The sequence below is a fragment of the Dasypus novemcinctus genome, chromosome 13 (assembly GCF_030445035.2).
Source record: "Dasypus novemcinctus isolate mDasNov1 chromosome 13, mDasNov1.1.hap2, whole genome shotgun sequence".
Taxonomy (NCBI): domain Eukaryota; kingdom Metazoa; phylum Chordata; class Mammalia; order Cingulata; family Dasypodidae; genus Dasypus; species Dasypus novemcinctus.
This window is the reverse complement of record NC_080685.1, coordinates 54506085-55082800: the sequence shown is the minus strand read 5'-3', so window position 1 is coordinate 55082800 and position 576716 is coordinate 54506085. Positions and strand designations below refer to the sequence as shown.

General features: G+C 37.4%; 2 protein-coding genes, 1 non-coding gene and 3 pseudogenes across 5 annotated transcripts; 5 read left to right on the top strand and 1 right to left on the bottom strand.

Moving 5' to 3' along the window:
- Positions 1–147437: 147437 nt before the first annotated feature.
- LOC101444720 (BBSome complex member BBS4 pseudogene) lies at positions 147438–148481 on the top strand (annotated as a pseudogene).
- Positions 148482–264212: 115731 nt separating this feature from the next.
- LOC101445612 (microtubule-associated protein RP/EB family member 1 pseudogene) lies at positions 264213–265019 on the top strand (annotated as a pseudogene).
- Positions 265020–274214: 9195 nt separating this feature from the next.
- Positions 274215–275247, top strand: LOC101446076 (eukaryotic translation initiation factor 3 subunit B-like; annotated as a pseudogene).
- Positions 275248–299109: 23862 nt separating this feature from the next.
- On the top strand, positions 299110–561805 carry COP1 (COP1 E3 ubiquitin ligase). Of its 3 annotated transcripts, none has more exons than XM_004476672.4 (20): positions 299110–299813; positions 333648–333707; positions 345517–345614; positions 357552–357616; positions 358089–358208; positions 366948–367016; positions 391559–391618; positions 393208–393284; positions 416603–416660; positions 438764–438878; positions 442475–442610; positions 468373–468516; positions 470993–471101; positions 471517–471598; positions 484490–484606; positions 510342–510459; positions 512924–513048; positions 514182–514342; positions 559180–559224; positions 561214–561805. In XM_004476672.4, exons 1-20 carry the CDS (start codon positions 299395–299397, stop codon positions 561229–561231), a joined length of 2196 nt encoding a protein of 731 aa, XP_004476729.2. In that variant the 5' UTR covers positions 299110–299394; the 3' UTR covers positions 561232–561805. The 3 variants fall into 3 exon arrangements, with proteins under 3 accessions (XP_004476729.2, XP_004476728.2, XP_023439897.1); XM_004476671.4 differs by having other exon boundaries at positions 357552–357628; XM_023584129.3 differs by lacking the exon at positions 299110–299813 and adding an exon at positions 323724–323741 and having other exon boundaries at positions 357552–357628.
- On the bottom strand, positions 404279–405431 carry LOC131280928 (heterogeneous nuclear ribonucleoprotein A1-like). The gene has a single exon (XM_058310160.2). The coding sequence runs from the start codon at positions 405394–405396 to the stop codon at positions 404434–404436; it is 963 nt and encodes a 320-aa protein (XP_058166143.1). The 5' UTR covers positions 405397–405431; the 3' UTR covers positions 404279–404433.
- On the top strand, positions 535833–535977 carry LOC111760053 (small Cajal body-specific RNA 3). The gene has a single exon (XR_002793851.1). It is a non-coding gene; the product is annotated as a small Cajal body-specific RNA 3 (non-coding RNA).
- Positions 561806–576716: the final 14911 nt, after the last annotated feature.

Sequence of the window (576716 nt, the reverse complement as noted above, 5' to 3'; positions counted from 1 at the left end):
GGGAATGTGGAAAAGCATGGTAAAAATACAATTGAAGTGACCAATGGACTGTGGTTAACAGCAATATCGTAATATTCATGCATCTATGCCAAAAATGTACTGTGTTCAAGTCTCCTGAGTATACACCAACCCCAGCACCAACCACAGGTTCAGTAAAATTGACAGAAGAGGCATGTGTAGAAAGGGTCACATCTGAGTCCAACTCCATCACACTCAGGGACACAAATTACAAAGTAGGGCCCACTGAAAAGGCACTGAACTCCAGAGCCATCTGCCATGACCGTAGAACCTGTGTGTTTCTGTAGCCCTCAGGAGCACTAGTACCTTGGGTTGTATCTACTTTGGCTGTCTCTGGGATCCTGCTGAGTTATGCATAAGTGCGACCCCTCTGATGACCTCCTGACTCCTTTTTGGAGACTCACAGCCATATAAACTCATTTGTCTTTCCCATTTCCCCCTTTTATTCAAGGTCTTTTTCTAGTTGCATCACCAGTTAGTAATTGGCAATAATCCCTCTTTTATTTTTTAATGTAACATTTTTTGTGATCTATGTATCTTCAAAAAATACAATAAAAAATATATGTTTTAAAGATATACTGTGTTGATAATGGGGAAGTATGAAAAAAGTGTGCCAAATGTATACTATGGACCATGGTTGGTGGTAATGATATCTGATGATATTACTTAATAATCTATAACAAGTGTTCCACTACAGTGTGGTACATTGGTGAAGGGATATTGTATGGGAATTCTACATACATGCAGATTATTTTGTAAGTTCACAGCATCTGTTATAAAAATACATTTTAAAAAAATAGGGTGGATTGGGGAGAAAATACACCAAATGTAAGATATGGACCACAGTTAATAGTAAGATTTTGATGATATTCTTTCATGTAACAAATGTTTCACAACAATACAAGGTGTTAGTGGTGGGTTGAGGTATGGGACTCCTGTATACCGTTATACATGTTTGTTTTATAAGTTCATGACTTTTACTATATACTTATTGTTTATGTATGTGCATGTATGCTTGATATACATCAATAAAATTTTTTTTAAAAATACAGGTAAGTATTCATATGTGGTTTTAATCCTGAAATTGCCAATAGTCAGTGCTTAAATGGCTCATTAGTGAGAACAAAAACTATATCAGTTGGTTTGTGGGAATCTCCAAATTATACTGTTAAGTGAAGAAGAGTAAGATACAGTTCAAAGTATATGATATTCTGTCATTTGTGTAAAGAAAAGGATATCTTTATATACCTGCATGCATGGGACTCTTGTAAAAGAATGCTCAGAAAATGATTGCTTCTAAAAGAATACATAAGAAACTATTTCTCTGGGATAGAATATAGGGATCTAGTTTGGGAGAGATATTCTTATTGTATATACTTTTACACAGTTTTAATATTTTCAAGATTATTTATTATTGTCTTAATGACCTTTTAAAAATTACCTTCTTAGTATACACTGAAAACTTTGATATCAGTCAACCAATCTTCTCAGCAATGTTCAAGTATATCATAAAGAGTAAGTTGTGGTACCAAACTGCAGAATGGCCATAACAGAGTTCAGAGAATCAATTGAAAAAGAACTTTCAAAGCCACTTCAGGAAGTCTTTCACAATTTCCAGAGATCAACATAATTTAAAAAGGAAAATATGAAATGAAACTTTCAAGTTACCTCTGTAGGTCCAGGCATACTGTTTTTTTTCTTTCTCCACATAAGAGATGTTTAATTCATGATATACAGATCCCAGAAATCAAACAGAGTTAATATTTACTTGTACTACTCCTTTCCTACCATGTTTTTCTCCCACAGGAACCATGATTGTTGAGTTACTCCATCTCCTAACCTGCAGAGGCATTCCTCAGTATCTGTCTCCCAAACACAGAAGCATGGAGATTCTTTCCAGAATGGTAGGAGCCAAGCTTGTATTTAAACCTTACAATGAATAGACACTATTTTTTCCCAGAATTCTTCACTTCACAGGATTGAAGTTGTGGCACCATTTACTCAAGAATAAAGCCAATTCCTCACTGGAATAATAAGAATATATAATAAAAAGATCCTGTTCTCATTGGGAGAGTTAGGGGGTTTTGAAGCTACCTTTATGGCTACGTCTTTAAAACTGTTTTTACAATACTAAGCCTCTCTTGAAATTCTTCTCTTTATATATGTGTGGTAGGCAGAATAATGGCCACCCAAAAGATGTCCATATCCTAATTCCTGAAATTGGTGAATGTGTTATGTTACATGGCAAAGAATTAAGATTGCAAGTGGAAAAAAGTTTGCTTATCCTGGATTATCCAGTTGGGCCCAGTGTAATCTGAGATGGAATTTTCCTGCTTGAAGCTGTAGACTCTTGGTTCCCTGATATGGTGGTTGACCATCCTCACCTCCCTGTTAGCTGAACTTTGACCATTTCAGGGAAGGGAATTCTGAATAAAGTACATCAAAATAACTGAGTACACAATCCATCTCTCTTCTCATAGTTCTGATAGTTACTTGTACACAAGAAATGCCAGACATTGGTTCATTTTCTTTTCTTTTCCTTTTTTTCCTCCAAAGAACTGAAAAACCATATAAGCTGAAAGCCAGACAGTGTTTCTGACATGGACTTTCACTAACTTCATTTCAGTTAAAAGAAATGTGGGCAAGAATCTTGTCTGGGGGCCTCACCACACTCTCTCAAAGCTCTCAAACAAATGGTTAGACTTCTGAAAAGATGATGCAGACGGGTAGTGTGTCTTGAATCAGATGTTTGGACCCAAGTGGATAATACAACTTGCAAATTTTTTGTTGCTCAATAGGTCATTCCTATATTCCACAAGAAAAGCCCATCTTATTTATTTTTCCAAGGAAGCTATATCCAGACTTAACAGAGAATTCACACCAGAAGTTATTCTTTGTGCTGGTCTGTGTTCATTTATTTTTTTCAGTCATTTATTCCACAAGAGATTGGTTTTTTTTTAGAAACTGTGAAGCTAAACCACGGTGCATTAATTTTATAAATGTGATGGCGTCACTGTCATAAAAGGTTGAGAGGGAAGCTGAACAGTGTGGTATCACCATGGTGATCTGCTGTGATGGTGAGCGTCCCAGGGGCAATTGACCACAGGAAAACCATTAGAAATCTCTCCTCTGGAGACATGTTGTTGTTTTCCACTCAACCACTTAAGGACTGATGAGGGCCACAGAGTCAAGGAAGCAATCACTCTTCTCTGACTATTGCAAAGAATGAACTGGAGTCTCTAGCTTCTTGTAGAACCATCTGCACAGGATAACTTCAAGAAAACCTGCCCCACTCCTAACTGGAAAATTACATTAGTCAAGAGGAAAAAGGTCTTACAAATGTCAAAGGGTACAGAAGTTTATTTGTACCCTTGCTCCCATTTTATGCCTGTAGACTTTTATTTATTTCATCAGTTTGAACAGAGATGAGTGTATAGAAGGCTTGGGGAAGAGTGAGTGGCTTGAGGGCTAGAGATGGGGATGAAAGGGGATAGGGCTGTTCCTCCTAGAACAATATTGCAGCAATAATAGTCTTTCTTATGAAGGTCTGTCATTCCTTATTGTATGTAATTACCATTCAAAGAATAGAAATGAGTTAAGGGGGATAATTTAAAGAAAGGAAGGTATTTATGAGATGCCACATCAGAACTATTGTTTAAGAAATAATAAAATTGTAAGAAAAGTCTCTCCCATCAACTCTGAGAATTTGCTTTGCTGCTTCTACTTCTGCATTTTTAATTTTTGGATTCAGTCTTGTAAGTGGATTTCTATTTATTTCATATATATAGGGAATATATATCATATTTTATGGATAATATTTGGAAATGAATAAGATTGACTCTAGTCATTTAATGCTAGCCCAGCAGTCTTCAGAGTATTATACTAATATACTATAAAGGAAAACAATCTGTTCAGGCTATTAGCAAAGTAAAGCACATATTAGTCAATATTTTAAATGACCTGCCTCAGGATAGTTTTTCAAGGACATTTTATGCATTAGCCAATTAATATTGCTGATGTCACCAGTAGCCATGGCTTAGATTTATGCTATCGCATACATGGGTTAGGAAAAATTGGCATTGAGTCATTATCAAAGGTTAATTTCAGTAAGAACTGGTTATATTTGATTTATTGCATGACTACAGAATGTACCTCTAATCTTAGCCAGAAATTTTCTAAATTCATGTTGCTGGTCAAAAAAGATTTATGATAAATAAACTTAAATAGCAAATACTCTTGTAAAATAGTTAAAAGCACATAAATCAAATGTGAACTAAATCCATTGCTTATGTATATCATACACTATTTAGAAGTGTACATTTTCTTTAAAAATGAAGTTATAGAGAAAAAGCTTCTTAAAAATAAAATATGCTAGGAAATTGAAAGGTTATTTCTTTCAGGTGCCCTTTCAGATCTAAAGACACTTTTTTCTTTTGTCTAAGAACATAAGAATGCACTATGTTTAACTTGGTTTGTCATTAAAATCTCATTGTTTTTCTTCTTTTCGAAATATAAATACCTAGAAACGAAAAGTACATGAGGAAATTTTTCTCATTTCCAGGGCAAGGACAAAATACCTGGAAAATTATCCTATTTTTCCTCAAATAATGCAGTCTGTGAAACATTAAAACTTTCTGCATATATATGCATATTTCCAAAAGTTAAATTTTTCAAAAGTTTCACCTCTCCCTTAACTTGAGTATATTTATCCACATGCATCTAACTACACATGCCCATTTATCTTAGGATTCTTGATTCTTGTTTCTAACTAAATTGCAAATGGGTATAAACATTTCAAACCTAGACCAGGGTGTTCTCATTTATTATTGAAAGAACATAGTGATCTCCAAATACATACATACACACACACACACAGACACATCATCAGCTCAGGTCCAGGAAAATATCTGTGAGCCTTTGCTCAGTTACCATGAACTAGGGCAGGGATAGGAACCTGCCCACAGACCCAAAAGTTATTATCCACAAAATAAATCACAGCATGGTTGGCAAGTTTCCCGGAAAGGATGGATTGTGATACACATCACAATACCCAAGGCCAACCTTCTTCAACATCTCTCTTTTCTTTGAAAGAGGTCTCTTTGGCCTCAGAACTATTTCTGTGAATTGGAGAAGGGAGAAGTATGAACGAGAGTTGATGGAGGGTGCTGGCCACCACTGTCTCCCTCCCCAAGTGGGAGCCAAAATCTGGGCCAGAAATCAAACTTGGGAATCACAAATATACTCTATAGAAATAGAGATCAGAGCAACCAAATCAGCCCTGTCCTTTTCTTCACTAAGACCTGTTTAAATATATGTCTCTTGGCCCAAGGATAAGCTCCATACCACTAGCCCAAAATGCATGTGATAAATGCCTTGCAGAGTTTCATAGGCCTCTGGAATAAGTGGGAGTCTGGGTTCTGAATATATAAATATTATGATGATTATTGTCTGTTCTGGAACCATGGCGTGACTAGCCATATACTCCAAAATTCTGATCAATTAAACTGAATCATTATTTACAGTTAACTTGCTATTCCTCATATACAGGATTAATGTGACATAGTTGAAGCCAATTTAGTATTAAATTATTTAGTATAAAATTTAGTATAAAATGTGAACCTCAATTATTGTGGACTGGAAATTCTAGGAAAATCATGGCCTATCCTAGTGAGGAAGCAGCTTCTCCCTCAGTCAAGTAGCTATCTACTATTTTATTCAGTCACATCACCTGTGAGTTAACCAATGTGTTAGGTAGGGTTTTCTTGCTTGTTTGCAAACTAGAATAAGAAATTAAGCTACCATTAGAAAAAATTTTAAAATTTAGAAGGGAGGGAGGGAGGGAGGTAAAGGGAAGAGAAGAAAGGAAAGAAGGAATAAGAATACAAAGGCTTACCAATATGTGCAAAGGACCACTTTAGGGATGACTGCTAGGAATTTTTCCTAATGACTCTTCTCTCTGCTTCTCTCTGTGCGGTAGTTTCTTTCTGACTAGCAATTTCAGCAAGCAGAGAGACCAGTCACCTGTAGCGTAGGACTTATACCCTTATGATCTCAGACGCTAATTGTAGAAAGACTCTCCTTCCAAGCTCTGGATAGAAAAATACCAGGAAAAATCTCTTATTAACCTGGTTTGCAACAGGTGCCTATTCTGGGAGAATGTCTGTGACCAAGGAGAGAGGGTCTCACAAGCCTTAGCAACTCCTAGACTAGGGCATGATAAAGAGCATCCAGAGAAGAGAGTGCTAGGCCCAGAAGAAGGGAAGTAGTCTGTGCAGGCAAAACAAAACATCAACCATATTCATTCAACCTCTTATTTACCAGATTCTGAAAACAACTAACTTAGGAATTGGAAATAATAATAGAAGTCCATAGTCCCAACTCTCCACCAAGTCCAGGTACCATGTTTTAAAATGGGCCTAGACAAATTAGAATATGTCTAAAGGAATGATGGCATTTGAAGCAACACTATACAAGGTAGAGTTAAGGGAACTGAACCTTATCTTACAAAAAGAAAGATTAAAGAGGCCATGGATTTCAAATCTTCAAAGATTTGTAGAGGAGACAGTATATTTACACTATACTGCTTTATTCTCAGAATCACAAACAAAAATTAATTACTACAGGATTCAGAAAGTTAACATAAGGGAGTAAAGCTAGCCAGATATTAGAAAAACAATAGTGCATCCATGATAATATATGGCAAGTGACACTCTGACACAGGGCATGGAAATCCATAGGGAGTAGGGGACTATGAAGAACTGGAGAATTTATGCCCCATCTAAAAGAAGCAATCCCCATTCAGGTTCAGCTAATTCTTGCCCTGTGGGAATATAGGTTCAGTACTGCCAGATCTTTCTTTTTTAAGAAGAGCCAGAGCGCCTTTATTTTTATGTGAAATCTCTCAATTTCTTCAATGTTGGCTCATTTTTTAAAAAGAAACACTATGTGGGCCAAACAAAATACAGTTTTGGGAGGAAGCCATTGTGGGGCCCCAGTTTGAAATCTGTTCTAGAAGGTAAAGCTAGAGCTAGTGGCTCAATGTTCTTAAAAGTCAGATTGTTATTCTTTATAACTTATATAGATAACCAGAACTAGAATTATTCAGTCATGAAGTAGTAGATACTTTGTGAGGTAGTAAGGATACTTTCCCTAAGTAGAGGTTGGTGGTCATCATTGAGAAATGCTGTCGAGATAAATCCTGCATTAGGTGATCTGACAGCCCAGGATTAAGGTCAGCAGGTTGATTGTCAGATTTTAAAAATAAGATCAGAAAGTGTTCTTCTCTGAGAGAGATTCTAAAGAAGTAGAAATCAACAGTTGAGGACCATAAAATCTAATGTGGATTTAGACACATTTCTGAAAGAGACAATGAAGAAAGTCAACATCGCACAATAGTTTTAAGAATAGGCAAGACCACAATGAAGATATACATATAATGTGTTTTGGCAGTGGGATGGGATTTAGTGGCCATAAGTCCAGGTCTCTTTCTGCCTAGTTTAAAAAGCCTTCCTGGTCTTATTCTCTGCCTGTAGGATGTTTGAAATAAAGGGAGTGTAGTTTAGGGAATTAAGTAACCTGGATTCTTGTCCTCACTGGTCCTCAGGAGTCATGCAACTGTGGACATTCCTCACTCCACAAACAACTTGAATGATTTACCATCGTTTCAAATTCAATATTGCTAATATAAAACCTGCCACTTTTCCTTTCTTATCATGTTCCATTTCTTGGTTTCCCCATGTGAAGGGAGGCAATAAAATTTGACCTCTTCCTAGACTTCTCTGGTCCATAATTTGCCCAGTATCAAGTAGCATTATGAACAATATGCTAAAGAGGACATTTGGGTTCATATTCTAGGGGGTTGGAATGATGAATTTCCACTTGAAATCAAATCTGTGAGAAGCCCAGAATTTTAAAAATCAGCTTTTTGCTGAGGCATGGGCCTCCTAAAGGAACAATCTTGGTACTACAAAACTGATCCAAAGTTCTGAAACTACCTATACAGAAGTCTGAGAGGTTCTTAGACAATAACCATCCTCCACTAAATTTTGCCTATGGGATTTGAGCAAGGGGAAAAATTCAGACTTCTGGTTACAGCTGTGACCCTCAAACCCCCATGTAAAGTGAATATTTATTTATCAAATAATATGTATCTGTCAAACTCAATTATAACTTCAGATATGCTCCCATAGGGAAAAGAAGGCTATAAGTCACATTAAAAAGCAGGTATTGGAAGTGGATATGGCTCAACCATTGGGCGCCCTCCTACCACATGGGAGGTCTTGGGTTCGGGTCCCCAAGTCTCCTGAGAGAACACAAGCCAGACGCCATCCCTGCCGCAAAGAGCTAGACACCACCCTGCCACAAGTGAGCTAGATGCTGCCTGCACCCCAGCAAGTAAATGCCACAAGGCAGCAGATGCAGCAGCATGTGGGGAGTAGCTATGGCTCAGGAAGTTGAGCATTCCCTTTGCATGCTGGAGGTCCCAGGTTCAGTTCCCAGTGCCTCCTGGAGAAGGCGAGCAAAGAATGAGCAGACAAATGAGAGAACCATCTAGGGGAGGGGGAGGATAAATAAAGTAAATATATTTGTTTAAAAAGCAGTTATGAGAATCCCAACATTGCCAATTCATAGTCCAGATATTGTAGATTGAATATCGCAGAAAGAAAGAAAAAAAATCTTATATCCCAGAAAGAAAACATGTTCTTTATCTTAATACCATTCTTGTGGGTGTGAACCCATTGTAAACAAGACCTTTTGAAGATGTTATTTTTAGCTAAGGTGTGGCCAGCTAAATTAGACTAGGTCTTAATCCTATTTTTGGAGCCCTTATAAAGGGAAACCAAGGAGAGGAGCCGGAAGCAGGAAGCCAGCAGTCAACAGAACCTGGAAGAGAAAGGAGAAGGCATTGCCATGTGACACAAGGCAGGAGTACAAGCCAAGGACCCTGAAGCAGCAGCAGCAGCCAGCACTAGAATGTTACAGATTTGAGGGAGAAAATATGGCCTAGCTGACACCTCAGTTTCTTCCAGGCTTCTCCTAGCCTCAAAACCATGAGCCAATAAATAACTTTAGTTTAAGCCAACCCATTGTGTGGTATTTGTCACAGCCGTCTGAAAACTAAGACAATGTGTTACATGTAAAACTGGTTTTTAAATGTCACTGAAAAATTTCTCTTTCTACTGAAAATATCAAAGAAGCTATGGGACTAAAATGCTTACTTAGTCTGGTAGGTTGCACTATTGCTTTAAATATTTAGAAAAACTCCCCGGTTAGAAAAAAACTTTTCAGACAATTAAGATTTTGCAAATAGTTCTTGAGTTGCTTTCATTAGTAAAATGTTTTTGCCTTACTCAATGGAATTTCCCAGCTATCAATAAATATTATTTGACCAATAGCTAATTAATAATAAACAATTCTTGCACTTTAACTGAGAAAGCAGTTTATCAGAATGAACAATAGCCTGACTCTGGAGCCAGACTACCAGGATTCAAATCCCAACTCTACTATTTAATTAGCCATTAAGTTCCATAACATCTCTACAGTTTTTTCATTCATAAACCAGTAAACCTATTCAATACGGTCACAGTGGTGATTAAATAACTTAATATATGTAAAACCACCTGGTGCACAGCACCATAAAATTGTGAACTATTATTTTTATTATCTCTTACATTGTAAGAATCCATGCATCCAATAGATATTTGCTAGGCTTCCTACTCTGTCCCAGGCACTGCATCAGGCACTGGAATATTTGCAGCATTTCCTAAACCAGCAGCAGGAGATTGACGGGGTGTAGGCAGTATATTTCCAAGTAGAAACACCGGTAGATACAAGCCGCCTTTTACCTAATTAAATGCAAAATTAGAAACTATACCGAGTATGCTTCTAGGGGAAGTTCCTTTCTTCTGATTGTGAAATTTGCAGTTTCCCCCTCTCAGGTGACTTTTAACCCTTCTACGTTATATTACATATAGTTTAGAATCCTTTAATTGGTCATGCTTCTAGTTTGTGCTGTAGATGAAGGCCCAGCTCCCAGTGTGTGGAAAGAATGTTACAAATAAGGAGTGCATGTTATCAGAAAGTTGGGTGGGACAGAGTTTCGATGTGAGTGTGGTATGCCGGTTCCCATAGGTCTATAGCTCAGGTCAAAATCTGCCCTCAGTTATGCATGCACAGCTTTCACTGACGTCAGTAAGAAGTGTGCTCATGTAACAGGAGGCAGAAATTTGGCTCTTTGATTTTAATAGAATTAAATGCCAAATGTTCTGCTGATGCAGGTTGCAAATTTAAACTCCAAAGGAATAAAAAACTGCAACAGAATATTCCTTCTGTTGGCAACCTCATCTGCTGCACAGTACATGTAATTAAGTGAGTACCAAATTTCTCAAGCTTAACTTGGAAGTCCCAAATGTTATTGTGCCTATGGTTTTTGTGCAGCCTCCCTTTGCAGTAAGACCTTAAGGTATTATTCCAGGATTTGGCCAATGACTTCAAATAAAACCCTAATACAGAAGCCTAATTAATTGTCACATGCAGGCTTCCATTTCTGGACTGGGCTTTAACAACAAGGCTGACATCTGTTGGTGGTGCTGAACAGATTCCACTCACCACCTTACCTGATTGGTGAATTATGTAAGGAAATGCAGGGGATTGGCATTCTTAGAACATTCAGTCTAAATTTTAGTCTAATTTGTGTGGATACATATCCACTGCTTCATCTTAATATTTGTCTTTTTAAATTGTAATTTAATTTAATGCAAAGATAACAATAGGTGGGTCTCCATGACCTGAGCATCTGACAGTAAATTTCTGAGTGGTAAAATACTGTTCAATAGAAACAATTGAGCCAGGCCAATGACCAAAAAAATTCCTTTACCCTAAATAAGAGTGATTTTGCTGTTTCTTTTAACCAGAAATTCAGAGTTCTATTTCCTGCTTTGAAACCAGAGAAGCAGGTGTTCTCTTGAACTCTGATGCATGTAGACCTAAGTGTGTCTCCCTTGCTACATGTTTCCTTGTGGATGATGTGATCTAGCAGAGCTTTCTTGGCTACTTGTCACTTGTCACTCCCTCCTCCCTCGGGGAGGAGTAGATTGTGTGAATGATACATTTGGGAGCCAGAACAGGGCACGTATAATCCAGCCCCTCCCTCTTCCTCCTCTCTCCCTCCTCCTTTGGGATCTTCCTGCCTGCAGAGAGCACATACTTTGTTCTGCACCTGAGAAGGGAGGCAGCATTGCCTGGGACTGGAGGATAAGTCTATTCTGTTCAGGAAGTTGGTAGAGTAAACCAGGCAGATGTAAGCCACAGCCTCCAATGGCTTCAGGGGCCATTGATATCTGTCACCCGACACTTTAATAAAAGGGAGATTGGTGAGCAGGGGATAATATGGTATAGCAGAGCTAAATCTGAAATTGATACAGAATTAGAACATTACTTACAAGTGTCAAAAAAATCTAAATGTTTTGGAAGTGGTTGTTCTTGAAACTCAGATCAGTGAAATGAAATGAGTTTGGGCAAGAGGCCACTTCCTCACTTTATTTCAAGATTCAACTTTGTTTTGATATCTGATGAACAAGTTCATGATTTCATACTTCCCTGTATCACGGAACCCTAACACATCAGAGTAGAAGAGATTACAATTTGTCATTTTATCCAGTGTTTTTCTAACTGAAAGTCACAATTCATTCACATGTCATGAGATCAATTTATTGGATTGTGCACTAACATTTTTTATTGGAATGGAATAGATCAGAGGGAATTCCAATGTACTGGAATCATAGCACAATACATTTTTTAGCATGGGTCACAATTTTTTAAATGTTTAGAATCTACCTATTTTTTTTCCCAGCTTTCTGCTCAACCCTCAACCAGATCTTCAGTATGTTTTCACTAACCCAATCTCTTTACTAACCCAAGTGGTTGTAGGGTTCACATGAGATTATGTAGATGAAAATTCTTAGAAAACCGTAATGCTCAGACTGTATTTAAGGTATTATTATGATGAATTATTGTTGTTAACTAAGAAATGTCTAAGCTAGCTGCCTTTCAATTTTATACTACTTTGAAAGAACAGCCCTAGGATGAGCCCTCCCCCATATCCAGCAGTACTCTTCCAGCGTCCCAGATAAGTTAGGCTTAGAAACAAAGAAAATTCTAAACTGGTAGCCCCCTGAAGACTGCCTGGAACAGGAGTCATTCAGACAGGTCTTAGAGTTATACAGACTTAGATCCAACTCAAACTTTGCCCCTGACTAACCTTCAGTAAATAACCTCTGTGAGTCTCAGGATATCATCATCTCCATTATCAAAACTATTGTTTCTTATCAGGGTAAGGTAGAGAAAACTTTTCTTCACTCGCACTGGAGAACCTGCAGTGCGGATGAGGAGACCGAAATCCTTTCTGCGCTGAGAGAAAGCAGGGAAAAGGGAGGAGAAGATAACGTGTCTCCAGCCATCTTAACATGACCTGTGCAAGGCCCCCAGGAGGTCTCCATCTCGCCCATGCACTGCATGCACCCAGACTCACAACTAAGACATGTGCAAGTCCTTACATTTTACTCTTTCTAATCTCATGCATGTACACACACTCGTATTTTAACCCAGGGTTCCGTGCCTGGTGTTCAGGAGCATCCTGTGGGTATCCAACCACAAGCTTTCCCAGAAGACGAGGATCTGGTATCTGTTTTGTTTGACAAATGTTACATTCAGAGATGGAAGACCACAGGTCATATTCCACTTTCTCAGGTGAGCTGTACTAAATTATTTCACCTTACTCTATCTTACCTTCTATAAATTTAGATTAAACTGAACTGTAAACCCAGAGTCAAACTGCAGTGGGTAAAGGTCTGAGAATATTTGCATTTCCCCCAAACAGAATTATGTTAAGGGAAGCAAAACAAAAAATGACCACTACAACACATTTTACTTTAGAAGTGTTTCCAAGCAACTGAAAATCATCATCATCATCACCATCATCAGCCTTTTGGTTTTTATAATGGGAATTTTATTTGGGGTAAAAACTTATAGTTCCTAACTGTGAAATGTCCAATTCAAGAACCCATCAGGGAAGCAGATTTGGCTCAACTGATAGAGCATCTGCCTACCATATGGGAGGCCCAGGGTTCAAACCCAAGGCCTCCTGACCCATGTGGTGAGCTGGCCCATGTGCAGTGCTGATGCATGCAAGGAGTGCCCTGCCACCCAGGGGTGTCCCCTGCATAGGGAAGCCCCACATACAAGGAGAGTGCACCCACAAGGAGAGTTACCTGGCACGAAAAAAGCATAGCCTGCCCAGGAATGGCACCGCACACACGGAGAGCTGATGTAGCAAGATGACGCAATAAAAAGAGACACAGATTCCCAGTGCCACTGACAAGAATACAGGCAGACACAGAAGAACACACAGTGAATGGACATAGAGCAGACAATGGGGGGAGGGGTAGGGGGAGGGCAGGTAGAGAAATAAATAAAAATAAATCTTAAAAAAAGAAAAAAATCAGAAATGCTGTCTCACCAAGTCAGTTATTGGTAATCCTGCCACCCTGCCACCTGGCTATTATCAGGCATATGGCAGGGCTTGTCTCCTCAGCCTTGACCTGCTCTGTGGGCCCAGTCTCTCAGGGGCCTCTCTCTGTGCCTCTGTGCTCTGCTGATTCTAGACTCTGGGACCTCTCTCAGCTTTTTAGGGCTTTTCCACCTTTCTGTGGCTGTAGGAAAACCTGGAATCCTCTCTTTATCTCTCCGTTCTCCTTTTTTTCACAAGCCAGGATAAAAAATGGTGGCTCCCTTCCCCTGTGTATCTCTCTCTCAAGTGCCTCTGTGTGTATCAGACCAGCAATAGGGCAGAGACCCAGGCTGGCTCAAATTTCACTGACAGTCCAATCAAAAGGGTCTCACACCCACAGGGATGGATTAGTTCAAAACCATAAACTTATTCTTTTGGGATTTCATAAAAGAACTTCTAACTGTCACAATTGCCTTTCACAATTCAGTCCCACCTACATTTTTTATGCTGTTGTCCAACATTTCCCCTGCCCTGCATTCTATACTGCAACCACATCCAGCCTCTACATTTTTCAAATATATCAGACATGTTCTTATTCCATGGTTCGTTTGTTTGTTTTCATGCAAATATCTTCATCCATCCCCTAACTCCACACTTGAGTTCTAGTCCAACCCAGATGTTACTTTATCTGTGAAAGCATCTCCCAAATCCTTCCGAGACAGAACTGATTTTTCCAACTTCAGGACTCCCATCATAATTAGTTCATACAGAGAATGTAGTGCATATCAAATTACATTATCACAGGTCTATATTCTCCCCCACTAAACTGTCAGCTCTTTGAAGGCAAGAACTGTCTCATCTATGTTTGAATCTCCAGTCTTTTACACAGTCCCTGACACTTATCCATCACATGTAGTAAATCAAAGAACAAAGTTGGCTTGACTTCTAGACCTTGTAGATCTTGTCTCAGGATCCACAGTCCATTGACAAGGTCATGAAAGAGATGTTCATTCTTTTGCCTTCTTCAGGCATCAAAGCCAGTTAGGGTCCAAGCCTTTGGTGAGATCACAGGCAGAGACAATCTAATTTTCAACCTGGTGTCAAGCAGAGGATACCAGTGTATTGGTCACCAGACATCTTGCATTAGGTAGGACCATCAAGTTTTGGATAAAGATCACGTGTGACAAAATATCCCTATATTTGGAGTTTGAGTAATCTTGTGGCTGCTGCCAAAACTCTATAAGTGACTCACAAGGGATAGTCAAACAGCACGGGTCCTGTGACCTTTTCCCACCCCATCATAGTGCAGGCCCCTCACTAAGGTATGGTGAGCTACAGATAAAACAACTGCTTTCTCATGCCAACTTTGGCCTCTCTGAACTCTGGTCATGTAACTAAACCCTGAACAATATGCATGGACCAATGCAGGCTTTCTGCATCCCTGGGGAGAGAGTTTGAGCTTACATGAAAGAAATGTGTATGGAAGAAAGTGCATAACAACGTATAACACAGACGAATTTATGTCAAATAGACATTAGGCCCCTTGGGTTTATGATTGTACATCTGTATCACATATATAAAATCTGGGATGGTTTTTTAGGCAAGTAGAGAAGACAACACTTTTATTGTGGAGTTTCAGCACAATGGGAATACCCTTATGCCCCAATATCTCCCTTTTAAGCTTACGAAATAACTGAAGTTCCAACATTAAAACATACCATTCTTTTGAATTAGTGTTCTCATTTTTTATTAAAATACAAATGCTCCTGGAATAAGCAATACATTTACCATAGTGTGAATTAGTTTATCAGATCTTTTGAAAGAAAAAAGATGGAACAGAGTGTTTCTGGGGCCTTGACAGAGAGAAAACCTGTCTTTAATGGAAGAAAAGAACCAAAGAAAAGACTCAGGGCACCGAAAAGAAATTTTGCCTCTTTCCCAAATTCATAAGGAACTTACCCTAGAAGTAATACAGCTCAAGCATCATTTGTTCTGATAATGGGAGCCCTCTTTCCTGATGTCTGGTCTAGCTGGAATAGAACAAAGGTGAAGATGAAAGTGCTCCTGCCTGAAATTGTTTCATTAATTTGTTTAAACCAATTTAACAAATATTTATTAAGTATCTGCTACATGCTAGACACTCTACTAAATTCTGTAGATAAATAGATAAATAAAAATTAGTCCTTGCTCTTGTTCAGTTTAGTGGGGAGACAAATATAAAAATTAACATGTGCCATTCATTACCATAGATGCTATGACCAATATAAATTTCAAGTTACAGAGAGGGCACCTGAGGTTTGGCCAAACCTTTTTATTTCTTGGCACTAAAATAAAATCATTAAGAGGAGAGCCAATATACCTAGACCACATAGCAAATAGTCCTAACGTGCTCCTGGCTTCCTGTAGGAAGAGTAGGCACGAAGTATTAGGTAGTCCTAGGGCTCAATCCCACAGCTGCAGCAGTGGCCATGGGACGGTCTTAGAAATTTACCTACAACTATAATGTGTCACCAGCCTCTCAGAAGAACAAAAAGAATCAATATGATAATGTCTCCAAGGCAGGTTACTTCTGGTGAAAGCTACCTTCTATAAAGTATTCATAAAGGCCCTAGAGACTGCAGCCCTGGAAAAGCATCTGTATGCATTAGAATCACATACATTAGCACGGGAAGGAAGATAAGACCAGTATTGTTCAAACTGCAGTTCTAAACACTGGAGTTTGGTCTTCAAATCATTTTAAGTGACTATGACCTGAAATTTTTTAATGACTAGAATTGAATAAAATAGAATATAAAATATCAGAATATATCACACAGAGTAATGGTAAGCACTGCTTTATAAAATGTATCTTGCAGTTAAATCCATGAGTGGGGAGGTTTTCATTTGTGCATGAACTCAAAATGTAAAAACTTTTAAAATACTACCTTACACATCATATAGCCCAATCTCGTTGCACAGATAAGGTACTAAGAGCCACACAAATTGAAACCCTGCTCCAAAGTTCTACAAAGTTCTGCAAAATTCTCTACCACATTTGTTAATGGTGGAGCCAAAACCAGACCCTGGTATTATGCATCCTACCTCACTGCTTCCCCTCACTCCCCCCCTATATCACAATGCCCCACGGTATTTTGGTAGATAGGAAAGAGGGGAATAGAGACAGATGGTGAGGGTAGAGGAACAGAAACTTTGGACCTCCTTTTACCAACTAGACACAAGCCATACTAGAATTTCATATCTTTAACAACCATGTTCTGTCCACAAAAAAGTAGAAATAATTGGTGATATTTACCAAGTGCTTACTATGGGCCTTGCACTGTGCAAGTTACTTTCCATCCACCCTATATAAGGTAGATATTAATATCATCCCAGTTATTCAGGTGAGGAAACCAAACTTCAGAGAATTAGATACTGATCCAAGGTCACACAGCTTTGGGCAAACCTAAATCTAATTTCAAATTCACTGCTTTAAATCCATTCCACCCAGGCCTGTTTCCAAACACATCCACATTTTAACCATTTTTTCCTCTGTATGTACTATTGCGTTAATTTAATATATTTTTATATACAAATATGTTTATATGTATTAATATATACATACACATAAATGCATATACATATGTGTATATAAATACACACATATAATCCTTATTGTACTAGACATGCCAATTCATATACTATGGGCTAGAGCTATAGTATTCCTAAGGGGAATGCCCCAACCAGCTCTACCAGTCTCTTTTTTTAAATAATAGGTAAGATGCCTTTAAAATTTTAGTTGCACTGGAAGTGTTTTAGTTTGCTAAAAGCTGCCAAAAGCAATGTAGCAGAAAAGGGTTTGCCTTTTGCAGTGGAGGTTTATTGACTTGCAAAGTATGCAGTTTCAAAGCTGAGAAAAGTGTCCAAATCAAGGCATCATCAGGCAATGTTCTGTCCCTGACAACCAGCTATGGACAAACCTGGACTCCTCCATCATATGGGAAGACAAATGCATTTACTGGTCTCTGCCTTCTCCACCAGACTCTGTTGCTTTCAGCTTCTGGTTGCTCCATCTGTGGCTTTTTCTCTCAGCTTCTATGAGTTCCTCTCTAAGTTTCTGTTTATAAAGGACTCCAGAAGAGGACCCATCCTGGGTCATGCCTTACTGAAGTAACCTAATCAAAAGTAGGTACTACCTACAAAGGGTTTACACTCACAGGAAAGGATTAAACCTAAGGACATAATTTTCTGGGGCCCATAAAAGCCTCAAACTACCACAGGGAGATAAGCTGAATTAGTCCTATTTTCTCTCTACACAGGGCCTCTGGAGAGTATGAACTTTATCAGCGAAAGGAGAATGGGAATATGAGGGTTTAATATCTCTGAAGATACTTTTGCTGCTCAACCATTAGATAGGATTTAAAAGTGTATCCTTCCATATTTCCTGGTCACTGGCTTAAAATTCAAGCTAGAGTTCCAACATCAGCCTCATTCTTGAATTGAGTTTAGAAGTGGACTCTTAATACCAGTATTTTAGTTTGGAATCTGGATGAAGCCAATCAGCATTTTTTGACCTCCAAATTGTCTCCTTTATTATCTTTCTTGTATTATTTACACAGTTCTGACCCCCACTTGACTCTGAACCTCTTTGAGAGGAGGGGCCACATACTATTTATCATTGGCCACAACCATTATCCCACCAGGTTCCAGCACAGACCCTTAAATATACTAGCACTCAATAAATACTTATTAGAGTCAAAACAATGACTTCTGGGGAATGACCCAGGCCAGTCATGTCACCAGGCCTGGCTGTTGATTTGCAGAATAGGCATGTTTATTGATTCTGTGAATATTGCCCCCGCCCCTGGCCACCCATATAGCTATTTCTTGCCTACTTTATGTTGTGTACTTTTGCCCAAAACTGAGGTTATAGAGATTGCAGAAATAATGCTAATTTAAAATAATAATAAAATATTCCAGGGTATTTAGCTCTTCTAATATTTCCCATACCTTGATTTCTAATGATAGCTTAGGGCTTTTATTTTGGATATTCATCAACTTGCCTTCCAGTTAGATTCTGACTACTTGGCGGCAATTGCCAAGGTTGAACTGAACTCCAGCAGTAACAGTATCATGGTCATTTGCTCTTCCAGGAGTCAAGACTCCACAGAGATGTAGATTTGGAAACTACAGTCTTTGGAATGTTACTGGAGTTAGAACCTGTTTTCAAAGGGCTTCATGGGAAATAATGGCTATAGACAAAATCCCAGCCACTGTTAAGATTGAGGGTCATGATTTTTAGAATTGCTCATTTTGCTGATTCTTAATGATTACCTATATCCATATTTTGTAAAGCATGTTTTTCAGCTATTGATACCAAATTATACAGGGATGGGGGTGGAGTGGCATGGATATCTCCTCTTTTGAGTACCTGTGGAGCCCCTTGGACCATTTCCTACTGTTATGATCTCATTCCCTCTCACTGCCTCCAGAACTTGGTACCACTTCAATTATTTCTGCTTTCTTCTTCTTCAATCTACATAGACACGTCCAAATTAGCCTGTTTCCCTTCTACTCATAAGCGTGGCCAAGCTAACTACAAAGCTCCTTCTTCAAAAATCCTCAGTGATCACAAAGTCCTTTTTCTGATATTCAAGGCCAACTATATCTCATCCCAATGTATCTGCTGCTGTCTGACTTCAGGACTTTATATTAGGCAATGGTTTCTTAAACTTTACACCAAAAGGACAAGCCACAAAAGAAAAAATAGATAAATGAGACTGCATCAAAATTAAAAACTTTTGTGCATCACCAGACTTTATCATGAAATTAAAAAGACAATCTACAGAATGTGAGAAAATATTTAGAAACCACATATCTGATAAGAACTTAGTATCCAGAATATATATAGAAATCCTCCAACAAGAGCAAAGACAAAAACCCCAACTATAAAATGGACTATAGGGAAACGGACTTTGGCCCAGTGGTTAGGGCGTCCGTCTACCATATGGGAGGTCCGCGGTTCAAACCCCGGGCCTCCTTGACCCGTGTGGAGCTGGCCGTGCGCAGCGCTGATGCGCGCAAGGAGTGCCGTGCCACGCAAGGGTGTCCCCCGCGTAGGGGAGCCCCACGCGCAAGGAGTGCACCCGTGAGGAAAGCCGCCCAGCGTGAAAAGAAAGAGCAGCCTGCCCAGGAATGGCGCCGCCCACACTTCCCGTGCGGCTGACGACAACAGAAGCGGACAAAGAAACAAGACGCAGCAAATAGACACCAAGAACAGACAACCAGGGGAGGGGGGGAAATTAAATAAATAAATAAATCTTTAAAAAAAAAAAAAAAAAAAGAGCAAAAAAATAAAATAAAATAAAATAAAATGGACTATAGACTTGAAAAGACATTTTTCCATAGAAGTTATACAAGTGGCTAAAATGTTGTTCATGTGAATCAAAACCACAGTAAGATACCATTTCACATCCACTTAGAATGACTACAGTATTTTTTAGAAAATAGAAAATAACAAATTTGGAGAGGATGTAGAGAAATGGGAATACTTAATCATTGTTGGTAGGTAATTTACAGTGGTGTAGCTGCTGTGGAAAACAATCTGATGGTTTTTCAGAAAGATAGGCATCAAATTACCATATGACTCTGTAATCCTATTTCTAGGTACATACCAAAGAATTGAAAGCATGGACTTGAAAACAGATTTTTGTACACTGATGTTCATAGCACATTATTCACAATTGCCAAAAGATGGAAGCAACCTAAGTGACATAGAAGCAAAGAGCAAGAAGGAGGAGGGAGAGTGAACAATGTGGTTTTCCAAACACAGGGAAGAGCCAGTGCAAAGGTCTAAGAAAGTGTACCCATAGAGAGTTTGAGGAATAGCAAGGAGGCCAGTGTGGCTGGAATGGAAAGAGACAGAAAGAAAGAGATATGGGCAGATAGGTAATGGGGAAGCACATCACCTAGGGTGTTTGAAACCATTGTAAGGACTTTTGATTTTACTCTAAGTGAAATAAGCCATTGGAGGACTTTGAGCAGAAATTATATTTTAATAAGATGACTCCAGCTGCTTTGCTGAGACTAGGACTGTGGTGGCAAAGGGGCCAAAGCTAGGAATCCAGTTATAAGATAGTGCAATAATACAGATAAGCTATAATGGTGACTTTGGTTAGGGAGGCAACAGCTGAGGTGATGAAAAGAAGCCCAATTATGGATGTATTTTGCAGGTAGAACCAACAGAATTGTTGACAAGTTAAATATAGGGTATGAAAACAAGAGAAGTTGACACCAATGTTTTGGCTTGAGCAAATGCAAAGGTGGAATTCTCATTTACTGAGAGATTGGTTTGGATTTTGAGCCATTTACTGAAGCCCAGGAGCCCTCATGAAGCAGCCTTCATGAAGCAGCTACAGGCCACCAGCTTCTGTCCACACCGTCCAGCAAATTCCTTCACCACTGGCAGGCTGCTACATGTTCCATGTTCCTGGGGTGAATACACCCTCTTCAAAGAGGTCTAAATCTCAGCTTGATTGGGGGGAAGAGTTCAGAGCTCTTGGTTCCTCCCCTGTTCTGTGTCCCTCAGCCCTAGAGGTAGCTGCTGCTTTCTGCGTTTGCTATGTCTTTATTCCTTTGAGTTCTCTTTTACCCCTTCTCATAATTAACCTCTAGCTTTACTAGTTAATAATTCTTTATATTAAATGTTTCCTGTTCACATCATTAGTATGGTTTCTGATTGGTCCCTGAATGATACAGTCAGGGAGAAGGAAAGAAACAAGCAAAGGAGCAGTCAGTGAAGAAGGACAAAGATGGGGAAAAGGGGGAATCCAAGTGAAAAAAACATCGAAAGGAAGAGGGAGTGATCAGGTATGTCAAATGCTGTAATTTTTATCATGCAAGTGGACAACAACAATTTGACTATTGGATTCAAAGGTGTGGAGGACATTTGGCAACCCTGAAAAGAGCATGTATTATCTTTGCCTGCCTAGCATCTTCCCCGTTCATGGTACCAGTGCCCTGGATTCCCATGAGAAGTCACCCCTCTCTCATTACATATGGTTTGGGTATCTTTGACCCCAGAACTGTCTAGCAGGAATTTCACACCCTGTAGTTACTGTTATTGGTTCAGGGATGAGCACAGAGTCCAAGTGAGTTCAATAAGATTCATACCCAGGACTTCTACTGAAACATCCAAGATGTAGGAATTCTTTTCCCCCTGGGCATGAGATAGAGTATAAGCCCAGAGTTGCTCATATTTGTCTTGCCACCAAGAGGGTAGAGTCTGCCTGAGAATGGAGTCAACATTGAGAAAGCAGAGCCTGGAAAAACCAAGTTACTATAACATTTATTTGAGTACTTGGATCTAGTAAAGCATAAAGACATTCCTGGCTTATAGTTATATGAAATGTTGAACTTCTTTTTTTCTGTTCATGACAATTGGAAATGAATTTTTTTCACTTGCAACCAAAAGAGTTGAGAGCAAAACCGTAATATTCAATTAGTGTTTGTTGAAAGGAAAAAAAAATGGATAAGTTGAGTGACTTGCTCAAAGTCCCTTTGACCAAGTTAAATCTATACTACAGGTCTTCTAACTCTAAGTAAAAGTTCTTTCTACACTATCAAACTCTCCTTTAATGAATGCAACAGCCATACGACTGATATTTAATACATACCAACTAAAAACTGTGTGATTATTCAGTTTAGGGAAGAGAAGGATTTGGGCTAATAGATTTCAGTATTACTAAAAGATGTGTGAATTACTGATCTCTTTTCCTGCTATGACATGAGAATTTGTCATAATCTAGAAAAGGCAATTCCAAAGTATCACAGTGGTGTGGCATTGTGACCAAGGGAACTGGTAAAAACTCCTTTTTTATATATATTAACTAGGAAATATAACCTTTTGAGAATATCTGTTCTTATCTGGGTCAGAGCAATATGAAAGCCTCAATTTTCCTTTGACCCCAAAATATCATAACTAAAACTGATTTGGGAGAGCAGATGTGGCTCAAGCGGTTGGGCTTCTGCCTTATACATGGGCCATCCCGGGTTCGGTTCCCAGTGGCTCCCGGGAAAAAAAAGCAAAATGGGCAGGAGAGCCAACTCAGGGAAGTCAATGTGGTTCAGTGGTTGAGCGCCAGCTTCCCACATATGAGGACCCAGGTTCAATACCCAGCCCCCAGTACCTCAAAAATAAAAAATAAAAATAAAAATTGATCTGTCCCATTCATTAATTCAGTTGTGGCAATAAACTAGGTTACAACCAATCTCCCCTTCCCTTTCCCACCCCCCACCCCCCACCCCCAAGCAGAGGAAATTAGCTTCCTCTGAGTCCCAAATGTGTGTTAAACCACTGTTCACCTTTTGTAAATCTTTGCTCTGGCCACATTACAAGATGTCCCTGATTGGACATAAATTTAGATTCCTGAGACTACTCTGTCTCCAAACTGTCACATGGAATCACCCTGTAGCTACATCTGAACCCCAGGCCCTGGAGCCTGATGCTCCTGTGGCCAGAAAGGTGCTTTGGCAGTGTGAGTGTGTGTGTGTGTTTTAAAATCTCAGAACTTAAATCAAACAATGAAATATTCATGGGGATCTAAAGTAGTGGGCAAGCTAACGGCTTTCTTATGGGAATATCAATATTCTTGGAGCCAGTCTTAATCTAATATTCAGAAAGCTTCTCTTCCCCCTTCATCACTTTGGGTTCAGACTTATTTTCAGAAACCCTCTGTCCTTTCACATTCCTGCTCCATTAACAGTGTGGGTGGTGGCAGGTGGGCAAGGAGCAGAGTGAGGTGATAAGAAGAAAGCATGGTGGGGTATAGGTGCAGATCGGGGATGAAGAGGGGGTGTTCTCCCAGACCCAGCCGCAGGTATGTCCAGGAAAGATGTTTAATGTGGCTGCTCTGGGAAGTTGGAGAATGTATGCACAGTCGGGTGACTGGCTTTAATGTTTTCCTCTAGTCTACGGTTCCAGGTGTGTACGTGGATTTTCCTTCCTGGCAAGCACCAGACAGAGGGGGAGGGAGAGGGAGAGGGTAGGTTCTAACCAATGTCATGGAAGGAAATTACTGCTGGAGAAAGAAAATATTTTCCTTCATCCACTCTGTCCAGTTTGGTTATCCCTCAGGAGTATAGAAGGAGATGCAGGCAGAGTTTCTATAAGGACAGTTCTTGCTCAGTAAACAGCTCTTGAGCTACACAATGACCCCTGCCTGTCCCCTTCCCCACCTGGGCCTTCAAGCCCGCCCACCTCCATTCCCCACCAACCACACTCTTTCCCTTAAGCCGGGTGGAATTCTACATGCTCCTTTTCCGTTCCTAACCTCCCAGTTCAGACTGCCAAAAATGGGGCCAGTTGGGATGGTGGTTTCCTGACGTGGGTACCTGTCCCTCAGGACTGGAATGAGGCCTGCCAACTCATTCCAGGTCGGCCTGCCTGAAAGCCATGAGCAGCCCCCTCCCCAGGGCTTGTCTGTGTTACTGACTGCACTGCCCTTTCAGGTGCCCCAGAGCCGGAGAGGCATAGAGAGTTCCTGGAGACTGGTGCACAGAGCAGCACTGCCAAGCCAAGCTGGAAACTGAGGAGGCCTAGTTACAGGTTTGGTCGAGAGAGGGAGGTGTGGGCTGCAGAACTGTGAGGAGAGAAGGCCTCTCTATACACAGACACACACACACACACATACCAGCTGGCTTCTCTCCAGCTAGTGTTAGTGAGCAACAGTGTTCAATGCTAAGCCTCAAAGGCTGTCAGTCAGCTGGAAATCCTACCCTCTGGTGGGGAGGTAACAGGGGGCCCCTAGCCACTGGCACTTCCCTGTGTTTTTCTCCTCTGCAGCTAGATTTTCAAATCTAGACTTGAGAAAATATTATTGTTTTAACTTTCTCTTTTATGTTGTGCTATAAATTTGGGGGAGGAAAGCAATGACAGTCAATTTTACAAATCAAGTCATATTTTATCTTGCATGCTGAAGAACACAGTGTTGGGAGAAGGGAAGCTCCTCAATTCAATGTAGGGATCAAGGTATTCAGACTCTCGAGAGAGAAGCTTGAATCTTCTCGGGTATCGAAAAGCTTAGGTTGGCCAGGAATGAGCAGGCCAGGAGAGGATACTTCTTTATTCATGACACTGTGCTAACTAAGCCCACTCCATTAATCAACAAACACCTACAGGAACCCCTGAGGGTCCTCATAGCTCTAACATCGAACTACAGCACCTCCTGTCAACACTTCTCCCCTCTCAGGTAGTAGTCTAAATTATGGGATACAATTGTTTAGGGATGCCTGCTTGTTAGTCGGATGTGCACAGTCGTGTTTACAATTGTCTCCACAATTGCCAAGTCCAAAGAAGAATCACCACTTCCTCTTCTATGACTATGATATATAAGAGATGCTATTTTCCACCATCCACCCGCCACAACCTCTAAAAGATGAAACAAAGAACCAGCTGGATCCAGAAGAGATGATTTTAGTGCTACAGCCTTATTGCTCACAGAAGTTGGTTTGGTGTTTTAATTAGCTTACTAGCTGTGCAAAAATTACCTCATCCCTCTGCCTCAGTTTCCTCCACTGCAAAACGGAGATAATAATAGTACCTATCTCATTGGTTGCAGTTATAATTTAATGAGCTAAATGTGTAAAGATTTCTAGGACCCATAGTAAATACTACCGATGTGTCAGTTAATATTATTACTGTAATTATCAGGTATTTTTGAATGGAACTCTGACAAGACCCCTTGAAGGAAATGTCCTCATCAGTTCATTAACTGATGCTGAAGCAGCCAGTCTGTCCTCAAGGCCTTATTTAACTGATCTCATCTCAATCCAGCTTGGTCCAGTTCCACCAAAGGTCAGCAAAATGTCTGTTGTATAAATAGGTGACTGTTAAGTCCTCATCCAAGACTAGTTGGAATTGCTTCATTAGGGCATCAGCAAAACTGCCCCCTACTGTTGAACCCAGGAGTGACAGGCTGAGAATGGAAGAGCCCAATAGGTCTTGCTGGCCAATCTCTGTCCAGCCTAACCAATTGCTCAAGAACTTGTGGCACAAAATGGTGAAGGTTTAGATAAGATCCCTGTCCACACATTCTCAAAGTTAACTGAAATAAATATGAATTCGTTTTCTGAACTAATATCTGGCATTTGATGTGATGCCAATAGCTACCACGAAGTTGCAAGAGTTGCTGCCAAGCACTTTACATTCTTTGATTTAATTATCAGAATATCCTTATTGGTAGGTAGAAGCTATTTTTCTGCCCACGTTGCTGATGAGACAACCAAAACACAGAGATGTTAAGTAACTCACCCAAGAGCATGCAGCTAATAAGTAACAGAGCCAGGATCCAAATCAAGGTTTATCTGATGCCTGGGCCTGTGATCTTTACCACTGCACTCTACTCCTATGTACATTCGGGCCATTTTTTAAAAGAATCTACCATATCCAAATATATTCCATCGGAATGGTTTTGTGAAATCAAACTGAATCTTGACAAAGACGTCTGTATCTCTTGCTGAAAATTAAGTGCCTTTGGTGGCTTATGTCCTATAGGCTGGTTTGTGCTTCTTCCTTTGGACTTTTTTTTTTTAATTTTATAGATTTATTTTCATTTTTGTTTTTTGCTTATTAGGAGGCATGTGGGACTGAACCCAGGACCTTTTACATTTGAGGCAGGTGCTCAAACCACTGAACTACATCTGCTCCCCCTCCTTTAGTATTTTCAATAGCAGAATCTACTCAAAATATTCAGCAATAGACCCTAGCCAAGGCTATCATTACAGCAGTTTCCAGATATGTTATATGATATAACAACTACTTATTGATCTGCATAATTTTTCCTTATCTTCAAGGGCAAATAACTAAGCTGACAATTTGTAAATAGCTTGAATTCTTCTCTGCTCTTTATTCTCTCCAAACCCATGCTTAAGAGTTAAGCCAGTCTGAGAATTCTTACACAGTGTTTTTTAAACAGTGATTTGAGCTTCCTCAGTGGGTCATAAAAACAATTTTGTAGGTCTAGGCCAGACTCCATTTTTTTAATGAGGGAGAATAGTGTAGATTAGAGAATAGAGTTCATCTCTTAGTGGAAAGGTAAGCAGTGTCAGAAGAAACCTTTTTAGGTGTAAATATCTGTAAAGAGTCACAATATAAAATGCATTGTTATTGTGAATCTTGAGATAAAATGTTTGAAGGCCATCTCATTACAATTTCAACCTCCCATCCTCTCACTCTTTGGCCTTCAAAGAAAAGTGCTTGCATGCGCCAAATCATGTGAAAGGATATGATGGAGCATGGTCCTGAAAAGAACGGTGGGGAATAGATTTTGAGATAATCACAAGTTATCTACCTCATACAGAAAATGATTTATCTTCTTGAGAGCAGTTAGATTGGATTGACAGGGCTTCTCCTTAGAACTTCCCTTAAAAGACTAAACAGGGTGAGGATAGTTTCCAGGGGAAAGGCAGCCCAGAGATGCTTAAGAATGATGGTGGACCATGCTTTAAGGGAGCAGGCTTACAAAGCAATTCATAGGGTTTTGAGGTCCCCTGGGCTCACCGACATGTCATTATGGGCAATAATATCTGATTCTGGCTTTCCCCAGGCAAATGCCTGAGTGCTATTAGTTCCAGACCTGCTCCCATGTCAGAATCATTTGTAAAAATGTAATTCAGGGGCTTCCACATTATCCACACTGAATCGTAACCTCCAAGAAAGGACCCAGGAATCTATAATGGTTAAAGTCTTCCCGCGTGATTCATGACACCTAGCCAGTCTAACCGCCCTTCCCAAACTGAGAGCTGGGCCAAGAGTCCAATTGAAATTAAAAAATCTCTTTGAAATAAGGGTCAAGGGGCTTTGCAAGCTTTGCAGGATACCTACAGAGACAAGCTTTGAGCAATCGTACTGAAGGGCAGGAGTTCCTGAATCTAGCAGGACTGAAAGCCAGGTGGCTTTAGGACTGTACACGTGGGAGTATGAGCCCATTGGTTCTGGGTGCCTGCCGACAGCCCCACTTCCAGGTGGTCTGAAAGTACCTGAGGTGCCAAGAGTCCGTCTTTACCACTCCAGAGCTCCTGGATCCACACATTAGTTTTGGCAAACTTTGAGGATGCATTCATTTCTAGGAGTTTTTTGCCTCAGACACCATATGTTGATCAACAAGTTACTGAAAGAAGTTGGTACAAGAAACAGGACAGAAGATTAAGGTCTACTGACAGAGAAACGGTTCTCTTTCTTCTAGATAAAACCCCTCCTGGAAGACTGTGTCCAGATGTGCATCTCATGCTTGGATGAGGAATTCACTTTCTTAGTGGGAGTCCATTCTCCCCATGGTAAAGGAATATTTCTTTTCCCAGGCATTAAGTGCTATATGCCTGGGAAGTCTGAAAATGGAAAGGACAGGAGACAGACTGCATCCTTGAATCTTAATACTGATGCCGAGTCTTGGCATAGAGGCCACATGATGCCAGTAAAGTGTCCCCACGTTGAAATCCAGAACACATAGATCTATTCCATTAAAAACAGTCGCTGAAATTCATCTGAACTACCACATTTCTGATTTCCTGTTCTTTTCTTCCTTACCTAAAGGAAGCTCTGGCTTCTTTTTCTAACTTCTTGTTATAACTGGAATCAACTGGAATCAGATCATCTGATACTACCTTGCTATGGCTCTGAGTGACTACCCATGACCACCCTGATATCCATCCCAAATGCCACATTTTTGGACCTCCTCCAACAAAACCAATGGCCTACATGATCTCCTGCCCACCCAGCCTCCATCTCTGCCATGTCCCATCACAATAAAGCATGTCACCAGGAGACAGGACCACTTGTGTTTTGAGAAAATGACAGCCATCATCTGCTTTCCTTATCGTGGTGGAAACTTGAACTTCAGATCGTGGATTCTCAAGACCATAGTGTATGACAGAGAAAAATGATATTACATCAAAAAATAAATATTGGGAATCCCCTGTGTGCCAGGCACTGTGTCCTAAGTGCTGGGACACAAGGTCGCTGCTTTCTAGACATGAAACACAGGTGCTTCCTGACATATTTTGCACCACTGAGGCACTGGAGGATTCTGACATGTCTGGAAAACTGGCAGGGCTAAGATGGAGGCCTTCTTGAGGATGCAATTTCAGCATTTTCTCTTCTCTAACTCTATTAAAAGAATGCTAGTGTAGTCATCAGAAAAGATATCGGGGGAATGAGAAGTGGTCAAAAATTTATAAAGTAACTCTTGCTCCAAAACTTACAAAGGCCTTTTAAAGTCACAGCACCAAATAACCACAGAAACTCAGAAAGTCCAATACCTTCTCCATACTAAAAAAATTGCACTTCCTACAAGCCAAATAATAGCTCTTGGTATTTGTATCCCATTTTTATTATAGGTACCAGTTAGGTGTCCCAACAGAGATAATTCAGCTGCTTCTCTTTTAACATTTTACCCCGCCAATTTTTCAGACTTCCCAAATTAAGTGGACAAATGACCATGATTCTTTTTTTCTTCCCTAAACCACTTCTTTTCTCCATCCTCCAAAATAACAAAATAAAAGAAAACACTAAAATTACTAATCTGTATTAAAAAGAACATGTTAGATTATTTTCTCAGACAAGCCAAGATATTATTGGATGACCTTTTTTAGATTCTTTAACTAGTCTGGTGGGATTTTTATGAAACAAATATGTCTGAAATATTTTTCCCCAGTTTCCATCCTGGACGGTCCTTCAGGTCAGGAAATTCTCTAACCAGTGCTCTACTGGGTATCAGGAGGACAAAGTGACAGCACACAGGTTCTGGATGCTTTCTAAAAGAAGTAACCATCTCCCCCCAATGTAAGGTAGGTCTTTCTCCTGTAAGATGCATGCCTGGCCAAAAGCAGAGAATCTGGGCTTTTCATTTTTGATAACACACCATTAAAAACTCCTCACCTATATTAAACATTCAGTTATTTGTGAGCCAAATCATACCCACACATACACATATGTAATCATTCATTCATTCAACAAATATTTATTGAGTACCTACTCTTTGCCAGCCCAGAGTTAATTACAATGTGGCTTTCTCACTATGGGAAAACTACTGCACATATTTTAGATTAAACTTGTGCCCCAGGAACAGATTTATAGCATGGCATTCATATACTGTATTTGTTGTATAAATTCATTTTATTTTCTTTTTCAATATAGAAAATATGGAAAATAGCAGAAAAGTAGAAAAAAGAACTTTTCTTAATATCACCATCCATACATGAGTACCATTCACATTTGTTTGTGACTTCTTATTTTTTTCTGTATTTAGTTTTTATTTTAGTTGTTTGATAACAATGTATACACACTGCACATAAAATTTTCTATCTTGCTTTATCCCCACTTTATCAATATGCACTTTCCAAGCACAAAACCCTGAGGCTTGAAGGCACAGGTAGTTTCAGAGCCATGGTGGGTCACTGGGTATTTCCTAAGCCTTCCTCCTTTTCAGCTCAGGTTCAAAAACTATCATTTTTTTGGTAACAGCTTCCTCTGATTTTTTTACTATGCAAATTTAAAGAGTTGATAATTTTGGCTTTTATTTGAAGTAATATAATAATTATGGCACTTGTAAAAAGTGTGTGTGCCTTCGACAGATATCCTTATTTCCCTCTAGTCCCTGAAGTCTTCTGCTGGGTATCCCTTCCTACTCCACAGGGTAACACCATCTTCTGCTGGTCTGTAGTCTCCAGGTGGACACTGCCTTCACCTCCTCTCTGCCTACATTGTCTAAAAAATGTGGTGGAGACTGTGGTACTTATCAAATATTCCATCTTCTTCCTCACATTTCCCAGCCTTCCAGCTGTCAGGCAGCCCTGTGACTAAGTGTGTATCACATAACAAACCAGAACATAGAAGAATCAACATGGAACCCTCTATGAATCTCTCCCTCTACAGCATTGACCAAGAAGGCCATGTGTTCCAGATAGCACAATCACTAAATGGTAGAACTTTCATCAGTCTTGGTCCCCAGCAACTGAGGTAGTGAAGTCCCCACCAACCTGCACTGAACCTATAGAGTGAGCAAGAAATAAACTACTGAGATGTGAGGCTTGATGATTACTCTATCAGAACCTGGTTTATCCTTCCTACTAGACTCACTCTTTAGTGAAATCATTCTTTGAGTTTTTGATCTATAGACAACCCACTCCCTGTATAAATTAGATGTGGAGTAACATATATTTTACTGCTCTCAGAATTTCCCTTGATGGGTTCACCCCCAAGAAGCACTGCATATAAATAGCCTTCTAGACACCTGTTCCACTAGTTTGTCAAACATCTGAAGTCTATGTTGGATACAGCTTAGCTCATGCTGGACGATTTACCTTCTTGTCACCCTGGTCCTGAGCATGGCACCCATTCACATATGGGTAAAGACACAATGAGCTAGAGAAGGTTTTACAGAGGTAGTATAGCCTGAGCTGGATCTTAAAAGGCAGGGCAAATAAAAGTTGCAAACCAATTGGTTTAGAGGGAAAGAAGTCTCCTGGAACTCTGGCTGAGTTTCTCATCCTTTCTGGAGAAATGCCTTAACACCCTTATGCCCAAATCAGGCAAGAATCTACCATAATTCTTCTTCCCTGAGCTTTGCCCATTTTCCACCGCCCCACACCAGTTCATCTTGTGCCAAGTAACAAACACTTCCCTTCCTGAGTAATAAACACTTCCCTTCTTGAACACTTCTTGACTTAAGGCCTGAACCCCAACTAAAGAGGCATATTCATTATTATGAACTATATGTAGAAGTTGGAGAAGACAAACTCTGAATCAATAGCTGACTCATATTCTGAGGATGTACTGTTTGACCCGAAAAGCCACTGGGGACCTGGAATGAAACCATGGGGCCAACTCTATCTGTCTTTTAACCCAAAATTAAACAAGAAAAAAAATCCACTGACCCAAAGTATTGTCCCCAGATTAGAAATCCGATCCAACCACGATTAGAGGAGACGCCACTTGAAGAAGGCTGGCGCAAAGCTGATAAGCACAAAGTATTTTTGGAATTGTTGTGTTGTTTTAAAAATGATTGTGTTTTTATTTCACATTTTTGCTGCTTCTTGTCCATTTTCATTGGGGTTGAATGTTACTCTGAATTTTCTTATTTCTTGTCTTCAGAAACATGAAGTCTTCCTTCAGGAAACCATTCTTTCCTAAGTTCAGTTCTATTCTCCTTCTCTCTGATGTATCATATTGCCTAGATGGGCCTCTCATCTCCTGAGTGGCATATCCTGATCTGAGCATTCTCCTCTCCTCTGGATCCAACACATGCCCTGCTGGTTTGCTTTTCTAGTGTTCAGGTCTAGAAATGGCTGGTGACACACATGAATGGAGGTGGAGACTGTTTTATACTGCTTTCATTTGGAGATAGGGCAGAGATAAGATTTTGACCCCTTATTCAATACGACCTCTGGTAAACAGAGGAAATAGATGGAGAGGGATGCCCACGAAGGGCAAAATGAGAAGTCAGTACAAGTTCTTTGTTGTTTCTCTGGCTCTCACTTAACCCTGTGAATGTGTGAGTGGGCCCCACCAGTAACCGCCCACCTCCACCTCAGAAAACAAGGGCCTTCTTGTTGGGGTTGGGATGGCTCTCATTTACATATTTGCCTGAACTTCAGCTATCATTTGCATTTGGGGATTTATCTCTAAACTTAATGTTGTGTTTCCTGTTAGAGAAATTTCATCATGTTTGCTAGACAGTTGTTTGGAAGGAAAAGACCCTTCCAAGAGAACATAAAAATCCCCACCAAAAGTGCTGAGTTCTTAGCCAGGGGAGCTCTATCACAGTCCCTAAAGGAACAGCAACAATCCCCCAAGTGCAACAGCAAAGACCAAAAAAAAGGATGGTCCAACAATGAGCCCTTCATACTAATGACTATGCTTGTGAGCCTGTGTGCCTGAAATAAGAACAAGGCTTAGAGCTGTAGGGTGCCTAAGAGTTACCTCCTGAGAGCCTCTGTGTTGCTCAAATGTGGCCAGTCTTGAAGCCAAACTCAGCATGTAAATGCGTTGCCTTCCCCCCAGCGTGGGAAATGACCCCCAGGGATAAGCCTCCCTGGCGCCGAGAGATTACTACCAAGTACCAGCTGATGATGTAACTAGAAAATGACCTTGAATAAAAGGGTCAACTCAGACCAGCAGAATATCTCAATCTACATATAATACCAGGAGTTAAAAATGCTTTTTGACTGAATCAAAGGGGGAAATGGAAAGGACAAATGAGTTTATATGGCTATGAGTCTCCAAAAAGAGCCAGGAGGTTATCAGAGGGGTTGCCTTTATGCACACCTAAGCAGAGTCCCAGAGACAGATAAAGTAGATATAACCCTGGGTATTGGGTCATCTGAGGGCTAGAGAGACCCACAGGTTCTATGGTCATGGCAGTTGGAGTTCAGTGCCATTTCAGTTGGCCCCTTTTTGGAGTTTGTGTTTCTGTGTGATGGAGCTGGACTCAGATGTGATCTTTGTTCACAAGCCTCTCCTGTTACTTTTACCGAAACTGTAGTTGATGGTGGGGTTTAATATACACCCAAGGGACCTGAATCTCTGGACTCACCATGTGATAACCAGGCCCTGAGCCTCAACAAACTTGCAACTCCTACTCTGTTTTATTGGACTTACCCCACTCAGCTAACATGGAGTTGAAGAAGGTCAACCACCACACCAGGGAGCCAAGAGTACCTGCAACTGAAAGCAGGAGAATTGCATCCAGCATCCATGTGGAATCTAAGCCCCCTCTTGATATAGATGTGGAGTGGACACAACCATTCCAAGGTCCACAGGATGGAGGAATAGAGTATGGATTAGAGTGGACTTACTGATATTCTATTCATGAACTATTGTGATTAGTAATCGAAGAAAATGTGGCATTGGCATGGAGAAAGTGGCCATGGCGGCTGCTGGGGGTAGAAAGTGGGAGGAAGAGATGAGATGTGGAGGCATTTTCAGGACTTGGAGTTGTCCTGGGTGATGCTGCAGGGACAGTTACCGGACATTATATGTCCTCCCATGGCCCACTGGGTGGAACATGGGAGAGTGTGGGCTATGATGTAGACCATTGACCATGAGGTGCAGCAGTGCTCAGAGATGTATTCACCAAATGCAATGAATGTCTCATGATGATGGAGGAGATTGTTGTTATGGGGGGAGGAGTGGGGTGAGGGGGGTGGGGGATCTATGGGGACCTCATATTTTTTTAATGTAATATTAAAAAAAATAAATAAAGACAAAAAAAATCCCCACCAAATAGTTGACATCCTCCCCCTGCAGAGGTATGTAAGGAATACCAATACAGAACAGGGACTAATTTAAGAGAGAAGCAAGGAGCGCTGGGAGCCACTGTCTTTGAGACCCAGAAGGTAAACTCAGGCTGTGATTGGGCCTCTGAGGTACTCAGGGAAGTTTGGGGGATGCCAAGAGTGTCTCACACCTCTCACCTACCCCTACTCTCCCCTCTCCTCCCCACCCCAACCTCATCCCCCAGTCTGGGAGATGAGAGCAGAGTTTCCATGTAAAACAGTCTAGGAACTTTGACCTAATGGATGTTCTTCACAAGCAGTCACACTGGGGCCAGTTCCCAAGAAATACCATAGTTCAAGTTTTCTTTTCCTTTTCTAGTGGGAGCTTTCTCCCTGACTAGGTGAAATTTATGTAATCCTTGCAGACAGACCTTCACAAGGAACCCAGCCAAAAAGCTGTTGTGTGCCCTTCTCCCCATGATGCAATTTGTCCTGGGTGATCATCCATTTATCAAACACAGATATGTCTGTAGGAGTGCTAGAGGCATTGTGTGATTAGAGTGAGTGCTTGGGTAGTAGACCCAGGGCTTAACACTTCTACTCACAGAAATAAAAAAGGAGAGGAGGGTGCTAGGAAAGAGGGACTAGTGCATTCACTGGATACTTAAGAGATGTCAGAAACTACTTTTTTCTGATAAAAATGTAATTTTTCAACTTCTCTAGCTTGCAGAAAAGGTACAAAGATTTGAGGAAAGAAAAGTATTTTCTGGTTGAAAAGATTTAGGCTTAATCATGGAAATTAAGGCAAAATAAGAAAAATTCCCACTTTGAGGCCAACATTGTTCCTTTCAAATTGTGCTGCTGAGCAAATTGCCAAATGTATACAATCTTTGAAATTACTTGGAGGCAGTATTGTACAGCGTTACAGAGTTTGAAGTTAGAAAAGATGGATGTGAATCCTGATTGTTCCACTAGCAGCTACTACAAGTTAACTTATCTTGGCCTCTCTTACTCATCCCCCATATGGGGTAATGATTATTCCTTTCTTGTAGGACTATCATGAGTGTTTAATAAGCTAATGCTAAGTACAGTACCTGACAGATAGTAAATATTCCTCTAATATAGTGTTATTGTTGTTTCTATTTATTAAGATAGAGCTTCTAAAAGACGTGTGTCCCAGTCTACCCATGAAGGTCAAAGAGAAGTACTAGCTGGGGATCAACATTTTCTTATATCCTTCCCTCAGGAAAGTTTTGCTTTCCCAGAAAAGGCATACATAAAAATAGGGAAGACAAGAAGCATGTCTTTAAATGGCCTTATGTCAAACAGGGTAACAGATTTTAAAATCAATTTGCCCTTTCACGTGAAATGAAAGGTAGAAAAGAAAGAGTAAACGCAGAAGGGCCCCATCTAGAAGATGCTGTACTGACATCTGCCTCTGGAGCTCCTGATCCTTCCCAAGCCCACTTCGAAGGCAAAAGGGCTGGAGCAAGTGAACCTCCTCAACTGCACTTCCCAGAGACTCCTACAGCACACCTTGATGGGTGTGCAAATCGAGCTGGCAATGAGAATTCCATCAACTTACTGAAGTGGCTCCCTTCCACACCAACACCCCCTCCCTAACTGGGAGTAGATTTTAAAAACTCTGGGGGCTAAAAAGCACGTGGGCTTCTCCAGTCACTGGTTAAACACCCAAATTTTCTTGCCTTCAGTTTGGAGCAGCATGAGCAGGGCCCCTAAGTACATTGGGAAAACTCAGCCTAAAGCTCTTCCATAAAGGGTATTTTGAGGAAGGAATGTGATAAGTCATAGATGTCCATCATAGGAGAATCTCAGAGGTTTGTATTGAACCATCATCTTCCTTTCTAGAGTGTACTCAGATAGTCCAAACATGAATGCAGCAAAACTAATTCACAAATTAACCAAGTCCACAAACCTTAAGATAAGTAATTTTGGACAGTGCTCCCTTTAGGGTTGTTGGTTCATTTCATTTTACCTACCTTATAATGGTTCCCTGGATCTCATGCCTCTGATATACTCTTCCTCCTCTGCCAGCCCCTCTCAGGTCTCTGTGTATAAATGCTGTCCATTGAGTGTTAACGAAATTCACTTAGGAGAGAGCATCTTAATTAAATTCGCATTTTCAGCATCTAGTACAGTTCTGGGTACATTGTAGAGGCTCAATAAACATTCATCAAATGGATTCATGAAGCACTAACTATATGCCTAGCATCTCAATTTTGACTTAAAATTGAGAAAGTGATTTGTGCTGAAGTACCGACACCTCTCCATTCAAATTAGTAATGTGATAAACAAAGAGATCATACTAGAAAGTGTCATTTGGGACTATTTAAGGGACAGAGTACACTCTGATTCACCAAATACCTGAGATGCCAAGACTCCCTTGCTTGCAAGAAAAATCCATCTTTGTGACAAAGAGCATTTTCCAACTGTTGTTGAAACAGCTTCTCAAAGTTCCCATGGGGAAGCTAAAGCTAACCTCCTGCAAGGCAATGACTGTTCTCTGTTCACAACTAAGCATGCCATTGCTTCCAACAATGTGAAGAAAACCTCAAGGGAAAGCAACTGAGAAAGAAAAGGAGGAGAAAGACCCTCAGTTCTCTTGAATTTATTCCGTAATGGCTGGGCCTCTAACAAGGTCTCAGAGCTTTAAAATACAATCTAGAATTTCTAAAGAAAATAGATGAGCCTGCCACCAGTATTTCACTGTAGAGTCCATGTCACTCTTGTCAGATGTTCATTCAACCTTTGCAGGAATTCTTCCAGTTACAGGAAGTTTACTTTTTTTGGAACAACTCATTCTGATATATGACATCGCTAAACTTCTATCTAAAGTTTTTTGTATAGAAAATATTTCTTTGCGTTTAAAGCATTATTAAAGAGAGTACCCTTCAGCAGTGGTAACAGTTCAAACATGCATTTGTTATTAGCCCCTTATACTTAATCATCATGTTCCTTAATACATTTTAAAAACTAATGTAACTGGTAGGCAACTAACCTATAGATAAATAAGAAAAAATGGAGTACACTGATAGGAAATCAACAGAAGATATGATTAGACAATTTATGAAAGAGGCAATATATGTACTCAAATTTATGAAAAAATTTATTCAGTCTAACAAGTAATGAAAGAAATGTTATCACCTGTCAAATTGGCCAAACTTTTAGGAAATAAAAATAGCTGCATTGGAAGATTTGTGAAAATAAGTCCTCTCCTTCACTGCTGGTGAGAGTAAAACTTGGTAGTCTTCTAGAAGACAATTTGATGGTATATCATAACTCTTCATTCCCTGTAAACAGTAATTCTGCTGTTTGAAATTTACCCTATGAAAATAACCAAAGAAGAAGGAAAAAAGTTTATATTCAGAGCTGTTCATCCAACTGACATTTACTCTAGCAAGAAATTGGAAACAACTTAAATATACCCCAAAACATGGAAAGAAAGAAATGTATTATGGAACTTCCATGTAAGAGAATACTACAAATATAAAACACCATGCTTTGGGAAATTATTAATGACATGGGAACAGGCAAAAATGAAATTTTAAGTGAAAAGATGGGATTATAAAATTGCATTTCCAATAGGATCTTACTTTTGTTTAAGAAAATAAATGAGTAATTAAAATTGAAAATACCTAATATTCCACCACCCAGAGATAACCATTGCATATGGGATCATGGATTATTTTATATTTTATTTTAAAATAATTGCAGATTATTTTATATTTTCTTCTTCATATTTTTTCTGTATAGTCCTAATATTCTACAATAATTTCAACAATTTTTAAAATAGGAAAACTATTTATGTAGTTTGTAATGATTTATAGTGAAGTAGTTAGGGAGAAAGTTTTCAAAGTCCCAGTGAGATAAGATGGTTTTTAACTGATGACTGTGTGGGGAGGAAAGTCCAGCTCTTACAGCATCACCTAGATGGAGAGCTGGTGGCAGTGAGGGAAACTTTGGGAAAAGGCTGTGTCTTTTCACCTTTGTATCTCCAGCACCCAATATGCTACCCCAGAGTGGACTAGTTACATAGTTACAGTGACCTAGTAGAAGACGAAAAACTATTATGAATTTCAAGATGGCAAGGGCAGAACCTTAAGCCAAGCACAGCACTCTCCTGAGTGTAGTTCCCCTGTAACTGCATAGATCCCATGCTCTTGAACCCCCATGTGTTGTAGGTGCTCAATAAATATTTGTCAAAGAAAAGAAAGGAGGCATAGGTAAGAGGATTCCAAACACAGACTTCACAGTTGTGCCTAGTGGCAAAACAACATCCAATAAGGTTTGAGATTATGGAGCGTATGTGGTCATAATTTAAAAAGGGCACAGTCTCTATTTGAAATTCACCATCCTGTTGCCCTCATAAATACACCCATTAGATTTCTAGATAGTAATCTATGGTCTATGTTTTGGTGTGGGCAACACGACCACCATATCTATAGAATAAATAAATACTATTTCTTCTGTCTGTTCAAATAAGATATTTGGAACTGACTATATGGTATCCTTCTCTTCTCTTTTCCCCTTCAACCCACTTTTCCTCTTATGACCTTCCAAGCTTGTCATGAGAACCCATCCTTTCCTCCTTGCACCACCCCCCACACCCATTCCTCACCACTCCCTATGCCTTGAATGACAGCCAAGCAGACACTGAACATGAGAGGGTGTCTGCATAGGGTGTGAATAACCTTCTTAATCCCTCTGCAGTCTTCCTGTACAGGTCTGGCCAGAGCCCAGCAAAACTGGAGCTCCCAGCTCACAGAAGTGGTTGTAGCCTAAAAGGAGAAAAGCAGTCAGAGATTATCACTTATCAAGGAAAACCAAGACAATTTGTAACAATTTATTGGACTGGGGAAACTGAGTCTTTAAGTGGGAAGAATGGGATAGGGAGAATGCTAAAGAAGGATGCTTGCCCACCATTGTCAGGGCTGCATTCCAACCCTCTGAAGTTAAAGGAATATGAGAAGCCTAACACCCCTTTGCGTTCATCAGAAACTAAGCCAGGTCAGCAAATATCTAGCATCGTCCTCCATCAGCAGGCCTAATCTAGTCATACTAATGACACAATTTGCTCCTTCTTAATTGCTGCCACATGTTGTATCACATTTGATCTGCACAAGGACTCCTGGTAAAGGCACAACAGGTATTGCAATTCTATTTATAGCTTAGGAAACTGAGATTCCAAGAGATTAAGTGACTTATCCGAGGTCAGAATTCTAGCTAATGGTGCATCCAGTACACAATGCAGATTTCCTGAATTTGTTCTGGTAGGTGCTTCTACACTGCTGTACTTGAGGTTGGATTTAACTATTTTTCAATTAAAACCTGTCTATTTGAGGTATGAAAGGTATACAGGAAGGATGAAGAAGGATGCAGCAGGAGGAATTTCTGGACATTTTTAGGTTGATTAATAAGATATATATAATTTGACACTTATGTTGCAACATAACAACTACTCAGCTTTTAATTAATCACATATAAACAAGAAGCCTGACCAAAGGTGCAGCAAACAAACTGTTTCTCTTTCAGTTTGGACTAAGAAGAGTTGAGTGCTGAATTTAAATATAAAATTTCTGATGACCTGAGGGGACTTTTTAAACCAGATAGTGAAGCCAGGCCTTGAAGAACTGACTCCATTCAATCCAAATGGTGATAATGAGCATGTTCTCTGCATGCTTCCCCCACAGAGGGGGACTGGGACCTATGACTGAGCACAGCTCTGTCTCTTTCCCCCATGACTCCCTCAAAAGACTAAAGTCTTCTTCATCCAAACCCCTATTTTGCTTGTAAATGCTCCATTTCAGCAATTACCAGGTTGGAATATGTTGGTCCATTTATGTGACCCTTTTTCCCATTTTCACATGAGCCCTGCAAACCAAGGCCCACAGCCTCATCACCTGTACACCTCAGAAGCTGAGGAGATGATCTGGGACAAAGCAGGCCCTCAATAAGTCTATTCAATAAGTGAATGTGCAAGCCAGTTCACCTTAAACAAGTCACTTGACCTCTTAAGGCTCTCAGGTCTCTCATTTGTAAAACGGGATAAACAGGTGTATAAATGTTTGTTTATTGCCTGGCACTCTCAGAGCCATCCCTTTCTGCCCCAGCCCACCCACGATGAAGTGTAGAAAACTGGAAGACAAGAGCTCTATGGCTCTTGTCCATGGTATCCACGTCAATGCCTTATATCCAGTACTAAGTCCTCGATAAATGTTTGTGGAAGAGAGGGAGCTGGTACAGAAGGGTTTGGGAAAAGGCTTTATAAGCATGTAGCCTGCTTGAAAGGTCATGATTTTTCCCCAACATACAGTGAGTTCTGACCATTAGAAAGCAAGCTGTAGTGCTGAAAGAATCTGCCTCATTGCCTTCTGCCCTGCTTAGTTAACCAGTCTCTTCTCTCAACCATTACATGAGGAGGCTTGCACCCACCCTTCTCTTTATTAGAAGACTCCATCTGAGAGTCTTCTGTGGTATCAAAAAGTGGTGAAGCCAGGACTTACCATATACATGTCATGCAACCAAAGCAGGTACCTAAGAAAAATGACTGCCACCTGTCCCCAAACTCATCTAGAGCCCAGCATGACATCTGGAGTCACTAACCCAGCCTCTGAGTGACAAGACAGTGCAGACAAAAGGCCTAATGAGAGCTGATGGCCAGCACATCCTGGCTTCTGCCGCCCCCGTGGAGCTGCTGTGAGGATTGTGGGTACCTCTGCTGCCTGCCAGAGCCTGAATAACCACCTCGGCACAGGAGCTTCCTGGGGATTAATGAGGCAAAGAAAGGAAAAACACCTCTGACCGTTAACCCCAGCCAGCCATAAATCCTCAGGAATTGCATGGCACAGTGGCTGTTCCTGCTATATTAAGGTGAAAATATATTTTTTAAAAGCCTATGGGTTTTTTTTTAATGGGCAACAATATCATCGGTACCCAATGGGTCTTTCCACCTACTGAATACCTCAGCCCACGGGACTGTCCCTTTAATCAATTCACAAAGTTCCTTCTCCTCCTTCCTGCAACTTGTCTTTCTTGTGCCCTTTGCTTCCAGAATAGATTGAAAAATACTGCATTCTGGAATGAGAGAAGATAAGGAAAACTGGCTTGCAGGAGCCAGGGCCTCAGAGCCCACGCCTGCTCTGATGATGCTCCCAGTGGGCAGCCAGCCAGGTGGGAAGATAGAGTGAGGACTGCACAGTGCAGGCATCCTCATTTGACTTCTTTGACATTGAAATCCCCAAGGAAAATGCAAAAGTTATCTGGGAGATGGAAGTCCTTGAGCCATTGTCTAAAATAGCCAATCACTTGTCAGAGGCTTGGGCAACAGAATTCAACGTCAGGATTATTGCAGGAAATAGGGAAGCAAAGAATCTTGAGGGCAGGAGGGTGGAAGATGTGGGGGAAGATGGGAGACACAATTCGGGGTTGGGTAGGTACTAGGCCCTTGGTGAATGGATATGAAAGGGCGTGCCTGGAAAGTAAATTCTGGATCACCAATTGTGTTACCAGACTCTTGTTTTTCCAGAACAGGCGTAGCTAGGGGATGGCTAAAGGTGAACAGAAGTCAGAAGAAAAGGCAAAGCAGAAAAAGAATTGAAGACCAAGAGGCTTAGCAAGAGGAATTACTTTCAGCAGCCATTGGCTGAATTTCCTGGATTCTTCATCAACCATTAGCTCATCTTTGGTAAAATACATACCTACTCTGTGACTCAATTTCCCTATTAAACCTCTTTCAAGGAATTTCCCTCTGAAAAGCCCTCTGGGGAGAAAAGAGTTAATACCTGAAAATTTCAAGGAGACTTTGGAGAACCAGGTTCTATTTTAAGTGTGAGAGATTCTTATTATAAGAAATTCTGTAGATTGACAAAACTAAACAGCTTCTACATCATATAACCATAATCATTCTCAGTGTACAAAAGTACAAAAATAGAGACCAGATGTCTTCAGATTGCTGACGCTGGTTAAGCTGGTTCCACTCACTCACAGTGATTGCTAAACTAAGCTTTCCCTGGACTCAAAGCTGAGGATTTCCATCATTATATTATTGGCTTTTTTTTCCCTGCAATTTTCCTGTTCACGTATATGGGCACCCTTTGGGCCTCCTTGGGTCTGGAACGGAGTTTTCCACTCCTTAGAGGATGGGTCTGCAGAAACTCAGTTGAAACCCTTTACATACTTGTGCCTTTCTCAGCAGCCTCTTCTGGCATAGAAAAGTCGGTTCTTCATTAGCAGCTGGTTAGAACAGGGAGGCTTCCACCAGAGGCTTATTCATATTCTGGTTCCCAGGCAAAGCTCTGAAAAGATTCTGCCCCAGGCCATCTCTCCCAACAATTCCTCCCCAGCCTATTGCCCCAAAGGGTGCTGGCAGCGTATCTCTTTGTATAGGCTGATTGAGTGGTAGTCCGCCAAGTTTTTTCTCATAAATCTTCAGTATTAGGTAGTGCTAATGAGTTTTATTCTGATGTCTTTCTCATATGAGTATGTCCTGCTGGATTATCAGCTTCTTAGCCTTGAGAACTGTTTTATAATCCCTTGTTATTCTCTTTCTCAGTTCATACAGATCATGTACTGATATCATGATGCTTTAGTGAAGTGTTTGTTGATTGGCTGATCCAAATAGGAAGAACAATGGAAAAGGCTGCAGACCAAAGACAAATAGGCGTGTGCTTGGTGTGTGTGTGTATCTGTATATTCACTCAAATAGATATTTGTTGATCACCTACTATGTTCCAAGCATGGTAATAGCCACAGGGTTACAATATAGAAAAAAAAAATTCTATATTCATAGAACAAAATTTCCTTGGAATCTTCTTTTGGTAGTTTGCTAAATCCTTGAGCTTCATGTTACTTGTGAATTTATTTCCTAGTTGAAAAGGAGTGGTATATTTAGAAATGTGCTTTTATATGGTTCTATATTAATATGTTCTATATGGACTCAGAGTACAAAAGAAATGTTAGAGATTATTTAGAATCCAATAGTTTTCTTTTCGATTTGTGGCTCTTCTATCTCATACCTTGAAGAAAACACAGCATGAGTTACATATGCCAATGAAGACAGGCAAAACTTGCATACCACTGAATATTTTAGGAAACCCCAAACTGCAGTTTACTATGAAAACAGAAGCATCGATTTCAAGCCAAATATTTTAGACAATAAACATACTGATTTCCAACAAGTTGTTTGCCTTTTTTAAAAAAAAGTAGAAATTGCTTCCTATCTAACCTTAGTAGCAAAACCCCAACTTTGTATTGCTTTACTTTTCAAAGCATGGTATCTAATTTCAGTCTCCCTACCTCTCCCAGGTAGGATGAGACTAGAATATGTGTGAAATATTCCAGACATATTCCTCTATCCACCTAGAACATTTTAAAAATTTTAAATTACAATTTTATTTTGAACCTGGAGTAGTCAGACAGTTGAATTAATTATCCTCTTCAGTTCACAGCACACCATCATCAATCCATGCAGGACCTTTCTCTTATTTTATTATTCTCCTTTTTTACCTAATTCCACTTCCACTGCCTTTGCTCCTTCCCTCTTTCTGCCCCATCCCCCTCCGTATCCTGAAGGTGGCACTCATATTTATATGCCTGATTATTTATATGTCTGTGTATATATATATAATCACGTAAGTACATTCATATGCATGTATATGTGATATATGTATATGTGATATATGATATATCTCTAATATATCACATATATCGTATACACCTCTAATTAAGAGAGGGCTTTGATCTCATTTGGCTGAATGGATGGGACTCTCTTGCCCACAGTTGTAGACTCTCTCATTTCCTTGGTGTGGTGGTTCCATCTTACCTCCCTGTTAGTTGGTTTTATAATTGAAAAATATAGATATATGCTGGAGTATGGATGTGTTTTAAATTTATATAAATAGTATTATGCTGGAGATTTCATTATGCTTCTTATTTTCTTTCATTCCATATTTTCATGCCTCCGGTGCTCTGCCTCCACTGATGATGTTACAGTGAATATACTTGTATATGTTCCCTCTGGTAATGTGTGTGAATTACCCTGGGGTATATACACAGGTCTGGGTTTGCTGGATCATAGGGTATACCCACATATATCACATTACTAAATACTGCCAGATTATCCTCCAGAATGACTGTACCAATGTATATTCCCACCCACCAGCGATGCATAAAATTCTAGTACCCCCAGGTCTTCAGTAATATTTCTAACAGTAAATTTTATAACATTTAACATTCTAGTGAGTATAAAATGTTATAACGTTGTTATTTTAATTTGAATATCTGATTTCTGAGTTTGAGAAAATTTCTATATACTTGTTAATCTTTCAGATCTCCCCTTGTGTGAATTACCTATTCCTATTCTTTGACCATTTTCTATTGAGTTTCCTCCAATCTGACCTGTTGAATTGTAAGAATTTCTCTTCTAATCTAAATATCAATCCCTACTTGTGGTATTGGTTGATGGATCTTCTCCACTCCATCACTAATCTATTAAATTGACCTATGGTGAGTTCACTGAAGATAAATCCTCTAATTTCGTGGTTGTCAAATACATCAAAGCCTTTGTGCCTTAATGGTGTTATTTAAAAGATCTTCCTCACTCCAGACTCACAAAGATATTCTTTTCTGTTAGCTTTAAAGATTCATTTACACTTAGGTTTTTAATCCTTATACAAGGTATTGGCCAGTCTCCCTCTCAAATAGAAGAGGATCCACTTACAAGCTCATTCACACGGCTATTGACAGGCTTCAAGTCTTTACTAGTTGGTGACCAGACACATCCGTTCCTTGCTAATGGGACTCTCCATAAGTCATCTTGCAATGTGGCAGCTGGCTTCCCTCAAAACAAGTGAATGAAAGAGGTGCCCAAGACAGAAACCACAGTTTTTTGGTTACTTAATCTCAGAAGAGACATCCCATCACCTCAGCAGCATTCTATTGGCTAGAAGCAAGTCACTAAATCCAGCCCCCAAACTGCGGGAGGATGATGATCATGTTGATCACCTTAGAAGCTGCCTGCCATAACCATGCAGTTATTTGAAAATTCCAGGCTGACACTCATCTTAGGGTATTTGGCTGAGCTGTTCCCACTATATAAGATAATTTGCCCCATTCATCTACTTTTCCATCTCCCTTACCTTCTTCAATTCTGCTCATATCTCAGCTACTCAAAAAAGCCTAACCAATTTTTAAAATATATTTTTTATTTATTTTTAAAAGATACTAAGATTATATAAAATGCTACATAAAAAATATATAAGGGATTCCCATATGCCTCACTCCCCACACCTCCCACTTTCCCCCACATTAACAACCTCTTTCACTAGTGTGGTACATTCATTGCAATTGATGAACACATTTTGGAACATTGCCTCTAATTATGGATTATAGTTTACGTTGTAGTTTTTACCTCTCCCACTCAATTCTGTAGGTTAATGCCCTATATATAATGACCCATATCTGTCATTGCACTGTCACTCAGGACAGTTGCAAGTCCTGAAATTGCCCCCATATTACACCTCTTTGTCCCTCTCCCTGACTTCAGCACCTCCAGTGGCCACTGTCTCCATATCAATGATATAATTTCTTCCATTGCTAGAATCACAACAAGTCTACAGTAAAATACCAGTAAGTCCACTCTAGCCCATATTTTATTCCCTAATTCTGAGGACTCGGGGATGATGATGCCCATTCCACCTCTAATTAAGAGAGGGCTTTGATCTCATTTGGCTGAATGGATGGGACTCTCTTGCCCACAGTTGTAGACTCTCTCATTTCCTTGGTGTGGTGGTTCCATCTCACCTCCCTGTTAGTTGTCCTGGGTGAGTCCAATGAACCAGAGAGTAGGTTGACTAACCAATTTAATACCACAGTCTACCAATTCTCCCTACCCCCACTACCAACCTCAAGCCACTGGCAGTTCTGATTTCCTTTACATTTTTTCCATCCTGTCCATTCCTCCATGGCCTTGTGCCACAATAATGGTGTTTAACAGACAACCATACAACTTCATTGTCATACAATAATAAAGATTTATGTTTGCTCACAAATATATGGAATGGCTGGGAGTTCTACTGATCTGAGCTGGAATAAGCAGAATTGAGTTCACTCATGTGTCTACATTAAGTGGGGAGAGTTTGTTGATCTTCACTGGGATCTCTGACTTACCTGGACCTCAACTAGGAAAACTGAGCTAACTCATCTCTATTCCATGTGGTCTCTCATCCTACAGCAGGCTAACCCGAGGTTTATTAGGATAGAAGTATATCAGGTCTCTTCAGGCCAGACTTAGAATTGATACACAAGCAATTCACAAAGACAGCACAGATTCAAGCCTCTATCCTTTAACAGGAAGAACTGCAGAGTCACATTGCAAAGGAAAGGTGGAGGATTGGGATCATTTTAGAAAGAAAAAAAAGCTCTTGTCACATTCAACATACCATATAATTTACGGTTTATTATATTTATTTTTTATTGGTTATTGCTATTTCCACAAGGTCATTGAGAGCAGGAATTTTTGTCTACATTGTCTATTAATGTATTTTAAGAGCCTAGAACAGTGACTATTGCATAGCGAGTTTTCATTAAATATTTGTTGAATTAAAAAATATGGTATCTTATCCCCATATTATATTAGGAGTATATGTTTTGGGTACCCTCCTTTAAGAAATTTCAGACTTCTCTGAAGTTGGCCATTTATTGCTCATCTTTAAACAGGACTGGTTTGGTATTTGATACATGATGGGCACTCAATAATTGTTTGTTGAAGCTAACAATTTGTGACATTATCAGAGTATCTTCTTGTGTAACCCTGACTTTGTTTGTATAGAAAAACAATCATCCATTCCCAAATATAAATAACTCTTTATATAACAGCTATATGTGATCTCATCCAAAATCAAGCTATTTCCCAGAAGAATTTTTACTTCAGCTTGCATGTAGCAATAAGCACTGCTTTAGGTCAGGTTCCTCAGAGGAAGACACTGAAGGAGGATTCATATGCAAGTGATTTATTAAGGAAATGTTCCCAAGAGAAACCAGTAAGGAAGTGAGGTAATTAGGGCAGAGAAGCAGTAGAAGTCAAGCAAAGATGTGATCAGGCGAAGTCCCAACCTCAGCCTAATTCCATAGGGATTTGCACTTCTTCAAGACCAGGAAGCTGGGCTCTCATATTCCACAAAGTCTGTAATTAGCTAAGTGGACTCTAGTGGCAAAGGAAGTTGTGGTGCAAGCCATTAGAAGCAAACACACAGGTCACAAAGAAGCAATAAGAGAAGGATTGTGGGAATATGGAATAGGGAGCTCCAAGATTCACTCCTTCCACCAGAATAAGTATTAAACAACTACTTTGAAACTCAAGAGGCCCGTAGAATATGATAGAGTATCCAGGGAAGAGTGGAAAAAAGAAGTCGCTAAATTATGATAAATACCAGTAAAATCCTCTCTTCATGCAGCAGTAACTGTTGCCCATTCTCCATTCTTGCAGCAGATGCTGTGGGACCCAGTCCCTGTCTAACTGGCTAGTAACAGAAAGGGACATAACAATCCTCTTCCCCAAGAACAGGGATGGTCACAAACAATTGCTGTTCACAGTTTAAAAAAAAAAAAAAAAAGGCAAAGAAGACTATGCACACTGCATTCACCTTAGGCAGACATTCCTGATAGGAGAGGTGAAGTTCAAGATAATCTCTACTCATCACCAAATGGTTGTTAAACCAAGAAACTTGACATCTCAGGGGATAAATGCCAGAGCTAACATTTTAAAATATATAGCATGCAACAAAAGAGTATAAGACAAAGAAACAAGAAATGATGGTCCATCCAAAGAAAGAGGATAAAGATAAAAAAAAAAAATGCCAAAGGAGAAGACCAGAAGGTAGACATACAAAACAAAGCCTTTGAAAAAAAGGATCTTAAAAATCTTCAAGGCAATGAAGGAAAATACAGAGAAAGAACTAAGGGATAACATGAAAACAATGAATGAGCAATATGAGTATCCTAGTAATGAGATAGATGTTTTCAAAAAGTACCATACAGAACTACTGGAGTTGAGAACCACAATAACTGAAATGAAAAATTCCTAGAAGGGCTTCAAAAGCAGACTGGAACTGTCTGAAGAAAGAATCAGTGAAATCAAAGACAAGACAATTGAAATGAGTCAGGCTGAGGAGCAAAAACATAAAAGAAGTTAAAATAGTCTCTGGGACATAACCAAGCCTACCAAAATACACATTATGGGAGACCCAGAAGGAGAAAAGAGAAAAGGGAAGCAGGAATAGTCAAAAATAGAGAACTCCCCAATTTTAGCAAAAGACATGATTATGCACATCCAAGAACATCAAACAGGATAAAGGAGAAGAAAAATACACCCTATCATTAATCAATCAAACTATCAATTACAAAGGCAAAGAGAGAGTTCTGAAACTGCAAGAGAAAAACTATGTGTTATGCACAAGGGAGCCTCCATTAGATTAAGTGCAGAAATCTCATCAGAAAACATGGAGGCAAGAAGGCAGTGGGTTGAAATACTTAAAGTTATGAAAGAAAACAACTGTGCATCAAGAATTTTATATCATATCAGGTGAGACTTTCTTTCAAAAATGAAGAAGAGATTAAGACACTCAGAGATAGACAAAAGCTGAGAAAGATCATTAACACAAGGCCTGTCCTACAAGCAATGCTAAAGGAAGTTCTTCAGATTGAAAGGAAAGGACAATAGAAGTGGCTCAAAGCAGCATAAAGAATTAAAGATCTCCCATAAAGGTAACCATTTGGGTAATTATAAATGCCAGCATTATTGTAGTGTATTGTTTGGTATGTAACTATACGTCTTATTTCCCACAGGTGCTAAAATGGAAATGCATAAAAAGTGATGATATATCTATTGTTTTGAACATATAATGTACAAAGATAGAAGTGGTAACAAGTACAAAAAACAGTGGGGAGATGAAAGGGTATCAGAAAACTTCATGTGTATGGTATTGAATTCAAGTTGGTATCAAACTAAACTTGATTGCTATATATTTAGAATGTTAAATTTTAATCCCATGACAACCACAAGGAAAATAGATGAAAAATATATCCAGATAGAAAGTAGAAATCTCTCAAAATCCAGATAGAAAGTAGAAGGCTCCAAAAAATGAAATAAATATAAAAGTATTAATGGAAGGATTGAGGGACAAAAAAATGTATAATACTTACAAGGCTAAATTGCAAATGGCATTTAAAAAGTCACATAATCTTTAATAACTTTATATGTGAATGGATTAAAGTCTCCATTCAAAAGGCAAAAATTGGCCAAAGGATAAAAAGCATGACCCAAGTATATGATAGCTGCAAGAGACTCACATTAAATTGAAAGATACAAATTGAAAGTGGAAGGAGGGAAAAATATACCATGCAAGGAGTAACCAAAAGAGAGCAGGGGAGACTATATTAATATCAGATAAAATAGGCTTTAAGTCAAAAGAGTTACCAGGGACAATGATGGCCATTATATTCTAAAAAAGAGGTAAATACAACAAGAATATGTAACAATTATAAAAATATATGCACCTAAAAGCAGAACCTCAAAATATATGAAGCAAACACTGTCTGATTTGAAGGAAGAAATCAGTGTTTCTATACTAATAATAGAGACTTTAATACACTGCTTTCAATATGGACAGAAAATCATCTAAGCAAAAGATCAATAAGGAAATAGAAGACTTGAATGATACTCTAAACCAATTAGACCCAAAAGGACCCTGTGTTAGTAAATGGTTTCTCAGACTTTATACTCAAAGCACAAGCAACAAAAGAAAAAATAGATAAGTGTGATCTCAACAAAATTAAAAACATTTTGTACCTCAAAGGACTTTATTATAAAAGTAAAAAGACCACCTACATAATGGCAGAAAATATTTGGAAATTACATATCTGCTAAAGGTTTAATATCCAGAATATATTAAGAAACCTGTCAACTTAACAAAAAGATGAACGGCTCACTTAAAAAATGAGTGAAAGATGTAAATAGACATCTCTCCAGATATACAAATGGCCAGAAAGCACATGGAAACATGCTCAATGTCATTAGTCATCAGGGAAATGCAAATCAAAACCACAAAGAAATACTATTTCATACCCACTAGAATGGCTACTATTAAATAAAACTAAATAAAATGGAAAATTACAAGATGTTGGAGAGGATGTGGAGAAACAGGAACACTCATTCATTGCTAGTGGCAATGTAAAAGGGTACAGCTATTTGGAAGAGAATTTGGCTGTTTCTCAGAAATCTAAGAATAGAAAAACTGTATGACCTGGCAATCCCACCACTAGGTATGTACCCAAAAGAATTGAAGGCAGGGACTCAAATAAATTTCCATACCAATGCTCATAGTGGCATTATTCACAATTGCCGAAAGATGGAACCAACCCAAGAGTCCATCAACCAATGAACTGGTAAATAAAACGTGGTCTATTCATAAAATGGGGTAGTATTTAGCTATAAAAATGAATGAAGTGCTGATACATGGGACGACATGGATGAACCCTGAAGATATCATGCTGTGTGAAATAAACCAGGCATTAAAGGACAAATATTATATGATCTCACTGATATGAAATATTTAGACTAAATAAACTCACAGAGTCAAAATCTAGAATATAGTTTACCAGGGGATGGGATAGAGATAGGGAGTGGGAAGTTAAGGCTGAAAATGTACAGGGTTCCTATTTGGAAAAATGTAAATGTTTTGGTAATGGAAGCACAACATTGTGAATATAACCGCAGTGAATTATATATCTGAATGTGGTTAAAGGGGGATATTTAGATTGTATACATGGTATCAATATAAATTATTTTTAAAAACCCATGAAACTGCATAATAGAGTGAATCTAAGTTAAGCCATGGGCTATAGTTAATAGTACAAGTATAAAAATGTGCTTTCATCAATTGTAGCTAACGTTCCACACCAACCATGGTGTTATTAAAAGTGTAATAGATGGAAATCCTGTATTTTATTCATGGTTGCTCTGTAAACCTACAACTTCTCTAATTAAAAAAAAAAAGAAATAGTAAGCAAGTTCTGAGACCTGTCAGTCTCCACTACCAGGACTTTAAGAAACAAGCTTCTGTCTTCTTCAAATCCAGCTATAAGTCTAATTTAGGATAGGATAGAAATGTCTTCTAATCACATTTAATCCTTACCCAAAAACCTAAGAAGTAGTTTCAACTATTATTCCTATCTTAATCAAGATTGCCAAGATTAAGTGATTTGCCCAAGACTATATAGAAATGAAGTGTCCAAATCAGGATTCAAACTTTTTTTCTGTTTTGGAGTCCATGTTACTTGATGTTACTGTATTATTTCAAGTGTTTTTAGTCTTCCAATTTCACTAACAGAAAATCCAAGGTTAGAAAGTGTATCCATTGATAGAAAGGGGAATGTTTGCTCAAGTGTTACTCAATAATTATCCACTTAATGAATAAAGAAGTAATTATAATTCAGGGAACTCTTTGATATGGCAGACCTCAAGTATTTATAAGGTGGTTGCACATAAATCAAACTTCCAGCCCAAGATGTCAAAGGGTAAGAATAGCATAGTCTTCATGTCCTCTGAACTGGCCCAATATGATGTTTGCCATGATAGAGAAACTCAGTGTGTACTATAGGTATGGGTAAACTCTACACCAAAAGCTTTTAGTCTTATTTCTCCTTTTGGGTGAACTCAAGTGAATTTGCAATAACTCGGGAAATTTATGTGGGGTCTGAAAAAGGATGAAAACCTGGTTTTACCAAGGTTAATTTTGAAGAAGATACATAGAGATCACCAAATTCAGCTTAAAAGCTTCTTGCAGCCAAGCACAGATGCCCTCCTCTGGTCTCATTGATCCAACTATTACACCATGTTGAGTAGATACTTGCCTGTCATGCGTCTTCTTTCCTTTTGGGCCACTGAGGCACTGAAGGCAGCTGGAGCCCTCTGATTACAATAGGCAAAATGTATACAGACCAAGAGGGTGGGGTGCAATGGATTGCCTTTGTTCAGTAGAGTTGGTATAAAAAAGTCCACAGACAGGTTTATTCAAACAATAGGAAATTACACTCTCACAGTTTTTGAGGCTAAAAGTCCAAATGTAAGGTGTCAGCAGGATCATGCTTTCTCTGAAGTCTGTCGGGTTTTGGTGGTGGCTTGCCAGCAATCCATAACTCAGTCTCTCCCTTTGCCATATGACCATCTGTCTCCTGTCTCCTTCTGGTTTGTCCAAATTTCCTCTGCTTACAAGAACTCCTGCCATATTGGATTCAGGCCCACCCTGATTCAGTTTGGCCTCATCTTAAGAGGATCTTCAAAGATCCCATTTACAAATGAGTTTACATCCATAGACTCAGGGGTTAGAGCTTGAACAGGTCTTTGTGGGGGACACAATTCAATCCATAACAGGTGGTGATGTCTATCAGTAGGGATTTAAAAACTCTTAGCTTTAATTTTTGGTTGGTTTGTTTATTTTGAACTGTGTTGAGAGGTTTGGAGTGAGTTAGCTCCCCAATTCCATTTTCTTTCTAACAACTAATAGCCATACTTTCCTAGATGATGCTCTAAGATTGGCATTTAACTAACAAGTCCTTAACAGAATAAAACCATCCAACCTTGTGTTATTTCCTTTAGTGTTTTATCAAATTATAATGTATGTACAAAAAGTACACATATCATAAGAATGGAACTCAATGAATTTTCACACACTGAACACACAAACTGAGCATATCCAACCACCACCCCAGAAGCTTTTCCCTTATGCTCTCTTCTAGTCACAACCCAGATTTTCAGAAAAAACTCTCCTGAATTCTAACACCATGGATTAATTTAGCCTGTTTTTGCTTTATATAAATGGTGCATATTCTTTTTTACTTGGCTTCTTTAGCTCAACTTTATTTTTGAGATTCATCCTTGTTATTGCATTTAGTATAGATCATTTATTCCAATTACTGTATATTAGCCCATTGTGTAAAAATACCATAATTTGTTTATACTTTCTACTGTCAATGTGTACTTTTGTAGTTTCCAGGATTTAGCTATTGTGAATAATGATGCTGTAAACTTTTTTTTGAAGAATTATTTTATGTATTTCTCTCCCCTTCCCCACTCCGCCCCCACCCCCCCGCCTCAGTTGTCTGTTCTCTGTGTCCATTCGCTGTGTGTTCTTCTGTGCCTGCTTCTATTCTTGTCAGTAGCACCAGGAATCTGTGTCTCTTTTTGTTGCATCATCTTATTGTGTCAGCTCTCCGTGTGTACAGCACCATTCCTGGGCAGGCTGAACTTTCTTTTGCACTGGGCAGCTCTCCTTACGGGGCGCACTCCTTGTACATAAAGCTCCGCTAGGCAGGGGACACCCCTGCATGGCACGGCACTCCTTGCCCACATCAGCACTGCACATGGGCCAGCTTCACATGGGTCAAGGAGGTCCTGGGTTTGAACCGTGGACCTCCCATGTGGTAGGCGGATGCTCTATCTGTTGAGCCAAGTCCCCTTCCCTGTAAACATTCTTATACATGCTATTTTTTTAAGGAGGTAGCAGGGATTGAACCCAGAAGTTCATGCATAGGAAGAAGGCACTCAACCCCTGAGCTACATCCATTCCCCGAGTGCGAGTGGTTTTCTCATTTGCTTATTTATTTGTTTTTCTTTGATTTTAGGAGATACTGGGGATCAAACCCAGGACCTCGTACATGGGAAGCAGGCACTCAATCACTTGAGCTATATCTGTTCCCCTATACATGCCTTTTGATACATTTTTGTACCCAGCAGAAATGTAACTTCTGGGTTATGGAGTCAGTGCATGTTTAGCTTCAGAAGATACCACCAAATACTTTTATCAAGGTGGTAGCCCAGTCCTGTGATTTTCATCTACTAACCTTGGTCTCATTAATATGAAACTTGCATAAAACTAAGAGAATTAAGTACTACAAAACTAGCCTGACCCCACCTGAGAATGCAGGTCCTTGATATTCCCTAAAGTACCTTACTCCCTATAGATGCTCCAAAAACATTATCTTTAACCCAGCCAGAAAGGAAGGCAATCTGGAGGCAACTCCATGCTGTTGGTGATACAGACTCCTACGATAGAAGGGTTACAGCACTAGAAATCATTTTTTTAGTTTTGATGGGGGGAGAGTTTCACAAAGTCCAAAGCAATTAATTACAAAGAAGCCTTTGTAAAAGAGATGATGGTTGAATCAGAGCATTTCCACTTTCCACACACACATCACAGCAAAAGTCCCAAGAAGTTCATTGGAATAGAGATTGACTGCAACCTTTTACAATCCCAAGGAGGAGTCATCCAGGTGCCTTCCAAAGTGAAGTGTAAATCACAACTGTGTGGAGCTTTGAAAATATGTCTTTTGTTGTTCATCTTTCTATTCTGAAAGGAGGCTGTGTTAAGGCATATAACGCTCTACAAATTGACAATTTCCAGACAATTGTTCCCATCCTTGCCAAAGCTGTGATTAAGTTTTTTTAATAAGTTCATTGGGATGTATTCTTATTACTGTACTTTACACATTAGCTCCCTGAAGTTATACTATTGAGTATCTCAGGGTGAAGGTCCCAAACCTCAGCATTTTTCTAAAGGACATACCAAAGCAGGAGAGAGCAGAGGCCAGGCCTCACTCGTGGCCTCAGCAAGGTGTCACCTACCTAGGAAGGAGAAGCTGAACACTGAAGTGGGGGCAAGTTTTCACCCACAGGACTACAGGGAAGGCTTCTGCAGGGCTCAAGAGTAAGAGTTCCTGGGAAGCGGACTTGGCCCAGTGGATAGGCATCTGTCTACCACATGGGAGGTCCGCGGTTCAAACCCCAGGCCTCCTTGACCCGTGTGGAGCTGGCCCATGCACAGTGCTGATGAGTGCAAGGAGTGCCCTTCCACGCAGGGGTGTCCCCGCCTAGCGGAGCCCCACGTGCAAGGAGTGCGCCCCATACGGAGAGCCGCCCAGCATGAATGAAAGTGCAGCCTGCCCAGAATGGCGCTGTACATACAGAGAGCTGACACAACAAGATGACACAACAAAAAGAGACACAGAATCCCAGCCACTGACAACAACAAAAGTGGACAAAGAAAAATAAGCAGCAGATAGACACAGAGAGCAGACAACTCGGGGGGGGGGGGGGAGAAGGGGAGAGAAATAAATAAATAAACAAATTTAAAAAAAAAAAAGAGCAAGAGTTCCTCAAAACACTGACAGTTGCAGTGATGCAGGAAGGTCTGAACTTTGGCTCAAGCCCCTCCCAAACTTCCTCCATCACAGTTTTGGTTCTTTTTCCTGTGGACACAAGGTAAAAGACACACTGGGAAAATACCCTTTGATTGACAAAAGTTGCAAAGTTGTAAGGACATTATATAATTTCCTTTGACATTAAAGCTCATTCTAATCTACTTTGCAGTCCATTTCCATGTTTCCAGTTTTCCTAAGTTCCATTACAGTGGTATTTGCCCATCTTGCTCTTCAAAGAGATAGAAAAGAAAAATAAGAAGTTCTTTATAAAATGATGACACCAAATTGAAGCTTTATAAGAATATGCTACAGGGAAGTGGATATGGCTCAAGTGATAGGATTTCCACCTAAGGGAGGACCTGGGTTCGATCCCTGGGGCCTCCTGGTGAAAAAGAAGAAGAGAAAGCATGCCCATGTGGCCAGCCAGAGCCCGCGTAAGTGCCCGCATGGTGAGCCAGTGCCCACGCAGTGAGCCAGTACCTTAGTCATGCAGCAAGATGATGATGCAACAAAAAGAGAGACAAAGGGGAGAGTCAAGGTGAAGCACAGCAGAGACCAGGAACTGAGGCAGCACAATTGACAGGGAACCTTTCTCCACATCAGGGGTTCCCAGGATCAAATCCCAGGGAATCCTAGAAGGGAAAAAATGAGAAGAGAAGACAAAAAGAGAAATAGATACAGAAGATCACACAACAAATGGACACAGACAGCAAGAACAGCAGGGCAGAAGGAGGGGAAGGGGGAAAATAAATAAATAAATAAATAAATAAATAAATAAATAAATAAATAAATAAATAAATCTTTAGGGGGAAAAAAGAATATGCTACATTTAATACTTGTTGCTCTCTACCCTGCACCACAATGACATTCTATTATGCTTATTATACTACCAATATATTATGCTAATTGGATTAGTCCCTTCCCGGGCTCCTGAGTGCCCTCCGAAACCAATTTAAACAACTTGCCCACCCTGTAGGCCCTTCACCATTCAGTTGCTGGTTATATTTCTTCCCTTGTCCCAAACTCCTCTCTTATGTAATTCCTACATTTGAATTAAGGATATTTTCACTCTCTCTCCTCTGCTTCATGCATGTTATTCTACCATCCTGGCTTGTTGGAAGCCCAAATTGTCAGTTCCCTAAATGCCACCCCTCTGTCCCCATATACTTTCCATTCCTCTTTGTGACACACAATTTTCAGAATATTTATCTTAAGTCCCCTTCTGATCCCTGGGAGAGAAGGGACTAGACTCATTGCCCCTCATCATGGAAAGAGAGTGAAGAAGTCCCTACACCAAGAAGAACCTAGAAAGGCTCATCATAATTCTATAGCACAGCATTCCTCAAAGGCTTTTCCAACTTTTTTCCTCATTTTTCCTCATATCATACCTGAAAGGTAGGGAGGATCATTTACTATTATCCATTTGTGTGCACAGAGAGACAAACAGGTTAAGAAACTTGACCAGTTAGCCAACAGGAAAATTGAGAGTCTATGCTGTCAATATTTCTAAATTGAACTCTTTATTTTCAGCCAATATTCTTTAAGGCAGGTTGGCACATGTTTTTAACCCTGGAAAGGGCTTTCTAAGCAGTGGTGGGCCTATAGAGTGTGCATGACTTGAAGAAGTACTAAGAACTATGTGATTATTATGGTCTAGTTACCATTAATATGGAAAGTACCTTTCCCAACCACATGGTTCTTAGTACTTCTTCAAGGCTTTTGTACCTTAAATATACCTTAAAACAATGAAAATGCTTATCTGATTTTTCCAATCATATGATTCCATTTCCTTTCCACTACTTACCCTTGCCCTGCCCACCCTCCTCATTACTTCCTTGACCTTACTCTCAGATAAAAGATTACTTTCCTGTCACTGTTGTGTCCTTCCCCATCTTCAAAGGGATTCTGCCTATCTTTCTATCTAGCTAACCTCTTTCTCTGTCCTCCAGCTAAATTGGACTTTATAGTTCCTCAAACCCAAAATTCTCATTCTTGCTTCAAGTCATTCATACCTATAAGCCCATTGCCTAGAAAGCTCTCCCCAGGGTCATTTGTCATTTCTCTCTACAATTGCCCACACACACACATGCACACACACATACACATACTCACACTACCCTCAAGCACTGACTAAGCCCTACTCACTGCTCCGGTCTCAGTTTAAGTATCACTTCCACAGGGAGGCCTTCCTTGACCCCATGGTTGAGACTAACTTCCTGTTCTATACTTCTGTGGCCACTGCATGCACTCATTGTATCCTTTTTCACAATCTTCAATATTTTTCTGAAACCTCCAGAAGGACATAGATCTTATCCCCCAGCACCTAGCACAGTGCCTATACAAGGTAGGTCCTTAGTAAACATTTTTCACGTTACTGAATTTATCTCTCAGCTACCTCCTCCACTAAGGTGAATTTTTAATATGCCTGCTCAGTGCTCCAAGTTGACCTCAAACTTTTCTTATTGACTGAGAGAGTTCACTCCTTTGGACTATAATTCCCTGAGAGCATAGCCTTTTATCTTTCATAGTATGGTTTTATAAAAATTAAAAGCATAATCAAATGTTCTGCAGACAGAATATGGTAAGTAAATGACTCAGTGAGAAGTGTCCTTCTATTGTGTGATTAAATAAGACAGAGAATATTACATGTTGTCAGAACAGAACGAAGTCAACATAATCTAGATTAATGTGGATGTTACTGGCTTCTCTGTGTCCAGAATAGATGGGAAATCTGGCATTGTCACTGGACAATGGGTAAAAAGCATTAGACAAGCCCTGAAGCTATTTTTTTTTCTATACCCCACAGAGCATTTCTCCACTACTGTGAACTGGAGAGTAGGTAGATTATACAGAACACATGGAGTGCTTGGTTAAAGAGAACACAAAGCACTAAAAACTCAACTCTGATAAACATAAAACTTGTGTCCTGCCAACATCAAATGCAGTTTTTCCAAGATACAAATTTCATGGGTAAGTTCAGAGAACCAGAGGGACATTTGATCAGTTGGCAAATGAACTAGCTGGTTCTGGCCCCAAATGCTTTTTTCACATCCAAACCCTTGTCCTACCCACTACCTCTTTGGTATCCCACGGTGGCAAATTCAGCCTTCAGATTCTTTCATAAAGGCTTTCTCTGCATGCCTTAATGAATGAGAACATAAGAGAAAACAAGGAAACATGGGATCTCTTCTTTCACCTCTCGGCTACCTAAGTGGAGCCAGTGTCTAGCCTCTTTATAAAATGCTGTCCAAAAACGGTGCTGCGTTATACTTGTGCAAACAAAAGGAGGTATGTGTGTGGAGGGGGATTAAGAGTGGAAGGAGCATGGTTCAAGTCATGGAGACCATGGGTTCCTTCAAAAAAAAAGAGAGAAAGAAATACTTTTTTAAAAAGATCTGAAAGCCTGTAAAATGACCTCCAATTTCAGTCTATTTCTTTAAACATAAATGGATGCATAATGTCACCAGTCCTCCAATGGAATAATGCCTCAGTACCTAAAGACCAAATGTGGTTGGGAATCCAGTGAGAAATTATGATTTTAAAAACTTTATTGTCTGAAGAAATATAGTTAAGATGATCAAATTAATTCTTTCATTCACCTAACATGTATTGAATACCTGCTCTGTTCCCAGACACTGCTTTAAGTTCCAGGATACTTATATGGGTAAGACAAGGCCTGGGCTCTGAATAAGCTTAAATTCTACTGGAGAAGATAAGATAACAAAGTATTACAAAAACAAGGTGAAGAAAGAAGGAAGAGGGGGAGGGAACGAGGAAGGAAGGGAAAGAAGGAAGAAAGGGTGAGAGAGATAGGTATATCATCTTCTGTATAACAATACAGAAGAAAAAGTGTCTAAATCTTTCTGGGAAATTCTAGAATGGCTTTAGTGATGGCATTAATACAAATAATAAATAGCAACATTAACAATAATCATTACTGTTATTTTTAGTGTTGTACCCAGGTGGATCTGGGTTCCGCATAAATGATATGCTAGTCAAGTACATTAACATATCCAATTATTAGGTTAGAGAGTTCCTTGCATTATGTGAAACACCTAAAACAGGGAGTAAAGAATTATGGAAAACTATTTTCAGTAGTGAACAGAAAGTTCAATGGACAACAAACTCCAGACAAATGCAAGGAGGTCAAATTGCACTTTGCTAATGATTTAATCCTTCCAGTGATTATATGGTATTTTAAAAGAATATCTAAAATCATAAAATGTTAGAATTAGGAGGGGCCTAGGCAGACACCTAGTTTAATATTAGCATTCTTTAATTTCATATCCTTGTCTACCCATCTGTCTGCCCCATTAGTCGGTAAGCTCTTTGAGAATAGGACATGTGTCATATTTATTTTGTGTCTTTAGACCTTTGCACAGGACCAAGCAAGAAGCAATAACATTTACTGTAAGAAAAATAAAAAAAGATTTGGGGGGGAGATAAAAAGAGCCAAAGAGGTTATTTATTCAACCCCTTTATTTTAAAGATTTGGAAATTGAATTCCAGAAACATGAAGGACTAAAAGACAAAACACAAAATTTGTCATGGCAAAGCCAGTGTTAGAAACTAGGTATCCTAACCCAGGCCAGGTTGTTCTTCATCATATCATAGTACCTGCAATAACATAATTAATCCCTAATCCATAGAATGTATGAGAAGGATGTTTTGACCACAGGGATTTATAAAGATCCTTTATCTTTTCATGGTTTTTCCCCATGTATCTTCACATCCTCCACACAAATGCTAAAAGAACAGAAGTCAGAAATTCAGAACCTCATTTTTAAAATGTTACATCATTGGAACCCTGAGTTCCAACTCTGACATTGTCCCCAAATCCCATAGATCCTTAATACAGTTTCATATTACACAGAGTATATAAAATGAAGCTAAGGAAGCGGATGTGACTCAACTGATAGAGCATCCGTCTACCAAACGGAGAGTGCAGGGTTTGATTCCCAGGGCCTTCTGACCCATGTGGTGAGCTGGCCCACGCGCAGTGCTGCTGCATGCAAGGAGTGCCATGCCATGCAGGGGTTCCCCCACTTAGGGGTGCCCCATGCACAAGGAGTGCGCCGTGCAATGAGAGCCGCCCCACATGAAAAAAGCACAGCCTGCCCAGGAGTGGCACCGCACACATAAGAGCTGATGCCGCAAGATGATGGAACAAAAAAAGAGACAGTTTCCCAGTGCCACCGGATAATGCAAGTGGATGCAGAAGAACACACAGTGAATGGATACAGAGAACAGACAATGGGGGGAAAGAGGAGAGAAATAAAATAAATTTAAAAAAACAAAAAATAAAATAAAATAAAATGAAGTTAGTTTCCTGTTTTTTTCCCTACTCCCTACTGTAAATCATTAGCAGGATTATATTGTAGGACAGTAATACTGTTCACCATCTCTCAAATCATACCAAAATAGGTCGTTCCCTATTGAACTGATGAGCAGCACTAGCCCTGTGCTTAGCAATAAGCTCCACTGGCTTATTTGTTCTGTCAAGTAGTAGAGGGTCTTCCTCTTGACCTGGTGCTATTTTTATTAATGTATATTTTGTTCTATGATGTTGATGATGGTAGTGGTGGTGGTTATGATTTTTATCTTCCATTTATCTTTAGTTACAGTTGATTGCATTTTGCACGAAACATTGCACCTAAGAAGTTAAGATAGTGGAAGCAAGAAGCTTCAAAGAGTTTTCATTTATAAAGAAATAAAGCAAAATTTAGGTAATGATAACAGTGCTCTCAACACATCTTGACATGCAGTCCTTCAGCTAATCCTCCTAGGGCAGAGGTTTGGATTCTTACTTTGCAAATAAGAAAACTAAGCCTCTGGTGATAACCCATACTCACATAGTTAATAGATGGTGGAACTAAGACTCCACTCCAAGATTCTGGACTCCATATGCCGTTGGAATTTTGCCTTTCCCAAAGCAAGGCAAAGGGTAATCAGCAAAAGCCAGCAGGTGAAAATTAAATTTCTCCTATGAGAAAACTAAAAGACTAAAATAAAATAAAATAGAATAAATCAAAGCATTTTGTGTCAGTTTCCAGTACTTAAATACTGAACTCTTAACCTCAAGCTCACTCTCCATATAGGGCCACCACATTGATCCTAGAAAACTGTAGTTTTTGGTCATTCCTTAACTTAGCAGGAAGGAAAAGTAAATTAAAAACAATTATGAAGACCAAGCAAATAGAAGAATTTCAGACTCCAGTTGGTATGAAATTGCATGTTGGAAAAAATCAGAAGATGTGTGCTATCCTCTGTAAAGTTCCAGTATTTACAGAGACAAACTTGATATTGGATCACAGGGGAATATTACATAAGATTCTGAAAACTCAGCATTTCTGATTATGGCTGTACCTTCTGGAATATCCTTTTGGCTATAGACATGTGCAGTCCTAAAGGCAAAATTATGCTTCATCAATAAAACATAAACCAACTTACCATATTGAATTTTTGAATTTCTACAGGGTTTCAACACTGGATTCTTCTTTAGTTATGAGACATTTAAAAACACGCTTAATCTGATAATCTTATTCAATAGACAGTCATTCTAACCAGGATTTTGTCCCAAAAAAACTTACTTCTTCTTTGACTCATTAGAGATCCCAATGCATCTCCTCAGAGCTACTCAGACCTCAAATACGTAATTGCCCTGAAAAATTCAATGACCGACATTAAAAATGACTGGATCTATCCATGGCTTAAATGAATATTTTGGGGGTCACTAGAGACACTCAATATTCTCCAGGGAAAATTACTGATGTAACCCCTGTACATCTGACGCTGATACATCTGATGTTTTTTTAAATTCATTATTTTTACTAAGTAAAGCCCTACACTAAGTATAATGGGGAGTCTGAGGATAAAAAAACATGGCCCCTCAATTGCTGGACATTGTATGTCCTGCCACGACCCACTGGGTGGACTGGGGGAAAGTGTAAACTATAATGTAAACCATTATCCATGTGGTGCAGCAGTGCTCAAAAAAATTTATTCACCAAATGCAATGAATGTCCCATGATGATGAAAGAGTTTGTTGATATGGGAGGAGTGGGGTGAGGGGGGTGGGGGGTATATGGGGACCTCATATTTTTTTAATGTAACACTAAAAAATAAATAAAGACAAAAAAAAGAAACAACCACGGTGCCTGATCTCAAGGAATTCCTGGTTTAATGGGAGGTGTTAGATAAGTTTATAGAGACTATAAGACAAGTAAAAGTCCCACAAGTCATGCCATATTACTTTAATAATGATTATCAACTCTTATTTCTACCCTGAGCCAATCACAAATATTGTCCTATAAGTCTAGACTAAATTAGCACCAGTATTACTATCTGCATGTCAAGAAGCATCAAGAATCTTCCAACTGGGTCAGAAATTTATCTGAGAATCAAGGTCATTGTCCTTAAATCTATTCTCCCATCAGTTTCGGCCTGCATTATTGTTTCTGATGTTCTCCTAGCTCCTCCTCTTCTGTCTATCTGCCAGGCTAGACATCAGCCTTGCCTGAATTTACCCTATGGGATCTATACTCTCTTGGTTTCTGAACATTGCCTGGATTTATTCCCCTGCCTTATTCTGACATATGGCATCCATGTCCAGGACACTGCAATGTTCATGTGACTTCTGACCCTGACCCTGCTTTGACCATTGACCTTTAGACCCAGCTCAGGCTTGGAACTAGCTCTGCCTAGGCCTTTTCAACCCATACCTAATCTCTGTTCCATATCAAGCTCTTTGACCCTGCAGGTACATTTACAGAATCTTAGAATGGCAGAATAAAATCACCAATAATCAATCTGACCCAGAGATAATGGAACTAAATTATTTCTGTCAGTAAAATGATTGGATTAGAACAACTTTTTGAAAATAGGTTCCATGTTCTCAAATGAACCATGAAGAAAATCAAAAATTGAAACAATTAAAATGCATGTGTGTTGAAGCAGGTACTTCCTGAGAATTCTATCTTAAGGTCACAATATATTAAAAAATCATATTTCTAAGAACTGGAAAGGAATTTAGAGGTTTTCAAGTTAAGTCTTGTACTTGGTTAAAAAATTTCTTCTTCAGATCATCTTTCTTAGGAAGTCCTTCATCCTCATTTGTCTAACCCACACTTAATTAATCATCTACCTTGGGCCAGTTAGAATGCTAAGGAACTAGAGATATAAAAATGAAACAGAGATCTAGGCCTTCAGAAGTTTCCAGCCAGGTGGTAGGGAAGACATGAAATGGATATTTACAATACAGCATGATGAATGCTGTGGAGAAACAAGTTCAGGACTCTATGGGAAGAGGATTTGGCTCAATGGATAGAGCATCCACCTACCACATGGGAGGTCCAGTGTTCAAACCCAGGGCCTCCTGGCCCATGGGGTGAGCTGGCCCACGCACAGTCCTAATGTGCACAAGGAGTGCCCTGCCACGCAAGTGTTCCCCCCACATAGGGGAGCCCCACGTGCAAGGAGTGCACCCCATAAGGAGAGCCACCCTATGCAAAAAAAGTGCAGCCTGCCCAGGAGTGGCACCGCACACATGGAGAGCTGACACAGCAAGATGATGCAATGAAAAGAGACATAGATTCCCAGTGCCACTGACAAGAATACAGGCAGACACAGAAGAACACACAGTGAATGGACACAGAGAGCAGACAACTGGGGGAGGGGGGGAAGGGGAGAGAAATGAAGAAAAAATAAATCTTTAAAAAAAAAAAAAAAGGCCCTCTGTGAACCCAGAAGAGTGAAGAATGGAACCTCATCGAGAGCAGGATAATTGAATGGTAAGGCAAATAAGAAATACTTTCCAGTAAGGTCTACAAGGCCAAGATGATATACAAAGATAAGAAGTCATAAGGAAGGAAAAGCAAGGAGACATACGCAAGAACTTGATCATGAAAGGCCTTGTCTATTTCCATAAGAAGGTAGGGTAGTACCCTGAGGGAAGTGGGGAGCCACTGAAGGATATTAAGCAAGGGAGGAAAATCACCAAAGCAGCACTGTAAAGGATGCACTAAGAGAGTGTGTGACTGGAGCAATAGAAAAACTCAGCTGATACATCTGATGTCAAGGAGGATGGCAGCACTGTGTTAGCTCAGACCCAAGCTAAGGCCCAAATGCTTAGAACTAAAGAGGAAAAAGAAGCAGCTGCATTTGGCCTGTGTAGTGGCAAGTAAGATAGGTTACATCCTCTGCTGAGACCCCAATTAACTTCCCACCTTTCTTTTGAGTCTACAAAAGTTCCCAGGAACACAGACACTATAGTATTCATGGTACCAAGGTATCTTTCTTAAATCTTTGGCATAATTGTGCCTAATATTGTATGAATTTTCCCTCCTTCTCCATCTCCTCTACACATGCCTGTGAGACAATTGCTACTCAGTCTTATTTCCCATGCTTGAAAAAGAATAAGAAATTTTGTAGTATGCTGCAAGGACCTGGGAGTATCAGATCTTGCATTGGGTTCCATTTTTCTACTTGAACCATTAAACTGGAGCTTATTAAATTAAGAGATAATTACAGTATTCCAGACTAGAATTTTTTTTAAATTTTTTAATTCATTTTGTAAAAATATTACATTCAAAAAATATGAGGTCCCATTCAACCCCACCACCCCCACCCCACCACTCCCCCCCCAGCAATACTCACTCCCATCATCATGACATATCCATTGCATTTGGTAAGTATATCTCTGGGCATCGCTGCACCTCATGGTCAATGGTCCACATCATAGCCCATACTCTCCCACGTTCCATCCAGTGGGCCCTGGGAGGATCTACAATGTCCGGTAATTGTCCCTGAAGCACCACCCAGGACAACTCCAAGTCCCGAAAACGCCTCCACATCTCATCTCTTCCTCCCATTCCCCGTACCCATCAGCCACCATGGCCACTTTTCTCACACCAATGCCACATTTTCTCTGTGGACCTTGGATTGGTTGTGTCCATTGCACCTCTATGTCAAGAGGAGGCTTAGATTCTACATGGATACTGGATGCAATCCTCCTGCTGTCAGTTGTAGGCACTCTAGGCTCCATGGTGTGGTGGTTGACATTCTTCAACTCCATGTTAGCTGAGTGGGGTAAGTCCAATAAATCAGATTGTAGGAGTTGAAGTCTGTTGAGGCTCAGGGCCTGGCTATCATATTGTCAGTCCAGAGATTCAAATCCTCCAGATACATCTTAAACCCCAGCACCAACTACAATTCCAGTAAAGTAGCATGAAAACCTTGGGAAAAGAGATCCCATCTGTGTCCAGCTCCATCACGCAGAAACACCAGCTCCAAAGAATGGCCAACTAACATGGCAGTGAACCCCATCTGCCATGACCCTAGAACCTATGGGTCTCTTTAGCCCTCAAAAGAACCAGGCAGAGGAGGTGTGAAGACCGTTAACAGGTTAAAGAGACACTATGAACGAGGAATTGGCAGGACTTGCTGACAATCCATACTGAAGAAGAAAGCTGTCTTTCTGGGTGACTGCCATCATTCTCAGGCTAATACTTCCCTTGAATGGAGATGGTGGCAATGGAAAGGCTTTCCAGACAGGGAGTCATTATTAATGAGAAGAGATCTCCTTCCTAAGGTTAATGGATTCTCTGTTGGTTTTCAACAGATAACATTGACCATCTTCCATTCGAGATGCCTTGATATCTTGAGATTATCTGCCCTTGAGACAAAGAAACACAGATGTCTTCACACAGTCCTTTCTAGACTATTGTTCAGTCTATTGGCTTTATATCCTTTGTTAAAACACTCACACCATGTACTAACAGCAATTGACCCTGTAGAACCAACTTATGGGAATTCTAACCACTAACTTTCTTGTCATATGAGTGTATAAGCCACTCATTTTTGCTCTTTGCTTTTTGTTGTATGCTGAATTCAGGATTTACTATGAGAGCAGTAAACTCATAAAAGAATATCTCCTGGTTTCCTTCCAGTCTTCAATATTATCTGGGCACAAGGTGGACCTAATGATTTCTACCCAAGAATCTGTGGCAAAGGAGCTATCCTGGATAGGCCTCTCCTGAAGCATTTGATTAATCCCAGGCAGACCATGATGGAAAATTCTATGCTAGACTCCAAAGGTCACACAAAGATATGCACATGTCTCAACCCTGGAAAAGTATCATCTGCATTCCAGCAGCAAACTGTTTTGGAAATGTCGTCCCTCAGAGGAGTTCATGCCAGACCCAATTAAAGTCATGGTAATAAAGAGTGTGGAAAGATGACACAAATGGCTAAAAAGAATCATAAAGTCTTAGAACTGACAGAGCTGTTAGAGATCATCTAGCCAAACTCCCTCATTTAGAGTTGAAGAAACTGAGGGTCAAAGAACTAAATCAACCAATCAGTGGTATTAACAGGACTCTCTCCATATTTCTCAACTCCAAGTTCAATTCTCTTTCTACCATGCATTATCACTTCACAGAATTCCAGAGTTGTATGTGGCAATGCATTCTGGCTGAGACTCAGACATGCACCGGGCTATCAAGGGTAACTGTAGTGGAATGTTTACGGACACTTAGATAAGAATCTAGCTGCATCCTCTACTGGTATGGGGACCAGTACTCCCATGGGAAAAAAGCTGAACCGTGTCCATAATTTGAGTCTAGACAAATACAGACATTTCTGATAGACTGGGGAGTCCCAAGGGAAGCCTTACTCCATGGATCAACAACCAGACCACGGAAGGCAAAGTTATCATAAGTGGGGAGGAGTCTTGGGATGGAATAGCTGTAGCATCAGGGTCTGAGTGTAAGAAATGGAGCAGTTATTCTGGGTACAATCTCAATCTGTCCTTAAAACACTCTCCAACTATCCCAAACAATTTTTTGGGATGCCTGTACATCCAAGATAGGAAAGAACTGCATAAAAACAAATATTTAAAGAAAATAGTTAACAGCATTACTGTAATATTCTTGTATCACTGCCAAAGATGTCCTGTGTTAATAATAGGGGTGTATGGAAAAAATATGTCAAATGTACACTACGGACCATATTTAGTGGTAATAGTCTGCTGATTTTAGCTCTTAGCCTGTAACAAATTTTTCACAGTGGTGCGATATATTGGTGAAGGGATGTTGTATAAGAATTCCACACATGTGCATGATTTTTGTAAGTTCACAGTCTGTAATAAAAACATATTTTTAAAAAATGAATCACGCAAAGGCACCTGTATTTGTGATGGAAAAAAACTCCACAAAGTGCTGGAAAATAAAAATGAAAGACTTTATCACTAGGGTGTCAAGCAACTGCATAAAGGGACACTCTAAAAGAGATAGACACAAGAGACTTACCAGCAAAGACTCAGAGAACAAAGGTGGGAAAATATGAAGAGAAGATTCAATTAGACCGCAACAGAAAAGAACAGACATACCAAGGGAACTGGAGATTGAAAATAGGTCATCAGTTCTACAAAGGCATCCAGAGTCGATGAGCATAGCAGAACAGCAAAGCAAGACCAGTAACATCAAAGTGACTAGTGGCATAGCCACAGGCAATGATGGGATACACCAACAACACAGGGGTTAAGATGGTACAGAACCCCCATATGGGTATTAGTAGCAGGGCAGGCCTTTAAAGGAAGCAGCATGTTTTAACCAAGTCATTACATAGAACTGGGCAGAAGGACAGTAATTGGAACAGGATAAACGACAAACTGTAGGCCCTTTCCTCACTGATAGATTTCACACAATTAGTACATTCTTGACACCTAAAAAGTAAAAAAGACAGCTAACATTTGTGTTGCAGGTTGAGTTCCTAGCAGGAAGCAGATTCCAAGGCAGCAATTTGTATGAAGGAAGTTTCCAGAGCAGTCCTCCTAGGATCACACCTATGGGGATGGATGGAAGCAAAAATGGGCAGAAAGAGAAGCTGATCTGGATAAATCACAATGAAGTCCTCAGTCAGTGGCATGAGGATCTCTGAAGCTGGAATGACCCAGCAGTTGTCCCAAATTGGGGCAAATAAGTGGGTCTTTTTATCCCATTATTTACCGGGGGGGTGGCCTCTGGGAAGAAAGCATCACCTTGAATAAATGACATTCAGCAGAGGAGTCTCTGGTAAGGGAATCCACTGAAAATCATCAGCTGCTAACTCCCCCTTGGGAATGACTGTTTCTTGATCTGACAGCATACCACAGCAAATTCACTACAATTTGTTAAATTAATAAAGGCAACAGCCCAAATTAAATGTGAGACACTGCCATCTTTTGGGGGATTCCTAGAGCCATAGAAGAGAAGGTAAGGTTGATGTCCAAACATTTGACAGACGGGTATTATTGATCAGCATACGAAAGGACAAATTGTTGAAATAGTATCAGCCAAATGTATAAGCAAGAGAGGACTTGAAGCATTCAAGTTCCTGTAAGACTCTAAAGGGTAAATGGAGTCATTTAGCCAAGCTCCTACCAACAAGAGACTAGCCATCTAGATACCAGGAGAGCCCAGCTGCTGGATTTCTGACACCACTCTGTGAAAACAAAAATGCGTTATGGGTTCCAGGTCTATGATTCATATGACTTCTACCCCAGAACTCATCTAATAACCAAATAGAGATCCAAATATCAGGTTGTTAATGGAAAGCTCTCTGTGATCCCCCAAAGCAGAAATTCTGGCAACTATCATGGAAAACACAGCTTAGACCTGATGCTATTTTCCACTTTCAATATATACTTTGGAACCTACTCACTTGGGGCTACCTATAGGGTCCTACAAAGCAGATCCTGGGGACCTGCACCCAGGTGGCAGAAGAGCTGGCATTTATGACTCACACAGCAACCTGAAAAAGGAAGAGCTAATATGATGACCTGCCCAGGAAAACATGGCCCCAAAATGCCCCAGACTCTAACCAGTCAGACCAATTCTCCCATAAGGAGGAGTAAGTATGCAGATCAAGAAGAAGGGTTTGGAAGTGTGGGTAGAAATGCCCCTCTTTGCACCAAGGTAGGTGATAAGATGGGAGACAAGAACATTCTTCTCCAAACCACCCAAGTTGCTTGTCAAACCTCTTCTTGATCATCTCCAGGATGAGAAGTCCACTAGTATACATATTCCATTTTTGAAACCTCTGGTTGATTTAAAAAAAAATAAAAAATCAGGAAGCAGACTTGGTCCAATGGATAGGGCCTCCATCTACCACATGGGAGGTCAGCAGTTCAAATCCCGGGCCTCCTTGACCAGTGTGGAGCTGGCCCATGCACAGTGCTGATGTGCTCAAGGAATGCCGTGCCACGCAGGGATGTCCCCCGCATAGGGGAGCCCCATGCGCAAGGAGTGTGCCACATAAGGAGAGCCGCCCAGCGCGAAAGTTAGTGCAGCCTCCCTAGGAATGGTGCCGCACACACGGAGAACAGATACAGCAAGATGATGCAACAAAAAGAGACACAGATTCCCACACCGCTGACAACAGAAGTAAACAAAGAAGAACACGCAGCAAATGGACACAGAGAACACACAACTGGGGGGGGGGTGGCGGGAAAGGGAGAGAAATAAATAAAAATAAAAATCTTTTTTAAAAAATCACTGTTCTTTGCTGAAAACTGGACCTCTCTAGTTTCCATTCACTAGTTCAAATTCTGCCCTCTAGAACATCAAGGAATATCTGTGTTCCCTTTACTACATGGTAGACTATCAGACTTAGGCATTTTTTTGCATATCTTGCCTAAGGACATTAGACAAATCTCTTCCACAAAACTTGCCCAATTATATTGCTAATATGTGTGGTTCTCAAAGTGCAATTTTCTAAGTCCAACTTCGTGGGCTAATTCATTAGGACTCTTTATTGTGTTTAAGAAGCATCCAGGTGGTCCAAAGATGCTGCTTGGGGTAACACTACATTAGACTGTGAGGATCTTAAGAGCAGGGATCTTACTCTATTTACCTCTGTATCCCTGGCACTTAGTAGGAAGTCCTAAATAAACCTTTATTAAATAAATAAAAATGAACATGAAAAAATGGAGGGTTTCAGAGATAGCTATCATTAACAAATCAATAAGTATTTTCCTTTTCAAAACAAATGTCCCTAATTTTCCTTACACCAGAAATCCTGTCACTCTCTTCTAAAGTACTACAGTTGTCAATATTCCTGCTAAAATGTGATGTTTAGAATACAACTCATCTTCCACATGTGATCTATACAGGAGACAATTACCACGCTTGCTCAGGACATAATGCTTTCAAGGTAGGGTGAGATTGCAACAACTTCTTTTAGAGCCAAATGATCTGTTGACCTACATTGCACTTACATACAACTAAAACTTCTACAAACTCCCCCATCCTGAATTGAGGCAGTTGATTATTTTAAAACTTTTAATTGTAGTACTTTTCTCTTACTCCTATTAAATTTCATCTTATTAGTTTAAGATCATTGTTCCAAGTTGACAAAAACCTTTTTAATTTTGATTCTATCATCCAATATATTAACTATTCCTCCAAGCTTTGTGTCATCTGAAAGTTTAGTAAGATGTTTTCTGTGTTTTCATCTCCAATTCAATAATTAAAATGTTAACTATGACAATGACAGGGTCAGAGCCAAAGGCCTGAAGTACACCTTTGTAGATCCCCTTCCAAATTGACACAAACATTTTAATAATTATTTTTGGACTGTGACTATTACACCAACTATAAATCGTTCAGTCCATACTTCCCTGTCAACAAAGATATCATGAAAGAACCTGATGTGCTTGCTACAAAGAACTCAGATTTGGAAATGTGAGTTCATTCTAAGTGCTACCTGTCTCAAACTTGCTGTGAGACACTAGACAATGGAGTTAATCTCTCGTGTCTTCTTTTTCTATTACAAATGAAGAATTTAAACTAGATGATCTCTAAAATTCCTTCCACCTCTAAAATTCCACAATTCCAGGTATTTAGATGGAATATGATACTTCCAACATTAGTAAACCCATCAGAGAATAACAGAAGTTTATTTGACATGACTTGTTTCTAGTGAACTTCTATTGGCTCCCAGTGAAAATGGCATGTTTGTTTTTCTAAGTTCTTAAGGTTATTTGTTTAACAATCCATTCTAAACTGTTACAGTTCTACCCCCCTCACAGGCAGATGGAAATCAAGAGGTTCTGATATTGATCTGAGGTGCTGAATTCTGAGTACTGTCCTGAAGAGAGAGTAGCACCTATCTGCCATGCCTTGAGCATGGCCATGGACCGACCAAGACTGGACAGTTGAATCAATACAGAAGTCTCTCATCTATAATAATTGAAAGTTTATACTTTCCATTATTACAGTTGAGGTATTTGCCTCTCTCAAGTTTTCAGCAACTCTCTGGTTTGAATTTTTTTTCTCAGAGATGATTGGTAGCAGTTACACACACGGATTTCTAAGTTTTATCAGAATCTATGGTTTACTCCCTCTTCATCTGGAGACTTGAATATATTTAAAACAGTTGGATGCACTTTTCCTTTCACTCACTTGTCTCAGTCTTTATTCTACCTTTCAGTTTTTAAATACCTTTTTCTTTCCAGAGAAGATTGAGGAAAATAGTAATCAGTATATCTGTATTTGACAACTGTTAACATTGCCTCACTTACTCTTAAATAATGGATCAGTCTTTTCTTATTCTACTTGCTCCTAAATTCAATTCTTTCAATCCTCATTTTATCCTTTTTTCAGTCCTTCGTGATACGATAATCTTTCTTGGTAGCTAAGATGTACAAAAGAAAAAGGCCTGGACCTTTGGAGAAAACAAGTTGAAAAGCAGGGGAGGGAGAGTCAGGAGGCATAAGGATGAGCTCTGAGTTAATGATTTAGAAGCAAGAGCTGTTTGAGAAGGCCAACTCTGAGTCTGCAAGGAAGCCCCCAAGAGATTAAACAACACAGAGTCTCTGGGCTTCAGAGAGCAGACCAAGAAAGAAATGTGGCTACCAGAAATTAAATTTATTTAATATTCACAGAATAACAGGCAGATAAGAAACAATTAAGGTATTTCCCCTGGAAAACGACCAGTTTAATAATCTTTCACTTTATCTTTGTTATGAGACTTTGATTTATGAAGGCAAAAATAGGTAATCAAACTATGTGTTATTTAATTAATAAAGATATCTTAATATAAAATGAAAACCATAGGAGGGTACCTCTAGTATTATATCCCTATTACTCATGATTTAAAATGATCTACACATTGAATCAAAATGTCCCATTATTGGTCTATTGTTGCAACTGTGCAAAGAACAAGCAGTTTCTATAGAGTTAGTCTGGCTTCCTTAAAGTTATTTTAGTATGAAAGTGTCACAGAAAAGCTAACTAAATTATATAGTATTCAAATTCATGCATAGGTCTGAACTTCAACTAAAATGGTAACCAAAAGATTATATACAATGAAACTAAAAGGAGACACCAAAAAGTAATAAGAATTTGGGTTGTTTTTTCATACTTTCTTCTTCTCCTTAAAGCATCATGATTGCAATAATCTAAGGAAAATTCTAGGTTTTCATATTTTACCATTCATATACCAGATGCCAGAAATTAGGGAGTTTCAACATGATACCAGAATTTTAAACTTTTAAAGTGTACCTCCATTAACTTTTCTTAGGCACCCAGATAAACGGAAAGTAGAGAGACATCATTATTCTATTCCAAAACTTCCAGATTTCTAAATATTTTCTCCCAACCCAAGAGGAAGAATTGTAAGTAAGGACAGCTTGAGTAATGGTTTAAAAACAAATTGATTTATACTAATTCTTCTTACACTGACCCCAAAGTGAGATAAATTACCTTGGTAATTAATCAAATAACATGTGTTAAACAAACAACCTATAAAATCATTTATACAAATAAGGGTCCCAGTGCATCATCTTTAGCAATAATCATAAAAAAGTATTCTAAAACTTGTCCAGAAGGAGCAAAGCTTTAAAAAAAAAAAACGTTCTTACATAGTATAATTCTTATTGACCAGCAGAAGAGATTTCCTTCAAGACAAGTATTTTTGGGGGGTTTTTAAATTCTTTTATTAGTAAAGAAGCTCTAGATCACACAAATGCCACATCAGAAATATAGGGGATTCCCCTATACCTCCCCCTCCCCCCTTCCCACACTCTTCTATCTTAAAAACACCTTTCATTAGTGTGGTACATTTATTACAATTGATGAACACATATTGAAACATTACTACTAACTATGGACTATAGTTTACATTATAGTTTACACTTTGCCCTACACAATTTTATAAGTTTTGACAAAATGTGTAATGGCCTGTATGCATCACCACAATGTCATGCAGGACAATTCCAATGTACCAAAAATGCCCCCCCTTTTTTATACCTATTCTTCCCTCTCCCTCCCCTCAGAAACTCCGGTGGCCACTGCCTTTGTATCAATGATACAACTTCTTAAATTGCTAGAATAATAATAAATCTACTGTAGTCCATAGTTGCATTCCCACCTTACATTTGCCCATTCCTCAATCTTGAGATTTGAGGATGGTGATGCCCACCCTGCCTATGACTGAGAGGGGGCTTAGATCCTGTAGGGCAGATAGATGGAAATGTTTTGCTTGAAGTTACAGACACTTTCGGCTTCCTGAGATGGGTGTTGTTCATCATGATCCTTTTGTTAGTTGTCCTGCACAAGTCCAGTGAACTGGAGAGTAGGTATTGCAACTCTGCTGAGATTCAGGGCTGAAGTGGCCTATGAAGAGACTGAAACTTTAACTCTCTGGGACATAGATTTAACAAGTATAGTGCTAATTATCAGTTCAAATAAAAGCGTATGGCAGAAGAGCCATATGTAAAGAAAGTATAAACAAGTCTAGCTCTGTTATATTGGGGAGCATATATGACAAAGTAAGGCCCACTGACAAGGTACCAAATTCCTGAGATTGTCTGCCCAGCATGCAATGTCTAGGTGTCCCTAGAGCCCTCAGGAGCCCACCTGTTTGAGGCACTGTTCACTAAGGCAGTCAAAGATATCTTGCTGGAACATGCATAAGTGTAACCTCTAGAATCCCCCCCCCACTCACTTTGAATTCTTTTAGCCATAAAAACTCATTTGTATTTCATATTCCCCCCTTTTGGTCAAAGTCTTTTTCCAGATGCACTGATAATCAGCGCTTGGTAATAATCCCTCAAGTGCAGGGAGGCCCATCCCCAGGGTGTCATGTCCCACACTGGCGGAAAGGTAGTGTGTTTAAATGCTGACTTTGGCTTAGAGAGAGATCACATTTGAGCAACAAGGATGCTTTCAGGAGGTAACTCTTAGGCAACCTGTAATACTAGGCTAAATTTCAATTTCACAAGAAATGGTTCATAAGTAAAACCAACAATATTAAGGGGCTGACATAATGGTCTATCCTCCACTAGACAATGACCATGGTGGGGGTATTCTTGCTGCTCCTCTAGAGAATGTAGCAGGACTTCCCAGCATGGGCATTCAATATTCTTTTGTTTTTTGTGTGGGATTCCACCCATTCCACCCACCCCCCGATACAATGAACATATTCATAGTCCGTGCAGGCATGCCCCAGGTGTACCCTTCCCCACAAATCCCCGCATGACTGATGCCCCACACCAGTGATCCTCCCCCACCAGACTTGTGGCCCTTCTGCCATCCAAAACCTCCCCAGAAACAAAGCAAAAAAAAGTTTAATAACAAGAAAATATAATAATAATAAAGAAAAAATTAAATTTAAAAAAATTTTTCATTGTCTTTCATCACTGCAAGATCTGACATCTTCCATGTACAGTGTCAAACACTTCTGTATGTTCCCCCAGTATCCTACTTTTTTCTCTTTATCTTCAAAGAAGCTTTAAGTTACAGAAAAGTCACATAGAAAATATAAGGGATTCCCATATACCCAACCCCTTCCCCCTCTCCCACTCTCCCCTATTAATAACATTTAGCATGTTAATGGTACATTTGTTAAAATTGATGTACAAATACTGAGGTACTCCTACTAACCATGATCGATGGTTTACATTACGGTTTAAATACTGCACTATACACTTTCATAGGTTTTGACAATATTTAAAATGACCTGTCTCCATCACTGCAACATCATGAAGAACAATTCCAATGCTCTATGTTCCATCTACTCTATTCTTCCCTATCCCTCCCCTCAGAACCCATGACAACTACCAAGTTTCAATTTTTGAAGAATAAGATTCATATCTATGTGCAACATAGAGGTTACACTTATACATAAAAACTTTCACCATCGAATATAATGTTAGCTGTGGGTTTTTTATATATAGCCTTTATCATGTTGAGGAATGTTCATTCTATCCCTATCTTTTGAAGTGTTTTTATCAAGAAAGGATGCTGTATTTTGTCAAATTCTTTTTCTGCATCAATAGAGATGATCATGTGATTTTTTTTTCAATCTGTTAATGTGGTGTATTAGATTGATTGATTTTCTTATATTGAACCATCCTTGCATACACAGGATGAAACCCAATTGGACATGGTGTATAATTCATTTGATGTGTTGTTGAGTACAGTTAGCAAGTGTTTTGTTGAGGATTTTAGTATCCAGTTTCATTAGAGAGATTAATCTGTAGTTTTTCTTTCTTTTATCATCTTTATATGACTTTTTTGTTATTAGGGTGATGTTGGCATAATAGAATGAGTTAGGCAAATTTTTAATTTTCAGTTTCATTTAACTCTGCTTTAATCGTTGTTATTTCCTTCTTTCTGCTTGCTTTGGGATTAGTTTGCTGTTCTTTTTCTAATTCCTCCAAGTATGCAGTTAGGTCTTCAATTTTAGCTCTTTCTTCTTTTTTAATATAGGCATTTATGGTTATAAATTTCCCTCTCAGCACTGCATTTGCTGCAACCCATAGGTTTTGAAATTTTGTGTTCTCCTTTTCATTCATTTCAAAGTAGTTACTGATTTCTTTTGCAAGTTCCTTCTTGACCCACTGTTTGTCTAAGAATGTATTGTTTAACTTCCTTCTTTGTGCCTATTCTGGTTCTCTGCCCTTCCTGATTTCCAGCTTCATTTCATTGTGGTCAGAGAAATTACTTTGTATAATTTAAATATTTCTGAATTTATTGAGAATTGTTCTGTAACCTAGCATGTGGTCTACCCCGGAGAATGATCCATATGCACCTTGAGGAACATGTATATCTTGCTGTATTTAGGTGTAACAGATGAATTAGTCTGTTAAGTCAAGATCCTCAAATTCATTACTCAAGGTCTCTGTTTCTTTATTGACCCTCTGTTGAGGTGTTCTGTCTAATGGTAATAATAGTGTATTAAAGTCCTCCAATATAATTGTAGAGGCATCTATTTCTCCACTTAGTTTTCCAAAGTTTGCTTCATGTATTTTGGGGCACCCTGGTGAGGTGCATAAATGTTTATGATTTTTTGTTCTTGATACATTACCCCTTTTATTAATATATAGTGTCCTTCTTTGTCTTTTAGAATAGTTTGCATTTAAAGTCAATATTTTCCAATACTAGTATAACTACTTCCACCCTTTTTTGGTTATTGTTTGCATGTAAAATCATTTTTCAACCATTCACTGGCAACCTCTTTCTGTCCCTGGGTCTAAGGTGAGTTTCTGTAGACAGTATATATATGGGTCATATTTCTTTATTCATTCTGCCAATCTGTGTCTCTTGATGGGGGAGTTTAATCAATTAACATTCAATGTTATTAATGTTAAGTCATTATATTAGCTATATTTCCTTTAGACTTATATATGTCAATGATATTACATTAGTCATATTTCTTTTAAGCTTATATATGTCATATTTTGTTTTTATTTCTCTTTCTATTTTTTTTAGTTATTCTTACTAATAATCTTCCTTTCTACACTCTCCTCCAGTCCTCTCTCTCCTATTTTTCCCTTTAAACCTGCAGAACTTCCTGAGTCCCTGCTGATTTTTTCCTATATTTTATCTATCTGTTCTACTATTGGTCTGATTTCAGACTGTTATCCTTGACATCACAAATTCTTTCCTCTACCTGTTCAAATCTGCTGTTATGTGCTTCCAGGGTATATTTTATTTCTTGCAATGTGCCATTTATTATCATCAGATCTGTTATCTTTTTATGTAGTTTACAATTTCTTCAGTATGTTTCCCTGTGTCTTCTTAATATTCTTTATATCTTCTTTCACTTCATTAAGTTGATTCATGGTATTTATTTGGACATCCTTGATTACTTATTCCACCCTGTATCTCCTCTTGTTTTTTAATTTGTTCATTAGACTAGGCCATGTCTTCCTTCCTATGGTTTGCAATTTTTTGTTGGTGCCTAGACATCTGTTTATCTTGATGGGCTAATTCAGATGATTAGCTTCTCTTTCTACTCTATGGTTTTACTTTGTTTTGTGTGGAGGGGGTGGTAAGCTCCATTTTTGACACTGGTTCCTCTTAGTCTATATCTTTGTAGTTGTCTGTATTCCCTTAAAAAAATATTAAGACCATAGTAAAGGAAAGTGAGAAGAAAATAAAAATAATAATAGTAATAATTTTAAACAGATAGAAAAGGAACCATAAAAGAGCCAGGAAAGTAAGTAATAAAAGTGAAAAATCATAAAAAAAATACAAAGGAATTGGGAAGCCACTGTAGCTCAGTAGTTGAGCACTGGTTTCCCACATACACAGTCTCATGTTTAATCCTAGGCCCCAGTACTTCAAAAATAAATAAATAATTTTTAAAAAGAAAAAATAAAAGTAATTTAAAAGTTGGAATTAAAAAAAAGAATAAAAGACCAGAAAGATGAGACATCAAGAAAAAAGAAAAGAAAATTAAGAACAAGCAAGAAAAGGTAGAAGGAGAGTAAAGCAATGGAAGAGGGGAAAAAATGAGAGAAAAAAAAGAAATAAAGAAACTAAAGACAAAAAGTAAGGAGGAAAAAAGGAAACAAAGAATGAGAAAAGACAACAAAGAAAAATAAAACAATGCAGGGAAAACAGGCTTCACTCTTAGGCCACTAGGATACAAAAAGACAACTGTTTTAACCAGTTGTAAGAAGTCAAATGGTAGTTCAGAGAAAGATATGTCTGCATCCTAATCCCCAGAATTTAGGAGTGTAACCTTATTTAGAAAAAGGGTCTTTGCATGTATAATTAATTTCAAGATCTCAAGCCAAGAACATTCAAGATTAAACAGGTGGGACTTAAACCAATGCAAGGGAAGTGGACTTGACTCAATGGATAGAGCATCCGCCTATCACATGGGAGGTCCGCAGTTCAAACCCAGGACCTCCTTGACTTGTGTGGAGCTGGCCCACATATAGTGCTGATGCACGCAAGGAGTGCCGTGCCACACAGTGGTGTCCCCGCATAAGGGAGCCCCACGTGCAAGGAGGGCGCACCATAAGGAGAGACGCCCAGCACGAAAGAAAGTCCAGCCTGCCCAGGAATGGTACCACACACACAGAGAGCTGACACAGCAAGATGACACAACAAAAAGAGACACAGCTTCCCATGCCTCTGACAAAAATAGAAGCAGACACAGAAGAACACACAGCGAATGGACACAGAGCAGACAACCGGGGGAACAGGGAAGGGGAGAGAAATAAATAAATAAATAAATCTTCAAAAAAATAAATAAAATAAATCCAATGACAAGAGTCCATATAAGAGAAAGAAGAGGAGAAGACACAGAGGATAAGCCCACATGAAGATGGAGACAGAGATTGAAGCTATGCAGCCACCCTCAGGAATACTGGAGCCACCAGAAGCTGGAAACGGCAAAGAAGGATTCTCTCCTAGAGATAGTGGGAGCACAGGCTTGCCAATACCTTGATTTCAGAAATCTTGCCTCCAGAACTGAGAGAGAATAAATTTCTGTTCTTTTAAGACACCTAGTTTATGGTGATTTTTTACAGTGGCCACATGAAACTAATACACCAGCGTAGTAGAATAATACTGATTAGGCAAGTTTCAAAGACTCAAAACTCCTTTTTCTTTCTCTCCACACCAAGCAGTATATGTGCAATGAAAATCAATGCATCTATTTATTTAACAAATATTATTGAATATCTAGGAGACAATATATTAGGTGCTAGAAATTCATTTAAACAAGAAAAATACATTCCCAGTTCTAATGGAACTGGCCTCACTGCTACTATAATAACAACAATAACAGTAGTAATAGTTTTCATATTTTAATTTTCATCTTCAAATGTTTTCACTTTGGAAAAGATCATGATGATAGTAACATAATATTTGAATCTTCCCAAATCTCAGCATAAAAACAGGGAGAGCAACTAAGATAGTGTATTAGTTTCCTTTTGCCACTGTAACAAATTACTACAACCTTAGTGGCTTAAAACAACAAAAATTTATTATCATATAAGTCTGTACTTCAGAAGTCCAAAATGGGTCCCACCGGGCTTAAATCAAGGTGTCAGCAGGACTGTGTTCCTTTCTGAGGCTCTAGGGAATAAATGATCCATTTCTTGCCTTTTCCAGCTTCTAAAGAAATACCTTGGTCCATGCATTTCTTCCTCAGTCTTCAAAACAAGCAATACCCAGTCAAGTCTTTCCTATATCTCATCACTCTAACTTTGCTTCCATCATCACATTTTCTTCTTATAATGTAATTTTCTTATTACCTTTATAATTATATCAGGCCCACTCAGATAATCCAGGATAATCCCCCATGTCAAAATCCTTAACTTAATCACATCTTCAAAACCCCTTTCTTTTTTTTTTTTTTAGATTTATTTCTCTCCCCTTCCGCCCCACCCCAGTTGTCTGCTCCCCGTGTCCATTTGCTGTGTGTTCTTCTGTGTCTGCTTGTATTCTTGTCAGCAGCACTGGGAATCTGTGTATCTTTTTGTTGCGTCATCTTGCTGTATCAGCTCTCCCATGTGTACGGCACCACTCCTGGGCAGGCCATGCTTTTTTCACGCTGGGCGGTTCTCCTTAAGGGGTGCACTCCTTGCACACATCAGCACTGCACATGGACCAGTTCACCACATGGATCAGGAGACCCTGGGTTTGAACCCTGGACCTCCCATGTAGTAGGTGGATGCTCTACCAGTTGAGCCACATCTGCTTCCCTGCAAATCCCCTTTCACCATGTAGAGTAACATTCACAGGTTCCAGGGATTAGGATGTGCATCTTAGGGAGTCCATTATTCTGCCTACCACAGATAACAAAACAAATGCCATTGAACAAATCAACCACAAAACTAGATGATAAGGATACCCCAAAACCACAAAATACAAAAAAGAGAAAGAGAGAAAGGTTAAACTACCAATAACTACAAGACCTGCATGGCTTCAGCATCTATACAGAGGAAGCAGGGGAAATAGCAGGGTGCCTGATCGAACTGAGTACATGAGAACTCCAAAATCATCAGTGGATAATCACTGGAAAACACAATAAGCTAGTGTGAGAACAGTAGCTGAATTTGGAGAGTTTCCATTTTCAGAATGATTGCAAGGGAAACACAGTAAATTATGAAGGAGTTCAATCAGTGGCAGGAAGGGCACAGACACACCTAGTATCCATCTCCCATCCCTAGCCTACCCACCCCCCTTCCTGTCCTACTGTGTACAGATGTTTCAATCACAGCCTGGAGGAGATATTAAGTCTAATGGAGCAAACTGACCCTACTTTAAACCAAAAACTGAGATCAAACAGGTCCAGTTGCTTATAAAGGTGGGAATTCTCAGTGGGAGGGCCCCTTTCTACCCTCAGGTAGTGAGCGCTCTGAGGACAAGAAGTGAGTGTGCAGAGATGCCATTCAATGAACTTGACCAGAGCAGTTGGATTTCCTGGGAGACTATCCGTGATGGAATCTCTACCCCTGCTCTTTCGGACCCTTTGTGCTTTATAAATAATAAAGCAGTCATTTGCTAAATGTTTCTGATACGCCTAAGCCTATGTTCCCATGACTCCCAATTTGACAATTCACTCCTCAAAAAGCCTAGGTAACATGAACTCTTAAAGCTAACTGAAGTATCCATCCAGGATAAAGCCCAGACCTGAAAATAAACCCTTAGGAGTAGATTCAGCTAGCATAAGACAGAGAAACACGGGCAAAAGTGGTGGGGAGGGGGCACAAGAGAGGAAGAGCTCAGAAAGTGTGAGCTACATTTTTAATCACCTTGGAAAGGAACAGAAGAGGAAGTTCTAGAGCCGTGAAGTTTGAAAAGCTATTTTTGCCCATCCCCACCATCCTGAAAATGCAAAAAACCTCATTTCACTTAAGTAAGCCACAAACAAGGAATCATGGTCAAATAACATAAAAAGTTATAATTTTAAAAAGGATTATAATAGCATCCTTACAGACAATGAATGCACTCCAAAAAGTCATGTCTACAAAACAGCTGAAAACTGTAACCTAATATTTCAAAATGATCTTAAAAATGTTAAGTAAATGATGGTAGCATTGAAAAAATATACATCATAATTAGAAACCCTAGAAAGGAGGATATGGAACTCAGGAAAGAATTAGAAATAAAAGAATATATAATCTCAGTAATTAAGACTAAATTAGAAGGAACAAAAGAATGAATAAATAAAATAGATAATGCCTTAAAATAAACAGAAGCTGAAAAGAATGACATTTTTTAAGCTAAAACATAAATAAAGAATATCTCCTATTTCCACAAGTCAATGTGGAGAACCTCACAATTCAGAGGCTATTAGATAGAGTATTCAAGAGAGTTTTGCCACAGTATTGAGGGAAATTTAACTCTATACTAAGTGCTTCTCTGGTTCCATTTAACAAAATTTTAAATCAGAACTAGAAAGGATCGAACTGTTTCCAAGAAATTAAATAATGACCAAAAACTGTCAGAACCAACTTTTATAGAATTCTGGAAAACAGTCACGCGTACAGAGCAAACAAGTGATGCTGAATCAGGAAAAAGAAAAACCCAAAATGGTAAGAAGACTGTAGGATGCTTTCACTTGCCCTGGGCCCACTCTCTCCTCAAACTTGTCATGGCAGTCTGTGGGACAAATGGTGACCTGTGCTCCCAGTGCAGCACTTTGCATTCTTAGTGCAAGTTCTTGTTATCTGTTTATTAGCAAACTTAATTTACAGATTTTGTATGTTTGCATATCTGCTCCAACCTACTCCCTGAAAGACTTACTCAAAGCAATAATTTGTGTCAAAACCCAGAATTCACTAAGGGCAGAGAAGTGGTATGGAGAAGTGTAGTAAACTGCAACTTCCTGGGATAAAACTTTGTAGTTGAGACATAAAATACAGCACCTGAGCCTTATGAGGATAGCTAGGAAGAAATTTTCCTGTTTTTTTCTTTGGAGGAGAAATTAGGACTCTCAGGAACATTTGCACATATTGGGGGATTTTTGAAAGTTACTGCATATGTCCAGAGCAAGATACATGCTCAGAAAGACCTAAAAAGAACCTAATTATTCACTATAAACTGACCAATATGTTAAGCATAGTCTGAGTTAAGCACTGAAATAGAGCCTCATCACAGCGTCAATCTACACTACAGTCTTCAACAATTAAACAAACAAATAAATGGCAAAAAAACACCAGCAAACCTTGGGGAAGGGGGAGAATCTGACTTCCAGAGTTAACACATTGAGGTATAATGAATTATGTACCTCAGAAAAAAAATTAAAATATGCTCTTAATCTTAATCTGCAGTTCTGTGAGTGAGAACACATTGCCTCTTGAAGATGCTATTTTGAGTTAAGGTCTAATCCAACTGAATGAAGGTGGATATTACTCCAGATTACTGGAGACCTTTAAAGAGGACCCTGAGGTCACAGAAGCTAAGAGGAAAAGGACATTGCTACAGACTATGGGAAGGAGCATCAACATTGTTGGTACTTTGATTTTAGACTTCTTACCTCAAAACTGTGAGCTAATAAATTCCTGTTCTTTAAGCCAAAACAAGTTTATAGTATTTATGATAGCAATTCAAGCATACTAAGACATGCATCAAAATGTTAACAAGGCCAGACTTGAACAAAAAATAACAAGTCATACAAAGAAACAGGAAGAGATGGCTCATTCAAAGGAACAAAATTAAGTTACAGAAACTGTATCTGAGGAAGCTAGGGCATTGGAATTACTAACCAAAAACCTTAAATCAACTCTTCTACATAAGTTCAATGAGCTAAATACGGACAAAGAACTAAAGGAAATCAGAAAGCTGATACATGAACCAAGGAAGATATTGGAAATTTTTTAAAGGGATCAAACAGAAATTCTGGGAAGCAAAATACAATTACTAAAGTAAAAAATCCACTAAAGAGTTTCAACAGAAGATTTAAGCAGGCAGAAGAAAGAATAAGTGAACCTGAGGACAAGATAATAGAAATTACTCAATCTGAGGACTGTAAAAAAAAACAAAAAGCAAAAACAGAATGTAAACAAAAGTAAGCAGAGCCTAACAGATCTGTGGAACACCATGAAGCATCTCAGTATACATGTTATGGGGGTACCAGATGGTGAAAAAGAGCAGAAAGGATAATTGAATAAATAATGACCAAAATCTTCCCAGGTTTGGTTGAAAAACATGAATAACCAACTAGACCTAATAGATAAATAGAGCATGCTACACCCAACAGCATCAGAATATACATTCTTCTTAATTGCATATGGATCATTCTCCAAGATAGATGATATGTTAGATCACAATGAATTTAAAATATTGAAATTCTACAAAGCATCTTCTCTGAACATACTAGAATGAAGCTACAGACCAATAAAAGTATGAAAATGTGAACATTCACAAATATGTGAAAATTAACAATACACTCTTAAACAAGCAATGGAAATCAGAAAATTCTTAGAGATGAATGAAAATGAAAGTATAACTATGATAGATTGAAATATGTATGCAAACAAACACATGTTCTTAATCTTAATTCACATTCCTATGGGTGTGAACCCATTTATATATATAGTGGCTCAACTGAATCAGAGTGGCCCTGACTCTTTATTACCGGAGTTCTTTAAAAGCAGAAGAAATTCAGAAGCACTGAGTGAAAGAAAGCCATGAGGAAGATCCAGAAGATGGAACTCAGATGAAACTGGAAGAGCAGAAACAGGAGGAGATTAAGGGTATTGCCATGTGGCAGGAAGCTGAGACGCATGCCAAGAAATCCCAAGGACTGAAGCAAGCCAGCGCCAAAGCAATACAGACTCTGGAAAAAAGCAATCTTTGCCAATATTTTGATTTGGGACTTCTAGCCTCAAACTGTGAATTAATAAATGCTTGTTGGTTAAGCCAAACCCATTTTGTGGTATTTATTATAACAACCTAGCAAACTAAGGTAACAACACACCAAACATTATGGATGAAGCAAAGGCAGTGCTCAGAGGGAAATTTACAGTTGTAAAGTCCTACCTTAAAAAAAAAAAGACATCTCAAATCAATAACCTAATGTCGCATCTTTAGGAACTTGAAAAGTAAGAGCAAACTAATCCTAAATTTAGTAGAAGTAAGGAAATAATAAAGATTACATCAGAGATAAATAAAACAGAGAATAGAAAAACAATCATAAGAATCAATGAAACCCAAAGGTGATTCTGTGAAAAAGAAGAAGAAAAATTAACAAATCTTTAGCTAGATTGACAAAGAAAAAAGAGAAAATGCAAGTAACTAAAATCAGAAATGTGAAGACATTACTAATGATCTTGCAGAAATTAAAAAGATTTTAAGAGAAGAGAAGCAAATCTGACTCAAGTAATTGGGCTCCCTTATACTATATGGGAGATCCCAGGTTCCTCTGCCTACAGAGAAATGACAGCCTGCAAATGCAGAAAACTGATGGCCCATGCTCATGGAGAGCTGATGCAGCAAGATGGCACAGGAGAGGGAAATGCAGAGAAGAGATAGTGAGAGATGCAGCAGACCTGGGAGCTGATGTAGCTCAAGCAACTGAGTGCCTCTCTCCCACCCTGGAGATCCCAAGATTGGTTCCCAGTGCCTCCTAAAGAGAAAGACTAGAAGAAAAGACAAGGAGACATGGAAAGAACACACAGCGAATGGACACAGCAGACAGCGAGCACAAACAAGAAAGGAGGGATAATAAGTTTTTTTTAAATAAAGATTTTGATAGAATACTATGAACAATTTTATGGCATCAAATCAGATAAACTAGATGAAATGGATGAATTCCTATAAACTGACTCAAGAAAAATTGGAAGATATCAGCAGGCCTATAACAAGGAAAGTGATTGAATCAGTAATCAAAAATTTCCCAATAAAGGAAAGTCCAGGGGTGTATGGCTTTACTGATGAGTTCTACCAAACACTCAAAGAATTAACACCACTCCTCAAATTCTCCAAAACAGTGAAGAGGAGGGCATTGTTTTAACTCATTCAAGGGACAACAAAGCCAGATAAAGACATCACAAAACGAGAAAATTACAGACCAATGTCCCTTATGAGGACAGAGGCAAAAATCCTCAACAAAATACTAATAAATATAATTCTATAGCATGTTAAATGAATTATACAACATAACCAAGTAAGTGGGATTTATGCCAGGAATGCAAGGGTGGTTTAACAAAAGAAAACCAATCAATGAAATACATGACTTTAATAAAATGCAGATAAAAACACATGATAATCTCAATTGATGCAGAAAAAGCATTTGACAAGATTCAACACCCTTTCATGATAAAAACACTCATAAAAATAGGAATAGAAGGGAACTTCCTCAAAATGATAAAAGGAATTTATGAAATACCCATGGTGAACAAAACACTCAGTGATGAAAGACTGGATAAGTAAAATATAACATATACATACAATGCAATATTATTTAACCATAAAAAAGAAATGAAGTTCTGATACATGCCACAATATAGATGGATCTTGAAGATATTATGTTGAATGAAATAAGCCAGGCACAAATGGGCAAATGTTGTATTATTCCACTTAAATGAAATACCTAGAATATGCAAATTCATAGAAACAAAAAGTAAGTATTTTAGTTTGCTAAAGGCTGCCAAAGCAATAACCAGAAATGGGTTGACTTTTACAATGGAGATTGTAAAAACTTAATATCTTATTTATTAACTTAATATCTTAAAGTTCTGAGGATGTGAAAATGTCCAAATGAAGACTTCATCAGGCAATGCTTTTCTCCCTGAAAACCAGATGCCAATGATCCTGGACTCCTGTCATATGGCAAGGCACAAGAGCAATGGCTGCTATCTCTCCCTTCTATTTTGAGTCTCATAGCTTTCAGCTTCTGGCTTCCTCTAGCTTTCTCTCTGCTCCTTTGGCTTTCTCTCTTCCAGGTTTCACCATTTATAAAGGACTCCAGTAAGAGGATTAAGACCCACCATGGGTCATGACCTATTGAAGTAATTAATTAAATGGCCCTTAACTGATGTGATCTAATCAAAAAGTCCCACCTACAATAGATTCACACCCACAGGAATATATTATCTCTAAAGCCATGATCATTTTCTGGGATCCACAAAAGGCTCAAACTACCACAGTAGGTTACAGATTACCAGGGACCAAAATGGGGAAGTGGAGAATGGGGAATTAATATATTGAGTTTCTGTTTGAGGTTATAAATAAGTTTTGGTAATGGATGGTTGTGATAGTAACACAATATTGTGAATATAATTAATACTATTGAAGTGTACACTTAAAAGTAGTTAAAATAGATAGTTTTTGTCAGCTATATGTTACGATATTAAAAACTCTTTTTATATTACCAGAAATCAAAAGGAGGAAAGCACAACCAACAATGAAGAGAAAAATCAAACAAAATGGATCCAGCAATGGTACAGATTATAGGATCAATTCAATTATTGGGAATTTTGTAAGCCAATTTTAAATATAGCCATTATTAAAAATTAAATTATATAAACTTACAATTAAATTATGTTTAAAGCAAAGATTTTAAGTACTAAAACTCATCACTCGATAATTAATTTTACTACATTTTAGTGTAATCTATGCCTCTAAGGTTAAATAAGACTATTATATCTGTATGATGAAGATACTATAATAGCATGCTAATATTATGCATCTCTTCCCAATGTCAACAGTGTCATGTTGGTAGCTTGAATTATCCATGGTAGTATCAATTCAAACCACAGAAATAAACAAATGCTATAAATTAGAACTGCATTCTTGTCTTTTTCCAGAGAGCCCATTGTTAAGTATTTACAAGCACACTACCAATTATTACTGTTTTCACTATGTTCAAGAAGCTAAAGGAAATATGAAACATGTTAAGTAAATATATGGAATATAAAAAATACTCAAATATAACTTCTAGAGGTAAAAATGAGTGAAATGTGATGTAAACTTGATGGAATTGAAAGAAGTATGGACACTTCAGAAAAAAAATAGTTAAGTGGAAAAAAAGTGACAGTAAAACTATTCCAACAAAATACATAGAAAAAATAATAATAATATGTAAATGGATGATTAGATAGATAGATAGATAGGGCACAAGTGAGCTCTAGGACAAGCTCAAGTGGCCTAAAATAGTTGTGTTTCAACTCCTCATATGTTGTAAGACAGGAAAGAAACGAAACCCAAAATATATTTAGAGAAACAAAGGTCAAAAATTGTCCAAATTTGATGAAAAGTGAATCCTAATGCCCAGATAATCTCAACAAACTCCATGCACATGAAACACTAAAAAAAAAACTGCACCAAAACACATCATAATCACATTGCCTAAATCCTGTGATAAAGGAAAAATCTTAAAAGCAGCCAAAGGAAAAAGTACTTTATATAAAGAGCAAGAAAGATGATGTACCATCAGAAACAATGCAAGCAAGATGACAGTGGAGCAACATCCTTAAAGAACTGAAATTAAAAACTTGCAACCTAGAATGTATACCTAGCAAAAAAAAAAAAAAATCTTTCAGAAGCAAAGGTAAAATAACAGTTTAAGAGTATAAAAGCTGAAAGAATTAATTACCAACAGAGTGCAATACAAGGAATACCAAAGAAGTTCCTTCAGGCAGAAGGGAAAATATATCAGATATATCTATCTACAAAAGAATTAAGAACACTAGAAATGGTAACTACGTGAGTAAGTATAAAAGACTACCTTTCTCCTTATTTAAATTTTTTTAAAATATCATTGAATATTTAAATAAAAATAATAGCACATACCCTGGGGGTTGTAACAGCTGTAGAAGTAAATTAAGAAAACAATAGAGAAAAAGACTGGGAGGAGAGAAACAGAACTATACTGTTGCAAGATTTCTATAATACATAAAAAGTGTTATAAAATCACTTAAAGATAAACAGTTATAATTTAAAATATATACTATAACTTTTAAAAATAACAAAAAACAAAGGATGATGAATAAGAAACTGGGAAATAGGACTAAATGGAATCACAAAAGAAGTGATCAATCCAAAAGAAGGCAGAAAATGGGAACAAAATACAGATGGGACAAATAGAAAATAAACAACAAGATCTAGGTTTAAACTCAACCATATCAATTATCACAATAATTGCAAGTGGTAGATAATTGCAACTTAAAGAAAGACAACAAATTGGTTCAAAAAAAAAAATCAGGACCTATGTGTCTGCTGCCTATAAGAAACCCATGTTAAAAATAAACCACCAACAGGTTAACAGAAAAAGATGGAAGAAAAAAAAAGAACAATATACATGAAAATGTAAATTAAAAAAAAGGAATGATTATGTCAATATCAGAAAAAGATTTCACAGCAAAAAATATTACCATGATAAAGGAGATCATTCATAATAATAAACTGATCAGCTCATCAAGAAGATATAACAATATTAAGTATTTACAAACCCAAAAACAGGGCTTCAAAGTAAATGTAAATCTAATATAGCTGCCAGGAAAAAGAGTTAAATCTGCAATTATAGTAGGAGATTTCAACACCCCTCTCTTAATAATTGCTATGACAGTAAAATCAACAAGTATGGAGATACTTAAATGACAATCAAACTAGGCCAAATTGACATTTAGAAAGCATGCCACTCAACAAAAGAATGCAAATTTTTTTCAAGTACAAATGGAACATTTACCTAGATATATCATATTCTGGGCTATTAAACTAGTCTCAAGGAATTTAAAATTCTTCAAACCATACTATGTATCTTCTCAAATCATAATGAAATTAAATTAGAAATTAAAAAACAGAAACTATATAACAGTCACTATCTAAATAGTCAATGGATTGAACAAGAAATTAAAAGGGAAATTAAAAAGTTCTTGAGCTATATGACAATGAAAAAATAAAATCACAAAATTTGTGAGATGCAATGGCTTAGAGGGAAATTTATGGTAATAAATGCCTTTATTAGAAATAACAAAGGTTTCAAATCAATTACCTCATCTTCCAATTTAAGAAATAGTAAAATAGAGCAAATTAAACCTTTTGTGCTCACAATAAATAACAAAGTTTAGAGCTAAAATCAAGAAAATGGGAGGGAAACAATAGAGAAAATCAATTAAAAACAAATGCAGTTTGTTTGAAAAGATAAATAAAATGGGTAAATTTTAGAAAGACTGATCAGGAAAAAAAGAGGAGGCACATATCATTAATGTCAGAAATAAGATGGGTGACATCATGACAGAATATACAGATATTAAAAAGATAATAAGAGGGGGGAGCCAAGATGGCGACAGAGTAAGGAGCTCCTGGAGTCACCTCCTGAAACAGGGCAGTTGGTGGTCACCCAGAGTGACCTAAAGCACCTTTAGGAGGACCCAAGAGACCAGAGGAGTATCCTGCAACATTCTGGATGGTGTGGAAGGAGGAGACTGCCCATCTGCACAGAGGAATTGTTGAGTAGAGCACTCCATGCTGCAGAGGTCATGGCCCGTGGCATGCAAGCCACCTCAGGAGTTGTTCCATGGTTGGAGTTGAAGTTCCATCTCCCCCAATAAAAATGGGAGGAAAACACAGTGTGGCACCATTACTGATTAGTGAATTTGGCGGACTGAAGTAGAATCCTAGGAACTACTAAACTTTGAGCCAGATCAGAGGGAAGCTGGTGGCTGCCATTCTGACTCTGCCCCGGGCAGAAAGGGAAGTGGGGCTGGCTGAAAAATCACAGTGCTTATAAGGACCAGCTTCTTTCCACCCAGGTTGGATTGCAGGTCTAGCCTAAACCCCAGTTCCATCTCCAGCAGGGAAGAAGCTGGGGGGACCTGCACCACCTCTCTGGGAAACTGCAAACCATGCCGCAGAGGCTGGTGCCCATCCTACTCTAGGGGTGCAAGCCACCCCAGGAGCTGTTCTGTGGCTGGAGCTGGAAGCTCCATCTCCCACAAACAGTGGAGGAAGAGATAGATGTCCAGTGACCTCAGCTACTGATTAGTGGACTCAGCTGGCTAAAGTATAATCCTAGAGCCAGCTAGGGTCTGTGCATGTCCAAGTGGGAAAGAGTCCAGTAGCTGCCACCTTGACTCTGCCCTCAGCAGGAGGGGAAGCTGACTGACTGAAATCCAGTGAAGTTAGGGATTGGCTTCTTTCCACCAAGACCAGACTATAGCCCTAGCCTAGGCTCCAGCCCCACTGCCAGGAGAGGTAGCTGACAGGACCTGCACCATGCTTTCCAGGCAACTGCAAGTACTCTCCGCTGGCAGAAGCTGAATAGTTGGACATCTGGGGCTGCATCCCTGCACCCCAAGAGAATAGGAGAAGAGATGGGTATCCTCAGCCTCTGTGGGCAATGGCAGGAGTTTTCAGCTCACACAGATTTGTTGAGTGCCTTTGAGCCCATCTCCACCTCTGTCCCCCCACAAGATAGAAGGGGGCTGGTGTTGCCTCAGCCTCTCAGGGAAACAGGTTTGGGCTGCACAAGTCTGATTGTTGGGCACCTGTGACTCCTTCTCCATCCCCAATAGGACAAGATATGGACTGTGTTTGCCCAGCCTCTTTGGGTAACTGCAGGTGCTTTTGGCCCACACAGCCTGGTCTGGTGGGTACTTGTGTACACACCCACACCCCCCAATAGGAAAGAAGGGGGCTGATCTTTCCACAGCCTTTTTGCACAACAGCAGACCTTCAGCCTACATGGACTGGACTATTGGATGCCTATGAATCCACCCCCACCCCAATAGGATAGGAGGGTTTTGGTGTCTCCACAGCCTCTCTAGACAATGAAGAGAAAGGTGGGAGAAACTTCGTCAATTCCTGGGGCAATGTGGGCAGCTTCAGCCTCCGTAGCTTACAGCACCAACTACATCCTTGTCTCCTACTACACAGCCACCAAGGGAGAAAAGATAAGAAATCCCTAAACTAAAGGGAGAAACTGCACCCAGAATAAATACACCTAGCAAGCCAGATGTGAAAACACCAACAAAAAGTTACAATCCATACAAGAAATAGGAAGAGATGGACCAATTAAAGGAATAAGATAACCCTGCAGATGACATAAAGGAGTTGAGAAAACTAATCTTAGATGTTCAAACAAATCTCCTTAATAAATCCAGAGATTAAGGGTATTAAGAAGACATTAGATGAGCACAAAGAAGAATTAGAAAGCATACACAGAAAAATAGCAAACCTTATGGGAATGAAAGATGCAATAAATAAATTTAATAAATGAAATTAAAAATACACTGGAGGCATATAGCAGCAGATTTGAGGAAGCAGAAGAAAGGATCGGTGAGCTTGAAGACATGGCCTCCAAAAGTGAACAAACAAAAGAACAGATCAAGAAAAGAATGGAAAAAATTGAACAGGGTCTCAGGGAAATAAATGAAAGCAAGAAACATGGAGACATACATGCCATGGGTGTCCCAGAAGGAGAAGAGAAGGGAAAAAGGGCAGAAAGAATATTTGAAGAAATAATGGTGGAAAATTTCCCAACCCTAGTGAAGGACATAGATACCCATGTCCAACAAGCACAACATACTCCCATCCAAATAAATCCAAAGAGACCAATGCTGAGACACATACTATTCAGAATGTCAAATGTCAGAGACAAAGAGAGAATTCTGAGACCAGCAAGAGAGAAGCAACACATAACATATAAGGGATACCCAATAAGATTAGGTACCTATTTCTCATCAGAAACCATGGAGGCAAGAAGGCAGTGGTATGATATATTTAAGATACTGCAGGGTAAAACCTGCCAACCAAGGATTTTATCCCCAGCAAGATTATCTTTTAAAAATGAGAGTGAGATTAGAATATTTACAGAGAGACAGAAACTGAGAGAGTTTATAACAGAAAGACAAACTTTGCAAAAAATTCTAAAGGGAGTGTTACAATCTGAAAAGAAAAGACAAGAGAGAGAGGCCTGGAAGAGAGTCTAGAAATGACAACTGTCTCAGTAACAGTAACTAAAAGTGTCAAATACCAAAAAGGAGGAAGATCCAACAATAAGTCCTTCATATTAATGACTATGCTTGTGAGCCTGTGCACCTGAAATAAGAACAAGGCCTAGAGCTGCAGGGTGCCTAAGAGTTACCTCTTGAGAGCCTCTGTGTTGCTCAAATGTGGCCAGTCTCGAAGCCAAACTCAGCATGTAAATGCATTGCCTTCCCCCCAGCATGGGACATGACTCCTGGGGATGAGCCTCCCTGGCACCAAGGGATTACTACCCAGTACCAGCTGATGATGTAACTAGAAAATGACCTTGAATAAAAGGGTCAACTCAGACCAGCAAAATATCTCAATATATATATAATACCAGGAGTTAAAAATGCTTTTTGACCTGAATCAAGGGGGAAATGGAAAGGACAAAGGCATTTATATGGCTATGAGTTTCCAAAGAACTGGGAGGTTATCAGAGGGGTTGCCCTTATACACACCTGAGCAGAGTCCCAGAGACAGATAAAGTAGATACAACCCCAGGTACTGGTACTGGTTCTGCTGAGGGTTAGAGAGAGCCACAGGTTCTATGGTCATGGCAGATGGAGTTCAGTGCCATCTCAGTTAGCCCTACTTTGGAGTTTGTGTTTCTGTGTGATGGAGCTGGACTTATATGTGATCTTTGTCCACAAGTCTCTCCTTTTACTTTTACTGGAACTGTAGTTGGTGCTGAGGTTTAATGTATACCCAGGGGACCTGAATCTCTGGACTGACGATGTGATAGCCAGGCCCTGAGCCTCAACAGACTTGCAACTCCTACACTCTGGTTTATTGGACTTACCCGACTCATCTAACATGGAGGTGAAGAAGGTCAACCACCACACCAGGGAGCTGAAAGTGCCTACAAATGAAAGCAGGAGGATTGTATCCAGCATCCATGTGGTATCTAAACCCCCTCAATATAGATGTGGAGTGGGCACAACCATTCTAAGGTCCACAGGATGGAGGAATAGAGTATGGATTAGAGTGGACTTACTGATATTCTCTATTCATGAACTATTGTGATTAGTAATTGAAGAAAATGTGGCATTGGTGTGGACAAAGTGGCCATGGTGGCTGCTGGGGGTATGGAGTAGGAGGAAGAGATGTGATGTGAGGGCATTTTCAGGACTTGGAGTTGTCCTGGGTGGTGCTGCAGGGACAGTTACCAGACATTGTATGTCCTCCCATGGCCCACTGGGTGGACTGTGGGGGAGTGTGGGCTATGACGTGGACCATTGATCATGAGGTGCAGCGGTGCTCAGAGATGTATTCACCAAATGCAATAAATGTCTCATGATGATTGAGGAGGTCGTTGTTATGGGAGGGGGGAGGTGTTGGGTGAGGGGGGTGGCGAGTATATGGGGACATCATATTTTTTTAATGTAACATTAAAAAATAAATAAAGACAAAAAAATAAATAAAAGTGTCAAATATAAAATGATGACAAAATGCAAAGATCAGAATGGATGAAATAAGAACTGTCTTTACAGTGATAATATTAAATGTTAATGGATTAAACTCCCCAATCAAAAGACACAGACTCGCAGAATGGATAAGAAAATACAAGCCATCTATATGTTGTCTGCAAGAGACTCACCTTAGACCCAAGAATACCAGTAAATTGAAAGTGAAAGGTTTGTAAAAGGTATTCTGTACATGCAGTAACCAAAAAAAAAAAAAAAGAAATGCTCAGGTAGCTATACTTATATCAGATGACACAGACTTTAAAAGCAAAACTGTTATTAGAGACAAAGAAGGACAAACATAGTAATAAAAGGGATGATTCACCAGGAAGAAATAACAATCATAAATATATATGCACCTAACCAGGATGCCACAAGATACATGAGGCAAACACTGGCAAAACTGAAGGAAGAAATAGACATCTTTACAATAATAGTTGGAGACTTCAATATACCACTCTCAGCATTGGATAGAACATCTGGGCAGAAGATCAATAAAGAAAAAGAGCTTGAATAATATGATAAATGGACTAAACTTAATAGACAGACATATACAGAACATTGCGCCCCAAAACAACAGGATATACCTTCTTTTCAAGTGTCCATGGATCTTTCTCCAGGATAGACCATACATTGGGACACAAAGCAGGTCTCAATGAATTCAACAAAATTGAAATTACACAAAGCACTTTTTCTAATCATAATGGAGCAAAGTTGGAAATCAACAAGCAGCAAATAAAGGGAAAATTCACATATATATGGAGATTAAACAACACACTCTTACATAATCAGTGGGTCAAAGAAGAAATTTCAAGAGATATCAATAAATATCTTGAGATGAACGACAATGAGAATACAACATATCAGAACCTATGGGATGCTGCAAAGGCAGTGTTGAGAGGAAAATTTATAGCTCTCAAAGCTTACATTAGAAAAGAAGAAAGGGTTAAAATCAATGACCTAACTGCACAGCTGGAGGACCTAGAAAAAGAACAGCAAACTAATCCTAAAGCAAGTAAAAGGAATGAAATAAAAAAGATGACAGCAGAAATAAATGAAATTGAGAACAAAAAAACAATAAAGAAAATTAACAAAACCAAAAGTTGGTTCTTGAAGAAGATTAACAAAATTGACAAACCCTTAGCTAGACTGACTAAGAAAAAAGAGAGAAGATGCAAATAAATGAAATAAAAAATGAAAAATGGAACCTTACTACTGACCCCACAGAAATAAGGGAAATCATAAGGGGATACTATGACCAACTTTTTGCTAAAAACTAGACAATGTAGATGAAATGAAAAACTTCCTAGGAATGTACAGACAGCCTACACTGACACTAGAAGAAATAGAAGACCTCAACAAACCAATCACAGGTAAAGACAGTGAAACAGTCATCAAACAGCTCCCCAAAGTGAAAAACCCAGGACCAGATGCTTTCACAGGTGAGTTCTACCAAGCATTCAAAGAAGATTTATTACCAACCCTACTCAAGCTCTTCCAAAAAATTCAACAAGAAGGATCACTACCAAACACATTCTATGAAGCCAATGCCACCCTAATACCAAAACCAGATAAAGATATCACAAAAAAGAAAATTACAGACCCATTTCTCTAATGAATACAGATGCAAAAATCCTCAATAAAATACTTGCTAATCAAATCCAAGAACACATTAAAAGAATTATACATCATGATCAAGTGGGTTTTATACCAGTCATGCAAGTCTGGTTTAACAACAACAAAAAAAATCAACCAGCATAATACAACACATTAACAAATCAAAGAAGAAAAATCACATGATCTTATCTACTGATACAGAAAAGACATTTGACAAAATACAGCAAAATACAGTATCTTTATAAAAATACTGCAAAAAAATAGGAATTGAAGGAAATTTTCTCAACACAGTAAAGGCCATATATGAAAAATCCACAGCTAACATTGTACTCAATGCTGAAGAATGAAAAGCTTTCCCATTGAGATCAGGGACAAGACAAGTATGCCCACTGTCACCACTGTTGTTCAATATAGTGCCAGAGGATCTAGCTAGAGCAATCAGACAAGAAAAAGAAATAAAAGGCACCCAAATTGGAAAGGAAGAATTAAAAATTTCACTCTTCACAGATGATATGATTGTATATTTAGAAAATCCTGAAAAATCTACAGCAAAGCTGCTAGAGCTAATAAATAATTTCAGTAGAGTGTCAGGATAAAGATTAATACACAAAAATCAGTGGTGTTTCTATACACTAATAATGCACAATCTGAGGAAGAAGTCAGGAAAAAAATTCCATTTACAACAGCAACTAAAAGAATCAAATATTTACGATTAAACTTAACCAATGATGCAAAACACTTTTATTCAGAAAACTATAATGCTAAAAGAAATCAAAAAAGACCTAAATAACTGGGAGAACATTCCATGCTCAAGGATTGGAAGACTAAATATCATTAAGATGTCAATTCTACCCAAATTGATATACAGATTTAATGCAATCCAAAAAAAAATTTCCACCAGCATTTTTTAAGCAAATGGAAAGCATTATTATCAAATTTATCTGGAAGGGTAAGAGGCCCCAAATAGCCAGAAACCTCTTAAAAAGGAAAAGTGAAGTTGGAGGACTCTCACTTCCAGACTTTAAATCATATTACCTAACTACAGTGGTAAAAACAGCATGGTATTGGTATAAAGATAGACACATAGACCAATGGAAACAAATTGATGGTTCAGAAACAGACCCTCACATCTATGGCCAAGTGATTTTTGACAAACCTGTCAAGCCCTCCCAGTTGGGGCCGAACAGTTTATTCAACAAATGGTATTGGGAGAACTGGATATCCACAGCCAAAAGAAAGAAGACCCCTACCTCATATCTTATACAAAAATTAACTCAAAATGGATCAAATACCTAAATATAAAAGGAAGTACAATAAAGCTCCTAGAAGAAAATGTAGGGAAACATCTTCAAGACCTGGTGGTAGGTAGCGGATTCTTAAACCTTACACCAAAAGCACAAGCACTAAAAGAAAACATGGATAAATGGGACCTCCTCAAACTTAAACATTTCTGTGATTCAAAGGACTTCATCAAGAAGATGAAAAGGCAGCCCAGTCAATGGGAGAAAATCTTTGGAAACCACTTTTCCAACAAGGGTTTGATTTCCTTTCTATATAAAGAGATCAAACAAATCAACAATAAAAGAGCAAGCAATCCAATTTTAAAATGGTTAAAAGATTTAAATAGACATTTCTCCAAAGAGGAAATACAAATGGCCAAAAAGCACATGAAGAAGTGTTCCATATCACTAGCTATTAAGGAAATGCAAATTAAAACAACAATGAGATATCATCTAACACCACATAGAATGGCCATTATTTAAAAAACAGACAACAATAAGTGCTGGAGAGGATGTGGAGAAACAGGAACACTCCTTCACTGTTTGTGGGAGAATAAAATGGTGCAGCCTCTGTGGAAGACAGTTTGGCGGTTCCTCAGGAAGCTAAATATAGAACTGCCATACGATCCAGCAATTCCTCTACTAGGAATATATCCAGAAGAACTAAAAATTATGACACAAACAGACATCTGCACACCAATGTTCATAGTGGCATTGTTCACAATTGCCAAAAGATGGAAACAACCCCAGTGTCCATGCACCAATGAATGGATAAACAAAACGTGGTATATATGTATGATGGAATGCTATGCTGCAATAAGAAGAAATGAAATTAGGACATATGTGATAACATGGATAAGTCTTGAAGACATTATACTATGCGAAGTAAGCCAGACACAAAAGGACAAATATTGCATGGTCTCATTAATATGAACTAAATACAAATAATAAACACATGAAATTAGAACCTAGAGTATAGGTTATAAGGAGATAAGAGGAGGGTTGAGAAGAACTATGGATGCTTAACATACGTAGAAGTTTTAATTAATTTGACTGTAAAAGTGTGGAGATGGGTAGAGTTGATAGTAACACACTATACTGAGTAACAACAGCTTTAAAAATGGAATTGTGACTGAAAATGGTAGTCTGAGGAAGTAAATGTCAATAGAAAGAAAGCTAAAGAATCTTCTAGGGACTGAATAGCACAGTGAACCCAAAGGCAGTTGAGAATTGTGGTTAAGGGTACAAATACAAGAGAGTCCTTCTGTTAGCTAGAGCAGATGTACATCACTATTGCAGGGTGACGGAAACATGGAAAAACATGGGGAAACTACAATTGGTGTGACCTATAGACTGTGGTTAACAGCAATACTATAATATTCTTGCATTAATGCCAAGCTGTACTGTGTTGATAATGGAGGTGTATGGAAAAAGTGGGCCAAATGTATGCTATGGACCATGATTGGTGATAATACTCTAATGATATTATCTCATAATCTGTAACAAATGTTCCACCAGGGTGTGGAGTTGTATGGGAAATCTACACATCTGTATGATTGTTTTGCAAGTTCACAATCTCTGTAACAAAAATACATTTAAAAAAATAGTATGGGTTGGGGGGGAAATACACCAAATGTAAGATAAGGAATATAGTGGGTAGTAATATTTTTACAATGCTCTTGTATAGTTTGTAACAAATGTTTCACACCAATGCAAAGAGTTGGTGGAGGGGTGATGTATGAACCCCCTGTGTGATGTTATGTATGTTTATTTTGTAAGTTCACAATCTTTATTATACACTTATTGTTTATGCGTGTTCATGTGTGAATGATATACTTCAATAAAAAAGTTAATTAAAAAAGATAATAAAATATTATTACCAACTTCAGACATACAATTTGATAATTTAGATGAAATGGTTTACATCTTTGAAAGACACAAATGCAAAATTTTACTCAAAAAGAAATAGATAATCTGAATATCATACTATTTCTTTTTCAACAAATCAATTTTATTGATACATATTAGTAAAACATACCATTCATCCAAAGTGTACAGTCAATGGTATTTGGTATAACTACAGAGTTGTGTGTTCATCATTTTAAACATTATTACAGCATTTTCATTATTTCAATACTACTAATAATAAATAAAAACCAGACAAGCAAAGAAAATTCCTCACCTGTCAATCTCTCTATGTTTCCCTTGCTGTACATAGCTGCTATTTCTGACTATTCTTGCACAAATATTTATTTGTTTATTAAGCTGTTTTATTGAAATATATTCACATACCATATGATCTACCCAAAGTGTATGGTCAATGGCTTTTAGTATAATCACTATGTTGTACATTCATCTCAAAAAATTCAGAACAATTTCATTACTCCAAAAAGAAAGACTTCCATACCACTTAGTATTCCTTCCACAGCCTTACATAACCATTAATCTCACTTTCATCTTTATTATTGATTTATATTTACATTTTATATAAATTAAATCATGCAACAGGTAGTACTATGTATCTGATCTCCTTTACATAGTACAACATGGTTTTATTTGGTCTGATATTAACATTTGTAGTATTAACCTACATTTGTTCAACTTCCAGGAAAAGTTGTCTTCTATATACAATTTTACCCATATTCATATTTGACATAATATATTTGTATTTCACATAAAATATTTAGTTCTTAATAACACAGTGATACAGTATTTTTCTTTTTGTGTCTGGCTTGCTTTGCTCAACATAATGTCCTCTAGGTTCATCCATGTTGTAATATGTTTAATGACTTCATTTATTCTTTTTTTTCTACCTACCTCCCCTGCCCTGCTGTTTTTGCTGTCTGTGTCCATTCCCTGTGATCTTCTGTATCTATTTCTCTTTTTGTCTTCTCTTCTAGACTTTCTCCTCTAGGATTCACCAGGATTTGATCCTGGGGACTTCTGATGTAGAGAGAGGTTCCCTGTCATCAATTGTGCCACCTCAGGTCCTGGTCTCTACTGCACTTCACCTTGACTCTCCTCTTCATCTCTCTTTTTGTTGTGTCATGATCTTGCTGCATGACTCACTTGCACAGACACTGGTTCAGCACACAGGCATTCCAATGCTGCATGGTCACCCACCTCACCATGTAGGCACTCGGATGCTGCACAAGCACTGAGTCACAACACAGGCACTCATGAGGGCACTTGGATTGATGCATGGGCACTGGCTCACAGCACAGGCACACTTTCTCTTCTTTTTCACCACGAAGTCCCAGGGTCCTCCCATATGGTAGGCAGAGACCCTATCACTTAAGCCACATCTGCTTCCCTTCATTTATTCTTAATGCTGCATAATATTCCATCATCTACATACTCCACAATTTATTTATCCATTCATCACTTGCGGGACACCAGGTTGTTTCCAAATTTTGGCTATTGTGAATTATGTTACTATGAATATCAGTGTGCAGATGGTCAATTCATGTCACTGCTCTCAGTTTTTCTCAGTGTATACCTAGCAATGATATTACCAGGTCCCATGTACCACACCATCCTCCACAATGTACCATTCTACATTCCCACCAACAGTAAAGAAACGTTCCTACTCTCCACATCCTTTCCAACATTTACAGTTATCCAACTTTTTAATAGTAGCCAGTCTAATAGTTGTGAAATGATGTGACATTGTAGTTTTGATTGGCATTTCCCTAATTGTAGTGATGTTGAGCATTTGCATTTCTTCTTTGGATGGTTGTCTTTTCAAGTTTTGCCCATTTTAAAAATCAGATAGTTTGTCTCTTTATTATTGAGTTCTATGATTTCTTCATATATCATGAATATTAAGTCCTTCTTAGACCAGTGATTGCCAAATATTTTCTCTCCTTGAGTTGTCTGCCTCTTTACCCTTTTGACAAATTTCTTTAAGGTGTAAAAGTGTTAAATGTTGAGGCAGTCCCATTTATCTATTTTTTCTTTTGTTTCTTTTGCTTTGGGTGTAAGGAAGGGTTAAGAAACTACCATCTACCACACAATCTTCAAGATGTTTTTCTACACTTTCTTCTAGAAATTTTTTTAAGATTTACTTTTTATTTATTTTATTTATTTCTCTCTCCTTCTCCTGCCCCTCCCCCCCCCCGCCCCATTGTCTGTTCTCTGTGTCCATTCACTGCATGGTCTTCTGTGTCTGCTTGCATTCTTGTCAGCAACACCAGAAATCTGTGTCTCTTTTTGTTGCATCATCTTGCTGTGTCAGCTCTCCAGGTATGCAGCACCACTCCTGGGCAGGCTGCACTTTTTTCACACTGGGCAGCTCTCCTTACGGGGTGCACACATTACTCATGAGGCTCCCCTATGCAGGGGACACTCCTGTGTGGCACAGCACTCCTTGCGTGCATCAGCACTGTGCATGGGCCAACTCATCACACAGGTCAGGAGGCCCTAAGTTTGAACCTGGACCTCCCATGTTGTAGGCAGACACTCTATCCATTGAGCCAAATCTGCTTCCCTCTTCTAGAATTTTTATGATTGTTGTTTTTATATTTAGGTCCTGGACCCATTTTGAGTTAATTTTTGTATAAGGTGTGAGATAGGGGTCTTCTTTCTTTCTTTTGGATATGGTTATCCACTTCTCCCAGGACCAATTGTTGAACAGACTTCTCTGGCCCAGCTGGGTGGGCTTAAGAGCCTTGTCAAAAAATCACTTGGCTGGGGAAACGGACTTTGGCCCAGTGGTTAGGGCGTCGGTCTACCACATGGGAGGTCCGCGGTTCAAACCCCGGGCCTCCTTGACCCATGTGGAGCTGGCCCATGCGCAGTGCTGATGAGCGCAAGGAGTGCCACACCACGGCAGGGGAGCCCCACGCGCAAGGGGTGCACCCGTAAGGAGAGCCGCCCAGCGCGAAAGAAAGTGCAGCCTGCCGAGGAATGGCGCCGCCCACACTTCCCGTGCTGCTGAGGACAACAGAAGCGGACAAAGAAACAAGACGCAGCAAAAAGACACAGAAAACAGACAACCGGGGGAGGGGAGGGGAATTAAATAAATAAAAAATCTTTAAAAAAAAAAAATCACTTGGCTGTAAATGTGAGGGCCAATTTCTGAGTCCTCAATTTGGTTCCATCAGTCAATCTACCATACATATGCCAAATACCATTCTGTTTTTACCCCTGTAGCTAAGAAATATGCTTTAAAGTCAGAAAGTAAGAGCCTTCCAGTTTCATTCTTCTTTTTTAAGACATTTTTGGCTATTTGGGACCCCTTACCCTTCCTAATTTGATTTTGGCTTTTTGATTTCTGCAAAAAAGGCTGTTGGGATTTTTATTGGGATTGTATTGGTTCTGTAAATCAGTTTGGGTAGTATGGACCTATTAAAGATATTTAGTCTTCCAATTCATGAACACAGAATATTCTTCCATTTGTCTTCTTTGGTTTCTTTTAGCAGTGTTTTTTAGTTTTAAAAATGCAGGTCTTTTATGTCTTTGGTTAAGTTTATTCCTAAATATTTTATTGTTTTAGTTGCTAATAAAATGGACATTTTTTTCTGATTTCTTCTTCAGATTGCATGTCAGTATTGTATAGAAACACTATTGATTTTTGCATATTAGTCTTCTATCCCACCATTTTGCTGAACTTGTCTATTAATTCTAGTAGCTTTGTTTAAGTTTTTTAGGATCTTCTAGATATAGAATCATATCAGTGAACAGTGAGTGTTTTACTTCTTCCTTTCCTTTATGGGTGCCTTTTATTTCTTTGAATAGTCTAATTGCTATAGCTAGAATTTCTAGCACAATATTGAATAATAATGGTGACAGTGGGTATCCTTGTCTTGTTCCTGATCTCAGCAGGAAAGTTTTCTGTCTTTCAAGGTCGAGCACAATGCTAGCTGTAGGTTTTTCATATATGCACTTTACCATATATGATATTCACATCTTTTGGTGTGTTTTTATCAGAAAGGATGTTGTATTTTGTCAAATTTCTTTTTTGCATCAATAGACAGGATCATATGATTTTTCTTCTTCGATATGTTCTATTTATTTTTAAAAGTGAATTTGCAGTTTGAAACCTTTATACAAAGAAAACTCCAGGCCTAGATAGCTTCACTGATAAATTCAACAAAATATTGAAGGAAGAATGAATACCAACTTCATGCAAACTTTTCCAGAAAATTGTATAGTTGGTTATACTTCCCAACTCATTTTATAAGGCCCAGGTTACCTTGATTGCAAAATGAGACAAACAAAAAGGTAAATTTTAGATATATATCTAAATTTCTACATAGATATATATCTAAAATTCTACATAAAATTTAGCAAGTCAGATTTTTTAATATATAAAATGATATCAGAAAATAACCAAGAATTCAAGATTGAGTCAACATTTGAAAATCAATCAATATAATTCACCATATTAATAAAATTAAAATAAAAATGATATAAGCATCTCAATAGGTAGAGAAAAAAGTACCTAACAAAATCCAACCACCAGTCTTGATAGAATTCTCACCAAACTAATTTTAGGAAGGAATTTCCTCAGCCTGATAAAAGGTGTCTATGAAAAACCTACAGCTCCCATAATACCTAATGGAGAAAGACTAAATGTTTTCCCAAACTAGACAAAAATGTACATTTTATTACTCCTATGAAACATTGTATGAAGTTCTGGCCACTACAACTTGACAAGAAAAACAAATAAAACATATTTAGATTGGAAAAAAAAGAATAATATTTTATTCACAATTACAACAAAATGCAAATAATTCTAAATACCAAACAAAAAAGAAAGGTAAAAAATAGACCACAAAGATGATTTATACAAAAAGATTATTTATATAAAATATTTGTATAAAAACAAATAATAAAGATAAATCATAATTTTAAAAAATAATTACCTATAGGTTGAATGAAGAATTTTGTGCAGTGAACAATGATTATCAGGACTTCTCTGAATTTATCTTGTTTTATAGATTTAATTTTGGAATGATACAAATACTTTAAATAATTTTTAAAAATGAATTTAATAAATCATCCTTAAAAACTTAAAATAAAATGAAAGTAAACAAGCTAAATTCATATCCAACTGGTCATATAACAACATAGAAAGAAAAATCAAAGGAACTTCAAAAATAGAATCCAAATTGTTTTCAGTAATCATATTGTTGGTGCTAAGGTTGGTATAATTATTTTGAGATTGTTCTGTGCATACTTTGGGATAAAGCAAGAGTAATTTGTTATAGTCTATCCTTCCCATTGCAAATTGAACATTCTCAGAAATACTTTCAGAGGGAATTGGCCACATAACTTGGAGATCCAATTATTGTCATTTGGATGTTAAAGAAATCCAAAGACTGGAGAATCTAGAAAACCTGGGGGCATTGAGTTACATTCAGTTTCTAGATAAACAGGACCTTACTATCTTTGGAAATTTTCTAGGAGAAGAATACAGGCAGAAGTAAAGAGAAAATGAATAAAGTATTCATTGAAAAGTTAAGCTACCTTTCTCTCAGTTAAATAAAATATATTTAACAATAAAAGACTAGATAAAGATTAAAAAAATGATAAAGGGAGAGTCAAGAATCTGGGTTCAAGCCATGGACCTATTGAGGCTGACTTAGAACTGAGGATTGTGAACAGGATAACCTCCATGGGCTCTTGAAGTTTTCAAACTCTTCATAGACCCAGTAAGCATATTAAATACCATCAGCAGACTATTCTTTCATTTCAGTAATTTCATTAGTAGATATGCTAACTCATCAGCAAATGTCCTATTTCATTTGAAAGATGTACTATAGATATATGTGTATATAGATGTATATGTGTGTGTGTGTGTGTACGCGCACGCACGATATTCCAGCCTCCACAATAAGACCACAATAGAACATTGGCACCAATATGTTTATATGGGAAAAAGTAACAGAGACTGTATCATTAAAGAGGATAACTACAATAAAAATCTCAAGGTTGGAAAGCCTGAATGATACCAATTTACCACAAGAGTCCACAAATTGAAGGCCACATTTGCCAGACATGGAATTCCTGAAAGGATTGATTATCTCTGACAATAAGCCACAGTCGTCCTCAAAGGAATTTCCACATTTTGCCAAAACATGGGATTTTGAACACTTAAGTCCATCCACAATTACCACATAGCCAAGTCCTCTGGAAAAGGGTACTGGTGAAAAACTAAAAGAATAGAACTTTAAAATGCATTGGACCAAGCTGATATTAATGACAAAGTACCTCAGAATATTTGGAGCAAGGAATGCATTGTGGGCAACTTTCAATTCCCTTCCCCAGTTATTATAGAATCAGCATCTTTCTCAGCACTATTGTCAATGTGTGGAATGTGAATGCCTACAGCAGTAAGATTCCTCCTTACACAAATTTTGTGAATCTGAATAAAAACAGATACAACAAACAGCTTGCACCACCAGGCCCTGGCCTAATCCATCACTCTGTGAAATCCTAACCCTTGGAATTTTTGGTTGATACCAAACACTAAAATAACAGATAACCTTGCTGGTGTTGATTTATATTTAAAATGACATCATAGTCCCACAGGGAACATTCTAGAAAACATCAACAATTTTTTAAATTAAATCAGCAGGTATAGTTTAAGAATCTACTGTATGTCTTGAACTGTGCTGCTGAAGTACAAGCCAGTCTCAGTAAAGACTTCTTGAGTTACAAGTAACATAAGTCATTCAAGCTATCTTTACTAAAGGAAAAATTGCTGAGTAGATTATAAGGGTATATCATAAATCCAAGAGCAAGGAATGCAGTTGGGCCTCAGGAGGGTTATAAGTGATAAGGACTCTGCCTACCATATGGGAGGAGCCAGGTTCAATTCCTGGAGTCTCCTGGTGAAAAAGAAGAGAAACGTGCCTGCACAGTGAGCCAGTGCCCTTGTGGTGAGCCGAGTGCCCACACAGTGAGCTTAGCGCCTACATGGGGGCCCATGCGGCAAGCCGAGTGCAAGTGGTGAGCCAATTGCCTGCACGAGTGCCTGTGGAAAAAGCAAAGTGCTCATGTGGTGAGTTGAGTGCCTGCATGGTGAGCCGAGTGCCCACATGAGGGTCCACATGGTGAGCCAAGTGCCTATATGAGTGCCCACATGGTGAGCCAGTGCCCATGTACCAAGTCGGTACCCACATGGTGAGCCCAGTGCCTGTGTGGCAAGCCAAGTGCCTGCATAGCAAGGCAGCACCAGTGCCATGAGCCAAGTGCCATGTGGTGTGCCAATCCCCACACAAGTGAGTCACACAGCAAGATGATGACACAACAAAAGAGAGATGAAGGAGAGAGTCAAGGTGAACTACAGCAGAGACCAGGAATTCAGGAAGCACAATTGACAGGGAATCTCTCTCTACATCAGAGGTTCCCAGGCTCGAATCCCAGTGAATCCTAGAGGAGAAAGATGAGAAGAGAAGACAAAAAGAGAGACAGATACAGAAGATCACACAGCGAATGGAAACAGACACCAAAAACAGCAGTGTGGGGGGGTGAGGAGGGGATGAAAAAGAGTCAAGGCAGTTAAAGTAGATACTACTCCAAATAGGAGGCTCCTGAGGGCTCTGGAGACACCCAGGTCCTATGGTCATGGAAGATAGCTCCAGAGTCTGGTGTCTTGCCAGTGGGCCCTACTTTGGACTTTGTGCTCCCAAGTGTGACACAGTTGAACTCAGTTGTGACTTCTCCACATATGCCTATTCTGTCCCTTCTATTTGAACCTACAGTTGGTGCTAGAATTGGTAGGTGTATGTCCAAGAGACTTGAATCTTTGTGCTATCCATGTGCCAGCTGGTCCATGAGCCTCGGCAGAGCTGCAACGCCTATACTCTAGTTCATGGGACTCATCCAGGAAAACTAACAAGAAGGTGAGGATGGACAACTGCCACAACAAGGAACTGAGAGAGTTTACTACTGCAAGTAAGAGAGTCCCATTCATCAGCTGTATGAGATCAAAGCCCCCTCTCAATTAGAGATGGAATGGGCATTGCCATCCCAGAATCCTAAGGATTGGGGGATAAAATAAGGACTAGAGTGGACTTACTGGTATTCTGCTATAGACTTATTGTGATTCTAGCAATGGAAGAAATTATATCATTGATATGGAGAAAGGGGTCACTGGAGGTGCTGAAAACAGGGAGAGGAAAAAAGAGGTATAATATGGGGGCATTTTCAGGACTTGGTATTGTCCTGAATAATATTGCAACAACAGATACAGGCCATTATATATCCTGCCATAACCTACACAATTGAGTGGGAGAGAGTGTAAACTACAATGTGAACTATTAGCCATGCTTAGTGGCAATGCTCCAAAATGTGTTCATCAATTGCAATGAATGTACCACACTAATGAAAGAGGTTGTCATTGTGGGGAACAGTGGGAGGTGGGGGGAGTGGGGTATGTGGGAATCCCTTACATTTTTTTATGCAGCATTTGTTGTAAACTAAGTATCTTTTTTAAAAAATAAAATATATATTTTTAAAAGCTAATTTTTAAAAAAGTGTCAAAGCAGTGAGTGGCACCATCAACATGGTGATGTAAGGCATCCCCTGGAAAAGTCTCCTCTCAGAATCAACAAATAAAAAGACAAATTCCACTTGATTAGAATGCTAAAGGATGACAGAAAGAACAGAATGACCCCACAAATGCTGAAATGAAGAAAAAGACAATTAATCTCCTGGATCAGGAAGGAGATTTCCCTCTCATACTCTCTAGTCCAGACCCCTCTCACTCACTTGGTTTCCACAGAGCTTGGAAGTCATGCAGAGGCAGCACAGCCTGGGTCTCTCTTGCTGTGGATGCAGACTATAGAGGCACTCACAGCAGTGGATTAGCACCCCAGGCATATTCAGGTACAGAAACCCAAGGACTCAAGGACTCAGAGTCCCAGGATGTAACACAAGCCACTGAGGAATGCCACATGCAAAAGGGTCCCCAGGGAAAAAAATAGAGAAACCATGGCAGAACCATTAGTAAGAAGTGCGCACAATTAATCCTGGCTCTGTTCACTGGACCACCTAACACAAAATGGGCCTTTCTGGATTGACCCATTTCTGGATTGATCCCATCTGGGTCTCCTGAGACCTAGCAGGGAATAAACCAGAGGCAAAAACCTCACAGAAAAAAGGTAGGGGGAAACTGAGGTGCTATAAGATAGGACAGGTACCAGCACTGAAAAGCATAAGGAAAATTGAGCACTAAGTGAGGGAGAGAATTTAAACAAATAATAGGAGCTGGGGAGGAAATTCTGCACTACAATAAACAGAACAGATAAAGAACTCTGGAGAAGGAACAGAGGAAAGGAAGATTTTCCTGAAGGTGAAACAATTACAGAAAAAGTTCAATCTTAAAAATTGTACTACACTAAGTAGTGGTGCTCCTGAAGGCTATGGGGACACCCAGGTCCTATGGTCATGACAGATGGCTCTAGAGTTCAGTACCTTGCCAGTGGGCCCTACTTTGGAATTTGTGTTCCTGAGTGTGATGGAGTTGGACTCAGATGTGACCTCTCTATACATGCCTCTTCTGTCACTTTTACTGAAACTGTGGTTGGTGCTGGGGTTGGTGTATTTTGGGAGACTCGAATCTCTGGACTGACTGTGTGCTGACTGGGACCCAAGCCTCAGTGGAGTTACAGCACCTACTCTCCAGTTCATTGGACTTGCCCATGTCAGCTAACAGGGAGGTGGGGATGGTCAACCATCACACCAGGGAACCAAGAGAGTACAACTGCAAACAGGAAAATTCCATCCATCAATATATAGTATCTAAGCCCCTTCTCAAGTTAGAGGTGGAGTGGGCATTGCCATCCCAGGGTCCTCAGGATGGAGGAATAAACTATGGATTAGAGCGGACTTACTGGTATTCTACTATACAATTATTGTGCCTCTAGCAATGAAAGAAACTCTATCATTGATGTGGAGACAGTGGCCACAGGACTTGCTGAGGGCAGGGAGAGAGAAGAAGATGTATGATATGGGGGCATTATTAGGACTTGGAGCTGTCCTGAATGATATTGCAGGGACAGATGCAGGACATCATATATCCTGCCATAACCAACTGAATGGACTGGGAGAAAGTGTAAACTACAATGTAAACTATAATCCATGCTGTGTAGCAGTGTTCCAAAATATATTCATCAAATGCAATAAATGTGCCACACTGATGAAAGAATTTGGTGATGTGGGAGGAGTGGAGGTGGAGAGTGGAGGTATATGGGATCCTCTTATATTTTTTAATGTAACAGTTTGTATGATCTATGTATCTTTAAAAAAATAAAAAGATTTATTAAAACAAAACAAAAAATTGTGCTGCATATCCAGAACAAGAAACAGATTAAAAAGAGCTGAAAATATCTGAATAATTAAACACAGACTACTCTACAGTTCCAGAAAAGTAGAACCAAGAATCAAAAACAAAACTCTAGGCAAGATTGGGAAACTCACCTTCAGATTTAACAAATCAAAATAAACAGATTCCCAGACACCAGCAGAAAATTACAAACCATACTAAGAAACAGGAATATATTGCTCAAAAGAACAAATTAAACCTTGAGGAGAGGGGAGCAGATGTAATTCAGTGGTTGAATGCCTACTTAACATGTACAAGGTCCCACGTTCATTCCCTGGTACCTCCTAAGAACTTTTTTAAAAGACAAAACTTTAGGATACACAGAATTTGAAACAACTAATCAAAAAAATTCAAACAAATCTTCTAAATCAATTCAAAAGAATGAAGTAAAATATAGACATAGAGCTAAAGGATAATAAGGCAATATACAAGGCATAAATAAGAATGTGAAAGTTTAAAAAGAAACAACAGAAATTCTGGGGATGAAAGACACAATAATGGAGATTTAAAATACATTATAGGGAAGCAACCATGGCTCAATTAATTGGGTTCCCATATACCATATGGGAGGCCCTGGGTTCATGTCCCAGGGTCTCCTTGTGAAGGCAAACTGGCCTGAGCCTGTGGAGAGCTGATGGCCCATGCCCATGGAGAGCTGGTGCAGCAAGATGATGCAACAAAGGGAGACAAGCAGACATAGAAGAATGCACAGCGAATGGACACAGAGTATCAGACAGCAAGTAAGCTGCAAGGGGGTGGGATAAATTTTAAAAAAATAAATCTTAAAAAAATACACTATAGGCATACAGAAGCAGATTTGGACAGGCAGAAGAAAGAATCAGTGGGCTAGAATATAGGACAATCAAAATCATATAGTCAGAAGAATAGATAGAGAAAAGAATTTTACTAATTGAGCAGTATCTCAGGGATTTGGTTGATAGCAAAAAGCATCCAAGCATATTCACCTTGGGTGTCTTACAAAGAGAAGAAAATGTAAAAATGGAAGAAAGACTACAGAGGAAATAATGGCCCAAAATGTCCCAAATCTTATGAAAGACATGTCCAAGAAGCACAACTTGTACTCCAAACAGAATAAACTCTAATAGACATACTCCACGATGATGCATAATAATCAAAATGTCAAATGCCAAAGATAAAGAGAGAATTCTGAAAACAGCAAGAAAAAATAGATTCCTCACATAAAAGGCATTGTGCCAATTTCTCATCATTAACTACAGAAGTGAAAAGGCAGTGGGATGACATATTGAAGGAAATGAAAGAGAAAATCTTCCGGGTAAACATTCTTTATCCAGTAAAACTGTTCTTCAAAAATAAGAAAGAGTTTAAAATATTCACAGAAAAAGAATCTGAGAGAGTTCATCAACAAAAGACCTGCCTTATAAGATATTACTAAAGGGATTCTGCAGGTTAAAAGGAAAAGAAAAGAGAGAGTGGCTTGGAGTAGTGTGAAGAAATAAAGATCTACAGTAAAGGTAAATAAAGGATAAATGCAAAACCCAATAGTACTGTGCCCTCAATATACAAATCTACTCTTTAATTCCTCTAAGAGTTAGAATACAGCTGAACAAGAAAAAGGCCTGTTTTCTGACAATGGACATGAAAAATATAAAGAGGTAATGTAGGACAAAAACAACATAAAGAGGAGAAACAAAGGGATATGGGAACAGAGAATGTGTGTGCTATTGAACATAAGTTGCATCTCCTCTAATTAATAACTTGTAGATATAGGTTGTATAATATAAGCCTTGGGGTACTCACAAAGAAAATATTTTTTAAATATTCAGAAATAAAAGTGAGAAAGGATCAGTTAGATACATCATAAAATATCAGCTATACAGAAAAAAGGCTACAATAAAGGAAAAGAGAAACAAAATAGGATATGACATTGTGGCAGTATGAATCCAAAAAAAAGAAAAAATTATGTTTGTAAACTGGTCTGGTTTTCTGGGTGAAATTCAAAGGTTTTAAGTTTACTTGATAAAAGATTAGGGCTTTGATTTGACCATGTCAGTAGGGCATGACTTTGGGTTGAGTCCCTGCCCCCTTTGTGGGCTGATATAAGCAGACATTCACTCAAGAAGACACACAGGAAGAGAGAAAGACATGGCAGAGGAGAGAACTTTGATCGTGCATCCCTGAGAAGAGAGATGAGCCATTTGCCTGATAGGTTGCAGCGCTGAGAAAGCCCAGAAAGAAACAAGCCCTATGCCAGGCTGTAGCTGATAGAGAGGAAGGCTGAACCCTCACAGAGATAGACAACCATCTTGCTTCAACATGTGCCAACTGTCTTTGGTCAGAAAGCAGCCTTAAGTTTGACTCTTTAGAGCCTTGTAACTGTAAGGTTTTACCCCAAATAAATACCCTGTATAAAATCCAACAGATTTCTGGTACTTTGCATCAGTATCCCTTTGACTGACTAATATAGATATATAAAAACCAAATGACAAAATGGCTGAAGTAAGTACTGCCTTGACAATAAAAACACTGAATGTTAATGGGTTAAACTCCCCAATCAAAAAACACAAATTGACAGAATGGACAAAAATAGTATGGTCCAACAATGTGTTATTTAGAAGGGACTCACCTTAGACCCCAAAACACTAATAGGTTCTAATGTATATAGAAGTTTTAATTAACTTGACTGTAAAAGTGTGGAGATGGGTAGAGTTGATAGTAACACATTATACTGAGTAACAACTGGTTTATAAATGGAATTATGACTGAAAATGGTAGTCTGGGGAAGTAAATGTCAATAGAAAGAAAGCTAAAGAATTATCTAGGGACTGAATAATGAAGTGAACCCAGAGACAGTTGAGAATTGTGGTTAAGGGTACAAATGCAAGAAAGTCCTTCTGTTAGCTAGAGCAGATGTACATCACTATTGCGGAGTGATGGGAATATGGAAAAACTACAATTGGTGTGACCTTTAGACTGTGGTTACCAACAACACTATAATATTCTTGCTTCAGTGCCAAGCTGTACTGTGTTGATAATGGAGGTGTATGGAAAAAGTGTGCCAGATATATGCTATAGAGCATGATTGGTGGTAATAGTCTGATGATACTATCTAATAATCTGTAACAAATGTTCCACCAGGGTGTGGAGTTGTATGGGAAATCTACACATCTGTATGTTTGTTTTGCAAGTTCATAATATCTGTAACAAAAATATATTTTGTAAAAAATATATGGGTTGAGGGAAAAATATACCAAATATAAGATAAGGAATATAGTTGGTAGTAATATTTTGATGATGTTATTGCATAGTTTGTAACAAATGTTTCACACCAATGCAAAGAGTTGGTGAAGGGGTGATATAGTTGACCCCTGTGTGATGTTATGTATGTTTATTTTGTAAGTTTGCAATCTTTTTCTATACACGTATTGTTTATGTGTGTTCATGTATGAATGATACACCTCAATAAAATTAAAAATAAAAATAAATTCAAAAAAAATTGTAGGGATGTGGTGCAGGTGTGATATATTTATTAAATAATACACTGTATAGTGTGGACTTAGCAAGAGGCCCATAGTTTTCACCTGACAAAGGGGTTGGTGGAACAAAAAAGGTTAAGAACCCCTGATCTAACAGATAATCAGTAAGAAAACAGAGAATGAGAATAATAAGGCAAGTTAACTAGACTTAACAGATATATACAGAACATTGTCACCAAAACAGAAGGAGGTACACATTCTTCTCTAATGCACATGGATCATTCTCCAGTGTAGACCACATATTGAATCACAAAACAAGTGTCAATATATTTGAAAGATTGAAACTACACAAAGCATCTCCCTGACCATAATGGAATAAAGATAGAAATCAATAACAGGCAGAAAACTTGAAAATTGACAAATATATGGAAATTAAATAACACACTTGTAAACATTCAGTGGGTCAAAGAAGAAATTAAAAGGAAAATCAGTAAATATCTTGAAATGAATGAAAATGAGAACACAACATATCAAAAATTATGGGATGCAGCAAGGAAGCACAGAGAGGAAAACTTAAAGCCCTAAATGCTTACATTAAAAAAGAAGAAATAGTTAAAATCGAAGACCTAACTGCACATCTGTAGGAACTAGAAAAAAAGCAGCAAACTAAATTCAAACCAAGCAGATGGAAAGAAATAAAAAATACTAGAGCAGAAATAATGGAAATATAAAATAAAAAACAATAACAAGCATTAACAAAACCAAAAGTTGGTATTTAGAAAATATCAATAAAATTGACAAAACCTGAGCTAGACTGACAAAGTAAAAAAAGGGCAAGATGAAAATAAATAAAATCAGAAATGACAGGGAGACATTAGTATTGACCCAGTAGAAATAAAAAGAATCATAAGAGGTTTCTATGAACAACTGTATGCTCACAAATTAGACAACTTAGTTGAAATGGAGAAATTACTAGAAACACACAAACAACCTACATTGACTCTAAAAGAAATAGAAGATCTCAATAGACCAAATACTAATAAAGACGTTGAAGCACTCATCGAAAACAACACTAACAAAGAAAAACTCAGGAGCAGGTAACATCAAAGGTGGGTTCTATGAAACATTTCTACAAGAATTAACATTGATCCTTCTCAAATTTTTCTAAAAAATTGAACAGGAGAAACACTACCTAACTCATTCTACAAGGTCAGCCTCACCATAACACCAAAGCCAGACAAAGATATTATGAGTAAAGAAAATTACAGGCCAATTTCTCATATGAATATAGATGCAAAAATCCTCAACAAGAAATTTGCAAATTGAATTCAACAGCTTATGAAAAGAATTATACACCATGATCAAGTGGGTTTTATCCCAGGTATGCAAGGGTGGTTCAACAAAAGAAAATCAATTAATGTAATGTATCCCATTAACAAAATGAAGGGGAAAAACTACATGATAATCTCCATTGACACAGAAAAGGCATCTTTTCTGGATAAAAACACTTAGAAAACTAGGAATAGAAGGAAACTTCCTCAACATGATAAAGAGCATATTGGGGGGGGGGGGAGAGCTAACATCATGATCAGTGGTGAAAGATTGAAAACTTTCCCTCTAAAATCTGGGAAAACACAGATGCCCACTGTTAGTACTGCAAAAGGCATCCAAACTGGAAAGGAAGAATTAAAACTTTCACTATTTGCAGATGATAATCCTATACAGAGAACGTTCCAAAAAAATACAACAAAGCCACTAGAGTTAATAAATGAATTCAGCCAAGTTGTGGGATGAAAGTTAAACAGTCAAAAGTGAGTAGTGCTTCTATACACCAGTCATAAGTAATTTGAGGAGGAAATCAAGGAAAAATCCCAATTTCAATAGTAATTAAAAGCATCCACTATCTAGGAATAAATTCAACCAAGGATGTAAATTACTAATACATGGAAAACTACAAAATTTTGCTTAGAGAAAACAAAGAAGAGCTAAATGTTATTAGAATTAGAAGACTAAATATTGTTTAGATGTTAATCCACTCAAAATGATTTACAGATTCAATGCAACCCCAACCAAAATTCCAACAGCCTACTTCACAGAAATAGAAAAGCAAATTATCAAAGAAGGATAAGGGGCCCCAAATAGCTAAACAATCTTGAAAATGAAGAACAAAATTAGACCCATACTTACTGACTTTAAAACAAAGCTCCAGTGGTCAAAACCACATGGTACTAGCATAAAGATAGCTACACAGACCAATGGAATCAAATTGAGAGTTTAGAATCTAACCATCATATCTGTGACCAACTTATTTTTGACAAGGCTGTCAAGTTCACTAAATCAGGAAAGTTTATTCTCTTCAACAAAAGCTGCTGAGAAAACAAGATATCCATATGCAAAAGAATGAAGGAGGACCCCTATCACACACCACACAAAAATTAAAACGGATCAGATACCTGAATATAAGAACCATGACTATAAACACCTAGAACAAAATGTAGGGAAGCGCCTACAGGATCTGGTGTTAGGTAATGGTTTCTTAGACTTTACATCCAAAGTAAAGGCAACAAAAGTAAAAACTAGATAAAGGGGACCTAATCAAAATTTAAAACTTTGAGCATCAAAAGACTTTATCAAGAAAGTGAAAACACAACCTAATCAATGGGAGGAAATATTTAGAAATTACTTATCCAATAAGGGTTTAATATCAAGAATATCTTTTAAAAATCCTATACTTCAATAATAAAAAGACAAACAAACCAATTAAAAATAGACAAAAGACTTGAAGAGACATTTCTCAAAAGAGGATATACAAATGGCTTTTTAAAAATCACATGAAAAGATGCTCAGCGTCATCAGCTATTAGCTAATAGAGAAATGTAAATCAAAACCACAATAAGATAACATTTCATATCCACTAGAATGGCTACTATTTTAAAGATAGAAAATTACAATAGTTGGAGATGATGTGGAGAAATAGAATCACTGACTAATTGCTGCATAAATGTAAAATGATGGAATGGTTGTGGAAAACAATTTGGCAGTTCCTCAGAGAGTTAAATATAGAATTACCATATGACCTGGCAATCCCACTACTTGTTATACACCCAAAAGAACTGAAAGCAGGGACTCAAATAGATATTTGCATGCCAATGTTCATGGTGGCATTATTCACAATTGCCAAAAGATGATGCAATCCGAGTGTTCAATCAATGAATGGACAAATAAAATGTGGCATAATACATACAATGAAATGTTAGTTGTTATTAAAAAGGAAGGAAATTCTAGTTCATATGACAACTTGGATGAACCTTGAAGACATTATGGTGAAACCAAACACAAAAGGACAAATATTATATGATCTCCTGATATGAAATAATTAGAATAAGCAAACTCATAGATTTAGAATCAGTAATACAGGTGACCAGGGGCTGGTTTAGTGGTAGGGAATGGGGAATAATGCTTAATTTTTAGAGAATTTCTATTTGGGTTGGAGGCAAAGTTTTGGAAATGGATGGTGGCAATGGTAACACAATATTGTGAGTATAATTAACAGCACTGAATTACATAAATTAAATATGTAAATATGGTTAAGAGGAGAAATTTTAGGTCATAAGTATAATATGAGAATAAAAAATAAAAGATAGGAGGATGGAGTCAGATTAGACAGACAGGGCTCACCTTCTCACAAAACAATGGAGAAAGACCCCACAGAAATAAGAGAGATCATCAAAGGATACTATGAACAACTGTATGCCAATAAACTAGACAATGTAGACAAGTTGGACAATTTCCTAGAAAGACACAAATCATCTATACTGACCCAAGAAGAAATAGAAGACCTCAACAAACCAATCATAAGTGAAGAGATTGAAACAGTCATCAAAAACTTCCCAAAGATGAAAAGCCTGTGACCAGATGGCTTCACAGGAGAATACTACCAGTCATTCAATGGCTATCTATTTCAAGATCTTCCAAAAAACTGAACAAAAAAGAATTCTTCCAAGCTTATTCTATGAAGCCAATATCACCCTAATACCAAAACCAAATAAAGATACAACCAAAAAAGGAAATTACAGATCAATATCTCTAATGAATATAGATGCAAAAATCCTTAACAAAAAACTTGCAAACCAAATCCAAAAGCACATTAAAAGAATTATACACCATGCTCAACTGGGTTTTATCCCAGGTATCTAAGGGTGGTTCAGCACAGGAAAATCAATTAGTATAATAAACCTGATTGATAAATTGAAGAAAAATCACATGATCCGGAGGCGGGGCAAGATGGCATCTGAGTGAGTGCACCTTATAATCTCTCCTGCAAAGAAGCAGCTGAGTAGGGTTGGAGTCCTGCTGGACCAGGCTGTTTCAGGTGTTTGCAGGGCAGGAGGTGTCTGGACATTGATTTAGTGGGACGGTGACAGAGGAGATTCTTATAAGAGGTAGAATTTTGGGTCTCTTTCATGGAAGTGGGGCTGCGCATGAGACCCTTCACCCTGGGGCTGGCGGCCCGGCAGTGGCAATTCCTGGAGGCTTTGCTGCGCTGGGGAGTTCGCAAGCCCTGAGTGGGCTGCTTCAGGGGCTTGGAGGGTGGGAGGTGTCTGGTAGTTGATTTGGTGAGACAGTGATAGAGGAGATTCTTGTCAGAGGTGGAATTTTGGGTTTCTGACATGGAGGTCAGAGCTTCTGGCTAGAGCCCCTCCCCCTAGGGCTGGCAGCCCATCTGCGGCAGTCCCTGAACTGTTTGTAGTACAGTGGCACCCCCAGCAGGCTGTTTTGGGGGATTGCAGGGTGGGAGGTGTCTGGAAGTCAATTTGGTGAGACAGTGACAGAAGAGATTCTTGTGAGGTGAATTTTGGGTTTCTGACACAGAGTTCAGAGTTTGCGGGCATGACCCTTCCCCTAGAGCTGGCACCCAGCTGCAGGGATCCCTGAAGGCTGTGTTGTGCTGCGGTGCTCCCAGGTTCCCTGTTAACTGGATGCATGGTTCCCAGGTCTGTGTCCCCTAAACCCTGGTGGCCCACACTCTAGAGACTCACAACTCTTGAGTCTGCAATAGAACAGACTTCCCATCTCTGAACGCACTGCCCTCTGAGGTCCATCTGAGGTCCTTGAATATCCTAGCCCTTGGTGTTTGTGGTTTTTTCTCTCTCTCTTTTTTCTTTCTTTTTTTTTTTTATTGTCTTGGTTGCTAATATTGTATTATCTCCTGGTCTTTTCTCCTATTTTATCCCCCAAGGTCTTTTTCATTTATTTAGGTTTTTTTTTTTTTCTTCTTTTCTTTTTCTTGCTTGTTTCCCTCCCTTTTCTTTGGCCACCCTCTTTTTTTTTCTTCTCTTTTTTTTCTTTTCTCTCTTTTTCTTCTTATTTTATTTTATTTATATAATAGGTGCTGGAGGGAATGCTTCACATTTGCTGTGTTTCCTCATCTTCGATTTCCTCGTTTCTGTGTGAATTGATTTTCACCACCTACACTATCCCCTTTCCCCCACATCATGCTATCCTCCATCATCTACTGTCTCTCTTACATTCCACCTCCCTTTCTTTGGCCACCAAATTGTCTAACTTTTAATTTCTAATACCTTTGTTCTGTTTACTGTCTTTTATCCACTCTTGATATTATTGTCTTTCCTTTCTCTTTCCCTCTCTCATGAAAACACTAGCTTTTCAATTCATAAAGTATTCCTCCCCATATTCAGTTGACTATCTCATTATAGGTACTTTACTTACTGCTATAACTCTACACAACTTACATGAGTCTAATATCCATTCTCCCATATCTCACATTGCTGTTCTGTTAACATTTATTACCAATACTACTTTACACATTTTCTTTTCTTACACATTTTCCTTTCCCTGGCCCTAATATTTCCCTTCAAAGTGAACTTAACCAGCAACAAGAAATTAGAGTAAGAAGAACAAAGTGACAAAGAGAAGACATAACACTTACACAAGAACAACAACTAATTAATACCCAAGAATAGACAAAGAAGCTTAGGAACTGATTAAACTCGTCAAGATAAAATGATGACCACACAGCAACAAAAAACTACAAACCAAACCAATAATCAGGAAAACATGACTGAATCCAATGAACAAACTAAAAACCAGGAAGGGGAACAGAACATTGGACAAGTAATTAAAGATCTCAAAACATATGCTAGAGACCAAATTAATGAAGTAAAGGAAGAGATTAACAATATGAAGAAAATACTTGGAGAGGAAATTGCAGACATACACAAAAAGATAACAGATATGATGGGAAAGAACACCACAGGTCACGAAATCAAAAATAAACTCTCAGCAAATAGCAGCAGATTAGAAGAGGCAGAGGAGAGAATTAGCGACGTGGAAGACAGTACATCTGAAATCAAACAGATAGTAGAATTGATCCATAAAAAGATAGAAAAAATCCAGCTAGGACTTAGGGACCTGAATGACAATGCAAAATGCACAAACATATGTATTATAGGCACCCCAGAAGGAGAAGAGAAGGGAAGGGGACAGAAGGGGTGTTGCAGGAAATAATGGCTGAAAACTTCCCAAATCTACTGAGAGAGGTTGATGTACATGTCCAGGAAGCACAACACACCCCAAACATCAAAAATCCCAACAGGCCCACCACAAGACATATGCTTGTCAAATTATCCAATGCTCAAGACAAAGAGAAAATTCTAAAAGCAGCAAGAGAAAAGAAAACCACCACATACAAGGGAGGCTCCATAAGATTAATAAATGCTGATTTCTCATCTGAAACCATGGTGGCAAGAAGGCAGTAGTATGATACAGTAAAGGGACTAAAAGAAAAAAATTTCCAACCAAGAATACTCTACCCAGCTAAGGTAGCATTCAAAAATGACAGAGAGTTCAAAATATTCATAGATAAACAGAAATTGAAAGAGTATGCCAACAAGAACCCACCCATTCAAGAAATACTAAAGGGAGTTCTGCAGGAAGAAAGGAAAAAACAGGAGAGGCAGAGTTGGAGGAAAGTGGAAGAGCAACAAAAAAGACAAAAAGAGGAGGAAAAAAACAAATAAAATATGACAAACACAAGTCCAATCAAAATATGGCTACCATAAATAATTCCTTGAAAGGAATAACACTGAATTTCAAATGGATTAAACTCACCTATCAAAAGATTCAGACTGGGACATTGGATAAGGAAATATGACCCATCTATATGCTGTCTACAAGAAACACATCTTAGACCCAGGGATTCATGGAGGTCGAAAGTGAATGGTTGGAAAACAATCTTACAAGCAAACAATAACCAAAAAAAAAGGCAGGAGTAGCTATATTAATATCAGATTGCGGCGGCTTGCTCGGTCGGTAGAGGTGGGGTCTGGCTGCGGACAAGGGGTTGGTCCAGCTCTGGACGAGGGGTCAGTCCCGCTTGGGACGAGGGGTCGGTCCCACTTGGAATGAGGGGTCGGTCCGGCAGCAGACGAGGGATCGGTCTCACAAGGGGTTGCGCGGTTCGGCTGACGGGGTCGCCCGGCGAAGCCGGCGACGAAGGGGTCGCCCGGCGAAGCCGGCGACGAAGGGGTCGCCCGGAGAAGCCGGTGACGAAGGGGTCGCCCGGAGAAGCAGGCGACGAACTGGGGACAAGGGAGGCCAGGCCCTTGTCGGGGGCTCTCAGGACTGGAGGGCGCACGGCAGAAGAACTACCACGGAGACAAGGTAAACACGCAAGTCCACTTTATTGAGGGAGAGGCAACAGTTTTATAGGGGCTGGGGAAGGCTGATTGGTCGAAGCCACGCCCTGTTCTGATTGGTTGCCGGCGAAAGGTCAGTGGGCGGTACTGGACGGGGGAGGGGTGGTGGTTAGGGATTGGCTGTCGCTGTTGCTGGGGGAAGGGGCAGGGTTTAGGGATTGGTGGCTGCTGTTGCTGGGGTGGAGGGCAGACTTGAGTTTCCCGCCCACGCCTGGCTGTTGCTGCTGTCGGGGGAAGGGAAAAGGGCAGACTGGATTTTTCCGCCCACGCCTGGCTGTTGCTGCTGTAGGGGGAGGGGAAAAGGGCAGACTGGAATTTTCCACCCTGCGCCTGCGCAGGGAGAAGGAAGAAGAAGGGTACTGCCCCACAGGCATCGTGTGGCGCCACCCGGGAGGAGGGGCGGCCGCGGAAGCATGGCTGCCGAGAAGGGGAGACCCAAGGGCACTCTGCGCCCATGCCGAGCTTCCTTCAGGGGTGGTGGTGAGTCCGACCAGCCACCCTATTATGGGGGCAGCGGCTTGGCCTGCCGCGGCTGCTCCCCCACCGGGCCAGCAAACCACTCTTCAGCCCGAGGGGTGACCGCATCAGACAAAATAGACTTTAAATGCAAAGCAATTGTGAGAGACAAAGAAGAATACTTCATATTAGTGAAAGGAACAATCTCTCAAGAAGAATGAACAATCATAAATATTTATGCTCCTAACAAGGGGTGCCTCCAAATACATGAGGCAAACACTGGAAAAACTAAGTGAAAGAATAGATGCCTCTACAATTATAGTGGGAGATTTTAATATACCACTAACAACTTTGGATAGAACATCTCAAAAGAGAATCACTAAGGAAGCAAAATATTTGAACAGTATATTAGAGGAGCTAGATCTAATAGACATATATGGATCATTACACCTGAAAACAGCAGGATATACATTTTTCTCAAGTGCACATGGATCATTCTCCAAGATAGACCATATGCTAGGCCACAAAGAAAGGCTCAATGAATTCATAAAGATCAAAATCATACAAAATAATATCTCTGACCAAGGTGGAGTGAAGCTGAAAATCTGCAAGGGCCAGAGACCAAGATGTCACACCAAGATATGGAAATTAAACAGCACACTCTTAGAAAAATAGTGGGTCAAAGAGGAAACCTCAAAAGAAATTAATAACTACCCTGAAACTAATGATACTGATAACACAACATACCAAAACTTATGGGATGTAGCAAAAGCAATACTGAGAGGGAAATTTATAGCCATAAATTCATACATCAAAAAAGAAGAAAGAGCAAAAACTGAAGAACTAACTGCACATTTGGAGGAATTAGTAAATAAACAACAAAGTAACCCCACAGGAAGAAGAAAGAAAGAAAGAACAAAGATAAGAGCAGAACTAAATGAAATAGAAAATAAGAAAGCATTTGAAAAGATAAACAAGACCAACAGCTGGTTCTTTGAGAAGATCAATAAAATTGACAAACCCTTAGAGAGACTAACAAAGAAAAAAAGAGAGAAGATGAAAATACACAAAATAAGAAATGAGAAAGGAGATATCATCCCTGACCCCACAGAAATAAAGATTATCATAAGAGGATATTTTGAAAAACTATATTCCACAAAAATGACAATTCAGAGGAAATGGACAAATTCAACACATAAGCAGCCTATATTGATGAAAGGAAAAATTGATGATCTCAACAAACCAATCACAAGTAAAGAGATAGAATCAGTCATTAAAAACCTCCCAACTAAGAAGAGCCCCGGGCCAGATGGCTTCACAGGTGAATTCTACAAAACATTCTGGAAAGAACTAACAACAATCCTGCTGAAACTCTTCCAAAAAATTGAAACAGAAGGAACATTACTTAACTCATTCTATGATGCCAACATTACCCTAGTACCAAAGCCAAACAAAGACACCACAAGAAAGGAAAATTACAGACCAATTTCTCTGATGAACCTAGACACAAAAATTCTCAAGAAAATACCTGCTAACCATATTCAACAACACATTAAATGAATTATACACCGTGACCAAGTGAGATTCATTCTGGGCATGCAAGGATGGTTCAACATAAGAAAATCAATCAATGTAATACACCATATAAACAGATTGAAGGGAAAAAAATCACATGATTATATCTAAAGAAACAGAAAAAGCATTTGACAAAATCCAGCACCCTTTCTTGATAAAAACACTGCAAAAGATTGGAATACAAGGAAATTTTCTGAACATGATAAAGAGTATATATGAAAACACACAGCCAACATCATTTACAATGGTGAAATCCTAAAATCTTTCCCTCTAAGATCAGGAATGAGACAAGGATGCCCACTATCACCTCTTCTATTTAACATTGTCTTAGAAGTACTTGCTTGAGCACTGAGGCAAGAACCAGATATAAATAGCATTCAAATTGGAAAGGAAGAAGTCAAAATTTCATTATTTGCTGATGACATGATCCTATACATAGAAAACCCTGAAAGGTCTACAACAAAGCTTCAAGAACTCATAAATGAATTTAGTAAAGTTGCAGGTTATAAGATCAGTGCACAAAAATCAGTAGCATTTCTGTACACCTATAATGAGCAAGCTCAGGAGGAAATCAAGAAACAAATACCATTTACAATAGTAAGTAAAAAAATCAAATATTTAGGAATAAATTTAACTAAATATGTAAAAAACTCACACACAGAGAACTACACAACGCTGTTCAAGGAAATCAAAGAAGACCTAAATAAATGGAAGAATATTTCCTGTTCATGGATAGGAAGACTAAATATTATTAAGATGTCTATCCTACGAAAACTGATCTACATATTCAATGCAATCCCAATAAAAATCAACACAGCCTTCTTTAAGGAACTAGAAAACCTAGCTGTGAAATTTATTTGGAAAGGAAAGAGGCCCCGAATAGCCAAAGACATATTGAAAAAGAAAAACTAAATTGGAGGACTCACACTACTTGACTTCAAAACATACTACAAAGCTACAGTAGTGAAAACAGCATGGTATTGGCACAAGGAGAGACACACAGACCAATGGAACCGAATTGAGAGTTCTGATATAGATCCTTATATATATAGCCATATAATATTCGATAAAGCCACCAAACCCTCTCAACTGGGAGAGAATGGCCTATTCAACAAATGGTGCCTGGAGAACTGGATATCCATATGTAAAAGAATAAAGAGGATTATCATCTCACACCTTATACAACGATCAACTCAAGATGGATCAAAGACCTAAATATAAGAGCCAAGACCATAAAGACTTTGGAAAGCAGTGTAGGGAAGCACATAGAAGACCTTGTAATAGGAAATGACTTTATGAACTTCACACCAAAAGCATGAGCATCAAAAGAACAAATAGATAAATGGGACTTCCTCAAAATTAAAGCCTTCTGCACCTTAAAGGAGTTTGTCAAGAAAGTGAAAAGAGAGACTACACAATGGGAGAAAATATTTGGTAACCATATATCTGATAGGAGACTTATAACCTGCATATATAAAGAACTCCTATATCTTGAAAATAAAAAACAACCCATTTAAAAATGGGAAAAAGATTTAAAAAGACACCTTTCCAAAGAAGAAACACAAATGGCTAAAAGGCATATGAAAAAATGCTCCAAATCTCTAGCTATCAGGGAAATGCAAATCAAAACTACAATGAGATACCATCTTACTCCCATAAGATTGGCAGCTATGAAAAAAACAGAAGACTACAAATGCTGGAGAGAATGTGGAGGAATGGGAACACCCATCCACTGCTGGTGGGAATGCAAAAGGATCCAACCATTCTGGCATACAGTTGGGTGGTTTCTCCAAAAACTAGCTATAGATTTGCCATATGACCCAGCAATTCCACTGCTGGGTATATACCCAGTAGAACTGAAAACAAGGACACAAACCGATATATGCACACTAATGTTAATAGCAGCATTGTTCACTATTGCCAAAAGTGGGATTCAACCCAAGTGCCCATCAACAGAAGAATGGATAAATAAAATGTGGTATATACATACAATGGAATACTACTCAGCTTTAAGAAAGAATACACTACAAACACACGTGACAACATGGATGAATCTTGAGAACCTTATATTGAGTGAAGCAACCCAGGCATTGAAGGACAAATACTACATGAGCTCAATGATATGAAATAAGTAAAGCAAGCTGCCTCAGAGAGCTAGAGACTGGATGATGGGCTTACAGGAAATTTGGGGTAGAGGAAGGATGTAAGCTGACAGCTACATGGCTGAAATCTATAAGCTGGAGGTAAGTATTTGTACAAGGAAGGGATAAAATGGGGGCCTAGGGTTACCTTTGGGTGGGGCTTTGTGGGCTTGAGGGGGGTTAGGGATGGGAGGATGGGTAATATTGCCCAAGAAATTGGGGGGGAGGATGGGGCAACATACAAACATAGGAGATTGTCAGGTATTTGGTTGAGAGTATAATGCTGAGAAAACTTTTTCAAAAATATAATAAGGAAGGTTACCCATTTATATGCTTAAAGGGGATAATCTGACACAGGACAGGCTCCTAAGGAGTATGTGAATGCTCATTTTGCCATGGTGGGTTATATCATTGGATAGAGACCCCATATAATGAGAGCGAAGGTATACCCACATCCTGGGGAGGAATGATGTTCTCAAACAGAGGGAATTGTATCTCTCAAGAGAAATGGTGGCTCTCAGTGCATTAGGGCAGTTGAACATGTCAAGTCCTCAACACTGTTGCAAGTATCTCTGAACATGGCCCTTCAAGCAATGAAGATTGACTGTCACTGTGGGTCTTAAGGGAAGGGAGAAAGAGGTATTGAATAGATGGAATCAATGTAACTGTGGGCAATAGAAGTGTTCCACAAGATTAAACAAGGATGGATATAAGACATGTTAAATTACACCAAAAATATATAGGGGCTGAAAGGCTAAAAGGTAAATCATAATGTAAACATAAGATAACTAAAAATTTAGAATATTGTGTAGTCTAAAATATAAACCACAATGTAAACACAAATGTTACCTTGTTTGAAAGCTATTGTCTCAATATCTGTACATCAGTTTCAGGAAATATAGTATGAATATGTTAAAAGATTATTGCAGTGGAAGGGAGAAGGTTTTATGTTAGATATGTGGGAGCACTCTGTATTGTATATATGAATTACTGTGATCTAAAACTTTCATGAAGATAAGCTTAATAATTAGGAAAAAAGAAAAAGATAGGATGTAGACACTAAGGAAAAGACAGAAGTAGTTGCCTTGCCAATTTGCATACAGGGTAACACTTATTGCAGTGATGGAAGGCAAAATATCAAAAACAAAGCATTTGCATTTTTTAATTTTTACCTTAATTTTTCTAAATTAATATGTATTCTATATCTAACCTTTAAACTCATCACTATATTCCATTTTACTGTTAATGGAACCTGGCAATATATTGGGCTTCACTTTTGAAGAAGTTGTGGATCACAGAGAGGTTCAACAATGGCAGGGGAGGAATACTGGCATAGGATACTATTGACAGGGGACACATGGTTGGCAGGGAGTTCTACAGGGCATATATCCAGAGTACATAAAAATGTTTGGATATTTGCATAGAGGTTACAATTAAAAATAACAACTGAGGGAGTGTAGAGTTCCTAGCCAGGGGAGCTCTATCACAGTCCCTAAAGAAACAGCAACAATCCCCCAAGTGCAATGGCAAAGACCAAAAAAGAATGAAGGTCCAACAATGAGCCCTTGATACTAAGGACTATGCTTGTGAGCCTGTGCACCTGAAATAAGAACAAGGCCTAGAGCTGCAGAGTGCCTAAGAGTTAATTCCTGAGAGCCTCCATGTTGCTCAAATGTGACCAGTCTCGAAGCCAAACTCAGCATGTAAATGTATTGCCTTCCCCCCAGCATGGGGCATGACTCCTGGGGATGAGCCTCCCTGGTGCCAAGGGATTACTACCAAGTACCAGCTGATGATGTAACTAGAAAATGACCTTGAATAAAAGGGTCAACTCAGACCAGCAGAATATCTCAATCTACATATAATACCAGGAGTTAAAAATGCTTTTTGACCTGAATCAAAGAGGGAAATGGAAAGGACAAATAAGTTTATATGGCTATTAGTCTCCAAAAAGAGCTGGGAGGTTATCAGAGGGGTTGCCCTTATGCACACCTGAGCAGAGTCCCAAAGACAGATAAAGTAGATACAACCCCAGGTACTAGTTCTGCTGAGGGCTAGAGAGACTCGCAGGTTCTATGGTCATGGAAGATGGAGTTCAGTGCCATGTCAGTTAGCCTTACTTTGGAGTTTGTGTTTCTGTGCGATGGAGCTGGACTTAGATGTGATCTTTGTCCACAAGTCTCTCCTTTTACTTTTACTGGGACTGTAGTTGGTGCTGAGGTTTAATGTATACCCAGGGGACCTGAATCTCTGGACTGATGATGTGATAGCCAGGCCCTGAGCCTCAACAGACTTGCAACTCCTACATTCTGGTTTATTGGACTTACCCGACTCATCTAACATGGAGGTGAAGAAGGTCAACCACCACACCAGGGAGCCGAAAGTGCCTACAAATGAAAGCAGGAGGATTGCATCCAGCATCCATGTGGAATCTAAACCCCCTCTTGATATAGATGTGGAGTGGGCACAACCATTCTAAGGTCCACAGGATGGAGGAATAGAGTATGGACTAGAGTGGACTTACTGATATTCTCTATTCATGAACTATTGTGATTAGTAATCGAAGAAAATGTGGCATTGGTGTGGAGAAAGCAGCCATGGTGACTGCTGGGGGTATGGAGTGGGAGGAAGAGATGTGATGTGGGGGCATTTTCGGGACTTGGAGTTGTCCTGGGTGGTGCTGCAGGGACAGTTACTGGACATTGTATGTCCTCCCATGGCCCACTGGGTGGACTGTGGAAGAGTGTGGAGATGATGTGGACCATTGACCATGAGGTGCAGCGGTGCTCAAAGATGTATTCACCAAATGCAATGAATTTCTCATGATGATTGAGGAGGTTCTTGTTATGGGGGGAGGAGTGTGGTCAGGGGGGGTGGGGGCTATATGGGGAACTCATATTTTTTTAATGTAACATTTAAAAAATAAATAAAGACCGAAAAAAAAAGAAAATAAATAACTCAATCATGCCTAGTAACAGACCAGGTTACAAACATAATCCAATATCTATTTTTGGAACCTATAACTTTATCAAACTGCTACAGGTATATACCCAGAAGAACTGAGAGCAGTGACAGAAATAGACATCTGCACACCAATGTTCATAGAGGCATTATTCATTATAGCCAAAAGATGGAAACAAATCAGGTGATGGAAAAACAAATTGTGGTGTATATACATGAAGGGATATTATGCAGCAGTAAGAAGAAATGAAGTTGTGAAGCACATGACAACATGGATGAAACTGGAGGACATTTTGTTGAATGAAGAAGTCAGACAAAAAAAAGGACAAAAATATTATGTAAACTCATGGAATTAATAATTAGAATATAGGTCACCAGAAAATAGAATGAGGGTAGGAAATGGAAAGCTGATGGTTAATCTGTGCGGAATTCATTAAAAGGTTGTAAATCTTTGGAAATGAATGGAAATAATAAAAACACATCATGCTGTTTGTCACTAACAGAGTTATTATAGGGATATGACAGTGTTTGAAAGGAAAAGCCTAAGGACATTTATATTACTAGAAAGAAAGCTAAAAATTCTAACATGGGACTGTATAACATAGTGAAACCTCATGTAAAATATGAATATGGGTGATATTGCATATATAAGGTAGTTTTTACAAAATATAAATACAAATACATTAGAGAGAAGGAAACAGAATAGCTGCTATGTATAGCAGAGTAAGCATAGTGAGTTTTAGAAGTGATGCATTTTGGTTTTTTTTGGTTGGTTTTTACTTTTTAGTATTGTTACTAGAATTATGAAAATCCTCTGGGAATGATTGCAGTAATGAATACACAACTATGTGAGTATATCAAATACCAATGATTGTACACTTTAGATGGATTTGTGCTTTATTAATATATATAAATAAAATTGATTTGTTAAAAAAATTAATAGCTAAAACATAGGGCTGTACAACACAATTAACCCTATTATAAACAATAGACTAGGTAATAGTACAGTTATAAAAATGTCCTTTGGTGATTATAACAAATGTACCTCACTAATACAAGGTGTTAATAATAGTTGGTATATTGGAAAATAATTTAAATTCTGGACTACAGTTAATAGTGCAATTATAATATTCTTTCATCTGCTGTAAGAAAAAGATACCATACTAAGGCAAAGTGAAAAATAAGGGGTGGAATATATGGGAATTCTGTATTCTTTTGCATATTTGTAAACCTACAAATTCTCTGAAAAAAATTTAAATCTGATGAGTAAAATAGATATGTCATAAATGGATTTGAAATAATGTCAGACCTTAATCTAAGGGTATTAACAGACAATATATAAATCTAAAAATGACCTTTAACATGAAAAGATGGTTATTGTTACATATAACTAAATAAATGTAAGTTAAAATAATAAAACAAAAATTACTATAATAACATTCTGTACTCTAAAGGTAAGCTGATACAATTATTAGGAGGGCAATGTCACACTTTCTATTTAAAAAAAGAAAAACATTCATAAATGTTGTAAAATAAAAAACAGTCAAGGCAGTATGTGGCTTTCAACTCTACCTACTCATAGCATAAATTGGTCACTTGCATTAAGCAATGTCAAGATGGACCCCAATGATACCCACGTGCTGGTAATCACATCCTTGTATAATTCCTTACACTTGTATATGTGCTGGACTCTGTCTTTCACTTCTAATAAAGAAAAAGTAATGGTATGCCACTACCAAGTTCAGGTCAAAGAGATTCTTTTAACTTGTACACCCTCTCTTCCTCTCTTGTTCATGTTAATGAAAGCTAACTACCATGGTGTAAATTTCCCGACAGAAAGGTCCATATGACAAGGAATTGAGAGAGGCCTTTACCTATCAGCAAGGTACTGAGACCCTCTGTACCAACAGCCCATGAGAAACTGACTCCTGTCAACAACCACATGAGTAACAGTAAGCTTGGAAACAGATATCTCCCCAGGTGAGACTCTGAATAAGACTGCAGTGCCAGCTAACACATTAACTATAGCCTTATGAGAACTCTTGAAGCAGAATCATTTAGCTAACCCAAACTCAGTTCCTGACTCAAAAACCTTAGGAAATAAATATTTTTTCTTAAAAGTCATTGAGTTTTAGGGTAGTTTGTTATGCAGCAATAGATAATGAGTACAGATTTTGGTACCACACAAATATGTAAAAATATGGTTAGGAACAGATGTAGCTCAAGTGGTTGAGCACCTTCTTCCCATGTACAAGATCCCAGGTTTGATCCCCAGTACTTCCTAAAAACAAAACAAACAAATTAAAAACCAGCTGTCATTTGGAGCAGTTGTATCTCAGTGGTTGAGTGCCTGCTTCCTATGTATGAGTACCTGGTACCTCCTGAAAAAACAATGGTTGTTGCTTTGGAACCAGTAAGTGGATAGTGGCAGGAAAGATTTTTAGGAGCATGTTAAAGCATGCTTAAATTTCCCTGAACAGATTTTTATTAGAAATCTGGAACTTGAGGGTGCTGCTGGTGAGGGTCAAAAAGAAGTTAGGTCTCTGCAGCCCTCAGGAGAAGCAGCACCTAGTTTCCATCTACCTTGGCTATTTCTGATACCCTGCTGAGGCGTGCATAAGCATCACCCCTCTGATGACCTCCCGATTCTTTTATGGAGATTCATAGCCATATAAACTCACTTCTCCTTTCCATTTCCCACTTTTATCCAAAGTCAAAAAGCAGTTTTTAACACCTGATATTACACGAAGGATGAGATATTCTGCCAGTCTGAGTTGACCTCTTTATTCAAGGTCTTTTTCTAGTTACATCATCAGCTGGTGCTTGGTAATAGTCCCTCGGCATCAGGGAGGCTCATCCCCGGGAGTCATGTCCCATGCTGGTGGGAAGTTTATGCATCTACATGCTGTGTTTGGCTTAGAGAGTGGCCACATTTGAGCAACATGAGGCTCTCAGGAGGCAACTCTTAGGCACTCCACAGCTCTAGGCCTACTTTGTATTTCAGGCACACAGGCTCATAATCAGAGCCACCAGTATCAAGGGCTCATCATTGGACCATCCATCTTTGTTGGTCTTTGCCATTGCACTTGGGGAATTGTTGCTGTTCCATTGGGGAATGTGATAGAGCTCCCCTGGCCAAGAACTCAGCACTCTCTCATCTGTCATTTCCAACTGAAACCACTATTAAAATATCCAAATCTTTCTATGTACCCTGTATACATGCCCTGGAGAACTCCCTCCCAACCATATGCCCCCCACCAATAACACCCCACATGAGTGCTCCTCCCCCACCACAGTTGAACTTCTCTATAGTCCAAAACTTCTTCAAAAAGGAAGCCCAATATATTGCCAGGGTCCATTAATAGTAAAATGGAATATAGTGATGGGTTTAAAGGTTAGATATAGAATACATAGTAATTCAGAAAAATTAAATAAAGGAAAAATAAATTGGGGTATCAAAAAATGAAAAAATGAAAAAGCTTTGTTTTTGACATTTTGCCTTTCATCACTACTATAGGTGTTGCTCTGTATGTACAGTGGCAAGGCAATTTCTTCCATTTCTTCCTCAGTGTCTACCTCCTTTCTTTTTTTTCCTAATTATTAAGTTTGTCTTCACATAAGTTTAGATCACAGTGATTCATGTATACAATATATGGTACTCCCACATATCTGACATCAAGACAGATAGCTCTGGAGTTCAGGGTCATGTCAGTTGGCCCTAATTTGGAGTCTGTGTTCCTGAGTGTGATGGAGTTGGACTCAGATATGACCTTTCTACACATGCCTCTTCTGCTACTTTTACTGGACCTGTGGTTGGCATTTAGGTTGGTGTGTACTCAGGAGACCTGAATCTCTGAACTGTCCATGTGATGGCCAGGCCCTGGGCCTCAGCAGACTTGCGGCTCCTACCCTCTGGTTTCTTGGACTTACCCTGGCCAGCTGACAGGGAGGTGAAGAGAATCAACCACCACACCAGGGAGCCAAGAGTGCCTACAGCTGCAAGCAGAAGAATTGCATCCATCATCCTTGTGGAATCTAAGCCCCCTCTTGATGTAGAGGGGGACTGGACATAACCATCCCAGGATCCACAGGATGGAGGAATAGAATATGGACTAGAGTGGATTTACTGGTGTTATGCTTGGGAACTATTGTGATTAGTAAGGGAAGAAATTGTAGTAGTGATATGGAGAGGGTGGCCACAGTGGCTGCTGATGGTAGGGAGACAGAAGAAGAGATATGGTGTGGGGGTATTTTCAGGATTTGGAGTTGTCCTAGGTGGTGCTGCAGGCATGGATGCTGGACGTTGTGTGTCCTGTTGTGGCCCAGTGGGTGGACTGGGGAGAGTGTGGACTACAATGTGGACCACTGTCCATGTGGTGCAGCAGTACTCCAGAATGTATTCGCCAGGTGCAATGGATGAGCCACAATGATGGAAGAGGTTGTTGTGGGAGGGATGGGGTGGGTGTGGTGGGGGGGTATAAGGGAACCTCATACTTTTTGAATGTAACATTTAAAAGAAAAAAAGGAAGAAAAAAAAGACACTAAGTGGAAGAAAAGAAAAGCTACAGATGGAAAGAAAATATTTGCAAACCTCATATCCAACAAACAACTAGAATCCAGAATATACAAAGAACTCTCAAAATTCAATAGGAAAAAAAAAAACCTCCAATTACAAAATGGGACATTTTCATTTCATCAAAGAAGATCTATGGATGGTGAATAAACACATGGAAACATGTTCAATATCACTGGTCATTAAGCAAATGAAAATTAAGACCAAAATGAGGTATCACTACACACCTATTAGAATGGCTAAAATTTTTAAAATAGTAAAAATTGTGACAACATTAAATGCTGGCAAGGATGCATAGAAAGTGGATTTCTCATATATTTCTAGCGGGAAATAGTTCGGTAGTTTCTTTTGAAAACAACGTACATTCACGATCTGATCCAGCAATTACATCCCTAGGCATTTCTCCCAGAGAAATAAAAGCTTATGTCCGTACAAAAACCTAAAAAAAAAAAAAGAAGTTAGGAACATGTTATTAGAAACTGGAAAAAGGAGGATCCTTATTATGTAGAGGTAGAAAACTTAGCAAAACTGTCATCTGCAGTTATACAAATAGAAGAAAATTTTCCTTATAAAGTGGGTGATCTAAGATTTCCAAGCAGAATGATGAAGGTGCCACATAGTTTCTTTTTGATGCATATAGCAAAATATAAGAGGAAAGAGATAAATTGAGAGGACTATTAAATAAAAAGAAAACAAGACATGCTCGTTTTGAAAATTCTCAGCCTCTCCAGATAGTAAATAATGCTAATATTAAGAAATAGCTTCCAAGCAAAGAGCAAATAAAGGGCACTTCCAGCAAAACAGTGGCCAAAGATGAAGCCGAGGATCACTGTAAACACTTCTGTTAGGACGTCAGAAACAACAAAGATGGTGCCTCACAGTATACTATTCAGTTACACAAAGAGTTTAAGATTTGCCCATAGATTCTCTTAAATAATAGGGTTTCTGGAAAGCTAATGGGCATTATCCCTCAACCATTTCAGCAGGGGCTAAGTGAGGAGAAAGGCTTTTGTTACAGATGTGGCATTTGTCAAATGGAGTGAAATCAAACAAGAATAACAGGAGTTCCAAAGGGGTTTTAAGAGAAATATATTAGTAGAAACATTGTTGGCTTGGACTGAAAGGAACAAAGACAGTAAAAAAGAAAAGAGGCAGTTTGACCCCCAAACTTTTACTAACAAGAAGCAATATATGCTTATCTGGATCTCAGGATTGCTGTGAACTAGTGACTCATTTGTTCCTCTAAGTCCCTGCTCACCTCTTTTTACATGAATGTTCATAGCAGTTATTGTGTGTCTGTTCCACCATTGTTTACTATGTATATTGGAGGCACATAAATTGTCTCTCTAGTTTACATGTCTAAAAATTGATAGAAACTGTACTCAAAGAATGTACTTAAGCAGCTACACCCAAGGTGACTCAGCTATACCTGCACCAGATTTAGATAATGAGATTCTGGATTTAGATGCTACATTGTCATACAACTGGGTGGGGTTGAGAATATTTAGCATGTGCAAGGGATACGAATCATTGGGGGTCAGAGGCATACTGTGGTAAGCTGTTTCTAAAATGGCCCCCAAAGATATCTGCCTCCAGATATTCACATCCATATGTAAATCCCTATCCTTGAGTATGGGCTACCTAATCACTTCCTTCTAATGATGATATGTAATTTTCAGGATTAAGTTACAAAGAGTCTGTGGTTCCATCTTGTACACTCTCTCTCAAACTCTTCCTCTTGTGGAAACCAGTTGCCCTATGGAGAGGCTCACATGGCAAGAAACTAAGGGAAGCCTCTGAACAGTAGCCCACAAAGAAACAAGACTCTCTGTCCAACAGTCCCTGAGGAACTGAATCCACCCAACAATCATGAAAGTGAGAGTGGAAATGGATACTGCCTCAGCTAAGCCTTTAGATGACACCACAGCTCTGGCCAACACCTTGCTTTCAGCCTTATGAAAGACCTTGAAGTAGAGGTACACACTGCCCAGATTTCTGACCCACAGAAACTATGAGATAATCAATGTTTCTTGTTAAAACTGTTAATTGGGGGTAATTGGTTACGCCTGAATAAATTAATGCACTGCCACAGCCCTGAAGCCCTATAACTATTATATTAGTGTCCCAGCCTCTGATTTCCAAATTCCCAGGAGAAAGATTAGTGGCTTAACTTGGCATAGGTGTCCATCCCTGGTAAAAATAGTTATGGCCATGGAGGGTACAAAGTTGTTTAGTATAATCACTGCCACAGGGCTCTAGACTTGGAGTGGAGGTCAGTTCTAATGAAAAGAAGTAGGTTAATAAAAAGTCCCTTCTGAAAGGAGCACCCCATCTACTTAGAAAGACGCAAGCCTCAGAGGAAACACCCATGTCCCTATCACCTCAAACACAAAGACTGAGGCTGTGCCTAGAGTAACTCTAAGACAAATAGGAAGTTTTGTTTCTAAAATTGCTCAGTTTGCTAGTTTAAAAAAATCCATTGACCTAGTTGTTGAGCAGAGTGCTGAGAAAACAATTAATTGAATTCATTTGTTGACACAACAAGAAAAGGAATCAAGCAGGTGTCATAATAGCAAATGAATGCTGCCCTTTGATGGAAAGGAAAGAAAATCTCTAAACCATTAAGTCTTCTAAAGTGCCTAACTATTACATGAATCCTCTTAAAAATAGGTACCTGGAGATGGCCGGGCAAAGGAAAGAATGTTGAAAGAAGGAGGGTTATTAAGGGCAAAATATCGCTCTGCAACCAGGAATACCATGGTTTGATGGTGTCAGGAAAAGAGCTTCTCTTTCACCTCCCTAGTAGTAAACTACTGCTAGAGAATTTATCACCATAACGCTGGCTCCAGAGAATGAAAAGATAAGAAGGGAAAGAGCAAAGGTAAGGACTTACAGTATAAAGAAGAAACATACTAGAAATAGATCAGAAATTTGCTTTAAGCCTAAAAACAATAGAGAATATAACTGATTTATAGCACAAATTTAAACCCGTGATTTTGAAATTGAAACTTAAAAATTAGGAATAGAGTAACTCCATTGAATTATATATTTGCATGTGGTGGAAGAGGAAATTTTAGTTGCATATATGTTACTAGAATAAAAAAAGGTTTAAAACCATAGGACTTTACAACAAAAACAGTGAACCTTAATGTGAACTATGGAGTATAGTTAATAGTATGATTATAATACTATTATTTCATCAATTGTAAGAAAGTCACTACTGTAATGTTAAGTGTTAATAGGGGAAAACTGAGTGTGTATACGTGGGAGGAGGTATATGAGAACTCTGTATTTTCTGCAGGATTTTTCTATAAATTTAAAACTTTCTAATAATTTTTTTTACAAAAGTAAAGGAGAAATAAAGATTTTTCTCAAACAAAAACTGAATTCATCAACACCAAACCACTTTTCAATGTTTAAAGAAGTTTTTCTGAGAAGGAAAAAAAAATTATGGATAAAGTTTCAAAGAGTAGTGTTTGCAGTCTGTCACTGAGGCAAACGAGCCATACGTTTAAGATTCCTTGGCTTTTTGCACCTGTATTTACAAGAGTTGGACAGAGAAGAACTATAATCATTAGCTACGTTAACTCCAACTCCCCTGCCCTCCTGAAAAAGGTTTTCCTCCAAGTCTTTGTTGCAACAATCACCAGACTGGTCACAGTGATAATATCACCACTACCTGTAATATGAGCAAAAGCTACTGATAAGCACCTTTGGTAGAAACATCATTTAATGCTCACAATAATCCTATAATGTGGAAGCTATTAAGTTCTCTATTCAGCAGATGAGGAAACACATCTGGGGTGAGAGAGATTTGCAAAACATGCTCAAAGATGCACAGTGGACAGTAAAATAGCTGGGATTTGAACTTGAAAGTCAATGACCACTATGTTAGATAGTTTCCCGTCAGATTTCACTTACTGAAGTCTGATATGTTAGCATGGTGCTAAGAGTTTTGATCACATCATCTTATTAAATTATCAAAACAGGAAAGCGGACTTGGCCCAGTGGTTAGGGCGTCCGTCTACCACATGGGAAGTCCACGGTTCAAACCCAGTCCTTCTTGACCAGTCCTCCTTGACCTTGTGGAGCTGGCCCATGTGCAGTGCTGATACGCGTAAGGAGTGCCGTGCCACGCAGGGGTGTCCCCCGCATAGGGGAGCCCCACACGCAAGGAGTGCACCCCATAAGGAGAGACACCCAGAGCGAAAGAAAGTGCAGCCTGCCCAGGAATGGCACCGCACACACAGAGAGCTGACACAGCAAGACGCAACAAAAAGAAACACAGATTCCCGTGCTGCTGACAACAACAGAAGTGGACAAAGAAGATGACGCAGCAAATAGACAGAGAACAGAAAACCGGGGCAGGGGGGAAGGGAAGAAAAATAAATAAATAAATCTTTTTTTAAAATAAATAAATTATCAAAACAGCCTAGAAGATAGGTTTGATTATCCCATTTTTCAAGAAGAATCTGAATAAATGCAATGATCACCAGACTACGGTGTCCATTAACCCTCTGGCTAAAATTACCCACTATTTAAGTCACTAACATGTGCAGAATGAATACTTAATAAGAACAAGCTTTACAGACAATGTGTTTTATGATGATCATAATTGGTGAACAATGTACAAATATCATTCAGGGAACCCATAGTTTCATGTAATACTGAACTCGTAGTAAATTATTTCTGTTTCTCATTTCAGAGGTTAAAGCAGACGTCTTCCTACTGAGCACCCACTTACATCACCCCTATGTAAGAGCCCTCTTTGAAGTCAATGGGTGTTTCAGGCATAAGCAAGACAGATGTGGCTGGTGGGGTGGGGTGGGAGGCTAAAACCAGCAAACAGACTGTTGTGCTTATGTTGTTCTGTGTTGACATCTGATATGTCTATTCTTGTCTGTTTACATGTCCCATTCGTCTGGTACAACCAGACAGCGTTTTATTAATATTATTGATGGCTGCCATAGCAACAAGCATGTGGATATACTTCAGCTATGAAATTGTGACAAGTATTTGGTTGATCACAGTCTGTAAATTGCATCAGAGGGATTATCTTCAAGGGTGAAGGGAGATGGAACAGAACCTAACTGGATGGATACTTGCTTTTATCTTACTGGGAAAATTTACATAGTTATTTCTCCTGAAAAATTTCTTTTCCAGGGACTTCCTCTGGAATTTTGGAGCTGTTTAACCCTTGGCAAAGAGCCAGTAACTCAACCAAAGACTTCCTAAACTACAAGTGGCAGTCCGAGTTTGCATCCTCCATTTTCACCACTCTCCTCCTCCTGACCTTCTCAGTTCCTTCAGGATTCAGACATTAAAGAGAAAAGGTCAAATACTGGATATTGGGTGAACTTCCTTTGCTGCTTTTAACTCTGGTTTCATAGGTGACATTCTTTTGGACAGCAGATAATTACTAAAAATTATACTGGATATTGCGATGGGGGAGAAAAGGGGCAAGAGAGTGGACAAGGAAGACATGGATACAATCTCTACCATTGAGACTGGTGTAGCGGAATTGTGTGCCCAAGGGCTCTATTTGGAGCATAGTTGGGAGAATTGAAGGAGCAGAGTTCTCACATCCACGAAAGTAGCAAGGGCAACACTTTCCACCCACCTCTGCCTAGCCCAGTCAGTAAAGAAAAAGATAATGCCACCCAAACCACTGTCAGAACTTGTGAGCTTTGTGTGATTGAGGTGGAGACAGCTGTGATACTATAAGGCTACAGATGACCCATCACTTTCCTTTCTGTAACCAGGAAGGCTCAGAGGGAAAAGTTCTCTCGTTGGCAAAATAGGGAAGCAGGTGCTTCTGGAAACTGAACTTCTTGCTTGATTTACTGCACTTACCTCATTAAGTCTTGTTTGCCTTCCCTTCATCCTCCATTTCAATGCCAGAGACATATTACTAAAATCCAAATCCTGCAGGGGGTCCCCACAGTTTGCACAAGAGAAAAACAAATCCATAAAGCACTACCAGATGTGGTTGCTGCCCACCTTTTTAGCCCCTCTCTGGTCTCACTCACCCTACTTACAGTCCCTTGAAACTATCTTCTTTTTCATGGCTTGGTTATTTCACACAGTTGTATCTGTCAGTGTGAGCACTCAATTCAAACACCACCTCCTTAGGAAGCCATTCTCTTCCTCTCCACCTGTCCTCAAACTGTTTTTTACCACTACACTCCTTATAATTGTTAATTTGTTTGCCTGCCTCAGCCACTAGATGAGGCACTTAGAGAACAGCAACTACGTCTTTGTGCTCCCAGTTCTTTCCTCAGTGCCTGGAACAGTAGTGCCCAATACGTGTCTTGTGAATGAATGTTGGGTAACTAACTACCTCTATTACAAGTATTCATTTCCTCTTTCCTGGTATCCCTTTCCCCTCTTAACGTTTATCCTCAACACTGCTTCATTCACAATGTGGCAGAGGGGAAAAGGCACCAGCCTCGAAATTGAAAGAACTGAATTCTAGTCCTGGTTCTGCTTTTTTCCAGTTGTAACCTTCCATTTCTCTTTCACCTCTGTTTCCTCATCAGTAAAATGAGGAATATCTGAAGATTCTCTAAGGAAATATCTTCCATGATTCTAATGCCTACTAAATTATTAATTTAAAACTAAGGTAGTTACGGTTAAGGGCCAAACTATGAGTTTTCTCTGGAGTAGCTGCATTTTAATAGATAATTCCTGAAGACTGAGATACCTTACAGAATCAAAGAAATGACGCTAACAACGATAACATGAGAAGCTATGGAGAGGTACTATCTGATAGTTGCGCCCAGCTCAGTGGTCCTATACATCATTTTATCCTTGCAATTTCCTATTGAAACCAACTGCTATTGGAGAGATATAGGGCAGTACTAACAGAAAAGTGGAATCTGACCAAGTCTATTCTATATGTGCTCTCCCACACCAATTCAAATTGTCAGAACCAGACCATAAACCAGACCTTGCCAAAAGCCTGCTGGTTAAATAAACAGCAGATTCCATGACACTAAGATTGTGCCCCAAGCCTAAAAGGAAAAGGTCTGTCACAAGGATAAGGCATCTCTTAACTCTTACCAAAAAGGAGCAAGACCTAGACCTAATATCCTCTTTGGAGATTGACAGAGGCCTCTAATTGCTTATTAACTTGTATTTTTACCTGAGAGTATGAACTGAAATTTCTTCTTTTTAGGCCAAATTCTCCTCAAGTCTAAAAGCTAAGGAAGAATTTCAAGAGAAGAGCCATTGAAAGGGGCATATATAGTGAAACTGGTGTCCCTCACTGCCCACCTACCTGCCCAGACTGAGTCCTGTCAGGGAATCAAGAAAGTGATCATTAACTGGATGGAATCCATGTTTGTTCCAACCAAACCAAGAGATCATACCTAGGAGATTAGAAGCAAGTGGAAGCAGAGAGGATCATCTCCATTGGCCAAGCCCTCTGCTGCTGCTACCCTCCTAGGGGGTCAGAAAGAGTTGGCTATTGAAGAGGGGAGGAGGAACCAGAGAGTAGGAAGATTTGTTCAAATTATCTAGACCAAATTATTATACACTTTTCAGGGATTCCTTCTGAGTAGATCACAACTAACACTACAAGAGATTCCCAGGGATAGCTATAAAGTATAGGCCAGAATTGCTCATGAGAAAATGACTTTTTAAAAGGCCAAGGAGGAAATACTGGCCCCAAAAAAATTTCCTGACCAAAATATTGCTCTATGTGCTATTAAAACTTCAATACCTTGGTTTAAAACATGAATTTCTGTTATAATGTGCTCCTTGAAAGGTTATCATTTTAAGCCAGTATCAGCTACTTTACCTTTAAAGTGAATGAGTTTCCACCCTTTGAAGATATGACTTTGATTAGTTAGGTAAGCCAGGAAGGAAGAACAGAAAGAAAAGGAAAAGGGAGAGAAAGAAATGAGATGAAAAGCAAAAGAAACTGATAATGAATGAACCTGTGCAAAAGAGGGAGAAAGGCAAGGCTAAAATCACTGCCTTCACAACTTTGTAAAAATATTTGTCCTAGCAGGGTGAAATAAAATTCATTATATGACCCTTTGAGAGTATCTACCAACTGCACCTGCAAATTAACTATGAATTATCATCCCTGGGGAGTTCCCTACAGCTCATGGAAAGAAATCCTACATTAGAATGGCTCCTTCCATCTTCAATCACCACAAGAATAACTCCCATTTCTCAACTGTCTCCTCCTCCCTCTCCCACACAAGTGTAATCTAGGAATATTTCAGAGAGAACTAAGAATCTCCCTACAAATCTTGCCCCTCTGACACAAGCTGTGGGAATTTATAAATCATCACTTCAAACTTTGTAGCTCTTGGGCTACTAGGATCTTCTAAAGAACTTCAGAAAAGAAACACTGCTATAGCAGTTCTCAAAGTGCTGTGAGAAGGAATGCCAACTTTCTATTGGGCTAAGAGCACCCTCTGGTGGTACATGTCTAGATTGTGCACTAATAGCTCCATCTCTGAAAGTATAGTACCGTCTCCAGGTTGGACTCAACCATACTTCCTTCAGATGGAAACATATTCCCAGGGTCTCTCTTGGTAGCAAGAAAATTCGCTGAACTTGAAAATGTGAAATGGGTTCATGGCCTTGCTGTATTATTTCCTAGTGTGTTACCTTGGTCAACTCATCACTCTCAGACTAATTTCCTCTATTAAAAATAGGAAAATAATGCCTACATTAGATCAAATTTTAAAATCTACTACTGTATATAATAAAGCACTATCTACATTAAATTTAAGGAAGACTATTATTGTTTACCAGATATATATGCAGATCTCAGATCCAAATACAAAGGTCTTAAGATTAAATTCATCTCCTGGTAGCCCCTATATGTTTTATGTATGTTACACTTACAAATCTATTACACCATAATTTTCCTTTCATATGCCTAGCTTTGACCTTCATCTAATTGCTCATTTTATCATTCATATGTCACTGTTGCTCCTGCTTCTGTGTTCTCCTCCAAACCATCATGCCACCTGCTGTTATATTAACCCTAACAGTTGCATTCATCAGATCATTCCCCTGCTTTGGAAAAAAGGATCAACTTTCCAAGACTTTGAAAAGGAACTGCAAGAGCCAACTGTGGCACATACAAGCAGACCTTCAACAGCTTGACCAGAGTCAGCCATGTGTTTTGGTTCATTCTTCCACCCTGACAGCCCTGAGGCAAAATTGGCTCTCCTTCCACACAAGGTTGTCATCAGGCCTCTGGCCACCTCCCCTGCCTCATCCTACTTTGCTCCTCCATATGTATAACACATTCAAACCAATCTTCTAGCATTTTTTTCATACCTCCATGCCTTTGGAAATGGGTTACCTCAGCCTAGAGCAAAATTAACCACTCTTCTTGATAACCTTTCTCATACTTTAACACTCAATTTCATCATAAACTCCTGGAGGCCTCCATTCACTCCTCCCTATCTCTAAAACTGGGTTAGGCATAACTCCCTTAAATGCCTATGGAGCCCTGTGGTTGCTACTATCATAGCACTGACTGCACTTTTTTCATTAACAACTTTATTTCAAATTCCCAAAAATAAAAGAATATAAAAAGGCAGCTCAACAAATTAAGGAAATATTACCCCTAAAAAGTTCTTTTTTAAGAACTTCTTTTTTAAGAACTTTTATCTCATTTAACTCCAACTGAGTGTTCAGAAATATACACAGATAAACAAGATTAGTTAAATGGCATAATCAAGGTCTCCTTATTAATGAAGAAAAAATGAAATGAAAAAAATGCTTAATTGTATTCATATCTCACAAAACCAAGCCCCATATTCTTTTTTATTTTGACCTTTAGAATTAATATAGTACCAACTTGATTTTTGCTACAAAAACATTACAGTTTTGTTGTTAACTAAGTCTATAAATTACATTAGTTATATTTTTCCCATGTAGCACCTCATTCCTAACACCCTGTAGTAGAACATTCCTGTATTTATATTATTAACCACAATCATCATCTACTTCCAAAATCATTGTAACATATTCCCAATATTATCCTCCAGCTGTCCTCCAACTAACATTAATCTTCCTAGACTGTTCATTTTAGCCACAATCACATCCATAAATCAACAGTGTTTGTTATATTCATTACAATGTGTTACCATCAAGTCCGACCATTACCACATATTTACATTTGTACTTATTAAACATTCTACATACACAGCATCTTCTCCCGCCTCTCATTCCACACTCTATCTCCTATCAACCTACATTTCACAGTCTATACCATAAGCCTACTCATTGTATTTAGTTCATTTCAGTGAAACCATACAGTATTCATCTTATTGTTTCTGGCTTATTTCACTCAACATAATATCCTCAAGTTTCCTCCATGTTGTCATGTGCTTCCTCAATTGATTTCTTCTTACAGCTGAGTAATATTCCCTCATATGAATATGCCACATCTTGTTTACCTATTCATCAATTGACAGATGCTTAGGTTGTTTGCATCTTTTAGCAATCATGAATAATGCTACTAAGAACATCATTGTGCAAATATCTGTTTGCATCTTTGCTTTCAGTTCTTCTGAACATATTCCTAGTAGCATGATTGCTGGATCATATGGTCGTTCTATATTTAGTTTCTGAGGAACCACCAGATCATCATCCACAGAGGTTGCACCATTTTACAGTCTCACCAACAGGAAGTATTCCTATTTCTTCACATCCTCTCCAGCACATGAATTTTTCTGTTCTTTTAATAATGGCTACTCTGTATGGTGTGAGATGAATCACATTGTAGTTTTGATCAGCATTTCCGTAATAGTTAATGATGCTGAATGTCTTTTCATGCATCTTTTGGGCATTCTATTGGTCTTTTATTTATACTCTAACTCTATTACCAAGCATAAAACTTGGCATTCAACAGATACTTGGTAAAATTTTGTGAATAAATGATGACTTCTATATTTTCAGATTCAAGGCCACTTTTTCTTGTAATCCTAATTGATCTGTCGAAAGTGCTGGTTGACCACTCCACTTTCTTCTCTTGGCTTCCATGACACCATACCTCCTGTTTTTCTTCCAGCTCAGACTCATTTGCTGGAATTCTACATATTTGTGTACCCAGGGCTCAGATTTGATCCCCCATTCTTCTCTGGGCTATTCTCCCTGGGTGGTCTTTTCTAGTCTCATGACTCCAAATATATCCATATGTTGATGACCACTAACTAGTCTGCATCTCCAGCTCTGCCATTTTTCTTAGCAACTCCAGCTTCATCTATTCAACTGTCCATTAGATAGCTTTGATGGATTCTTATTAAATGTTAATATTAAACTCAATATGGTCAAAACAGAACTTGCAATTTCTAACTCCCATCCCACCCCCAATTTACCCTTGTCTCAAATTATCCCATTTAAGTAAATGGCACAAGCATCCAAACAGATGTTCAAGCTCAAGTCAAAACTCAAGAAATCATGTATTATCCTCTTTTTTCCTTACCTACCAACCCATCATTAAACCATGTCAATTCAGCCTCAAAAATATATCTCAAATCCTGTCACTTCTCATTGCCCCCAGCAGAAAGACTTCTAAGTCACCACATCTTTGTTATACTCTTCTAATCAACCTCTTTAAGTCAACTCTTTCTCCACTCCTGTCCACTTTCCATATCACACCCAGAGTGATTCTTAAAAACATGAACTGGAAAACATCAGTTCCCTTATTTAAACCTTTCATGGCTTCCTTATTTGCTTAAAAGACATGCTTATATTGGCTTGTAAAATCTTACACCTTGAATTTTTTTAAAAATTTTTATATTTTAGAGTTTAATGGAAGATTTAATCAAATTTGCTTTTGTATTTTTATCTTTGTTAGAGAAGTTGTGGGTTACAGAATAATCATGCATACAATACAGGATTCCCATACACCATCCCACCACCCATGTCTTGCATTGGTATGGGAAGATTTGTTAGAATTGCTGATGGTGCATTTTTATAACTATACTAGTAAATAAAGTTAGCACCATTCATTACCAAAACATTTCCAACATTCCAAATAGAAACACTGTACATTTTAACCCTTAATTTCCCATTTCCTATCCCTACTCTGTTCACTGGTAACGTATAGTCTAGATTCTGACTCTATTCATTTGCTTGTTCTACTTGTTTTGATTCAGTGAGATCATACAATATTTGGCCCTTTGTGTCTAGCTTATTTCCCTCAACATGATGTCTTCAAGATTCATCCATGTTCTTGCATGTAACAGAACTTCATTCCTTTTTATGGCTTAATATTATTCCATTGTATGTATGTACCACCTTTTATTCATTCATCTGTTGATGGACACTTGAGTGGCTTATATTTTTTGGCATTTGTGAATAATGCCACTATGAGCATCAGTGTCAGGGTACAAATATCTGAGTCCCTGCTTCCAATTCTTTTGGGAACATACCTAGCAGTGGGATTGCCAGGTCATGTGGTTTTCTATACTTAGCTTTCTGAGGAAATGCCAAAATGTCTTTCATAGCAGCTGCACCCTTTTACATTGCCATCAGCAATGAATGAGTGTTCTTATTTCTCCACGTCCTCTCCAATACCTTGTAATTTTCTGTTTTATTAATAGAAACCATTCTAATGGATGTAAAGTAATATCCCTTTGTGGTTTTGATTTGCATCTCCCTGATGGCTAATGATGTTGAGCACCTTTTAATGTGCTTTCTGGCCATTTGTAAATCTTTGGAGAGATGTCTATTCAAGTTTTTCACCCATTTTTCAAATGGATTTTTCATCTTTGTGTTAAGTTGAAGCATTCTTACATATATTCTGGCTATCAAATCTTTATCAGATACACGGTTTTCAAATATTTTCTGCCATTGTATAGGCTGTCATTTTACTGTCATGATAAAGTCTATGGAGTTACAAAAGTTGTTAATTTTGTTGAGGTTGCATTTATCTATTTTTATTTTTGTTGTTTGTGCTTTGAGTGTAAAGTATAAGAAACCATTGCCTAACACAAGGTCCTGAAGATGCTTCCCTACATTTTCTTCCATGAGTTTGATAGCTCCAGCTCTTGTATCAAGGGTTTTTATCCATTTTGAGATGACATTTTTGTATATGGTGTGAGATGGGGGTCCTCCTTGTTTCTTTTTCAAATTGGGATCCAGTTTTCCCAGCACCATTTGTTGAAGGGGCTGTTCTTTCTAAATTGTCTTTGCCCTTTGTCACAAATCCATTGGCCATAAATGTGAGGGTTGATTTATGAGCTCTCAGTTTAATTCCATTGGTCTGTGTGTCTGTCCTTGCACCAATTTCATGCTGTTTTGATAACCATGGTTTTGTAATAAGATTTAAGATTAGAAAAGTGTGAGTCCTCAAATTTTGTTCTTCTTTAGTTAAGATGGCTTTGGCTATTCAGAAATCCTTACTATTCCATATAAATTTGATGATGGCTTTCCCATTTCTGCAAAGAATGTTGTTGGAATTTTGCTTGGGAGTGCATTGAATCTGTAAATTGCTTTGGGTAGGATTGATATCTTACCAATATTGAGTCTTCCAATCCATGAACATGAGATGTCCTTCCATTTATTTAGGTCTTCTTGGATATTTCTTAGCAAAGTTTTGTAGTTTTCTGTGCACAAGTTCTTTACATCCTTGGATAGATTTATTCCTAGATATTTGATTTTTTAGTTGTTATTGTGAATAGAATTTTTTCTTGATTTCATCTTCTAATTATTCATTGCTTGTGTATAGAAACACTACTGATTTTGGGGGATGTTGATCTCATACCCCACCACATTGCTGAATTCATTTATTAGCTCTAAGTGCTAAGTTGTGGATTTTTCAGGATTTTCTGCATGTAGGATTATATCATCTCCAAATTGGGTAAGTTTTGCTTCTTCTTTTTCAATTTGGATGCTTTTTATTACTCCTTGAATCTTATGTTATTCCACTTTTCCTTTGGCTTGTCCTGCTCTACTCATAATGGTCTTCTTTCTATGCCCCTATTGTACCAGGTTGACTTGTACCTTAAATAATTCTCTTCCTCCTGCTCTCCACATAACTGGTTTCTTATCATTCCAACCACAGATTAAATGTTTTCTCTTCACTAATCACCCATCTAAAAAAGCCACTTTGAAATAGTTCCTTAGTTACAAAAAAAAAAAAGTATAGTACAAAGAACTCCTGTATACCCTTCAAATGGAGGCCTCTTTCAAGTCTCCCCAGTTGTTCCAAAAATGGCCTTTATAAAGCAAAAGATCCAATTTGGTATCCCCTGTGGTACCTAAGTTTCAAGTATCTCTTATCTCTTTCAATCATAACCACTTCCTAGGCCTTTCCTTGACTTTCACGACTTTGATAATTTTTTAAGATTTTAAGCCAGTAATATGTAGAACACCCCTCAATTTGAATTTGTCAGATAATTCTTTCTGATTAGGTTCGTGTAATGTATTTTTGACAAGGGTATCAAAAATGCTATGTTCTTTTCATTGTATCCTATTAGGTAGCACATGATATCAGTTTCTCCTCTTATTAGGGGTTATAATTGTTATGGGTAAAGTAATTGTTTTTGATCACATGCATAAGATGGTATTGTGCAGGTTTCTTTACAGTAAAATTACTTTTCTTCTTTGAAATTAATAAATATTTTGTGGCGAGATAATTTGAGGCTATATACTATCTCATTTCTCATCCCTCTTTTACCTACCAGTTTTATCATTCATGAATGCCTAAATTAATATTCCTCTGAATAATTAATGCAGATGCCATGAAATGGGTTGGCTTTTAACAATGGGAATGTATTAACTTACAAGCTTACAGTTTTGAGGCTGAAAAAATTCTTAGAAGAGGCAACAGCTGGCAGAACCAAAATGGCTGAGGAGAGAATCACAATATCTTAATTGGAAGAAAGTAGTATGGAGAAGGAGGCCCAAAGCAAATAATCTAAAAGAGAACTCAGTCCCCTGCATCTGTGGAATCTCAAAAATCCCAGCTAAAAAAAAAACTCCAGAGTTTCCTAATTTAGAGAAGCAGAACTGGTTTATACATTTCCACTATATCCAGAAGGATTATGAAGCATGCAAGGCTATTATCAAAGAACAGTTTCAGGAGACTAAAGGGTTGTATGAATATGCTATTTACATACAAGCATTGATATTTCACCTTGAAGGAAATATCCAAGACTCTCTAAAACTCTTTCAGATGTGTGCTGTTCTCAGCCCTCAGTGTGCTGACAATCTCAAGCAAGTAGCCAGATCTATTTTTTTTTAGCTTTCGCCCCACACACACACACACACCCCCATGGCTCCCTTGTCTGTTTGTTTGTTGTTTTTGCTCATTGTTTGAGCTCATTGTCTGCTTATTGTCTGTTTGTTTTTTCTTTAGGAGGCACCAGGAACTGAACCTAGGACCTCCCACGTGTGAGACGGGCACTCAACTGCTTGAACCACATCCACTCCCCTCTAGATCTTATTTTTTGGGAAGGGAAATATAAATCTGCCACTGAAGGGTATAATGAAGTAGCTAAACTTAACCAGAAAGATTGAGGAATTTGTCACAACCTGGGATCTGTTATATTTATATGAAGCAGTTCAACAAGGTGCAAGGCCAGGTGAATAATGCCCTACAGCTTAACTGTCATGATCTGACTTATATAATGCTAGGAAAGAACCACTTGCTGAAGGAATACTTGGACAAGGCCATCAAAATCTATAAGAAAGTAGTGGAGTTCTCACCAGAAAATACAGACCTTCTCACAATTTTAGGATTGCTCTACAGCTGGACATCAACCAAAGGGCATTTGAATATCTTGGAAATGCACTGACTTATGACCCTACCAACTACAAGGCCATCTGGGCAGCTGGCAACATGATGCAGAGCCATGGGGACTTTGATGTTGCCCTCACCAAATATGGAGTCATAGTTTGTGTTTTGCCAGTAAGTCCTTCTTTCTGGCATAAATCAGAATGTGTTTCTTTGGCAAGAAAAAAATATGTGGGAGCTATCAGCTGCCTGAAGTGAGTCAATTACTTGGCACCCTTCAATTGGAAGATTCTCTATAATCTGGAGCTTGTCCACTTGACAATGCAGCAGTGTGCATCAGCTTTCCATTTCCTCAGTGCAGTCATCAATTACCAGTCAAAAATGAGAGAGCTCTACATGTTCTTGGCTGTAGCTCTGACTGATCTGCAAGACAGAGAATGCCTAGAGAACCTGTGCAGAAACTGTCTACCTGGATAAGTGTAACCCTTTAGTAAACCTGAATTATGCTGTGCTGCTGAACAATAAGGGAGACAGGCAGGGTGCCCTGACCCGATTTCAAAAGATGGAGAAGAAAGTCAACCTACTCAAGGACAGCAGCTCTCTGGAATTTGACTCTATGGTCCAGAAATTGGGAGCTGCTTTCCAGGTTGGGGAAACACTGGTCTGTACTAAAGCAACTAAAGATCCCAAATCAAAGCACCAAACCACTTCAATAAACAAATCCGTCAGTTTCCAGCAGCCTTTGAATTCTAATGAAGCTCTAGGACAAGCAATATCATCAGCAGCTGCATACAGGGAGGTCCCCTCGGGTGCAGGTGGACCATCCCAGTTCACAAAGCCATCATCTCTTCCTCTAGAGCCAGAGCCCACTGCAGAAGCAAGTTCAGCTGAAACTGTTTCTTCACCTGAAGCATCAGAACAAATAAGAGAAAAATAGTAGGATAACTCCAGAGCAGGAGTTTCTTTGGTGATAATATACAGGATTAGGAAAGGTTACCTGGTAGAGGCAGAGTACTAGCCAGTGCTGTTCTCTGGGAACCACACAATCTAAACAGAACACAGAGTGGGTTTTGATGATCAAGAGAAGCTTTACAAGGAACCTAGGGCCTATGCAGCTCCCCACTGACCCTTAAAGCCATGGTTTAGGGAGATGATACCCTAGGCAATTCATTTAAGAATTGCAAGAAAGGCTTGTGGCTCTATGTATGTAATTCCAAGAGCCAACAGAGCACATGGAGCTGTTTGCTTCCAAAAGGATTTTTACCTTCTAGTTGACTGACTGACCCTTTCCTTTGGGCAAGGAAAAGCTGAGACAGACCTCTGTTCAGTAGCCCTGTGATGACACAGCTGGAGGTGAGACTTTGGGGCTATATTGGCATCCAACACAAATACAAATCTTGGATTAATAATCCAGATCTAAGAGCCTAATTTTTTTTTAATGATGAAACAAAAGCTCTGTAAATTCAGGCCACCCTGGTGAGTACCCAAGCTGTAGCTGCCCATAGGGAATCCAGAACAAGTTCCTATATCTTGTTCTTGAGGTCTACCAGAGTCTAGAGCCAGATTATGTCAATATGATAAAAAGTGGGAACAAAGGGCTGGGCTGGTATCAGCACCAGGGATTTAAACAACAAACAAACAAAAACAGAGCTTTATAGTTGAGAAATTTTTATCTAATACAATCAATATAATCACTGACCAGATACTACCAATATATTATCCATATACCCCTTTTTAGAACAAAGATTATAAATTATTTTCTTAAAAAACTCTTAAGAAAATATTGGGAAGCATCTTCAGGATCTTGTGTTAGGCAACACTTTCATAGGCGTTACACCAAAATCACAAGTAACAAAAGAAAAAGTAGAGAAATGGGACCTCATCAAAATTAAAATCTTTTGTGCAGCAAAGAATTTCATTGTGAAAGTAGAAGGACAGGGAAACGGACTTTGGCCCAGTGGTTAGGGCGTCCGTCTACCATATGGGAGGCCCGCGGTTCAAACCCCGGGCCTCCTTGACCCGTGTGGAGCTGGCCATGCGCAGCGCTGATGCGCGCAAGGAGTGCCGTGCCACGCAAGGGTGTCCCCCGCGTGGGGGAGCCCCACGCGCAAGGAGTGCGCCCATGAGGAAAGCCGCCCAGCGTGAAAAGAAAGAGCAGCCTGCCCAGGAATGGCGTCGCCCACACTTCCCGTGCCGCTGACAACAACAGAAGCAGACAAAGAAACAAGACACAACAAATAGACACCAAGAACAGACAACCAGGGGAAGGGGGGGAAATTAAATAAATAAATAAATCTTTAAAAAATAAAAATAAAAAAAAAAAAGAAAGTAGAAGGACAACTCAAAGAATGGAAGAAAATATTTAGAAAACACATACACAATAAGGGTTGAATATCAATAACATATATATTTTTAAAAACCTATAACTCAACAGCAAAAAGAAAAACAACCTTATTTTAAAATGGGGTTAAAGACTTCAAGAGACATTTCTCCAAAGAAAATATACAAATAGGCAAAGAGCACATGAAAATATGCTCTGTATCATTAGTCATTAGAGAAATGCAAATCAAAACCACAATGAGATACCATTTCACGCTTTCTAGAATGACTATTAAAAAAAACAGATAATAACAAGTGTTGGAGAGAAAATAGGAACATTATTCATTGCTTGTGGGAATGTAAAATAGTGAAACTGATATGGAAAAGTTGAGCAGTTCCTCAGAAAGTATAGAATTACCATATGACCCAGTAATCCCATTTCTAGGTTTTAGCCAAAAGAATTAAAAGCAAGGACTCGAGCAAATACTTACACACGGATGTTCCCAGAGGCATAATTCACAATTGCCAAAAGATGGATGCAAACCAAATGACCATCAACAGATGAATGGATTAAAAAGGAATAGAGTTCTGACATATGAACAACAAGGATGAACTTTGACAACATCATGTTCAGTGAAATAAGCCAGACACAAAAGGACAAATATTGCATGTGCTCACTGATATGAAATAATTACAATAAGCAAATTCATAGAGTCAGAAACTAGAATACAGTTTACCAGGGATTGGGGTAAGTGTGAGTACTGGGTAATGGATGTTTAATTGGTACAGAATTTCTGTTTGGGGTGAAGGAATAGTTTTGGTAATGAATGGTGGTGATAGTAAAATGACATTGTGAGTATAATTAGAAGCACTAAATTATACGTATATGTTTGAATCCACTATCTAAAAGGGGAAATTTTAGGTTCTATATATGTAATAGACTAAAAGTGTTTTTTAAAAAGATAAAACAGCACAACACAGAGTACTCTAATGTAAACTACGGACTATTGTTAAAGTGTAATAATGTTTTATCAATTTTAAGAAAGGTATCATACTACACTAATGCAAAGGGTTAATAATGGGGTACAGGGGATATATAGAAACTGTATTTTTTGCATGATTTTTCTGTAAATGTGCAACTTCTCTAATAAAAAATATATTAAAAAGAGAACACTAATATAAATACTAAGAAATCAAGATTGGGGGAAAGAATGAAATCGGGAATTGTTTACTTCAATTTTGGCTTTAATGCAGCGGCTACAACTAGATTCAAGGAGAAAAACCCCAAATTATCATCATTTAAATTTTTCTAAAGAATCCAGAATCATCATCACATCACACACGAGAAGGGTGACTTCAACGGATGGTGTACATAGTTGATCTGCATAACAAAAAATAGAAGAGGGACAGACCTGGCCCAATGGATAGGGCGTCCGTCTATCACATGGGAGGCCCATAGTTCAAATCCCGGGCCTCCTTGACCTGTGTGGAGCTGGCCCACGTGCAGGGCTGATGCACACAAGGAGTGCTGTGCCACGCAGTGGTGTCCCCGTGTAGGGGAGCCCCACACGCAAGGAATGCGCCCTGTAGGGAGAGCCGCCCAGCACAAAAGAAGGTGCAGCCTGCCCAGGAGTGGCACTGCACACACAAAGACCTGACACAGCAAGATGACACAACAAAAAGAAACACAGATTCCCAGTGCTGCTGATAAGGATAGAAGTGGTCACAGGAGAACACACAGCAAATGGACACAGAGAGCAGACAACTGGGGGAGAGGGGGGAAGAGGAGAGAAATGAATAAATAAATAGATCTTTTTTTCAAAAAAAGAAATAGAAGGGTCAAGAGAAAATAATTTTGGAAGCTGTCATACATTTCTTTCTATATATATATAATTTTTTTTTATTTTTTAAGGATACTTAGATTACATAAATATTACATAAAAATAAAGAGTTCCCACATTAACATCCTTAATTAGTGTGGTACATTTGTTACAATTGATGAACATTTTTTGGAGCGTTGCCACTAAACATGGCTTACATTGTAGTTTATACTCTCTACTGCACAATTTTGTAAGTTATGACAAGACATGCAATGCCCTGTATATGTCATTGCAATGCCCTTCAGGAGAATTCCCAAGTCCTAAAAATGTCCCCATATTAAATCTATTTTTCCCTCTCCCTCCCCTCAGAACCGCAGGTGGTAACTGCCTCCACATTAATGATAAAAGTTCTTCCATTGCTAGAATCACAATAAATTTATAGTAGAATAACAGTAAGTCTACTCCAATCCATCATTCATTCTCCAATCCTGTGGATTCTGGGATGGTGATTCACACACTGCCTCTAATTGAGAGGGTGCTTAGATCCTATGGGGTAGATGGATGGAACTATCTTGCTTGCAGGTGCAGACTCTCTCTGTTCCTTGGGATGGTCATTGTCCCTCATCTCCTTATTAGTTGTCTTGGGTGAGTCAATGAACTGGAAAATCAGTGTTGCAACTCTTTGAGATTCAGGGCCTGACTAGCACATGGACAGCCCAAAGATTAAGTTTCTTGGACATACACCTATCAAATATAGTATGAACTATAGGTTCATACAGAAGGAGTAGAAAAATCCATGTGTAGGGAAACCACAACTGAATCCAACTCTGTCACATTGGGAAGCATAAACTCCAAAGTAGGGCCCACTGGCAGGGTGCCAAATTCCTGATCTGTCTGCCCTACCTATAGGGTCTGGATGTATCCAGAGCCCTCAGGAGCCCTGCTATTTGAGGCAATATTTACTTTGGCAGTTGCAGCAGTTTGATATGGTTACAAATTCCAAAAATAGATTGGATTATGTTTGTAATCTGGTCTGTACCTGGGCATGATTGCGTTATGATTAGGGCTTTGATTGGGCCACGTCATTAGGGTGTTGAGACCCCGCACCTTGGTGGTTGAGGACTCACAGATAAAAGGTATGTCAAAGGACAGAGTTGAGGGTTCTTAATGTTGGAATTTTGATGTTGGAGTTTGATGCTGAAGTCTTAAACTGGCACCCTGAGTAGTAAGCACACAAAGGAAAGAAAAGCAAGCCCCAGGAAGAAAGGAACCTTTAATCCAGAGAGAAATAAGACTCTGGAGGGAGCAATCCAGGAAGCCTGAACCCTCACAGATGTCAGCAGCCATCTTGCTCCAACACTTGAAAATAGACTTTGGTGAGGGAATTAACTTATGCTTTATGACCTGGTATCTGTAAGCTCCTACCCCAAATAAATACCCTTTATAAAAACCAACCAATTTCTGGTATTTTGCATCAGCACCCCTTCGGCTGACTAATTCAGCAGTCAATGAGATGCTGCTGAGATATGCACAAGCATAACCTCTGGAATGACCTCCTGATTTATTTTGAAGTCTCTTAGCCATATAAACTCATTTGTCATTATCCTTTCCCCCTTTTGGTCAAGGTCTTTTTTCAATTGCATTGCTCATTGATGCTTGTTAGTAATCCCTCAGTGCCAGGGAGCCTCATCCCTGAGAGTCATGTCCCATGCTAGAGGAAATGTAAAGCATTTATATGCTGAGTTTTGCTTAGAGGGAGACCGCATTTGAGCAACAAGGAGACTCTCAGGAGGTAACGCTTAAGAATCCAATAATACTAGGCTAAGTTTCAATTTCAAAAGAAAAGGTTCATGAGACAACAAGAAAGATGGCAGCAGGGTAAGGAGCTCCTCGAGTCAGCTCCTGCTACACAGCAGTTAGTAAACACCCAGAGCTATCTGGAGCTAGCTGAAGCACCTGTTTGGGGGCTCCAGGAGGCCAGAAGAGCATCTTGCAAAATCCTTGAAGGAATGGAAGAAAGAGACTGCCCATCTGCAGAGAAGATTCACAAGTAGAGTGTTCCACACCATGGAAGCTAGTGCCCATCCTCCACTGGAGGCACAAGTCACCTCAGGAGCTGTTCCGTGGCTGGAATTGAAAGCTCCACTTCCCAAAATGGGAGAGAAAGTGATAGTTGGGCACCAACTTCAGCTACTGATAAGGAAATTCAGTGGGCTAAAATATAATCCTGAGAACAATGAATGTTTGAGGCTGTCCACATCAGAAAGAGGTTGTTCATTGCCATCTTAATTCCACTCCAGGCACGAGGGAAAGTGGGGTGAACAGAAAATCATAGTGCTGGCAGGGACCAGTTTCTTTCCATCCACATCAGATTGCAGCTCTAGCCTAGGCCCCAGTGCCACCTCCAGCAGGGAGGAAGCTGCACCAGCCTCCCTGGGAAATTACTGGCCAAGCTGTGAAGGCCAGCAATTATCCTGCTCTGGCAGCATGAGCTGCCGCAGGAGCTATTCTGTGGCTAGAACTGGAAGCTCCATTTCCCCAAAAACAGGGGAGGAGGAGATGGTTGGCTAATGATTTCAACTACTGATTGGTAGACTCAGCTGGCTAAGATACAACCCTGGGAACAACTGGGGTGTGAATCTGCCCAAGTCGGAAAGAGGCAGGTGGTTACCATTTTGACTCTGCACCCAGCCTGAGGGAAAGTCAGGCTGACTAAAAATCACATTGATGGTAGGAACCAGTTTCTTTCACCCAGATGGGCCTGCAGCCCTAGACTAGGCTTCAGTCCCACCTCTGGCAGGGAGGAGGCTGGTGGACCCTGCACCAGTCTATCTAGGTATCTGCAGGTACATTTGGCTGGCACAGACTGAAAATCGGAAGTCTACCAGGGCAACGGCAGTCATCTTGGACCCATACTGCATAGATTGCTGCCCATACCTGCAACTCCATCCCTGCCCCAGGCAGGAGAAAAAAGGAGTGTGAAGCTTCATCAGTCTCTCTGGGCAACCACAGTCTAAGCCTGCATGACTTGGATTATTCGACATAGCTGTGACTCTGTCCTTACCCCTGGCAAAGGAGAAAGTTGGGAGAAGCTTCATTGGTCCCTGGCACAATGAGGGCAGCTTGAGTCTCCACAGCTCATAACACCAACTACATCCTTGGTTCCTACTGCAAAATCAGCAAGGGAGAGAGGGCAGGAAGCTCTAAACTAAAGAGAAAAACTGCACCCAGAATAAAGACTCTAGTAATCCAGATGCCAAGACACCAACAAAAATTTACAATCCACACCAACAAACAGGAAGATATGGCCCAGTTAAAGGAACAAGATAAAATAAAGGAGTTGAGACAACTAATCATAGATGTTCAAACAAATCTTAATAAATTCAATAAGATGGCTAAAGAGATTAGGGATATTAAGAACACACTAGATGAGCACAAAGAATTTGAAAGCATACGTAAAAAAAATAGCAGATCTTATGGGAATAAAAGGTGCAATCAATGAAATTTAAAAAACGTTGGAATCATATAATAGCAGATTTGAAGAGGCAGAAGAAAGGACTGGTGAGCTTGAAGAAATGACCTCTGAAAGTGAACACACAAAAGAACAGATGAAGACAAGAATGGAAAAAATTGAACAAAGTCTCAGGAAAATGAATGACAGCAAAAGGCATGCAAACGTATGTGTCATGGCATGTCCCAGAAGGAGAAGAGAAGGGAAAAGGGGCAGAAGGAATATTTGAAGAAACAATGATAGATAATTACCCAACCTTATTGAAGGACATAGATATCCATGTCCAAGAAGCACAATGTACTCGCTTCTAAAAAATCCAAATAGACCAACTCAGAGACACATACTTGTCAGAAGGTCAAACACCAAAGACGAAGAGAGAATTCTAAGAACAGCAAGATAAAAGCAATGCATAACATATAAGGGATAGCCAATAAGATCAAGTGCTGATTTCTCACCAGAAACTACAGAGGCAAGAAGACAGTGGTTTGATATATCTAAGATACTACAAGAGAAAAACTTCCAACCAAGAATCTTATATCCAACAAGATTGTCAAAAATGAGGGTGAAATTAGAATATTCACAGATAAATAGAAACTGAGAAAATATTCTAAGCAAGAGACCAGATTTTCAGGAAATCCTAAAGGGAGTGATGGAGCCTGAAAAAAAGACAGGAGAGAGAGGCCTGGAAGAGAGTCTAGACATGAAGATTATATCAATAAAAGTAACTGAAAGTGTCAAAAGAGTGGTGAAAATAATATATGACAACTAAAACTCAAATAATCAGGAATAAACTTAACCAATGATATAAAGCACTTGTATTCAGAAAACTGCAATTCAAAGTTAAAACAAATAAAAAAAGGCCTAAATAACTGAAAGAACATTCCATGCTCATGGACTGGAAGACTGCATATCACTAAAATGTCCATTCTATTCAAACTGATATACAGATTCAATGCAATCCCGATAAAAATTCCACCAGCTTTAAAAAAAAAAATTGAAAATACGATCATCAAATTTATTTGGAAAGATAAGGGGTCCTGAATAGCCAGAAACATCATAAAAAAGGAAAAGCAAACCCTCATCTCCAGAATTTAAATTGTATTACCTAGCTATAGTGGTAAAAACAGCATGGTACTGGTATAATAAAGACAAACACATAGACCAATGGAACCAAATTTACAGTTCAGAAACAGACCCTCACATGTATGGTCAAGTGATTTTTGACTAGCCTGTCAAACCCATACAGCTCTGGCAGAACAGTCCATTCAACAAATGGTGCGGAAAGAATTGGATATCCATAGCCAAATGAAGGAAAGAGGACCCCTATCTCACACCTTATCCAAAAAATTAACTCAAAATCTATCAAAAATAAAAAGTAAAGCAAGAACCATAAAACTTCTAGAAGAAATTGTAAGAAAACATCTTCAAGATCTGGTGGTAGGTGGTGGATTCTTAAAGGAGATAAGAGGAGGACTGAGATGGACTACAGATATTTAAAGTATGTAGAAGTTTTGATTAACTTTACTGTGAAAGTGTGAAAATGTATAGAGTGGATGGTAACACATAGTGAGTAATGGTAGCTTATATATGGCGATGTGACTGAAAATGGTAGTCTAGGTATAAAAATGCAATTGACGGAATGCTAGAGAATAATCTAGGAACTGGATAGCACAGTAAACCAACAGTGGATGAGAATTGTGGTTGATGATACAGATGTAAGTGTCCTTTGTAAACTAGAGCAAATGTACATCATTACTGCAGGCTGTTGAGAATGTTGAGAAGCATGGGAAAAATGCAACTGGAGTGACCAGTGGACTGTGGTTAGCAGTAATAATAGAATATTCTTGCATCTATGCCAAAGGTGTACTGTGTTGATAATGGGACAGTATGGAAAATGTGAGCCAAATATACACTATGGACATGGTAACAATCAGATGATATTATCTCATCTGTAGCAATATTTCACCACAGTGTAGTATGTTGATGGAGGGGTGCTGTTCGGGAATTCTGCACATGTGCATGATTATTTTATAAGTTTACAACTTCTGTTATAAAAAAATGTATTTAAAAAATAATAATAGGGTGGGTTGGGGGAAAAACACACCAAATGTAAGATAAGGACTATGATTAGTAGTAAGATTTTGACAATATTCTTTCATAATTTGTAAAAAACATCTCACGACAATGCAAGGTGTTGGTGGAGGATTGATGTATGGCACCCCTGTATGATGTTATGCATGTTTGCTTTGTAAGTTCACAACTTTTACTGCACACTTAATTGTTTATGTGTGTTCGTATATAAATGATATAAAGATAATAATAATAGGGTTGGCTGGAAAAAAACAATTTGTTTAGTAGTAATATTTTGACAATGCTCTTTAATCATTAGTTAAAAAGGTTTAGCAACAATACAAGTTGTTGGTGGTAGGGTGAGTTATGAGTGTCCTGTATGATGTTGCATATGTTTGTTTTGTAAGTTCACAACTATTATTATATACTTATTGTTTATGTATGTTTATGTATGAGTGATATACTTCAATAAATTAACTAAAAAAGAAAAAAGAAAGGTTCATAAGTACAGTCATTAATATAAAAGACCCATCAGTGATCCATCCTTCTTCACTAGTCACCGCCCCTATACTCAGGGGATTCTTGCTGTCCCATTAGTGAATGTGGCAGAGCTCCCCAGGATGGGACTTGGATATTCTTTCAGTTATTGGTAAATCTCCACCGACAACGACAATGCCCCATAGAAACTTAAACACCTTCATATGCCTTATATGTATGCCCCAGGTGTACCTCTTCCCAGGCAACCCTCATCACTGACATCTCCCACCAATGATCTTCCCCTGTCACAGTTGTAAGCCATCTGTAATCCAAAACTTCTTCAAAAATGAAGCCAAAAACATAACCAAATACAATTAATAAAAAAATTAAATAATGGTAGTTTTAAAAATAACAAATACCAAAAAATTTTAATTTGAAATAATAAAAAAATAAAAAATTTAAAAAAATTTTTGGCATTATGTCTTACATCACTGTAAGATCTGTTGTCTTGTGTACAGTGACATTTTCTTCTGTTTATTCCCCCAGTGTCCTATTTTTTCATTTTGTCTTCAAAGAAACTTTAAGCTTAAAAAGTCATATAAAGAATATAGGGGCTTTCCATTTAACCAACATCCTCCCCCTTTCCCCTTATCTCCTATTAATAACATTTTTTATGTGGATGGTACATTTGTTATAATTGATGTACGAATATTGAAACATTGCTACTAACCATGGTCCATGATTTACATTATGGTTTACATTTTGGGCCATACACTTTTATAAACTTTGATGAAATTTAACATGGCCTGTATCCATCATTACAAGATCATGTAAAACTATTCCATCACCCCCAAAAACACCCCAATTTCCTTCTATTCTATTCCTCCCTCACTCTCCCCTCAGGACCTGTGGGAGGAGGGACACCCGACTTGACTCAGTGGCAAACAGTGCGGCAAGAGGTGACACCGCCTCTGCCTACTGGGCCTAGACAAGGTGACCACGCCTGACTAGGCCTTTGCTGCTAACGGCTAGCCAGCACCGCCCTCCCCCTTCCTATCTTCCGCCTAGCCCAGCTCTCACTTCCCCTCCCCCCTCCCTTAAACCTAATCTCTTAGTACGCTGTTTGCCCAGCAACAGCTTACAACCACCTATCAGCTTAGTAAGTGTCAGCCTATCAAGAGTTAGCACATACTCTACTGGCCATTCACTAGCCCAATGCCAGAACATTGCCTTATATGGAAACAGCATTTACCCTAGCTAATCAGAACCTGCCACACCACTCCCCAATCCTATAAATCTGCATCCCCTTCCGCAATAAACCAGACTTGTGCCATCAGCCTGTCTCTGCGACTTCTTCCTGGGTCGTGCGCCCTCCACGCCTTCGGAGCCCCCGAGGGAAGCCTCAGCGGCCGTACAAGGCTTTCTTCCCCACGCCAGGGACCCCTCTCATCCCATAACGGGACCCCACTCATCCCGCAACAGGGACCCCACTCGTCCCATAACAGGGACCCCATTTCGTCCCTCAACTGGCGCCCAACATGGGGCCAAAGCAACCCTACCACTGCACCGCTCCAAGGGTAAGGGCCCTGAGAACCAACGCCGCCTCACTCCATAACCTGGCAGCCCCCCCCTTCTCTCTTCTCACCCCTATCTCTTCGCTCTACATTGCTGCTCCTGAACCTTGGTGACCTCATACGATCCACGGCGGTCTGGGAGAATCGCTGGATGGCTTTCTCCTTCCATGTCGGGGGCTTATACCGACCCGCTATGATCAAGAGGCACCAATAAAACTCTCAGGAGCGCATGCCTGAGCACCTCCACCCCTGCCTTCACCTCTGCCTCCTCCCCTGTTCTTGTCACCTTTGTGTTCGTAGTCCTACTCTCTGCCTTTTGCCTTGCCACTACTGCTCTGCCACGGGACACTCATGAGCCCCAGCAACCTTTTCCCTTGCCTCCTCCTTTCGCCCCTTTGCGCCCTTCTCCTCGCTTCCCTCCTCTGGCAGGTAAGGACTCATCCACTGGACTCTCGTCCATCCCTGGGACCTCTAATCGCCCGGGGCAGGACTCTTGCCGTCCGACCCTTTCAGGCCGGACTCGCATCCCCCTCTCACTGAGGTGCGGACTCTCGCCGTCTGATTCTAGGAACCGGACTCTTCGCGTCTGCCCTCTGGGCTGGACTACGGCACATCTTCCCCCTTCCCCTAGTCCTTACCTATCTCCGCTCCCAGCATGGGGTTCTCCCTTTCCCGTAGCCTCTATGGCTCCGCTCTGCCCGCTTCTGCCCCCCCCCCCCCGCTACTGCTTACGCTTGCGAGAAGGACGGCTCCGCTGCTCCTGACGACGACGAGTTCTCCTTCGTGTCGCAGGTTGACAGCCTCTTAGAAGAGACGCCCCCCGCCCGGTCGCCCCCGCCAGCACCTAGCTCCCCTCCTTCCGCGCCTTCCGCGCCATCTGCCCCTGCTACTCAAGATGGCGGACTTCCGCCTTCTTCATGGTCTGCTCCCGCACCCTGAAATGGCGGATTTCTGCCTTCCTCTTGGCCTGAGCAGACCGCCGCCAAAAATGGCGAGCTTCCGCCTTCCGCCGCTGCCGCGCCCCCGGCTGCCGGGCGTGAGCCCGCCCCCTGGCCCGGATTTGGGCCTCCTGGCCCTCCTCCCCCTCCTCCTCCGGCATATAACGCTGCAACTGCCAACACAGGCTCGGCCTGGGGGCTACCTAGTGCCCCTTGGACTTCACACCCCCCCCCCCCCGCTAGTTCCCTCCCGGCCCCTCCTACCGACCTCCCAGTCGCCCTCATTCACGTGCAACGCCAGCAGATCTCTCACGGAGCCCCCGCGCCTGGCACGACCCCCCAGTTATACCCGCTTAATCTTGCCCCCTCTCTGCAACGACCTCTTGCCTGGTACCAGCATGACGCCGATGATATTAAACGCCTCCAGAAGGCTATTAAGGAGGACGGTCTGAATAGCCCATACGCTCGACAGTTGATAGATGATCTGTCCGGTCACCTGAATCTTCCCTACGACTGGTTCTCAATGGCCCGTGCCATCCTTACTCCCGGCCAGTTCGTAGATTGGCAAGCGCACTACCAGGATCAGGCTGAGCAGCAGGCCGCCGCCAACAGGCGGCTTAATATTCCCTACCCGCTTGAGAGTTTCCTAAGCGCCGGCCCTTAAGCCGACCCTGCGGCATACTATCAGGCCCCGCCCCAGTTCTGGGAACAAATCCGCTAAGTTGCTTTGCGTGCCTTCCACAGTTGTTCAGCCAGCAAGGCCGACAGCCTTGCCAAACTTATTCAGAAGGGGGATGAGGATTTCGCCTCCTTTGTCTCGCGGGTCCAAGAGGCTTGCGAGCGCAGGGTCGAGGACAGTCAGGCCCGGCACGCCCTGGCCAGGGAGCTTATCCTTGAGGGGGCCAACTCGGTCTGTAAGCAGACCCTGCTGCCCATCCGGGACAAGGAGCTCCATGACTGGATACTGGCATGCAGAGACTTAAACCTCTCTTCCCAGGCCCTGGCCGCCTCCTTAGGTCAGTCCCTTGCAACGGCCCTCGCCCTCAACACTGGCTGCTTCAAGTGCGGTGAGTCGGGACATTTTGCACGCGACTGCACTAGCAGCCCCCTGCCTCCTGGCGGTGGCCGCAGGCCAGACAGGCCCGCCACGCCCTGCCCTAGATGCGGGCACGGCTATCATTGGGCCAGAGATTGCCGGGTGCACCCCAGCAAGACAGGGAGGCCTTTAAACTTCCAAGGGGGCAAGCCTCAGCCCCGCCACCAAGAGGTCACCCGCCCACTGCCAAAACCCTGATGTGGACGCTTCCAATAAGCAAGGACCAACCCTCCCTGGCATTAAGAATAGATGGGCATTGGTTTCGTGGTACATTGGACTCAGGGGCAGAAGTCTCCTGCTTCCCCATCTACTATGAAAGATACTGGAATCTGGTCGAGGGTCCCCCAGTGCAGGGCGCCACGGGAGCAGGGACCCCCTAACTTGGGAAGATGAGGAAGGGCACACGGGCAGTTTCCGGCCCCTCCTCCTCCCTAACTTGCCCACCATCCTTTGGGGAAGAGATGTCTTCTCACAGAGCGGAGCTTTCATCGCCACGGCTCCCCCCCAATAGGATGGGCCATTGCTCGCGGCACTCAGCCAAAACCCGCTCCCCTGCAGTGGGACACAGAGGAGCCCATATGGGTTGAGCAATGGCCTTTACCACCCCACAAACGCGAGGCCTTGTTGTTACTGGTACAGGAACAATTGGAAAAGGGACATATAGAGCCTTCCACCAGCCCCTACAATTTGCCTGTCTTTGTCATTCACAAAAAATCCACAGGCAAATACCAGCTTTTACATGACCTCAGGGAAATTAACAAACACATTATTCCCATGGGCTCGGCACAGCCCGGCCTACCCCACCCATCGGCCATTCCTGCGCACTATCATATACTCATCTTAGACATCAAGGACTGTTTCTTTTCTATTCCTTTGCACCCTAGGGACAAGCACAGGTTTGCCTTCACTATACCCCTACGCAATCACAAAGGGGCTAACCCCCGGTATCAATGGCGCGTCCTCCCACAGGACATGCGCAACAGTCCCACCATCTGCCAAAACTTTGTCAATCTGGCCGTCGAACCATTGAGGCAGGAGGCATATATCATCCATTACATGGATGATATCCTCCTGGCCCATCCAGACGCACAGCATCTACAAGACACCATGACCAAACTCCTCACAGGCTTGCTGGCTCTCGGCCTAACCGTTAGCAGAGAGAAGGTGCAACATGCACCCCCATTCACCTTTCTCGGGTTCCATATCACATCTCACGTGCAGCCCGTGGCCCCACAGTTAAGCATTCCCAACAGCCTAACCCTGGCTGAGCTGCAGCAGCTATGCAGAAACATTAACTGCGTACGCACGGCTATCCCTGTCACCACTGTGCAGCTCGAGCCACTGTTCTCCCTCTTACGAGAGCCAAGCCAACCAACATCCATGGCGGCTCGGCGCATAAAGGTTACTCCAGAGGCCCGGGCTGCCCTAGAGCGGGTCAACAGAGCCATAGCTACCATGTCACTGCAGAGACACGATCCGGAAAAACCTATCCTCGCCCTCATCCTCCATACCCCTAAGACGCCGACCGGCGTCCTCTGGCAAGAGGGCCCTCTCCAATGGCTACACTTATCCAAAAGCCGGATCCCCAAAATCTGTCCGATCTTCCAGGCCTTCATCAGCCTGGCGCATGACCTCCTAACACTCTGCCTTCACACCTACAACACACAACCGGCTTCCATTATCTGGCCACTCTCTACAGGGACCATTGATTACCTCATACAAGAAAACATATCCATGCAGGTGCTGCTGGAGCGTTACTCGGGGACCTTTGACAACCACTACCCCAGTCATAAGCTTCTCCAAGGGCTGATCCATATGCCCTTGGCCAGCCAACATCACCCTTTTCCTAGCTCCACACCGCTGCCACACTGCACCACCGCATTCACGGATGCCTCCAAAACTAAGTTTGCATTTATTGCTTACGTCAAACACCAAAAGCAGCCCGTACGGCGAGTCTTTAAAAACCCTAACTCAGTACAAGCAGGCGAGCTTTCAGCCGTCGTCGCCTGCCTCCATGCTTTTGCAGACCAGCTCATAAACATCTTTACGGACAGCCTATATACCATACAGGTCTGTAAAGCTCTCGCCTACGCCACCTTCTTCCCCAAGGATAAGCCGCTCGATCTAGCACTCACTGTGCTGCAACGGCTTCTTGAGGGAAGGTTCCACCCATGGTATATTGCACACATTCGGAGCCACACGTCCCTACCGGGACCCCTGGCTGCTGGTAATGATCTAGCAGACCGTGCTGTCTCCGCTCATGCCCTTAACATGGCGGGAGACCACATAAATCAAGCAAAGTCCTTGCACGCCAGGTTTCACTTCTCGGCCGCCTCGCTGAAACACCTACTACCAGACTTGCCCATAGAAACCTGTAAACACCTCGTGCGCTCTTGCCAAACCTGTGCGCCATTCCTCCCACTTGGGCCCCTGCAGCCCCAAGGGGTGAACCCCCGAGGGCTCAAGCCCAACTCCTGGTGGCAAATGGACGTAACTCACGTCCCCTCATTTGGGAGGCTTAAGTATGTCCACATCGTTATCGACACCTACTCGCATCTCACTTATGCGGCCGCCCTCCCGGGGGAATCTGCAAAGTATTCCATCAAAGCCTTGAGACAGGCCATTCTGTTCATGGGCGTCCCCTGGGACTTAAAAACAGACAACGGGCCCGCATATTGTAGTAAAAGCTTCCAGCTCTTCCTTCAGAACTATAATATCACACACCACTTTGGCATCCCTTACAATCCACAGGGACAGGCCATGGTGGAGAATACCCACCACCGCCTAAAGGCATTAATACAAAAGGAGAGGGGGATACACCCCCAAAACTCTGCAGATGAGGTCATTACGGCATGTCTCGTCCATCTTAACCTCACATTTGACAGCAAGGGCCTCTCGGCCACGCATAAACACTGGGGACCATCATACTTACCTACACCTATGCCTATGGTCTACTGGAAAGACCCAGAAACTAATGCCTGGAAAGGGCCCAGTCCCCTCCTCACCCAAGGGAGAGGGTTTGCTTGTGTCTTTCCAGAAAACGCCTCACAACCATTCTGGATCCCAGGCCGAAACATCAAACCTGCCACGGCAGCCGAAACTAGGGAGGAGGAAGCGCCACCGCCTGAAGGCCCTACAGCGTCGGGAACCCCACAAAATGCCTCCCAGCCGCTCTGGATCCCCGGGAGAAACACCAAATCCGCCACCGGCCAGCAGCAGGTCCCAACGACGGATGATGAGAGCACTCGCCCATCGGATGGAGAGGCTGGACGTGGCCACGGATCCAGTTCATGACACCCTCCTCCTTGGACAGCTAGTACAACTTGCTGTCCGCACCTTGGCTTCAAACAAGAAACCTAAAAATCTATGCTCTCTCCTGCTTTTCATGTTAGCCCTGTTCCCCTCCACGTCCTCCCCCCCCAACGTCGAGAGCCCCGGCATATTAAAAACAAAGGGGAGATGTGGGAGGAGGGGCACCCGGCTTGCCTCAGTGGCAAACAGTGCGGCAAGAGGTGACACCGCCTCTGCCCACTGGGCCTAGACAAGGTGACCACGCCTGACTAGGCCTTTGCTGCTAACGGCTAGCTGGCACCGCCCTCCCCCTTCCTATCTCCCGCCTAGCCCAGCTCTCACTTCCCCTCCCCCCTCCCTTAAACCTAATCTCTTAGTACGCTGTTTGCCCAGCAACAGCTTACAACCACCTATCAGCTTAGTAAGTGTCAGCCTATCAAGAGTTAGCACATACTCTACTGGCCAATCACTAGCCCAATGCCAGAACATTGCCTTATATGGAAACAGCATTTGCCCTAGCCAATCAGAACCCGCCACACCACTCCCCAATCCTATAAATCTGCATCCCCTTCCGCAAAAAATCAGACTTGTGCAATCAGCCTGTCTCCGCGACTTCTTCCTGGGTCTGCGCGCCCTCCACGCCTTCGGAGCCCCCGAGGGAAGACTCAGCGGCCATACGAGGCTTTCTTCCCCACGCCAGGGACCCCTCTCGTCCCACAACGGGACCCCACTCATCCCGCAACAGGGACCCCGCTCGTCCCATAACAGGGACCCCGTTTCGTCCCTCATGGAAACTACCAAGCTTCCCTCCTTGAAGAACAAGATTCATAGTTACTTGCAACTACATTGAAGGCTGTCCTTCCCTATTAGGCACTCTTGAGCAACTCCTGCCCTCTATTTGAGAACATAGCAGGACTCCCCAAGATGGGAGTCCAACACATTCCTGCTCATTATGTGGGTCTCCACCTCTGATACAACACCATGACAGGATGAACACTCACACACTCCCTAAAAGCCTGCCCCAAGTGTGCCTTGTCCCACATGCCTCCCACATCCAAGACCCTAAACCAGTAACTCTCCCCTGCCATGTTTGCCAAAAGAACATTTGCAATGTTCAACCACATACTCACAAATCCCCAGAGTTCACCTGCTCCTTTTCCCAGCGCTTCCCACAGTTCCATTGACAGTCCAACCCACCCTCCCAACCCTAGCCCCCTCACAGACCAGCACTGTCCAACCCAATAGTATCACTGCACCAGTTTCATGCCCATCCATTGCATAATTACACCCTTCCATCTTATTATAGATTTTTCCCATACGGGCATTAGCTCACAACCCTCTTCTCCATTTCTGTCTCTATAAATCTAGCTCTGCGAGTCTACTCAATTTGCTTAATTTATACTGGGAACTCCTGTAATATTTGTCCTTCAATGCCTGGCTTGCTTCACTCAACATAAGGTCTTCAAGATTCATCCATGTTGTCCTGTGTATTAATACTGCATTCCTTCTTACAGTTGAGTAATATTCTATTACATATGTATGCCAAAATTTGCTTATCCATTCATCTGTTGATGGGCATTTGGGTTCTTTCCAACTTGTGGCAATAGTGAATAATGCCAGTATGAACATTGGTGTGCGTATATCTGCTTATGTCCCTGCTTTCAATTCTGGGTATATATGCAGCAGTGGGATTGCTGGATCATATGACAGTTCTATAGTTAGTTTCCTGAGGAAACACCAAACTGTCCCTCACAATAACTGCACCATTTTACATTCCGACCAGCAGTGGATGAGTATTCTCTTTCCTCCACATCCTTTCCAATATTTGTAGTTCTCAGTTTTTTATTAATAGTCGCCAGTCTAATGGGTGTAAGGTGGCATATCATTGTAGTTTTGATTTGCATTTCCCTAGTAGTGATGTTGGCGTCCAACACAAATACAAATCTTGGATTAATAATGTTGAGTGTATTTCCATGTGCTTTTTAGCCATTTGTATTTCTTCTTTGGAGAAGTATCTATTCAAATCAATGTTAAATAAGTGAGGTGACACTGGGCATCCTTATCTTATTCCAGATCTTAGAGGAAAAGCCTTTAGCATTTCACCATGGAATATGATGTTAGCTGTGGGTTTTTTCATATATACCCTTTATCATGTTGAGGAAGTTTCCTTCTATTCCTACCTTTTGAAGTGTTTTTATCAGGAAAGTGTGCTGTATTTTGTCAAATGCTTTTCTGCATCTATAGAGATAATCATGTGATTTTTTTTCCCGATCTGCTTATGTGGTGTGTTACATTGATTGATTTTTTTATGTTGAACCATCTTGCATGCCAGGCATGAAACCCATTTGGTCATGGTGTATAATTTGTTTGATGTGTGGTTGAATATGATTAGCAAGTATTTTGTTGAGGATTTTAGCGTCTAGTTTCATTAGAGAGATTGGTTTATAGTTTTTCTTTCTTGTGGCATCTTTGTTTGGCTTTGGTATTAGAGTGATGTTGGCATAATAGAACGGATTATGCAGTGTTTCCTCCACTTCTTTTTTTTTTTTTTTTTTTTTTTTTGGAAGACTTTAAGGAGGATTGGTGTTAATTCTTTCCAGAATAGTAGAATTCACCTGTGAAGTCGTTTGGTCCTGGGATCTTCTAAATTGGGAGGTTTTTGATGACTAATTCAATCTCGTTATTTGTCTGTTGAGTTCATCAATTCCTTCTTTCATCAATGCAGGCTGCTTGTTTGTTTCTAGGAATTTGTGCATTTCCTCTAAATTATCTATCTTGTTGGCACACAATTTTTCAAAGTATTCTCTTATGATACCCTTTATTTCTGTGGGGTCAGTTGTGATATCCCTTCCATGTTTCTTATTTTATGTATTTGCATCTTCTCTCTTTTTTTTTCTTGTTAGTCTAGCTAAGCATTTATCAATTTTATTAATTATCTCAAAGAATTGGCTTTTGGTTTTGTTTATTTTTCTAGTGCTTTTTTATTTTCAATTTCTTTTAGCTCTAATCTTTATTATTTCCTTCTTTCTACTTGGTATGGATTAGTTTGTCATTCTTTTTCTAATTCCTCCTGTGTGCAGTTAGGTCTTTGATTTTAGCTCTTTCTTCTTTTTTAATATTAACATTTATGGTTATGAATTTCCATCTCAGCACTGCTTTTGCTGCATTCCATAGGCTTTGATATGTTGTGTTGTCATTTTTGTTAGTTTCGAGGTAGTTACTGGTTTCCTTTGCAATTTCCTCCTTGACCCACTAATTGTCTAAGATTGTGTTGTTTAACTTCCATATCTTTGTGCTTAGGTTGCTTCTCTGCCCCTTACTGATATCCAGCTTCATTCCATTGTGGTCAGAGAAGTTACTTTGTGTAAATTCAAACTTTCTGAATTTATTAAGAGTTGTTCTGTGGCATAGCATGTGGTCTGTCCTGGAGAATGATCCATGTGTGCTCAAGAAGAATGTATATTCCACTGTATTTGTGTGTAATGTTCTCTATATGTCTATTAGATCCAGATCCTCTAATGTATTATCCAAGGTCTTTGTTTCTTTATAGATCCTCTATTGAGACACTCTGTCTAATGGTGATAATGTTGTATTGAAGTCCCTCACTATAATTGTAGTGGAATCTATTTCTCCACTTAGTTTTTCCAATGTTTGCCTCATGTATTTTGAGGTGCCTTGGTTAGATGCATAAAACTTTATGGCTGTTCTGTCTTCTTGGTAAATTACCCCTTTTATTAATATATAGCGTCCTTCTTTGTCCTTTGCAATGTTTTGCATTTAAAGTCTATTCTGTCCAATATTAGTATAGCTATTCCCACCTTTTTTTTTTTTTATTATTGTTTGCATGTAAAATCATTTTCCAACCATTCACTTGTAACCTGCTCGTGCCCCTGGGTCTAAGGTGAGTTTCTTATAGACAGCATATATATGAGTCATATTTCCTTATCCATTCTGCCAATCTGTATCTTTTGATTGGAGAGTTTAATCCATTAACATTCAAGGTTACTACGGTCAAGGAATTATTTACATTAGCCATGTTTTCTTTAGGTTTATGTATGCCATATATTATTTTTATTTTTATTTCTACACTCTCCTCCAACCCTCTCTCTCCTGGTTTTTTTTTCCTTTCAACCTGCTGAATTCCCTTTAGCATTTCTTGAAGGGCATGTTTCTTGTTGACAAACTGTCTTAATTTCTGTTTATCTATGAATATTTTGAGCCCTCCCTCATTTTTGAGTGACGGCTTTGCTGGATACAGAATTCTTGACTGACAGATTTTTTATTTTAGCACCTTAACTATGTCATACCACTGCCTTCTTGCCTCCATGGTTCCAGATGAGAAATCAGCACTTAATCTTATTGAGCTTGCCCTATATTTGATGGATCTCTTCTCATTCTGCTTTCAGTATTCTCTCTTTGTCTTGAGCATTGGACAATTTGACAAGTATATGTCTTGGGGTAGGCCTATTAGAATTTATACTGTTTGGGGTATACTGCACTTTCTGGACATGTACGTCCCTGTCCTTCAAAAATGTTGAAAAATTTTCAGTCATTATTTCCTCTATAACTCCTTCTGCCCTCTTTCCCTTCTCTTCTTCCTCTGGAATGCCTATACTGTGAATGTTTGTGCATTTCATGTTGTCATTCAAATCCCTAAGTCCCTGCTGAACTTTTTCTGTCTTTTTACCTATCTGTTCTACAATCAGTCTGATTTCAGAGGTACTGAACTGTCTTCAACATCACTGAATATTTCCTCTGCCTAGTCAGATCTGCTGTTATGTGCTTCCAGTGTATTTTTGATTTCTTGCATTGTGCTATTCATCACCATCAGGTCTGTTATCTTTTTATGTATGTTTACAATTTCTTCAGTATGTTCCCCCAGTGGCTTCTTATTATCCTTTATCTCCTCCTTCACTTCATTAAGTTGATTCATGATATTTGTTTGGATATCCTTGATTAGTTGTTCCGTGTTCTGCATCTCCTCCTGTTTTCAGTTTGTTTCTTAGACTGGACCGTGTCTTCCTGTTTCTTAAGTTTTTGTTGGTGTCTAGATATCTGTTCATCTTGATGGGGTTATTTGGCTGGTTAACTTCTCTTTCTATTGTAGGTTTTTTTTGTGTGTGTAGGTTATTATTGTTGTGTCTTCTTGTGCGGTAAGGTTACTTTTTGATACTTGGTTCCTCTAATTATATTCCTTGCCATTGTCTGTGTTCCCTTGAAAAAAAAGTATTAGGACCAGAGAAAAGGAAAGAGATAAGAAGAGAAGAATAGTAACGATAATAGCAAAAAAAGGTAGAAAAGGAACCATACAAGAGCTAGGAAATGAAGTAATATGAGTAAAAAATCATTTTTAAAAATACAAAGGAATTAGGACAGAGGTGGAATAGAAAAAAATAAAACAAGGAAAAAACAGAAAAATAGAGTGAATTAAAAGTTGGTCAGGGGCCAGGGCTGGCAGGATTCAGTGTGGTGCCCCCACACACACAGAACTGTGACTGTCTCCCAGCTTTCTCTGGCCGATAGCAGCCTTTTCACAAAGAGCACCTTTGTCATGTATAATCGTGCCCACCTCGCCACACTCTGATGGGTACAAGCACAGCATGCAACAAGGTCTGTACCTTACCTTCCCACCAGTGAGCAGCCTGGACTTTTCACTGCTACATGATGAGGGTGAGTGACTGCCGCTCTTCAATAGTGTCCTCCCTTTCCCAGATCTCCTGAACCACACAGCAGACCTGGCCTGCACTACCTCAGGGTTCCACAGCACTGTATGTACAGAGATGGTATGCAAGCTCAGCATGGATTTCAGCTCATACTATAACTGTGTACACATCCTAGGGGAGCCTTGACCACACCTCTTTGGTCAGATGTTTGCTCGTCTGCAGCTCCTGCGGGCCGTGCGTGATGTCTTCCAGGCCAGTCTGGCCATGCTGGGCCTCCCTCCACTGAGCTACTTCTGAAGCCACAGATGCCCAACATGGAGAATGTTCACAAAGTCATCAACTCAAAAAAACCCGGCAGTTTTGTTAGGGCCTGGTGTCAAAATAGCTTCTGTAATGATTAAAAAAAAAAAAAAAAAAAAAGTAGGTCAGATGAGAAGGAAAAAAACAAGAAACTAAATAGAGAGAAAAAAATAGAATGAATTAAAAGACCAGAGAGATGAGAAGAGAAGAGAAGGGGGGGGGGGGGGAAGAGGAAGAGAGAGAGAAAAAGAAAAATGAAGACCAAACAAGAAGTGGTGAAATGAAAGAAAAAGCAGCAGAAGTCAGAAGATAGTAAAATGAAGGATAGAAGAGAAATAAGGTAGTTTGAAAAAAATAAGAAAAAAGGAAACAAAGAAAGGGTAAAGAATAAACAAGAAACAAAACAGTAACAAAGAAACAACCCAGGAAAAATAGCCTTCCCTCTCTGGCTCCTATGGACCTTCTCAGGCTGCTGATGCTCATCGATTAATCACCCTGCAGCCTGCCCTGCACAGGTGGTGTCACCAAGGTTTAGCAAACAAAATAAAGGAAAAAGGAAAAAGATCCAAGAAACAATAAAACAAAACAACAGAAACTCTCTATAAGTTCCCTATCATAGATTGTTGCTATGGGGGGAGGATGGGGGTGAAGGGGGTGGGGGATATATGGGGACCTCATATTTTTTTAATGTAATATTAAAAAAATAAAGACAAAAAAAAAATTGCCCTATCATAAGGTACTAGCTGTGTGCCTTATTTCTCCCTGAATCCCTTCTTTTAGGAGATACTGGGACTCAAACCAGGGACTTTCTACATGCAAGGCAAAAACTTTGCCAGTGCACCGTGGCCCTTTAGACTGAATAGGTTTCTGAAAGCTTATCTGGCTCTTTCTGCCCCCATTTCCCTTAGGTGGGTTGGACTTCTAATAGTTTTCAGGGGCAAGGCTAGTTAGATGCCTGTCTCTGCTCCCTCCCTGACCAAGTTCCCCTCTCCCAGGGCAGCTGGGTGTGACAGCCTTTCTGAGCAGATTCCCTCTCCTCTCTCCCTGGGGCCATCTCAGTGTAGGCTGGTATTCACCCTGAGGTTCAAACAGGGCTGAGGCGACCAAACCCACTAAAAGGAAACCACTCCCCACCTTTCACCAAATCCCTCTTTCTCCCAGGGAATGCTCCCTCCCACTCAGTTGGCTGGTAAGAGCCAGGGGTTTGTAGGGGCTATTTGCTTTAAGGGTGTGACTTCCCCATCTACTGTTTCCAGCCACAGGGTTGAGCAACTCATGGTTCTTCCTTGGGCTCTTTGTCTCTTTGTCCCACTCCCTCCTTGATATGCCCTGCAGCCTCCTGCTCTGTGAATTCCCAAAACAGCTCACTCAGGTAAGTTTTTGCCACTTCTCTGCCATGTTTTGTAAAATAGCTGAGCAGTGCCTACCTACATCGATGCCATTTTCTCAGAACTCTAGACTTCTGTAGTATGCTCAGATCGTGGCACATGGAAACATTAACTAAACCCCAGAGTTTTCAGTGAAATTATTTTTAAACTAATAGTGAAAATCTTAAGAATAGATGTCTTCACAGGAAGGCCTAGTCCTCACCTGCTACAGCATGAAAATCTGAAGGTTCAGTTTATACAAAAGCCCATCATCTTGAGGTAACCTGTCCCTTTATGGAACTGTGAGACATGGCTAACCATATAGAAACAAAGAAACTATGGAAAATATCAAAAGGCTTTGATTTCTTTCTACTAAACAATATAGAAGAAAGAAAAATATTTTAAACTACATTCCATTCTGCATGCCTCTTAAGAAGAGAGAACCCTAAGAGGAAAAACAGGTGGTGGACGAGGAGGAAAAAAGCATGTTATGATGAAGATGATGATGAGAAGGAGGAAGAGAAGGAAGATAATGAAGATAACCGGCATTTGAGTGTTTATAATAATCCAAGAATTGTACTTTTCTACAACTATTTTATTTTATTCTTCTGGCAACCTAATGTATTAGGTAGAACTTTTGGTAAAAAAAATACTAATTCAACTCAAAATAGCTTAAATAACAAAGGAAATTAATTGTCTCACCTAACTGAAAAGTCTGAGGTAGATATTCTTGGCTTCAGAAATGGCTGAATCCACAGGCTCAAATGAGATTATCCTGATTCTGCCCTTGTATTCATCACTTAGCACAATTTGACTTTATTCACTGACAGGCACTCTTGGCATACCTGGGAAAATTGACTTCTCGAAACTCCAAGCCTACATGTTTATAGTTCTAGGTCAAAAGAAAAAAAAAACTCTTTCTTCTTTGCTCTCTCATTGTGCTTTCTCTCTCCCTCTCCTTGTTCTCACCATCACAGAAGGGCTCTGAATAGTCCTGCTTGGTCATGTGCACAAAACTCAGACCAAACACTCCAAGGACATGGGTTTCTATGTCCTGTGACCATCCATTTTCACCAGAGATAGGCCAGATTGTGAGACCTACCAGTAACATCTGGAGGTCCCATTGGAAAGAAAGCTACCAGGCAGAGGTCCACCACAAGTAAAAACTAACATTATCCCTATTTGGCGAATGAGAACATCAAGGCCTAGGTAGTTGGATTTGAAACCCGGCTTTGCAATAAGATGGATCATTGTTGAGCTAATGGTTGTTAAGATGAAAAGCTTTCGAAAAGGACTAAACCTAAGCCCTTTTGAAAAGGACTGGATCTAAGCCCAATCGAGATAATTAATTCACAACCTAGGTAAAAACTGGAGAATGTATTTTTTTAAAATATCCTCAGGTGGTTCTAATATGCAGCGAGGACTGAGAACGATCTCCTAAGCACTAGGCCCTGTTAACAGTAAACTCCTAAGCTGCACAAAGTCTTTTCCTCAGCCAACTTTAACTCCATCTCACAATACTGAGCTGATCGCTTTACCTGCCTGTCTCTCTCACTCATCTTTACACCATCCCATCTTTATAGCTGCAGTACCTGGAACATTGCTTGGCATAGCAGACGTTCAATAATATTTGTTAAATTGAATTGATGTATGTCCCTGATTCTCATACAAGTCTTTCACTAGAATCAAGGGCCCATAGGGGAAAACAATAAAACTATCCTCAAGACATAGTGGTGGACTTCCAGAAAGATGGAAGATTAGAGAGGTGGAGGGATCATTCTCTCCCAGAAAAAAAATAGCTACAAAACAGTCACAGACTGTCTGGAGGACTGAGATGGGCCTCAGGACATGAGGGGAAGATGAGACACCAGCCAGAAGAGACAAGGGCGAAGGAAAGGAGTCTCAGCTGACTGAAAAATCCAATGAGTAAAGCACAAAAGCCTAAGTGGTCACCCTTCGCCCCATCTATGGAACAAGTAGCAATTCTAGACTGCAGCAGCTGTGGACTGAGGAGATTGTGGGGGTCCTCTTCCCAAAGAAAAGAAAGGGAGGGGAAGGGACACAGCCTACAGCAAATTGAGATTTTGGCCCGTGAACTTGCTCTGCTGAATTGGAGGAATCCCACACTTCCAGTCCTGGTGGGGCCACAACATTATTTGCACTGTGAGCCAGCACCGAGCTAAAGATAATTTGCCTTGTCAAGTACTCTCCCTTCTGCCTCAGGCTGGTTGCTGAAGAGACAGAGAGAGGGAGGCTGTGGCTAGCCAAGTTGGGGAAGAGCCTCTGAGAAAGTTTGTTTGTGAGGCTTCACCAGCCCTGAGGACATTGCTTCTGCATCTCCCACCTGAGGAGTTAAAGCGAATGCATTCCCCCTTAGCAACTGGCGTCTGAGCTGAGAGATCTGCCAAAGAGCCCATCTGCTGGCCAAGTAAGAAAAGTGCACAAAAAAAGGAAAAATAATATAAAGAAAGAAAGAAAAGAGGCAAGCATGTGCCTTTACTACCACGCTGTCCAAGTCCCTTGGAAATTGGCCTGCACTCCATAACTGGGTCCTTAGCTCTGGTTTGAGCAGTTAAACAGGGGCAATCCTAAATATCTGGAATAAGTTGAACCAAGAGTCAAAGAACAGGGTAGCACACAGCTACTTAACAACAAATCCCTAGGCAAAGAGAGAATTTAATGTCAGAGTAAAATCAGCATCAGAATCAGATGCCAAGACATCAGCAAAAAATTACAAACCATACAAAGAAAAAAGGAAGATATGACTCAGGCAAAGGAATAAATCAAAGCTACAGACAATATAAAGGACTTGAAACAATTGGTGAGGTTCATATGAATCTCCTAAATCAAATCATGAAGTTGAAGGACACATGGCTAGAGAAATAAAAAGCATTAAGAAGACACTGAATGAGTACAAAGAAATATTTGAAATCTTGGATAGAAAAATAACAGCATATGGGCAGGAAAGACACAGTAAGTGAGATTAAAAATACAAGAGAGGGACGTGGACTTGGCCCAATGAATAGGGCATCCGTCTACCACACGGGGGATCCATGGTTCAAAACCCGGGCTTCCTTGACCCGTGTGGAGCTGGCCCATGTGCAGCGCTGATGCGTGCAAGGAGTGCCGTGCCATGCAGGGGTGCCCCCTGCATAGGGGAACCCACGTGCAAGGAGTGTGCCCCATAAGGAGAGCCGTCCAGTGCAAAAGTTCAACCTGCCCAAGAATGGCTCCACACACACGAAGAGCTGACACAGCAAGATGATGCAACAAAAAGAAACACATATTCCCATGCCGCTGACAACAACAGAAGCAGACAAAGAACACAAAGCAAATGGACACAGAGAACAGACAACTGGGAGGGGGGAAGGGGAGAGAAATTTAAAAAATACAATAGAAGCACACAACAGATTTGAATTCATGGAAGAAGAACAAATCAGTGACATAGACTGAAGTGATGAATGCACAACTCGGTGAATTTACCAAATGTCACTGATTGTACACTTTAGATAAATTGTATAGCTCATAAACAAAAAAATAATAGGGTGGGTTGGAGGAAAAGTACACCAATGTAAGATACAGACTATACTTGGTAGTAATACTTTGATGATGCACTTTCAAAACTTGTTACAAATGTTTCACAACAATGCAAGGTATTTGTGGTGGGTAATGTATGGGAAACCTGTATGATGTTTGTTTTGTAATTTCACTTTTGCTATACACTTATTGTTCATGTATGAATTATATACTTTAATAAATTCTTTTTAAAATGAGAAAAGATATAGTAGTGATAATGATATGAAGGGGGACAAGGGAGAAAGGATAGTAATCCCAATGGATAGTAATCCATTGTCCATATTTCCTGGATCAAAAAAAAAAAAAACAGGATTCTCATGTAACAGAATATTTTTGCAATTAACATAGCACTTCAAGTCAATTCCTCACCTCTCATTCTGCTACAGTCCTTAATTATAACATTTCTGTTCCCTAATTAAGGGCTAATTAAGCTTGTCAACACCTTTCTAGAATATTAACTAATTTATTTTTTTCAATGCTAGACTTTATAAAATTGAAATCCTTTATAGAAAAACAGTATATCTTAAAGACTTCTTTTTTTTAACATTTTTTAAGAAGCTTTGAATTACATAAATGCTATATCAAAAATATAGTGGATTCCCATATACCCCAAACTCTCCCCTTCCCACACTTTCCCTCATTAACATCTTTCATTATTGTGGTACATTTGTTAAAATTGATGAACACATACTGAAGCATTGCTACTAACCATGGTCTATAGTTTACATTATAGTTTTCACTTTGCCCCACACAATTTCATAGGTTTTGACAAAATGTATAAAGGCCTGTATCCACTGTTGCAATGCTATGTAGGACAATTCCAATGTCCCCTAAATGCCCCACGTTACACCTATTCTTCCCTCTCTCTCCCCTAAGAACCTCCGGTAGCCACTGCCTTTATTCCGGTAGCCACTGTATCAATGTTACAAGTTCTTCCATTACTAGAATAATGTCTACCTTACTCCATAGTTCCACTTAATGACCTCTTGGTCTCTCATTTCATCTAATGACATCATGCTAAACAGTACCTTTAATCTGACCAAAATTTAGGATTAATCTTATTTTAGTCTATCAACTGCATTTTGATTTTAAAAGCTACTATTAAAACTACACGAACATGATAGATATTGGTTCTGCGCTCCTTGTGGTAATAATTTCTGTTTCTTTCCCACAAAATAACTTAACTTGACGTTCTCAGACTTTCATTTTGCCCCACAGTACTCCAAGCCTGCATGTTTCATCTCCATTTGGTGGGTGCTGGGAATGTGAATTTTCCTTAGTTGACGGTCTCTCTTTCCTAGAATCTCTCCATTTTCAGCTGCCTTTGAATTTCCCTTTACACTACACCTGCTCCATTTCTGTGCTCTACCATTGCATGGGCCAAGCTTGTAAATGTTTATAGGACTGTCTACAACAGACCTTTGGCAACAACCCAAAACATCTGTTGTTTCCTCAGGCCTTTTCTGACCGTCGGTTCCTGTTCCACGCTGGGCTCAGACACTTTTATTATCCAGAATGTTTCTGGATTTTTGCATATTGGTAGAATCATCTAATCATTAGTAAGTAAAAGGATTTGACATTAAAGTATGTTTTAGACGAATCAACTGGATCTTTACAGTATATAATCATTTGGCTAAAAAGACCCTTTCTGTGAAGTCCAACAGTTTCTCAGCAAGTATATCCCCTTTTGATCATACTTTTTCCAAGGTCATTGTTCTTCCTTTTTTTTTTTTTAACCAGAAACCACTGAAGGAAAAGCAAGGTATAATTAGAATCCAGGGGAAAGCCTCATGTTCAGAGCAAGAATCTAGAATTTCCTTTAGGAACTCAAAGCACAAGTATATGTATACTCTGTCTCCATCCCACCACTGCCACTGCCAACACCACCATGACTTTGGACTTGGTAATTCAGGAATATCTTGATCGTTTTGCTTAATTTTTGTGGACTCAAGTATTTCTTTCATTTCTGTTAGCAGCACTGTGAATTCAATAGGCACTGAAGGGCCAGCATTGAAACCTAATTACTCTGCAATATGGCTCTTATGGGAAAATGTGCTAAACATGCATACAAATAAATGTGCAACAATAGGAACATGTCTCCCTACTTCATCTCCATCCTCAGTCTCTACACCCTAATGCTATGGAAGGCACTAGAGTTCCAGAAGTAGTAAGAGGAAACACAGCAGCTTATTTGCTCATCATTCCTTCTTATACTTTCCTTTTTAGCTCAACTTTATTTCTCCTAAATTACATCCTTCAGTAGTTCCTTCAGCTGGTTACTTTGTGGTAAATTCTTTCAGTCTTATTTTGTTGGGGCTAAAAAAATGCAGTAGAGGGAGTGTGGCAATTTGAGATTATTTATGAACCCCCCAAAATGTTAAGTATTATTTTTGTAACCTGGTCTTTTCCTCTGGGTGTAATACTCTTTGATTTTTTAGATTCAGCTGAGATGTCTTTGATTAACATATGTTACGATTAGGACTTTGATTCAACCACATTAGTAGGGTGTAACCAAGTTAAGTCCCCAAACCCTTGGTGGGCTGATATAAACTGGTATTCACTCAAGAAGACACAGAAGAAGGCACAGGAAGAAAGAAAGTGCCACAGACATGGCAGAGGAGAGGACTTTGATCCTGCGGCCCCCAGAAGGGAGATGAGCCATTCATCTGATAGTTGCAGCTGAAGAGAACAGAGCAGCTGAGCATGTAAGGCCCAAGAGACCAGGCAGAGACCACCTACCATCTTGCTTCAACATGTGGCAACTCACTTTTGTGAGAAACCAACCTTGAGTTGGACTTTTTAGGGCCTTCTAACTGTAAGTTTTTACCCCAAATAAATACCCTTTTATAAAAGCCAACAGATTTCTGGTACTTTGCATCAGCACCCTTTTGGCTGACTGATACAGGGAGTTATTCTTAAAAGAGAATTTAGGTGGCATAGAATTAGTCAATATTTATTACCTCTTGACATTTTGAGGATATGATTCTACATCTCTTGACTTAAAAGCCCATGAAGTTATTTTTTATTATTATTTTTCTAGATGTCATCTTCCAGTTATCATTATTTTTTGGTAATTTGTTGTATTCTAAGGCTGCTTTTATTTATATTCTTCTTATCTTTAATGTTCTCTAGATTCACTAAGATGTGTCTCAGTGTGGATTATTTTACTTATATTGCCTAGAAACTTGTTATGTTTCCTACATATTAGGACTCATGTTTTCTATCAATTCCAAAAAAATTCTTAGCTCCTCTATCTGAATAGTACCTCTCCAATATTCTTTTCACTCTTTCAGAAACTCCTATTAGATGTATATTTCACTTTCTTATCTCTGCAATGTTTCTTGATGTTTCATATTTTCCAACATTTTCTTTCTTCTCAGTTTATTCTGGGTAATTTTCTTAGACTTATCTTCCAGTATACTAATTCTTTTGTCAGCCATCTCTAACATATTTTATCTGTCCCCTAATTTCAATGTCTACATTTTCCATTTCTTAAAGTACTCTTCAATTATTTCAAATATGCCCATTCTTTCTCAGAATCATTTTATTTTATTCCTACTTTTTTGTCATTTTAGGCATATATATTTCATAGTATTCATGTGATAGTTCTATTAATTGATGCACACTCACTCATGGTGAATTGTTCCACTAGTGTTTTGTAACTTTGGGTAGTGAGCTTATATTCATTGTGTCTTTATCTATGAAAATCTTCTGTGGCCTGGATTGAAGACATATCCCGAAATAGGTTTTACAATTGTTTTCCACTATGAGGTCCTGTACTCTAATCTCTCAACTTAGAAGTTCTCAGTCAGCCATTTATTTTCACAAGATTTTTGTGTGTCCTATGTTCAAAAGTTAGGGGAAGGCTATACATGGTTTGAAAACACATCAAGAAGGAGTGAAATAACTTTCTTTGGTCACCTGGTGCAAGAAAAACTACACCTAAAGATCTAATGCCATCAGCAAGCCTTTAGTGAATTGAAACAATACCAAATCTTCAGCTTATGCAAATAACCAGAATTAGGACCAGAACTTTCTAATAATCACATCTCTATGGGCTGTCATAGAGATAAGTTAAGTAATTTAAATCTATAACATCTTCTGAGTAATACAACTCCAGTAATCACAGATTTTGCCTGGGGGTTCTGATTTCAAATATTTAACGTATAGATCTTGTTCAAGTTGACTCAACATGCTGAACTGTTCTATCACCTCCACATCCAGGTGAAGGCTACAGTCTTCCTTCGAAAACTCTTCTGTATCCCACCTTTCACTTCTCCAACCACTACCCCCCCACCCCATTAATCAACTTAGAATCACCCTCCCACTTTTCTTCAATTTCCATTTCTCTCCATGTGGTGATCCAGCTCATAACTTTCTCTTCTCCTTTAGCACCAACCCTCAATTCTATGGCAGAAGTGTTCAAACATTTTGTTCTCAGGACCCTTTCATATTCTTAAAAATGAACCCAGTGAAATTTTATGTGGGTTTTATCTATTGATACTTTTCATAATAGAGTTTAAAACAAAGAATTTTAAATATATTTTATTAATTTATTTAAAGTGGCTATAATGAACCCATTGCATATTAAAACAAATAGCATATTTTTATGGAAAAAAAGATTTTCCAAATCAAAAAATAGTTAAAAGAGGTTTGTTTTACATATTTTCAAGTTTCCTTAATATCTGCCTTAAAAGAAGACAGCTGGATTCTCATATCTGCTTGGTTTATTTTTATTTACTTTTTTAAAAAATTTATTGAGGGAAGCAGACTTGGCCCAAAAGATAGAGCATTGATCTACCACATGGGAGGTCCACAGTTCAAACCCCGGACCTCCTCAACCCGTATGGAGCTGGCCCACGTGCAGTGCTGATGTGCGCAAGGAGTGCCGTGCCATACAGGGGTACCCCCTGCATAGGGTAAGGAGAGCTGCCCAGCACGAAAGAAAGTTCAGCCTGCCCAGGAATGGCGCCGCACACACGGAGAGCTGACACAGCAAGATGATGCAACAAAAAAAGAAACACAGATTCCCGTGCCGCTGACAATAGAAATGGACAAAGGAGAACACACCTCAAATGGACACAGAGAACAGACAACTGGGGGGGGGGGGGGGAAAGGGGAGAGAATAAATAAAATAAATAAAACAAATCTTTAAAAATTTTTTTAAATAAATAAATAAATAGAAATTTATTGAAGTATATCATTCATACATAAACAATATGTGTATAATAATAGTTGTGAACTTACAAAACAAACATATATAACATCATACAGGGCTCTCATAATAATTCACCCTACCACCAATAACTTGCATTGTTGTTAAACCTTTTTAACTAATGATTAAAGAGCATTGTCAAAATATTACTAGTAAACAAAGTATTTTTCCCCAACCAATCCTATTATTATTATCTTAAATCATTTATATATGAACATACATAAATAATTAAGTGTACAGTAAAAGTTGTGAACTTACAAAATAAATATACATAACATCATACATGGGTCTCATACATCAACCCTCCACCAACACCTTGTATTGTCATGAGATGTTTGTTACAAATTATGAAAGGATATTGTCAAAATCTTACTACTAATCATAGTCCTTATCTTATATTTGGTGTGTTTTTCACCCAGCCCAACCTTATTATTATTTTTAAATATATTTTTTATGACAGAAGTTGTAAACTTATAAAACAATCATGCAAACAACACCCAAATTCCCAAACAACACCCTTCCATCAACACACCACAATATGGTTTGTCATTTACTTCAGATAAAATAATATCATCTGATTGTTACCATGTCCACAGTGTACATTTGGCTCACATTTTCCATACTGCCTCAGTATCAACACAGTACATCTTTCACATACATGCAAGAATATTATATTATTACTACTAACCACAGTCCATAGGTCACCCCAGCTGTACTTTTCCCATGCTTCTCCACATTCCCAACACCCTGCAGTAATGATACACATGTGCTCTAGCTAACTAAGGACACTCTTGCATCTGTGCTATCAACCACAATTCTCATCTACTTCTTGGTTTATGTGCTATCCAGTTCCTAGATTATTCTCTAGTATTCTGTCAATTGGCATTTACATACCTTGACTACCATTTTCAGTCACATCCCTATTTATAAACTAGTGTGTTACCATCCACTCTGTACATTTCCACACTTTCACAGTAAAGTTAATGAAAACTTCTACATACATTAAACATCAGTGGTCCACCCAGTCCTCCTCTTATCTCCTTTAAGAACCCACCACCTACCACCAGGTCTTGAAGATATTTTCCAATAATTTCTTCTAGAAGTTTTGTGGTTCTTGCTTTTTAGTTTTTTGAACCATTTTGAGTTAATTTTTGGATAAGGTGTGAGATAGGTGTCCTCTTTTCTTCTTTCAGCTGTGGATGTCCAATTCTTTCAGCACATTTGTTGAATGGATTGTTCTGCCCGAGCTGTGTTGAGTTTGACAGGCTAGTCAAAAATCACTTGACCATACTTGTGAGGATCTGTTTCTGATCCACAAATTTGGTTCCATTGGTCTATTGTATCTGTCTTTAGGCCAGTACCATGCTGTTTTTACCACTATAGGTAGGTTTTATGATTTAAAGTCTGGAGGGAAGCGGACTTGGCCCAGTGGATAGGGCATCTGTCTACCACATGGGAAGTCCACGGTTCAAACCCCGGGCCTCCTTGACCTGTGTGGAGCTAGCCCACACACAGTGCTGATGTGTGCAAGGGGTGCCCCCCACATAGGGGTGCCCCCCACATAGGGGAGCCCCACAAGCACCCTGTAAGGAGAGCTGCCCAGCACAAAAGGAAGTCCAGCCTGCCCAGGAATGGTGCTGCACACATGGAGAGTTGCCACAGCTAGATGACGCAAGGGAAAAAAAAAAGAAACACAGATTCCCATGCCACTGGCAACAACAGAAGTGGACAAAAAGAAGAACATGCAACAAATGGTGACAGAGAACAGACAACTGGGGCTGTGGGGGGGGGAGGGGAAAGAAAGAAATAAAATAAATCTTTAAAAAATAAGTCTGGAGATGAGGGTTCAATTTTCCTTTTTATGATATTTCTGGCTATTCAGAACTCCTTAACCTTCCAAATAAATTTAATGATCATGTTTTCAATTTTTCCTTTTAATGCTGGTGGAATTTTTATCAGGATTGCATTAAATCTGTATATCAATTTGAGTAGAATTGACATCTTAATGATATTTAGTCTTTCAGTCCATGAGCATGAAATGTTCTTCCAGTTATTTAGGGCTTTTTTGATTTGTTTTAACATTGAGCTGCAGTTTTCTGAACACAAGTGCCTTACAAAATTGGTTAAGTTTATTCCTATTTGAGTTTTATCTGTCATATTTTATTTTCACCACTCTTTTGACACTTTTAGTTACTTTTATTGCTATAATCTTCATTTCTAGACTCTCTTCCAGGTCTCTCTCTCCTGTCTTTGTTTTTTCAGGCTCTAGCATACCCTTTAGTATTTCCTGAAAATCTGGTCTCTTGCTTAGAAATTCTCTCAGTTTCTGTTTATCTGTGAATATTCTAATTTCACCCTCATTTTTGACAGACAGTCTTGCTGGATATAAGATTCTTGGTTGGGGAAACGGACTTTGGCCCAGTGGTTAGGGCGTCCGTCTACCACATGGGAGGTCCACGGTTCAAACCCCGGGCCTCCTTGACCTGTGTGGAGCTGGCCCATGCGCAGTGCTGATGCGCGCAAGGAGTGCCATCTACACAGGGGTGTCCCCCGCGTAGGGGAGCCCCACGCACAAGGAGTGCACCCATAAGGAGAGCCACCCAGCGCGAAGGAAGGAGCAGCCTGTGGAGGAATGGCGCCACCCACACTTCCCGTGCCGCTGACGACAACAGAAGCGGACAGAGAAACAAGACGCAGCAAAAAGACACGGAAAACAGACAACCGGGGGAGGGGAGGGGAATTAAAAAAATAAAAACAAATCTTTAAAAAAAAAAAAGATTCTTGGTTGGAAGTTTTTCTCTTGTAGTATCTTAAATATATCAGACCACTGTCTTCTTGCCTCCATAGTTTCTGGTGAGAAATCAGCATTCAATCTTACTGGATATCCCTTATGTGTTATGCATTGCTTTTATCTTGCTGTTCTTAGAATTCTCTCTTTGTCTTTGGTGTCTGACATTCTGATGAAAATGTGTCTTTGAATTGGTCTATTTAGATTTTTTCAGATGGGAGTACATTGTGCTTCTTGGACAGGGATATCTATGTCCTTCAATAAGTTTGGGTAATTATCTACCATTATTTCTTCAAATATTCTTTCTGCCCCTTTTCCCTTCTCTTCTCCTTCTGGGACACCCATGACACATATGTTTGCATGCCTTTTGCTGTCATTTAGTTCCCTGAGACCTTGTTCAATTTTTTTCCATTCTTGTCTTCATCTGTTCTTTTGTATGTTCACTTTCAGAGGCCATTTCTTCAAGCTCACCAGTCCTTTCTTCTGCCTCCTCAAATCTGCTATTATATGATTCCAATGTTTTTTAAATTTCATTGATTGCACCTTTCATTCCCATAAGATCTGCTATTTTTCTACGTATGCTTTCAAATTCTTTGTGCTCATTCAGTGTCTTCTTAATATCCCTAATCTCTTTAGCCATCTCATTGAATTTGTTAAGATTCATTTGAACATCTATGATTAGTTTTCTCAACTCCTTTATGTTGTCTTGTTCCTTTAACTGAGCCATACCTTCCTGTTTGTTGGTGTGGATTGTAATTTTTTGTTGGTGTCTTGGCATCTGGATTACTAGAGTCTTTATTCTGGGTGCAGTTTTTCTTTTTAGTTTAGGGCTTCCTGCCCTCTGTCCCTTGCTAGTTTTGCAATAGGAGCCAAGCATGTAGCTGGTGGTGTAAGCCGTGGAGGTTCAAGCTGCCCTCATTGCATCAGGGACCAGTGAAGCTTCTTCTGACTTTCTCTTTGACGTGCGTAGGAAGAGAGTCACAGCTGTATGGAACAATCCAAATGCAGGCCTAGACTGTGGTTGCCCAGAGAGACTGTTGAAGATTCACATCCCTTTCTTCTCGGCCTGGGGTAGAGATGGTGCTGTAGTTGTGGGTAGCAATCTATGCAGTGCAGGTCCAAGATGATGGCAGTTGCCTTGATTGACTTCTGATTTTCAGTCTATGCCAGCCAAAGTTACCTACAGTTACCTGGATAGGCTGGTGCAGGGCTCCTCAGCCTCCTCCCTGCCAGAGGCAGGGCTGAAGCCTAGGCTAGGGCTATAGGCTGATCTGCATGAAAGAAACTGGTTCTTGCTGACACTGAGAGTTTCAGTCAGACCAGCTTCCCCTCAGGCTGGGGGAAGAGTCAAATTGGCAGCTACTGGCCTCTTTCTGACTTGGGCTGGTTCACACCCCAGCTGTTCCCTGGGTTATATCTTAGCCAGGAAAATCTACCAATCAGTAGCCAAAATCAGCAGCCAATTGTCTCCTCCTCCCCTGTTTCTGGGAAATGGAGCTTCCAATTCCAGCCACAGAATAGCTCCTGGGGCAGCTCGTGCCATCAGAGTAGGATAACCACCAGCATCCACAGCTTGGCTGGTCATTTCTCAGAGAGGCTGACACAGGTCCCCGCAGCTTCCTCCCTGCTGGAGGTGGCACTGGGGCCTAGGCTAATGCTACAATCTGATCTGGATGGAAAGAAGCCAGTCCCCACCAGCACGGTGATTTTCAGTCTGCCCCATTACCCCTCATGCCAGGCATGCCAGGAGTTAAGATGGTGTCTCCCAGCCTCTTTCTGACTTGGACAGGCTCAAACTTCAGCTGTTCTCAGGAGTATACTTTAGCCCAGTGAATTTAGTTGTCAATAGCTGAAATTGATGCCCAACCATCTCTTCCTCCCCCATTTTTGGAAAATGGAGCTTTCAATTCTAGCCACAGAACAGCTCCCAAGGTGGCTGTGCCTCCAGTGGAGGATGGGTACTGGCCTCCATGGTATGGAGCACTTTACTTATGAGTCTTCTCTGCAGATGGGTAGTCTCCCCCTTCCACTCCTTCAAGGATGTTGCAGGATGCTCTTCTGGTCTCCTGGAGCCCCTAGACAGGTGCTTCAGCTAGCTCCAGAGAGCTCTGCCACCTTCATCTTGCTGGTTCTCTCTTATTTACTTTTTTCTGCTTCTGTTTTGAATATTTTTAATATCACACTTCATGTATCCTATCAACAACTCCACTTTTCTATACAAGATAATGAAAATGAAAAAAACATATAGGGGAATGGATGTAGCTCAAGTGGTTGAGTGCCTGCTTCCCATGTACAAGGTCCTGGGTTCAATCCCTGGTATCTCCTAAAAATTAATAATATGTATTATTATGAAACTAGTTTTGACCTCATGAAAACCCTGAAAAGGACTCAAGGACTCTAAGGGGTTTGTGGATCACATTTTGAGAACCTGTGACCAAGGATAAGTCCCACACAACCCAGTCCAATCAATGCCACACCCTAATCCAATCCCAGTGCCATCCACCTGAGATCCAAGTTTAAACATGATTCATATATAATCAGAATGGCCTCAATCTTCTTACAGAATCTATCTTCCAGTTAGCCCATACCCAAAGCAATACAATTATTCTCTATCATAATATATGTACTGGTTTGAAGTTTAAAGAAAAATTATCACTTATATTTGGAAGATGTTTTCTTTGTTGTATTTGCACTAGCCTCAACAAGTAGGGATTTGAATCATTGGCCAATGAATGGAAAAAATGCACACAAGTAACATAAATAATTACAAGATCCTCTTACCACTTCTTAAAACCTCATGATACCCTAAATAATTTTAAAACCAATTTTCTCCCTAATTTATTTTAAAAAATCATTTTTCTCCTTGACAATACAATCAGATTTGATTATTCTTCTTGAATTAATCTATTAATTCCTCCCATACTTTCTCTTTGCATTTACAGATGCAACTTTAATGATATTTAAGGAAGCAGCTCTTCATTCAGTCTCCCTCAATTTTCTGTATTGGCATCTGATTGACCTGGCTTCAAATCTTAGTTTTCACACTTTATCATGAGGATGCTTTCAACAATAAAAACCTAAAAACCCAAAAGTATTTTAAGCAATAAGAATATTTATTATCCCATAGTAAGTCCTGAGATAGGGTCATGTTAGGATTAGTTAACTCTCCTGGGTCTTTCCTTCTCTCCACTGTGCTGTCCTCAGAATGTCACCTTTTTCCTTTGAGTTTTTTCTTTTCATGCTTGCCTGATGCCTTCAAGTGACCTGCACACTCCATCCTTACACCACAGCATCCAGAGACAGGGAAAGATGAAAGTCCCTTTTCAAAACCCAGGATAAATTTTCAGAAGGGTCCCTCTTCCCCTCCACCAGTGGATTTCCACTCATATCTCCCTGGCCAGAATTGTGTTTCATTCTCATGCCTGAACCAATTACTTGCCAAGAAAAAAGGACACCACCATCATTGGCTTATTTCAACTAAAATTCACCATCGCTGGGGAGGTACCCTGCCTCCCTGATGGTGACAAAAAAATGTCCTCTTCACAAAAACGTAAACAATAGCATTGGATGGATGACCAACAGTTTCTGCCCCTCATATTTCAAGCTGTATAATCTGGTGAGGTTACTGAACATCTCTCTGTCTTGGCCTCAGTTTCCTTATCTATTAAATGTGGCTAATAATAGTACCTACTATCATGACACAGGTTGTTGTGAGGATTAAATGTGATTGTGTGTGAACAGCACTTAGCAGAGTGCCTGGCACATAATAAGTACCTGATAAATGTTAGCTATCAATTTGCCAACTAATTCTCAATGAATCTTGCTAATTAGATATTCATACTGATATCTCATCTGCTCTTCCCTCCCCTTCTAGAAACTAACAACATATACAATAATCTTTCAAATAACCAAAAGGCTTTCTTCTTTATGTTTTAATCAGACATGCTTCTTTTCCACTGTCCCTTTACCATTTATCCAATTTACATGAAGACAAGAAGTACAAAAGTAGCTTCCTGTTTGGCAAGAGAGTCCCATCCATTTGGTGTATGGAATCGAAGTCCCCCTCAATTAATGGTGGAGTAGGCATCACCATCCCAGAGTCCTCAGGATTAGGAAACAAACTATGGACTAAAATACATTTACTAGAATTCTATAGACTTATTGTCATTCTACCAATGGAAGAAATACCATTGTTATGGAGGCAGTGACCCATGGATGTTCTGGGGCTAGGAAGAGGGAAAAATAGGTGTAATGGGGGGCATTTTTGGAACTTGGGAATCACTCTAAAGAACATTACAGTGACAGATACAGGCCATTATATATCCAGCCATAACCTACAGAGTAGAATGGAAGAGAGTGTAAACTACAATGCAAACTATAATCCATGATTAGTGACAATGCTCTAAAATGTTTACCAGTTGCAATGAATGTACCACATTGATGAAAGTTGTTCTAACGTGGGAAACGTTGGAGGTGTGGGGAGCAGAGCACATGGGAATCCCCTTTATATTCTCTGTAACATCTATGTAATCGAAGTATCTCTTTAAAAAATAAAAAGTGTGGGGAAAAAAGTACAAAAGTAGACGCAATGCTAAATTTAAAGACTCACAAACACTGAGTATAATAGGAAAATTACAATAATTCAGGCTATTTTAAGACTTACTCCATCTGAAATGTCCAAGTATAATATTAGTTTTTACAGTAAGTCATTGTAGACTCACATTTGACTAATAGTCCACCATGACCCTCAGGTCTTGCTTTGTGTAATGTGCCTTTCCCCGTGCAATTTTTTGTTTTCACCATTATGTATTTCCCTGTAACACAAAAAAGACTATACCTGCCTCAGATGCCTATTAAATAGAATATCAAAAAGAGAAATCTTTCAAATATGAAGTTTCTTTGGTATTGATATAACATTATCATCTCTATAATTATGTATAAATCAGAATTGATGCAGGGAATGCTATTGAATTATGTGTGCATGTTATATGTTGGTTCAAAAGAAAGGTATTGTGAAAATATCCACACTACTTATATAAAATAAGTGAAAAATAAATACGTCATCTGGGTATTTTAGATATCTTGTGTTCTACAGGGGTTTTGAGATTATTTATTTGAGAAACTCCTCAGGACAATTTTAATAATGCCATCATTGTAAATAAGGCTGTGTGGAACAATAGAAAGAGCCCTAGCCTGGTAATCAGGTGAGCTCATTTCCAGCTGTGTTTGCTGTTGATTATCTTGCCTCAGGCAAGAAATGTGTCCTCTCTGAATGTAGTTTCTCATTCTCCTCACCAACGTAAGGCATCAGTAGGCCTAATACCTCTAACCTTCACCACATCTTGGGATCTGAAAATCCTTTCCCACCACTGTGCTCATAGCACGGTCCATTCCACTAAGGTACTCAGCATACTCCCCAAATGCACAAGCCCATTCCCCTTGGCGGGACTCTAGGTAGATAGCATCTGAGCTGTGTCCACGTGATATTGTTTGACTCATGGATGTGTAGTCTGCTTATATGTGTTAGAAGAGCAGGTTTCTGGTGCCTTTTGAAAATATGCTTCAGCTATGTGGAAATGTGGCAGTAGCCATATTTGTCAATAAATAACTGAAGAAAATATCTCAGGATACTTGATGATCAAATGGCACAGGATCCTAAAGATCATTTAGAAACCCTCCCTCCACACACATCCCTCATTTTTCTTGTAAGAAAAAAATGTCCACAGCAGGCTGGAGATGGAGTATGACTAGAGCCTACATCTCTTGTCTCTTGAGACTGATGATACCCACAGAGGGCTTTAAATTATACCAAGTGCACAATAAACGTTACATATTATTATTATTTATATAATAAGATGTCACATTATCCTTGTTCTACAAAGCAACTGAAATTCAGATTTCCCAAGGATGTTTGCTAAAACCTTATTAAAGATTAACTGTGTCAGAATTAATCAAAAAGAAGAAGAAGAGAAATAACAAACTAGCTGGGTGGAAGGGACCTCTGAAAGATCATGTGAGATAGCATAAGCCGAATGTTGCCAGTTTCACATGTTTGCTGTATTTAATAAGTGATTACATTGTGCCAATCTGCTCACCTCAGGTAGCTTGGCTTACCCTCAAAGCCTGACAACCACATAAGAATCAGATAATAAGGAAAGATACATTTGATGTCACGTATTAAGCCAGCCTCTACGTGGAAGGCCTATAGTGTATAGGTCTTTGCCACTTGACATAATAAATCTTTTTAAATTTGAGAGCCCATCAGTAATATGGACTTAACTTTATTCTCTCTAAGAGGTCTGTAAGTTAGGAATGCTCTTAACTGATAGTAAGAAAAATGTCAACTCTCTGTGGTGAAGGGCCAGTTGGTGGTGGCAGTGGGGGAGAGGGATGGTGCCACTGTGGTTTTCGTTCCTAATCTATCTCAGTCTGGTCAATAACCTATTCAGTGAAGCAAGACCACTGGTCATCAACTTGGATTTTGCAACAATATCAAAATGCCATAAAATTTTCTAAATGCTTATTTTCAGTTTCTGTTCTTCTCTCATTGCAGAGCTGTAGTAAACAGTTTGTGAACAGGCAACAGTCCATAAGCCATATTTTGAGTAGTACTGGCACATATATGTGAGGGACACTTATTATTTACTTCACAAGCAAACCAAAAGTGGCCTCAGGGTTAATTTGGGGGGTCAATGTCATTAACAAAGACCCAAGTTCTTTTTTTCATCTCACTTTGCCATCCACAGGATATTGGCCTTTGTTTTTTTTAAGATTTATTTTATTTATTTCTCTCCCCTTCCCCCTCCCCCCCCACATTGTCTGCTCTCTGTGTCCATTCACTGTGTGTTTTTCTGCATCCGCTTGCATTATCCAGCGGCACTGGGAAACTGCATCTCTTTTTTGCTGTGTCATCTTGCTGTGTCAGCTCTCCATGTGTGTGGCGCCACTACTGGGTGGGCTGCACTTTTTTTCATGTCAGGCAGCTCTCCTTGAGGGGCGCACTCCTTGCGCGTGGGGTACCCTTACATGGAGGTGCCCCTGCATGGCACGGCACTCCTTGCATGTGGCAGCACTGCGTGTGGGCCAGCTTACCATACGGGTCAGGAGGCCCTGGGGATCGAACCCTGGACCCTCCATATGGTAGACGGACATTCTATCAGTTGAGCCATGTTTGCTTCTCAGGATTGGTTTTTGTAATCTGAATGTAATCTCATGGCCACAAGCTGCCAGAACTCCAGATATCACTTCCTTATTCAACATTATCCATAGCAGGAAGGGAAGGAAGAGGACAAATGGACTTTCTCATCATGTGACTCTGTCTTTACTCAGAGAGGAAAATATTGTCTAGAGGCTCCCTAAAAATTCTCCAACTCATCCAAAATTGGGTCACATGCTTGCCCCTACATCAAACATGCTAAGAGTATGAGATTGCCATGGATGAATGAGGCCAATGAGGATCCAGTCCCTTGGGGCTCGGCAGCACACTGTTACCTGAACACAGTCAGTGTCTTGAGCAAGGAAGAAAGATGAATGGCTACTGAATAGGAAAAGAAGTGCTCCACAGAAGTCTGCCATGAGGCTTAAAGAAGCTGCCATCAGGGAAAAAGGACATACTGAGAAGTGCATAAATGATGCACTCAAATTTGGAAAAGTGATATAGACTTATTGTCTACTTTGGGACAAATTCTAGAAATATAAAGTGTGGAATTCAGAAACTACCATAAGGCAGGGTAATGTAGTAACTAAGAGTGTGCTAAACAGCTAAAAGAGACAGATGGTTTGGGTTTAAATCCCATATCTCCATTCATTACTTTTATAATCTTGAGCAAGTTTTTTACTTCTAAGTCTCCTTTTTCTTATTTGTTAAAAAAAAGAAGGAAGGAAGGAAAGAAAGAAAGAAGGAGGGAAAGAAAGAAAGAAGGAGGGAAAGAACGAAAGAAGGAAAGAAAGAAGGAAAGAAAGAAAGAAAGAAAGAAAGAAAGAAAGAAAGAAAGAAAGAAAGAAAGAAAGAAAGAAAGAAAGAAAGAAAGAAAGAAAGAAAGAAAGAAAGAAAGAAAGAAAGAAAGAAAGAAAGAAAGAAAAAGAGAAAAGTCATAACAGGACTCCCTTCATGGATGTGTTATGAGGCTTTAAAAGGTTGATAAAAAGCATATAGAACAGGTGTTGGCATTTGGTAAGCCCTAAATAACTATTATTATTGCTAAGTGGTTATGAGAACCAATTTTTGAGTTCCTACATCACCTAGGGTTGCCATTAGATAATCATGGGATCTTGAGAATTTAGAAACACTGAGGGAAGTTTCTGGGACTCATTTCATATAAATGCACGATAAGGCAAAGAGTGAGCATGTAGAGAGAAATTTTATGGGTTACACTTATGACTTCTGAGGCAAGAATGTCAAGATACTTGCTCTGATTTGGTGGACCCAAATCTATCTCAGGGTCCAGCAAATCACAGGAAACTAGCAGCATGAAGTTAAAGGCTCTAATATAAGTCTTGCTTCCCCTAAGTAGTTTGGGGTGTCAATTTGAAGAAGTTCTCCTAAGAACAATGGAGCACCAGAGCTGCAAGCTTCCCTTAGAGGTTGTGCTGGGATTGTGACATTGAGATGTCTGCCAGGCAACGAGCTATTCCAGGAAGCAATAGACTCTGGAATGACCTGGAGAACCTTTCAAGAGCTGCTGACAGAAGCAACTGGGAGTTACCATGGCCAGCAGAAAATGCTGCTGGGAGTCACTGCGTACAACACTACAAAGAATGGTCACAGAACCTGAAACCATTGATAACCCATCACAGAGAAATATGATACCCAGAAACTGGCACCACTCACAGCAATTTCTAAAAGGCAGTGCTTGGAACTGCCAATGGAACTGATCCTTATTACCCAAAGCAGCAGACCTTAGGTCAGAAATGGGAGATCTCTTCACTCAGGAGTCTTTGGCCTTCTTAACCATCAGTTCAGGGGATCAAAGTGTTAACAGGTGAATAGCAAGCTACAGAGGGAACAACATGAGCTTGAAGTTAGAAAACCTTGACTTGCACTTTGGATTTTTTCATTCTGCGACCTTGAGTAAGTTCCTTAAACTCCCTGTGTGTCAGAGGATTTAATGTAAATGAAAATGCTTTATGACATATAAATTGAAAACAATGTTCCTTTTTTTCAGTATATTCCTCAATGAAGAGAAAAATTAACATTTTGCAAAAAGAAACCTAATGGAATATAGTCCCAGAAAATCCAGGTGGAGGCCCAACCCATTTTAGAAACCCTCAACAGGAATCTGATGCAAAGCATGAGATTCAGAGAATAAGAGTCCCTCTAATGAATAGGATCAGAGTTGAGTAAATGTGGTACAAGTTCTCAGCTGCTTAATGTGCTGAAATCCCATTTTGTTTCAAATGAAAAACCTTCTGAAAATTTAAGGGTTTTTCAGGGAAACTCTAAGAAGAACGTATCTGTAGATGATCTTCTGTCTGTAGAGTTCCTTCCAAGTTCCTTGGGAAAATCAGAAGGCAGCAATATTTCAGTTCTCCTGGGGAAGGACGGATTAAAGATGTGATCACAGCTGCTGTGTTAAGAGTTGGGGCACCCTTTGGATGTGCTCCATCAGGGTGGCCATTCTCCTTGCCTTCCCTACCAGCCTGGTAAATTTCCTGCACACATCAGAGTAGTGCTTCTACCTCTTGCCTCCTTTGCCTCAGGCACCGTCTTCTGTTTTGGCCACTAATGCTACTTCTGACAAACCCCATGTGCCTATCTGCTTTGAGTTTCCACTGCACTGACATCTGGGATTCCAAACCATTCAATTTACTGTCAACAGAGTCTTCCTTTAAAAAAAAAAAGTCAAGAAGTGAAAGAATCCAAACACTATCTAAAACATAACAGAAACAGCCTTCTTTTTGCCTTGTTTTTGAAAGAGCTTTCCACCCCCCATGTGTTTATTCTATAATTACAAAGTGTGTTGTAGAAAGGGTGTTATGATCACCCTCTAAAAATCTTGTTTTTGTAAGACTGAATTTACCATATGATATTAATTTTGGGAAAGAAAAAAACAGGAAAGCAGCTACAGCACAAAGAGTTCTGTAATGCAGTACTATGAGTTTCAAAGGCAAGAGGAATAGCTAAAATAAAGTCCATTAATGTTTCAGGCATGGAATTAATGAAATTATTTAGTTCAGTCCCTTATTGACTCTTTTCTAGATTCTTGCAGTAGATTCTGAATAGATTATCCTTTTTCTGGTTTTTCCCACATCTAATTCAACCTCCAGAATCACTATCCTAAATCACAAATCTAATCATGCCCCTCCTCTGGCCAGAACCATATAATAGACTCTCTTCACCTGTACAACTAAGTGTAGTCCCCAAAACGTGCTATTTAATGCTCCCTTAGTCATTTTCAACGGGCTGATACTGTCATTTTCAACCAAGACATGTTTGGAAATGTTAGGGGCATTCCTTCTGGTTGTCCCAATGACAGGGCAGCACTTCTGACTTTTGGAAGGCTGGAAGCAGGAATGTGTACTTCACCAGGATGAACTGGAGAGTCCCCATGACAAAAAATTATCAACCCAAAAATATCAATGGCCCATGCATTGAGAATCTCTGAGCAACTTTATTTCCTACTCCTTCCTCTCACATATCCAACAATCCAGACATCTTAACTGGTCCCATTCCTAAACTTTGTGGCTCTGTTCACATGAGTCCCTCGCCTGAAATATTCTTCCCAACTCACTGAACTCTGCCATCATCAATCCTTCGAAACCCAGCACAAACTAATCTTATCCTCCCTCAGCATTAATTTATCCCATATCACTTTCCTTATACTCTCACTTTAGCGTATATTATAATCCACCTTACATTTTTGCTATTTTTATTACTCTCATCTGCACTACCAAATAATACATTCCTTGAAAATTAGAACTACCTTGGTGAGTTTTATATGCCCCCCAAACATCAAGCACAGTACCTGGTACTTAATAGATTTGTTTAATTGAATTGAATTTTTAAAAAAATTTTTACCAAATATAAGTGCTAGCATTCTAAATTTTAGAAAAGAAAATTGCCAGTGGATATAATATATAAAATCTTAGTTATTCATGGGCAAAAGTATTTGAATAAAATGAAAAAAATGGTTATCTTCCTGCCCCTATAACACAGACAGGGTTAATTCCTTTCTAAAGGAACAGTCAAAAGGAGCTAGCCTTCCAAAAGTCACAAGGAAAAGGAAAATGTAATTTTTTGGTGTTACCCAGTGAGATCTTTGTGTACACATAGCTCCCCAAATGACTAAACTTACAAATTTCGCTTGACTTTAACTCAACTTTCCAAAAAAAAAAATAATTTAAGTCACCTTTGGACTGAGATGAAACATGGAAAATTTCAAGTCAAAGTATGATTTTTTTTTTCTAGGAAGTTGCGAGCAAATGAAAACAAGGTCTGGCGGGAGCATTTTACCACCTCTACCATAGAACGGGTTGTTGCCAGCGCCATACTTGAAACGGTTGGCAAAAAGCCTGAGGCAGAAATACAGTCTGTGACTTTATTTTGCTGGAGATTTTGTCCATAAAGATTTTTTATTTCCAGTTACAAAGTTCTCCCAAGAGGGACATATCTGCTTTTTGGAAACCTGGGACATATTGGCAAGTCCTGCCCTGTTTACCATGGAAATTTGTGCTTGGATAGAATTACAGTGTATGACCTGGTACAAGCCTAGATGGATGTTTGATGCCTGCTATTTTCTCTTCATGTTGATTTGGAAATTACAAATCACAGAACTAGATCAAATAACTTTGATCTGTCCAAGTCATTTGCTCATCATGGCAAAGGTTCGTACCTGAATACACTTGAAAACACATTGGCAAATGACAGAATATATGTCATGATTAAGATTTACAGGTTTGGTTCTGATTAATCCGCATATGGCTGCCTGAAAAGGGAGCAGACTATTTGTAAGCACTGATGATTTAAGGTCTGCTTATCTGCTGTTTTCTCTTAGGGAGCTCTAAATATCCTATGGCTTTAAAGGACATTGACAGATTACTTTTTTTAATAAGGAAGAAAGAAATCAGTCCCGCCTGCAAACAGATATTATCTGCTTTCCTCTAAATAACTGTTTAAAGCTTCTGGCCCAGGATTGTGTAAGACATTTGTTTTTATGTCTTTGGGAAATAGTCTACTTCAGGACCTCATCACTTCTTGCCTGGATTACTGCAATAGTTTCTAACTTGATCCCAGACCATGGTTCTCACACCCCACCCTCAATACATTTGCCATACTCCCGCTGGCACTGTCATTCAAAAAACAGATCTGATCACACCAATCTACTGGTTAAAAGCCTTCAAAGGTTTTAGGAGAAGTTTTAGAAGAAAGTGCCAAGTTAGCATGGCATACAAAGTTCTGGCCCAGCCTTACTTCTTGCTTCACACTACCTCTCTTTCCATACTCCAGCTGTACTAAACCATGTATAGCTCCCTAGTTACCACTCAATTGTATGTCTCTGCCCTTGAAACTGCTGCTGCCATGCCTGTAATGTCACCTTTGCAACTCTGCCCTTCTCATGGCTACTCAGCTTTCAACTCCTGTGCCACTTTCTCTGGATCTCCTACCCCAATGTTCTCATCTAGGAACAGTGATCCTGGTAAGTATTCCAGGAACACTTGTGCAAATTTTTAGGATGACTTCTGTCATACAGTACTATATATTTTTTTAAGTGAAACTTCTGAATTTAATACAACCAAATGAGAACACATCCAGAGGAACAGACCAGTTTACAAACATGATCCAATATCTATTTTTGGAATTCATAAACAAAGCCAAACTACTATACATATTCTGTCAGTTTTTGCTTTTTTGTAAAGACTTTAAAGTCACCCTCACTTTTGAAGGATAGTTTTTGCTGGATACAGAATTCTTGGTTGGCAGTTTTGTTTTGTTTTTTTCTCTTTCTGTGCCTTAAACACATCATACCACTTTCATCTCCCCTACATGGTTTCTAATAAGAGGTCAACAGTTAATCTTATTGAAGTACTCTTGTATATGATGCTTTGCTTTTCTCTTGCTGCATTCAGAATCCTCTATCTCTGATAGTCATTCATTCTGAATAGTAGGTTTCTCAGAGTAGATCCATTCAGGTTTATTGTTTGGGGTGCATTGTCCTCCTTGAATATTGCTACTTATGTCTTTCATAAGGGTTGGGAACTTTTCAGTCACTATTTCTTCAAATAGTCTTTCTGTCCCTTTTCCACTCTGTTCTCGTTCTTGGACACCAATAATGTATAGGTTTTTGCTTTTCATGTTGTCATTCAATTCCCTGAGACCCTGTTCAATTTTTCCATTCTTTTCTCTTTCTGTTCTCCCATCTTCTCCAGTTCAGATTATCTGTTCTTGAAATCATTAATTCTATCTTTAAACAATTCTTATCTGCTGTTATCTTCCTCTAATGTATTTTTGTCTTTATTTATTATTTTAACATTATATTAAAAAAATATGAGGTCCCCATATACCCCCCACCCCCCTCACACCACTCCTCCCCCTATCACAACAATCTCCTCCATCATCATGAGACATTCACTGCATTTGGTGAATACATCTCTGAGCAACGCTGCACCTCATGGTCAATGGTCTACATCATAGCCCACACTCTCCCACATTCCACCCATGGGATGGAATGGGAGTGGGCCATGGGAGGACATACAATGTCCAGTAACTGTCCCTGCAGCACCACCCAGGACAACTCCAAGTCCCGAAAATGCCCCCACATCACATCTCTTCCTCCCACTCCCTACCCCCAGCAGCCACCATGGCCACTTTCTCCACACCGATGCCACATTTTCTTCAATTACTAATCACAATAGCTCATGAATAGAATATCAGTAAGTCCACTCTAATCCATACTCTATTCCTTCATCCTGTGGACCTTAGAATGATTGTGTCCACTCCACATCTATATCAAGAGGGGGCTTAGATTCCAGATGGTTGCTGGATGCAATTCTCCTGCTTTCAGTTGCAGGTAGTCTTGGCTCCCTGGTGTGGTGGTTGACCTTCTTCACCTCCATGTTAGATGACTTGGGTAAGTCCAATAAACCAGAGTGTAGGAGTTTAAAGTCTGTTGAGGCTCAGGGCCTGGCTATCACATGGCCAGTCCAGAAATTCAGGTTCCCTTGGTATACATTAAACCCCAGCACCCACCTCAGTTCCAGTAAAAGTAAAAGGAGCGACTTGTGGACAAAGATCACATCTAAGTCCAGCTCCATCACACAGAAACACAAATTCCAAAGTAGGGCTAACTGAGATGGCACTGAACTCCATCTGCCATGACCATAAACCTGTGGGTCTCTCTAGCCCTCAGCAGAACCAACACCTGGGTTTCTATCTACTTTATCTGTCTCTGTGACTCTGCTCAGGTGTGCATAAGGGCAATCCCTCTGATAACCTCCCGGCTCTTTTTGGAGACTAATAGCCATATAAACTCAATTGTCCTTTCCATTTCCCCCTTTTCTTCAGGTCAAAAAGCATTTTTAACTCCTGGTATTATATGTAGACTGAGATATTCTGCTGGTCCAAGTTGACCCTTTTATTCAAGGTCATTTTCTAGTTACATCATCAGCTGGTACTTGGTAGTAATCCTTTGGCCCCAGGGAGGCTCATCCCCAGGAGTCATGTCCCATGCTGGGGGGGAAGGCAATGCATTTACATGCTGAGTTTGGCTTCGAGACTGGCCACATTTGAGCAACACGGAGGCTCTCAGAAGGTAACTCTTAGGCACCCTGCAGCTCTAGGCCTTGTCTTATTTCAGGTGCACAGGCTCACAAGCATAGTCATTAGTATCAAGCGCTCATTGTTGGAACTTCCTTCTTTTTTGGTTTTTGCCATTGCAATTGGGGCATTGTTGCTGTTCCTTTAGGGAATGTGACAGAGCTCCCCTGGCTAGGAACTCAGCACTCCCTCAGTTGTTGTTTTTAATTGTAACCACTATGAAAATATCCAAACATTTTTATGTACCCTGGATATATGCCCTGTAGGACTCCCTGTCAAACATGTGTCCCCTGTCAGTAACATCCCACACCAGTATTCCTCCCCTGCCATTGTTGAACCTCTCTGTGATCCATAACTTCTTCAAAAGTGAAGCCCATTATATTGCCAGGTTCCTTTAATAGTAAAATGGAATATAGTGATGAGTTTAAAGGTTAGATATAGAATACATATTAATTTAGAAAAATTAAGGTAAGAATAAATTGGGGTATCAAAAAATTTAAAAATGCAAAAGCTTTGTTTTGATATTTGGCCTTCCGTCACTGCAATAAGTGTTGCCCTGTATGCAAATTGGCAAGGCAACTACTTCCTTCTTTTCCTCAGTGTCTATGTCCTATCTTTTTCTCTTTTTTTTCCTAATTATTAAGCTTATCGTCATGAAAGTTTAGATCACAGTAATTCATATATACAATATACAGTACTCCTACATATCCAACATAAAAACTTTTTCCCTTCCACAGCAATAATCTTTTTAAATATTCATACTATATTTACTTAAGCTGATGTACAGATATTGAGACAATAGCTTTCAAATAAGGTCACATTTGAGTTTACATTGTGGTTTATATTTTAGACTACACAATTTTCTAAATTTTTAGTTATCTTATGTTTTACATTATGATTTACCCTTTAGCCTATCAGCCCCTATATATTTTTGGTGTAATTTAACATGTCTTATATCCATCCTTGCGTACACTTGAGGAATACTTCTATTGCCCAAACATTTACACTGGTTCCATCTATTCAATACTTCTATCCCCCTCCCCTTAGGGCCCACAGTGACAGTCAATCTTCATTGCTTGAAGGGCCATGTTCAGAGATACTTGCAACAGTGTTGAGGGCTTGGCATGCTCAACTGCCCTAATGCACTGGGAGCCACCATTTTTCTCGAGAGATACAATTCCCTCTGTTTGAGAACATCAGTCCTCCCCAGGATGTGGGTATACCTTCATTCTCATTATATGAGTCTCTATCCAATGATATAACCCACTATGGCAAAATGAGCATTCACATACTCCCTAGGAGCCTGTCCTGTGTCGAATTATCCCCTTTAAGCATATAAACAGGTAACCTTCCTTATTATATTTTTGAAAAAGTTTTCTCAGCATTACAGTCTCAATCAAATACCTGACAATCTTGTATGTTCATATGTTGCCCCATCCTCCCCCCAATTTCTTGGGCAATATTACCCATCCTCCCAAACCTAACCCCCCTCAAGCCCACAAAGCCCCACCCAAAGGTAACCCTAGGTCCCCATTTTATCCCTTCCTTATACAAATACTTACCTCCCCCTTATCATATATTTCACCCATGTTGGTGTCAGCTTACATCCTTCCTCTACCCCCCATTTTCCTGTAAGCCTATCATCTAGTCTCTAGCTCTCTGAGGCAGCTTGGTTTATTTATTTCATATCATTGAGGTCATGCAGTATTTGTCCTTCAATGCCTGGATTGCTTCGCTCAACACAAGGTTCTCAAGATTCATCCATGTTATCACATGAGTTTGTGGTGTATTCATTTTTAAAGCTGAGTAGTATTCCATTGTATGTATATACCACATTTTATTTATCCATTCATCTGTTGATGGGTATTTGGGTTGATTCCCACTTTTGGCAATAGTGAACAATGCTGCTGTGAACATTGGTGTGCATATATTGGTGTGTGTCCTTGTTTTCAGTTCTACTGGGTATATACCCGGCAGTGGAATTGCTGGGTCATATGGCAAGTCTATAGCTAGTTTTTTTGAGAAACTGCCAAACAGTCCTCCAGAATGGCTGGATCCTTCTGCATTCCCACCTGCAGTGGATGAGTGTTCCCATTCCTCTACATCCTCTCCAGCATTTGTAGTCTTCTGTTTTTTTCATAGCTGCCAATCTTATGGGAGTAAGATGGTATCTCATTGTAGTTTTGATTTGCATTTCCCTGATAGCTAGCGATTTGGAGCATTTTTTGATGTGCTTTTTAGCCATTTGTATTTCTTCTTTGGAGAAGTGTCTGTTTAAATCTCATTTTTTAAATGGGTTATTTGTCTTCTTATTCTCAAGATATAGGAGTTCTTTATAAATGCAGGTTAGAAGTCTCCTATCAGATACATGGTTACCAAATATTTTCTCCCATTGTGTAGGGTCTCTTTTCACTTTCTTGACAAACTCCTTTGAGGTGCAGAAGGCTTTAATTTTGGGGAAGTCCCATTTATCTATTCATTCTTTTGCTGCTCGTGCTTTTGATGTGAAATTCATGAAACCATTTCCTATTACAAGGTCTTGTATATGCTTCCCTACACTGCTTTCCAAAGTCTTTATGGTCTTGGCTGTTATATTTAGGTCTTTGACCCATCTTGAGTTGACTTTTGTATAAGGTGTTAGACGGGATTCCTCTTTCATTCTTTTACATGTGGATATCCAGTTCTCCAGGCACCATTTGTTGAATAGGCCATTCTTCCCAGTTGAGAGTATTTGGTGACTTTATCGAATATTATATGACTATATATATGAGGATCTATATCAGAACTCTCAATTCGGTTCTATTGGTCTGTGTGTCTCTCCTTGTGCCAATACCATGCTGTTTTCACTACTGTAGCTTTGTAGTATGTTTTGAAGTCAGGTAGTGTGATTCCTCCAATTTAGTTTTTCTTTTTCAATATGTCTTTGGCTATTCGGGGTCTCTTTCCTTTCCAAATAAATTTCATAGCTAGTTTTTCTAGTTCCTCAAAGAATGCTGTGTTGATTTTTATTGGGATTGCATAGAATGTGTAGATCAGTTTTTGTAGGATAGACAACTTAATAATATTTAGTCTTCCTATCCATGAACAGGGAATATTCTTCCATTTATTTAGGTCTTCTTTGATTTCCTTGAACAGCGTCGTGTAGTTATCTGTGTATAAGTTTTTTACATCTTTAGTTAAATTTATTCCTAGGTATTTGATTTTTTTATTTAATATTATAAATGGTATTTGTTTCTTGATTTCCTCCTGAGCTTGCTCATTATTGGTATACAGAAATGCTACTGATTTTTGCACATTAATCTTATAACCTGTGACTTTACTAAATTCATTTATGAGTCCTTGAAGCTTTGTTGTAGATCTCTCAGGGTTTTCTATGTATAGGATCATGTCATCAGCAAATAATGAAATTTTGACTTCTTCCTTTCCAATTTGAATGCCTTTTATATCTGGTTCTTGCCTCAGTGCTGGAGCAAGTACTTCTAAGACAATGTTAAATAGAAGAGGTTATAGTGGGCATCCTTGTCTTGTTCCTGATCTTAGAGGGAAGGATTTTAGTATTTCACCATTGTAAACGATGTTGGCTGTGGGTTTTTCATATATACTCTTTATCATGTTCAGAAAATTTCCTTTTATTCCAATCTTTTGCAGTGTTTTAATCAATAAATGTTGCTGTAATATGTCAAATGCTTTTTCTGCATCTATATATATAATCATGTGATTTTTTTCCTTCAATCTGTTTATATGGTATATTATATTGATTGATTTTCTTTTGTTGAACCATCCTTGCATACCCAGAATGAATCCCTCTTGGTCATGGTGTATAATTTGTTTAATGTGTTGTTGGATATGGTTAGCAAGTATTCTGTTGAGGATTTTTGCGACTAGGTTCATTAGAAAAATTGGTCTGTAATTTTCCTTTCTTGTGGTGTCTTTGTTTGGCTTTGACACTAGGGTAATGTTGGCATCATATAATGAGTTAGGTAATGTTCCTTCCATTTCAATTTTTTGGAAGAGTTTCAGCAAGATTGGTGTTAGTTCTTTCCGGAATGTTTTGTAGAATTCACCTGTGAAGCAATCTGGCCCTGGGCTCTTCTTAGTTGGGAGGTTTTTAATGACTGATTCTATCTCTTTACTTGTGATTGGTTTGTTGAGATCATCAATTTCTTCTTTCATCAATATAGGCTGCTTATGTGTTTCTAGGAATTTGTCCATTTCCTCTGAATTGTCATTTTTGTTGGAATATAGTTTTTCAAAGTATCCTCTTATGATAGTCTTATTTCTGTGGGCTCAGTGGTGATATCGCCTGTCTCATTTCTTATTTTGTGTATTTGCATCTTCTCTCTTTTTCTTTGTTAGTCTAGCTAAGGGTTTGTCAATTTTAGTGATCTTCTCAAAGAACCAGTTCTTGGTTTTGTTTATCTTCTCAAGTGCTTTCTTATTTTCTATTTCATTTAGTTCTGCTCTTATCTTTGTTATTTCTTTCTTTCTTCCTCCTGTGGGGTTACTTTGTTGTTTTTTTAATAACTTCTCCAAATGTGCAGTTAGTTTTTCAATTTTTGATCTTTCTTCTTTTTTGATGTATGAATTTATGGCTATAAATTTCCCTCTCAATACTGCTTTTGCTGCATCCCATAAGTTTTGATATGTTGTATTATCATTGTCATTAATTTCAAGGTAGTTATTAATTTTTTTTTTAGATTTCCTCTTTGACCCACTCTTTTTCTAAGAGTGTTTTGTTTAATTTCCATATCTTGGCATGACATCTGGGTCTCTGGCCCTTGCAGATTTCCAGCTTCACTCCACTGTGGTCAGAGATATTATTTTATATGATTTCGATCTTTCTGAATTCACTGAGCCTTTCTTTGTGGCCTAGCCTAGAGTCTATCTTGGAGAATGATCCATGTGCACTTGAAAAAAAGTATATCCTGTTGTATTCGGGTGTAATGATATGTATTTGTCTATTAGATCCAGCTCCTCTAATATACTGTTCAGAGTTTTTGTTTCTTTAGTGATCCTCTTTTGAGATGTTCTGTCCAAAGTTGATAGTGGTATATTAAAGTCTCTCACTATAATTGTAGAGGCATCTATTTTTCCACTTAGTTTTTCCAGTGTTTGCCCCACATTTGGAGGCACCCTTGTTAGAAGCATAAATATTTATGATTGTTTGTTCTTCTTGAAAGATTACTCCTTTCACTAATATGTAGTATCCATCTTTGTCTCTCATTTTGTTTTGCATTTAAAGTCCATTTTGTCTGATATTAATATAGCTACTCCTGCCTTTTTTTGGTTATTGTTTGCTTGTAAGATTGTTTTCCAGCCATTCACTTTCAACCTCCATGAATCTCTGGGTCTAAGATGTGTTTCTTATAGACAGCATATAGATGGGTCATATTTCCTTATCCAATCTTCCAGTCTGAATCTTTTGACAGGTGAGTTTAATCCACTGACATTCAGTGTTACTACTTTCAAGGAATTATTTATGTTAGCCATATTTTGTTTGGACTTGTGTTTGTCATATTTTCTTTGTTTGTTTTTTCCTTCTCTTTTTGTCTTTTTTGTTGCTCTTACACTCTCCTCTCCTCCATCTCTGCCTCTCCTGTTTTTTTCTTTCTTCCTGCAGAACTCCCCTTAGTATTTCTTGAAGGGGAGGGTTCTTGTTGGCATACTCCTTCAATTTCTGTTTATCTGTGAATATTTTGAACTCTCCATCATTTTTGAATGCTATCTTAGCTGGGTAGAGTATTCTTGGTTAGAAATTTTTTTCTTTTAGTCCCTTGACTGTATCATACTACTGCCTTCTTGCCACCATGGTTTCAGATGAGAAATCAGCACTTAATCTTATGGAGCCTCCCTTGTATGTGATGGTTCTCTTTTCTCTTACTGTTTTTAGAATTTTCTCTTTGTCTTGAGCATTGGATAATTTGACAAGTATATGTCTTGGGATGGGCCTGTTGGGATTTATGGTGTTTGGGGTGTGTTTTGCTTCCTGAACATGTACATCTGTCTCTCTCAGTAGACTTGGGAAGTTTTCAGCCATTATTTCCTCCAACACCTCATCTGCCCCCTTTCCCTTCTCTTCTCCTTCTGGGATGCCTATAACATGTATGTTTGTATGTTTGTATGTATGTATGTATGTATGTTTGTTTGTACCTAAGTCCTAGTTGGATTTTTTTCTATCTTTTTATTAATCAGTTCTACTATCTGTTTGATAGTACTGTCTTCCATGTCGCTAATCCTCTCCTCTGCATCTTCTAATCTGCTGCTATTTGCTGAGAGTGTATTTTTGATTTCTTGAACTGTGGTTTTCATGACCATAATATCTGTTATCTTTTTGCTTATATCTGCAATTTCCTCTCCAAGTGTTTTCTACATATTGTTAATCTCTTCCTTTACTTCATTAAGTTGGTCTCTAATATATGTTCTGAGATCTTTAATTCCTTGTCCAATGTTCTGCTCCTCTTCCTGGTTTTAGTTTGTTCATTGTATTCGGCCATGTTTTCCTGATTATTGGTTTGATTTGTAGTTTTTTGTTGCTATCTGGTCATCATTTTATCTTGATGAGTTTAATCAGTTCCTTAGCTTCTTTGTCTAGTCTTGGGGATTAATTAATTGTTGTTCATGCTTAAGTGTTATGTCTTCTCTTTGTCACTTTGTTCTTCTTGCTCTATTTTCTTGTTGCTGGCTAAGTTCACTTTGAAGGAAAATATTAGGGCCAGAGAAAGCAAAATGAAAAAGAAAAGAAAATGTATAAAGTAGTATTGGTATTAAATGTTAACAGAGCAACAATGTGAGACTTAGGATAATGGATATTAGACTTATGTAAGTTGTGTAGAGTTTTAGCAGTAAGTAGAGTACCAATAATGAGATAGTCAACTGAATATGGGGAGGAATATAGTATGAATTAAAATGCCAGTGTTTTCAAGAGAGAGGGAAAGAGAAAAGAAAGACAATAATATCAAGAGTGGATAAACGACAGAAAACAGAACAAAGGTATTAGAAATAAAAAGTCAGACAATTTGGGGGCCAAAGAAAGGGAGGTAGAATGTAAGAGAAACAGCAGATAATGGAGGATAGAAAGATGTGGGGGAAAGGGGATAGTGTAGGTGACCAAAATCAGTATACACAGAAAAGAGGAAATGGAGGATGGAGGAAACACAGCAAGTGTGAAGTGCTCCCGGTGGCACCTATTATATAAAGAAAAGAAAATAAAAAAAGAAGAAAAAGGGAGAAAAGGGAAAAAAAGAGAAGGGAAAGGGGGGGGCAAAGAAAAAGAAGGGGAAACAAACAAGAAAAAAAAAGAAAAAAACTAAATAAATGAAAAAGGAGCTTGGGGGATAGAATGGGAGAAAAGACCAGAAGACAAGGCAATATTAGCAACCATGCCAAAAAAAAAAAAAAAAAGAACCAACATTTCAGCTAGGAATCCTCTTTGCAGTTAAATAATACACTTAGGGATCTGACCTTCCTCCTTTGTCCTTTCCTCACTTCTCTGTCTCCCAGGGCAGCAGGAAAGCTGCCTGACATGTCCTGTAGGAAATTTAAGTAGGTAGGTCCTTGTTGAACCAACTCAACACAGAAGACTATGACTCTTTATTTCCAGCATGAGAGCACCTACACCTCACCAACAACCCCAAATATATTATTGGCAGCTTGGATAGCACCTCCTACAGTCCCTCCCCCTTAAATGTGCTAAGAGAGGTCTAATTGATTTTCTGACTCCACCTTCTCCCAGACCAAGTTTCCTATCACAGGACATTTAGGTAAATTGGGCTTTCTCAGCAGATTCACCTCTCCTTTCTTCCTAGACTCTCTCCAAGACAGCTGGTACACTCCTCCAAGTTCAAGGAGAGAGAGAGAAAAAAAAAATCACAAACAGCCGAGGGCTAAGGTAATCAAGGACCTCAGATGGACCTCAGGACACAGTGGATTCAGGGCTGGGAAGTCTGTGATATTGCAGACTCAAGGTGTGTGAGTCTCTGGAGCATGGGCCACCAGGGTTTAGGGGACACAGACCTGGGAACTACGCATCCGGTTAACAGGGGGTCTGGGAGTGCTGCAGCACAACACAGCCTTCAGGCTTCCCCTCAGCTGGGCACCAGCCCTAGGGGAAGGGGTCCTGCTCAAAACCTCTGACCTCCATGTCAGAAACCCAAAATTCCACCTTTCACAAGAATCTCTTCTGTCACTGTCTCGCCAAATCAACATCCAGACACCTCCTGCCCTGCAAGCCCCCGAAAGAGCCTGTTCAGGGTTTGGGAGCATCACAGCACAAGAAAGATTTCAGGAACCACTGGGGACAGGCCGCCAGCCCTAGGGGGAGGGATTCTGCCTACAACTTCTGACCTCCGTGTCAGAAACCCAAAATTCCACCTCTCTCAAGAATCTCCTCCATCACTCTCTCACCAAATTGACTTCCAGACACCTCCCACCCTGCAAGCCCCCAAAACACCAGTACTATATTTTAATGGAAGTCCCAAGAGAACATCATTTTATCCACAGAGCCTAACAAGTATCCTCATATGTAGAAGGTTCTTATTAAAAATCAGTCCAATTATAAATGAACAAAAGGCTGATTAAAGGAATAAAATAAAATTTACATTATACATTTTTTCTGGTTATACTTTCAAACACTGATATTCTTCAACTTGTCATTTGATAAGATCTCAATGATGAGGAGTTATTTTTTTCCCTTTCTACTATTTTGAGAAAACAAAGCATATTTAAGAACCCAGTTGAACTCAAAGAACGTTTAGATAAACTAAAAGCAATTGAAGAATGATACAAACCATCTAAGATCTAAATGTTAATTTATTCAGGCATAACTCAAGTGATTTTGTGACCCTTTGCACTGTATACATTATATTGACCTAGAGCATCTGAAACAAAAATGCCAAACTTAGTTTGTTACTAATAAGCCCATCTCTGGCTATCCCATAGATATTGGGCAACTTTTCAGAATAAAATAATTTTAAATTCACATGAATGAAAATAATTAACGTATGTGATCCTCTTTAGCATTTTTGATAGAAAATGTGTTATTGACTTGAACCAGCAATACGGTACTGCAAAAATTCCTCAAATTTGAAACAATCTGCTTTGAGGACTTGTGACTTTTCAAATTATTTTCTTTTATTCATGCATATACATTGATAGTTCAAAAAGCTCTATATAACTCTAGCAGCAATAAACCCAGATCCTGTCCAGACTTGTATTTCCTGTCATACTCCATCCAGGCTCCAAGGGATAAAAGCAGTGTTTGAAATCATCCTGGAAAAATCTACAGAGTGTGATATGAGGTGCAACAAACCTTCTAGCCCCCAGAATACATGGCTCCCATATTAGTCAATGTCTGAGACTACCTTAACAAATGGAAACACACTGTAAGAGATGATGAGGTTCCTTGAGTACAGGTTACAAAGAGGTAGGATGATGGCTGAGAAGGGGTACCGATGCTTAATGTACGTAGAATATTTAATTAGCTTGACTGTAAAAGTGTGGAAATGGATAGAGTTGATGATAATACATTAGAGTGAGTATAACTAACAAAGCTGGTTTATAAATGGTATTGTGACTGAAAGGGGTAGTCTAAGGATGTAAATGTCAATTGAAAGAAAGCTAGAGAATAATCTAGGGACTGAATAACACAGTGAACCCAGAGGTAGATGAGGATTGTGGTTAATAGTACAAATACAAGAATGTTCTTCTATGAACTAGAACAAATGTACATATACTATTACAAAGTGGTAAAAATATGGAGAAGCATGGTAAAAACACAATTAAAGTGTGTTTTAAAGTATGGACTATAGTTAACAGCAATCAATGACAAAGAAGGTACCATGTTAATAATAAGAGCATATGGAAAAAATATATCATATGTGCACTATAGACTATAGCTAATGGTAATAGTTTTATATGCTCTCATAATCTGTAACAATCGTTCCATAAGAATGTGAAGTGTTTGTTGAGGGGTGATCTACGGGAATCCTGTACATTGTGCATGAATGTTTCTTAAGTTCACAACTTCTCTAATAAATAAATACATATTTTTTTTTTTAATTAAGGCCTAAAAGTTTGAAGAGATTACCCACTGGCTTAAATTCACACTGCCCATCATGGTTCCCTTTTTGCCTTTTTTGTCAGGAAGTTCAGAGCCCAATTTATTGCTCAATTATAGTAAAACTTTGCTTCTTTTCAAAGCACCATCTCTTCTTCTATATGATTCTTTTTCACTTTATCAGGCTTTTTTTTTTTTAGGTTCTGGGGCTTATTTGGTATCTTTTTTTATTATCTTCTTTTTTTTTTAAAGATTCATAGATCACACAAAATGTTACATTAAAAAATATAAGAGTTTCCCATATACCCTAACTCCCTACCCACCCCCACTCCTCCCACAACAACAACCTCTTTCATGGTATGGCACATTCATCGCATTTGATGAATACATTTTGGAACACTGCTGCACAGCATGGATTATAGTTTACGTTGTAGTTTACACTCTCTCAGTCCATTCAGTGGGTTATGGCAGGATATATAATGTCCTGCATCTGTCCCTGCAATATCATTCAGGACAACTCCAAGTCCCAAAAATGTCTCCATATCACACTTCTTCTTCCCTCTCCCTGCCCTCAGCAACTCCCGTGGCCACTGTCTCCACATCAGTGATATTACTGTTTGCCTGTCTACCAGCGCCTATGCTCTGGTCAGCATTCACTGTACTGTGCCACCATCACCTACCAGTCACAAAAACTTTGGGTAAAAAAATTCTATAAGATAAATGATATTAAAGGTAAAAAACTTAAGGCAATAATTTTGGGGGTTTATATTATACTCAATCAAAATTTGATATCTAAAATCAACCTTATCTGTGGCTTTTTTTTAGAAGTGTCTTCCATAATTTTATAAAAAACATTACCTTTTATCCTTCTTATACCTTACATTTTTATAAAGGGTTTTGTAAAACTGGCAAAATGATTAAGTGTTTTATTGTGGTTTGAATTAGTGGTATGCTCTTAATGAAACATCTCCTTCAACCCGATTTCCTTTGTTTTCAGGTCCTTCTCTTCTTCCGAATCCTCAATATGATCAACAATCTAGTCTCACCCCTCCATTCCCAGGCCTTTTCTACTGCCTATTTCTTTTTGGTCATTTAACTTAAATTGTGGAAACAGTTTTCTTATCATGAGATATAGCCCTGAAGGTTATTCTACAAGCCTTACGAACTTTGAGATCTTTGAAGGCAAGTGTACTACACTTAAGAACTATAATTAGGCTAATAGCACTCAGTTAATAGCTTTTTGTGTCAAGGAAAAAAAATCTTTGATTAAGCTCAAATGCTTAAAACTTTCTTTAAAAATTCTCCTTGTGAGCAAAAATATCCCATATATTGTGTTGAATGAAAACTTACATTTCTGGAATATTTGAGATAAACGCATTTGACTGGGTTTTTTCTTTTTTCTTTTTTTTTTTCTTGTTTTACTCTGTTTTTGAGGTATAAAAATTTTTTTAAAGTGGTACTTTTTTTGAAAACTACAGGCTTAACAGGCCTGACAGTCAAGGTCTTTTATGGCCTCCCTATTACAAACCTTTCTTGTTTTCTATTCTACAATCTTATTCACAGATTCTACTCTCCAGTCAAACCAAACTCCTCCCTGACTACCTCTAACGCTGTCCATGCCACTCATGTTCAATCATATTACCCGGGTTTGTTTTCTTCATAATAATTATCATTATCAAAAATTATCTATCCTAGGCTGAAAAACAAACCTCCAGAAATATAAAATTTTAAAAATTATCTAGTTTATTTTTTTACCGTCTGTCCCTTACCCCTCAGAATGTAAGCCTCATGACAGCATAGATTTTGCTTTGCTTGGTACTGGATCTCCAGGACCTAAACAGTGCTTGAATGAAAAAAATAAGTGAATAGACTATTTCCTGTAGCCCCCTGCACTTCATTACCTTTGTGCCATGGCATACAATGTTTCTGCCACCTAGATTGCTGTGAAAATTTGAAGCAGGGTGTATTCCAGAAAATTCTGTTCTTAAAGCTAGTCCATTCCTATGCATGTAAACTTGTTGTAGATCGGACCTTTTGATTAGATTCAGTTAAGGCTCCTTCCTTTTGATTAGATCACTTCAGTAGGGCATGACCCAGAGTGGGTCATGATCATCTTACTGGAGTCCTTTATAAACAGAGGAATAAAGAGCTGCAGACTTAGAAATAAGGCCACAGAGACAGAGAGAAGTCTCCAGAAGTGGATGAACCTGGGAGAGAGAAAAGCCACAGATGGGGGAGCCCAAAGCTGAAGCAACAAGGCCCAGAGGATATCAGAGAGAAGAACAGACACCACCATGTGCCTGGGAGAAAGTCATCCTCGAGGAGAAGGCAGAGCCCAGCAGAGTTGTCACTGTGCCTTGCCACATGGCAGGAGTCCAGGATCACCAAGCAGCCAACTTTCAGAGAGCTTCATCTGATGACTTGAACTGGACATTTTCCCCAGCTCAGAACTGTGAGCTTTTAACCTAATACATTCCCATTTTAAAAGTCAACCTATTTCTCATATATTGCTCCCAGCAGCTTTTAGCAAACTAAAACAATGGCCTACACTCTTTACACTACATCTTCACGGTTCAACTGAAATGGTGCAGCATATAGGCCTACATATGCATTGCCTACATGCCTGCTTCCATTCTCCTCCTAGGGCAGGGATTCTTAACCAGGGATCCATGAGCTTGAATTGAAATTCAAAAAAACATTATTCTTGTGGGGACGTGTTGGTGCAGGTATGGTATATTTATGGACTTAGTAAGGGGTCCATGGTTTTCACCTGATGGGCAGAGAGGTCTGTGGAACAAAACAGGTTAAGAACCCCTGCCCTAGAGCGGAAGATATTTAAAAGCATCAGACTTTGATGCCTGCAGTAACAGTGTCACTCAGTAAGTGTTTATTAAATTAATGAATAAGATTGATGTCACCTTAGTGAGAAATTAAACAAGAAAAGTGAATCTATCATTGGTTACCTGTTGTGGTGGAATAGCAGGATAAATTTATCAATTACATGTGTTCAATCCACACAAAAACAGCCCAAAATGCAAACTTCTGATATGAATTCATTTCATCAGCTAGCAAATCTGCATTTCATTTTGCCATATTAAGTTTACTTGTTCCCTGCTAGTTCCTAGGACACATCCAGGACTCCCTATGGCATTCTAATGGACATATGGACATAAAAGAGAAGGAATGAAAGAACAAAAAACAGGATCTCTCCCATCCCCACATAAATCTGCAAGGGTCACCTGTCTATGGGTTTATGTCAGTCTGACCTCCACTCTGCCCCAGTCAGAGAATCAGTCTTGAGCAGGTCAGATGTGATTTAAGGAAGCAGGAAGAGAAATGCTCTTGTTCATCTTGGGAACTGAACAGTTTTAGTATCGGGTCAGTCATTTTAATCCCACTCTTTATTTTACCAACCACCAAAATCCTTTTTATCAGTCCGCTCTCTCTTGACAGACTATTCAGCAGAGATGATAAAGCAATGCTCAAGGGAGTTATTTGGAGAGATAGGAAAGAACACTAGATAGTAGTTACAGCGGAAAAAAAAAAAACCCTCTGGTAAAGGTAACCATTTGGATAATAATAAATGCCAGTACCATTGTACTGTATTTTTGGTACTTAACTCCACTTAACTCTTACAGGTGCTAAAATGCAAATGCATGAAAAGTAATGACAGGAAAGCAGATTTGGCTCAACTGATAGAGCATCCGCCTACCACATGGGAGGTCCAGGGTTCAAACCCAGGGCCTCCTGACCCGTGTGGTGAGCTGGCCCACGTGCAGCGCTAATGCGCACAAGGGGTGCCATGCCACGTGGGGAGCCCCACATGCAAGGAGTGCGCCCCGTAAGGAGAGCTGCCCTGCCCAAAAAAAAAAAAACTCAGTCTGCCCCCTGGAGTGGCACCGCACACACGGAGAGCTGACACAGCAAGATGACACAACAAAAAAAGAGAACAGATTCCCAGTGCCGCTGACAAGAATCCAAGTGGACACAGAAGAATGGACACAGAGAGCAGACAATGATGGGGGAAAGGGAAGAGAAATAAATAAAAAATAAATCTTTAAAAAAGAGTAATGATAAATCTATAGTTTTGGAAATAAAATGTATGAAGATATAATTTATAACAAGCACAAAAAAGGTGGGATGGAATGGTATAGAAACAGTGTATATGCATACTATTGAACACAAGTTGGTATCAAATCAATGTAATTGTTAAACATTTGGAATTTTTAAACTTTAACCCTATGGTAAAAGAAGTGAAAGGACATTGAAATACTGTTAAAATGTCAATTCTACCCAAAGCAATTTACAGATTCAGTGCAATCCCAATCAAAATTCCAACAACCTTCTTTGCAGAAGTGGAAAAGCCAATCATCAAATTTATGTGGAAGGCTAAGAGACCCCAAATAGCCAAAACCATCTTGAAAAAGAAGAACAATATTGGAGGACTCAAACTTCTTGATCTTAAAACTTATTACAAAGCCACAGTAATCAAAACACCATGGCACTGGCACAAGGAGAGACATATAAACTAATGGAATCAAATTGAGAGTTCAAATATCAGTCCTCACATTTATGGCCAACAAATTTTTGACAAGGGAGCAAAGAATGCTCAATTAGGGAAAAATAGTCTCTTCAACAGGAGGAGCTGGGAAAATTGTATCTCCATTTGCAAAAGAATGAAAGTATACTCCTACCTTTCACCATATATAAAAATCAACTCAAAATGGATCAAAGGCCTAAATATAAAAGTGAGCACTATAAAACTCCTAGAAGAAAATGTCGGGAAGCATCCTCAGGACCTTGCGTTAGGCAATGGTTTCTTAGACTTTACCCCCAAAGCACAAGCTACAAAAGAAAAAATTTAAATAAAGGAGACCTCATCAAAATTAAAAATGTTTGCAGCTCAAAGCACTTTATCATTGAAAGTAAAACAAAAACCTACACAATGGGAGAAAATATTCAGAAACCACATATCCAATAAGAGTTTAGTAACCAGAATATATAAAGAAATCCTTCAAAAATAAAAGGCAAACAAATTTAAAAATGGGCAAAAGATTTGAATAGTAATTTCTCCAAAGATACACAAATGGCCAAAAAGCACATGAAAGGATGCTCAACATCATTAGCCTTTAAGGAACTGCAAATCAAAACCACAATGAGATATCATCTCACACCCACTAGAATGGCTATTTTTTAAAAAGGAAAATTACAAGTGTTGAAGAGGATGTGAAGAAATAGAAACATTCATTGTTGGTGGAAATGTAAAATGGTGCAGCCACTGTGGGAGACAAAGTTTGGAAGTGCCTCAGCAAAGTAAATATTGAATTACCATATGTCCCAATAATCCCACTACTAGATAGATACCCAAAAGAATTGAAAGTAAGAATATTTGTACATCAATGTTCATAATTGCATTATTCACAATTGCCAAAAGATGAAGGCAACCCAATTATCTATCAGTTGATGAATGCATAAACAAAATGTGGTATATATATACAATGGAATATTATTCAGCCATAAAAAGAAATGAAGTTCTGATACTTGCAATGAGATGGTTGAACCTTGAAGGCATCATGTTAAGTGAAATAAACCAGAAAGAAAAGGACAAATATTGTATGGTCTCATGAATATGAAATAATTAGAATAAGCAAACCCATAGAGTTAGAATCTAGAATATTGTTTATCAGGGGATGGAGTGGAGGTGAGGAATAGGGAGTTAGGCCTTAAATTGCACAGCATTTCTATTTAAGATGATAGAAAAGTTTTGAAATGAACAGTGGTAATGATAGTACAACATTATAATCATAATTAATAAGTGTAAGCACTGAATTATATATTTGAATGTGGCTAAAAGGGGAAATTTTAGGTTCTATATATGTTACTAGAATAAAAATTATTTTTAAATCCAGGGAACTGCATAACACAGTGAACCCTAAGTTATGGTTTAACCCTAAGTTAAACCATAGTCCATGGTTTAACATTTATTATTAAACTGTTAAAATGTGCTTTCATCAATTCTAACAAAGATAAGACACTAAAGCAAGGTGTTACTAATAGAGTTATATGGTAACCCTGTATTTAATACATGATTTTTCTGTACACCCACAACTTCCCCCCACCAAAAAAAAGGTACTGTAGGTGTTTTGAAGAAACATCATTACCACTTCCAAGTCATTCATCTCTTCTGAGTAGCACCTCCATTCACAGTACAAAAACTCCTTTAGATAATATAAGGAGGAGTGGTAATCAATCAAGAGCTCATTAGAGCTCTGAATATTACTAGTTAATTGTTTTCTTTACATGAGTCATGATTTCCTATTTGTTCCTCCTTACTTTCTATTCATTAACCTGTGTCTGTGGTGATGATACACAGTTCTTCATGGCAGGTAAAATACATGCTGACTGAGGAAAGCAAGCCCATTTGAGGCACCTTGACACATCTGGATTGTTTAATTCTCACATATGTTGGTAATCACTTGGTGGAAGCAACCAGATTTTAAGAGAGTACCTCAAGGAGCCAGCTCTAAGGTATCATGATTTGAAAAAAATGCTTTGAGCTTAATAGAGACTCAAAAATGTGGATATCATTAAATAAATGAAATTCAACTCTTTCAGCAACAGGAAATGTGACAGCTGTCATTTTAGTTATTACAAGGAATAGTAATATCCAGCTAGACTTGTTTGCAATCGATATGATCAAATGAAAGGAACTCCTTACCTTCTGTTTTAGCTTAGTAGGGCTGCTGATGCAAAAATAGCAGAAATGTGTTGGCTTTTATAATGGGGATTTATTAGGGTACGAGCTTACAGTTCTAAGGCTGCAAAATTGTGCAAACCAAGGAATCATCAGAGATGCTTCCTCACCAAAGATTGGCTGCTGATCAGGTCCTGGCCTCCTGCCAGGTGGAAAATGATGGCTTCTAAGCCTTTATCACAGTGTCCAGCACATGGTATTTGCTCAATAAAAGACAAATTTCCAAAACAGGCTAGTGGAAGCAAGAATCTACATGTATTTCCACCATACATCTTTCATGAAGAACACCAAAAACCTTCCTTTGGTTATATGTGATGGACATATTCAGTTCTTAAGTTATTGGGACTATTTTGAATCATTTGACAATAACTTTTTTCCTAGACATTTTCTGTTCTCTTTCTAAATTTCTGGCTGCTCCTTTCAATCACCTTTGTATACTCTTCCTTCTTTGTCTTTTAATTATTGATGTTCCTCCGAGTTCCGAACTGCACACTCTATTCTCACCCGACATTCTTTTTTGGTGCTATCATCCTCTCCCATGCTGAAACTTCCAACATATTAACTTAGCTTAGCATGTCTTCTCTACAGAGCTATGTATACAATTGTCTACCAGACATCACCATAGCAATTTCCCTGAGACACTTCAAACATAAGTCTAAATAAGAACTTGGCACTTCATTCTACATACTTGGTCTATTTCCTACTGTTATCTGTGCTAGTGAAGGCACCTTTATCCACTCAGTCACCCTTTTCATAAACCTGTATCACCCTTTACTTAACTTTCACCTTCACCCTTCCCTTCTATTAATCACCAAAAAATCTTATCATATCTACCTCCTCTGTGTCCCTCCATCCACTCCTCTCCATCTCCACTGCCATTACCTTTGTTCAGGGGGAAAAAAATCGTCATTTTCCTGGGACACTATAAGAGCATTTTGTCCTAACTCCCAAATATTAATCTTGCTCCTAAAACATTCTTTGCACTGAACATATAGTGATCTCTCTAACACTCAAGTCTGACCAGTCAATCCCCTTCTTAAAACTCCCTTGAAAACAACCCACCTCACAAGGCCCTTCATTGCTTACCTCACACCTTTCTTCTCTAAGTGTTCCTCCACTCCATCATACAGTCCGGATGAACTGAACAACTTGCGATTCCAACTCCAAGGTTTTGTGCACAATTTTCTCTTTGCCTACATTCTCTCTGCCCACATTCCTTGCTACAGTAGTCATACCTATCCATGAAATTTATTTTGTATCTAATCCAGTGACAAAAATTGGAGAAGTGCAATAGGCTGAAAAAGTGGAAAAGGAGATGAGGAGATGAACATAGGTATTGTACTGTGAAGGAAGGAGAGAGTGAGTGAGGCTTATAGTTAAAGAACTAAGAGGTTTTTTTCCAATTCTGTTTTTAGATGGGAAAAATGAATATTTCTAAAGTCTAATAAGATGATGTCTGGAGAACATGTGAAGTTTCAAATAAAATAGAGGAGTAATAACTGTTGAGGTGAAGTCCTTGAGAAGGGAGAAATGGATGAGATATGAAGCACAGGAATGACATGCCCTCTTCCACAGGCACAAGAGGGAATAAGGAAGGACTGGAGGCAGGTGCTGGTAGTTTTTCTATGTGGGGTGGCAGGAAATTGAGGGAGCGTCTGTTTTCATAATAAGATAAGAAGAAATGTTGCCAGCTGAAATTGTGCAGGAAAGTGGCAAGGAAGGGATTCGGGGGAGAAGTCTGAAATAGGCAGGGAAGAGAAAGGGAACTAAAGCTGAGTGGGAGACGAAGAACTAAACTTACAAGAATAAGTATATATATTTTTAAGTTTCTGCTATATTCATGTATTTTCCTATCACTAAGCAAATAATGTCACCTCTATGGCATGGAGATTTAAGCCTGCCTGTAGTATTGCTAAAGGAGGTAGTCAATTAATATCTTCCAGTATTTAAAGTAAATTAATATTGGGGAGTGGTTGTAGCTCAAGTGAGGGCCTGCTTCCCATGGATGACGTCCTGGGTTCAAGTCCCAGTACCTCCTAAAATTTTTAATAAAATAAATAAAATAAATTAATCTTTCACTCAAGTGAGTTCTGACCCTCAATGAAGGTAAGAGCCATACCCCTGAAGGCCTTTCTTGGGATTCAGAAACTGAAGACCTTGATAAATTTATTTCATTAGGGTCATTATGCTAAAGCAGAAGATAGAGGTGTTTAACACTTGGGGGTAATGATAACTGGTATAGCCAAATAACCCTATACATGCCCAGAAAGAATCTAGCCAATCTGATTTTACTTGGTCCAGAATTAGTTAAAATGAGAATGTTAAGATTTAATAAGATGTTTAGAATTAAGTGTACTTTTAATGAAATGTTAATACCAGTTCATTGTTATGGCTTTATATTAATAAAGATTATAATGCCTATGCCTCTTGTGACTGACCTGAAAGCATAAAGATACAATTGTGGGCAAGCAGACTTGGCCCAGTGGTTAGGGCATCTGTCTACCACATGGGAAGTCCACGGTTCAAACCCCGGACCTCCTTGACCCGTGTGGAGCTGGCCCTCGCACAGTGCTGATGCCCGCAAGGTGTGCCCTGCCACGCAGGGGTGTTCCCGCGTAGGGGAGCCCCACGTGCAAGGAGCGCACCCCATAAGGAGACCCGCCCAGCGCAAAAGAAAGAAAGTGCAGCCTGCCCAGGAATGGCGCTGCACACACGGAGAGCTGACACAACAAAATGACACAACAAAAAGAAACACAGATTCCCGTGCCGCTGACAACAACAGAAGCGGACAAAGAAGAACACGCAGCAAATAGACACAGAGAGCAGACAACTGGTGCGGGGTGGGGAGGGAAGAGAAATAAATAAATAAATCTTAAAAAAAGAAAAGATACAATTGTGTTGGAGCAGATGTAGCTCAGTGGTTGAGTACCTGCCTCCCATGTATGAGATGCCATGTTCAATCTCTTGTACCACCTTAAAAAAAAGATACAATTGTGTATATGTCATAATTTGTTTAATGTACCTTATATTTAAGAAATAATTACTACCCTTACAACTCAATAATAAAAACACAAATTACCCAATTTTAAAAATGGGCACAGGATTTGAATAGACATTTCTCCCTACCAATATAGAATTATATTAACAATCTTAATTTTAAAAACACGAAATTTACACTGATAACGTGCTTGGTACATAAAGTAAGTATATCACCCCTCTCTTCACATTTACCCATCTCTTTTGTAGCCACAGAAATAGCTATTTTCCCACTGAAGTAAATTTCCTGATGCTTCAGCTTTCTAATCTTGGGAAAGCCTCAGACTGTTTGGAAGCTGGATGGATTGTGTTTACTAAAGGAAAAACCCAACAAACAAGAATCCTGACCACATACAAAATTCTCTCTGATTTTATAAGGAGAAAAATATTTTTTAAATTATTAAAAATAATTCAATGGCTAGAGATTTAGGTATGTAATATATTCCACAAAGTATGATGTTACTGACTCCTTTATTCACCAAGATACACAAGTGTACAACTCATTTATCTTAGAACACAGCCCATCTGTGACATCTCTTATTATACAACATTTCATTATTTTGTAGGAAACATTCTCTAAGAAGAGCAAAACAATTCCCAGACTTTCCAATGACTTTCAAAAAAAAGTCATTTCTAAGTTGGTTTTTGGAACTCAAGATTCTCTTTTATGTAAGAATATGATCAATAATAGGAGATGCCAGGTCAACCCATAATTGACATTTAGTAAGTATATATGCCTGAAAACAAAAGCAAATGCTTCTAGTAAATCTGGTTGCCATATACTATACTGTTCAAAGGTAAAAGAAATTTAGAGTAATCATTTGAGATGATAAGTCCACATATTTCCCATTGTATGTCTTAAATAAGAACAGAGATATTTTTGTTATGTTTTTTATTTATTTTTAAAAGATACTTAGATTACATAAAATGTCACATAAAAAAAAAAATACAAGGGATTCCCATATGCCCCACTCCCCACACTTCCCACTTTTCCCCACATTAACAATTTCTTTCATTAGTGTGGTACATTCATTGCAATTGATGAACACATTTTGGAGCATTGCTACTAAGCATGGATTATAGTTGACACTGTAGTTTACACTGTCTCCTACTCAATTCTGTAGGTTATGGCAAGATACATAATGGTCTGTATATGTTGTTGCAATGTCATTCAGGACAATTCCAAGTCTTAAAAATGCCCCCATATTACACCTCTTTTTCCCTCTCCCTGACTTCAGCACCTCCCATGATCACTGTCTCCACATTAATGAAGTCTACTCTAGTCCATATTTTATTTCCCAATCCTGAAAATTCCGGGATGGTGATGCCCTCTCCACCTCTAATTGAGAAGGAGCTTCAATCCCATACAGTTAATGGATGGGACTCTCTTTTCTTTTTTTTTAATCTTCTCTTATTTATTTACCTTTTTTTAAGGTTTATTTATTTATTTATTTCTCTCCCCTCCCCCACCACCCCAGTTGTCTGCTCTCTCTGTCTATTTGCTGCATGTTCTTCTTTGTCCACTTCTGTTGTTGTCAGCAGCACAGGAATCTGTGTTTCTTTTTGTTGGGTCAGCTCTCCGTGTGTGCAGCGCCATTCTTGGGCAGGCTGCACTTTCTTTCATGCTGGGTGGCTCTCCTTATGGGGCGCAATCCTTGCACGTGGGGCTCCCCTACGTGGGGGACACCCCTGCATGGCACGGCACTCCTTGTGCACATCAGCACTGTGCATGGGCCAGCACCACACGGGTCACAGAGGTCCAGGGTTTGAACCGCGGACTTCCCATGTGGTAGACAGACACCCTAACCACTGGGCCAAATCTGCTTCCCTGGATGGGACTCGCTTGCTTACAGTTGTAGACTTTCTTGGTTCCTTGGTGTGGTGGTTGTCCATCCTCACTTCCTTGTTAGTTGTCCTGGGTGAGTTCAATGAACTGGAGAGTAGGTGTTGCAATTCCGCTGAGGCTCAGGGCCCAGCTGGCACATGGACAGCCCCAAGATTAAAATCTCTTGGACATACACCTATCAACTCCAGCACCAACTATAGGTTCAAATAAAAGGAACAGAAGAGGCATGTGCAGAGAAGTCATAACTGAGTCCAACTCTGTCACACTTGGGAGAACAAACTCCAAAGTAGGGCCCACTGGCAAGGCACCAAACTCCAGAGCTGTCTGCCATGACCATAGGACCTGGGTGTCTCCACAGTCCTCAGGAGCCCCACTGTTTAGGCAGTCTATGGATCCTTTGGCAGTCTATGAGATCCTTCTGAGATGTGCATAAGTGTTACCTCTCTGATGACCTCCCAACTCACTTTGAAATCTCTTAGCCATATAAACTCATTTGTCTTTATGTTTGCCCTCTTTTACTCAAGGTCTTTTTCCAGTTGATCATCAGCCAGTTGATCATCAGCCAGTGCTTGGTAGTAATTCCTTGGTGTCAGGGAGGCTCACCCCCGGGAGTCATGTCCCACGCTGGGGGGAAGGTAATGCTTTTATATGCTGAATTTGGCTTAGAGAGAGGCCACATTTGAGCAACATGGAGGCTCTCAGGAGGTAACTCTTAAGCATGTTACAACTCAAGGCTAAGTTGCAATTTCAAGAGCAAGCGTTCATAAGTATAGTCATCAATATCAAGAGCCCATCAATGGACCATTCTTCTTCACTAGTCATTGGAATCTTTACTCACTGTGGCAATGCCCCATGAACATCTTAACAGAATCCCTACCCACTGTGGCAACACTCCATGAACATTTGCACACATTTATATACCTTATATGTATGCCTAAGTGAACTTCCTCCCATGTATCCCCCATCACTGACACCCCACACCAATGATCCTCCCCTGCCATAGTTGTAACCCTCTGTGATCCAAAACTTCTTCAAGAATGAATCCAAGTACAATTAATATGAAAATGTAATAATAATTATAAGTTTAAACATAAGAAATAAAATACATAATTTAGAAAAAACTAAAATTAAAATAAAGTTAAAAATGGGATATTAAAAATAATGAAAAATAATTTAAAAAATTTTTTTATGTTTTTGCCTTTCATCATGGTACTATCTGTATGTACAGAAGAATCTTCTTCCATTTCTTCCCCAGTGTCCTACTTTTTTTAATTTTGTCTTCAAAGAACATTTCAGTCACAGTATAGTCACATACAGAATATAGGGGACTCCCATATACCCAACATCCTTCCCGTTTTACCCCTTCCCATATTAATAATCTTTTTACATGTGAATGGTACATTTGTTACAACTGACATACAAATATTGAAATAGCTACTAACCATGGTCAATGGTTTACATTATGGTTTACATTTTAGTCAATACACTTTTATACATTTTTGATGAAATTTAACATGGCTTGTATCCATCATTGCAAGGTCATGCAGAACACTTCTACTGCCCCTAAATACCCCCTCTTCATCTATTCTATTCCGCTTTCCCCCTTCCCTCACAGCCCATGGCAACCAACAGGCTTCACTCCTTGAATGACAAGATTCGTAGATAGTTGCATCCCTGAGGGCTTGACACACTAGTCTGTCCTCCCCTATTGGGAACCACCCATACTCTCGAGAGACACCCTCCCATCTGCTTGAGAACATATCAGGCCTCCCCAGGATGGGAGTCCAACACCTTCCAACTCATTCTGTGGGTCTCCACCCACTGATATATCACACTATGACAAAATGATCACTTGCACATTCTCTAGAAGACAGCCCCAGGTGTGCCTTGTCCCAAATGTCCCCCATTCAACAACCTAAACTAGTAACCCTTCCTTGTCATATTGCCAATGAGCTTTCTCAACACTGTAGTTCCAACCACATACCCACCAATCCCCAGTTCACCTACTCCCTCCCCCAGTTCCATGGAGCACCCAACCCATCCTCCTCACCCTACCCTTCTGTCAAGCTTGCACTTCCCAACCCAATAGTATCACTACACCCCTGCCGTATCCCTCCACTGTACAACTACTCACTTCCACCTTATCATAGATTTAGTCCATATGGGTGTTGGCTTATAACCTTCTTCTATCTCCTTTAAACCTATCTTCCAGACTCTAGTTCTCTGAGTCTGCTCAATTTGCTTAATTCATATCAGAGAGGTCGTGAAATATTTGTCCTTCAATGCATGGATTGTTTCACTCAACATAAGATCCTCTAGATTCATCCATGATATCCTGCCTGTTAGTACTGTATTCCTTCTTGCAGCTGAGTAATATTCCCTTGTTTGTATATACCACATTTTGTTTATCCATTCATCTGTTATTGGGCATTTGGGTTCATTCCAACTTTTGGCAATAGTGAAAGATGCTGCTATGAACCATTGGTGTGCATGTATCAGTTCATGTCCTAGCTTTCAATTCTTCTGGGCATATACCCAGAAGTGGGATTGCTGAATCATATGGCAGATCTAGTTAGTTTATTGAGGAACCACCAAACTGTACTCCACAATGGCTGGACCATTCTACATTCTGACCAGCAGTGGATGAGAGTTCCCATTCCTCCAAATCCTCTCCAAAACTGTAGTCCTGTTTTTTAATGGCCACCAGTCTAATGAATGTAAGATGGTATCTTACTGTAGTTTTGATTTGCATTTCCCTAATACCTAGTGATGTTGAGCATCTTTTCATGTGCTTTTAGCCATTTGTATTTCTTCTTTGGAGAAGCATCTGCTCAAATCACTGGCCCATTTTTAAAATGAGCTGTTTGTCTTTTTGTTTTTGAGATATAGGATTTCTATATACATGCTGGATATTAGGCTCCTATCAGATATATAGTTACCAAATATTTTCTCCCATTGTGTAGGCTATTTTTTCACTATCTTGACAATCTCCTTTGAGGAGCAAAAGACTTTACTTATTTTTTCTTTTCCTGCTCATGCTTTGGGTGTGAAGGTCATGAAGTCATTCCTATTACAAGGTCCTATAGATGCTTCCCTACATTATCTTCCAAGGTCTTTATGGTCTTGGCTCTTATATTAAGATCTTTGATCCACCTTGAGTTGATTTTTGTTTAAGGTGTGAGACGGTGTTCTACTCTAATTCTTTTGGCTATGGATATCCAGTTCTCCAAGCACCATTTGTTGAAGAGGCCATTCTCTCCCAGTTGAGTCAGCTTGGTGACCTTGTTGAATATTAGATGACTGTACATGTAAGGATCAATATCAGAACTTTCATTTTGGTTCCACTGGATGGTATGCCTATCCTTGTGCCAATACCTTGCAGTTTTGATCACTGTAGCTTTGTAGTATGCCTAAAGTCAGGTAGTGTGATTCCACCAATTTCATTTTTCTTTTTCAATATGTCTTTGGCTATTGAGGGACACTTGCCCTTCCAAATAAATGCCATAGTTAGTTTTTACAATTCAGTAAAAAATGCTATGTTGATTTTTATTGGGATTGTATTAAATCTATAGATCAGTTTGGGTAGGATAGACATCTTAATGATGTTTGGTGTTCCTATCCATGAGCAGAAAATAGTCTTCCATTTATTTAAGTCTTCTTTGATTTCCTTTAACAGTGTTGTATAGTTTTCTGTATATAAGCCATTTACAGATTTAGTTAAATTTATTCCTAGGTATTTGATTTTTTTTTATTTACTATTGTAAATGGTATTTTTTTCTTGATTTCTCCCTCAGATTGCTCATTATTGGTGTACAGAAATACTACTTTTTGCACATTGATCTTATAACCAGAGACTTCACTGAACTCATTTATAAGTTCTAGATGCTTTGCTGTAGATTTCTCAGGGCTTTCTATTTATAAGATCATGTCATCTGCAAATAGTGAAATTTTTACTTCTTCCTTTCCAATTTGGATGCCTTTTATATCTTTTTCTTGCCTCAGTGCTTGAGCAAGCACTTCTAATACAATGTTAAATAGGAACAGTGATAATGGGCATCCTTGTCTTGTTCCTGATCATAGAGGGAAAGCTTTTAGAATTTCATCATTGTATATGATGTTAGCTGTGGATTTTTTGTATATATCCTTTATCATGTTCAGAAAGTTTCCTTCTATTCCTATCTTTTGCAGTGTTTTTATTAGGAAAGGGTGCTGTATTTTGTTGAATATTTCTTCTGCACCTATAGAGATGATCATGTGATTTTTTTCTTTCAATCTGTTTATGTGGTGTATTACATTGATTGATTTTCTTATGTTGAATTATCCTTGCATACACCGGATGAAACACGCTTGGTCATGGTATATATAATTTGTTTGGTATGTTGTTGAATACAACTAGCAAGTATTTTGTTGAGAATTTAAGTATCTAAGTTCATTAGAGAGATTGGTCTGTAATTTTTCTTTCTTACGGCATCTTTGTTTGGCTTTGGTATTACTATAATGTTGGCAACATAAAATGAGTTAGGCAATATTCCTTCTACTTCTATTTTTTGGAAGAGTTTAAGCAGGATTGCTGTTAGTTCCTTCCAGAATATTTGGTAGAATTCACTTGTGAAGCTGTCTGGTCTTGGGCTCTTCTTTGAGAGGTTTTTTGATAACTGATTCTATCTCTTTACTTGTGATTCATCTATTGTATTGATCAATTTCTTCTTTGATCAATGTAGGTTTTTAGGAATTTGTCCATTTCCTCTAAAATATCCTTCTTGTTGGCATATAGTTTTTCTAAGTATCCTCTTACGATACTCTTTATTTCTGTGGGGTCAGTGGTGATATCCCCTTCCTCATTTCTTCTTTTGTATATTTGCATCTTCTCTTTTTCTTTGTTGGTCTAGCTAAGGGTTTGTCAATTTTTTTGATCTTCTCAAAGAACCAGCTTTTGGTTTTGTTTATTTTTTTCAAGTGCTTTCTTATTTTCTGTTTCATTTAGTTCTGCTTTAACCTTTGCTATTTCCTTCTTTCTACTTCCTTTGGGGTTAGTTTGTTGTTCTTTTTCTAATTCCTCCAGGTGTGCAGTTAGGTCTTCGATTTTAGCTCTTTCTTCTTTTTCATAATGCATTTATGGCTATGTATTTTCCTCTCAGTAAAGCTTTTGCTGTATCCCATAGGTTTTGATATGTTGTGTTGCCATTTGCATTTGTTTTAAGGTAGTTACTGATTTCTTTTGTAATTTCCTCCTTGACCTGCTGTTTGTCTAAGAGTGTGTTGTTTAACTTCCATATCTTTGTGCCTAATCTGATTCTCTGGCTCTTACTGATTTTCAGCTTCATTCCACTGTTTTCAGAGAAATTACTTTGTATAATTTCAATCTTTTGAGTTCAATGAGAATTTTTCTGTGGCCTAGCCTGTGGTCTATCTTGGAGAATGATCCATGTGCACTTGAGAAGAAAGTATATTCTGCTGTATTGGGGTGTAGTGTTTGATACCAGGAGTGAGGTCATGCTTTTGCAACTACCAAAAATGCTAAAACAGTTTTATAAATGGGTAAGGGATATTTGGGGAGGAATAGTGAGATGTTTGATAGAAAAGGCTCAGCCTTCTTTGAAGAGACTGTTGGTAGGAATATAGAGCCTAAGGTTATTTCTGATAAAGCCTTAGAAGGAAATGATGAAACTATTATTGGAAACTGTAGGAAAGGGCATCTGTGTTTTAAAGTTGCAAAGCACTTAGCAAGATTTACTCCTGGTGTTTTATGGAAGGCAGAATCTGAAATTTATGAGCTTGGGCATTTAGCAAAGGAGATTTCCAAACTAAATATGGGAAATATGTCCTGGTTTCTCCTTGTAGCTTCTAGCAAAATCATAGATGAAATGGGTAGACTGAGAACTGAATTGTTGGATACAAAGAAACAAGACATTGATTCCAGAAATTCCATACCTCTGGAAATCAATACCCTAGATGATAGTGCCCTATTTGAGGACTTAACTAAACTTGGAACCTGTAAGTCAACATTGAAAAATGCAGTTATCCAAGGAAAGACTTGTGGAAAGTCTTACTGTCTGATGGCTTGGACCCCTGCTTCCTGCATGCTAAACCAACAAGTTTTTGTGATAGCTGTATGAACAAAACCACTGTCAGCCTGAACTAAAAAGGACAGGATAGGGAAAACAGCTCTAAGAAGAAAATCAGGGAAACAGATGTGGCCCAACCAAATGGCCTCCTCTCTACCATATAGGAGGTCCAGGATTCTATGTCCAGGGCCTCCCGGTGAGGGCAAGCTGGCCGATGTGAAGTGCTGGTCCATGTGGGAATGCAGCCCTGTGCAGGAGTGCTTCCCTGCATAGGAATGGCACCCTGCATGGGAAAGTTACCCATATAGCTGGCACATAGCTGGCACAGCAAGATGACGCAGCAAGAGACACAGGGGAGAGAAAATAAGAAGACATAGTAGAACAGGGAGCTGAGGTGATGCAAGAGAGTAATTGCATCTCTCCCACTCTGGAAGGTCCCAGGATCAGTTCCCAGAGCCACCTAATGAGAATATGAGCACAGAAGAACACACAGTGAATGGACACAGAAAGCAGACAATGGGGGGAATGGGGGAATGAGGGGAGTAATAAATTTTAAAAAATAAATCTTAAAAAAAAAAAGAAAATCATGGAGGCTGAGGTCTGGAATTAAGATATCTCCTTGGGCCAAGAGAGCCCTCCCCCCTCCCCACCCCCCAGTGTGTATGGAGAGGGTAAGTTTCCCCCAGCATTTGAAGAGGGTGGATATTCCAGCCCAGTGTTCAGGGAGAGGAGAATGAACTCACCACCCCATTGCTCTGAGAGGGGTGGACCTCTTCCCCATAGTTTGGGGGATGTGAGGTCACCACCCTGTGGCATTGAGAGGAATGGGACTGTTCCCCATAAATTAGGGAAGGCCAAGTCACCACCTCAATGTTTTGAGGAAATTGAGCCTGTATTCCAGAGATTAGGGAGAATGTTTCCACCACCTCACTGTACTAAGGGGGTTGAGACTACCCCAGAGATCGGGGAAAGTGTGGTCATTATCCCAATATTCTTGGAGGGTGAGGTCTGGAGCTCAGTCACCACCCAGATGCTTGTGAGTGTGGAACCCAGGCTGCTGGGCAAGCCTGTGGAAAGGGTGAACCCCCATGAGGGTCCAAGGAGAAAAAACCATCATCTTAAGAATGACTTTCAGACTTTGACATCTAGTAATGTATGCCCTGCAGGTTTTTGGAACTGTTGGGGACCAGTGACTCAGGTTTCCCTCCCAAATTCTCCTTATCGCAATGCAAATGTTTATCCTCTGTCTGTCCCTCTGTATACTGGAAGATGATAAATTGTTTTGTAAGTTTCACAGGTCTACATCCACAGGGGACTTTGTCCTGTATTTCTAGAACTGTGATGTGATTTTGTACTTAGCATTGCTAACTGAAAGGATTTTCAATATTGTAATGTCTTTTTGGGATTCAGGGATGGAATATGGCAGTTTGAGATTATTCATGAATCCCAAAAAGAGAGATTATGTTTGTAAACTAATCTATTCCTCTGGGTGTGATACCCTTTGAATGAATTAAATTCAGCTGACATGTCTTGATTAAATTATCTATTAAGATTAGGGCTTTTATCCAATTACATCAGTGGGGCATGACTCAGATTGAGTCCCTGTCCCCCCCCCCCCCCCCCCCTTGGTGGGCTGATATAACTGGACAGTCACTCAAGAAGACACACTGGAAGAAGAGAGAGTTCTGTCATGTTTGATCCTGGGACCCCGGGGAGAGATGAACCGTTCACATCATTGTTTGCAGCTGAAGAGAACACAGCAGCTGAGCAGCTGAGAAGGCCCAGAAAGAAATGAACCCCATGCCAGAGACTGATATAGGAAGCCCTGAGAGACCAGGTAGAGATCACCCACCATCTTTCTTCAACACATGCCAACAGACTTTGGTAAAAACAGCTTTGAATTGGACTCCTTAGGACCATGTAACTGTAAGCTTTTAACCCAAATAAATACCCTTTATAAAAGCCAACAGATTTCTGGTACTTTGTATCAGCACCCCTTTGACTGACTAATACACACACCATAAGAGCTGGCTATGTCACTGTGTACATTTGTCTCTAAAAGTACAGAAATTACTCCACCCCTGTCTTCTTCATTTCAAGTTTAATTTCAATTCTCCATAATAGTGATGGAGTAATATTTGCAGTCCAAAGGCTAAGGCATACTTCAGTCCTGGAAATAATCTTCAGTATACTGAGAGCAAAAACAATCAGATAAATAGACTAAAGACTTCTAAGTGTAAAACTTAAATTCTTCAATTCTTCCTCTCTGTCCTCTGTAGCATACTCTTCAATTATCTTATCTGGAGAATTTTCACCTCTGGAAATCCATACCAAAGTGAGCTTTTTCTGTAAGTGTGTGGGGAAAGAGGATTGCGGTAAAAAGTCTGGTCTTACACTCCCTAGTTTATTTTTGGCAATCACAACTACGTCTTTGGTCAAATAGAATGTGAACCATAAAAGATGGGTTAAAACCACAAAGATATAAATGAGTCACTGAGATATTTTATGATATGCTTTCTTTGGAGAGCAGCCATTCTGGAAAAGGTCAGCAAGATGGTTTTTCCCCACAGAACAAAAGACTTCCTAAAATGATGGGTATTATAAAGAGCGATTCATTGTTATGTCTTTTCTATTTTTCAAATAAAACAGTACGTACACATGTGGGGAAAATTCAAACAGAACAGTGAATTCCTTCCCACTCCAAACCTTGACCAGTTCTATATTTCAAAGTTACCCCATCAGGAATTTCTTTCTTTCCAGATTTCCTATACATTTATATATACAATATGTATTTTGACACTATTAAATTCCTTTGTTTTACACAAGTAGAGAAATATGACTTGTACTGTATGTTTTCTTAACAAAACACCTATCTCATTTATTTTTAATTGCTGCATAGTATACCTCTTTTAATTTCCCTGGCTGCTACGTCAAACACCACACAATGGGATGGCTAAACGAAAAAATTTATTGGCTCATGGTTTTGAGGCTAGAAATCCAAAACTGAGGCATCAAGAAAGTGATGCTTTCTCCCAAAAGTGTTACATCTGGTGCTGACTGCTGGGGATCTTTGCAGTTCACTAGCAGTTTATATCCTTAACTCCCATCGCTTGGTGTCCTCTCCCTCCTCTTTTGGTTCTGCTGACTTCTGGCTCCTGGCTCCACCCCTTAGCTTTCCCTCATTCTGGCTTCTAGTTTCTTGTTTTTATAAAGTCTCTACTAACACAATTAAGACTCACTCTCATTCAAGTGGGCCACACCCTAACTGGAAAAAAAAAAAATCTTCAAAGTTCAAGAGACCCTACTTACAAAGGCTTCATACCCACAAGAATGTGGATGAAGATTAAGAACGTGCCTAAAGTGGGGAATATAATTCAAAGTACTACAAGAGTATCAAATATTATTGATACGTGTTTATATATTTAGGATTTCTCCAAATTTGTCTAATTACAATTGAGGCTGCATCTTTATAAATATATTTTTTTCCCAAACTTTGACTTTGTTTAGAATATTTATGGCTCTACGGATGATTTCAATTTATTCATTCATTCATTCATTCACTCATTCAGCAGTATTTACCTTTCTACCTTTTTGTTTTTGTAATCTGGTTAGAAAATCCTTTCTTACACATCATAAGTTTTTTGTTTTGTTTTGTTTTTCATTTGCTTATGTTTTCATCAAATACATTCATTGTTTCTTTTTCCCACTTATTTTGACAATTTAGATGTTGATAGAGATTCAGTTGTAAATTTCTCCAGATGGAAAGTCAGTTGTTTCAATATCAAATTAACAATCCAATTTTCTTTCAATGATTTGAAATGCCGCCTTTACTGCATCTCATATTCTCATATTATTGTGAATCAATTTGTAGACCGTGTACTCTACTAGAGGTAGTGTATTAGTTGGCCAAAGGGATGCTGATGCAAAGTACCAGAAATCTGTTGGCTTTTATAAAGGGCATTTGGGGGGGGGGGGTGGTAAAAGCTTACAGTTGCAAGGCCCTCTGAAAGAGTCCACCTCAAGGTACCATAACGGGTATTTTCTCCCCAAAGTCTGCTGCCACATATTTAAGCCAAAAGATTGCCGGTCTCTGTGAGGGCTCAGCCATCCTCTTCCTCCTGAGGCTCTGTAAGCCTATCTTCTTCCAATCTCAGCTGTAGGCTGGAGGGTTTGTTTCTTCCTGGGCCTTTCCAGCTGCTCTGGGTTGGTCTTTTCAGTTGCAAATCATCAGGCAAATGACTCAGCTCTGCCCTGGGCTTTAGCTATTTGAGCGTTCTTTCTGTCGCATGCCAGGATCAAAATGATGAAGTTCTCTCCTCTTCTGTGTCTTCCTCTGCATCTTCCTGAGTGTCTGTTTATATAGCCCACCAAAGGGGGCAGAGACTCAATCCTCAGTTACACCATACTGACATGGTCGAATCAAAGCCCTAAACTTACCATAATTGAGTCAAAGACATCTCAGCTGAATCTAATACAATCAAAGGGGCTCACACCCAGAGGAGCAGACCAGTTTACAAACATAATCTTTATCTTTTGGGGGTTCATAAATAACTTCAAACTGCCCCAGGCAGTGTAGGATAGGTAGAATTCCACAAGTTGCAGAGGTGCCAAAATACTGATCCCCTCAGTCCCTGGGGCAAGTTTGCCCAGCCTGAATCAGCTAAGTCCTGAGACAGCTGCCTCTGCAAGGAGCTTCGTTTTGATTCCCCAGCATGGCATAAAAATGTTTTCATTTTCTACGTGTGACATAACATGGAGGAGGCTGGGAAGCACTAGTGTTTGATTGTAACAGTGTAGCAATTTGATATTACTGATGAATTTCAAAAAGAAATATTGGATTATGTTTGTAAACTGATCTTTTCCTATGGGCATTTTAGATTATATTGGATTCATAGGTTTACTTGACTAATTAATTATGTAAACCTCTTATGCCAGTAGGGCATTGAGTCCCCACCCAAAGGGTGGGGGCTCACAGATAAAAGACATGGCAAAGGACAGAGTTGGGGTTTTTTGATGTTGGAGTTTGATGTTAGAGTTTGATGCTGAAACCTTAAGCTGGAGCTTAGGGAAGAGAGGAACCCTAAGCCTGGAAAGAAGCCAGCCCTGGGAAGAGAGGAACCCAGGAAGCCTGAACCCTTCAGACATCGGCAGCAGTCTTGCTCCAACAAGTGAAAATACACTTTGGTGAGGGAAGTAACTTATGCTTTATGGCCTGGTATCTGTAAGCTCCTACCCCAAATAAATACCCTTTATAAAAACCAAATAATTTCTGGTATTTTGCATCAGCACTCCTTTGGCTGACTAATACAAACAGTATAGGATTAAGTGGTCTCAGGATAAAAAGCTCTCTGCATTCAAATCCAGATTCTATCCTTACTAGTTGTGTGACTTTGGGTAAATTATTAATTTATCCTGTTGAAAAGGGAATTAAGGAGACTTGTTTATTTGTTATTCTTTTCTTAGGAATGATATTGAATTTTATCAAATGCCTTTTCAGTATCTCTGGAAATAATCCTATACTTTTCATCCTTTCACCCATTAATAAGTAAATTAAATCAGTAGGTTTCTTAATATTGAATCATTGTTCATTTCTGGCAGGGACTTCCCTTAAGATACAACTTTTTTTATGAATAGATGCTATTAGATTATTTTTTAGGATTTTTTCATTGATATTCAAAAGTGACATTTGTCAATGGTTATCTTTTTCTGTACTACCTTTATTAGGTTTTAGAATAATTGTTTTCTGGTGTCCCAGAAAATATTTAGGAACTTTTCTTCTCTATGCCTTACAACAGTTGAAATATCATTGAAACTATTTGCTCTTTGGAGGCTTGAAAGATATCATTCGTGAAACAATCTGGGCTTGGTATTTTTCAGGGTGTAACTGACAAATTCCTCAATTTCTTCCAAGAAAATCAGTCTGTTTACATTTTATACCTTCCCCACTATCAATTTTGGTAATTTATATTTTCCTAGAAAACCATCTCTTTGAACCAGGTATTCAAATTTATTTGTTTAGAGTTGATCAAAGAAGCCATTGCCAATTTTTAAAATTTCCTGTTATTTATATGTTTAGAATTCTTTTTCTTCTAGTCAATCCCCCTTTATTCCAATCTCCTGTTGTAATTAATAATTCCTTTGTTAGTATTTACCTTTCTATCTTTTTGTTTTTGTCTCTTAGACAATCTGGAAATAAATTAGGGAAGAGATATTTTCACAAAGGAAAGAAAGGGTAAGCTTTGGATTCCACCATGCCTGTATGACATCATCACCAAACAATAACTTTATCGGTCAAGAAGACCTTTTCTGCCTGTTACTTTTCTCTCCCCTGCTCTAATATTAGAGGGGCACAACAGTAACAATGAAGTGGCGAGTGCAGTAAAGCAAGAAAAGGAAAAAGTTGATCAAAATCCCTCCCAACCCTACCATGTCATTCTTCCAAGCCTGAGACAAACTTCAGCTGGGGAAGAAATTTCAAATTGAATGAGATCTTTAGTTTTTATAGTTGTCTATACTAGACTTTTAATTATTGAACGAAATAGAAAAGCCTTGGGACCTGACTAAGATTTTATCCAGTGGCTGGAAAAAACTAATCCAAAGAACAAGTGAAAAAGAATAAAGGTGCTTTCTGTTCCACTCTACTAAGTACAGCTCATTCAATAACCACAATTAAATAAGTTTCATTTGTCAAGAACTAGGAAGGCATCCACTGTCAGGAAAAGTTCTGTTAGGCTTAGAAAGAACAAGGGTCAAGATGACACAACCATAGGATTTTTTGATGTGAAAAGTGAAGCTAAATAAAGCCTCCTTGACCAAAATAGCCTTTGGCAAAAGGCGATTTGCGGCAGCAGTGGTCTGAGCCGGGCCGAGGGACGGGCGGCCGTGGGCCAGGCGACTCTTCCCGGAGGCGAGGGCGAGGCGGGAGACTTGGCGGAGTCTCCGGCTGAGGCGTGCAAGGTGTGGAGGGCTGCGGGGACGAAGGAGACGAGACACCTTTGTAGAGCTGTAACAGAGCCCTTTATAGAGCCCTTTATTCGGGGATGTACAGAGGTTATATATGGCTGTCGCGGGGGCGGGGCGGAGCTCTGGCTGGGATGCCCTATAAGGCGTGCTGGGGAGACCCGCAAGGATTGGCTGTGGGACAACACGGAACTGCAAGGATGGGAGGGGTGCTGGGAGGAGTAGGCGTTTGCCCAGCGGGGGACGGAGGTGTATGTGCTAGGGGAGAAGGCTGGTACAAGAGGTGGGAGAGGTGGCGGCAGGGGATTGGCTATTGCTGTTGCTGGGGCTTGAGCTTCTTAGGCTGTGGCGGGAAATAGAGAACCAGGCAGTAGCGTGGTGGGGGAAGGGAGCGGGAGAGGGAGGGGAGGAAGAAGGGTGGAGTGGCAGGGGCCCACCAGATGTTGCGTTTAGGCGGGAGATTATGGGCGCAGCCTCTGCTGGTGCCTGGGCGGGCTTGAGGGCGTCACGCCCGTGCCGGCTGAGGACGCGGCCGCCCATTCCAGCCGCCCTGTAGTAGGCCTGAGCAGGCTGAGGGCTTGCGCCCGTGCCAGCCACCCTGACCCCTGGCTCCAGGCTACGCGTATGCCTTCCGCCGGGGCTGGCCGTGCCTAGGGAGGCTTGCTGTCCCACAGCAATTGAAGATTCATTTAAAAATAATAAAATATATACTCCATTACTGGGCATATTTCTCGAGATTTTTCCAGATATCTCTGAGTATTTCTATCATCTAATCTCAGGATAGATAGATTATAAATGTGAATTGCAAAGTTCTCAGGTGAGTAATTGTTTTAGTTTTGTCTGGTTTTTTCTTTTTTCAAAGATAAATTTGAGTATAAAGCCTGTAAAAAAAAAAGTTCAACTGTGGTCAAATAAACAAAACTTCTACAACCTGTGCAGTGGGGAACGAAGTTCATCCAGAATAGGAGATAAATGAGTCAGAAATTAAACATAGTGGATGTTTTCAGATCAGCACACCTTTGTAGCATATCTGGGAATATTTAAGAGGTATCCTGAACTTGTGGTAGAAATGATCTTTCTGAAAACATGATAGGCAACTATGAGGCCTGGAAACTGAAAAAGAATAAGTGTAGGACCTACCTCTGAAAAAGAAAATAATTACTCAAAATTATTGACTGTCCACTTTGACTTTGATAACTGAAAAGACCAAACTTATTAATCATTTCATTTATACAAAACTGAAGAATCACAGTATTTGGGGAAGTATAAATCAGTCAGACCTATGTAATATCCTTCCATGACAGAGTGTCAGATATTATTGCTGGAAAGGGAGGAGAAAAAAAAAAGATTTTAATCCTGGTCTTAAGGGACATACTCGTAAATAAAGCTAGGGAAATATTTTCAAAGTGTATCCCTATATGAATTCTAAACTTATTAAAAAGCAGAACAGATGGTGAGCTGAAAATAAATATATGAGAACAAAAGAGAGAGAGAGAAATTGTTGTAAATTGGGGGAGAGTGGTGTCATTCACTCTGCAAGTGGAGAAAATGTACTGTAAATGGCTTTGCAGATAGATTTACTACACAAACTTGTCCAGAAAGAATCAAAAGCTTGAAAATGTGTCTCCCAAGAAAGATGGGAGCAGTTCAGAGGACTCAAAAAAAGAAAGCTAACTGAGGAAAATGAGGACAGGCTGAACAAAAATAGAGGAATTCACAGGATCTGAGTAATTTATTGGTACCCAAGGAAATGGAAAGAAACGTAATCACAAGAGTACACGAACTGAGTGCAGGATTTGATTGACTTTGAAAACAATTTTGACCTGAATTCACAGGGGCACACTCCTCAAATTTTAGAACAAACTATTCTATAAAGTCTTACAATTTTCCTCAAATGTTGCCTCAACTGAAAAATGACTTTGTTTTCATAATTCAACTACCCCATGAATCTTTCTTACCAAGGGAAGCCATTCTTTCCCCAGTTTCCCTTACTCACTGGGCCAGAGGAGGAAATACAGCTCTGAATGTTTCTTGCTCCAAACTCTTCCATCAACAACTCTTTACAGCTTTTAATCATCCTCATTACTATTATTTGCAGGTCATAACACCACAATTCCTGATAACTTTGATCACTGAACTAGTCTTTCTATTCATGCCATTTCCTATACATTCTCTTTCTCACTGAGTTTAACACCTAGATCCCTGGTTTTGGAATTTCTCACCTCCAATGACATCCACTAACACTGACTTCAGATACAAAATGGCAGTCATACCTTGGACTTCATTATATAACATTGTTTCACCTCCAAATTCATGACATCTTTCCTCTATACAACATTTTCATTCTCTCACTTGTACTGAACTATCTCTTAAACTTCATTATAATTCCTGAGCTTTGGACACTAGATTAAACAAAACTAAATTTAAGTGCAAACATATACAGGTCATATGACTTTATATGAGTTAGTCCGCAAACCTTAAGATTTTACTCTGTATGGGGACATACCAGCATTGCCCAATATAGCTCCTTATACTCAACTCACCATTTAAATTGTATGACAATATACAAAACCACAAAAACTGGCTACGACACTATAAACTAAACAAGGAGACTACATGACAGTCCAAGAAAAATTTCCCTTCACTTCATGAGTCAATCAAAATGAATTAAGAAACTGGAGGAATTGTGGGAACGTGGCAGTGCATTAGGCAGAAAGGGCGCAGCTCTCATGAAAACAACGCAGAAACAGCCAAAGGCTGTCTCAGGGACCAGCTTTGAGGGTCAGCAGACCAGGACACTGCTTCACAACTCCCAGGTAATTGAGGGACAGAGAGACCAAGAAGTCAAAAGAATAAACTAAGTTACTAAACCTCCCTGCTACCAAGAAGGGCTCCCTTCCCCCACCTCGGAGATATTCAGTGGAGGTAAAACCCCTGCTTATTTCAGCTGTTTGAAAGGGGAGCAGAGCCTTCCTGCCTACCAGCTCTGACAAGGGAAAGGGGAAGGGGAGTGAGCCAGCTTTTGTTCGGTGAATTCAGCCAGTGAAGCCTGCTTTGAATTTCGGCTCTGGCCAGAGGAAATCAAAGGAAAACGGAAAGACACACCTCCACAGAAAGGTGCGCCATCTGCTGACAGGTCTAGAAAATACATGGACAGAAACTGCTTTAAGAGCTAGCTTTAATCCACTCCTGGGAGAAAGTCTGCAACTCATTGGTGAGTCCCTGGCACAATTTTGGTTAACTTAAGCTGGCAATTTTAAAGACTACGGATAAATGGAACCAAATTTCAAAGATCTGTGAAAAAATAACAGTAGGCAAGAGAGAAATTAGCCATCAGAGTAAATTCATCACAATATCAGATGCCTAGACATCAGCAAAAAATTACAAGTCATAGTACGAAACAAGAAGAGATGGCCCAGCCAAAAGAACAAACCAAATATCCTGAAGAGATTCAGGATTTGAGACAATTAATCAATGATAATCACACAACTCTCCTAAATCATTTTAAAGAATGGGAAGAAAATATGACTAAAGAGATAAAGGATATTAAGAAGATAGTTGGTGAGCATTTAAAAAATGGATTAAGAAACATTCTTGGACTGTAAATCACATTTCTCACAGTCTAAATAGAATATCATAGGAAGTCCCATAAAAAGGAAAAAAAGGCTTTGAGTTTCTCTCACTATGTGTCTTAACTCTAAGACACAGGGACTATTATAATCAGCAAAGCAAATGAATGCCCCCAAACTATATCAGCCAAAGCCAGAATCATGAATGTCCATGTTCTCTGATATTTCTACTTTATTATTTCCTTTCTTTCTATCTCTACTAAAAAAGAAAAAAAAATTATCATTCCTAGGACTCAATGCAGCAGAAATCAGACAAGGCATTTGGAGGTATAGTGCATTCATTCAATTATATTTTGTTGCTTATATATGCCTAGATAAAAAACAATTGATTCAGAAGTAGAAAAGTAAGAGTTCCAGGATCAGTAGATGTGGAGATACAATTTTTCATAATACACTATGCTAGGAAAAAAATTGCTTCTTATGTCTAGGAAATCAGAGAACACAATTATTAAACCAAGAAAAGATCCAACGTCAGTCTAACAGACCCATGTAAGATCCGTGTCCTCTGGTGACTGAACACATCTACCTGCACATGATAAAAGTAAAAATTTAATTTAACAAAAGGAATTAACTTGATATCTTGCAAGAGAAGCTGGAAGATATTGTTTTTATAAAGCAGGAGGTAAAAACATAAAAAGAAAATAATTTGAAATAAAATCAGTGGTAAAGGAGACAGCTGAAAGGAACTACAAAATACAATGACAAAATTAAAATCCATTTATAAGATGGTAAAGAACAGATGCTACCAAAATCTGAATCAGCAAATTAAATTCAACAATATATATAAAAAAGGATAACACTTCACAACCAGGTGAGGTTCATCCAAGAATTCGAGGTTGTTTCAACATTAGTGTATTGTTTAATGTAATCACCATAGTAAACAAATAAGAAAAATCATATGATCATACCATTAGATACAGAAAAAATATTCAACAGAATTCAACATCCATTCATGATTTTAAAAATCTCAAAAAACTACAAATACAGGAGAAATTCCTTAACCTACAAAAGAGCATCTTCAAAACACCTACCACTCCCTCATCACTTATTCAACTTCATGCCGAATAGCAAGAAACTAAACGGTTTCCACAAAAATCAGGAAAAAGATAAGGATGTCTTGTCATCTCTAATCAGTCCTATAAAACATCATACTAGAAGTCCTGGCCAGTGCAATAAGGCAAGAACAAGAAATAAAAGGCTTGTAGATTGGAAATGATGGTGTAAAACTATCTCCATTTGATGCTGCCATGATTGTGTATGTGGAAAATCCCAAAGAATCAGTAAAAACGGCTCTTACAGCCAATAAGTGAGTTTGGCAGGGTTTCAGGGTACAAAGTCAATATACCAAATTCAATCACATGCCTATATATCAGCAATGAACAAAAGGAATTTCAAATTTATAACAATATAATTTACCATATCATGTGCACACAGCAAAGAAATACTTGGGAATAAATATCAGAAAATATGTGCAGATTCTGAATAACAAAAACTACAAATGACCAATAAAATAAATCAAAGATCTACAAAATAGAAAGCTATGTCATGTTTATGAATTGTAAGACTCAATATTGCTAAAATATCAATTCTGCCTAATTTGATTTATAGATTACAATGCATTCCCAATAAATAGTCCAGGAAGCTTTTTTGTAGATAAAGAAGCTTGTTCTAAAATTTTTATGGAAAAGCAAAGAAACTAGAATTGCCAAAACAATCCTGATAAAGAAGAACAAAGTTAGAGGACTCAAGATTACAAAGCTAAAGTGAAACAATATAGCTTGGCATTGGCAAATGAAATCTGGTTGCCACGTGAAAAGGCACACAATCTCCTACTAGATGTAAGAAACATGGGGTCCAGTTCCCCATCAGGCCAGCCAATTGCCAAATACGTGAGTGAGATCATCAGTATCTATTCATCCCCCAACCATCATCTCACCATCTGACTCCAGCCACATGAATGAGCTCTGGTGAGTCCAGCAGAAGAACCGTCCAACAGAGGCCAACCAAAATTGCCCACCCACAGAATTCTGGGCTAATAAAGATGACTGTTTTAAGTTTTAGGGTGTTTTTTCACATAGTAATAAATTATTAATATACCATAGGAATTCCAATGCTAACTGACAGTAGTGGAAATATAATGGAGGGGAAGTCAGCATGGAAGAAATAGTGGTGATCTTAGCCAGCGGTGTTGAAAATATATTATTTTTGCAAATTTTACAAAAATATAATATCATGTAAATGCACTGCCAGGACTTTGAAAGAGCATATGTACATAGGAGACTGTGAAGCTTAATCTTCATTCAAAGTAAATCCACCTTACTGGTAAGTATCATGCTTAATGTTGAAACCCTAACAACATATACAACATTGTTCTGAACATCTTGTCCATTAAAATAACAATAATAGTATATATATGCTTATTGTGTATCATGCACTACACTATGCATTTCACATGGATTATTTCATTGCTACAAAATCACATAGGGATACTATTATAATTTACATTATACAGAAGCAGAAACTGAAGCTTAAAGTAATTATTATTTTACCATGTTTACCCAGATATAAATATTGGGTTTCTGTCATTAGAACCTGTGCTCTTCAGGGATGTGGGCAGATCACATGGGGCCATGATGGGGATTTGGCTTTGTCTCTTGATAAGATGGGAGACATTAGAAGGTTGTTTCCTGGTAAGATGGGAGACACTAGAAGGTTGTTTTCTGTCCCCCATTTCTTCTTTTTTTTAACCCCTGTTTTTATTTTAGTCAGGTATAATTTACATACCATGAAATACATGGCACCTAAAGAGTAAGTTGAATAAGCTTTGACAAATGCATATTGCTCCTTCCCAATCCCCATCTTACCTCTCCACTGAGTCAACCACTATTTCATTAATTGGTTTTACCTGGTCTAGGTATAATTTAACTAGAACACTTACTCTTTTGTGTCTGTTTTCTTTTGCTCAGTGTTTTTAGATTCTTCCACCTTGTTGCCTATACGTTTTATTGCTAAGTAGCATTCCAGTGTAGGGATGTACTGGCTTGATCATTCACCTTTTGGTGGACATGGTTTCCGCTTTTTAGCTATTATGAATAAAGCTGCTGTGAACCAAGTTAAAAAACAAGCAACAAAAAAACGAAGTCTGTGCTCTTAGTAACTACATTTTTAATTCAGGAAATTTAAAGAGACAAACTTAATAAAAGGGAAATATACTTTCATTTCAGTTTTTACATATTTTCCTGTAATTTGAAGGGGAGTTTTCTAATATATTTTCTACCTATACAGAAAAACAATCTATGTTTATATTTCTTTTAGGGCTATCTCTAATAATTTAAATTGGTTCTCTTAGGTTATTCTGGTAGACAAACATATCATCTGGAAGTAGAAATGAATGTATTTTTTCTCACATAGACAATTCTAGAGATTTGATTGGAAAAAATATTAGAACTATTTTAACTAATAAAGGGTTTATTAAAGTGAGCATACATAATACAAACATTTATAAAACTTGGTTTTTCCTCCGAACAAGCAATAAATGGTGAAAAAATATAACAGGGACATTTAACATTTAGAATACCAATAAAAATATAAAAGTATTTTATATTTTTGAAATATGCAAAGCCTATGTAAAGAAATTTTGAACTTTTAATCAGCTAGATAAAAGACCTTAGGAATAAATGAACTTTCATAACAACTTCCTATAGGGGAAGTTTAAATACTACCAAGTTATAAATTCTTTCAAATTAATTTGTGAATTTAATTCCAACACAATAAAAATCTCAAAGTGTTTCATCTATCAGCTTCTTTGTTGGAATTTTAAAAAGCTAATACATACACAGGGCTTTTAAAGATGCAAAATGGTGCCTTGTGACATGCATTCTTCATACCTTTAGTAACCTGGCCAGGAATTCTCCTTCTCAGAAACAGCAAATGCTTTATTTTTCTGTTTTCTGGTCTATCTTTTAAGGGATGGACTATCACGGTAAGCAAATACACATATACGCTTACCAAATATGTGCAAGTGCTATTTTTTTTCCTTTAAAAAATAATAGCATATCACACTATTTTGCACCTTGATTTTCACTTAACAAATATCTTGGAGATCTTTCACAGCTTTTTACAGCTACAAAACGTTCTACTTCATGGATATTCTATAATTTATTTAACCAGTTACTTTCCGAAATCACAATGTAAAAAATAAAGAAATAAAATGGGACCAGAACAAGGAGTTCAAAATAGGAAGCAATTAAAATAGAGAGTGGTATGCTATGATAGCTCAGAGGGAAAATAATTATGTAAGTATTGCAGTGAAGAGTAAATTTTGGTCCCCAATAATAGGGAGAAATTTAACTTGATATTCCTGCATTAAAATAGGAAAGATTACCAAGATTATTATAGCCCTTAACCCTTTACAAAACACACACACACAGTCACACACCTAGAAAAAAGCATCCCTCATTTAAGCTTAAAATATAACTTTGTAATCCAAGTTCACAAAACACCCAAAGACACAAGTCAAAGTGAGAGTCAAAAGAAGCAACAAACTGATTTAGACTCCAAAGAGTTTAGATATCAGAATTATTGGATACAGATGATAGAATATCAGTGTATGAAATGTTTAAAGAAATAAAATATAAATAATAGAAGAGGAATTAGTGAACTTGAAATTAGATTTAAAGAAAATAGTTCACAGAAACAGGAAGCACAGAGTATAACAAGCAATAAATAAAATTCATTCCAAGGTACGTTGTAGTGGGACTTCAAAACACCAAACACAATGAAAAGATCTTAAAACAGCCAGAGAGAAAGGATCCCATAGAAAGGAACAAAGAGTAGGAAACAGCAACTTCTTAACAGCAATGATGGACAGCAGACGACAGTGGAATAATATATTCAAATTGCTGAAACAAAGTGCATGAACCCAGAAAAACAATGTTTTTGAGGTAGAATAAAATAAAGACATTTTCAGACTAAAAAATGGGGAGAGGGGTCTTCCATCAGTAAAACCTCACTAAAGAAACTTGTAAAAGATACATCTCTGGAAGAAGGAAAATAAACCAGAAGAGCCAAAGCACAAAATAAAATGGTGAGCAATAAGATAAACCAAATATAAGAAAATATATTAAGTTTTTTATGAAATAATTATATTAATATCTAAAATGTGGGATGAAAATGAGGAAAAATATTAGAGAACAATACCATGTGAGTTGGCAAGGGGGTGATTTGAGCAGGAACATAGAGCACTACAATACTGATTGATACATTGCTGGCAGAAGTGCAAACTGACACAACCACATGGAAAACTGGGTCTACACGCCAGAGAAACCCTTACTCTTATCCATCAGAAGATAAGTTCAAGAATGTTTAGAACTAGATTATTCATTACAGCAACAAAACAACATCAACAGGAAATAATTGAAATGTGTGGGAGACTGGGTAAATAATTTATGGTATGTTCATACAATACACTACTACACAGCAGTGAAAATTAGTGAACTACAACTATATACAACAACAAGGAAATGTCTCAGGAATATTTTAAGGGAGAAAAGCAAGTTGCAGAAGAGTAAACACAGGTTTTTTTATATAGCTCAGAAGCTAGCAAAACTAAGTAATGTATTTTCAGAGCTATGTACATATATAGTGAGTCTTTTTTAAATAATAAAAAGTGGAAAAAGAAAACTCAAAATTCAAGAGAATTGTTAACTCCCTGTGGATGCAAAGGCAGAGGGAAATGATGGGACTTAATATCTCAAGTATATCATTACAGGTTTTAAATTTTCTTTTTCTCTTTCTAATTATTATGGTATGATGGTTAAGACTTTGACCCTTGAAGCCATACTATGTGTTTGAATCCTGGTTCTACCACTTACTAGTATTGTGAGTTGGACAAGTTATTTGAATTCTCTATCTCAGTTTCTTCCTAGAACAAATCAGGTTAATAATAGCACAAATTTCATAGTATTTTTATGAGAATTACGAGTTCATATAAAGCATCTAAAAAGTTCTTGACATATGATAAACACTCAATATTAGCTGCTAATAGCTAATATCAATATGCTTTACAGTTTACATGTTCTTAAATATGTTCTTTGTATATATCAAATTCAGAATTATTTTTTCACATTTTAAGCAAAAGCCAATATCTTCAATATCCTAAATGGGAGAATGTATAAGGGCACCTGTGGATTGGTAGGCACAAAGAAGAAAATTTGGAGCACCCAGGAAACAATGTTGAGATTAAGGGTATGGCCTTCAAACTACAGAAGGAGGCTGTGGGAGGCAAGGTGGGCCTAGCAAAGAAGCTAGGCACTGAAAGAGAAGAATTCTCTGACTTAAATGTGGGAAAGGGTTAAGTTTAATTTTCACAAAGGGGCAGCGGGAGCCGGCTCTGCTGTTAGAGTAGGTAGAGTAGGGGTTCTAGAGGCTTTGGCACACCAAGAATTTGAAAAGTGGTGCTGAAAGAAGGAAGGGCCAATGGTGAAAAGTGGGGCAGGGCCAATAGTAAAAATGGCACCAAATTTGAAAAGCCCAACAGGAATGAAAGCGGCGCCAAACCTGCCCAGCCTGCCAGGAGCAGCAACAGAGAGCAGAAACCGGGAACTAACTTAGATGATTCAGATAGGTTGTAACCGCTTAAGTACCAAATCAATGAGGAACAGGGGAGGGACCTGCATGTTTGTTTAGGGTATAAATGTCAGTGTTTCTTGCTGTTTGGCCCACTGGCCGTTTATTCTAGGTCGTGCACCTGTTCTTGCAAGATTGTTAATAAAATTCTTTTCTCCTCCACAATCGGGTAATCTTTTGTTTTGTTACAAGTACAGCTTTCTTTCTAACATTAAAGAGGATGTGTGGACAGGAAGCCCAACAGCAGTTACTAGCACCTAAAATTGACCAAAGGAAAAGAGATTAGAAGCCTAAAAACAGTTGAGAGGACTGTATTGCTAAAGTAACACTATGTGACTACTTAAACCCTAAAAGTTAAATTCTAAAGTGGGAATGCAGGCGTTAACAAGCACCCACTCTCTAATGCCTATCATGGATGTAGCCATTAAAAGTAAAGGACAAGAAAGTTCTTCCAAACTAACAAAAACAGGCTACTGGATTAGTTAGATGGAGTTTACTTCCACTGCCAATGCAGGGAGGCCCCACTGCCAGACTCAAAAAGACAAGATATGTGTAATCATAATATATAATAGTAGCTAACATTTATTTTAAGTGTGTATTATATACCAGGCAGACATATCTAAAGTGCTCTATAGGTATTCAACCATTTAAACCTCATAACAACAATATGAAGTTGGTAGTATAATTATCCTTATTTTACAGATGAGGAAACTCAAGCAGGAATTACACACTGAATCACTAAACCAAGATTTTGGACCAAGAACGGTATGTATTTTTCATTCTCCTCTTCCTGAACTGGAGTTTTTATTAAAGTTAGTCCATTCCTTTTCTAATTTATGTATCCAATTTGGACAGGAAGACTTATCTTTTATCTCAGTGGTTCTCAAAATGTGGCTTTTGGACCAACAGCATCAAAATCACCTGGAACTTGTTGGAAACACAAATACTTAGGCCAAACCCCCAAACATACTACATCAGAAACACTGGAATGGGATCCAGCAATCTGTTTTTTAAAAAACCTCAGCCAATCCAGATGAGTGCTAAAGATCATGAAACATTGCTCTAGCTTATAAATTGCTGAACTCATGGAGGCCAAACTGGACCTGATGGAGAGAATGTTTATCACCCTAATATCCAGGATTTTCAGCTGGAAGCAGTAATTGCATAAGACTTTAGGGTTCTTGAACTTGGAGAAGAGATGACTATGTTCCATGGAAAAGAATAAAGGATGTATAGATAATTTGGTTAGTCAGAGGGATGATTCCATGTGTCAGCTGACACATGTTATTCTTTCCTGTCTCCTAGCCAGGAAAGGCCAAGTGACACTGTTCTGCTGTGGGGTTCCTAGGAAAGTTTGTGCTTTCTTGATCCAATGGGTGCCCCTTTCCCTTCTTCCATTTTCTCGCCTTGAATTCAGACAAGAAGGTTGGAGTGGCAGCAGTCATTTTATGACCATGAGGAAAAGACCAAAAGAATAACAGATGTCTTTCTATATTTCTGTATTTCTGCTGTTTCTGCTACATAATCCTAAATGCCATGTTATGTGAAAGAGTAAACCCTGATTTCTTTCATCCACTTGTTTTCGTTTCCTAGACTGCTGATACAGATACCATGAAATGAGATGACTTAAACAATGGGAATTTATTAGCTTACTGTTTGAGGCCAAGGAAATATGCAAATCAAGGTGAAGTTTTCTTTATGAAGACTAGCTGCCAGTGATCCTTGGCTCCTCTGCCACATGGCAAGACACATGGAGGTGTCTGCTAGTCTCTCCCTTCTCTTCTGGGTTTTGTTTCTTGTTCCATGGCATTCTTTCTCTTTGTCTGTATATTATTCTCTTATAAAGGACTCCAGTAAGAAGATTAAGATCCACCCTGAATGAGGTGGGTCAAACTTTAACTGAAGTGGTCTCATCAAAAGGTCCTGCTTACAGTGGGTCTACACCCACTGGAATAGATTAAATTTAAGAACGTTTTTCTGAGATACATACAGCTTTAAACCACCACACCACTACAGTCAAATTTTGTTATTTCCAGCTCAAAGCATAACCAAATGATAGAATTGTTTTTCATTTTTTGATTTGTCTTTCACTTTGCTGAAGGTGTTTTTTGCCAGGCAGGACTTTTTTATGTAATTGATTTTATCCATTTTTTTTCTTTTATTGCTTTTAGATTATATGTTATTCTTAGAAAATCCTTTTCTACTCTAAGATGATTTGAAATTTCTCATATAATTACTTCTAGTGTTTTTATGGTTTCACTTTATACTTGTAAATCTTTGTTCCACCTGAATTTATTTTATGGTAAATTCCCCACTATGTTCCAGGCACTGCTCTAGTCTCTGCCAATATAAAGTGATCACATTGGGCAAAAGCCACTGCCTTCATGGAGCTTATGTTTTACATGAAGGAAGACAGTTAATAAAAATAAATAAATTTAAAAATATATATATATAGGAAGCAGATGTGGCTCAACCGATTGGGCTCCCGTCTACCATATGGGAGGCCCTGGGTTTGCTACCCAGGGTCTCCTTGAGAAGGCAAGCTGGCCCATGCACCACGGAGAGCTGATGGCCTGTGCTCGCAGAGAGCTGGCATAGCAAGATGATGCAACAAAGGGAGACAAGTAGATACAGAAGAACATGCAGCGAATGGACACAGAAAACAGACAGCAAGCAAGGGGCAAGGGGTGAATAAGTAAATAAAATAAATCCTTAAAAAAATATATATAGAGAGAGAATAAGAGATAATGACAAGACGTATGGAGAAAAATAAAGCGTAGCAGGGAGATAGGAACAGCAGAGGATAGGCTACAGTTTTGTTTTGTTTTGCTTTTTGGCATTTTTGATTGGTTGTGCTTTTTTCTCTTTTTTATTTGTTGTAGGCTACAGTTTTAAATAATAGAGTCAGGAAAGAATTCACTGAGATATGATACTTGAACAAAAACTGCAAGAGCTGAGGGAAGGCACCATGTGAATGTCTGGGGAGAACATTACAAGCAGAGGGAAATGCACTTAGATGGGAGCATACCTGGCACATTCCAGGATCAGTCAAGAGGCCAGTATGGCTGCAGAAGAGTGAATATGAGAGTAGTGGGCAGGGCCAGATGAAGGTGAGGCAAGTGAGACACCTAGGGTACAAAAAGTAAGCCACTCTCTCTCAGGGTGGAGGTAGGGGAAAGTGGGAAGAAAGATATAAAGGGAAAAAATTAACTATTCATAATTTTTGGAAACTGTGTTGAGGATGTAGGGTTCGTTTGTCTAGGTTTGAGTGTTTTCATCATAAAAAAAGAAAATTCTTAAGGTCAATAGCAGATAGATTGAAATAGTTACAATGAATAAAACAAAATACTAATATTCCTTAAAATCGAAAGAGCTTTTTAAAAAGAGAAATAAAATGTTTTAACTTCAGCTGAAAATGTATAAAGGGCTTAGGCAGGCAGTTCATAGAATAGAATACAAAACTTTATTAAATATGCATAAAAGTTATCTTCATTATTAATCAAGGAGACACCTTATACAAGTTTCTCATTTGTCAAAAATTATAAAATTTTTAAAGTTGTCAAATAAGCAAACAGTTAAAAAAATTCAATCAGGCAATGATCTTCCCCCTCACCCCATTCCCCTCATTATCTGCTCTCTGTGTCCATTCACCGTGTGTTCTTCTGCGTCTGCTTGTATTCTCATTAGGCAGCGCTGGGAACCGATCCTGGGGCCTTCTGGAGTGGGAGAGAGATTACTCCCTTGTGCCACTTCAACTCTCGTGTTCTGCTACATCTTCTTATTTTCTCTCCCCTGTGTCTCTTGTCGCGTCATCTTGCTGTGCCAGCTCTCCATGTCGGCCGGCGCTCCTGTGTGGGGTGATTTTTCCTGGGCGAGGTGGCATTCCCACACAGGGCAGCTCTCCTGTGCAGAGCCACATTCCTGCATGGGATGGCACTCCGTGTGGGCCAGCTCACCCTGTGGGCCAGCTTGCCCTCACCAGGAGGCCCTGGGCATCGAACCCTGGACTTCCTATATGGGAGATGGAAGCCCAATTGGTTGAGCACATCCATTTCCCAACATTCACTATTAATGAACTGAAACTGCCAAAACTTTCTCAAAAATAATGCATTAAATTAAATCAAATCCTTAAAAACATTCTTACCTTTTAGATCTAGTGAGTCTACATTTGGGGGGAGGGTCTATCCTAAGGAAATAACAGAAATGTGTATAAAGATTTAATTCCTGTTGTTCTGCATAGTAAATTTATTGGAAATAACTTTAATATCCAACAATAGGGAAATAAAAATATATATAATGTAAAAATATATACAATATAATGTAAAATATTACATTTTCAAAAGTTGGAATTTTATGTGGCCATTATAAATGATGATTGTTAAGAATTTTGATAACATGGAAATACTTATATATATGAAGCAAAAAATCAGGATGTAAAGCCATATACATATTTGATGAACAATTACATATATATTCACATACATATATATATACACACACAATATTTTCATTTAACTTTAAAATAATGTTGTATTTACTCACCAATCTTTTGAGGTTGGGGTAGGAAATATTCTTTAAACATTGTTTAACTGAATGTAGTTTCAATTCTTTTTTACATAAAGCATACATTTCTAATGATTTTAATATGTGCCAAAATTGAGAACTATTGGTATACTCTGTTTAGATGTATTTATATAACATATATAATTTAGTCATGTGTAAGAACACTCCAAATTGTTAACAAAGCTATAACAGGGTATTACAATACATTTTATATTTTTGAGAATTTTTATAATTTTATAATCTTGTATCTCATAAGCATTTATTACTTTTAATGCCAGAAAAGAATAATAAAAATGTAAATGTTAAAAAGGGAAATGGAAATAATTCAAGTTCCAGTTGGATCAATAGAACTAAAGAAGCAGCTCAATTAGAGGAACAAGCTGTCTTGTGAAGTCTTTTTAAATACCTGTCTTCACATGGCAGCATCCCCTGCTCATTAAGCTCCAGTTTGCAGACTAACAACTGCATGCATACACGTCGACTTGCTCCTCCATTGTTCCAGACAATTGGTAGGTATTAATCTACTGAGCATTTCCAGGAATTAAAAAACTTGATATGTATGTACACAATGAAGAAGTATAAGTTTCTTTTACTCACACAAAACTTTTTTCCAAATATGAAGTTAATCTCACTAATCTATGTTTTTGCCATTGAAGAACCTCTACTTTTCAGATTCACAGAAAACAGAAAATATAAGACACATTGGGGGGGGGAGAAAGTTTCTCTCGAAGTAGTATGATCAATGTGCTTTCCATTTCCACTTAGAAAATGTAATATAATGGGAGAAACCAAACCCTTAATATTTTGCTAGGTGATTTACAAATAGTTTATGGTTGTAGAATTCATGTTAGAATTTTTTTTAAAAGAAGGATTTAAAATCATTAAAATTCTTCAGAAGTTTCCACTGCAGAGCTGGTGATAATGACTGATCATTAAAGCAACAGTCATCACTCCCAAGGCAACACTCTAACCATATTAAATTAATTTAATGACAGTAAGTGTAAATCCCTTGTCTCCCTTACTACCTTGCAGTCTCATCATTTATTCTAATAAAGAAGAGAACCCAAAAGGAATGAAGTTGATGATCTATTTTTTGCCATCAATAGACGATGGAATTGAATAGAATATACAACTTCTAAAACGAGTTATGTTGATGAATTTATTCAAACACTGAGTTATGAGATGACTTGTGGGAAATCAAAGTAAAGCCATGAACACAGAGCACAAGCTAGAATTTCAAAAGGAAGGAAGAAATGATAAAATACTTACAACTGTGCATGCCTAATAGACTTAGGCAGCGAGTCTACATTGATTTATATAGCTCCCCAGAGCCACATAATTCAGCTGGATGTTTACTGAAATGTTCAGTTCCTTTTGGAAGGATGGCCTCGAGTTTTGGAATGGCTACATGGCCAAAAAATACCTAGCTTTTGGAGAATGGTAAACTCAATTTGTGACAGGCACTTTATTTCTAGAAAATAATTACAACTTCCAAAGTTTCAAGGCAGATATAATTTAAGTCATCTGAAAGCCAAATGGTTGCCGCCATTTCTACTGTATGAGTCATGAGAACAAACTACTAGACTGAAGGCCATTTATCCAAGACAAGGAAGACTCTAGAAAATCCTATCACCCAGTCCTTGGCTGCTCCTTCTGATAGAATTCAGATCTACCAGGGGATTTATAGGACTGATTAATTAGAAAATCTCTCAGTCAGCTAAAGTCAACATACCTTCTATCCCTAGTGTGCTTACTCATTGCATAGAAGTAAATTCCTCTGGTAATCTATGCCTTCCTATATTGCTCTTAGCTCCCTCCAAGCTGAACCAATTTCCACTGCTCTCCTTTCTCCCAAGCCTTTCAACTACGTCTTCTGGAACATCCAGGCCATGATAAATGTTTCATTAAATTATCAACAATCAATGTTTCTCATGCACATTTCCTCTCTTAAAACGTGGGTGCTTACTTTCTTGTACCCCTCTCCCCAAATAATGTCAAAGTCCATGGATAGGATTAGTGTCCTTCTTAGTCCTCAAAGCTATTAGAAGACATTATTCCTTCACCCTAATGTAACACGCCCTTCTCTTTGTGTAAGGTAATGAAGAATACTGGTATGTGTTGATGACAAAAGCAGGTATACATGAATAATGCAAAGTTCAGGAAAAGGGTGTTACCTTCTTTTGAGTGTACCTACTATATTTTATCACCTATCTCCTCCGTTACTTTGTAAATTTTATGCTGTTTCTTTCTTTTTAATAGTTGCCCTAGAAATTACAACATGCATCCTTAACTTACCTAAGACTGCTAATGGAAAATTGTAACCTCGTCCTTGGCAATGAAAAGACTTTAGAATATGTTAACTACATTTACCCTCATTCCAATTTACATTTTTTGTTGTTACACATTTTATTATTTTATTTTGAAAGATATATTGTAAATGAACAGATTTATAAATATGTAGAGACTCTAAACACCACAAGGGTCTTACTGTTGCTTTATACAATGTTCATTTAGATTTACCTCTTCCGTTGTGCTTCATTTCTTTCTATACCTCTGATCTTCTAATGCAGGGTTATTTTCCTTCATTCTGAAGGATACCATAAGAATTTCCTTTAGTGTACTAACTCTTTTAAGTTTCTGTTGATCTAGACTTTTTTAAAAAATTCTGAAGAATGTTTTCACTGGATGGAGCCTTCTAGATGGGTTGCCATATGTTTCAGCATCTTAAAGATACCATTCCACTGTTTTCCGGACTCCACCATTGCTATTGAGAAATCAGCCATAAACCTCCTGTTGCTCCTTTAAAGGCACTCTGTCTCTTTTCTCTAGCTACATTAAAGATTCTCTATTTAATTTTGTTTTATGCCATTTTCCTATGAAGTATCTAGATACGTATTTACGTATTTCTTTTTATTTATCCAATATAGGAGTCATTGGACTTCTCTTGTGAACTCATATCTTTCATCAGTTAGGGAAGATGTCAACCATTATCTCTTCAAATATTGACGTTGCTGCCTTTTCTCCCGTTAGGGAACTATAATTAATTTCCTAAACTTTGCTCACCCTTGGGGTATCTTGCTCTTTTCTTTGTATGTTCCAATTTTGCCTTTTTATGCTTCATTCTATATAGTATCTTCTAAGCTAGCAAACACTTTTTTTCAGCTGTGGTTAATCTGATACTATCTTTTTAGTTTTAATTTCAGTTGCTGTATTTTTAATCCAAATAATTGTTTTGATCTCTTATAAATCCATGTCATTTTTTTGTTAATTTTTTCATTTTTTATTATCTTTTGTTTTAAAGATACATAGATCACACAAAATGTTACATTAAAAAATATAGGAGGTTCCAGAATACCCCACTCCCCCACTCCTCCCACATTGATAACTTCTTTCATTAATATGGTACATTCATTGCATTTGATGAGTACATTTTGGGGCACTGCTACACAGCATGGACTATAGTTTACATTGTAGTTTACACTCTCTTCCAGTCCATTCAGTGAGTTATGGCCGGATATATAATATCCTGCATCTGTCCCTGCAATATCATTCAGGACAACTCCAAGTCCCAAAAATGCCCAATATCACATCTCTTTTTCCCTCTCCCTGCCTTCAGCAACTCCTGTGAGTTGCCACTGTCTCCACATCAATGATATAATTTCTGCCATTGCTAGAGTCACGATAATTCTGTAACAGTGTACGAGTAAGTCCACTCTAATCCATATTTTATTCCTCCACCTGAGAACCCTGAGATGGAAATGCCCACTCCACCTCTAAATTGAGAGGGGGCTTAGATCCCACATGGCTGATGGTTTTAGAATCTCTCCATTCCCTGGTATGGTGGTTGACCATCCTCACCTCCTTGTTGGTTCACCTGGGTAAGTTCAATGAACTGGAGACTAGGTGCTGCAACTCTGCTGAGGCTAAGGCTCAGCTGTCACATGGACAGTCCAGAGATTCAAGTCTCCTGAGTATACAACAACCCCAGTGGCAACCACAGGTTCAATAAAAGGGACAGAAGAGGCATATGTAGAGAAGTCACATCTGAGTCCAACTCCATCACACTCAGGAGCACAAATTCCAAAGTAGGGCCCACTTGCAAGGCACTGAACTCCAGAGCCATCTGCCATAACCATAGGACCTGAATACCTACATAGCTCTCAGGAGCACCACTACCTGGGGTTGTATCTACTTGTTAATTTTTTTTAGAACATTTTTTTTTCCTGAGGTATTTATGCCACACAGATGACAACAAATTGGTGTACTCTTGTTCTCAGAGTTCTGCCTCTCAGTGTCTCAGCCCAGAGTAAATAATGGTTTATCAGAGGCCCCACATATAGTGATCCCAGACTCTGACTTTGGTCCTCTTAATTCCCCCAAACACTGCTCAGCCTAACTGCTGTCAATTTCAAATCCACAGATGCCCCCAGTGCACAAATCCTCCCCATGTTCCCAAACTACCCTACATTTTAGTCTGGTAATTTATCTTTATTAGCTATATAATATTTGTAAATTATGCTTTCATATATATATAATGTATATATCTGTATATATATGTATGTGTATAAAATCTATATTTTTCCATTACTCCATGGGAAGGTTTGTCCAAATTATCTAGTATGATATTATGAACTTTCCTTTATTTTCCAAATTTAAACTCATCTTGATATTGAGTCTCCATTGCTAGGCAGTAAGGGGAGGGAATTTAAATTCCCCAATTAAAGCAATCTCAGTCCCTTCAGCTTTAAAGCAGTAAATTCACTCTCTTTTGGAAAAACTTTATATATTTTGGGAGTAAATATTGAGTGTTTGAGAATTCCTCCTCTCTACCCAAGATGTAATCAGGTTTATTTGAAAGCTTACAAGTTGTTAAACAAATGAAGAAGGTGCCTTGATTTGAGGTGCATGCGTGATAGTTTAAAGTTTTGTGAATCCTGGAAAAGATCATGTTCTTTGAACTAATGCATTGCTGTGGGTATGAGACTCTTAGATTGCACTATATTCAGTTAAGGGACCTGTTGATTAGACCACATGATTAGATCACTTAAGGGCCTTTGACTGGACTATGTTAGTGAAGTATGACCCAGGTTGGGTCTCCGACCTCTTGCTGAAGAGATGACCCTGCCATGTGCTTGATTGCCTACAGCTGAGCTCTGAAAGAAAGCAGCCTGGAGGAGAAGGCAGAGACCCAGAGGAGAGCTGCCATTTTGCCTTGCCATGTGGCAGAGGCCCGGATCCCACCAGCAGCCAACCTTTGGTAAGTGGTAAGTAAGCATTTCTGATGATGCCTTGATTTGACATTTTCACAGCCTTGGAACTATAAGCTTTACCCTAATAAATCCCCAGTATAAAAGCCAACACATTTCTGCTTTTTTGCATTGGCAGCCTTAGCAAACTAAAACAATGTGGCTTTATGTTAGCCTCTGGAAATCATTGGCCTCCAATTTTGAAATCCATGGGTGATGAATCCTTGGTTATTTTCTGGGTACAAAGGTCTGGTGGTCCCACCATAGCTCTTTCTGGGGCTACAGATTTTCTGATTTTTAGCCACATCCTACATCTTGCTCCCAGGTTAGACCAATAACCCAAGAGCCTCGCTGTAGAGTCATCTTGCCTCTTGCCCAAACAACCCAGAGCAGGCTCACCTGTTCTCTACTTTACTCTCTTCTATGTCCCCCACAGGTACACTAGACTTTCTTGATCTCCTGACCTCCCCACATGTCATGGGAACCCAGCCTCTTCCAGAGTTGTTCCTCTTGTTCCTCTATCAGGTTACCCATGTCCCTATCTGAATGTGGGTCAAGTTGAGAGGCTTTCCTTTTCCACCAGGTCTACCTAGGGAAGCATGTCACTCACTACTTCTGGGGTCCTTTGATTTCCCTGTCTTTAAACAGACTACCACTCCTCCTGACCACCAAGATTTGGCCCTAAGAGGGGGATATATAAAGAGAATAACTTCTGACTTCTTCACCCAATCTTTTTCTTTATCCAAATATCTTATTTGGAAACATTCCTCTACTTCCTGACTGGTGGAGGCTTCCTGATCTTTATCTCTTAAGCTTTCTGCATCTTTCAATTATAATAAATAAAATTCCTATTCAGTGCCCTAAGCTTTGCTTTTGATATAGAAAGGAAGTGTGTTTTTTGTTTAGAAACTTCTTGTCACACTTAATGAATTCTGGCCATCAAACTATTGTTTTACCAGAGACTCAAAAAAAAAAGTCAGCTTTGAACCATCAAGTTGATTAACTTCTTTTTTCCAGATGGAAATCATTCTGTCTCTGAAGGGGGCAACTTCTGGGCAACCTGAATTACAATTGAGAGTACATCTGAAAATACTTCAAATATATTGGGGCCAAAAAATTAATAACCACAATTTAGATGTTCAAAATATGCTGGTTTCTTATTTTCTATGACTGATCCAGTGTTGCTCTTGCACTTTCATCACGACAAACAGTGCAAGAAGGCAGGGAGAGGGAAAATGAGCCTATTGAAAATAGCTTGTTTTCTTCTGATTTAACATTTTCTCCTTCAGTTTAAAATATCTCATTTACCTTTTCTCTGCTCTTGCTCCAAAAATGCCATTAGGATTTAGAGGAAAGCTTACATGTCCTCAAACTTGTGGAGAGGGGAATCCCACATCAATGCGGGGCTATCACTTCAGTGTAAAAACTACAGAGCGAATTCATCAAGTAGGTAGATGGCTAGAGATAGGGTTCAGCACCTGAAAGATCCAGAATGTCCTGTGGAAAGATGCAGAAGGTAGCTGATGAGGTAGTGAGACTGCCAAGGGGTCACTACAGAAGTGGCAAGGCAAAAAAAAAAAGTGCTTGAGAACCTCTGGGCAGATGGCCCCACCTAGGAGACACATGGTAGTTTCAGTCAGTTCTCAAGGGGATCAAAAGCACTAGCAGAGACTGAGGTAAGACCTAGTTACATGGACGGTGGCCAGACTCTCTGTCAATAGACAGACTGACACAGCAGACCAGGAGTTTCACCAAAAGCAAAGCTCAGCAGCAGAGGCCTCTGAGGGGCCAGTGCAAGGCACAAGGACACCTTGCACACCTGAGCACTTCCCTTCTCCATCACTGAAAAACACAGAAGTTTGGGGGCCAACTTCATGCAGGCACTATCTTAGGGAGAAAGGGAATGAAAGAGGCTGAAAGGTTGAGCATCTACCTAAAAGGGATAATGAAAAGAGAGAAAGAGATTCTTTTAGCTTGAGGAGAATGACATATCTCTAATTGGCAAATTTAATTTTCCATTGCCTATTGGGATGTGAGTTCATGAAAATGTTTAGATCATTTATAGAAAACTGCATTGTATTTTAAACTGTATTTTAAAACTGCAGATGTAGGGGAGTAGATGTGGCTCAAGCAGTTGAGTACCTCCTTCCCACATGGGAGGTCCTGGGTTCCGATCCTGCTGCCTCCTAAAACAACAAACAAACAAAACAAACATGCAAAACAAACTAAAAATCAGGGGAGCAGATGTGGCTCAGTGATTGAGTGCTGGTTTCCCACATATGATGTCCTGTGTTCAATCACCTGCCCCCAGTACCTAAAAACACACAAAACTATAGATGTTTATAAAACCTGAACTCTAGTATATAAATTTCAACACCATTACAAGTTTTTCAAATTCATTAACAGGGATGCAAAATACATGCTTTTAATTTCCTTCATTTTTTCCACAGCTATTATTTTCCCTTTTTCACTTGAGTTAAGTGTATTTTAATGCTCTCCCTTATTTCTTGAAAGGTTAAATTAATGAGTTTTCTATTAATAAAGTTTGTTTTCAAAGAACTAACTCTTACTTTTTTATATTATTCTATTTTTTTAAAGTCATTAGTGCGTTTTATTTGTTCTTTCTGTTTTCCTTCGGTTTATTTAATTATTCTTTTCTCAATATATGAGTTCAATATTAAATTGATTTATTTTTATTAGTTCTTGTTTGGTCATAATACACTTAAAGTTATGCAATTTTTTCTTAATCTTCCTATTTCACAAAGAATATCAAGAAAAACTTTTTTCATTCCCAAAGAGTTGAATCTTATTTGTACTCACTCTTGTGAATAGCAGTAGCAAGTGTGTGTGTGTGTGTGTGTGTATTATAACCAGAGACCATGGTCTGCATAATTAATTTTTTAAATTATTTTTATATTTTATAGAAGTTGTGAGTTTATAGAAAAATCATGGATAAAATACATGATTTCCATATACCACGCACCCTACAATGATGTAATACATTTGTTACAATTGATGAAAGCATATTTTTATAATTGTACTTTTACCTATAGTCCATAGTTTAATTTAGGCTTCACGTTTGTGTTGTGCAGTTCCATGGATTTTTTAAAAAATATCTAATCTAGTACCATATATACAACCTAACATTTCTCCTTTAAACCACAGATATATAATTCAGCACTATTAGGTTCACAATGTTGTGCTACCATCACCACCATTCATTACCAAAACATTTTTGTCCTTCCAAATAGAAATGCTGTACATTTTAAGCCTCAATTCCCTAGGTCAGTATAATTTTGATATTTTGGTTTTATTCAGGTTTCCTTTGTGACCTAGTATATGGACAAAATTTATAAATGTTTTTAGTAACTGAGAAGAATTTGTCTTACTTATTTGCTAGTTTTAGCGATGAAGGTATGTATATCAATTGAAGTAATCTTATTGATTCTATTTTTTTGTCTCCTATACCTTCATATTTCTCTGTCGGCTTTATCTCTCAAGGATTGAATGGTGTTAGATGAAGTTTTCTATTACTATTATATTTCTGTGGATTTTCTTTGTATTTCTGAAAAGAATATCTTGATACATATATTACTTTTATATCCTCAATTTGGATTATATTTCTAATCATTATAAATGGTATTTTCCTTGTCCTAAATTCCATTTTTGCTGGTATTATTATTATTACAAGGCCTTTTTCTTTGCTTTTGTTTTTTTTTTTTTTGTATACTCATTCTTGTTTTTCCTTCATGTTTATACTTTTAATTTCTCAGTCACTTTTTAAAAATATATCTCTTTTGACAGCATATAATTACATTGAGATTATTACTTGATCTGAGTACTTTTAATTTTATTAGATGATTTTAAACCTTTTAAATTATGCATGTATGTATGCATGTATACACAGAGAATGACTCTTAATTCTGTGTTATTTCATAGTTTTGCTTTACATGCTTCGATGTTTTCTTTAATTTCTAACTCTTACTATGTTGCTTCTATTTACTTTGTTTGCTCCCTGCTCCATTCTCTGCCAAAAGAATTTGTAAGTTGTAATCTATTTTTTTTCCTACTAATGGATACCATTATAATTTTTAATAGATCCTTAAACATATATATCACTTAATCCACTAATTTTAGAAACAAAACAGTATAGATTTAAACCCTCCCAATTTTTTATCATGTTCTGGGGTTTTTGTCTCATTCTATTATTGTGAAATTATTATTTTTGAATCTTGTAGCTTTTGTTTCAAGAATCATAACAAACTGCAGTCTGTTTTGTGCTAAAAATTTTTCTGCTTTATTGGATTTAATGTTGACAACTCATTGTTTATACTACGTATTCTCCAGTCACGCATGACTTCTGGTTTGATTTATCCTTTTGATTAGCTGGATTACAAATACAAGTAATTTTTTCCAGGATATGTTTCTATTACCATTGCACATTGAAAACAACTCAGCTAGATATAGAAGTCTTGAGTCATACCTTCAGTCAAGCATCAATCAAAAAATAATTCTTAAGCATCTATATAGTGCCACTAGGTACTAGGTACTAGGAATACAGAAATGATCTCTTCCCTCAAAAGAATGATACCGAACAAATAATTTCCAGGGGGTTAAATATTACCGAAGGTGGTATACAGAGGCCAAAGAAATATAGAGTAAAGTGGTTTAACTTAGTCTAAGAGGTGAGGGGAATATTCTTAAAGAAGTGATATTTAAGTGAAGTCTGGCAGAGATTTGCATAAGCATAACTTCCAGAATAACCTCCCAACTCACTTTGAAATCTCTTAGCCATAAAAACTCTATTATAGTATTTCCCCCTTTTGATCAAGTTCTTTCTCCAAATGCATTGTTGATCAATGCATGTTAATAATCCTTCAGTGCCAGGGAGGCTTATTGCTGGGAGTCATGTCTTAAGTCAGGGGGAAGTGAGTTTTTTTGCAGAGTTTTTCTTAGAGAGAGGCCAAATTTGAGCAGCAAATTGGTTTTCAGGAAGCAACTCCTAGGCATTTACACTTAGGCTTTATTTCATTATTACAGAAGTAAAGTTCATAAATGCAACTTTTAAAATTGAGAGCTTGGTTTATTGGCCTGTTTTCTTTTATTAGGCAAAGTTTATTTGCCATCTTATTTGAAAAAGTAGCAGGACTTCCTCAGGAGTAAAATTTCAATTTACCTGTTAAGTATAATTCTCAGAGACTAAAAGACTTTGGATTGTTCTTATGCCAGTTGAGCCCTGAAGCCCAGCAGGTTTGTAGTCAACTCCTATGCTCCAGTTCTTCGGGTCTTCCCTGGACAACTGACTAAATAATGAGGATGGACCAGCCCCACTCCAAAAACAAGGAGTATCTTCAACTACAAGCAAAAAAATTCTATTCCTCTGCCCTATAATATCTATGTCCCTTCTCAGCCTAAAGCAGTCAGAGCAAATATTGTCCTAATCCCCTCAATAATGAGGGATGAGCAAAAATGGGGGTGAATGTAACCAAAGCAGATTTATAGTTATTGTAGTTGTTAATAAGTAACTTACAACATTGATACAAATAATATATTTTTAAATTTAAAAGACAGGAGAAAGCAGAAAAAGAGGGCAAAAGAAACAAAGAATAAATAGAAAAAATAGAAAACAGTTACACATAGGGAAGATATTAATCCAACAATATCAATTATGACTTTAATATGAGTGGTACAAATACACCAATTACAAGAATGAGCCTGTCAAGATGGAAAAAAAATTCAACTATGAGTTGTCTACAAAAAATACACTTTACATATATAGACTCAAATGGGTTAAAAGCAAAGGGAAGGAGAAAATGGTAATGAAAAGAAAGCTAGAGTGGGTATACTAATTTCAGACAAAGCAGAGCATAGGACAAGGAAAATTATCAGGGCTAGAGAGGGACATTACATAATAATAAAGGGGGAAATTCTCCAAGAAGACAATCCTAAATGTGTATGAACCTCTAACACAGTATCAAAAAACTTGAGGGAAAAACTGACAGAATTGAGAGGAGAAATAGAAAAATCCACTAGTATAATTGAAAACCTCATGAACTCCCTTTAAGAATTGACAGATCAGGCAGGAAAAAATTCAGTAAGGATACAGTTGATGTTAATAACACAATCAACCAACTTGATATAATTGATATTTACAGAATACTCCATCCATAAACATGAGAAAATACATTCTCCTCAAACTTGCATGTAGCATTCACCAAAATAGACAACATTTTGGCCACAAAGTACACCTTAACAAATTTGAAAAAATATAAGTCATTCAAAGTATGCTCTCCAGCTGTTTACTGTTTTGATTGATTAGTCCACCCATCAATCCCTTAGTGAGGACCCAATGATAAAGTCCCTAGGGAACATCCGGGGCCTTTTCTTGCTCCCAGGAAGAAGTCTTTGTTCTGGATAGCAGAATCCTGGGGGTGGGGGTCTTCCAGCAGCCATCCTGGAGGTTACTGATATTCATGTGGACTCTCTGCCAGGTTCCAGATCCATCTATTCCCTATTTTACTAACCTGCTTCATCAGTTAGAGTTGGAATTGGATGTAGTGTGAGAAAAGGTATGGAAGATTATCTCTTTTTGAGCATTCTCAAATATCATTCACTAAGGAGTCAAGTAACTTTTAAAAACTCAGTTTTATATTATAATCAAAATTTTAGTGGTTTAAAATTTGTAATATGTAGAGATAAGTAAAATAAACTGTAGGGGAATAGGTAAGACTATAAGAGAACATGCATGAATATGCTATTAGAGATAATGATACCTAGAAATAACTTCACATTATTTAGTTTTGCTTTCTATGTGTTAAATTTGAATATTGGGAAGTAGCAGAGATATTTTCAGTATAAAAACTAATTTCTTAATTTGTATAAATTGTTATTCTAAAACCTAATTTAGGTGCCTTTTTAAACAGTACTGGTACACAAAACTGATTCAAATATTTTACTGATCATAAAGTTTTCATAAAAGATTTCATGTTTGTCGGGTTAGCTATACCTTCCTATTGTATAATTGTATATATTTTTTTCAATTTTGAATATCAAATACATTATTGCTTGGGGCATGTTTGTAACAAGGTTGTTTTTTTTTTTTTAGCCTTTTCTGAGTGTGAATTTGCAGCTTAATACATAATAGGCACTTTTGGCATTCATTGTAATACTACACATATAAAGTAGCTCTTGACTTGAGTTCAGTAACTTATTTTTTGCAGCAGGGTTAAGTGATATTTTAATACATTTCTATATAAAGAAGTTATAGGGTCTTAATTTTGAGATACAAATGAGTCTGTGGTTGAAATTCAACAGTGGGGATATTTTCATTAAAGTGTAATAATATATCTATTACTATTGGACAGTAGCAAATTGATTCTACCATATTATAACAACATAACGCTATAAAGGGAAAGACTTCCCAATTGGTGCTACCTTTCTGTATCCTTTTAGCAAGATGCCTGGGATACTGCCTGTAGTCAATACTGGTTTCAACATAAAGCTATCACTTGTGCAAGATTTGTCTTTCATGAGGGGGTTTGTAAGAATGCATTAAAAATTTAATTTCTATTGAACCTTTATTCCCAAAACTAACATTAAGTTAATCTGTTAAAAGATGGCAGCTTAAAAAGTTGTCAACTTTTTCAGAAAAGAATTTTAAAAGTCACCTAATGACCATAGTGATATAAGATGTTAAAGGGGAAATTCGGTTCAGGGTATATAGGAACTCTGTACTATTTTTGTAATTTTTCTGTAAATCTAAAAAATACCCTAAAATAAAAACCTTATTTAAGTTCTTAAAAATAACCCCATGATTTGATTATAACTTACTTCATTAATAAATTGTTTTGAAAGAGCCAGTTGATTTTGTTCTCACCCCAAAGTATGCTCTCAGACTTCAGTGGATTTAAACTAGAGTTCAGTTACAGGAATACAACTAGAAAATGCTCCAATATTTGAATATTAAACAAATATTTCTGATAACACATGGGTCAAGGAAGAAGTCTCAAGAAAAATAAAAATATGTTCTTAATTAAATGAGAAGGAAAATGCAACTTATCAGTATATATGGGAATAAAGCAAAAGCAACTTTTAGGGGAGAATTTGTAGCTTTAAACACATATGTTAGAAAAGAAGACAGATCTAAAATCAATAATCTGAGCTTCTATCTTGGGCAACTGGAGAAAGAAGAGCAATGAAAGTCTAAAGCAAGCAGAGGAAAAGAAGTAATAAAAACTACAGCAGAAATCACTGAAATCAAAAACAAGGAAATATAAAGAATATCAACAAAATCAAAGCTGGTTTTTAAAAAAGATCAATAAAACTGATAAATCTCTAGCCAGTCTAACAAATAAAAAAAGAGAGAAGACACAAATTACCAGATCAGATATGGAATAAAGGTCATCATTACTAATCCCATGGATGCTAAAAAGATAATAAAGGAATACTGTAATGCTAAGGGCATTCAATGATGAATTCTACCAAACATTTAAGTAAGAAATTATTCAAATTATTCATAATCTCTTCCAGAAAATAGAAGAGGAAACACTTCCTAGCTGATCTATGAGATCAGAATTACACTCATACCAAAACCAGATAAAGACATTACAAGAAAGGAAAATTACATATCAATATCTCTCATCTTCATTTATATGCAAAAATCACAACAAAATAAAAGCAAATAAAATTCAATAACGTATAAAAAGAATTATAAACCAAGTAGGATTTATTCCAGAAATGATTTGAAATCAGTCAAAGCAAGCCACCACAACTTCTTACTGGAGTGCTTTATAAGCAGGATGAATAACAGAGAGAAAAGACCCAGGAGCTCAGAGAGGAACCCACAGATGCTAAGAGATAAAGCCACAAGAGCAAGAAACTGAAACCAATGGAACCCAGAAGAGAGAAAGCCAGAGAAGGAGCAGCCAGAAGCTGAAAGGCGTGGAGCCTGGAGGAGAAGGCAGAGACCAAGAGACGCCGCCATTGTGTCATATTGTGTGACAGGAGTCCAGAATTGCCAGCAGCCCTTTCCTCAGGGAGAGAGCTTCACGTGATGCCTTGATATGGGCATTTCTGTCAGCCTCAGAACTGTAAACTTATAAATTAATAAATTCCCATCGTGAAAGCCAACCCATTTCTGGTCTATTGCCTTGGCAGCATTTAGCAAACTAAAACATACACAGATTGGGGAGAAAGAAATAAAGCTGTTTTATTCACAAATGACATGATTTCTATATAGATAATCCAAGGAATTGACAACAACAATGAAAAAAACTTTTGGCACTAATAAGCAATTATAGCAAGTTTGCAGAATACAAGGTTAATATACAAAATCAACTGCTAGACCTCTGGGGAAGATGGTGATATAGGTTGCTCCAGGACTTAGTCCTTCCACCAAATCAACTATAAAACTGGCAGGAACTATCTGAAATAACTATCTTGAAACAAAGGAAGAGACCAGAAGAAGACTGTATAGCATCCAAGGGAGAGTGGGAGGAAGAGGCTGATATAAACTATGGTAAGAACAGTAACTTGCTCTATCTGCTTGAGGGCTACTGGCACCCATCCTCCACTCCCAGGATAGCTTATTACAAAGCTACTGTAATCAAACAGCATGGTAGGAGCATAAGGATAGATCTATACCAATGGAATAGAATGGAGTTCAGAAAATTATCTCCAAATAAAAAATTGAACTAAAAATAACGTTTACAATAAAAATATTAAATGTTTAAGGATAATATTGGCAAAAGTTGTGCAATACCTATATATTAAAAGCTATGAAACACTGCTGGGAGAAATTAAGTAGGGCCTAAATTAATGAAGAGATATACAGTATTCAGGTACTGGAAGCCACACTATAATAAAGGTGTTGGTTCTACCCCTAATTAATCTATAAATTCAATGTGATTCCCATCAAAATTCTCCAGGCATTTTTGCTGATATTAACAAGCTGATACTTAAATATATATAGAAATACAAAGGCCCTAAAATATTCAATACAATTTTTAAAAAGAGAATCAAAGTTGTAGTTCTTATACAATCTTATTTCAAGATTTACTATAAAACTAAAATAATCAAGACACAATGGGGAAGCGGACTTGGCCCAGTGGATAGGGCTTCTGTCTACCACATGGGAGGTCCAAGGTTTAAACCCTGGGCCTCCTTGACCCATGTGGAGCTGGCCCATGTGCAGTGCTGATGCGTGCAAGGAGTGCCCTGCCACACAGGGGTGTCCCACGCACAGGGGAGCCCGATGCGCAAAGAGTGAGCCCCGTAAGGAGAGCTGCGCAGCGCGAAAGAAAGTGCAGCCTGTCCAGGAATGGTGCTGCACACACGGAGAGATGATGCAACAAAAACAAGACACAGATTCCCATGCTGCTGACAACAGAAGCAGACAAAAAGAACATGCAGCAAATGGACACAGAGAACAGACAACTGGTGCAGGGGGAGGTGGGGAAAGGGAAGAGAAATAAAAATAAAATCTTGAAAAAAAAAAAAAAGACAGTACGACTTTGGCATAAGTATAGACAAGTAGACCTTGGGAAGAGAATAGAGAATCCAGAAAGAGACTGACGTATATTAGATCATTCAATTTTTAACAAAAGTGCAAGGGCAATTCTATAGTGAAAGGATGGTTCTTTTCAACAAATAGTGCTGGAACAACAGTATATCTGCATGCAAAAAATGAACCTTTACCCATACTTTTCACCAAATACAAGATTTAAAATAGATCATAGAACTAAATGTAAAACCTAAATTATAAAACACATAGGAGATATTCTATGTACCCTTGGATTTTAGGCAAAGATTTCTTAGATACAACACTAAAAGTATGATCTATAAAAGAAAAACATAATTTAAATTACACTTTATCACAATTACAAATTTCTGCTCTTAGGATGACACTCTTAAGAGAATGAAAATTCATAGACTGGGAGAAAATATTTTCATATCACATATTTGATAAAGTACTTTTATCAGGAATATATAAAGAGCTCTCAGAACACATTAAGAAAGCAAAACTACTGAATTAGTAAATGGACAAGACGTCAACTTCATTTTACGTTGGCATGTGGGATGGCGGTTGGGGTCAGACAGTTTGAATCAGATGAAGACCCAACCAGAGCCGGGCATGGGCAGTGGGCTTGGTCCCGCCGTATACTTGATGTCCGTGACCAGCGATAACCTAAGTTGACATGACATGCTGATGTGGATCAAGGAGTCTCTGCAGTTGACTTTGACAAAGATTGAACAGTTGTGCTCAGGGACTGTCTATTGTCAGTTTATGGGCCTGCTGTTTCCTGGCTCCATTGCCTTGAAGAAAGGGAAATTCCAAGCTAAGTTAGAACATGAATACATCCAGAACTTCAAAATACTACAGGCAGGTTTTAAGAGAATGGGTGTTGACAAAATAATTCCTGTGGACAATTTTTAATTCGTTCAGTGGTTCAAGAAGTTTTTTGATGAAAACTATGATGGAAAAGACTATGAACCCTGTCGCTGCTAGACAAGATGGAGGCGCCCTCTCTTGTTGCTTCAGCTCTGAGTAAACCAAAGAAACCTCTCAGCTTTTACAGTGCAGCTCCACAGAGTTCCGTTTCAACACAGAGGACTTCGCAGCTGCTAAGGCTGGCCCAGGTGTGGTGAGGAAGAATCCTGGTGTGGGAAATGGGGATAATGAAGCAGCTGGGTTGATGCAGCAGGTCAACCTATTGAAACTTACCGTTGAAGACCTGGAGGAAGAGAGAGATTTCTACTTTGGAAAACTAAGGAGCATTGAACTGATTTGCCAGGAGAATATGGAGGGAAAGAGCCAGTATTGCAGAAGAGTGTGGACATTCTCCATGCCACAGATGAGGGCCTTGTGATACCTGATGAAGGAGGTCCCAGGAGGAACAAGAAGAGTATTAACAACCTGGACCAGCAGAGCAACATCTGAAGTCTTCATTCCAAATCATTTTGCTGCTTAGAGTGGAAATACAGTAGGCAGGTGATCGTGCTGCAAGTTCTTTCTGGACCTCTCGCAAAGGGAGTTATCAGTGAGGGCCATTGCTACCTTAGATCTGCAAGGCTGGGGTGTTCTCTGAACCTGCTGTTCAGTCTTCCACTGCTTTCAGAACACCTTGGCCAGGGCACTAATCTCTTTGGAGATAAATTTATTAGCATTTATATTTTTCTTTTGCAGAAAATACAGTACAAAATAATAATGAATACATCCAGAACTTCAAAATACTACAGGCAGGTTTTAAGAAAATGTGCATTGACAAAGTAATTCCTGTTGACAATTTTGAATTCATTCAGTGGTTCAAGAAGTTTTTTTGATGAAAACTATGATGGAAAAGACTATGAATCCTATAGCTACTACAGGATTTAATTATTAATATTTAAAATATTTTATCCCTTAACTTTCCCCCATTTGCTTTTGCCCACAGCCTATTCAATCCTATGTTTCAGAGAATTCTGCAAAATGTGTGTCACCCACTACTGAGATTGTCCAACCCCTGATTTATTTATATTGATTTGTTTCTGGTAGTAGCTTGTCTTAAAATGTTTGTAGAAAGCAGGAATTTTATGATAAAATTGTTGTGTCATATATGCTCTGTGTGGAATTCATAGAAAAACCCAGATTCAGTAATTAACAAGCCCCAAAAATCCAAGTAACCAGCAACTATTCAAGTGACAGTGGTGCTGTTTCTCTTTTGTGGCCTCTTAGACTTTTGTTGCTTTAAAATTCCATTTTATTGGCAACCCATTTTCCACCTGGTCTTTCTTTTCTTTCTTTCTTTCTTTTTTTTTTTTTTTTTTTTTGAGGTACTGGGGCTAGGGATTGAACCCAAGACCTTGTATGTGGGAAACCAGCACTCAGTCATCAGTGAGCCACATCAGCTCTGCTCCCCTGATTGTTTTTCATTTGTTTGTTTGCTTTTTTGTTCTTAGGAGGCACCAGGAACCTAACCCAGGACCGCCCATGTGGGAAACCACATCTGCTCCCATACCTGGTCTTTATTGACAGGGTTTTTTCCTACTTTAAACAGTTTCTAAATAAAATTCTGTATTTCAAGAGAAAAGAAAGATGTGAACTTCATCAAGGATGACATTTCATGAAGGAAGATGCACAAATGGCAAATAAGCACATGAAAAGAAGCTGAATATCATTAGTCATTAAGGAAGTGCAAGTAAAACCACAATGACACATCACTACATGGCCATTTAAATGGTTAAAATCTAGACTTAGACCATACCAAGTGTGATAAGGGTGTCGGGTACCTGGAACTCTCATACATTGCTGATGCAAATGTCTTTTTAAATCAGCTTGGCAGTTTCTTAAAACCTTAGATATATACCTAGTATGTGACCTAGTCATTTCATTCCTAGGTATTTACCCAAGTTAAATGAAAGCACATGTAAGCACACATTACTTGTACACAAATGTTCATCAGAGCTTAATGTGTAATAGCCCCAAAGGGGAAACAACCCAAATGTCTATCAACAGGGGATAAATAAACAGTGTTTTATCCATACAGTGGAATACTACTCGGCAACAAAATAAGGAACTATTGACACACACATCTCAAAATAATTATGCTGAGTGAACGAAGCCAGAACTCCCCCATACACACTGTTTCCATTTATATAAAATTCTAGAAAATGAAAAATGATCTATAGTGACAGAAAATAGGTCAATGGTTTCCTGGGGATGGGTAGGGGGAGAGGCAAGAAGGAAGAATTACAAAGACACATGAGAAAACTTTTCATTGTCTTCATTGTGGTAAGATTTCAAAGTAAATGTATGTCAGAGCTTATCAAAGTATACATTTAAAAAGAAGTGCAGTTTATTGTATTCCAATTATACATCAATAAAGCAGTAATAAAAATAAAAAGCAAAAAATTCCACAATGAGATACCACTATACACCCAACAGAATGGTTAAAATTAAAAAGTGTGAATATGGAGTAACTGAATTCTAATTCATTTGGGAGGGTAAAATGGCACTACCACTTTGGAAAACAGTCTGGCAAATTTTTACAAAGTTAAAAGAATACCTCCCATATAGCCCACCCAATATAAGGTCACAAATAGGTATTTACCCAAACAGGAAACGAAATATATATCCACTTAAAAACTTGTACAAGAGTATTTTAGCAACTTTATTCATAAGAATCAGAAACATGTCTATCAAGGGATAAATACACTGTAATATATTCATACAATGGTAAATCTCTTAGCAATATAAAGTAATGGACTCTAGATAACAGGGAAGAATTTCACAGTGAGAATATTGTTCCCCAAAGGAAGCATTGCTCAATTGAGAACAAAGCCTTCCCAGTTCATTAGAGTCAACATGTATCAAGGATTACTACTAGGTGAGAGGGAACAAACTTCACCCTTACTCTGTAGGAAATCAGTTTACTGGTAGAGTGGAAACATAAACAGATGTCTTTATTATCATATGGTGAATGTTAAAATTACTGTACATACTGGGTCTTGGGAAGGTGAGAGAAAGCACAGATTTATTCTTTACACTAGACTCCTCTTAACTCACACAATAGCCCCTACTTCCCAACATAGCAGTCATTTAAGTCATTTATATGTCATTGGCACAGCTGTACCACAAACACCCACAAATGTTCCTTTGATATTAATAGAACATCTCAGTTCGTTCTCTCTTCCTGCCTACTGCTATCAGGATGTCCACATTTATAAAATATTCCTTCCTCACAACCAAAACTTCTTTGGTTACCTTTCTGTATTCTGGGGAAACTGGCTTTCCTGCCGTATTTCCTTTGGACCAGGATGTCCATATCTTCATTTACATGCAATCATTTTTGTCACCAGATTGAGAGAATCACCTCCCAGACTTTATTATGTTTATCCATCCCTAGAGGATAGGACTTTATGAGGTTTATTCCAATAAAAACAGTTTAATATTTGTTGCAGGTTTGGGTTTCGTTGAAGATTGCTTATAGGGTAGCATAATCCCTAAACTTAGAAAACTGTAGTAGGAATGCAAAAACAGAAGTGTGAGTTCTTTCATTGCAAGGTTCTGTTTGGAAAGTTATGAATTAATGTAGAAGAATTCATCTGTAAGGAGAGAGTATACTCAATTACCCTGGCACTCAAACTACTCTATTTAGTGGTTAAGGGATCAGCCTGGAGGGCTTTGGTCAAGATGGGGCTGTGAGCTGTGAGATTCACATGGGAAATTCCCACTTCTCCCTTCCTGCAAACACATGGCAATGCTAAAGTACATAAAAATGTAAAAGACTTAACTGGGCTTAAAAATAAGATAACTATTTCTTGACTTATAAATAGACCCAAAACCATAGACTTAGGCAGGGGCTGCAGCTGCAGATCTAGGACCTGGAATCAGAAAACACAGAGATAGCAGGAGTACCCTATGGGGCAAGGTGATTGCACCCCACTAGTGGCAGGCACCAAACTCAGGTTCACAATGTGAAACTGGGGGTAGAGAAAGGACTCCACTCATTGCCAATATACTTAGATTTAAAAGGGCTTTGGCCCTTGCCCAGGGGTTGTAGTTCAGAAGTCATATCTACCTGGATTGGGAGGCAAACCATTTTCATGCCTGGCAGGATGTGAGTCCTGTGGACCAAATAACATAAGATACTTATCAAATTGGAGAACCTGGGTTAACTGATAGAAGTCACAGTAAATCTGCCAAACATGAGAAGTCATGTGGAGAAGAAAAACAAAATGAACATGAAACAGAAAAACCTGTTCTTCAAATGGGCTTTCAGGGATACTTCTAGAGATGATAGTTCTGTGTACTGTCTTGATTGTGGTGATGGTTTCACATGCGTATACATATGTCAAAGTTATCAAATTGCATGCTTTAAATATGTGCAGTTCATTGTATGCTAATTATACTTGAGTACACCTTTTTAAAAAAATGGGTTTGCAAACAAATTTTAAAACAATTAGTAAAATTAAACTCATCATGAAAAGCAATACTTAACTCCAATTCCAAAAACTCCTTTCCAGAAGTGAATAACAAAATAATCTTCTGAAAATGAATTTAAAATGAGAAAGTTTAAGGAAGAATTTATACACATTAAGCAAGAACAAGGAAATAATGAAGTAACAACAGCAACAAATATGTGGATATGAATGCAAAAGCAGGTAGAGTTTTTAAAAAAGAAATTATTTGAAATTCTAGAAATATAAAATACAGTCATAACAAAAATACAATAGAAATATAAGAGTTATACTACACAAGTCTAAGAGAGAATTAGTGAATTGCAAAGTTCTGTGGAAATTACCTGAAGCACAGTATACAGAAATAAATGAAAAACATGAAAGAGAATTTTTGAGAAATAGATCATAGGAATTCAGGAAGGAGAGAATGCGGGGAGGGGATGATGGAGGATTACAATTTAAAGAATAATGACAAAATTTAAGAAAGAGGTAAATCACCATATAGAAAACATATGTGGTACAAGATAAAATAAATAAGTCCACAGAGACAAATGTAGAAAATTAAGGATAAAGAGAAATTTTTGATACCGATTTGAAATGACTGATTGATTATATCAATTAGATTGACAAGAGCCTTCAAATTAGTTATAATAAATGCTGGAAAACTGTGAAGTGGTATATGAATATGGGGTCAATGTACAATTCTACATCCCAATATACCATAATTCAAAGAGGAAGCAAAAATGAAAGACATTTTTATCAACGCAAAAGAAGAATGTTATCACCCACAAACCTTCCTTGAAAGAACTATTAAAGAATGTTCTCCAACAAGATGAGAAGTAAACCAAAACAAGGAATAGGGACATTAAGCTGCAGTGAGAAAATACACTGCTAAAATAGGCCAGTTAATTTAATTTACAATTGACTGCAGTGAGCATTTATCATAATAAAAGACCTTGTGCTTTAAAAAGGTGATATTAAGTTCCTAATTATCAACAACATGGAAAATGGAGACAATCAGTAGGAAGATATGCAAAATATAATAAGATCCTTTTCTATTCAGGAGGAAAATAAATATACAGAATATAGAATAACTTGTGACTTAATTAGGAGAGTGACTAAACACCACAAATAACATCAAACTTGCAGAGAAAAAACATAGGTAGAAAATTTTTTAATCAATTCAGCATAGACAAGAAAAGGGGAAAAAAAGAATCAAAGACAAGATAAATGAAATGACAAAATATGATTGTATGAGGAAGTTCAAATATATCACCAATCACAATAAATATAAACGGATTTAACTCACCTATCAAAAGGAAGTGTCAGATTGGTTTTTTTTTAAGTCAGCTAAACACTATTTATAAAAGATGCAACAAAAATAAGATAAAAATAGAAAATAAGGATATAAAAAAATTTCAAGGAAATACTAGCTAAAAGAACGCCAGTGTCATAATATCATTATCAAAATAAAATTAGATTTAAGGGGAAGAGTTATATACAGGAATAAAAAAGGACATTACATGGTGATAAAAGGAATAATCCACCAAGAAGAAATTATAATTACAACCTAAGTACGTGCAAAATAATGTATATTTGAATGTATATGAAGCAAAAAAAGAAACACAAAGTGAAAATTTTTAGGGAAATTTTAGATTATAGAACAGCATTCAAAATACAAATTTTTTGGTAAGAAAATTCACTAAATTAACAGTTTAAAGGAGAAAAATGATATGATAAATTTATCATATGCAGAAAAAGCATTTGGTAAGATCCAACTCTTATTTGTAGAAACTGCTACAACTTTAGAATTAGGAGAGAACATCTTTAATTTGTTCAGCAATTTCCATCTGAAATCTACAAGAAGTATATAGTAATAAAGAAACTGTAGAAACGTTTCCACTAAAATCAGTAACAAGACAACCGTTGCTCTCTAACAGAGTAGGAGGGGAACCTTTTGCAATTCACGAGGAACTAAGTTCCCTAATTTTTAAAGAGCTCCTTTCAATAGTGTAAACAAAGTGCTTGCATTTGAAAGGAAGCCTGTGGAAGTGCTGATAAGGATCTCTACTACCTTGGCCAGCGCTATAGTACCAAGCACTCTATTAAGTTTTGGTGTAAAAGCCCAACCAGTCTTACTTTCTCTTCTTTGAGCATTGTCAGAGCATGACCTACCATCTCTAGTCTCCTTGTACAGAACAAAGAAAGAAAAGTTTGCCTTTCATGGTCGTTGATAAAGCAGTGTGAGACTGTTCCAGGTAAGGTTATAGGTCCCTACTGCCCTCCTCTCCCCCATTAGCTTGCTCCTTGCTTAATTTATTAAAGGAAAGTGAACATAAATGTTGCTCTGACACAGTGTGTTTATCATAAATTTCTCTTGTTATTACCTACACTTTGATTTATAGGTTTTTATGTTTTACATTTAATCTTGAGTTAATACTCAGAAACCTACACTTTGATCTGCAGGTTTTTATGGTTTTTTTTACATTTAATCTTGAGTTAACACTCAGAAACCAAGTAAGAACCAGAACTTCCCAGCTGAGCACAGTAGAAATTGCCAACCTAAAGAGTCATATAAGCTAAATGAGTGGTTGTTGCTTTAAGGTCTTTAGGTTTATGGATGTTTGTATGCAACAATAGATTAATGACACTTTGAAGAAATGAATGAATGAAGGAATGCATGGATGAACAAACAAATGAACATATGTATACTGTCAATCTGGAGGGACATTTCTACTAACCCTGCTAAAATGAAAAGGCCTACAAAAGGATACTATGCCAATAAATTAGATAAACCAAGATAAAATGGACAAATTCTTAGAAACACACAAACTATCTACACTGACTCATGAAGAAACAGAAGACCTCTACAAATCAATTACTACTGAAGAGATTGAATCAGTTAAAAACAACAACAACAAAAACTCCCAAAAAACAAAGACCAGGACCAGGACCAGATGGCATCATAGGAGAATGTTACCAAACATTCCAAGAAGACTTAACTCCAATTCTGCTCAAACTCTTCCAGAAAAAGTGAAGAGGAGGGAAAACTCCCTAATTTGACCTATGAGAACATCATTCTCATTCAAAAGCCAGATAAAGATACCACAAGAAAAGAAAATTTCAGGGAGCAGGTATAGCTCAGTGGTTGAGCATCTGCTTTGATGTATGAGGTCCCAGGTTTAATCTCTGGTACCCCCTAGGAGAGAAGGAGGGGGGAAGGGAATTATGGACCAATATCTCTATGACTGGACCTGTAAAAAATCTTCAACATGATATTAGCAAACCAAATCCAATAACACATTAAAAGAATTATACACCATTATCATGTGGGATTTATCCCTGGTTTACAAGGATGATTCAACATAAGAAAACCAATTAATATAATATACCATATAAACAGAATGAATGGGAAAAAACACATGACCATCTATCTTAGTTAACACAGAAAAAATATGTGGCAAAATTTAGCACCTTCTCTTGATAAAAAACACTTTAAAAACTAGGAACAGAAGGAAACTTCATCAATATGATAAAGGGTATATATGAAAAACCCACAGCTTACATCATACTCAATGGTGAAAGACTGAGAACTTCCCTTCTAAGATCAGGAGCAAGAGAAAGCGCACTGTAACCACTGTTATTCAACATTGTTCTGGAAGTTCTATTCAGATCAATTAGGCAAGAAAAAGAAATAAAAGGCATCCAAATAGAAAAGGAAGAAGTGAAACTTTCTCTATTTGCAGATGACATGATCTTATATACAGAAAATCCTGAAAAATTCACAAAAAAACTCCTAGAGCTAATAAAGGAATTCAGCAAAGTGGTAAGGTAAAAGATCTACACTCAAAAAATAAGTTGTCTTTTTACACACTAGCTAGGAACAATCTGAAGAAGAAATCTAGAAAAAATTCCACTTACAAAAGCCATTAAATCATATATCTAGGAATAAGTCTAACAAAGGATGTAAAGGATTTTACATAGACAATTACAAAACATTGCTCAAAGAAATCAAAGAAGACCTATATAATGGAAGGACATTTGGTGTTCATGGATTGGAAGACCAAAATATTGTTAAGATGTCAATTTTACCCAAAGTTATTTACAGATTCAACACCAACCCAATCTTAGAACAATCTTTGGAGAAATGGAAAATCCAGTCATCAAATTTATATAGATAAGAACAAAAAGAATAACATTGGAGGGCTCACACTTGGTGATCTTAAAACTTATTACAGTCACAGTAAATGTGGTAGTTTGAGGGTTTTGTAGACACCAGAAAATTATGTTCTTAAATTAATCCATTTCTGTGGAATTTAATGTATTGTAGGTGGGGCCCTTTGATTAGATTGAGTTAAGGGCTATCTTATTGGATTACTTTAGTAAGGCATGACCTGGAGGTGGATCTTAATCCTTTTACAGGAGCCTGCAATAAATGGGAGAAAAAGGCAGAGACAAAAAGAAAAACCCTCAGAAGCTGAAAAAGTCTGAAAGCCAGAAGCTGAAATCAATGGAACCTGGGAGAGAGAAAGCCACAGGAGCAAAGAAAAGGCCACAGGAGCAGAGAGAACGCTGGAGGAAGCCAGAAGCCAAAAGCAACGAGACCCAACTGAAAAAGGAAAGACAGCAGATGCTGCCATTGTGCTCCACCACATGAGAGAGAAGTCCAGGATCGTGGGCAGCCATGTCTTCAGGAAGAGAGCTTCTCCTGATACCTTGATTTGGACATTTTTCTCAGCCTCAGAACTGTATGCTTATAAGTTAATAAATCCCTATTGTAAAAAGCCAACCTATTCTGGTATATTGCCTTGGTAGCCTTTAGCAAACAGTAATCAAAACAGCATGATATCAGCACAAGGGCAGACATATAGATCAACATAATTAAACTGAGAGCTCAGAAATCAACACATACATTTATGATCAAGTTATTTTTGACAAGAGGTAAAGACCACTCAATTGGGAAAGACTAGTCTTTTCAACAAATGTTGCTGGGAAAACTGCAAGAGAATGAACATGGCCCCTTACCCCACACCATATACAAAAATCAACACAAACTGGATCAAACCCCTAAATATAAGAGCCAGAACTGTAAAATTCCTAGAAGAAAATATGGGGAAGCATCTTCAGGACCTCGTGTTAGGCAATGGTTTTGGAGACTTTATACCCAGAGCACAAGCAACAAAGGAAAAATAGGTAAATGTTACCTCATCAAAATAAAGAAGTTTTTTGGGTGCCTGAAGACAAAGATATTACAGCCAGAGTAACCCTAATGCAACTTCCTTCCTACCAGGCAGGAGATAAAGAATCTGGAATCTGTTCAGTGTTGTGGGTTGCAAACTACACTGGCAAAAAAGTGGAGACTACCTGTATGTAGTAAATAGGACTCCAAAAGTTACACAGGGCATTATCACAAATTTTGAAATTTTCCAAATGAGAGAAAAACAGGTATCTGTTGATGTGGTAGAAATGAAAGAAACCATCATAGCCTTTGCTTGGGACCCAAACAGAAATAAGTTTGCTGTGCTACATGGAGAGGGTCCAGGGATATCTGTTTCCTTCTACCATGTGAAAAGCAATGGGAAGATTGAACTTCTCAAACTGTCAATAAACAGGAGGCAAAAACTATTTTCTGGAGTCTACAAGGACAGTTTGTTGTGCCGGCTGGTCTGAGGAGTATAAACGCTTCCTTAGAATTTGTGGATACTTCGAATGCACGGCCATGAAAATCGTAGAGTACTACATGGCCTCCATCGTTGAGTGGGATCCTACCGGGAGCTATGTTGTGGCTTTTGTGTCCTGGTGGAACCACGAGGTTGACAATACTTATTGGCTGTGGGCTTTCCAACGCCTTGTTCTACAGATGAATTACAAGAACCGCTTTTGCCAGTTGCTGTGGAGACCTCAACCTCAATCTCTGCTTAGCCAGGATCAGATCAAGCAAATAAAAAAGGATCTGCAGAAATACTACAAGATCTTTGAACAAAAGGATCATTTGAATTAGTCCAGAACTTCAAAGGAATTTGTAGAGAGAAGGCATGATGGAAGATTTCTAAAAATACTGAAAGGTGGTCCAGGAACTTTACATAGAGCAAAATAAAACTCCAATTGTCTGCAATGGTGAGGAGGCATGAACAATGATGAATTGAACAGCATTGTAGATGCCTGGGTGGAGGAGACCACTGAGATTATTTGTCACTGAAGAAATTATTTTTCCTGGACATCAGAAGTGATCAGACAGCACCTTGCATCACTGTATCCTTTGCTGGAATCAAGTGCCTCCTTCTGCAGAAAGCCTACACAAAACTCCTGAATTTTTACCTGTGCTTTCTCTTTCTCTTGGGAATGCACTTGGGATTCTTCCATCTTGACACATTTTTGTGCCGTTAAGCCCCTGGGGTCCATGGTAGGAAGGTTTTACCGCACTGCTTTCAAGAAAAACTTAAATATGCTACTTAGATATGCAATGCTGCTGGCAGGCCGATTTTTACTCCAGCTGCCAGTGGCATTTCCGAGGTGTGTGATCCACTGGACAGTGTTTCTGTTCCAGTACTCCTCTGCTGTCCCGAGTGCTCAGACCCGTGCTGGTTTGGTCGTGGAGCAGACCAGCAGCAGGCCATGCACGCGCACCAGCTGGATCCCAGCCTACTCAGGAGATGCCACCGCGCTTGGTTTCCCCACCATTCAGATTGTGGCACGTACTCTCAACAGGCTGAACGTGGGAATAAAGCAAACCTGTATGAAAATAAATGAATGAACGACTAAATAATAAACAAACAAAAAGTTTTGTGCCTCAAAGGACAGTTATTGAAGTAAAATGACAACCTACACAATGGGAGAAAATATTTGGAAATCACATATCTAATAAGGTTTGTTGTTTTTTTTTCGGTATACAGTACATGTTTTCTATAATTTATTCCCCTTTTGTGCTAAATATAAAACCTGTGCTTTCACCAATGTTTTTAGGGACAAATGCATACAAACTGAAATCTAAAAACAGTGATTATGTATGTCAAAGTAAACCCCGATAATTAAGAAAAGCTGTTAAATGAAAAGCATTTCTAGAAAAACAAAACCCCATGAAGCAACAAACAAAAGAGAAAGAGGGTTTGGTACCTTTCAATAATAGAAGACAAAAATAAATTTAGTTCATTGTTCATTATTAAATTTATGTAGTATAAAAATGCCTATGTGGGAGTGTTGAAATATATCTTTAAAACAGAAACAAATCTGAAATATATTAGAGTCTGGGGTGGGGAGATGGGGAAGGTCTTCCTTTTCTCCTTTCTTATTCTAATATTACACCAGAATTTGGGGGGAAAAGTATTTCCCCAATTAAATTTTCTTCTGGTCCTCAGATACTTATCAGGATGGCACTTTTACTCTATTTAATTTTAAAGTGGTAGAATTTGGATTTTTAGCAGCACACTTCCTTTGCCCCAATAAACTGCAGAAAATAAAATTAAAATTCTGTCTTAAAATGCCCTTGATAATATACCTATCCCTGCAATTCCCATCCACTGTTTTCCTTGGCTTTTAAGACTATGATTTTCAATATCTAAAGATAATCTGTTGAAGAAGGGAACAAGAATATTGTTATTACTGTTCAAAATTTGGCTAGTAAAATAGTACAGGTAAAGACACATTCTCTGAACATGGTGTGATCCTGCAAGGCAATTCTTCTGTACTCTGGAGAGCTGAGGCATTGAGATAAATGTCACACATTGTGCTTCTAGTGCCCTCACAACAGGTACAGTACCAGCCAGGCCTTGCCTCCTGTATCACTTTACTGATTAAAAAAACAAAGTAGTAATTCAGCACTATGATCCATCTAGTTTGGTATGATGATACTGGGATATTATGGTCAGCTCAAAAGCTGTAAGAGAGATAAACAAATCTGGATAGATTTATTTTTTTTAATCTAGACAGTATGGTATTGATCCTATAGCCCCAGAATCTAAGATAGTTGTTGGTGCTCAATGGCAAGAACAGACTAAATGCTAAGTTGGATAATTGTAACTTTGAAATAAAATTGTAGTAACGTTTTTTTAAAAAAAAAATCTGTTACCAGAAGACTTACATAATCAAATATATTATCCAATTCATAAGCAAAAGAATTCCTGTTTAGTCCCTGGAATTTATCAAATGGAATTTGACCTGCATCTTATTTAATGCTTTCTAACCAGTAATATCAATGATTTGACATAGCTTTCTTTGGAGAAAAAATTGTGGATCATGGAACATGTGTCTGTTCCTATGGAGTAGAACTCTATGCTATGGTTTTCTTCTGGTTGTGGACTCAGGTTGCACATATCAGGTTGGGATTTCAGCTTCAGCATTCAACAAGGTTAATTAGAAGAATCCACATTTAGTAGGACAGGGCTTTGATGCTTCTGCTCTTTCAATTTCTCATAACTTCATGCTCAGATGCCTAGCAGCAGGTTCAGCATTCGTGTGTTGGAAATAGCAGATCGTTCTAGGTAACCATCTGAGCCTTTATCTTATTCAAAGCTGTTTCCACATTTGACAATTAAATATTCTAAAAACTACAAGTGTCACTGTTATGAGGACAAGGATGCAGAAACAGGCCCCTCCCCTAATGAAGCAGACATGGTCAGTGTTTTCAGCATCCATTCCACTTGCAGAAGAGAATTTGCATGTCAAAGGCAATTCAGAGTTACTTTCTAGACAGCCTGCTCCCTCTTTCCTGTACATGCTGCTCACATGCTCATATCTGATATGAGAGCATATGTCTACATTAATCTGAAAAAAGCTGACACTGTGCCTTGGTCAGAAATACAAAGAGGCAAAGTTAGAGGAATAATGAAAAGTAACACAGGAAAAAAGTTTAAATTGTACAGCAATATAGGTATCTTTTAATATGCTTCATTAACGGTTCACCATATATACCTAACCAAGATCTTCCTTTCTTCAAAAAATATAATACCTTCACAAAATAGAATAAGCAGGTGTTAGGTAGGGGAACTGCATTTAAAAATATGTGCATTTAGACAGTGGCCACTGGAGTTGCTGAAGGTAGGGAGAGGGAAAAAGAGGTGTGATATGGGGACAATTTCTGGGACTTGGAGTTGTCCTAAATAATATTGCAGGGACAGATGCAGGACATTATATATCCTGCCATGACCTACCGAATGGACTAGGAGAGAATGTAAACTACAATGTAAACTACAATCTATGCTGTACAGCAGTACTCCAAAATTTGTTCATCAATTGCAATGAATGTACCACTCTAATGAAAGAAGTTGTTAATGTGAGGAAAGTGAGGGGTGTGGGGAGTGGGGCATATGGGAATCCCCTATTTAACATATCATTTGGTATGATCTATGCATCTTTTAAAAATAAATAAAAAATATATTTTAAAAATATATGTGCATTTATGTGTAAACAAATTACTAGCACCAAAAATGTCTTCAGATGTTAACAATTTTCCCATAAATTTACTACCCAATTAGTGCACCTCTTAAAATAAATCTTTTAAACAGTCTTATGCATCTAAGTGAAACTTGCCCCTGCGAGAGATAAAGAAGCATATATATATTTTCAAAATAGCAATTTTTTCATCTCTGTAACTTGGTTCTTCTGATCACATGTTGTTGCTACAGTGATTTTTGGAAACATCTGTAGGTGCTTGGAAAATACATAGAGTAAGAGTTTCTACAACAAAAAGGTTAGGACATCTAAATTTTCAACAGGTGCTATTACAAAGCACTGGAACTGTGATGTTTGTGAGTATACAGCAAAAATCTTTAATGCATTTTGTCAACTAGCATTGCTTTTTTTCCTTTTTGATCAAAAGATTTTAATAACCTGGCAAAAAAATTGCAAGGATGCAACCCAGGTAGCCTAAAGAGAAGCAATTTTGACCAATACTGGCATCTACCACAACCTAGGGCAGAACCAGCATTTTTTCTCTGATGATATTACCCAGTTGTCTTTTTAGTCAGTAAGTAAGGACACCTGTAACAGGTTTACAATACCTTGAGGTGAGTGAGGCAACTGCAGACAAACGACAGTCCTGATTTGGCTTAAAGCAATAGTGCAATCCTCATTATACCCACATCTTTTCCAAGGCAAGCAAAGTTATTGATTATGCATATGGCTTTTATCACAGTGATGCATTAAGTAAGTAGTGCTTGTGGAGTACCAGAAGGCACTTCAAAATGCATCTCCATCATCTTCTACTTTTCCACTCTAAAGTTCTGCCTTTAATGCCAACCATGGTTTTAGGCCTAAAATGAAAAGACTGTTTTGCTCTCCTTTGAGGTGGCAGAGCGTTGTCCTGAGTAGGCATCTTTTCTGGAGGGATATTTTTGCACATCCATTGCATTTGTTCTTCCAACATTGTGATATCCACCTCCTCAAATTCTATCCTGTTGGCTTCCAGAAATCTAACCACATCTTGCTGTTTCTTCTTTATCACCACAAAGCAGTAGGAAGAGGTGATGAAAACACGGATGACCATGTGGGAATGTAAAATGGTGCAGCCACTGTGGCAGACAGTTTGGCAGTTCCTCAGAAATTTAAGTATAAAATGACCATAGGACCCAGCAATACCATTTTCAGGTATGTATACAAAAGAATTGAAAGCAGTGACTTGAACAGATATTTGCACACCAGTGTTCACAGTTCCCCAAAGATAGAAGCTATGCACATGTCCATCAACTAATGAATGGGTCAAAAAAATGTTGTACACACACACAATGCCATATCGTTCAGTCATAAAAATAATGAAGTTCTTTTTTTTTTTAAGATTTATTTTTTACTTATTTTTCTCCCCTCCACCCCCCCCCCCCCCCCCGCCCTGGTTGTCTGTTCTCTGTGTCCATTTGCCACGTGCTCTTTGTCCACTTTTGTTGTTGTCAGAGGCACGGGAATCTGTGTCTCTCTTTTGTTACGTCATCTTGCTGTGTCAGCTCTCCGTGTTTGCGACGCCATTTCTGGGCAGGCTGAAATTTCTTTTGCGCTGGGCGGCTCTACTTACAGGGTGCACTCCTTGCACGTGGGACTCCCCTACGCAGGGGCAGCACTCCTAGTACACATCAGCACTGCGTATGGGCCAGCTCCACACAGGTTAAGGAGGCCCAGGGTTTGAACCGTGGACCTCCCATGTGGTAGACGGATACCCTATCCACTGGGCCAAGTCCGCTTCTCAATGCAGTTCTTATTCATGTGACATCATAGATGAATCTTGAAGACATCATATTGAGTGAAATAGGCCAGACACAAAAAGACGACTTTAGCATGATCTCACTGATATGAAATAATTAGAATAAGCAAATTCATAGAGTAAGAAGCATGAATAAAGTTTACCAAGGTTCAGGGTGAGGGTAAGGAATAGGGAGTTAAGACTTTAAATGGACAGGTTTTATTTGGGACAATGGAAAAGTGTTGATAATGGATGATGGTGACAGTAGCACAAACTGTAATCATAATTAACAGCATTGAATTATATATTTGAATGTGGTTAAAAGGGGGGAATTTTAGGTAGTATGTATGATACAAGAATAAATATTTAAAAATATATATAGAAATGCACACTACAGTGAACCCTAAGTCTACACATGGACAATAGTTAATACTACAAGTATAAAAATGTGCATTTATCAATTGCACCAAATGTACCACATCAAAGCAAGGTGTTAATATATGGGAGCCCTGTATATTATGTATGATTTTTCTGTAAACCTACAACTTATTTTATAAAAAAAATTAAAATTACATATGGTGGCACTTTGAGGTTATTTATGAATCCCAATAAAAGAATGATTATGTTTGTAAACTAATCCATTCCTCTGGGTGTGATACCCTTTGATTGTATTAAATTCAGTGAGGGGACTCTAATTAAGAATACTTGATAAAATCAATTTATGTTTTTTGGTGAGAAAATACCTCTTATGGTACGTTGAGTTGGACTTTTCGCAGTCTTGGTACTGTAAACTTTTACCCTCAAATAAATACCCTTTATAAAAACCAACAGATCTTTTCTGGTACTTTCCATTGGTACCCTTTTGGCAGACTAATACACATAGGAAGTTGGTTAGTCTTTAAATATATTTTAAATATGAGAGAATATTGGATTAGTCTCTAAGTACATTTAAAATATGAGAGAATATTGGATTAGTCTTTAAGTACATTTAAAATATGAGAGAATATTAATAATCAACCTTCATTCAGTAAAAATACAGGAATCCTTACCTTAATGTACCAGGTACTTTGTTGCCAGATGCTGGGAATAGTAGATAAAAGAAGACAAACATTACAATCAAGAATCTGACAGTCTTGTTTAAAGATACTAATCATTATAACTGATGTGTGAAATAACAGCAGTAAGGAATTTGTTGCCTTGTGTAAATTACTATTTTAGGATACTGCCGGTGTCAGGCATGGCCAGATTCAGGGCTGAAAAGATGTGGTAGGATTTCATTTCTCTCCATTTCTAAACTGTGCTTTCCTCTGTGTTGGCTTCATTCTTGGTTTCCAAATAGTATAAAAATGGTGACAAAGGTTTTAGTCCTTATGTCTTCTTAGGTTTCAGATCTAATGAGAAAAAAACAAGCTCTTTTTCCTGATGCCTCAGCAAAAGGTCTTCTTTCTTGAATTTTTTGTTCATCTTTGTACTAATCATTCTGTATGGTGAACCATATGAATTAAAAATGAGAAAGAGCACAGATCCCTAAATTGTTGTCACCAGAAGTAGAGAAAATGGATAATGGGCTCCAAAACACAATGTCCACCACAGAACCTAGTCTTATTTACTACAAATTTTACCCACAGTTATGGTTTGCCTTTTTAGACTGATCTTTGTAATTGACACGTAGGAGTTTAATTTTTATTATTTCACTGTTGTTAATGTGCCTACCTTTTCCTTAGTGATTATTTTGGTACCTTTCCCTATAGGTTTCACTACACCATTGATAATTTTTTCTTTCCTTGTGCAAAAAACATGGAAATAAATTATGCTCAATATTGTTCTCAAGAACATCCCACCAAGTACTGTGTGTATCTTTCTCAGAAAGATACTTTTTCTGTTATTGAAACAAATGGAATATGCAATTTTCACAGTTTGTATGCATAAATTCTCTATTCAAATGGTAACAGCTTGCTGTTAAAAATGGCCCCAGACTACCTTTCTGTCTGTGTGTGTGTGTTTTTTTTAAGGCGGTACCAGGGATTGAACCCAGGAACTCGTACATGGGGAGAGGCACTTAGCCACTTGAGCTACATCTGCTCCCCTGTCCCAGACTACCTTTCTTTTTTTTTTTTTTTTTTTTTAAGATTTATTTATTTCTCTTCCCTTCCCCCCCCAGCCTGGTTGTCTGTTCTCTGTGCCTATTTGCTGCATCTTCTTTGTCCGCTTCTGTTGTCATCAGCGGCACGGAAATCTGTGTTTCTTTTTCGTTGAGTCATCTTGTTGTGTCAGCCTTCTGTGTGTGCGGCGCCATTCCTGGGCAGGCTGCACTTTCTTTCACACTGGGCGGCTCTCCTTATGGGGCGCACTCCTTGCGCGTGGGGCTCCCCTATGCAGGGGACACCCCTGTGTGGCACAGCACTCCTTGCGCGCATCAGCACTGCACATGGGCCAGCTCCACACGGGCAGACTACCTTTTTGACCTCATTTCCTTTTTCTATTCCCCTTGATACACTGCTCTGTTCCTCAAAATTGCAATAATTCTCCTGTTCAAGGCCTTGGCACGGGTTGTGACAACCTCTGCCTAGAATGGTCCTCTCCTTAATTTTCTTTGACTCTCTTCATTCAGGTTTCTGTTCAAACATCCTGCTGAGAGGTGGTCTTTGACCAAATTAATGAAAATAGCAGTTCCATCACTCAACTTTATTTGCTTCATAGCATTTACGGACCTGGCATTAAATATTTATTTATTTTCTGTCTACATCAGTAGCATATAAGGTTCATGAGAAAGGAACTTTGTGTAGTCACTTTATTTCCAAAAGATGGTATAGAAATGTTTATTATATGAGTGAATGTTAATCTTGAAGAACAGAAAGGGACTGACCCACTGAACCCTCTTCAAATGGGTAATGAATGTATGATTGGATATTATCTGCCAATCATGTCTGTCTCAGGAAAAGTTATACATATATAACTATGTTAGTTAGTGTATATCTATATCTATATATATACTGTATAATCTGTATAATAGCCTTCCCTTGAGTATAGGTTACACTATGAATATGAGAATATTAGGTTTATGTTATGTAACAAAGGAGAACTGATTTTGCAGATGTAATTTAGATCTCAAATCAGCTGACTTTAAATTGATTAAAAGGAAGATTATCCTGGGTAGACAAGACTTAATCAGGTGAGCCCTTAAAGGGACTGGGCACTTCTTGAAGGAAAAAGTTCAGAGTGTAAGAGAGCCTTTAGAGGGGGGCATGTAGCAAAGAATTATGGGCAGCCTCTTCGTGCCTCTGGCCAATAGCAAACAAGAAAATGGGGCCTCAGTCCTACAACCTTAGGAACTGAATTCTGCCAACAACCACATGAGCTTGGAAGAGAACCCAAGCCTCAATGACATCACATCCATAACCAACATTTTAATTTCAGCCTGGTGAGAACCTGAGCAGAGGATCCAGCTAACCAGCGCCCAGACTCCTGACTCTTGGAAACTGTGACATAATAAGTTTGTGCTCTTTTAAACCACTAAACTTGCAGTAATTTTGTTATGCAGCAATAGGAAGTTAATATACTCCATTTAAAGTAGGTGGCAAAACCTCCAAATCAGCCTCCTAGCTCCCTTCAAACACACTTTCCCCTCCAAAAATTTGTGGGTAAGGGTCAGATCTGCTCAGATACACATGAAAGGAAGAAATTTCATTAAGCTGGGGATGGAAACCAATGTAGTTTCAGTGGAATGTCATAATAAGTAGTTTGATTAGAGGCTCAATGGCAGTGAAATGGTTATTTTTTTTTTTAAAAAACATACAACTCAAAATTTCCCATTTTATCCACTTTCAAGTATACAACTCAGTAGTATACTTCTGTATTACATTCACAATATTGTGCTACAATCACCAAAATCCATTATGCCAACTTTTTCATCATCTCAAACAGAAACTCTGTACCCATTAAGTAATAACTCCCTCTTCCCCTCCACACCCCAGCTCTGGCCCCTAGTAACCAATAGCCTACTATCTGTCTCTGTGAAATTTGCTTCTTCTAGGTATTTCATGTCAGCAAGATCATACAATATTTGCCTTTTTGTGATTAGTTTATTTCACTTAAATGATGCCTTTAAGGTTCAAACATGCTGTAGCATGTATCGGAACATCATTTTTTTTACATTTGAAAATATTTCATTGTGTGTATATACCACATTTTGTTTATCCATTTCTTCCATTGATGAACACAAGGGTTGTCTCCACCTTTGGGCTTTTGTGAATAATGATGCTCTATACATTGCTGTACAAATATCTGTTTGAGTCCCTGCTTTCAGTTCCAAGAAGTGGAATTGCTGGGTCATATGGTAATTTATTTTCAACTTTCTGAGGAAGTGCCAAGCTGATTTCCATAGTGGCTATACCGTTTTATACTACCACCAGAAATGTATACGCGTTCCTATTTCTCTGTATCCTTGCCAAGCTGTTTTCTGTTGTTGATTTATTTTTTTAATAATAGGTATCCTAGTTGGTATGAAGTGGTATCTCATTGTGGTTTTGATTTGTGTAGTAGGTATTAAGCATAATACCAGAGACATAGTAGTATCCTTAAATGGTTCCTTAAAAGTTATTGAAAATACCATTATTTATCTGGTAGCCAGTCATTTTAGAGCTTCATTATTTTGAGAGTTTTTTCAGTTGATTCTTTTGGGTTGTCTAGGAAGAAATTTTATTTTCTTAGACTCTTTTCTGCCACAAGGAGTAGTCATGTTTTGATTATCTAAAGCAATGATAGATTATAGATAAAAAGAGAGGACAAGAATCTCAACTTCTGCAAAGTCAGTCCTCATAAATACTAGATTAGTCTGCAGAGGTTCTGGTCTTATTAAGGACGTCCATAAGTAGCCAGCCTTTTGTCAGAGCCTTGCCATTATGTTCATTCAGTAAGAAACGCTATCATTTGCCTGTTTACTTACTGCTCTTGATTTTCTGACCTTCTACCTCATTAATTCACCTTATTTATGTCACCTTTAAGTGTCTCTAACCTTCTGTCCTCATTAACAATTTTCAAGTCCATGTGTATCTTATAGATAAACTCTCCTAGAGAGCATCTGATTGTTCAGTTGGTCACTTCCTACAGAGCAAAGCTCTTAGCAGGCTACCTCATCGGACATGGGGCAAACTAAGACTTAGCTGCCATTGGTCCAATCAACTCTACTTTGGGTTGTCTGTTGCCAGAACTGACAGGAAGGAAGATACAGCCTTGTTTAGTTTCTCCTCTTCCTTATCAATAAGACATGAACACAACCCCAGTTGGCTCCTTAGGCATTTTACTTAAATTCTCTGGGTTTCACTTCTTTCTTATTAAAAAAAAAAAAAAACTTGTTTTCATAAGTCAGTGAGATAATGTGTATAAAATGGATAGTTAGTAACCAAATCAGAGTATCCTTTAAATAAAGGGTACTTATTCCCTCACTAAAATGTGAGTTCCATAAGGGCTGGGATTTTGTTAGCCTTTGGCAACAGTGAAATACATTGCCACCTCCTGTACAGAGCCTTACCCATAGCAGATGTTGAAAAATTACTTGCTAATGAAAGAATGAATGTTTTTTTTCCCAACTTTTCTCCACTTACTTAGTTCTTTTCATGTTTCAATGTTCTCTCCTTTGTCTCTATGCTTCCCCCTCCCAGCCCCCAGTTCCTCCACATACCAGACCTAAATTTGGAGGGAAGAAAAGAGAGTAAATCCTAATATAATAGAAATTATTTTGTGAATATGTCTTTGTACTACAGGCACAAAGAACATATTTAAGACATGAAATGACTTAAAGGGTCATGGGAGTAGGACTGTAAAATCAGGGCAGTGCAAAGGCCCTGTTGGAGTGAGGAGGTGATAACACAGGTGTATGCTCAGCATTCCTTCCACATCAGAACTCCCAGGCTGGTGGATGACAGTCCAAGGAGACTGCCTTCTCCCAGGGCTGCTGCTCCTTATGGATATAAAGGTCTTATTCAGACTATAGAGACTGTCTGATGGAATGTTAGTAAACAATGGCAGTTATGTGGTGTCTGGGGAAGTCCACACTTGGAATTCATCCCTCATTCTCACCTTCATCTTGAAAGTCACTGAGATAGGCAGAAATCAGAGTTTGGTCTTTGGTCCTTTCTCAGGATGCTTCTACCAGACAGAATAGCTGGTAACCCTGAAAATGTTAGTTCACAAGCCAAAGATCCCCAAAGATACAATTATTATAAAAGAAAGGAAACTGAATACTGTATACTATCTGATGCAGAATTATTAAAATAAATTGGCCAAGAAATCTAAAACAACCATGATGATACTTATGATACTTACATGCTTATGGAAATAAAGAAGGCATTGGTAAGGTGAATCAGGAAAAACAAATTATAGAAAGAGAACCAAGTGGTAATATTTAGTAGGAAAAAATATAATGGTTGATAAAAATAATAGCAGGATGGATAAACCATAAAATAAATTAATGAAATAACATTGAGGAACTCTCCTAGAAGATAAAAAATGAAAAATATAGAAAAGAAAAGCTAAGAGGTATGGAGGATAGAAGTAGAAGTGCCAGGGAAGCAGATATGTCTCAATGGATAGAGCTTCCACCTAGCATATAGGAGGTCCAGGGTTCAATACCCAGGGCTCCTAGCCATGTGTGGTGAGCTGGCCCATGCTGTCACATGCAAGGAGTGTCACCCTGCACAAGGGTGCCCCCGTGCAAGAAGTACAGCCCCCCACAAGGAGTGCAGTCCCTCGCAGGAGAGCAGACTGCCCAGCAGTGGTGCTGCCCACATGGAGAGCTGGTGCAGCAAGATGACGCAACAAAAAAGAGACACAGAGAAGAGACAATATGAGATAGAGCAAACTAGGGAGCTGAGGTGATGCAAGAGAATAATCAACTCTCTCCTACTCCAGAAGGTCCCAGGATGGGTTCCCAGAGCTGCCTAATGAGAATAGAACAGACACAGTAGAACACACATTGAATGGACACAGAGAGCAGACAATGGGGGGGGGGGGGGGGAGGGGGGAAGGTAGGAAGAAAGGGGAGGGGGGAGAAATAAGAAAAAAATAAAATGTTTTTTTTTTCAAAAAAGAAATAGAAGTGCCAAATCTAGCTGATAGAAATCTTGTAAAGAGAAAAAACAGAAAATAAAAAGGTCAAAATATATGATGAAATAATAAAGATTAATTTCCCAGAATTAAAGGGAAATAAAAGACCTCAAATTGAAAAGGTCTGTAGAGTGCTAAACAAAAAAATATTTTTTTAAAAAGTATCTGATTACATATTTAAGCACTAAAAGTGGGGGAAAGATGTGTGAATACAGACCGACTCCGGAGCTTGCAATCCTGCCTACTATGACCTAAGCACTATAGTATATACAGTTCATACTGTTATGGAAAACATTGAATTTGGCTTAATATGAAAGCTCAAAAATATTAACTATTATTCAATCTTTAATTTATCTGGGTTTTATTTTTGCATGGAGTGAAGTAGGCATTTAGCTTACATTAGGTGCTACAACAGACAAACTTACAAATTTCAATGATTACTTCTGGCTCTGTATGAGCTCTAGGGATTATTCCTCCTGCTCCTTCCAGATGTTTTTTCTCCCAGCCTCACACAGTTTGCTCATGGGGAAGCACTCATAAGAACTGAGGTGAATACTTGAGGAATACCCTCTTCAGATCTCTAGAGGCCTCTCCTTATATAACTCTCTCCTTTCTGAAACTCTGCCCTGCAAACTCTAGCCCCGGGACTCCCAGACATTTCTCAGAATCCCAGTTCGGTCTCCTCAAATGAGAAAGACCATCAGACACTGCCTGGCTTCCCCTCCCTGCACTACAGCCTGGAAATATTCTCTCAGTAGTAGATAGGGCATTTATAGGGCTCATCTCTTTTCTTCTCCCTTTCTCAGGAATCACACAGTCCTGTGCTACCTGACATCCAATGTTGGAAAGTATTGTTTCATATAGTGTGTCATGTTTTAGTTCTTTCAGGTGGAAAGGTAAATTTGATTCATGTTACTCTATATTGATCAGAACCAGAAGTCACTTGAGTTTCTTTTGTTATTTTGTAAGTTGGAGTTCATGCTTAAGCAATTTTTAAAAGACTGGGAATATCAGAATGGAATAAATAATGGGAATAGAATATTAGGTGGTGTTCTTAGAACCAGAACCTAAGGTAGGGATTCTTGTGTCCGTGATTTATTAAAGGTGTGATCTCAGAAGGGGAGTGAGGGAAGCAGAATAGCACAGGGGAAGAAAACTAGGAAAGGATGAGGTCTCAGCTGAAGACTAAGTTCAGCCTAGTCCCCTGGGGAGCCCAGGAGCACAAACTTCACCACACAGTTGGGCCAAGGAGATTGGATTTGTAACACTTGTGTCAGTCATTGGCTGTTTATTGCCAAAATGGGAGGTGGGGTGGGGGGGAGATGGGGTAAGGTAGAAAGGTGGCTCCCAGAACCTGTAAAGACAAGGGCAAATCTCTGAAGGGGGAGGAAAAGAAGAAAGGATGGGGAAGGAGAGGAGAAGGTGGAAGCTATAAGCCATTAGCAGCCAATATTCACGGCAGCTGGGGGATGTGTGTTACTGCCAGGTAGACGAAAAAAAAGGAATCTGGGTGGGCACCTTCAATATAGTGGTAAGCATTTCAAGTCCTTTCATGTGTGAAAATATCTTTACTTTTTCCACACACTTGATCAATAATTTGGTTTTAAAATTTTAGGATCAAAATAAATTTCCTTAAGATCTTTGAATGCAGTTTTCTATTACAATTTAGCATTAAGTGTTGCTTATAATACACCCAACATCAATCTGATTCTCATTATTTTTAACAATATATCTTCCTCCAGTTACCCTAAAGGAAGAATTTAGTATTCTCTTTTTTTTTTTTTTTTTTTTAAAGATTTATTTATTTATTTAACTTCCCCCCTCCCCTGGTTGTCTGTTCTTGGTGTCTATTTGCTGCGTCTTGTTTCTTTGCCCGCTTCTGTTGTCGTCAGCGGCACGGGAAGTGTGGGCGGCGCCATTCCTGGGCAGGCTGCACTTTCTTTTCACGCTGGGCGGCTTTCCTCACGGGCGCACTCCTTGCGAGTGGGGCTCCCCCACGCGGGGGACACCCTTGCATGGCACGGCACTCCTTTGCGCGCATCAGCACTGCGCATGGCCAGCTCCACACGGGTCAAGGAGGCCCGGGGTTTGAACCGCGGACCTCCCATATGGTAGACGGTCGCCCTAACCACTGGGCCAAAGTCCGTTTCCCAGTATTCTCTTTTTATCCATGATGTTTTGAAATTTCACTGGTGAAATTTTCTTACAGTCAAGTTTTTATTCTGGTTAGGGAATTTTCCTTCTAACATTTCTCAGTCTATTTCTTCCCTTTAATTATCCTTGATCTATTCCATAAACCTCTCAAATTTCTTTCATTTCCATGTATTTTTTTCTGTACAGTCTAGGTGAGTACTTCATCTTTACCTTCCCCAGATTATTATATTTTATTTTCAGACCTTCTATTTGATATTTTATCTTGGCAATCCTACGTTTAATTTCCAAGAATTCTTTCATGTATTCAGATTGACCCCCCTCCCCTCTTTTACACATTGAGATCTGATCTTGTTTCAGGAATGCAATATCTTGTTAAATCCCTCTGAGAATAAGTAGAATCTTAAAATTATCTGCTCTTCACTATATTTTCTTCATAGTCAATTTTTTATTATGTTAAACTTGGTACCTCTTTTTCAGGCTTTTGGTCTCATTTAATGTGTTCGTTGTTGGTTCATATTTATGAGTAATACTAACCAACATTTATAAACATTACTGTGTGCCATAAATATTCTAAACATTTTATATATATTCCTTTACTTAATCCTCATAATGTTCTTAGAAGGCATGTGTGGATATTACCCACATTTCACAATGAGGCGCAAAGAACTTAAATAATTTGTTAGTAAGTGTCAGGACCAGAATTTGAATGCCAGGCAGTCTGCTCTTACTACACTATATTATCTGTGTAGAATGCATGAATGTGGAAGCAAGCAGAGAGGCTGGAGACTCCCACAAATACCAATGTAAGGAGGTTTTCATTCTAGTAGTAGTAGTATTCTTTAGTGTATTTCAGTACAGAGGGTGAATTTCTGTCTCCCTCTTCTCCCATACCCCCATGTTCATTATGTGAATTCAGAATTATCTCAGGGTCTATTCTGCCTCTCTCTTCATATCCTCTAGTGAGATGATTCACTTTTTTCAGAGAGTTCTTCTTGGGCTTTTAGCCTAGAGGCAAATACTATTCCTGCTAGTCCTCTTCCACATGGAAGAATGGAGAAGGGCTTAACTAGATCAGCTGTTCCATGGGTAGTTTTTATTTTATTTTTTTAATGAGGTATTGGGGATTGAACCCAGGACCTTGTACATGAGAAGCAGGCATTGAACCACTGAGCTACAGCCATTCCCCACCACAGGTAGTCTTTTCATTAATTAGCCTAATTACTCTCCAAAGACTTCATCATGCTTTGGACTCTACTGTGAAGGCAGGCTTGCTGTTCTCCAGGAACTTTCCCCTTATTATGCTTTGGCCCACTGGCTCTTCACTCTGGATTCTTCATTAGTCTATTACTATTAGCTACACATACTTGACAAACTATCCTGCTTTTCTTGTTCACTATTGATCTCCTATTATGCTTCACAGTGCTGCTATGGATTTATTCTCTAAAAAATATTATTCCATTATATTTCAAGATATTTTGGGAAAGAAAAGTGGTAAATATATATTGCCTGCCATCTTGAACCAGATATCACAAAATGCTCTCATTTTTGGCAGGAATTCTAGTTCTAGATTCACTGATAGTAGACTAGGAACAATACATGAAATGCTGGCTCAACTATCCAGAGCTTCAAAGTTCCCCATACTTCTGTTAGCAGAACACTGGGTTCTTGGCTTATGTCAGATTGACATACCCATAGGATAAGTAAGGAAGTAAAGAGCTTACTAAGAAATGGGAAAAGAGTGCACAATCTGAGACATTGATAGTCTGCGTGCTGCAGGGTGAGATGTGTGTGTGGGACCCCAGATTAGGCCTTTCTGAGCCCTTTCCTCCTCCCCCTCCTGATGTTAGGGTGGGGCCCAGCTGTTTGCTGTTCTGATTGGTTCCCCCACCTGTTAGCTCTCAGGGGGCCAATGGGGAGGCCTGTCGTTTGGAGGTATCTGGGAGCTTCTCTTTGACCCCAGAAAAAGTTCCAAAAGAGAACTTGTGCGGGCCTAGTGGGGTCTTTCCAACTTTGTCCTTTAGTAGCAGTCTTCCCTTCAGCAGGTTCCTGGGCAGGGTCTTGCAGCCAGGTTCTCTGCCAGGTCTCAGCCCCCTCCCTCTTCCCCTATACTAATCTACCTTGCTTCTGTCTCATTACTCAGATGAAAGAATCTCTTGCAGTGTAAAAATATATTAAATGTAAGGAGAAAATAATTGGAAAAAAAATTTCACCAAACAAGGAGGAACATTGTTCTCACATGGTATACAAAGAAATATCAAGATGTCCAGGGAAGCAGACTTGGCCGAATGGATAGAGCGTCCACCTACCACATGGGAGGTCTGTGGTTCAAACCCCGGGCCTCCTTGACCTGTGTGGAGCTGGCCCATGTGCAGTGCTGATGCATGCAAGGAGTGCCGCGCCATGGAGGGGTGTCCCCCGTGTAGGGGAGCCCCACGCGCAAGGAGTGTGCCCCGTAAGGAGAGCCACCCAATGTGAAAGAAAGTGCAGCCTGCCCAGGAATGGCGCCTCACACACAGAGAGCTGACACAACAAGATGACGCAACAAAAAAAGAAACAGTTTCCCAGTGCAGCTGATAAGGATAGAAGCGGTCATAGAAGAACACACAGCAAATGGACACAGAGAGCAGACAACTGGGGGTGGGGTGGGGTAATAATAATAAAAAAAAAAAAAGATGTCCAGAAGTGGGTACCTAAATTTGGCTGTCCACATAAACCTGTACTATGTTTATTCAATATTTATTTAATAAATATATATAGTGGAGAGAAAACGGTCCATCTTGATGTCAGAAGGGTGATATGATTCATAGAATAAAAGGAATACACTTTCTCAGTATTGTTTCGCTAAAGAAGCCATCCAAAAGTATCATTGTCCTATTAAGTAATCTTAAAAAAAGCAAATATCACCTAATTAAGCAGCAAGTATTCATTGAGCAGTATATATGCTATACTCAAGTTGTTGACAGAATGACCCCTCCCCAAATATGCCAATTCCCTAATCCCTGGAATCTGTCAATTTGCTAACATTACAGGGAAAAGGGATTATGCAGATGGAATTTGCTGACTTTAAAATAGGGACACTATCCCTTGATTATCTGGGTGGGCCCAATGTCATCACTAGAACCTTGAACATAGAGAAGGCAGAACAGTCAGTCAGAGATGTGTCATGAGAAAGATTTGACCTGCTGTTCCTGTCTTTGAAGATGGGGGGAGGGGGCTAAGAGCCAAGGAATGCAGGTGGCCTCCAGAAAATGAGGATAGTCCTTAGCTGACCAGGAAATAGGAACCTCAATCCAAAAACCATGTGGAAATCAATTTTACCAATGACCTGAATGAGCCTAGATGATTACCTCCCAGAAAGGAATGCAGCCCTACTGACACCCTGATTTCAGCCTTGTGAGATTCAGGTAGAGAAACCAGCTGAGCTTACATTTATGTTGTATTAAGTTGTGAAATTTGTGGTAATTTTTTAACGGCAGCAATAGAAAATGAATACACTTCACTTGGCACCACGTATAGTGGATAACAATACTGAATGGATTCTTGGTATGGTATTCAGATTGTAATTTCCTGAGAGGTATTATCAATATCTAGTTACATCTTAGTGCAAACTAGGTGTTTGAGAGTACTGTAGTATCATACAACAAAGAAAAGAAGAATGAGGAATAGTGGATAATTTTGATCTGTGACTTTGTTTTAACTGATTCAAAACCAATATATGCTCTTGTATCAGTTGAACTAATGTCAAAGAGAGATGACCCAGGCTTAGCAACTCTTGGTTGTTGAACATAGGGTGGAGTGCCAGGATTTTTGCCAGCAGCTTTATTGCTTTGACCTCATTTTTCTAAACTAAAGATGGAGTTAGTGCCAATTTCTACTATCTCATAATAAATTGGTTAATACAAATGCAGTTGACAAACTGGTTTAGTGGGAGATGGCCAGAGCTCTGTGTGTGGGAGGACTTCATAGGTTGAGAAAAGAAATACCTGCTCTACTTGAATAAAGCAAATTAAGAATATAAGAACTACCATACTGAAACAGAGAATAGGAAGAAACATTGTTAGAAGGAATGCTTATTTTATTGGACATCACTTCCAATGGTTAAGAATATGCTCCCAAATTAACTGCTCTTCAACCTGTTATTAATTTAAATATAATTTTTATATACAAATAGTGTCCATTCTTTATTATAGGTGGTTTACACAAGTTTACAATTTAGTTAATTATTAACATTTTCTTACAGAATTCAATGGTATGTTTTTTATTGTAGTCCTTTCTCCTGGAGACTTGGGCGTGTGTCCAGAGGATTGAGTTGGAAGACAATCTGAGTGGTACTCATCAAATTATACTCAAACTCATCCATCTTCTCTAATAGCCATGCCTTGTTCATGGAAAAAACTTGTACATATTGTATCTCTCTGCTATGGGTTGGGTTTGTTCCCATGAAACTTCCAAGTTGCTCATATAAAGAAACGGTGTTTTTGGTATGCCTAGACATGAACATTCCCATAAGACACAAACAATATAAGATTCCACGCTGGGAACTAAAGTTAGTTCGTAACCTCTTTGTTCCCCAGGAAAATCAGCTCCCTTAAATCTCTTCTGGTCTATGTTCTATATTAATTTTAACCTCATGTTACCTAGTATAAAAATAATCTTTATAGGTGATATGAGTGGTAATTGGAGGACCTATCAGAATGTGATTTGTCAGAATTACATCTGAACACTCAGGATACTAAGCAGAAAAAAATATCACTCATGATCTAAGAAGTCTTTTTTTTTAAAAGATTTATTATTTATTTAATTCCCCCCCTCTCCCCCGGTTGTCTGTTCTCTGTGTCTATTTGCTGCGTCTTGTTTCTTTGTCCGCTTCTGTTGTCCTCAGTGGCACGGGAAGTGTGGGCGGTGCCATTCCTGGGCAGGCTGCGCTTTCTTTCACGCTAGGCGGCTCTCCTTAGGAGGTGCACTCCTTGCGCATGGGGCTCCCCTATGCGGGGGACACCCCTGCGTGGCATGGCACTCCTTCCATGCATTAGCACTGCACATGGGCCAGCTCCACACAGGTCAAGGAGGCCCGGGGTTTGAACCATGGACCTCCCATGTGGTAGACGGACGCCCTAACCACTGGGCCAAGTCTGTTTCCCTTGATGCAAATTACAGTTGACAATGTACTGTTTTTAAACATTTCTTGAGTCTAGCCATATACATTTTCCCAGGTCATATAGTTATGGTACATTATATGGATAGGTGGTCAAATCCATGGAGTAAAAGAAGTGTGGTGTTTTCTGCTTCACGTTAATGGAAGGTGATTTTTCCTTTCTTCTGTTGTTTAATATTTCGTGGTCTCCATGCATGATCACACTGATTGCTGTGTTTGCAGAATTCATTAGACCTCATTTTGCTTTGGTTAATTTTCTTCAAGTGAATCTAAACCTACCTATATCATCACAAAATACGAACACTTTCACTATATATAAAACTAGTAACTGTTCTCCAGTATATGTTGTTCTTCCCCAAGTTTAGGCTTTTTTTTTTTTTTAACTGACTATATTCAATAAATTCATATTTGTCCAGTTTCATATATAATCCAGTTATAATACTTCTGATTGGCCTATGCCAAGTTTACAATGGCCTTGACTAAAACTGCTAACTATCCTGTAAAAGAACAGCTTTAAAAAGGAAATTAACTTTCTTTAACATGATAACTTACCAATGTATTCATGTTTAGTTTACCTTCATTAAATAATGCTTGCAATTATAAAGGAAAACTGGAAAGCTAATAGTGAAATTTCATGCAATAAAAATGGGATAGTTTTGGGAAAGGGATTATCCTCAAATGCTAACTCTAAGAAATCATAATTCTCTGGTCTATGTATCAATCTACCTCTGGTTTTATGGATAAACTAGAGCTTTTCATTGTACCAACAGATTGTGAGTTATTTTCTGCTAGATGCATTATTGTCCTAGAGAATTCACAGAAAATGTTCTATTTCTCTTCTGCCTTTTCTTATCAGTGTAGCTTTTTAATGGCTGTTATAAAAGGTCAATCACATTTTTTTTTAAACAACAGAAAGCTATTATTCACTCAGAGGATTTGTCAGACAGCAAACAGTTCAAACAAGGTAGCAAGCCTTACAGGTCAGTCAGATAGATAAAGCTGTTTAGGGAGGATCATTTTGGGGCACTGGTTACCAAAGGACAAGGAAAGATGGAAACCAGTGGATTTATTTCCCTAAAATATATTTGGATAAGATACTTTAGAAATATGGATGGGAAATTCACTCCTCTCTTTAAGTCCATTCCATTTTGATTCCATTAGATTTTACTTCAGTATGTGTGTTTTTGCCACAAGATTGTCATTTTTGTGGTTCAAAGGATTAAGATATTTAACAACATGATGGAGTTCTTTTAACTTTTAAATCTTAGTCTTTATTTTATGCTTTTTATTTTTATTGTTTTCTTCTCCTATTCTCTATTTCTCCTCTTATTTTCAGTTGTCTGACTTCCTTCTTTGCATGTGTTTGTTTCTGCCATGCTTCCTCTTTTCTCTTCTGCTTTCCCAGAAGATTTTGCCAGTAGAAATAATGACCGTGTATTTTCAAAATAGTTTTTATACATTTATTGTTATAAAAGGGAAATTCCATTGCATCACATCCCCTAGTTTCCTTTTGAGAACTTAGATTTTACTGAAGATAGTTTTCAAAGAGGTAATACCAGCAACTGATGATTGTTTCCCAGGAGTCTCCTGAGCTGAGGCCACATCACTTTTCTGTCATTTGAATAAGGAAGAGAGTCACCTTCACATATTCTTCATACATCTCCCACATAATAAAGCAGTGTTTCTCAAAGGGTTGGTCACTTGCACAAGATTCATTCGGGTGTTGGTAAAAATTATATTTTCAGTCCCTACCTCAGGCCAGAGTCAGAATCTCTAGGGTAATCTGCAGTGTTGAAACTCTCTAGATGATTCTTCTCTGTACCAAAGTTAGAGAATCATGGATGTAGTAATATGTTCAGCAAGTAACAGGTCATAAGTATTTGAAGATTGGTACGCTATCTCCTTACTAACAGCCAAATATTTCTTGCATGTGCTCAATTTTCTCCTGTGCTTTTAGTCCTGCATTTTCAATCACTGCTTGGATATATTTACTTGAATGTTTTTCATCAACATATCCTAACTAAATTATCCACTGGATGTCCCCAATTCTGTCATTGTGCTATTGTTATCCCAGGAGTAATATTTGGATTCATTCTTCCATGTGCCATCAGTTTTGCTTAATTAACATATTGGGCATTGTGCCAAGCACTGGGAAAGAGTGACGAAAAAGACAGACCTGAGTTCTGTCCTTGAGGAGTTTAAGGATTCTTTTAATAGAGTAACTTAATCTTAGAGATTTAGTTTCTTCTCCCCCCCACTCCCCAAATTACCTTGCCTTTCTTGCCACCATCCTAGAATCTCATCACTTATGCCTGGACTGCTGTGATTTTTTCCTAATTAGTTTCTTTGCTCCTAATTTCCCACCTCTTCTGAAAGATTAATCTGTTGCAATCTTAATATTCTTCAAAAGAACATTTTAAATACTCTCCCTCCCCCACTAAAATATTCATTATTTCCAATTACCTAAAGCATATTTTCCAAACTGAATTCAAGGCTTTTACAATCTGACCTCCTAGATGAATTTCTTCTGAATACATTCTTCTATCCCTAACAAATAGATAACTGAACATGACATAAGTATTTTTACTTATTTTCTGCTTGACCAAGCCAGACTTTTCTTTGAAGGCATAACTCCTTCCTTCAACAAATATCTGTCCCTCAGTACTTGCTCTTGCTTCATCTCCTGTGGTGATTCTCTGCTTTACTAATTAAGCATTTAGCACGTGCTCTTTGATATTATTACTTATCCTTTTTTGTATTCTCCATTCCCTCAATTATTCCATAAGCTTCTTCTTGAATGTAGGAACAATGTTTTATATACTTCGTTGTCTCTTCCTTGCCTAGCCCACACTTAATGTGTAATGAGCATAAAATAATCAAATTCATTACATTCATCTATTTACCCATTCCTTCATCCAAATACTGAATGCTCATTTAAGGCCAAGATGATCCTTACTTTCATGGAACTTACAATTTAGTTGGAAAGACAGACATTGAACAAATAATTACATAAAAAAGAGATGGCTGCCTTTATTCATTTGTTAGTCAACATTTAATAATTTCCTATGACAGGATGCGCTTTGTTACATGTTCCTTGTACAATGCTGAAGTTCACAGTGGAGAAGAATCACATATAAACAAATAAAATACAATGTAATAAGTACAAACATAACATCTTGGGAGCACAAAGGCAGGCACTACTATCTGTCAAGAAGAATTAAGGAAGGCTTCACATCTAAGTGATTTGAAACAAAAGGTTGGATAATGCAATAATTTTGCAAGAAGGGTGGTTCTTAGGGAACTCATAAGCTCATTCCTATATGATTATTCTGAGCAGAAACTTGAGTTAAACCTAAGAAGTTTGGAATATGACAGTGCAGCAGCTCAAGGTATAGATGGAAGAGGGTGCCCGCGGTCACTGCCCAGGTGGGTCGCTAGGCACGGGTTGTTGGACCTTCATCCAGGCCCTTCCTTAGCCTTGCCCCCTGAACGTAGATAGATGCTCTTAGGGAAAGACCCAAGTTGCCTATAGGATATAGGCTTCTTCAAAATCCAGGACAAGAGTTGAAAAGGATACTGAAAATCACACAGTTCAGAGGTTTCTAGTTTACATTCCCTTGACTTTAGGGATTATCAAAGTGGTAAGTGAAAACTGGCAAGCAATTGTCAATATTTCAAAAAGCTTAAAACATCTATTGCATATTTTCTGGTGGTAGTAAATGCCAGGTTTCCTTGTTTCGTGCTAGAATTTTATCAGATCCACATTAAACCGAGGTTCTTACTGATCTATCGACGGATTAAGTATAATTTGTTTTCCCAGAAATTTGATACTCAAGTTGATAAACCTTTCAAAATATAGGAGCTCAATGTTTGCAATTCACAAAGCACTTCTCACTAACTTCATTTTAATTTACTTCTCTTTACACTGTCGAATAGCTTAATAGCAGAGCCCGTTGGCCCTGATTCTTAGTCTAGTAATCTTTCTATTGCTCCACGCTTCTATTCCTTCCGTTTGTCTATAGCGCCTTCAATCACTCACTGGAAAAGCACCTGTCGTGGATGTGCCATTGCATCACACTGCCAGCCTCTCAGATGAGAGCAACCTCTCCCTTCACGCCCAAGAGAAAAGTGACTCATTCCCCTGCAAGCGAGATCCGACTCAGCCACGCAAACACTCTTCTGGGTTCGGAGCTGGGAGCCGGGCAAACACAGAAGGGGCTACTCCAATGAGCGCGTGCGCAGTCGCTCTTTGAGGTCCCTCCCCCACGTCATCTAAACCACCCTGCATTCTTACCATTCAGTCCACTCTCCTTAGCCTATTTACTCTTTTAAGACTGCCTGTCCTCCAGTACGTCAGGAACGAAAGCAGCTTTCAACTAGGAATTCTCCCATTATTAAGCGACCACCGCGGCGGAGGCCTTGCTGTGCGTGTTCGAGCGCCGCACCGGCTGTGTACATAAAGTTGTATTCCCCGCCGCTCCCGCCCCTTCCGCCGCTCGCGCGCGCGCACGGCCCGCTCCCGGCGCGCGGGGGTTGGCGGCGGCTGGGACCGCGGCGGCGGCGGCGGCGGCCTCGAGAGCGGTAGTGGTTCCTACTCTCCTTTATTAGTTTCCTCCGCCCCCTCCCATCGGACGCTGTTGTGTGGTTGCCGTAAAAAAAATCAACTTTATTGTTCCTCAGCCCCACCTCCCGGCACGGCGCGCGTCTTCAGGATGCACGGAGGCTAAGGGGAGAGGCGGCGACGGGTCGCGGTCCGGGTCCCTCTCCTCCGAGCTCCCCGCCGGAGGGGAGGGAGTCACGATGTCCGGTAGCCGCCAGGCCGGGTCGGGCTCCGCTGGAACTAGCCCTGGCTCCTCCGCGGCCTCCTCGGTGACTTCCGCGTCCTCGTCCTTATCCTCTTCCCCGTCGCCCCCTTCCGTGGCGGCGGCGGCGGCGGCGCTGGTGTCCGGCGGCGCGGCCCAGGCCGCGGGCTCTGGCGGCCTCGGGGGCCCGGTGCGGCCTGTGTTGGTGGCGGCTGCCGTGTCGGGCAGCGGCGCTGGAAGCGGCGGTGGGGCGGTGTCCGCGGGCCTGTCCCGACTCAGCTGCGCGGCCAGGCCCAGCGCCGGCGTAGGTGGGAGCAGCTCCAGCCTAGGTAGCGGCAGCCGGAAGCGACCTTTGCTCACCCCGCTCTGCAACGGGCTCATCAACTCCTACGAGGACAAAAGCAACGACTTCGTGTGGTGGGTTTGAAGAGCAATTCCTTCAGGGGGCAGTGCGAGGGTGGCCGAAAGATTGGAGCTCGTAGTTAGTGGAGTGGGGTGATGTTGGAGTTCCGAGGAAGGGGTGGGGGTAATGAAGAGGTAATTGCTGATAGGTAGGAGGTGAAGAGAGTTTAGGAATAATAAGGGAGAGATGGAGAGTCAAATAAATGGTCGATGAAAGGATAAAGTCGGGAAGGCAAGTGGAGCCTTGCATTTTCTGGATAACTGGTCTATTAGGCATCCCAAATCAGCTTTATTTCCTGTTGAGGTGAATTAAGTTTGTAAAGAGCAAAGATTGGAGCTGTTGGTCAAAACTTGCTTATTGGAAATAAGGTGGATGGCGCTATAAACACTGGTAAGGCTGTTTTAAAGGGAAGTAGTATTTAACATAAGTATCTACGGTGTGTATATAAATATACCTCCTCACATTTCAGAGTGTAGGCCTCTTGCTCTTAAATCTGCTTTTGAAGCTACTGTAGTCAAAAAAGCTGTCCATAAAAAATAACTTCTGTTGAATGTCTTGAAAGAGGAACTGCATTTATTAAACATCAGTGTGTCAGGTAAACTGTACTACACTTGTAGAACACAGTATACAGGAACTTCTGATTTGAGAAACTCTAGCTTTTGGAGATCTTGTCATCATAAAATACAAAATGTAACCATCGTTTTGTGCATCTTGAATGATACACAGTAGTATTAAGTCATGATATTTGGCATAGAGGAGTTATTCATATTAAGTGAAAGATGAAGTTGCCTTGCCTGACAGTGTTTTGGGATTTTCCTTGGGCTTTGGATTTTGGTAGGATTATGCGAGAGGAATTGGTTTATAGCCTAGAATGGTAGGATTTTGTGCTTTCCTTCTGGAGGAACTGTGGATAGGCTGAAGATATTAGTGATGTAGGAAGTTGACTTGAAACTATCATGGGTGAAGTTCTTCACTTCAGGGTTACAGATGGTTTGAGTTGGTGTCTTTATAATATCATAGAACTAAAAGTTGGAGCTTAAAGGGAAATTATTGGTTATACTTACAGTTTTTCGCTCCTGCAGGAAAAATAATGTTTACTCATATTTCTACTTTTGTCTTAATTATTCTGCATTCAGAATTAACTCATTTTTCATCAAAGTTGGTCTATAATTTTGATTGTTATTTATAAATAATGAAAGCAGCTTTTGGTTGGGTGTTTGCACTCATATCTAATAGAGAGTGGCAACGATAAGGTAGAAGCTAATATAACAAAGTGGGAGTTTACAGAATTTAGTCTTCTTTTTAGCTACCATTTACATTTTACTTTTAAGTAGATTAAAAGGAAATAAGCATGTCAGTAATCATATAGGTATACTATACTAAAATAGTGTAAAAGATGTAAGAAATCATTCATTCATTCAACAAATGTTTGTTTAGCACTCATGGTCTGCCAGGCACCATATGAGTTTTCAGTATGCTATAGACCATTTTAAAGGGATTTGGAGAGGGGAGGGGGGCATAGAAACAGCTGGCACTGATTTTTTTTAAGGGCAAGATTATTAACATTTTTATTAGTTGTCACTTCTAAAAATTTTAGTCAACTTTTGAATCCTAACCATGCTCCTTATTCTGTATTCTTTTATATTCTAGTGTCAGTGAGAATTTTCAGTTAAAAATTCTGAATTTTTCAGTTTCTTTTTAAAGAGCTCATTAGTCCTTTTTTTTTTTCTGGTAAAGTTGGATATTCAAAAGAATTAATTAATGGCATCTTTTTCTCCAGCCAGGTTTGATTTTGGCTAAACTTTTGGGGTTGGAGGATATGGATTAGGCAAGGCCCTTGGAATCCTTTTAATTTCTAGTTGGCTGTGGGTGGTCAGTCTCTCTGGTATGCCCCAGGGTCAAACTATGAACCAAATTGCTCTATGCTTTTACATCTACATGAGGTCCAAGCTTGAATAATGATGATAATTCCTTATTTATTGCACATTTTAAAGATGTATTTATATCTCATTCTATCTTTAGAGCATTTTCTCTTTTAATATACTACGAATGTAATTAAATTCCCATTAAGTCGCAGATAAGTAACTTTGTTTTAGCTTAGACAGCTAAGGAGAACTTGGATGTACTAATTCTCAATTTAGTACTTTTTCTTTATGGAATTAGAAAAGTTCCGATATATAAATCTGAGTGCCTTGTGTTTAGTCTAATCATTAGATTAAATGGGAGGGAAGCAACTGTTTCATAATGACCTGAGATAAATGTTTTTATCCCTAACAACTCCCTCCTCCTGTCCCTGCTGCCTGCTACTCATCCCAAGAGGACATATCAGATTTGGAGACTAGAGTGGGCAATGTAGTTAGCAAAAGCTTTCCTGATGATAGTGATATAATCGTCCTCCTCTTCTTGAGAATAATTGATTTATAGTCTAAAATGCATTAATTTAAGTAACACATTGGCCTCTCTTGACTAATACTTATTTGAAAGTAAGTTTATATTTCAGAATTGAATAAAATTCTAGGAATTTATAGTTTGCACTTTTAACATTTCATACAAATAATACAAGTGTATTATGAGTGGAGAATCTGCAATACAGGAGAAGTTTTTAGCTTGAAGTTGGCTAATTCTTTGACATTCAGAGAAGTCTTTCTGATTTCCCACATTTCTCTTATATAGTCCCTTTAATTAAACTGTGCATCTAGCCTTTATTTGGAAGATTACTTCATTCTTTTATTCTGACTCCTTTCTTTTATTCTATTACGTAGGTACTACCTCTATTAGTTTTAGTTTTTCCAACTACCTGAAATGACCTTTTGTATCTCTGGAAGTCCTAGGTTCTCCAAGTTGCAGCTGAAAGATCTCTTTTCAAGTAGATAGTAAGTGCTTTGTAGGAAAATTAGAATCTTAATCATCCACCTGATAAAGTAGGTAGGATTGATTCAATATATGATATGACTCCCACCTGTGTCAAACTATTAAGACAGACTCCCTATCCTTAAGGTGCTCATGATTTAATGCAAAGAAAGACTTTTAACCATATATTTATAATACCCAATCTGGCATCATTATTACTATTCCCTTCTCTTAATACCATGGCAGATGCCAAATACTCTCCTTAATTCAGATGTAATCTCATACATCTAGCACTCTAGGCAGCCATTACTTATTAAACACATTTAGCACTGAAGATATGTTGGCCATTTTTTACTCCTATATGTATGTTTTTCAAACTATTAAAAATGAAATAGATTAGAACATATCAGAATCTGTCATAGGATAAGATTGATGAAACTTTTGTTTTTGGTTATTTATGTATGTGCCTGATGTGTAAAGTATTTCTTGGTATCAGGGTCAACAAAAGTCACTAAATTATGGGATATAATTTCCCCAGTGACATTTAGGAGAAGTGTAATTGAAAAATTTAGATACTTTTTTAGACCATTGCAGACTTAAAATATAAAAATGTAATTTATTCAGCTTCTTAAATATATTTTAGAATTCATTACATCATTATTTTAGTAACACTAGCCAAGAACCTCCTTGAATCAGCAGAACTGAAACCTGGTGATAGTTTTGCATTATAATGTATGTACTGTTTAGATGCTGATGGTGATGAAGTGTACTCTGCAGAAGATGTTATATTATAGCAGTTAAGCATGGTTCTACTATCAAAAAGTGGGTGCATTAGTCAGCTGAAGAAGTACTGATGCAAAATACCAGAACTTGGTTGGTTTTTTATTTTTTTATTTTATTTTATTTTATTTTTTAAGATTTATTTATTTAATTTCCCCCCCTCCCCTGGTTGTCTGTTCTCGGTGTCTATTTTGCTGCGTCTTGTTTCTTTGTCCGCTTCTGTTGTCATCAGCGGCACGGGAAGTGTGGGCGGCACCATTCCTGGGCAGGCTGCTCTTCCTTTTCACGCTGGGTGGCTTTCCTCACGGGCGCACTCCTTGCACGTGGGGCTCCCCCACGCGGGGGACACCCTTGCATGGCACGGCACTCCTTGCACGCATCAGCACTGCGCATGGCCAGCTCCACACGGAGTCAAGGAGGCCCGGGGTTTGAACCGCGGACCTCCCATATGGTAGACGGACGCCCTAACCACTGGGCCAAAGTCCGTTTCCCTTGGTTGGTTTTTTAAAAGGTATTTATTTGGGGTAGAAGCTTAGAGTTACCAGGCCATAAAGCATTAATTACTTACCTCACCAACTCTGTTGCCTTGTGTTAGAGCAAGATGGCTGCCGATGTCTGTAAGGGTCCAGGCTTCCTCCTCTTCCTAAGGCTCTGTGGTCCCAGCTTCTTCCAATATCAGCTGTAGGCTGGGATAAGTCTCCTGGGGCTCCTTTCTTTCAGGGCTCTGCTGCTCTGTTAGCTCCACAAGGCCAGCTGTAGACCATCAGGCTAATGGCTCATCTCTCTTCCATGGACCTCTGCCATGTCTTATGGAGTCTTCTTTCCTTCCTCAGGTATCTGCTTCTCTGTGTTTACTTCACAGGTCTCCAGTATCAAAACTCCGACTGACTTCTATTGTGAGGTCCTTGTGAGGTCCTGCCCACCAAGGGGTCGGGGACCCAACGTCCTACTGACATGGCCCAATCAAAGCTTCAATCATTATTTAATCAAGTAAAAGTGAAACTTCTGAATCCAATATAATATGCCTAGAGGAAAAGACCAGTTCATGAACATAATCCACTATCTATTTTTGGAATTCATAAACAATATCAAACTGCTACAGTGGGTCTTCAGCATCAATGTCAGCAGAAGACTTAGGTGAATCAAATGGTAAAGAAAATTAAGGAGATGATTATGAAGCAGGCTTTGAAAGACTATTAACAGGAATTCCAGTCTGTAACGTGGGAGGGAGGTACTTGTGCAGTAGAAATTCATTACTAAAGAATGTGTTGATTTGTTGATTATAAATCTTTGTACCTTTCCTTGTAATGAGCTAGTATTACTAAGATGATCATTCATATTTCCATCTAAGAATTATTATTGATGAAAGTAATTGCAGCCTTAAGTCTTGTTGCTTACTTTTCTTCCTTAAAAGTATATGTCTTTTTGCAGGTGATTTCTTCTGACACAGACTGCTTTAATCTGTTTTGAATATTTATTTTGGTCTTAACCCTTTCCCTCAGAAAGCTTCTACAGCTTAAGAGGAAAGGTCCCCCCCTCCCCCCCCCCCGACAGTGGGATCTGCCATCTTTTCTTTCCTGTTAAAATTTGTGTTATGAAAAATAAAATGCTTCTTTTTTTAAAAAAATATTTCTCCCCCCCCCCAACCCCATTGTTTTGTACTTGCTGTCTGTTCTCTATGTGTTCTTCTGCATCTGCTTGTCTTCTTTTTAGGTGGCACTGGGAACTGATCCTGGGCCCTTCCAGAGTGGAGAGAGGTGCTCAATCTCTTGCACCACCCCAGCTGCCTGGTCTGCTATGTCTCTTATTCTCTATCCTCTGTCTGTTTTTGTTGTGTCATCTTGCTGTGCCAGCTCTCCATGCACGCCACCACTCCGTATCGGCCAGCTTGTTGTGTGGGCCAGCTTGCTTTTCACCAGGAGGCCCTGGTAATTGGACCCTGTACCTCCTATGCGGTAGATAGGAGCCCAGTCACTTGAGTCACATCTCCTTCCCTAAAATGCTTATTAACTTGAGCATTTGTCTCCATAAATGCATGTGCCTCATTGTATTTGTATAGGCTCCTACCTTTTCAAGCCATATTATTGAAAGCAACATGTTTTTTTCTTCATATCCTCATATATGTTAATTGCCCTTTCACAGTTAAGGTTCATGAACTAACCCCTGCCCCTGCCCCTGCCCCTAACCTGGTTTTATATAGAGTGAAGGGTGGATTGTAATAGGCAACCTGATTTCTGTTCATTTTATTTCTGGTATGACCTTTGGGAATTTGCTATGCGTGTTTGTGTGTTTTGGGGTGAGTACTCTGCTACCGAAATTCAGAGTTGGAATACGTGATCTGCCCAAGTAATTTAGGGATTTCAATGACTATTTAACAATTCTGTCAGCAGCATTTAATAGTTCTGGTAGCTCCATATCCTTGCCAACACTTGGTATTTTGGTATTTTCAGTCTTTAAAATTTTAGTCATTCTAGTGGTATGTAATAGTATTGCATTGTGGCCATAATTTGCATTGTCTAAATTAATGACTGATAATATTGACCATATTTTCATGTGCTTATTTGCCATTTCTATGTCTTTTGTGAATTGTTTATTTTAATCTTTTGCCTGCTTTTCTCCTGTTTGTCTTGAGTTGTAAAGGTTCTTTATGTGTTCTTGCAAATGGCTTCAGTAATTTCTGATACTAACTATAATGTAATTCTTACCTTCAACTACCTGGGATCAAGTCAGACTCCTCAGGTTAAGGGCACAATCCTGCCCTCATTTCGGATACCAGCCACAAGTTCAGAGGTTCCTGGGTCACCCATACTTCTGACCACCTGCCTGCAAGTTTGGGGGTGCCTACTACCTGATTAAATTCAAAAGTTTGCTAGAATGGCACTTTGGACTTGGGAAAGTGCTATATTTAAGATTGTAGTTTTATTGTAGCAAAAAAAGAATACAAATCTTAAGGAGGCAAATGAAGAGACCATAGTGTCTGGGAGGTCTCAAATGCAAGTTTCCTTGTCCTCTCCTTGTGGAATCAGAATGTACACCCTTTAGCACATTGATGTATATTATTAATCATGGAAGCTTGCTCAAGCTTCAGTGTTCCGAGCTTTTGTTGGGGGCTTCATTATGTAGGCATGGTTGATGGAAACAAAGCCCAGGTGATTGATTGATCTGTTTTCTTAGTATATCTTTATCCTTTTAATGTCTGTTAGATCCCTCCTTCATTCCTGATATTGGGTTGTGTGTTCTCTCTTACTCTCTTGTTCTTTATCAGTCTAACTGAAGAATTATTAATTTTATTGATCCTTTCAAATAACTGGCTTTGGTACCATTTATTTTCTATATAGTTGATTTTTTTCTACTTATTTTCAGCTTTACTCTCATACTTTATATTTACTTTAGGTTTTATTTTCCCTTTTTCTGGTTCCTTAATATGAAAGCTTATATAATTGATTGTTGACTTTTCTAATATAAAACATTTAATCCTATTAGTTTCTCTTTCTAAGCTCTGCTACAGTTGTATCTTTTTCATTTTCATTCAGTTCAAGATACTTATACTTTCTCCATTGATTACTTATTTGAACCATATGTTACTTTGAAGTGTGATGCTCAAATTTTTAAACCTTGGAGGATTTTCTGGGTATCATTCTTTTACTGTTTTCTAATAAAACTCAACTTTGTTCAGTTCAGTCCTTTTAAATGTAGAGTTTTATTTCATAGTTCACCATAAGCTTTATCTTGGTTAATATTCCATATACACTTGAAAAGTATATTCTGATGTGTGTAGGCTGAGGTGTTTTATAAATGTCAGTTAGGTCATATTGGTTTTATGTTCAGCTCTCTACACTAATATGGCCTGTATGTGTATATGCATGTATTCAACTTTTCTAATTTTGTATTCAAACTTGCCCAGACTTTAAAAGCCAATTAAAGTGATATAAACTATAGGCTGTATGTATTCAGGAAGGGTATAGACTGTATGTGTATTTGAACTTATATCCAGATGGAGTGTAGGTGGTGTGTTTATTCAAGCTTACCTGGTGTCCAAACAAACCTCTAAACCCTAAGAAACTGAAATCTGTTCTAATAAAGAAGGTTCTTTTCATGCCAAAAGCACTGCTTGACCCCTGCTCTTAAACCCTCTGCATAAAAAGGACCTGGAAATCCTGTTCTCGGCTTGGTTTTTTGGACAGAAGTCTGCTGGGCCTGGCAGGTCATAATAAATCTTCCTTCTCAGAGAATTCTTACATCCTGGCTTTCAGTACTGCAATCACTCAGTTTTTTCTGCTTCTACAACATTTCTGGGGGCTCATTCGGGATTGCTGTGAAGGTCAGAGATGGCAACATTTGGTTGCCCCTCTTGGACACCTCTGAGGAAGCCAGGAGGGCCCAGGCAAATACCAGCCCAGGGCTCCACTGGACCCCTTTAGTCCAAAAGGAGGTTGGAAGAAACCGGAGGCACTGAAGGGTTTAAAAGAGACCCTGAGAATGAAACTGAAGAACTCCACACACCAGATGGGTAAGTCCCCTGGGAGCATAGTGTAGAAAATACCTAACTGTAAGTGTTAGAAGGGGAGCCTGATCAACTCCCGAGAGGACCCTACTACTCCCAGGAAGTTCGGGGGCTAGCTTTCCTTTCTAGGTCTGAAAAGGAAAGAAAAGTGGGATGGCTGTGGAGACCGAGTAAGACGCAGAGACATACTTCTGTAGGGCAAAAACGGAGTCCTAATCCGCGGGTCCGTAGTGACCTTATTTGGTCAAGGGCAGTGAAGGTGCCCTCTGGGGCTCTTCATCCGAGTCGGGGGTTTATACCGACCTGCTGTTTGGTTTTGGCTAACTGCAAGTTAAGATTTGGTTTACCTTCACTAAAGTAGTGAAGGTTTTGTGGTAGTAAGAGAGGTTTCGTGGGTTAAAGTCCACTCCCTCATCGGTATCCCAGTGCTTCCCAGTGGGATACATCCTGAAGAGCTGGTCTAAATTTGGAAGATCTTGGTTACAGAAAAATGAATTGGTTTTTGTGATAAAGCTTGGTCTGAATGTGAACTGTGCGTTTGAGAAGTTTGGCCAGAAATAGGTCTTTAAATTTTAATGCTGGATTGCAATTGAGCTTGTTTTGTAGACAGCAAGGGTAGGCAGACTCCTGTTAGAGGTTCCCCCTCACTAAGTTTGCAATAATTAACAAGCTGTAACTCAGTTCCCCCTGAAATGCATTAAAGAAAGATTAAGCCCCCTCCCACAGCTTGTCTGAAAACACACCACTTCCTTAAAGGTTAATGCTGTATGAGTCCCCTTAGCTCCAGTCAAAAATCTTAAAAGCAATAAAAATAAAAAATGTGAAATGATGGAAAGCTTGGAAACAACTATACCAAAGGAGTAAGAATTATGAGTCAAATTAATGAACTTTATGTTTGACTGTATGCTGAACTCTGTGTTTGTCTGTTTGCTCAGTGCCAGTATATATTTTCATACCTCTGGATGGTAATATTAAATTATGTAAAATGGTGAACTTTGGTCAAGCTGGGACTCTGGGATGCAAGATCAGTCGACTAAAAAAGGAGCTTCTTCAGTCTTCCTAAGCTAATAAGCACAGCTTCTGGCATACCAGCAAACTCCCTATAAGACTCTTTTCTCAGGAATCAAATTCTGCTTACTGCTGGTCCACATGGCCACAGAGCAGCCTCTGTATAAAACCCTGAATTCCAGTTAAACCAGCATAAAAAGAGAACAGATAGTTCTGAGGCCCAGAAACCTCATATCGTGTCTCCCTAAAGAAATGAGAAAACCTCGAACTTCCATTAGTGTAAACTTGGTGTGCCTATCAAAGTTATGAATAGTAATCAAGATAAAAAGAGTTCATATGTTATTAATTAAAATCAGTGAGTTCCTAGAAATGCTAAAGGTATAGAATTTTCTCTTCTGTTTTAATCTGTACTTAACTCTGTGTTCAGCTTTCAAATCTATACTTATCAGTTTGCTTATACCTAGGAAATCAGATTTGGAGTACACCTGTTAAAAATTGAATAATGGAGAAAGGTAACCTAAAAATAAATCTTTAAATGTCAATACTGTTTTGCTAGTGAATTTAATGCATAAATCCCAAGAAGGTTTTATATGTAATGAATATTCTTACAACCCAAATTAAGCTAAAAAGACAGAAAAGTCTTATAAAATCTAAATATAACAACTATCAAGAAAGGAAACAGATTTTCCTAAGCTCTTTAACCTACTCAGCCCCCCAGGGCCTTCTCTTTGCAAGAGCTCTGAGGGAGGAGCTAGGTGTAATAGATTAAAACTTTTCTAAGCAGAAGGAATTAAGAATCAGTTTGTCCTTGTAAGCTCATGTTTAATGAAATTAAGCTAAAGAAAAATGTAGATCTGCTGTCTTTTAAATGCATAAAGTAAATTTCATTGGTTGCTAACTGTAATTTAATCAGCTTATCTTAAGGTAAAGTAACCAGCCCATGTGGGTGTGGTCAATTATAAAGAGTTTGTTAAAGCATCTTTTAAACTGAAGCATTTCAATGACTAATCATATAAAGCCATTATTAACCAGAGTCCTAAATTAATATTAATGGCAAAAAGGAACTTCATAGTAGTGAAACCTCTCTGGGAGTCACCTCAATGTACATATCCAAGTGGAAGTAATAAAGAATTACTTTGATTCCATTGGGAATCTTCAGTTTTCATTTTAAAAATGAAAAAAGTAGTTTTTCCTCTACTGCTAAACTAAGAATACCTGTTGATTAATGTCTTCATGGTAAAAGTGTAAAGGTAAAAAGTAAAGTACAAAAAAATTAATTTCATTTAGTATGTCACATGTTGCATTGAAAATGTTTAAGAGGTGTATAAAATTCAAAAAATAAACTTCAGCATTGTCAAACTCTCTTGTGCATTCAAACCAGGCCTTCAATACACTGCAGATTGCCTCTCCATATGAGTTATTGGCTAAGTTGGTCACTGACCCCTAAAACAACAAATGTCTACTACATCTCTGGTTGTGCTCCTTAAGTCAATGGAGACTACATTACAGATTCAGACTCCTGCAGCAGCTAGTGGTGGATTGATATAGCCAAACTTAGGATGAATATTGCCTCCAGACTGGCACTGTTTCATAGTGCCAGAGGGCGCTATGCACCAGACTGGTGGAATACTGGAACCTACTTTCCTAGCTTCTCTCTAGGGTCATCAGTGCTGCGGCTTCTGTGAAGAACATGCCAAGTGGAGCAATGATCACCAGAGTACTGTGAGTAAAACTTAAACACAATTGACATTATGGCCTGCTCCCATGGAGAGATAACATGTAAAGTATTGCAAACCTGAAACTTAAGTCTATTAATTATAGCTCAAAGAGAATCTTATGCATTGAGTAGTACATTAATTAGTGTTATGTACTGTACCTATATCCTATTCATTTATGTCTGATGACTATGGTGATATTTCTATTAGATCATATGCAGAAAGACATTGACTATGTTATCAGTCCTGGTAAACTTCATTTTCTGAGTAGTTAATAAACATGTCTATAAAAGAATGGCCACCTTGCTTGAGATCAGTGGAGCCAACAGTCCTTTTAATTGAAAAAGCCACCAAATTAACTTAGGGCAACCTCACACCAGGTGAAGGATGTGCTTGAGGCCAGGGGCCAACAGTGGCTTACAGGTCGCTGGTTAATTAATACCAGGCTCAGTTACTAGAGACCCTTGAGGTGCAGATAAGGATGTGTCAGACTCTCAACCCTACTACCGGTGTATGGCCCAAAGTCAGATCCTGAGGGGCCCCTTCTCCACTCCTGCCTTGAAACTCTTAACTAGCTTAGCCAAACAGGTTTTCAAAAACAGAGCCTAGTGAAGACAGTCAAAGAAATTACGAGCAATTACTCAACTAAAGCCAAAAATGTAAAGAACTTTACTCTGTAGTACTGATCGCTTCCACAGCTATTAAAGTTAAAAGAATTTCCACCTTGGTGCACTAATCCTGAGTGAAGCCGCCTGCCCAAGAAAGTGCCAGTTCACCAGACGCACCTGACGAAATGTACGAATGTCAGTCACTGGACAGTCTGAAACACATCTTCAAAAAAAAAAGGCTAAGCAACGTCTATGTCAAAGTCGGTTGTTCCCTCTAGCTCTAGCCCAAATGCCTATTGCTAAAAGGAAAACAAACATCCCTTAAAAAAAAAAACCTTATCTGTTTTCATCTGTAACTTAACTGAAAAGAGAAGTATTTGGCAAATTATAACTAACTCTGTTGTCTATTACGATTTCTAGAGTTAACCAACAGCATAAAATAAGGGAAAATACTGTTTCCCATCAACTTTGAAAAAATGCAGCCTTTGCAAGCACCTAGCCTTTTCTACTTCTGTAGTCCAGTATCCTCTTAATGAAACCATATATTCTCAAAATTCTAATTAATGTATTATTTCTTCCAGAATCAACATTTTGTTAGCAAAAAAAATAAAATAAAATCCAGCTTTGCCCAGGATCCCAGGTCCATCTTCCTCCAACAGAGATAAAATAGCAAGAGAAGTTTTACACCTTGTCAGGTAGAGCCTATTGTCCCTAACCAGCAGGAAGTAGCTACAGAAGAGAAAGATCGGGAAGTGGACTTGGCCCAGTGGATAGGGCACCCACCTACCGCATGGGAGGTCCATTGTTCAAACCCCAGGCCTTCTTGACCTGTGTGGAGCTGGCCCATGTGCAGTGCTGATGCATGCAAGGAGTGCCGTGCTACACAGGGGTGTCCCCCGCATAGGGGAGCCCCATGCTCAAGGAGTGTGCCTTGTAAGGAGAGCCGCCCAGCACAAAAGAAGGTGCAGCCTGACCAAGAATGGCGCCGCACACACAGAAAGCAGACACAACAAGATGGCGCAACAAAAAGATACACAGATTCCTGGTGCCGCTAATAAGGATAGAAGAGGTCACGGAAGAATGCGCAGCGAATGGACACAGAGAGCAGACAACTGGGAGTGGGGGAAGGGGAGAGAAATAAATACATTAAATCTTAAAAAAAAAAAAAAAGAGAGAAAGATCATCTGTCTTCAACACCCCTTCAAAATTAAAGGTGTAAACTCTCTGAGGAAAGAAATAAAGCAGGCTAGTAAGATAGAAAATCAATAGATGGATCTGAAACCTGGCAAAAAGTCCATGCAAACATCAATAACCTCCAAAACAATTGCTGGAAAATCCCGAGATTCTGCCACTCAGAGAAAGACTTCCTCCTGAAACCAGGAAAAGCCCCAAATATTCCCCAAGGACTTTATCATTGGATTCTCCTGGAAAATTAATGAGTGAAATAAGCAGTCAAAGTAGTAAGCAGCTAGAACTACCATGCTCTCATCATACTTCCCCGCTTCCTCCTCTTAATAATAGCTAGGGTACTCGCTTTAATAAATGATGCAGTAAAAACACTGATAGCCACCCACCTCTTGACTCCGAAAATAGTGATGCCAAAGCTTAACAAACTTAAGCAGGCATCAAAGGGGGGAATAATATGGCCTGTACATGTATATGCATGTATTCAGTTTACCTAATTCTGTATTCAAACTTGTCCAGACTTCTAAAAGCCAATTAAGTGATATAAACTCTGTAAGCTCCTGTGTATTCAGGAAGGATGTAGACTGTGTATTTGAATTTACATCCACACAGAATGTGGGCAGTATGTTTATTCAGGCTTACTTGGTGTCCAAACAAACTCCTAACTCTAAGAAACTGAAAGCTACTTTGACATAAAACCATCCTTCTGTGCCAAAAGCACCACTTGACCCCTGCTCCTAAACCCTCTATATAAAAGGGACCTGGAAATTCTGTTCTGGCCTTGGTTTTTTGGACAGAAGTCCACTGGGCCTGGCCGGTCATAATAAATCTTCCTTCTCAGAGAATTCTCGCATCCTGGCCTTCAATACCATGATCACTGACTTCTTTCTGCTGCCACAACAAGGCCTCTATTTATTATTTATAACTTTTTTTCTATCATTTACTAAAAGGGGAGTGTTAAAATCTTCATCCATCCCCAGCTACAGTTGTGGACATGGCTATTTTTCCTTTTGGTTCTTTTAGCTTTTGCTTTGTCTATTTTGAAACTCTGTTATTAGGGCACACACATTAAGAATTGGTAAATTGACCTCTTTATAATTTTGAAATGTTCCTCTTTATCTCTGGTATATTCTTTGCTCTGAAAGCTACTTAGTCTGATATTAATGTAGTCTCTCCAGCTTTCTTTTCATCGTGGTATGTTTTACATGGTATATTTTTTTGTTGTTCCCTCTACCATAGTTGTGTTTTAATTTTTATAGTGAGTTTCGTATGCATAGCATGTCTTGCTTTTTAATTTCATATATGTATTAGCCAAAGGGGTGCTGTTGCAAAATACCAGAAATGGGTTGGTTTTTATAAAGGGAATTTATTTGAGGTAAGAGCTTACAGATACTGGACCAAAAAGCCTAAGTTACTTCCCTCACCAAAGTCTATTTTTATGTTTTGGAGCAAGATGGCTGCCTACATCTTGAGGGTTCAGGCTTTCTGGGTTCCTCTGGGCTCAGCTCCTCTGTTTATTCCACAAGATCAGCCCTAGACTGTGAGGCTCTCTAGGCTTTGCCCACAAGGATAGCTGTAGACTATCAGGCGAATGGCTCTACTTCTCTACTTGGCGCTCCAGCTTCAGCATCAGATTCCAACATCAAAACTCCAACATTGAAAGCCCTCAACTCTGTTCTTTGCTATGCCTTTTTTGGGGACTCAATGCCCTAATCATAACTCAGTCATGCCCAGGTACAGATCAGATTACAAGCATAGTCCAGTATCTATTTTTAGAATTCATAACCATATCAAACTGCTACAATATGACAGTTTGTCTTTTAATTGGATTAGACGGTTTATATTTTAATATAATTAGGATATGCTTGGTTTCATGTGTGCCTTCTTTCTTGCTTTTTGCTTTCTATTTGTCCCTTCTGTTCCTTTTTCCATTTTTGCTACATCTACTTCCTAATGAGAGTGCTGTTTTTTTCATTTGTTTGCCTGTTTTTTAGGAGGTACTAGGGATTGAACTCCAGACCTCTTCCATGGGAAGCAGGCACTCAACTACTTGAGCTCCATCTGCTCCCTGGACATTTTTAAAGTTTCCGTTTTATTTCCATTATTAACTTATTAGCTATATTTGTGTGTGTGTGTTTTTGTGTCTGTTTACATGAGAGAGATTGCTTTAGAGCAGGGGTTCTTAACCTTTTTTGTTCCGTAGACCCCTTTGCCAGTCAGATGAACACCGTGGATCCTTTACTAAGTCCACACTATACTGTATATTATTTAATAAATATATCACACCTGCGTGTCCCCACAAGAATAATGTTTTTTTGAATTTCAGTTCAAGCTCATGGACTCCTTGTTAAGAACCCCTGCACTAGAGTTTACAGTATTCATTTTTAATTTTCACACTGCCTTAAAATAATGTTATAAGGGGGAGCAAATGTCGCTCAGTGGTTGTGCGCCTGGTTCCCATATATGAGGTCCTGGGTTCAATCCCTGGTATCTCCTAAAAAAATAAATTGTTTTATCGCTTCATGTATAATACAAGAATTTTGCAATAGCATACTTCCATTTCCCCTCTTTTTTTGCTGCTGTCCTTATATATTTTATTTCTTCATAGGTTATGAACACAATGTATTGGTACTAATTTTCATTTAAATTGTCAATGATCATTTAAAGAGATTATATAATGGGAAAAATATTGTTCATATTTACCCATATATTTGCCATATCTGGCTCACTTTGTCTCCTTATGTAGGTCCAAGTGTCTTATCTGGTAACATTTTCTTTTGCCTTAAAGAACCTTACTTAACATTTCTTTTTTTTTTTTTTTAAAGATTTATTTATTTATTTAATTTCCCCCCATCCCCTGGTTGTCTGTTCTCTGTGTCTATTTGCTGCGTCTTGTTCTTTGTCCGCTTCTGTTGTCGTCAGTGGCACGGGAAGTGTGGGTGGCGCCATTCCTGGGCAGGCTGCACTTTCTTTTCACGCTGGGTGGCTCTCCTCATGGGTGCACTCCTTGCGCGTGGGGCTCCCCCACGCGGGGGGCACCCTTGCGTGGCAGGGCACTCCTTGCGCGCATCAGCACTGCGCATGGGCCAGCTCCACATGGGTCAAGGAGGCCCGGGGTTTGAACCGCGGACCTCCCATGTGGTAGACGGACGCCCTAACCACTGGGCCAAGTCCGTTTCCCTATTTAACATTTCTTGTGCCATTCTGCTCACAACAAATTTGCAAGTTTTGTTTGTCTGAAAATGTCTTTATTTCATCTTCATTTTTGGATAGACATGAAATTTTGAATGGATATAAAATACTTAGTTTGGTTTTTCTTTTCTTTCATCATTTTAAAAATCTGGTTATTTTGTCTCTGACTTGCTTTTTTTTTCCTCTCTCCTTCCGCCCCCCCACCCCAGTTGTCTGCTCTTTGTGTCCATTCGCTGTGTCTTCTTCTGTGACCGCTTCTATCCTTATCAGTGGCAACGGGAATCTGTATTTCTTTTTGTTGGTTTATCTTGTTGTGTCAGCTCTCCGTGTGTGTGGCGCGATTCTTGGGCAGGCTGCACTTTCTTTCTTTTGCGCTGGGTGGCTCTCCTTATGGGGCGCACTCCTTGCGTGTGGGGCTCCCCTACGTGGGGGACACCCCCTGCGTGGCATGGCACTCCTTGCGTGCATCAGCACTGTGCATGGGCCAGCTCCACACGGGTCAAGGAGGCCCGGGGTTTGAACCGCGGACCTCCCATGTGGTAGGCGGGCGCCCTATCCGTTGGGCCAAGTCCGCCTCCCTCTGATTTGCTTAATTTCAAACAAGAAGTGTGTTGTCTTAGGTTTCCTTATACGTAAAATGCCATTTTTCTCTGGCTATTAAATTTCAGCAGTTTGATTATGATGTGCCTTGGTGTGATTTTCTTTGTGTCTTTCCTACTTGGGTTTCATTAGGCTTCTTGGATCATGGGAATTTATTTTTTTATCACATTTGGAAAATTTGGGGCATTTTTTTTTTCCAAATATTTTTTCAGCCATTACACCTTTCCCTGCACTCTAATTACATATATATTAGATTGTTTCATATTTTCTCACAGGTTATGGAGGCTTTTAAACATTTTATTTTCTTTTTCAGTTTTATTTACCTTTTTGTTTTTACTGCTTTGTCTTCAGGTTCACTGTTCCTTTGTTATGAAATACTTGATATGCTCTTAATCTCATAATTAAAATTTTTATTTTAGATAGAGGTTGTATTTTTTTGCCTCTAGACATTCTATTTAGTTCTTTTTTTATACCTTTCCTTATTTTCTTCATTATGTTTGTATTTCCCTTTAAATCCTTGGATATATTCATGAAGGTTCTTTTTAAAGTCCTTTCACTGTTTTACCATCTGCATTTTTGGATTGTTTTTTGTATTGACCAGTTTTTTTCCATTTTATGACTCAAATTTTCATGCTTCTTTGCATGACTAGTGATTTTTGATTGGATGCATAGCCTTTGAAATTTGTCTTATTGTGTGGTGGATGATGTTGTCTTCCCCTAAAGCAGGGGTTTTTAACCAGGGAGGAAGATTTCAGGGGGTCCTTGAGTTTGAATTGAAAAAAATCAACTTATTGTCTTTATTTTCTCTGACCCTAACTGAAATATAGCATTTCCTTCATATATGAATGTATGCAATAAGTAAATTACAGTAGTATTCATTTCACCTGACTGGCAAAGGGGTCTGTGGAACAAAAAAAGTTCAGAACCCTTGCTTTAAAGAATGTTGGCTTTTGTTTTGGGTAGTTACCTTACTTGCTGATAAGTTTGTTTCTTTTGAGGCTTGTTTTCAAGTTTTTTCTTAAAGAGTGGGTTATCAGTAGCTTTTATTTTTATGCTAGTTTAGCTTTTTCTATTAGTATGTGACCCTTCTGGGGTCTTTACTGAATATTTTAACTATTTAATATGGGGAAGCAGACGTGGCCCAACGGATAGGGCGTCTGCTTACCACATGGGAGGTCCGTGGTTCAAACCCTGGGCCTCCTTGACCCGTGTGGAGCTGGCCCATGCGCAGTGCTGATGTGCTCAAGGAGTGCCGTGCTGCATGGGGGTATCCCCTGCGTAGGGGAGTCCCACGTGCAAGGAGCACGCCCCATAAGGAGAGCCGCCCAGTGCAAAAGAAAGTGCAGCCTACCCAAGAATGGCACTGCACACACACAGAGCTGACACAACAAGATGATGCAACAAAAAGAAACACAGATTCGTGGTGCGCTGATAAGGATAGAAGCTGTCACAGAAGAACACACAGCGAATGGACACAGAGAGCAGACAACTGGGTGGAGGGGAAAAGGGGAGAGAAATAAATAAAAAAATAAATCTAAAAAAAAAGATGGGGCATTTCTTTAAAAAAAAAATGTAGTAAGGTGTCTTCTCTGACTAATAAGAGCTGGAACAATTGTCAGCTATCTCTGCTCTCTGACTTTTTTTTGCTTACAGCTCCTGACAGTTATTTCCCTGTGAGTTTTTTTACTCAGTCTTATATGTTTTTATACTATGCATGTAAAAATTTTCATTCTGCTAAAGACTCAGTGTGTCTCTTTTGCAAATTTGTGGACTTTTTTCCTTTGTGTAGTTCTATCAGCTCTGGTATTTTGCCCCCAAATTCTAGCGTCCTTGGCTTTTCCAAATTTCAAACTGTATCTCCTCTATTCATGAATTCTAGGTATGGTTTGCATTCTCCCTAGAATACTCTTTATTCTGGAAATTGTCTCCATGAAAAGAGATGGAGAATCATGGTGCTCACTCATTTCATTTATTTCTCTTTTCTTAGAGATCACTGTCCAGTGCTGCTTGTTCTCGTCTGAAAACAGTTATTTCATTTATTTCTGTGGTTTTTAATTGTTTATCAAGGAGGATAATTTCAGGAATTTCCTTTATTCCCTTATGACCAGAAATGTAAGTTCCTTAATGCTTATTTTTTTTTAAAAATTGAGGCAAAGTTCACATAACAGAATTCACTATTTTAACCATTTTAAAGTGCATTTGCTTGGCATTTAGTACATTTACAATATTGTACAACAATTACCACTATCTAAAACCAGGATATTTTCATCACCCCCAAAAGAAATCCTATACCCATTAAGCAGTCACTTCCCATTCCACCCACCCTCCTCCCCTTTTCCTTCCTCCCCCACCGTTCCTGGCAACCACTAATCTACTTTCTGTCTCTATAGAGTTGCCTATTCTGGACATTTTATATAAATAGAATTATATAGTATGAAACCTTTTGTATCTGGCTTTTCTTTTAGCTTATTTTCAAGGTTTATTCATGTTGTAGTATGTATCAGAATGTCATTCTGTTTTATGGCTGAATAATGCTCTGTTGTATTAATAGACCACATTCATTCATCAGTTGATGAACATATGGGTTATTTCTAGTTTTTTTTTTGGTTATTATGAATAGTGCCCCTATGAACATTTATGTAAAAGTTTTTGTTTGGACATATGTTTTCAGGTTTCTTGAGTATATACCTAGGAGAATTTATGGGTCATTTATTAATTGTATGTTTTAACTTTTTGACGATTCACAGACTGTTTTTCACACCAGTGCATCGTTTTACATGCTTACCACCAATGTAATGTTCCAGTTTTTCCGCATCCTTCTCAATACTTTTCTATTTTTATTTTTTTAAATAGCTTAGTGGGTGTGAAGGGATAGCTCATTGTGATTTGCGTTTGCATTTCCCTGATGACTAGTGATATTGAGCATGTTTCAGTGTAATTGGCCATTTCTTTTTGTTTTATAAAGATTGTGCTTTGATCTTGAACAGTTAATTTGGTTATTAAAGTTTTGTTCCAAAGATTTTCACTGATTGGTTGAACGCATTTTCTGTAGAGATGTATGTTGTGTGTAGTGTTTGGATTTTCAGTTCTAGAAAAGACCAGTTTAATTGGCAGTGTTTTTTTAAAAATTCTATTCTGAATTGAGAAAATAAAACGTAATTATCAAAAACAACATTTAAAAATTATTTTAAAAATCTATATAGTGATAAAAGGAACATGTCTCCCATGTATTTAGATTTCTTTCACATGTGGATAATGGGAAGGACCTGCTGTCTAATGAAATATATTAGATATGGTTCTTCCCTTGTCTGTACTGCCTTCTACTGGAAATTGCTGTTTGTATAGCTCCTCCTGTCTGAGCATCTGTGTTTTTCTTTTGTGTGTACTGTATGTCTTCAAGTTGTTTACCTGTGATTGGTGCAGTCTGATGTGTGACTGAAAACAGCAATTATGTGGGAATTGGCTTGAAAGGTTATTTTGGGCCAATCATATTTTCTCTTAGGAATTTGAAATTAAAAAACAAAAAACTCCCTGAATGGATCTTCTTATACGGAAAGTTCAGAAAAAGAAGTGGTTAGTCACTGACCCAGCACTAGTGTTGTGCTGAGGTCCCCAGTGTTGTACTGAGGTCCCTAGAGGCACTTTGAGTTCAGCACTCTACATCCTATTTTTGAGACCTGGTCTTGCTATTACTTGGGTTTCCTATGAGATAATTTTCCTAATTGTTCTGCCTGTATCTAACCTAACTTATAACTAGACAAGCCTAATTAAAATTTTTCCCCAATTCTCAGCCTTTGTGGTTAATAGAACTGATTTTTTGCTTTGGCAGAAACCATGGGAATGCATGACTGGGATAAGCTCTACCAAGAGTTTGAGGGTATGTTGCAGGTGATTTTCATGCTAGGATAAATCAGTAGTAACTCTTCTTGGCCATATTTGGGTCCCTGATCCAGTCTACTTTTCTTTTATGGATGCTGGAGATTGGTTCATCTGTTTATCTTTACATGCCTATTACTTGTTGCTATTAATCGTGGTGTCTTTTCTCCCCTAGACCATTGTGGTCTTGTCCTTTTTTTTTTTTTTAAGATTTATTTATTTATTCCCCCCCCCCCCCCCCGACCCCAGTTGTCTGTTCTCTGTGTCTTTATGCTGTGTCTTCTTTGTCCGCTTCTGTTGTTGTCAGCGGCACGGGAATCTGTGTTTCTTTTTGTTGTGGCATTTCTCTGTGTGTGCGGCACCATTCTTGGGCAGGGCGACTCTTCTTTCGGGGCACATTACTTGTGCATGGGGCTCCCCTATGCGGGGGGCACCCCTGCGTGGCACGGCACTCCTTGCGCACATCAGCACTGTGCATGGGCCAGCTCCACGCGGGTCAAGGAGGCCCAGGGTTTGAATCGCGGACCACCCATGTGGTAGGCGGATGTCCTAACCACTGGGCCAAGTCTGCTTCTCCGTCTTGTCCTTTTTAACCTCCTACCCTGAAGCCTAGCCATACTTATTTTGAATCTCCTTTTTTTTTTTTTAATTTTATTTTTTTAAAAAATTTTGTTGTTAGAGTTTAGAAAGTTTGCCCTCTATTCCTTTTCTTCATTACTTCTCCCTTAAGTCATATGTTGTTAGTTTGCTAAAAAGACTGCCAAGGCAATATTCCAGAAATGGGTTGGCTTTTACAGTGGGAATTTATTACATTGTAAGCTTAAAGTTCTGAGGCTCTGAAAGGCATTGCATCAAGGCATCATCAGGAGATGCTTTCTCCCCAGGCTGTGGTTTTGGGCAGTCAGGCACATGGTCTCTGTCTTGTCCGGGCTCTGTTACTTTGAGCTTCTGGCTTCTTTTCTCCTGGGTTCCGTTGAGTTCAGCTTCTTCTTGTGGCTTTCTTTCTCAGCATCTGTGTGTTTCTTTCTCTCTCTGGCCTTCTTTCTTTGTATATTTATCCCATTTATAAAGGATTCCAGTAAGAGGATGAAGACCCAGCCTAGGACATGCCCTATTGAAGTAATTAGTCAAAGGGAAGATCCCATCTATAATAGATTTATACTCACAGGAATGGATTAGTTTAAGAACATGATTTTCCGGGGTTCACAAAAGTGTCAAACTACCACAACATAGAACCTGTGACATAAGACTTTAAACAGGTTCTGATTATTAGGTTTAGGGAGGAATCTCTTTACAAAATACCAAATAAGATTTATCTCTGTTTTTGAAAAAGGCAGGTTTTGGTTTTTAGGGTTTTTACCTTACAGCATATAGAACTAGGAAGAAAGTAAAATGATGGGGTAGAGCTGGAACTGCTGCAAATGAAGACTGATGCTAGGGGATCTAGTGGTAACAGTGTAAGAGTAAAAAAGGATTTGATTGTTACTCTTTTTCCATCATCTATTTCATTGTCTTTCAGTCCTGGATCCACTTTTGGCCAGTTGAGAATGAACATGGCTTGCGAGTCAGCATACATTGTAGCTAGTGTAAAGGGAAGGAAGAAGTTAGAGAAATTTCATATTTTGGGAATTTCGAGGGGAATGAAGAAATGTCCCATTAACCAGAGAATTTTGTTGGGTGTATTCCATTTTTGAAGGATATATATAAATTTCAGCATACTTAAAATATTTTTTTTCTAAGATTTTTTATATGCTGATAGTTGTACATTTGATTTTCATAGTCACAACGGTGCATACTATTTGTTTCCTTTATCTTCTGAGATCATAATATGATGAATGAAGCCCTGGACTTGACATTGGAAGCCATCAGATTAAGCAGTGGGCAAATAATTTATTGACTCAATGTCTGATTCTTCATTTATAAATTGGGGTATAGTAATAGTCCATTATAAAATTGTGAGGCTTAGATTTTTTAAAAAGGCAGTATAAATTGTAACATGACTAAAAAGCATCAGGTGGTATTATTTGCTAGGATTTGGCACTTATACCAAAACACAAAGATTGAATATTTGGTTAGTTGGAACAAGTACTATTCTGAGGCAGGTGACACATTTTGTTAGGAGATAATGGACCTAGTATTAGTACCAAAATATACTTGAATTGATACATGTACTTCTTACTTTACTGTTGTTTTGAGATGAGACTTGGCCATTTAATAAGTTTGGTTACTGCTTTTGAAACAGGTAATAAATGTGAGGAGATTACAAATAGGGCAGAGGTTAAAGAATGTAACCTGAAAGTCAAATTTATTGTGATAATATCTTGATTAACTGAGATGATATTCTTTATAAATGGAAATATTGAAATTTTCCATGTTGTTGTTTGTATCTGGTTCTATTTTGTGGTTGGTTTTTCATTGTTGTTAAATGAGTTATGTTAACTTTGCCAGGCTTAAAGTTGTGCATTGTAATGTCTGCCCTTAGATTTAGCAAGTAGTGTAATGTATTCCTCACAAGGCAAATTGTACAGTTACTTGAAGAACATTATTTTAATAAAACTGACAAGAGGCAAAAGCTCAAAATAATCATTGGTTTGAATAGTCCTAGAATAGCCAGATTTGTAGTATGTTTAAAGTTCTCTAGTGTGGGTTGCAAACTTAGATGCCTACAAGGTCATTTTCTTGCCCTCTTAAATTATCCATTATGCTTATTTGCTGTTATGTTTTTTCTTTCATTTTGTTTTTTATCAATTTTATTGAAACATTCATAAATCATCTAAAGTGTACAATCAGTGTTATTTGGTATAATCACAGAATTGTTCGTTCATCATTGCAATCAATGTTAGAGCTTTTTCATTACTCCAAAAAGAAACACCTCCTACCTCTTAGCAGTCACCTTTCAATCAGTCCCTTTCTTCCTTTGACAGCCTAACTACTAATCTGTTTCTGTCTCTATAAATTTATTTGTTTATATTTTGTATAGCTGGAGTTAAACAATAAGTAGTATTTGTGCTTGGTTTCTTTCACTTACACTAAGCCATTTATTTTACCACTGATGGAAGAATGCTAATAATTATAACTCCCTACAATCCATAGTTCGCTTTGGTTGTATTTTTGCCCAAATATCACCCTATTATTAACATCTTGTTCTGTTTCAGAGAAAAACATTCTTATGTATACACTATTAACCTTATTGTCCACACAAGGGTTTGCTATGCTATATAGTCCCCTGTTTTATGTTTTAGCCTTCTTTTAGTGATACACACAACCTTAGATTTTCCCTTTCAACCGCTATCATACCCATATATTAGCACTGATAATTACAAACACTAAAATATGCTTTTATCATTTCTGTTAATTTCCAAACATTTAAAAACAATATTTTACCAATTTTGCATAGATTAATCCTCAACTTTCCATCTTCTGTCCTCTTTCTTCTGGTAACCTATTTTCTAGTTATTAACTCCTTGAGTTTGCTCATTATATTTAGTTCATAATAATGAAATCATACAATATTTGTCCTTTTGTGTCTAGCTTGCTTCCCTCAACATAATGTCCTCAAGGTTCATCCATGTTGCCATGTTTCGGGAATTCATTTTTTCTTACAGCTGCATAATATTTTATCATGTGAGTATACCACAATTTGTTTATCCATTCATTGGTTGATGGACACTTGGGTTGTTTGCATCTTTTGGCAATTATGAGTAATGTTGCTATGAACATCAGTGTGCAGATGTCTGTTTTTGTCACTTGTCTTAGTTCTTCTAGGTATATATACTTAGTAGCAGTATTGCTGGGTAATACAGTAGATCTGTATCTAACTTACTTAGGAACCCAGACTTTTACAGTGTCTGTGCCATTCTACATTCCCACCAGCAGTGAATAAGTGCCCCTATCTCTACATATCCACTGTAATACTTGTAGTTTTCTGTTTTGTTAATAGTATGTGTATTAGTCAGCCAAAGTGATGCTGATGCAAAATACCAAAAATCTGTTGGCTTTTATAAAGGAGTATTTATGGTAGAAGCTTACAGTTACCAGGTCATAAAGCATAAGTTACTTCCCTCACCAAAGTCTGTTGCCATGTGTTGGAGCAAGATACCTGCTGATGTCTGCAAGGGTTCAGGCTTTCTCTTCCTCTTAAGGCTCTGTGGTCCCAGCTTCTTCCAATATCAGCTGTAGGCTGGATAAGTCTCCTCTCTCTCCCAGTACTTGTTTCTGTCATGGCTCAGCTACTCTGCTCTCTCCACAAGGCCAGCTGTAAACCATCAGGCTAATGGCTCGTCTCTCATCCCCAGGCCTCTGCTATGTATAAGGGAGCCTTCTCTCTTTTTTCATGTGTCTGCTTCTCTGTATTTACTTCCTGGGGCTGTAGCATTAAAACTCCTTGCCGTGTAGTTTTTCTCTGTGGTCCCCCTCCCTGGGGAATCAATATTCTACTGACATGGCCCAATTATAGCCCCAGTCATTATTTAATCAAGTAAAAGTGAAACCTCTGAAGATAATACAATCTACTACACCCAGAGGAACAGATCAGTTTACAAACATAATCCAATATCTATTTTTGGAATTCATAAGTAATACCAAACTGCTACAAGTGGCTATTCTAATTGGTGCAAATGAGCTTTAATTTGCATTTCCCTAATAGCTAGTAATGTTGAACATTTTATTCATGTGTTGTTTTATTTGTTTTTTTGCTATTTTTATTTCTTCTTTAGAAAAATGTTTATTTAGATTTTCTGGTTGTTTTTTAATCAGGTCATTTGTCTTTTTATTGTTGAGTTGTAGGATCTCATTTGTCTTTGTATTGTTGAGTTTAGGTTCTCTTTTTATATCATGGATATTAGACCCTTGTCAGAAGTATGATTTCTAAATGTTTTCTCCCATTGTGTAAATTGCCTTTTTACCTCTTCACAAAGTCCTTTGAGGTGCAGAAGTGTTTAATTTTGAAGAGATCCCATTTATCTTTTTATTCTTCTGTTGCTTGTGCTTTGGATCTAAAATTTAAGGGACCCTCACCTACTGTAAGGTCTTGTAGATGTTTCCCTACCTTATCTTCTAGGAGTTTTATGGTCCTGGCTTTTATTTTTAGGTCCTTGATCCATATTGAATTGATTCTTGTATAGGAAGTAAGGTAGTGGTCCTCTTTCATTCTTTTGATTTTGGATATCCAGTTTTCCCAGCACTATTTATTGAAGAATCTCTTCTTCCCTATAAAAGTGGACTTGGTAAGCTTATCGAAAATCATTTGATCATAGAGGTGAGGGTATTTCTGAACTCTCAGTTCCATTGATCAGTGTGTCTTTGTTTATGACAGTATCATGCTGTTTTGACCACTGTAGCTTTATAATACACTTCAAGATAAGGAAATGAGTCTTTTTCTTTTTTAGGATGTCTTTGGCTATTTGAGGCCCTTTCTCTTCCAAATAAATTTGGTAATTCACTTTTCTGTAAGGTAGGCTTTTGGAATTTTGATTGGTATTATAGTGAATCTATAAATCAATTTGGATAGAATTGACATCTTTATGGTTAGTTTTTCAGTACATGAACATGGCAAGTCCTTTCATTTGTTTAAGTCTTTTTTTATTTCTTTTTTTTTTTTTTTTTTTTTTTAAAGATTTATTTATTTATTTAATTCCCCCCCCTCCCCTGGTTGTCTGTTCTTGGTGTCTGTTTGCTGCGTCTTGTTTCTTTGTCCGCTTCTGTTGTCGTCAGCGGCACGGGAAGTGTGGGCGGCGCCATTCCTGGGCAGGCTGCTCTTTCTTTTCACGCTGGGCGGCTTTCCTCACGGGCGCACTCCTTGCGCGTGGGGCTCCCCCACGCGGGGGACACCCTTGCGTGGCACGGCACTCCTTGCGCGCCTCAGCACTGCGCATGGCCAGCTCCACACGGGTCAAGGAGGCCCGGGGTTTGAACCGCGGACCTCCCATATGGTAGACGGACGCCCTAACCACTGGGCCAAAGTCCGTTTCCCCTTTTTTGATTTCTTTTAGCAGTGTTTTCTGAATACAGATCCTTTACATTTCTGGTTAAATTAATTTCTAGATATTTGAGGCTCTTTGTTGCCATTGTAAAAGGAACTTTTTTGTTTCTTACTCAGCTTGCTCATTAGTAGTGTATCAAAAAGATACTGATTTTTGCATGTTGATCTTGTACCTGGCTGCTTTTCTGAACTCATTTATTATCTGTAATAGATTTATTATTGATATTTCAGGATTTTCTAAACATAGGATCTTGTCATCTGTGAATAGTGAGAGATTTACTTCCTCTTTTCTAATTTGGATGAATTTTTTTTTTTTCCTTGCCTGATTGCTCTATTTAGAACTTCAAGCATAATGTTGAGTAGCAGTGATGACAGTGTGTATCCTTGTCTTGTCCCTGATCTTACTGGAGAAGTTTTCAGCCCCTCCCCGTTTGAGTATGATGTTGGCTTAGGCATTTTCATGTATGCCCTTTATTATGTTGAGCAACATTCCTTGTGTACCTATCTTTTGAAGTATTTTTATTAATAAAGGATTGAGGATTTTATCAAATGAGTTTTCTTCATCAATCGAGATGATTGTGTGTTTTTTCCCCTTCAATTTGTTTATGTGATGTATTACATTAATTGATTGTCTCATGTTCAACCACCCTTGTATACCAGCAATTAAACTCACTTGATTATGATGTATATTTGTTTTTACATGTTCAACTCACTTGATTAGGGTGTATATTTGTTTTTACATGCTGTTGGGTTCGATTTGTAAGTATTTTGTTGAAAATTTTTGCATCTATGTTCATTAGAGAGTTTGGTCTGTAATTTTCTTTTCTTGTAGTATCTTTATCTGGTTTAGTTACGAGGGTGATGTTGACTTCATAAAATGTGTTGGGTAATTTTCTCTCCTCTTCACTTTTTTTGCAAGAGTTTAAACAGCATCTCTATTTCTTCTCAAAATGTTTGGTTGAATTCCATCTGGTCCTGGACTTCTCTGTTGGAAGATTTTTTTTAAGACTTCAAGTTTTATTTTGGGTCAATAGTCTGAAATTCCAGAACTGTAAAAGCTTTAGCAAGTAATTTACACTGAGCTCTTCAGAGGCCTTATACACAAACACTGGTCATTATCATGATTTGGCTTCAGCAGGAAGATATAAACCCTAGAAAACTGGACTCAGTTTTTGCCCTTCAGGATTTTCCAATTTTCTCCACTAGATACATTTTTTTTAAAGATTTATTTATTTCTCTCCCCTTCCCCCGCCCCCCCCCCCCCCAGTTGTCTGCTCTCTGTCCATTTGCTGCGTGTTCTTCTGTGACAGCTTCTATCCTTATCAGTGGCACCAGGAATCTGTGTTTCTTTTAGTTGCGTCATCTTGTTGTGTCAGCTTTCTGTGTGTGTGGCACCTTTCTTGGGCGGGCTGTACTTTCTTTTGCGCTGGGCGGCTCTCCTTATGGGGTGCACTCCTTGCGCATGGAGCTCCCCTACGCGGGGACACCCCTGTGTGGTACGGTACTCCTTGCGTACATCAGCACTATGCGTGGGCCAGCTCCACATGGGGCAAGGAGGCCCAGGGTTTGAACCGCAGACCTTCCATGTGGTAGGCAGCCGCCCTATCCATTGGGCCAAGTCCGCTTCCCTAAATACATTTTTAACTAGAAAAAAAACTATTAATTATAGATTCTGGTTAAAATTAGAATGGTTTGGTCCAAAATAAGGAACCCAGGAAGAAACCTTTAGGATCAGGAATTTAGCCCTTTGGAACTGCCTCACTGCTATCACTCTGCCCTCTGTAGAGGTGACTCATCTATACTGAGTCTTCTTTTGATCCCCATGGAACAGATAAGGGTCCATTCTCCCACCCACTATAAGCAATGCAAACAGATGTTCAACTATAATTATCATCAGGCTACCATTCTTATAGATGAAAATAAGGTCCAGTTTGTTAATTGGCTAAGGCCTCTACATTCTTTGTCCTAGAACCTGATTATGGTGGGTTCCTGATGCTAACTATGCTCAGCATTAGCTGCACAGGTAGGGATGTAGAGATGTCAAGGAGTCTACACTCTGACCACAGGGGAAAAGTATGTTAGCATTTAAGTAACTTCATTTCAATTAAGACCTCAAGCTACCAGAACACAGGCTCTCCTCACACCCTTAATCTTTTCAGCTCTTCTGCTGAAAAATTTGATCGTCACAATGACAGGCTGCTTTGGGACTGTCCCTTCCCCAGAACTGAGTTGCTGGATCAAACCACATTAATGATGGGAGGGGCTCTAGTTTTGTTTTTGGCAGCATTTACCTATGTCTCCTCACTGACCAAGACCCAGTTTATCAAGGTTTGCAGTTGGACAAAAGCTCTTGTTCCTCTTCAAGTGATAATGTCTCATCCCAACCTTCCAGAAGTAACCTGGGTGATATTTGTTGGAGTTGATCCTTTGGCAGTACATGCCAGCAGCATTACCCCAGCCTCCTGGATGCTTCTGGTGTTTGCCGTTATGGCCATCGCCATGGCTTACATGGCCTCGGAGTTTCTGGGTCTTTTTCAATCTGGATGGCATGTCAGTGGCCGAGATAAAAGAGTGTTGAAAGATTTTTGATGACTGATTCATTCTCTTTGCATGTGGTTGGTTGAGTTCCTGTATTTCTTGTAGAGGTAGTATAGGTTAAAAAGCTAACTTTTGGTGAATAGAATGAATTTCTTCTGTTAATTACTCAGAAGGCATTCCTTTAAAAGCCACTGGTTTAATCTGTTTTGGTAGTTTTTGTGTACTACATCTTTTAGTATTAGTGGAACTCATTATAAGGCATGTAGTACTGTTCTTTTTAATAATGTAATGGATGATAAATTTCTGTGAAAAAAAATTGCTGATGATTCCTCCACTTGTCAGACCTAATATCTCAGAGGAGTTATTCCTCCCCCCCAACCCCCCTGGCTGTTTTTGCTGTCTGTTGCTGTCTGTGTCCATTTGCTGTGTGATCTTCTGTATCTGTTTCTCTTTTTGTCTTCTCCTTTAGAATTCACCGGGATTCGATCCTGGGGACTTCTGATGTATAGAGAGGTTTCCTGTCACTTGCACTACCTCAATTCCTGGTTTCTGTTGCGCCTTGCCTTGACTATCCCCTTTGTCTCTCTCTTCTTGCGGCATTGCTTTGCTGTGTGACTCACTTGCTTGGGCGCTCAGTTTGCCGCGTGGGCACTTGCGCAGGCACTTGGAATTATTCCTGATTCATTTTTCTCTCAGCCAACATCCAGTTCATCAGCAAACCTTCATAGCTCTATCTTCAAAATATAGACAAGTTGTGAGCTTACAAAACAATCATGCATAACGTGCAGAATTTCCATACATCACCTCTCCACCGACATCTTACATTGTTGTAGAACATTTGTTACAGATTATGAAAGAACAGCATCAGACTATTACCACTAATGGTGGTCTGAAGCATACATTTGGCATATTTTTTCCATACACCTCCAATTATTAACACCTTGTATCAGTATTGTACATTTGTTATAGTTCATGAGAGAACACTCCTATTTTTACTGTTAACCACAGTCCATCTTCTACTGCATGGTTCGCTGTGTTAAATAGTCCCAAGCCATGTACATTCTATCCAAAGTATACATTCAGTGGCTCTCTTTCATCATAGAGTTGTGCAGTCTTCTAAGTTTTCTTAAACACAACAGCTCATTCCTGGGCCCTTTTTACTTTTACTTGTTCCCATGCCTCAGTTGCTCTTTTCCTGCTCTGCAGATTGGCACCGTCTCGTTATTCAAATTGTACCTCAAATGTGACCTCCTCAGTGAAAATTCCCTGCCTAAGGTAGCCCTCTTTAACCCCAGTGCTCTTTACCATCACTCCTTTTCATCTTCCTCATCACATTTCTCACTATCTGAAATTACCAAGTTCACATTCATTTTCTTTCTTTTTTTTAATATATATATTTTTAAAAGATACTTATATTACCTAAATGTTACATAAAAAATATAGGAGATTACCTTGATTTTTAAAATAACTTCTGTAACTCTCCCATGACTTCCTTTAGTCTCCTTTCAACATTTCAGAGTGAGCACTCCTCTGTTCCAGATCTTCCAGTGAATTCCTATTTTACTCATTGCAAAAGCCAAGATTCTTAACATGATCTAGAGACTTCTTTGATGTGTCCCCTAATTACCTCTCTGGTCTCATATTATATTTTGCTTCCTCTTCCTTATTCTAGTCTTACTACACTTGCCTTCTTGCAGTTGTTTGAACATGTCAGTTATGCTCCTACCTCAGAACGTTTGCACTTGCTTTTCTCACTGCTGGGTTACTGTTTAACCTAGATTTTTATGTAAATATCCTTTCAACCTTCAAATATTTACTGAGATGTCAGCTTCTTATTGAAATTTCTGTCTAAAAGTGCAAACTATTTCCTAGCCCAGTACTTCCTATTCCCATTCCCTGCTTTATTTTTCTCTCTAGCATCATCAATGTCTAACCTTACTAAATAACATCTTTCTTGTTTATTGGTGGTCTCTTCCATTAGATTGCAAGTGTCATGAAGGGATTTTTATTTGTGTTCACTTCTGTATCCCTAGTACCTATAACAGAGTCTGGTATGTTGTCAGCACTCAATACATAATTTGTTGAATGAATGAATATTTTTAAAATTTTGCTATATTTTGGAAAAGTATTGGTAAGTATTCACTGTTGATTAATTGTGGACCTGCTCTAAAATTTCGACTGGTGGCAGTGTTGAAAATTTGGACTGAGAGATATAGCATCTTGCTTCTAAGCTTCATTTAATTCAGCATAAAACAGAGATATGATGATTTTGTTTCCCAGACTTATCAACATATTTGCTTTGGGTCCAAAAAGTTCTCTTTCCTAATCCCTCAATTTAAAAATATTTTATTAGAGGTGCCATTTAAAAGGTTGCTATGTTAATATGTAGACTTTCAGTGATAGGAAGTTTGGCTGATAGGAAGTTTGCTGCTGTTTACTCACAGGGAAGAATATTTTTGAATTTAGAATTTAATCATTATTGGGATTGCAGGGTTTCATCCAGGAGGAAGTTAGTTTATTTATTTTTAGCCTAAGTAGTATGTGGTTAAGAAGATAGAATTAGGATGGAGTACCTTAAAATTAAAAGCAGGGGAGTGGATGTAGCTTAAGTAGTTGAATGTCTCCTTTCCACATTTGAGGTCCTGGATTTGATACCTAGAACCTCCTAAAAACAACAAACAAACAAAAAACCAAGTTGGGGGAGCATGTGTAGCTCAGTGGTTAAGCGCTTGCTTCCCACATATCAGGTCTTGGGTTCAATCCTTGGCCCTGGTACCTCAAAAAATACAATACAGTTCAATACAATAAAAACAACAGAGCTTCCCCTTTCAACATTCCTCAAATTATCTTTTCCCTATGAAGCAATCCTTTTACTCCTTTACCTGTTTCTTCTGCTGGTAGTAATAATTAAAATCACTAATACTTGAGTGCTTGTTAGTGCTTGCTGCTGTTCTAAGTACTTTACAGGTCTGTCCCCCCATCCTCCATTTAATTACTCTATGAGGTTGATACTGGTTTTATCATCTATATTTTCACAGATGAGGAAACTGAAGCACAAGGAGATTAAATAATTGATCAAGATTATAAAGTTAATAAGTGGTAGGATTAGGATTTAATACAGGTATCATGACTTCACTACCTGCATTATTTACCTTTATATTGATTCTATTTCACTAATATGATATTACTGTTTCTTCATTTGTTGCTTGAGTTTGTTATGATAAATGGCGATTTAGCTTTCCTACAACACTAGTCTGTGAGAGAATGGGTAGATGCTTGGCTATAGGCTGTTTTGGAAAGGGCAGGAGGAGATTAGGATTTTCTTTTCCAGTGCTTCTCAAATTATCTTTTTTCCTTCAATTTTTTTCCATTATAAGATGGATGGTTTTAGAAAAAGGCTATACAAGGAATTTCTAAAAAAATGAAATTACAGAAAGACACACTACAAACTTATCTTAAAATATTCGATTTAACGACATTCTATCAAATTACTGTAGAAAGTAAAGGTTTTAAACTTTAAATTTTTCTACTTATCTCTTCAGAAACTATTAATATTTACACATAACTCTTTGAATTGTGCTGCCCCCATTCATATTTAGGATTACAATTAGCCTTCCTGTCTTCAGTCACATATTTAGTCCTACCTTTTCTCATACTAAGCATAGTTAAATGTTGAGCCTCTTCAGGGTTATGTGGGGAACATTAGCTTCCGTTTTGGTATTTAGCCCCAGAAAATCGTTTCCTAAGGGAATGAGCGAATTTTCATTTACAATCTAAGTGCCCTTGTATCATTATCATTGATAGGGATTGATTTGTATGCCTGTATCAGAAAACTTGATAAACACTGGCTTACGCAAGCCAACTTTTCTCCTGTAATTGAAATTCCAGATGTAGGCAGTTCAGTGCAATCCAGTGCAGTTGCTCAAGGATCAAGTCATCAAGGAACCAGTATCCTATCTTCCCGAGCCATTTTAGTTTAAGGTTTTTGTCTTCATGATCACAACATTAGTGCTTTATCTCTAGGTATGCTACAGCAGAGTTTCAGGAAAGGAAGGTGAAGAAAGGATTAAGGGAAATCTCTTTTTTCAAGGCTTTTTGCACTTTTGTTCTGGTAGACAGGTCCTCCTATGGGACTGATGTCTGTATATTTCATTGGCTAGAACTCTATCATATGGCCTATCCTAGCTGCAGAAGAGGCTGGGAATTTGAATATTCTGCTTTTGAGCCTTTATAGGAAAATGGGAGAATTGGTGTTTAACTCCTAGTACTGAAGCAGCATGCATAGTGCTTAAGAACTTGGACCTGGCTTTGAATCCTGGCTTTGTCACTTCCCTAGCTGTGTGACTTTTGAGTATTTAAGCTCTGTGCCTTAAGTGAGTATGATAATAAATATAGATACCTCACTGTGTTGGAAAGATTAAAGGATTAATATTTGCCCGGGGTTTGTATTATTTAGGTATTAGCTATCATCATCATCAACATCAGTATCATCAGCATCATCAATCAATCATCATTACCACTATTAACTAGAAGAGTTACTAAAATTGAAATTGCAAATTGTAATTATAAATTCGGGCATTAGTTTTCTTAGGGATAGGAAAGAAAAGTATTTAAGTAGATCTGGGAGGTGCTTTTGAGCAGGATTGATGGAAGAAGGTGGTTGAACTTTACTGAGGGCTCTGGTGACTGAATTACACTATTATTGGTGACTGTACTGTGCCATTAAAAATTATAGGCTGAGTTTAAGATACTGGGACCATTTTAATTTATTTAATTCGTTTTAGAGAATGACGGTCCTTAGATCATCTTGAACAAATTGTCGTTTTACTAAAAAGCCCCCAAAATTCTGTTCAATAGGAATTTCGTCTCTCATTGAGAGAATGTTTGATGACTTAGCAGTTGATTATACTTTGAAATATGATTTTGTTGGTGTTTTTGCTGGGCTTTTCCAATTTTTAATTATTCTGCTTAAAAAAAAAAGTTGTCTGTTGTTTTTTCTCTTTTCTTTTTAGCCCCATCTGCTTTGATATGATTGAAGAAGCATATATGACGAAATGTGGCCACAGCTTTTGGTAAGATGATTTTATTAAGTGAAATAATCTTTTTTCAATTTTTAACTAAAATGTAGATGTAGCCAGTGAAAAGGTAAGTTTTTAAACATTTTCACTGTCTTATAATCATAACATTTCCTTGACTATAACATTTCCTTGACTGATAAATCTTTACAGATTCAACCTCAAAGCAGTAAACATTTGGTTGGTGCATAAGATACTTAGATACCATAGATATGACAAATGGATTTTTAAAAATTTGGATTGATTATTAAGTAAGAGTTTGGCTACTGTTTTGAAAATCAAGTTTGAGTGTGAATACTGCAGTAGGAGGTGTCAGGCAACCAGGATGAGGCATGAAACACTACTTTCTTGTGACAGTAGACAGCAAGCACAGTAAAATAAGTTGAGAAAGGACAGGAGAAAAGGATATGGAGGATTAAAAAGTACTGGTCTCTTCTTTAATACTACTTTGCTCAGTGGTATCTTTATTATGTAATGTCACATTTATCTGTGTGTTTTTAATTCCTTTTTTTTTTTTGCTTTTTGATTGGAGATTATGCATCCTATTTGTAATCTTCATAAATTATTTTCCTATTCTTTTTTTTTTCAGTACTGCACACTAAGAAATAAGGCATTTATTTATTTTTTTATTATAAATATGAAACAGGTATAATTTTATTTTATTTATTTTTTTCCAAATTCTACTCAATTTATTCATTTTTTAAAAGATATTACATTAAAAAAATATGAGGTCCCCATTCACCCCCACCGCCCCCACCCCATCACTCCCCCCACAGTAACACTCTCCCCATCATCATGTCACATCCATTGTGTCTGGTGAGTACATCTCCGGGCATCGCTGCACCCCATGTCCCGTGTTCCACACCATAGCCCACACTTTCCCACGTTCCATCCAGTGGACCATGGGAGGACATACAACATCCGGCAATTGTCCCTGGATCACCACCCAGGACAACTCCAAGTCCCGAGAATGCCTCCACATCTCTTCTCTTCCTCCCATTCCCCGCACCCAGCAGCCACCATGGCCACTTTTTCCACATCAATGCCACATTTATTTTCCTATTCTGTTAGGATATTTTTTAATGTTTGTATTTCAACTGTGTTCTAATGCTCCTTATATTCTAATTCATATTTAAGTTAGTTTCATAATTTTATCCTGAAGTTATATATGATGTCTGGCAGGTTGATATGCCTTAGTAATGAAGAGTATTGGGTGTTAATACCAGTCTATAAAGTCCTTTAGTTTGATTTGGAGTATAATTCTTCATTAATAGATAAATCCAATCTAGCGTCATTTAAAAAGAAATTTGGAATCACAATAGCTTTCTTAGCTTGCATTATCTACTTTCTTTATCGAAATAAAAATATTTAAATGGTAAAAGAAGTGTATATTCACGGCTAAAAAAGTAATTTTAGTTTTACAGACAGGTATAATATGAAATGTGTTTCCCTTCTCCTTGCCTTTCCTGCCCATCTTTTCAGAAGTTATCACTGAGAGAGGAATGGTTGTGTATTCTTTCATCACCTTCTTGTCAGTCTTATTAAAGGCCATCTTGCTTTCTTGAATAATATTTATTTCCAGGTATATCATTACATTGACATATTAGTAAGAGTTATGAATTACTTTATGCTCTGGATTGCTAATGAAATTCTGGTCTTTCAGTCTTGCATTTAGGCTGATATATGTATGGTCTAGGTGTTTTCAGCCTGATTGCTTAGTAGTAGTGTTCTCTGCTTCATAAATTGATCTAGCACCTTAGTATTAGGTTATTATTAGTATTAGGTACAAAAGTAATTGCGGTTTCAGACCACGAATTTTAAATCATTATAACTAGACTCAAGTGCATCTTTATTAATCAAAATAGGAGCCATTATAATGAACACATTTTGGCCAACGAGAAATAAGTTTGTTCATTCCTGTAGCATAAAAATCTGTGCTTCAGGATTAGATGAACTCTTGGAAAGCATGTTCTGTATCTTGCTGGTTGTGGAAGCGTTTTTCCTGCAGAAGTTGTCGAGATGCTTGAAAAAGTGGTAGTCAGTTGGTGAGAGGTCAGGTGAATATGGCAGATGAGACAAAACTTTGTAGCCCAATTTGTTCAACTTTTGAAGTGTTGATTGTGCGATGTGTGGTTGGGCATTGTTGTGGAGAATCGGGCCCTTTCTGTTGACCGATGTCGGCTGTAGGCATTGCCATTTTCAGTGCATCTCATAGATTTGCTGAGCATACTTCTCAGATGTAATGGTTTTGCTGGAATTCAGAAAGCTGTAGTGGATCAGACTGGCAGCAGACCACTGAGCAGTGACTATGACCTTTTTTGGGTGCAAGTTTGGCTTTGGAAAGTGCTTTGGAGCTTCTCTGTCTAACCACTGAGCTGGTCGTTGCTGCTTGTCTATAAATTCCACTTTTTGTTGCATGTCACAATCCAAATGAGAGATAGTTCACTCTTGTTGTATAGAATTAGATAAGGTGACACTTCAAAATGATCATTTTTAAAATTTTTTGTCATGAGGCACCCACTTATAGAGCTTTTTCACCCCAACCACTGTAGAATGGTCGAGGGTAAGTTCTTTGGCAACTTCTCATGTAGCTGTAAGAGGATTACTTTTGATGATTGCTCTCAGTTGGTCGTTGTCAACTTCCGATAGCCGGCCACTATGCTCCTCATCTTCAAGGCTCTTCTTTGCAAAACTTCTTGAACCACCACTGTACTGTACGTTTGTTACCAGTTCCTGGGCCAAATGCGTTGATGGCTGCGAGTTGTCTCCACTGCTTTACGACCCATTTTGAACTCAAATAAGAAAATTGCTTGAATTTGCTTTTTGTCTACCATCGTTTCCATAGTTTAAAATAAATAAACAGCAAGTAACTAGTCATTAGCAAAAGAACTTAAAGTGAGAAATGCACATTAAAATGATGTATAATGTAACCACATTTATTTAAGAATATATGCCAATATCAAATGGAAATTTCAGCAATGCAGAAACCACTACTTTTGCACCAACCTAATATTTCATAGGAAACCATAAGTTTGTGTCTAAGACTTTGGATATTGAGTTTTCTGGAATATTGGATGATTTGGAGCAGGGTTTCTCACCTTTGGCACTATTGATGTGTTAGACCAGATAATTCATTGTTGTGGGAGTTGTCCTGTACATTACAGGTGGTTTAGCAGTATAGTATCCCTGGCCCTATTGGTAGGCCCAGTAGCAAATCTCTCTTTTCCATTTGTGAAAATCAAAAATGCCTTCAAGCTTTGCCAGGTGTTCTTTGGGGGACAAAATTGCCCTTGTTTGAAAACCACTTATCTAGAACTAAAAGAGCTAGTTCTGGTTGTAAAATTTGCCTAACCTTTGTCAAGTCACTCAACCTATCCCTGCTGCTGCTGTCTCTACCCCTTTTTCCCTTTCCCCCTCTACTCTCCTCTCTCCCCTCCCCTTTCCCATCCTCTCTTCCTACTACTTCACCTCCTTTTTCTTCTTTTGTAGATTTGAAAGTGTTGACATGTTAAATAGATTATAAAGTGGAACTTTTGTTTTTCTTAATTGTCCTCTTAATTTATAAATTCACTCTGGCATTTAAAAAAAAAAGGCTCTGAAGAGTCTTCTAAATCAGTGCAGTAATCTTGCTTCATTTTGATGTGAAGTAGAACAAATTACTGATTGACCTTTTAACTGTATATGCGTGACCTTTTCAGTGAGTTCTGTAATCTTCATGGTGTATCTTTAAGTCATTGTTGGAAAATCCTACTGTTTTCTTTAAATAGCTTCTCCCTCCTACTCCCCAATTAAAAGTTTAGGCTTAGTCCCTTGTTACATTTTATTGTTATTATGTTACAAAATGATGTGTGTTTTAAGATATTTACCGAGGTGGGGTTTTGATAGGCTAGAGCTAATAAAACTAGAGACTGGCAGTCATGATGTCACACTTGTTATACTGTGGAAATTCCTTTGCATTTTTTAAAAGCAAAAATTCAGAAATATTTATTGTCTGCTAACAGGTGACTCCTATGGTACTTCAGTCATTAATAGTAACCTGTTGTATCAACTGATATCTAACTTGAATGGTAGAGCCAAGCTGTACTCTATTCCAAGGCTCCATCCAAATCATTAACATTAACTCAAACTTGATAACTTTAACTGCTTCTCTCTCATCTCACATAAAATTAAGTCTTTCCTAGTAACAGGTTGGAGAAATATAGCAGAAATTTATTTAACTTTGTTCCCACTGAGAACTCTTCAGTCATGTGAATTTACTAGCTATATAGTCTAATTGAAACTCAGTGATATTTTAAAAATTGGCTTCTGTATAATACAGAAATAAAATTTGCTCTTTGCCATTTTGGTGTCTCTAGCTTGTTCTCTGCTTCTCAAATGTCATGTCTACCAAGTCTTGATTTACTGTTTTGTTTCATTACAAATTACTGAAATTAACATGACCCTCAGCATCGTCATCTTCCAGAGATTATGTCATCTTCCAGAGATCTTCCAGAGATCTCAGCTTGCCTTTTAGGACTCTTGGCTAATCTATTTTTCTACAATTTTCTGATAGCTCACAGGTTTCTATAACTCAGTTTTTTTGAATACTTACACTTTTCTATAACTCCTCATCCCTATTTACAAAGAAAAGAATATTTATATATCATAGACAGGTGTGTGATTAATAGAAGAAACAAAGTAAATATATACATGTACAGAGAAATGAACATCCAACTTACTATCACTTGATAGAGAATAGGTATCCATTTATGTCAGCTCACTGTGATACTGATTTTTTTTTTTTTAAGAATTGCAGTGTGAGTAGCTATTGAAAATCTCTTAGGTGGACCTGAGATACACATCTCTATTACCTTTTTTTTTTTTTTTTTTTGATTTTGAGAAGGAAAAATGGTTTATTGACGGCCGGCCAGACTCGGGAACTTTCTGTTTGAATCCCGAGCCCTGAACAAGATTTTCAAACGTCTTTTATACAGAGAGGAAAGGCCAAATGGTCCCTTTGTTTCAGTTCTCAATAGGCTTCAATTAGCATATACATCTTCCACATCTTAGGTAAGCTTTAGCATTGACTCCAGATATTCTAGATAAGCTTTTAGCTTATTTGGTTTTTGCATTTCCCCTAAATACTTAAAGTTTATAGCCCTTGCATTGTTAAACTGTTTCCTGGGACTGGAGCCTTGCCATTGTCCCTAAGAGCAGGACTGCAGCCTCTTACCGTTCCACACCCACAAGTCGAACAGCTTGGGTTATCTCTGAAGAGACAAAGAGCCTTCCACCCCATAACCTACATCATTCCCCCCTTTTGCCAAAGTTTAACTTGCTAAGCTTTGGCATAATTATTGTTGGAGCTATGAGGTGGATGGCTGTTTGTTGTTTTGATTGATTATTTATCAGTCTTTAGTACAGCATCCAGGACTGTTTTTAGAAGTTTAGAACTTTTCATTCTGGACAGCAGAATCTTGGGCAGGGGCCTCCTGCAGTTATTCTGCTGCCACTGGCACTCACATGGATTTCCAGTCAGGTTCCAGATCCATCTATTACTTTTATTTTACTCTTAAAGAGTTTACACCTTTAATTTAAAAGGGGTGCTGAAGGGAGACGATCTCTTTTCTGTAACTGCTTCCTGCTGGCCATGGGCTGTAGCCATTGCCTAATAAGGTGTAAAACTCATATTAATTTATTTTAACTGCAGGAAGATGGATCTGGCATTCTGTACGAAGTTGGATGAAGTTTTCATATGGTTAATAAGATGTTCACTCTGAAAGAAACAAACTTAATTAAAAATTTGGAATACCCGTTTTAAAAGAGGACATTGGATTACAGAGGTAGACAAGGTTAGGTGCCTATAAAGATGGTACTCCTTAAAAGCTGGTGGGAACAGCATATATATTCTTTTTTTTTTTTTTTTAAGTAAAATTGCAACAGACACTTAACTTTGTCTGAAGACACATTCCAAGCTGTTCAATGATTGGCACTCATTCGCTCTGTCAGATGCTCCTGGTCAACTGGCACTCCTTGGGCAACTGGCTTCACTCAGGATTAGAACACTAAGTTGGAAATTCTCTTGGTTTTCACCTGTGGAGTGATTAGAACTACAGAATAAAGGTTTTTTTTTTACACCTTGGTTTTAATTGTACAATTTCTAGCAATTTTGACTTGTTCAATAGGTGACTCAACATCAGCAAGCAAGCCTCACCTTTGCTACACAGCAGAGTACAGTAGAATATAGAAGTTGACTGAGACTGGCTGAGACTGCCACCTTATTCTATAGACATGTTATTAACTGTTTAGAAAATGATTTTACCAGGAATTTAACATGTCTAATATACTTCTGCACTTGATCCAAAACAGAAAAGATAACATTACAATTATTAGGCATATATTTAGTACAGGATAAAAGTACAGCACTTAATATTAACTAATGTATTACTTAATGCATAAGGATTCAGAGTTGCAATTATTAGTTTTGAGTTTCAGGTTTGTAATACCTTACATGTTATCTCTCCATGAGAGCAGGCCATAATGCCAATTGTATTTAAGTTTCACTTACAGTATCCTGGTATCATGGCTCCACTTAGCATGTTCTTCAACGCAGTGAGCAAGTTGCAGCATCCTTCATCTTAGAGAGATTTTCCAGTATTCTACTAACCTGGTGCATAGTGCTCTCTGGCACTATGGAACAGTGCCAGTCTGGAGGCGATATCCATTGTACACTTGGCTGTACGGAGTCATTATTGGCTGCTGCAGGCGCTTGAAACTTCTTCCATGTTCGGAGTTCTTTTTCGTTCCCAGAATCTTTCTCTTCAGACCTTCCATTGCCCTCGATTTTTGTCGGGAAGATTCTGGTGGAGCCCACATCTTTTCTGGATTAAATTTAATCCAGGGGCACCCAGATTTGGGGTTCACCCGAGTCCTCCCGACTTCCTCGGGGATTTGGAAGGGGCAGCAAAATGCTACCATCTCTGGCCTTCGTTTGTTGTCCTGCCGCGGTCGGCAAAAATGTTGTAGAATTTGAGAGAAGTTCAATTATTTGAGTATAGAGAGGCCAGGACTCAGGAATGATTTTGTGAAGGAAAAATGGTTTATTGACGGCCGGCTGGACTCGGGAACTTTCTGTTTGAATCCCGAGCTCTATTACCTTTTTTTATCTACCTGTTTTGTTCACAGGTCTAGGAACTTACTTGTTGGCATTTAAAACATTGTGTCTGGACAGGTGATGGTCAAATAGGTTAGATGAATGAGAATGAATTAGAGTTGCTGGGGTAAGAAATTATGAGAATTTCTAGTAGTGTTTTATGTGATCCCCAAGGCAGAAGTATGTTGCTTTCTTGGTTATGCCTGTTCTTTCATCCATGTGACACTTATTGAGTCCTACCTCTTTAAAAAGATATTGTGCTAGTGATTGAGGGTAGAGAAGTAAGACTAATCCCTGCTTTTTTTTTTTTCCCTCCCCCCCATGTATACCTTGGAGCCATTATATTCTTCACTGTTTTCTTTGTTTAGGACCTCCTTTCTCCAAGATATTAGCTATATGATATAGCTTTAATAATATGTTGTTCTTGAGCTAGATTCAAGTACAGTATTTGAAACTGACAGGTTATATTATTCCTTTAGAAAATCACAGAAATGGTGTGGCAGCATATACATGCTTTGAAAGTATAAGAAACACAGACCAATAATTTTGAGTATATGGAACAAACTTGAACATACATATACATACCAAACTCCCAAATATCAGAAGTACATATGAAATCTGACATTCTAATTAATACAATTATTTTCATCATCATCTCATTTTTCCTAAACACTCTAGAAAGTGAAATGTACAAAATTAAGAGTAGTTTCTAAAGCTGTTTTTTGCCCAAACATCTTTCAAAAAAAATGTTGCATTGATTACTCCCGAAATAAAATAGTTCTATATTCTCATCTTGGATACCTTTAGCTTCCTTTATTTAAATTAATTTAAATATTGTGTTCCTTTTAACCCAACATAATAAAGAAAACTTTAAAATCTCAAGAGGATTTACTTAATATTCTTTTTCCCTGGGTTTCTTTAATCCACCCAGTCTCCTACCACTTTTCTGTCGAGTCCATGAACCATCTCTAACACATACTCTACTTTTCTAAAATAGAAGATCTCAGTGAAGAGCTTTATAGCCATTCTGATGTACCTTCTTTTTGCTTAACTCTCTTTTCAGTGACTAATGCTACTGTGTTCCATTAAAAAAATTTTTTTTTAATTCTTTTTTTCTTATTATTATTTTATTTTTAAAGAAACTTTAGATTACATAAATGTTACATAAAAAATATAGGGGATTCCCATATACCCCATTGCCTCCCCCTCCCACACTTTCACCCAATAACAGCATCTTTCATTAGTGTGATGTATTTGTTACAATTGCAAATCCCTCCTTTTAACGAGCAAATAAAAGAGGTGCTGATCGGCACATATGTTTCTCAGACTAGTACAGTTCAACCCTGGGGTGGTAGTGAGGTACTAGAAATTATAAAATAAACTAGATCTATCTTGTTACTTCAGTTTTTAAAAATTTTTTTTAAAAAAAGATTTATTTATTTCTCTACCCCCCCCCCCCCCCCCCCCGTTGTCTGTTCTCTATGTCTGTTTGCTGCATCTTCTTTGTCCACTTCTGTTGTTTTCAGCGGCATGGGAATCTGTGTTTCTTTTTGCTGTGTCATCTTGTTTTGTCAGCTCTGTGTGTGTGTGGCACCATTCCCGGGCAGGCTGCACTTTCTTTTGCGCTGGGCGTCTCTCCTTACGGGGCGCACTCCTTGCACGTGGGGCTCCCCTATGTGGGGACACCCCTGTGTGGCACGGCACTCCTTACATGCATCAGCACTGCGCATGGGCCAGCTCCACATGGGTCAGGGAGGCCCGGAGTTTGACCCGGGGACCTCCCATGTGGTAGACCTAATGTGGATGCCCTAACCACTGGGCCAAGTCTGCTTCCCGTTACTTCAGTTTTATACAGTGTTATCTAATTTGATGCATTTTAATTTTATAATTGGATGAATATTATCAGGTGTAATGAAGAAAAGTCACCTGAACTTTTGTTCTTAGGGATGATTCCATCCACCAATGTCCCAGATTATTTTCTGTTTTGGGAGGGTTAGTTTGGTATTAAGTCTACAGACATAAGATATGAGTAGGACGCTGAAGAAAGGAAAGGAGGTCTATAAAGATTCTGGGATAATTTCTTCTATATTGACTAACTGTTTCTTTGGCCTAACAATTTAGCTTATTTTCCTTGTCATATCATTTGTGCATTTTCTAACTATCATTTCTGTACAAAAACCATTTACTGGGGAGTTGGTGTAGCTCAGTGGCTGAGTGCCTGCTTCTCATGTATGAGGTCTTGGGTTCAGTACTGGATACCTCCTTTAAAAAAAAAAATTGCTAAAATCTAAAATGCCCTTATTCTGCCTATCTGTCCCTGTCTCTCATCTTTAATAAACTTACAGATTTTCTCCTTCATGACTTACCTTGTTTGAACTTGCTGATTGTTTCTAAGTATTAAATCATGTCATGTGGGAGTATTTCCTGGCTATGTTCCCATTTCTTTTTTCCTAAATAGTCTGTAAGTTATTCCATGTTTGAGTTCTTATTCTTTTGTATTTGTGTATCTACTTTATATTCCTCCTTTCCAATTAAAAAAACCCCACATTTCATATGTTACTTTCTTCATTGAAACTTACATGGAGGAAATTAAGTCAAATATGGAGCCTGGAGTATGGGTAATATGCTTACCCTATCTTTGTCATAGTTACAAGAAGTGATGATACTGTTTCTGAAACACTGTGCAAATACTTTATTCAACAGATATTTGAATACTTAATATGCACCAGGTATTATTCCAATTTTTAGGCCCCAAGCTATGCCAAGACCACTATTAGATCTTTGATTCTCCGTAACATCCTCATTTTTACTTATCTTGAAAATGGCAAATGTGAGATAACAAAGTAGTTGTAATCAGAATAGCCACGTCTGCTGTACCTTTTCTTTTTTTAATTAATTTTTTAAAAATTTATTTCTCTCCCCTTCCCCGCCACCCCCCCCCCCCAATTGTCGGACTGTGTGTTCCTCTGTGTCCGCTTGTATTCTTGTCAGCGGTACCTGGAATCTGTGTCTCGTTTTATTGTGTCATCTTGCTGCGTCAGCTCTCTGTGTGTGCGGCGCCATTCCTGGGCAGGCTGTACTTTCTTCGCACTGGGCAGCTCTCCTTACCGGGTGCCCTCCTTGTACATGGGACTCCCCTACGCGGGGGACACCCCTGCATGGCACGGCACTACTTGAGCACATTAGCACTGCGCATGCCCCAGCTCATCACATGGGTCAGGAGACCATGGGTTTGAACCGTGGACCTCCCACGTGGAGGCAGACGCCCTATCCTTTGGGCCAAATCTGCTTCCCTGCTCTGCTTTTTTTAATTTGATAAAGTGGAGCGGAGAGAGTGGATATGAAAATCAGCTTCAGTTTATAAAGCTGAAGCAAATTGATAGTAATTTGGATTCAGAAAAACAAAATGTACTTTCTTTTAAAGAATCATTGTTATCAATCGCCTTTATAATTTCTTAGAAATAGTATTATTTCTGATTGTTAGAAGTAATACATTTTTATTATAGAAAGTTGGCTGAAGACATCAATGAAGAAAACGTTTCCCATAATTAAAAGACATAGCATTATGGTGAATGTCCTTTTCATTTTATTTTCAATGTACACATATACTATATATATATATTTTAAACATATATAGCATTTCACTGTACCCACTATTTTATAAATTGTCATCTTATTCAATAATATAGTGTTATAGTGACATTTTTCTCATGTCACTTAGCTATGTCTTTGTGATTTGGTGAAACTATTTTAAAAGTGTTTTTTAATAAAGCAATATATGTTTGAAAAAGGTCAGCTATTATAGTGATACATAACATAAGAAAGGGAAGTTTCCTTTAATCTCATTTCTCCAGAGAAACTGCCAAAAGTTGTTAATTATTTTTTTCATGGCATATAGTTATATCTTACAATATTTTTTTATTGGCTGGATTGCACTTCCTTTATGTTTACAAATTTAATCAGCTTTCTAGTGTTTAGGTTGCTTATGATTTATTTTGCTATTTACAGATAACCCTGCACTGAACATCCTTGTACATATACATCTCTGCTTATTTCCTTGCATAAATTCCTAGGACTAAAATCATTAGGTCAAAGGGAGACATAGCCTCAAGGTTTTTTTATGCAACTTGATTTCTAGAAAAGTTGTGCCAATTATATTTCCTCCAACAATACATGAAATTATCCTTATCCACAGGTATTCGTTAACCCTGACAATACTTATTTTTTTCATTCTGATTGGCAAAACAAGTATATAATTTAAAATAAATTTTTCGTCACCAGTGAAAATGATTTTTATTCTTGTTGACTAATTTTTTGAATGAGCTTTTTGTGATTTAAGGAATTAGCAACCCCATGGACCTGAGTGTTTGCTTAATCAAACAATAACCATTTAGTTTTCTTAGAGTTGTTATGTGCAATATAAATTGCATAAGTTTAAAACTTAGTAGACTATCTTTTAAAATCTTATATTCAACAGTCTTGTTATTAAAGCTTATTTTTAATAACTTTTATATGCTATTTATTTAATAGTCTATGTATCTTCCCTTTATTTTAATTGTTAGATTATTTGTAGAAAATGAGGAATAGAAGATTAATATACTTTATTTTGTGACCACTTTATTGATTTATCATTGATTTAATTAAATTTGTTTTATTTTTTTCCCCTGCTTATAGCTACAAGTGTATTCATCAAAGTTTGGAGGACAATAATAGATGTCCCAAGTGTAACTATATTGTGGATAATATTGATCATCTGTATCCTAATTTCTTGGGTGAGTCTTTGGAATGATTTTTATTTTTCTAATACACTATCCCCAAATGTGTGGGCTAGCACTAATTTGTTTAGAGAACCTAGCTTAGAAGTAAATAACTCTGTTTTTAAGCATCATAAAAAAAATTAACTGGTATAATTCTTAGATTCTTGTATAGTGGCTAGATAGAATATGAGGCTGAAGGAGAATGCTAGAGGTTCAGGACACCTGCCTCTTTATGTAGTGTTGTCTATTCCTACAGCTTTTGCTTCTGGGGCAGAAGTGAAAAGAACCAGGGAAGGGTTAATGGGGAGGGGAAAGCCATGTTTGGGGAATATTGAGGGGAATGCAAAACATATCTTGGGTATGAGGATTCTTGAATGGGTGAAAAGAGTATGAACTAAAGAGGCCATTGAAAAGCCAGACTGAGTATAGAACTTTTGAGAGCAGAATGGTAAGAACAGGAAAAAGAGAGATGTAAATAGGGAATCCTTAGATGTAAATGGTTGGTAATAATATCTAGTCAGAGGCCTCTTGTAAATATCAAAAATTCTACATGTTGAAAAGCCTGACATTGAGGGAAACCTTTATTCTTGGCGTTTTGGGAATGAATAATAAACCTAAGATTAATTTTCAGATATGGGCAGGGATGAAGCAGGACACTAATGGGTATGTATGTAAGAAAATATTGTTTTTTTTGTTCTTAACACTAACATGCTCAGAAATAGGGCATAGTGTTTACATGTGTATTAGATTCTGGCCTGCCAGTGCTTCAGTTGCAGTTTGATTTTGATTAGCTTAGATGGTGATTTATAAATTGTCATGGATTGGAACTTTTTTGGCAGTGGCCTTCCTTTTTACCTCTGCTGTACAATTAAATTGGCTACAGCCCTTTTTTTCCTCATTTACTTTTCATTGCAATTCCCTGTCTTTTCATGAAGTAAACATACTGGATGATTGTACAGCGGAAAGAAGCTCTGAAGGAAATATTTTGAAGATTTTCTGCTGGAATGATAAGTTTTTGTAGGTAGATAGTCTTGTGGCAAACTTGGAAAAGGAATTTAGAAAAAGCAGTGAGAGAAATATCGAGTGTTATGGTGCCCTGGAGGACTGGAATTCATGGGCTAAGTTAGGTAAAAGAGAAACCAAGTACTGTAAGGTAGAATTCTTTGTCCTTGAACTGACAAATATGGATTGATATTGCTGTTTGGGCTCTAGGATCACTTCTTCTATCAGTTGTCAAATCTTTGGAAAAGTACTTCTTTTGAAGTAGTTAAGTACAGAAAAAAGTAGATGTTTTGAAGATTTTGATATTTACTAAATTTTTCACGCAATATTCCTTAATTAGTCTTCAAATTTAAAATTCTTTTAATGCTTATCTGTCACTTTTACTGAACCTGTGGTTGGCGCTAGGGATGGTGTATACTCAGGGGACTTGAATCTCTGGACTGCCCGTGTGCCAGCTGGGCCCTGACCCTCAGCAGAGTTGCAACTCTTAATCTCTGGTTCATTGGACTTACCCAGGTGAGCTAACAGGGAGGTAAAGATGGTCAGCCGCCACACCAGGGAATCAAGAGTGCCTACAACTATAAGCAGAGGAAATGCAACCATCATCCAAGTGGAATCTAAGCCCCCTCTTGATCTAGAGGTGGAGAGGACATCACCATCCCAGGGTCCACAGAATGGAGGAATAAAATATGGACTAGAGTGGACTTACTGACATTCTACTATAAAACTATTGTGATGAGTAATAGAAGAAATTTTAGCATTGAGATGAAGAAAGTGGCCACAGTAGTTGCTGAGGGCAGGGAGAGGGTAGAAGAGATGTGATGTATGGGCATTTTTGGGACTTGGAGTTGTCCTAAATGATATTGCAGGGTCAGATGCTGGACTTTATATACCCTGCCATAACCCACTGAATGAACTGGGGGAGAGTGTGAACTATAGGGTAAACTATTACCCATGTGGTACAGCAGTGCTCCACAATATGTTCACCGAGTGCGATGAGTGTGCCACAATGATGGGGGAGGTTGTTGGTGTGGGAGGAGTGGGGTGGGGAGGTGGAGAGTATATGGGAACCTCTTGTGTTTTTTACTGTAACATTTTTTGAGATGTATATATCTTCAAAAAATATTATTTAAAAAAATGATGGGGGTGGGGGGTGGGGAGTTTTTTAAAGTAACATTCTTTGTGATTATTAACTTTAATAAAAAAAGTTTAAAAACTCTGTTATATGAGGTTCTTAATATTGGGAAGAAGCTACTAGATACAAGTACGGAAGGAAATATGAAAACCACAGTACTGTTTAAGTTGGAAAGTGAGTTATACTCAAATATATGTATTCAGTGAATAGTGAAGTCTCTGCTACTGACTTTTTAAGCTAGAAATTATCCTGGAGATCATCTAGTTTTAACCTCTTTATGAATAAGAAGTTTTTATATTGCGTAATTGAAAAGTAATTATTTTATGCCACTGTTTGAAACCTTTTAATTATAGTACAACTTCCAATGTGATTATATGTCAGTTGTGGAAATAACATTTCATCCTGATACATCTCTCTCTGTTTTTCTGCCCATCACCCCTTTAGCCTTGACCTTTGTACAGTGGTGACCAAATCCTTAGGTTCTCACAGTAGATAGAAGTACTTTTCCAAAATTATTACAACTGAAAGAAGAGTAATCGTGGAGCCCACACAGCAATATCAATTCATATTTGTCAGTTCAGGGATAGAAGATTCTACTTTGCACTACTTGGTTTCTGTTTTACCTAACTTAACCCATACACTCGGAGTGTGACTAAGATTGTTGATCTATGTGTTCTGAAAGTGAAATACCATTTGTTTTTTTCTTTACTGAAAAATCTCTTTTAAGTTATATCCATTGATTCAGTTTGAGATTACAGGATTTGGAGAGAGCCTCCAGTTCTTGGTTGGGTTAAGAAGACCTTGAGCCTTTTAAAGTAAATTCTGGGGAACGGATGTAGGTCAGTAGTTGAGCACCTGCTTCCTATGTATTAGGTCCTTGGTTCAAATCCCAATACATCCTTAAAAAATTAAAAGTGAAGTGAATTCAGATTTCTTTTTGAGCATGGTAAATTAAGCTTATGTTATATAGTTCTGAACTAGTCTAGGCAGTCTTGAATCTTTTTTTTGGTAGGTTAGGACTATCCTACCTGGTGTCATATGACGTTTTATCCTGTACATGTACCTATGTCATGAGTAGAGGGCTGGGCTAGACCATTTCTATAGCAGTGGTTTTCAAACCTTTTTTGCTTGTTTAACTTGCTTAAAAATTCTGAAAAATGGTGTGTCTTCTCTAGCATTTTTAAGTTGGCATATAAAATTTTTCTTCATAAGTTTAAGTGGTTGTAAAGGATGCAATTTCTTGAGTGTTGTAAATACTGACATTTAAAAAACCTTTATCTCTTTAAAATATATCCAGTGGACTCTAAAGAGCAAAGTGATTTGTAGTTACCATCATTGATTCAGAATTACACAAATAATCATTTCAGTAACAGTGTGAAATTTTACATTATTCTTTTTCTCTTTGAACCACTAGTTAACTTCTTTATCACTCACATAATTTTATCCTTATAGAGTGTATTTTCAACTTGAAATTCTTATTGACCTTGTATGATACTTTCTTAGAGCCAAAATGCATGTAAGAGAAATTACAGACTTAAAAATTTCTTTTCAGCATAATTTTGTAATAAGCGTTAAATATTTTTGCAGGATTGTTATTGCAATTGTTATTACTATTTAAGTCAACAAAATAAATGTTATAAAGTTTTATACGTAACATTTTATTATAAACCTATGTCTTAACGAGGTGGATGATGACTTCTTCCCCAGTTAGTTCAAATGCATTGATGATGATTGCTAGGTCAAAGATTCCGTTTCATTCGTATTTTTACTTTTAAAAGTATAAGTATTGAGAAATTTCATTTACATAAATAAGTTAATGGGGAAACAAAAAGTTTTGTTACAGTGTCACTCAATTTTTTGATCTCCGGAGTTATTTGCTAAAAAATATACTTATTGATTTATCATCAAAAAACATTTTAATGATCTATTATTAGTTAAGGAAGCAAGTTCTCCCATCAGTTTTGGTAAAAACAAAGAATTGGAAGCGCAGCACTCAAAAGTGTTGGATTGCTGGTTGTTAGATATTTTGATTTTCTCTTTCCTGCCTTAAGTATTACATTATAATGTCTCCCTTTCCTGGACTCCCTATCCTTATTTTTTCACAGTGGTCTCATCCCCCCTCTCCATGGCATATATTCTCTCTGCAGTACCTGTTTCTCTTTCTCAGTATATAAGATGTGGGTTTACACGACAGTCAAGCTTAAAAAATAGGATTCCCATATATCACCCTATGAAAAATACCTTGCATTGGTATGGTACATTTGTTACAGTTGATGAAAGCATATTTAAACCATATAGTCTATGGTTTAACTAAGGTTTCACTGTTTATGTTGTACAGTTTTGTGGATTTTTAAAAAATTTTTATTTTGTTCTCATGTTTTACAATCTAATATTTCCCCTTTTAATCATATTCAGATATATATTTCAGTGCTGTTAATTGTGTTCACAATGTTGTCCTACCATCACCACCATCCATTACCGAACTATTTCCATCATTCCAAATAGGAACCCTATACATATTAAGCCTTAACTTCCCATTCACTATCCTGCCCTGTTCCCTGGTAACCTATATATTCCAGATTCTGGCTCTATGAGTTTATTTATTCTAATGATTTCAAAACAGTGAAATCATACAATATTTGCCCTTTTGTGTCTGGATTATTTCACTGAACATGGTGTCTTCCAGGTTCATCCATTTTGGCACATGTATCAAGATTTCATTCCTTTTTATGGCTGAATAATATCCCATTGTATATTGTATTAGTTTGCCACTGGGATGCCAATGCAAAGTACCAGAAATGGGTTAGTTTTTATAAAGGAAGTTTTATTAGAGGAAAAACTTACAGTTCTGAGGCTGCAAAAATGTTCAAATAAAAGCACCATCAGAGATGCTTTCTCACCGAAATCAGTTACTGGTGATCCAGGCATCATGCCACATGGTGAGACAAGATGGCAGCCTATCCTGTCAAGGTCCCTGACTTCCCCTCCTGACTCATTGTCTTCTGGAGCCCAGTGATGGCGAGCAGGCATATGGCTTGTTTCTTCAGCTTGAACTGCCCCTCTGGAGTCTCTTCCTGTACCTCTCTGCTCTGCTGATTCCAGACTCTGGGACCTCTCTCAGCTTCTTGAGGCTTCTCTGTCTTCCTACAGTCTTCTTTCTCACATGGCAGGATGAAAATGGCAGCTTCCTTTCCCTCTGTGTTCTCAGCTTATATAAGATCAACAAGAGGGCAGAGACCTAACTTGCGCCAGGCCTCACTGATGTGGTTCAAGCAAATGCCCTAAAGCAGTCAAATTGAAAATTGATCTAATTAAATCACCTAATGTAATCAAAGGGTTCCATAGCCACAGCAATGGATTAGTTTAAGAACAATCTTTTGGGATTACTTATTTTTTTTAAGGAGGTACCTGGGAACTTGTCCGTGGGAGGCAGGTGCTCAACCACCAAGCTACATCCATTCCCAGCAAAAAAGTACTTCAAACTGTCATGTATACACCAAAGTTTATTTATCCTTTCATTGGTTGGTGGACACTTGGGTTGCTTCCATATATTGACAATTGTGAGTATCTGTTCAAGTCCATGCTTTCAATTATTTTAGGTATGTACCTAGTAGTAGGATTGCTGGGTCATACAATAGTTCTGTATTTAGCTTTCTGATGAACCAGGCCAAACTGTCTTATACAGCAGCTGCACTATTTTATATTCCCAGCAGCAATGCTTGAATATTCCTGTTTCTTCACATCCTCTCCACCACTTGTTTTTTTTTTTTTTTTTTTTTTTTTTAGTATCAGCCATTCTAGTGGGTGTGAAATTGTATCTCATTGTGGCTTTGATTTACATTTCCGTGATGGCTCATTATAGTGAGCATCTTTTCATGTGCTTTTTGTCCATTTGTGTATCTTCTTTGGAGAAATATCTAATAAAGTCTCTCATTTGTAATTGGTTTATTGATTTCATGTTATTGAGTTGTAGGATTTCTTTATATATTCAAGATACTATACCCTTATTGGATATGTGGTTTCCAAATATTTTCTCCCATTGTGTAGTTTGTTGTTTCACTTTCATGATAAAATCCTTTGAGGTGTAAATGTTTTTAATTTTAATGAGGTCCCTGTTACCTATTTTTTTCTTTTGTTGCTTGCGCTTTGGATATAAAGGCTAAGAAACCATTGCCTAACACAAGGTCCTGAATACTCTTACCTACATTTTCTTCTAGGCGTTTTATACTTCTAGCATTTTTATTTAGGTCATAGATCTATTTTGAGTTGATTTTTGTATATAATGTGATGTAGAGGTCACTGTTCACTCTTTTGCGAATGGCCCTTCTACCTCCGAGAAGACAGACCTCCTCCCTTTCCTGGGTGTTCCACTGCCAGACACTAATGCAGGCAAGCCTTTTCCCCAGGCCATCCACCTCAATTTTTTCATCTCAAGTTGCTTTTGCTGAAGGGCAAATTTGGGGCTAGGTGAGAATGGCATAGACTAGAGATGAGTTTTCCAAGTTATTCTTTCCCAATGAGAACAAGGCCAGGGACTCACAAAGGGTACATTGGCTGGTTCCAATATGCCTTGGAGAGGGAATGAGACAGGGGCCAGGAATCGTGTCAGGAATTTCTGCCATGGCTCCCTAAAGCGGTGTTTTCTTGTTCTGTCCAGCAAATGCAGCATTTCTTCAGTCACCTGCAGCGCCCTAAAGAAGCATAGTATCTTTTAAGTTTCCTCCTCAGCTTCCTCCAGGCGGATTGGAGCAGTGGCTGCCCTCAGAGCCGGGCTACGACCGTTCTGAAGTAGCCAGTCAAAAAGCCGGTTAAATTAGAGTAAATACCAGTAAATTACCCTTTTCACATGGTGGTTACTGTCACTAAGACCCCACTCTGAAGGCAGGTAGCACTGGAGCCCAGTACCTGGTGTAGCTTGCTGAATGCAGAAAGGAACAAAAAACCCCAGATCCCAGGAGAGAATGGGCCCATCACTGATCACGGCTTTTGATTAGCTATTTCGGAACAGTGGTAGCCTGGCTATTTAATAATTGTTCTAGTAGAGATACTAATTCTTGGAATTTCCTAATCTGCCATCTTCTCATGATCCTCACTCTAGTTCTGTCTTTCTCTGTCTTTACATAAAATTGGTAAATTCAATTTTCTTTCCTTCCTAATGAATGACCCTCTTATATATTAGTGTATGGTATAACATGCATATAAAGTTAAAAATACTTGTTTTAAAAGTAGCTAATGCTTATTAAGTCTTTACTGCTGATAAGCACTGTCCCGTGCTTAACAGCTTTTTTTTTTTTAATCTCATGGCAGTTATAAGATAGGTACTGTTGTTATCATACTCTTTTTACAGTTAACTTGCCTAAAGTTATATAACTTTAGTAAGTGGTGGAATTGGGAATTGGTCCTAGACAGTCTGGTTCTAGAACCTGTGCTTTTGCTATGTTATTCTGCCTCTAAAAACAGTACTTGCTGGAATGGAAACTTTAGCTTGGAAATGTATGCTTTGTTCCTTGTTAAAGGCTCCATGGAATTATAATTTAGCAAATATATAGAATATCTTTCAAGTTTAGATTTCAGTTCTGAGAACTGATTATGGTGTCAAGTAAATGCTTACATTGATTAGAAATATGAAAGTGTTAACTAAAGGTGATGTGTCAGACTTGAAATCCAAGGACTACCTTCAAGGTTTAATTTATTCATACATTTAACAACATTGAGCACTGTGTATGTGCCAGACACTTTAATTAGGGGTATATTGGTGATTAAGACAGAAATTGTCATTAAAAGCTTTCAGATCTGTAGTATAAATGGGATGCTAGGTGGTATTTTGGTAAGTAGCAAAACCCTTGCTGTTAAAGCTAAATTTCCAGTTACAGAATTAAATTCACTTTTTTTAAAGTACAAAAGTAATAAAATACTCCTTGATGAAGAAACAATTTAAACAAAGAATATTAATTAAAAAAATTTTTTTTTCAATTTTATCTTTCAGTCCCCAGGGATAACCTCTGTATTGTGAGATAAAGTTTTTAAAGAAGAAAATAGTCATTTTGTTTTTTAAATTTCTCTCCCCTCCCTCCCCTACCCCATTTATCTGTTCTGTGTCTATTTGCTGCGTCTTCTTTGTCCACTTTTGTTGTTGTCAGCAGCATGGGAATCTGTGTTTCTTTTTGTTGCATCATCTTGTTGTGTCATCTCTCCATGTGTGCGGCACCATTCATGGGCAGGCTGCACTTTCTTTCGCGCTGGGCAGCTCTCCTTACGGGGCGCACTCCTTGCACATGGAGCTCCCTACGCGGGGTACACCCCTGCGTGGCATGGCACTCCTTGCATGCATCAGCACTGTGCATGGGCCAGCTCCACACGGGTCAAGGAGGCCTGGGGTTTGAACTGTGGACCTCCCATGTGGTAGATGGATGCCCTATCCACTGGGCCAAGTCCGCTTCCCAAAATAATCATTTTTTAAACTTAAGTACAAGAAAAATCTGACACAATAGTAAAAATCTTAGTTTACTAAATACAGAATTTAAGTCCTTTATTTACATAATGTACCTTACCAGTTAATATATTGTTTTCTTTTTCTTTTTGCTTTCATGTTGCTATAGCTTTACTTAACAATTTAATTTCTGGCTTTCTAAAACTTGATAGAACTTATAGTATTGTTGTTGAGAAGTCACTATAATGGTATATAAGAAATTTCTTGGTAGAATGCTATGTGATTTACAAATATAAAGTATTCCAATTATTTAACAGTCACAATTCTTATTCAAAGGGTTAATTGTATAACTGAAACATTAAACTGTTGTTCACTTAATAACTTACTGTTATTCCTCCTTATTCCCACTGCATTATTTTCAGCTCTCTTTTATCTTCCCTAGATTATAACTTTGCTGTGAGATAAGTTCAGGCTTTTCACAACCAGGCTTCTGTCTACCTTCATTTTCAGCCTTATTTGCCTGTCCTCATTAATCATTCATAAAATTACCCTGAACCCTGTATACCAGCCATATTGATTTTTATTTTTATTTTTTTATTTTTTTTTAAAGATTTATTTATTTATTTAATTTCCCCCCCTCCCCTGGTTGTCTGTTCTTGGTGTCTGTTTGCTGCGTCTTGTTTCTTTGATCCGCTTCTGTTGTCGTCAGCGGCACGGGAAGTGTGGGCGGCGCCATTCCTGGGCAGGCTGCTCTCTCTTTTCACGCTGGGCGGCTTTCCTCACGGGCGCACTCCTTGCGCGTGGGGCTCCCCCACGCGGGGGACACCCTTGCGTGGCACGGCACTCCTTGCGCGCATCAGCACTGCGCATGGCCAGCTCCACACGGGTCAAGGAGGTCCGGGGTTTGAACCGCGGACCTCCCATATGGTAGACGGACGCCCTAACCACTGGGCCAAAGTCCGTTTCCCATATATTGATTTTTAAATCCTCTTATTTCCTGTAACTTTCTTTCTCTCTCTCTCTCTCTCTCTCTCTCACACACACACACACACACCTGGATTCCTTTTCACTTCTCTTTCTGTTAGTGAGGCATTATGTACCCATAATGTTCTAATTCTAATGCACAGGCTGCTTGATAACACTTTGATCCCTGCCTTATATTCTTTATAGTATATTTCAATGATAGTACCAATTACATTATATTAAAATTACTGCATTGTATGTCTGTTTTGTTATTCTGAGTTGTCTGAAGTTTCATGTTGTAATCTGTTCATCTTTTTTTTTTCATAACTGAATGTAATGAATTTATTTTTTATTAGCAAATTTTTTTCCTATTCATCTTTGAAGCTTGGATACCTTGTGTAGGCTGGGTATTTGGTTTGTTGTGAAAATTTTTTATAGTTGCATTTTGGTATAGTAGTGTTTTAGTTGCTTTGGCCGCTCAAAGAAATAACCATGAAATGGTTTACCTTAAACAATGGGAATTTATTTGTTCACAGTTTGGAGACTAAGAGAAAGTTCAAATTAAGGCATCATCAAGGTGATACTTTCTCCCCAAAGACTGCCAGCAGTCCTTGGTCCTTAGCTTTTCACATGGCAAGGCGCAGCAGTGTCTTCTGGTGTCTCCCTTCACTTGTGGGTTCCTTGGTGTTCAGCTTTTGGTTGCTCACTCTGTGAATTTTTCCAATCTGTCTGAATTTCATTCCACTTACAGAGGTCTCTAGTAATAGATAATGAGACCCAGCCTGTTGAGGCAGGTCAAATTTAACTGAAATAACCTCATCAGAAGGTCCTACCTAATAATGAATTCAAACACAGAGGAATGGATTAAGTTTAAGAACATGTTTTTCTGGGTGCATCATTCCAAAACACCAAAAGTGGGAAGTATTAGGGACTTGGGTTTGTATGCCAACTCTGCCTTGTTCTACATGTCATCATGAGTATATACTCTTTTCTAAAATTCCCTTATCTCTTAAATGGAGAAATTAATCTATAGGGCAATGTTTATAAATTAAAGTGTTTACCTAGGATAGTGCTAATTTCCCTGTTCTTTATCTTTTTTTTTTTTTGCATCAGGATGTGTTGCCTTTTTTAAAAATCCTATTAAAAATAGCTCAAACATTAAGGAAAATATTGGTTCAAATGACTAGCTTTTCCAGAACTAGGCGATTCAATGATTCAATTATATTATCAATTTCTTTCCATCTTTCTATTTCTCCATCCCCAGCATATGCCTTGATCCTTTGCTTAGCTCCCCAAAGGATTTCAAGCTGACTCTAAGCAGTTCCACATATCATCCCTTTATGGAGGCTGGGAAAGAACTTGTTTTTCTCTCAATATTCTCTCTCTTAAAAATAGTACAATTCTCATTGACCGAAGTTGGGTCATATACTTACTCCACATCAATCACTGGCAGGGATATGAATGACATAGACTGGCTTATGTTACTCAAGAATCATACCCTGGGGTTGGGTAGGGATCTAGCTTCTCTCAAAGTATGTGGGAGTCTGTCACTTGTGAAATTTTTCCGTTATAAAGAAGGAGTAGGGTGATTTCCAGATAGATGATTAACAATATCTTCCATGGTATTTCTAGAAAATTGACAATCAAAAAGGACAAATAAAAATTTATAGGGCCTGTCTTTTGTAATCAACCAGTTACCATGTGGGAATTATTTCTGCCCAAATGCCAGAAGTGTCTTCGTTGAGAAACATATTAGAGAAAGTACGTAGAGGAGCAGATATGGCTTAGTGGTTGAGCACCTGCTTCCCATGTATGAGGTCCTGGGTTCAATCCCTGACCTCCTGAAAAAGAAAAGTACATATTCTCAAGAATTCTCCTCCTGTAGTATAAGTGGTGGTTTTTATGGTGATGATAGTAGTGGTGGTAGTAGCAGTAGTAGTTCTGTAGCTGCAAAAGCAGGAGTTGGCTTTTGTAATTTGAAATAAAGCATTTATTTCTGCTTAGCATCTTTTCACTTTTGGAGCTTGGTGAAGTTGAAATATGATCCATTGAAAGAGAACAGTTAGACTGATACGTTGTTATGCATGTTTGCTTTGTAGTTTGCAACTATTATGATATACTTATTGTTATGTTCATATGTAAATGATATAAAGGTAAGAATAATAGGGTGAATTGGGAGAAATACTTTGGTTAGTAATAATATTTTGACAGTACTCTTTAATCATTAGTTAAAAAGGTTAACAATGCAGGGTATTAGTGATAGGGGGATGTGCAAGTCCTGTGCGATGTTATGTATGTTTTGTAAGTTCACAACTATTACTGTACACTTATTGTTTATGTATATTTATGTATGAGTGGTATACTTTAATAAATTTATAAAGAAAAATACAAATTGTGTTTTTTGTTTTATTTCTGTTTTCAGTGAATGAGCTTATTCTCAAACAGAAGCAAAGATTTGAGGAAAAGAGGTTCAAATTGGACCACTCAGTGAGTAGCACCGTATGTTTCAACTCTTGTTACTATTTTTAATAGATTTCATTTTGTTGTTTTTATTGGCAAATATGAATTAGATATCAACTAGATATTGTTATATTACTGATTTTTCTTAAAGAATAATCACATTGTCTGAAATAGCTTACTAAAACGATCAAAAGTTGAAGATAGGGTAGACAGATAATTAAAATCCAGTCACTTATTTTGAAGGGAAATTACATCTTTAAAATGCTGACTTCACATTTGTCTTGAATTTGCCTTCCATATCCATTATCTAAACTCATTTTTGGTTGAAATAGTATTTAAATTACATGTAGAAGGCAGGAGGGAACCACTGGCAGGGATGGAGAAGGTTACGGTATTATAGTATATTTTAAATACCTGTATAATAAACATTTGGAAGCAATTAAACATTTGTTTCAGAGTCTCTGAAAGGGTGTTAATTTCTTCTTTTTTTCATTTTTAGAATGGCCACAGGTGGCAAATATTGCAGGATTTGTTGGCAACTGACCAAGATAACCTTGATTTGGCCAATGTCAACCTCATGTTGGAGTTACTAGTGCAAAAGAAGAAACAACTGGAAGCAGTAAGTGGCAGTTGAATTTTAAAAATTGTTTAAATGGTTCTCTCTTTTGCATTGAAAAAAATCTAAAAATGTTTAAAAATAATAGGGTACTCCCGCTCAGTCCATCCATTTTTACAGGTAGCATCTGCAGGGTGTCACTTCTTACAGTTTACCCTTTTTCAAATAAAAGAAAGAACAGATTCCTTTTAATGTAATTTATTTGCAAAAAAAACACAACTCCCTTTTTCTACTGGGGTAAAAAAGAATTGTTGGCTTTGAGTTGAATAGGAAGGGATCGAGGAGTCTAACAGCTTCTGAAAAGGACTCTCAACCAGTTGTCTTGTTCTCAACCTTTACTATTTGAGGTATCTATTTGTTCCTCTATATAAACAGGGTTGGTGCTCAGATATAATCCTACTGCTGGCTCAGTATTCAGCTTCCTCAGATCTGCTAATCTATTCCCTTTCATCCATGTGCTTTATAGCTTACAAAATATTGTTTTCATTGTCTCTTCAATTTAAAAAAAAATATCGTTACTGTCTTTTAAAAAATTGCCTTTTTATGATTTTAAAAAGGAAGAAAATAATTGCATATGTTCAATCAATCATCATTATTAAAAAGAGGTGATAGCCTAGAGATGTTAATGTTAATTGAAAAACAGCTAGAGGAGAATGGATGTAGCTCAGTGGTTGACTGCCTGCTTCCCATGAGACCCAGGTACCTCCTTTAAAAAAAATAAAATAGCTAGATAATCTAGAGACTGTATAATATAGTGATTTCAGTGGTAGATGAGGATGGTGGTTAATAATACAAATATAAGAATATTCCTTTATTACAAGGAGTTAAGAATATGGTGGTACATGGGGAAAATACAATATAATTTATAGAATATAGTTAACAATAAAATATTTTTGAGGCAAAGGCAAAGAAGGTGTGATATCAATAGTAAAGGTTAAAAAAAGAATATGAGATTTAGTTTTATGAGATTTGAATATGACCAGGCATGTTTTTTCCATTTCCTTCATTTACAAGGTGAGCTTGGCTATGTCATTTAACCAATCTGTGCTCATTTATTCATCTGCTGAAACACTGGAGAAACAATTGTGTTAGTTTTTAGGATAAATAAGATAAATGTGCCTGGACAGGAACTATAAATATAAATGAAGTGCAGGTGACCACATTATCTATCATGTGATTAAATCTGAGTAGAGAAAATCAGAACTATCCAAAGGAGACAGACACAAGCGGCACCAAAAAAAAAAAAAAGCTTCTCAGCAACATTCAAGTCCCTAATCTCATTTACTTAAATTTCCCAGTGAAGTCATGGTTCCAAAGTTTGGCTATTCCTTTTATGTGTGTGCACTACTCTCTCTCTCATTCTCTGAATAAATACCTTCTTTTTTTATTAAGGTAGGTCAGGGTGGGTAACTGCTAATGCTTAGGTGTGTCTTCCTTATAATACAAAATATTCAATCCCTGACTAATAGATGGAATTTCACACTTATATTTTTTACATGAAATAAATACAATTTTAAACTTACTTATATTTCATTACATGAAACAGGATGTCTTAGGTTCATTTCATATCTCTTTAGATGCTCTTGGTTAAATCTTTAATACTACTGCTGCTGCCAATGGATATCCACTAGAAGAATTTTATGTAGATAAAAATAACTTCTGTTTTTCACCTCCAAATCACAAATGTGAGAGGGGAAAGATATGGCAAGGAAGATAATCATTAGAAGAAAAATGACCAATATAACTGTTTCCTAGAAAAATGATCATGTACTTCTCATGATCTTTCTTAACACTCAGCTGTTAATACAAAATGGAAGTTGAGGGAGGAAACCTAAAAAAGTGGTGGAAAAAGGCCTTGCAAGATGAAAATGTGAGTAAATAAATAAATAGTATTAATATGCTTAGATAGATTTTTGTTCCATGAAACCAGAACAAGATGTTATATGCAAGGGTCATTCAAAGGCAAAGTCTTTTGGACGATAAAAATAGTAGGAAAATGAAAACTCAATAGAAGTGTTGGGAATTAATACTAAGAAATATCTCCCAGAAAGCAGAGTAGAATATTAAGGATAGGAAGAAGAGAAAACCTGAGAAAAAGTTAAAGACCCAACATCCAAATAACAAGAATTCCAAAAATAGAGACATGAATAAAGAGAAAGAAGAAATCATCAAATCTTGAAAAATTTTGAGAATGGAAGAATAGGAGTTTCTAGATTGAAAGGTCCATTCAGGTGCTCAATATCAACACAAATGAGATATGTGAGAATAAGCTCAAACTAAGATACATCATTATGAAATTTAAAATTCTAATGATGAGCACCAAAAGAAAAAACAGTTAAGTGGGACTTCATCAAAATTAAAATTTTTTGTGCATCAAAAGACTTAGTCCTGAAAGTTAAAAAAACTACAGAATGGAGAAAATATTTGGAAACCACATATTCTATAAGTGTTTAATATCTAAAATACATAAAGAAATCCTATAGTTCAACAACAAAAAGCTCATTTAAAAAATGGGTAAAAGACTTGAATAGATATTTCTCCAAAGAAAATATTCAGATGGTCAGTAAGTACATGAAAAGATACTCAATATCATTATCCATTAGGGAAATGCCAAACAACAAATCTCAATGAGATACTATTTCACACCAGTAGAATGACTACTATTTTAAGAAATGTGAATATCACAAGTGTTGGAGAGTATGTGAAAAAATAGGAACACTCATTCATTGTATAGCAGCTGTGGGAGACAGTTTGGGAATTCCTCAGAAAGTTAAGTATAGAATTCCCCTATAACCTGACAATCCCTCTTCTAGGTATATACTAAAAGAATTGAAGGCAGTGACTCAAACAGGTATTTGCACACTGTTGGTAATGGTACTCTTCACAGTTGCCAAAAAGTAGAAGCAACCTAAGTGTCCATCAGCCAGTGAATGGGTAAAGAAAATGTGGAAATAGACATAAATGGAATATTACCCAGCGCAAAAAGGAATGACATTCTGATACGTGTGACAACATAGGGGAATCTTGAAGGCATTGTGTTGAATTAAATGAGCCAGACACAAAAGGACAAATGTTGTATGGTCTCACTTATGTGAAGTAACTAGATCTGCAAATTCATAATCAGAAATTAGAAGATAGGTTACCAGGGATGGGGTGGGGGATGGGTAGTTAATGCTTAGTTGGTACAGAGTATCTTTTTGTGATGATGGAAAATTTTGGTAATGGATGGTGGTGATGTCAGCACAACATTGTGACTGTAATTAATACCACTGAATTGTGTATTTGAAAGTGATTAAAAGGGGAAAGTTTTGCTTGTGTGTATCTTACCATAGGATTGTACTGTACAATCTGAAATGTAATGTAACCTATGGACTAGTTAATAGCATAATTATGATAATGTGTCATAAATTGTAATAAAAGTACCACACTAACAGAAAGTGTTAATAATAGGGAACACTGTGTGTGTGAGGGGAGGTATATGGGAACTCTGCTTTCTGCACGATTTTTTTGTAAACCTACAACTAAACTGAAAAAAAAAAAAACAAAAAAGAAAGTCAAATAAACACTAGTAACAATCCTGTAAGTTTCCACAGAGATAACATTGGATCATATGCAAATGATTAGAAATCAAAATGCCAGAGGAATTCCCACAGCCACTCTGGAATCTAATGTCCTGGGTACAAAGTCTTCAAAATTCTGAGAGAGAATAATTCTCAGCCTAAATTTGAATATCTGTCAGAAGTAGCCCGAGATGTGAAAACAGACTAAAGCAATTCACAATTGAAGGATTAAAAAATGTTATTTCTTATAAACCCTTTCGTAAGAAGTGTATGTTATATGAAAATGAAAGAATAAATTAGGAAAAACAATGTAGGACACAAAAAATAGGGAATCCCACAAACAAAAAAGAAGTAAAGGAAATCTCCAGGATGATGAGGAAGGGAGATGCTAAGATAGCAGTTCTGTAGCAGACCTACAAAATAGCCAACTGTCAAGACTAGAGCATTTCAGAAGGTTTAAGAGCTTTGTCCCAGAATATGAAATTGATGAATTGATTGTCAACATATTAAGAGAGAATTTTTAGCAAATTTTAGAGAGAATTTTAGAGCTTGGGTTGAATTAGTGAGTAGTACTTAGAAAATCAAGCAGACATAAGGTGACAATTATTAACTCCAGAAAAACAGTGTATAGCAAAGAAAAAATAATCATAACATGCTGCATGCTCATAAAGTAAAACCACTGTTTATTGAGTATCCAAAATTATGATAAAACTGTATTAGAAAGATGGAAGGTAGAAGGAGGTATGTATGCACATGACTTTGTTTGTGTGTTAGAGGAACAGATGACTGATCAACCTGAATCCTGAACTTCCATTGTGGTAAATTAATAGATAATGCATGCAGTCATAAAGAAGCAGCATATGTAGGCTATGTGCAAATGCCAGGGGAGGCAGGGAATAGATGAAAGGTTTTTTTGGGGGGGAGTGAAAAGGGGATGGAGAATAATATGATTCTGTTTCAAGTCACATAGAACTATATTTATTAAAAATAACTAAATGAAATTCATGTAAAGACTTTATATGATTATATAGCCATGTAAAGAAGATGTTAATAGTCATAGAAGGCCATTTTGAGGAGATTACCCTGGAGGTGTTATATGTTAGTTTTAAAATATGTTTTCAGCAGTTTGACTATGATATTCCTAGGTGTCATTTCTCATTGTTTATCCTACTTGAGTTTCACAGAACAAGAGGATGTATCTTTGAACATTCTGAACCATCATTTCTTCTGCCCTTTGCTCTCTCTTTCCTACTGGATTCCAGTCATATCTTATTACTGTTTTATATTTCTGATGCTCTGTTCTTATTTGTTTTCTTTCCGTGCATCTGTTTAAATAATTTACATTGAATCTTTGATTTTGTAATCACTTTATTCTGTTGTGTCCAGTCTGTTCTTAACCCCATCCAATGAATTTTTTAGAAAAAATTCAGATTTGTATTTTTCATTTCTAGGATTTATATTTTGTTCTTTTATTTTCAATTTCCCTTATAGAATTCTCCATTTTTTTCACTTTTGTCCACTTTTCCTTTCATATCTTATATTGATTTTATAATAGAATTGTGCATTTTTCAACTTTCCTGTTTTTTATTTCATATCTGTTCAATGCAAAGAGTTGAAAAGAACTTAATTTACAAAAGGGTTTGGTATCTACTCTGTTTTCAGTCATTCTATTTTTTTAAACAGCAGTATTTTATATTGCTCTCTTTTGTTGTCCCAGAGACTTTATGTGCCAGGGCAGTGCACAATGCATCAAGGTAAACTGGGTGGGTAAAAGATATGCTTCTCCATGACCTCCCTCCCCTACTCCTTATAAAGAGTGAGAAGAGAAAATTTGAAAGAAGCTTGAATTGAGAACTGGAGTGATACCTGGTGAATTTCAGGAAAGAGACATATGGAAGGTTGAGGATTTGGTAATTAATTTTCTTGAACTATCTGTGCAAACATGTATTTTGGAGGATATACATGCATTTTTAGGTATATATGTACCCCAGGTTAAAGGCTCTTATAGTCAGTCATACTACAGATGTGGATATCCTTTAGAACTTTTATTTTGACAATATATTTAAGGAATAGAATATGTTGTAGAGAAAAAGCATTACCTAAAAGTAATGTTTGAGGTAAGCTATGGCAAAATGTCTCTTGTTTATGAATTGTGACCTGCTATTTTATAAATAGAGAATTTGAGGTTAAGTTGGTAGAACCACTCATGCAATGTTATATAAGATTTTTAAGTTAGAATCTTAGAAGTCTTGACTTCCTGTCAGCTCACCTGGAAAGTTTCTCTTTTCTTCTCTTTCCTTTCTTTCACTTTACATTTTCTCTTCCCTTTCCCTTCATTTCCCTTCTTTTCCTTAACCTTAAAAAAAAAGAAAGTTATAAAAACTCATGCTTTACAAAAATCATATTAACAAAGTTCATAACAAAAATAACCAGTCCTCAATCCCAATAATCCTTATCCCTTATACCAGCTTCCTAGAAGTAATGTTTTCAATTTTTAGTCATTTTATTTACTTCTTTATTTCTTTTAACATGCCTAAATTTCTCTACCGGGAAAGTCTTATGCAAGGCTATATTTCATCCCTCAAAGTGCCAGTTACTCTTCTGTTAAGAAACTACTGTAGAATCAACTGTATTTGGAATATGAATTCATAAGAGCAAAGTTACTCATTGAAAGTGTAAAATATAAAGATCAGTAATACTGGATGTTTTTACATAAGTCTTAGCAGTGCATTTTTTCCCAGCCAGAAAGCTATCTAGCATGCCAAATCATCAGTGTCCACCAAAGCCTGGATATGAAACAAGAATAATTAATTATACCATTTACACATATAATTGTATTAGGCTTTGATATTCGGCAGTTGCTTCCATTTCCATAGTTGGGATAATTATTTCTGACTCTTAGAATTTAAAAAATTTAATTGAAAAAAAATAGAAAAAGCAGTTTTATAAAAATTTGATGCATATTCCATTTCAGATAGTAGACATGCTCTTTTTTGAGTTAATTAACTATGAATCAGATGGGATAAACATGACAAAAACTTGCTATCTTGCAAAGAGCACTGAAAGTAGAGACTAAAATTCTAAGTCTGTTTCTTTCCACTCTTTTTCATAGCTTTAATTTCCTCATCTGAAAATGAGAGAATTCAGGTAAATCATCACTGTCTTTTTGGAAGCTTTGGCAATTCTAAGAAATGTGGATTAAAAAGACTTGGGATTATTTTTATGTCAATTTTTGAGACCGTTTTAACAAAACATCATAATTCTAGGCATCATTTTCATATAATTAGCTATGCTCTTCCCATCTTTGAGCATTTTCTTTTTACCGCCACTCTTCTATAATATTTCATATTTACATTTATAGTTTGCCATTTATGTCCTTTCTTGAAGTCATTCCTTTACAGAATATTAAACTGCAGAAAAAGGCATCATGTACTAAATTCCTAGTACATAGTTGGTCCTATTTTTCTCTTTGACCTTGAGACTTAGGGAGTTTTTAACCCATACATTCTATAAATCAGTTGTATTCTTGACCTATATGCATGATTTAGTTGATAGACTCATGGGAGGTAGTCAAACTTATTATTTTGAAGGTAGTACACTTCCTTTGTAAATGAACTGTTATTTATTAGTAGTCTCTGCAGTGTATGTTTCTTTATGTATACAAATGTGGTCTTTTTTCTCTAGCCAAGTAATCTGTAGATAATTATACGTGATCAGTAGAGAGAAATCCCAAGAAAGATGAAGAGGTCTTGGAATTGTAATCACTGTTGGGACACAGAGCTCTTCTGAGATTTAGCCCACTTTTCAAGAGTATGTCTAATAAAGTCCATAAACGCTGGCTTGTTATGCAAGAAAAAATTTCACTTTTTAAATTTCATGAGATTGTGTTTTCCAAATTCATTCAATTGTAAAGCATATAATTCATTTGTATTTATGAGGCATATTCTACTCTAATTGTCAATTAGTAAAGTTCCTTACATGTCCTTATTTACCTTGATTTAAAATGTCATTGATCAGTTTTGCCTTATCCTTTTAACAAGCCAAGATTTCCCCTTCCCCCCACCCCAGATCAACTCTGTAGATATAGGGTGACCATACTTTTTTATAGTGTGTATAATATCTTAGTGATTCTTCAGATTCTTCAGATTTTAACTGGTTTATCTTTATCATCTGGGACACTTGTTAAAATTTGGATTCCTGAAACCTTTCCTAGGCCAAAAAAAATGAGACTCTCTTAAAATTTGGACCTAGTCAGTATCTATTTTAAAGAATACTCCATATAATTGTGTTGGATAGCCAGGTAAATGAAAGTTATATTAATCTTCCTTGTTTATTTTATGTTTTTTTTTGTTTTGGTATTACTACACTGGGCGTTTTTAGTCTCCCTTTCAAATACATGAGAAAATAATAGAAATACATTTGTCTATAAAGTATCTCTTATTGTTATTTTTTTAGCTTTTAATATCCTTTTTCCATATATTTATCAAATTCACCTCTAGCTTCTTGGCTTCTCTTGTGAATTTTAAAAGATATCCACTTGTGTTTTTGGGTCTTAGTACCCACAAAATATCAAGGCTTATAATTGTCACATACCTGTTTCATCTTCGTTTCAGTTACCAATTTGGGTTACTTATTCCCCCTTCCCTTCCCCTTTCTGCTTGATGATGTTTAAAAATGTTTGCTTTTAAATGTTTGATTTGCTTCTCACAACTGAGTAAATAGATAATGACTAGAAATAAATTTCACTTCTAAAATACAGACATTTGTCTTTTATTATGCTTACCTTTGCAAATGAGGTTCTTATGGGGAAAGTGATTTTAGTATCTGGAAACTATCCTGGTTCCACTATGATTTCTGTTTTGATATTTTATATTGTATTAGTTTGGTTGGAGCAGAGACGGCTGAGAGTCAGATAACAGACTTGACATTTCCTATAAATTGTTTTTTCAGCATGGTAGCTGAGGGATGTAATTCAGAACACTTGTTTCTTAAAATTAGTTTTTATTTTGGGGAAAATGACATTCTTTTAAAAATGTGAATTAACAAATCAGAAAATATTAAATAGCAGTAATAGATTAACATAAATGAATATATAAATTTGCTTCATACTGATCCTACTAAGGTTATAAAGAAAACTTTCAACTCATATTTTTAAAAGAACAATTATAATTTTCTGTTGTAGGAATCACACGCAGCCCAACTACAGATCCTTATGGAATTCCTCAAAGTTGCAAGAAGAAATAAGAGAGAGGTATATTATTTTGTGTTTTACATAATGTTTCACTTACTATTGTTGACTATTCCCATTTTGTGAAAATATTTTAGGCTAAAAAAATGATTTATACCTTTCAAATGCATTTGCATTTTTAAGAGATTTTCATTATTTTAACTTTTAAAATTTGATATTTAAAATATTCTTTTTTGGAGATACACTAAAAAGTTTTCAATAAGGTTGAATACAATGACTTAATCTTAAAGCTATAGAATAGAAATTATCAGGTGACAACCTTCCCTTTACCATGAAAAGCAAACATAGGAAAGTATAGATAACAAAACCTTAAGTAGAGTGGGTTACATTTTTTTCTACATGAGTAAATGAATGTGTGGCAAAAACAAATGAAAATATAGCTACCTATTTAGAACTTGGAAGATCTAAGACATGCAGGATTGCTAAAAGACAATTTTAAAAATTATTGCCAGAATATTCTTAAAGTTTATTAAAGTTCCTCAGTTACTTCACACATTTCCGAAAATATGGGAAAATCAAATTGGCAAAATGGTCAGCTCTGGTTAGCATGCTAAATTAATTAACTTTCAAAGCAGTTTTGTCTTTAAACTCCTGTCTCAAGTCTCTGATAGTTGTAGTTTGAGCTATCTAATTAGAGTACTGTTTACTTATTTAAAAAAATGTTTAGCTGTCTCTTGTGTGCTAGGTTCTGACCTAACTTCTTTTTGCAAATTAAAAGATAAGAGATATTTTTATTTTGATTTAAGTGTTCTAGGTGTGTACTGTTTGGATTTTCCATGATCCTAATATGATAGTTCCCCTTCTTTTGATGATTTATTTTTTACTATTCAATATTTATCTGACTTGGTTCAGATTAGACTTTTCTGGATTATGCTAATATTGCTACCTGAATATTTATTACATGATTATAGAGTTTTCTTATTCTTAACTTTTTTTGTGTGATTCTTTTTTTAAATATATTGTTATTGATGTTTGTTATTCATACATTAATATCCATAAACAGTAAGTAAATAGTAAAACAGTTGTGAACTTACAAAATAAACACGCATAACATTGTACAGGGGTACCATATATTATCCCTCCACCAACACCTTGCATTGTTGTGAAATATTTGTTACAAGTTATACAAGAACATCATTAAACTATTACTAATAACTATAGTCTATATCTTATATTTGGTGTATTTTTCCTCAAACCCACCCAATTTGTTGTTGTGTTTTTTTAAATATTTCTTATTTATTTCTCTCCCCTTCCTCTACTCCCCCAGATGTCTGCTCTCTGTGTCCATTCACTGTGTGTTCTTCTGTGACCGCTTCTATCCTTATCAGCAGCACCGGGAATCTGTGTTTCTTTTTGTTGCGTCATCTTGTGTGTCAGCTCTCCATGTGTGCGGCGCTATTCCTGGCCAGGCTGCATTTTCTTTCACACTTGGTAGCTCTCCCTACAGGGCGCACTCCTTGCACGTGGGGCTCCCCTATGCAGGGGACACCCCTGCATGGCATGGCACTCCTTGTGCGATCAGCAGTGCACAAGGGCCAACTCCACATGGCTCAAGGAGACCCGGGGTTTGAACCGAGGACCTCCTATGTGGTAGGCGGATGCCCTATCCATTGGGCCAAGTCCACTTCCCCAATTAGTTTTTAAAATATATTCTTATTACAGAGGTTGTTAACTTACGGAATCATGCACATGTGTAGAATTCCTACACAGTACTTTCTCACCAACACACCACACCGTGGTGGAATATTTGTTATGGATTATGAGGTAATATCATTAGACTGTTACAACCAACCATGGTCTATAGTGTACATTTGGCACATTTTTTCCATATCCCCCATTATCAACACAGTACATCTTTGGCATTGATGCAAAAATATTACACTATTACTATTAATCACAGTCCATAGGTCACACCAATGGTATTTTTCCTGTGCTTCACATTTCTGTCACTCTGCTTTAGTGACATACATCTGCTCTGGCTTACAGAACAACACTCTTGCATATGTACCATCAACCACAATTCTCATTCCACTGTGTTATTCAGTCCCTAGATTATTCTCTCTCTTTCTTTCAGTTGACATTTACATCCCTAGACTACTCTTTTCAGCTACAATACCATTTATTAATCAGCTGCTACTCGTTGTAATGTGTTACCATCAACTCTATCCATTTCCACACTTTTACTGTCAAGTTAATTAAAACTTCTATGTACACTGAGCATCAGTAGTTTTTCTCAACCCTCATCTCCTAATAACCTATACTCTAGGTTTTTAACTCCATGAGTTTATTCTTCATATTTAGTTCATATTAATGAGACCATGAAATATTCTTTTGTGTGTGGCTTACTTCACTTAGCATAATGTCTTCAAGATTCATCCATGTTACCATATATGTCCCAATTTCATTTCTTCTTACTGCAGTATCATAGAGCACATTCTGTTTATCCACTCATTGGTTGATGGATAGTTGGGTTGTTTCCATCTTTAGGCAATTGTGAATAATGCTGCTATGAACATTGTTGTGCAGATGTATGTTTGTATGGCAGTTTTTAGTTCTTCTGGATATATTCCTAGTAGAGGTATTGCTGGATCATATGGCAATTCTATATTAGCTTCCTGAGGAACCACCTAACTGTCTTCTACAGAGGCTACACCATTTTACAATCCCACCAACAGTGAAGGAGTGTTCCTATTTCTCCATATCCTCTCCAGCACTTATATTCTGTTTTTTAAATAATGGCCATTCTATTTGGTGTGTGTTATCTCATTGTTTTGATTTACATTTCCCTAATAGCTAGTGATATGGAACATTTTTTTTTTTTATGTGCTTTTTGACCATTTGTTTTTCCTCTTTGGAGAAATATCTATTTAAATCTTTTGCCTATTTTTTTTTTTAATTGGAGTGCTTGCTCTTTTATTATTGAGTTGTATGTTCTCTTTGTATAGACTGGAAATCAAACCTTTATCAGATATGTGGATTCCAAATATTTTTTCCCATTGAGTGGGCTGCCCTTTCACCTTCTTAACGAAATCCTTTGACTCACAAAGATGTTTAAGTTTGAGGAGGTCTCTTTTATCCATGTTTTCTTTTGTTGCTCATGCTTTCAGTGTAAAGTTTAAGAATGTACCACCTATCACCAGGTCTTGAAGATGTTTTCCTACATTTTCTTCTAGGAGCTTTATGGTGTTTGCTTTTATATTTAGGTCTTTGGTCCATTTTGAGTTAATATTTGTATAAGGTATGAGATAGGGGTCATCTTTCTTTCTTTTGGCATGGCTGCCCAGTTCTCCCAGCACATTTATTGAATAGACTGTTCTGCCCCAGCTGGGTGGTTTGACAGGTTAGTAAAAAATCACTTGACCATAGATGTGAACATCTGTTACTGATCCATCAGTTCAGTTCCATTAGTTAGGAGTCTATCTTTATGCCAGTACCATGTTGTTTTTACGACTGTAGCTAGATAATATGATTTAAAGTCCGGAATTGAGAGTCCTACAACTTCACTTTTCTTTTTTAAGATGTTTCTGTTTTCCTTTTTAAAATGTTGCCTTGATAGGCTGTGGGAGTTCTCCCCTTTGGGCAGTAGGAACAGAACCACCGACACCCAACATTTCAGTCTGTGTCAGCCAAAAGTATCTGCTGTTACCTGGAGAGGCTGAGGAAACACCAGCACCCTCCTGTCCTTTTGGGTGGTGGGATGGATCCATGGTCACCCAAAAGTCAGTCCCTATAGGCCGAAAGTACCTGCCATTGCCTGGAGAGGCTGTGGAGACACCAGGCCCCTCCTATCCTGTTAGGGGGTGGCAGAGGTTCCATAATCTGGTCTGTGCAGGCTAAAAGTGCCTGCCATTGCCTGGAAAAACTGAAGAAGCCCATCTCTCCTCTTCTACTTGAAGGCTAGGATGGAGCTATAGGTGACCCGACTATTCAGTCTCTGTGGGTCAAAATCACCTGCAGTTACCCAGAGAGGATGGGGAAACATGTCCCTCTTGTCCTTTTGGGGGTGGGGGTGGAGCCACAGGTTCACAACTGTTGCAGTTGCACAGGCCAAAATTGCCTGCAGTTGCCCTGAGAGGCTGAGGAAACACCAGCCCCCTCCTATCCTTGGGGTGTTGGGGGGAGGGGGATGGTATAGAAGGCACTCTACATACCAGTTCTTGTAGGCTGAAAGTGCCTGCAATTGCCTGGAGAGGTTGAGGCAACACAGCTTCTCTCCTATCATATTGGGATTCAGGGATGGATTCCCAGGTGTCCGACTATTCAGTCTGTGCCAGCTGAAAGCACCTGCAGTTACCCAGAAGGGCTGCTGCAAGTCCCCCCAGCTTCTTCTCTGCCAGACGTGAGGCTGGGACCTAGGCTAGGGCTGCAATCTGATCTTGGTGGAAAGAAGGCACTTCACTGTGATTTTCAGTCAGCACTTCTTTCCCTCATGCTGGAGGAGGAAAATGGCAGCTTCCAGCTCTTTCTGACTTGGACAGGTTAAAACTTGAGCTGTTCTAAGGATTATACTTTAGCCAGCTGACTTTACTAATCAGTAGCTGAAGACGGTGGCCAACTGTCTCTTCCTTTCCCGTTTATGGGAAATGGAGCTTCCACCTCCAGCCACGGAATAGTTCCTGAGGCGGTTTGTGCCGCCAGTGGAAGATGGGCACCAGCCTCCATGGCTTGGCCTGCAGTTTTCCAGAGAGGCTGGTGGAGGACCCCCAGCTTCCTCCCTGCTGGAGGTGGGGCTGGGGCCTAGGTTGGAGCTGCATTTGGATCTGAGTAGAAAGAAGCTGGTTCCTACTAGCACTGTTATTTTCAGTCAACCCCTCTTCCCCTCATACCAGGGGCAGAGTCAGAATGGCAGCTACTCGCCTCTTTCTGACTTGGACAGGTTTAAACTTTAGGATTATACTTTGGCTAGCTGAATTTAGTAATCAATAGCTGAAGTTGGTGCCCAACTGTCTCTTCTCCCCCAGTTTTTGGGAAATGCAGCTCCAACTCCTGCCATGGAATAACTTTCAAGGTGGCTTGATACGAGAACACTGGCCTCTGCTGCTTGGAAATCTCTACTCATGAATATTCTCTGCAGATGGGTGGTCTCTTCCTTCCATACTTTCAGGGACTTTGCAGATACTCTTCTGGTCTCCTGGGGCCCACAACCAGATGCTTTAGATAGCTCTGGGTGGTTATCAACTGCGCTATAGGACGAGGTGACTCAGGAGCTCCTTACTCTGCCGCCAACTTGTCCCTCCCTCTTATTCTTAACTGTTGCTTATTTAACAGTTGTGATCTTATTATGTTTATTAAAAAAGTATTATCTGAATAAGTTTAAGATTTACTTTTGTTTCGATTTTTTTTTGTACGGTGGGTAGGAGGTGATAGCCCTTCACTTACTTGTCTCAATGCCTTGTCATGCATTACTTCTTAAAACTTAAGTGTAAATAAGAATCACCTGAAGATATTTTTTAAATGTAAGTTCTAATTAAGTGGGCCTTTGTTGGGGCCTGAGATTCTGCAATTTAACCAGCCTCAGGCAGTATCAATGCTTTTCATCTTTGGTCTTTGGTCACACTTTGAGTAATAAGGCTAAAACTTTTATAATGTATGGAAATAATTATTAATTTAACACATTCACTCACCATTTTTGTCATAGAAAATTTTCTCTAGAACGGTGACCGGTTTTTATATTTCATGCACTTTTTTTTTTTTTTTTACTGTTTTTTCTGTTGAAAACGTTTTTTTTTTTTAAAGCAGTTATACACTTTCAGAAAAATCATGCAGATAGTACAGAGTTCCTTTATATTCCCTTTTACACACCCAGTTTTACCTCTTTTTTGCATTTTGCTTTTGTGTGGTACATTTGTTACAATTGATGAACCAATATTATAGTTATTAACTAAATTCCATATTTTATATTAGGGTTCTATTGTTTAGTTCTAGTGGTTTTTACATCCTTTTCCTTTTAAAATATTGGAATATGTATTGCAGGAGAAATTGTCTTAGCCTTTAAACTCATTGAAAGTGACAGTACATAGGAAAGTAACTGATAATGAATAAATAAATGAATCAGTGAAGTGAGCAGTCCAAGCATGAGGATTCCTGGGGGTTAAATGAAATTATCTGCATTTATTAGCCACTGAGGTTTAGTATATTAATCACTGTTTCTCTGAATGTTCACTCATGCCTACAATAAAATGATAGGTTTAAAATTGTGCATATAAGTGTCAAAAACTGTGAAGAGTCTGAAGTTTTTGTCCTGTTACTAACTAGCCATGTAGAGTTAGCTTGCCACAGTTTCATAGAGACTCCAGGGTTAGAGATGAAAGACTTTATTACTCACAGCACAACTGACATCATCAGTTTCTTATCCTTATCAGTAACGCCAGACCCCAAAGTCTCATGAGGGAGATGTGCATGTGTATCCTAGTAGATGTTTCATATATAGTGGGTTTGTGTCACAGCTGAAGAACCCTAAGTTTAGGATACTCCAGTCTTTTAAAGGAGACTGCTCACAAACCTGTCCATTGCTTGCCCTAGGTGGAGACCTTTTTATTATACTAGTCAGAAAACTAGTATAGTGGAGGAAATCACTATCTTGCCAGGGTTTTTGCTATACGTATATTCTTGGAAAGGTAGTCTGGAACTAAAGCAATCAAACCATGTGCAGAAACATGAGGGATCAATAGAGAATTGTTTTCTTAATAACTCTTCTTGATCTTAGTTTGCCTTTTCTCTGATTGTGGATGTTGACCTCCAATGACACCTTCTTGTATGGTATTGCCATGATCACATAACTATTAATAGCATTGTTTCTGTATTTCTGTTATTAAACTTTTGGTTGCATTGTGCTCTAGTAATTTTCAGCTTGATTTTTGTTTAGGTTTAAAACAATTCTTTTGATTGATTGGCTTTTCTCCTTGGATCATATTTTCTTATAGTGTTCAATTTAACCAAGAAACACACTAGTTCCCGGTAGTCCTGAATGTTAGTAACTTTTGTGCACTGACTATACTGTTAATAATTTGGATTTCTGTTTTTGATGTATCCATGGTGAAGTGACTTTTGAGTAGTTTAGTTTTAACTATACAGGAGATTTTGAGCAGCTAGGTTAAAGAACTTAAGAATCTGAAGCATTTATTCATTTGATTATATTTCATTAATTTCTGATAGGATTTGCCTACAGTAGTGATTTTTAGTCTGTAATAAATTTTAGTCTAGAAAATATAGTTGATTAATACTTCATTCACAACAGAATGAAGTGTGACTGGTTATATTTTCTTCTTGGATGTATTATCAAGTATGCTTGCATGTTTAATCCTCAGAGTGAAATATAGTTGTTAATGTATTAGTATAGCTTGTAGTTAATCTTAAGTAAAATGCAGACTGACTAGGAGGCAGATTATTACTTTCTTTTTCATCTAAAAAACAATTTATTGACATTTATTAATCATGCATGAACATACCTAAAAAAAGTGTATAGTAAAAGTCGTGAACTTATAAAACAAACATGCATAATATCCTACAGGCCTCCCATGTATCACCTCACCCAAACACTTTGCATTTTTGTGAAACATTTTAACAAATTAGGAAAGAGCGTTGTTAAAGTTTTACAGACTATAGTCCTTATCTTAAATTTGTATTTTTACCTCAACCCACCTTATATTATTATTTTTTCATAAATCATACAGTCCATCCAAGATGTACTTTCAGTGGCATTTGGTATAATCAAGTAGTTGTGCATTCATCACTTCAATCAGTATTAGCACATTTTTATTATACCAAACAAAAAAGAAAAAACCCACACCGCTATCACACACATAAGTTAGCACTACTAATTACAAATCCTATGAATGTGCTTTAAGCATTTCTATTCATTTCCAAACATTTATAAACAACTTTTTTTACCAATTCTGTGCAGATTAAACCTCACCTTTCTATTCTTTAACCACATTCTTTTCTCTGATGACTTGCATTCTACCTGTATTAACTCCCTGAGTTTGCTCTTTATATTTAGTTCATAATCACACAGTCCTACAATATTTGTCCTTTTGTGCCTGGTTTAGTTCACTCAACATAATGCCCTCCAGGTTCATCATGTTGTCATGTGCTTCACGACTTCATTTCTTTTTAACAGCTGAATAATATTCCCTTGTGAGTCTGTGCCACAGTTTATTTATCCATTTATCAGTTGATGGACACCTGGGTTGTTTCCATCTTTTGGCAATTGTGAATAATGTCACTTGGAACATCGGTGTGCTAATGTCTGTCTGTGTCACTGCTCTCAGTTCTTCTGGGTATATACCTAGTAGCAATATTGCTAGGTCACATGGTAGTTCTATATCTGACTTTCTTAGGAACCGCCAAACAACTTCCACAGTGGCTGTACCATTCATTCCCACCTCTCCACATCCTCTCCAACACTTGCAATTTTCTGTTTTGTTAATAGTGGCTTTTCTGGTAAGTGTGAAATGATATCTCATTGTAGCTCTGATTTGCATTTCCCTAATAGCCAGTGATGCTGAGCATTTTTTCATGTGTTTTTTTGTCTTTTTTTAAAAATTCTTTAGGAAAATGTCAATTCAGGTCTTTTGCCCATTTCTTAATTGAGTCATTCGCCTATTGTTGAGTTGTAGCATATCTTTAAGTATCATATATATATATATTATATATATATATATATAAAACTACCCCTGCTCATTTTTGGTTACTATCTATATGAAACATCTTTTTCCAAACTTTCACGTTCAGTCTGTTTGGATCCTTAGTTCTAAAGTGAGTCTCCTGCAGACAGAATATGGATGGCTCATGTTTCGGATATGTGAATCCAAATATATTCTCCCATTGTGTAGGCTACCTTTTTACCCTGTTTACAAAGTCCTTTGAAGTGCAGAAGTGTTTAATTTTGAGGAAGTCCAGTTTATCTGTTTTTTCTTCTGTTGCTTGTATGCTTTGGGTGTAAGGTTTAAGAGACTCCCACGTACTTGTGGGTCTTGTAGATATTTCCCTACATTATCTTCTAGGAGTTTTATGGTCCTGGCTTTTATGTTTAGGTTTTTTATCCATTTTGAGATGATTCTGTTTTTTATTCTTTTAAAGATTTATTTTATTTATTTCTGCCCCACCCCCGTTCCCCTGTTGTCTGCTCTCTCTGTCCATTCACTGTGTGTTCTTCTGTGTCTGATTATATTCTTCTTAGGTGGCTTCGGGAACCTATCCTGGGACCTTCTGGAGTGGGACAGATGTGATTACTCTCTTGTGCTACCTCAGCTCCCTGTTCTGCTACATCTTCTTATTGTCTCTCCTCTGTGTCTCTTGTTGCATCATCTTCTTGTGCCAGCTGTTCTCATTGGCCAGCACTCCTGCATGGGACAGTTTTCCTGAGCTGGGCAGCATTCCCATGCTGGGCAGCACTCCTGTGCAGGGCGGCATTTCCACGTGGGCTGACACTCCACGTGGGCTAGTTTGTCCTCACCAGGAGGCCCTGGGCATCGAAACCTGAAACTTCTATATGGTAGATGGGAGCCCAATTGGTTGAGCCACATTTGTTTCCCTGAGATGATTCTTGTATAGGGAGTGAGATAGGGGTCTTCTTTCATTCTTTTGGTTATGGATATCCAGTTCTCCCAGTACCATTTGTTAAAGAGACTGTTCTGTCCCACAAAAGTGGACTTGGTAGGCTTAATGAAAATCAGTTGACCATAGAAGTGAGGTCTGCTTCTGAATTCTCATACCGATTCCAATGATCAGTACATCTGTGTTTATGCTAATACCATCCTGTTTTGACCACTGTAGCTTTTACATTCCGTTCCTTGAGCCCCTGTTTATTTTTTTCCATTCTTTTCTCTCTGTTCTTCTTTCTCTTCAATTACAGTTGTTCTTTCCTTTGTCGCTGATTCTTTCTTCCATGAATTCAAATCTGCTATTGTGTGCCTCTAATGTATTTTTAATTCCATTTATTATATCTTACTACTTCCTATAAGCTCTGTTATTTTTCTCCCCAAGATTCCAGATTTTTCCTTGTGCTCACTCAGTGTCGTCTTTTTTCTGTTTTTATTTATTATCCCTGTACCCCCTTGTTGTTTTGTGCTTGCTGTCTTCTTTATATGTCCTTTTGCTATGTGTTCTTCTGTATCTGCTTCTCTTCTCTTTAGGCGGCACCAGGAACCAATTCTAGGACCTTCCAGAGTGGGAGAGAGGCACTCAATCTCTTGCACCACCTCAGCTCCCTGCTCGGCTGTGTCTCTTATTGTCTCTCCTCTGTGTCTCTTTTTTATTGAGTCATCTTGCTGTGCCACCTCTCCGTGTGGGCCAGCACTTCTGCACAGGCCAGCAGGTCTTCACTAGGAGCCTCTGGGAATTGAACCCTGGACCTCCTATATGGTAGACAGGAGCCCAGTCGCTTGAGCCACATCTGCTTCCCTCATTGTCTTATTATCTTTCATTTCATTATTTTCAGTTTTTTAAATTTTCTTTTTTTTAAAAAGATACGTAGATCACAAAAAATGTTACATTAAAAAATGTAAGAGTTTCCCATATACCCCACACTCCACCCCACCCCTGCTCCTCCCACATCAACAACCTCTTTCATCATTGTGGCACATTCCTTGCATTTGGTGAATATATTTTGGAGCACTGCTACACCACATGAATTATAGTTTACGTTGTGGTTTACACTCTCCCCAAGTCCATTCAGTGGGTTATGGCAGGATATATACTGTCCTGCATCTGTTCCTGTAGTATCATTCAGGACAACACCAAGTCCCAAAAATGCTCCCACATCACACCTCTTCTTCCCTCTTCCTGCCCTCAGCAACTCCCATGGCCACTGTGTCCACATCAATGAAACAATTTCTTCCATTGCTAGAGTCAGAATAGTTCTATAGTAAAATACCAGTAAGTTCATTCTAATCCATATTTTATTCTACCATCCTGTGGACCCTGGGATGGTGATATCCACTCCACCTCTCAATTGAGAGGGGGCTTAGATCCCACATGGCTGATAGATGGGATTCTCCTGCTTGCAGTTGTAGGCACTCTTGGTTCCCTGTGGTAGCTGACCATCTTCACCTCTCTGTTAGCTGACCTGGGTAAATCCAACAACCCAGAGAGTGGGTGTTGCAACACTGCTGAGGCTCAGGGCCTAGCTAGCACATGGCCAATCCAGAGATTCAAGTCTCCTGAGTATACACCAACCTCAGCACCAATCACAGGTTCAGTAAAAGTGACTGAAGAGACGTGTGGAAAGGTCACATCTGAGTCCAACTCCGTCACATTCAGGAGCACAAATTCCAAAGTAGGGCCCACTGGAAAGGCACTGAACACCATAGCCATCTGTCATGACTGTAGAACCTGTGTGTCTCTGTAGCCCTTAGGAGCACCAGTACCTGTGGTTGTATCTACTGTGGCTATGATCCTACTGAGACCTTTGTAAGCACGAGCCCTCGGATGACCTCCCGACTCATTTTGAAGTCTCTTAGCTGTATAAACTCATTTGTCTTTACCATTTCCCCCTTTTATTCAAGGGCTTTTTCTAGTTGCATCACCAGCCAGTGATTGGTAGTAATCCCTCTGTGCCTTTTATTTCTTTAGCCATATTTTCCTTCAACTTCATGATTTGATTTAGGAGATTTTATGAACCTTGTTGATTAACTGAAGTCCTATGTCTCATCTAGAGCTTTGATTTGTTCCTTTGCCTGAGTCATAGCTTCCTTTTCCTTTGTATGTCTTGTAATTTTTGCTAATGTCTAGGCCTCTTGATTCTGATGCTGACTTTACTTAGATGTTCAGTTTGTCCCTCTTGTTTAAGGATTTAATGTTAAATAGATGTCTGTTACCACTGTTCTTTGACCCTTCGCTCAACTTGTTTAACTACTCAAACCAGGGCTAAGGACTCAATAATGGGGTGCAGGCCAGTTTCCAAGGGCTTTGGAGAGGGTGACAGTAAAGAAACCTACTTGTCTCTTTTATTTATTTATTATTTTCTTTATTATGCACTTTTCTGGTCTGGCCAGCAGATTATGTGCTGTTTACAAACAATGCTATTACCAATATTATATACGTGTCCAGGTGTCTGTACATACGTGGAAATAATGAGTCATAGGGTTATATATATCTTCAGATTTAATAATGCCAAACTGTTTTCCTAAACGTATTGGTTTCTCGCATTAGCAATCTGTGAGGATTCCTTTTGTACTCTCTTCTTGCTAGTATTCATTATCAATAGACTTTTTTGAGTTTAGCCAGTCTTGGTATATGTATTGCTATCTCGCTGTATTTTTAATTTTCATTTCTATAATGACTATGAGCCCCTGGCCGTGGGTTCTGTGGCCATTTGAATATACATTATTGTGATGTACTTGTTTAAGACTTTTGCACTTTTTTCTCTTCTTAATGGTTTGTTGTTTCTATATTCAAGTCATGTTTTCTTTGTCAAATGTGTATACATATATAACATACAATGCATATATAATATATATATTTAAATATTTTCCCCATATTTTGAGTTGTTTTTTTTCATTGTCTAAATGGTGTTATTTGATGAACAAAAGTTTTTGACTTTCAGCCATATTTATCCATCTCTTTTGTTATAAGTTAGTACCTTTTGTGTCTGGTTAAGAAAATGCCTCTACTTGAGGCCATAAAGTCATTTTCTAATACTGTCTACTAGAAGCTTTATTCTCTCATCTTTCATATTTAGATTTCTAATCTACTTGGAAATTTATTTTTATGTGTAGTGTGAGGTTTAGAATTATTTTTATATGGATATCAAATTGTTCAAGCATCCTTTATTAAAAAGTTCATCCTTTCCCCATTGCTCTGAAGTGCCACCTTTATTATACATCGTTGTTCAAATACACATGGGTGTTTCTATGTTCTTTCTGTTTCAGTGACCTATTTCTTTATCACTGTGGCAATACCACATTGTATTAGATATTAGAGCTTTAAAGTAAGTTACTGTCCTTTATAAAGTTTTACTCTTACACATCTTTCATACATGTCTTTATTTTCGATATATCCTTAGTTCTTTGCATTACTGTGGGTACCTTTGTTAAAATGGATTAAATAAGATTATTAGGATTATGTTATTTACTAAAGTCTATATTTTACATTAGGATTCACTATGCTGTACAGTCCTATGATTTAAAAAAATGTTAGTAATGTATACAACCTCAAATTTCCCCACTTAACCACATTCAAATTAACTAGTGTTAACTACTTTTACAGTGTTGTGTTACTCTCACCACTCTCCATTATCCAAATTTTTCCTTCATCCCAAACAGAAACTCTATATCAATTAAGCATTAACTTCCTGGTCCCTACCCTCACCTTGGCTCCCATTTCCTGTATTGGAATTTCTGACTTTATGGGTTTGCTTATTCTAGGTATTTCATATCAGTGAGGTCATAACGATGTTTGTCCTTTTGTGTCTGGCTTATTTCACTCAACATGATAACTTCAGGTTAATCCATGTTGTCGCATGCATCAGAACTTCCTTCCTTTCTATGACTGAATACTATTCCATTGTATGTATATGCCACATTTTGTTTATCTGTTCATCTGTAGGTGGACTTTTGGATTGATTCCATCTTTTGGCAATGGTGAATAATGCTGCTGTGCACATTGGTGCCCAAATATCAGTTCAAGATGCACCTTCATTTCTTTTGAATATATACATAGAAGTGAGATTGCCAGATCATATGGTAGTTCTATACTTAGCTTTCTGAGGAACTGCCAAACTGTTCTCCACAGTGGCTGTACCATTTTATATTGCCACTAGCAATGAGTGTCCCTATTTCTCCACATCCTCTCCAAAACTTATTTTTAGATTTTTTAATAGTAGCAATTCTAGTATTTTCAATGTGGTATTGATTTGCATTTCCCTAATGTCTAATGATATTGAGCATCTTTTCATGTGCTTTTGGCCATTGTATATCTTCTTTAGAGAAATGTCTAGTCAAGTCTATGCCCATTTTTGAGTTCAGTTTTGTCATTTTATTGTTATTGTAGGGTTTCTTTTTATATTCTGGGTATTAAACCCTTACAGGATATGTGGTTTCCAAATATCTTTTCCCATTCTATAGGGTTTTTTTTTTTACTTTTGTGATGAGAAGTCCTTTGATATAAAAAAGATTTTGATGAAGTCCCATTTATCTATTTTTTCTTTTGTTGCTCATGCTTTTGTTGTAAAGTCTGAGAAACCATGGCCTAATACAAGGCTTTGAAGATGCATTTCTTGTGTTTTCTTCTAGGATTTTTATAGTTTGTTTTGATTTTAGATCTATTTTGAGTTAATTTTTTTTATATGGTATGAGATAGGAGTCTGTATTCATTCTTTTGCATCTGGGTATCTTTTTTTTTTTAAGATTTGTTTTTTATTTCTCTCCCCTCCTCCCCCAGTTGTTTGCTCTCTGTGTCCATTCGCTGTGCGTTCTTCTGTGACCACTTCTATCCTTTATCAGCGGCACCAGGAATCTGTGTTTCTTTTTGTTGCATCATCTTGTTGTGTCAGCTCTCCGTGTGTGTGGTGCCATTCTTGGACAGGCTGCACTTTCTTTCACACTCGGCGGCTCTCCTTACGGCACTCCTTACGCTTGGGGCTCCCCTATGCGGGGGACACCCCTGCATGGCACGGCACTCCTTACACGCATCAGCACTGCGCTTGGGCCAGCTCCACACCGGTCAAGGAGGCCCAGGGTTTGAACCATGGACCTCCCATGTGGTAAGCGGATGGCCTATCCATTGGGCCAAGTCTGCTTCCCATGGGCGTCTTCTTGAAGAGAGTATTCTTTCCCTCTTGAGTGGACATTACACACTTGTGAAAAATCAATTGGCCGTAGATGTGTAGGTTTATTTTTGAATTATGTTTGATTCCATTGGGCTATATGTCTTCCTTTGTGCCAATGCTACACTTATTTGATTACTGTAGCTTTGTAATACAGTTTTAAAATTGGGAAGTGTGAGTTCTCCAACATTGTTCTTTTTCAAGATGGTTTTGGCTATTTGGGGCTCCTAACCTTTCCATATAAATTTGATGATTAGCTTTTCTAGTTTAGCAAAGAAGGCTGTTAAAACTTTGGGATTGTTTTGAATCTGTAAATTGCTTTGGGTAAAATTGACATTTTAACAATATTTCGTGTTCCCTGAAGATGTAATGGACTTCGATTTATTTAGGTCTTTGATTTCGTATAGTGATATTTTGTGTAAGGTTTTGCTTCCTTGGTTAAATTTATTTCAGGATATTTGATTCTTTTAGTTGGTATCATAAAAGGAATTTTAAAAATTGATTTCTTCAGATTGTTAACTTTGGTCTTATATACATTCACATTGCTGAAATTGCTTATTCTAGTAGATTATGTATAGATTTTTTGGGATTTTCTATATTTAGAATCATGTCACCTGCAAACAGTGAAATGTTTACTTCTTCCTTTCTTATTTGCGTGTCTTTTATTTCTTTCTGTTGCTATTTGCTCTGGCTAGAATTACAGTACAATTCTGAATAGCAGTGGTAACTAGGCATCCTTGTTTTGTGTTTGACTTTTGAGAGTAAGATTTCAATCTTTCACCATTGAGTATGATGTTAGCCGTAGTTTTTTTTAAAATAGATGTCTCTAATCATGTTGAGGAAGTTTCCTTTTATTCTTAGTTTTCTAAGTACTTTTATCAAGAAGGGATGCTGGGTTTTGTTGAATGCCTTTTCTTCATCAGTCGAGATGAACATGCTTTTCAGGGATTTTTTCCCCTCATTCTTTTAAGGTGGTACATTATATTAATTGATTTTCTTATGTTGAACCACCTTTGTATATCTGGGATAAATCCCATTTGGTCATGGTATATAATTCTTTTAATGTGATATTGGACTAGAATTGCTAGTTTTGTTACTGTTTTTTGAGGATTTTTGCATCTATATTCATAAGAGATATGGTCTGTAACTTTCTTTTCTTGTAGTATCTTTATCTTACTTTGGTTTTAGGGTGATGTTGGCCTCATAGAATGAGGTAGGAAATGTTATCTTCCCTTTTGGAGAAGATACATTGTATGATTTGAGTAGTTTTGAATTTATTGAGACTTGTTTTGTGACCTAAGATACAGCCTATCCTGGAGAATGTACACTGTGCAGTAGAGAAGAATATGTACTCTGCTGCTCTATGTTGACATGTTCTCTATCTGTCTGTTGGGGGTTGTTGGTTAGTAGTAGTATTAAAATTTTCTGTTTCTTATTGAGCTTCTGTCTTGATGTTCTACCCACTATTGAAAATGGTGCATTTAAGTCACCTATCTGTAATATTTGCTTTATATTTTTGGGGTCTCTTAATTTAAATCATATGTATTTGTAATTGTTAAGTCTTCTTGCTGCATTGACCCCTTTAGCAATATATAGTGACCTTCTTTGTCCCTTACAATAGGTTTTGACTTAAGATCTATTTTATGTGTTTTTAGTATAACTCCCTAGCTCTCTTTTTGATACTATTTGTGTGGTATAAATTTTTTCCATCATTTCACTTTCTAACTTCTTTTTTCTGAAATATAGTGTGAGTTTCCTGTGAAAAGTATATAGTTGGGTCATGCTTTTTTATCCATTCTGCTGATATGTGCCTTTTTTCCTGGAAAGTTTAATCCCTTTACATTTATAGCAACTACTGGTGATGCCTAGCTTTCTTCTGTCAATTTGCTAGTTGGTTTTTTGTAAGTTTTGTACCTTTTGTGCCCCTTCTATTCTTCCATTGTCTAAGTACATATTAATTTGATTTCTTGTATAATACCATTTTAAGTCCCTTCTCATTTCTTTCTGTATATCTTTTACATGTTTTCTTTGTGGTTTCCTTAGATTACATATATCATCCTAAATCTTTAAAATCATGTGTGATTTGATATCAGATTAACATCAGCATCCACACACATTGTTCCTATACTTCTGAGTCCCCTCAGCTTTTTGTTATATTTGTACAAATTATATCTTTATACATTGTATATCCAAAACCTTAGATTTATTGCTATTTTTATGGTTTTACGTGTTAGAATATGTAAAAAGTAAAAGTACAGAGCAGTAGTACTGGCATTTGTAATTTCCCATTTATTACCTTTACCAGAGATATACATTTCTTTATGCTACTTGGATCCAGAGTCTGTTTTCCTTTCCTTTCAGTCTAAAAATTCCCTCTAAAATGCTTGTAGGGCAGGTCTTATGGTGGTGAACTCCCTTGGCTTTAAATCTCGGAATGTCTTAATCTCTCCCCCATTTTATATCAGTGAGAGGGACAGTCTTGCCAGATAAAAAATTCTTGACTTGATTGGCAATTGCTTTCTCTCAGCATTTTAAATATTTCATCACACTGCCTTCTTGCATACATGGTTTCTGATGAGAAATGGCACTTAATCTTATTGGCATTCCTTTGTATATAACACATTGCTTATTTCTTGTAGCCTTTAGCACTCTCTCCTTTTCCTTAGCATATAGTTTAGTTTGACAATTACGTGTCTGAGAGTGGTTCTCTTTGAGTTCCTTATGTTTCTGAATGTGCATATTCATGTCTTTCATCAAATTTGCGAGATTTTATGCCATTATTTTAATCTGAGGTTCTTAAACTTTTTTGTTCCATGAACCCCTTTGCCAGTCAGGTGAAGGCCACGGACCCCTTATTTAGTCCACACTATACTGTGTATTATTTAATAAATACATCACATCTACACCAACACATCCCCACAAGAATAATTTCAATTCGACCTCACAAACCCCTTGTTAAGAACCCCTGATATAGATGAATATTCTTTCTTCCCCTTTGATTCTTTCTTTCATCTTGGGATTCCCATTATGTGTATAATGACATTCTTGGTGATGTCTCATATCCCTTAGGCTCTGTTCACTTGTTTGCATTCTTTTTTCTTTTTGCTCCTCAGCCCGAATCATTTCAATTGTTTTTTCTTTGAGTCCAGTAGTTCTTTTTTATGTCAGTTTCCAAATGCTGTTGAAACTCCAAGGAATTTTCTTTTCAGTTATTGTGGCTTTCATCTCCAGTATTTCTGTTTGGTTGCTTTTAAAAATTTCTATCACTTTATTCAGATCATTTTGTACATTTATTTTTCTGATATCAGTTAGCACCCTGTGTTTTCTTTACGTCTTTGAACATATCGATGATCATTTTAAAAAGTCTTTTACCAGATGTGTAAGGATAGTTTTCTTCATTGATGGTTCTTGGAATTGCATTTTGTTCCTCTGGATGGGCCATCATTTCCCATCTTTGTTTGTCTATTAATATTTTTTACCATGTATATTTTAATAATTTAAAGTATTAACCCTGAGCTTTAGTCCCAGAGGCGTTAGTTTCCTAATTTTGTATCCTGCTGTGATATATGACAGAGATTTCATTGAGTGCCAGGAGCTAACAAAAATAAACCAATGCAAAAAATACCTTTCATGTTCTTTGCCAATTGGCTGTATGTTGGCTGGTGCTTTCCTTCAAAGTTTAGCATTCCCATCAACAGGAGCAGCCCAAGGTAAATGTGAAATTCAGGGTCTTCTGTCTTTTCTGTTCTTGATTATTGTCTTCTACTTGTGATTACTCATAGCCTAGGAATGCCTCTATTTATGGAAAGTGGAATACTCCTTCACCTCCCTAGGAAATAGACTTTCTTCCCTTCCAGGGTGCTATATGTTATGACTTAAGGTAGGTTATTATTTGTCCCAGGCCATTTTTTACTTAATTGTTTAGTACACTGCTGTATCTGTGCCCAAGCTGCTTCTACCTTAAGGGCGTGCTTGGAAAAGGCTATACAGAGTTGAGTATCCTTGTTTAGTCTTTCAGGCTGTAATCTGATTGATTGGCATTGACATACAGGCACCATGTATATGCATAGGGATTATTCACCTCTCTGTAACAGGAGCTGAGGATGGCTCTCCACCTTACCGAGGAGGATATCGGGTGGGGCCAGTAAAGGCAGTATGAGTTTTTCTTCCATTTTATAAAACTGTATTTTTTTTTTTTTGATTGACTGCTCATCTAGACATTGCAACCCTTAAATGTTTTCAGGGGTTCTGTGGAAGATGTCTGTTAGTTTTTTAGTTATTCAGTGATTCTATGGAGGAATGGCATCTGTAGCATCTTAAACTGCCCACCTTGGTCAATCAGAAGCCTTAGGTCTTAAGTAATTTTTGATGCTCTTGTAAATGATGTACATGTATGTAATTTCAGTTTCTTAGTTGTTTATTGCTGGAATATCAAAAGACGTAAGTTTTTTATATGCAGGCATTTTTTTGTTTCTAGCAGCCATATTAAATTTTCATTAATTCTAATGATTTATTTGTAGATTCTTTTATTTCTCTATGTACATCATTTACAAATAATAACCGTCTAGTTACTTCCTTTATAATCCTTACCTCTTTCATTTATTTTTCTTGTCTTACTCTGCTGGCTAGGACATCCGGTACAATGATGAATAGAAGTGGTGATAGCGGGGCTTCCTAGTCTTGATGCTGATCTCAAAGGGAAAGCTTTCGACGTGTCATCATTAGGTATGATGTTTTCTGTAGGATTTTTGTAGGTACTTTTATTCATTCAAGGAAATAAATTTCTATTTCTGGTTTTCTGTGAGGATTTTTTTTCTTTAATCATGAATGGGGATTGAATATTCTCCATAATTTTGCTTTGAGGTGATCACGGAATTTTCATTTTTCATTGTTAGTTTTTAAAATTACATTGGTTTAACAGTAGAAAATCAATCCACTTCATACCTTGTGTGACTAATGGTTTTGATTTGCCCAGGATTTATTAGTTTTATCCCTGACAGTTCTGATCCCAGGAAACTCTACTGGGACTGTTGGTCACCTTACTTGGACTGCTTATGTAAACCAAATTTAGTCATGATGCAGTATTTCTTCTATATTGCTGGGATTTTTTGCTAATATTTTGTTCAAAATATTTACGTCTATGTTCATGAATGAGATTGTTCTATAATTTTTTTCTTACACTTACTCAATTTTATCATAAAGTTTATGCTATCTTAATGAAATGAGTTGAGGAATGTACTCTCTTTTTCTATTTTCTGGAAGAGTTTATGTTGTCTGGAACAGTGTCTTGGTTGAATGTTTACATATCTTCCTGGAGAAGTCATCTGGACCTATGACTTTTTTGCAAAGTTTTGAATTATTGACTCAGGTACTTGAAAAGTTATATGCATATTGTGTGTTTTGTTTTTAATGTGGTTTTTGTAGGAGTTGTCTGTTCTTGTAATGTTCAAAATTAGTGTTTTGAGATTGGTTATAGTTACCTCTTAAGTTTTTAATGCCTCAAGGATTTTTAGTGATATCATGTCTTTCATTCTTTATACCTCTTATCGGTGCTTTGTCCTATTTCCTTTTTTTCTTGATCATTTCTTGCCATGGGTGTATCAATTTTATGAGTCTTATCCAAGAAGTTAACTTTGGTTGTGCCAGTCCTCGACGGTATGCTTGTTTTCCATTTTAATAATTTATGGTCTTTATTATTTCCATCCTTTTCTACCTTTGGTTTTATTTTGTTGCTTATTTTCTAATTTGTTAACCTAGAAGTGTATATTATAATTCAGAATGTTTTTTTAATTTAGGGGTTTAAGGCCCTAAAATATTTTTGATACATGGTATTTTGTTTTTGTTTTTGTTAAAATAGTTTCCATTTTTAAAAATAATAGTTTCCTCTAAGGACTGTTGGTTATTCAGAAATAAACTTATCACTTTAACATGGAGATTTTCTCTTTTGTTACTTTTTGTTTTTGTTATAGCTGCATTGTAATCAGAAAATAGCATTTTATTCCTTTGAAAAAAGATATTTGCCCTATTTCCTGCAAGTTGGTTAAAATTTGAAATATTTGTACTTGCAAAGAATGTTTTCTGCAGCTGTGTGAAGATGCAGTGTGAAGGTTGTTATAAGTATTGTGAGAACTTCCTGCATCCTTACGGAATCTTTGTTTCCTCATAATATCAATTACTGAATCATTATGTTTTAAGTGTGTTTCCTATAGAAAGCTATAATTGGACCATGTTTGTTTTTGTACAGTTGTATTCACACACTACACAGTCCATCCAAAATGTGCAATCAGTAGCACTTAGTACAATCACAGAGTTGTGTCTTCACCACCACAATTAATTGTAGAACATTTTCATTTCTCCCAAAAGAAAAATCGCCTATCCGTTATACTCGCCTATTATTGATCCTTAACATTGGTATAGTACCTTAGTTACAATTGATGAAAAAATATAACAGTGTTACTGTTAACTCTAGTCAATAATTTACATTAGTTGTATTTTTTCCCATATACCACCCTATTCCTAACATCTTGTAATAGTTACATACATTCGTTGAAGATAATGAAAGAACATTCCTATATTCTTACTCTTAAGCACAGTCATCATTCACAACAGGGTTCACTGTGTTATATAGTCTCAAGTTTATCTAGCTTTTCCTTCTATTTGACATATATACTCCTAAACTTCCACTTTCAACCACTATTAACACCCATAAATCAGTGTTGTTAATTATACTCATAATAATGTGTTACCATCACCTCTGTCCTTGTACATTTATAATCAACCTCATTAAAAATTCTGCACACATTAAGTATCATCTGCCCATTCTGTACCTTCACTCTCTGTCCTGATAATCTATACTCTAGATTTTAACTCCATAAGTTTACACATTATAATTAGTTCATATTAGTGAGACCATACAATATTTGTCCTTTTGCGTCTGACTCATTTCACTTAACATCATGTCCTCAAGTTTCATCCATATTGTCACATGCATCAAGACTTCATTCCTTCTTATAGCTGAATAATATGCCATCATATGTATGTATTACATTTTGTTTACCCATTCATTGGTTGATGGACGCTTGGGTTGTTGCCAACTTTTGACAATTGTGAATAATGCTGTCATGAACATTGCTGTGCACATATCTATTCTTGTCCCTATTTTCAATTCTTCTGGGAATATACCTAGTAGCAGAATTGTCAGATCATATGGTAATTGTGTGCTTAGCTTCCTGAGGAACCACCAAACTGTCTGCTATTTCATTTTTTGTTTTCTGGGTTTTTTTTTCACTATTTTTTGATTCTTCTGTTTTTCTCCCTTTAGTACTTGTAAATTGAACTTTCTTTAGAATTCCATGTTGATTTATGTATAATGTTTTTGAGTATATATTTTTAATAGTTTTTTAGTGGTTGCTGTAGGAATAACATTGTATATTCCTAATTTATCATCATCTACTGATGTTGGCAACTATTTCAATTTGTTTTTAAATAACCAGTCTAATGATACGCATTCCCTTCCCCTTTACTTTTAGTCTTGCTCATTATATGACTTTTCCTCAACTTCTAAAAATTGCTGTGGAACATTTCTGTCATTTCAGGTCTGTCATTATAAAAAGTAGGAATCCATGAAGTTCATTAAGTATATATGTCTGGAGTTGTGGTATAAGATAATAAGGATGGGCTTGCTGTACTTCGTAATTTGTATGGCTTAATTTGTTTTTCTTTTGGTAGAAATTTTTTTAGAATTTATGTATATCAATTTTTGCTACTCCTTTTTTCACTATTTTTCTTTTAAATGACCTGTGAATTCTTTCGTTTACTTTCAAATGTCAGGTGCTTAATTTAGTCTTGTTAGTTATAATTTATCCTCAGTTTTATTAGTGTTTAAAAAATACAGTTCCAGTAATTAGTTCAGTATTTAAGCTTGTTTCCTTCAAACCACTAGTTTGAAGTTATTTTTTAAAAAAGTATCAATGATACCTACCTATACCAAAGCAAATGTCAAGAGAGTAGGACTGTTCATTTTTAAATTATTTTTCATTTTAATTTTAGTAAATGTTTCTGAGACTCCCCCCTCCCTCTTTTTTTTTTTTTTTTTTTTGCTTCAAATTTTCTTTGGATTTTGGCACAGTCTTCTGTGATTAAGAGGGCACTTTGTATCTGTGCCTTAGGACCATGTTCTCAGTTAGCAGTGTCTTAGTGATGTTACTTGTTTGTTTTGTTCCCAAACTCAATGATAGTGTAGAGGCAAATTTGATCTAGGGGTTTATTAACATTTCAATTCTTGATGGATTTTCATTCAGATAATGGCAGTTTGGCTTCTTGGGCTTTTCATCATGTATCTTCAGAATTTTCTTGGACTCTTATTCATGCTTTTATCTTAGTGTCCCCTCTATGAGTTACTAAAAATGCTTACAGACTGAATTTAGCCTAATTGTTCTTTTCCCTTCTTTTAAATCATTGTCCTTTGTCTTATTCTGTTTACTCATACTAAAATGTTTGGCATTGATCTAATAATTTAGAGCTCCAAACCCTTTCAAAATCTCCTGTTGAAATGCAAGCTACTCATATTTAATGTTAATTTTAAGCGTAACTTCTGTCCGGTTTATCTTCTATAACTCAAATATTTGAATGAATAAATTGTCAATTAGGTTACTAATTTTGCCCGTATTGCCACAGAAGAGAACGTGCTAATGCTAATAAAACCTAAAAAAAACTGTCTACCTTTACTAATTATTAAAGGAATGTAACTTAAAAGGTACTGTTTTGAAGAGGTAGTACAGTATAGTGCTTAACAGCATGAGCAAGAATACTGCTTTGATAGTATTCCATTTCTGCCCCCTAGTAGCTGAATGGTCTTGGGCAAGTCATTTAAACTATCTGTCCCTCATTTTTCTTATATATAATAATATTTATTTTATGTTCATCAGTCAGTGTTATTTTTGTTATTACTTAAAATTTGGTCCAGTTTGTCTGGGTTAAAGTAAGACAGTTTTAAGGTAGTATAGAGTTTCTGGAAAGCAGTTTTGTATTATATCATTAAGACTTTCTAGCTTTATTTCTGTGATTGAATGATTACATTTTAAATTCCTTAAATCTGAAATGTAATTGATGTATGTTGCAGAATTATTTAGGAGGGAGAACAAGAAATCAGAGCAAGATTATTTATGATATGTTGGAAACAACTTAAGTCTCCAGTGGGAGGGAAATGTTTAAATAAGTTTTGAATATTATTCATAGGTTAAGATGTCTGCTTTTTAATGGCATTCAAGATAGTTATGATGCAATAGGCATGATATAAAAGATAAAACTCTTAAATATGTTTTGAAAAACCAATTAAAATGATATGTTAAGATTCTAAATAATGGTTTCTTTTGGGTGTTAGGATTTAATTTGACATCTGTCAGACTGTGTTTCATTAATAAAATTGGGTAACAGCTGACATGCTGTTTTTTGGGGGGGAGGTGGGTTTGATTTTGAGAAATAAATGAGATTATGTGACTTTGGATAGCCTGTATTTTTTATTGGTACTTACAATTATTGTTCATGTTTCATATTTTTATTATAAAATCAATTCCTGTCGTGCTATGGAAATACAACATTGTATTTCCTTAAAGATTAGGCCTCCATTTTTTGCATTTTAACATGGGAAATTCCTGCTTATTTTGTTTATACTTTTTCATTCCCATCTGGCATTAGTTCTCAGTTTCCTTGAAATCATTTTCCAAATGTATAGTTATTTTATGATTGTGGTTTATTTTTTCCCCCTCTTTAACTACAGCAACTGGAACAGATCCAGAAGGAGCTGAGTGTTCTGGAAGAGGATATTAAAAGAGTGGAAGTAAGAAACCATGATATTCTAGCATCTCTAGCAATTTTTCATTTTTCATGAAAAGGCCAGCTTTCCTTTAAGTTGTTGCATTAAATTTATTGGATTGGTGTTATGAAGGAATTAACAGATGTTGCTTTGAGAGTACATTTTTGTAGAAAAAGCATTCTCAATACTTTCTTGATGATAAAATACAGTTTTATTGCTATAATTCTGCTTAGATTGAAAAAAATATCACTATTTTCTTGGTATGTCATCATATTAACTTAAATCAGCTCCCACAAAACCCTTCATTGTATTAACTTAAATCAATTCTCATATAACCCTAAATTATTACTCTTAAATGATTGTGGCCATTTTATTTTATTAAGTAAATTATTTATACGTATCTACACTGTGCATTACTAGGTGCGAAGGTAAAGTTTAAAAAAGAGATATGAGAAAATGTCACCAATATTCTAGGAATTTATAGTACAATATAGTTTACTTATAGAATCTGTGGGAAGATCCTTGGGAGGATCACAGGTTCTTAGAACGAGAAATAGTACCTTTCTAATAAATTTCTAATAAAATATATTTAAATTTACCATGTGTTTTTAATTATTCATATGTTTTTTTTCCCTCTTATTTGTAGAATAATAATAAAATGATAGCAGATTTTATATTTAGTAGAAATTCAGCATCCATGTTGCATTCCTAACTCCTTACTACTACGTTTTTATCACTTTCTTGGCTATTTGGTTGAGCCGAGCATGGATTAGCCAGAAATAATACTACCCTATTATTCAACTTTAGTAGCATTTTAAAACTTGCTGTTTTTCCATTAAGCAAAATGTAGTACAGATAAAAGGGTGTTAGGTTGTCTGTATGACATAATTTATGTAGTAATCATTGATTAGGAGGGCTTTTTCTCTGGATTAATGATCAAGAATTAGAGTTTAAATTATTATTAAACTAAGTTAATATTTATATCAGAGGAGTGTTGTTTTTATGAATGTTTGTGGAGGGTATTTTAAAACTAGAGACTGACATATCCTGGCTTTTTTGTACTTTTAAATAAAAGTTGAATTTCTGAGTATGATTTTTGTACTTTCTGCATGAATTTTCTGTAAATCTACAACTGTTCTAAAAAATAATAAAATAAATGAATTAAAACAAAAGTTGAATTTGATGATCCAGTTACCATACTACCATATTTATCTTAATGATAAACGAATGATTAGCAGAAAAAGCCGTTGTTGATATTGACTTCCTGACCTGCTTGTGTCCTGTTCACATGAAATAGTATGCCATACATTTAATTGAAAGAACTTTTATTTTATTTGTCTCTGTCTGCATTTGGTATCTTCAGTAATGACTGGTGTTTTTAAAGAACTTCTAGAGACTTGGGGTAAGAATATGTACCATTTTATGAAAAGCCTCTCTCTCTTCTTTTCTGATAGCCCTGCTTTTGAACTCTGTGGAGAGGAAAACCTAAGAAATTTGGGTATTGAGACAAAAAGACAATCTGTGATTGGAAAGGAAAAATAATGCCATTTCCCTTTTTATTTACATATCTTCTGTCAGTTTATTTTCTATAACTCAAATATTTGTGCTTTCAGGAAATGAGCGGCTTATATTCTCCTGTTAGTGAGGATAGCACAGTGCCTCAATTTGAAGCTCCCTCTCCATCACACAGGTACAAAACTTGATACTTATAATTGCTTAGGATTTATGTTACAGAGTGCACATGTGGTCCTAGTCCTTGGAAGCCTTTTCATGCAGTGTAAAAAACCCCAGTGAAATTACTTTTGGTCATACCTAGAAGTTTTATTCAGATGGCCCATCTGTTTTCTTAATACTTTAAATTTTCATGCCAGGATTAGTTAGTAAATAGAATATTATAATATTATGAATTCCCAGTTAGATTGAAAATTGGTGAATTTCTTGAAATAATGGTAACTTTAAATACCATGTGATTAAAGTTTAAAGATAAAAACTTTTGTAATATGAGAATATTAATCTGTATGTAGTGGTAGGAAAATGATCAAATTAAGGTTCCTTGACTTTTCCCCTAACTTCTTTAATTTTTCAGGTTGCTATTCCCACATATAAAATGAAGATATTAGACATATTTCTTAGTTTATATATACAGTTTTCTTATAACTCTCTCTATTTACCAGGTTATTAATTTAATTTTCTTATCTTTTATAGGCTCTTTTACATCAGAGATTGTCTTGCTCACAACTGTTTCTTTAGCATTTAGGATAGTGCTTGGTTCATTCATGAAGTACTTGTTGTGTATAGTGAGTGTTTGTGATCCCTTCTGGCTATGAAATACCTATTTCATGAAATGTGTACCATCTAAATTTTGAATTTTATACTTTTATAATTGAAATATTCAAAGTAAGAGCAATTTTACATAACATGATTCGTTTTTACCTTGCTAATCAGTTTAGGATAATGGCCCAGTAGAAGTGCTTTAAATACTGAGAAATAGCATGTAAAATATCAGGTAGTCCAATGCCAGTATAAGGGATAACACTAGCCTTGAGAACCTTTGTCAATTTAAGAAAGCTATTTTTCAGATTTTATATGATATGTGGGGAAAAGGGCAAGTGATGTTCTAGTTAAGGAGTATTTCTAGAAGATTTGGTATTTTTCCCTTTACCATAGTGTGGAGAATCTTTGTGAGTTCTAGTCAATTGTAGGGTCATTTTAGCTATGCATTTCAGCTTTGTTTTCTTCCATATTTTATTTTTTAAAAAACATTGTGAATGACTAAATATGCAGGATCTTATCTGTAAGTTTGTCATTCACTTTCTGTTATACATGAGCTCTTATTCAATGGAGTATTTATTATACAAGTGCCTAGATGGAAGCAAAAATTTTCAAATAAAAAAATTCACTAATAAACTGACAATTCCCGTTCTCATATGCTTTTCTGTAACATTAGTATTTCTCTTTTTTTAAACAAATCAATTTTATTGCTACATATTAATAAAGCATATGTCATCCAAATTGTGTAATCATTGGTATTTGGTATAAGCACATAGTTGTTCATTCAGCACTTCAGTCATTATTAGAGCATTTTCATTATTTAAATAATAATAATAAACAAAAACAAGTGAAATTTTTCACCTTAATCTTTCTATGCCACTTCTGTACATAGCTGCTATTTCTGTCTATTCTTGAACAATTATTTATTAAGCAGTTTTATTGAGATATATTCACAAACCATATGAACTGTCCAAAGTATATAGACAATGACTTTTAGTATAATCACAAAGTTGTGTATTCATCACCACAGAAAATTTTAGAACAATTTCATTACTTCAAAAAGGAAAACTCCACACCCCATAGCATGACTACTATCTGAGTCCCTCTATCTATCCCCAGCCCTACATAACCATGAATCTAATTTCATCTTTATAAATTGATTTATATTTGCGTTTTATATAAATGGATACATACAGCATGTAGTACTTTGTGTCTGATTTCTAATTTTTTTTCTGATAATTACATCTTGTACTATTAACATACATTTGTTCAGTTTCAAAGAAAAATGGTCCTTTATACCTTAGCATTTATTTCTATTATTGTGTCTAAATTTTTATTAATGAGTTTCTCACTGATTGTTGGTTTTATGAGCATGTGAAAATGTATAATACATTTAATTAATTGGTCTGTTTTCCTGGGCTATGCAAGTCACTTTTCTAGGTATTGAATCTGGCTGTGAAAAATCTGCCAAAGTTCCTGCATTCTTGGACCTTACCTTTTGTGGGGTGGATGTGGAGGTTTGGGAGATACTAAACAAGCAAATAACATAGCAGTAGTATGTAATATATAAGTAATACATTAGTAAGAAAAATTAGACAATGCTGCTAGGGATTTACAAGGTGTTAACTCTTTTAGGTTGGATAGTCAGCCTTCTCCAAGAAAATAATATTTAAAATGACACATGAATGAAGATGAAAAGTCATTGGAGAGGTTTGAGCAGAACTGATTTAGATTGAAGATTTTATTTTGAGTTCCAGTGTGAAAAATAGATAACAAGCCTTTCTGTATCCACCTCCCCCACTCCACTAACCTATCCTACCTAATTAAAAGCAGGGATAAAGTTAGGAAGCTGTTGTAACAGTACAAAAGATTAGAGTAGATTAGGTTAGCTTGGATTAGAATTTTAATGGTCTAAAAGGTAAGATTGTAAAATTTAGCAGCAGATCTCATGAATTCAATGAACATGTTGGAGAATTGCTAAAATCACATGTTAGAGCTATTGTTAAATGAAATTTGGTTAGAATTAGACTGGTTAAAATTAAAAGAAGGGAAAATAGCGTGATATTTTCTTCAAAAGAGTGATTTGTTATTTTATTAAAACAATTTTTTAAAGGGTTTTATATATATTTATGTTTTTTATTTAATTTTATTATTATTTTTAAAAATTTCTCTCCCCTTCCCCACCCCCACTTGTCTGCTCTCTCTGTCCATTCACTGTGTGTTCTTCTGTGTCCGCTTGTATTCCTGTCAGCGGCACTGGGAATCTGTGCCTCTTTTTGTTGTGTCATCTTGTTGAGTCAGCTCTCTTATGTGTGCAGCGCCACTCCTGGGCATGCTGCTCTTTTCCCATGTGGCACGGCTGTCCTTGCAAGGTGCACTCCTTGCGCGTGGGGCTTCCCTATGTGGGGGACACCCCTGTGTGGCATGGCACTCTTTGCATGTGTGAGCACTGCGCATGGGCCTACTCACCACACAGGTCAGGAGGCCCTGGACCTCCTACATGGTAGGCAGATGCTCTTGTCAGTTGAGCCAAATCCGCTTCCCAAAACAAGTGATTTTAATATCACTCTAGGATTTGGGAAAAATCAATGAAGCCTTTAAGTAGTCTTTAGTGAAAATGGCTCTAAGATTAAAATGCTGTTTGATTTGGTTTGCTAGTATTTTGTGGTTTTTGCATATATATATTTTATTTGTAAGTGATATTGGTTTGTAATTTTAATTTCTTGTGATATATTTATGTAGCTTTTGGTAGTAATGTAAATACTAGCCTTATGGAATGAGTTAGGAAGTTTTTCCCTTCTTTTCAGTTTTTGGGAGCATTTAAGCAAGACTGGTGTTAATTATTCTTTAAATACTTGGTAAAATTCACCAGTGAAGCCATTTGGTCCTTGTTGGAAGGTTTTTGATTACTATAATAATTCAGTCTCTTTTTATTGGTTTGTTGAGTTCTTCTATTTCTTCTTGAGTCAGTTTAATTTGTGTGTTCTAGGAATTAGTTCATTTCATCTAGGTTATCTAATTTGTTTGCTTGTAATAGTTCCATGTATCCTCTTGTAATCCTTTTTATTTCTCTGGGCACAGTAGTAATGACACCTCTTTAACTGGTTTTTTGCTTTCACTTTTTCTTTTTTTTTTTTTTTTTGAGTCTCTTTCGATGAAAATTTGTTGATTTTATTGTTCTTTTCAAATAATCTGTCTTTGGTTTTGTTAATTCTCTTCGTTGTTTTCTTATTTTCTAATTTATCTCCGGTCTAATCTTTGTTTCTTTCCTTCCATTTGCTTTGGGTTTGGTTTCTGTTTTTTCCCTAGATCCTCTAGTTGTGATATTAGGTCTCTGATTTAAGATCTTCTTTTTTAATATAACCATTTGGAGCTATAAATTTGCCTCTCAGCACTGCCTTTGCTGCAGCCCATAAGTTTCTGTGTGTTGTATTTTTGTTTTCATTTGTCCCAGGAGATTTCCTTATTTCCTTGTGACTTCTTTTTGACCCATTGTTTTTTGTTGTTGTTTGTTAATTTTGTTTTTTAGAACAGATGTAGATTTACATTAAAACATGTAGACAGTACAAAAACCCTAGCCCTCACACACAGTTTTCTCTATTATTGACATTTTGCATTAGTGGGGTGCCTTTGTTAGAATTAATAAGCATATATTATTATAATTGTATTAGTAACTAAAGTCCATCGTTTGCATTGGGTTAACTCTTTGTGTTGTACAGTTTTATTTTTATTTTTTAAATTTTTATTCGTGTCCTATATATATAGATATATCCTTAGAATTCTCATTTTAACTACCTTCAAATGTACAATTCAGAGGTATTAATTGCATTCACAATGTTTTTCTACCATTACCACCATCCATTACCAAAACTTTTCTATCACCCCAAGCAGACACTTTATACTAATTAGAAATTAACTTCCCATTTCCTACCCTTACCCTTGCCCCTCCCTGGTAACCTGTATTCTAATTTCTGAATCTGAATTTGCATATTCTAGTTATTTATTCTAGGGAGATCAAATGATTTTTGTCCTTTTGCGTCTGTTTTTTTTTCAGTTGACGTCATGTCTTCAAGATTCATCTATTGTAGCATGTATCAAAACTTCATTCTTTTTAATGTATATATAATATTCCCTTGTATGTATGTAACACATTTTGTTTAACCATTCATCTGTTGATGGACAGTTGGATTGCTTCCAACTTTTGGCCCATTGGTTGTTAAGAGTATATTATTTAACTTCCCACTTACATGTGAATTTTTCAGTTCACTTTCTTTTTCTGATAGCTAGCTTCATTTCATTGTTGTTGGCAAAGATACATTGTATGATATGAGGTCAACTGGCAAGGAGACAGGAGACAAGGCTCAAATCTGTGTCCTCCATCTAACAATTAAAAGAGATTTTATGGGAATGGGAGGCAAGAGTTGGGGTCAGAAATGGGGAGAATTGACTTGGCATAGTCCAGTTTGTTAATTATAAAGTTGTCTGTCTGTGGTTAGAGTGGAATTTAGGCCAGATCTTCCTTATTAAATGACCTCTTGCATTTGATTTGCTTCTGATGTTTCTGTCATAATTTTGGTTCTGAAGGAGGTGACCTTTGTTACTGGTGTTTAAAGGTCGTCTAAAGGACAAGAGTCACATGCTTAGGTTATATGACCTGCAGTTAAGCTTGATTGTCTGCAAAACCAGCTTAAAAGAGAAGGTTACAGGAAGAGAGGACATCCCCTCAAACCAGTTTCAGCCTGCCCATTGTTTCAGTGCCTCCTTGTGTGTGTGTGTGTGTATGTTTATATATTTTTTATTCTTAAGATTGTTTCCATCTTTTGGCTATTATGACTAATGCTGCTATAAACATTGGTGTGGAAGTATCTGTTCCAGTCCCTAATATATGTTTTTTATTAGAGAAGTTGTGAGCTTACAAAACAGTCATGCATAATGTGCAGAATTCCCATACATCACCCTTCCACCAACATCTGTACATTGCTGTGGAACATTTGTTACAGATTATGAAATAATGTCATCAGACTTTTACCACTAACTGTGGTCCATAGCTTATATTTGGTATGTATTTTCTGTACATCCCCTAAACCCTTGTGTTCTGAACATTTGTCAATCTTGAGGGATTCTGGATGGCTGCTCTGTCTCCTACAGGCTTATTAAAGGCAAAGATTAGGACCTACAGAACATAATTGTTTAGAACTGATGATACCTAAGAGTTCCTGGTTATCATTTTTGGAGGGACTGGTATCTCTGGGTTATAGGGCTCAACCAGCTAGGAACAATTCCGAGGCTTTAAGTATCTGAGAAATAAACAACAAATAAATTGAAAATTGTAGGTCCAAACAAATGAAGTTAGAAGGATCATGATTAGGGGACTTTACAAGTGAATATAACCATATCATGATCGGGAAATAACTTTTCAGAGATTCCGAATAGTACCTGCCAAGGAGATGTTGATTCCATGCAGCCATGTGGCTTGTTTATAGTGTCAAATGTCCCTAGGGTTTTGCAGGAGGTTTGTTGCTTCAGGTTTTGCATACTGTGTCAGTTTATGATATTTGGTTGGGACCTTCAAAACAGTAACCTCCAGTATGACCTACCGACTCCATTTGAAATGTCTTAGCCATAGAAACTCTATTTTGTATAATTTTTTAAAACATTTTCCTCTTTTGGTCAAGATGTTTCTCTGAAAACATCACTAATCAACATTGCTTGTTAATCCCTTGGCACCAGGGAGGTTTATCTCTGGGAGCCATGTCCCTCATATGGTGGAAGGTATTGAGATTATTTCCAGATTTGCTTAGAGAGGAGCCACGTTTGAGCAACATGGAGGTTTTCAGGGGGTGACTCTTAAGCATTAATTGTAATTAGGATTAGTTTTGTCATTATAGAAATAAGTATCATAATTGCAAGCTTCAGGATCAAGGACTTGGCTCATTAGTAAATTTCCTTTTATGAGGAAGGCGCATATATTCCAGAGTTTCTTTTCGTAAGTCTCCCTGTTATAAGTTCAAATGGGGATAATTTGTGTTTTCCAGAAGAGTAGATTTAATAAGATTATAGGCAAGGCTGTTGTCCATTGTAGGTTTAGGGATTTCATAAATTCAGTTAATTGAGTTTTATTTACACCATTAGTTCATTCTACCTTTCCTGACAGTTGAGGATAGTAGGGACAGGTAAATTCCTGGTTGTCGGGTGAGACCTCACAAAGCTCACTGACCACAGTTTCAGTAAACTGACAGCCACTAATGCTTGAGAGAATAGCAGATATTCTCCAGGTGGGGAAGCTTGTTTGTTTGTTTAACTTCTGTGAGGGCTGTAGCCTTGTGATAAGGAAAAGCCCTTTTCCTTCTAGAAAACAGATATATGATGACAAGGAAACATTCATATCCCATAGAAGTATGTAGCTGTATAAAGTCCTTTTGAAGATGCCCACGTGTGCCCTATGAGTTGGATATTTGACTTTGTCCCATCTTTATACTTTTATCGGGGTTGTGTTGACAGGGAGAATTTAATTTATATATTGCCTTGCTTCTCATTTAAAGTCCCTTTTTTGTTGAATATGAAGCTCCAACCTATAGCTGACTCCATGTATTTTCAGAGAAGCATCAGAGTAAAACAAGGAAATTTAGTTGTTTCTGTGATTTGTATATAATCTCTCTGTATTTATATGAAAAACATTTTACCCATACAAATTTAACCACTCTTATCTTTAAAATGCTTTTACTGATAAGATATTGATCAACAGCAACTTAATACAATTTGAATTTGAATATTTTTTAATTTGGATAAACTAATAAAAATTAAGGAATTTGATATTTCATAATGGTTTCTGTGCCAAATTAAAGAAATTGCTCTTTATGTATCCTCATGGCTCTATCCAACCATACTTACCTACAGATATTTTAAAATGTATGTGTGTATGTGTGTGTATGTGTATGTATTGTTTTTTTTCTTTAAGATTTATTCATTCATTCATCATTTATTCATTTATTTTCCCCCCCTCCCTCCATTGTCTGCTCTCTGTGTCCATTTGCTGTGTGTTCTTCTGTGTCTGCTTGTATTCTCCTTAGGCGGCTCTGGGAACCGATTCTGGGACCTTCCAGAGCAGGAGAGAGGCAATCATTTTCTTGTGCCACCTCATCTCCCTGATCTGCTGCATCTCTTTTGATTTCTCCTCTGTGTCTCTTTTTGTTGCGTCATCTTGCTGTGCCAGCTCTCTGCATGGGCCAGCACTCTTGTGCGGGGCAGCACTCTGCATAGGCCAGCATTCTGCATGGGCCATCTTGTCACATAGGCCAGCTTGCCTCCACCAGGAGGCCCTGAGTATCAAACCGTGAACCTCCTGTGTGGTAGACGGGAGCCCAGTTGGTTGAGCCACATCCGCTTCCCTGTGTATGTGTTTTAATGTTTGAGCCCATGCCTGTCAGGTCTGGAGGTAGGGATGGCTCTTTGATATAGTGGATGAAATTGGATATATCTTTCCTATTTTTGTATATTTGGTCTTTGACCTAGATGTCACCACTACTGATGCAGCATTAATGACTCCCTCTTCACAGGTTCTTGGTTCTCGTTGGCAATTTTAGGTTGAACTCCTTTATTATACACTATTTTCCTTTAGAAAAGGTAACTTTTGGAAAACATGGATATTAAAATATTTTTATTCACTTCTCATGCAATGCATAGCATGTCAGATGAACCAGACTTTTTCTAGCACCTCTCTTTTATGAGGTGAAAGAGCAAATCCCTTGTGACAGTTTGAAATCAAAGATTTCCTTTAGCATTTGATTTTGAATAGGCAAAATGTTAGAAGTTGTCAGGTTGGAACATTATGTTAAACAGGAAAGTAGGTCCCTATGAAACAATATTTGGTTCTCTGTTTAACCAAAGTGACAATAAAAGAGTAAATAGGAGTTAATATGATTGTCATGAAAAGACTTAGTTCTTTTAAAAGTGAGAAGACTTGTCTTCTAAAACAATAAAGGGTGATAAGGTCAATATAAACATGAGTGACTATATTATTTTGATATGACATAGAATCTTTTCCTCCTAGGCAGACTCCTCAGATAATTAGATAAAACCTTTTATAAACTCTTAGACCAATAATCTGGGAAAAATTCTCATTTTAACAGAGAAAACCAAGTTCTACTTTTGCATGAATATGAAAGCTCTTTTAAAAAAAACTTATAAATAAGCCTATCAAATCTTAGTCAGCATTGGCTGCAACATATAAAATCCATTTCCACAAACCTTCTATAACTTTCTGTATTGGGATTTGTCTCACACATTCCTGATTCTTAATTCTGAGAAAACCAATCATTTTACTGTAGGACAAAACTCAACTCCTTTCCTTTAGCGAAGCACATCTGGCATACTTCACATACCTGCATATCTTTCTTTACCAGAAAGATCTTTGAAAGTGTCTCAAACATCCTGCAAAATACAAGTATCCTTAAAATAAAGTTTGTCAAAATAATAACTAAATTTTCTTAAGCACAAATTTATATTTTTCATCATCTTAAAGATCTAATAGATATAATGGTAGCTTATTTTATCTGTAAACCTGTATAAACTTAGGGAGAACATACCCAGATAGAATAAAACTTTGTATCGTACTTAACAGTGGTAGCTCAGAAATCATAACTATTTCAGGGGATGGTTTCCAAAATATTGCTTTTCTCAGTTTACCATTTTATCAGTATTCCAGTGAGTTATATTATGAATAATTTCCAAAACAGTTTTCTGGAGGCAAGTAGGGAGGATTATTTTACCATTAGGATTAAGCCATGATTTAATTACAGACTTATAAAAGCAGCCAGTTTATCTTTCCCCTCACTTCTCCCCTTTTTTAAAAATAGAGTTGTTTGGTTCAGAAGTCATTATAGAAACAGGAATAGAAGTAGAATTTGTCCCTGCAATTTTTGCTGCTGTATCTGCAGTGTGGTCAGTGCTATCCTCTGTATTTTACTAAAGTTGACTAGGAATTTTAATTATAACCGAGAATTTTGCTAAGAGTATAACATCTAGCAATTTCTTAACAGAAGAGTTATTTATCTTCTATTTTTACTCCATTAAAGATTAAAAACCTCTTTGTTTCCATACCATCCCCATTTTATGAAAAACTTCAAAAACATACTATGAGGCTATGGAAAATATACTACAGTTGTTCAGTTTGTGCCAAGCATAATCCAGGAGAATGTTTACATAGCTTTCAAGGACATTTGCTTCACCTATTAGAACTTTTGAAATTTGGCGAGTGGACTTTATTCAATTACCCCACCCTAAGCTATAAATATGTGTTTTTTTAAACCAATCAATTTTATTGATACCTATTAATAAAGCATATAATTCATCTAAAGTGTATTACTATTTGGTATAAGAATATTATTGTGCATTCATCACTTCAGTCATTTTAAGAGCATTTTCATTATTTCAATAAAAATAAACAAGAAAATTCTTTTCCTCTCAATCTCTTTATACTTTCCCTGCTGTACATACCTGCTGTTTCTGGCTATTATTATACATTTGTCTATTTATTAAAGCAGTTTTATTGAAATATATTAAAAACTGTATGATCTTCCAAAGTGTATAAATAAGTGACTTTTAGTGTAATGAAAATGTTGTTCATTCATCACCTCAAAAATTTTTAGAACAATTTCATTACTCCAAACAAACAAAAAAAAATCCATACCCCTTAACAGTCATCTCTCAATCTCTCTATCCTTCCACAGCTTTACATAATTTAATTATCTTTATAAATTGATTTATGTTTACATTTTATATAAATGAAATCATACAAATATGTAGTATTTTGTGTCTGGTTTCTTTTTTTGTCTAATGTTAACATATTTTATTATTTTTTTTTCAAGAGGATATCAAATTGTTTATTGATTACACATGATATGGATGATACAAAAACTTCATTTGCCATCTCTCACTTCATCTGGTACCATTATTCAATTTATATATATTGCATAGGATGTGCCAACAATCATTTTCATAACCAAACAAAATTTTGTAATTTTGCTTGGGTGACCTTTTAATGAGCTCCAGGTTACAACACAGTAACTGTAAGTTCAACTATACCAAGGTTTCTGAAGACACAAGCAGTCTTCTAAAATTGTAAATGAATTTGAATGGAACCTGGCATCACCCTGAAGGAATTCTAGCTTTTTACTGTTGGGGCAGTTTATCAAGATGGCTTTAGAGTAGACTAACTTTACACAGCACATTTTAAAAAAGACACTTTTATTCAGCGTCATGATCAGACTATTACATTTAGCAATCAACAGCATGGGTACAAAAAAAAATCTACATTAAAACCCTTTGTTGGAATGCTTTACACTTTCCACAGAACAGAAACTAACATAACCTGTTATACAATTAGTCACAAATACAGTCCTTGTGTTTTTTTGCCCATACACGAGTATTGTCTAAAACATGTCTTCTTTGTAGCAGCTAGGCCCTGCCACCACTGTGCTTGGCTGAATTCACAAATCTGTTGTAACCTGTAGCTTCCCTGTCACTTCTCTGGCTCTCCTCTCCTGCTAAGCTTTGTTTCCTTGCAGTAATTAAAACCTTCTGCCATTGCCATAGCTACTGCTGCTGCTGGAACAGCCATAGCCACCTTGGTTTCGTGGTTTGGCAAAGTATTGGCCTCCACCCCCATAAGGGCCAGAGCTTCTGCCTCCAAAGTTTCCTCCCTTCATGGGTCCAAAATTTGAAGACTGATTGTTGTAATTGCCAAATTCGTTGTAGCTTCCACCACCTCCAAAATTGGTACCATCATTACCAAAGCCGTTATAGCCATCCCCACTGCCACCATAGCCACCACCACCTCGGCTGCCACCAAAGCCACCTCTACCACTGACGTTTCCTCCACGACCAAAGTTGTCATTCTCACCAAAGTCACCTCCACAACCGCCACCCAAGTTCCCTGAACCACTTTGACCTCTTTGGCTGGATGAAGCACTGGCCATCTCTTGCTTAGACAGGGCTTTCCTTACTTCACAGTTTTGGCCATTCACAGTATGGTATTTCTGAATGACAGTCTTATCCACAGAGTTATGGTCATCAAAGGTTACAAAAGCAAAGCCTCTCTTCTTGCCACTGCCTTGGTCAGTCATGATTTCAATTACTTCAATTTTCCCATACTGCTTAAAATAATCTCTTAGGTGATGCTCTTCATTGTCTTCTTTAATACCACCAACAAAGATCTTTTTCACAGTTAAGTGGGCACCTGGTCTTTGGGAATCTTCTCTTGAGACAGCCCTCTGTGGTTCCACAACTCTTCCATCCACCTTGTGTGGCCTTGCATTCATGGCTGCATCCACTTCCTCCACAGTGGCATACGTGACAAACCCAAAGCCTCTGGAGCACTTGGTGTTTGGATCTCTCATTGCCACACAGTCTGTGAGTGTTCCCCATTGCTCAAAATGGCTTCTCAAACTCTCATCAGTTGTTTCAAAGCTTAATCCTCCGATGAAGAGCTTCCGCAGCTGTTCAGGCTCTTTAGGAGACTCTGACTTAGACATGACTGCAGCGGGAGGAAAGACTGTAATGATGCTTCCTCAGCGGCATCCACCAACATATTTTATTATTAACATACATTTGTTTCAAAGAAAAAAGTCTTATATATGCAGTTTTATCCATATTCATATTTCACATGCAGATTTACTGTGCTATAAAGTTCCATTTTACATCTTTTGGCTTTCCTTTTAGTGACATACATGACCTTAGACTTCTTTTAAATCACTTTCATACCCACATAATAGTACTACTAGTTACATACATTATGTTGTGCTTTCACCTTTCCTATTCATTTACAAAGATTAATATGCATCCTTTTTACCAGATCAACACAGTTTAACCCTCAGTTTTCCACTCTGTAACCTCATTTACTTTCCAGTGACCTATATTCAAGTTATTTAACTCTATGAGATTACACAATATAGTTAGTTCATAATAGCGTAATCATATAGTATTTATATTTTTGTGTCTGGCTTGCTTCGCTTAACATAATGTCCTCCAGGTTCATCCACATTGTCATATGCTTTATGACTTCATTTCGTCTTACAGCTGCCTAATATTCCATCATGTGAATACACCACAGTTCGTTTTCCATTCATTGGTTGACAGGCACCCGGGTTGTCTCCAGCTTTGTCTGTCATGGATAATGCTGTTAAGAACATCAATATGCAGGTGTCTGTTCATGTCATTGCTCTCTGTTCTTCTGGGTATATATACCCAGTAGTGAGTGCTATTGCAGGGTCATGTGACAAATGTATATTCAACTTCTTTAGGAACTGTCAGACAGTCCTCCACAGTGGCTGTACCATTCTGCATTCCCAGCAACAGTGTAAAGTACGCGTTCCTGTCTCTCCACATCCCCTCCAACACTTGTAGTTCTGTTTTTTTAATAGTGGCCATTCTAATAGGTGTGAAATATCTCACTGTAGCTTTGATTTGCATTTCCCTAATAGCTAGTGAAGTTGAACATTTTTCATATGTTTTTTGCCATTTGTATTTTCTCTTTGGATAAATGTCTGTTCAAGTCTTTTGCCCATTTTTAAAAATTTGGTTGTCTTTTTATTGTTGAGTTGTAGCATTTCTTTGTATATCATGGATATTAATCCCTTAGAGGATATGTGATTTCCAAATATTTCCTCCCATTGAATCAGCTGCATTTTTATCCTTTTGACAAAGTCCTGTCAATGTGCAAAAATGTTTAATTTTGAGGAGGTCCCCTTTGTCTATTTTTTCTTTTGTTGCTCATGCTTTAGGTATAAGGTCCAAGAATCCACCACCTACCACAAAGTCTTTAAGAGGTTTCCCTACATTTTCTTCTAGTATTTTTATGGTCTGGTCATTTATATTTAGGTCTTTTAACCATTTTGAGTTGATTCTTATGTGGGGAGTGAGGTATATGGATCCACTTTAATTCTTTTGGTTATGGATATCCAGTTCTCCTAGCACCATTTGTTGAAGAGACTGTTTTGTGCATTAACATGGTATATTAGTCAGCCAATGGTGCTGATGCAAAGTACCAGAAATCTTTGGCTTTTATAAAAGATATTTATTTGATGTGGAAGCTTACAGGCCCTAAAGAGTCCAACTCAATGTACCATAAGAGGTACTTTCTCACCCAAAGTCTGTTGCCATGTGTTGATGCAATGGTGGGTGATGTCTGCGAGGGTTTAGCCTTCCTCCTTCCTCTTAAGACTCTGTGGTCCCAGCTTCTTCCAATCTCAGCTGTAGGCTGGCATAAGAATCATCTCTTTCCCTGGGACTCTTTCTTTCCAGGCTCAGCTGCTCTGGTCTCTTCACAAGTTTAGCTATAGACTATCAGGCTCATCTTTTTTCCTCCTGCCTCTGCCATGTCTATGGAGCCGTCTCTATTCCTGTGTTCTCCTTCTCCATGTATTTACTGCCCTGTCTTTGGTTGAGCATCCATTTATAGAGCTCACAAAGTGAGGGTAAGGGGAGGGACTCAAACCGAGTAGCCCTAATGATATGGTCAAATAAAAGCCCCAATCTTGATTTTTTTTTTAAAGATTTATTTCTCTCCCCCCTCCCCCCCCATTGTTTGCTCTCTGTGTCCATTCATTGAGTGTTCTTCTGTGTCCACTTGCATTCTTGTCAGGTGGCACCGGGAATCTGTATCTGTCTTTGTTGTGTCATCTTGCTGTGTCAGCTCTCTGTATGTGCAGCGCCACTCCTGGGTGGGCTGCATTTTACACGCAGGGTAGCTCTCCTTGCAGGGCGTGCTCCTTGCATGTGGGACACCCCTGTGCAGGGGGTACCTCTGCATGGCATGGCACTCTTTGCGCGCGGCAGCACTTCACGTGGGCCAGGTCACCACACAGGCCAGGAGGCCCTGGGTATTGAACCCTGGACCTCCTATATGGTAGGCAGATGCTCTGTCAGTTGAGCTATATCTGCTTCCCCAATCTTGATTTGATAAAGTAAAAGTGAATCCTCTGAATCTAATATTATCTAATACGCCGTGAGGAACAGACCAGTGTACAAACACTATATCTATTTTTAGAATTCATAAACAATACCAAATTGCCCACATGGCTTTGGTAGGTTTGTCGAAAACCAGTTGACCATAGACATGAGGGTTTATTTCTGAACTCTCAGTTCCATTTCGCTGATGAATGTGTCTGTCTTAATCCCAATACCATGATGTTTTGACCACTGAAGCTTTGCGATATGTTTCAAGGTCTGGCATTGAAATCCTCCTACATCATTCTTCTTTTTTAGAATTCTTCTGCCTACTTGGGTGCACCTTTTTTTTTTTTTTTTTGCTTTGAATTTATAAACCAGTTTGGATAGGATTGACATCTTCATGATATTTTGTCTTTTAATCCATGAACACAATGTCTTTCTGTTTATTTAAACTCTTCCGACAAATTGAAGAGGAAGGAAAATTGCTCTACACATTTTAGGAAGCCATCATCAATTACCCTAATACCAAAGCTAGAGAAAGACACTGCAAGAAAAAAAGATTATAGTCCAATCTCTAATAAACATAGATGCAAAAATTCTCAGCAAAATAGTTGCAAATAGAATATAACAGCATATCAAAAGACTTATACACCATAACCAAGTGGGATTTATTCCTGGTACGCAAGGTGGTTCAACATAAGAAAATCAATAAATGTATACACCATATTCACATATTGAAGGACAACAACCACCTGATCATCTCAATTGATGCAGAAAAGGCATTCAACAAAATTTTGCATATTTTCTTGATAAAAACACTTTGAAAGATAGAAAATTCCTCAATTTGAAAAAGGGCATATATGAAAATCCCACAGCCAACATCATAGTGAGGAAAGACTGAAAGCTTTCTTTCTTAGACTGGGAACAAGCCCACTTACTGTATTGGTATGCAGTGCAAAGTACCAGAAATCTCTTGGCTTTTATATAGGGTATTTATTTGGGATAAAAAATTACAGTTACAAAGCCCTAAAGAGCACAACTCAGAGTTGCTTTCTCACCAAAGTCAGTTGCCATGTGTTGAAGCAAGATGGTCTCTGATTTCTGTGAGGGTTCAGACTTACCCTCTGGGCTTTGGGCTTCCTCTCTCTCCACTGCAGGCTTACATAGGGCTTGTCTCTCAGGGCTTCCTCTATATTCTGGCATAGGGCTCATTTCTTTCTGAGCTTTCTATTTCAGTCTTAGCTCTTCTGCTCTTTTTGTAAGGTCAACTGCAAGCTATCAGGTGAATTCCTCATCTCTCCCTGGGGCCCCAGGATCAAAAATGAGATAACTCTCTCTTCTGGCATATCTTCTTGAGTGAGTGTCCATTTATATTGGCCCACCAAGGGGGTGAGGACTCAACCTGAGTTACACTTTACTGACGTGGTCAAATCAAAGCCATAATCTTAACAGGTAATTTAATCAAGAGCGCCTCAGTTGAATCCAGTATAATCAAAGAGTATCATACCTAGAGGAATAGATTAGTATACAAACATAATCTTTTCTCTTTTTGGGATTCATAAAAATAATCTCATTGTCACACCCAGAATCACTATTGTTATTCAACATTGTGTTAGATGTTCTAACTAGAGCAATTAGGCAAGAAAGAAAAAAGAGATGCAAATAGGAAAAGAGGAAGTAAGATTCTAACTGTTCATAGATGATGATATTCTATATTAGGAAAATTCTGAAATATCTATGACTAAGCTATTTCTGCTAATAAACGAGTTCAGTAAAGTGTCAGGATACAAGATCACACAAAAATCAGTAATGTTACTATGCACTAGTATAGAGCAATCTGAGGAGATGAGGGCAAAAATTGTATATCAATAGCAACAAAACGACTCAAATAATTATCAGTTTAACAAAAGAAGTATAGGACCTATATGCAGAAAACTACAGAACAATGCTAAAAGAAATAAAGACCTAAACAAATGGAAAGACATTCTGTGTTCCTGGATTGGATGACTAAATATTGTGAAGATGTCTATCCTCCCAAAACTGATTAATAGAGTCAATGTAATTCCAATCAAAATTTCAACAACCTACTCTACAGAAATAGAAAAGGTGATTAGCAAATTTATTTGGAAGGGAAAATACACCCAAATAGCCAAAAGCATCCTAAAAAAAGAAGAGCGATATGGGAGGAATTTCACTGCCTGACCTTGAAACATATTACAAAGCTGTAGTCATCATGGTATTGGCATAGAGATAGACACATCAACCAGTGGAATGGAATTGAGAGTCCAGAAATAAACCCTCACCTCTTCAGCCAGCTGGTTTTCGACAAACCTATTAAGTCCATGTTAATGGGACAAAACATTCTCTTCAACAAATGGTTCTAGCAGAACTGGATATCCTTAACCAAAAGAATGAAAGTGGACCCCTATCTTACTCCCTATATAAGAATCATCTCAAAATGAATAAAATACCTTAATATGAAAAGCCAGGGCCATGAAACTACTAGGAGAAATCTCATAAAGACTTTTTGGTAGGTGGTGGTTCCTTGGACCTTATGCCAAAAGCACAAGCAACAAAAGAAAAAATAGATAAATGGAACCTCCTCAAAAGTAAATACTTTTTTACATCATAGGACTTTCATAAAAGGTAAAAAGGCAGCTGACTTAATCATAGAAGATATTTGGAAGTCAGATATGACTGTGGATGAACCTGGAGGACATTATGTTGAGTGAAGCAAGCCAGACACAAAAGGGCAAATACTATATGACTGCGCTATTATGAACTAACTATATTTTGTAATCTCATGGAGTTAGTAACTTGAATATAGGTCACTGGAAAGTAGAATGAGGTTAAGAGTGGAAAGCTGAGGATTAACTTGTGTTGACTTGGTAGGAAAAGATGTGTGTTAATCTTTGTAAGTGAATAGAAAAGGTGAAAGTACGAAGTAATGTTTGTTACTAGAAGTACTATTATATGAGTATGACTGATTTAAAGGGAAAGTCAAAGGCAGGGATTCTTAAGGGGTCTGTGGAAAGATTTTTAAAAATTGACTTGTTATCTTTATTTTCTCTGATCTCTAAGTGAAATCTAGCATTTCTTTCACTTATGAATGTATACAATAAATTATAGTAGTATGCATTTCATATCACATTACAGTTGTTGCATATCTTGAAAAATTGCTTATGCTCATCCTTACTTTGAAATTATGGCAGTTGTTTGACTCAAAGCTAGGTGAGTGTCATAAAACCATCCGCCACTACATTCTGAGAAGGGGTCCATGGTTTTGACCTGATTGTTAAAGTGGTCCATGGAACAAAATGGTTAAGAAGGTCATGTAATTATTGGTGTAAGGTCATGTAAATTATTGAAAGGAAAGCTAAAAAATATAACATGGGACTCTGTAGCATAGTAAAACCTCTGTGAAATATGAATTTGGATAAAATTGTACATATGACTGTTCTTCTTTGAAACTGAACTAATATATGTTAATACTACAAGATGTTAATATTAGACAAAAAAAACACATTATGCTAAGTGAAAGAAACCCAACACATAATACTACTTTATATGCATCCATTTATATAACATGTAAATATAAATTGATTTTTAAAGATGAAATTAGATTAGTGGTTATATAAGGTTGGGGAAGGATAGAGGGGATAAGAGGGGACTGCTGAGGGGTGTGGATTTTTCCTTCTAGAGTAAAGAAATTGTTCTAAAAATTTTTGTGGTGATGAATGTATAACATTGTGATTATACTAAAGGCCATTGATTAAACACTTTGGATAGATCATATGGTATATGAATATACCTCAGTAAAACTGCTTAAAAAATAATGTGCAAGAATAGCCAGCAATATAAGCTGTGTACACAGGGGGAAGCATGGAGAGATTGAGAGGTGAAGAATTATCTTGTTTGTTTTTTATTATTATTTTTGAAATAATGAAAATGCTCTAATAATGATTGAAGTGATGAATGCATAGCTATGTACCTATACCAGATACCACTGATTGTACACTGTGGTTGAATTGTATGCTTTATTAATGTTATAAATAAAATTAAAATTGCTTTAAGAAAAAAGAAAGCCTTTTATTTTGTAGTTATTTTGGATAACAGTGTTTCTAACCATAAAGTTTGTAGTAACTACATCATCTGATACTTAAAAAAATTTTTCTGTGAATTACTCATAAACTAATTTATTCCAACTCTTTGGAAAATGATTGTAAAATATAGAATAGCCAAATACAGCATGATCAAAGTGATTCTTTAAGTAGTTTTGCTGGAGGCAGAACAGTCTTGTTAGTCTTATTCTTCTCAGCTTATTGCTTTCTACTTTTGAAATTCTACCAAGTTAAAGTTACTTCCAAAGTCAATAAAGCAATATATTCAGATCTGCTTCATCTTCCAGAACTTTTCCACCATATTTGCTTTTTATATCTGCCAGCACTAAGTTTCTCTCTAAGGAAACTCTTTTTACAAAGAAAACGTTAAGGTAGCTGTCCTTTTGCTTTTCTTTTTACAACTTAAGAACATTAAGGACTAATAGATACTTAACTGTAATCCATACTTAGTAGCAATGCTTCAATATGTGATCATCAATTGTAACAAATGTACCACATTAATGAGGGATGTTGTTGATGTGGAAAGTGTGGGAGGGAGAGGGAATGGGGCATATGGGAATCCCTTATATTTTTTATGTAGCATTCATGTAATCTAAAGCTTCTTTAAAAATAAAGTTAATTTTAAAAAGGCAATATAAATATTAGGGGCCATATTTCTATCATGCATCATATAACTACAGCTCTTCCTAACTATCTACTAATTAAAGGGGACAAGAATGGGTACCAGGGGAAATTTTTCTGGTGTTCTGAGATACTCTTCTTTGAATAATAAATTTAATTTTTGTTTTTTCCATAGTACCATGGATGTGTACTCTGAAGTTCAATACTTTTATTAGTGAACTAACCTTGCATTACTGAATTAAACTTATTTTTGTGTAATGGATAGACTTGAAATCTGTTTTGGAAATCTTTTGTGTGAGTAGTGTTTCAGAATGAAAATCTCCCTTCCCCCTGTTTATAGGAATAATATAGTATATGTAATACTGATGTTAAAGTTAGTGGCATTTCCCCACAATCAAGTACATTAATATTTCAGCCTTGAAACATGAATGTTCAGTTAGTGGGATCAATTAAAATAAATGGTGTCATGTCTATTCAGGTCAGGTTTTCTTTCCAAAAATGGTATAAAAAAAATTTGATTTTCAGAGACTTTTGTTTTAGGATTGAAGTTTTGTGGTTTTTTTTTACGTTTTTTTTAATCAAAGGCAATCTATTTATTTTTTAAAAGGCCATTGTAATCAACAGCATTTATTTACACAGTATTTATCTTGTTGAAATTCTTTCAAGTACAACAAAAAGTATAGTAGTATTTTCAGTTAAGAGTCCTAACAGTGTGTGGAAAACATTCCATCATAATTTTTTATTGGATTTTGCTTCAAAATCAGGAGATCATTACAGTTCTTGCAAAGTTGCAGCTGTTAGAGTAATATAGTAGCTTATGGCTCAGGTACTGTTCTTATTTTTTTTTACACATTATTTCATATCCTCATGACAAATTCCGTGTAATAGGTTTTATTCTCCTTTTCATCTTACGGATGAGGAAATTGAGTCAGAGATGAAGTAATTTGCCTAGCATCACACAGTTAGTAGTATAACCAGGTTTTTAACCCTGGTGTCCTTAATCTAGAGCGCTAAGGGATCAGAGTGTTGAGGAAATCATCATGGAGAATTGAGAATAAAACATGAAGATAAGTAAAAACTTTTGGTTTGAAAATGACAAGGCAATGATGCTTCTAGAAGAGAAGACATGTCACTTGGGCAGTATAAGCGTAAGAATTCTGGAATTATTCTGCCTGAGTTCAAATTTCAACTCCATAATTTACTAGCTGTTTGACTTGAGGCAAATTTATTAATGCCTAAGTTTTTTTATGTGTGCACTATGGAGATTTTTCCTTTCTTGTGTGATAAAATATAAAACATATAAAGAAATGAGAATTGTGACTGGTCTATAGTAAGCACTCAGTAGTTGTTAGTTGCTATTGTTAGTAGGCAGATTAGTCAATGATTTGGGATGATTTGACTACTTTTTCAAATGTTATTGAAGTACATGTGAAAAAAAGTAAAAATTGGGCAAAAAGATTGCTTTCTAATATCTGTGAAGGTGTCTGCAAAATTGGGCACATGGTTTTTGGTGGAATTGTAATAAATGGAAGTAATTAACTTGAAGTCCAATGTTTCATAAAGGAAATGATCATATAGTTTGAAACGCTAATGTACCTGAGAAAACGTGACAGAAAAACATTTTTTTTTCAAAGAAAACAAGTAATTTAGCTCTGACTTGTTTGTAACAGTAAGGATTATTACTAGCTCAGTGGAAAGGGAATTTTTATTTTAAAAATTAAAATCATAAATCATTTTTAAAAATTATATCAGATTTTTTTTCAGGTTTTATATTAGTATGTTTTATTTTGAGGTAACTATGACTAAATAATTATATGTAGAATATTGGAAAGGAGTAGATTTTGTCTATTGTCCAATATGGCTTATTTAATGCAGTAGCTTATTTTTCTCTGTCCTTTGTTTTCCAGTAGTGAAAAAAAAAAAATTAATGGTAGCAGTTAATTTAATTTCATATGTGCACACAGCATTTTTTGATCCATTCAATTCCTTCATTTTAAAAAATTTATTGTTTATATGTCTTGTTTGCTCAGTTTTAATAATTCTCCTTACAATTTAATTTGAAAAAAATATTCTATTTCACATTTATTTGTTGATCTTTTTCTATTTTCTCTGTAAAATATGTCTAGGAAGTGGGTTGGGCTATTTCCTCACTCTTCAATAAGTGAACATAATGTGCCTTTGCAATATTAAAGCAAGTGTGGACTTTAACTATTGAGTTTGAACCTTGACTCTGCTGTTTTCTAACTTTGTAACTCTATGTCGGATATTGAATCTGTCAGTGCCTAAATTTCCTCCCCTGAGAAATGGGAATGATAATAGTACCTACCGTAGAGTTTTAAGGTTTAAATTAGGTCATTGCCCAATTTATCCTCAAAAAGAAGTTGCTCTTATTACCACGTAGTGATTGTGTGTAAATCAAAAGTTTAGTATGGCTACAGAATCAAGAGAACCCAGATCTGTCAGTGCTTTCTAATATTTTCTTCTAATTCATGTTTATTTGCATATTTCTGTATGTATATGTATATATGTGTCTGTGTTTGTAGTTATGTATATATACACACATGCGATTACAAAGCAGAATTAAAGGTTTAATTTTTTAAAATTCTTTTTTAGCAGTTCTGCACACATAATTTTCAAAATATTTTTTTGATATTTACTATTTTGTTAATAATAACTGTAATGTATTAATGTCTTCTGGATTTTGGCATTGTATGGAGAACTTTACATATATTATGTCACTTAAATCTCACACCTCTTTGAAGTGTCACTCACATATAATAGATGGGGAAACTTGAATGAAAACGATATTAGTAACTTTCCCAGAATCCTTTAGCTACTAAGGGGTGCGAGTCAAACCTACTTTTGTCCCCAACGCCTGTGCTTTTAAGAATGCCTCTCATGTTATAACTGTTGAGGTGTTTTGAGTACTAAAGTAATGAATGGTTTTGCATGTTTGTGCAGAGAGAACTATTTTACTCAGTACCCTCAATTACTTAAATTTCTTAGGATGACAGAGAATCTAAACATGTTTATAGTAGAAATAGAGGAGAAGAATAATATAAAAAAGTAAACAATTGTTTACTTTTTTGATGTATGTGTTATGCCATTTTCAGATGTTAATAGTCATCATAAGCTTATTTTATTTGAAGATGGCACATGGAAGTAATAGAAGTGCTAAGGTTGAACTATAGGAAGAGCTTGATGGTCTGGGTAGGAGAATACCAGAGGCTATAACTATGTAAAAAGTACCATAACCAGGTTTTGGGTCATGAAGGGAGGATTATTTCTGTTTTGTCGTTTATTCTAGTCCTTTTTTTTCCCCCATCTTAAAACATGAGGCTTTATAACATTTTGGAACTGGAAGGGGCTCTAGAGACTTCTAGTCCCCACTCACCTCATTTTGCAGATGAGGAAACATGCTAATTGATTATAAGGTTCCTCCCTTGTCCAAGGGCACACTGGTTTTTAGTGACATAGCAGGATCTATTAATCATAGATTTTGATTACATGCCTGCGTTCTTTCCCCAATAGTCTAAATATTCTTTTCCTTAAATAAAGTTCTTAACAATTTACTAACCTCTCTGAAAATGAACTAGAATCAAATGCATTTGTGTATTTCTGTCTTATGAGTACTCCCATTTGGCATTCTTTCTTAGTATTTAAGTTTGAGGTGGTAGGGTGAGGGGGTAAATTACTAAAATATTTGCACCTAGATTCTTCCAATGTTAATATTTTACCATATCTTATATCATTTGTATCCTCTCCTACATATAATATATTCACATATAATTTTTTCTCTCAATCATTTGATTAAAGTGCACATACAGTGTCCCCTTAGACCCTAGGTCCTTCAATGTGTGTGTATTTCTTAAAATTTTTTTTGTTTGTTTAAGGGTTAAGTTTTTATATGATGTCTAATTAAAGTTTTGGCAATAAATGTTTTCTTTGTTTAGAAATGAGAAATATTTGGTTTATATATGATATAATTTAGATCTAGTTTTTCTGTTGATAAACACTGAAATTACATTTTTCTCTCTTCATTTTGCAGTAGTATTATTGATTCCACAGAATACAGCCAACCTCCAGGTTTCAGTGGCAGTTCTCAGGTAAATGATATATTTAACAGTATGTTTTAGTGGTACCATGAATATATATATATATATATATATATATATATATATATATATATATATAAAATCACTGGATTTGTAAAATCATGGATTACTGAAATGTCCTGTTACAGAAACACCTGTTTTGAATGCTCGCATTGATTTGGAATTTAATAGCTCTGATGTATAATGGTAGAATTAGCTATGATTTGCTCATCAGTAATAAAAATTTAATTAAAAAAAAAAACATTTTGGTAATATTAGACCATAAGGAAGAAAATACTTTAAGTGTTAATTATGAGTAATCAGGGCATGTTTCTCTCAGAAATGAAAGTTATATTCTTTATGAATTGTCTAGCATTATGTTGAAACATTAAGCTTTTCTTCAGAATATAGACCTTTAATTGCATATTATTTTGACTTTCACTCTCACATCTGTTTCTTGGGAACACTGATATTTGTCAAATTTGTTTTTGAATCCTGACATGGTTTTTTAAAAAACTTTTTAACTTGAAATAATTTCTATTTAGAGAAAAGTTACAAAAATAGTAAAATTAATTCCTTCATATCCTTTACCTATATTCTCCCAATGTTAATATTTTATCACATTTCCTATATCATTCGTATCCTCTCTCTTCTACATATATACACATAATTTTTTCTCTCAATTGTTTGATTACGGTACACATATAATGTCCCCATAACCCTTAGGTCATTCAGTGAGCGTCTGTATATCCTTAAAAAAAAAAAAAGGAAAAAGAAAAAAAAAAGGAGAGGGGGATATTGTCTTATATAACCACCATACAATTTTAAAATTATGACAGTTAATGATCCACTGCTATTATTTACTCCCTAGATTTTATACAGATTTTTATATGAGTGTGCTATTATCCTTGATAGCAAAAGAAAAAGTTTTTAATGCATATTCATTTCTGTATTCACTTTATGTAGATACATTTGAAGTTATTTTTTATCAAAGTGAAAGTAAATCCTTTTTGATGGTATAGTTTTGTTTTTTTCCTTTTCCCAGTTCTTGAATGACTACCTCTATTGCTTTCATGGTTAGTTTATGGAACTAAAATATGTATAATACATTATGTGAACATTAAATGCCTTACATAGTATGTACAGAGTTGTTATTTACTTTTACCATTTATTGCCCAATTACTGGGTGATCGATCGGCATCATGATGGTTTTAATATGTTTTGTGTCTTTCTAAGTCTTGTCACATTTTTATATTTAATCCTAGTTACTTGATTTTTCCAAAGAATAATGAATTCCCTTAGAGTGTTAATTGCATGATCAATTGCTTTGTTTTTAACTTTGGAATTTATAAACCGGTGGCTATGTATAATTTATACTTCTAAACATGTATCACTGAGATAGGTGTCAAGCTCCTTGATAGTGTGCCATGAAGGATTTTGAGGCAGAGTTCTTTTTGTATTTTTATTTCTGAAGAAAGTGTTTATGTAGCATTAAAAATTTATTCATGACAAAAAGAATCCTTTCTCTTGGCATAAAAAAGGATCACATTAACATAGCCTATGTTTTTAAAATCCTAACGTGTCCAACTAGCACTGTTGAATAGAACTTTCTGTAATAATGGAAATGTTGTGTTATCTTTTCTGTCCGATACAGTATCTTTTACCCACATGTGGCTTTAGAGCACTTGAATTGTGGCTGGTATATTGAAGAATTGAATTTTTAATTTAATTTTCAGTAGTTGCTTATGGTTAGAGGTTCCCACTGATAAAAGAAAAACTATTCAGCAACATTAAATTTAGGATTTCACAGCTTTGTCAACAATTCATGGACTGGGCAGCATGCTATTCAGAAAGTAGAAGGGCGCGCCACTGCGTCAGTGGAAAAGGGAAGCTCATGTAGAGCAGACACAGAAACAGTGAGAAAATAGTCTAATTGACTGATACTGTTTCCATTTTACATAGGGAAGTCTTTCAAAGTAGGGAGTAGGTATACATTGATGAGCATAGCATGACTGCCCAATCTTATAATTACCTCTCGTGGACCAATAGAAGTTTATTTCTGTGTGTTGCTTATCTGCAGTCCTGTAGGGTATGTTTCATTTTCGCTGAGAGCTCCTGCGGGTCATTTGTTTTAGTCTTCTGCTAAAGCCCCTCTCAGAAAGGTTTTCCCTCCTGGCAACACCCAGTGCAGGTGGCCATTTTATTGTACTTAATACCTCACTCCGCAGAGCAGCCAGCATCAATATCTCGGTGTTTAATCCTGCTCTTTTCTCCCATTTCTCAATAAACTCTGTTCTTTTCTCTTAGTTCTCAAAAAATTCTTTTTTTTTAAAGATACTAAAGAGATGCATAGGGTGAGGTCTGAAGGATTTAGAATGCAAAGCTTCCATTGTCCTGCTCCTTGGAGCACATGGTCCTCCCAGCTTGTCAGTTGTATACTCAAAGAGTATTGTCAACTAGGAAAGTTTACCCAAGCTTCAGGATCCAAAGTTTTTATTGGGGCTTCATTATATATATATGATTGATTGAATCATTGACCATATGATTGAACTCAGCCCCCAACACCCCTCCCTTCACTGGAGATTGGGCTGATGTCACATGACTCTAATTACACAGTTCCTCTTCCTGGCATGGCCAACCCCCACACTCACCTTGAATCATTGCCTTAGCATGTATTTTTTGTCTGGGGCAGGGGTACATGAGTAACAGAGACACTCCCATCATTGGGAAATTCCAGAGGTTTAGAGATTACTCCCCAGGAGCCAGGACAAAGGGTACAGTTTTCTTTTGGTAAAGTTACTTCTTTCCTACACACTTATCATAGTGTTTTTCCTTTTCTTTTACTTAGTACAATATGAATTCCTTATATTAAATGTATTATTACCTCATAGAATCTTAATTGTTTTGCAAAATAAATCTATGGTCCTTTGTGTATATGACTTTTTGGGTATATTCCTTAACTAGTTTTAAGCCTTATCAATGTTTAGTCTGGTAGGAAAAAAAATCTGTTTTTTTATTTTTAGCCTATGGAGTAACATACATGTAATATACACATGTACATACCATCTTTCAAAACAAAATCTTGGAAAGCTCTGGTTTTGGAGGTATGCATGGGAATTTAGTATTAGTTTTCATCTTTTAAAACAGATTAGATTTGTTCAGGATGCTTTGAATCAACATGATAGTATATTATATTTTGATATAAGACCAATGGTACTAAAGAGTCAAATGACTTGGCAACTAGCCACTAAACAAATGGGTGAAATCAGTTATACCTCAGTCCCTATAATGTAAGTGCTAATGCCATTGTTTTTAAAGGATTAATGGCTTATTGGTTAACAGTAATATTGTAATATTTTTGCAGTAATGGCAGAGAAGATATATCAATTTTATGAAACAAGTCTAGGGGAGTATGGGATTTTTCCTTGTGGAGTAATGAAAACGTTCTAAAATTGAGGTGATAACAGCACAACTTTGATGAAAATGCGAGCCACTTAGTGTACACTTTGAATAGATTGTGCAAAACATGGAACTGTGTAACACAGGGAACCCATTGGTGGAAGATATACTGTGGTTATTAGGACATATGTAAAATACTAATATAGGGTGTTAATAATTGGGTTGGTTGGGGAAAAATACACCAAATGTAAGGATGGGCTATAGATAGTAGTAATATTTTGATGATGTTATTCCATAGTTTGTAACAAATGTTTCACAACACTTTAAGGTGTTTGTGGTAGGGTGATGTATGGGAGCCCTGTATGATGAATGATATGCATGTTTGATTTGTAAGTTGACAACTTTTACATACGGTTATTGTTTATGTTCATGTATGAATTATACACTTCAATTAAAAAAATCATGGGTGGGGGAAAAGTTGAATGAATATCTTTATATATTTAAATACATATATTTGCATATTATAGTTAACTGCATTCATATTTAATATATTTGCATATACACAGGTACATAAACAGTAATATTTAGTATGGATGATAAATGTAAAACAGTCCCTGTCAGGTAGTACAGTCGTTAGCTATTCTTATTATTGTTAAGGTCTTTTTGTAAAAAGAGTTTGTGGTGTAGAAAATTCTCTTAAGTATGAAGGATGATGAATAAAAAATTCATTTACTTGGCAGGCTAATTCATTTTGAAATTGTAAATTATGAGCATATAAGAAATCTCCTGTGTCAGATGACATATTTATGAGAATTTCAAATATAAGTGACAGGAGAGGTTCTCATAAATGAGGTTAACTGGTTCTGCAGAGTAATGTGCTGGTACTCTTCAGTGTCTTAAATTTTGTTTTACTTGTTCCCTGTACCTGGATATTCATGGGGTTAGAGTTGGCTGCTATGAGTGGCTGTGCAGTCTGCATCCATGGCAGGTGGTACTGAGACCCTGTTGCCTCTGTGTGACTCTGAAGCTGTGCCAGGACTGAATGAAGGGGAGGGGTCCGGAGTGGTAGCTCTGAGAAGGAAATCTCCTACCTGATCTTGGAGATTCCTTTTTACTTATATTTAGCATTTGTGGAGTCCTTTTCAAGTCTCCAGGGTTCCAAGATACTTTTGTTTTTCTTTGATTCAGCATTTGTTGAGTGCTTCTCCAGCCTCTATCATCTTTCAGGTTTCCAGGCAAGTTCAATTTATCCTTTTATTAGTTGATTCTGATGTGAGACTTTTTCAGAGGATGTCATTATGTTGCATGACATCACCATTATTATAAGTTTTATTCATTTCTTGATAAGTATATTCCACAGTATTTTATAGAGTTTTTAAAAAATTAATTAAACCCTTTACTTTGAGTTAGTTGTGGGATCATGTTCAGTTTTAAGAAACAATACAGATAGTCTGTGTAGTCTTTACCCAGCTTGCCCCAATGGTAAATCTTGGAAAAGTATAGTACAATGTCACAACTAGAGTATTGACATTAATACTGTCAAATATAGAACATTTCCCTTATCGCAGGGAACATTCATGTTGTCCTTTTCTAAACATATATAATTCATTTCTACTCCTACTTCCTTCTTTACACTTGGCAACCGCTAATCTTTTCTCCATTTCTGTAATTTTGCCACTTCAAGAATGTGATGTAAGTTGTCATGTTTATGTGTGTAGAATTATATATATTCCCTTATCCTTTTGATATTTGCTGTGTCTTTAGTGATATCCCTGTTTCACTCCTGACTTTGGTCATCTGTTTCTTTTTCTCTTTTTTTCTTTTTCAGTTTGTTAGCCTTGCTAGTGGTTTGTCAATTTTAATGTCAATTTAAAATCCCCTTTATTTAAATTATTTTCTCTCTCTTTTTTTTTTTTCTGTTTTCAGTTTCATTGATTTCTGCTCTGGTTTTTATTATTAGTTCCTTCTTTTTACTTGCTTTCTGTTAATTTGGCTCTTATTTTTCTTGGTCCTTGAGATGGCAGTTTATATTAATGTTTTGAGACTTATGTCTTTTCTAATTTATGCATTTAGTGCTACAAATTTCCCTTTCTTCACTGCCTTAGCATTATTATGTACATTTGGATATGTTGCATTTTTATTTTCGTTCAGTTCAGTGTATATTCTGAATTCCCTTGAGATTTTCTCTTTGAGATATGGATTATTTAGAAGTGTGTTTTCTAGTTTCCAGATGTTAGAGATTTCCTTGTTTTGTTTTTGTTACTGATTTCTAGTTTGATTCCATTATGTTCTGAGAACATAATGCATGTGCTTTTTAATTTGTTAATGGTTCAGGATGTGCTCCATCTTGGTGTATATTCAGCAGACATTTGTAAATATATATTTTTTATACATATTAGGTGGAATGTTGTATAAATTTTGAAGAGTTCCTATTAGCTGATGGTGTGAATTCTTCCTTATCCTTGCTGATTTCTTCTAGGTGTTCTATCAATTATTGACAGAGATATAGTCCCCAGCTAGAATTTATTTTACAAGTGTGTGCTTCATATATTTTACAGTTGTATTGTTTTATACATACACCCTTGGATTGCTGTGTCTTCTTTGTGTCTTTGTCATTATATAGTGTGTCTCTTTTCTCTGATAGTTTTCCTTGCTCTAAAGACTACTTTATGTGATACCAATGCAGCCATTTCTGCTTTTTGTGTTGGTAAATGTTTCCCTGATATATCTTATCCATTCTTTTATTTGCAGTTTGCCTTTATCATTACGTTTGGAGTGTGTTTCTTGTAGGTAGCTTGTAATTGGATCATATTTTTTAATCCACTCTTCCAATGTCTGATTTTTAATTGATATATTTAGACTATTTATATTTAATATAAATGTTGATATGTTAGGGTTTAGGTTTATTATTCTGTTTTGTTTTTTTTTCTTCCTTTTCCTTCCTAAAGTTTTTCTCTTTTTTTTTTTTTTTTTTTTGAGGTGCTGGGGATTGAACCCAGGACTTCTTATGTGGGTAGCTGGCGTGTAACTACTGAGCCACAGTGGCTCCCCTGAGTTGGTTTTTTCATTTGTTGTACACGTTGTTATTTTTTAATTTTAGGAGGCACCAGGAACCGAACCTGGGACCTCCCATGTGGGAAGCAGGTGCTCAGCTGCTTGAGCCACATCTGCTCCCCTCCTTCCTAAAGTTTTATGTGAAAAACTTTTAGAATTATAATTTTTATCTATACTGTTTCAGTTGTATCTCTTTGTATAACTTTTTAGTGGTTGCTTTAGGGATTACATTATATGTGCATAATATCACAGTCTATTGGTGGTGTTAGTTTTCCAGGTCCTGTGACATATGGAAACCTTTCCTCTCTTTATTAACACCTTGTAATAATTCACATTTATTCTCATTCATGGAAGAACATTCTTATATATATGTATTTGTACTATTGGCCACAGTCAGTCCACAACAGGGTTCACTATGTTATACAGTCCCATGTTCTATCCTTTAGCTTTCCTTCTAGTGACATACATGACCCTAAACTTTCCCTTTCAACCACAATCATACACTAGATCTCAGAACTGTTAATTACACTTTGGGAAGTTGGGCTTTCCTGACCTGCCCAGAAGAGGGGCTCCTGGCAATCTATTCCCTGTAGTCCTCAGAAAGGAGGCCATTTTTAGCTCTCTGCTGGCTTCTAGGCTGCCAGTCAAAACAGTGATGGTCTGGGTTAGAACCTCAGGACCCAGCAGTCTTAAGTTCTCTGGACAAAAGCTGGATCACAGTGTTGGGCTGTGTCCCTACCTGTTTTTAAGGGAGTGGATTTCCTCAGCCCTCTCAGTATGTAGCAGTGGCCTAACAGTGACCAGATGACCCAAAGGTCTTTGCCCGAACGGGGGGTGGGGGGGGTGACAACAGCTGGAGCCACCTGAGTTAGTAACAACTTTCACCATGGTTTCTTCTCAGATTATCTGTCTGACTTTTTCCTTGAGTGTTCCTCAGGTCTACCCTGATCTCCAAAGCCCTGGATTATCCTCTAGCTGTTTTTCTGGGAGAGAAGTTAGCTCTGCAGCTAACTCCCTAATGCGCGATCCTGGAACTCTTTGTTGGGTTTTTGGTATTAGGGTTATATAGTGCTCATACAGTGAATCGGAAAGTGTTTTCTTTTTTCTGAAAGAGTTTAAGATTGCTATCATTTCTTGAATATTTTATAGTATTACCAAGTGAAACTATCTGGGCCTGGAGTTTTCTTTTTGAGAAGCAATATACAATGGATTGTTTTTTTAATTAGATAAAGGGATATTCATATTCTTAATTTCATCTTTTGACTGTTTTGATAAATTCTGTTTTGCAAGGAATTTGATTTTATCAAAATTCATTTTTTAGATTATTTTCTTTAAGGATTTTTTTTTCTTTTTCTACTTAGTTCTACTTAGTTTGGATTTACTTTGTTCATTGTTTTAATTTTAGGAGGTACTGGAGGTTGAACCCAGGACCTTGTACATGGGAAGCAGGTGCTCAATCATGAGCTATACCCGCTCTCCAGGTTATTTTTTGTCTTTTCTGTTATTAGTATTTAAAATTATATTTTACTATTTTACCCTTGCAAACTCCTTTAATTGTATCCCACAAATTTTGATATTTTTAAAAATTATTGAATTTGAAATATTTTCTAATTTCTCTTACTCTTTTTTCTTCCTTGATTTTGTATTGTTTAGAAATTTGTTTTATGATTTCCAAATATTTGGGATTTTCTTAGCTATCTTATTGGTTTCTCATTGTTTTGAGTTGTGTTCAGAAAACATTCTCTGTATGATTTCTATCTCATTAAATTTTTGAAATTTGTTTTAATTGCCTGCATATAGTTTGTCTGTGACCATACAATGTGGATTTGAAAATAATGTGTATTTTTCATTGTTGGGTATAGGGTTTTGTAAATATCAACTAGGTCAAAATGTTACAGGATTTGTTCAAATCATCGATTTACTCTAGTGCTATTAATTTTGGAGAGACGTGTTAAAATCTACAATTTTTAAATTGTCTATTCCTTTAATTTTGTCAGCTTTTGCTTCATATGTTTTGAAACTTTGTTAATACACTTGTGAACATTTATGATTGTTATGTGTTACTAATGAGAGATACTTTTATCAAATGATCCTCTTTATCTTTAGGGATACTTTTTCTTAGAGCCTGTTCATCCTGCTATTAATATAGCAACTCCATCCTTATTTTTACTATTTGCATGGTACATCTTTTTCTGTCCTTCTTACTTTCATTTTAATTTTTAAGTTTCATATTTATATTTGAAGTACAAATAATTTTGACCTCAGAGACCCCTAGTTAGTCTATAAACCACACTTTGGGACCATACTTTGAGTACTACTGTTCTAAATTATGTATTTTTCTCCTATAAAAACCAGTTTTTCAATATTTCTGTGAGTGTGTGTAAATTTATAATTTGTTTTATTTTGTACATGGTCTTGTAACTTACAAAGACTACATATTGTTTAAATAGTGTTTATTCTGCATTATTTATCAATGTAGTTTCAAAGGGAAAATTTATATGTTAAAAAATTTGTGAATTTAAGTTAACATTACAGAACATTTTTTACTTCATTTAAAGAGGCATTCTCTTTGCAGTGAAATTGACAGGGAACTTTGCTAAGGTAATTATTAGTCCTTTCATTATACAAACATCGATTTTGTTCATCATTGCTTTTTGTTTGCCACTGTGTATTAGGTGTGTCAATTGGAATGTTCACTTTTTTTTTTAAAGATTTATTTTTTATTTATTTCTCTCCTCTTCCCCTCCAAGTTGTCTGCTCTCTCTGTCCATTCACTGTGTGTTCTTCTGTGACCACTTCTATCCTTACCAGCGGCACCAGGAATCTGGTGGTTTTTTTTGTTGCGTCATCTTGTTGTGTCAGCTCTCCGTGTGTGTGGCGCCATTCTTGGGCAGGCTGCACTTTCCTTTCGCGCTGGGTGGCTCTCCTTATGGGACTCACTCCTTCTGTGTGGGGCTCCCCTACGCAGGGGACACCCCTGCATGGCACGGCACTCTTTGCGCGCATCAGCACTGCGCATAGACCAGCCCCACATGGGTCAAAGAGGCCTGAGGGTTTGAACCATGGACCTCCCATGTGGTAGGCCGATGCCCTATCCTTCCTGAATATTCACTTTTGAGTGCTGCTTCTTTGTTTTGTTTAATTCTCTTCACTGGGTGTGGCAGTTTGGTATTATGAATTCCAAAAATAGATATTGTGTTTGTAAACTGATCTGTTCCTCTGGGTGTATTAGATTATATTAGACACAGAGGTTTCACTTTTTACTTTATTAAATCAAGATTAGGGCTTTTATTTGCCCAAGTCATTAGGGTGACTCGGTTTGAGTCCCAGCCTACAGCTATCCTACAGCTGTGGGCTCTGTAAACAGATGCTTCGTCAAAGTAAATACATGGAGAAGAAGAACACAGTTTAGTTTTGGATGTTGGAGCCCCGGGGAGAGAGCCAAGCTGTTCTCCTGATAGTTTGCAGCTGAAGAGGCCAGAGCCCTGAACAGCTGAGAAAGCGGGAAAAGAAATGAGCCCCAGGGAAAGAGACAAGCATTATGCTAGCCTACAATTGAGGATCAGAAGGAGCTGGAATCACGGAGCCTTAGAAGAAAGAAGAAGGCTGAACCGTCACAGAGACTGGTAACCATCTTGCCTCCAACACTTCAGTGAGGGAAATAACTTACACTTCTATGGCCTTGTGACTGTAAGCTTCTACCCCAAATAAATACCCTTTATAAAAGCCAACAGATTTCTTGTACTTTGCATCAGCACCTCTTTAGCTGAATAATATTTTTTAAATTAAATTTATAGTTATTTCATAATATATAGGCTGATGGTAGATGATGTTTTTGTATAATTGCCATGTTTAATTAGTTCTGTTTTTATAGCGTGCCTGTTTTTAACATTTATTTCAAGATTTTTCTACTTTCTCCAATGATCAAACTAGGTATTTTATATATTTCTCTCTCTTTTTTTTTTTCTGAAGTGAATTTTTTGCCTTTTTTTTGTTGAGGTACTGGGGCTGGAGATTGAACCCAGGACCTTGTATGTGGAAAGCCAATGCTCAACCATTGAGCCACATCAGCTTCCTTGAGTTGTTTTTTTAATTTTTATTTTTATTCCACCCCCCTTGTGATTGCTTGCTGTCTGCTCTCTGTCTGTTCACTGTGCAGTCTTCTGTGTGTCTGTATTTTTTATTTATTTCCCCTCCCCCACCTTGCAACTTGCTTGTTTGTTCTGTGTGTCCATTCACTGCATGCTCTTCTGTGTTTTCACTTGTCTCCCTTTTTGTTGCATCACCTTGCTGAGTTGGCTCTCCGTGGTGCTTGCAGGCCAGGCGGCACTCCTCGGCGCTGGCAGCTCTCTATGGCATGCGGGTAAGCCTGCCTTCACAAGAAGGCCTCAGGATGCGAACCCAGGGTTTCCCATATGGTAGACAGGAGCCCAACTGATTGAGCCACAGCCGCTTCTCTTGAGTTAGTTTTTTTGTTTTGCTTGTTTGTTTTTGTTGTCCAGGAGGCACGGTAAACAGAACCTAGAACCTCCCAAATGGGAAGGAGGTGCTCAACCACTTGAGCCACGACCGCTCCACTGAAGGAAAATTTAATTATCTTTTAGTTTGTATGGTTATTTTCTTTAAAGCCAGTCATTTCACAGTTGATGAACATTACATTTTGATTTTTAGCCATATTTATATCCTATCTAAAAGTTATAGAGCTTTTCCTGAGTTTATGTTCAAGCTGATGATCTTCTTTTTGGATTATTTGCAGCCAGTTTTATTCTCAGACCAATTATATACATATAGCATGTTCCTGTCCAGTTAAGCTATTTGTGAATTTAATAAACTGTTGTGTGACAACATGCCAAATGTCACTTATTTACCAAAAAGAATGAAACAACCTAGTCTTTATGGGTTAAAAGGAGATTTCACTACGTTTTTTATACAAATTCAAGAAAAGTTATAAGAATTAGTATTGGGAAAATAATTGTGAAGATGAATTTCCTATAAAACCTGGAAACCAAATAAAGCAGTATTTTTGACTACTACTTGTTTTTGTTTAATATGTTATATTCTTGATATTTGGTTTGGTACTCATTTTCATCTTTGACCGTATGAAGTCTTTTTTTTTTTTATTGAACAGACCACTTTTTTTTTTTAAGATTTATTTTTTTATTTATTTAATTCCCCTCCCCTCCCCCGGTTGTCTGTCTTCTGTGTCTTTTTGCTGCGTCTTGTTTCTTTGTCCGCTTCTGTTGTCGTCAGCGGCACGGGAAGTGTGGGCGGCGCCATTCCTCGGCAGGCTGCTCCCTCCTTCGCGCTGGGCGGCTCTCCTTATGGGTGCACTCCTTGCGCGTGGGGCTCCCCTATGCAGGGCACATCCCTGTGTGGCAAGGCACTCCTTGCGCACATCAGCACTGCGCATGGGCCAGCTCCACACAGGTCAAGGAGGCCCGGGGCTTGAACCGTGGGCCTCCCATGTGGTAGACGGACGCCCTAACCACTGGGCCAAAGGCCGTTTCCCCAGACCACTTTTTTAAAAGGCTAGATTGTTCCCCATCGACTTGATAAATAAGTATATGCAAAAGAATGTCTTTCACAAATATGTAAATTAGATACATAATTATAAAACAAACCCTTGTGAGATCAGTTTATAACTTAGTAATTAAGTTACTAATTAATTAGGAACATGAACAGTACCATTCAAATTACCCATGTTTTTCTAACAAATTCTATCCATCACTTCTCTCCTGTCCATACACTAACCACAGTTCAGGTATTTGTGTTTTTCCATGTTAGAATTTTTAAAAATAGTTTTACCACTCATATTTATACCATTATAAACAATATTTTGTTTAGTTTGACTATTTTTGATATCTTTCAAAATGATATCGTAGTCTTCTGAGACTTGTTTTTTCAAAGATTTATTCCTGATGTTGATGACTATAATTGATTCATTTTTGTCGATGTATAATATTCTATTTTGTCAGCATATCAAAAATTATCAAATGTACAATCTATAATAACCATTTCATGTATTTCTGGATTTTGTTTTTGCTATGAATGACATCTTAGTACATGTCTACTGATGTACAGTAAGAGTTTCTCTACATCAGAGGTTCTTAACCTTTTTGTTCTTAACCTTTTCCTAGTCAGGTGAAAACCACAGACCCCTTACTAAGTCCATACTATACTGTGCCTTGTTTAATAAATATATCACACCTGCACCAACACATCCCCACAAGAATAATGTTTTTTTGAATTTACAGACCCCTTGTTAAGAACCTCTGCTTTATATAATGTACCTAGGACAGGAATTGAGGAATCTCATTGTCACTGGGTATACCCACCAGTGTTTTTTGTTTGTTTGTTTTATTTTGAGATATTAAATTGTTTTTATCAATATACTTCTGCCACAAGGTGTGTGAATTCCAGTTTCTTGCCAAGTTAATAATTTTACACATCATAATGTTTTTCAATTTAATACATAATAATATATAATTGTGTTTTTAATGTGTGTTTACCTACCATTATGACACCAGCAACTTTTGTCAAGAAATAGCCAGCAACTTTTTATTATGTTTATTAACCATCCATAGGTTCATCTTTGGTGAAATGGTTTTTCATGTCTTTTTTTTTTAAATTTATTTATTTCTCTCCCCTTCCCCCACCCCATTTCCCCAGTTGTCTGCTCTCTGTGTCCATTCACTGTGTGTTCTTCCATGACCGCTTCTATCTTTATCAGCCGCACCTGGAATCTGTTTTTTTGTTGTTGTTGCGTCACCTTGTTGTGTCACCTCTCCGTGTATGAGTTGCCATTCTTGGGCAGGCTGCACTTTCTTTTGCGCTGGGCTGCTCTCCTTACAGGGTGCACTCCTTGCGCGTGGGGCTTCCCTACGCGGGGAACACCCCTGCGTGGCACCGCACTCTGCGCGCATCAGCACTGTGCATGGGCCAGCTCCACACTGGTCAAGAAGGCCCAGGGTTTGAACCACGGATCTCCCATATGGTAGGTGGATACCCTATCCATTGGGCCAAGTTTGTTTCCCCTATCTTTTCTTTTCTTTTGAATTGGTCTTTTTTCTTATTTACTTGTAAGGACTTTAAAAATATATATATACTCCGAATGCTAGTCATTTGTTCCTTAAGTGGTACAAATATCTTTATTAGTTTGTATCTTCTTGATTCTCTTATTTAATCGTGAATTTTGATGAACAGTTTTTAATTTCTGTGTTGTGAAGTTTATTATTTACTTTATAGTGCTCTTTGTGTTTAATTAAATTGTCTCCTACCTTGAGATCATAAACATACTGTTCATTGACATAATAATCTGTCAATTTTGTAAATGTTTCATGTATACTTGAGAAGAGTGTATGTTTTCTAATTGGGAACAGTATTCTATGTATTTTCATTAAGTAGCCTTTTATAGAATAATTATTTTATTGTTATAATCTTTCAGTTGAGGTGGTGAGATTAATCGCTTGCTATGTTGGTGGGTTTGTTAATATCTCTAGGAATTTTTGTTTTATATATGTTTGAGGCTGTGTTAATACATATGCTATTGTTGTTTGACTTGAACCTTTTCTGTTGTGCGGTGGCTGTTTCCATCCCCATTAATGTTTTTCATATTTAGTATATTTTTCTGTTTTTTGGTTAGTATTTCCCTGCTCTATGACTTTTCATGTTACTTTTTCAATTTTTCGGTTTCTTTATGTTTTAGGTGTTTCTTTGGTAGATACCCTATAGTGATATTTCAAAAAATCCATTCTATCACTATTTTATTAATAATTAGTGATTTATCAGTTTTCATTTAAGGTTACTGATAATGTTTCCCTCTGTCACTCCTCAATGCTTGCTATTTGTCCCATCTTTTGAATGTTTCTTTTGTTTATTTTATAAATAGGTTTTATATCTCTATCCCCGCTTCCTTACTGGTTTCAATGTTACATATTCTGCTACTATTCTTTTAGTAGTTATCCTTGAAATTTATGCATACTTAACTCCATAAACAGAGTATATTTATCCATATCTTTATTACCATCCTGAATTTATATAGACTTTAAAAGGCAAACTTTGATTATTATCTTATGACTAGTATACTGTTGTTTGCTGTCTTTTTTGTCTTATTCTTTAAAACGTTTTTTGTATGTGTCTTATTCTTAAACACAACAAATTAGATATTACTATTTATACAGATATTTAGTATCATTTATTTGATTGCTAGTTGCCTGACTCAAATACAAATTTTGTGCCTTAGACCTTCTGTTTTGTGTTATTGTACATTTCAAGTTCATGGTTTCAGAAGTTCTTTTAGAAATGGCACATTGGTAACAAACTTTGTTACATTTACATCATAAACTATTATATTTTCTACATTATTGTAAAATGGCTTGTTGGGTTATGAATTTTAGTTTGTAGTTATTTTCTCAACCTTTTGAAGATATTAATTAACTGTCATCTAGCTGCTTTTATGTTGTTGAAAAGTATTTGGCCTATTATTAGTCCTGTTAGATGAATTATCTTTTGTGTTTGTCTGATTTTAAATCTTTAGTGTTCAAAGAAAAATACAGTTTTACTTTAGTGTGTCTAATTGTGGATTTCTTTTCAATTTTTCTACTTGATAGGAATAATCTTTATGTGTGGATTCATGTCTGTTATCAATTAACAACTTGTCAAATATATTTTTTTATAATTTTGTTTTTAGAGAAGTTTTAGATTTACAGAAAATTTACACTGGAAGTGTAGGGAATTCCCATATAACCCCCTCCTCATACACACACACACATAATTTCCCCTGTTATTAACATCTTACATTAGTGTTGTACCTTTGTTAAAATTGATGAGCCAATATTGAAGTATTATGACTAACCAAAATCTATAGTTTACAGTATGGTTTGTACTTTGTGGTATACAGTTTTATAGGCTTTGACAAATGTATAATGTCATGTGTCTGTCATTGCAGTATTATACACTACAATTTTACTGCCCTAAATATACCCTGTGTTCCACCTAATCATCCCTTCCCCTCCTTTCTGAACCCCTGCCAACCACTATCTTTGTATCGTTGTTGCAAGTTCTTCCTTTTAACACAAGATGATAACTATAATAACAGTAAGTCTACTTTGGTCTGTGGTTACACTCCGCCGTTATGTTTGTTCTTTCCTCAGTCTTGAGGGATTTGGGATAATGTCTGCTCTGACTGCTTCCAGCTGAGAGGGGACTTAGATATTTGGGGGCAGAAGGAAGGAATTGTTTTGCTTGCAGTTGTAGAACTCCTTGTTTTTTGGGGATGGGACTTGTCCATCATCATTGTTTAGTTTGTTGTCTACGGCAAACCTGAAGAACTGGAGATTAGGAGTTAGTTGGCTGCAGCACTGCTGGGATTCAGGGCTCCATCGGGATATGAACAATCAGAAGTTTTAAGTGTCTGAGAGTTATATTTTATGGGTAAATTGAGAATTATAGGTTCAAATAAAAGGAGAAGAAGAATCATGAGTAGAGGAATTATAAATTAGTATAACTGTTTTATTATAAAATAGATTTTCATATATTCCCACATAGGGCTTGCCAAAGGATTGTTAATTTCATGTCTGGAACATTCCTAGAGCCTTCAGGAGCACTCTTATTTGAGCTTTGTTTACTGTTAATTATACTCATCGCTGTACCAACATTACTTCCATTAATTTCCAGACCATTACAATCAACCTGATTATATATTCTGCACAGATTAAGCATAGCTCACCAATCTCTACTCCTCTTTTATCTCCTCGTAAACTATCTTCCAGACTCTACCTTCATGGGTCTGCTCACTATCCTTAGTTCATATCAGTGAGGTCATGCAATATTTGTCCTTTTATGTCTGGCTTATTTCTCTCAACATAAGGTCCTTGAGGTTCATCCATGTTGTTCCATCTGTCTATGCTTCATTTCTTCTTAAAGCTGAATGATATTCCATCATATTTATATACTATGTTTTATGTATCCATTCATCCATTGATGGACACTTGGGTTGCTTCCATCTTTTAGCAATTGTAAATAATGCTGCTATGAACATCTGTGTGCTTATATCTGTTTGTTGTCCCTGCTTTCAATTCTTCTTGGAATATACCTAGTAGTAGAATTGCCAGATCATATGGTATTTCTGTGCTTGGCTTCCTGAGGAACTACCAAACCATCCTTCACAGTGGCTGCACCATTCTACATTCTTACCAGCAGTGAATGGGTGTTTCTTTTTCCACATCTTCTCCAACATTTGTATTTTTCTGTTTTTCTTTTTAATAGCAGCTAGTCTAGTAGGTGTGAAATGATAATGTAGTTTTGATTTGTATTTCCCTAATAGATAATGATGTTGAGCATCTTTTTGTGTGCTTTTTTAGCCATTTGTATTTCCTCTTTGGAAAAGTGTTCAAGTCTCTGGCACATTTTTTAAAAGGGATTGGTTATCTCTTTATTATGGAATTTTAGGCTTGCTTTATATATGCTGGCTATTAGACTCTTATCGGATATGTGGTTTCCAAATATTTTTCCCATTAAGTAGACTGGCTTTTTACTTTCTTGACAAACTCCTTTGAAGCACAAAAGTTTTTAATTTTAAGGAGTACCCATTTATCAATTTTTCCCTTTGTTCCTTGTACTTTGAATGTACAGTTCATGAAACCATTGCGTAACATAAGATGATATCGATTCTTCCCTACATTATCTGCTAGAAGCTTTATGGTCCTGGCTTTTATATTTAGTTATTTGATTCATCTTGACTTAATTTTTGTATAGGACATGAGATAGGGGTCCTCCTTTATTCTTTTGCATCTGGATATCCAGTTATCCCAGCACCATTTGTGGAAGAGAATATTCTGTCCAATTGGGCGGACTTGGTATCCTTGTCAAATATCAGTTGTCCATAGATGTGCAGGACTATTTCTGTACTCTCAGTTCAGTCCCATTGGTCAATGTGTATATCCTTGTTTTGACACTGTAGTTTTGTAGTATCCTTTTAAGTCAGGTAGCATGAATCCTCCAAATTTGTTTTTTTTCTTCAAGATGTTTCTGGTTATTTGGGGCCCCTTACTCTTCCAAATAAATGTGATAATTGGCTTTCTGATTTCTGTAAAAAATGCTGTTGGATTTTTTTTTTAAATTGGAATTGCGTTGAATCTATAAATTAATTTAGGTAGAATTGACATCTTAAGGATGTTTACTATTCCAATTTATGAACATGGAATATCCTTCCATTTTTTAATGACTGATTCAGTCTTACTACTTGCAGTTGGTCTATTTTTGTCTTTTTTCTTGCATCAGTGTAGGTTGCTTGTATGTTTTTAGAAATTCTCCATTTCATCTAAATTGTCTAACTTGTTCACATACAGTTTCATAATATCCTTTTATGATATTCTTTATTTCTTGGGGTCAGTGATGGTGTCCCCTCTCTCATTTCTAATTTTGTTTGCGCCTTTTCTCTTTTTTTCTTCATTAGTGTAGTTAAGCGTTTGTCAATTTTATTAATCTTCTCAAAAAACCAGCTTTTTTTGTTGATTTCTCTCAGTTGTTTTTTTATTCTCAATTTCATTTAATTCTTCTGTAATATTTGCTATTTCTTCCCTTCTGCTTGCTTTGGGATTAGGTTGCTGTCTTTTCTAGTTCCTCCAGATATGCAATTAGGTCTTTGATTTTTAGGGCAGTCTTTTTTTTTAATGGAGCCATTAGTGCTATAAATTTCCCTTTCAGCATTTCATTCAATTGATCCCGTAAGTTTTGATACATAATATTCTCATTTTCATTTGCTCTGAGATATTTACTGATTTCTCTTGCAATTTCCTCCTTGACCCAACTGATTAAGATTCTGTTGTTTAACTTCCATATATTTGAATTTTCCAGTTTACAGCTCATTATTCATTTGCAGCTTCATTCTGTTGTGGGTGGTCAGAGATATTGTTTGCATAATTTCAATTTTCTAAACTCATTGAGACTTGTTCTGTGACCTACTATGTCATCTATCCTAGAGAATGATCCAGGAGCACTAAAAAAAGAATGTATATCCTGCTGTTTCAGGGTGTAGTGTTCTGTATATGTCCATAAGGTCTCGTTCCTCTAGTCATAATTTTCTCTCTGTTGCTGAGATTGATGTATTGAAATTCTCTGCTATGATTGTACATCCATAATGTGTATGTTTGTGCATTTTGTGCTTTCATTCAGTCTTGAGTCCCTGCAGAATTTTTTGCTTTTTTTTTTTTTGTCTATCTGTTCTACTGTGACTTTTGGTGTCCTATCTTCTACTTGGCTAATTCACTCCCTTGTTGCTCATACTTCTTGTGTGTGATTTTAGTGTATTTTTAATTTCTTCCATTACCATAAGAGCTGCTATTTTTCATCTATTTTTATAATATCGTCTGTATGTTCACTCAATCTTTAACAGTTTTGCTTTTTTTTAAAAGAAGATTTATTTATTTATTTCTCTCCCCTTCCCGCCTGCCCCAGTTGTCTGTTCTCTGTGTCTATTGGCTGTATGTTCTTCTTTGTCTGCTTCTGTTATTGTCAGCAGCATGGGAATCTGTATTTCTTTTTTGTTGCATCATCTTGTATCAGCTCTCCGTGTGTACAGCACCATTCTTGGGCAGGCTGAGGCTGCACTTTCATTCGCGCTGGGCGGCTCTCCTTATGGGGTGCACTCCTTGCATGTGGGGTTCCCCTACACGAGGGGATACCCCTGAGTGGTACGGCACTCCTTACACGCACATCAGCTCTGCGTATGGGCCAGCTCACCACACGGGTCAAAGAGGCCTGGGGTTTGAACCGCAGACCTCCCATGTGGTAGACAGACGCCGTAACCATTGGGCCAAGTCCTCTTCCCCCAATATGTTTATTTAAAAGATTTATTTATTTTTATTTCTCTCCCGTTCCCCACCCCCCCGCAGTTGTCTCCTCTCTGTGTCCATTTGCTGTGTGTTCTTCTGTGTCCGCTTATATTCTTGTCAGCAACACCCAAAATCTGTGTCTTTTTTTGTTGCGTCGTCTTGCTGTGTCAGCTCTCCATGTGTGCGATGCCACTCCTAGGCAGTCTGCACTTTTTTTGCACTGGGCAGCTCTCCTTATGGGGCGCACTCCTTATATGTGGGGCTACCCTACACGGGGACACTCCTGCATGGCACGACACTCCTTGTGGGCATCAGCACTGCATGTGGGCCAGCTCATCACATGGGTCAGGAGGCCCTGGATTTGAACCTTGGACCTCCCATGTGGTAGGCGGACGCGCTATCTGTTGAGCCAAATCTGCTTCCCCCAGTATCTTCTTAATGTCCTTTATCTTTTCCCTCATCTCATCGAATTGATGTAGGAGTTTCATTTGTACATCTTTGTTTAATTGTTCCACATTCTGGCTCCCCTCCTACTTTTTAGTTTGTTCATTTGACTGGGCCCTATCTTCCTTTCTTAGTGTAGCTTAATGTCTACACATCTGTTTATCTTGATGATTTTATTTTGTTGGTCAGTTCCTTTCTCTTGCCTAGGGTTTTATCTTTGTTTGGTTTTGTGTTAAGGGTCATCTTTGACACATGTTTCCACTTACTCTAAATCTTTAGAATTGCTCATGTATAACTCAAAATAAAAGTACCAAAAAAGAAAAATATATATTAAAAATTTAAAAATATATAAATAAAAACATAAAAAAGGGAGAAAGGAAGAAAAGACAAGAACAGGGAAAGAAAAGAAGTAGAGAAATAAAGAGGAAAGAGAAGAAAGATCAAGAAAGAGAAAAAAAGTGTTAAATAAAAGAGGGCCTCCCTCTTAGGCTACAGGCTTCCAGCTCAGTTCCTCCTTGTTAGCAGCCCCTGCCTGCCAATCAGTCACCCCCCCAGCCTGTCTCCACAGGTGTCCAGATGAGGAGGGAGGGAAGAAGAAGGGAAGGGAAGGGAACAACCAGGCTACCTCTCAGGCCACTGGTGACCACGAGGCTCCTCCTCATCACCTGCCTGTGCCTGCCAATTAATCACCGTACAGCCTGCCTCTCCACAGGTACCCATGTGTGGAAAGGGAGAAAAATAAATAAATGGGCCTCCCTCTCAAGCCTTCAGTATTTGGATAGGTCCTCCCTCACTGGCTGGATTGCCCTGCTACTTGCCACTCCTCCAGTGTCTGATCACCTAGCAGCCTACCATTCAACTGGTGTCTGACTGGGTACCCTGTCACCAGCAGGATCGTCCCTCAGTTCCACTCTCCTCTTGTACTTGCCTGAGCACTCTCATACCCACCTGATTGCCCCATTACCCATCACTCCCCTAGTTCCTGGCTGCTACACCCTTCTCAAGCCACATGCTACAATTGCCCCACGGCTTCCCTTATGCCCAGCATGCCTTCCTGTCTTACTGCAGGTTCTGGAGGAGGAGTACAGTCTGCCGTTCCCTACTCTGCCATCTTTGACCTATCAAATATTTTTCAGTCTCTCAAGCTCTGGTTTTGGGACTTTGAATGGCCATATTTTAAACCTCATTATTTTATTTTCTATGTCTCCTATTCTTTCTTTCAAAATTTCTATGTTATTAACTTTCTGTCCTTTATTCTAGGCAATTTCTGTCTTTAGTTTCCCTGCCTCTGGGTTCCTGAACTTGTACTTATATTGGCATTTTTCTCCATATGAGTCCTCTTCTCCTTCTTTCCCCTTCCCCTGCATCATTATATATAATTTTTTGTTGTTTTTGTTTTCCTTATTAGAGTGTATTATTATATTTTGTTTAATATCCTGTGAATTCACTTTCTTGGTTTGTTTATTTTTTATATTTTTGGGAAATAGGTTACTTTCTTGTGAGTTAAGCAATGCTTTAAAATATGATTCTTACAATAAGAACTAGTTTTATTAAAGCAAAGTAGCACTAGAGAGTGTTTGATTCACTGTCGCTTCTCAGTGCTTCTTTCCTAATGTCTTTGACATTGCAAAATGGTTATTTGTAAACTTGTATCATTTCAAGATCTCTTTTTGTGTCTTATCTCTGTACCTCTTTATTTGCCTCAAGCATAATAGGTAATAACCATTTTTAGATAGGTAATAGAATATATTTAGGATCATAGATCTTTGCTTTTTACAGGATTTATGTGCAAATAAAGTTCAAGTTTGTTGCTTTTGACTATTACTATCTCATTTAGCTATTCTGTTCTTATAATGTGTTAAAACTATTTAGTACTTACAAGTTACTGCCTTGTAATTCAATAATCAATGTTAACTTAAAAATACATAATCCCTGTAATGAAAAATTGTACCTATAATACCGAGAATGCAAAACTGCAATATAGAGGTGATGACAAAGTAATTAATTTTCTACTTGATAATTATTTTCTAACAATTTCTGGAAATTCTCAAAATTGTAAATTTTAGAGTAGCAATTATAATGGATTCTTAATTATCTTAATTTAATTTGAAGAGTTGAATGATATTTCCCAATTTAATATTTTAACTGATGTTTAGACCTTATTTCTGATCATTTTTTAAAAGTTTTAATCATTCTGTTAACACATTTTATTCCTGTTTTCATTTCAAAATAAAAATTGGGAAATATTTAAGAACTGTAGTTCTTATCATTTGTAATTTGATCAACCTTTGTGCCTAAATATGCAAGCATTTGGATGCTCTGTGTAGAAGAAAACATGGTTTCTTTTGAATTTTAAGTATCTCTCTTCTCTTATTATTGCCTTAGACAAAGAAACAACTTTGGTATAACAGCACGTTAGCATCAAGACGAAAACGACTCACTGCTCATTTTGAAGACTTAGAGCAATGTTACTTTTCTACAAGGATGTCTCGTATCTCAGGTTCATATTCCAGACTTCTTTATATATCTTTACTTCATATTTCAGGTCCATTTTTAGCTTCTTATGCTAGCTTTATGGAAAAAGTCCTATTCACAAAGCAAATGTTTATTTTAGACAGTCTACTAAAGCATTGTCAAGATACTTAGAGATTTTAGAGAATATTGCTTTCCCATAGCTATTTTTTACTCTTTATTTGGAAATTTTAATCTTTATATAGAGAGAGTGATATAAAGTTTTAAAAATATCAGCCATGAACACATAATGAGCAAAAAGTAAGTTCTACTTCATTGCGTCCTATTCACATTTATTAAGTTATAGACACACAGCTCTGTGCCAAGAATAAAAAGATGAAAGAAGTTCTTGTCAGAGTGTGGTAAAATCTAGTGGAGGAAAGCAACAGGTTAAAAATTTTGTGTAATACATGCTATATAAATAGCAAAGAGTATGGGAATTGAGCAGATTAATAATATAACTGGTACTGAAATAGTTGAAAATAGGGAGATGTAAAGGATTGACCAGCGTAGGGATTTCAGAGGAGCTATTTTGGATCAGACTAATATAATTTAACTGATAAAAGTAGAAGAAATAATGTATGGACATGAATTCATAGGATATTTTTTATGCTGTAGAAAGGTGACAAAGTTCTGTCCCTTTTTCTTAGCCCTCTGATCTTCAGCCTTTCTCAGCTACAGTTTGCTTATCAATGAAGTAGGGATATTGTTACCAAATTTATGGAGATTTTTAAGGGAATAAATGATAAATATATATATATATAGCCCAATGCTTGGTACAAATTGGGTACTCAGTTGATTTCATTGGTATTATACCTTCTCAGAATGAAGACCACCATGGGGAAAAATATCTGATATTTTGTCATTTGTTAAAATTTGCTTCTTGGTTTTCTCTTCAATAGGAATGATCATATTATATATAATTGATGTGTTGGTTAGATCCTTTGTACAAATTTGCCTTGAGTTTGTTGGAGGAGACAAAAGATGTTTTAGATTTATGTACTATGAAAAGTAGGACAAAGCCAAGATTGATATGTAAGTCTGAAAGTAAAGACAATTCTTACAAATGAAAATCTTTTTATTTTATTGTCTAGGAATTGAGCCCTTATTGAACCTCTGTAATGTTCTATAAACTACATTAGGAAATTGATTCAGTTGAAGGTGGTCTGAGAACTGCATTCTTACTAGCAGAGAGTTCATATTAGTCATTCCCTACCCTGTCAGTATGATGTTGAAATAGGCATGTGTTAGACATGAAAATAAAATGAGGTAGGAAAGAGATTAGGGTAGTCTCTTTTTATTAGTAGTCTTTAAGTAACTAGCAACATAGGTATTTTATAGGATAGTAGAGGTAATCACCAGCCAATTTAATTTACTTTGGGAGGTATAGCTTTATAGGAAAATAGAATAGTAAGTTAATATCAGGAGGAAAATTAGGTAGTAAGTTTTTGTGATTTATGTGGGCATGGCTGTATTGTACTTCAAACATGTTGTCTCTAGTTTTCAGTAATTTCAAGTTTATCTTAACAACTATATATATTGATAATGGTAATTATATTTCTGCATATGAAATTCCTTTTAGTACCCTTGACTGTAAAGAGGAAATTTTAACTTCTATGTGATGGGGATTAATTGTCCTTTTATACTTTCAAATGAGCATCCATACCTCCTCCTTTTTTTTTCCAACTATGAGAATATTAGAGGAAGATTAAAAAAATGTCTTGGACTCTTGGTAGCTTAACTGTAATTGAAAGAGAAGGTTGTATATAAAACATGAGAGAAATAAGAGACACAGAAATCATGTTTATAAACCAATATGTAATTAGAATAGGAGACTTGCCATGCCAGCAGAAATGTTTGTGTATTTATTATAAACCAACAAAGCAAAGTGTCCCACCTTTTCATAGCCAGATAAATGAAAAGTAATTCTTATACTTTGGGACTGAGAGAATAGATTAACATTAAAACAATCTTTAAATGAATATCTACAGTAACTGTCACTGCAGTAACCACTATTATATTAAATAACCTCACAGTAATAGGATGGATTAATTACAAAAGAATCATTAATTACATACAAACCATATTATAGTACAGTTGATATTTTGTTTGCAGTAACCTGTGCTTTATTCCTAATTGGTTGAATTTCCTGAGGATTATTTTGTAGAGCAGATTCTTCATCTCAACACCAGTATGATACTGCATGCTAATTAGGCTTATTCCTTTTGCTGTTCTTAGAATAGAACCACTACAAACTTGGATCCTTTTAATCTAGATTATTAAGGGATTTCCTTAGTTGGTATTTATATTTTTACTTTGTTTCCTTAAGTAATTATAGTTTTTCTTTACAATAATTGTTATATAACTTTTTCAATCCAGCAATTACTTGCAAGAAAACATAATATTTCCAGATAAAATAAATTCTGTAGGATGTATTGTGTAGAAACTTTTACTTAATGATTCTTGGGTCCTAATTTCCTTATGCTTACTGTTAACTTTCACTTGACAGTTAAGATGGGAAATCACAAAAGTTTACCTTAAAAAAGTTACATGTGTATATCTGTGATCTTAGAGTAAGGAAGAAACTATAAAAAGATTGTTGTAACAGGCTTGTGTCAAATTCCAATCTAGAAAGGTAAAGTAACTACATATTTCTTTTTTCTTTCGAAAGGAAAGTATAAGTTCAAAATTTAAGCTGTCTTGAAAAACAATGATTTTTTGTTCATGTTTTCAGTGTAGATCTGCTTCTAGATTGGAGAATAGATTACCTTTGTTCTCAGGTCCTTTGGAAACTGATTTTATGATATAAATACCACATAATTTAGCTATCAGTAATTTATTAACATGGACTTTACCCATAGTGATTATAGTTTTCTATTGTGTGTAATTATTGTTTTCCATATTCCACCAAGACTGTTTAGTGAAACTTCATTTTTTCTTGATGGAAGGGGCACTTTTATCTTTGGGGGTAATTGGGAACTGTTTCAAACTTTTAAGTTTGTTTCTGAAAATTAATAATTCATACATTGCAATTTTCTATTCCCTACCCATAATTAGATTTGAAACACTTAAAAGTATTATTTAAACAAATATTTCACTTTTTCTACAAAGATAATTATTGATGCAAAATATGTTGTTAATAAACTACTTTGAGAATAATATGGGCATGAGTATATATCCCTATAAATATGTTCCTTCAAACTAACAAAAACCCTGTCCAGTATATATACTTCTCTCTCTATCCTTACCTTCACCATTGCTAAAGAATTTTTGTTTTTGTAAGTGATTTGACCTCTGCTAACCAGGAAACCACTCCCTCTCCCCTTTTTTTTGTTTTTTAAGGAAATTGCTAAAAAAATAAAGATAATCCAGTTATATTCTTATTAGTATGGCAAAATAGTGTAAAATAGCATTAACTTTCAAAGAATCATTAAGATTTTTTATTAAAGCTGAAGGATTAATTTGTCTTCTCTAAATGCTTTTTCAAGAAATTTTTAAAATTTAGAGTATAATTTTTAATCTGTTGAGCTTGCCCTTTGACTTACTTTGTACTTCAATTCTTTTATTTTGTTTTTATTCATATAGATGACAGTCGAACTGTAAGCCAATTGGATGAATTTCAGGAATGCTTGTCCAAGTTTACTCGATACAATTCAGTACGACCTTTGGCCACGTTGTCTTATGCTAGTGACCTTTATAATGGTTCCAGCATAGTCTCTAGGTAAGTTCTGAGGTGAATTTATTATTTTCTTTTGTAAGAGCATCTAAAATGAACCTGAATTTGAGAAATTGTTATAACACTGTGTTGGAGAGTGTAGGTTTTGAAGTTAGCTTTCCTGGCAATGATCAGTTCTCTAACCATAGTCAAATTTTTTGTTTCTTTTCTTTTTTGATATCATAGGCAATTTTCTGAACTATTTTTAAAGAAGAAATTCTGAATGGGAGAATTAATAATATCTGCCTTAAGAGTTGCAGTTTGTTTTCTTGTAATGTCTTTGTCTGGTTTTGAGAACAAGTTAATGCCCTATTCATAAAGTACTCTTCTTCAATTTTCTGGATGAGATTGTTTAGAATTGGCATTATTCCTTCCTTCAGTATTTTGTAGAATATTCCAGTGAAGCCATCTGGGCCTGGTGTTTTCTTTGAGGCAAGATTTTAAACGCAAATTCAGTTTTTTAAGAGATTTAGGGTTACATGTAGGTTATCTTTCTTCTTGATTGTGCATTGATAGTGTCTTCCTAGGAATTTGTCCATTTCACCTAGGTTGTAAAATTTATTGGTGTACAGTTTTTCATAATATTCCTTTATTATTCTGTTAATATCTTTAAATTCTGTAACGATCTTCCCTCTGTCATTTCTTATATTGATTTCTTTTATCTGAACAGTATGACTATATAGTTTATGAATTTTATTAACCTTCTTATTCTTAAAAAGCCAGGTCTTTTTTGTTCTTTTTGTTCAAATTGGTGGTTTTATTTCCATCTTTAACACTTGCACAGGGGTCTGAAGAAATGCTTAGGTACATTAATTTGTTTAAATATAACAAAGGAAGATATGAACTATGTACACCAAGAAAGGAAAGTGATTCTTCCATAAAAATCTTTTCCTATTTTGCAATTTCTGAGTAAGTAAAAACTGAACATACCTTTTTTCCCCAATTTACCCTAAAGTAATAGAACTTTTATGATCAACCACATATGTTGACTTCAGTGGTTTTTGTGTTTTCTGACTCATTTATATTTGCTTTTAGTTTTATTATTTCCTTTCATCTGCTTTCTTTGGGTTTAATTTTCTTATTTTTCTAGTTTTTTTTAAGGTAAAAACTGATATTAAGTTGGCACCTTTCTTCTTTTCTAATATAGACATTCCACAAGTTTCCTTTCTGCATTGGGTTAGCTATATTCCACAAATTTTGATGTGGTGAGATTTCATTCTCATTTACTTCAAAATACTTTAAATATCCATACAATTTCTTCTTCTTTGGCCCATAGGTAACTGAAATGTGTTTACAGATAACAGGATTTTCCGGTTATCTTATTGTTATTGATTTTTAATTTAAATTAGAATTTTCATCTCTTAAAATAAGGACATGGTAAAACCATAGGACTGTAGTACAGTTAACAAAAGTTAACAGTAATGCCATGGTGTCATCAGATTAACCAGTTCTTGTGCAAATTTCCTAAAATGATCAAACCTTAAAGAGATATTTTTGAAGTATATTAGGAATTTGACAAATTTAAAGATGTCCAGTATTACTAAAACTTTGCATGCTTTTCATTTTCATGACTTAAGATTTTATTTATAAATATAAGATTAATTTTGAAAATTAAGCCATTAGAGTAAAGAGAATGTTGCAGTAAACCTTTTGTTGTATTTTTAGGGGTTAACTATGTAATGAATAAGATAAAAATCATACTTTCATTTATGAAATATATATTTCATGTATATTGGCAATATGGAATTTCCTATCATGTACTGGACTGAGTAAAATTTAAAAGTGCAGCAGATTGTGGGGTACATTTTAGCTATGTAATTTATTCATTTAAGAAAAATTCATTGCATACCTAATGTGGGCTATGCTAAGTATAAAACAATGCTAAGTATAAACAATGCCAAATATGATACTTGGATTCAGGCAGGAGAGCTAACAATATTATTTCAATGCCTTTTATAGAAGAAATAATTTAGCGTAGAACAACAGGTTAATAATATTATTACTTAATTTCTTAACTACAGTAATGATCTATAATATATACTTTTGTGTGTTTTTTTCTTTATTTTTTTAATATTACATTAAAAGAATATGAGGTCCCCATATACCCCCCACTCCTCTCACCCCACTACTCCCCCTATAGCAACTATCTCGTCCATCATCATGAGACATTCATAGCATTTGGTGAATACATCTCTGAGCACCGCTGCACCTCGTGGTCAGTGGTCCACATCATAGCCTACACTCTCCCACGTTCCACCCAGTGGGCCATGGGAGGACATACAATGTCCGGTAACTGTCCCTGCAGCATCACCCAGGACAACTCCAAGTCCCGAAAATGCCTCTACATCTCATCTCTTCCTCCCATTGCCCACACCCAGCAGCTACCATGGCCACTTTCTCCACACCAATGCCACATTTTCTTCGATTACTAATCACTATAGTTCATGAATAGAATATCAGTAAGTCCACTCTAATCCATATTCTATTCCTCCATCCTGTGGACCTTGACCTTGGAATAGTTGTGTCCACTCCTCATCTATATCAAGAGGGGGCTTAGATTCCACATGGATGCTGGATGCAATCCTCCTGCTTTCAGTTGTAGGCACTCTTGGCTCCATGGTGTGGTGGTTGACCTTCTTAAACCCCATGTTAGCTGAGTGGGGTAAGTCCAATAAACTAGAGTATAGGAGCTGAAGTCTGTTGAGGGTCAGGGCCTGGCTATCATATATTCAGTCCAGAGATTCAGATCCCCTGGGTATATATTAAACCCCAGCACCAACTATAGTTCTGGTAAAAGTAACAGGAGAGGCTTGTGAACAAAGATCACATCTGAGTCCAGCTCCATCACACAGAAACACAAACTCCAAAGAAGGGCCAACTGAGATGGCACTGAACTCCATCTGCCATGACCATAGAACCTGTGGGTCTCTGTAGCCCTCAGAAGAACCAATACCCAGGGTTGTATCTACTTCATCTGTCTCTAGGACTCTACTGAGGTGTGCATAAGGGCAACCCCTCTGATAACCTCCCAGCTCTTTTTGGAGACTCATAGCCATATAAACTCATTTGTCCTTTCCATTTCCCCCTTGATTCAGGTCAAAAATAATTTTTAACTCCTGGTATTATATGTAGACTGAGATATTCTGCTGGTCCAAGTTGACCCTTTTATTCAAAGTGATTTTCTAGTTACATCATCAGCTGGTACTTGGTAGTAATCCCTTGGCTCATCCCTGGGAGTCATGTCCCATGCTGGGGGAAAGGCTAATATTTACTTTTGAAAGCTTCAAAAATGTTGCCTGAATGTAAAATAGCAAAAATAACTATGGAGGTTTATTTATATTATTATTAGATATGTGTACACTTACATATACTGTTGTGAATTTGCCAATGCTAAAATTCAGATTATAGCTCTTTTGTAATGTGGGTTCATATCTCTTGCTGTTGTGAATTAATCCTCTATTGTATTTTCTTTTCCATTAAATACATAAATAACACCGACAATAAAAAGCAAAATCAGAACTTCCTTAACATATTATAAAAGCAGCATATTATAAAACCAATGTGAGATTGGTTATAAATCTCTAGGTATCACAAAAAAGAGTAAGACATTTTTTTTCATGATTTTTGAAATCTGTTTTAGCCTGATTTAATAAAATGCTGAATTTTTTTTTAATGCTGTCAAACGTTGAAACATACCATGACACTGAACATTCTGAGATAGAAGTTCACTGTCATCACAAGACCTAAACTAGCTCTCAGTGTGGGGAATATTTACTAAAAGTGATATTAGTTACTTTAAAATATTTCAATTAAAATAAAAAATTTAAAAGACGCTTTTACTTGGTCCATCTTGCATGCCATCATTCATTCTTTCCTCTTTAATTTCATTGAATTAATGCTTCCCCCCCAAAAAACTTTAAAGTTCTCAAACAGTCAGGTAGCAACAAAGGATGTTGGTAGCCAGAGAAATGAAGGGGTTTTGAAACTTTCACAGTCCTGATGACTTTTTGCTATTTTTGTCATGTGCAAGCACATTTCTCTCAAAGTAGAAAATTTAGTGAAGAATTCCCTTTGGAAAAAGGAATAAAGAAATGTTAAAGAAGACAACCTAAATTTGGTGCATTATTCCATTACATGTACAAGAAATAATTTTTCTTACTGTAAAATTGTTTGAAATAACACCTAATATAGGTCACTATTGCATTGAGAATCTCACTACTGAGAGAAAAAGCTGAACCAGAAACAATCTTTCTTCCTTTGCTTATAGATGATTTTGGTTTAATACCATACTTATCAGTCCACAAGGTGGCAGCATTTGTTTACTTTGTCTAGTCTCTGTGACAATGTATGGAAAACGGTGGCTTATAGTGAAGTTTGTTTTCATAAGCACCATATGGTTCCAGTTTAACAATGGCAAGCAATGAAAAGGATAGAAAACTCTTATAGAACTCTTTCTTACAAATAGGAATAACATCACATTTTGCGTCTTTTCTTAAAGTAGTTGTTCCATGTCCACCAAAGAAGAATGGTTTGAAACTCTACATAGTTTTAATTTACAGAATACTTGGTGTAGTGGTGGCTGTGTCTTGAATCTTTGATTGAATTTTGTGGTTAAGTTTTATGCATCCCATTTCTATTTTCGAGATATTTTAACATTTTGGTATGTTTGTTAAAACTGTTGAATTAGAGTTCATCAGTAAATTCATAAGAAGAGAATGATAGGGAAGCGGACTTGGCCCAGTGGTTAGGGCGTCCGCCTACCACATGGGAGGTCCACAGTTCAAGCCCTAGGCCTCCTTGACCTGTGTGGAGCTGGCCCATGCGTAGTGCTGATGCACGCGAGGAGTGCCCTGCTATGCAGGGGTGTCCCCCGCGTCAGGGAATCCCACGCGCAAGGAGTGCGCCCCGTAAGGAGAGCCGCCCAGCGCGAAAGAAAGCGCAGCCTGCCCAAGAATGGCGCCGCATACACTGAGAGCTGACACAACAAGATGACGCAACAAAAAGAAACACAGATTCCTGTGCCACTGACAGCAGCAGAAGTGGACAAAGAAGGTGACGCAGCAAATAGACACAGAGAACAGACGAGCGGGATGGGGAGAGAAATATATAAATAAATAAATCTTAAAAAAAAAAAAGGAATGATAAATTGTAGCATTCATTGCTGCTCTATCAGTCACTACACTGATAATGTATTGTTTTATTACAGCTGTCATTTATTGAGTGTTTACTCTTTGAGACTGCCTTGTAAGCATCTTATCCTTTTTTTAATATTTATTTCTCTCCCTTCCCCCCCAACCCCCCAGTTTTCTGTTCTCTGTCCATTCGCTGTGTGTTCTTCTTTGTCCGCTTCTGTTGTTGTCAGTGGCACGGGAATCTGTGTTTCTCCTCTGTTGCGTCATCTTCTTGTGTCAGCTCTCCGTGTGTGCAGCGCTGTTCCTGGGCAGGCTGAACTCCCTTTCGTGCTGGGCGGCTCTCCTTATGGGGCACACTCCTTGCGCATGGGGCTCCCCTACGCGGGGGACATCCCTGCATGGCACGGCACTCTTTGCACACACCGGCACTGCGCATGGGCCAACTCCACATGCATCAAGGAGGCCGGGGGTTTGAACCGTGGACCTCCCATGTGGTAGACGGACGCCCTAACCACTGGGCCAAGTCTGCTTCCCAGCATCTTATCTTGATTAATTTAATCTGTACATCAAGCCTATTGAGTAAGGTATTACTATTAATCCCATTTTACAGATGAGGAAATTTTGTAACTTGTGCAAGATGCCACAATGCTACTAAATGACAGAACTAATTTGAACTCAGGTATTCTCACTCTAAAGTAATACTGCCCTATTAATCCCTTTGAGATCTGTTGAAACTTTGGGAAAAATTTTTGGTACGTACTCAACTTTTGAGAAACCCAGAAGAATTAATTCTTTTGAAGTCTGACACTTTGTATAGCTATTACTGTCTTGTCTAATTAGGCCTTAGTAATGAGCATTTTTTAACTTTTAATTTATTGTGGATATTACCTTCAGATACTACTTTTTGCCGTATTTGAAAGTACTCAAATTAAACATTTATATTTTTTAAGTTGCCAGTCATTGGGATTGGTTTTGCTAAACTTCAGTTTGCAATGATAGCCAGTGCTGATCCAGATTTAGGGTAATTTTTAAAACGTTCTTTATTGTAAAACTACTTCTTAGTTTTAAATTTTTAATTCAAAACTGATCTCCAGGTATTTATGACTTGTATCTAGGGAATAGGTATGATTTTTAAGGATGGTGTTCTTTTCTCTTTTGTCAAATGATATTTTCTATTAAGAGTTATTGGCTATCTGGGGTTGTGATGAGAAATGTGGTTAATGGGGGTGCAAAGGAAAAGATTTCCTTTATACTTTTGCCTAGGGCCAATCTTTTAAAGCACTTATTTTAAAAATTGTGTTCTAGGTTTGAAGCTTCATCAGGGCAGGGGTCTTATCTGTCTTAGTTCCTGCTATATATCTATGTGATTAGACATGGTAGGTTCTCAGTGGTAAATATTTGTTGAATGAACGGAAACTATTTTGCCTGCTGGGTCAAGGATCCAGAACAAGTATGCCTTTATGGGTTGTCCACCTTAATCTCCTATTATATGTTTGCTACCGATAAGTGTTCCCTTGAAGAAACTGTTCCTAGGCTAAAAGAGAAGTTTATAATTCTCTAATGGCACATGACAGAAATATAAATTAATGTTGTTAACTTAAAATAGAGAACTCTTAATATTGTCAACAAGTGTTAATGAGCTCCGTACTTCTCTGACAATTCTAAATTTAAAGATGAAAGACCATTTATGCTTAAAATTTAGAAGTCTCTACATGCTCTCGTTTTCTTCCATAGGCCTCTACCCAAAAATTTTCTTCTTCTCTTCTTAATTTCTCTTATTTTTCCTGTTTCTGTTTCTTTGCCCTTGCTTATGGTTGAGGCTTGTCAGCAGTACGGCATAAAATCGTAAACTCAAAATCATTTTATACTTAATATCACAAAGCAAGTATTAATTAGGCTAACATTTGAGATTTTAGTATCCTAGGGAAAGTTTGCTACAAATCAGAACATAAAATGGGTATCTACAGTAAGGCTTAGAGTTAGAATGTTGCCTTCTATTCATGATAAAATTATCTGCCTAAAAAAGTATAGAGTTTGTCAACCTAATTATTCTCTTCAAATAATCAAAGTAGAAGAGGAATTAGAATGGTTCTGTTTGGTTGCAAGAGAAAAAAGGACTAATGACTGGAAGTTTTGTTTTAATGTTTAAATAAGAAATATCTCTGTAGTCAACAATATTAGAGGTGGAGACAAATGTCTCACATCAGGTCATACATCCATATGACTTTAAGAAAAACTTAGCTCTAGCATTTTTATGTAGAAGATCTTTCTGCAATTCTATATTCACCTGCAATTTATCTGGAATTTTATTTACTTAGAAAAAATATTGTACCTCTTCATGCCAAACACTATAGTAAGTGCTGAGAATACAAGAATGACTTACACGTTAGGGGAAAACAGATATTTAAACTGACATGTAGAATCAAGTGTTATAAGTGGTAATAAAGTTTCTACAGGGTAGGGTATGGAGAATGTATTGGAAGATGCAAAAATGGATTTAGGGAGATCTGATATTTAAGTGGTTATTATTACTCTCCTGGCAGTACATAATAGCTTATGGCCTATACTAGGATGAAATCAGTGGGACTGTACTTAAGGCATATTTAAGGACTAGGCTGGATAAGACTTAATGATTGATTATGATGGTAGGTTTACTCTTACGGTCAGTTTCTCTTGCCTAGTATTTTATTGTTGATTGGCTTTGTGTTACAGCTCTTGTTTGATTCTTGGTTCATCTTATTCTAGATCTTTAAAATTGCCTGTATTTAACCAATCAGAATAGGGCCAGAGATCCACTAATGGCTTGCAGACCAGTTTTAAATGTCTCTAGGGAGAGGGACAGGAATGACACCAAAAAGCTACTTCCGCTTTCAAATCCTGAAGGCACACTTTTCTGGACTGCCAACAGATGGTGTTCTTTGGGAAACCTTTCCTCACAACCCTGGGATAGGGGTAGAGTATTTTCCCCAACTTTTACCTAGTGGTGTTGAAACATTGTCTACAGGAGTACTCCCTGCAGGCTGACTAAAGCTGCAATTCAGAGGCAGGCCCACAGTACAACTCACCGATTATAGGTCATACTCAGCCCTGGGCCTTTCCCTCCCTTTTCCCAGGGAGAATAAACATCCACTTTCCTCTGTGTCAGTGGCAGCCAGTCCTAGGCAGTACCGAGGGTGTTTTCTTGTAGGGTGGGGGGTTGGGCTCCATTCTCTACTGCAGGGCAATTTGCTCACAGTTTTTGCTTCAGCTTCTCTGTCTCCCTATGCCACTCCCTCCTTGATGGTACGCTCCCCTGGTCTGTGAATCTCTAGAATAGTTATTTTGGACAGTTTCTGCCTTTCCTCTTGCTGGTTTTAGAAGAGTTGAGCCTTGCAGGTCTCTACACTGCCGCCATTTTCCTAGAACCGCCCTAATCATATATGTATTAAGAGCCCTCATTTTGCTATTTGTTTTCTATTAGTTTCTTCTGTTTTTGTTGTTGTTTTGTACTGTTTCCTTGTTTCACATCTTTTGTTATAATAAAATATGTTTTTGTTATTTTTTGGATTATAGTTCCAGGTTGTTGTTGTTTTTGTTTTTTGTTTTTGTTTCTAGCTATCTTTTTCTATTAGTTTTTAGTAATTGCTTTTAGTATTCTCTAAATTATTTCAATCTACTTTTAGTCATTATTGCTTTATATCTGATAAAATATGGAACCTTGCAACAGTATATTTCCATTTATCCCCCATACCTACTGCTATTGTTTTCTTATGTATTATTTGTAAATGTGATTAAAATGCCAAAAGACAGTTTTATAATCTTTCCTTTTAACAGTTGTATGTCTTATAAATAAATTAAGACAAGAAAAGAAAAAGTGTATATACATGGATTTTTTACCCACACATATATACCACATATATATCATTTATGATTCTCTTAATTTCTTACTATATATCTGAATTTCATATAGTATAAATTTTCTGCAGCCTGAAGACCTTCCTTAAGCATTTCTTGGAGTGCTATTCTGCTGTTTTATTCTATCTTTAAGTGAAAATGTCTTTATTGTACTTTAATTTTTGAATCCTATTTTACTAGATTATAAAATGCTTGGTTCACATATTTTTTCCCCTGCCTTTTTTAAAAATGAATTTTATTGATACATATTAATAAAGCATACTCATCCAATTCCCTGCCTTTTGAATGTCATTTCAATGTTTTCTGGCCTCCATTATTTCTGATGATAAATCAATACTTTAAATATTCCTTTTTAGTGTCTTTTTCTCATGAGAGGCTATTTAATATTTATCATTTTTCCTCTGTAAATTTACCCTCATCCTGGGTTTTTGTCAAGATTTTCCCTTAATCTTTGGCTTTCTATGATGTATCTAGGAGTGTTTTGTTGTTGTTGTTGTTGTTGTTGTTTTAATGTGTGTGTCTATTTTGCTTGGGTTTCATTGACTACTTAGATATATAAATTAATATTTTTCACCACATTTGGGAAGTTTCAAAGCATTTTTTCAAATATATTTTTAGGCCCTTTTCACTTTTCCCATTTTTAGATTTCCAATTGCATGTGTATTGAACCACTTTATATTGTCCCACAGTTCTCTGAGGTTTTGTTCATTTTTCTTCTGTTCTTTTTAGTCTGTTCTTTGAATTGGGTACTGTCTATCACTGATTCTCTTTTTGCCATCTTCAATCTGCCATTGAGCCCGTCTATGAACTTTTTGGTTATTGTGCTTTTCAGTTGTAAAATTAACTTTTTAAAATAGTTTTCTGGTGTGTGGGAGTATATAAGAGTGTGTACTGATTCCTTGTCTGTTTACATAAGTCCATTTTAAAGTGTTAATTGTTTGAACACACTTTCCTTTAATTCTTTGAACGTATTAGTAATAGATGCTTTAAAGGCTTCGCTAAGTAAACCATCAAGGCTCATTCAAGTCGGTTTCAATTGTCTTCCTGTTTTCCTTAGTGTGGGTCACTCTTGTAATTTTAGTTTGAAATGCAGGCATTGTAAATAATGTTATATTGTGATTGTTTTTTTGTTTGTTTGTTTTTGTTTTTGAGTATGTTTTTGTTTGAGTATATAGTTAACTAGCTTGGACTCAAATTGCAAATTGTATTCCCACAGTGGCAGCAACTGAAATCCCTACTCGATGATTATAGCTTTTAGGTATTCCTCTTTATCTTGATGCTCTGGTTGTCTCCTTGAGCCTTTGTAATTTGGCTGTCAGACAAACTTTATACTCAGAATTTGGAGCTCACCCTTTCTGTGATTTCCTTGTGCCTGCTTTGCCAGCCTTGCACTCTGCACTTTTAACATTGAAGCTACTAAAGCATCAATTTTCTGCCATCTGTGCTGTGCAGAGGTTTGGGAATATACTCACTTAAGAAAAACCAGAACATTCACAAATCTCATCCTGAGCAACTAGATGTTTCAAGGCTAGATTTGTCTCTGATCTCTACCTTTGTTTACTCTTCGCCTGACTCTGGTTTTATCCCACTTCTCTTTGTTCCCCTTTCTCATCCCCATCCCTGCCCACACACCCATGTTAAGCCATCAAATAGAGTTTTGGACAAATTTATGCTTATGTTTTGGAACCCACATTCTGCTGTTTTGTTGCTTCTAGGATTCACCCCTTAAATTTCCAGCTGCTCTTCTAGCCATAAGTTCTGTTCTCTGTTAATTTGACCCAATAAAACTATGGTAATCTGATATAGCTATAGGGGTTGCAGAAACACTCCCTCTAGCCCCAAGCATTAAGTCACAGAGTTGTAATTCTTAGCTATTCCAGTTGCAGTATTTCAGAAGTAACCTTAGAATTTCTATGAGCTTTAGGCACTTTTAGATAGTTGTTTCCTATATTTGAACCACACTACATAATCATTAGGTGTGGAAGAGTCTGATCATCCAGTTTTCTCTGCTGTCGTTATCAGAAGTTTTTCTCCTGGATCTGTTTTTGTTAATTGATTTTTCTTCTGATTATAGGTGACAATATTCTACTTCCTTGCATATCTAATAATTTTTTATTGGATACTGGATGTTACAAGCTTTATGTTGTTGAATGTTGGATTTTTTTTTTTTTTTTTGAGGGGCTTTTTTAAGACTGGTGGACTTTTTGGCGTGGGTATGGAGAAGGAGCTGTTTAATTACGTGTCGATCAATTTGATCATTTTGGCTTGTTTTAACGCATTGTCAAGGTGTGTCTAGGATAACCTTAATTTAGAACTGATATAGCCTTTTTTCCTTAGACCTTTCTAGAGTCTGTTGAATGGCCAATTTTCTACCAATTCTCAACTCTGGCTAAATGGCCCTCAAATGTCTTTCAGTTCTAGCGCTTTAGAAATTGTTCAGATTACAGTTCTCTGATCTTCTTTCCCAGGCATTATAGGGTTTACCCTCTGCATGTAAGGCTTAGTATTCAGCAGTAGACACAATAGGCTGCCAATGTAGCTATCTGGAGCTAGTAGTCTTTGTTGCTATCTCCTGCCCAGGACACTGTCCCCCGAACTTCATATCCACCTTTACAAGTCATTGACATCAACATGCTGTGCTTGTGTTTCCCCTGCCTGCATAGAGGTATGGAAAGGGTCTCCAGGCAGAAACCTGGGCCTGTTGTATGGCTCATACTGTTGTCCTATTTTTCTCGGATCAAAATCTAATCTTGCTTGCTTCCTCTATCATGAAATATTACTTCGATCATTTTTTTTTTGCAGTTTTATACTTTGCAGTGGGATGGCAAAACTGGTCCAAGTTAGCTGGCTAGAGGTATAAGTATGTGTCCTCTATGTTAATTAAAAAAAAATTTTTTTTTCATTTGAGAAATTGTGAGTTAAAAAAATAATCATGCATACAATACAGGATTCCCATATATCACCCTATCACCAACACCTTACATTGTTGTTTAACAAGTTTGTTAAAAATGTTGAAAGAACATTGTCTAATATTACAGCTATCTATAGTCCATAGCTTATATTTGGTGTTTTTCCCCACAAACCATCCTATTATTAATGTTATATATTATTATTATATATTTGTTATAGCTCATAGAGAATGTTCTCATGTTTGTATTGTTAACCACAGTCCATCAATCACCTTGGGGTTCAGTGTGTTATTTGGTCCCCTGCCTTGTTCAGTCCATCCAAAGCGTATAACCCAGTGGTTCTGTTTCATCACAGAGTTGTGCTGTCATCACCTCAGTCCGTTTCAGAATGTTTCATTACTCCACAAGGAAAAGTCCCATACCTGCTTATGGGATTTCCACATTATTAACCCATAACATTAACATAATGCCTTCTTTGTCATTGCTGTAAAAAATAGTACTGTTAACTATAAGTCTATATTACCTTAGTTGCATTTTTCCCATGTACCTTCATATTCTTAACACCTTGTACCATTAACCGCAAGCATCATCCACCACTGAAATCACAATGTTATAAAGTCCCTGGATTATCCTCTAGCTTTCTTTCGTTGATATTATTAACATCACTAGACTACCCCTTTCAGCCACAATCATGTTTATAAGTCAGCATTGTTGATTATACTCACTGTAATATGTTACCATCAACTCTAACCATTTCCTTACATTTTCAGTCCCACTTATTTAAATTTCTACATACATTCAACATCAGCTCCCCCTTCTCAGCTAACATTCTATCTGCTGGTAATCTATACTCTATAGTTTAACTCCATGAGTTTACTGATCATATTTAGTTCATATCAGTGAGTCCATGCAATATTTGTCTTTTTGTGTCTGGCTTACTTCACTCAATGTAATCTCAAGATTCATGCATGTTGTCATATGCACTCCAATTTAATTTATTCTTACATCTGAATAGTATTCCATCATATATATATAACACATTTTGTTTATCCATTCATCAGTTGATGGACACCTGGTGTGTTTTCATCTTTTAGCAATTGTGAATAATGCCGTTATGAACATTGGTGGGCAAGTTTCTGTTTGTGTTTTTGCTTTCAAGTTCTTCTGAATATATCCTAGTAATGGGATTGCCAGATCATATGGTAGTTCTATATTTAGCTTCCACAGAGGCTGTACTATTTTGTAGTCCAACAACAGTGAAGGAGTATTCGTATTTCTCTGCATCCCCTTCAGCACTTAAAGTGCTCCTTTGTTTTTAATGGCTGTTCTGTAAGGTATGAAATATTTCATTATACTTTTGATCTGCATTTCCATAATAACTAGTGATCTTAAGCATCTTTTCATGTGTTTTTTGTCCATGTATATTTCTTCTTTGGAAAAATTTCTGTTCTTTTGCTCATTTTAAAATTGGGTTGCTTGTCTTTTTTCATTGAGTTGTATGTCCTCTTTACATAACATGGAGATCACACCCTTATCAGATATGTGGTTCCCAAAAATTTTCTGCCTTTTCACCTTCTTAATAAAGTCATTTGAAGCACAAAGTATTTAAGTTTGAGGAGGTCCCATTTATCTATAATTTCTTTCATTGCTTGTGCTTTGGGTGTAAGGCTTTAGAAACCACCACCTACCACAAGATTTTGAAGATGTTTTCCTACGTTTTCTTTTAGGAGTTTTTATCATTCTAGCTTTTATATTTAGGTCCTTGATCCAGTTTGATTTAATTTTTGTATAAGGTGTGAGATGGGGGTCCTCTTTTTTTCCTTTGGGATATAGATATCCAGTTCTCCCAGAACTATTTGTTGAATAGACAGTTCTGACCCAGTTGGGTGGGTTTGAAAGCCTTACCAATAAATCACTTGACTGTATATGTAAGGGTCTATTTCCAAAATCTCAATTTACTTCTGTCAGTCAGTATGTTTACCTTTATGCTGTTTTTATCACAGTAACTAAGTAATATGCTTTAGAATCAGGAAGAACTTTATTCTTCTTTATTAAGACATTTTTGGCTATTGGGGCCCCATATCCTTCCAAATATATTTGGTAATTGACTTTTCTATTTCTGTAAAAGTAGGCTGTTAGAATTTTTATTTGGATTGCAGTGAATCTGTAAATCAGTTTGGATAGAATTGATATCTTTCCCTCTTTCCTTCTTTCCTTCTCCCTCCCTTCCCCTCCTCCCACCCTGCTGTTTTTACTATCTGTGTTTTCTTTTCATTTTCTCTCCTCTAGGATTCACAGGGATTCGATCCTGGAGACCTCTGATGGGGAGAGAGGTTCCCTGTCAATTGCACTACCTCAGTTCGTGGTTTCTGCTGCTCTTCACCTTGACTCTCCCCTTGTCTCTCTCTTTGATGCATCATCATCTTGCTGCATGACTCACTCGTGCAGGGCACTGGCTCACCACACGTGCACTTGTGCAGCTACTGGCGCACCATGTGGGCCCTCAGGCAGGCACACTCTCTCTTCTTTTTCACCAAGAGGCCTCAGGGATTGAACCCAGGTCTTCCCATATGGTAGGCGGAAGCTCTATCACTTCAGCTACATCCGCTTCCCATAAGAATTGACACCTTAACCATATAGTCTTCTCCAATCCATGAATGCAAAATGTCCTTCCATTTATTTAGGTCATTGGTTTCTTTTAGTAACGTTTTGTAGTATTCCAAATACAGGCCCTGTATGTCCTTAGTTAAGTTTATTCCTAAATATTTGATTCTTTTAGTCACTATTGTAAATGGAATCTTTTTTTTCCTGACTTCCTCCTTAGATTGCTCATTAGTATTATATAGAAATGCCACCAATTTTTGCATGTTAATCTTGTATCCCTCCAATTTGCTGAACTCATCTATTCTAGTAACTTTGTTGTGGATTTTTCAGGATGTTTTAGGTATATGACCATGTCATCATCAAATAGTGAAAGTTTTACTTCTTCCTTTCCTATTTGGGTGCCCTTTATTTTTGTTTCTTGCTGTAATTGCTTTAAGGAGAACTTCTAGCACAATATTGATTAACAGTGGTGGCACTGTGTGTCCTTGTCTTGTTTCCCGTATCTGCAGGAAAGCTTTCAGTTTTTCACTGTTGAATACAATGTTAGCTGTGGGTTTTTCATATATTCCCACGTAGAGAAATGCCTTTTCTGCATCAATCAAGATGATCATGTGATTTTTCTTCTTTAATTTTTTCATGTGGTATATTACATTAATTGATTTTCTTGTCTTGAAACACCCTTGCATACCTGGGATAAAATCCACTTGATCGTGGTGTATAATTCTTTTAATGTGCTTTTGGATTTGGTTTGCAAATATTTTGTTGATAATTTTTGTTTCTTTGTTCTTTAGAGAAATTGGTGTATTTCCTTTTTTCATATTATCTTAGTCTGCCTTTGGTGTTATTAGCATGATGTTAGCTTCATAAAATGAGTTTGGTAGTGTTCCCTCCTGTCCAGTTTTTTGGAAGAGTTTGAGCAAGATTGGTATTAGCTCTTCTTTGAATGATTGGTAAAATTCACCTGTGAAGCCTGGTCTTGGGTTTTGGGGAGGTTTTGGCAGGTTTTGGGGAGGTTTTTGATGACTGTTTCAGTCTTATTACTTGTCATTGGTTTGTTAAGGTCTTCTATTTCTTCTAGGGTCAGTGTAGGTTTTTCATGTGTTTCTACGAATTTGCCCATTTCATCTTTGTTTGCTTTGTTGGTGTAGAGTTGTTCATAGTGTCTTCTTATCTCTTTTATTTCTGTGGGGTCAATGTCCCCCCCTCTCATTTCTGATTCTATTTGCATCTTTTCTCTTTTTTTCTTTGTTAGTCTAGCTAAAGGTTTATTGGCTTTATTGATTGTAGTACTTTGATATAATTGATGGATTCCAAAAAGAAATATTGGATTATGCTTGTAATCTGATCTGTACCTGGGCATGATTGGGTTATGATTAGGGTGTTGAGTCCCCACCCCTTGGTGAGTGGGGCCTCCCAGATAAAAGGCATGGCAAAGAATAGAGTTGAGGGCTTTTAATGTTTAAGTTTTGATTTTGGAGTTTAATGCTGAAGACTTAAGCTGGAGCCCTGGGAAGTCAGCACGCAGAGGAAAGAGAAGCCAGCCCCAGGAAGGAAGGAAACTTAAAGCCAGAGTAAAGCAAGCCCTAGGAACATAAGAACCCACGAAGCCTGAACCCTTGCAGACATCAGCAGACATCTTGCTCCAAATAGACTTTGGTGAGGGAAACAACTTAGGCTTTATGGCCTGGTATCTATAAGCTCCTACCCCAAATAAATACCCTTTATAAAAACCAACCCATTTCTGGTATTTTACATCAGCACCCCCTTTGGCTGACTAACACATTGATCTTTTCAAAGAACGACCTTTTGACTTTATTGGTTCTCTCTATTGTTTTTTGTTTTTTTTTTCTGTTTTTAGATATTATTTATTTATTTAATTCCCCCCTCCCCCAGTTGTCTGTTCTCTGTGTCCATTTGCTGCGTCTTGTTTCTTTGTCCGCTTCTGTTGTCCTCAGAGGCATGGGAAGTGTGGGCGGCGCCATTCCTGGGCAGGCTGCACTTTCTTTCATGCTGGGCGGCTCTCCTTACGGGCGCACTCCTTGCGCATGGGGCTCCCCTACGCGGGGGACACCCCTGCGTGGCAGGGCACTCCTTGTGCACATCAGCACTGCGCATAGGCCAGCTCCACACAAGTCAAGGAGGCCCGGGGTTTGAACTGCGGACCTCCCACGTGGTAGACGGACGCCCTAAGCACAGGGCCAAGTCCATTTCCCTCTCTATTGTTTTTTGTTCTCAATTTTATTTACTTATGCTGTAATCTTTTTTTTTCCCCTCTGCTTGCTTTAGGATTAGTTTGTTGTTTTTTTTTTGTTTTGTTTTGTTTTGTTTTGTTTTTTTCTCTAGTCCCTCCAGGTATGCAATTACATCTACTTTTTTAGCTCTTTCTTCTTTTTAATGTGAGCATTGAAAGCTATAAATTTCCCTCTCAGAGCTGCCTATACTATATCCCATATGTTTTGATATGTTGTATTCTTGTTTTATTCATCTCGAGATATTTACTGATTTCTCCTGTAATTTCTTCTTTGACCCACTATTTAAGAGTGTGTTGTTTAATTTCCATATATTTGAATTTTCCCCTTTTTCACCAGTTAGTGATTTTCAGCTTTTGATCATATAAAATGCTTTGTATAATTACAATCTTTTTAAAATATACTGAGACTTATCTCATGACCCAGCAAATGGTCTATCTTGGGGAAGGATCCATGAACATTTGAGAAGACTGTATATGCTGCTGTTTTGGGGTATAATACTCAATAAATGTCTGTTTGGTCTAGTTCATTTATCATATTATTCAAGCCTTCTGTTTTCTTTTTTAATCCAGATGTTCTAGTCAGTGCTGAGAGTGATGTATTGAAGTCTCCAACTGTTATCGTAGAGATGTCTGCTTCTCCCTTCAGTTTTGCCAGTTTGTGTCTTATGTATTTTGGGGCACCCAAAGCTAGTGCATAAATATTTATGATTGTTATTTCTTCTTGGTGAATCGCCCCTTTTTATTAATATATAATGACCTTCTTCATTTCTTAAAATGGTTTTGCATTTAAAATCTATTTTGTTTGATATTAGTATCATCATTCCAGATCTTTTTTGGTTACAATTTGTGTGGAACATCTTTTTGCAACCTTTCACTTTCATTCTGATTGTGTCCTTGTGTCTAAGGTGAGTGTCTTGAACACAGCATATAGATGGCTCTTTTTTTGTTTTAATCCATTCTGTCAGTCTATGTCTTTTGATTGGGGCGTTCAGTCCATTAACATTCAACATATTACTATAAAAGCATTACTTCATCCATTTTATCCTTTGACTTTCTGTTGTTGTAACTTAACTATTGTCTATCTTTTTACCCTTTTAGTAGTTACCCTTCCTAATATTCTTCATTTCTGCACTTCTCTCAAGTCTCTTGCCCTTGTCTTTTTCCTTTTAGGCTGTGGAATTCCCTTTCATATCTCTCTTTTTTGGTAACACAGTCTCTCAGTTTTTGTCTGGGAAGACTTTAAATTCACTTTCATTTTTAAAGAACAGTTTTTCCAGATAAAGAATTCTTAGCTGGCAGTTTTTCTCTTTCAGCACAATATATAATACCACTGCCTCCTAACCTCCATGGTTTCTGATGAGGAATTGGCACTTAGTCTTATTGCGCTTCCCTTGTGTGTGATGTATTGCTTTTCTCTTGCTGCTGTCAGAATCCTCTCTTTATCTCTGGTATTGGACATTTTGAATGATAGGCATCTCAGAGTAGGTCTTTACAGATTTGTCCTGTTTAGGGCGAGTTGTCCTTCTTGATATTGATAGTTATATCTTTCATAAGGGTTGAGAAGTTTTTGGTCCTTATTTCCTCATACATTTTTTTCTGCCTGTTTTCCATTCTCTTTAGAATGGAAACAGAACTCTTAAGATTTTTGTAGACAAAGAGGTCAGGAAATTAATAGGTCAGAGTATTAGAATGCTCTCCATGTAGTTATTGAAATAATTAAGAATTATGAGAAGTAGTTTTTAAGATAGTTACAGGAAGCTAGAAATTAAAACTGTCAAAGAACATGGGGTTGGTAGAAGTTATTACAAGCAGTGGTATTGAGTGAATGTTGATAAGAGATTTTAAGCTGAGAGGCTTTAGGGAGACAGTGAGAAAATGGATGGAAGAACCTGTGTATAGTAAGGAGGACACCCTTAACTCCATGCCTACTTAAACATGGAATGTGAGAGGGCTTCAGGAAAACGTTATATTCAATGGAGAGCTAGGTTTCCATTATAAGAAAGCAAAGTAATATTTAGATTAGAGAAAAAATTGGGGATACTAGTGGTTTTACCTGGGATGGAAAAAGATTTCGCTTTACTTAATTTAAAAATGCTCAGGGGGGAAGTGGATTTGGCTCAATGGATAGAGTGTCCACCTACCACATGGGAGGTCCAAGGTTCAAACCCAGGGCCTTCTGACCCGTGTGGTGAAGCTGGCCCACGCGCAGTGCTGATGCACACAAGGAGTGCCATGCCATGCAGGGGTGTCCCCTGCGTAAGGGAACTCCACGTGCAAGGAGTGCACCCCGTAAGGAGAGCCACCCCACGCAAAAAAAGTACAGTCTGCCCAGAAGCGGGGCAGCACACATGGAGAGCTCACACAGCAAGATGACGCAACAAAAAGACACACAGATTCCTTGCTGCTGACAAGAATACAGATGGTCACAGAAGAACACATAGCGAATGGACACAGAGAGCAGACAACTGGGGGGGGGGGCAGGGGAAGGGAAGAGAAAGAAATTTAAAAATCTTCAAAAAAAAAAAATGTTCAGGGTTTTCTACCTAGCATTTCATATTGGAAGTACTACATCTAAAGATATACAAGAAATTATATTTCTTCCTATAGTAGGCTGATTAAATAATTTAGGATATATCCATAGAATGGATCTCTGTGCAGCCACTGGGGGAAAAAATGAGATGGCCCTAATATGTACTGAAATGAAATGATTGAAAAGACATTAGATGAGGAAAAACAAGATGCAAATCATTATGTATGGCATCATACCATGTATTTAATAAAAAGAATACAAATACATGGCGGTGAACTTGGCCCAGTGGTTAGAGCGTCTGTCTACCACATGGGAGGTCCACGGTTCAGACCCCGGGCTTCCTTGACCCATGTGGAGCTGGCCCATGTGCACTGCTGATGCACACAAGGAGTACCGTGCCACGCAGGGGTGTCCCCCGTGTAGGGGAGCCCCATGCGCAGGGAGTGCACCCCATAAGGAGAGCCGCCCAGCGGGAAAGAAAGTGCAGCCTGCCCAAGAATGGCGCTGCCCACACGAAGAGCTGACGCAGCAACCAAAAGAAACACAGATTCCTGTGCCGCTGACAACAACAGAAGCGGACAAAGAAAGAAGACACAGCAAATAGACACAGAGAACAGACGTCCGGGGGTGGGGCAGGGGGGAGAAATAAATAAATCTTTAAAAAAAAAAAAAAGACTACAAATACATGTATACTTATTTATGTGTAAGATAACTATAGTAGGATATATAAACAAATCGTTGGTTGCATCTACAGAGGGAAATTGGGTCCTTATTTGTTAAGGGTGGGGGGATGATTGCTTTTCTTTGAACATTCTTTGAACCATTGCCTATTTATTTATTTTTAAATTAAGAATATATTTAAGCCTGATTTAAAGGATCTTCAATAATAGAGTTTGAATGTTATATGGTAGTAAATAAGAATAATTATTTGAACAGCTGCGTGCTTGGAAATTTACTCAGTATTTAGTCTTTAAAATGTTTTAGAAAAGAGAAAAACCAGGAGTAGGAGACTTGGTAAGGAGGCTGTTGCAGTAGCTAAGGATAGGGTTAATGCAGACCTAAATTATGTTTCTGTGAATTGCTCAAGTGTTGTGTTCTGGTTTTTTCACATCTCTGTTTTCCATCTGCTAGGCACTCTTAGTATTTGAAGGTTAGGATTTTCATGTGTCATCCATTTTCTCCCAGTAGACCTCAGTAATCATTGATTATTCCATTCCTGTGGCATAACTTGTTCTCATCATTTGGCATTTGCTTATATTTTATATAATTTTTTCTAATTTTAAGCCCTGTGAGACTTTGTTGTTATTATTACCCTATGTTTAATTTGTTGCACAGGTTGAATTATGTTACTGATGTTGTATATGTAAGTTATAATAGAGTATATATATTATTATTATTGTTTATTTTACCTGTGTGTGTTCTTTGAAGACCAGAGCCATTTCTTCTCATTAAAATGACAATTTTGCATAATGATTGAGGGCATAGATTCTAATTTAAATTATGTAGTTTACCACTGGGCAAATTACTTATCATCAACCTACTTCAGTTTCCCTATCTATATAATGGAGATTTGTAGATTAAGTATAATTTATGTAGTATGCTTAAAATAATGCTCAATACCTAGTAAGTGTTATGTATGTTTTAGCTATTCTTACTTGATGTGAGAAAAAGTCAGTTGAATAACATCTGTTCTTATTTACTTTACCTGTATGTATTATTTAAAGATCTACCCATTTATTCTCATAAGTATTGCCAATTTCTAAGTCTATATTATCTTTATTTTCTTAAAATTACAGTAACCTGTCTCTCTTGAGACACACTAGCATGGTAACGATTGAGACCTTTGACACTGTTCTTACTTTGCATTTTCTTTTGATAAATTATTGTGCAGGTTTATTAATCCACGTGTTTGTTAATACCTATTTTATAAATGCAAAAAGACCTGACAGACAAGGAACACTGACAAAATTCACTGCTTGGGCATATTGATGGCTTTGCACTGCTTTGTGCCACATTGTACTAGAGGTGTGCATTAATCAGCTGTCCTGTGTGGCCTGTTGCTTTGCTGCCTAATCACTTGACTGATGGCCCTTTTGACAAAATATATAGCCAGTTTCCCATAGCCAAATTATGTTTTTCTACTGTTGAAATAAATCACTTTTTTTTCAGACAGTTAAAGCATTTCAGGTGAAAAAGAAAAATGCAGTTTATTTTCATGTTTTAAAGTAAGCCCCCAGTAATACTGTGTTTTCAAGGAAAATATTTATATTTTGAAATTAAAACAACATGCTATGAATTGGAATTTATCATTGCAGTAAATTTTCATAAACCCTGTTTTAAGAATTACTGGTGATATGAACCTTGTATAAGAGTAGCAAGACTTTTTATATCGTTTTGTATATAGCATAAGCAGGTGTGTTTCAATGAATTTACCTTTTATTTTGTTTCAGCCTTAGGTACAGACTAATCACTATTTAGTTTTTTGTAAACTTTTTTTGCATATTGCATCGTAAAAGCAACTGAGATATTGTACTGTAAGATAAGTCATCCATTTTGGATTAGCTCTGAAAAGTATTCTCTGCACTTGAAAAGTACAGTGTTCTTCCTGAATTGTTTCATGATCTGTTTCTAGAGTTTTATTATGTTTATCTTTGGGAATAGATATGATTAGACATCTCAGAGATGGAAATAAATGGTTCTGTGTCTTGGTGGTATGAAAGTATTTGCATTTTAAAAAAGGCAGCTGTTTGTCTTCCCCTTTTAATACAATTTTATTAGAAATAATCTTTATATATTTTGATCAGTATTCCTATTAAATTTTGTTTTTGAACAATAAAGGATCTCAGTATCCTAAAACCTTAAAAAAGTATACTGTATAGGCTTTCTTTAAAATCAATTTTATTGATACATTTTAATAAAGCATACAATTCATACAATTTTAATAAAGTATACAATCAGTGGTATTTGCTATAATCACAGTTATGTGTTCATCACTTCAATCAGTATTAGAGCATTTTCATTATTTCAATACTAATAATAATAAACAAAAAAACAGAGAAACAAGAAAATTCCTCACCTCTCAATCTTTCTATGCTTCCCCCACTGTACATAGTTGGTGTTTCTGGCTATTCTTTCTAAAGTATATAGTTAGTGGCTTTTAGTATAATCACAATGTTGTACTTTCATCAACCTAAAAATACTCGAACAATTTCATTACTCCAAAAAGAAATATTCCAAACCCCTTAGTATTCCTTCCTCAGGCCTATATAGCAACTAATCTTTCTTCTTTATGAATTAATTTATATTTACATTTCATATAAATGGAATCAATATGTGGTATTCTGTATCTGATCTCTTTCACTTAGTATAATGTTTTTTTTGGTCTGATATTAATATTGTATAGCATTAGCTTACATTTGTTCAGCTTCAAGGAAGAGTGGTTTTATATATACAATTCTACCCATATTTATATTTCACATAATATATTTATATTTCACATAATATATTTAGTTCATAATAGGGCAGTCATACAGTATTTTTCCTTTTGTGTCTGCCTTGCTTCACTCAGCAATGTCCTCCAGGTTCATCCATGTTGTCTTATGTTTCATGACTTCATTTCTTCTTACCACTGCTAATATTTCATCATGTATATACTCTACAATTTTTTTATCCGTTCATCAGTTGATGAACACCTGGGTTGTTTCCAACTTTTGGCTATCGTGAATAATGCTGCTATGAACATCGTGTGCAGATATCTATTCGTGTCACTGCTCTCCGTTCTTTTGGGTATATATCTAGTAATGGTATTGCCAGGTCCCATGGCAAGTCTATATTCAACTTTGTTAGGAACTGCCAAACAGACTTCCACAGTGGCTGTACCATTCTACATTCCCACCAACAGTGAATAAGTGTTCCTATGTTTCCACAACCTCTCCAACATTTACAGTTTTTGGACTTTTTAATAGCGGTCAGTCTAAGAGGTGTGAAATGATATCTTATTGTAGTTTTGATTTGCATTTCCCTAATTACTAGGGATGTTGAACATTTTTTCATGTGTTTCTTTGGCATTTGTATTTCTTCTTTGGACAATTGTCTTTTCAAGTCTTTTGCCCTTTTTTAAATGAGATACTTTGTTTTTGTATAGGCTTTTGGTATCCTAATGTATTAAAAACAAAATATAAAAGTGAGAAAATAATAGATATAATATCAAAACAAAAAGTTAGATTTTCAGAATGAGAATTAAGAGTGAGCTAATGTAGGTAAATCATAACCTTTGTTGAAAAAAGGGAGAAATCTTTTTTGACCAACAGAAGAAATAAAAAGCTTAGGCCATCCAATCAGTTCCTGTGACTGATAGCATTTTTGTTTCTGTGTCAATGTGCTCCTTGCAGTGTATTTGAACTAATATTTTAGTAGATTAGTGTTTAAGCTTTTTTATATTAAAACTAACATTTCAGTAATGGCATGTTAATGTTTACTGGTACAGCATTTAGCTATGTGTATTTCGAGTGGAGGAAAATTATTCAAGGATATAACTGTTTTTCACTTTAAGTCCCAGCCATACTAAAACCTCCTCAGGGTTTCAGTTCTGACAACTCCATCCTTTACCAGTCACAGTAATACTTCTTCAGTGACAGGGAGCTGTAAGTATAAATTGAATCTGGGTAGATGAAGTCGTCAATATCATTATGCTGCAGTAGACTCCACAGAGCAACAAACAGTAGCTGAGGCATCAGTTCAGTTGAAGTTTTGTACAAATAACTATTCATTGCTCTATGTTCATATTTTATTGATATGGAGCAAGCCAAAGAGGAAGCATTTGCTGACTCATGCTGTAGTCATTGACATTTAACTGAACAAAATTCCTTTAAAAGGTATATAAAAATATGGAAAATTTTAAATCTATAGTGAAAAGTAAGCATCTCAATGTGTGTTTTTAAGGGAAATATTCTTAACCTGTACTTGTTTTCCTTACCCATTATTGTTTTTGTATATACAATTATGTAATTGTAATATATACAATTATGCTGTATACAAAATTATATGACTAAATTTTCTGAAAAGGAGTATTAAAAAAGAGTATGCCAGGTGAGTGTTTTTATGAGAGTATGCATTTAATGAATGCTTGATATGCAGAATACTAGATAGGCACTGGGGGAGGAAACATACATAGTTATAAAAGTACATGTTCATCTATGGTTATATTAGATTTTAAACCTTTAGCCTTTAGACCTTGAGTTTTTACATAAGAACTTTGATTTGTGGTGTGTGTAGTACATAGTATTTAATAGCATTAACACTAAAACCAGTCTACATGATTTTTTAATACAATCTCAGCCACGTAAAATCTGGCTAATTGAGCATGTTAACTTCTAATTCTCATCTGTAAAATATGGGTGATAGTATATCTACCTTGTAGGTTTGTTCACATATTAATGTATACAGAGTGTTTAGTAGCTAGTAAATAGTGAATATTAACTATAATTATGTAATTAATTGTAGATCAATGAGAATTTTTATGTATTCCCTATCCTTGCGGCTAAGCCTCTAGAAAGTATGCTTAAATTATAGTGAGATATAATATATAATGTATGTGACTACTTATTTCACCTTTTACTTTCATTCGTTCACTAAGATTTAGCTGGTTATATAACAACTTTGTTGAGGTTTCAAGTTAAGTTCTATAAAGGTGGATAAGATCTTGTGCTTTGCTTCAAAGTAGATCATTTTGAAACTTGTTTAGAAAGGTAAGCAAGAGAGAGAATTCCCTAAGCAATTCTAAAAGAAATGAGGTTTTTAACCAAATCTTTCTTGTTTATGGTATAAGGAATATATGTTGGGGATCACACATCAGATCATAATTGTTTGGGGGTTTAGGAATGGCTTTGGGAAAAAGTAATGATAATTTAGTGGTTACATTTTTATGTGTAATATCATAACACCTTCTTGAATTGCTTCAGTAATTCAGTTTGTATGCTAAAATTCATTTATTAAAATCACACTAAATACTGTGGAATTCTATTGCCCACACAAAAGAGAAGGAAAGGAAATGGGTGGAATTTTTTTTTAATTATGAATTTTTGTGACATTTTTAATATATCTTTCCTCACTAACTTTATTGTTAGCTTTGACAGCTGGGTAATTTATAATATGGTTACTAGGGCTGAATTGAAAACCGTGTCAGATGTCTAGGAACAAAAACATCTATAAGCAGAATTGTGCAGCTTCACACAATTCCCTTCCACTTACAATTTGATGTTTCTTCATAATGACTTAATCTTGACATAGGGACTTAATACAGTTTGAAGCCATATCAAGTAGGACTCTAATCCTGGTAAACACAATCACTTTAGAAATAGAAAATGCCCCATTCTGAAATATTGTCATTGTAAAAATCACAAGGATAGGTAAATAGTCTTACTGACCAAATATGTACTTTCTTCCTTAGTATTGAATTTGACCGTGATTGTGATTACTTTGCCATTGCTGGAGTTACAAAGAAGATTAAAGTCTATGAATATGGTACAGTCATCCAGGATGCAGTGGATATTCATTACCCTGAGAATGAAATGACCTGCAATTCCAAAATCAGGTACTTAACCTTATTTTTTTGGCATGATGCAGTGTGTGTACAGCACTCAGTATATATCATTAGTATGAGATTGTTAATTTACCTTTTCATGTGACTTATTAATGGTGAATATTATGTTTGTATTATGTATATGGACAATACATTCTTACCTTTTTTATGATAGATATTGGTTGCTTTCCCCCTTTGTAGGTTAATATTTTGTTTTTCTAGTTACCAAGTGGAAGTCCTTCTTTCTTCTACTTCATCAAATAATGGTCTTTTTTAGAAATGGCTTTTTTTTTTAACAGATTAATTTTATTGATGCGTATTAATACAGTATACAATTCATCCAAAAGTGGACAGTTAGTGGTATTTTGTATATTTACACAGTTGTGCATTCATCCCTTCTATATTATTATTTTCCTTATTTCAATAACAATAATAAAAAAAGAAAACAAATAAGAAAATGGGGTGGTAAGTAAAGGGCACTGTAGCCTATGGATAGTGTCTGAAAGGCAGGAAAACCTCCCCTAGTGTGCACATTTCTCTACATACTATAATTGTGTCTAGGTTTAAAAATTCCTTTCACAAAAACATTCTACTTTTCATTGAGGGAATAGTATTTTTTTATAAATTAGATGTTGGGGCTCACAGAGAGTGTTTTTCAAGCCTGAAATGTTTGTTTAAAATATAAGAAATTGGCCCTACTCCTGGTCTGTCCAATAAAATCTCAGAGGAATCCGAGAATCTGCAGTTTTTTTTTGTTTTTGACAAGCTTCCCAAGATGTTCTCGTGGGCATGGGGTTAAAAGGATATGATATAAGGAAGTCATCTAATAATAAATGTAATTAAAACTTAGAACATGTTCAAAACAGTTGTCCTTATACCTGTATTTTGAAGAATGACTAGTAAGTGTGTAAATGTGCATTTTAATAATATCAATAATATAGCAAGTATTATAATCTTGATACATAATTTATTATAGCTTTCCTTTTCTTTTTCTAATTCATTCCTAAAAATGCTCAACTCTGATCATTTGTAAGTCTATTCAATCATTAGTGATGCTTATCATTGAGAAATACTTATAGTTTATGTCTTAAGTGAAGAGAATATAAAATGAGTTAGACTTAACTTTATTGAATTCTTTTGTGTCAGGCACTGTCCCAAGTACTTTATCTTAAGCAGACCTATGAGATACTTACTATCCCGTTTTGTACATGAAGAAACTGATACACAGAAAGATTAAATAACTTTTCTAAGATTACATAGTCAAAATATGGAGGAGCTAGAATTCAAACTGAGATCGATTGGTTGCAGAGTTTTTGCTCTTAATTGTGTGCTACTTATTAATAAAATGGAGACCATAATAGTATACCTATCTAATGAAATAATACTTTAAATAAATCCATGTAATGCACCTCACACAATCCACATGGCTCGTAGTAAATACTCATGGTAAATGTTACTGTTACGAAAATGTGGATTAGAGTTTAAATCTGCTACCTACCTTTTTGTCATGACACGTATAAAAGTATAGCAATATTTTATGAAATTTTGGAGTAAATGGCAGACACTGATCAAGGCTGGAAGCTATGGGCTTGAGCTGAAAGCATCAATATGTATGCATGCTCAAAATCCATTGAGCATTCCAGTTGAGAAACTTGAAATTACGTGGAGCCACAGCTAGTAAATGGCATATCTGGAATTTGAGTTCAGATTTTTCTAAATACAAACTTTAGCTCTTTATTATTCCATAAAATTTCTCCTACAAAATCCATGAAGTATATTTTAAAATGTAAATGAACCCTTCCAATATCTGAAATGTAGGAAATGTGCAGCTAGTAGAGAGCAAAGACTTTATTGTGTCCATATGCTTGGAATTCATCTAGATTATTTGATTTCTGTGTAGCTTCTTTATAAACAAAATTTGTAAATTTTTATGTTGTAGACTTTTGGAGCACTTGAGGAGAACTTGAAGCCATAAATGTTAAAAAGTTTAATTCTATTAGATCCTTTTAGTTGGACTTTTAGTCATAAGCTTGTATTAGTTAAGATTTTTGGATATAGATACAGAAACCCAGTTTAGCTAGTTTATATGAATCAGGCTTAACTGGATATGGGGCTAAAACAGTGTCATCAGGTCTTCATCATTCTTTCATGGCATGCTCTGGGACTCCTCAGCTTCTGTCATCTTCACTTAGAGTCATGCTCTTCTCATGCATCAAAGATGGCCAGTGGCAGTTTTAAACTCACATCTGTATTACAGCTAGTGATCAGAGAGGAAAGTGGTAACAGAATTTACCTAATAGTTTCAGTAAAAAAATCTAGGTATTATTGATGTCTCTTCCCTAGTGTGTTGTGGACAGAATAATCATTGTGAACTCTTGTAGATCATTTTGAAACGGTTCTAAAAATTCTAAACACATTAAAATTCCTTATATCCCATTGTAATTTATTTTTACTTAATGTAAGCCTTAACTATATTTCTTTCTTATAGCTGTATCAGTTGGAGTAGTTACCATAAGAACCTATTAGCCAGCAGTGATTATGAAGGTACTGTCATCCTATGGGATGGATTCACAGGACAAAGATCAAAGGTCTACCAGGTAAGTAAATAAGTATACAAGTTATTTGTTGCAGGAATCCCATTTTTTCCCTTCTTAATAATTGAAGAGCTTCATGGGCTTCAGGTTTGAAGTCACTATTTGATATTTTTTATACCTATGTAATGACAAATTATACTTTTCTGAAACACCTCCTCAAAATTTTGCATTTCTAGAATGTAGCATATGAATTTCCAAAAGGATTAATTTTTATAAAAATGTATATAAAAAGTTTTGGAACTACTTTGCATTGGCGACCTTAGTTTGCTTTTCACTTATGTTCCATGTATCCTGTTATCCTTTCCCCCATAGCAATGAATTGGTATCAGGTTTTGTTTTGTTTTGATTTTTGTTTTGGCTCTATTAATTTTAAGATAATGTTCTATCTGAGACTGCTTTTTCTTCCTTCTGAATCAAGGAGCATGAGAAGAGGTGCTGGAGTGTTGACTTTAATTTGATGGATCCCAAACTCTTGGCTTCAGGTTCTGATGATGCAAAAGGTACAGTTAGAATCTCTTTCTTCACACTCCCCCACTTAATTCTTTTTATTGACAGAGGTGAAAACATTTGTTGGAACTCATGGTAGGCCTTTGTGATTACTGATTAACTATTCCAAAAATGATTTAAGTACAAAAATCTATTTTTCTTTTGGAGTGAAAGAAAAATGCATATACTATAACCACATTATAAAGATATTTTTTGGAGTCATGCCACATTGAATAAATGAATTTAGAATTGTTGCTACCTTATAACCAGGTCCTTTAGATTTTTCAGCAACAGAAGCTCACTTGATGGTATATTTAGAAACCTCTGTAGTTTGAATTGTAATATATTAAATTTTCAGTGTATATTAAAATCTCTTTTTGGTGTTCATTATATTTCAGGGGAAAATTCTACATTTCTTTCTGCCAATATAATTGACCTTATTTCTGTTATTTCTGTTGTTGTTTTTCTTGCACATCCATCTTACTCTTCATTCTTTACTTTTATCCGTATTGTCCTGTTTTGCTCGGTATTCTTACCATCAGATTTTTAAACCCTCTTAAATTTCTTTTATCTAAGAGTTTGCAGCTTTATCCTTTGTCTTTTATTTTCTCTTTTTATACATGTAACATCCAGACTAGTGGTTAGATAGGCAAGAATAGCACTAGCATTGGAAGCATCACATCATGTTATGCCATAACCTTTGCTTTGTTTTATATAAAGTATATGAAATGATATAGCATGCCCTATTCTGTAAAAGGGAAGTGAATGTAGTTGGATTGCCCCCATCCTTCAAATGTTCTGGCTCACATAGGAGCAAGTTGTTTACCTGTAGTATATATACATCGGAATACCTTCCTTTTTAATTGTTTTAAGAATTTAACCTTGAATTTCAAAATTATTTGGAGCCCCATGTTACAGTTGATATTTCTATATTTGAATGCAATTTCATTAATGTTAAAAATTCTGTTTCAGACTAATATACTGGGTATATCCTTTATTGAGTTGAAATACTTGTATTTTTGTACCGAAGGATAACCTTTGTTCAAAGGTGGTGTTGCTTTGTATTAGTTTTTCTTGACTCAGGAAAATAGGTGCAATTCTAAGCAGTTCAATTAGGAAGGAATTTAATGCTGGCAATATATGGGCTTACTAAGGATTGGTTAAAAGAAAATCACCTGCTAGGATGCTGTTGGTTTATAAAATAAAGATTGCTGGGATTGCTGAGAAGCTGTTGTTAATTTACAGGAGTTCAAATACAATCTACTTCAAACCACTTGTCTGCTCTCTGTTCATGGGTTTCCTCTCTGCAGCTGCCAGAGAATAATGGTGTCTCCTCGTCTGCCTTCCAAAACTTGCTTGAGGAACACTCATTGGCAGAATCTCACTGAGAACTGTAGAGGGAATAGGTTATGAGAAATGTAGTTTCAGACTTCTAGTCTTTAATACAAAGGGGAAGTGCAGATGGGGGCTAGGAATGATGTTGAATTGACCATAGATAATCTAGCACACGTCTTTTAGTTGTCTCTAAGGGGTTATAAATGGAAAGCATATGTTTATATATAAGTAAAGAGGAGAAAAGAATTCTTCTGCCACTTTGATAATTTCTTCATCTGTTAATGCATTATTTAAATTAATTTATTGAAGTATATCACTCATACATAAGCATACATAAACAATAAGTGTATAATAAGTTGTGAACTTAAAAAACAAACATATATAACATCATACAGGACTCTCATAACTCACTCTACCACCAATAACTTGCATTGTTGTTAAACCTTTTTAACTAATGATTTAAGAGCATTGTCAAAATATTACTACTAACTAAAGTATTTTCCCCCAAGCCACCCTATTATTATTATCTTTATATCATTTATATATGAACATACATAAACAATTAAATGTATAGTAAAAGTTGTGAACTTACAAAGCAAACATGCATAACATCATACAGGGGCCCCATACATCAACCTTCCACCAACACCTTGCATTGTTGTGAGACGTTTGTTACAAATTATGAAAGAATGTTATCCAAATCTTACTACTAATCATAGTCCTTATCTTACATTTGGTGCTTTTTCCCCCAACCCCCCATTATTATTTTTTAATTATGTTTTTTTATGACAGAAGTTATAAACTTATAAAACAATCATTCACATGTGCAGAATTCCCAAACAACACCCCTCTATCAACATACCAGTCTGTGGTGGAACATTTGTTACAGATAAGATAATATCATCTGATTGTTACCATGTCCATTGTGTACATTTGGCACACATTTTCCATACTGCCCCATTATCAACACAGTACAACTTTGGCATAGATGTAAGAATACTATATTATTACTACTAACCAAAGTCCATAGGTCACCCCAGTTGTATTTTTCCCATTCTTCCCCCACATTCCCAAAATCCTGCAGTAGTTGCTCTGAGTTACAAAGGACACTCTTGCTTCTGTACCATAGACCACAATTCTCATCCACCTCTTGGTTTACTGTGCTATTTAGTTCCTAGATTATTCTCTAGCATTCTGTCAATTGGCATTTACATACCTAGACTACCATTTTCAGCCATATCCCCATTTTTTTTTAAGATTTATTATATTTACTTCTCCCCCCTTCCCTCCCATTGTCTGTCCTTTGTGTCCATTCATTGTGTGTTCTACTGCATCTGGTGGCACTGGGAAACTGTGTCTCTTTTTTGTTGCATCATCCTGCTGCGTGGCACGGCATTCCTTAGTCGTGGCAGCACTGCGTGTGGGCCAGCTTACCACACAGGTCAGGAGGTTCTGGAAATCGAACCCTGGACACTCTATCAATTGAGCCACGTACACTTCCCCACATCCCCATTTATAAACTAGCTATTACTCACTATTTGTTACCATTCACTCTATACATTTCCACACTTCTACAGTAAAGCTAATTAAAACTTCTACATACAGTAAGCATCAGTAGTCCATCTCAGTCCTCCTCTTACCTCCTTTAAGAATCCACTACCTACCACCAGGTCTTGAAGATACTTTCCTACAATTTCTTCTAGAAGTTTTATGGTTCTTGCTTTTACTTTTATGTTTTTGATCCATTTTGGATAAGGTTTGCGATAGGTGTCCTTTTTGCTTCTTTTGGCTCTGGATATCCAGTTCTTTCAGCACCATTTGTTGAATGGACTGTTTGGCCCAAGCTGTGTGGGTTTGACAGACTAGTCAAAAATCACTTGACCATACATGTGAGGGTCTGTTTCTGAACAATAAATTTGGTTCCATTGGTCTGTCTGTCTTTATACCAGTACCATACTGTTTTAACCACTATAGCTAAATAATATGATTTAAAGTCTGGAGCTGAGGGTTTGCTTTTCCTTTTTTATGATGTTTCTGGCTATTCAGGACACCTTACCTTTCCAAATACATTTGATGATCGTGTTTTCAATTTTTTTTTTTTAATTTTTTTTTTAAATGCTGGTGGAATTTTTATCAAGATTACATTGAATCTGTATAACAATTTGAGTATAATTGACATCTTTATGATATGTGTTCCAATCCATGAACATGAAATGTTCTTCCAGTTATATAGGCCTTTTTTTGATTATTTTAACTTGGAGTTGCAGTTTTCTGAATACAAGTGCTTTACATTGTTGGTTAAGTTTATTCCTGACTATTTGAGTTTTATCTGTCATATTTTATATTTTCACCACCCTTGACAATTTCAGTTACTTTTATTGATATAATCTTCATTTCTAGACTCTCTTCCAAGCCTTTCTCCTGTCTTTTCTTTACAGGCTCTAGGACACCCTTTAGTATTTCCTGAAAATCTGGTCTCTTGCTTACAAATTCTCTCAGCTTCTGTTTATCTGTGAATATTCTAATCTCACCCTCATTTTTGAAAGACAGTCTTGGCTGGAAGTTTTTCTCTTGTAGTATCTTAAATATATCAGACCACTGTCCTCTTGCCTCCATGGTTTCTGGTGAGAAATCAGCACTTGATCTTATTGGGTATCCCGTATATGTTATGCATTGCTTTTCTCTTGCTGTTCTCAGAAATCTCTCTTTGTCTTTGGCATTTGACATTCTGATGAGTACGTGCCTCAGAGTTGGTCTATTCGAATTTTTTTGGAAGGGAGTATGCTGTACTTCTTGGACATGGATATCTATGCCCTTCAAGAGGGTGGGAAGTTTTCTACCATTATTTCTTCAAATATTCCTTCTCCCCCTTTTCCCTTTTCTTCTCCTTCTGGGACACCCATGACATGTATGTTAGCACACCTTTTGCTGTCATTTAGTTCCCTGAGACTTTGTTCAATTTTTTTCATTCTTGTCTTCATTTCTTCTTTTGTATGTTCACTTTCAGAGGCCATTTCTTCAAGCTCACCTGTCCTTTTTTCTTCCTTCTCAAATCTGCTATTATATGATTCCAGTGTTTTTTAAATTTTGTTTATTGCACTTTTCATTTTCATAAGATCTGCTATTTTTCTATGGATGCTTTCACATTCTTCTTTGTGTTCATCGAGTGTCGTCTTAGAATCCTTAAATCTTTAGATCTCATTGAATTTATTAAGAAGATTTGTGTGAACATCTATGATTAGTTGTCTGAACTCCTTTAGGTCATCTGGAGGCTTATCTTGTTCTTTTCACTGGGACATAGCTTCCTGTTCTTGGTGTGGATTGTAATTTTTTGTTGGTGTCTTGGCATCTGGCTTACTCGATTCTTTATGCTGGGTGCAGTTTTTCTTTTTAGTTCGGGGTTTCCTGCCCTTTCTCCCTTACTGGGTGTGGAGTAGGAGCCAAAGATGTAGTTGGTGTTATAAACTGTAGAAGCTCAAGCTACCCTCATTGCCCCAGGGACTGATGAGGCTTCTCCCAAATTTCTCCTTTGCCAGGTGTAGAGACAGAGTCACAGCTGTGTGGAATCATCCAAGTTGTTAAAGCCTTGAAAGTTGTTGCCCAGAGAGACTGATGAAGCTTCATGCCCCTTTTTCTCCTGCCTGGGGCAGGGATGGAGCTGCAGATGTGGGCAGCAGTCTATACAGTGCAGGTCCAAGATGACCACAGTTGCCCTGGTAGTCTTCCAGTTATTCAGTCTGTGCCATCCAAGCATATCTGCAGTTACCTGGATAGGCTGATGCATGCCCCCCCTCCCCTACCTCCTCACTGCCAGAGGTGGGGCTGAAGCCTAGTCTAGGGCTGCAGGCCAATCTGGGTGAAAGAAACCAGATCCTACCATCACTGTGATTTTCTTTTGGTCAGCCCGGCTTCCCCTCATGCTGGGTGTGGAGTCAAAATGGTGGCCACTGGCCTCTTTGCAACTTGGACAGATTCACACCCTAGCCATACCTAGGATTATACCTTAGCCAGCTGTGTCTACCAATCAGTAGCAGAAATCCGTAGCCAAATATCTCCTCCTCCCTTGTTTTTGGGAAATGGAGTTTCCAATGCCAGCCACAGAATAGCTCCCAGGGTGGCATATGCTCAAAGTAGGGTAATCACCAGTCCCCACGGCTTGGTCGGTAATTTCCCGGAGAGGCTGGCGCAGATTCCCCTAGCTTCCTCCCTTCCAGAGGTGGGGCTGTGGCTTAGGCTAGACCTGCAATCTGATCTAGATAGAAAGAAGCCAGTCCCTACCAGAACTGGGATTTTCAACCTTCCCTGCTTCCCCTTATGCCAGGTGCGGATTTAAGATGGTGGCTGTAGGCCTCTTTCTTACTTGGACTGACTTGAACTTTAGCTGTTCTTAGGATTATACTTTAGCCCGCTGGATTTACTCATCAGTAGCTGACGTTGGTGCCCAACCGTCTCTTTCTCCCCCATTTTTGCGAAGTGGAACTTTCATTTCCAGCCATGGTAAGCTCTTGAGATGGCTTGTGCCTCCTGTGGATAGGCACTGGCCTCTGTGGTATGGAGTGCTCTATTTATGAATATTTTCTGCAAATGGGCAGTTTCTTCTTTCCATCCTTTCAAATATGTTGCAGGATGCTCTTCTGTCCTCCTAAAGGCCCCACGCAGGTACTTCAGATAGCTCCAGATAGCTCTGGGTAGTTACTAACTGCTCTGTAGCAGGAACTGACTCAAGGAGCTCCTTACTCCACTGCCTTTTTGCTGGTTTTCTCTGTTAATGCATTTTTCCCTGGATGCAATTAAATTCAAATGTAATTGGCTTAAATACGTTAGAAATGAACTTCTTTAAGATTACAAGGTAGTAAGCAACAGGAGAAAAATTAGCAGCTATGAAAGCCAAAGCTGACATTTATTGTTTAGTAAGTCAGGCAGTGTTCTGAAGACTTTACACATAAAATCATTAATCCTCACAACTACCCTATGCACAGACAAGTTCAGTAACTTGCCCAGTGTCACAAAAGGCTTCTAAGTCTCTACCAATAAAATAGTCTTGTTTTAGCTCATTACTCAAAAGTTTTTTAAATTTTATAAAATTGGAAGAATTTTAAGATCATCCTTATTGTTGTAAAAACCAATATTTTGGATAATTTTAAATCCCAGAAATTGTGTCCTTTTAACCGAATGTAAAAACCTAAGTGAACCCCATGTAAATAACTTGGGTGTGTTTGATATGCCTTTTTCTTTGAAAACTAGTGAAATAATTATTTGATTATTGGAAGACTTAGTTTTAAATTTATAATATCCAGCCCTTGCGCTAGATCTTCTCAGTTTAGGTCTACGGTAAATTTGTTTTTATATCAAAAGTAATGAAAAGGTATTCAAGACAGTGAGATAAACAGCACAATAGATTCTTCTTTTTTTTTAAATTTTATATATATCGCCCCCCATTGTCTGCTCTCTGTGTTTTTTCCTATTAATTTTTCTCCCCTCTTCCCTCCCCCTCCCCCCAGTTGTCTGCTCTGTGTTCATTTGCTGTGTGTTCGTTTGTGTCCGCTTCTATTCTTGTCAGCGGCACGGGAATCTGTGTCTCTTTTTGTTGCATCATCTTACTGCTTCAGCTCTCTGTGTGTGCGGCACCACTCCTGGATAGGCTGGACTTTCTTTCGCACTAGATGGCTTTCCTTAGGGGGCGCGCTCCTTGTGTAGGGGACACCCCTGCGTGGCACGGTACTCCTTGCGTGCATCAGCACTGCGAGTGGGCCAACTCCACACGGGTCAAGGAGGTTCTGCATTTGAACCTCGGACCTCCCATGTGGTAAGCGGGCACTATCCATTGAGCCAAGTCTGCTTCCCACAATAGATTCTTATATGTCCTATGTCAGAATCATTTCATGTATCAAATAATGAGGTAAGAACTAACATATTTAATCATGTATGAGAGATTAGAGTTATATTTCTAGCCCAGGGGCCAGCATATTTATATGTAAAGGGCCATATAGTAAATAGTTTAGGCCATGTGAGTCCATAGCAAAATTGAGGTTATGTAGATAAGAGAAAAAAAAAATTCAACAGATATTGACATAATTAAAAATGATATTACTAATTGTGAACAACTTTTTGCAGTACATAATAAGAATGGATTTTTGTGTGTAGAGGGCATAACATTTTGCATAATTAAGTTTCACAGGTTTCACAGGTCATATTCCCTATCAAGTTGATTACAAATGTTCATCTGTTAATGCAGATCTCAAATGAGATTTTACATATTTCATCCGTGGAAATGCTTTTTCACACAGATAGTTACTACCAAATGTTGATCTCATTCTATGAACATATGATTTTAATTGAGCATGTTATTAGCTTGGAAGGCATTTATAGAATTCTGTTAAATTCTTTTCTTGAAATTTGCCTTTTAGTATGTCATTTCATTGCAAATTGATCACTTACAATTTAAAATTAGGTGGATGCTTCCCAACTGTAATTGTATTAAGGTCCAAAAATCGTGGGTAGAACTGTAGCTTGAACTGAAAAAAAATATATCTGCTCTAAATTTGTGTGGAAATAGAGATCTAGCTTCTTATTTTAACTTTTGACAGCATGGGCAATATTTAAAGCAGTTTTTTGTTATGACGCAAACAAATTTAGTTTTCAAAATGTCTTTACCGGGTAACGGACTTGGCCCAGTGGTTAGGGCGTCTGTCTACCACATGGGAGGTCCACGGTTCAAACCCCAGGCCTCCTTGACCTGTGTGGAGCTGGCCTATGCGCAGTGCTGATGCGCACAAGGGGTGCCGTGCCACGCAGGGGTGTCCCCCGCATAGGGGAACCCCACTTGCAAGGAGTGCGCCCTGTAAGGAGAGCTGCCCAGCGCGAAAGAAAGTGTAGCCTGCCCAGGAATGGCGCCGCCCACACTTCCCGTGCCGCTGAGGACAACAGAAGCAGACAAAGAAACAAGATGCAGCAAATAGACACAGAGAACAGACAACCGGGGGAGAGGGGGGAATTAAATAAATAAATAAATCTTAAAAAAACAAAAAAAGAGTCTTTACCACAATTTAAGTTTCACATATAAGTGCTGTTTTGGCTTGTCATTTTCTTTTTTGTTTTCCTCTCTTTTTTTTCTTCTTCCCCTCTCCCTCCCCCTCCTTGCTGTTTTTGCTGTCTGTGTCCATTCACTGTGTGATCTTCCAAATCTATTTCTCTTTTTGTCTTCTCTCCTCGTCTTTCTCCTCTAGGTTTAACAGGGATTCAATCCTGGGGATCTCTGAATGTGGAGAGAGGTTCCCTGTCAATTGCGCCACCTCAGCCCCTAGTTTCTGCTATGCTTCACCTTGACTCTCCCCTTCGTCTCTCTTTTGTTGCATCATTATCTTGCTGCATGACTCACTTGAGTGGGCCCTGGCTCACTGTGCGGGCACGCACGTAGACACTCAGCTCGCCACATGGGCATTCACATGGGTACTCAGTTCACCACACAGGCACTCGTGTGGGTACTCAGCTCGCCATGCAGGCACTTGTATATGCACTTAGTTCACCACATAGGCATTCAGCTTGCTGCACAGGCACCCACATGGCCACTTGGCTTGTTGCATGAGGAGGCCCCAGGGATCAAACCGGGTCCTCCCGTTAGGTAGGCAGAGACCTTATCACTTGAGTCACATTTGCTTAGCTGGCTTGTCATTTTAAATTGACTTCATTAAGAACCGTTGCTAAAAAAATTTGCTAAGTCTGTATTAAAAACTAATTTCCAAAGCCATCCATTGTTTTATAGTAATAGTTAAGGATAATTCTTCTTCAGAAAAATTTAAATTTTGACCCTAAACTTAAAATATTGCAATAACCTTTACCATTGCTAAGCTATTAAACTGGTGTGTGAGTGACAAAATTCAAAGAAATGACGGTATTTAACTGTGTGAGTACAACGTTCACCATTGACAGTACTGGTTCAGTGACACTCAATAGATTCAAATGTTTTTGCAAAATTGCTGATGAGTATTATAATAATCATGGGCATTAAATGCCTTGCATTTTCACATGCTGTATAAATTTGTCCAATTTAAGCCTTTTGCTGCTTCAAGCATATTTTTACCACCATCAGATGTAATACATTTTAGCAGATTCCTCTTCAGGCTGTAATGCATTAGTGTTTTCTGAAATTTATTCTCAGCTGTAGTTCTGTGCAGATACTTCATTGAGGTTAATTCCTCAGTTACTTTTATTCATCCTTTACTCCTTGAATAAACAACTGAGCATTATCCGTAACATTTGTTGTAGAATTTGTCCATGAAGCTTTCTGGGCTTGGATTTTTCTTTGCTTGAAGGTTTTTTTTTCCCATAGGTACAGGCAGCCTATAAATTCTTGAGTGAGCTTTGGTATTTTTTATCTTTCAGGAAATTGGTCCATTTCATTTAGTTTAGCAAATTGATGGGCAGCAAGGTGTTTGTAATGTACAGTATTTAATCTGTCGGTTTGTAATCATGTCCCATGTTTATTCCTGATAATTGGTATTTTGTGTCTTCTCTTTCATTTACCTAAAATTTTCAGAAATCTTTGCTATTGGTTTATAGCTTAATTCTTTTCTAGTTACAGAACATACTTTAAGATTTTTTTATAATATACTTTTTAAAATTTTTAGAAGACACCTAGATTATGTAAATGTTATGTAAAAAATATGGGGGATTCCCATGTACCCTGATCCCTACCCTCACACATTTTCCCACATTATCAACATCCTTCATTAGTATGGTACATTTGTTAAAAATTTTTTTTACATTCAGAACATACTTTTTAATGATTTTAATAATTTTAAATTTGTTGTGATTTGTTTTATGTTTTACCCTGTTATGGCCTGCTTTATTAAATATCCCATGTATGTTGAAAATAATGTGTTATCTGTGCTTATTATAGTAGGGTGTGCTGTGTAAATTAGATCAAGCTTGTTGATAATATTTTTCTTGTCTTCTCTATCCTTGGCTGATTTTTTTGTCTTGTTCTATTGAAGTGTTAAAATCCAATTTTATATCTTTTTTCAGTTTTGTTTTGTTTTTCACTATTGTTTTGTCTAATATTTTGAAGCTCTTAGGAGCAAAAACATTTAAGATTGTTATATCTTCTTGGTGAATAAACCCTTTTATCATTATACAATGCCACTCTGTTTATTCTGTTTGTTCTGTTTATTCTTTCTTCTGAAAATGACTTTTTCAAATAGTCATCAAACCATTATAACTTTCTTTTTATTAGTATTTACATGATTATTACTTTAGTCTCTTTACTTTTATCTTGCCTGTGCTTTATATTTTAAGTCCATGTTTGTAGTAAGCCTGTATTGGGGCTATTAAACAAATCTATACAGTCTGATAGCCACAGCCTTTTAGTTGATGTGTTAGACCATTTACATTTAATGTAATTATTGATATGTTGGGTTTAAGGGTACAATTTTATTATTTCCTATTCATTTGTTTTTTATTTTTCTCCATTTTCTGGTTTTTGTAGATTTGGTTGTTATTGATGTTGTTAATATTGCACATTATTTCTACTTTGCAACCAGGATCCTGAAAATCTGTTTTACCTACTTATTCTGGTGTCTATAAAGACATTTTTATTGTTTAAAATATCAACTAGAAGAGAGCAGTTACAAAAGCAGAGGTAGAATGGAGGTTAAAAACATGGCCTCTGGTTCAAATACTGGTTTACTTAATTTTTACCTGTATGACCTAACTTTCTGTACTTTACTGTCCTCTTCTCTAAAATAAGTATAGTAAAAGTAAATACATTATTTTTATGTTAAAAATGTAAATAAATAGTAAATATTTGAATATATATTGTATAAATTTTACGCATGCACTTATTTATGTCAATATCCTGCTTGTTCTCTGATTAGGAATATGGCTTTGTTTTTAAATTATTTTTAATTTTTAAAAATGCCATAATTTTCATATCTTATTTTGAAGAGCAAGAGGGTATCTAAAGCAGGGGTTGGCAAACTATGGCACATGGACCAAATTTGTCTGCTGCCTGTTTTTTTTGGGCTGTGAGATAAAATAGTGTTTAGATTTTAAATTGGTTTTAAAAAATGAAAAAGAAAATAATATTTTGTGACACAAAGAAAATCATGAAAAACTTAAATTTGAGTGTCCATAAATAAAATTTTATTTGAACAATCACTCTGATCTGTCTATGTGTTGACTATGGCTGCTCTTGGACTACAGTGGCAGAGTTAAGTAGCTGTGATAAGAGACCATATGGCCTGCAAAGCGTAAAAATATTTACTATCTGGCCCTTTACAAAAAATATTTGCTGACCTCTGATCTAAAGAATAACTTTTAAAGCATCAGTAGTGCACACAAATTTCCTTAATTGTTATTTCATCAAGTTAATTTAAAATATAGTGTAGTCAGTAATAGTATAAATTGGGCTGATAATGGAGGCTTTATAAATTATTCAGCATACTCTCATAGATAATGGGGAATCATTAATTTAACCTGGGAGCCTGGGAGAGGTAATATGGTAGTTGCTTTGGTACCTTTGTAAGACAACTCACCTTCATATTTCCATTTTCTAATCATACCTGCTCTTTGGGTCAGTCAGCTTTTCTCTCCCTAATCATTACAAATCTCAGTATATGTACCACTAGAGATAGACTAAATATCAAATGTAAAAATGCAGTTTTTATATTTAGTGAAATAATTCTCTTAATTTCATAGAGTTAAGTCGCATAACTGAATTCCTAAATAAAATTTTAAAATCATGAAATTCTTACTACAAAGATAAAATAAAAACTTCTCCAAAGTGCTTTAAAAGATGTTTGTATTCTGATATAGATCATGTATGTGAAAGCATACCTAAAACACATATGCACTATTTAAAGAATACTGAAATGAATATGCATGTACCTATCATCTACTTCCAGGTTATTTTTTGACCCAGTTTTTTTTTTTTTTTTTTTAGTTTCTCTCCCCATCTCAGTTGTCTGTTGCTCTGTGTCCGCTTCTATTCTTGTCAGTGGCACCGGGAATATGTGTCTCTTTGTTGCGTCATCTTGCTGCGTCAGCTCTCCGTGTGTGTGGCACCACTCCTAGACAGGCTGGACTTTCTTTCGCGCTGGTCGGCTCTCCTTCGGGGGTGTACTCCTTGAGCGTGGGGCTCCCCTACACGGGGGACTCCCCTATGTGGCACAGCACTCCTTGCGTGCATCAGCACTGTGCATGGACCAGTTCCACATGGGTCAAGGAGGCCCTGGGTTTGAACCGCAGACCTCCCATGTGGTAGGCAGACACTATCCATTGAGCCAGGTCTACTTCCTTTGACCCAGTTTTTATGCCTAAATTGTGGAATCATGTTACTTCTCAGTGTGTCATTAATTATTAATGTGAATTTCTGCCATCAAAACTAAACTAAGTTTAAAAAAACTTTTATTATTTGATCATTAAGTTTAGTTATCTTTGGCCCTAATAAACCAAAATGTTTTAGATTTACATGAAAAGATTTCTGGAGAATTAGCCAATTTCGAGAATTAGCCAATATATTATACAGGAGCTAATATATTGTTCATTTCATTTTTATTGTCCTTTGCCCTTAGTGAAGCTATGGTCTACCAACCTAGACAACTCAGTGGCAAGCATTGAGGCCAAGGCGAATGTGTGCTGTGTCAAATTCAGCCCCTCTTCTCGGTACCATTTGGCTTTTGGCTGTGCAGGTAAGAAAAAGAAATCATATTTGTCTTCTTTTGATGTTGATTGAGCATCAGGGCTAGGATAGAAAGGCATTTTAAAAAAGAAAAACTGTCCTTTGTAGATTTTAATTTTGAGTCAATAAACTAAATTAGATGCATGCAATACACAATAATTACTCGTTTACTTCTGTCCCTTTATTATACTATTCTGTCACATATATTTAATATAGAGAAATGGGTCTGTTATTGATATTTTTGTTGTTGTTCTAAGTCTTTACACACTTGAGCTAATGCTTATTTCTTTTTCATGAACTTAGGTAATAATGATGTTTAAACAATTAGGCCGTATTGTATAGACATAGGAACCCTTTTTTTCCCCAAGAAATGTTTCATTCAACAATTATTTATTGATTGTTACTATGTGCAGAGTTCTAGGGGGCAGTAAATAAGATACAGTCTTTTTCTCTTGGAGTACATGCTAACATAATCAGTACTCAAAAAATGCTTGCTATTAAATCTTTTTGCTAAAGTATTTTTCTTGAGAATGGTTGTCTGGCAGTCATAGAGATTACATCTCTTGTTATGTCATAATTATTATTAGTGCCCTCTTGGATTCTCAGAAGTGACATGAGTTGGATAATAAATCATATAGTCACCCTACTCTTTTATATCTTTCCCTTTCTTTTATATCTGCCACCCCCATTTAAGATTTACTAAAATGGTAAATACCTATAGTTTAACTTCTGTGGTTGTGAAATCTCCTTGATTCTTTTTTTAAATTAATAATATTTTTTAAACAACAAACTAGCACCATATCATGAGAAAAACATCAACTTTAAAAAAGGAAAAGCACAATTCAGTTTTTCATCACACCTTTATTTTTGCTTTATTATTTCTGCCACTCGGTTACTTACATAATTTCATAATTAAATCTGAGAAGGATATGAACTAATATGTATCTATGGATAGAATTCTCTTCATTAGCATGATTAAGTGCTATTCCTTTCCATTTGAACCTATTTAACTCTTTCTTTTTGCACATTCTTGACATGGACTTGGGAAAATTGGGTAACATCTATGCCCAAGTTCCTTATCTTTAAAATACAGTTTGCACTTTAAAACACTGTGAGGATTATGAAAGATGCTATGGGTAAAGCTCTTATAATATGGTGTTTAATAATTGCTTACTTATTTTCATTAATTTTGTCATACACACAATTAAAATATACATCCTTAATTGAAAGCTTTAATTTATGTTTTACTTTATATCCATTTGCTAAACATTGGTCATTTTTTTGTGAAATAGAAGTTAGTAGCATTAAGTATTTAACATGTATAAATGCTACATATGGGTGTCTTCAAATGTTTTCCTTTCGGGCAAGTGGAAACCTACTCTAAAAATGCTTCTACTATTTGGTAAGCAGTTTCTGCAACACTTAAACTTTTTCATTCATTTATTAGTTAATTTGGGCATTTATTTTTCCTCATACAATTTCAAGTTCTTATTTTACCAATTTTAGGAAAATGCTTTTTAGGAGTCTCATCAGAAATGTATTATATTTATTTGTTAATTTTGTAAGCAGTGACATTACTATGACAATCTGACTTCCCACACCAAATCTATTTGTTTGGACTGTTTTCTATCTAGCAATGAGATTTTATAGTTTACTTCATTTTAGTTTGTGGGTAATTGTTTTTTCTATGTATGTTATAATTTTTGTTATAATTACAAAAGAAATATTTTTTCCATTCCTTTTCTTAGGTAGTTACTGCTACCTAAGTTTTAGTAAATGTTCTCTAGTTTCTCTCATAAATGTCAATTTATCTCAGCACTACTTCGCAATTTTCATTGTACAAATCTTGGACTTCTTTTGTTAAATTTATTCCAACATATTCTATTATTTTTGATATTATTGTGGCTGGAATTGTTTTCCTGATTTCAGATTATTTGTTGCTACTATATAGAAATACAATTGGTTTCTATATATTTTGTATATTTTATCTTGTATCCATGTTACTCCCATAAATTTGTTCTCATAGTTTTATTGTGAATTTCTTGGGATTTTCTATATTTTGTATCATATGTGAAAATTAAGACATTCATAAATTAAGACAATTTTACTTCTTTTATAACCTATGTGCCGTTCTGCTTTAGTGCATTAGCTAGAAGCTCAAGTACAATGTTGAATACAAGTGATGAATGTAGCTTTCTGGTCTTAAAGTGAAAGCATTCACAATTAAGTATGTTGTTCACTGTGAGTTTTTCATACATGCCTTTTAACAAGTTTAGTAATTATTCTTCTATTCCTAGTTTGCTGAGTTTTTTTTTTTTTATCATGAGTGAGAATTGAATTTTGCCAGGATTCTTTCTCTATTGAGATGATCATGTAATTTTTATCCTTTATTATAATAAAAAGGGTAATATAATCATTGAGTTTTGTTGTTGTTGTTAAGCCCGCTTCTATTTCTGGGGAAAATCCCTCTTATTCATGATGTAAAATTCTTTTTGAATGCTGCTAGATTCATTTTATTAATATTTTAGGTATTTTTGTGTCTCTGTTCATGAGAGATATTTTTTATTTTCTATAGCTTTCATTTCCTTATAATGTCATTTTCTGGCTTTAGTGTCAAAGTACTGGTCTCATAGGATGAGTTGGAACGTATTCCCTTCTTTATTTTGTGAATGAGTTTGTGAAGGATCAGTATAATTTCTTTAAATATTTGATAGAATTCACCACTGAAGCCATCTGGGCCTGGGTTTTCTCATTTATGGGAAGGTGTTTATTTCTTATTTCAGTTTCTTCTTACAGGTCTATTCAGATTTTCTATTTCTTCTTGATGTCAGTTTTGTTTTTGTTTTTGTTTTTTTCTTTTTTTTCTTCTTTATTTTCTTTTAAATGTTACATTAAAAAAATGAGGTCTCCTTGATGTCAGTTTTGATCATTTATGGTTTTCTGGGAATTTGTCATTTTCATCTAAGTTTCCTTATTTGTTGGCATAAAGTTGTTCATAACATTCCCTTATAATTTTTTTTTTTTAGGAGGTACTGGGGTTTGAACCTGGGATCTCATACATGGGAAACAGACATTCAACCACTGAGCTACTCTACCTACTCCCCCCCCTTATAATTTTTAAATTTCTTGTGTTGATGATAATATCCACTCTTTAATTCCTAACTGGCAGTTTGTGTCTTCTCTCTATTATCTTCATTTCTTTGGTGTAACTAAAGGTTGATCATTGTTTGTGTGTATGTTTTTGTTTATTTGTGGGGGCAGTGGGGATGTGGATGAGAGTTACTTCAGGTCAGATCACCATATATTCCCACTGTTCTTACCCAAATTTAAGTTTTTCAATCATAAATCTTTTTAGATTGTTTTATATTTTTGGTTCAGTTCAAAGCACTGAGATAGCTGTTTGTCATTTTATCCTGCTTTTTTGATATGGTATATATAGTATTTTGGTCATACAAATGCCTTCATCCTTCAGTTCCTTCAGAATAGTATGCAGTACAGAAGATGTACAATATTTTGCCTAAAGAAAATATTCTTTGCTTATTATGATCTGATCAGTATTTTTATTGTATTTTATGCTAACCTCATTTAAGATATGTAATTCATTGTTTATAGCATATTTGAATGTTTTGCTTTTGAGGCATATGATTTTGTAGTGCATAAATAACTGTGAGTAGGATTTTACTTCTAGTACATAAATATTGCATCACTGAAACTTAATTTCATTATTAATGCATAGGGTTAGACAGTAATTGGCAAATTCTTCTATTACCAGTGGAAACCTACATTTGTGCCCATGTTTAAAAAAAAAAAGTTAACAGAATGTGTGAAATGGAAAATGTTAATTACTATTCCTTGTACTAATTTTATAACTACAGGAGTGTTGAGTATTGACTTACATTGAGGATTGAAATATAAAATGATGGAGTAGAAAGAACTTCAAGAAATTATTTAAGGGAAGTAAATGTGGCTCAAGTGGTTGAGTGCCTGCTTCTCATGGACAGCGTCCCAGGTTCGATCCCCAGTACCTCCTAAAAACAAAACGAATGGGGGGAAAGCAAACATTCATTGGGATGCAGATGTAGCTCAGTCGTTGCACACCTGCTTCTCATACTAGTTCCTGTGTTCAATCCCCGATATCTCCGATAGATAGATGGATGGACAGACAGACAGACACAATGAACAAAGTAAACCCACACTAAGTAGGATATAAAAGGATTACAAAAATGTTGGAAGGGAAGGAGTGCCTCCTGGAAAGGCTCTTAGCTGAACTTAGAATAAGATAGTCCAAAAGAGTTGTTACTTTTTTCACAGTCATTGGAACTATTGCAGTCCAGAATATGATGTCATTGCTGTAATCGAGGTATCAGGAAATCCTTCACTTCAGCTGCCACAGCTAGAGGCTGGACAATGAAACACTATACAGAAAACCTCCTTATAATGGTGCTTATAATGGAATATCCAAGGCAAAAGGATAATGACCTCTCAACTTTATCTTTCAAGTCTTTGCATGAGTACACCTGGTTGGTTATTTTAATTTATATCCAGAAGCATAGCAGGGCAATATAATTTTGAACTTTCCAGCTTCCATAGACTATAAACACTATAAGGTGTTGGGAATGATCTCTGTATGCCATTCGCCATATCTAGCACAATAAGGTTAGATATGAGTTTAATACTTAATTTCCTTGCTCTGAAATAGGAGGTAGTCTCAGAACAAGGCATTAATGAGGTCAGCACTCTGTGCTTTATTCTCTGCCTTTAACTGTACCTTTCACTGACTGAAACTTACCTTTAGGAAACAATTACTGATGTTTAATCTTCTCCATGTAGAATTGGAGCATTTTTTTAAAAATGTAGATATTCTATATCTGAATGTTTCTCCATAGAATACCGAACAGCACTCTCTTTTCAGCTCTGCCAATTATTTTACCTTTGAGAACAGTATGAAGTCGTATTCATGAGGTTATTTATTAAATTTCATTGGTGACGATGAATTTGATGTTAAGAATGTGTGCTCGCTCGCTCTTGCGCTATCTCTCTCTCTCTCTCTCTCTCTCTATATATGTATATATATATATTTTTTTAGTCCCTATAAAATTTTATTAGACACAGAAACTAAGCTTTTGGCATTAGCTCATACATTCACAAATCCAGGGCATCAAAGGACATATTTAAATGTCCATTTTGTATTTTACAAACTGTTTCTGTTAGACATTATTTGACCATAATTTGTGAAAATGCCTTTAGTCTCTACTGGACTTGGTTATTTTTATTTTTTTCATTTTCAAAATTCTTTTTTAGCTTTTATCTTTAAAGCTTTAAGATTATTTAAATAATATATTGAAAATATAGGATTCCCATAAACCCCAACCCCTTCCTCACCTATAGTTTTCCCTACCAAAAACATCTTTCATTTGTGTGGTACTTCTGCTACAATTGATGAGCACATATTGAAGCATTGCTACCAACTATGGTCAGTAGTTTACACTATAATTTACACTTTGCACTGTACTTTTTTATAGGTTTTGACAAAATGTGTGATGACTTGTATATGTCATTCCAATGTCATTCAGAACAATTTCAGTGTCCCCAAAATGCCCCATGTTAGACCTATTCTTTCCTCTCCATCCCCTCAGAACCTCTGGTGACCCCTGCCTTTATATCAGTACTACAGTTTCTTCTATTTACTAAAAAATAATAAGTGTACTTTAATCCATAGTTGCATTCCCTCCTTATGTTTGTTCATTCCTCAGTCTTGAGGACTTTAGGATGGTAATGTCTGCTCTGTTTCTGATTTAAAGGGGGTTAGATCCCACAGGGCAGTTGAATGGAACTGTCTTGCTTGCAGTTGTAGATAGTCTCTGTTTTTTAGGATGGGCATTGCCTGTCATTATCATTTTGTTAGTTGTCCTGGGTAAGTCTGATAAACTGGAGAGTTGGTTTTGCGACTCTACTGAGGTTCAGGGCTCAACCAGTATATGAACATACTGAAGATAGAAATCTCCGGAACATATATTTAATGAGTATAGTGCTAATTATAGGTTCAAATAAAAGGGACAGAAGAGCCATGTGTAGGGAATTATAAATGAGTCTAACTCTGTTACATTGGGGAACATATATTCCAAGGTAAGGATCACTGACAGGATGCCAAATTCCTGAGGTTGTCTTCCCTGTCTATAGTGTCTGGATGTCTCTAGAGCCCTCAGGAGTACCCCTTTTTGAGGCACTGTTTACTGTGGTAGTTAATGAGATCCCCCTGAGATGTACAATAGCATAACTTCTGGAATGACTTTCCCAACTCACTTTGAAATCTCTTAGCCATAAAAACTCATTTGCATTCAATATTTCCTCCTTTTGTTCTAGATCTTTCTCCAAATGCATCGTTAGTTGGTGCTTGGTATTAATCCCTTGGTGCCAGGGAGGCTTATCCCAGGAGCCAAGTCCCATATTGGGGGAAAGGTAGTGAGTTTATATATTGAGTTTGGCTTAGAAGGAGGCGACATTTGTGCAACAAGGCGGCTTTCGGGAGGTAACTTTTAGACAATATATAATACTAGGCTAACTTTCACTTTCACATGAACAAGGTTCATAAGACAGCCATCAGTGTCAAGGGCCTTGCGTATTGGTCTGTTCACCTTCACTAGGCATTGCCCACGTACTCTAGGGATTCGTGCTGCTCTATTAGAGAATGTAGCAAGACTTCCCAGAATGGAAGTTAAAAATTTTTTCAATTTTAAAAAATTGTGTCATTCATCACCAGAAGATATTTTATGTACAGTGACAGTTTCTTCTATGTATTTTCCCAGTGTCTTTTTTTTTTTTTCTTATTTTATTTTCAAAGAAGCTTTAGGTTACAGAAAAGTCATATAGAAAATATAAGGGATTCCCCTATACAGCATCCCCTCCCCTTCTCACATTTTCCCCAAATTAATAATATCTTACAAGTATGATACACTTGTTACAATTGATGAACAAATATTGTAGCTTTGCTACTAACCATGGTCAATGGTTTACATTATCATTTACATTTTGTACCATACTCTTATAGGTTTTGACAAAATTTATAATGGCCTGTATCCATCATTGCAAGGTCATGCAGAATAATTCCAATGTCCTTAAAATGCCCTATGTTCTATCTATTCAGTTCTTCCCTTCTCCTCCCCTTGGAACCTATGGTAACCACTGAGTTTCAATTTTTGAAGAATAATTTTCATAGTTCCATGCATTAATATTGAGGGCTCGACATATTGATCTGTTGTTTTTAGTAGATGCTGCCTATATTCTTGAGAGATTTTTGCCCCTTTAATTGAGAACATAGTAGGACTCCCCAGGATAAGAGTTATATTTTCTTGGTTATCGTGTGGGTCTCCACCCACTGGGATAACACACTATGACAAGATTAACATTTTCATATTCCATAGAAGCATGCTGCAGGTGTGCCATATTCCACATGTTCACCCCACCTCCAGTGCCCTGTACCAGGAACCCTACCCTGCCATATATGCCACAAGAACATTCCCACGATTGTAGTTTTAACCTCAGACCTATAAATCCCCAGAGTTCACCTGTTCTTTTCTCCAGTTCTCCCCCCATTTGCATGGATAGTCCAACCCAAAATCCTGTTCTGCTTCCCCTCACCTTCCAGTACTGTTGACCCCCTTCACATCTGTGCACCAACATCACCCGCACCAACATCACCCCCACTCCAGTGGCCAACCACCGCCTTCTACCTTACCATAAATTTTAGACATACTGATCATTGGTTCACCGCACTCTCCTCCCTGTCTCCTAATAAGCTGTCTTCCAGACTCTAGCTCTGTGAGTCTGTTCAATTTGCTTAAGTCATATCAATGAGGTCATGTAATATTTGTCCTTCAGTAACTGGCTTACTTCATTCAACATAAGGTTTTAAAGATTTATCCATGTTGTCCCATGTTTTAATATTGCATTCCTTCTTACAGTTGAGTAATATTCCATTGTATGCATATACCACAATTTGCTTATCTGTTCATCTCTTGATGGACATTTGGATTGCTTCCAACTTTGGCAATAGTGAATAATGCTGCTGTGAACATTGATGTGCATATATCTATTCATGTCCCTGCTTTCAATTCTTCTGGGTACATATATACCCAGCAGTGGGATTGCGGGGTCTTGTGGTACTTCTGTAGTTAGCTTCCAGAGGAACTGCTAATCTGTCCTCCACAATGCCTGCAACATTCTACAATCCCACCAGCAGTGAAGGGGTGTTTGTTCTCTTTCCTCTACATCCTCTCCAACACTTTTAGTTCTGTATTTTCAATAATTGCCAGTCTAATAGATGTAAGTTGATACCTCATTGTAGTTTTGATTTGCATTTCCCTAATAAGTGAGGTTGAACATTTTTCATGTGCTTTTTTCTTTTTTATAAAAAGATTTATTTATTTATCTTTCTCCACCCCTTCATTGTTTGCATTTGCTGCATCTGTTTGTCTTCTTTGTTCCTTTAGGAGGCACCAGAAACTGAACCCAGGACCTCTGATTTGGGAGGGAGGTGCCTAATCATTTAAGCCACTTCCGTTTCCTGCTTTGTTATCTCTCATTATGTTTTTCCTCTTGTATCTCTTGTTGGGTCATCTTGTCAGGTCAGTTCACCATGCCTGCTGGTCACACCAGCTCGCCATCTTGCTCATCCTCTTTAGGAGTTACCAGGAACTTCTGCTCCCTGCTTTGTTGTATCTTTCATTTTGTTTTCCTTCTTGTGTCTCTTGTTGCATCATCTTTTGTGTCAGCTTGTCATGCCTGCCCATCACACCAGCTTGCTCTCTTCTATAGGAGGCACTGGGAACTGAACCACAGACCTCTATGTGGTAGGCAGGAGCCCAATTGTTTGAGCCACATCCTCTTCCCTTCATGTGCTTTTTAGCCATTTGTATTTTTTCTTTGGAAAAGTGTCTATTCAAATCATTTGTTCATTTTTTAAAATGGGTTGTTTGTCTTTTTATTTTGAGATGTAGGATTTCTTTATATATATTGGATATTAAGCCCTTATCGGATGAATGGTTACCAAATATTTTCTCCCATCGAGTAGGCTGCCTTTTCACTTCCTTGACAGAGTCCTTTGAAGTGCAAAAGATTTTCATTTTGAGGAGGTCCCATTTATGGAATATGCTGTATTTTTTAAAATTTGCTTTTGGAGTTACGAGTTAGATAACTGGTATGTGAGCTATCCACTGATTGTCATTTGACTCCCTGTTCCCTGCTTGAATATCATGATAATTCTAAGCTTTCCTGCCTACCTTCACTTAAATCATCTATTTCCTTTGGCTATAGTGAATTCATTTCTCTCTTTCTGCTTTTGCTGCCTTATTTTGTTGTTTATCTTTTACCCATAGCATAAAGTCTAGTTTTATTCCTGGAGCTCATAGCACGAAAACTTTCTTTAGGTGGACTAAAAATCCACATGTATTTTTTTCTTTTAAAGTTTCAAATCCTAAGTTACAGTCCCCTTAAAAATAATAGAATTTTTAAAACCACTTTTTTTGGTAGTTTTTATTGAGAAGTCTAAATAAATTTTATTTTGCGTGACTTCAGATGTATTATATGGAGTATGTTTTTACCAGAAGAGTATATTTTTAGCATAAGGTCAGAATATTTATTACTTCTGTCATTTGAATACTACATTAACTTTTCTTATTCAAGAAAAAGAGGTAGAAAATTTTCTCAGATACAGCTTCTCTACTGTCAGCTTAGTGAACCTTGTAAGACAGAAGTATACAGAATTCCTAGCATCTGTGGTTTCAATAAAATATTACATTTGCTTGCATACTAAATTGAAGCATCTTGCAGTTTTACGAATTGTAATTACTATAACACATAGGAAATACGGGTAATCTTAAGTGTTCTGTTTAAAGTAATAATCGTTTTTACTCCAGAAAATAGTGATATACATCAAAGGTAAAATTATTGTTATTCCAAGTTGGAGTGGTATCCATGCTGGTAACATACTCACTGGAAAAGAATATTATTCTTAGAATAAACACATAGGAATTCTGGAACTTTCTATTTATCTGCATTACTAGTAAACATTTCCAGCTTGGTTTCAGTTTTTTTATTCTTAGCAAACTAAACTTTTGCACACCCACACAAACACGTTTCTTCCAAATTTTAATACCTTCCCTTTCTTGTCATTTGGTATATGCTATAAGATATTTCTTAATATTTATTCTAGTTCTCTAAACTGACAAAAGCAGATGCCATAAAATGGGTTGACTTTTAACTGTGGGAATTTATTAGCTTACAAATTTACAGTTTCAAGGCTGAGAAAAATGTCCAAAACAAGGCATCATCAGGTAGTGCTTTCTCTTCAAACACTGATTGCCGGTGATCCTGTACTCTTATTTCACATGGCAAGCAACATGTTGTTATCTGTTGTTCTCTCCCTTCTCTTTCTGGTTGCTTCCAGCCTCTTGCTTCCCTGACTTTCTGTTTTTCTCTCTCCATATTCATTCTCTTTATAAAGTTAAGAGGATTAAGCCCCACCCTGGGCCATGCCTTAACTGAAGTAACCTAAACAAAAAGTCCTATTTAGAATAGGCTTACAAGCACAGGAATGGATTAGCTTTTTTTTTTTTTTAAGATTTATTTTTTATTTATTTCTCTCCCCTTCCCCCCTAGTTGTCTGTTCTCTGCGTCCATTCGCTGTGTGTTCTTCTGTGACCGCTTCTGTCCTTATCAGCGGCACTGGGAATCTGTGTTTCTTTTTTGTTGTGTCATCTTGTGTCAGCTCTCCGTGTGTGCGGCGCCATTCCTGGGCAGGCTGCACTTTCTTTCATGCTGGGCGACTCTCCTTACGGGGCACACTCCTTGTGCATGGAGCTCCCCTACACGGGGGACACCCCTGCGTGGCAGGGCACTCCTTGTGCGCATCAGCACTGTGCATGGGCCAGCTCCACACAGGTCAAGGAGGTCCATGGTTTGAACCACAGACCTCCCATGTGGTAGACGGACGCCCTATCCATTGGGCCAAGTCCGCTTCCCTGGATTAGCTTTAAGAACCTGATTTTCTGTTGCACATAAAGTTTCAAACCACCACAATCTTCAAAGGGAACAAAATAACGTTTTTGTTATTTTGCTTCTTTAATTTTAAACAACAATATTCTTTTAATTTAAAACTTCATGACTTGTCATTGCCCAAAGAATAAATATAGATTCCTTAGCTTTCTATTCTAGGCCTCTGTGATCTGGTCTCATATTCCTTTCTTACGTTGTGTACTTCATTTTAGAAATTTTTACTCAAAAGAATTTTCATAAACCTACTTCCATCAAGACTTTTTGATTCTTGACAAAGCTATCTAAGCCTCTCGTATATTTATCTTCCATTTTTAAAAAATTTATGAAATCATTTTTAAAATTGTTTATATTTAAGTTATACAGACAGCACAGGAATATATCCTCATTTTAAAAATTCATGTTACAGATGAAGCTCAATTTCCCTTTGTATCAAGCTTTACCAGAGTATCTCTCCATATGTACTCTGTTGATAGTTTGACAGATAACTTTTCATAATAAATAGGTAGCATTTCTTGAGGCCTTAGAGTATTTTTCTTTGTTTAAAACAATTTTTTTTCTTTATTTAATTGGGGGCTGGGAGAGGGGTTTTAAAGTTTGAACATGTACACTATATAAAACGTACGTATAATTTTATTTTAGAATATGCACAAATCTCTGAAGTCAATTTACGTACCACCCTCTGCTCCTTTTCCCCTGTCATTGCAGTCACCAAAAGTAATTCCTTTCAATTTAAGCATCTGCTCTTTCATTTAAGGAACCATGAAACCTAATTTAACTCACCTTACAGAGTTAATGTGGAGAAGCATGAGTAGGATGGAAGTGTTCAGAATGTCTTTTGTTATATTTTTCCATCTCGTTTAAGTTATGGGATACAACATTTTAAGTTGGCTGGTTCGTAAATCTGACTTGTTGTTACTTTGTATGGCAGTTGACAGTGGGGAAGATATCTTTTCTTTCACCCTTTAAATAAATTTCTGAATATTTCTTTAATAAATCTTAATTAATGTCATAGCATTAATGAACACATCTTTCAGTTATCCACATTATAGAGATAATAGAAGAAAATTAATATTAAGAACATTTTATTTTCAGGTTTCCAAATATTTTGAGAGAACTCAAATGGAAATGGAATGTGTAAAGCAATTATTCAAGAGCCAAACTATTTTATTACTTTGTCATAAATAAAATCTACTTTGAGGGTGCTATAATCTAAAAACAACTTGAAGCACCTAGTAAAACTTCCATCTATTTATGTCTATCCTGCCTTTTAGCCTGTAACTAATACTACAGCCAAATATTTTGCAAGTAATTTTATATTCATAATAAATACAGATATATTTTAAAGTAGGACCTTTATTATTCAACTACCAGTATAATAGGCATTATCATTATCAAAAACACTTTGGAAGTATGAAATGCATACTAATATTATTCCCCCTCCCCTCCAGGGAAACCACTAAAATAATAGAATCAAAGTGTCCAAAATATAAATTACTACTGGGGGAAAAGTAGAACATTTATTTGATCCAAAAGAAAGCAAGAAAGGAGAGAGGGGAAAAGTAAATAAAAGTTGAAATAAATAAAAGGCTAAAAATAAGATTGTAAATAGTAATTAAAATATATCTAATTATCATCAATACATATGGCTTAATTGATCCAGGTAAAAGGCAGTGGTTAATAGACTGGTTAAAATGTTTGGAATCAATGTATGCTCTTTACAAGAGACACATATAAAACAAAGATTTGGAAAGTTAAATGAAAATGATTTTACTTGGGCTCATGAGTAGACAGCCCAGAAACAGACTCACAAATGTATGGATATTTCACATCTGGCAAAGATGCTATTGCATGGAAATTGGGAAGATAGGGACTTTTCATGCTTGGACAGTTGGTATCTATAATATATGGGAAAATGAGATTTGACCTCTGTAGTCAGACCATACATACAATCAGTTCGAAGTGACTCAGTGACTTAAATGTAAACAGCAAAACTACTTAATTATTTAGAAGATAATATAAGAGAATATCTTCATTATCTTGCAGTAGGGAAGGCTTCAGGATACAAAAGCATAAAGCATAAACCGTAAAGAAAAATATGGATAAGTTTGGCGAAATAAAATGAAAGAACTTATGTTCATCGACTAATAATTGAAAGCTTATTTTTTTAAAGGTTTAATTGGGGGGAAGATATTTAGAACATATATAAATGACAAAGTGTTAGTATCTAGATTACATAAAGAATTTCTTCAAATAAACAAGACAAAGATAACTATACCCTACAGCCTTGATATGCAGAGTCTGGTCTCCAGACCAGTAGATGAGCATCACCTCAGAGCTTGCAAGAAATGCAGATTCTCAAACTCTTCTTAAGACCTACTGAATCATAATTTTGGGGGATGGGCCTCCAAGGATCTGTGTTGTAGCAGGCTTTCCACATGATTCTTAAGATGGTTTGAGGGGAAGCGGACTTGGCCCAGTGGATGGGGCATCTGTCTACCACATGGGAGGTCCACGGTTCAAACCCTGGGCCTCCTTGACCCATGTGGAGCTGGCCCACGCGCAGCGCTGATGTGTGCAAGGAGTGCCCTGCCACTCGGGTGCCCCCTTGTCAGGAGCCCCATGCACAAGGAGTGTGCCCCATAAGGAGAGCCACCCAGCGCAAAAGAAAATGCAGCTTGCACAGGAATGGCACCGCACACCCGGAGAGCTGATGGAGCAAGATGATGCAGCAAAAAGAAACACAGATTCCCAGTACCACTGACAACAACAGAAGCGGACAAAAAGAAGAACACGCAGCAAACAGACACAGAGAACAGAGAACAGACACTGGGGTAGGGGGGTAAGGGGAGAGAAATAAATAAATATAAAAAAAAAAATTAAGAAGGTTTGAGAAGGCCTGCTCTAAAGAAACATGTGAGGTAACAAGCATGCTACCATCGGTGGGCAGGTCCAGCACGTTGAGATGAGGCCTCGTCTCCTGCTGGGTGAGTGCTTGGTGCGGGTAGATTGTCGCCCCCCTGCTACTCTTGCCCGTAATGGCTGCCTCCTCTATCTCCACCCAGCATCCGGTCTCCATAGGGGCCGCCCTAGGGTAATCGGCCTGCCTCTCCCGCACCTCACCAGAATCCAACCCACAATTTCCCCTTATCTTCTGCCCCAGCCCCCATATACCCCCCGCCAGAATGATAACCTCACCTCTGCCCCTTTACCTAGCAACAGCCTCCAACAACCAATCGGAGGTCGCCTTCAGCTTAAGCCAATCGGCACCCCACACATCGCCCCTTACCCTCGTACCTCACCCCCAACCGTCCCCCAGCCAATTAGCGGCCTCCCCTCACATACATTGCCTTAATTGGCTTAGCCTTGCTACCGCCAGTGCCCTAGCCTATATAAACGCTTGTCTTCCTTAATAAAGCAGACGCGTTGCCACCACTCTCCGTCTCTGCAGCATTCTTCGCGCCGCTGTGCGTCCGCCCTTGACACCGCCCGCTGGCTGCCGTGAGCCCCCAAACATGTATTTATGTAATGCTTGTAGAGACGTTGTTTGAGATAGCAAAAAACTGAAAACACAGCACAAATGTCTACTGATAAGATATTTAGACTCTGTAATATATTCAGAAATGAAAATGAGTGAACACTCCATGAATTAATGGATTAGTAACAAATACAAATGTTGAATGAAAAAGTCAGAAGAATATAAAGTACAATTCTATTTGTGAACATATAAAACATATATTGTTTAGGTATATATATTCATTTATTTATGAACATATAAAACAAATAATATATTGTATAGATATATACATGTATTCATAGTAAAACCATAGGAAAATTGAAGGAAAGTTTATTTCAACTTCCAAGATAGTGATTGTGTCTTAGGTTGAGAGAAAGGAGATATGAATTTAAGGTCTAGGGATATTGTATTTGTAACTATGGTAGTAGTTACAAGGAGGCTAAAGCTGTCCACATTTTATGTACTCTTTTGTACACAGGCTATTTTTCCTAGTCAAAAAAGTTTTTAAAAGGAAATTTTAAAAATGTAATATATTACAGACAAATGCTAAAAATTTAGAAATATATCCATCCACAGAAAAAAATCATTAACCATTCTCTTGGTGATTTTTAAGATCTTACTCTAAGAACTTCTTCAAGTTGACTTGTATTTCGAGACTTAATCAAAACTTTTAAATTTGTTGTTTCCTTTCCCAGTAGGTCACTTGGGCTTCAGGTTCAGCTGTATCATTTGTGTTCCTTTTTGCAGGCACTGAACACCCATACTTAACCTGAACTATAGTGGGAATGAATTATGTTTAAGGAAATTGTTAGGATAGCCCAAAGCCAGAGTAAAACAGGATTATCATTTGCTTATACAGACTTAAAAATACTCAGTAGGAGAAAAAAGGCATGGAATTTACATTTTTATCCATGTGTTTTACTGAAAGGTTCTGGAAAATGTTTTTCCTCATTGAAATTTTTAAAAGAAATGAGTTCGAAGTATGGCTTACAGTTGCAGATCATTGTAAATCTGTCCTATGAAGTACATTTAATATTTTTGAAAAATCCATGTTAGAAAATTAAATCTATTTTCTTGATTTAAACTTTTATTTGGTGTCACATACTGTTTGCAAGGTTATTTTTTTAATATATTATGCATGGTCGAGTGATAAATCATCTATCTACAGATTTTATCTTTATTGAGAGAATTAGAATGAGAATATTAAGAAGAGGAAAGGTTATAATAAAAAGAACCTCTAAGAAAATAAAACATTTAGCCACTAGTATCTGAGTTACAGATATTTACTAGACAGAGACCATAGTGAGAACAATCTTAAAAGGCTTACTTGAATAAATCAAATGTGACTTTTTTACCCCACAGATATTCCACATTATATGGATTACCATGTCAGCTTGAAATCCTATCTAAGCCAGCTTTCTTTCTATGGAGAGATTATTTTATCATCTTTGTATAACCTTCTAATGTACTGCTGCAAAGCTGTAATTATACCCATAATATTTGAGAGTCACTTCTGCTTAAACTAATCTAAACCAAATAAACCACCTTTTAGACTTGAGATTTACTTTACCAATGAGGTGATCAGTTGTTGTCTATTAAGTATTAAGCTATTGTAGGCTGTTGAAAAATATGTTTTTTAATATACTTTTTATTTTTTAAAAAGATACTTAGATTATATAAATGTTACATAAAAAATAGAGGGGATTCCCATAAGCCCTGCTCCCATCCCTTCCACATTTTCCCACATTAACAACATCCTTCATTAGTGTGGTACATTTGTTACAATTGATGAACACATTTTGGAGCATTGCCACTAAGCCTGGATTATAGTTTACATTGTAGTTTACAGTCTCTCCCACACAATTTTGTAAGTCATGATGACATATAATGGCTTGTATCTATCACTGCAGTGTCATTCAGGACAACTCCCAAGTCCTGAAAATGTCCCCATATTACTAGTAAATTGTATTAATGGACTTAATTCTTCATTCATCCCTGTATCTCTGCCCTTTGTCATGAAGCATTGCTTTTAACCTGTAGGTAGGGCTACATCACTACCCTTTAACTTTGGCCTTAACCAGGTGACTTTCTTTGGCCAAAATGGTTTGGGTATGACATTGACCAGAGATTTCTAATGTGTTTGCACAGTGGGTTGGCTTCCTCTTGCCCCTGTGCCATCACCATGAGACAAACATGCTTAAACTAGTTGCCGTTCACGAAAGGAGGAAGAAAGATACTTTGAGTAGAATTTACACCCATTTTACCAGCCAAATCAGTCAACCTCCATACATGTAAGCAAACTCTACTAAAATCTGTTTCTCAGATCTGTGAGAGTAACCTTGTATTTTGGGGTAACCCTGAATTTTGGGGTAGTTTGTTACATAGCAATTTTGGCAATGGGTAATTAATAATACTCTATGATTTTTTAAATAATGGAGACTAAATAAAGGATATTTCTTTATACAATGATTGAGGCACTAACCCAACATCTTCTATTATAAAAAAATCATTACATATAGCATCACAATTTCCTAGTAGCCAATTATATAAGCTTCATTGACTTCCACTTATTGTGAAAGTACAGAAGAAAAATCAACTTAAAATACTCTGCTACTTTTATACACAGGCTTTTAAAAATCTTCAAATATGAAAATATATACTTTACATGTAATCTAAAATATAGGTCTTCAAACTGGAATAGGAAAACCCTGGTGGACAATTTAAACTTATTGAAAGTATGTTTAGGTGCTAATAGATTGAAGAGAATCCATTTTTTAGATTGTTCAGTTACATATGTAAATTGCGATGCCTGTCATTGAAGCTTGAGCTATCATACCAGTTATCCTTTTCTACTTCCAACTTTTACTATACCTTTTCTGTCCGTATACCCCAATATCATCTGACCATTTTTGTACTTGTTACAGGTTATGTCTCTGTACATTTAATATCAAAAACCATAGAACTATCATTTAGTTTTTTCTTTTTTTTTTTTTTAAAGATTTATTTTTATTTATTTAATTCCCCTCCCCTTCCCCGGTTGTCTGTTCTCTGTGTCCATTTGCTGCGTCTTGTTTCTTTGTCCGCTTCTGTTGTCGTCAGCGGCACGGCAAGTGTGGGCGGCGCCATTCCTCGGCAGGCTGCTCCCTCCTTCGCGCTGGGCGGCTCTCCTTATGGGTGCACTCCTTGCGCATGGGGCTCCCCTACGCGGGGGACACCCCTGTGTGGCAGGGCACTCCTTGCGCGCATCAGCACTGCGCATGGGCCAGCTCCACATGGGTCAAGGAGGCCCGGGGCTTGAACCGCGGACCTCCCATGTGGTAGACGGACGCCCTAACCACTGGGCCAAAGTCCGTTTCCCTCATTTAGTTTTTCTAAAAACAATTTATTGAAGTATATCACTCATATATAAACATACATAAACAATAAGTATAAAATAAAGTTGTGAACTTACAGAACAAACATATATAACATAATACAGAACTCTCATAACTCACGCTACCACTCATTCTTGTTAAACCTTTTTAACTAAGAATTAAAGAGCATTGTCAAAATATTGCTACTAACCAAAGTATTTTCCCCCCAACCAACACTATTATTATCTTTATATCATTTATGTGCGAACATACATAAACAATTAAGTATATAGTAAAAGTTGTGAACTTACAAAGCAAACATGCATAACGTCATACAGGAGTCCCATACATTAACCCTCTACCAACACCTTGCATTGTTGTGAGACAGTTGTTACAAATTATGAAAGAATATTGTCAAACTCTTACTACTAATCATAGTCCTTCTCTAACATTTCATTTGTTTTTCCCCCAACACACCCTATTATTTTTTTTAAATATACTTTTTATGACAGAAGTTGTAAACTTATAAAACAATCGTGCACATGTGCAGAATTCCCAAACAACATCCCTCCATCAACGTACCACACTATGATGGAACATATGCTACAGAGAAGATAATACCATCTGATTGCTACCATGTCCATAGTGTACATTTGACTCATATTTTCCATACTGCCTCATTATTAACACAGTACATCTTTTACATAGATGAAGAATATTATATTATTACTCCAAACCACAGTCCATAGGTCACTCCAGCTGTATTTTTCCCATGCTTCTCCTCATTCCCAACACCCTGCAATAGTGATGTACGTTTGCTCTAGCTCATAAAGGACTCCTGCATCTGTACCATCAGCCACAGTTCTCATCCACCTCTTGGTTTACTGTGCTATTCAGTTCCAAGATTAATCTCTAGCATTCTGTCAATTGGCATTTACATACTTAAACTACCAATTTCAGACAGCCCTATTTATAAAGTAGCTATTACTGATTATGTGTTACCATCCACTCTATACATTTCCACACTTTTACAGTAAAGCTAATTAAAACTTCTACATACAGTAAACATCAGTAGTCCATCTCAGTCCTCCTCTTACCTCCTTTAAGAATCTACCGCCACCACCATGTCTTGAAGATATTTTCCTACAATTTCTTCTAGAAGTTTTATGGTTCTTGCTTTTACTTTTAGGTTTTTGATCCATTTTGAGTTAATTTTTGGATAAGGGTTGAGATAAGGGTCCTTTTTCCTTCTTTTGGCTCTGGATGTCCAATTCTTACAGCACAATGTGTTGAATGGACTATTTGGCCCAAGCTGTGTGGGTTTGACAGACTAGTCAAAAATCACTTGACCATACATGTGTAAGGGTCTGTTTCTGAACAATAAATTTGGTTCCATTGGTCTGTCTGTCTGTCTGTCTTTATGCCAGTACCATACTGTTTTAACCACTATAGCTAAATAATATGATTTAAAGTCTGGAGATGAGGGTTCACTTTTCCTTTTTTATGATGTTTCTGGCTATTCAGGATACCTTACCCTTCCAAATAAATTTGATGACCATGTTTTCAATTTTTTTTTTAATGCTGGTGGAATTTTTATCAAGATTACATTGAATCTGTATAATAATTTGAGTAGAATTGATATCTTAATGATATTTAGTCTTCCAATCCATGAACATGGAATGTTTTTCCAGTTATTTAGGCCTTTTTTGATTTCTTTTAACATTGAGTTACTGTTTCTGAATACTAGTACTTTACATCGTTAGTTAAGTTTATTCCTGACTATTTGAGTTTTGTCTGTCATATTTTATTTTCACCACTCTATTGACAATTTTAGTTACTTTTATTAATATAATCTTCATTTCTAGACTCTCTTCCAGGCCTCTCTCCTGTCTTTTTTTCAGGCTCTAGTACACCCTTTAGTATTTCCTGAAAGTCTGGTCTCTTGTTTAGAAATTCTCTCAGTTTCTGTTTATCTGTGAATATTCTAATCTCACCCTTATTTTTGAAAGACAATCTTGCTGGATATAAGATTCTTGGCTGGAAGTTTTTCTCTTGTAGTATCTTAAATATATCAGACCACCAGACCACTATCCTCTTGCCTCCATGGTTTCTGGTGAGAAATCAGCGCTTGATCTTATTGGGTATCCCATATATGTTATGCATTGCTTTTCTCTTGCTGTTCTCAGAAATCTCTCTTTGTCTTTGGCATTTGACATTCTGATGAGTACGTGCCTCAGAGTTGGTCTATTCGAATTTTTTTGGAAGGGAGTATGCTGTGCTTCTTGGACATGGATAGCTATGCCCTTCAAGAGGGTGGGAAATTTTCTATCATTATTTCTTCAAATATTCCTTCTCCCCCTTTTCCCTTTTCTTCTCCTTCTGGGACACCCATGACACATATGTTGGCACACCTTTTGCTGTCATTTAGTTCCCTGAGACCTTGTTCATTTTTTTCATTCTTGTCTTCATCTCTTCTTTGGTATGTTCACTTTCAGAGGCCATTTCTTCAAGCTCACCTATCCTTTCTTCTGCCTTCTCAAATCTGCTATTATATGATTCCAGTGTTTTTTAAATTTCATTTATTGCACCTTTCGTTTTTGTAAGATCTGCTGTTTTTCTGTGTATGTTTTCACATTCTTCTTTATGCTCATCCAGTGTCATCTTAGTACCTTAATCTCTTTAGCTATCTCATTGAATTTATTAAGAAGATTTGTGTGAACATCTATGATTAGTTGTCTGAACTCCTTTAGGTCATCTGGAGGCTTATCTTGTTCCTTTCACTGGGCCATAGCTTCCTGTTCTTGGTGTGGATTGTAATTTCTTGTTGGTGTCTTGGCATCTGGCTTCCTCGATTCTTTATTCTGGGTGCAGTTTTTCTCTTTAGTTCAGGGTTTCCTGCCCTTTCTCCCTTACTGGGTGTGGAGTAGGAGCCAAATGTGATTGGTGCTATAACCTGTGGAGTCTCAAGCTGCCCTCATTGTGCCAGGGACTGTTGAAGCTTCTTCCAGCTTCCTCCTTTGCCAGGGGTAGGAACAGACAGAGTCACAGCTGTGTGGAATAATCCAAGTTGTTAAGGCCTAGACAGTGGTTGCCCAGAGAGACCAATGAAGCTCGTGAAAAAATTTGAATTGCAGAAGGAAGAATAAGAAACAAAGATAGGTCAATAGTGATTGTCCAGTTTAAGCAATAGAAAAAAAAAACTGGAAGCCAAACCAATGTGTGACACCAATAAAATATACCAGCATATGCGTGATGGGATTCCCAGAAGACAGGCAAGATATAAATTATTCAAAAATATTTGAATAAATAAAAGAATCTTTCCAAATTGGATGAAACATGTCTATCTAGACATCCAAGAGGCTCACAAACTCCAAGTAGGGTAAACGCAAAGGAGTTCCATACCTAAACACATCTTAATCAAACTGTTGAAAGCCTGAGGCACAGAATCTTTAAAAGAAACTAAAGAAAAGCAATTCAAAACATACAAGGGATCCTAAATAAGATTACCAACTGACTTCTCATCAGAAACCATGAAGACTAGAGTGCAGTGACGAAGTAATGTAAGGAAAAAATCGTCCACCAGGAATTTTATGTCCTCCATTACTATCCTTCAAAAAAATGAAAGAGAAATTAAGGCATTCCCAAATAAACAAAAACTGAGTATATGCTTGCTGATGCAACCTACAAGAAATATTAAGGAGAGTCTCTGAGACTTAAAAGAAAGGTCAGTAGACAGTAACACAAATCAATATGAATAAATGAAGAATACAGGGAAAGATAATTACGTATGTAATTATAAAAGACAGTTGAAATACATTTTTATAAGAATTTTCTTCTCCTAACTGATTTAAAAGATATCTGGAGTGAGTGGATATGGCTCAAGCAGTTGAACACCTGCTTCCCACTTGGGCGGTTCCAGGTTTGGTTCCTGGTGCCTCCTAAAATCAAAAGCAAAAAACAAACAATAAGCAAAAACAGAATGAAAAGACCAACTCAGGGTAGCCGATGTGGTTTAGTGGTTGAATGCCTGCTTTCCATATGCAAGGTCTCAGGTTCCATTCCTGGCCCCAGTACCTCAAAAAGAAAAAAAAAAACAAACATCTGGGTAAAGCATTAGTTGTAAAACTGTGTTGATAGGCTTATAAAATTTAAAAAAGAAGTAAAGCAAAGGATGAGGAAGGGAAAGGCGCTCTATGGAACATATTTTCTACATAGAATTGAAATTGACAGTGATAATCTGAACTAGATTACTGTAAATTAACATGCAAATTATATTCCCCATGGAAACCACTGGAAAAATAAAGAATCAAAACAGCAAAGCAACTAAAATAATAATCTATAAAATGCCTATTTAACACAAAGAAGGCAATAATGGAGGGACTATAGGAACAAACAAAAGACTCATGAAAAACAGCAAGATGGCAGGCATAAATCCTACAATATAAATAATTATATTTAGTATAAGTGGATTAAATGCTCCGAAAGGCAGAGATTGACAGGAAAAAAAAAAAAAAGCAGGATCCAACTACATGCTGCTACAAGAGATAAACTTTAGATTCAGAAGCACAAATAGCTTGAAAATAGAGAGAGAGGAAAAAATATTCCATGCAAATTGTAATCCAAAGATAGCTGGCATGGGTTTATGTATATCAGACAAAATAGATTATAAAAATTGGTATTGGTGTCAAAACTGACTCAGGAAGAAATGGAAAATAGAAAAGACGTATAAATTTTTAAAAAATTGAAGGATTAAAAATCTTCCCATAGAGAAAAATTGAAGCTCACATGACTTCATTGTTGAATTCTGTTGGATGTCTAGGAAGAAGTAATATGTTCTCCCTAAACTCTTCTCTGAAACCAAAGCCAAACACATTGCAGGGATAGAAAACTACAGGAAAGGATTCTTCAAAATAATAGATTAATATGTCCTCAGCAAGATAGTAACAAATCAATCCAATAGCATATAAAAAAGAGTAAATAACATGACCAAGTAGTTTTTAACCAAGTAATACCAGTTTTTTTAACATCCCAAAATCTATTAATATAATATGCCATATTAATAGAGGAAGGAACTAAAACTGCTTGCTTATCTCAATAGGTGCTGAAAAGGTGGTTTACATAACCACACACCCATCAGTGATTAAAACCTAACAGCCTTGAAATAGAAGGAGGAAACTTTCTCAAACCAGTAAAGAGCATTTACATAAATTTATAGCTAATGCAATACTTATTGGTGAAAGAATGATTGCTTCTCCTGTAATACTATATCAATAACAAGACAAGAATGTTCTTGCCTCTTCTGTCAAATAGAGGTACTAGCCAAATTCAGTTAGGCAAGAAAAGGAAATAAAAGATATCCAGGTATGAAAGGAAGAATTAAATTGTCTTTATTTGCAGGTGACATGATACTGTGTGTAGAAAATCCTAAGGAATCTACTTTAAGGCGGGGAAAAGCTATTAGGACCCATATAAGAATTCACAGTCACAGAATACAAGATCAAAATTTTTAAATCAGTTGTATTTTTATACATGAGCAATGAGCCATGAACAATCCAGAAATAAAATTAAGAGTATAATTCACAATAATATGAAAAACAATAAAATAAGGAATAAATTTCATAAAATAAGTACAATGCTTATACAAAGAAAATTACAAAACTTTGTTGAGAGAAATTAAAGAAGATGTAAACAAATGGAGAGACATTCCATGTTTATGGATTTGAAGAATCAATATTAAGGTGGCAGTTCTCCCCAAATTGATTTATAGATTAAATTCAATCCCTATGAAAATCCCATCAGATTTTCTTTCTTTCTTTTTTTTTTTTTTGGTGGAAATTCACAGAACCAGGACTAGCCAAGACAATTTTGAAAAAAACAGTTTAAGGATTTTCACTTCCAAATTTCAAATCTTATAATAAAGCTACAGTTATCAAGACTGTGTGATACTGTTAGAACAGTAGACATACATAAATTAATGGAATAGAATTAAGAGTCCATAACTAAATCCTTATATTTACAGTCAATTCATTTTTGACAAGGATGTCAGGGTAATTCATTGTAGAAAGTATAGCCTGTTCAATAAATGGTGCTGGGACCACAGGATATCCACATGCAAAAAAAGATGAATTTAGACTCTAACTTCACGCAATACCCCAAAATTAACTTAAAATCGACCACAGACTTAAATGCAAGAACTAAAATAATAGACTTTTTAGGAAAAACATAAAAGAAAATCTTTAAAACTGTGCATTAGTCAAAGATTTCCTATATACAACACCAAAAGCATGGTCCATGAAAGAAAAAATTGATAAATCAGACCTTATAATTTAAAACCTTAATTCTTCAAAGTATAAGAAAATAGGCAACAAAATGGTTGAAAATATTCATAAAACATGTCTGTTAATAGACTTTTATCCAGAATTTTCAAAGAACTCAAGAAATGGGAACCTTCATACATTGCTGGTGAGAATGTAAAAAGACGCAATCAGCAATTTGTCAGTTTCTTAAAAAGTTAAACATAAAATTACCATATGACCTAATAATTAGTAGTGGTTTTGCAAGACTATTAGGTAGGAATGGTGATTAACTCTAAATCTTTTGAGCATTAGGGAGATGTTCTAAAACTGATTTATGGTGATGGTTGCACCACAGTGTAAATTTAATTTAAAAAATTTAATTGAATACTTAAAATGGGTACATTTTTATGATATGTAAGATGTATCTCAGTCTGTTAAAGAAAGCTATATATGAAATATGATTATATACCATTATGATTATCCAGATGAACCATAATATTTGTAGTACCTTTTTTGTAATGCCATCAAAATGTGAAGATGGATTCCAATTTCAGTTATTTTGAATCTGCCAGTATCAGAGGAAATATCAGTGGAACTCCCTCTCAGACCAACATATATTTATATATTTATATTTTTTATGCAACTATATTTTCCTAGACTCAATACATAAACAAAACAGAAAACCCACATGTATTAGTCAGCCAAAGGGGTGCTGATGCAAAGTACCAGAAATCTCTTGGGTTTTATAAAAGGTATTTATTTGGGGTAGAAGCTTACAGTTACCAGGCCTTAAAGCCTAAGTTACTTCCCTCAACAAGGTCTGCTGCCATGTGTTGACACAGATGGCAAGCAGTGTCTTCAAGGGCTTAGTCTTCCTCCTCCTCCCAAGGTTTCTTGGTTCCAACTTCTTCCAATCTCAGCTGCAGACTTGGACAATTCTTGTCTCTCTCCCAGGGCGGTATCTTTCCAGGCTTTCTCCACAAGGCCAGCTATGTCAGGCCAATGACTCATCTCTCTTCCCGGGATCTCTGCCGAGTCTGATGGAGCCTTCTCTCTTTCCTCGTGTGTCTGCTTCTCTGTGTGCTTACTTCCTGGGCTCCAGGTTCAAAACTCCACTAACTCCTCTAACGTGTAGTTTTCTCTGTAAGTCCCCACCCACCAAGGGGGCAGGAACTCGACATCCTACTGATTTGGCCCATTCAAAGCCCTCATAATAATTTAATCAAGTAAAAGTGAAACCTCTGAATTTAATAGAATCAAATATGTCCGGAGAAACAGACCAGTTTGCAAACATCCAATATCTGTTTTTGGAATTCATAAGCAATACCAAACTGCTATACTGCAATATTTTCCTTACCTTTGAAAATGATTCACTGACCTTAGTTTTCTGGCATTTGATGCTGACATATCTACGTTTGACATTATTTGTGAAACATATTAATGAAAAACACCAAAACCAGCTAAAATTAGCTTTGCTTTCCAGTTCTTCATTTTTTTTTGCATTTTTCTGTTTGTTTTGTGTTCTTTTAGATCACTGTGTCCACTACTATGATCTTCGTAACACTAAACAGCCAATCATGGTATTCAAAGGACACCGAAAAGCAGTCTCTTATGCAAAGTTTGTGAGTGGTGAGGAAATTGTCTCTGCGTGAGTATTATTCTCTTTAGGGACTGAATTTAACAACAATGTTCTGTCATCATTTTTCTGTTTTTCAAATCATTGTGGGTGTATATAAAGATTAATACTGGTCTCTATGCACTTTCTCTTAAATAATAGATTTTTTTAAACTTGTTTAAAATATGAGTGTATTGTAGTCTCTATCTCATTTTCTTTCTGATTTGTGAATAAACATCTTATGATACTAAGTTTTAGTGTTTCTCCCTTATCTAACATCCTAGGTTTATTGCATTTGAACTTCAAATTGGATTTAAACTGCTGCTTCTCTTTAAAAGAAACAATATAGTTGACACAAAAGAATGAGAAGCATTTTATTTATTGAAGTCAATATGTCGTATACTTATCTGAATTGCAATACACTAGTATAATTATTTTTAGCTTTAAAACATATTTGGTTAACTTACATGTTAGGATGTTATTTGATCTCCCTATGATTTCATGATGAGTTTTAATTATGTTTTGAAGAGAACCTTCTAGTATGAACTGCTTATACCCAACAAATACTAATTCCCTGAGAAGCCTTCTGAAACAGAATTATAATTTGAGCTTTTAGTTGTCTTTGAAGTTAATAAAATGTTAGCCAGGTAAATAAATATCAATTCCTGAAAAAAAAATAATTGACAAAACTCTTCTAAAAGTCTATTTTTATTATTTATTATTATATTATTTATTATTATTGTATCCATTTCTTTGTTCTCTTCATTTTACATTACCCTCGTATATACCCATTATTAAGTTCCTTCTGACTTTTCCACATCTACTGTTCTTCTGAGGATTAGTGATCTAATTTCACTTAGTTTCTTATGTCTCAGGAGACTATTAATGCCAGTACCTTATACTTGATATCTCCCTGACATGTACCTTCATACTGGTTGCTCTAAATAAGAACTTGGTAATTTGAATTGATGTAGAAATGTGATTTGAATTGATTTAGCCAGTAACTTTAATTTAATTACCTAAGAGGGGAAGAAAGAAAGTAAGGAACGGAACTTTCTGGAGGTGGCAGGGGCGGGCGGGGGGTCATGTAGATAATTAGTTCACAAATTTTGGACAGATTTGGACCCTACAAGTATTTAGAACATAAAATTCATCCAGAAGTTATTTGATATATTAAAAAGTTTATAGTATATCAGTGCATCTCACCTTGTAGCACATCCCTACTCATGTCTGGGGTTCTGTACTTTTTTATCTTTTCTCTTGTTTCTCAATAAACGGTTTACTTCCTTGCCTTAAAAAAACAAAAAGTATATAGTATATCATATAAGCAAATAATGTAATAAAGTATTATAAATTGAAATATATTTTAAAATATAAAGTGATATTGCAACATTGTTGAGCAAAAAAACTAAAACAACATAAATGTTTTCTATTTAGACATAAAAAATGGATATTATATTGAATAAATGATGAGCAACAATAGAGAAGTATTTAAAGATTTCAGATTTCAGCCTCTGGAGTCTGTTTGATTGTTGGTTCTACTATTTACTAGCTCTGACACCTTTGAAAGGTTCTTTACCTTCTAAACCTCAGTTTCCTCAGCTCTAAAATGAACCTATAATAGAACTTATGTTGTGTCTCTAAATAAAATAAGCACATAAAACATTTAGCATGGTGCTCTGTTAAGTGACTGTTAAGAGTAAGAGAAAACATGACTTATTGTGTAGTAAAAAATGTAAAAATGTACTAAAAGTTGTAAAACATTGTTGGATTACAGCAAAAGACAGTTTACAAAATAATATGTATAACATCCAATTATTGTAACAAAAGTCAAGGGACGGTAAAAAAAAAACTTGGTCTTTTGTTGAAGTTCTAAGACTATCTCTGTACTGATGATTTTTATATATAGTGTTTTTTTGCTAAATATTGCATATGCATATTCTTTTAGTATGATAAACTATTTTATATATACCATGGAATCATTCATAGTATCCCACCACTATAGGGATGACTAAACTGCGAAAATAGTTCATATTTAATAAAGCTTTGTAATTCAAAATTTGAAAATCAATTCAAAGTGGAACAAATGCGTCAGTGAAATTAAACACAGCTCACAATAGAGCTCTAATTGTTTGATTGTGGTGGTACAGTGGTAATAATGCCTAACATTTGTTGAACGCTTCAAAAATGTTAAGCACTATTGAAGTCATTTTAAATGAATTAATTTACTTAATCTTTATAATATCTTATAGGATTCATTTAATATTTTGAGGTAGGCATCATTATTTTTCACTTTTAACTAATGAAAAAAACAGGTCAGTGGGGTTTCATAACTTGAAAGATCAAAAGGAATTTTATGGCAGATTGAATATTCTACTTCAGTTTTTCTCTGATAGTGTGCATTTTTAACCAGTAAACTGTATTACCTCTAATTAGTAGTGATGAGTTTTAGGTTCTAAAATCTTAAATGTGTTCTAACTTTCTGTGTTTATCTCAGATCAACAGACAGCCAGCTTAAGCTGTGGAATGTAGGGAAACCATATTGTCTGCGTTCCTTCAAGGGTCATATCAATGAAAAAAACTTTGTAGGCCTAGCTTCTAATGGAGATTATATAGCTTGTGGTAAGTGAAACCATCTTTTCTAAGAATTTTTTAACACATGTCTGTCAGGAAAATTGAATTCAATAGTAATAGAGAACATACCAAGAAATGGTCTGTGCACTCAGAAGGTTAACATAACAGTCTGATGATGCCTCAGCTCTATGAATTTTCCTAGGGTTGTACTGGATAAGGCATTAGTCCTTCCCTCCTTTATTGAGTATAAGCTCTGACTACATGAAACAGCAGAATATTGTTAAATGTGTTTTGTAGTTGTTCTCCATTATAGCATAATTTCTATAGATATTATGTAAAAGAAAATACTATTTCAGCTATTAGTAATTCTATATTTTTAGACATTATTTGTCTTCTTAAGCTTTATATTTATTTTCCCTATCTAGTGATATCTTCCTTTAGCAGTCTGCCTGTATAGCCTTGTTAGATTGTTTGTATAGTCTTTTCTATGGCTTTTATTCTTGATAATTTATACAAATCTAAATCAGAAATAGAAAAGTCAAATTTGATACTGTTCAAATACTCTTAATATCTCCAATAACAGAATATATGAGTTTTCATCCGTATTTTAAATAGCTTGACCTATATTCTCTGAAATCGACCCTCTCCACATGCATTTGAGCATAAGCACTGCCAAAACAAATACCCGACCCAATTATCCTCCTTTGCTAGACTGCTCAAAAATACAGGTTTCTAGGCCACTAATCTAATTAGAATAATATGTTTTTGGAGGAATAAGAAATAAGTTTTGTAGGCTAATAAAATTTTCCTTTGTATGTGGTACAACTTTTTCTCTGTAGGTGGAAATCTTTCTAAATATAATTTAAGATTCTTGCTATAATAACAAGTTTCTGATTCTACTGTAGACTTCTGCTATAAATGATTTTATGTAGTAGTTTTAGCCTAAGAATTATGAATTTTATTATCATTTAACATTGTTTCTTTGGTTTAGTAAAGTTTAGCTTTTGTCTACAAATCCTTTTCTCATAATTCCCAAGGAGTTCTGTGATCTTATCTTTCAGACTTGACCATAAAAGATTATTGGTCTTTGAGCAAAAATTTTGGAATGATAATTGCTCTATAACTCTGAATTTTCCCATTCTAAAAGAAAAACTATTGTGATTATTATTGTTTATTTTCAGGAAGCGAGAACAACTCTTTATACCTATACTATAAAGGACTTTCTAAGACATTGCTAACATTTAAGTTTGATACGGTCAAAAGTGTCCTGGACAAAGACCGAAAAGAAGATGATACAAATGAATTTGTTAGTGCCGTGTGCTGGAGAGCACTGCCAGATGGGGTAAGTTTGCATTTTTTTTTCTACCTTGGTGTCTCTTATAATGCCTTACATTTATCTATACACAGTTTTTTTTTAGTTTAAAATATAATTTTAAATTGATATACAACATGCCTTCTCTTGCTTAGTATCACATTGCCAAATAAAACAGTTATTTTAGATAGTAATTGACAAGTCAATAATGGAAAAATGCCATACTGACATTGGTGTCTCTCCTGTTTGTCCAGAACATCTTGTGCAAATCTCTGTTATAGCCAATATCATATTGCCTCTTTAGTATCTACCTCTCCTATAAGAGTGTAAATTCCTTCAGAGAACACATTGTATCTCTTTTTCCTTGATAATCATATTTAATAAGTGCTAAATAAACATTCTGCTGAACTGGTATTTTTAATATGAAGTGGAAATTTTGGTGTAGGTAAAGGGAAATGACCTATATGTGCACCTAATTAAATACTATTCTAGTGTAGAATTGTTCTCTACAAAATACATTTATATAAGAATATTTAACCGTATTTAATTTCTTGATGGGAAAGTTTTACTTACCTGTTGTTAAAAAAGTTTCCTCAAAATTTTTACTTAGTAGTCATATATCCTAAAGTAGAAGCTTTCCCATAAGTAATATGGAGAAATAATCATTTTTTCTGCCTCTATTTAAGTACATATTATTCAGTCACTGTTTTTATCTTTTTAAAAATAACTTTTTAGGTTATTGCTTGGTTCTATTTTTTTACATAAAAATTTCTGATTTGATGGGTTATTTAAGATATCTGCATTCTGGATAAAGTTAAATTAGATATAGTCGATTACTATCTTGTTTAAATTCCTCTGACTCAACTTCCAGTTGTGATAATGAGAAACTAAGTAATTTAGACCAATCCTCCCACTAAGTAGAACTGGAAAAGTTGGATGAAATATATATATATATATTTTTTAACTAAAACCTTTTTGAAAGCTTTTAAGAGCAAACAAGATAGAGAAAAATTATCAGACTAAGTGTGAGCCTGTCTTTTGGATCTTCTTTTCCCCTGAGAGCATCTGACAATTTTGACAGGGTGGCTGAGAGCACTGATGCAGGGGAATAGACCACTTCACAGGGGAATAGGGATTGGAGTCCACTGTCACCTTTGAATGAACTCAAAGTTCCTTTGGTTTAGGGTCCCAAAGAGCTTTAGCCTAGAATAAACCAGTGGAAGATAAGCCCTTACAATGCTTGCAGCTGAACTTTAAATTATTTTAATCCCTGAAATCAAATTGAGGTGACCCTGGATTACTTGTATCTATGGATCTATGGATACCTGACAGATGCAAACTTAAATCCTCTCTGAAAGAAGATAACACCATCTACAGACTTAATTTATGTTTTCGATTTTGTAAATATAATAATTAGGTATGAATGTTAATTTCATGTGTCAGCTTAGCTACTTTATTGTGTGCAATTTTTTGGTCAAGTAAGCACTGACCTGATTGTTGCTGTGAGGGTATTTCATAGATAGATTTAAATCATTGGTTAGTTGATTACATCTATGACTGATTATATCTACAGTCATCAAAGGAGATTGCTTCAGCTATGATGGGAGTCTCCTCGTCCAATCAATTGGAGGCCTTAAAGTGAGAACTGAAGATTTTAGCAGTCAGAAGAAAGAATTTCCATATATACTTCAGACAGCCAGCTTCTCTAGGGGAATTCACCTTCACCTTCATCAAATTTCCAACTTGCAGCCTGCTGTATGGATTTCAGACTTGCCAATCTCTACATTCATGTGAGCCAGGTCCTATAATAAATCTCTTAATATTTACATACACACACACACACACACGTACACACACATTTTCTTTGTTCTGTTACCGTGGAGAACCCTGGCTAATACACTGAGGCACAATAGGAAACAAAGAGACTTACGAAAAGACAATTCAGCATGAATGAAACCAACATAAACAATAGACAGTAGAAACAAATTCACAGCAGCTATGGATACCGGAGTTTTATACACAGCTTGAAAATAACCATGCTCACAAGATAAAAGAAAATTTCAATTGAGAACTAAAACTCTTCGAACTGAAAAAATAAAGCTACCAAAATTAAGAACTCAATATATAGGTTGAATGGCAGATAAGACCCAGTTGAAGAGAGAACCAACCAGTAGGTAAGTTAGGGAAATTTTACAAAAGGAAGCATAAAGAGACAAAAATGGGGAAAAATTAAAGAAGAGAGATTAAAGGATCAAGTAAGAAAATTTATCAAATTCATTAGGAGACCTAAAAGGGAGAAGAGAAATAATGTGGCAGAAGCAAATATTTAAAGGTATTATTGATGAGAAGTTCACAAAATCGATGAAAGATAATAAAAGAAGAGATTAAAGAATCTTCAAACCCCAGAGAAATAAATAGCTAGAAATCTACACTCTAAGTAAAGGTTTAACTTCAGGCCTGGAAACTGAATAGAGTTGACCTGCCTTAAAATCTGACCTTGGGATTGCCTTCTTGTAGTATCACTTCCTTGACAATATACTGAGTTAAAACAGCCATAGAATATTATGTGCCAGGAGCCAGTTATCTCATATTTAATACAAAACCCTATTTGTGGGATTGCTTTTGGACTGAAAGAACTGTGAGTTGGCACATTGGTCTTATATCTGTGCAAAATGAACATTATAAGATTAGCTGGAAATAAAACACATCTCTGTTTTGAGGTGAACCACATATACTGAAACTTTACCCCTGTCAACTATACATACTCTTTATATAGATGATGGGGAGGGAAAGGTCCAAAAAGGTGTGCCTGTAACTAGTTCTTAGCCTCCTGATGATTTTGAAGATGCTGTATATGGTGAATTTCCTATACTATATCCTTCTTTTTTTTTTTAAAGACGATTTATTTCTCCCCCCGCCACCCCCACCCCCGCCCTGGTTGTCTGTTCTCTGTGTCTCTTTGCTGCGTCGTCTTCTTTGTCCGCTTTTGTTGTTAGCAGCACGGGAATCTGTTTCTTTTTTTGGTTGCGTTATCTTGTTGTGTCAGCTTTCCTCGTGGGTGGCGCCATTCTTAGGCAGGCTGCACTTTCGCGCTGGGCGGTTCTCCTTATGGGGCACACTCCTTGTGCATGGGGCTCCCTATGCGGGGGATACCCCTGCGTGGCAGGGGACTCCTTGTGCACATCAGCACTGCGCATGGGCCAGCTCCATACGGGTCAAGGAGGCCCGGGCTTTGAACTGTGGACCTCCCATGTGGTAGGCAGATGCCCTAACCACTGGGCCAGGTCCGCTTCCCGATATACTGTATCCTTCTATGAAGCTAAATAACTTAGTGCTAGGTTGAAGCCTGTTGTGTTTGATCCTGCAACCTTTTTGCTAATGTTGGGACAAGCACACTTAGGCACATCATAGTAAAACTGCTGAAAATCAGATACAAAGGAATTCTTAAAAGTAGCCAAGGGAAAAAAAAAGGTTGAAAGGAGCCACAATTAGACTGTCAGTGGGCGTAAAACGGGAGCCAGAAGATAGTGAAATCATATCTTGAGTATGTGAAAGAAAATATCTGCCAACCTAGAATTCTATACCCAGTGAAAATCTCCAAGATAAAAGTAAAATAAAGACGTTGTTAGGTCTCAAGACAGGGCCTTTATGGATAACCAGAGATGGCATGAAGAAAACTTCAACATGAGAGTTAGGCAAACTCACATTTGTTATGTCTGCAGAGGTAAGGAGCCAAGGCCAGTCTAAAGTGACTCAGACCCAACTCCCTGTGCTACAGTTTTACTCTTGCTTAAATGCCCAAGTTATTACTTAGTATTTACTTTGATTATTCATTAGTTTTTATGCATACAGATGAAAACACATAGCTGGTTGTATCATTGTATGATTAGTATGTTCAGGAAATCGTACTTGCACATACATTGCATGATCAAGAAAGGGACGGACAACTCCACCAATGGGTGGGAATTTTACTATATTATTTAAGCAAGTTGAAGTGAGGACAACAAGAGGCTGCTTCTGCGCAGGTCCAGCCAACTGGTTGAAGCTGGTTTTCATATTTCATTGCTTCAACAGGATATTCTTGACTATCAGTAGTGGAATTTGGCACAAAGAGAGGGTTGCATCTTATTACCTTCTGATTTACATACAATTCTTTCTTTTGTATCCTAGCAACAGGGAGAGAAACAAGTTACTTTCAGGTATTTGGTCATCCTACATCCATCAACATTTTCAAAAGAAAAGCTGAATAATTTGCTACCAGCATCTATACTAAAGGAAACTTTAAAGGATTTTCTTAAGGAAGGCAGAAGGAAGTGATCTCAAATGAAGGTCAGAGGTCAAAATGAATGGAAAACAATGAAAATAAATATGCAGTAGGGCGGCAGACTTGGCCCAGTGGTTAGGGCGTCTGCCTACCACATGGGAGGTCCGCAGTTCGAACCCCGGGCCTCCTTGACCCATGTGGAGCTGGCCCATGTGCAGTACTGATGCGCGCAGAGTGCCATGCCACGCAGGAGTGTCCCCTGCGTAGGGGAGCCCCACGCGAAAGGAGTGCACCCCGGAAGGAGAGCCGCCCAGCATGAAAGAAAGTGCAGCCTGCCCAGGAGTGGTGCCGCACACACGGAGAGCTGATACAACAAGATGAGGCAACAAAAAGAAACAGATTCCCATGCCGCTGACAACAACAGAAGCGGACAAAGAAGACGCAGCAAATAGGCACAGAGAACAGACAACCAGGGGTGGAGGGGTGGGGCAGGGGAGAGCAATAAATAAAATAAATAAATCTTTAAAAAAAAGAAAAAGAAAAATATGCAGTAAATCTAAATGCATATTAATTATGAAAAACAATAATGCCTCCTTGGATTTAAAGAACATATAGAATTAATTCCTTGGCAATAATGGCATATAAGGCAAAAGTAGGATAAACATAATTGAAATGTTTTCTAGTCCTTGCCTTGTAAGAGGTAAAAATACCTATTAATACTAGACAGATAAGGATACATATTGTAGTTTTTAGCTTTTCCTTTAAAATAGTCCTAAAGTTTGCTTCCCCAGACCAGCAATGTCAGCGTCCCCTGGGAACTTGCTGTATTAGAGAATAAAAAGATTAAAACAAAAATTCTCTAACTCACTTCATTCCTGTATCAGTGAGAGTTCTCCAGAGAAAAGGAGCCAAGAAGGAACTGGCTCATGTTATTGTGTAGGCTGGCAAATCTGAAATCCATATGATAAGCTGGAGGGCTGGAAACTCAGGCAGCAGTTAATACTCTAGTCTTAAGGAATAATTTCTTCCCCAGAAACCCAGTTTTTTGCTCTTAAGGCCTTCAACTTATTAGATGAGACCCATCCACATTATCAAGGATAATTCCCTTTACTTAAAGTCAACTTACTACCACATCTATGAAATATCCTCATAGCTATACCTGTTAAATAATGTTTGATTAAATAACTGGGCCTAGCTAAATTTACATGTAAAGCTTACATCACAATTACCATTCCAGATTTATATTAATGCTGATTTTTATATGGCAGTCACTTTGATTAGCCACTAAAAATAACTTCCTTTCTTTATTTTAGATGAGTACAGAAGATGTGGGAGACTTTTTTTTCCCAATTATTTAACAGATATCAATCATAGTTCTAGATACTGGAGATAAATAGTGTACAAAACAGTAAAAAAGTTCCTGCTCTTGTATGGCTAACAATTTTGGACGAAGCGTAAATAAGCAAAATAAGTAAGTTATTATATTAAAAGGTTATAGGTGCATTGGAGAAACACAAAGCAGGAAAGTTGGTGAAGAAGTTTTAGTTTTTAGTTTTAGTGTTAGTTTTAGTTTTAGTGTTGGTAATCACAGAATGCCTCCTTAAATAGCTGAGTTAGCAAAGATTATAAGGAGGTAAAGAAATAAGCCACATTTAAATGGGGAGAGGAAACAGTTCAAAGACTTTGAAGTAAGAGTGTGATTAGTAATGTTCAAGGAACAGCAAGACCATTGTGCTGCACTTGGTGGAAAATAGTAGGAGATAATTTCAGAATGGTGATGAAAAGCCAGTTTACATAGAGCATTATTCATCATTGTAAGAACATTGTAAGAACTCTTGACTTTTTACTGGTAGTGAGTTGGGAGCCATTGTAAAATTATGAACAGAGTAGTGACAGTACCTGACTTAGGTTTTTTAAAAAATCAGTTTGGCTGTTGTGTTGAGAACAGACTGAGGTTTAAAAGGTGGAAGCAGGAAGATCAATCAGGATTCTCTTGCAGTAATTCAGGTGAGCTCTAATGAGGTGAGAAGTAGTTAGATATTTTGAAGTAGTTCATATTTTGAAGATAAAACCAGTAGAATTACCCAGTAGTTGGGATGGATGTGGAGTATGAAAGAGAAACATCTTGCATAAAACCAAGGAATATTGCCCAAGCAACTTTAAGAATGGTCTTACTGTTAATTAAGGTGGAGAAGACCAGGAGTTGCTTCTGGACTATTAAAGTTTGAGATGTTATTAGAAAATCTAAGTGGAGATGTCACGTTTGCAGTTCACAGTAGAAGTGTGGGCCAAGGACATAATCAAATATCTTGAGGAGTGGCTGATCAAAAGTAGAAAAACTGGTGCCTGGGAAACCAAGTGAATAAAGTTGTTCAGGAAATAGGGATTGATCAGCCTTGTGAAATTCTGCTAAGACCTCAAGATGAAAACATTTTTGGTGAAGCAGTAGGAACAAAAGTTTGATTTGAGTGGTTTTAAGAAGGAAAGGGAAGGGAAAATTGGCTATAGTGAAGTACAGAGAATTGTTAAGAGGAATAATAAGATAATACATGTTTATTCTCATCCAGATTCCTTTTTAAAGATATGAAATCAGTAGCTATTTCTAGAAAGGCCAAACATTTGTCTCCATATGCTATATTTCTTTCCTGCCTAGTTTTGACCACAGGAAAGAGATCAATTAAGGACACTTTATGAAAGAATTTAGTGATTTGAAAGTTTTTTGTTTTTGTTTGGATAAAAATAGTGTATTAATCTATGGTGTAAACTAACAGAAAAATGACTCAATTAATATTGTAAATCATTTGAATATGCATTTGTTATTTATGGCAGTGATTAATCACAGGAGGGAAAGAAATTAAAAATAGATAATAGAGAAAGAGGCACAAATATAGATAAAGTCTCCTATGGTGGTATCTCAGTCTTATAAAAATTTAAGATACTTTCCTACAACTTGAATTTTTGACTAGCCTTCCCCTGTTATTAAAGATGACCATTACAGTTTTGTGTGGATGTTTTAATTTTTAATTTTTAAACTGTGTAAACTTGTTTCTTGTCCTCTCAACATCACTCTACCTCTGTTGACTCTCTAACCCAGTCATACTTGTTATTGTTGTTTCTTTTAATCTGAGAGACATTATTTTATCCTTTGTCTCTTTTTCTTCATAATATATTTCCTGTGTCAAAAGGGCTTTCATTCAGTCATATTAGGGTTCACTGACAGATTCTTCTGTTGTTTGTTCCTTATCTTTGTTCTGTAAAGCTAATGGCTCTAGAATTTATGCCATTGAAATACCACAACCTCTGATACCATACTTAATTTTCAAAGGAATTTTTGGATGAGTTTTGTTTGAACTCTAGTGAAAATACATATGTACTTCTTTAAAAAAAAGAATTACTTATTGCATTTTGTGTCCTCTGAAGAAAATTTCAAAAACTATAATAGTTATTCTATACTAATGAAGAATACAGAATTCTTCACCCTAATTTATTATTTTAATTCGTTTCAAAACATTTTTTTTAAAACAGTTTAAATGAACTTTAGTAATTTAGAGTTATTGCCATAAGAATGTTCTATTATTGCATACTTCTTAGGGTTTTGATTTTTTGTGTCCCCTCCCCCAAGAAAAAGTCTTAATATTGCTTTGCTTGTTTGATCATTAACTTTCATTGTTTTATTTATATGAATTTGCAAGAAATAGCTATTAGAATATTACATATCATTTTACCTTTAGGGTTTAGAATTAATGCTCTCAGTGGTTATTTAAAAATAAAAATGAAGAAAACTTAATCATATGTTTAACTTGTTACAAAAAAATACACTATTTATTTGAAGAAGCAATTGAAAATTCTAAAACTGTTTACTTGGATTTATTATATTCATATGATATTACACATTCAAATACATTACTTTCAAATGACTGTACAATCTTTGAAATAAATCTGGTTTATTTTATTTCTGTACACAGCATCCATGTTTATATATTTAATATAAAGACTGACAGGCTAGTAGCTACAATTTGAATTCTTTTTTGACTCTACGTCCTTGGCGTGTCCCCTTAATTTATTTGACCTCTTGAGTCCAGATGTTTTACTACCAAACATAGCCAGGTTTTACTAACACTAACTAATGCTTACTGGAAACAGCCATTATCTGAATTAATAAAATCCATAGATAATAATCTTATCTGCTTTGCTCTGAACCTTTCTTTTTATAATACTGAATTTACTCACAACTTCTAGCAAGTGTTAGTATGTTAGTATGGACTAATATAGCTTGTTTCCTTTATTCTGTGGCACCTAATTCTCATATGGAAAGAGCAGTGTTACACCAGAAAGGTAGTAAGTGTTATGGTCTGGATAACTGTAACTAATTTAGATTAATTTCAAGTAATATTTTTAGCAGCTTTATCATAAGACAGTGTGGAATCAGAATGAATCTCCTTGGCAAGCACTTTAATGGCTCTGCATAAAGGGAACATTATTCTTAGAACATCTGTATATAAAAAGAGTATATATAGACACATATATATGTGTGTATATATTTTTATTACCCCTACAGTATTTCATTAGTCAAACAAAAAGAAAACATGTATTTTAGAGAATTTAGGAAAACAAAGCATACGAAGAAAATAAATGTCTATTATTATACTTTCCACAGAAATAACCAATAATAGTTTAATGTAATTAATCTTCATGTAATTTTTCAATTCATACAGGTAGTTCTTTTTATAGAAAATTAAGTATTTGATTACTATTATGTATTCCCCTTTTTTGCCTTTATCTTGAGCATTTCCATGTGTATTTATTTTTTGAACAGAGTATTTTCAATTGCTGTATATTATTTTATTTATAACTGGTTTAAACATTGTGTTGTTGGGTATATTCAAGTTGACAGCTTTTTACTATATGAATAATGCTTCAGTGAACATCTTTGCACTAAATCTCTGAATTTGAATTTCTATTTAATTCTCTAGATTAGAATCTTAGAGACTTATCCAATTAAGGGGAATGGATTTAAATGGATATAAGGCTTTTGATTCAGACTGATAGTTTGCCTTCCAGAAAATCTATTTTCATTTACTCTTGCACCAAAAGAGTCCAGGGGTTCCAATTACACCATGCCCATAAAACATGTAATATAATGCCAGTTTGATGTAGAGAAAAATACCTGGCTTTAATATGAGTTTGTAAAATTGAACGTATTTTAACAATTGTTTCCACAAGCAATTTTCTAGAATGGTAACTTTTGTATTTTTAAATAAATTGTATACCTACATCACTGAGAATTGTTTTTGTTTTTTTTTTAATTACTGCTTAAAAGAGAAATGTCATCTGACTGAGGTATTGTAATAATCATGGCCTTTTGGAAATTTGGTATTAGTAATTCAGATCTATTCCACTATCTCCTGTATGGCACACCTACCTTGAAAGTATGATACAAAGCTAAATTTAGGACAGTACTCTTTAATCTTTATTTCTGGCATATCTTTTTTTTTATCACCACTGCTTTATTTGGAGACTAGAGTTAGATAAGGAGGATATTGTATATGTCTATGTCTATGGATTGTTTCCTCCAGTGACTCTTATCTGAAACCATTGGAATGAATGTTAATTGATCCAAGAATGACTATCTTTGTTCCTAAGTGATTATGCTTGCATGAGGGACACCGTATTTTTTCTGGAGACAGATCCTGAATCCATACTAACTCCTGCTGAGACTGAAGGTTTCCCTCCTTGTTGTGTCAGTTCTGAACCGTATCATACATACTTACCTAGTCTTAGTGACCAACTCTAAATGGATTTCTGTTGGCAAAAGACAGTATTTGTAAAGATCACTTAAGGTTTCCCTAGCTCTCCAAAAGTGACAGAATGATTCCTCTATCTTCAGAAAAATGATTGGTGATACAGGTCCATAGTTCCTGTTAGGTCTTGAGACTTCAGGAATCATAGTAAAAATTTCTGTTGCTTTAGAATGAGGGGTCAAGATAATGATATCCCTAAGTTCTTTCCCTTGAAACCAAATCCAACAAAACTTGACTTGGATATCCTTCAACTATATTGTCACCCATCACCCATCCCATGAGAGCACTTTCATTTTCAGTCATAATGAAGTACCCTTAGTCTAAAGTATTTAACTATAACTTTGTGTTCTATAGCAGATCATCTTTTCTTAAATTTCTCATGATTCCTACCATTTAAAAATATTTGCTCAATGAATTAATATACCTTGTTACTATTATTTATGCTTTTTGTCTCATATCCCATCCTTACTTGTAAACTCCTTGAACAAAAGTCATCATAATGTAGTAATTAATAGCACAGACTCGGGAAATAGGCCACCTAGGTTCAAATCTCAGCTTTCCCACTTAGGTGTGTGACCTTGCTCAAATTCTTTCATCTCACTGTACTTTGATTTACTCATCTATAAAGTGCTAAAGATAATAGCAGCCTAACTTTTAGGGTTGTTATGACGTTACAATGAATTAATATACATAAAGTGTTTAGAACAGTTTTTGGCTTATATTAAGCACTACGTAAGTGTTTGCTGTTATCATTATTCATTTTTTAAATAACCCTAGCTTTGTGTAACTTCTATGTACATAATACATAATTAATGTGTAATTTTTGTAATTAAATGGTAATTAAAAGCAGCCAAGAAAAGAGAGGGCATGGAGGTGACAGATACTTCTGATATCTGCTAGACCAACTTAACTCAATGGTGATATCAAAACTACACCAATTTTAAGAATACTGTTTTCCTGACTTGAGCCTGTCGTGTATACCTATCTAATTATTTCAGAACATCCTTGGGATATAATCTCTAGGCTTTTGCCTTTTTTCAGAAGCAACAAAAAATTTTTAAATATGTGCAGCTCTGGTGGAATAGGTCTTCATTTTTGGCTTAATATTTTCTTGTTAGATTTATAGCATGTTACTCCCTGCCTTTCTCCATTGCATTAGCATTATCACAATTCAGTCTTCTCTCAGAAAAAACATAATATCTAGTTTTCCAATTTATAAAGTTTTTATCAAAAAAAAAAAAGGCATCCTTCTCTGACTTTTTAAACACATTGTGTATAAAGACATTAGATTTCCCTAAACTAGGGAAGCACATTTGAGAAACCAGTCTGCTTCCATGAAAACACAAAAGACAATAAAATTTAGAGTTTCCCAAGCCTGACTGATCATCAGAACTACCTGGGGCTCTTTCAAATAGTTCTGTTCTTAGGCTCATAAATCCATATTTATGGGGAGGGGATAGAAACTGGTACTTTGAAAAGTCCCCATGGTCTCCTTGGGAAATTATATGAACAGTCAAGTTTGGGAATAGATGAAATTATTATACAGCTAGGAAGCAGTTTCTTACACAAAGTAACCAGAGGCCTAAATGTTTTTAAGCATCTGCTAATGAGAAAGAGTGAGTAATTATTATGAATACCTGATATCTGTTAGATTTTCCTATTCCAGTACCCACTTTCGGAAGAAAACAAATCAAAAAGTGAGATATAACCTTTTTTTTTTCCATTAATTAAAAATGCTACCCTTAAAATATCTCAACTACCCTTATTTGTAAGGTTAATTCCTTACCCTAAAATTCTTCAGTGAATAAGGAAAAGGTAACATGGGAGATTCTTCTCTTTCTTTCTTCCCTCCTTTCTTTATTTCTGTTTCTTCTCTCCCTTTTATCTGTCCTTTCCTTTCTTCTTTCCTCTAGCCCGATGGTTTATAACACTTTAGAAAATTTTCCTGACTGGAAGAGGGCCAATCTGAATGAACCCTTGTCTGTCTTGGGAGTGGAAAGAAAGAAGATTCTGAGCACGGACCCTGACTTCCAGGAAGACTATGGCTCCCATCTCTTCCTAAGTGCCCCTTTCTTCCCTTAGTCCAGATTGGAGGCAGCTTGGGCGGTAGAAAAGGGAGAAAACAAGAAGGTGTGAAAAACTGAGGCAAAACTGTTTTTATTTCACTTGATTATATTAAGTGTGAATTTTCCTTACACTTACTGTTCACTAGTATATGGACAGCCTCTGGGAAAACATTTGCTGTATTAAATTTTTATGGTAAATATTATAATGAAATTAACAAAATATGATTTATGGGGTCTATCGGTCAACATTTTAAATATTTCAGTATTGTCATTTTTATATTAGCTTTAATGGAATTTGCCTATACTAAAATGGTTCTTAGAATTTTTTTCCTCATTATTTTTTAAAAAATAATTTTTATTCTTCTGAAATATATTAATTTCAAGGCTTAGAATTGATACAAATCTTTAAGCTAGTTAGACATTTTTTAGTTTTGTCTTTTTTAAGAGAAGAGAAGAAATAGATATATTAATTTGAGAGTGTGTTCTGCATTATGCCGCTAACTTACAAGTAATTTTCATTCTTACCCAACCATGCTCAAAAGCATTCAAGATATTTTGAGATGGGGAGGAATTTAAGTTTGGTTTCTAAATGTTTATCTTTTGATAGTTCTTAACATATTTCAATCACAGTTGTAGAAGGAAGGAAAGTAAAATATTGGATATCATATCTTTAAATTAAAAGTTTTTAATTAGTATTACTTGGCTTGGTTGTATATTCCAAAATATATGTAATGGGGGAAAAATAACTTTTCTAATTGAATAAAAATATTTTTAACAATTACTTAAAGCATAACTAACCAACAAAAATGAATTTTCTTGCTTGCAAAATGGACAATTATTGTTGAAGAGAAAAGTGTATCCTGCTAATTCAAACCTATTATTTCTGGGGGAAAAACATTTTTTGCATATTACTTCTACTACAGTCTCATATTAACCCCTGTCGCCCTCATGAAGATGTCCTCCTATATTGTTGTGGTCCTTATGGAGGTATGTGGCTTTCATATTTCTTATTCTATCATTTCTTAAATCCATTTTGTCTATCATTTTTACAACTACATCTGTCCTGGCTATTCCCAGGTAAGCAGATTAATTGAATGAGAATATACATTCTTATTTGAACTGTGATGACCAAAACAAAATAGATGAAGATGACAGCAGAAAATGAATCTAAATCTGATCTAAATGAAACAGTGCTTATAACTTATTGAGAGTCAAATAGGAAGTTGTATCTCTCTTAAATAGCATGTAGTTGAATCTTTTTTATTCAGTCTGAAAATCTCTGACTTGAGAGAGGAGTGTTAAAGTAAGTCTGCAACTGTAAGGGTGAATTTTCTTTTTTTCCTTTTAGATCTATCAGTTTTTGCTTTATGTATTTTCATGCAGTACTAGGTACATACATTTAAGATTGTTATGTTTTCTTGGAGAAATAACCCCTTTATCAAGGTATAATGTCCTTTATTCATGTTAATATTCCTTTGTCTGAAGTCTACTTTCTCTAAAACTAATATTGCTACTTTAGTTTTCTTTTGATTAGTTTGCATGATATATAGTCCTGCTTACACTTTTAACCTATATCTATATTTTTAAAGTAGGTTTCTTATAGCTTATATTTGGGTCTTGCTTTTTTATCCAATTTGATAATCTCCCTTTTAAATGGTGTGTGATTATCGGTATGGTTGGATTAAAATCTACCATTTGCTATTTGCTACCTTTTTTTTTTTTTGTTTCTTTTTTCTACTTTTTCTGCTTTCTGTGGGTTTGCATCAACATTTTAATGATTATGTTTTATTGCCTCCGTGACTTATTATCCTTTCTCTAAAATTAATTGTCGTGATTTCCCCCACAGTTTACAGTATACATTTTAAAATAATATGCTTTTGTCCTCAAATAATAATATTCTGCTTCATATATAGTGTTTGAAGCTTATAACAGTATCCTTATAATTCCTCCCTGCCACCCCTTCTGAATTGTCTTATAATAAATAAAAGTTACACATACTTTTGCATTTGATATAAGTATGCAATACAATCTTACCGTTTTTGCTTTGGATAGTTATCTCTTAAAGCATGAAAAATAAAAAAATGAATGTTTTTCTACCTTATTTTATTTCCAGTACTCTTCATTTCTTTATGTAAATCCAAGTTTATGACGTGCATCATATTCTTCCTACATGAAGAACTTCCAGGAACTTCTCATAACATTTCTTGCACATAAGCCTGTTGGCAATGCATTCCCTCAGTTTTCACTTCTTTGAGAAAATCTATGTTTATCCTTCATTTTTTGAAAGAATATTTCCCCTGGGTATAGAATTCCGAGTTGACAGATTTTTTTTCTTTTAGCACTTTAAAGGTGCTATACCATTGTTTTCTTGCTTGCCAAAATTCTCAACCATTATTTTTTCAAATATTTCTTCTGTCTCATTCCGTCTTCTCTCAGGATTTCCAATATATATATGTTAGCCCATTTGATATTGTCTCACAGTCTTAGCTGTTCTTTTCTGTTTTATTTTTTCACTTTTTATTTATTCTGCTTTCAGTTTGGCTAATTTCTGTTGTCCTATCTTTTGACTCACTTATTCTTTCCTTGACTGTCATTTCTACTTGCAATATCAAGAAAGGCGTTGCTCATCTCTGTTACTCTGTTTTTTATTTTTGCTTTTGTTTGATTTTTTGTTGTAATTTGAAACTACTGAAATTAACTATCTGATCTTTTTCATTGTTTACTTTTCCCATTAGAATCTTTAACATGTTAGTCATAATTATTTTGTTTCTGATAGTTCCATTATCTATGTCATAATGAGTCTGGTTTAATGATTACTTGTCTATTTAGTATGTGTTTTTTCCTACATTTCTGAACCTAAAAATTTTTGGTTGAAAACCAAGCATGTTATACAGGACAGTAGGTAATGACGTAAATTTTTTTATGCTTGAATGTAAACATACCTTTCTTCTGCAGGACATTCTTTGGGGGGGGGGACTTGTCTGAATCTAGTCATGATTTGAGTTGTTTGTAATTTGTTGTTACTTATGATTACCCTCAGTGTACCACAAGTTTCAAATCTCCCTATTGATGTCTTATGCTTTGGATATGAGCTAATTTGCCAAGAGTTTTTTCTCTCAGTGTGTTCTCTATGCTTGGCTTTGGTTCTTCTCTTTGCAGTACTTCCCACAAAGAATTTGTCTCTAGCAGCAATCTTTGCTATATTTCTTTTTAAAATATTTTAATTTATTTTTTATTCAGTGCTCATTTATGTGGAAGAGGAGGTAAGGGTAGAAAGATGTTCACTGATATTCTGATTAATCCTCAACTTAAGTCAGGTACTATGAACTTGGGTCTTGGAGGTATGGACTTCACAGTTGTTTCTGACCCTTCTCCAAGTAATTCTAGGTCTACTGTATGTTCCTGCTGTTCCACCAAGGGTAGAACTTTTTCTTTCTATTCCCCTCCCTAAGATGCAATGGTTTTCTACCAGTGTCCTCTGCTACAATTTTTGTTGCCCTTTTCCCTGCAGACTAATCCTTTTGTTCTGTGGGGGACACAAGGGTGATGCATCTGGGCGGCATTTTGGCAGTGGTTGCTATTCCCCTCTTCCAGACATCACCACATAGGAAGCTTTCTCAGGATTCTCCCCAGTCTTCCCTGGAGTAGTTCATAGTAGAAAAGCCTTCAAGAGGATGAGGTTCCCTCCCATGTATCCACGGCTTCATACTCTCATGCTTAGCCTTTAACAATTCATTAAAAAAGTTTAGCTGAGTCTTCCTACTGACTTATCCAGCCTCATCTGTTGCAGGTAATAAAGGCCCAGATATTGTTTCTCCCTGCAGGTACCTGTCTCTCCCCAGATTTCGTGTTGTTTTGCATGTTACCTCGGATGTCTAATGGGTTCAAAAGATGTTGCTAGTTTGCAGTCATCCAGCTTTTTTCCTATAGTATGGGTGGGAGCAATGCTCTTTCCAGCTCTCTATCTCTGGGCTCAGCCTCCTAGTTTTTAACACTGGTGTTATTTATATCACTATAAATAAAAGGATTTTTTTAGTAGTCATTTTTCATTATCTTTGACTTGCCTCTTGCTATTTTATTTATTTTTTAAAGATTTATTATTTATTTCTCTCCCCTTCCCCACCCTCCCCCACCCTCCAGTTGTCTGCTCTCTGTGTCTACTCTCTGTGTGTTCTTCTGTGTCTGCTTGTATTCTTGTCAGCAGCACCCAGAATCTGTATCGCGTTTTGTTGCATCATCTTGCTGCGTCAGCTCTCCTTGTGTGCGGTGCCACTCGTGGGCAGACTACAATTTTTTGCGCTGGGTGGCTCTCCTTATGGGGCGCACTCCTTGCGCGTGGGACTCCTCTATGCTGGGGACACCCCTGCGTGGGACGGCACTCCTTGAACGCATCAGCACTGCGCATAGGCCAGCTCATCACATAGGTCAGGAGGCCCTGGGTTTGAACTTTGGACCTCCCGTGTGGTAGGTGGATGCCCTACCGGTTGGGCCAAATCCACTTCTCCCTGTTGCTATTTAAATTTGTATATGGCTCACCGTATTTCCAAGCTGCATTAGGGGTGAATAGACATTTTATTGTTCATAATATTTTAAGGTGATTACCATTTTCAAAGTACAGTATAATACATACCAGAAAAATTAAAAACTTCTTTCTAATCTTATAATTTCCTTCCCATTATGCTGCTAGTGTTCCAGCTCTCCCTCACACTACCATTTCCTAATATTACCATCTGTACTGTCTCCCTGTCCCATACCGCAAGTAACTGTTCAGTCTAGTGACAAAAGTATTCTCAATTACAAAAGGCAATTTAGTTTCTAAACTGATAGTAGCAATGAAAACATCTATTTGAAATTTGGTTTCTAATGAAGGTCTCAATACAAATATAGCCGGGGTAAGAATTTTTAAAGTGTGGGAAAAATATGTAGGCTCTCTAGAAGTCATGATGTGATACAGTCTTAGACACTGAGAACTTTTTAATTATTTAGTCTCAATTAATTGATGTTTCTTTAATAATTTGTCTGACTTATATGCAACTGACATATGTGAAGACATGGCATTCTCCTTATAAGTCGAAGAAATTGTGTTAGACATTCAAACAATATAAACTTTTATTATAACTTACTATCACATGGAAAATGTTAATTTTTTTTAAAAATTGAATTAAGTACGGTCTTATCCTTTGACATTTTATAAATTTAAAATGAAATTTATTTAAAAGCACACTTTTGACCAGTGAAGACTAGAGTCTTACAAATGTGAAGTCAAGTTGGTTACCTCTGTCATCACAAATCTGATCGTTTTCTTTTTAAAATATTTTAAATCCATCCTTTATTCAGTCCATACTACTCTGCCATCTGCAACTAGTTCATGTTATCATCTCCAGCCATTTCTTCTTAATAGTCCTAGACTCATTTATCTGTGCTATTTAAAAATCCTTTAGTGATTACCCAATGATTTCAGAATAAAATTTAAGTTTAAATATGGGACATTTAAGAGCCTCCTTCATCAGGCCACTCCCATTGCCTCTCCAGGATGGTCATCTACCACTTGTGTAGGTACATTTTATACTCTAGCAATAGTCAAGTGCTCTAACAACTCATGCTAGGTTTTTGTTGGTTTTTGTTTTGTTTTGTTTTTTAACTTTGTGCCTTTGAACTTTCTCCTCACTGTGCCCACATTGCCTTTCCTATGCTTCTCTTTATTACATTTGGTAATGTCATTACACCGAAGCCTTTTAAGTATAGTACTGAATTTGTAGTCCCAGAGTAAATAGTGTTTATTAATAGATAACTACCGTTAGATTAATGTAGCCCTACCTATTGCCCATTGTAGAAATGAGTTATATCACATTTCTAGTGGAATGTCTTTCAAACTGTTTGAACACTTCTGGTGACAGAGAACTCCTGCTTCATTAGGAAGTCCATTCTATTTTAATAACTTAAATTTTACAAAGTTGTCCCATAGGAACAGCTCTGATCTTTTCTCCTTCCCTTATAAATAGTAAATACTAAAATATGCTAATTATCAGCAACTTTTGGTTCCACATAAAGTAAAAGTCAACATTTTCTTAATTAATTTCATTGGGTTAACTCACCCCCTTACCTCAGTTTGACTTGAATCCTTTAGGAGGTATAATGTCACTTGAAAATGTAGGTGAAAAGTATAAGACTGCATTTCACAAAGTTATGCTGATTTCATGTAATTTACCCTGTTATGATCTAGTTTAAAATATGGGAATGGGAAAATGTAAGAAGAGATGCCTAATACATTTACTAGTATATAAAAAAAACACTAATATAGATAACAACCTAATCTTCAATTCCCCTCTCCATTTATTTACTACAGATAATCATAGATTTCTCTTTGTGAAGTTTGACTTTTCTGCTAGATTTCCATGAGCCACTCATGTAATTCAAATTTTGTCATGAATAAATGTGTATAGACTTGTAAAGTGTTAAAAATAAGATTTACATTTACAATCATTCTCTTTAAACTCAAAAGCTTCCTGAAGTTGAAACTTGTCTTACTCTATTCTCTGGACCTTCCATGTGGCCTGATAAATATTTTTTTAATAAACAAATGAATAATCTTTTTTCCCTACCTTCCCTCTCACCAGCCCCTTGATCAAAAGTGGAAAAATGCAAATTTCTCTTCCATCTGAGTTCAACATTTATTTACAATTTCCAACATCTCTTCTAGTGCTTTTCAAAGCAGAGTCTACTGATCACCTTCCTCAGTTGTGATAATTACCTGGCATATATATTAAAAATGTGAATTTCAAACCCCAGGTTTGTTAAATCAGAGTTTTGGAGGGTGGGATTCTGGAACCTCCGTTTTTAATAAACTCTGCAGAATTCATATTTAACGTGCTATAAAATATCAGTTTTTGAGCTTTTTACTCCTTGTGTATTTGCTTAATAAATGCTTATAGTTAACAAATTAAACAGTCCAGTGATTAAAATTTCAAAGATCCTAAATAGCCACAAAATGACTTACTCTAAGGTTCAAATTATAGTAAATGAGATAATTTACCCTATAAAATAAAAATAAATTTATCACAAAATACCATTTCTTTGATTTTTCCACTTTTGATATATCAATATCCTTGTTCTTTCTGGCATTATCATACTTCTAAGTCATTTAAGCCTAAAATCCCAGAATCATCATTGTTGCATCTCTTTTTTATATTCTAATCATTCATCAAAGAGCAGTAATGCTTTATTTTGAACTCTCTCTTGTATTTATGTCTTCCTTTTCATTCCTGCTTTCCCCCTCCTCATTCCTGTTCCCTCCACCTGAAAAGCATGGATTACTTCCAATAGCCTTATCTCCGCGTCAGTGTACCTTTGTACACTGTTGCCAGATGTTCTTAATCTTTACACAGAGGAATACAGATGGTCAAACATTGCTTGTTACCTTTAATTGACCCCAGGTTATTCAGAAAAGCTACTTTCAAATTCAACATTTGCATGTAATTCTGGTTTGTATTTTTTGGCCACCATTAAAAAGTAGGGGAAATTCTGATAAATATAATACTTGAACTTGTTGATTAATCTGTTTCACTTCAGTTACCTTTATCTAGTTTAAAAATTATATTTTACCCCCATTATCAAATATGGTTCGTAAGCAAAACCATTACCTATTATAGAAAAAGAAGTGATTCGAAGGAAGTTCAGATTCAAATTTAGTACTAATTAGAAAATCAGCCTCTTGTAAGTAGAGAATAATCGCAGATATTGTGGTTTTAAATGTCACTTCTTTCTCTCCATTCTTTCAATTATTTGTCTTTCCTCATGCATTTAATTTTAGACATTATATCTGAACTGTTGTTATACTCAAATTTTTCCAGAATTTGGTATAATACTATTTGTCCAACATTATTGCTATTTTATAGCACAAATCATGTACTCCATTAAGAAAATTTCTTCATTGTCCATACTATTCCCATTCCTACCTTTGAACTTGTACCCTCTCTTTTCCACTTACCTAAGTCTTCTTTCCCCAACCCAAGCTCTACTTTTCTCTCTCTCTTTTAACCATTCCATCTCATTGGTTTCTGTTTTTTCACAGCTACAGGTTTGCTTATAGTATGGCCTTTAACAGCTATCATTCAAGCGTGTTATTTTTCTATAATTGTTTCTTAACACTTATTAGTGTTGCCCCAGTTACATTTCTTTGGCATTAAAATAAAAAAATACCAACACTATAGCAAAAAGCTTCTTAGTTTTCTAGAAAAGTGTTAAAGTTAAGATAAAATTTAAGTCTACTTAACCTAGATATCCTACTTTATATTTTACATCAATTTTATAGAATCATAAATATGCTGTCTAGAATAATACAGTAGTACAGTCATTGCTTGAAAAAACTGCCTTTTAATTGTAAAGACATTCTTCAGATTATAGTATTTTAGTAGGAATAGCAACCACTTATTCATTTGACACTTGTGATATGCTAGTTACTTTCTGGTTAGATGCTCTACTGTGTTATCTTTGAATTTTCGTAAAAACTTCATGAAGTACCTAAGATTATTTGTCTTATAGTTAAAGAAGTCAAGTCTCTGGAAGGGTTAAATAATATTGTGGCAACATAAAAATGCAGAGTGAGGTCTCTGTCTTAAATTCATTGCTGTTTCTACTGGTTTACTTAGTAGCCCTAAAATAGTACAGACTATTTGGAGGAATTTTGCACTTAATGCTCTTAGAAATATACAATTCCATGCTCAGAGTCTTTCCTTGATAATAATTAGGAATGCACTCATTTTTCCCTGTCAGATAATGTCATTGCAAGCACATTGGTCTCAGCCATTATTCAGGAAAGTATCCAGGGTCCAGAGGTATGTGATGAAAGTTGTAGGTATGCCAGGAGATGTTATGTGAATGCTGTGTGACAAGGAAAATTAAGATGATTTGAGTGTTTTGTAAAGGGAGAAGACAGTAGTTTTACTTTGGAAAAAGTTGGGAATGAAGGAAGGGGTGGTAAATATGTATAATATTTTATGTGTTTCAGTCCTCCTTATACCTGTTCTTTGTAACTCTTTTTCCCTGCCTAAAGATCACTTTGTATGCTGTGTGCATTTTTTGTTTTTTTTTTAAACAGTGGGGGAGGGAGGAGAGGCTCTTAAGATAGGTCAGGAAAGACTTCTTGTAGGAATTGACTTTTTTCTTTAAAGATTTGTTTTTTATTTCTCTCCCCTCCCCCCCCACCCCAGTTGTCTGCTCTCTGTCCATTTGCTGTGTGCATTTTTAATGGTTCTTTTCCTATTTTGAGTCCTTTTTTTTTTTCACCTTCTTTTAATGCATTAAAGTGTATCCAAATGAGAGTTTGATGCAGTCAGGAAGTTGGAATCAAAATCTGAGTAACAGACTTCTAAATAATGAGGCATACCAAAAATGGAAGCTGCAGGAAACAACCATGTGGGCAAATGAAAAAAAAAAAATCTTTTGTCTACACAATGCAGCGATCCTACAGAAACATGGAGGTCTCTGTCTGGCTTAGGACAGCTGACTAAGTCAGATCGTTCCCCTCCATACAACTGTAAAATCATCACTCCAAGTACTGTTTTCCTTGACATTTTGTTTTAATTTCTCTGCTGGCTAAGTATTATTGAAAAAACGGGTAACCAAGTAAGGTTACTGTCTGCATCCATCTTAACTGGTTTTTGAAAGTTGGTATTATTATTATTATTTGCTTATTTGAGGAACCTATAGTTAGGAAGTAGAATGAATATAGAAATATTCTTTTCCTCAGGGGCCACATTGGCTTAACCAATCCAGGGTTATCAGTAAAGGTAAATCAGTATTTTAGATATGAAGAAGCTAATCAGATGTACCTTCCAGGAAGGCCAAGGAATAATTATATGCTAAAATCAAGGACAATCAGATATGTAATGATATAGCTGGTCCAATTTTTTGTAATAGGTTAGTACCTATGACTGACTAGTAAAGCACCTGTACCTGTTGCTAAATATTTTTATATCCACCCCTGAGCACTAGGCTGGTGTTTTGCATACTCTAATTATCAACATTAGTTTCTCTGGATCTCAAATAAAAATATTAGTTCTTAACAGGAAAAAAAAAAAAGAGGGTTGGGGTTAGGCTCATGCTCAGCAAGGAAGTGTGATAGACTCTTCTAAACTTGCTCTTTAGTGGAGATGGATCTTCTTTCCTTTCCCTCGTGTGTGTGTGTTTCTGTGTGTACACATATCTTTCTAAACCATTGGTTAGATATGTGATTTTTTTGCTTGTTTTTTTACTATTTTGTGGTCTTTGAGTAAGTTGTTGATTGCTAAGTTAGCCCTTCGAAATAAAAAATATCTTAGAAGAAGCTCTACAAAGAAATTAAACTCACTAGATCAACTTCTATATATCCATTTGCCCAGGGAGGGGAATAGTTTAAGAATGCTAATTTTCACTTTTATTTGGTAGAGACAGATTTGAATTGTAAATTTAATGGGCCAGTATTTTGTGTATATATTCATGACTATATTAGGCTTTCTTATCTCCATATAAAATTTGAATTTCATACACTCTTGTGTTTTTTGTCTAGTTAGTACTACCCTTTCTCAAATCTGACAATGAGGTATAGGAAATATCCAGCACCAGAGCAGCATCAGTTTGCCATAAAAGATCTGTCTGGTCCACTTTATCTTAGAATAATAATAAAAAATATTCAATATGAAATGTTTCCTTTGTTATTTCAGTAAGATCTTATTTATACAGCTTAAAAATTTTGGAATTGAAGATAAGATAAATCAACTCTAGAAGTCAGACTTTTTGATTAGCAATGTAAATTATTTCTTCCTATATAAGTTAGTTATAAGAGGAAGTATTTCTTTGAATAATTTAGGGAAAATTGAAGTGTAATAAGGATAATATATGATATTAAAATAATTGACATTCTGTAATCTGTCATTTTGTTACAGATTATGATTGTATTGTTCTATTCATTATAATCTTTATAATTTAGGACTGTAAGGAACCCAGCATCATCTTAAGTAAGGAAACCAGAAGGAAAAAAAGAGGGGATTGAGGTTTAACTGGACAATCTTGTAAGTTTTCCCTTGTGCTGAAGAACTCCAGTCTCCTGGATCTCAAATTGGAATGAAATTGTAATACTGACTAGAACACTTATTACCACCTTGGTTCTAAGGCCAAGCCCTTTCGTCTAGCGACTTCACTTGAAATCATGTTAATCAGGAGATATACAAAAGACCAAGTTCTGCATAGAAATCTTCAGGAATCTAGATACAAGATTTGAAATGCATATCCATATATAATGTATGAGGTCTGAGGCTCTTCTGCACATATATGTCAAATGCTCCCCTAGGACCCCTTTCTCCTTTCATTCTGATTTAGTAAATTCAGGGTAGGCCCAGGCCTGTGATAAGCTCAGTCAGTGATACAAACCCGCATTCATGTGTTGTCTTCACAAATTGATACCTAGCTTTGGTGTTTTGTTGCTGTACATTTAATGGACAGGTTACTATTCCCCCCACCCCCCAAGATGGCTCCCTCATCTGTCTGCTCATGGTCTCTACTCATTGTGTGCACTTGTCTACTTGTCTTCTTTAGGAGGCAGTAGGAACTGAACCTGGGGCCCCCTGTGTGGGAGGCAGGTGCCCAACCTTTTGAACCACATCCACTTCTTGCTTGTTGTGTCTACTTTTTTTGTCAGCTCATTGCATCAGCTCATTGTGTCTGCTCATCTTCTTTAGGAGGCCCAACTGCTTGAGCCACATCCACTCTCCAGGTTATTATTTTTAAGATCATGTTTTCTCTTTGTAAAAGGATTAAAATGTGTTCTTCACTGGATTATTATGCATTTTAAGCAGAATAGTCCATTTAAATTACTTAGCTTAGTATCTGGTCTGTGGTGCTCAATAAATTATGATAATGATGGAAGTTTTTTTAGATGAAACACAGAAAAGGTAAATCACTTTTCCAGGATCACAAAGTACATTTACATATTGCCAACTGCCCTGCAAACACAACTCAAAACAACCAATTCACTCAGCCTTGAGTCCCTTATAGAACACAGGGAGGGATAACTAATATTTTAGTTTAAAGAGCATGGGACCTCTTAGTGGTGGACTGTGGGTTTTGTACTCATTCTTTTTTAGACATATTTACATGTATTTTTGCCAAGTCCTTTCCGAAAAACCACTTGCTGAAAGACAGACCAGGGACAAAAACTATTGGACTTCAAAATGGCATTTATTTAAAAACCTTTGAAGTTCAGCTTGGACCCAGTGTTTGAATACCTTTGCTGCCTGGCTATGTGTATCATGGCTTTTTGTCTCAAGATAAATGAACTTCTGGTCAAAGAAGGAGACTCTTCTGCTGAATCAAATCAGATAAAGTGAAATGCATGTAACTCTGGAATCCAGAAACAACATAATCGTGATAAAAGAGAAGATCTACTATAATGTGGTTTATTTTGTTTTTGGTTTTTTGTTTCTTTTCCCTATCTGGTTACATCATCGTCTCTTTGGTGCATCACTGCTTCGCAGTGCAGGGGCCTGCGCCTCCCCGAACCACAGAGGTCTAGGACACCTTCTCTTTTTTTTTTTTTTAAACCAGGAAGTTCCAGGGATCGAACCTGGGTCCTCCATATGGTAAATGGGAACTCAATTGCTTGAGCCACAGCTACTTCCCTATAAAATGGTTTTAATAAAAGAATGATTCTGCACATCAGGAAAGCCTCTGTAGCACAATAGGATGAAGGAACAAAATTTCAGCACTTTGAGTGTTCTTTCTTTCAAATATTTTGTATCAGTGGGTAACCATAGGAAATTTCATAAAGGTTTGGGGATTGTTTGAAGGAAACAAAAGGAAGTGGAGGAATTGGACACTTGAATAATATTACTTAACAGAGCATTAAAGAAGAAATATTGAGAGACTCCTCTGCATGTTATATCTGCATCTCAAGGGAGAGTGAGAGAATGTTCATGAGGCAACTATATAGATCATGCAGAAAAAGAAAAGCGGAAAGGACAAATTCACTCGAAAGTGTTCTGTGACTGCATGATCCTTAGTGAAGACCAGATTTGACTGTACAGAGCCCATAAACTCATAGGTGAGGAGAAAAGCCATTTCAATTGTCAGCATACAATTGGATTGCAAATATTAACACCCTCTCACCCTACCCCAAAGAGAGAGACAGAGAAATGAGGGGAAAGCCCTTACTTACATGATTATGATCTTGGAATGAAAAGTGTCTAAGGTGGGCATGGACTTTTATTTTCAGTGACACTGCAGTCATCCCTACAAATTAACACTCTTTCCTGGCAGTGAGGAGACAATGCGTCTGTGTTCATAAAGAAAGAGAATGCCTTTATCAAATGAGGCAAAAGGCTCTATGCAGAGAATATTAAGTAATTAATATATAATGTAGATTGTGTTGTTCTTGTTTGTTGCCTGATTACCTCAAATTTTTATTTACTTCTTCCTCTATATAATTTAAGGAAGAATGTTAAATTCCCTCATCTTCCTCACTCTGCTGTGCCCTTTAGGGAGCTGTGCTTGCAGATAGTCTATGTTTTACATAGTGACTTACCATTTTTCTTATACCAAGTATGTGTCTAAAAGACTTCAATGGATATATAGTTTTAAGTTAGTGAACACTTTTAGAAGAAAATTCACTTCTTGTAAGACAGTGCTTTTTGAAGGTAGAACAACTTACATTAATTTTCACAAGTCATCTCAGCTCTGGCTTTTAGAAGACAAATGTAACAAGTACTTCAGTGTACTTTACAATTACCATGTCATTTGAGATAGGGATTCAAGCTTAAAAATTATTATTTTTAAGCTTTTTTCTTCAATAAAATCTTCAAGGAATGTACATTCCTTAGTTTTAGAACATAAGATGCACAGTTGTGTTTTTTGGAGAAAATGATTCTGAACTTTTTGAGATCTTTATTTAGCATGGTTGAGATTTTAAAAATTTAAGTATGGTGAGGGGTGTGTGTGTCACTTATACTTTCTGTCTTATCCAGGGTAGTATTCTGAGTAAAGTTTGCTTCCTAACTTTTAAGAATTTGCTTAACCTTTTTGTCCCTCAATTTCCTCTTCTATGAAATTAGAATAATAGTACCTCCCATATAATATTGTGCAATTAAATTAGAAAATACATGGAAAGTATTGAGAAAAATGGGTGGCATAAGATACATGGTCAATAAATAAATGTTTTGTTATAATCTTCAGTGGTTTTTCTCGTTTTCATTTTTTTGAACAAATCAATTTTATTGATACATATTAATAAAGCATATAATTTGTCCAAAGTGTACGATCAGTGATTTTTGGTATAATCACATAGTTGTGCATTCATCGCTTCAATCGTTATTAGAACATTTTCATTATTTCAATAATAAACCAAAAAGAAAGAACAAGAAAATTCTTCACCTCTCAGTCTTTCTCTGCTTCCCCTGCTAGACATAGCTGCTATCTCTGGCTATTCTTGCACATTTATTTATTTATTTTTAAGCAGTTTTATTGGGATATATTCACTTACCATACGATCTATCCAAATATATAAGCAGTAGCTTTTAGTATAATCACAATTTTGTACATTCATCACCACAAAAAATTTTAGAAGAAAAAATGTTAGATTGTTCTAAAATCTTTTTAAGTTTTTAATTAGACAAGTTTTAAGTTTACAGAAAAATCATGTAAAAAAAAGACAGCATTCCCGTATGCCTCCCATTATTAATGCTTTCCAATAGTGTGTTGCCTTTGTTACAACTGATGAAAGAATACTATAATTATACTATTAACTATATATAGTCCCTAGTTTACATTAGGGTGTAATTTTTCCCATATACTACCCTATTTATAACACCTTGGAATAGTGTGGTATATTTATTATATTTCATAAAAACATTTTAAAGATAGTACTATTAAATATAGTCCATTTACAATAGGGTTCAGTGTGTTGTATAGTCCTATTTTATCTTTTAATTTTTAATTTTAGTAACATATATACTACCTAAGATTTCCCCCCCCTTTTTTTTTTATTTATTTAATCCCGCCCACTTGTCTGTTCTCGGTGTCTATTTGCTGCCTCTTGTTTCTTTTGTCCGCTTCTGTTTTCGTCAGTGGCTCGGGAAGTGTGGGCAGCACCATTCCTGGGCAGGCTGCACTTTCTTTCGCGCTGGGCAGCTCTCCTTATGGGGCGCACTCCTTGCACGTGGGACACCCCTGCATGGCAGGGCATTCCTTACGCGCATCAGCACTGCACATGGGCCAGCTCCACACGGGTCAAGGAGGCCTGGGGTTTGAACCGCGGACCTCCCATGTGGTAGATGGATGCCCTAACCACGGGGCCAAGTCCGTTTCCCAAGATTTCCCCTTTTAATGTTCACATGTGTAATTCAGTGCTGTTAAATTACACCACAATGTTGTCCTACTATGACCACCATCCATTTCAAAATTTTACCATAAACCCAAATAGGAGTTCTGTACAAATTAAGCATTAACTTCCTATTCCCTACCCCTAACCTAGCTCCTGGTAACCTGTAGTCTATGTTCTAATGCTATGAGTTTGCTTATTCTAATTATTTCATATTTGTGAGATCATACGTTATTTATCCTTTTTGTCTCTGGTTTATTTCACTCCTCATAATGTCTTCAAGTTTTATCCATGTTGTCACATAAACCAGAACTACATTCCTTTTTTGAGTCTGAATAATATTCCATTGTTAGTATGTGCTACATTTTATTTATCCATTCATCAGTTGATGGACACTTGGAATTGCTTCTACCTTTTGGGAATTGTGAATAATTATGCTGTGAACTTCAGTGTGCAAATATCTGTTCTAGTCTCTGCTTTCACTTATTTTGAGTATATACCTAGTAGAGGGATTCTGGGTCATTTGGTAATTCTATATTTAGCTTTCTGAGGATCTGCTAAACTGTCTTCCACAGTGAGTGTACAATTTTATATTGCCACCAACAATGAGCATTTCTATTTCTTCACAACTTCTCCAATACCTGCATGTTTCTCTTTTTTTTTTTAAATTGTAGTCAGTCTTGTGGGTATAAAATGGTATCCTATTGTAGTTTTGATTTGCATTTCCCTAAAAGCTAATGATTTTGAGCATCTTTTCATGTGCTTTTTAGCCTTTTTTTTTATCCCCTTGGGAGAAATATCCTTTTGTCAATTTTTTAATTGGGTTATTTGTCTTTTTATTGTAGAGTTGTGGAATTTCTTTGTATATTCTGGATATTAAACCCTTATCAGATAGGAGGTTTCCAAATATTTTCTCCCATTGTGTAAGTTGTCAAAGTCTTTTGATGCACAAAAGCTTTTCATTTTGATGAAGTCCCATTTATCTATTTTTGTTGTTGTTGCTTGTGTTTTGTCTGTAAAGTCTAAGAAACCATTGTTAAATACAAGATCCTGAAGATGTTTCCCTACATTTTCTTCTAGGTTTTTTATAGTACTGATTCTTACATTTAGGTCTTTGATGCATTTTGAGTTAATTTTTATACATGGTGTGAGATAGGGATCATCCTTCATTCTTTTGCATATGGATATTCAGTTCTCCCAGCACCGTTTGTTGAAGAAACTCTTCTTGCTCAATTGAGTGGACTTGGCAGCCTTGTCAAAAATCAGTTGCCATAGGTGAGGTTTTTTTTTTTAACTCTCAATTCAATTCCATTGGTCTATATAGCTGTCTTTGTGACAATACCATGCTGTATCACCCACTGTAGCTTTTTAAGATCTATTTATTTATTTATTTCTCTTCCCTTCCCCTGCACACCCCAGCTGTCTGTTCTCTGTGTCTATTTTGCTGCGTCTTCTTTGTCCGCTTCTGTTGTTGTCAGCGGCACGGGAATCTTCGTTTCTTTTTGCTTATCATCTTGCTGCGTCAGCTCTCCGCATGTGCGGCACCACTCCTGGGCAAGCTGCACCTTCCCTCAAGCTGAGCGGCTCTCCCTACGGGGCACACTCCTTGCACGTGGGGCTCCCCTCCACAGGGGACACCCCTGCTTGGCACGGCACTCCCTGCACACATCAGCACTGTGCATGGGCCAGCTCCACACGGGTCAAGGAGCCCCAGGGTTCAAACCTCAGACCTCCCATGTGGTAGGCGACGCCCTAACCACTGGGCCAAGTCCCCCACCTACAGTGTAGCTTTGTTGTAAGCTTTATTGTCAAGATGTGTGAGTCCTCCAACTTCTTTCTTCTTTTTCAACACTGTTTTGACTATTTGAGGGACCTTATCCTTCCAAATAAATTTAGTAATTGGCTTTTCCATTTCTTCAAAGTAGGCTATTAGAATTACATTGAATCTGTAAATTGTTTTGGGTAGAATTGACAATATTTAGTCTTAAAGCCCATGAGCATGGGATGTCTTTCAATTTGTTTAGTTCTTCTTAGATTACTTTTAACAAAGTTTTATAGTTTTCCATATGTAATTCCTTTACATCCTTGGTTAAATTTACTCTTAGTATTTGATTCTTTTAGTTGCTATTGGAAATGGAATTCTTTTTCTTGATTTCCTCCTCAGATTGTATGTTTATTTTGTGCCCTACCACTTTGCTGAACTCATTTATTAGCTCTAGTAGCTTTGTTGTAGAATTTTCTGGACTTGCTGTCTACAGAATCATGTCATCTGCAAATAATGAAAGTTTGACTTCTTGCCTTCCCATTTGGATGCGTTTTATTTATTTATTTTTTTAAAGGTTTATTTATTTATTCCCTTCCCCCCCCCTCCATTGTCTGCTCTCTGTGCCCATTCACTGTATGTTCTTCTGTGTCTGCTCACATTCTTGTCAGCGGCACCAGGAATCTGTGTCTCTCTTTGTTGTGTCAGCTTGCCACGTCATCTTTCCATGTGTGCGGTGCCACTCCTGGGCAGGCTGGGCTTTTTTCTCACGGGGCGGCTCTCCTTGCAGGGCACTCTCCTTGCGCACGGGGCTCCCCTACATGGGGGTAACCCCTGTGTGTCATGACACTCTTTGCATGCGTCAGCATTGCACATGGGCCAGCTCACCACGCTGGTCAGGAGGCCCTGGGTTTGAACCCTGGACCTCCCATGTGGTAGGCAGACACTCTATCATTTGAACCAAATCCGCTTTGCTGGATGCCTTTTATTCCTTTTTCTGGCCTAAGTGGTCTGGCTAGAACTTCCCTTATGATGTTGAATAGTAGTGACGACACTGGGCATCCTGTTTTGTTCCAGATCCTAGAGGGAAAGCTTTCAGTCTTTCACCATTGAGCATGATATTAACTGGATTTTTCATATATGCCTTTTCTCATGTTCAGGAAGTTTCCTTCTATTCCTATCTTTTGAAGTGTTTTTATCAAAAAAAGGATGCTAGATTTTGTCATATGCTTTTTCTGCATCAATTGAGATGATGTTATGGTTTTTCTCTTTGTCTTGTTAATGTGGTATATTGCATTAATTGATTTTCTTTTGTTGAACCACCATTGCATACCTGGGATACAGCCCACTTGAGCATGGTATATAATTCTTTTATTTATTTTTTCCTCTATTTTTTTTTAAGTGTTACATTCAAAAACTATAGGAGGTTCCCACATACCCCCCACTCTCCTCACTCCACTCCTCCCACATCAACAACCTCTTTCATCATTGTGGCACATTCACTGCATTTGGTGAATTCATCTAGAGCACTGCTGCACCACATGGATAATGGTTTACATTGTAGATTACACTCTCCCCCAGTCCACCCAGTGGGACAGGGTAGGACATACAATGTTCAGCATCTGTCCCTGCAGTACCACCCAGGACAACTCCAAGTCCTAAAAATGCCCCCACATCATATCTCTTCTTCCCTCTCCCTTCCCTCAGCAGCCACTGTGACCACATTCTCCACATCAGTGCTACAATTTCTTCCATTACTAATCACAATAGTTCCATAGTAGAAGATCAGCAAATCCATTCTTATCCATACTCTATTCCTCCATCCCGTGAACCCTGAGTTGGCCATGTCTACTCCACCTCTATATTGAGAGGGGGCTTAGATTCCACATGAATGATGGATGCAACTGTCTTGATTGCAGTTGTAGGCACTCTTGACTCCCTGGTGTGGTGGTTGACCTTCTTCACCTCCCTGTTCACTGGCTGGGGTAAGTCCAGTAAATCAGAGGGTAGGAGTTACAAGTCTGCCAAGGCTCAGGGCCTGGCTGTCACATGGACAGTCCAGAGATTCAGGTCTCCTGAGTATACACTAACCCCAGTGACAAACACAGGTCCAGTAAAAGTGACAGAAGAGGCATGTATAGAAAGGTCACATCTGAGTCCAATTCCATCATACTCAGGAACACACTCAGAAACTCCAAAGAGGGCCAACTGACATGGCACTGAACTCCAGAGCCATCTGCTTTGACCATAGAACCTGTGGATCTCTGTAGCCCTCAGGAGAACCAGTACCTGAGGTTGTATCTACTTTGACTGCCTCTGGGACCATGCTGAGGCGTGGTCCCAGAGACAGTGTTTTTCTGTATTCAGTTTCCTTAGGAAATAAGAATAACATGAAACGTCTATATGTAACATCCATCTTTAAAAAGATTAAAAAATTGACCTCATAAATTATAAACATACTTTCATTTAAAGATGTCCAGTATACTCACATAAAAAATTCTGAACTATGTTTGATCCAGTTATCTTCTCCTTATTTGTATAAAACTTTTTTAAAATTATTTTTTCTTCTAAGAATTTCACTTCGTACATGTAGAATTGAAGAGTTTTGTTAGGGAATAGAATTAAAGATGATGACTCTCAGTATCTCAGAAGGGCTGAGGCATCGTAAGGAAATTGAACACCAATAGAAAAAGTAATCCTATCCTTGCACAAAGAAACTCTTTGTTATCCACAAATAAAATCCTCACACTGGTATTAGGTAGTTAGTTTGCATGCTTATCGCAACTTTCTCTTTCATCTCATCAACTAATACACAAACTGCTTTCGAACCACACAATTCTTTATCATCCCCAAATACCATTTTCTTACCAATTCATGGCATTTTCCTGTTCATGTACCTAAAATATCCTCATCCTTTTCACCTGAGAAACTTCAACTTTTACTCTTCCGTATTCCATATGAGGCCTTATCTCTGAAACCTTTTTTTCTATCCTAGGTAGAGGATCACTCCCTTCTGTATGTTCCCACTTTGAATCTGTAATAAAGTTCTTATAATAATTAGCTGTTTTCTTTTTTAAAGTCTGATTTCCCTGTTGGTCTATAATCTCAAAATCAGTCATTATGTCTTATTCATCTTCAGAACTGCAGTATCCAGAATGATTTCTGGTATGTAATACGTACTGTAATAATGATGAATGGATGAATAAAATGGCATGAAGTTAATAAACTTTATGCTGAAGGCACTATAGTATCATGAAAGTACTGTGATGATGGACATTTCTCTGTGGGAACAATTTTGGTTATCTTGTCACCTTGAAAGCCAAGGAAACCTTTCTGAAGAAGCTACTGTCAAAATCAAGCAAAATCAAGTTCTAATGACTGAATTAGCCAGGGTCTTGTGCAAAGGCCCTCTTTGCTACAGATTTGACCACTAGGTAGTGTTGCTTTTAGAAGTCACCAACACCATCTAATAGCCAAAATCCAAGAACCTATTGGTAAAAAATCTTTTCTTTTTTTTCCCCCTAAATTTTATTTTGTACATTTAAAAATTGAAAATATAAACAATTAAAACCTTAAAAAACATAGGTGAATGAAAACATACATTTCTCATTTAGAGGTAAACAATCTTTTTCAACCTCTCATGATTTGCGGCAATTTGGGCTACTTTTTCTTAAACTCTTCTCTTAGCCTCCATGATAGTCTAGTTTTCTTCTTACTCATTTGATCATGCTTGCCATTCTTGAATACCTCAGCTACAGATGACTTTCCCCTTACTTAAAGAACAATCATTTATAAGACACATACTTCATACCAGGCACTTTATGTATGTTGTCTGGTTTGGTTATAGCGAAAAATGCTTGGTTTTAATTAGCATTCTTTATATGTTGAGGAGACTGCAATTCAGAGAAGTTAGGTAACTTGCCCATGATGACATAGTTTGGAAATGTTAGAAGTTTGTGTTAGAGCTTTGAAATCAAGTTTTCCTGACTCCCAAAGACTGTTTATTCTATTCTGCCACACTGGCTATGTAGTATTTATATCTTGTCCACGTGTTGAGTCCATTTTATTTTAGAAATAGAGATTATGCCTTATATAGTTCTGGCCTATTTAATCTTGGAAGCCAATTGTTGATACATCTACAAATTCAGAAATGAGCTGTTTGGAGCTCCTTTTTCTATAAGAGAACCTAAAGGCCAGTCTTAGGTGATGAAGAGAAGATTGCCACAGCATTCCTTTTCCCCTGCTCTTTTGTATTGTTTGAATTTTTACTGCATTGTATATATTGCTTATTCAAGTAAACCAATAAATATTAAAAGAAAAATATAGTGAAAGAGAAGGGTGTCAAAACACGCCTTGAGGGATGCATATTTGTCAGCATTTTGTAGGAAAGGAAACTGAAGTTCAGAGAATTTAAGTGACTTGTCCAGGGTCTCAAAGAACTGTTTTTTAACCTTGTGTCAACCTAGTTCTGTGCCAGATAATGCCTATCTGGCACAGAAACAACTTCTTTTAGTTTCCTATATGAGGAAATTCTTTCATATGATTAAAGTAGAATAGTAATATACTTTTTGAATTTATTGTTATAGATTCTATTTATGAAGTCACCTTTTTCTAGTATGTTAAATGATATGCTGGTACCCTTGCAAAAAACAAGGAACAAACCTTTGAAATTTGGTATTTTACACTTAAAAAATGTTAGGAATGGATATATACTGCTTGATTCTTGTTTTCAGATAATATGCAAATTAGCATATAATATATAAAGAGATTGGAATAAATGCACATAGGGTAATAGGATAATGGGTGACTTTTATTTTCCTCATATTTTTTGAGATGATTAATTTTTATTGAACCTATACCAGACATACAGAACAGTGTATAAAACATATGAATATACAGTTTAAACCAAGGATTTGCAGAGTATTGCCCATGGGCCAGATGCAACCCTGATTTTTGTAAATAAAGTTTTATTGGAACACAGGCACTCTCATTTGTTTATGAATTGTCTGTGGCTTGCAAAGTGTGAGATAGTTACTGTTTGGCCCTTTACAGAAAAATTTTCTTGTATCCTGATTTAAACAGTAATTAGAAAGCAAGCTCCTGTGTAATTACTACCCAGATTAAGAAATAGAACATTACTGTTACCTCAGTGTGCCCTTCCCCAACCACATCCCTCTCCTTTCCACCTTGAGGAAGCCATTCATCTGATGAGTTTATGTTTATCATGTTCTTATTTGTCCTTATGAAGTTTTATGATATATATTCAGTCCAAAACAAAATAGTTGTATCTGTTTTTGAACTTTACACAAATAGAATCATAGTGTATATATTCTTTAATGACGTGTATCTTTGAGACTCATTGTTTATAAGATTTATCCATGTTATCTGTACCTGTCAGTCATTCCTTTCATTCCATTGAATGAACATACACGATGAATTTGTTCATTCTGTGGTTGGTGGACATTATGTTGTTACCAGATTTGGACTTTTACCATCGATGAACATTCTCTTGTGCACATAAGTAAGAGTTTCTCTGAGGTGTTTTGTTAGAAGTAGTATTTCTGGTTTATAGGAAATGCTTTACTAGATAATACCAAATCATTTATTCAAAGTGATTGTACCATTTTATACTCCTTCCTGCAGATCATATGAAGAATTCCAATTACTTCATATTGTTACCAACATTTGATATTGTCAAACTTTTTAAATACTGACAGTTTGAAAGGTATGCAATGGTATTTCATTGTGGCTTTAATTTTTGCATTTCCCTGATGTTATTGGAGTTGATTGTCTTCTCATATGTGTATTGGCCATTTGAATTTCCTTATTGTCAAGTACCAGATGTAGTCTCTTGCCCATTTGCTATTGGATTATCTGCTGCTCTTCTTCCTCTTCCTCTATCTTGTTTGTCACCAAAGGGAAAACTTTTTAATATGTCACTATTAAATATAACGTCTGCTATGGGAATTGTATAGATACCATTACAAGGAAGTTTCCTTCAATTCTTCAGCTTGTTAAGAATTCTTTTTTTAAAGATTTATTTATTTATTTAATCCTGCCCCCCCCCCCCCCCCCGTCTGTTCTCTGTGTCTATTTGCTGCGTCTTGTTTCTTAGTCTGCTTCTGTTGTCATCAGTGGCACGGTAAGTGTGGGCGGCGCCATTCCTGGGCAGGCTGCACTTTCTTTCGCGCTGGGCGGCTTTCCTCACGGGCGCACTCCTTGCGTGTGGGGCTCCCCTACACGGGGTCACCCCTGCGTGACACAGCACTCCTTGCGCACATCAGCATTGCACATGGGCCAGCTCCACACGGGTCTAGGAGGCTGGGGGTTTGAACCGCGGACCTCCCGTGTGGTAGACGGATGCCCTAACCACGGGGCCAAGTCCATTTCCCAAGAGTTCTTGTCATACATGAAGGTGAAGTCCATTACTTCTTTTGTATCTATTGAATATGATGTGCTATTTCTCTTTTAAATATTGATGTGATAGATAACATTTTTTCGTAATGTTAAACCAACCTTGCATCATTGAAATAAATCCAACTTGGTCAGGATATAATACTTATATATTTTTAAAATTGATTTGCTAATTATTTTGTTTAGGAATTTTTTTTTCATCTGTGTTCATGAATAACATTGTCCTGTAATCTTCCTTTCTTGCATTGTCCTTGAAAAGTTTTGATTTATGAGCATATTAACTTCATAAAACAAGTTTAGAGGGGCTCCCTCTTTTTCTGTGGAAAAATTCATGTCCAATTGGAATTGTTCCTTTAACTATATGATTGAACTTGCAGGTGAAGTCTTGTAAGCCTGAGGTAGAAAAATTGTTTGGTAGTTGATTCATTTTTTCATTGACTAAGGGATGGTTAATGTTTTTTAATTCTTCTTGAGTCTTTTTGGTAAGTTTTTTTAAAAATAGGAATGTTTTCAATTTGATTAAATATTCAAATTTATTAATGTAATGTCTCACTTATTTCCATTTTTTTCTGCAAAATGTGTACATTATTATTCTGAGATGAGAAGTCAGTTTTGCAATGCTTAACATTTGGAGAAATAAATTCTAAGTAAGGGAAGGACATATTCTAATTTAATAAGACTATTTCTTCTGGCTAAAAAAGGAGTAAGTGGAAGGGGAAAGGTGTTTATCATGGTGAATAGCAAGACTTACATATAAAACCACTTTTATTTTACATCAAATTAGAGAGGGATGACAAAAAATATTTACCTTTTTTGATAGTTAAATTCTGTATTCTGCAAAAGAATTTTTAACAAAAAGTGTCCTTTCATTATGCTGAATGATTATAGAGGTCTTCTAAATAGAGTAGAGGTAAAGGATTTATATATTGTGTTAAGAAGTCAGGAAATTCTTAAATCATAAATAATGACTTTTGATTGGATATTGAATTTAAAGTAGATGTATTTCTATCGGTGCATACATGTGGTGGTCATTTTATGCTTTTTAAAATCAACATTATTGAAATATAATTTACATAAAGGGAAAATGCACACATTTACAGTGTATTAACTCATGAACCTCAACAAATGTATACACAGTGTAAATACCACCTAAATTCAGGTTTAAAACATCTCCATCACTCAAAAATGCTCACTCATGTCAGTTTCACCACCACCACCAACTAGCAAATTTGCTTTGTATCAGCCTACATTAGTTTTGCTTGTTCTAGAATGTCATATAATAGGAATCATATAATATGCACTTTTTAAAGTCTGGTTGCTTTTGCTCACCATGACATTTTTGAAATGTCTCCATATTATTACATGCATCTGTGGGGTTTTTTTATTGCCAAGTAGTATTCTATTGTATGTACCACAGCAGTTTATGCATCCATTCACCAGTTTTAGACATTGTTTCCAGTTTTGAACTATTATAAATAAAGTTGCTGTAAACATTTGTAAGCAGGTGTTTGTGTGAATTTATGTTATCATTTCTCTTGGATAAATACCTAGAAGTGGAATTGCTGGGATTACATTTATCTGTAGATCAGTTTAAGGAGAGTTGGCCTCTTAACAATATTAAGTCTTCTGGTCCATGAACATAACGTTGTCCATTTATTTAGGTATTTTTACTATCTCTCAGCAGTGTTTTGTAATTTTCAGTGTGCAACTTTTATATATATATTTTGTTTGTTCCTAAGCAGTTTGTACTTTTGATGCTGTTATAAATGGTATTTTTAAAACTCTATTTGTTAATTATTCATTACTAGAAATAAATTGATTTTGGTGTATTATCTTATATCTTCCAACCCTGCTGAAGTCATTTATTAGTTCTAATAGCTTTTTGAAGATTTGTTAGGATTTTCTACCTAGGCAATCATGTCATTTGCAAATAAAGACCATTTCACTTTTTCTTTTCTTTTTCTTGACTTATTGCACTGGATAGGAATTTTAATATAGTATTGAATAGAAGTAGTAAGAACAAGCATCCTCCCCAAGTTCCCAGTCTGAAAGAGATAGAGATCAGCCTTTTACCATTAGGTATGAGGTGAACTGGAAGTTATTCCTCATTATGTTGAGGAAGTACCCTTCTGTTCTTAGTTTACTAAAAGTTTCTATCATGAGTGGATATTTAATTTTGTCAGATATGTTCTCTGCAATTGTATAGTTTTTCTCTTTTATTTTCTTAATATGGTGAATCACATTGATTTTTGTTGGTGTTAAATGTTAAACCAACATAAATATCTGAATAACTCCCACTTGGATATGGTGCATTTTTTATTTTTACACAACTGATACTTTAAGGGTTTTGCATCTGTTTATAAAGGTACTTAGTCTCTAGCTTTCTTTTTTTATGCTGTCTTTCTCTGGTTTTGTTTCATAAATTGAGTTTGGAAGTGTTCATCTTATTTCTTTTCATTTGTTCTGTCATATATGGGAATTTAAGTCTTTCATAGAATGCATTTCATCTGAGTTCTCAGTTTTATTGGCATGCATGTTTTTTTAATTTCCAAATATGTGAGGGATTTTTCCAGGTGTCTTTTTGTTATGTTTTCTCTTTGTTTCTGTTTGGCTTGAGAACATACTTGGTATTTTTTTTCAGTCCTTTAAGTTTATTGATTTGTTTTATGGTCTTGTTCATGGTCTGTCTCAGTGAATACTTTTATACATTTGCAAAGCTGGCATATTTTGTCATTTAAGTAGAATGTTCTGTAAATATTAATAAGCTCAATTTAGTTTTAATAGTGTTATTCAAGTCTTATATGTATCTTTGTTTTTCTGTCTTTTCTTAGAATTATTCCAAAAAGAGTGTTGAAATCTTCAAAGATAAATGTGGAGTTTTCTGTTTTTCCATTCAATTCTATCAAGTTTTGCTTTGTATATTTTGAAGCTCTGTTATTAGATGTACATAAATATATTCATTTTGGATTTTTTAATATATTAATCTTTATTTAATTACGAAGTGTCACTGTTTATCCCTGACCATATTCCTTGTCCTTAAATCGACTTCTTCTGTTTTTTTTTTTTTTTTTTCATTTTAAAAGTGAATATTTAAGTCAATGTTGTAATAAGAATTAAACATTATTGAAAAACAGAAGCAAGTTAGTGGCTAAAAAAATTGTATGTTACTCTTCAGTTTCCCTGAGGGGATTTTGATTGCCAGTTCTCTACAGTGAAATGATGCTAGGAAAATGACTTTAGAAGACAGAAACTCTCCTTGAATGCAAGTCTAAAAGGCCCAAAAGGGTTTACAGGTTTTAAAGACCCAAATCAGAAACACTTCATATAGGGGAAATCTTATTTGAATCCTAAAAGGTTGATATAATAAGCCTTATACATTTAAAAAAAAAAAAAAAGGCCAACAATTAACAACTCAGCAGTTTCAAGAGGCTAGCATTCTAGATCTTCTTCTGTTGTTAGTGTAGCTATCCCAGCTTTCTTATGATTAATATTTGCATTAGTGTTTTAGTTTCTTAACTGCTAAAACAAATACCATGCAGTAGATTCAGTTAACAACTGGAATTTATTGACTCAGTTTCAAAGGTTAGAAGTCTCACTTCTTCCCTGAGCCAGTATCTTCTGACTGGCAGGCAGTCTTGGCTTTCAGTCACATGGCAATGCACATGGCCTTGTGTTCTCATTTCCCTTGTGCGTTCTGTTGACTTCCAGCTTCTGGCTGCTCCCTGTGGCTTTTCTCCTTGTGGCCTTCTCTGTAAGATGGGAGTAAGACCCATCCTGATTCAGTTGGGCCACACCTTAACGGAAGGAATCTCATCCAAAGGGCCTATTTACAATGGATTCATACCAACAAGAATAGATTATAATTAAGATTATTTTGGAGTATGTAACTAAGCCACATAACACACATATGTCTTTTTTCCCTCCTTTTGCTTTTTGTCGGTATTTTCATAGTTAAAGTGTATTTCTAATAGTATATGTTTGGGTCTTGTTCTTTTTTCATTAGGTTTATAATCTCTTCTTTTAAATTATAGTATTTAGACCATTTACATATCAATGTGATTAGGTTTAAGTCTGACATCTTGCTAATTTGTTTTTCCTTCCTATCTGCTTTATGTTCCCATATTGCTCATTTCTTCTCTTTTTTTTTTGTTATTGAGTATTTTTATACTAGCTTATTAGCTGTGCCTCTTTATTTTTTAGTGGTTTCTCAAAGGTTTATAATATTCATGTTTAACATCATAATCTATCTTCAAACTATATTCTACCACTTTATGTATAATGTAAGCACCTTAGAACATATACCTCTGTTTTTCCCTTTTATCATTTGTGTTTTTAATGGAATATATTTTACTTATTTGTGTTATAGTCGTCATAAGGTAGTGTTATTTTTGCTTTAAATAGGCAAATGTTTTAAAACAAAAAAGCAGACATCTTTTATATTTAACCACATATTCACCATTTCCAGCATTCTTTATTCTTTTATGTAGATCTTAGTTTACATGTGGCTTACAGTTTTCTTTCTGTATCTTAAAAATATTGCCCCATTGCTTTTTGGCTTGCACTGTTTCTGATGATTAGGTAATGATTTTGTTCCTCTTTATGTAATGTGTCTTTATTCTTCTAGCTGTTTTTTAAGATTTAATAATTTTAATTATGATGTATCTTGTACGTGTGTTATTTTCTGCTTGGGAATTAAGCTTCTTGGATTTGCGGGCCTATAGTTTTCAAATTTGGAAAAATTTTAGCCTTCTGAAGTATTTTTTCTCCCTCTTCTGTTTGAGATTCCAGTAATATGTAAATTAGAACATGTCGTTAAGGTCACTAAAATTCTAATCTTTTTGGTTTTTTCAGCCTCCTCCCCTGCCACCCTGCCTGCTTCAGGTTGGATTTTTTTTCTGTGCTATCAGATTTACTGATGTTTTCTTCTTCAATGTCACTCATCTAACATTATGCTCATCCAATGAATTTTTCAGTTTAGATAGTATACTTTTCAGATGAAGAAGTTTCATTTAGTTTTTGTTTCTTCCACTTCTTTTCTCAAGAAGTTCATTATTTCCTTTAAATCCTTAAACATAATTTTAGCACCTGCTTTAAAATTCCTCATTTGCTACTTCCATTATCTTTGTTATTTCTGGGTCTGTTTCTATCCACTGATTTTTTTTTTTTTTCTGGTTATTAGGTCACATTTTTGCCTGTTAGATGCTGTGCATTGTGAATGTTTCATTGCTGTATGTCTGGATTTTGCTGAATTCTTTTAAGAGTGTTGAAGTTTGCTTTGGCAGAAAGCTACATTTTGCAGATTAGCTTGATTCTTTTGACACTTGTATTTAAGCTTATATTCCTCTATGCTGTTTGGATTCTACTTCCCTCCTATGTAGTCTGGAAATTTCTTCTAAGCAGAAACGCAGGACTCATGTGTTTCCCTTGTTGTCTCAGAAATCACAGTCCTGTACTTTCTGTTGTCCATTGGCATTTTATATATTTGGTTCAGTTTTCTAGTTGTTTATAGTGGAAGACAAGTCCAGTACATTTGTTGCCAGAATTATAATGTTTGTTTATTTTATGTATATTTATATCTATAGTAAAATTAATTCTCATTTAAATCAGGTATGCCTGTCTCTAGGAATTAATCTTCTAATTGCCAATAATTGGAAGAATTATTGATAATTATTATTTCTCAAATTGCTCTAGGCTTTAATGTATTAGGTATTATGGCTCTTTTATATGCAAACTAATAATAAAGAGAAAACTATCCCAGCATTGCTACAGTTCTGGTTTAGTATAAGTTAGTATAGTTGCACTGGCATATTAAACATGTTGCTTTATGTTTGGGTGTATGTTTCCAGTTTTCTGTTTTTATAAAAGATTTGTTGCTAATTTTCCCATTTTTTTTGTTTCTTAATCTCTTCATATTAAAAAGAAAGCAATGGATAAGTTATTTGGTTAGCCTTGAGGAGAGTTTTGCAGCCAAACTACTAGTTTCCAAGAAAGAGGGGGGGAAATGAGAATTACTTACTAGCATTTAAATTTTATTTAGCAAGTAAACCAACCCTTTAAGCCAGAACTTATTTACATTAAGGATCTGGCAGACTACAACTACAGGTGAGAATTACCAGTAATTCAAAGTACAAACATGCATCATTCAAAACATGCAATAATAACCTTGAGCATATCACTTTCAGACCTCTATGCTAGATGTAAAATATATTTTCTGTTGCATGCAAAAAATTATTGTATCTTAAGCTATTATCTGGCTGGCTGAGAGACGATCTTAAATTACTTTTTTGAGTGCATAGTCTTTGGAAGGAGGGGAACATATTAAGAAGCTAATTCATTGTTTTTCTTTCATTGTTATTTTGAATAATTTTGAGAATTCATATGAGAATTCTTAGGATATCCTGTTAATTGTATGTCATTCCCAAAAGAAATTAGAACTGGGAAATCTCTCCATGTGTTGGCTTATTTATAAATCAGGTATTTGATTCCACAGGAAAATGTGTTAAGAATTAACCCTCTGTTAACATCTAATATGACACCATCTACTATTCCCATAGTAGTCCTTAGTTTACAAAAAGACAGTGTTTATTCATGTTGGATAGTTATCAGATGTCCTCCTCCTTTGGTTTAGTGTGGTAATCCTACAAACTGCAAACCCTTCTTGAGTATCTAGCTAAATTATTTTATTTATAATAAACCTAATCCTTCAGTATTAGCACATTGCAAAAATGCTACATTTTAAATATTCCCAGTTCTGGCTCAGGACCAGACTTTCTTTAAAGTATCATACTGTCTGATATTATAGCACACTTTCCAAACTTACCTTCCACTGGGAATCAGAATGTTGAACTACAGAATTATTATTCTCTGTATCTGGCAGAAACACACACCCCCCACCCCTGCCAGGTGAGTGAGTGAATCTTCATCTCCTTCTTCACAGTCCTTTATATTAAAAAGTGACTAGAACCAGTAACAGAAGGAGATGGAGACTTTGGGGTTATACTTTTTCATCATTCTGACATAGCATAGGGAGCAAACAATTCTTGGTAGTCACAGCAACTAGTGATGGTAGAACCTGGCAGTAGCTTTCTTGGAGACTAGAGTCCTTCCTCTCCTCAAACTGCAGTTAGGCTGTTTGCAGCTTCATTTCTGGATGGTCTTCACAGGGTATTCATTTCTGCATTCTTTGATGGCAGTTGTAATACACACATCTTTTCCAAAGAGCTTGTTTGAAGTTCTTGCTAGTAAGAAATCCACAGTGCACTATTACTTTTTTCTAAGACAGGCATAGGAGTTCTGTCTCTTGACTGGCTCAGGGTGGTTTATCATACTCCCTAAGGATTTTCATCACCCACTCCAAGTACTTTCAGAATGCAGATAACTAAAAGGTTAGACAAATCCCAAATTTTTATCTTCCTATTTCCCACATCCAACCATCCACACAAAATCGAAGCATTTATTCTCTGCATGTTAAATCCCAGAAATAGCCCGTCATATCCCAAAGTGGATTTTTACACTAATTCTAATAATGAATACTGTTATCCAAGTTACTGTTTTCAAGAACCCATATACTAATATAAGTGAAAACTTCATCCAAGAAAAGACCACCAATTCCCATGCCTCCCCCATGTTTTTATTCCTTCTTGATACAGCTGTGATCCTTGCTGTTAACTCTAAGGAGTATTTTGGTCACACAAAAAATTTGGGATAATGGAAGAAATTTTTTATTTCCCTTTATATCAGTAATAACAAAGAGCATTTTTCAAAAGTAACTACTAGGAATCAGAAAGAAAATAGTAATGTTTGCATTCATAAAGCACACACACAGATTCTCTGTATCACAGTAAGTAAACTTACACTCACCTTGGCTGGAGTAACTTTCACAGCACACAGGGCAGGAATTTTTTCTCCTTATCACTTTGTCATGAAACCTAAATGATATTCAGGCTGATCCTATCCTTCATTTGTCTGCTTTATCTGTTTCTCATACCTCTCATTTGGACTGTCTTTCTGTCAGCCTTGTGGTCTCAACAGCCAGAAATCGTATCATTGATGTGGAGAAAGTGGCCATGGTAGCTGCTGAGGGTAGGCAGAGAGAAAAAGAGATATGATGTGGGGGCATTTTCAGGACTTGGAGTTGTCCTGGGTGGTACTGCAGGGACAGATGCTGGACCCTGTATGCCCTACCATGGCCCACTGGGTGGACTGGGGGAGAGTGTAAACTACAATGTAAACCATTATCCATGTGGTGCAGCAGTGCTCCAAAATGTATTCACCAAATGCAGTGAATGTGCCACGATGATGAAAGAGGTTGTTGATGTGGGAAGAGTGGGGTGAGGGGGGGTGGGGGGTTTATGGGAACCTCATATTTTTTTTTTAATGTAACATGAAAAAAAAATAAAGGAAAAAAAAAGCCAATCTGAATCTTTTTACCTCCTATCAGCTGCCTACCCTGGAGAGCAAAAGACTTCTGTATACTTCCAAGCTCCAGAGCCCTATACAACAGGAGGCTGTTTCAAGTCTTCCTATTTTCTCTTACTCTCTCTGGTGAACTAAGTCTTATCCATTCCTTTTCCTATCCTTCTCTTCAAAGAAAGGGTTTTTTTCTGAAGACTTTGAATATAAAAAAAAAAAATATTTTAAACTCACATTCTCTTTCAAATATTCACGGTTATTAAAAATACATATGATGAATGACAGAATAGAGAAAGATAGCCTTCCCTCTCCCTAATGAATATTCCTGTTTTCTTGTTTTCATAATACCAAATGGCTACCCATATAGATATGTGCCAAAGATGTTGGCAGCATTTATTTCAATTACTGGTGTTTTATGGGAGAAAATGAATGAAGGGAGGTTTTCAGGTGGAAAACCTCACTCTGTTTTTCACAAGTTATTCTTGTTCGTGTTTTATCTCAGACTTTATTTCTCTCGGCTTTCTTTCTATTTGCTATTTCCCTTCCCCCCTCCCCCTTTACGTTTGAAAGCTTCCTATTCTGCTTCCAACTTTATATTTTTTTATTAAAACGTAAACTTCAAAATATGGTGTTTTGCTTTTGAAGCTCATAGTTAAAACCGAGTTAAAGTTTGTTCTCCAATTTAGCTTCTATTGGTGTCTTAGGTTGGAGTGAAGAAAAAGGGATGAAGAGGAAATTATTCTCTTGCATTGTTCTACAGGAAATCCTTCTCTATACTTTAAAAGCTCTTGTTCTTTTCTAGGAATCCAATGTGCTGATTGCTGCTAACAGTCAGGGTACAATTAAGGTAAGCTATTTCATACCTCTCCATTTTAAACTCAGATCCATTTTTTTCAGACTAGAGCAGGACATGGAAATATACAGTTGTGCTAAGCCTTAGAGATAATTCCAAATCATGAGTCTGTCTCCTTGGAAATGGTTTGAATGGAGGTGAAAAGAATAGGTAGCTTGCAACTATGGAGAAGATAATAATACCTGGTATAAGATTATATGGCTGCTGAATGGATTGATAGCACTGTTTACCTTTTATTATACCAGTACAACTACCCACAGGGCATTCACTGGACAAGATTCAAGATATAGTAGTAGACTTCCATAGATTTAAGCATCTTTACTCATATTTTACTCTTTCTTGCCTGTTTCTCTTCCTTCTCTTTCTTAACATAGGTTTTTTCCCCTCAAATGTAAAAAATTTTTAGAACAATTATTGTGATAAAGTGAAGATTGATCATGTGATCATGCCATTACTCTAATCTGAAAACTTGAATGTCCCTTGGCGCAGCGTTAGTCATAAATGCATCGTTTTCCACATGCTTTTCTTTGTAGTCAGGAGTGCAAGGAAGTGAAAATTTTATGTAATTATACCATCGAAGATTTAGCACTTTGACACAATACATTGAATAAAGAAATCCTGAGCTCTAAGTAGAGAACTTTTTAAACAAAACATCATTTTGGAATAGGTTATAGTATATGGATTTGATTAGTACTTAACTTTAATTCTCAGGTTACCTGGTTTTTCTACATATTCTCTGTTCATATGAAAATATCAGAAAATATTTTTTTATGTTATGTATTACTTGCCCTGCCACTTGGCATTAATTTTGCCATGTGTTTCTTCGACTTATCCCTTACTTGTTCCTAAGAGGAAAATGACCCAGCAACCAATGGAGCCCATCCAAGCTTAATACATTGCGCTATGAAAATGAAATGAACAGACACAAAGCAAAAGAAATTCCCTGTTAGCTGGTCAGATTAATTTATATGGTAGTCTCCTTTTCTGTGCTGCTTTTTTTTGTTTGGAAAGCCTTTGTAAAGAACAAAGGACAGCTTAAATATGAACGTCAGGCTTTTGAACTGATCAACTTTTGTTGCATTCTGGAAGCCTCAAGCAAGAAGTTTAGAAGATCTTGGAATCTCTGTTTTAAGAGACTCTCTATAGTCTTAGTCCTTCTTTGTCTTATTCTCATGGCAAGGTATATATTGAAAAAGCTACACTATTCTTCAACACATTTTACCTTTGCAGCTATTGGGATTGCTAGTGTATCTGCAGGAGCACAGAACTATATATGTTCAGCAGACATGGCCTCTTATGTTAAGTAGCCTGTTCACCAAGTGTAAAGACCAAAATCATTATGGAAGCATGGGGATAAATCAGGCCTTAGCAGAACAGTAAGGGAAAATTTGCACATTTAATTCTTTAGCACGTAGATTACACCCTCCATCTACTGTAATCATTGTGACAGCTTCTCATAATTGTCTTCATATGTTCTCTGTGTCCTTTCTCAGTCATGTCTATTCTTTTTATAAATTAACAAAACATTATGACACCAGATGATTGACTAGAAAATTGAGTAAAAGGCAAGATTTTAAGCCTCACATACCTTGAGCACTATAAAATAGTGTTTTTCAATGGGAATAAATAGATTAAAATCCTAAACTTTCTAAAGAATGTGCAAAAATTAACTAACATATATTTAAAAAATGCTATATCCATGCTAATAATAAGAATCAGCCAGTTCATGTATCCAGATGTTTTATGTTGTTTACGTAGTTAACTGTGGAGAAAACTGATCTGAAGGAGTTCATGCAGCTGTTAATTGAAAGTAAGAAAGGATTTTTGTCCAATCCCTTCAAATTTTTGAATATTTTACCAGTTGGGAAATGTTTGTTTGATTTGGTTCTCATTGGTAAATATAATGAAGGCCCATTAAATTCTTCCTGTACTTTAAAACTATTCTATTAAACTGATCCTTTTTTTTTCCCCCTCCCCAATTAGGTGCTAGAGCTGGTATGAAGAGTTTGGTTTATGCAAGTCAAATTGTACTTGATCCTACTGATGTACATCTGAGCTGGCAATGAGAGAAGAAACAGAAACTGTCATGTGATATCTCTCCCCAGAGTCATCATAGGTTTTGGTTTTGCTTTGAGTACTTTTTCTTTTCCTTTTTTTTTTTTTTTTTTTTTTTTCCCCTTCATTCTTTATGACTTTTGGGGCATTGGGAATACCCAATGAACTCTCTGCCATCAATGTAACTCCATGGACTTTGCTGCTGTTGGTGGTGTGGTTATCTAATTTTTGTGATAGGGAAACATTCTTTTAAATAAAAATAAATAACAAAAAATAAAAGTTTATTGAGCCACAGCTGAGCTGGGAAAGTTTTTGCCAAATGTGGTAAAAGATATTCTTTTCAAGACATAGTACTGCACAAACTGTGGAATAACATATCAGTGAATAATTTGTAAGGTCCCTTTTTCCCAAATCCTTTGGAATGATGCAGCATGTCAACATAAGATGTAAACTATATAGATTCCTTCCAATGAATTTAATGTTTACATTAGGTGTAAGGTTAATAAATTTACCTTATGAATTTCTTTCTTCATTCTCTGAACAGATTTCTATCATGAGGGAAGTGTCTACTCCCCAGCCTCTCGGATCTCACCAAGGACATAAAATTCTGACCTGTTGAGACCATATTCAAACATAAGGAGAATTTTTGTTTCCAAAAACAGCCCAGCTTTTGCATTTGAAATGTCATATATACATAATTTCCAAGCTACATAGTCTCTTTGATTATCTGTTTAATTTTATAAGTCCTTTTCAAGTTGTAAAAGGAAAGAAGTTAGTAGTCAAAAGAGAGCAGTAGGTCAGCCAAGTAAAGTGAAGAACTACTTTAAAAGTCTGAACACTTTTTCACTAAAGATATAAATAGAATTTTTTACTCTACGAATATTTTATAAAAATAGACATTTGGAGAAGCTTGGAAGAATATGAACGATGAGAGTAATCAGACTACCCCAATGTCCTCCACTAAAAATGATTGAAACTTACTACAAGTCCACGTTTCGGTATCTGAAACCCTTGAGGCCAAATGTATTTTAGAATCAAGGATTTCTGAATTTTAGAGAAGTAATACAGTATGCATACTATATGTTATATAACATCCCCCAACCATATAGAACAACTTTGTAATCAAATAATTATATTTATGCAGCAAAATGTATGAATGCTCAATTATATGGGAATAATAAAAGTTAAAAATAGCCATGCATCAATTAAAGTCAGGTTTAACCACTAAATTAGTTTGCTCAAATTTAGAGGAAATTTCAGTTTTTGGAGCTTCTGGTGAATTACATTTCACAAATTAGAATTAAGAACATGATGAATGTTGGGATTCAATTCTAAGAAAAGACACATATCCGAAAGTTACACCTGTCACCAACCAGAATAATTTAATTGGGCCATTATTTCTAAGATTAAATAAGTTTTGCAAAGATGTCAGAAAGAATATTCAAATGGAAATTATTCATTTAATAAGAACAATAATAGGCAGATACGTCCAGAAAATCATCAAAACATCCATGAAGAGGGTTATTTCAATTAAATCAAGGCAGATTATTATAGTTTTTTTATTTAGTCTGAATAATAAAAAGATTGAGCTCCTAGACTTCAGAAAGTTTATAGAACTGAGTTACAACCTCAGAAAAATGACTCACATAACTGGACCATTAGCAAGCCAGGAAGAGACAGTATGGGATGAATTTGAAGTAGTAGAGGAGCCAGTAGGGTGGAGCCTTCTAGGGTATGGTTGAGAATTTAAGTTATGTCATTAAAGTAGTTAAGGAAAAAAATTAAATGGAATGACATCTGAATTTTGGTGAATGGACAGATGGGGCAAGAGTGCAATTAGGAAGGTTATCTAACAAAAGTTAATGATGGCCTGGACTAGGATGGTAGTGTGAGCCAACCTAAGTGCCTGTTTCAGATAATAGAATTTTTACCACAATCAAGTCATTGTCTTATAAGTTGTGACGACACAGACTGTAACTCGGCAAATTTATTTCTTCCTTGGTTATACAGTTCTCAACCAGCAATAAGTCTTTTGGGATTCTAATGGCCAAAATGTTGGTGAGCTATTTCGGGACAACACTTCTTTAAGCTACATAAACCTAGAAGCCGTCCAGGTTTGGTTCTATATATAAGGATAAGTGGGCATTGCCTTTAATGTAATTATGCAAATATATACATTTGGGATTGATAGGAAAAGTCTCCTTACTTAAAAATGAGATATTTGGAAGTGTTACCTCAGATAGTGAACCTAATATGTTTCCTGCTAATATTAACACTTGTAGTAATAGCACCTTGTAGTTCTCTCAGAGCAATTAGCTATCAGTTCACATGTGGCTGTTGGTTAATGTATTAAGCACTTCTGAGCTCTTGAACTGAAGATTTACTGAGTCCCTCCTTTGTGTGAGACACTTAGTGCTTTATACTAGGATATAAAATAAATAGGATATGATCCCCGATCCCCACCCCCAAGAAGCTTATTGTCTAGTGTGAGAGACAGATAAGTATACAGCATGGTAAGTAACGCTTACCATGTAGATGTAAGCTTTAGATGCACATAGATAACCCAGACTACTGGGAGATTGAGGGCTGATCATGGTGGTAGTTGTCACGGAATTTTTTCCTGAAGGAGGTAACATTTGAGCTGAATCATGAGAAGCAAGTAAGAATTGTTATATGAGTCAAATTATTATATGAATCAAAGAGATAAAGTCCAAGGGAAGGAAATAAAAAGGCAGGAATACTTCCCAGTGGCCAAAGCTGGAACAAGTTGAGCAATAAAATAAAGTAATATTGGTTTATAATCCAAAGTGTCAAATATCCATGAGTCCATAATGATATGAATAAATGATTGACTAAATTAATATATGTTGGATAAGAGACAAATCTCTCATGCAGAATTCCACATAATTTATGTAGGTACTCCATGCTCAAGGAGGTGGAACAAAACTGCATTTTTTTAATTGTGAAAACATGTACAACGCAAAATTTCCTATATGAACCACTGTTGTGTGCAATTCAGTGATATTCACAATATTACAACGCCGTTTATTACCAAAACTTTTTCATCACCCCAAAGAGGAACTCTGTACTCATTAAGCAATAACTCTGTTCCTTCCCATACCCCCAAAGCCCCTGTAACCTGTAGTCTACTTTCTTTCTCTGAATTGGCTTATTCTAGGTGAAATCATACAATATTTGTCTTCTAGTGTCTTTGGTTTATTTGACTCAACATAATGTCTTAAAGGGTCATCCATATTGTAGCATTTATCAGAGCTTCATTCCTTTTTACAACTGAATAATACACTATGTGTGTGTGTATAGGGCACATTTTGTTTATCCATTCTTCTGTTAATGGACATTTGGATTGATTTCACCTTTTGGCTATTGTGAATAATGCTGCTATGAACATTCGTTTGCAAATAATCTGTTCAAGTCCCTGTTTTCAGTTCTTTTGGGCATGTACCTGAAAGTGGGATTGCTTGTTCATATGGTGATTCTACAGTCAACTCTCTGAGTAACTGCCAGACTGTTTTCCACAGTGGCTGCACTGTTTTACATTCCTACAAGCAATGCATGAGGGTTTCCGTTTTACCATATCCTCACCAACACTTAATTTTCCATTTTGTTGGGTTTTTTTTTTTGATAATTGCCATCCTAGTGGGTGTGAAGTAGTGTCTCACTTGTTTGAGTTTGCATTTCCCTAATGGCTAATAGTATTAAACATCTTTTAATGTGCCTAGTAGCCATTTGTATATCTTTAGAGAAGTGTCTATTCAAGTCCTTTGCCCATTTTTAAATTGGGTGGTTTTTCTTTTGTTGCTACCTACCATCTTAAGTATGGACTTGCATATAGTGACTCTCTTCTGAAGAATGTGACATGGAAAGGGGAGGGAAAAAAGAGTAACTTTGCAGTGGAGAAACCTGACAAACACTATCTTAGCCAAGTGATCAAGTTCAACATCAACAGTGATAAGTGATGTTTATAATATGTACCCTTGATATGATGTGATGAGCATGGCACTTTTACTCTGGTCTTCCTCCCAAAATTCATTACCCTAGTTGAATCAGACAAATCCTATTGAGGAACATTCTACAAAATACCTGACCACTGCTCCTCAAAACTGTCAAGTCATCAAAAAAAAAGGGAAGTCTGAGAAATTATCATAGCCACGAGGAGCCTAAGGAGACATGGTAACTAAATGTAATATGGGATCCTGAAACAGAAAAGAAAGTTGCCTAAAGTATGGACTTTAGTTAATGTCTGTTCATTAATTGTTACAAATATATAAATGTCACACTAATGTAAGATGTTCATAGGGGAAACTGAGTGTGGGGTATATGGGAGCTCTGTACTATCTAATTTTTATGTAAATCTAATACTATTCTAAGAAAAAGTTTCTTAGAAATAAAAAAAATTTTAAAGGTGTGAGGATAGATAAGAATATACAAAACAAAGTGCAAGGCATAGTAATATGTGTTGAAGCTGGAGAAGTACGCAGGAGTAAATCTCAATGATTTGTTCCAGCTGTCTTTTAAGAATAACTAGAGGAAAAGCATATGGAGTTGAGAAATTTAAGTTCAGTCTCAACTTTGTCACTAAGAAGGTGTGTAGGTTTGTAAAAAATATCAACCTCTGTACTTCATATTTATCTCTAAATTCTATTTACTGAGAATGATACTCTAATTTCTGTTAATAAAGAAGAACTAAAAAAAGTCTATAGTCTTTTTTTGTGATTTAGTCACTCAAATATCTAAGTGCCTGCAATTTCTTTCTTGTTACCCAGGATCATTAGAGCTTCTCAGTATCAGGAAGTCTTACTGAATCAAAAAATCTTTCCATTTGTATATGGTTTAAATTTGTTCTCACTATTCTGTGAATTATTTGTCCTAATCAGTTTTAGAAGCAAGCTGCTTAGTGCTCAGGTTGGTAGAGGGTAAAGGTTCCCATGAATTCTTAGAAGGTTAAATAATTATTGTATAAAATACTTGAAGTCTTTCTCAAGATGATTTTATGGATTTCCCTATATGCCCTAATTGTTTTTCCCTACTCTCAATGCCTTATCTGTGTAATCTGTGACCAGGGGTTTAGAAGCCTTTTAGAAGAACCAAAAAAATAAATCTTCAGGATTTTCAAGAGAAAGAACCATGGCAAACAATCAATTGCTTGTATACTCAGAATGTAAAGATTCACCTTTTTATACAGCTAAAAGAATGCTTTCTCCCAGAAATTTTTTTTTTTCAAGTGAGCTTCAGTGGAGAAGCAACCTAATAATATCTCAGATCATTCCCTTGGTTGGTATCCTTAGCTACTGCTCTGTAATGGATATGAATGGGCTGATGCTCAAAACAGATGAGTTCACAAAACCATTTGCATGTGGTGGATTCATTCTACAGAAGTTTTCCTACTATGTGATAAGCACTGTTCTAGTCCAGGGCTTGGCAGACATTTTCTGTTAAGGGTCACGTAGTAAATATTTTAGGCTTTGTGGGCTGTAAGTTCTGTGTCACAACTACTCAACTCTGTATTTTTTAAGCAGCCCTAGATAATTTATAAACAAATAAGCATGACTGTGTTCCAATATACCTTTATTTATGGACACCGAAATTTGAGTTTCATTTAATTTTCATGTATCACTATATTCTTTTTCTTATTTTTCAACCATTTAAGATGCAAAAATCATCTTAATTCATGAGTCATGCAAAAAGAGTCAATGAGCCAGATTTTGGCCTGTTGTCTGTGGTTCAGTCTTCTAGGTACTGACGGTACAGCAGTGGCAGGAAAGAAAAAAAGATGAAACATCCAGTCTGTACTCAGCTTTTATTCTGGTGGATAAAGTTATTTCTACAAAATGGCCTTTTCTTTCCATAATGATGTAGCTCTAACAAAGAGGATCCTGGAAGGCCATTTTGGAGGGAGCACCACACAACTAAAATTTTGATTTTGTTGAAATGGATAGCAGTTTCCAAGGAGCACACACAAGCAGTGTTGATGTACTCTTGTGGAGAACCAGGAAACAGTTTTTCTCTTAAAACTCAGTAAATAGTTAGGCATTTTATTGTTTGAGTAGAATATGAAGATTTCTTCAGCTCTGTCTATGGTCCTGAACAGAGGGATCCTAGAGGTTTGGAGTTGAGATTATTTCACTGAAAATTTTACGCTTATGGTAGCCTGGTAAGTGTAGGGAAGCAGAGGATACTCTGCAAAGCTAGGTTTCTTTTCTGAGTTTTGTTTGTTTTTTCCACCAGTTTTTGATTCTTTCATCCTGAGCTACTGAAATTTCCTTTCTGAATATAAAAGAAGCTTCTTAGGCTCATAGCACTTATTTGGAGATTTGGAATCCAGCTGATACTTTCTTGGAATGACTGAGCCCTTATAAATATTCATACATATTTTATAGCTAATGTTTGAACTCTGGCTGATTTTGAGGAGTTAAAATTTGAAATAACAAAATTACTCTTCCCCTAAATTTACAAATTAGCCACTTTTAAAAGGCCAGCTAATAAGCACTTTTTTAAAAAGATGAATTTATTTTTTTCCCCACCCTGCTGTTTTTGCTGTCTGTGTCCATTCACTATGTGATCTTCTGTATCTATTTCTCTTTTTTTGTCTCCTCATCTTTCTAGGATTCAGAGGGATTCGATCCTGGGGACCTCTGATGTGGAGAGAGGTTCCCTGTCAATTGCAACACCTCAGTTCCTGGTCTCTGCTGTGCTTCACTTTGACTCTCTCCATCTCTCTTTTGTTGCATCATCATCTTGCTGCATGACTCACTTGCGCAGACACGCACATGGTCACTGGCTCACCATGCAGGCACGCTTTCTCTTCTTTTTCACCAGGAGGTCCTGGGGATCTAATGTGGGTCCTCCCTTATAGTAGGCGGAGTCTTATCACTTGAGCCACATCCACTTCCCATAAGCACTGTTTTTTCCTCAAGATTTTTCAGGTCTGAAAACCAAATTCAGGCCCCTGTTTATACCAAAAATAAGTCCTTATTCATACTTCCCAAATTCTGCTTGACTAATCCCCAGAGGGAAAATTCGCCTGCGTTCCATGATTCCCTTGGGAAAAGCAGCCCTCTATTCTTAGAACTAGGGTGTGGTATTCCTGTGCTATTGAATTGCAAAACTTTGCAGTACAGTTTCAGTAATATATCTTCTCTGAAAGCCCTTTGGCACTCTTGGAAATTAAAAAGTATGCATATGCATATTAAAAATTTAGTCACTGCTCTTCATTCTAATGAAGAATAAAGAAACATGAACTACAAAGATAGAAGCCAAAAAAAGGTGGAAGGTTAAAAGGTCAGCTGTTTCAGAAGTTTCAAAGCCATAGACCAGCTTATTTCCGTGTACTCGGACATTGTGTCTGCATTCTTTATATGTACTGATTTGTCAAGGGCTACCATCATAGCTGCTGTGAGAAAGCTTAGGAAAATTTCCAAAGTGAAATTTCTGAGACGTCCCATTTCCTACCACATGTCCAGTGTATTCTCTGCTTAGACATTAGATCTTAGGTCACTAAGGATTGGAATCCTCCGTCTCCTCTACTAGGGTCTTTTCAGTCTTATTCCTGCAGCACAGACAAAAGTGGAAAAGGAAGGGATAATTGTGAAATCCAGGCAAGGATAATATTCACATCCATAGAGCCACTAATTGAGGCCTAAGATGTTTTCCCACTGTTTTACTCCCCAAGAGATGTTCTTCCAGCAGCTCTAGTTGTCTGACTGCAATTTAACAAATCTTGATGACAGAAGAGGAATGTCTCTCCTGGCCTTTTTCCCCACCTCTGTTTGGTGTGTGAAGGCAGACAGTTTTGTGACTCCAAGATTTCATTTCACTGTGCATCTTTCTCCATTATCTGAGAACATCCAGGGAGCCTTGACAGTTTTACCTCTCCTCTAGAGTTGAGGGATGGGGAAGAAGGACCAGGAATTTGAACGGAAATCCAGCCCTCAAGCTGTCTCAGTACAATTTCAGTAAGTAATCCCCTTCTTTTTTCTCTCGGTCAAAAGGACAGTCCCAAACTCTCTCCAAAAAGCCAATGAATTAAAAATGTCCCTCTCAATGCAGGAATTCCTCATTAAGCACCATGATGAACAGGCAGTCTTTTAGTCTCAAATGTTTCTAGCCATTGAGAGTCCACTGCTTCCTGAGACATTGCTGGTTAGAAGGTTCTAATTGTTAGGCAGCTTTTCCATAGATTGATCTGATATCCATGGAATGCCCCTCCCTCACCCTCACTTGTCCTAGTTCTGCTCTCCACTAGGCATTGTGCTAGGCCCTTGAAGATATAAAATAATATATAGCATGATCCCTTCATGGAGCTTTAGGCAGATAAGATCTACACATGTGAAACATAATTTATATTTAACAGTAATGTAGAGAAAGCACTTTGCATTGAAAACAAGGAAAACAGTTTCAGAGAAATAAAATTAATTGCAGCTTATATTACAGTGAAAATGTTTTTTAAAGGGTAAGATTTCCTAGAGTATTAAATAAATTGCATAAAGGATACAGGATTTGAGTGGTGTGTGATTTACCACCACTGACCAAGGAGGCATTAAATGGCCCAGGTTAGCATAGGGAAAGAGGGAAGATGAGTGACAGCTGATGCCCAGCAGAGAACATGACTGTGAGACCTGGTCGGGAAACCCCCCTGAGGGAAGGCCGTTACTAAGAACAAAGCCGGAAAGACCTTGCTTTGGAATCAAGAGGAAGCCCAAGATACTTCCAAACAGACCTCCACAGTGGTCCTGGATAACTCCAAACAAAAGGCCTTATCATTGGTCCCCTGAAAGGTAATAGGTGGGGGTTGTAAGGCAACCAGTCAGAACGGCAAACAGCTGGGGCCCCTCCCCAGCATTAGGAAAGGGAAGGAGTGAAGAACAACTTTAATAAGGCACCCTGACCCCAGGTGCTCCTCTTTGCCTGGAGGTAGCCCGCATCCACATCTTGGGTATGTACTTTCTCTTTTTTCTTGTTTTTCAATAAACTTTTACTGGCCTAACTAAACTGGCATGTTCTTAAACTCCTTTATGCGACATAGCCAAGAACCTAGAGTGATCAAGCGTCTTCTGTCTTCATATGTGTGCACATCTTGACTGTGTCTGCTAAGATGCTAAAGAATTTTTGAAGACTGATGATTCATCAGGGCATAATTTACAGTAGGAAGGACCTCACCCAAGCAAAAACAAAAACAAAAACTTTACACCTTTCAGGATGTTAAAACCTGACATGAGGGAGCGGATGTGACTCAAATCAGTTGAGCACCTACTTCCCACAGAAGAGGTCCCGGATTCAGACCCCAGTGTCTCCTAAAAACAAAAAAAAAAAAACAATAAGCAAAATAAAGAAAGATCAGGGGAGCCGATGTGGCTCAGTGGTTAAGTGCTGGCTTCCCACATACAAGGTCTGGGGTTCAATCCCCAGCCCCAATACCTCAAAAAAACCTGACATGAATGACATCTCCATCCTTGGAGGTCATCAGAGGAGACCAGACAACTATTTTAGGCACTCAGCTGCCTGAATGCAAGGGCCTATATGAAATAATCCTTTAAGATTCCTTTCAGATCTGAGAATCTGATCCTAATTCTTGATTCAGAGGGAGAGGACAGCAGGTGAAATATTTATCTCCCTACCCAAAAGCACCAGCAAATATGCCATCTATTACATATGTTTTGTGGTATCACTGTATTATTATATACTCCTGTGGAAGTGATATGAATTCTGCTCCAAACAGCCCTATGGCATTTGGCCAAAGGTGATTAAAATCTGCTGTGCCTTAATAGCTACCCCAACCCCTTTCTACCTCCTACCCCACCCAGGCAACAGAGAGCTTTAAAGCACTGTCACTGTCATAGCACAGCTTTGAAAAAAGTGCTGAAATTGTTTTCTTTTTCTAATTGTGTATTCAGATTTTGTTAAGGTTCCTGGGAAGAGGGTTGGCCAGCTCCTCTGCCAGTTCAGCCTTGGATGTGAGGCATTTTATCTTTCCTATGCCGGAAAGTTCCCCTAAAGTTCCTGGAGTCCAAAAGTCTTGATTGATGAGAGACTTCCTATGCCTCCCCAAGAGCTACTGCAGCCCCAATTTTCTTTGCCCTTAATAAAATTGGGTTTTGGCAGAATTGTTGATAGTTCCTCTTGAAATAAACCTGTGTGTGTCCCCCTTCCATCCCTCCTTTAGGAACTTTCTTCAAAGGATCAGTCTAAATCCTTTCAAAGGAAAGGGATATGACCCTTTAGTCTTTCCCTGGTGGATCTTTGCCGCATCCCTCCCAGTTTGTTCAAAGATGCTTGATGTCTCAAATTGGTTTTCAAAATCCTACATAAAAAATGGACAAGTCTTAACCTTTCTAGCCTGAATTCCAGTACTGTCCCTCCCCTTACATTTGAGCACCTAGCACCAGCACTGGCACATAGTAGAAACCCAAAATTTTGCTTCATGAATAAACAGATTCCAACCTCTATTTTTACCACTCCAGAGCATCCGCGAATCTCCCATGGCTAAGCCTGCTCACAAGCCAAGCACTCTGCCAGGAATGTGCTTTCATCATGGAAACCTAACGTGATCTCATATCATACTCCTCCCTGCCACTCACTGCCGCCTCTACCTTCACCATGGAAATCAGTCAAATCAGGGTTTGCCTCATACTTCCACAGCACTCTAATGCATGCTGTGATAACTGTGTCACCACTGGTTTGCCTGGATCGATTATGTATGTCCATGTATCCCCACCACACTGGGAGCATCGCAAGGGCTCCATCTGCAGCTGATTAATCTTTAAATCTCTGTGTGCCTGTACTTAGCAGGCAATAGGTAAATGTTTGCAGAATCGAAGTACTGTTCCCTTCAATTTAGGTAAGAGAAACATATCGAGCCCTGAACACTGCCAGACCTCACCATCTCCACTCCCCCCTCCCCCCACCCCCACCCCCACCCCCCCACGCCTCTTTCCTCTAACCCTGCGGCAACCTGTGCAGGAGCTTCCCTTTTAGAGGGGAGAACAGGAGAGATTATGACTGTCACAGCACCGAGGTGCATAAATATTTACAGGATGGGTTTATTTATAGGTCAGAGAGCAGTAACAGTTCTTTTTCAGTCCCCTCACCTTAGCCACTCCGTTCAAGGAAATGAAGGCTAACTCACGAGAGAACTTGGAGGTTCTCCACAAGCTCTCCTACGCAGTGCTAACCGTTCTGGGCGCCCGAGTCTTGGGCATCTGGGACTGCTTATGAGGCTGCAAACGTTTCTGTGTAGCCTGGGGTTTACCTGTAGGAGGAGAGGGATGCATGTTACCTCACCTAGCCTGTTAGTTCAGGCCCTATCCATGACTACATTTTAAATCCACTCCATTTGGTAAGAAATGGACTGTTCTACCCACAATTCCGCAGATGTAACTCCTTACAAAAGGTAGGGCTTTACAGCTTTAAAAACAAGCAACTGCTTTGCAGAGGCCTTAAAAACCATTTGATCTGATTCAGGCAAGTAAATATTACTTATGGAGTTTCTTTTTTTCCTCCTTTTCAGGCATTCTGAAATCCAGAAGGGCTGACAGGAAGTGGGCCGTAAAGGACAGACAGTTCCAGGGAAACTTCTCCTGCCCCATGCTCCATGCTCTACACTTAGACAGATAACTAGGCCTTGTATCTGTATAATAATTAATATGTATTGAACTTTCTTCTGTACCAAGTACAGTGCTGAATGCTTTACATGCATTATTTTCTTTTCATAGTTTCTCAAAAACTATACCAAAATAAAATCCCATTTCTTGATATATACCCGGAAGAATTAAAAGCAGGACTTGAACATTCTTTTACATCAAAGCTTATAGCAGCATTTTTCATAATAGCCAAAAAAGTGAAAACAACCCATCAACAGGTGAATGGATAAACAAAATGTGCTAAATGCATACAATGGTACATTATTTAGCTGTAAAAGGAATGAAGTTATGATACATGCTACAACATAGATGAACTTTGAAGACTTCATGTTGAGTGAAATAAGGAAGGTACAAAAACAATATTGTGTAGTCTCACTTATATGAAAAACCTAGAATAAGTAAATTCAGAGAGAGAAAGTAGATTACAGGTTACCAGGGGTCAAGGGGGTGATTGGAATGGAGAGTTATTGCTTGATAGTGTTGCAGAAGAGGTCTGGGTCTAGCCAAGAAACCCAAGCGACACTCGGAGAGATGGAGGAATGAAGTTTTATTACGCATGCAGACCCAGAGGACAGTTCAATCTCCAAATTCTGGGCCCCCTGCTGCGTTTTTCAGAGGCTTATACAGGGAGGCTGGCAGGAAGCAGGCAGGAGTAGAGAAGCGAATTTGCTGGTTACCTTGCAATAAATGGACACAGGCTGAGGCAACGTCTGCTAACCTGGACTGCCTGCTGACTCACACAAGCTCTTACAGATGCACACCCTGAAGCTCACAGCACACACACACACCCAAAGGCTGCATTATCTGGAGGCAGCCTGTACTAGCATAACATGGTGGGGATAAAAGGAGGGACAGGGGATTCCCTCAACAATAGGTGCAGAGCTTCTGTTGGCGGCGATGAAAAAGTTTGGGTAATAGATAATGTTGATAAAATATAGCACAAAATGGTACATGTAACATCACTGAATTGTACACATTAAAATGGTTAAAATGGGAAATTTGAGTTGTATGTATGTTAAAACAATAAAAAGTAAAAATAAAAGCCCCACTGACCTGCAATGGACTATTATGTGGGCAAGACAGAACTTCCATTGTTTCTGCAAACAAAACAAAACAAACAAAACAACAAACCAAACAGTGGGTGTACAGTGTGGAATACTAATGAGGTTATGTATAACATTCCATATAGTATGGTTATAAAAGCTTTGTGAAGTAGATCCTGATATCTGTATCTTAAGGAAACTAAGTCAGTATGATCCAAGGGTCCTAATTCTTAGTAACCTGCACTACTGACCTTTCCCATTATTTCCTTTGGCTTTTGATCCTCATACAACCCTGGAAGGTAGTTAATCTCAGTCAAACAAATGTAGAAACTGAAGCTCAGAGAGGTTAAAATATCTTAATTCAAGTTCAGAAATGAGAATGTGGTGAAATCAGGTCTCAGATGCTGAAAGAGGACCAGATGAGGCAGGACAGCACAGGGCCACATGTGGTCAAGAGTCATCTTTTATTTGATAATGTTTTAAAATATATTGAATTTGAATGTCTTCAGATGGGCCAATTCACAACAGATACTCCATTCTCTATTGGATGACACCAGCTCCACCTCATTTATATTTCTAACCTACCTAATCCCCCAAAGGATATTTTGGCTGTCTTCTCACCATTAATCACTACTTTACCTCTGGGAGCATCTCTGAAGTTGTTAAGCAGCTACCAGGGGTGACTTATCAGAGCTCTTTCTCTGTGAACTGTGAACATCGTGCAGCCACTGTGCCTAGATCAGGCTGGACACTTGACTGATGGCATTCACCCACCTTGAAGGTCTCAGCAGCTTGGGGGTATGACTCAGCAGCTGCCTCCTGGACATCAGCCTCTGTGGACCGAAGCCTTCCAGCCCACTCCATGAAAGTGAAGGTCAAATCCCTAATAAGAATGGGCCCAAGAATACAAAGCCAACTGAACAAACAGTGCATGAAAAAGTAAACCTAGTCCCAGAAGGAAGTACTGGCTAAAATTTGATGGTGGTTAATATTGCAGGCCTATCACAATGGGTGCTTTATTGGTAGATATAATTCCTAGGCCACCATGACTTGATCAATGTGTCTCCAAGAAGTCCCCCCTAAACATGACTGAAGGGAAGTCAGCATCCTCCAAGCCACCCCTCCCCACACCAAGGTCTAGTTACATGAGCTCAAGCCTATTGGGCTTGGCAAGTCCCTTGCCTGCCTAAGTACTTTGAGGCCTGTTTGAATTCCTCACTCCACCAAATATCGTGCGACCCTCCTGGCTCTATTTTTGAAAGCCCACATTCAAAAGTTCTCAGCCCTCCATTAAGGACAAAATCAGGGATTTTTATTCACTTTATGAATAGACACTTTTTTTAAACCAAGAGTTTCATTTAGATGGTTTCTCTAAATTGTAAGCTTCCCTAGGAATACCCTGAAACTTCACACATAATTAGCCACCTATCAAAGACCCTGAGGACAGTAGAGGAGATGACCTTTACATAGAAGTCACTGACACACGAAAGCTAAACAAAACAAAGGGAAAGACTCTCGGAAATTTTAGTGTAGTTCATTGTGGAAATATTTATTTCACAATAATTCAAGGTGCACAATGTGCCTATGCAAAATGAAGATGCAGGCAGAACACAGGTGTTTAATCCACCTTGGTGGAATGACTGCTTCTGCCTCAGGACCTTTGCACTGGCTGCTCATTCTGAAGCAGGCTAGTAAGATATGGAGTAGAAGGATCTGAAACCTGGCAGAGAGTCCAGGTCGACATCAGAAACCCCCAAGATGGCTGCTGGAGGACACTACCCCCAGGATTCTGCTACCCAGAACAAAGACTCCTTCCTGAGAACAAGGAAAAGCCTGGATGGTCCCTAGAAACTTTATCATAGGATCCTCACTAAGGGATTGATGGGTGGGGTAATCAAACAGCAAACAGCTCGAACCCCCTCCCCTGCCATTAGCAAAGGGGTGGAATAATTAACTTTAAAATCCAGGCACAAACCAGAGCACCGTGCTCTCTCTTGCCCTACTCTTTTGCCTGCTGACCTGTCCTGCCCTCTGTGAGCCGCTGTCTCCATTTTTTTCTCTGCCATGTGGCCTTGCAAGTAAACCTGGGAATTTATAATCTATAATGGGGAATTGTAGCTTGTAAATCAGCCCTCTTCATCACCTTCCTCTCTACCTGCGACCCCTGCTCTGTTATTTTCTGTTATTTTCTCCCATTTCTCTTCCCTCCTGACCTGAATGAATTACTGGCCTAACTCACCTGGCATGCTTTTGAAATTCATTTCTGCAGCATAGCCAAGAACTTAGATAAAATCCTATAACACTTCTGCTTAGAAATTCTTCCTCCAGACCTCTAAATGGTTGTTCCTTCACTTCCTTTGGGTCTCTGCTCAAAGTTCACCTTCTGAGAGAGCCCTTCCCTGGCCTTGCTACATAAGAGCACCCCCAAACACTCACTCTCCCCTTTACTTTCCTTAATTTTCCTCCGTAACTAGTGTCCCTATCTATTGTATGTGCACATACGCCCACACATTTCTTCCTTGTCAATGTGTTGTCTGTCTCCCAACAATGGAATACAAGCTTCACGAGGGCGGTGACTGTGTCTTTTTTGTTCACCATTGTATCCTCAGCACTAGCAAAAGGGCCAGGCCTGTAGTTGGAGTTCCCTAAAATGTGTTAAATAAATAGTTGCTTCCAGAGTAGGTTTTTCCAATCAGGGACACCATATGCCCTGTTCTCACAGGGACATGTG

Coding starts and splice junctions, on each gene's coding strand:
- COP1 (XM_004476671.4), top strand. CDS start 299,395: ATGTCCGGTAGCCGCCAGGCCGGGTCGGGCTCCGCTGGAACTAGCCCT. Junction 471,102..471,516: donor AAAGATCAAAGGTCTACCAG/GTAAGTAAATAA, acceptor TTCTGAATCAAG/GAGCATGAGAAGAGGTGCTG. Junction 514,343..559,179: donor GGAGAGCACTGCCAGATGGG/GTAAGTTTGCAT, acceptor GTTCTTTTCTAG/GAATCCAATGTGCTGATTGC.
- LOC131280928 (XM_058310160.2), bottom strand. CDS start 405,396: ATGTCTAAGTCAGAGTCTCCTAAAGAGCCTGAACAGCTGCGGAAGCTC.